Source organism: Ixodes scapularis, unplaced genomic scaffold (assembly GCF_016920785.2).
Source record: "Ixodes scapularis isolate PalLabHiFi unplaced genomic scaffold, ASM1692078v2 PGA_scaffold13__105_contigs__length_92229423, whole genome shotgun sequence".
Taxonomy (NCBI): Eukaryota; Metazoa; Arthropoda; class Arachnida; order Ixodida; family Ixodidae; genus Ixodes; species Ixodes scapularis.
In genome coordinates this window covers 60,088,431-60,662,130 of record NW_024609839.1, presented here as the reverse complement: position 1 = coordinate 60,662,130, position 573,700 = coordinate 60,088,431, and the positions used below count along the sequence as shown (strand labels likewise).

The window sequence follows — 573,700 nt, the reverse complement described above, 5'->3', positions numbered from 1 at the left end:
CAACATAAATAAAGGACCAATCACCTTAAAGATATACATCATAAGTAAATGCAGCCCAAAATTATCTGAAACATGCTCGGAAAATCTTTTCCGGCGTTTTTATCTGACTTTGAATCTGCTTTAAATTACTAGGTCTTTCTGGCACATGTTTCACTTCACCAACATATAGAAGTTCGTTGTTGCATATTTTATGTGATGATCAAAAATGTTATGTGAATATGGCAGTGCTGGCGGTAACCCGTCAGAAGTAACGGCGTTACCGGCAACGCGTTACATTTTTTGGTGACGTGGTAGCGTACTCAGTACTTTTTCAAAATGCATCACGGAGCTGAATGTAAACAATGTTGGTCAGAAACAGAAGCGTTGTGATTGCCGCTCAGTGTTTCTATGAAAGGTAGACTGCAAGGGCTTGTCTGAAAACTTTATTGACAACTGTGAAAATAATATTGCTTTTAGCTAAGTTGGGTCATCATATATTTCGTGACATGTATTTCGTAAAGTAGATTTCACAATATATATGGCGAAGAAGTGCCCATTCCGTGATTTTACGCATCGTAAATATTTCAAAAGTTCAAGATCGCAACTGGGATTCAACTTTTAATACTGCGACGCAAAGTGGTACCAATCACGGGCATTTTAGGCGACCTACCAGACTAATAACCTTTCGATTCAGGTAAAATATATGCGACTGAGGTAAACAAATACAGTTAATGTTGAGTTGTATAAACACGATGTTTTGTACATGTTAATCTAGCTGTTCTTTTTCTGTTTCATTGAAATTAAATAATTCAACTTCTTATTTTTGGTGCTTGAATATAAAAGTGGAGTGTACGAATGATGAAAACCTATAAAGTTTCCGGTATCACGGTTCAAATAGTGCCTCTTGCCAAAGCAACACGAAAAATATATCCTCAGTTTAGGGGTTCAAACCGGTTCAAACCGGTTCGAACCGTTATTTTTGCTCCTCGGAAGTGAACCGGCACTGAACCGTAAGCCGTGAACCCGAACCCGAACCGAAGCGATAAAAATTTCGGTTCGACACCCGTCTTTCCCAGCAGATAAAGTTCCTTCAAAAAGGACTTTCTGTTTACTTGAGCGACTTTATGGGGACAAGGTACCAATGTGAAAAGCCAACTCAGCGCAATATGTGTGCAGCTACGCTGCCCAGATTAGCGTAGCTTTCACAGTGCTGCAGCTCAGCACTGCTGCGAGAGCACGTGGGTTCGTCTTCCGTCTCATTCGCATGCGCATTCTTACGAAGGATACACCAAAGCATAGCCTCCTTTATTCTAGAAAGCCTGTGAATTCCCCGACGGAGCCATTGAGCGCGCAGGCGCTGGAAGGAGGCCAGGAGCAGCGCCGAACGGTTACCCATATGGTTGCGCAGAGCCACTTCGGAGGTAACTTTTTAACGCGCGTGGAGGAACGGGAGAAGGGTGGAGTAGAGGAGGGTCGACGCAAACTGTTCTCCTTTCATGAAAAAATTAAAAAAAAAAAAAAAGAAAACGGAGCGCGTTTGTGTTTCCGCATTTGGCGGCTGGGGCATTTTTCGGCGCTGCGAGGAGGGGTGTCCCTGGCTGTCCATGTTCGCACTCCGAGTGCGGATAGTGGTTGATTCTAATCCGCACTCCGAGTGCGGATTGTGCTGGATTCTTATTTGCACGAACTCCAAGTGTGTGCGGGTGTGTTGTATTTTCCTTATCCGCACTCCGTGTGCGGCGTGATTTGGACGCGGGAAACTCTGAACGACAGTGAGTTACGATAACTGAAAGAAGAGTTAGGGCACAGGCGAGCTGGTGAATATTAAAGGGGCACTGAAGTCAAAGGTCGTTTTTGATCTTATATTGTTTAAAATGTGTTACTTCTCACATTTACAAAGTCCTAAATTACAAAACCGCCTATTCATCTCAGGGCAAGAGAAAAACGTGTGGACTCTTTTTTCTCGCGGACTACAATGTGTGGACCAATGAAAGCCCTAATATACGCGCAGATTCCCGAATGATTATATCATAACTCGTTTCGAAGAGAGTGTGATAGGTACACATTCGGATAAGACTCCTTTTGTTCACCGCGGGTGAAGCCATCGCTCGCAACTCGCCGACAAGCGCCCTTCGTCGACCACTTCATTCCGAAGAAAATCCTTCCCAAAAAGGGCGTGTCGCGATCTTTGAACACGCTTGTAGAGAGGAAATAAGCTACGCACGATTGTGATTACGGGCTTGTTGGGATGCTTAGCGCGTCTATGAAGCTGTCACCACAAAAGGAGGATCTCAGTATCGACTTCAGTGCCCCTTTTAGGAACATATAGACCGACACGCGGAGCGGCTCTGTTTACCAACACGGCCGGAAGGCCGCGCATGCGCGGTGGCTATGTGGGCAAAAGCAGCCCGGCTGTCCGTGTTTTCGCCATTGCGCTCTATGGCGTGCGCTCGTTGTTGACGTTGTAGGGACGCTTGTATCTTTATTTGTGCGTCGTATTTCTTCACAACGTATGTCGTATGGTATGCCCGACTATTTGAGCTCGTTTCTCGAGCCTGAACGGTAGCGGTATCGAAACAAACTGTGCGTGGACGGCGTTGCCTACGAGGATCCGTACGCAGTAAACAAGGCCTGCTGGACTTCCGACGTCAAGTTGCTGCCTCGGAAGTCGACGGCTCAGGCCGTCGTTTATTTAGTTTTTTCGCCAAGCCACTTCACGGCCGACACGGTGCAGGAGTAGAAGTCTCTCGAGGTCTACGATTACATCGAGTCGGTTTCCGCACTGCCGGCGGGATCCGAAGACTGTGGGCCTGCGGAAGTGTCTGTATTCATTAGTTGATTAAATTCACAGAGCGTCTTCAAGTCAAGGTATGATATTTTTCATACCCTCATGACCACAAGGCATTACAACCAGTAAAGGTTTGTCCGTTCTGAGTTTTGACGGTAACAGGTTACAAGTAACGGCGTTACCAGGAACGCGTTACTTTTTTCAGTAACGTAGTAACCTACACGTTACGTTTTCGACACAGTAACGGGTAACGCACTTATGTTACTATTTCAAGTAACGTAGTTACGTTAGTCGTTACTACTTACCAAGTCTTAAAGAAATTACACTTCAATTGTTTCCGTGTTTAAGGCGTCAAGCCATGTTTTTCTTTGCGTTTTTTCTCGTAAGTATTTAGGTGAAACCGTAAAAAGAGATAAATTAATTATGTTCAGTTTCTGCATGAACATAATGTTTCTTGATATATGACCTGTATCATCAAAGCCGTGAAATGGGTTAAAGCATAATTTAAAAAAAGTAACGCAGAAGTAATTCGTGCCTTACTTTTTATCGGTAGCGGTAACGCGTTCCTTTTATTTTTAGATAGCGTAGCTCAGTAACGCGTACCTTTTATTTGCAAGTAACGAGTAACGTATTTCGTTACTTTTTTTTTTTTGGTAACGCCTACAACACTGCCGTTCCGTCGCCGATTCCCTTCTGCTGGGTAGCACGGGCGTAGCGAGCCTCCGACGAGCGCTTGGCCGGGGCGTTGTGCGCAAACACCGTGGGAACAAAATCCGGGTGGTCTCGATCAGACAGCGGTTTCCTTGCACATAAGCAAGCCTCGGGACGGAGATTGAAATGGAAGCCGCACTTGCCTCCAAGAAAGTGTGTGCTGCACAAACGGTCGTTCGCGCGAGGCGACCATTATTTTCGATCCACGGATATTATCCACCTTCTATGCCTTTCAGAGTCTGCCGGGAACTTGTGGAAACTCATTCCGCTGCTTTTCTTGTACATTTCGGTGCAATTAACGGCAACACAGCTTCGCGGCAGGCTGAAATGCTATGACGCCCATGCGAAACGTGTGCGCTTTTGCCCACACCCCCCGGCTCCGGCGCGATCGCAGCGCCGCCGCAGCTCCGTGACGTCAAGCCCGCGTGTCGGTGTATAGGACCGAAGACACGGAACAAGAAGAACACACATAACGCCGTGTGTGTTCTTCTTGTTGTGTGTTTTTGTTCTGTGTGTTTTTCTTGTTCCGTGTCTACGGTTTCATTATGTAACTTACGATGTTTTTCATGTTGCCATCATCGAGTACATAAAGATATGAGTGATTGTGCGGTGTTTAATTGGGCGGGGACTTGTGTTTCGGAATTTATATTTCAAACAAATTCATATTTACCCGTTTTCTATTTTTTTTTTTAAGTGCTTAGCATTGCGTGGCGGATTTCAGTGCAGATTGAACTGTACTCGGGACTTGAAAGAAAAGGCATCAAAGCAGGACGCAAACGACCACGATTTTTCCTTCAGTTTCTGTTTCTTTGTCGTTTTTTGGAAATCTTATTATTTGCAATCAAAAAAGCACGATAGCAGGTTTAAGATTTTCATGTATATGCGCCTGTTCCACAGTCAGCTCATTAACTCTGGGTGTTTAGCTGACGGGGGCAGTAATGTGAGAATAGGGGGGGGGGGGGGGGGGGGGGGGGCTAGTGAACAGTTTTTTTAAAACACAAACAACCTAGGCCCCCGCCCCCCCCCCCCACCCCCCCCCCCCCACACACACAAACGTGTTACAAACTTCCACTAACAAACCCGCAGGCTCACATACTCCCAGTGCTCAGCACCCTCGGCATGCTTGACATCTTCTGTCACACAAGCACACCCAAGCATCTTTTAACAGCCATCACATCTATTCACGTCTACTTACAAACGTGCAGTTTTATATTTAAAAGCCAGGGACGTTTCAGGCATTCCCCCATCTAGTAGTGTTGAAAGTGATCAGGAGACTGAGAGAGGGGGGGGGGGGGCGGTTCTTTTTCTTTAAATTATTGTTTACTGGAACTGACTGATGTTCCTGCCCCCCCCCCCCTTTCCCTTCCACGTTCCTACGTGATTGCCCCATCATCCATAAGCTCACGACAATACAAGTTGAAAATCTTACACCAGCTCCAGTTTCTTTTCTTTTTTCTGCGCTTGAGATATCCCTGACTTGGGGTGAGAAGGGGAGACCAACGCCCCCCTTTTCCACATTCTCACACACACACCAATCGCCTGTGTCTTAGTCTCCAAAATCCCCGAGACGCGAGTACCATTTAATCTCAAGTGAGTCACCCAGTGCTAATTAATTTATTTTAGAAAAAACAACACCATTTGTTTGAAATTATTTTTATTCCGAAACAAGTCCTCCCCTGAATTAACTCGACGGAACAACTAATATTTCCATAGACTCGCCGAGGCTGCCAACACGCCATTGTAAAAGCACAAAGGTGAGAGCTTATGGCATGTGTTCTAGGGTGCCTGCACGTTTCTGCCGCTCCGCTGATGTGGTGTTTCGCTGAGCGGAAACATGCAGGAACCCTAGTACCAACGTTTTCGTACCTCCGGAACAGTGTTACCACGCCTCCGCACGCAAGATTAGCATAGCAAGATTAGCGTAGCAAGATTAGCGTAGCAAGATTGGCGTATCACGCACTTGGAGTGCGAATAGGGACAGCCGCCAGAAAGAGCTCCTTCGCGCGCCCTCCTTGATTCCCCTTCCCTTCTACAGCGGCCACGTCATTCGGCGATTTATTTATTTATTTATTTATTTATTTAAAATACCCTCAAGGCCATTGGCATTACAGAGGGGAATGGGGATTAGTGGCAGTAGTACACTTCGCAGCTCAATCTGAGCAGTATTGATTATTTATGGCAGTCCTAAATACATGGTCAGGAACAATTGTTGCGATAGATTGACACGCTTTCTAAAATAAAGCATGAAACACATGTGAGCAAACATTTCGCTGCATCGCACCGCCGCGCGGAACAACTATAAAGGCCGGTTCACACATACTGCGGAGCGCTAAGTTAGCGCTACGTGAGCGCTCCAAGGAGCGCTCATGTGGCGCTTCCTGGCGCGTGATGTAGCGCTCTGTCAGCGCTTCAGAAGCGCTTTGTTAGCGCTCTGTTAGCGCTACAGAAGCGCTCTGTTGGCGCTCTCACGCCCCTTGTGCCGTGCTTGCTGCTGCGGAATAGCGCGCGCACGGCGATTCCTTGGTTGTTGTTTTTCCTTTGGCATTGAAAGAAGAGGAAGTAAAAGAGCCGCTCTCTAAGCAGAGGGTCGGGCAGGCGACCCAGAGTCAAGGACTCTGAGCGACTAATTGATTGGGTACGACCTCATCGCTTTCTATTCGATATGCGTGACCCTGGTTTCAAGGACACGCAGGTAAAAATAATCGCCTTCGAAAAAGCTCTGTGTATCGGTACCTCAGCCTATAGGAACAAGGTTCACCGGGTACCCGTCGGTATCTCGACGGCGAAAGATTTCGCGCACCCAGAAGGATCTTCTGGGAGTTAACACAGATATGCACTAATCGTGTATGTAAGAGCATTTGTCGCATTTCTATTTCAGCATCCCACATGTCCGCCATGGTGCTGCTGATGCACATCCAACCACAGGAACCGAAACCGCAGTGCACCTGCTAATCCGCAGCACCACGGTACAAGAAGCGCTTTTGACGCGCTAACACGGCGCTACTGAAGCGCTAACAAGGCGCTACTGGAGCGCTAACAAGGCGCTACTAAAACGCTAACAAGGCGCTACTAAAACGCTAACCACGCGCTATATTAGAACAAAGTCACGCGCTGGAAGCGCCACGAGCTCCTTGAAGCGCTCACGTAGCGCTAACTTAGCGCTCCACTGTATGTGTGAACAGGCCTTTAAAGACACATCTGATGCTATGACATGGCCCAGTGCCGCGCCGCTGTGTCACAACGTCAGCTACGGTTGTCAAGGTTACGCCGCTCAGCGCCGAGACACGACGCCATTTTTGCTCTCATTTCTTTTTTTCTTTTTTTAACTTAAACGAGGCTATGATTAAAATAAGCGACGCGCTCGAAGAAGTCGATTTGACAGTGTTTGAGCTCTGTGGAAGCTGCTCCAGCCCTAACTATACTCTGTTTCATACTTAGTGTACAACGCTGTCAAATCTGCTGCTGGCTCCAGCATGGGGTTTAATCTCGTAGACAACTTGCACGCGTTCTCGCGGAAACGAGCCATTAGATAAAGCCACGCGCTCGCGCCAGTAGCTTTGACAGGGTTGTATATTAAGTATGAAACGCAATTGCAAGCATGGCGCCACAAGGGGTGCCCCATGCGTGCAAGTGCGTGCAACGCGCGGGTGAACGTAGCTTTGGCAAGCTCGTAATCGCACGGGCGTGCCTGCTCGAGCAGAGACATGGCGGCGGCTAGTCGCCCAGCTTGCAATCGTCAGGCAAATGACTGCCGTCAGTTCGTCCTCGCTTCGATGGTATTGGTCAGAGCAGCTTCATTGGAGTCTGTGCACGCCAGCCATTTCCGCGCACCGCTTCCTTTGTACAATGAAATGAACAGGACCGAGGTAGCTCCAAGTAGCGCCGATGTGGTCGACGAATGTCGATAACGCAATCTCGTGTTCTTAGTAAAAAGTTCCAAGCTAAAAAGAAAATTATATAGTTTGTTCTTAAATTAAAAGAAAACTACGCCATTTTATATCTGGATATTTGCCATGAGAGGGTTCTGCCGTTTTGAATTCGGGCCTATCTAGAATACTGACCTATACGGTGTGAGATTTTACACGCTATCTTATTCTAACTGGCTGTTGACGTTCAGTAAATTGTCCAGTTCCTCTTTTTACGCAGATACAATGTGGGCAATCATACTGACAAACATAAGAGTGGCCGATATTACCGTATTCGATAGTTGTTGAGTAACCGCGTTACGTGAGGTGCCTGTCGTGCGTGGACTGGGCGGAAGTTTGCGTTTCATCGGTAGCAGACGATCGATAGCAGACACGTTGGAACATAGACGAATCTCGTGAGGGCTGCTTACGGGCCCGACGTCCAGATAACGATTCCACCTTCGGTGTTTGGTCACGCGATTCCATTTCGTTAATTTCCCCGGAAGCCAAGGCCGGCAGGCCGCGAGAGGAAAAAGGTGTTTACGTCCAACACGTCCTCTCTGCGTAGTCAAACAGTGAAGATGCAGGGGGGGGACAAACAGAAGGGCGTAAAGGCCGGTCTACCCTACCCCATGACGTCACCGTAAGTGTCTAAGAACAAATAACGCGGCTGTTATGATTCGTTCGCTCACTCACACATGTCGTCACATATATAACATTGCTGGCGCGGCCAATAGCCCTCGGTGTCACACAATTCGTAATCCCATTCGCTCACCAGCGAATGGGATTGCGGCGTCAGTCGATAAGAGCGCCGAGGAGCCAACAACGAAGCGAGGTCCTAATAGGCAGTGGCGTAGGCGGCGGGAAGGAAGGGGGGGGGGGGGGGGGGGGTTAGGGGGGGGTCGAACTTTTCGACCCCCCCCCCCCCGCCCCCCCCCCCCTGGAGGCCCGCTCGCTCCTCTGCTCACGCCGTCGATATTGCACGGAGCATGGAGCAAAGGGGGAGCGCGGACTATATATGTCCAACTTATATGCTTTCGGGAAAAGTGTTTTGGGGGTAGAAAATGCTCAAATAAAAAAATATGCAAAATCTTTTCGTTCATGTTTATTTGATGGGATGAGGAACTTGATCTCAGATATAGAGAGAACGGACATTTCGAAACATTGCTGGGGTGAAGGATGACAATACCCAGGCAAAGTATTTCGAACAATGACATGGTGAACAGAACAGCGCACAAAAAGACGAGCACAGAGAAAAGGAACATGCGCAACCATAGAGTTATTACAATAAACGTTAGAGGTTCAGGTGGCGCTCGTGTGCTGCTGCATTTTGAAGCAGACAGCGAGCAGTCTACATTTGACTCCCGGTAATGCCTTCCTATGGGAAAACACAAAGGAGTATTTTCTTCGCGCTCGATTATAAGAGCAAATTCTGCTTAGAATTGTGACAGAATAAGAAGTTTGAGGCGTTCTAATCTACAAACTCAGTGAGCGCCAAAGCTAAGGCTGATTCCTGAGCTGCATCTCGCTTCTACACGCGTATGCGGCACGTCGCCTAGGGAAATAGTCAAAACGTGTTATATAACTAATTGGAGAAGTTGTGCACGTAATGATGACTCGCAGCTAGGTAATAAAGATAAGTTACACTTTATAGAGCGAGGCAAAAAATTGCCGAGAAACGCGACAAAAAGCACAACTACAATGCATTCAGCAAGGCGCGCAAGCGTGAGCGGAGTAGGGAGGCTCTAGTTAGTGTGAATATGGACGCCATATAATTGCTTAATAGTTCAATCTGCAGCTAAGTGCGCACGTAATATGCTAATCACTTAAGAATATTTATAAATAAAGAGAACAGGTTAGTCTGCATTTGTTTGAAATCTATTGAATTCCGAAACAGACGTCTCCGCCCAATTACACACCACGCAACCACTAATATTTTATATACTCGATGATGCCAATATTACAAACATCGTAAGTCACACAATAAAACCGGAGTCAAAGAACAAGAAGAACACACACGGTGTTGTGTGTGTTCTTCTTGTTCCGTGTTTCCGTTTTTTTTTTTATGTTGATTAATATTTACTAGCTCGCCAGAGCCCTAGCTTTTCTTTCAGTTATGGTAAGTCACTGTCGTTCAGAGTTTCCCGCGTCCAAATTGCGCCACACCGGGAGTGAAGGAAAATAAGAAAAATACAACACATCCGCACGCACTTAGAGTGCATGCGGTTAAGAATTTAACACCATCCGCACTCGGAGTGCAAACAGGGACAGCCAGGGACACCCCTGAAGCCCCTTCATGTTTCAAAATAAGCGCAAGGTGCGTCGATGCACGAGGCACGTGCAACGTGCAGCCCTTGGGAAGATCATGGCGGCGCAGCGTAGCACTGAGCTAGATTTCGGACGACATGTTCTTCCCAGAAGTGGCGCGCGGCACGTGTCTCGAGCATCTCCACAACAATGAATGCCGTCACTTCTCCCAGGATAGAGGGTCTTTAGACACCCCTTCCTGGCAGCGCCAAAAAATGCCAAATGCGGAAACACAAACGCGCTCCGTTCTATTTTCTTCTACTTTTATTCGTTTTTTTTTTTGTCTGGGGGCCATGCGCTCTCTAACATATTATTATGATACCGCCTATCATCACGAGATTGATTTATACTGCACAACTTTACTAATTGGACATCCACATCTGTTAGTGTTGAGAACATCGTATTTCACCAGAAAACTGAACTGTTTAACATGGTTTGCACGCGACGTCATCGGTCTAGGTGCTGGTGGTCATTACGATTTGTTCTTACTGAGAAAATCAAATCCGGTTGTGCAAAATGCACGCTGCAGACGGTTTTGCGCTCAGTGCAGACACAAATTATTCCTGCTTGGTGCAGCGTTCTGAGGAACGGCGCGAGCGTCTGGCACCACGAAAACGCGCTTTCTGGCAGCAGTGTTTTAGCTAACAAAGAATTTTCCGGGACCACGCTTTCTGGTCTGTGCCGAAGATACGATGCAGAAGAACATTTAGAGCACAGTATGTCTTTATGTCCCCCCCCCCCCCCCTCTTTTTTTTTTTTTTTTTTTTACAGCGGAGCTGTTAAGGGCCAGTCTCCCCCAGAATCATGTCCGCCAGCAATCTAATGTCGACACAACACTCTGGACAGCTACCACCATCTATGAGCGACAGCGGCAACCAGACAACCGGCTTGCCGGGTGCGTGGTTACCGCCGTCCCTCATAGATGGCGGCAGCCTTTCCAGCCTTTCCACTTTGGCTTGCCGATTTGCGGCTGGCCATTACTTCATTCCCACCATAGTACAGCTTTGCTGGTCTTTCGTCTTCACCAGAGTGGAAAGGCGGAAAGTTTTTTTCTATCTTTTATCGATGCTCTCCCAGAGAATACTTATTATTCCTGAAGGACTCCCTACAGCGTTGGGGCGTGTTAATTAGACGATTATATTTCTGTCATTTGTTAACAATAACCCTCAATTTCTTTTTTTGTTAAATATTGCACCAAATATTTTGACGTTTAAAACAATACGGACGTGCTCAATGTTTTTGGAAGAACATGAGAACGAAACTCCTGTGAGATTTAGATCGGCTGCCGAAGTTCGGCTTTCCCTCTAAGGCAACAAAGTTTTTTTTTTTTTTTTTTTTCCAGTATTCCTTACGTACAAACTTCTAGTTCTATCTATCGTCGGATTAATAAGTCACATTTAGTCATTTCAATGCTTCTATTCTCGGTGACAACCTTCCAAGACTGTTCAGCAAAAACGAAAACATGTTTTGGTGCCTCAATGATGCGTAATGTATAAATAGGGTCATGAAACAATTTTAGCACTTTCAGTAAATACCGCTAAGAGCTAATTCCTGCCGTTGATAACTTGCAAAAACACCCTTTAGCTTTCCTCTCCTCTCAATGGCAGACAAAGAAAACACTTAAAGGAAAAAAAAGAGCTTTCCTCTCCTCAACTCTATATTAGAACAAGCGGCCACGTGATCTGACGCTCATTAAAGTATGCCGTCTGGGTTCATCATAGTCATGCACTGGGGTTGGCGAAGAATAAAGCATCGGTTGAGCTTCAGACATGGTTGGAGATCGGCTATTCTCATCTTTGATGAAACACGGGGCATTACCCGAGCGTTTGGCGATGCTGATTATAATAAACCCGAGCACTCGGCTCGGGCTCATGACAATCGAGTACATCACGGCGTCGCGTGACTCGCGGTGAGAAATCGTAATGCCATGTGACGTCACAGTGTCAACAACGCTAATAAATCTAGTGACGTTCTAAGTTTAAGTACACTTGATAAAGCGAGTAAGGTGACCACGTCATGGGACTACGTGACGTGACATAACTTGACAGCATGTCTTCACAGCATGACGTAACGTGACCACGTGACAGAAGATTAGTCATAGTCCCCTTATAAAAGCGTCACGAAATTCCACAATGTCTCATACATTGTAATTAGGTATATACAATTTGATCACTACTTATAAATACAGCTAATAGAAAAAATTGCCGTGAACCGTTTTTAACCGGTTACCATTATATTTTTTCCGGTTCAGTTCCGGTTCAGTTCCAAGATGGCTGCGAAGATTTTGGTTCGGTTCAGTTCCGGTTCGACACTCTAGGAGAGAGATCCGAATTCAGCAACAAGTCGCCCCTGGGAAGTATTCAAAACATATACATCACTTGAAAACGAACAAAACAAACAGTATATAAAACCTTTTGGCTTCTATCGATAAAGTACTCGCGCCATCCATTAAGGATGATTGGGTCACACGGATGAAATGGCGCGCTAATGGAAACATGGCATGCTGTCTCTCAGATCGCTATAAGCGAGATGTGATTACAAACACAGCACAGGGTTTGTAAACAGTATGTTGCGGACGTACCATACAATTCACAGAATCGCGGCAGGTTCACTTCATTGCGAATTTCATCCCGAAACGGAAAGGTCGCCATAACTGTATTGTCAACCTCAGTGTCCAGCCACCGAACGAACTTATTCGAACATCAGCTAGCCTGTTAAGGCTAGCAGGATGTATAAATAAATACACGAGTGTACAACGCATAATAATACATTTAATAAAATAAACAAAACACGGACACTGTGGCAACTACAGTTGAAAAATACGCGTAAAAACATAAGTGAATACACGAAAAATGTCCCTACACACGAAAAAACAAAAAGTGGGAGAGCTGTTCGATGCATTTATAGAAATACACAACGCTCGACACCGAATTGAAAAATCTACAGAAACTCACAAAACTGGGATTCACACTATATCCTTCACCACACAGAGAAAAAAGAAATCCAATGATTTTACGTGAATATGAAACACTAGTGACAGATTAGTTTTTATCGAAAAGGTTCAATAGGCCTTTTTCAAGAAAAATTAGAGTATTTGCTGCTGTTAATTCTAGAGGTAGGTTGTTCCAGTCTCACGTAGTTCTTGGAAAAAGGGAGTATTTATATGGGGAGTATCAATATTTGCCGTATCTAGTTGGTATTGGTTTAAGTGGTTGCCTCTGAGGGGCCTACTTTACCGAGCAACTACGTAAGGGTCAGTATTAAGATTTAAAACACCATTTTTTAGCACATAAAAGAATTTTAGGCGAGCTCTCTCTTATCTGATCGGCCAATCATCACGCGCCATTCCTGGTGCAGCGTGGAGCACGCATGACACTCGTAGTCGAGATCGTGAGCTGATTCACAGGCCACTTAATTTAATGTCATTCGATCGAAACGTCTTACATTTAGCCGTGTGGCCTGGGCGTAACCTGTCTCTCTACCACAACTCATCTGCGGTTTGTTTCGCTTTATGTGTCCGTGCACAAATCACTTTTCTCTCCCCTTTACCTTGGCTCATTTTAAATGCCGTGTTTAGATGTCATCAGGAAGGTGTTCAAAACATTATTTCTTCATCGAAACAAGTGAAGCGAACTCTAAGTAAGCCCATCTTGCCTTTATTGGTAAAGTAACTCACACAATGCATTAATAGTGTTTGTGCCACGCGGAATGAAAGTGTTAATAGAACAGTGCACGGCACGTCTGACATTACGGTAACTAAGGTATCCTGAAGAAACACACTATACGTTTCATAGGCAATGCGGGGGCAACGTGTCACACTGTTCACAGGAGCCTGGTTCGTGTCACTGCGAGTTTCATCTCGGAAGAGAAAGGTCACCAAAACTGACATTTGAGTAAAGCGGACTATCCAGCCACTGAAAGAACTATTGAACCTGAACATCTGTCGATGTTACCGCGTTATGCGTTCTACTTTGATAATTCTATCCGCATTTCTCCTGCTCCAGGCCAAAGTCACCACGACGCCGACCACCACGCTCGAAAGATGTCCGTTCTGGAAAAACATCGTGGATTCTCGTGGCTTTCGGGAGCTTCTTCTCCATACTGCCAGCTCGACGTGCCTGGACATCATCTTACCGCAAGAGTTTGGAGAGGAAGAAATCCGTGTGCTGACCCAGCTCCTAAAGGTGCTACCGACTTCACAAAAAATCCGCAGCAAAATTTCTGGCTACTGCCATTATAACTGTAGCACCATGGAAAGTCGACACGTGGCGCTGCACTTATTTTGTAGAACAGCGAATCCATGGATTCCGCATCCGTATTGGTCGACTCTGAGTACAGTAACTTGCAACCTGAACCAATTTAATCTTAGCATCTTTCCATCTGTTGTTGAAGGGAAGGACGACTTTGAAAAGATGCGCAACGGCGGTGATTTTCACATTGTAGTGCGCGATGAGCAGATACTGATGGCAGGAAGTTACGACGTTAGGTGCCTAAACTGCACGCCAGGTGCCCCACGTGACTTCCCCGTTGGACTAATGAGAGACATGCCTATTCGAGGACGCGAAATCACCATCGCGTGTTTGGAGCCGTTGATTTGCCGAAGTCCATCGTTTAGCATGCTAACCGAAAGTTTGCTTCACGAAAACTGCTCCCTAAATATTTTCCAAGTAAGTACTGTCGAATCCCTGAAGTATTACGTCGGTAAAAACATGGTGGATTCAGGGACGCTCGTTTATTATCCCTTTGTTTTTAGGCAGGATCTCTACTTTCCAACAATATCGACGCTGTTTCGTTTCGACAGAGCGGGATTCGCAACGTTTGTTAAAGCGCTGCAGCCTTTGCCAAAAGAAGCTGTCCTCTTCTTGCCATTCGGTCCCTTTGTATGGGTGACTCTTTTGGCTTGCTTCATTATCTTTTTGTTTATCTGTTTCTTTGCCCAAAAAGTTCTTCAAACTGCGTGCGATTTCCACGCCGTAGCTGCCCTTCTAGCGGCGTCCCTGGTTCAGCAGGCGTACCCCGTGCCTCCGGACGCTTTAAATGCTCACTCGTTGAGGATTTTTTTCGGGGTATGGTACCTGATGGTAACAGTACTGACCACAGGGTACAAGGGAGTCATCACCTCGCTGTTCTGTAACGTACCGCTGAGCGGAGAGCTTCCCCAGTACGCGTCCTTGAATGACCTTAAAAATCTGGGCTTCGCTGCTTGCCTAGTTAACTTTCCAGAAGCAGAGGTGGTGCGGGCTGATTCTACATGGGTCAAGAAACCGAATTTTGATTGCTGGGACGGATCAGGAATGCTGCGTGTAGGAAATGGTACGGAAGTCGTGTTCGTGTTCAGGCCTAGCTCCGACGAGGCTGGCAGCCTCAAAGACGAGCTCTTTCGCGTCGGCTTCGTTCGAATGAACACGCTTCTGTCACCCGTAATAACGGGACCTCAGATAAAATCTAATTCGCCATACTACAGGTCCATGAACAAACTCCTCGGCCGTGCTTTTGTAGCCGGTCTGTTTGAACGAGCGGAAGAAATGGCGGAATTCAAGAGTAGGGTTAGGCGGGAATTCAAGTACGGCCGTCCCTCGGAGACCGGAGACGCAGCGCTGGGACTGAGTGACCTCCAGCCCTGTTTCGTCATCTGGGCGCTCGGAGTCGTTCTCAGTTTGCTGACTTTCGCAGTCAGTCACGTGGTCGCCCACTTCCGCCCTTTGCGCCCTCGCATGACTCGGCACCCTGTTCGCCAGGCGTGGTGATTCCGTTTTAACAGCCTTTTAACAGTTTTTAGTACCGTCCTAGATCCTCTCAAGCTTACGCACGAGGTACCTGTGGACAACGTCATACAGTTTTTAGATATCAGGCTCACACTTTCGGAGCAATATGTCTGTTGGAAATTCCAACCAAGAGCAAATAAGCCCCTGTTGCCGTTCAATTCATCCCATTCGAAACTTATTAGGAGAGGAATTGTAAATTTGTGCTTTGTGAACGCCATCAGAAGGTCGTGTCATCATGCGATGCCTTCAGGTCTGAAGGAGCAGTCAGAACGCTTGGTGGCTGCCGGTTTTCCGGGGACGCTCCTGGTGTCTGTTGCAGAAAAGGTTTTAAAGAAGCTACGAATAGTAGCGAGTCCAGACCAGGATGTGGCCCAAATGAAACAAAGAGTGGCACACAATCTAAAAAAGATAGCAAACCGCGTAAATGCTCGGGTGGTTTTTTCGGCACCGGAAAAACTTGCCAAGTTGTGCAAAATGACGGACCCATACTGCAAACCACCGGTTGGCTGCGTGAAGAAGCATCGCAGCCCGTTTGTAGAATGCGCAGAAGGCGTCATCTATGAGATCCCGCTGACGTGCGGTAAAAAGTACGTGGGACAGACGGGAAGATGTCTAAACGACAGATTGCGCGAACACAACCAAAAAGTGAGCGGACAGCGTGACGGTCATTTGTCGATGGACTGCCATGACTGTGGGTGCAAACCTGAATTTAATTTGTGCACTGTTATTAGAAAACATAGAAATAAGACGGTAAGGGAAATTATAGAGGCAGACCTGACAAAAAAAAACTACGGGGATCGATGTGTCAGCGTGGCGTCGATCGACTTGGGCGACAAAGAAACAGAGTTCTTGCGATCAGTGGCGTGGCATGGGATTGGCTGAATGGCGCGAGGATGCAGAGTATTTAAAACCTTGATTTTCTGACGATTAAACCAGTTGAAGTTAGCGCATTGTGTTGTCTCGTTTCTACTCTTCGTCCCTGTCGTGAAGCGCTATTATGTTCTCCAAGATTCCGTTCCGTTCCAGAAAAGCTCTGAAATGGCGAATCCACAGTCTGCGTATGTATACTTGCAAGAATGCTACAGAGCCGCGGCAGTAGAGCATCCCTATAAAAAAAAGAAGTAGCTGTCTCTTCGGCATTCCGCAGAGACGCACAGCACCGAACAAATTATCCGTGAGCTGCCCTGTAAACAGCCTGTTGGCCTCTGTGCGAGGATGACTGGCTTCTGTTGTTGCTGGGTCTGTTGCTTTCCTTTTGTAGCAAGTCCCTCGCGCTCCTCCCTCTTTACCTTACTGCGCCCACCGCTGTCGCTTGCGGGTTCTGGTGGTACACAAAGCCCGCCTTCGTATTACGAGTAATTCGCTTTTGCAGTCGCCGAGCTCACACTGCGTTACAGTGTTGTGTGTATGTTTTGACAGCGAAACCTTAGTCAGCCCCAATGTTCATGTGGTGTTTTAGCTGCAAATGGGAAATTTTGGCAGTGCAGTACCACCGCTAGCTGGAGGGAGGCACTTAAAGTGCATCATGTAGTATGCCGATACACGACTGCGCGTCGGTACGATGCTCATCCAGATCGAAACAGGTGCTGGGATAGAGATCGAACCCAGGATCCCCTGTGTCTATCTGAGTGATCCTGGGTTATGTGTACTCAGCCATGTGTTATAGTGTTTGGCACATGTTTAGTGTTAATTTTATGAACATGATGTCATAAGAGTCAATAAACAAAGGTACCGTTTGATTTCTGAATCGGGCTATTTGACCTAAAGTGTCGTCAAGTGTCCCCAAAAAGTGTCCGAAAGGTTTATGCAGATATAGTGTTTAGGGTATATTACTGCTGTTTTCTCGCCTTTCTCGTGTTTTAAGAAGTGTTTCAATGTTGACGTCTTTTTTTCTTTACACTACTCGTATCCATGGATCGGTGGCCGAGTAGTCAGTAAGCTGCAGCACGGAGGACAAGTAGCGAAAGCTAGCGCTGCAGAACCCAGGAATTAAAGGAGCCCTAGCTGAAACGATTTTTCTACTTTCGCTGTGATATACAACTTAGAATCACTCCCTAACGTTAATTACTGAATAAACTTGCCTTAGTTTTTCTCTCTAGGCAATGGCAGTCGGGAAAAAAAAAATCGAAGTATGTTAGCATCGTTTATTCCCTCAACCCCAAGCCAGAACAAGGGGCCACGTGACCTGGTGCCTATCCTATATGTTACCAGCGTTGATCACAGCCACGCGTTGGGGTTGGCCAACAAGAAAACGCGTGCTAAGCTCCAGGCATTGTTAGAGCTCGCGACTATTCTCATCACCGGCGTGGTTGGACATGAGCCACTACCCGACTGTCCGACGAGGCATCGATTTTTACGGGCCGAAGTCGAGTGCTCACGCAGTTCTCGTGTCCAATCTATGAGCCGCGCTCGACTGTCGTCAGGCGCGTGGTTTCGATTCCACAGTTATGTCATGAAGCTTTGCGAAGGCAAGACTGAGAGATATAGTTCCCTTTTATCCTCGCAATTTTGCCGCGACAAAGGCACTTCTGAATCAGCGCCTCTGCAAAGTCATGAACATTCCATCGCGACGTCGTTTCATGACCCTTTTCAACCTGCAGCTTCAATCCGTACACCTGCCTCTTTCGATCTAGAGGCGTGCGGTCGTGCATCAGTGCTGCGTGATGCACGCCATAGAGGATAGCAGTGTTAGTGGACGGGCTAAATTTCTCGTCTGCATGGGAGACAAAGAGACGCCCACTGGGGCTGCCTAAACTGCCTAAACATGGACGCGTCACAATTTTATTAATGCTAAGAAGTGTTCCATCCACACACACCAAAATTATTTTCGGCTGTCTCGTCGCGTCAATGATGTTCGTGTCTTGCACACGTCCACACAGGATGCTTCACTGTGTGCATCTTCTTCCTCCTGTGTCCTTGTTCGCGCTGTTTTACCCGTAAACATGCTTCACTCCGCTGACCGGGAATGTTTTTGTTGTTTTTTTTTTCAATTCCTTACGGATATTGTTTTTTCGTTTTTGGTGAGTCTGTGTGAAGCGTTTCCATCAAAAGTTATAATTTCCAGATAACTAATATTATTAGCTTTCAATATTTTTACGTCAAACAAAAATACTAGCAGCTCCCAGTGGTTGTAATTATGTGTATGTTCTTAGTTGTGCCTAAATTTTATACAGCATTTTTTTTATTTGAAGTGTGACTACATTGATAATATTTTTTTTTTCTAAATGTAATACAGGGGCTCGCATCTCTCTCGCTATATTCCTTTTCTAAGTGTTAATGCACCGGCCTGTACTACAGTCATTAAATAAAAGGTTTCGGAGTAACAGCACTGCAATCTTCACGTTGCTTGAAATCGTTGCCAGTTATCTGGCAACGAAATCGTCGCCTCTATTATATCGAAAAGTTCCTAAAAAATTATGATAGTTTAAACGTTCACTCAAATTTTCCTCACCTCAAGTTAAATTACTGGCTTATAAAAAATTAATACGGCCCAGATTGGAATATGCGAATGTCATCTCATCTGGTACCCCTACGCGGCTTTTAATATAGAGATATTGGAAATGATTCAAAGGAAAGCTCTAGGTCTAGGCCATATTTTCGCCAAATTTGAGCGATATGACTCAAATTAATACAACAAAGTGACTTGACATCTTTTACTGACCGCGCAAAAAAATTATAGATTAAAACGCTTTACCAAATCATCGCGGGTGATCTTCGGATCAATACAAACAGCCTCATTATCTTTTTCACTAGAACCGACACTAGGACCTTCTCATAAGAACAATAGATAACTTCCAGATTTTCCTTGACTGCTTCAAATATTTATTTTTCGCTCGAACCATATCAGATTGGAATAACCTCCATACCAGCATCACTCGTGCAGACTCACTTGAGAGTTTCCTGCGCCAGCGCTGAACGTCTCTTTATGAACAGCTTAGTTGTGTTGTCCTACCACATGTATTTCGTTTTCGTTTGTTTTCCTCCTTTCCTACTAGACCCCTCTCGGGGTAGTAGTATCCTGAAATAAAACAAAAATACATAAATTTGAAATTTCACCTGAAATCGCAGGAAACCTTAAAGTATAGTCCTCCAGAAACCTTAAAGTATAGTTCGCGACCGAGCGAAACGATATTAGAGAGTTTTAGGGAACTGTTTTTGCACATCCGATGTGGTACGATGGGCCCTCCCTGTACGAACAGCATGAGCAGTTCGTACAGGGAGGGTCCATTTCGTACCGCATCGGATGGTCAAAAACGGTTCCCTAAAACTCCTTATTGTCCGAGCTTCCTGGTACCGTGTCTAAGCCGCAAGAAGTGGCATTTGCAAAAAAATAAGCAGCGCCACTAGAGTTTTTGTAAAAGTCAATCAAGCAACATTACCGGTCGCCATTTCTTGGCGACCGCCAATGCTTTTGGCTAGGTGGCGTAAGCTACCTCCCGTTACGAAGGGTATAGCCATTAACATCCATCGATCCATCCATCCGTTGGGCCCCAAGCGCGTGATTGGATCCGAGTCCTCACCGAACGCTGGCGTAGCTCTCGTTTTCAATATGAGCTGAGCCGAGTTCACGCCGATCGCTGACGCAGGCCTCGTATTCAATACGTGCTTAGAGTATGGGAGCAAGTAAAATGGTGGGCAAATATGATGGCGAGGACTTTTGAAAAGGGTCTAGCTAGCGTGCCTGCCGTGTAGGGGTGTCGCGAAGTTTTGTCGAACCGGATTTTTCGGTCGAACCGGTTGGACGAGCCTTCGAACTTTTAACCAGATTAGACCGGTTCGACTTTGTGGACCGTGTGGCCAGACCTTGATACGAGCAGGTCTGGGTTTGGAGATTTGTTTAATAAAAATGGTTACTTAATTTTATGAACCACTGAAATTAAGAGAAACTAATTCTAATCACTGAAGTTGTTAATAACTTAATTTTTTTACTGTATTAACTGAAATAACCAATCAGTGCTGCCCTTAATTCATCCCTTAGCCGTCACCATCCCATTCGAAGCCAACTGGCCAGCCTGTCGCGCATGCGCATAGCAGTCGAACCTTTGTCGAACTGTTCACAGGAAGGTCGAAAAAGTCGAACCTGGTCAAACTCGAACCTCGACCGGTTCGCGACACCCCTACTGCCGTGCCTGCCCTGCACTAAACTCCAAAATGGCGGCGCTCACAGGATAATCGGGGAATGAAGTGCGGACACTGGCGACGCGAGCGATCGAAAGCGTCGCTATGGTCGGCCCACCACAATCGGCCGAATGCTCACTATGACGTCAGCAAAGGACGTCTCATCGACGGAAATAAGAGGCATGTAAGAACTTTAATTTTCACGGTGTCGGCCGTGTTGCTTTGAGAGCGCTATGATTCCAGGCTTCCATCATGCCCATTAAAAACACCATCGAACTTGTTGTTCACAAGGTACTGATGTGACGAAAGGTAACCGAACGAGGGCACCACCGAAACATCTCGCCTCAAGTCCGTCCACGTGCCTTTGTCCACCCCGCGGTCAATGACGGCGCACGCTTGGTTGCCCTCGTCACTGCTGTTTTCGCGTTCCGGTGCGCCAAAGACGGACAGGAGTGAAGCAAAGGAGGAGATGAGAACGTGCCGTGACGTAAGAGTGCCGAGCTCTGATTGGCAGGATAGTGGGCAGACAAAAGACAGTTACCGTTCCCGGCTGCCTCCCTCTAATTAAAGCGGAGAACGTCTCGCCCGCTCTTCGCACAGGGACTGTTGTTCGGCGTTCGAACGCAAAACCCTCGAAAAATGGATGTCGCTCCTGTTCGCCCAACCGCAAGTATATAGTTCTTGGATTCAACCTGCTGTCTTATAACCCGCAAGGAGTGGCCCTGTCTCGCGCGTGTTTGCACGAACGCACGTACCGAAACGTACTCTTACGAGTCCAATCGAAGCAATCCGATCAACCCAATAAAACCCTGGAGTCGTAATTACCGGCCCCCTACATCGAAACGGGACCAAAGAGAACTACCGTGGCAACCAGCGCAGCAAGGTCAGGCACTGGGGGATAGGCTCGCTCTTGCAGTTGATGTTGATGATGATGGTGTCCTTTGTGGCACTTTTCGGTCCTTTGCCCAAAGAGGTGATTGGGCAAGTATCCCAATGACTTCCAAGATAGGTGTGTGTTGCCTTTTTTTCCTCTTTCTTTTTACGGGAAACCAGAGTCTGTCGACACGTGCCTTCCACGGGAAACCAGCAGAGCCCGTCGACGGGTTCAGGATTCTCGGATAATCCGTTCCCTTCCAAACACACCATTCCCAATTTCCGCCCAATTGCTTTCTCGTCTGATTTTGCTTTGCTTCTCGAAGCCGACTTGCCCCACCAGGAAAGTACGGGGGACGTGACATAGACGCATTCTATATATTTGCCATCCGCGCATTCAGACAAGACGGCGGCCTTTCATCTTCTGTCTGACGCCTCACTCCCCCTTTCAAACCTTTTTGTCCTTGATTACCCCATTTTGCTTTTCCCTCGCCTAGAAGACTAGGGGAGAAACTATGCTCCGTTCATCCCTAACCTGAAAGCGCGGTGGGAGCAACGTGCTCGCCGGACCAAACAACCGCCTCCCTTCCACCACCTGATCCTGCTCTCTCTCTCTCTTTCTCTCTGCGCGTGGGTTTGGCCAGGAGCCTGATCATGAGGAGAAAGGTGGACGTACGATTGATCCAATAAGCAAGTAGCTTCCACCGTACTGTCAGCTTAGGAATGAACGAAACATTGAGTAACACTATGAGCTCCATGGACAGAGACCATACGTGCATCCTTTGGGGCTCAGTCGCATTTCCGCGGTTAGCACCGACTATTCAGACTGTCTTCTGAAAGAAATCAATGCGGCATGCAGTCAGCTCCGCAAAGGATGGTTTTGTTTGTTTGTTTCTTCTTTTTGTTTCCACTCCGGCGGTCTTCAGCGTAGGGTGTTTCGTAAATCCGTTTCCGGTTCTTTCGTTAAAAAAACAAAACAAAACCCCAAATAAGCTTTAAAATTGTTTTTATTGCAGTGTTCTTTTAAGAAACGGAGGGTGTGGCGAGTACCGAGCATATCGTTATCGCTTCTCAGCAAATGAGATCGCGATATTTGTCGATAAGAACCCGAAAGAATTAATCAGGAGGCAAAAAGAAGCGTGTACATAATAGACCCCGCCCTTCGTTTTTTAGGTTGTCAGAGACTATGCGAAGCGCAGGTTCGTCTGCATCTTGTGCGCTAGTTCCGGTAACGTCAGAACGCCAAGCTCTGATTGAAAGGATGGTGGGCACGCAGACTTCAATGCCAGCTGCCTTCAATTTATTCTAATCCAGCCAGTCAGAGCACGGAGTTCTGACGTCACTGCAACCCCTGCGCAAGAAGCAGATGAACATGCTCCCCGCATAGGCCTGTTTCGGCCAAGGGGGCCGGGCGTGTCCTGAAGATACGACCATGGAGTGCTGACGGTAGCGTCATATGGTGTACTCCGTTCATGCCTAGAGTTGCCCTGAGGAGGTTTCTGAGATCGCATAAATATGTCGATAACTCACTGCCGCGCGACGAATAATGGGAGTACTCAGTACGCCCTTCCCATCGTCTTTCCTCCCGCTACCCCGTAGCATACGCAAGCAGGCGCAGGTTACCATAGCAACAACGTTCGAGCACCCCAGAGCCGGATAGCCAGGTCGGATCGTCGGACGGGCGACGAGCAACGATGGCAGAGGGGAGAGGGTCTGCACCTTTTTTCATCTCTCTCCTTCGTACCGCACCGCCTTTGTCGTCTGCTGCGCCAACGCTTTGTCGAACCTAGTCGAACCCTGCCACGGTCGCGGTCCAAAATAAGTGGAGTCTGTGACACTGCAAGACATGAAGGTGAGTTACTTCCGATAGCGAACTCAAGTCACCTTTCGCGTTTACGCTGCAACTGACACGGTATTCCGCCAACGACGTACGACGTTCCGGCAGATGGGCGGGATGGCGGATGGCTGCGACAGCTGCTGGCGGTAGCTGCCGCGACGCGCGCGCAGCCGCGGAGCCGCAACGAGAAATCGCGTGATCTGTACCGAGGGTTCCCGAAATACCCTCCACTTCCTCGAGGAAGTGTAGGGGCGCCTCATTAGACCATATACACAGAGCCATAGATGGCTCTGCGTGGATGGATGGATGGGTGAATGCGGCTGAGCCCTTTGGATCGGGCGGTAGCTTAATGCCACCTAGCCATTTTGTTTTACCATTTAAGCTTAGAATATTTAAATGTGAAATCTATATTCACTCCGCACTGCAAAGAAAGTGGGGCTATAAAACCCCCTTGCCATCAGTTAATAAGAAAATACCTAGTTTTCCCTCGCTTTCTGCCACCATTCACTCAATCTTTGCTTGGTAATCTCTACAGTCTTGAAATCCACTCTCCCTTCACTGTCTCTAAAACCCCATGACTTTATTAAATCCATGTTGTCTTCGGTAGGCATAGGGTGAAGCCCTTTACAGTCAAGTATCAAGTGCTCAGCCGTCTCGTCCTCCTCTCCACAAGCAGTGCACACTGTATCCATTTCCTGAAAAAAACCAAAACCATACAGTGCACACTGTATCCATTTCCTGAAAAAAAACCAAAACCATTTACTGAAAAAAAAACATTTGGCGCCTATATGAAAATAAACGGGTCCATACCTGTAACAGTTTAACCATACTGGTCACCAGTTTGTCAAAGGGGTCGCCCGTATGGCTCAAAGGGGTCCCCCGTATGAGCCATAACGGTCACCTATTTGGACAAACAGGTCACTCCTTTGTCAAACGGGTCGCTCGTCTGGGCAAATGGCGACTCGTTTGGACAAAGTTGTCGCACGTTTGCTCAAACCGGTGACCATGTTGCAAACTGTACCGGTTTAATCAAACGGCTCTCCGGAGCCCGTTTGATACTGAACGTACAGATCGGCGGTGTGGGCACGCCTAGCGTTTCAGCCGTGGCAGCCAATGTTTCCGGAAGGCTGGAAGCGCCGCTTCATTGATTTCAGATCGTCCGCGTAATGCAAGTAATTATATTTATATTTCAATTGCGCTGATGTTCGCTTATACTGCAACTAAAACTAACACCTTTTCTTGTTGTTGTTTTACGTAAACGCGCGACGTTGGTGAGGCGATATTTTCGACAGAACTTTAAAACTGTGTCCATCTTTGTTACCTCAATTTACTTATTCAGCTCGAATCTCTCTCGCAGAAGACGCGACCGCGTGAAAGAATGTACGTCTAGATTCCGTTTCACTTAAATTCAAGACGCAGCGAAGCCCCAAGTAGCACTAAACGTAGCCACAATGTTACTGGAATGTTGTCAGGTAACGTTGCCGAACGTTGCTAACGACCGCGGATTCTACCGTCCAGTAACGTTACACCACAATGTTACAGTAACGTAACTGCATACGTTACCTGGACATTACCCAAATAATGTTACTGGAACGTTGTTAGATAACGTTGCCAAACGTTGCTAATGGCCACCAGTTCTACCTCCCAGTAACGTCGCATCAAAATGTTGCAGTAACGTAGCTCTCTACGTTACCTGGACGTTAGATCAGTGATGTTACTCGGACGTCGTCAGCTAACGTTGCCAATTGTTGTTAATGGCCACGAATTCTACCATCCAGTAATGTTACACCAAAATGTTGCACTGACATTACGGCTTACTTAAAAGTGAAGGAATAAAAACGCGAAGAACATGCACAAACGAGCACTCTTTCATTTCGCAACAACATTTATTTTTTCAGGAGCAAAGAGTCGCACACAGGTCGAGATCAACTAGATACCGAAGGCGGGAGGGAAGAGGGGGATAGGGAGATAAGGGCCAGAACTGGAAAAATCTGGGAACCTTGACTAAAATACATGGAGTGTCACTGACTAAACCCTTATCTTCCTGAAGTTCCCTCGATCCAGCCTTCCATTTGCAGTTAATCTTGATCTGTGTGCGTGTCTTTGCTTCCAAAAAACAAGCGTCATAACTAAATGAAAGAGCGGTCATCTGTGTTTGTCCTCAGTGCTTTTATTAGTAAACATTTTAACAAAATGCTGGCACTGGCCAGATATTACTGCATGTGTTACTTGGACATTATTGAACAATGTTACCCGAAAATTACTAACATTGACAAGCGTTGCCAGGAAACTGCATATATGGTTGTCATGAAGTCATTTTTTGAGCCGGTGCCTGATATGAGTAAATGGATGAGCATTACAGGCCATTAATGAATTAGCATTTTGAAGTCCTAGAAGCAAGACTCCGGAAGAAAACAAGAGGTTATTGGAATAAATTTATTTCAAAAATGAAACAAACGTTACAAGTACCAGTGTATTCTTCTGTTTCTTACAAGCTATTAGATCTACAAAATTGTAAAGAACACAGTAAATTACAAGGCTGATCTGCATGGAAATAAAAATGCAAAATATTAAAATTCTCAGCAACATAAAGCAAGCAGCTTGAAATAAAATTCTAAATATATCTCAAACTATCTTGGGCTAGGACATATAAATAAATAATGGAGGCAATAAACCAGAAAGGACTAGAAAAAGAACATAGATTTTAAAACTTGTAAAAATACCATACTAATGTGTACATAAATTAAATAAAAGAAACCACTAGCTAGGGCTAAAATGTATACATGAATAGAAATAAAAGGTAACATATGCATATTAAAAATTGCCATAAAAAATTCAAACAACAGGCACTCACTCATGGGATGGTTGTAAAAAAAAGAGAAAGAAATCATTAGACAAAAAAAGCTTTTAAATGATTCAAATAGCATGATTTTTTTTTTCAATTCCATGCATTTAACACGGTTAACCAATTCCATGCTTCCAACAGGGATCAAAGTAACCAACTACAGACATTTAAAACTATAACAGAAAAATCAAGGCAGAAACATGCTGAAAAACAGTGCAAAATGCACGGATAAGAGAACACACAGGACAAGGTGCTGTGTGTTCTTTTCTCTTTGTCTGGTTTTTGCACCGTTTTTCAACATCAATTCTTACCAACTAGCCCAGCCCAACTGTCCATTCTTGTAATCAGAAACATGCTTGCCTTCTCCCCTTGTGGCAGCCCCTCAGTCACTCCTGGGAAGAGACACGCTGCTCCTGCAAGAAAATAAAACAAAAAAGTTGGTTGCGTTCAGATTTCAGTGCAGAGAGTGTCATCAAGATAAAAAAAAAAATGCCTACCTCTGTCCTAACACAGTTTCGCCTCAGTTTCTTTGCATGCACAAGCCATTCTTTTCATCCAGTTTAGACCTTTTCCGCAAAGTGTGACCTACCCACAAGGAGTGATGCGCCTGCTCAAGCATGTTTTGATGGCTGAGCACTGGCAACACGTTCGGCCAACAACCTGATATGGCAGTCCCACAGAAAACCATGCCATGTGTCTGATTCTCACTCTCCTTCTAGGCCTCTTTCAACTTCTTTACACTGAAGCATAAAAAGCTACCTGCTAGCAAAACAAACTCTCTAGCTAAGTGAAGCCTAACGTGGACCTAATGATAACATGCTAGAAAGATTTTTAGGCAGTAATTGGGGGCCCTGTCCAGAAGGGTGTACGCCTCCCCCCTCCCTCCGAGTGGCGTCGCCGTCGGCGTAATTGTGAGGTCACGTGACCCTCCTGAAGGGGGGTAATGTGACCTCGGGAGGTCACGTGACCCCGCGGGGACGTTTCGGCACAATAGGGAGTTTTCGTAGATCGCTTTCACCGTCCCGCAAGGCCCTCCGCAACCCGCAACGATAGCGGGAACTCCACAGTCAAGGCTATCGGCGCGCAGGCGCAGTAGCAACTTCTTCGTTGCGGAAAGCTTAGCGGAGGGGGCAACGCGGTCTACGAAAACTCCCTAATGCCGGAACGTCGCCGCGATTACGGCGAGGGCGACACCGCTCAAGCCGAAAACGGGCGCCTAAGAGCTGCGCTGTAAAAGAAACACCAAAACAGCAGGTGCTCAATAAACAATATGGATACCATTCACTATCACAATTGCGGCTAACCAAGCTGAGGCTAATCACATAAAATAAAAAATCTAAAAGCTAGAAAGCGTTAAGAAATTGTAGCAACAAAAAGCAAACATACACGTGTGCGTTTTTGCTTGGGCACTGGTGCACGTTCTGGAAGTTGAGGGGCTGGCTGAGTGCTAGGTCGTTCCTGCAGAAGAGGCAAGCTTGACGGAAAAGGAGCAGTCTCTTCCTTTTTCTTTTCTCCCGCTCTTCATTATTCGTTGATAGGTCGGACGCCGCTTCCGGATTTTTTTTCTTTGAACTTTGCATCTTCATATGTCACTGAAACAAGAAAGCCGAGCACACCAGTCAAATGTTTAACCACCACAAGCTCGTTTGCGCCCCAACCTTTTGTTCATTAAATCAAATATGCTCGCATTATGCTTAGACAGTTTTTAGGTTAAAGCCTGCCAACTTTTTCGGGCTCATGTATATAATCTGTCAGGATCGGGCCAAGCTCAGACTTATATTAAACAAAACAAATATTTTGTCGGGCTTGGGCCGGGCTCAAGTTTCTGTCTAAAATTCTGCCGGGTCCGGGCCGGGCCCGAGCCGTGTCTCTTCAAGGCCAAGTCTGGCCGGACCTGGAAATGAAATATTCTATCGGGCTCGGGCCGGGCCCGGGCCATGCCTCTACCGGGCCGGGTCGGGCCGTGCCTAGAAATTCTGGCTCGTACAGTGCTCTAGCACACTCTACATTAGGTGAGCAGAGCCCGCGCTCTGCTCTAAACAGAGTGCGGCTCTGCTTAGAGCCTATTTCTCTGCCCCAAGGTTCTCAACTCCTTGCTCAGGGCACTCAATGGCATTTCTGGCTCGTTTTCCTTGACTGGGCTCGCTTTTTGACAATATCTCTGATTTTTCCCGGTAATTAAAATATTCCTGACTATTCGCGACTCCAGCAAAACGGACGCCGCCAAGCGGGAAAACCGGGAACCAGTCGGTCCAGGTCGCTCCGCGCCCCGCCGCGTCTCTGATGGCTTTCGCGGACACGTGCTGTCGGCGCGGGGGCGAGCAATGTAATTTGACGAAGGTACGACAATTTCTTAAGTTTGCCTGAGTGTTCATTAGTGTGGTGAAGCCTCAGTAGATTGTTTCTTTCCATCATGTGTTTGAAAACCCGTTTACTCCACAACACACGGTCGCGTGCTTTCAATTTTTTGGATGAGGAGGAATCACGGAAAAACGTTTTTATTTCTCGTCTGTCTCTAATCACATTCAAAGTGACGACTGCTTGGTAACTGATAAGTGGTTTCTTTATAAGGATGTAGAACAGTGGACTGAGGTCGACAGACGAAGTGTTTCACTGGAGGGAACACCAATGTTGCAGTCAAGTGAATGGGAAGGTTCGATAGCTGCTTTCCTTGAGTTTGGTTGCCCTCGATTAGCTTCAAGTTAATTTGAGCCACTAACGCCGGCCGGTGCGTTGGCTATTCATCTTGGCGGCTTTTCGCCGAACAAGACCACATTGAAGGAGTTGGGCTAATTTCGCAATTACTTGATTCAGAAAACCTGCTCGCTGCATGTGATTAATGAGGGAAATTATCTGCTTTCAAAAAATGGGGGACGCGTCTCGCAAGGTTAGAAGCTGTCACGTCATTAGGATCTATCGCGCCTCCAATATTTATATTATAACCCCTGTCGAAGCCAGCAGCAATATACGTCTACATTGCTCAGGTTGACCGGCCACAAAAAATACTCATTTTATCCGTTCAGGATTCGAAGTCAAGTTCAATGCCAGAGAGGTTCTGCGTGAATCTCCAATGAAGACTCTCTTCAGTTTGTCCGCACTCGTCTCCGTTCTACCGGCTAGAACCATTTGGCTAAGTTGAAGTAGTATCTCTCTGTCTGTCAAATATACTTTTATTCAGCAGTTCACCTAATAGTTAGTTAACTAAGTTCATATTTCAACCCGAAGAATACACTAATATCGCTTTAGTGGGACATAGTACGTAATATAATACATAATCCGCATATTCGTCAAAATGACTTCTCGATTGCTACTAAAACCTAAATTGAAATACGAGTATCAGCTGCTTAGTGAAGCGCCAGCGAGTTGACATGCTCCTTGGCTCAAGAAGCGCTTGCTTAATTTTTGTAATTTTCCTGCAGCCTGTGTTCTTGACCGAGCACACGACTGGAGCTGTTTCTTGAAACGCGGACAGGCACAAGAGCTCAATTTCGCGGACAGATAAGTCGCATGGTCGAGGCATGCGAGTTAGCTAAAAATTACTCTCGGTGAAACAATTTTGTAGCCCTCGCCGCTTTCCTTAGATGATCAAAACTAATTAGAGTCTATTACCGTTTCTCCGGAGCCCATAGTTTCGGTTTTGATCGAAGTCTCCGAAAGGAAAGTTTGACATGAAAAGAACAAAAAACACCGGCAAAACAAAACTATGCTCGGCAAACAAAAAACACCGGCTACACTTAACTGTCTCAGTTCAAATACCCGTAAAATTGGGCATTCAACAAAAGAAAATTTGTTAAATTGAATGCGCCACCCATTCAGGCGGCGCGGCCGAGCCGACGCGACCTGGACTCAGCCGCCATGTTTGTTTGGTGGTGGCGCCCCCTATAGGTCGCTGGAGTCGCGAATTCCCGGTTGCTAGACACCCGCTATACTTACAACATGATGCCATCACCTGAAAGGAGAATGTGGCCCAGTCAGTAAAGGGCTCTTCACGCTCTCAGTTACCATCATCAACCGATTTGATCTGTAGGGTGGCCATGCCGTGCGGCCATTGCACACCCAACAGGTAGGAACAACTGCAACATTATTTTCCGCCAAAAAATAGACCACAGAGTACATTTCCTGAAATCAACAAATAAAGCAACAAATAAATGGACAACAGAGTACATTTCCTGAAATCAACAAATCAAGCCTGTATTACCTCAAAGGCCACTCATAAGCCACGAAAAATACAGTTTTCGAATTAAGCACAACCAATGTGCAACGGTTGCAAACATGGATCCCACTTGCAAGTGAAGTAGAAGAAAAACTGCATAGCCCTGGTTATATTGCAAGCAGACACACTTCCACCTGATGTCCTGCACACTCCACACTGAATACTACTTGGAGAGCCCTGTAGCTCTAAAAAGTCCTAGCTCTGATGATGGCAACTTTGAAGTATAAAGGTTGCTGAGATTCCGGAAAAACTGTCCGCAGATGCTACGGTTCCCATCCGACTCAATGAAGGATGGATGGATGGATGGATGGATGGATGGATGTTAATGGCTATTCCCTTTGTTACGGGCGGTAGCTTGCGCCACCTAGCCTAAGTCTAAAAAGACAAAAACGTGATTCCTCCCGCCCTTTTAAGACCAATTTTTCTCCCCCTAACTATCACCAGGCAGTGTGGGATATCACCAGGATGACCTTCGGGGGATCGGGCAAAAAAACTAAAAAACATCACCCCCCTGCCTCTTCCCCCCGGCGAGGGAGTCGCCAATTTTCCTCTGGTCAAATCTTTTCGGCGTTACCCCAGCACCGGACCCACTGGGAGACAGGGTTGAAACTTTGGGCCGGAGCCACGCGGGAGGGAGTCCCAATTTTCCTCTGTCCCAACTGTTCCCAGCTGTGCTAGTTAGTTGTCCATCGTTTAATTTTCCCTAGATAATTTCCACCAATCTTCTAATCGTCTCTTTGTCACTGTAATCTTTTTCTCTACCATCCTTCCATCGTCGCCAGTGAAACCCAGGGCCCCAGCCAAATCCGTTACCCCTTCAGGGAGGGCAGGACGAAGCCCCGTGCACTTCAAAACCAAGTGCTCCAGTGTCTCGCTATCATTATGCCAGGCGGCACATAATGTGTCGGTCTCCTGAAATTTAGCCCTATACGTCCTCGTCCTCAAAACTCCCGTTCTTGCCTCGAACAGCAAAGCACTTCCCAGTGAATTGTCAAATAGCTTTTCCTTTCTTATCTCCTGCTTTCGTGACCTGTACACTGCTAAAGCTGATTTCTCCTGCATTCTCCCCTCCCACATTTTCCTCTCCGCCTCTTTCACCTTCTTTTTCACTGACGTAGTCTGTTCAGCCCCATCACCAGTGTGTAGATATTAAAATGTAAGCTTTCGGGTTCGGTTCGTCCATTTTGTGTTTAAACTTTTCATGTATAAATACTTGAATACCTTACGTGCCCACCGCGTATCCTCCATTTCAGTCAACCTTTGTTCAAATTTCAACTTACTAATTGCTTCCCTGCTCTCAAAAGACGACCATCCCATGTCCCCCTGTACTCCCTCATTTGGTGTTTTTCCATGTGCTCCCAGCGCCAATCTGCCTACGCTTCTTTGTCGAATTTCTAGCCCTGATTGAACCTCAGATTTCATGCACAGCACTGCATTGCCAAAAAACAGTCCTGGCACCATCACTCCCTTCCATATACCTCTGACCACTTCATATCTGTTATAGTTCCATAGTGCCTTGAGCTTCATAATAGATGAATTTCTTTTCCCTTTTCTAATTGTATTCTCCTCGTGTTCCTCTAGATATTTCCTTCCCTCATTGAGCCAGACCCCTAGATATTTGTACTTTTCTACGTGTTCTATCACTGTGTCCTGTATCTCCAGGGGTTCCCCCTTCTCATCGTTGAAAACTATTATACCCGACTTGTCCCTACTGAATTTTAGTCCTAAACTGTCCCCTTCCCTGCTGCAAATCCTAATCAGTTCCTGTATTGTCTCACGGCTTTCTGATACGAGTACAATGTCATCTGCATACATTAACCCTGGCAATAGTTGATTTACCTTATGTCCTTCCTCCATGTAATTCAGGTCAAAACCTAGGTTGCTCTGTTCTAATCTTTTTTCCATCTCACTGAGGTATATCATAAAGAGCAGGGGAGACAATGGGCAACCCTGTCTAAGTCCTCTTTTTATTGCTGCTGGTTTTGTAGTTTCGGCTTCCCATTTCATAATCACCCTAGTTTCCGTATAAACCCGTTCTAGGAACTTAACCGTGGTTCCCCCTAGGCCATACCCTTTTAGCTGTTCCCAAAGTTTTTCCTGATTCACATTGTCATATGCCCCTTTGATGTCCAAAAATGCTACCCATAATGGCCTTTGGCTTGTCATTGCTATCTCTATGCATCTCTATGAAGTTCCTAACGACAGCAATGTTGCCACCCTTCAGTTGAACACAGTTGTCGGACGGCTTCAGAGAAAAATGCGCTCCGTCTAAAACAAGCTCACAGCACTGGGTTCCCTTGAAGCTTGGCGGCTCAGGTCCGTCTCGGTGTTGCTTGAGCAGAGCACAGTTCGGCTAGGGTCGTCATAGCACAGCTGAGCTTTATGAAGTGTGCATAAAAGCGCTTTTCCAAATGGCTTCTAAGGAGCACTGGCCCCGGGGAACTGACAAGGGGATAAAGGAAAGGGAATTTTGAAGACGGGGGAGGTAACGCGGGGAATTCGCAGCGGGGATTTTGACACAGGTGTTTTGAGATTAGGTTATTTCGTGCACCACCCGTATCGCTCGTCTCAGATTCGCACTCGGAAGCTCGTTGGTACTCAAACTCTCCGGAAAAACTTGCATGTGCTGCCACGGCCTGTTGTCCAGGTGGCAGAGGGAATGCTTCCTCAGTGTCCACCGACTCCTCACTGCTCATATCCCAAATTTCAAGTTCCTTGCGAACACTTTCGACTACCCTACGTCTTTTTTGGCGATCAGATAGCTCTGATAGCGAACGCTTCGCCCGCTCCATTGTTCAGCACAAGTAGCAACAAAAACAAAAATGAAACATACCTTTGTTTACGTATCCTCCACGCCGAGAGAGCGGCAGAGCGGTCCGATGAAACAGAATCGGGCTTTGAGGGTCCGTTGACATGCGGTCACGTGGTCAACCTGGCCGACCTGGCGACCTGGCTTCGACCTTGCTTGGCTTGAGCTACTTGCACATCTTGGCTGCATCTTGGCGTCTTGGCTTATCAACAGTGTGAGTAAACGACTAAACATGAAGTGTCAAATAGGAATAAACTCTGGAAATTTATCTGACAGTTATAAATTAAGTTTTCTTTAAGAATTATAAAACATGAGATTGGTTGGAGAAATTGGAAATTAGTATAAGCCGTACAGCCATAACCGTAAAGCCGTACTTGTGCAATCAGGGTGATCAGGGTGGACGGTGGTGATGTGGTGATCTTGCAACGCCTTGGAGTGAATCAGTGGATGACCTCGACCGTAATATCGGTAATGATAGGGAACTGTTAACGTCGAAACGGTAGTACCGTAGCTATGCGACTGTGCTGTGCCATTGTGATGTGTTCAGATAACAAATGTAGGCAAAGAGTGGTCCACGCAGAGCGAGCTTCGAAGCCTCAAACTCAAATATTGGAGCTTTATGTCCCGAGATGGTTTGGTTTTGTTCTGACCACTTGTGTCGACAGGTCTTTGGCTAGAAGTGAACGAGGACTAACTATGTGTGTGCGATTATACTCGTTTCATTTTAATTGCGAGCGAAGCAGAAGCACACGAGTGACGCACAGCCGCCCGTGCGCTGGAAATATTGTTCATCAACAATAGTATGCGCTATCATCATCACTCACTCGTCCGCGCGCTTCACTTCTCTTCTTTTACGGTAATGGCCGTGCATGGCCCTTTCGGTCATTCATTTTGAGTGGTCGGCGGAGTGCGTCCGTGTATCCGTGGCCCTTGATGCTGGATCTCCTTCCTACCTGCCCCCCCCCCCCCTCCCTCCCTCTCTCCTCAATCACTTTTCTTTCACCTCACCCCATTCCCGTCCCATCTCTCCTATGTTGCCTTTCCTAACCTTTCCCTCCTCATTTCCTCGCATGATTTAATGCCAGCGGCCCCTCGCTCCCCCTCCCCTACCTCCATAGGATTTTATGTTCGTTGCCTTTAAGCTTTGATCTCGACTTCGGACCCTTGACTGCACCTCCTCGCCATCTCCCCTACTATCTCCTCGGTCTCCTCATTCCTCCCTCCCCTCTTCCTCTACTCTCCCGTCCACCTTCCCCTTGCCGCTACCCATCCACCTCACCTTTCCTCCCCTCTTCCCCCTTCTCTCTCGTTTGAGTGATTTTGTGTTCATGGCCTTTGACCTTTTCTTTTTGGTGGCAGGTGCATATGGCTCTTCATTTTGAGTGGTCAGGGATGTGTGATCTTGACGTTCGTGCAACCGTGGCCGTGACGTAAAACATCACAGCAATACCTGTGATGTTTTACGTCTTACCTGGCCCCACCCCACTTCATCTCCTCATTCCCCTCCACTCCTTCTCCCCCATTGTTCTCATCTTCCCTCTGTGTGCTCTTCCTCCCCTCTTTCCTCTCCTCCGTCCGCTCTTGCTCCTCCCTGCCCCACTTCTCTTCATCTTTCTCTTCATGCTCCCTCAGCTTTTCATGCTTAGTCCCCTTTTCCTTCCGTCTCCTATCTTCCTTGTGTGAGCGTGTGTTTTCGGCCTTCGACCTTCATAATTGACCTCTTTCTTCCTGCCTCTATTCTCCTTCCCGTCTCCTCGCTCACCTTCCCCTTCAACCGTCTCCCTTTTCCCCTCCTCCGTCTATGAGACAATGGCTACCGCCAGTCGTCTCACTTGCAGTATGTCGCAATGAGCCGCCACTTTTTGAGTTTTCCGAATAAATATAGTGGTGAGCTGTAAATTGGACTGATATATGAGCTTCCGCTTGTAGCTATTTCAAATTTTCAACCAGGGTGTATTTTATACTGCACGCTCCAAGATTTCTATAAATCTCTATGGCAAGCACTGGCGCAGACAACCACGACAGGGCAAGAGTAAGAACCACCCAATCGCTCGATTTTCGATTTGACCTGAGTCCGTTGTGAAATTAGTCCTCGCTTCTATTTTAAATAGTAGAAATCATTTTGCAGCAAGCTCGGGTCGGATAGAGTAGTCGGTCGACCCCAAGAGCTCTCTGCGACCCGGCCGTAGGGTAATCATGTTCATATTTTTCACAGAAACAGAGCTACGCTTCGAATATAATGCAATAGAGCACACCACTAAAATACACCTTTGGTGATAATTTCAGCTAGCTACGTGTTCCAAATTAATTTACAGGCTACCACTCATGCCATCCTATACATGTTCGGGAGGTCTTTGGGTCGTCATGTCACCAGCGTGAATTTTCCACCTTCGATAACACAATAACACCCCATGACTTCACCCTCTTGTTATCTTTAGCATGCGTTCCAAAAGCTGGGCATCCGAATCACCCTAACCTAAAAGCAACGATGAGGGTGCATGCTAGCTCGTGAATATTGAGCAGACTCGCCAATCCGAGACGGGTGAAGGGCCAGGAAGGAAACCAGCTCAAACAGGCAAGTCTTAACAGACTTCTCGACAAGATCTGTTGGTTTGTGTTTTCGTTCGTAGTATGACGAAAACCACAGTAGGGTGCCTTGGTGTGTTTACGTCTGCTTTAGTGTGGCGACATCAAACCATTTTGTTCACCTTAATTATCGAGTTGAGGCTCACTGGACAATTCTATGGCCCCGAAATATAAGCCATGATCATTATCAGTTTGCCAGCCTTGCACTACCACTTAGGCCATTATGATGTTAAACTTGATTATAAAATTGTGCAGGGAAATGCCACAAACACAAATAAATTCAATTTTATTATAAACCTTTTGGACAGATTTTTTTTTAGTTTTCTGCAATCTTTCTAGAGTACATTTTGAACATTTGTTTCAAACACGCCAGTCACAAGCATTAGAGCGGTCTTTCTGTTTGTATAAAAATAAAAATGTTTGAACAAGAAAATCAACATTGAACTATTCCAAGTTTGGTATCTTCGTGTATCCTTGACCAGTCTCTGTGTGATGTGGTGATGTGTCACATTTCGTCACATTAGGCCAACATCGCTGCAAAACATTGCCCGTATGTCAGGATGGAAATGTTACCAAGAGGTTATTTCTAAACGTTGCTCCAATGTTGCTCCTCTAACATTCCTGGAACGTTTGCCTATGTGATGTAACGTTACATGACGTTCAGTGACAGTCAAACAATGTTACAGGAGAACGTTCCTGTTACGTTAGTTTTAAAACGTTGCTATAACGTACCCAAATGTGCCCCAACGTTACATTACATTTGTGACATTCCAGTAACGTTATGGCAACATATGGTGCTACTAGGGACGCGTACACGCGGCTGCAAGAACATCGAGCATTGCGAGAGCACGCCCGTCGTTGCAGCAGTCAAACTACGAGCTCGCGCTGAGTACTTTCTTCGCTTGGGCGCAAGCCGAGCTTCTGGCCGCCCCGCCGCCATTTCCAAGGTTCGAGCGTGCTAAAATGCGGGCGCGCGTGTTCTTTTTTTTTTTTTTTTTTCGAGGTTACAAAAACACATTTCACTGGAATGCCTGGGAAGAGGGAGAGGGGCCGTCCCTGTGGTCCTCGCCCCCTCCCTCCTCTCTTGTCACCCGTCACGTGACCCACAGCCGCGCGCGAGCTACACGCTGATAAGCATCGAGATCCGGAAGGGTGCGCCTAGCAGCCGCTTTTGCTTTGTCTGCTTGTTGTCAGTTCCAGCTCGAACTTCGCGCGTCCACCTGCTTCGATCAGTGTTGCCAGATTGGGCTATATATAGCCAAATTGGGCTACATCTTTTTCTAGTTGGCGTCAAAATTTCGTGGTTGGCTATGCGGCTATTTTGGGCTATACCTAAGAATGCGGCGAACTTTTGTCGAACCTCAGGTTCGACGCCTAACTTTAGGGTTCGGCTAGTTAACTTTCTAACTTTCAATCAGTTTCGAAACAAAAAATTGTGTGTCTTTTGGCTAGTCGAGAGGAGAGAGAGGATGGGGAAAGGCTTCAAACTTCTACAAACTTCGGGGTTTTTACAATGCGCAGTGAAGCAGTGCTGGCAGGGTTCAAGCGGTCTCCCTACAGCGCAGTGGAGCAATCCAAACAGATTGCACTATAACCACAGGCCTGGTACCGCGTCTTCAACCTGGACGCGTATGGCTTTGCCGAGACGGAGACTGAACTTTCCAAATGCTGCTCTGGTGCCCATTGTGAGAATCCTTAAACACCCAAGTTTAATGAGAAGTCCGCAGTTTCACCGCAAAACAATTGACTACCTTCCAGCCGTTGCCCACCCCAAGAAAGGATAACAGAATCGGAAATAGCGTGAACCAGAATAAGTAACACTTATATTCTTCAAAAAAAAAAAAAAAAAAAGAGACGGGTGGGATATTGGTAAGGACCTGAGATATCAAGATTCTGGTTTGAAACTCCTAGTGTTCTGATTGTTCTGCTTTTGTATTTTGTTATTTTACTGTATGATGTGTGTTTTGTACTTCTGAAAACAAACGAAGGAAGGGTCATTGTTGTACAAATTTTTATCCTCCGAAAGTTTTTTTTTCTGCACCACACAAAATGTGGTGCATCAGAGGGTTGAAACTCAGATTGTAATGTGTGTTGTCTAGGTGTGAGAAATTGTCAATATAAGGCTTAAAAATCGCTGCTTTTAGTGTTGGCTATTTTGGGCTATATACTTTTTACCGCTTTGGCTATATTTGGGCTATACTTTCCAGTCGTTTGGCGGCTTTTTGGTCGGACCATCTGGCAACACTGGCTTCGATCTGTCGCCTAACCCTGCGGTCTTATTAGGATGTCTCTCGACAACGTATTGGATGTGCACCAAAGCTATCAGTGTTCGAAAAGTCCTACGTCTATATCGGCAACAAGCGATTCTTCAAAGTCAGGAATTCTCGGGGTTTGGTTGGGTTCGGCAACTGACAGCTTGTGCGCCACATCGTGTTGAAACTTCCAAGAAGCCGTTCCCTCTCGTTTGTGTTTGTGTGGTTGTCCTGCTTTGACCGTGTCGACAAATATCACGGATTACATCTTTCAAGTCCGCTATTTTTATGGTAAGTGCAGTGCAACCTACTTCTTGGCAATGATTGACCGTTCTTCTACTCGTACTCTTCCAGAGTATCTATATAATTATGCAGCCACTACTCTCGTGGCAGCCGGGCGAATAATTTCCCGAAAGTCTACCTTCATAGTCTAGAATTACCTCGGTTCTTGTTTGCTTTGCTATCTTCTCAGTTGTATAAAAGCTTAGAGTGCCTCTCACCTTTCACAGATCGCTTGCAGGTTTGTACTTGTCTACAGAAGACGTAATAAACTTTGAGAAAAACCGAAAGCAATCTGTTGTGTCCGTTTTCCTGTCCATTTGCAAGCACCTACGTGAGCACATTTGTTCTACGTGTTTCCTCCATGTTATAAATAGGTTTTTGAGTTTCGGAACGTCTTAAATAAGTTTAAGATAACCAACCTACCAGACGATCCCCGTTTAGGGCTAGCGCATAATTTTCCGATTCGAATGGCACCTTCACACGTGTGGTCACGTGCAAGGTCGAACGGGCACCTGTATCAAATGGGTACCGTTTCGAGCGGGTACCGTTTCAAACGGCTACCCGTATCCCATAATCACGTTTGATCCAAACGGGTCGACAAGTTTGCACCCGTTTGATTTACCAGTTTGCCACCCGTTTGAATTTCAAATGTTTTTTTTCAGTAGGGTGTGGCACGTCAGACGAAGTTGGTAAATTGTGTGCTACCAAGGTCGATGACGGCTTGCTCGTGGTAGATCTGTATCTCTCGCCTAAGGCACTCACCAAATATTTCGTGCCAGACAAAGAAAAACTTCATGCCAGTTATGCAGGAAAACATGCCACCACTGGCCCCGAGGGACGTGCGCTCGCTGTTCTGCTGTGCCATCACGGGGGAGCATGCACAGGGCTAATGCTGAGGAAATCAAATACACCGAGCAGTCTTCGACAGAGCCGACAGCAAGTAGGATGATATCGAGAGTATCACGGCCTTCGTCAAAGTGTTGACTCTAACGCTGTCTCGTTCTCCCGCCTTGCTCCTGCTGTCCTGTTTCCTGGACCCGGCGAAACTTAGAGTGGATCTTCCAGATGTGAGCACTATATTGTCTTCCTCCGGACAAGCGGTGAGCGAGACTACCACTACATATATATATATATATATATATATATATATATATATATATATATATATATATATATATATATATACAGACTTGTAGGTAATCCGTTACAAGTAACGAAATTACTTGTAATTCCTTACATTTATCAGTAATTTAGTAACGGAATAATTACATATTTTCTAGAGTAATTTTAAAGTAATTCCCTTACATTTTTTACGTAACGAATTCCTTGTAATCCGTTACATTTTTTTGTCAGAACCAACCCCCCCCCCCCCCCCCCCCCCGCGCCCCTTCTAAATAACGTTTTTTTTTTGTTTTTTTTTCGTTTTGGTACAGTTGAGCGCAGTGACACTGTCACGCGAATAGACTACTTCCATAAAGCCCTGCATGCAACACGGTGCGCGTTGCACTCTGGGAACTAGTTGGCCAGGGAGGAGGGTGGCATGGTTTCGGTTTCGATCGACACGTCAACAAGAGATTGTTGTCTGGTCCCGAGAGCGTCATTTGAGGTCTCTAAACTAACCTAAATTGCCAGACCTCGAAGCTTTAGCACAAGCCTGAGACGTATAGCTTGTCTTAACACATGCTTGTTGTATTTTTGTACTTGAGCCTTCCTGTTAGCGTTCCTATCGAGGTATGTGGACGAGCCAGTGCTGGGAATCTCGACGCTGCGAAGCTCGGGGATCTTGCTTGTGTACGAATCAACAAGCTGTAGCAACCAATTAGTACGCATACACCGAGCTCGCGCCTTTACATTAGTGTTGTTGATCAGGAAGTTTGTTTGCTTTTTGCGTCCATAGACAAAATATTACCTTTTGCAATTACTGTTTTTCTTGATATGCCTGAGTATGCGAGGTAAACCTTGGAGGCGCCACTGAAAAGCTCAATTTTAACACACTTCTTATCTCTTACTGACCCGCAGCACTGCACGAAGTGAAGCCCCCACCCGCTTGCTTTCCACTAATATTCAACATCGCGTATGCGCAGAGTTATCCTGCAATCATATAGGCAAATTCGCACATACAGACCGTTTTAAGAAAGCAAGTCAAGCACTTGTGTGAAGAATGTCGCACCGTTCGCCGGAAGTGCGCCAGTCGGGCATGAACCCCTATGCGCACCGCACAGGGGTTCACGCCCGTCCGGCGCACGGTGCGACATTCTTCACAGAAGTGCTCGAACGAATTGAAAGCGCATTTGACGGTTGCTAATGGCCATAATATGTGTTATGTGTTTGTTTTCTTTCTGCCTGAGTATGCCGATATAATTTCAGACACACCGTTCAGGCACAGATCTTGGGCGTCAGTAAAAACTCGTGCAAAAAGGCTTAGCGAGGAGTAGGGGACGCTTGTTAGGGCCTCCGTCGTAGCTAGCCGATCTCAGCGTTTGCGAAAAGTTAATCTTCTATCAGCATAAAATTTAGTGGGAGATATATGATGACACGAGGAAGACATCATAGTAATTTTGTGCAGTAGTGAGGTCGAATTTATTGCGTCTCCTTAAAAGTTTATGCGTAAACGCTGGGCTCAACTTTTACACCCCGTGAGGATGCGGCTTGCTTTTCGCCCAATGAAGTAACAGGAAACGGACGTTTGGCAAAAAAAAAAAAAAAAAATACGTGTAAGGCTCCATATGAACAAATTTCAGTTCTAGTTCACTAGTACTAGACGGGATTATTGAAATTGAGCTCAAACATGCACTCGTGGGGTGAGGTGACTAAGCCACGACTTACTACGTTCGCATACGCACGCACAATATCCGGTGTTTCGGGAACCAAGGAAAGTGCCCCGGTCTTCGTTTTGTATCGCTCGAGAATGAATGTATTGTACGCTCGTGAAAAATCAGACAACCGAAAACGCAAGCAGCGCGTTCGGTCGCGGCGTGATAGCATGAGATGAAGCTGCTCAGTCGAAACCGAAACTGAGTGGCCAACTAGTTCCCAGAGTGCATTGCGCGGTATTTCGCCGCATTGGGGCGCGTCGGTTTTGGAAGTAGTCCATTGACCAGCGCAAAGGGAGGCTTGGCGCTCTTCAGTTCCGCAAAGCCTTTTTTTTTTTTTTTTGCTACACCAAGTCCCTGAATCTATTTTTTTTAGACCCTAACAACAATGTCAAAAAATCCAAATGAACATTTCTACAAAAAAAGGGGGGGGGGGGGGGGGGTTGCAGGTTATTTCCGCTTTTTTTTTTTGTCCCATTGTTTTTTTTTTTGCGATCGAAGACGGGGAGAGGAGGACACCAAGTTATTGTGTGCCTCTTCGGGAAGCTCGTGGTGGTAAGTGCACTGAAAAGGATTAACAATGTCCTTCCCGGTTATAGTGACTACGACCGTTTTCATAATGTCACCACACGAGACAACGCTCCGTCTACCCTACCCTTTTTGTGAGTCAGCTTTTTGCGAGCATTTAGAAAATGGTAATAGTCTTCCTTTCTTCTTCTTCCGGTTTTGCCCCAGCAGGACGCATCTCATCTCAAGCAGATGTTTTTACAAATAAAACATAATGGTGGCTGACGTAGACTTGATATTCTGGGCTTGAGGAGAGAGTGAAACTCGTGATTGGGACGATAGCGCAGCTTACTTCTCTGCCCTTCGCTGCTCGTGGCATTAGCGGACGTCTATCTGGAGAACACCGGAATAAATTGCAGTTGGTTCGTGCTCTGTGCATTTTTGAACTGCACCAAGAAAGGTGCACACGGGAAACGTGCGTATACATTTCCTTGTTTTAACCGACGTCCTATTAAATAGGGAGTTTTCGTAGACCGCGTTGCCCCCTCCGCTAAGCGTTCCGCAACGAAGAAGTTGCTACTGCGCCTGCGCGCCGATAGCCTTGACTGTGGAGTTCCCGCTATCGTAGCGGGTTGCGGAGGGCCTTGCGGGACGGCGAAAACGATCTACGAAAACTCTCTATTGTTGTTATGAGTGTCCTTCTTTTCCTTCTATTACTTATATTTAGGGTTCCGCGTTTTCGGTTTCTATATTTTCAAAATTCGGTGTACTTTTTTTGGTGTTTACTTTAAAATCATATTTTCGGTTTTTTTCGGCGTATATTTATTTCCACAAAATTTTATCGGCTTTTTTCGGTGAGTATGAAATAACCACCAACGTACACCGGATATGATGATCCTTGTAGCTCTGATATTTGTGATCACTCAAAGAATAGCGGCACAGATGCATTGAAAAAGAAATTGACACTTTATTTGGCAAATGTGTGCAACTGTAAAAGAAAAAAAAAAACAAAGAAGTACAGATAAGTTCTATATGAAGCCTATGCCCAAAAAATATGGAACTTTATACCTTCTGCACATCCGGATTACGTGATCTTATTATAGTACACACACACGTACTTTCGCATGTTCTCGTTGATTCGCACTCTTTATTTACTGTTAATATGACCCTGAGCTTCGAAAATGCTCTCTCAAGGCTAGCACTGGACACGCGCAGGCTGATGAGATGGAGCGCTGCCTGAGCCAAGATCGGCCGATTAATCAACTAATTGTGACCACCAAAAGAGACACGGTGCGACGTTCTGAAGCACGACACCACATGCAGAGCTTGCATCAAGTCAGTCTTCCTTACAACGAGTTTAAAAACATGCTCGTACACAGGGGCGGATTTGGAGGGGGGGTGGGGGGGTCCGGATGTTCTGACCCCCCTCTTGATTTCTGCATATGTAAAAGTAAGGGCGTAAAACGAAGAAGAGGGGGGAAGGGGGGGTTCCTAAACATATGCTAAGCTGACCAACAGCTGACCAACACCTGACACCCCCCCCCCCCTCAGGAAATTCCTGCATCCATGGCGGAGTCATGGGGCATTTCGCACATCACGTTTCGATTGATGATGCGTACTTTAAACCAAAACGTCGTGATGGCATCTATGTATCCCATACATTCGGACTCGTTTCGATAGACACAGGCGTTCCACTCTTTCGCCACGGCTCTGCGGTACGAATGAAGGTCAAAGTGACCTTTTCCGGTTAAAACTGAATTTTAAAAAAATGAAATCGACATACTTTTATCGGTTTTTATTGGTTTAATTTGGAAGTGCCGAACCTAAAAACTGACCTTTTTCGGTTAAAACCGAATTTCCGAAAATTGATTCGGCGTACTTTTATCGGTTTTTATCGGTTTAAACCGAAAACTCCGAACCCTACTTATATTGATATACTGGAAACTTTTTTTATTCACCAACGTCTCAAGTGGGGCTCAAACTGTTCAGAACCAAAGGAAGAAGAATATTGAGCCAAACCTTATTTATTATTTAATTATCACCTCACTGTTACAAACTCTGTTTTGCTATTGATGACTTCCACAGCTTCGCGATTTAAACAATGGTGAATTTTAGTAGCTCGGTCCGATGACTCCGATAACGATATCCGATACTTCGCCGCCGTCTTTGCACATCCATCATATCGTTATCGCGGGTATCGGAGGTATCGGAGGGATCTACTAAACCTCTCGAATATCAGGCAACGGCTGCAACGACGAAGCTTTGTTCTATCTTCGAGGTAAATAGTACTTCCCTTGCTTCACTGAAAAAGCTCAACGCAGAGCATAAAACATTCGTGAGGAACAATTTGGCACTCCCATCCAGTGCCTCAGCTCAAATGGTGTTCAGCGTAGCACGCGACATATTGAGTAAGAAATACCGCAAGATGTTTGACGAGACTTTCGAGAGCCAGCTGTTGCTCAAAACACTCAAGGTCTTAAATTTCCCTACACGCACGAAAAAAAGTGGGACAGGTGTTCGATACACTTATAGAAATACACAGCGCTCGACACTGAATTGAAAAATCTACAGAAAGTCACAAAACTGGGATTCACACTATATCACCACACAGAAAAAAAAAGAAGAAATCCAATGATTTTACTTGAATATGAAACACTAGTGACAGATTAGTTTTTATCAAAAAGGTTCAATAGGCCTTTTTCAAGAAAAATTTGAGTATTTTTTGTTGTTAATTCTTGAGGTAGGTTGTTCCAGTCTCACATAGTTCTTGCAAAAAAAAAGTATTTATATGTATCATTATTTTCCGTATCTAGTTGGTATTGGTTTAAGTGGTTGCCTCTGAGAGGCCTATTTTACCGAGCAACTACGTAAGGGTCAGTATTAAAATTGAAAACACCACTTTTTAGCACATAAAAGAATTTTAGGCGAGCTCTCTATTATCTGATCGGCCAATCATCACGCGCCATTCCTGGTGCAGCGTGGACCACGCATGACACTCGTAGTCGAGATCGTGAGCTGATTCACAGGCCACTTAATTTAAAGTCATTCGATCGAAACGTCTTACATTTCGCCGTGTGGCATGGGCGTAACCTGTCTCTCTACCACAACTCATCTGCGGTTTGTTTCGCTTTAAGTGTCCGTGCACAAATCACTTTTCTCTCCACTTTACTTTGGCTCATTTTAAATGCCGTGTTTAGATGTCATCAGGAAGGTGTTCAAAACATTATTTCTTCATCGAAACAAGTGAAGCGAACTCTAAGTAAGCCCATCTTGCCTTTATTGGTAAAGTAACTCACACAATGCATTAATAGTGTTTGTGCCACGCGGAATGAAAGTGTTAATAGAACAGTGCACGGCACGTCTGACATTACGGTAACTAAGGTATCCTGAAGAAACACACTACGTTTCATAGGCAGTGCGGGGGCAACGCGTCACACTGTTCACAGGAGCCCGGTTCGTGTCACTGCGAGTTTCATCTCGGAAGAGAGAGGTCACCAAAAGTGACCTTTGAGTAAAGCGGATTATCCAGCCACTGAACGCACTATTGAACCTGAACATCTGTCGATCTTACCGCGTTATGCGTTCTACTTTGATAACCCTGTCCACATTTCTCCTGCTCCACGTCAAAGTCACCACGACGCCGACCACCACGCTCGAAGGATGTCCGTTCTGGAAAAACATCGTGGATTCTCGTGGCTTTCGGGAGCTTCTTCTCCATACGGCCAGCTCGTCGTGCCTGGACATCATATTACCGCCAGAGTTTGGAGTAGAAGAAATCCGTGTGCTGACACAGCTCCTAAAGGAGCTACCGACTTCACAAAAAATCCGTAACAAAATTACTGGCTACTGCCATTATAACTGTAGCACCATGGAAAGTCGACACGTGGCGCTGCACTTATTTTGTAGAACAGCGAATCCATCGCTTCCGCATCCGTATTGGTCGACTCTGAGTATAGTAACTTGCAATTTGAACGAATTTAATCTTAACTTTTTTCAATCTGCTGTTGCGGGGAAGGACGACTTTGAAAAGATTCGCAACGGGGGGGATTTTCACATTGTAGTGCGCGATGAGCAGATACTGATGGCAGGAAGTTACGACGTCAGGTGCCTAAACTGCACGCCAGATGCCACACGTGACTTCTCCGTTGGACTAACGAGACACATGCCTATTCGAGGACGTGAAATCACCATCGCGTGTTTGGAGCCGTTGATTTGCCGAAGTCCATCGTTTAGCATGCTAACCGAAAGTTTGCTTCACGAAAACTGCTCCCTCAAAATTTTCCAAGTGAGTACTATCGAAGCCTTGAAGTATTACGTCGGTAAAAACATGGTGGATTCAGGGACGCTCGTTTATTATCCCTTTGTTTTTAAGCAGGATCTCTTCTTTCCAACAATATCGACGCTGTCTCATTTCGACAGAGCGGGATTCGCAACGTTTGTTAAAGCGCTGCAGCCATTACCGAAAGAAGCTGTCCTCTTCTTGCCATTTGATTCCTTTGTATGGGTGACTCTTTTGGCTTGCTTCATTATCTTTTTGTTGATCTGTTTCTTTGCCCAAAAAGTCCTTCAAACTGCGTGCGATTTCCACGCCGTAGCTGCCCTTCTAGCGGCGTCCCTGGTTCAGCAGGCGTACCCCGTGCCTCCGGACGCTTTAAATGCTCACTCGTTGAGGATTTTTTTCGGGGTATGGTACCTGATGGTAACAGTACTGACCACAGGGTACAAGGGAGTCATCACCTCGCTGTTCTGTAACATACCGCTGAGCGGAGAGCTTCCCCAGTACGCGTCCTTGAATGACCTTAAGAATCTGGGCTTCGCTGCTTGCCTAGTTAACTTTCCAGAAGCAGAGCAGGTGAGGGTTAGTCCTCGGTGGGCCAAGAAACCGAATTTTGATTGCTGGGACGGATCGGGAATGCTGCGTGTAGGAAATGGTACGGAAGTCGTGTTCGTGTTCAGGCCTAGCTCCGACCAGGCTGGCAGCCTCAAAGACGAGCTCTTTCGCGTCGGCTTCGTTCGAATGAACACGCTTCTGTCACCCATAATAACGGGACCTCAGATAAAATCAAATTCGGCATACTACAGGTCCATGAACAAACTCCTCGGCCGTGCTTTTGTAGCCGGTCTGTTTGATCGAGCGGAAGAAATGGCGGAATTCAAGAGTAGGGTTAGGCGGGAATTCAAGTACGGCCGTCCCTCGGAGACCGGAGACGCAGCGCTGGGACTGAGTGACCTCCAGCCCTGTTTCGTCATCTGGGCGATCGGAGTCGTTCTCAGTTTGCTGACTTCCGCAGTCAGTCACGTGGTCGCCCACTTCCGCCCTTTGCGCCCTCGCATGACTCGGCACCCTGTTCGCCAGGCGTGGTGATTCCGTTCCGTTCCAGAAAAGCTCCGATATGTCGAATCCGCAGTCTGCGTATGTATACTTGCAAGAATGCTACAGAGCCGCGGCAGTAGAGCATCCCTATAAAAAAAAGAAGTAGCTGTCTCTTCGGCATTCCCCAGAGACGCACAGCACCGAACAAATTATCCGTGAGCTGCCCTGTATAAACAGCCCGTTGGCCTCTGTGCAAGGATGACTGGCTTCTGTTGTTGCTGGGTCTGTTTCTTTCCTTTTGTAGCAAGTCCCTCGCGCTCCTCCCTCTTTACCTTACTGTGCCCACCGCTGTCGCTTGCGGGTTCTGGTGGTACACAAAGCCCGCCTTCGTATTACGAGTAATTCGCTACGCTTTGCAGTCGCCGAGCTCACACTGCGTTACAGTGTTGTGTGTATGTTTTGACAGCGAAACCTTAGTCAGCCCCAATGTTCATGTGGTGTTTTAGCTGCAAATGGGAAATTTTGGCAGTGCAGTACCACCGCTAGCTGGAGGGAGGCACTTAAAGTGCATCATGTAGTATGCCGATACACGACTGCGCGTCGGTACGATGCTCATCCAGATCGAAACAGGTGCTGGGATAGAGATCGAACCCACAGGATCCCCTGTGTCTATCTGAGTGATCCTGGGTTATGTGTACTCAGCCATGTGTTATAGTGTTTGGCACGTATTTAGTGTTAATTTTATGAACATGATGTCATAAGAGTCAATAAACAAAGGTATCGTTTGATTTCTGAATCGGGCTATTTGACCTAAAGTGTCCTCAAGTGTCCCCAAAAAGTGTCCGCAAGGTTTATGCAGATATAGTTTTTAGGGTTTATTACTGCTGTTTTCTCGCCTTTCTCGTGTTTTAAGAAGTGTTTCAATGTTGAAGTTTTTTTCTCTTTACACTACTCGTATCCATGGATCGGTGGCCGAGTAGTCAGTAAGCTGCAGCACGGAGGACGTGTAGCGAAAGCTAGCGCTGCAAAACCCAGGAATTACAGGAGCCCTGAAACGATTTTTCTACTTGCGCTATGATATACAACTTAGAATCACTCCCTAACGTTAATTACTGAATAAACTTGCCTTAGTTTTTCTCTCTAGGCAATGGCAGTCGGAAAAAAAAATCGAAGTATGTTAGCATCGTTTATTCTCTCAACCCGAAGCCAGAACAAGGGGCCACGTGGCCTGGTGCCTATCCTAATAATAATAATAATAATTGGGTTGTGTGTGTGTTTATACAGCCTAGAACTTGGTCTGCCTCACAGGGGCGACGAGTCTCCCAGCTGTAGATGAGAAATTTAGCCAGTGCGGTACAGCCGCTAGCCTGGGGTCTTTAACGTGCATCACGCAGTAGTGATACACGACCGCACGCCGGTACGATGCTCATCCAGATCGAAACGGGCAGGGGTGGGGCTCGAACCCAGGATCCCTGGGTTCTGCAGCGCGAGCTTTCGCTCCACGTGCTCCGAGCTGGTGTGCGCTAAACCACTCGGCCACCGATCCTTTTTTTTTTTTTTTCTTTAATAAATGGAAATTTACTAATAGCTATTCAGCCAAGTCCAACAGTACACACGCAAACAACACAAAAGGTCCAAAAGTCACAGTCCACCTCACACGCCATGGCACGTAGAGTCCCACCCACACACGCTAACCAATGGAGCACAGGCACAGGCCACCAGTCACCAGAATCTCACACACGCGCACGTGAATCACGTGGGGCGACAAACACACATCTTTACTAGTTCTGTACAAAGCAAAAGGTTACATTGGCTAGAATTTACCATTCACCCAACGCTTAAACAGCAATATTTACATATCTACACAATCTAAAAGTGCGGTAGGTTTAAGCACGCGTCAAAGAGGCTAAACCAATCTGGCACCGGTGGGCGGGCCTCGTACACACTCCGCACTTTGGCTACTTCTTCAATGAAAAGCGATCTGGTCGTACGGGGCTGTTCGGCATTTCTGTCGATCATCCGGCACTTCCACAAACTATGCAGCCCAAGAAGCATAAATAAATCGTAAGGGACAACTTCATGTTGTTCAACGGGGAGAAATCGTATACTGTGGTCGGTGAAGTCGATATCCTTTTTCAGTGTTCGTTGGAGAACGTCCCAAAAATACACTGCGTCATTACAGTATATGAAGCAGTGCTTAATGGTTTCCGGTTTGTTGCATAATCGACAGTTAATAGACCATGGAACGAAAAACCCTCTTTCCTGTAGCCACGCTTTAACCGGAAGTGTGGAAGTGTGTAATTGAAAGAAAAATGTTTTTGCAGTAGGCGATACACACATCTTTTTAACTCTTTTCAAAACATCCTGTCCAGGGCTGTCTTTAAACCTTGATCTATAAATCGGTAGTGTGAAAAAATTTTCAACTAAGGCCTGAGACAAACATTTTCTAGAAACACTAAACAAGTATTCCAAAGAAAACCGGACATTTAAAAACAACAGCGTGTCTACAACTTCTTTCCAAAATCCTCTTAGAACACACGAAACGTCATCCGTCGTTGAAACAATCAAAAAGGGCAAATGCGGCGCAAGCTTCGTCTGAACTAGCGAGGCCAGTAGCGGGTGTCTGATATTCCTAAAGAAGAATAATCTAGATACAAGTTGACGGACAAATAAGTGAGCAAGACCCAACCCTCCACACTCAAGGGGGAGGAATAAATTGTCTCGTCTCATCCGTTCCCACGAGGAACTCCAAATGAAAGTCGCGAAAAGTCGATGGAACGCTTGTATACGTGGGCGGGCACAGTGGAGGACTTGTAACACGTACATAAGTTTAGACGTAAGGAAAATATTGCACACGGCAGCCTTAGTAAAGATGGATAGATTTCGCACCCTCCAGGCATCTATTTTCCGTTTAATGTTTGTGGCAACTGATGTCCAATAGGGCCCACTGTTCCTGGCCTGATCTAGGGGTACGCCAAGGTATTTTATTGATGGCTGATTCCAGTGGATCCCTGCAAATTTGGATGGTGTGGTTCCCCACATGCCTAGCCAAAATCCGCTGGACTTATCATTATTGACCGACGCACCGGTGACTGTGCAAAATTTCTGTGTTACGCGTAGAGCTTCTTCTACACTGTCTTTGTCGGCACAAAAAAAGGCAACGTCGTCGGCATAAGCCAACAACTTCACTTCGGAGAAACAATATTGGTACCCACGAATATTGAGGTTTGTCAGCACGCTCAGGCAAAGCGGTTCCAAGTATAAGGCAAATAGAAGTGGAGATAGAGGACATCCTTGTCTTACTGAAGACCTAATAGCAATCGGTTCGGAGAGAGTGTTATTAACTATGATCCTGGTGGAGCAGTCCTTATAACATAATTTAACGCCGGAGAGGATGGTGTCTCCGATATTGAGGTGGGCAAGGACTTGAAACAAAAATGAATGGCTGACTCTATCAAAAGCCTTTGAAAGATCGATTTGTACTAATGCAACTTGGTCATTGCCTTCAGTCACACAGTCGAGTACAGACCTGGCAATGTGCACATTAGTCTGAATCGTTCTCTCCCGTATTCCGCAAGTCTGGTGTTCTCCAATTAAGTTGTGAGCTACCACGTGAATTCTTTCGGTGAGTAATTTTGCAAATATTTTGTAGTCAACGTTACATAATGATATTGGTCTGTAGCCTGCAGCTTTTCTCAACACTGCTTCGTCTTTGCTCTTTGGTATTAAGACAGTGTGACCTTGGTAAAAGGTAGGCGGAAGCATTTTTTCTTTATATCCGACGCGGAATACATCGAGCAGCACTGGAGCTAATAAGTCAATAAATGTTTTATAGAACTCTGCACCCAGACCATCAGGACCAGGTGTCTTGTTCGCGGGTAGTGCGTTTATGGCATTTCGCACTTCTTCTAATGTTAGGTCACCGTCTATCATAGTTCTTTCTTCCTCTGATAAGACTGGTAAAAGTGAAAGCAACTCTTCTACGCCTCTCTCGTCTCCTGCTGATATTATTTTACCGAAGAGGTTGTTGTAATGTTCAAGAAAGACGTCTAAGATGCCGGGGGTGTCAGACACGGTAGTGTCCTTGTGGTCAATCGCTAGGATTTGTTTTGATAGCGCGTACTGTCTTTCGTCATTTAAAAATCGCCGCGAAGGGGGTTCCTTTAGCAGAAATCTCTCCGATCGCGAACGAATGACTGCTCCTCTGTACTTCTCTGCATCATATCGCTGTAGCTGTGCTTTGGTTATATTAATGTCCTCTGTGCAAGTTCCTGGACGCAAAGATTCGAGCTCATATAATGTAGTAAGTGTGTTAAGTAGTCTTCGTCGGTCTTCCTTCCGTTCAAACGCAAGAAGACTAGAATACTCTATAGCCCAGTTCTTTACGTCTTGTTTAAACATATCCCACTTAGCAAAGATGGAAAGCATCGGGAGACATAGCACAGATGAGAGAATATCCGGAATGCGAATAGAGAAACGTTTCTCTGATAAGAGTGTGACATTAAATTTCCAAAGTTTCTATTGGGGGCGAAAAGATGACAGTTTTCTCTCCCCAATACATGTTGACACCAGACAGTGATCAGAAAAGAAAATAGGTTTTACATTATAATCACTAATTTTAGCGAATAATTCTCCGCGAACGTAAATTCTGTCAAGGCGAGCATGTGCTGAATTTTGAAAGTGTGTGTAATGCAAGTCTCCATTTCTGTGGTCACCAATGTCTACAAGATTGTTGTCTGCAACGATTGATCCCAGCACAGTTGCGCTTGAATCATACCTTGACGTCGGCTGCGCCCGATCTCGGATATTGCATACACAGTTGAAATCTCCAAGAAGAATAATATTCCTGTCTGTTACCAAATGATGAGCAACGAAAGAAAAAAACACATTCCTCGCCGATACTGTGTTAGGGGCATACACACACATAAACCGCCAATCCTCGCCGTCATACTTTAAGTCACAGGAAATGAAGCGCCCCTCCTGATCGATGGTCAGGGAAATGGAGGAAAAGTCTCTAGCTTTCTTCAAGAACAGAAAGCATCCTGCTGAGGTGCCGCAAGCATGGCTTACACAAATTTCAAAATCAGCCAGGAAAGGTTCCAAGGCAACATCGGTCTCATGCTCTTCTGAAAGCTTAGTTTCCTGCACAGCAAGGATGTCTATCTGTTGGTGGTGTAGAAGCTGGAGAAGTTGTTGCTGTTTTCTTTTAGACTTTAAACCTTCAACATTTAGGGTGGCCACTCGAAGTGGAAGGGCGCTACTCATGACAGTCTATGGCTGGGGATGATCGGTCAGAGGGATGCTTTTAAACGGTGTGGAACCTGTTCCATGCTTGGTGTAGGGCTTTTGGCGCTTGCCTACCTGCTTTCGATCAAAGAGCTTTGATCGAGCAAATGAGCCGTCACCTGGCGTGTCATCCATGCGTGGTTCCTGGTGAACCAGGCTCTGGGATGGTATTTCCTGCACGTCATGTTCTTCAGGTGCAGTCAAGGTTGGTTTTTCAAGGGTCGTGTCACGGGAGGCGTTGTCAGTCGTGTCATGAGTTGTGCTGTGGGTCTTGGGTAGGGTGCTTTCGTCTAAGGGTACCTGAGGCAGGGGCGGAAAGTCAGGTGACACTTCGCACGTCGTGGAGGAACCCGAGCACACCAACACGCCAGGGGTAGGTGGAACCTTTTGGCCAGACTCTTTTTGTGTTTCTACTTCAGGCTCAGGAGGTGGCTGGTCAGTAGCTGGTTTGCCCTCATAATCAGCGGGAGGAGGGATCTCACGCGTGGGCTCAACCACTTCGCTGACGTCCATGAGGAGCTCCGTCGATGTTTCTTCCCCACGAGTTGTTCCTTGCTTCAATTTATCTGCGTACGTAAGTACGCAGTCTTCTGGGGAATGTCCGAAGCGCCCGCAGTCCGAGCATCGCGGTATCCGATAGAAGCGACGAATATGGCCAACCCTGTTGCACCGGAGACAGAGCGGAGGTCTACCCGGCAGGATTACGAAACATTGACATCCGAAGACCATCAGCAGGTAGGGAATCTTGGAGGAAGACACGCCCTCTGCTAGCGACAGCGTTACGTGTCTATTCATGGTTTCCATAGTTTCCATCCCTGGGACCCTCCATTTTTCTCGCTCGATGGAGATCACCTTTCCGTACGGTTGGAACGCTTCCACAACTCTTCGATCCTCGATGTGGCTCGGCAGCCACATCAACTTAAGCTTGACGTCTTTCGTTTCGGGGTCGATGACGAGACATCTCTTCCCTTTTACGGTAAGCTCCTCGCGTGAGGCCAGTTTGGCCTTTGCTAGAGCATTTGTGCACGTGATCATCCACACGTGTGACATCTGGTATTGTCCAAGACTTATAATGTCTTTTGGGTCAATGATAGAACAGATGGCATCCCTAAAATCCGGGGCACGATATGGTCGGGCAGCCATGTCCGCGTGAAGGAACAGAGAATTGAGAACGACGTTACCTGAAGGCAAACGGGGCATCAGAACACGGTACGCATCCATACTGTTGGCAGATGAAGACTCAGATGTGGACGGAATAACTCGGCCAGAAGCCGATTTGGAACTTTCGGCGGAGAACGTGAAAACACGTCCACTCGGAACGGCGTCTTCTTCTTCCTCCTCTCGGCCACCGATCCCCCGTGTTTATCCTATATGTTACCAGCGTTGATCACAGCCACGCGTTGGGGTTGGCCAACAAGAAAACACGTGCTAAGCTCCAGGCATTGTTAGAGCTCGCGACTATTTTGATCACCGGTGTGGTTGGACATGGGATTCCACAGTTATGTCATGAAGCTTTGCGAAGGCAAGACTGAGAGATATAGTTCCCTTTTATCCTCGCAATTTTGCCGCGACAAAGGCACTTCTGAATCAGCGCCTCTGCAAAGTCATGAACATTCCATCGCGACGTCGTTTCATGACCCTTTTCAACCTGGCTTCAATCCGTACACCTGCCTGTTTCGATCTAGATGAGCATTGTACCGGCGTGCGGTCGTGCATCAGTGCTGCGTGATGCACGCCATAGAGGATAGCAGTGTTAGTGGACGGGCTAAATTTCTCATCTGCATTGGAGACGAGAGACGCCCACTGGGGCTGCCTAAACATGCCTAAACTGCCTAAACATGGACGCGTCACAATTTTATTAATGCTAAGAAGTGTTCCATCCACACACACCAAAATTATTTCCGGCTGTCTCGTCGCGTCAATGATGTTCGTGTCTTGCACACGTCCACACAAGATGCTTCACTGTGTGCATCTTCTTCCTCCTGTGTCCTTGTTAGCGCTGTTTTACCCGTAAACATGCTTCACTCCGCTGACCGGGAATGTTTTTTTTTTTTTTTTTCAATTCCTTACGGATATTGTTTTTTCGTTTTTGGTGAGTCTGTGTGAAGCGTTTCCATCAAAAGTTATAATTTCCAGATAACTGATATTATTAGCTTTCAATATTTTTACGTGAAACAAAAATACTAGCAGCTCCCAGTGATTGTAATTAGGTGTATGTTCTTAGTTGTGCCTAAATTTTATACAGAATTTTTTTTATTTGAAGTGTGACTACATTGATAATATTTTTTTTTCTAAATGTAATACAGGGGCTCGCATCTCTCTCGCTATATTCCTTTTCTAAGTGTTAATGCACCGGCCTGTACTAGAGTCATTAAATAAAAGGTTTCGGAGTAACAGCACTGCAATCTTCACGTTGCTTGAAATCGTTGCCAATTATCTGGCAACGAAATCGTCGCCTCTATTATATCGAAAGCTCCTAAAAAATTATGATAGTTTAAACGTTCACTGAAATTTTCCTCACCTCAAGTTAAATTACTGGCTTATAAAAAATTAATACGGCCCAGATTGGAATATGCGAATGTCATCTCATCTGGTACCCCTACGTGGCTTTTAATATAGAGACATTGGAAATGATTCGAAGGAAAGCTCTAGGTCTAGGCCATATTTTCGACAAATTTGAGCGATATGACTCACCGTCGGTATTAATACAACAAAGTGACTTGACACCTTTTACTGACCGCGCAAAAAAATTATAGATTAAAACGCTTTACCAAATCATCGCGGGTGATCTTCGGATCAATACAAACAGCCTCATTAGCTTTTTCACTAGAACCGACACTAGGACCTTCTCATAAGAACAATAGACAACTTCCAGATTTTCCTTGACTGCTTCAAATATTTATTTTTCGCTCGAACCATATCAGATTGGAATAACCTTCATACCAGCATCACTCGTGCAGACTCACTTGAGAGTTTCCTGCACCAGCGCTGAACGTCTCTTTATGAACAGCTTGTATTGTGTTGTCCTACTACATGTATTTCGTTTTCGTTTGTTTTTTTCTCCTTTCCTACTAGACCCCTCTCGGGGTAGTAGTATCCTGAAATAAAACAAAAATACATAAATTTGAAATTTCACCTGAAATCGCAGGAAACCTTAAAGTATAGTTCGCGACCGAGCGAAACGATATTAGAGAGTTTTAGGGAACTGTTTTTGCACATCCCATGTGGTACGATGGGCCCTCCCTGTACGAACAGCATGAGCAGTTCGTACAGGGAGGGTCCATTTCGTACCGCATCGGATGGTCAAAAACGGTTCCCTAAAACTCCTTATTGTCCGAGCTTCCTGGTACCGTGTCTAAGCCGCAAGAAGTGGCATTTGCAAAAAATAACCAGCGCCACTAGAGTTTTCGTAAAAGTCAATCAAGCAACATTACCGGTCGCCATTTCTTGGCGACCGCCAATGTTTTTGGCTAGATGGCGTAAGCTACCTCCCGTTACGAAGGGTATAGCCATTAACATCCATCGATCCATCCATCCGTTGGGCCCCAAGCGCGTGATTGGATCCGAGTCCTCACCGAACGCTGGCGTAGCTCTCGTTTTCAATATGAGCTGAGCCGAGTTCACGCCGATCGCTGACGCAGGCCTCGTATTCAATACGTGCTTAGAGTATGGGAGCAAGTAAAATGGCGGGCAAATATGATGGCGAGGACTTTTGAAAAGGGTCTAGCTAGCGTGCCTGCCGTGTAGGGGTGTCGCGAAGTTTTGTCGAACCGGATTTTTCGGTCGAACCGGTTGGACGAGCCTTCGAACTTTTAACCAGATTAGACCGGTTCGACTTTGTGGACCGTGTGGCCAGACCTTGATACGAGCAGGGGTGCTATTCTGGTGGCAAACGGGTACCTTTCGAGTTGTGACGTATCGAGAAAGAAGGGGCGGAGCCTAGATCACGAAAGCTTCTTCTTTCCCAACTGTCGAGTTTGCAATCCCGGCCTCGCGCAAGACAAAGAAAGCCTACGTCAGAATGACGCGCCTTCCTATCTAGGGCGCGGATGTCCCCCCGCGCAGCGCAAAAATCCCTACATTTTTCTCTTTTCCGCTGTTGCTTTTCTGGGGCGACAGAGCGAGTGAAAAATAGAGAAAACAAAATCCTTGGCTAACAAAATTATATTAGAAAATTACTCCATAAATTTTAAAAATAATGTACTGTTTTTTTGTTTTTGTTTTTTAAACCTACGTGAAATATAACTTGTCTTGAAGTCTTCTGTTTCTACTTATTTGCTTCGGTGCTTCAAGTTAAATATGGCTGAAACCATGGTTGAAAGAGAATGTGTTGTTAGCGTCGGGTGCATTTTCCTTTGCGTATTCTGGCCATTTTGATGGCATTTTCGGAACATAGAAGAAAGAGTGAGTAAACGTGTGGCACGCCATCAAGCGACGACAACGACGACGGCAACTACCTCATCGACACCATATAACTTCCTGAAACAAGAACGACCGTGCGACGTCAGTGCAACCTGCTCTTCAAGCATCTATGCCTTGGGGTGGTAGCCGTCTGCATCGAGTGGACTAGCTCTTTGGAGACGGCTGCCTTCACCAAAGTGAGCCACTGCTTTGTGCACCATCCGAACGGCGCACGTCGTCACGTCGGCTAGGTGTTGCTGGTTGAGGCTACTGCTTCAGCTGTCACCACCGAGAGTGGAACAGCCTATCTAGACAATAACCGCAAGAATATTTGGTTCAACTTGTATATACCCATTACATCATCACTTTTATTATAGACGCGGCACCGTGGGGCGGCTCTCCTGAGTCAATACATTCCTACTACTATCTCAGTAAAACTGCAGTTGGGAATGTGAAATGATTAAGGAAATAAAGTGCACCTCCATGCATTGAAAGAAAACTTCGACGTACGCGATAGGGTTGGTCAAGCGCTAGGGAGATGTGTGTTTTAGATTGTGGACTTCATTAATGGGGTAGTGCGGTACATGCCTGACCATTGCGAATAACGAAACAAGATTTATATAAGCGATCAGATAGCTTACTCTGTCATTTAGTTGTTTCGGGGATCTCGACCACGACGAGGGAAATATAAATAAATATGTCACTCGAGTAAAGGTAGACCACGAACAACAGCCGACCGTCCTCCGTGCTCGGAGAAGCGATTGATGCAGGTTGAGGATATCGGGTAATTCCATCAAGACTGAATTGTTTTCTCACTATTATAAGACGAACCTATTTTTACAGTAGACAATAAATGTTATTGTAAATATTGAAGTAAATATGTTTGTTTTGTTTACATGCAGCAAGAAGATATCACCAAAAGTGTTTGTTCACCCAGAAAACGTTTCATGACATGCAACAACAAAGTTTTATTGCTCAGCTCGCCTGACACGATAAGCTAAGCTTAAAACATCCTTCTCAGACCCCCCGCGGACCGCCATTTGAGAGCCACGGACGAGAGCATAGGCCAAACGAACGTTTGAAGTTACCGCTGTTATGAAAAAAGGCAAACATACAAACAAACAATTTTCCCTCTAGGTACCATGTGCTCCTATTGGCTACACCATGCGCGCGAATGTAGGACTGTTGCCATGGAAAAATTTAAGTGTTGCCATAGAAACATTCTAGAAACTAGAACACCTCAGTTGCTCGCTAAACAGGCACTATACGGCTTTGGCCCGTGACGACAAAATGACGTATGACCTAGTCCAAACTCGATCATTTGGGGCGCTAAATCACGACAACGTTACCCTTGGCGAGTTTGAAAACACGAACAAACAAGATGGCGGCGTTCTTGTTCTACTAGGCTACAAGGCTGTGAGACATAAGCGATGTTGGCTGGACCCACGAGCATGACCACGTCTGGCATGATAACGTGTTCTTTTGCCACCGGACGGCTCCTTTCGGCGATGGCAGCGGCTGCTCAAGTGCACAGTGAGGTGACGACAAAAATCGATTGTGTTATCCTCGGCAAGATGAGAAACTCGGTTCCTACTTTTAGCTGAGATGGAAGTGATGGTGTTCTTTGTCGCTGGTTGATTTGTAACAGGAAGAACGACGTTGACGACGTTAATCACAGCCGGTCATTGCGCAAGCCGCAAAGGAGGTAGAATACATTCATCGGAGTGTCGTGTGGAGGCTTTACTCCAGCCTCATTGCAATGGTGTAGTTGGCTTCAACGACCACTGACTAGGGCACGGTGCTGATCAACGAGTAGCTATGTTACCGGGGATATAAAACTCGCGTTGTCTTCGAGTATTCAACGGTTGTAAAGCCGGCCGCGAACAAGTACATGATCAAAGGACGGTGTGGCTCCTGTGGTCCGATGACTTTTGTCGCCTCCAAGACCGTCAGCGACCGCTCCCACGAAACACCCAGGCATGACGGTAAGCTCACGGTGGTGTCTGTCGTGGTGAGAGGTTGTGGCTCAAACGGCCGATGGAGGTGATTGCAAGCCTGTTTTACTGCATGTTTTGAGCTTGTAACGGGCTTCCTTGTAACTTCTGTGTAATGCGTCAACGATGTAGAACCTGGATAATAAACCCAGTTTCGACAGATCTGTGTTTTGGTCGTGAGAGAAAAAGAGAAAATTGAAAGTTCACCCTTTGCTGGTGGTACGTAACGCGGCCTATTAAGGCACGAAGATTGCTGTGTGTATGTTTGATGTGCGCGCATAACGTCATGTCTCAAATGGTATTGCAAGTAGTTATTGTGGAGAAAACATATTGCCAAGCGCCTCATTTTTGTTCTCGCCAAGCTGGGATAGACCCTTTAGCAAAGTGTGTCTTTTGCTGAATGCAGGGGCACCTTGCACAATGGAAGACACAAAGGACACCAATGTTGGAACCCTTGAAATGCTACTACGTGTACTTCATCGTACGCATGTAGTACGTCTAACGATGTTTGTTGTTCCACAATTGCACAGCGGGAATTCGGAGCTTCTAAAAATCGGCACGTGGATATTGACAGGTGTCTAATTGATCGTCACGTGCGCAGTGTGCCAGTTATTTTTAACTTGTAGCATAACAAAAGCTACGAGCGCGAGGTCGAATCCTTGGAAGCTACTGACATTGCGCTGTACTTCGTGCCGCGAGAGCAGCGTCATAAAGCCACGTCACGTGCAACACGTCAGCTCGCCACGTCAGACGCAATTTTTCTTCTCTGCGAGACTCGTTCCTAATTTTTGTCCGCGGTACTAGGTACATCAACATCAAAATGAACGGTGCTGACGCAGCCGACCACCCTCGCATCGCCCGGCCAGCAGGACCACGCGTAACTCAAGTTCAATGTGAACTAATGGTGGCGTTCATGGAAGAACACAGCTCTTTAGTGAACGCCGCCACGAACTTGGGGCTCGGTGAGACCTTTGAGACCCGTAGAAGCCTATGGCGCTCTCTGGCGGCTTTACTCAATGGAGCAGGCCGTCCTCAAAGAGACGTCAGGGGTTGGAAGAAGTACTGGTGCGAGCGCAAGAAGCACGCTAAAGATCGTGCAAGAGACGTCGAGCTGGACGCCCAACGGACTGGTGGGGGAAAGACCATCGTGCGTCCTCTCACCGACCTGGAGGCGCGGATCGCTTCACTTCTCGGACTGAACGCCATCCGGGGCAGTGCAGCCCATGCACTGCCCCTTCCAGACGCAGAGGTAAGCATACGTCCAACTACGAAAGAAAGAATAGAGCGGTAAATTAAACAAATTGATACGTCAAGCAAGCAGAGTGCTTCAGTTCTTAATAACCTCACGCGAGCGCCGACTGGCCGGGAAACATATCACGAAGCCAAGTGACAAAATCAAACAGATTATGCACATGCGCATATATCACTAAATCTCTTTCAGCGTCGTCTGGTAGACCGTGGTGGCCTAGATGATGACGCTGGAAGCAGCTGTGTCATGTGTGTGCACGCGCCTATAGTCTTGCGGATTTCACCTGTTCTCTGTGAAAAGGCGCTGGCAAAACAACCGGTCGACGCTCGCGTCATATTCTTAAAAATTGTAGCACTGTAGAAGCTATACTGGGAGAGTAACGTTTCCTGAGCTGCCAGAAAAATTATGGCAAAATTTATTGTCCGCATGTTCCCAAGGTGTTGGACGCCGGGCCTCCCGTAGCCCCCTCCGGTGCTGCTCGGGCAAGTCCCTCCGGAATCAACCTGCCGGGGCCCTCCGGGATTAACCTGCCCGGACCCTCCGGGATTAACCAGCCGGGGCCCTCCGGGATTAACCTGCCGGGGCCCTCCGGCGTCAACCTGCCGGGGCCCTCCGGCGTCAACATGCCGGGGCCCTCCGGCGTCAACATGCCGGGCCCCCTCGATTCAGGCGCGTCGGAGCCGTCGGATGTCGACCTGCCACCCCCGCCATCAAGGAATGGTGAGGCGGAAATGATGATAGTTTACTCTCGATCAGTTGATGGAATATACTTGTGGCTATGGCCATATATTGTGCCCGCAACAGTTCAGTCTTGTGCACGTGCCTATCCACGCGCACACATAGGATATTTAAGAAACCCTACGTTCACGCCATTTCATTTTCCTTGATCTGTGTGTTCATTTATCATGCGCAAGTGGCAGGCACGTAGCCGGGGTTTTCTTTCGGAGGGGGGGGGGGGGGGGCATAGCCCCCCCTTCCCCCTTTGGCTACGTGCTTGGCAAGTGGTATTCTAAGAATACAGTAGGGAACTCGTAAACATTGTTAAAACAAAAAATGGGAATATAAAGGGCGTTTCTTATTAATTACAGAATTAAAAAAAGGAAGGTAATAGCCACGTGGATGCCGTCTTCACTGTATGTTTGTAGGGCGTGGCGTGCAATAAAAGTGAACGATTAATAAAAACGAATCAGATCTAGACACTTCGCAATCAAATGACCACCTTGAGATATTGTGACATGGACAATTAAGCTGCTAATTAAAAGGTGATTTATTGTATTCGGTTAATTAGTCAACAAATTGTGACGTTTATCGTGTCATCTGATGTACGCCAAAACCCACAAGCACAGTAAAGACAGCATTCGCGTAGATGTCACTCTCTTTTATTGTGTAAAGGATAAAATAAAAGCCCCCTGTATGTCGACTTAGATTTTCAGGGAAGTGGAAGAGAAGGAAATTTGTACAAATGCTTGTTTCACGACGTTACTATGGTTACCGCTCCAAAGGTTCATGCTGGCAGCGTTTGCCGCTCGCGTCGCGTCACGTTTCCCTGGTTCTAGCCTGCCTTGGTGTGCCATGCCATTTTTTTTTATCACTTTGCGAAGTCGATTTCTGTTTGTCACGATTCCAGATCGATCGCTATTTTTTAAAGAACAGTACGCAACAAGCACGGTATGTTTTTCTGCCAAGGTATACAACGGAGGAAGTTAAGGCTACAGGTCTTCAACTAGTGATATATACCTCAATGTCATGCAGTTGCTCGTGTGTCCCACGTCTATATGCTTTCAGGTGGCACACCGAGACCTGCCCGCCGCCGGTCTTTTCCCCCGAGGATCGCCCGCGCGGGCCTATCATCAGGCGATGCAGCTGTGGCTGCCGTAGTAGCCTCACAACAGCTACTAGCTGAGACGGCTAGAGCCAGGTTGGAGCTGCAGCGAGAGCAGGGACAGCAACAGCTACAGATCCTACAGCGTCAGGCAGAGCAGCAAGCACAGGTGGGGACGGAGGTCTTACTGCAGCCCCAGTGGCGTCCAGACAGAGGGAAGGGGGAGGGGGGCACAGGGGGTGTGATTGTTAAAGGAGACGTAATTGTCCCTCCCTCCCCCCTTTCCCAACTCTTCCGGCACCTATGCACAGTGATTTTCGAATCCACAATTGTAACATGTGTGCCCTTCCTTATAGAGTTCAGCAGAACTACTGCGCTGCCTTCGCCAAGTGGAAGCTGTAATGCTGCATCTGCTCTCTCGGTTGCAGCAGTAGGTACAACGATTCAACCTCTCAGAATAAATAAAAAGAATGCCCTCATACATTTTTTGTTTGTTTATTCAACTTTTGGATTCCATTTAGAGCTTTATTTTAGTAACAGTGATATACCATGGTTTTAAATAGTTGTCTTCTATTTTATGACATTAAAATAATAAAAAAAAAAGAAACTAACGTCAACCCTACACCTGCGGCAATAACTAGTAAAGATTTGCCTTGTTGGATTGTCACATACCGGGGGACCCCTGGAAAAGCCTGTTGTTTATTTAGAGTAGGACAATAACAAAATATTTGGTTTTCGGCATAACTGACAAGACTTCTCAGACTATACAGATTCCTCGTGGCCCCCACTTGAGACAAAATGATAGATACAATGCGTTTATCGTAAGTGTATCGGAAATCGTGACAGGGGCATCTAAATTGTTGCGTGATGTACAGTGCTTATGCAGTTATAGGGCCCACGCATACCCTCAAACGGCAAGATATGTATACTTAGTGTCCAGTGTTTAGCTGGACCAAGCAAGTTTTATTTTTACAAGATTATTGATGGGGCACATCTTGTATTTTATGAGAGGTTCTTGCAAAAATCTTCTGGATTAGCTCTAAAGCTGCGACAAAACTGGCACTCGGGCTGCTACACAGGATAGATGTAAAAGCCGTTTTAATGAATGCGAGGCTTTTGTACAGGACAAAATAACAAAAACTGACGAGTTAAGCACAGGAAGTTAAGACGCGTCACAATGCCCATCACTGTGAAACACGGCAACGGGAACGTAAAAACCAACGCTATCAGAAATAAATTTTTAAGTCAGGGTAACACTGCATAACAACATGTGCAGACAGAACATATCATATTAGAAAAATAAAACAAAATGGAAAAGTTATTGCATGTAAACATTATTATTTCTGTGTTTTGAGTGTTTAGATAGTATTGGTTATTTGCCACACCAGGCAGAAATACCACGTGGAGCCTCTGTCATCGACACCGTCCAAACTGCTAGCCTCAAAAGGTAACGGAAACCAAGGTTTCTATCAAATTACTTTAATAGGAAACCTTCCCAGTATTGAAACTTGTTTGCTGACCTATACAACACAGGAACGACATAACATTTACGTAAACATTAAATGGATCATTTATTATAATGTAAACTAGCGGTCTTTTCGGCCTAAGCTCTTTTGATACATTCCTTATGCTTCTTCGGACTCGCTCAGTCACGTTATTACTTCAGCATGCAATCGGTCGCGCCTCCTAAAAGTTACAGTCCTGCGACCAAATGACATCAACAACCACTCGGATCATTCTAGATAAAATGTTACCAAATGCTCAAAATGCGAAGCTATCCATTGCTGGCTAATCAAAACAAGGTTTCATAGGCAATGGATATTTACACAAAGAGCAATTAAACTGTTCTTGATATTCAGTCATACTGGTGTAACATTGTGACCTGCGATAGCGATTAGATGACCAGATGCACGTACTGCATTTTCGCTCGTCCATGTCTAGAGGCACAAGTAAGAGTATGAGAATTGGCACAGAAAATAAAAAGTGTTATGGACCTCAGTGTGAGCGTTTGACGGTGCTGTATAGCTTGGGGCGCAGGTCTCTGTCCTGTATACGAGACTCATGGCCTCTCACAACGAGCCACCTGGGAAGCCCTCGCAGCCTGTGCCCTCTCGTAGAGTTGGCCAAACTGTGCTGGAGCTGGGGGGTTAGCGATTGGCTCTGGTCGAGGGGTCTGGTTGCTGTCGTCCTCAGGCTCCGGCTGTGGTTCCGCCTCTCCAACGTACAGGCAGACGTTGTGGAGAATTGCACAGGCCGAAAGTATGGTGCCGGCGATGTCTGGCGAGTAGAACAAGGTCCGATACTTGTGCAAGCAGCGGAACCGTTGCTTAAGTAGGCCAATGCACCGTTCCATCACGGAACGCATTGACGCATGGCGGCTGTTATATCGCCCTATTGCACGGCTCCGTCTGCAGGCCCGAGCATTGGTGACAGGCGTAAGCATCCATGGCTCCAGGGGGTAAGCTCTGTCGCCTGCATGCAGAAATAAAGACGACGTACATAAATGCATGTTCCCTCACGCCGCTCGCGACATTATTTATTTTGTATGGAGATGCAAAACACCTCTCAGCTCTATCTTTAATATACACTGCAGCACCATTCGCAGATGTAGCCACTTGTTGCCAAAAGCGTGCGCCAGCCTAAATCAAATATCGTGCAAGGTGACGTACAGTACATTCTTTTTTTCCTGTGGTATTAGGGTATCAAGTGTATCATGTCTAACAAGACTTGCATACCCACAAGTGTGTATACTGTTGTGATATACCTTTATACATAGCATAAGGTCGAGATATACAGTGTAGGCCCGATAGATTGACTCTTTACAAACAACACAAAGTGGCTCCGCTTGCCAGTCTGCGACTTTCGAAGTTTTCGTGTTGAAGGCACAAGGGCCGGATGCGCGAGCTGCGCCACTGTTTAATCATCGGGGTACTTCATCCAGGCCGTGTCTCCTGCAAGAAGGACGATCGCGTTTCCCGCAATACTCGTGCCAGTAAATTGCGGACCATTGAGATACTTTGCTTTCATACAATCACTCCATGTTCACCAGAGTACCTGTCGCACTTTTTACAAGTGACTGCATGCCGGGGTATTTGTACTAGCGTATTCGCCATTTGTTCTACTGTTCTTGTAATCACTGTATTGACATAACTTTCGTCGTGTTCCTGTCGCGGTTTGTGGCTAAAATGGCAACGTTCAGACTTTATATGAATTTTTTAGTGCTGCGTTAGCTAACGCTGAAGCTATACCGTGTCTCACATTTCACTTTTATCCGTTATGTGATGGTGCTCGCACATAGTATAGCTATAGGTAACATAGTTTAGTAAATTTTTTTTTTTGTGGGAGCCCGTGAATAGCACTGTCCATCACTCACGGAGTACGGGTGCCCACAGATTTGACTACGTTATCTAAGAAAGCTGTCCCCGTATCATAGCGCTCTTCAGATTACCTACCCAAGAGGGCCTCGCCGGGTCCCAGGATTCGACCTTGCATGAGCTGTCTACGGAGCCAGGAACTCTTCCACACAAAAGAGTCATGAGTTGAGCCAGGCATTGTGGGGTCGATGCACTCGATGCGCATATCGGCGTCGCAAATCTGTTAAAAAAAATAAACAGCTCTGATGAAAAACGACCACATTATGAGCTCCTGTGCAGACATACGGCCGAATGTCCAAGAACTAGAGAGATGAAGCCGAATCGGTGTCTCTGCACCGACTCATCTGCAGGTATAGGTGGTGTTCACGTCACTGGACGCCATAGTGATGCGCGCTGTTCATGTCACAATCTCAAAACGAGCCCCTTCCCTCCTCCCCCATCTTAATTTGCCAAGGACGACTATCTTGATGATGTGTATGGGCGTCCGCAAGCACTGCGGAGGCTCGCATTTAGTGTGCAGTTAGTGCGTGCTCAGCAAAGACAACCACCACTTCAGGTGGTATTCAATGGAGGCAATAGTTGTGGTTGTTAGGATGGCTGGGTGTCTGTCCGTGTCCCGGTTAAGTTATCCATTGTTATATCCGGTGGGACCACCGAGTGCCGAAACAAACAATGTTTAGTGCGATCAAATGGTACCAAGCACTGGCCAAAGCTCACGTGCGTTGGGAAACGCCGGACCGCATGAACTGAAAAAAAAAAAAAAGGTCGGTAGCTTAAATGACTAATATGTCATCAGTCTACACCATCGCGTGTGTACAAGCCCCTCTAGTTGTCGTCACTGTTGAGAGCGCGCTGGTCCCACAGGATATAAATATGCGCCTTCGCAGTTCTTCCGAAAGGTGCATTCCACACCATCAAGATAACCGTCGTTGAGAGACTAAAGGGGGGAGGGGTGCCATTCTCATCCTGTGCTGTGTAAATGATTACCCTGAAAATTTGCGCAGTATGCGCACTTATTGTGATTGTGTGCACTTAGAAATGGACTGTATAGGTGGTATTCACTGGACGCCATATTTGAGGTTACTGCTCACAGCACACGCTCGTGATGAGTTCTTATTTATTGTCTCCCAAGGAAAACAATTTTGATGGCGTGCGGTGTGCACGCTGGAAGCGTTGTGGAAGCCTGCCGTCAGCTCGTGCTCAGCGGCAGTGAGCTCAGCTATGGCCGCCAGTGAATACCAGATATACTAGAAACGCAACATGAACTTACCACCATGACGTTAATGGCATAGTGATGCTTGCGGCACCAATACGACGCCGGCACGACGGTGTCGGTTTCCTTTGGTCCAAGTATAGCTACAAAGGTTCCGTCGACGCATCCCACGATGTTGGTTAGCTTGCCGTGGTGGCGACGGAAGCCTTCTTTCGCGGCTGCCTTGGCCGCCTCGCTCCTTGGGAAATCGACCCAGCCGTCCCTTCCCAGCTTGTTCACAATGCCGTTTGCCACCGCCGTCACAGCTCTGCTGACCGTCGATTGAACGACGGCCAGGCTTTCGTCGGTAGCTATGGCACCTTGGTAGCCACCCGTGGCGAAGAACCGAAGCGCGATTAGAACTTGCTGCTCAACGGTCATCGTCGTCTCCGTCTCTCGTTGGCGCCGTATTCCCTCTTCATCGCGAAGTTGATCGCAGAGCCATGTCACTGTGCTCTTAGACAGCCGGTACTGACACCGAAATGTCTCTTCCGACATCGCGAAAGCATTGGCGTGTTTTCTGAATATCCGTTGTTGTGCGCCTTGGTCCAGCGAACGTTGTACAACGAGAAAAGCGGCCATCTTATTTGGTTCAGCTATCAAATGTTAGCGCCGCAGATAATATAGTGGAACGTCAGTCATACGTCATTTTGACGTCATCAGCCAAAGGCGAAAGTGACTGTTTGTGACGGGCTGAAGTGTTCGAGTTTCTAGAATGTTTCCAAGGCGACAGCGCGAGCTCTCCATGCGCGCTGTGGCCAATAGGAGCGAGTGGTTCGTAGGGGGGAGGAGTTTTCGAGAAACACGAACGTGACTGTTTGCGACCAGAATAGCACCCCAGGTCTGGGTTTGGAGATTTGTTTAATGAAAATGGTTACATAATTTTATGAACCACTGAAATTAAGAGAAACTAATTCTAATCACTGAAGAAGTTAATAACTTAATTTTTTTACTGTATTAACTGAAATAACCAATCAGTGCTGCCCTTAATTCATCCCTTAGCCGTCACCATCCAATTCGAAGCCAACTGGCCAGCCTGTCGCGCATGCGCATAGCAGTCGAACCTTTGTCGAACTGTTCACAGGAAGGTCGAAAAAGTCGAACCTGGTCAAACTCGAACCTCGACCGGTTCGCGACACCCCTACTGCCGTGCCTGCCCTGCACTAAACTCCAAAATGGCGGCGCTCACAGGATAATCGGGGAATGAAGTGCGGACACTGGCGACGCGAGCGATCGAAAGCGTCGCTATGGTCGGCCCTCCACAATCGGCCGAATGCTTACTATGACGTCAGCAAAGGACGTCTCATCGACGGAAATAAGAGGAATGTAAGAACTTCAATTTTCACGGTGTCGGCCGTGTTGCTTTGAGAGCGCTATGATTCCAGGCTTCCATCATGCCCATTAAAAACACCATCGAACTTGTTGTTCACAAGGTACTGATGTGACGAAAGGTAACCGAACGAGGGCACCACCGAAACATCTCGCCTCAAGTCCGTCCACGTGGCTTTGTCCACCCCGCGGTCAATGACGGCGCGCGCTTGGTTGCCCTCGTCACTGCTGTTTTCGCGTTCCGGTGCGCCGAAGACGGACAGGAGTGAAGGAAAGGAGGAGATGAGAACGTGCCGTGACGTTAGAGTGCCGAGCTCTGATCGGCAGGATAGTGGGCAGACAAAAGACAGTTACCGTTCCCGGATGCCTCCCTCTAATTAAAGCGGAGAACGCCTCGCCCGCTCTTGGCACAGGGACTGTTGGTCGGCGTTCGAACGCAAAACCCTCAAAAAATGGATGTCGCTCCTGTTCGCCCTACCGCAAGTATATAGTTCTTGGATTCAACCTGCTGTCTTATAACCCGCAAGGAGTGGCCCTGTCTCGCGCGTGTTTGCACGAACGCACGTACCGAAACGTACTCTTACGAGTCCAATCGAAGCAATCCGATCAACCCAATAAAACCTTTAGTCGTAATTACCGGCCCCCTACATTGAAACGGGACCAAAGAGAACTACCGTGGCAACCAGCGCAGCAAGGTCAGGCACTGGGGGATAGGCTCGCTCTTGCAGTTGATGTTGATGATGATGGTGTCCTTTGTGGCACTTTTCGGTCCTTTTCCCAAAGAGGTGATTGGGCAAGTATCCCAATAACTTCCAAGATAGGTGTGTGTTGTTTTTTTTTCCTCTTTCTTTTTACGGGAAACCAGAGTCTGTCGACACGTGCCTTCCACGGGAAACCAGCAGAGCCCGTCGACGGGTTCAGGATTCTCGGATATTCCGTTCCCTTCCAAACACACCATTCCCAATTTTCGCCCAATTGCTTTCTCGTCTGATTTTGCTTTGCTTCTCGAAGCCGACTTGCCCCACCAGGAAAGTACGGGGGACGTGACATAGACGCATTCTATATATTTGCCATCCGCGCATTCAGACAAGACGGCGGCCTTTCATCTTCTGTCTGACGCCTCACTCCCCCTTTCAAACCTTTTTGTCCTTGATTACCCCATTTTGCTTTTCCTTCGCCTAGAAGACTAGGGGAGAAACTATGCTCCGTTCATCCCTAACCTGACAGCGCGGTGGGAGCAACGTGCTCGCCGGACCAAACAACCGCCTCCCTTCCACCACCTGATCCTGCTCTCTCTCTCTCTTTCTCTCTGCGCGTGGCTTTGGCCAGGAGCCTGATCATGAGGAGAAAGGTGGACGTACGATTGATCCAAAAAGCAAGTAGCTTCCACCATACTGTCAGCTTAGGAATGAACGAAACATTGACTAACACTATGAGCTCCATGGACAGAGACCATACGTGCATCCTTTGGGGCTCAGTCGCATTTCCGCGGTTAGCACCGACTATTCAGACTGTCTTCTGAAAGAAATCAATGCGACATGCAGTCACCTCCGCAAAGGATGGTTTTGTTTGTTTGTTTCTTCTTTTTGTTTCCACTCCGGCGGTCTTCTTTCAGCGTAGGGTGTTTCGTAAATCCGTTTCCGGTTCTTTCGTTAAAAAAAAAAAAAAAAAAAAAAAACCAAATAAGCTTTAAAATTGTTTTTATTGCAGTGTTCGTTTAAGAAACGGAGGGCGTGGCGAGTACCGAGCATATCGTTATCGCTTCTCAGCAAATGAGATCGCGATATTTGTCGACAAGAACCCGAAAGAACTAATCAGGAGGCAAAAAGAAGCGTGTACATAATAGGCCCCGCCCTTCGTTTTTTAGGTTGTCAGAGACTATGCGGAGCGCAGGTTCGTCTGCATCTTGTGCGGTAGTTCCGGTAACGTCAGAACGCCAAGCTCTGATTGAAAGGATGGTGGGCATGCAGACTTCAATGCCAGCTGCCTTCAAGTTATCATTCTAATCCAGCCAGTCAGAGCACGGCGTTCTGACGTCACTGCAACCCCTGCGCAAGAAGCAGATGAACATGCGCCCCGCACAGGCCTGTTTCGGCCAAGGGGGGCGGGCGTGTCCTCAAGATACGACCATGGAGTGCTGACGGTAGCGTCATATGGTGTACTCCGTTCATGCTTAGAGCTGCCCTGAGGAGGTTTCTGAGATCGCATAAGTATGTCGATAACTCACTGCCGCGCGACGAATAATGGGAGTACTCAGTACGCCCTTCCCATCGTCTTTCCTCCCGCTACCCCGTAGCATACGCAAGCAGGCGCAGGTTACCATAGCAACAACGTTCGAGCACCCCAGAGCCGGAGAGCCAGGTCGGATCGTCGGACGGGCGACGAGCAACGATGGCAGAGGGGAGAGGGTCTGCACCTTTTTTCATCTCTCTCCTTCGTACCGCACCGCCTTTGTCGTCTGCTGCGCCAACGCTTTGTCGAACTTAGTCGAACCCTGCCACGGTCGCGGTCCAAAATAAGTGGAGTCTGTGGCACTGCAAGACATGAAGGTAAGTTACTTCCGATAGCGAACTCAAGTCACCTTTCGCGTTTACGCTGCAACTGACACGGTATTCCGCCAACGACGTACGACGTTCCGGCAGATGGGCGGGATGGCGGATGGCTGCGACAGCTGCTGGCGGTAGCTGCTGCGACGCGCGCGCAGCCGCGGAGCCGCAACGAGAAATCGCGTGATCTGTACCGAGTGTTCCCGGAATTCCCTCCACTTCCTCGAGGAAGTGTAGGGGCGCCTCATTAGACCATACACAGAGCCATAGATGGTTCTGCATGGATGGATGGATGGGTGAATGCGGCTGAGCCCTTTGGATCGGGCGGTAGCTTATGCCACCTAGCCATTTTGTTTTACCATTTCAGCTTAGAATATTTAAATGTGAAATCTATATTCACTCCGCACTGCAAAGAAAGTGGGGCTATAAAACCCCCTTGCCATCAGTTAATAAGAAAATACCTAGTTTTCCCTCGCTTTCTGCCACCATTCACTTAATCTTTGCTTGGTAATCTCTACAGTCTTGAAATCCACTCTCCCTTCACTGTCTCTAAAACCCAATGACTTTATTAAATCCATGTTGTCTTCGGTAGGCATAGGGTGAAGCCCTTTACAGTAGAGTATCAAGTGCTCAGCCGTCTCGTCCTCCTCTCCACAAGCAGTGCACACTGTATCCATTTCCTGGTACCTCGCTCTGTATGTTCTGGTTCGCAGAACACCCGTCCTTCCCTCAAACAACAATGAGCTTCCCCTAGAATTGTCATGAATGCTTTCTTTGGCAATAGCTGTTTTGTTTAATCTATAGCTTTCCAGAGCCGTCTTTGTCTGCATTCCCTCTAGCCACCGATCTCTTTCTGTGGCCTTAACTTTCTTCTTAACTGAGACTTGCTCTTCCGTATCTTCGCTATAGCCCAAGAACTTTTCTCTTAATTTCCTAGTGCGCTGTCTCCACTTTGTGTCTGCACTCCTCATGTATAAATAGCTGAAAACCTTTCGTGCCCATTGCTCCCCATCCATTTGCCTCAACCTATCCTCAAATTTTATCTTACTCACCGCTTCCCTGCTTTCAAATGACGCCCATCCCATGTCTCCTTGTACTCCATGGTTTGGCGTTTTGCAATGTGCCCCCAAAGCCAGTCTACCTACTCCGCGCTGTTTTATTTCTAGCCTCGCATGCACTTCGGATTTCATGCATAGCACTGCGTTTCCAAAAGTCAAGCCAGGCACCATGACCCCTTTCCAAATCTCTCTCACCACCTCATACCTGTTGTAATTCCAAAGTGCTCTATTTTTCATTACAGCCGCATTTTTGTTGCCCTTACCTACTATATACTTTTCATGCTCACTGAGATATTCTCCACCATCACATATCCATTCTCCTAGATACTTGTATTTACTAGCTCTCTCAAATGTAATATTCTGTATCTTCAGCCTCTCAACTTCATCCTCGTTAAAAATCGTGATTGCTGATTTTTCGCTACTGAATTCTAAACCTAATTCCTCTCCTTCCCTACCACAGATGCTCATTAACTCCTGCAACTCTGTCCTGTTGTTAGCCATTAGTAAGATATCATCCGCATACATCCATCCCGGTAAGGATTGCTGAATTTTTTGGCCTAGCTTACTGTAAGAAAGGTTGAATCCAAGCCCACTCTTTTCTAGTCTATCCTCGAATCCTCTCAGATACCACATAAACAGCAAAGGCGATAACGGGCACCCCTGCATAAGGCCTCGTCTTATCTCTATTTCCCCTGTCGCATTTCCTTCCCATGTTATAATCACCTTGTTATCTTTGTAAATGTGCCTTAATAGTGCTGTTAGTTCTTCATCTAGGTTTAAGCTCTCCATTATAATTTATGTCCCATAGGTTCCTTTGGCTCACATTGTCATAGGCACCCTTGATATCCAGAAATGCCAGCCAGAGCTGTCTGTTTTCTTTTTGCGCTATTTTTATACACTGTGTTAGAAAAAATAAATTGTCCTCCAACCTTCTTTGTTTCCAAAACCCGTTCTGTAACTCGCCCAGTATGCCCTCGCAATCTACCCATTCCTCCAGTCTGTTCTTTATAATCTGCATTACCAACCTGTAAATAACCGGTGTCACGGTTATGGGACGATGATTCCTAATATCAGACTTCTCTCCCTTTTCCTTATATATCATACTCATCCTACTAAGCCTCCATTCATCTGGAATATTTCCTTTTGTTATCATGGTACCCACTACCTCCCTTAGTTTTGCCTTAGATTTAGGACCCAAATTCTTCACCAGCTTGATTGGGATACCATCTGTGCCTGCCGACGTGCCACTAGGGACTCTTCGTTCCGCCTTTTCCCACTCTTTGTCCAAAATCCGCGATGTCACAAACTGGACTGCTACTTCCTTCGGTTCTCCTATTTTCCACATGTACCCATTCCTGAAATTTCTCCTCCATCACTGCTCCTATATATTGTGTCGCATCATCTCCCTCTAATTGATCTCCCTGATGCGAGAGTATAATCCTCTGTCTAGCTTGCGTCGTTTCACCGAGTGAGTTCAAGTGCTCCCAAAACTTTTTGGCAGCGTTTCTATCTTTCTTACTTACATTACTCATCCATTCCTCACCCTTTCTCTGAATTTTCGCATTGATCAAGCTGGATGCCTCTCGGCGACATGTTATAAAATTGTCCCATTTTCTTTTTACTTCCGTTTCGGACTCCCCACCACGCTTGGAATACCTGTGTTCTCTAGAGGCTTCCTGACGTTTTTGTATCGCTTGCTTCACTTCTTTGTCCCACCAGCTTTTTGGTCTATGTCCTCGCTTCCCCTTTCGTTTACTCTGAACTTTGTCTAGTTCCAGAGCAAAAAGCCTAGTTAGGCTCTCATAGGTCCAATCTGTATACCGTTGCCCTGAAACTGCTGCCTCTATTCTTTCAACAACTATTTCCAACTCTTTGTCGCTGCAGAAAGTTTGCTTTGAATTATGTTGTCTAGTTTCAGCATTTACTTCTCTGGCAAAATTCAGCTTAATACGTTTCTGATCACTACCAAGACTTTTGGAACCTTCTTCATCTATTTTCATTACTTGTAACTTACCATATATTTTGTGTGACATGAGTACGTAATCTATAGTTGAATGTAGATTGCCAGTTTCCCTAGGTATGTGCCCGTCACACTTCTGACTGGTACTACATAAAACTAAGTCATGTTTTTCCACCAGTTCTAGTAATATGCTTCCAGTTGAGTCCGTATACCCATCCAGACCCTCAATATGGGCATTCATGTCTCCCATAATAATTATTTCGGAGCCTTCCCCTAGTTCACTAATGTCTCTTGATATGCAATCAATCGTTTTTCTGTTTTCCTCTATAGCACCTGTCCCTGTCCATTAGTAAACAACTCCAAGGACTGTTGATTCCCCAGCGACTTTTCCTTTCAGCCACAAATGTTCGGCGCACTCCTTTCAGACCCTTTGAAAGTTCATATTCTTCTTAATAAATGCTCCAATTCCACCTCCCTTCATCGTTCCCTCCATTCCGTTGCATTCTTCCCACACATAGTCAAGGTTGCAAGGTAGCTGCTCCATGTCTCTGAGATGTGTTTCCACAAACCCATACACCATTAAATCATATATGAAATGTAGAGCGCCATCTATTAGCGAGCCGAGAACTATACGTCCTCCATTTTGGTAGCGGCGAGAAAACGAAACCAGTGACCCGACCGGCAAAGACCCCATGCAAACAAGCGACCGCGCTTCGTGCGAGAGATGCGATGCCAACGCGTTTCTGCGTTCCCGGCTACGCATGCAGCATTAAACCTTCGATTCGTGCGTCACGTGAACGCAAAGGTAAACAGGGTTCACTATTTTTTCTTATTTTTATTTGTTACCCGAGACGCAGCTCTTGACAAGAACAATCGATGACGACGCGAAGAAACATACCACTTACATTTATTGCACTGGGCCACAATCTTTTCACAAAGTTGCACCAAATTTGTTTCTAACTTTTTTTTTTTTCTTTTATGCACGTTGTATTTTCGGCCTGCGTTTTTCTTGATGCGCAACCAGCTCAATGTATGCGGACGACACCAAGGCAGTTAGGCGAGGCAAAAAGATGATAGTTTTAAAATATGGTTAACAATGAACAACAAAACCTGAAAGCACCACAAAGCCCTCATTTTAATGTCATATATTTAAATAAAAAATTACTTTGGAAAGCCAAAAGACAAATATGTAAAACACCTTTAAAACAAAACAGAAGAGTTCGTTGATAAAATATCCTTGAATATTTAAAGCGCGGTAGAAAACACAGCAGACACGGACGACGTGTCCGTTTCGTCAACACTCACAAAAACGAAATTTTTCTGTCTCTTTGTTGTCGATTACACAGAACGTGGCGCTCGGTTTGTTCAATTACATAGAACGTGGCGCTCGATTTAGGCTCATCGCAGTGGCTAAAACTTCGATGTCGGCGGCGGCGAAAACTTACGTTGCGGACATCGAGTGAAGGAACACGGGCTGTGCCAACCTCATTTCACAACCCCCCCCCCTTTTTTTTTCTCTCTCTCTCTCTCTCTCTTTTTGTCGCAGCCGAGGTAAAAAGTTTCTTGAGTACGAAGAACCTTGGGGGTAGTTTTTAGAAAGTCAGAGCAGTTATTCTGCCAGGGTTGCACATATATTTACTAACAGCGCAACATATCCGTCAACTGTGCTTGAGGTCAATGCTATCTGAAACCAATTTAAACTCTTAGCAACACCTGAACAATATTGTCCAACGCAGTTTCATTTAAAAAAAAAATAAAAAATAATAAAAAAAAATCATTTTTTAATAACAGGAAAACAGTTTGTTCCTAACCCTCGAATCGGATTTATGAAAATCGAGGGAAAACCGATAGAACCCTGATTTAAACCTGTCCTTAAATTAAAAAGAAACAAACTAGAAACAAGCTTCACGGGAATAAAATCTTCGTCTACAGCAACAAGGCATAAAGTTGGACTAGTTGGTACATCATGACAACTTGAAAACAGCGCAAAATACACGAAGGACAAGAACGAGAACTGACAAACACAACGCTGACTGGCGACTGAAGTTTATTTCTGCAGGGAACAGAAAGAAAAACATAAAAGCAATATATATAAAAGATAATCAACCCTCTTGAGGCACACCAGCAAACATTTAAAAAAAAATTGACGAAAGTTCTTGAGCAGTAGGCCATGATCTCACCAGTAGCAAGGGAGCACTCGGACCTTGGTAATTTGGAACACCATGATGGTAGTAGGGCACCGATTGGTAACAAGTTCGTAAAAACATTAAGAAAAGAAAAAAAAAGTAGTGTGCTGGGGAAGGAACGTTCCTTAAAGGCGAACTTTTTCCATTTCCTTCGGAATATTTGCTAACGCTTTGAACGTTTCCCAGAATGAATATATTGGGCATTTAGCATTTTTTCTGTCCGGCACTTTTTTGTCTTTCGTCGTGATCTAGTTATGGTTACGAATTCCCACCGACCATTAGACCAACAAACCATCAGATCGTCAAATGTCCGAAAATACGACAGGACATCAGAAAAAACAAAAACAACCTCAGACTGTTTATTTTCAGCATGGTTGCGCTACTCCCGTGGTTCCAGTAGTGTCCATGTAAATACGCAGACGTGGATTTGCCATCATAACCTTATTGGAAGGCATCGGAATCACCAGGCCTGGCGAACAGTACGTCGAGTCATGCGAGCGCGCAGTGGGCGGAAGTGGGCGATCACGTGACTAACCGCGAAAGCCAACACGCTGAGGACAATTCCGACCGCCCAGATGACGAAGCAGGGCTCAAGGTCACTCAGTTTCAGCGCTGCGTTTCCGGTGTCCGAGGGACGTCCGTACTTGAACTCCCGCCTAACCTTACTCTTGAACTCCACCATTGCTTCCGCTCGTTCAAGCAGACCGGCCTCAAAAGCACGGCCGAGGAGTTTGTTCATGGACCTGTAGTATGCCGAATTTGATTTTATCTGAGGTCCCGTGATTATGGGTGACAGAAGCGTGTTCGTCCGAACGAAGCCGACGCGAAAGAGCTCGTCTTTGAGGCTCGCCGCCTCGTCAGAGCTAGGCCTGAACACGAACACGGCGTCCGTGCCACTTCCCACGCGCAGCTTTCCCGATCCATCCCAGCAATCAAAATTCGGTTTCTTGGCCCACCGAGGATTAACCCGCACGTGCTCTGCTTCTGGAAAGTTTACTAGGCAAGCAGCTGAGCCCAAAGCCTTAACGCCCTTCAAGGACGCGTACTGGGGAAGCTCTCCGCTCAGCGGTACGTTACAGAACAGCGAGGTGATGACTCCTTTGTATCCTGTGGCCAGTACTGTCACCATCAGACACCATACACCGGTAAGAATCCTCAACGAGTGAACATTTTCAGCGTCCGGAGGTAAGGGGTACGCCTGCTGAACCAGGGACGCCGCGAGAGGGGCAGCGACAGCATAGAAATCGTGCACAATATGATGAACTCTGTGGGCAAATAAACTGATCAGCAAGAAAAGAATGAAGCAAGCAAAGAGAGCCACCCAGGCAAAGGTGCCGAATGGCAAGAAGAGGACAGCTTCTTTTGGTAAAGGCTCCAGCGCTTTAACAAACGTTGCGAATCCCGCTCTGTCGAAATGAAACAGCGTCGATATTGTTGGAAAGAAGAGATCCTGCCTAAAAACAAAGGGATAATAAACGAGCGTTCCTGAATCAACCATGCTTTTACCGAAGTAATACTTCAGGGCTTCGATAGTACTCACTTGGAAAATTTTGAGGGAGCAGTTTTCGTGAAGCAAACTTTCGGTTAGCATGCTAAACGATGGACTTCGGCAAATCAACGGCTCCAAACACGCGATGGTGATTTCGCGTCCTCGAATAGGCATGTCTCTCATTAGTCCAACGGGGAAGTCACGTGGGGCATCTGGCGTGCAGTTTAGGCACCTAACGTCGTAACTTCCTGCCATCAGTATCTGCTCATCGCGCACTACAATGTGAAAATCCCCCCCGTTGCGAATCTTTTCAAAGTCGTCCTTCCCTGCAACAAGAGATGGAAAGATGCTAAGATTAAATTGGTTCAGGTTGCAAGTTACTGTACTCAGAGTCGACCAATACGGATGCGGAAGCGATGGATTCGCTGTTCTACAAAATAAGTGCAGCGCCACGTGTCGACTTTCCATGGTGCTACAGTTATAATGGCAGTAGCCAGAAATTTTGCTACGGATTTTTTGTGAAGTCGGTAGCTCCTTTAGGAGCTGTGTCAGCACACGGATTTCTTCTACTCCAAACTCTGGCGGTAATATGATGTCCAGGCACGACGAGCTGGCCGTATGGAGAAGAAGCTCCCGAAAGCCACGAGAATCCACGATGTTTTTCCAGAACGGATATCCTTCAAGCACGGTGGTCGGCGTCGTGGTGACTTTGGCCTGGAGCAGGAGAAATGCGGATAGAATTATCCAAGTAGAACGCATAACGCGGTAAGATCGACAGATGTTCAGGTTCAATAGTTCTTTCAGTGGCTGGATAGTCCGCTTTACTCAAATGTCAGTTTTGGTGACCTGTCTCTTCCGAGATGAAACTCGCAGTGACACGAACCGGGCTCCTGTGAACAGTGTGACGCGTTGCCCCCGCACTGCCTATGAAACGTAGTGTGTTTCTTCAGGATACCTTAGTTACCGTAATGTCAGACGTGCCGTGCACTGTTCTATTAACACTTTCATTCCGCGTGGCACAAACACTATTAATGCATTGTGTGAGTTACTTTACCAATAAAGGCAAGATGGGCTTACTTAGAGTTCGCTTCACTTGTTTCGATGAAGAAATAATGTTTTGAACACCTTCCTGATGACATCTAAACGTACGGCATTTAAAATGAGCCAAAGTAAAGTGGAGAGAAAAGTGATTTGTGCACGGACACTTAAAGCGAAACAAACCACAGATGAGTTGTGGTAGAGAGACAGGTTACGCCCATGCCACACGGCGAAATGTAAGACGTTTCGATCGAATGACATTAAATTAAGTGGCCTGTGAATCAGCTCACGATCTAGACTACGAGTGTCATGCGTGCTCCACGCTGCACCAGGAATGGCGCGTGATGATTGGCTGATCAGATAAGAGAGAGCTCGCCTAAAATTCTTTTATGTGCTAAAAAATGGTGTTTTAAATCTTAATACTGACCCTTACGTAGTTGCTCGGTAAAGTAGGCCCCTCAGAGGCAACCGCTTAAACCAATACCAACTAGATACGGCAAATATTGATACTCCCCATATAAATACTCCCTTTTTCCAAGAACTACGTGAGACTGGAACAACCTACCTCTAGAATTAACAGCAGCGAATACTCTAATTTTTCTTGAAAAAGGCCTATTGAACCTTTTCGATAAAAACTAATCTGTCACTAGTGTTTCATATTCACGTAAAATCATTGGATTTCTTTTTTCTCTGTGTGGTGAAGGATATAGTGTGAATCCCAGTTTTGTGACTTTCTGTAGATTTTTCAATTCGGTGTCGAGCGTTGTGTATTTCTATAAATGCATCGAACAGCTCTCCCACTTTTTGTTTTTTCGTGTGTAGGGACATTTTTCGTGTATTCACTTATGTTTTTACGCGTATTTTTCAACTGTAGTTGCCACAGTGTCCGTGTTTTGTTTATTTTATTAAATGTATTATTATGCGTTGTACACTCGTGTATTTATTTATACATCCTGCTAGCCTTAACAGGCTAGCATGATGTATAAATAAAAATGAAAGATGTTCACAACTCCCTGTAATGCCGATTAGAGCGCAGCTCTTGAGGAAGAGGAGGGGGGAGGGTACGGAGGGGAGAGTATGCCCCTCCTCATTTGTGCCCTCTCCTCCTCCTCCTGTCTAGAGGTATTTCGATTTTGCGATATACCGTACATTTCACGTCCTCGAATAGGCATGTGTCTCGTTAGTCCAACGGAGAAGTCACGTGGGGCATCTGGCGTGCAGTTTAGGCACCTGACGTCGTAACTTCCTGCCATCAGTATCTGCTCATCGCGCACAACAATGTGAAAATCTCTTCCGTTGCGAAGCTTTTCAAAGTCGCCATTCCCTTCAACAGCGGACTGCAGCAGGCCAAGATTAAACTCCTTCAGGCTGCTGGTTACTGTACTCAGAGTCGCCCAATACGGATGCGGAGTCAAATCAACGTACCACGGATTCGCTGTTCTACAAAATAAGCGCAGTTCAACGTGTCGACTTTCCGTGGTGCTACAGTTATAAGGGCAGTAGCCAGCAATTTTGCTGTGGATTTTTTGTGAAGTTGGTAGCACTTTTAGGAGCTTGGTCAGCAAACGAATTTCTTCCACTCCAAACTCTGGTGGCAATAAAATGTCCAGGCACGACAAGGTGGCCGCATCGAGAAGGAGGTCCCGAAAGCCACGGCAATCCACGATATATTTCCAGAACCGACATTCTTCATGCACGGTGGTCGGCGCTGTGGCCTGGAGTAGAGCACTATATAGCTCCTACGGAGCAGAGTAGCGCAATCCTTTGAACCCCGTGTTTTGCCGACAACATGGCCGACAGAGCGGCTCGGCGCGAGTCACGTGGTACTCAGGGTTCCAGGAGGCGGCCTGCCCTATGGGAGAATACATGGAGATCGACACAACACGGCTGATTAAAAAATGAACGGCGAGTTCACACTTTTCAAAACTAGTCTGTCGTGAAGTTAGTAAAGCACTAAACAATTTATCAAAGTTTTAATAATATCGGATGCATGTGCAAATTTTGAGAAGGCAATTTCCAAGGCAATGGCGTTTGAAGCAGACGATTTTTGCTCGCAGCGGAGATGGGCCTTTCGGGTTGGCCAGAGCGGGTCACGTGAATGGTGTGACGTCGCCGTGTCGTCTGCTGCATGATGCCGCTCAGGCAATTTTTTAAAAAAAAGTCACGTCCTTGCGGGGCACAAAACTTAGCGCAAATTATTCTAAAATGTTCCATTATTATGTCAAAAACAATTGCCATTCCGTACAACCCCACAATACTGAAGAAACGACGATTTTCTCACGTTCTCCATGCATTTCTGACCACAGTTGGAACCTCCGGGCGTTCGCCGCTAGTCGCCGAGAGGCGGCGTTCTAGATTGCGCTACTCTGCTCCGAAGGAGCTATATAGTGCTCTAGCCTGGAGCACCTGGAGCAGAAGTACTGTGACCAGGGTTGCCAAAGTGGAATGCATAACACGCTAGGGTCAACTGGTGCACGGATGAAAAACAAACGACAGTTCGTTCAACGGCTGGACAGTTTGGTTGACTCAAAAGCCGGTTATGGTGACCCTTCTGCTCTGAGGTGAAACTGAAGCTCGCATTCAAAATGAACCAGGCTCCTGTGAAAAGTATAGCGCGCTGCCACCTATAAAGCTTATAAAGCCCCGTGTTTTTTTTTTTTGTTTTTTTGTGTGTTTTTTGTTTTTTGTTTTTTTTTTTTTAATTTCAGACCATGCCGTGCCTTGCTCCATTAACACTTTTTTTTTTTTGATCCGCGTGGCACAAACACCATTAATGCATTGTGCGAGTTATTTACCGACTGAAGCAAGATGGCCCTGTCTAGTGTTTGATTCGCCCTGGTTGAGGCGGGAATAAAATACTCAACGAGGTAGAGGGGCTTAGAGTGATAAACCGGAAGTTCGGAAGTGGCACCCCCCCGGTTGCCGCCATATTTTACGCAAATGGGCGCGTTAAGTTAACGCGCTCGAGCGCGCTCCAGCGGTCAGAGTGCGCTCGAGCTAAACTAAACGACATCGTCTCACTTCCGGTGCACGGTGGCGGAGCGCGCTCCGCGAGCTCCGTCGTCGGAGATGGTGCGCGAGAGCTCGAACAGGTTGGTTTCCGGTGTAATGACGACGTTTCCGCTCTCGCGGCCAGTCTCGCGGTTACTCGAGGAGGGTTCACGCGGTGGTCTCGCACGAGACGGAAGAAACATCGAAACCCCAAGCGTTTTGGAAATACGCGGCCGGGCCGCCGGGCCACTCTGGACCAGAGGCGTCGGGTGTGCGCAATCCTTGGCCAGTGAGTTCGCTTCCGAGCGCTCCGAGGATGCCATCGCGCTCGCCTCGCCAAACCTCGCGGACCGCGACCGCACCAACTGAACCCCGCGGCCCAAAGGCTCCGGCCTAGCCAGGAACGGCACCGAGGTAGGCCCGGTCGTGGGTAGGAGCTGCTCGTTCTGCGCTGCCATGCAGTGCTCGGAGCTCTCGGCGTCGTTCGTGCTTGCGCCGAAGCCTTTAGGGACTCCCTCGGACGCGCAAGTCGCGCCTGCTTGGATGCGTGGATACTTCGACGGCGATCGCTTGGCAGCTCGTGCAATCGTTCCGTCATCGTGGAAAATAAAAAAAAGCATGGTGCTGGTGTAGAAAGGTATGCCTACATCCTTCAAATGCTTGTCGAAGTTTTTCATGTACCTTACCGCAAGTTCACGATCAGGCGAGCCAATGAATTCGGCCATTCAGCCGTCATTCTTTAAGGCTTTTGGTAATTCAGGGGGCGTTCGGCGTACCTTTAATCGCCGCACTAACAGCGTGCAGCACGAATACAAGCTCTTGCTATTGCCGCCCTCTCTGCGCACTTATTCCATCGACCTCGTCGTCGAAGAAACACTTCTTCGACGTTTCGATATACCGCAGTTTCGAGAGAGAGAAGTGTTGAAAGGAAAGGAAGCCTGGAACTTATTCCGCAGTTTCGACGAGACGGGAGCCGTGTTTACGCGCGCCAGAAAGCCGGAACCGGAAACGTTAAAAAAATAGGCGTCAGATGGCGCCTCGGTACTAAAGTGCGCCGTTAACCTACGCTCCGAACCCGCGCGCTCGAGCGCAGATGTCCGGAGTCCGGAGCTCACTAACTTAACGCGCCCAATGTGACCACTCGTCACGTGACCTCCCAAGAGCCGTGACGTCACAGGTAAGATGGCAGCGCCCAGAGCTGGCGGATGCGAGTTTGTTCGGTGCGCGGTAGCCGTGATGTGCAGCTGCTTTCCGACGACTTCGGGCTTCTTCGTGCTCGCTGACGCAGGTATAATGTGAAAATATGAAGGAATGAGACTTTATACCGTTTTTGCGCAAGATTGCTCTGGATCATCTGGATATTAACGCCTGTGAGACAGCATCAGCTCTGCATCGCCGTACCGGTGCTTGGATTCCGGGATGTGTCCGAGGATCGATAGAACTTTGAGTGCTTTTAACATGAAATTTTCGCATTCTCTTAGCTTTGTTTCAACGTTGAAATATCTGAGAATCTACGCGAAATGTATACGTCGCGTTAGGGCCTAAGGGAAGTTGTTTCAGCCCTCCGTCACCGAACAACCATAGCAACTTTTAGCGAGGAAGCTCCTGCGATTTTAACCTTTTGTGCTAATCCACGATTCTACATTCGATCGCTTTTCCTCCAATTTTTGGGTGTGTGAGTGCGAAGTGCACCCTTATTTTCAGCTACGAGGTTGGCGTTTTATTGAGTATGGGGAAGAATAAATCGTTGCAGGCACCTGCTTCAAAGCTATTTGACTTGCTATAAGAACAACTGTTTTGGTGCATGCATAGATTAACTGCGCATTTTTTCTGTTTTGTAGGATTTATTGCAGCTATACTCTTTTCCATCAAGAGTGCATTGTATTAGTCGGTCAATTATTTAATTGTTCTAATTACCTGGATAAGATGATTCATATTTGTGTTCATCCCTTGCCTGGAGAGCAGTCTTGTTGAAAAATGTTGACTACCATTCCTTTCGGTCTCTTCAATAGACTCTTTTTAAAAGTGTGGGCTGTCTATACTTCGAATCACCGTAACTTGGAAAAGGCCAACCGCCACAGCCCCCTCGAGCCAATCAGAGAGACGGAGCGAAGGTGTGCGACAAATCTGTGCAGACGAGCACTCTGGTGATATGCTGTCATGTGCCTCTCTCCAATGTGTGTATTGACTCACCGAGACCGTAGCCTTTGCCGTCTGCCAAATTCTGATCAAACAAATTACAGTAGCTACTACTGTAATTACCCCAGGCTTTCATACTTTGGGTATTTGCTCGACAAGAATGTTATGTCCGCCATCCCTGTGAATTCGGCTCAGCAACTATTGGACTCGAATGCTGCATTGGCGTTCGACATGAACTGGGGCCCATTCGTGTGCTTTGCGCCGAAAAAAATGGTGACGGTTGTGTTGCTTGAAAAGGTTCTGCAAAGGGTCTATTGTGTCATACATATAGGAAGTGTCATGCTATATAACAATGCATCAACACATACTATTAAACTATATGCTCAGAGGTGTGTTTGTTTTTCCAATTAACAAGTTACAGCAGTGTGCTTTAATGCTATTATCATGTGTGTAGTTTTAAGTATCCTCTCTGCAATGCCTACGAAGGCCCCTGGAAGGAATAAATTAATGAATAACATTTTCACATCACTGCAGTTGGTTTTCGGATGCACCACATGTTCAGGAAAGGTTGAACGAGTGCAGCCCCTTGCAAGAAGTCTGCCAGTCTGGTATGACCGCTTAATTAATATTGAAGAGTCAGAGAAGCGAGTGTCCTCGTAAGGTCCAGAGCGTGCAATGGACACAATTCTCGGTGTGTAGACTCTCAAGGCATGAAGGCAAGCGGAAATATGTTTATCTGGTTAGTGTATCAAATATGTTTATTTCCACTTGATTACATAATTATTGATTCTTAGTAAATGGTTCCATAACGAGTTCTTTCTGCGACAGTCTCGTGTCAGGCGTTCAGTCGTAGTACCTGTGGACCTTGTTGTCGGATGACGCTCCTGGCACGTCAGTGTTCAGTTTGGTCGAGTGGCAACTTTGACCGACTGATGCTGTCTTGTAATCATACGTCATGTGCACTGAAGCTGCAGGGCTGGCTTCTAATCCGAAAATTTTCCTGGTAGTTTTCGGCATCAATGTAGCAAGCTCGGGCATGTATTGCTTACGTGGCTGTGCCTTTCGCTGTACCGTTGACTTGAAAGCTGGCAACAATTTTTGTTTGCTATCCAAGTCTGGTGATGCTTGCAGTTCACTTTTGAGGGCAACCAACCATTGTATTCCTTCAAGTCACTCAGGGGCATTCTCCCTCAAAGTTGGAAATTGTGTGCTTCGTGGAGTGGACACAAAAAATTGGTGTCAGCAAATTTTTAGGTATTGTCCTTGGACGACAACCGACACCAAATCCACTGTCACTGCATCGCCACTCACCTGATTTGTTGTGCTTACCTCTTGTTGAGGTGATAGACATGAGGAGCTTTGGGGTAATCAGGGATTCAGAATCTTCGATTCAGCACCTTCGGCATCAGGGACAAAGATCGCCGAAGGTAATGCTTAATCTCCCGTGGTCGCTCCTCGAGACGTAATCGAGGGTCGTTTGGCACGAACCCTCGCCGACCAATTCATTGGTACGGGCTGCTTTGGTAGACATGGTCGGCTTCATGCAGTGGTAGCAAAGTGGTTTTCGGTCGCACATTCGCATCACCTACGTTTTCCTCGGTGTACTTTGTTGAGCACAGTCCTACACACGATGTCGGGAATGCTTCGGCGTTAGAGTGTCTCATTGAACTGGCACTGAATACTAAGGGGCAGCCGGTGGCGGTCGTGGTGCCATTGTGGCGTAAGTTGCCCTTGGTTTGTCAGGTGCCGCTTCGCTCGCAGAAGTCTCTGTTGAAATACCTGTCAAACTTGTTCTGAAACAATCTCGGCAATCAAAATAAAAGCCGGGCAACTGATGGCAGGAAGTAGCGTCCTGATCTCCTCCCAGACAACGTCGTGGGTGATGTCGTGGATGCCTGGGAGGCTGGCGTCGAAGTAGTAGCTGGACAACTCGAGTGTCGAGACGCCGGGAAGTTGTTCATAGTGGCAGGCTCGGGCATGCAGTGCACATTCCATGTTGAAAGCCTCAGTGATATGAACACTTCGACTGTTGTTGGGGGGTTGCGGACAAGGCTGCCGAAGGTGTTGTCCCTCACGTGAGGCGCATGGGATTCTTAGGTTCTTGGCTTCTGTAGCATCAAGGCCGGCGTGGGCGCTCGATCAAGAGCAGAACATCCTCCACAAGTGTGGTGGCGCTCTCATTGGGGCAGTGTCCTGGACAGAATCAAGAATGCGCTCTCTTTCGTTGATGTTGGCTGACGGATGCGCGCTTCAGCTTGATCTTGCAAACTTCCCATGACGTTAAGGAGGATCCATGGTTCTCAGACCAGCGCCGGCAGTTGCTTCCACGAGAAGTATAGGTTCTGCAGGAGCTGGTTGTCTGTCCACCCAATGTGGCGGGCGACACTGTCATATTGTTCAATCCAGTCCTTGATGTCTTCATACAGCTTGCGTGAAAAAGCGTCGGAGTGTGATTTGCGACGGGCATGCAAACAACGGTGGGAGGGGACACGGTTTGCTGCTACAGGTTTGTCATTGTTGGCTTAGTCAGCTTCGGATTTTCTGACAGGAGACCGAATTCCGGTGGTTTTTCCTGGTAGCAGCAACTGGCTCGGATTTCAGGTGCTTCGTGGTGTATTTCCGAGGTTACTCCTTGTGGTACTCGGTCGTCTTGCGGTTGTTCTGCCAGGCTCGGGTCAGGACTTTGCCTACGGCTCGACAGGGGTATAAGACGCAGAATAGTCCGCCAGCCGTGTCCCATTATTGGGTAACTCGGCTGAAGAGCCGCCGGGTTCACACAGAGTGAAGGGCTACGGGTAAAGTACCCAGCACCTCCACCTGAACATACGATTACAGCTGAGCATGACCTGCAGTGTCCCAGAATAGTGAATATTGATAGAAGGTAGGACTGGAACAAGGATCCGTGACAGTATAACAAAACTAGCAGAAGAGAATCTATCCTGACCACTGAAGAAGCTGCATTGCTTTAGTGGCATTCTGTCCGAATAAATCCTCTCCTTCGGGGTTTGGCGACTGCCGTGGACGAACTGAACTGTAATGGATGTGGGACCACTTTTCTGGTAATGAGCCACTGCAGACTGTTGCCACAAAGCGGCGTGAGCTGGGTACGTAACACGCTCGGTGAAATGTCTGGACAGCTTGCAATTCGCGTAACGAGTGTGGATGAAACGTTTGTGTTGACGAAACGTGCGGCAGACCAGCGGGATCAATACCAACTGCAACACCTGTGCTCCGTGAAAGTGCACGTCTACGCCGGAACAATTTCGGAAGCAGCACAGCATCACCTAAAGCATGGCACAGGAACTACCAGCTTGAAAGCAGCTCTTCGGTGCGCCGCACACCTGTGCTCCGTGAAAGTGCACTTCTACGCCGGAACAATTTGTAAGCAGCACAGCATCATTCAGCACGGCACGGGAACTACCAGCTTCAAGGCAGCCTTCCGGTGCGCCGCACAACCGAAGTGAGCCCTCGGTCATTTGATCGAAGCTGCACCGCGATTACACACCGCCAAGCACTACTCACGCAATTTCCGTCGCTAAACTGTGTATCCAAATATATTGCACACGCTTCACTGCAAACCTCGAAGATTCCGATGGTCAACGAGAGCACAGAAACGTCGCCTTAAATTATATCCTAGTGGTATCCGAATCAATCCGAGGTCCGAGCAACATAGGTCAGATTGTCTCTTCCGTGGCAATATCCCGGTCGGTCACCAGCGAAATGCACACCGTTTCTCCGTATTTTCACGTTATACCTACGTCAAACACCACGCTGAACTCTGAACGCGCTTTCGACCGGCCTCATATGACGGCTTCCGCGTCTGAAATCAACTCGCCGAGACGAACGACAACCAACAAAGCATCCGACAAGCTCCGGCCCAGCTGGGGCCAGCCGCTGCATGGGCGCTGCCATCTTTTCTGTGACGTCACGTATTTGGTTTGGTCATGTGACGTGTGGTCAAATTTGCGTACAATGGCAGCCTCCTTATGGGGGTCACTTTCGAGTGCAGACCGGAACCCCGGTTTATCGCTCTAAGCCCCTCTACCTCGTTGAAAATACTGGACACCGACCTGAAGGCGATTAAACACGACATTTAAAATGGACTAAAATAAGTTGCAGAGAAAATTTGATTTTTGTACATTTAAATGGGTATACTGCAACAAAATTATAGTGCCTAATATTGTACAAATGTAAACCACGCTCCGGCCACACCACAGAGACACCAATTTGTTTGCTCGAAAAACACCAAAGCCTTAATTAAAAGTTTAGAACGAACACACGAAATGTCGTTACGTCATGCTATCCTTAAAACAAGCGCAGCTCTGAGGAAGTAAGGCGGCAAGCTGCGTGCACGCGAGCCCTGTTCTATCGCGTTGACGCCACCATGTGGCAAAGCTCAGAACCAAGCCAGTTTCCCTGTACCGTTGCCACGAAGGAAAACCTGACGTCACGAACGCGCTGGGGGCACCAGATTTCCCGAGACGCATCGCGATCTCCAACAACTGCTCTTCGGAGCGCTCGCTGGAATCGGTCGTTTGGAACGAAACATATAGCCATCCGTTCAAAATAGAAACATGCGACCGCCATAAGATTTGGTTGACCATGTTTAACTAATTTCTGAACGTGAGAGGCATATTTCAATTTTCATGTCAGTATCCCTTTATAAAGTCAAACAAACCGCACATGAATTTACCGTCCGATCCGACGTCCGATCAGGCAATACGACGGTCGGAGGCGAGGGTTTTAAACGCTCTCCGGTGCTACGGAAACCCTCGCCCCCCAAAGTCATTCCAGCAGTCCGCATGTCGGATCGGACGGTTTCGTCGTACATGTGTTTCGCGCTTTAGGCCTGATTCACATGGTGTGAGGACAGAGGGATATATGATTCCCTCAAAGGGAATCATATACTATCCCTCTGTGATTATATCTGTATTATATCATATATCTGTGATATATGATTCCCTCAAAGGGAATCATATATCCCTCTGTCACCTCCGCATCCAATAGCGTCCCATCGTTTCTATGACGTCGTAGTCAACGCGCGAGGAGGGTCTCTTTCTGCCTTTCTGTACATATTTGCTTTATCTTTCGACCTTGACTTAGCATTGTGGAAGCCACGAGTGGGAGATTAGAGTTTTCCCCCTCCGATGGAATTAGGTTCCCCCTCCGATGAACACAAAGGCTGCTTTCAGGGGCTCGGTTCCCCCTGCGATGAAAAGGTCGCTTAAAAAGTGGGATCGGAGACAAGTTGGCATCACTCTGTAGCCAATATCGATCCACTGAAGCGGAACAAGGAGCGTTTCCAGTGAACTCTTCTTTCGACTGCGGAGGGATTTGAAACCGGCGCATCACGCTTGTGGGAGAAGCTTGTCCTACCTTCTTGACTTGTAACCGAAGCCTTCGTCTAGCCTTCGATCTGATAAAACCTACCGAACGGAGCGCGCGCAAGCCTGCAAGGAATCCTCATACAATCAACCCTCCATCTCACACGTGACATGTCACGCGCACCAATTGCCAGAGAGATCTTTGGCCACAACATCGTTCAAACTTTTTATGACTAGGCTTCACCAATATTGCAACGTGCCCCCTCGTAGTACTTCTAACCTCGTTGCCTCCGGGTCGTCCCATCGTATTCCCGGCGGGGGGACACCATGTTCCTGGTCCGCCCGCGTCCCCGTACAGGTCCAGGTGAGATGGCGGACGTCCACTTGGTCCGCCGGAGTGGATCAATGGGGGCAGATGAGAGGGATGCGATTCTCTTCTTGCCATGGAATGAGATGACTGCCGAGATGATTGAGCATCCGGTGAGGATGCGCCAGAGCAGCGCCTCCTGGCGCCGGGACAGACCAAGCGGCGCACTGTGGTGTCAAGCCTCGCGTACTTGCCCAGATCCTGGTCTAGGTGGCCAGTAGCGCTGCCACGGGGTCCATGGGGATGCTGTGACTTTGTTGGTACCCTAACTGGGTCGCCCATTTCGCCGCCTCGTGAGCGGCGAAATGGTGCTGGGAACCAGTGATGGACCGAATCTGTCGAACTTCAAATTCAACAAAGTTCGGCAAACGCCGAACTTTCGAGGGAATGTTCGGCAAAGATTCGGCGAAAATTCGGCAAACGTCTGCGCACGCGCGAGAACGCGAAGGGGCCATGGATTAAAAATCGACGCCGTTCAGTCGTGCGGTTACCATCGTGCAGTGTAGTACAACCAGCGGTTATGGCGAGGGGCGGAGTAGGCGACACGAAAACTGTGCGTTTGCGAGCGAGTGTAGTTCTCTTCAATATTTTCTACCTCACGCAGTCCACAAGGCAAGTGACAAATGATGTGGTACACTCTGGCTAACGTGATTTTCATTTGCCTTTCCAGTGATGCAACGAGGTAGTTGCAACATTGACTGGCAATTACTTTAAAGCACTCCTCGCTATTATAGCAGTCCTGTTTTCGGCTCAGAAGTAGTGTGTTCCAAAACAAAATAATATTGCTTTTTCAATTAGCGTTATTTCGCGAATTTCATGTATCTGCATAAAGCGAAACACAGAACTACAATGCTCGACGTTGCACATCCGACATTTCTAACTCCCACCATCTTCCTGAACGTCCGTGTGTTTCCTCACACCAGAAACCGGCATTTTAAAGGTTAAAAACGAGACGTTGCGAATGTAGGATGCACACTTTCGTGCAAAGCTGACGTCAAGCGACTCAAATCGAAAAAAACATGCATATTTACAATAATATTGTTATCTCTTCTGGTGGAGGCTCAGCAACCGTTGCATTCGTTTTGCGCATGAAATGGTGACTCCCAGAGAAAGCAAGAACGCGGTGTTATGCGGAGGGCAAGTTCGTCTGCTTCTTGCGCAGGGGGTAGCGGTGACGTCAGAACGCCGAGCCCTGATTGGCTGATCGCGCCCCCCTATCTGAGCGTCGTCTGCTCCTTTGCAACGTCGTCTGCTCGCAACATCGTCTGCGTCTGTCTTACGTTTCCTGCGACTTTCGGAAGTGCAGAGGCCAGATTCACGAAACGATCTTACGCCAAAAATGTGCGTAAGACAAAACTTAAGAACAAATTCGTATTCGCGAAACGAAATTTTTGTAAGTTTTGCGCAGGTTACGGCGAAATCCTACGACAGCTCCGAAGCTGTCTTACGCACTTCTTACGATCAACTCAGCATGGCGGACAGCGTCGCAGTCGCGACGACCCACGGACGTTTATTTTTCTACGTGAGCTTCTGACACGTCCTGACTTCAAGCAGCAAGAAAAAAGTAAAAATTACTTGAAACAGAGCATGACGAACAAGAACGCTGGATCCACAAACCCGGGGAAAAGCTCCAACGGCCTCGATTCTACCAAACGCGACCAAACGAGCTGGGCAGTTAGGCCTAGCAGGCACCCCGCGACTCGGCGACCGTCTGCCCACGACCGGCTGACGTGCTGAATGGAATATGCCCGCGCGACCCTTGTGAACCCTTCCCGTGTTATACTTTGATCGCTGACCTCAATTTTAGATTAAGAGGTCAATTTTTTCCTCTTGTTATCTCCTTGTTTCCCGAGGCAACGGTGACTCTCGCCGGTGAAAAAGCGGTGAATCTCCGAGAGACGCAGGAAAGGTAAAGCAGCCATCGCTTTGACTAGCAGACGTAAAGCAGGCGACGTTAACTGCGCCAACCCGCCGGCGCCGTCAAAGAGTGAGGGGTCTCGCCGCACAGGAATAGAGGGAAAAAGTATTTGGGAGGGAACTTACGGACACTAACACGCTCACTCTCGGTTCTAAGCAAACAAACCTAGGCGCCCCGGGACACCTCGCCAGTGAGTCCTTTGACTTCCCTCCTTGATGCGCGTCTGCTAGTTGTTAGACAAAAACAACGTACCGCTCGAGTTATTTCGTCTGCCCTCCTGTAAAGGCGAAGTCGAGTTCGCTCCGAAAGTCGCAGGAAAGGTAAAAGAGACGCAGACGGTGTTGCAAGCAGACGACGTTGCAAAGGAGCAGACGACGCTGAGATAGGGGGTCGCGATCAGCCAATCAGGACTCGGCGTTCTGACGTCACCGCTACTTCCTTTCTCATGCGCAGAATACGAAAACGAGCCCACTTGCGAGGCGTATTGCCTTTATTTTAACGATGTACGCAACACTGGTAAACACACTTGCAGGCTTGCGCTGATGAGGCCTTAAAACCGAAACTCTCGTAGCGTGATTCGTGATTGTACGCCACGTCTGCAAGCAGTCACTAAACTGGCCAGTAAACACACGAAAATTGCACCGATACAATTATCTTGTAGGATATCAGCTCATTTTATAATAACTGTGTCAATATGCATTACATGTTTCATTTAAGTTAAGAAAAAGAAAACATAAAACCGTTTTTCGCCAGAAAAAACTAAATATCAACGTTAAGTCTGGTAACAATGTATCTTTGCCGAATCTTTAGAGAAGTTCGGCTTCGCCGAATCCAAAGATTCGGCGCCGAACTTTTGATTGGGCAAAAGTTCGGCCCATCACAACTTGAAACCGACGGAGTGACGCGTCGTCTGCTCACGTTTCAACCTAATACCTAGGAATACCTAGTTATATCCCTCCCAGTATTTCTTCAGAGTTGACAAAGCATCATTTTGTGATACAAAACTAACGAGACCAAATTTGGGGAATGCACTTTGAAGCCGGGAGTTGTACTTTCCTCGAAAAAAAAACAAACAAAAAACTTTATGCGAAGTACAAGTACACACTCGGAGGGTGTACTTCAAGGTATGCTGAACCGAAATTCGGATTTCACGAAATAAGCTTGCAGAAGTGTTCAACAGGGCGCCATAAACCACGAAACATCGCTCGTATGGCCATATCTCGAGCGGATATGGCCCTATTGCTAGAAAATAAAGGAGCGAAAGAGGGAGAATGTTGACGTCATCTTATCGCGGAAAAGTTGAGGAGGCGATATGGCCTTGCTCCCTTTCCTCTCCGCGCCCTCGCGGAGTCAAAGCGAGAAGAGGAGGAAATGAGAATCGCGAGGTCACGCATCTTATCAGCATTGTGCGAGCGCGCTCTTCGTTTACAAAAAAATACGACGATCCGTTGGAGATACCGCTTTATGGGTGACGTTTTGGGATTTCTAGTGTCCCGCCTATCGATTCTGTGTTGTTTTCTGAAATTTCCTTTTCGGTTCAGCATCCCTTTAAAGTAAATTACAAGTTCTCTAAACCTACTTGAAGCACTTAAAGTACTTCCCAACACTGGCGGCCATCATCTCCGAGGCGGTATCCGTGTAAGCGTGAAACTATGGCCCCGGCTACTTAATTAAACACCTTATAGAAACTGAAACCAAAACGCCCGCTCCGTGACGTCACTGTAGCTAGGCCAGCGAGCAGAAAAGCTGGAGTCGGCCGTTCTCCAAGTACAAATATTTTAATTTAAAACTGACGTCCATGCTTATCACACAACTGGAGAATATGTGAAAATTGTGAAATAGCATTTTCTGCCTAGTGCCTTCCAGGTGGTTCCCTGTGGGATAAAGTAAACATAACAACCCAGCTCTAACCACCAATTAGACGGTAACTTTTGTATTTAGAAAAAAAGAATGTATAAGTTTTTTTTTTTTTGCCAGGTGATTCAACATGGCTTCAAAAGACTATCCAATCAATACTTTCCTAGAGCGTCGCGTATAGTTTTAATAAAGTAAAAACAAAAACAAAACAAAAAACCGCAACCGCTCGAAACCTAAACCGAAACTGGACTGGGGAGGAAGAAGAAATATAGAGGAGGAGAGCGTTGCCGAAAGTCGTAGAACACTTTTTTTTTTTTTTTTTTTGAAGCTCTAAAACAGAGTTCTGGATCCGCCTCTGATATGCTGTGCCAGCTGTGCGCGGAATTCTGTAAATCGTCCAACGACGAAAAAACGATTTACCTTCCCCCCGTCTTCCGTCGCTACTGGAGCTGGATCACGCTCGTTTCTGGAACATGAGTGCCGCAAGTGTCGATTTTTTATTGGTATCCAAGCGTGCGAAGGCACAGAGAGACAGCACTTCGGCGTGCCAACGAAGCTTTGAACACGCCGTGAGACCGACGAAACTTGCTTATGACGCGTTCTGCCTTTTTCCTGCGGCACTGCGCCTTCGTAAAAATTTTAACGTGTTTTCATCGGATATGTATCCCGGCTCACACAGAATCCTTAGAACGTCTTCGGCGAAAGACGACCAGTGAGTAGAAAACGTGTCTTTAGCACGCTGCCGCCAACCTCTGCTGCACTAACAAAGAAAGAAAAAAAAAAGAAAAAAAAAAAAGCTGCATGCAAGATGGCTGTCTAGTGGCCGCACTCGCGCATCAATGAGGTCAGTGGTTGACTATGTCTATGACTCTCTTGGTTTTCAGATGACAGGACTTCTGGTTTCGTTTTCTCACTTTCTCCATAAGGCGGCAGCACCGGCGTGATTGCTGCAGAGAAGCGACTTCTTTAGCTGCTGCTGTGCGGAGCCAGGATTTCGTGAACCTAGGCTGCCTTTAATTGACAGTTCGCGTCCGTGAACCCGAGTGCAATCGTGTGCGTTTAACAGGTATGTACGTTACCCATTTAAGTGACGCGTCTCATCCAAACGCGACACCTTCACGCACTCGCCAGATTGGATTGGAAAATTTGGCACCGATCCTCGATTGACGTGTCGCCATGAGTACAGGATTTTCTATCACGACGTGCGGGATTTTGATTCCTGTACGGGAAAGTTCATAAGATCAGCGCACTGCTCAACCTCGGCGCCTAGGGCGAACCTCGTATTTAGCATTTCTTTTAGGCCAGGTAGATTTGGAAGTGTTTCTACACCGATTCGTGATCACATCTCCGTTACTACGAAGCTTTGTATATTCGACTCGCAGCTTACATTTGTCGCATTTATATACATAGTTGCGCTGTAAAAGTCAGCCGACAATATCTTTCCTATTGCGTTATTCACTGGTTTTTGGTCACGCGATAGGTTTATACTTTACATTAAAGCCCCAAGGCATATAAGAATAAGGACAGTAACAGATGTCATATGTCAGTCACAACAGAATTAAGGTGACAGAACTACAGAACTTGCGCATATGCGTAAAGGACCATCATGGAGGATGTCAGTCATATTTAACTAGATGTCTGCTAGCTTACTTGCAATCAAGTGTGTGTGTTCATTGCAGGGTGACCTTTTTAAGGTTAAATCAGATTGACAAAGCCAACCCATCAGCCAGAAGAAGCGTAATGTTAGTTTTGCACATGGTCGAAAATACTTGGATATGACTGAACAGTACATTTGTAGCTCAAGAGATGCCGTTACTAAAAACCAAACCTCAAGGTTCTTCACCACAAAAAGGTTGCTAGACATTACCTAATTTGAGAACCATCTGTTGAAAATCTTCCTGTCGATATGACATGTTGAAACCAACATTTTTATGTTTCAACACTTACTACCATCTTTGCAATCCTAATGGTTGTAAGGTCATCGACAAGTGGCGCTCAGTCCCTGATAAGTGGTACCAAAGTTTGCTGCTTGCATCGCTCGTTCTAGGGGAGGACGATGTCGGAGTCAGAAGAAGCATTTGAGAGTGCCGATGAAGACATAGAGGACCAGAAAGACAAGAACAAGCGACGATCACGAACAACCTCGGAAAAACTGGGCGAGATCAAAGAAGTGGAACCGGCAAGCGTGGCGCAGACCAAAACAGACGGTGAAGCTGCTTCCAAAAGTGTGCCAAAACCCCGAGAAAATTCGGGCGAGACTGCCAGTCCCGGAAGATCTCCGAAGTCAAGCACAAGTGACGACAACTCCTCGAAAGAGTCCGAAAAGTCGAAGGCAGACGAAACGGGGAAAGAGAAAGAGTTTTCGGTCCTGGAGAGGCTTGCCCACGCTGCTTCGAGAGAGGACAAGGTATGCAGCATCATTTTTTCAAACTAGGCTGGCGGGTATTGTGTTGTGACAAAACGACGGCTGCAATGCGATGCCATTCTTTTTGGTGCCACCAGAGAACTTGGGAATCACATACACCCCCACTCTTTTGACAGAGGTATCAGATGACAGAAGCAGCAGACAGAGACAGCAAACGACAGAGGCACCAGACGACAGAGGTAGCAAGGACAGAGGTAGCACATGACAGTAATACCACATGACAGAAGTAGCGGACGGATGACAGAGGTAGCAGACGATAGAGGCAACAGACGGTGAATATGGCCATTTGTTACCAAATTGGTTAGAAGTACAGTCAGAGAAAATCATCAGTGATTGGTCGGGATGTTCTTCACAAAAAGGCAGTTATCTGCCCTTGGTTATGACGGGATGCCCGCATCCAGCAACATGATATGTGGACAACGGAATCTTGAGAAAGCTGAGTTTATGTTTTAAGCAAGAGACTCTCGTGGTCTACTTAGCCGTTGGGGTTTCGTTAAGAACCAGCTATGTGTGGGTTTTTCACTTGTACTTCGCTGATTCTTGTCTGTGCAAAGTACTTTTGTTGCGGGAAGGGGATTTTGAATGGCGGGTTGCAAAAGGTGACCAGCCAATCCGAACACCTTTATGTTCAGCCCAACCGCTGAAGTGAAGAACGTCATCCTGCCTTTTCACATTCCTCAGTGGTATGCACTGGTTCGCCAGTTCTTGACTGGCACTTGGCACTATCTTGACACATAATGTAACGTTTGATTTTTAATGCAGACCAGCTGGGCCCAAAATAATACTTGAGTATCACTGAAAATTTACTTTAATCTTGTCATTATCCTAGGGCCCAATCAACTGGGGCTTTAGCAAGTGGGGCTCATCAATCCTATCCACTGCGGCTACATCAGTCAGCACATTCACAAACCAAGTCTGTAAGTGTTTCAAATATGTCTATTTTGAATCCACTAAGTGACGTGATCGAGGAAATGCTGCATCAGTAAACGCTGTGGAATTAGAAACTCGTTCCAAGTTCCGACAGGCTCGTGCTACAGTCAGTCGCACAAGTAAAAGTGATTGTCGGGCAACAGTTTTGTGTTTCAGTTTGTACATCTGCGAATATTTATAAGCGGAGTCTCCGAGTGCCACCATTTAGCTGTTGGTGTATGTAGTTCTCTCTAGCTTCCAGCAGTGGAAAAACGGGTGCCTGCAGTTGCCAGGACAGTTTTTAAAATACTACTGCGTGCAAAAATAGATGCAAAAAAAAAAAAATTATGCAGGAGATTGTTTGGGGGATTTAAACTTGTGTACAGTTTTGGTTGATGTTACAAGAAGCACTTGCACGGTCCATGAACTATCTCAGCTTTGAGCTTGACATACACACACCACACCACACATACCAGGGGCTTTTGTTCAGATAAAAATTAAACTTAAAATCTGTATTCCTCGGCGTGTGTTGATTGGACAGAGTTGGGAGTTTGCCCCTAAACGTTGAATCCTCCCTATATGCTGCGAGATAGAAGAAGGAAGAGTCTGCGATTTTCTCGACTCCATGGCATGTCAGTCCCTAGCAGGCATGCATTCAGTGTTGCATTTAGTCCGACATTTTCGGTGCAAAAATGCTGTGAAACCTGACGCATTGTTGGTGATTTCAGCTCAGGGTATCGGCACGGTCATCGAGACGGTCGAGTCGACTCTTGGAGCTCCGAGTCCGGAAGAGCTTGCCCAGCATGACGCGGAAAAGCAGAAGACAGAACCGAATGCAGACGACGCTACAGACGCAAGTCACGGCACTGCTCCTGAACCAGGTCTTTGTGAACGCTTGCTTGTTCTATAAATTATTCCACAAGGAAACGCATACTTTCTTAAAAAGTATTTGTGTGCGTATGTTTAGGACAGCGGGAAGTGAGTCAACCCTGATGGGCGCCTGGTGTCTTCGCTGTAGATGAGAAATTTAGCCAGTGCAGTACCACTGCTGGGCCGGGGTCTTTAACGTGTGTCACAGAGTAGCGATACTCGACCCCCGACCAGTACGATGCTCATTCAGATCGAAACGGGCAAGGGAGGTGTTTGAGCCCAGGGTGCCTGAGTTCTGCAGCGTGAGCTATGCGGAGCTCAAGTTTCGCTGCTTCTTTTGCAGTGATTGTGCTGACATCAAAATGCCGAGCTCTGATCGGCTCTGATGGAAGGATAGTAAATAGACCTCAAGGCAGCTTGCTTTGAGCAGCTTGCAGCAGGCTTTGTTCTTTTCAGATCCCGAAAAACCAGCCCAGTCCGATGACAAGGCAGAAAGTTCTGGGGTTGGCGGCATCCTGAGTGGAGTCAGCGCATTCACAAAGGCTATCGAGGCTACTGTGAGTCATTCTAAAGCCTACTTTAAAGTAGCCCTTTGCAGCTGTCACTTGTCGGCCGACGTACCCATTGAAGCACAAGACTGCCATCTGCAGCTTATTTTTAATAACTTTTTGATTAATGCAGAATGCGTTTTAACAGAAGTGAAATTGGCATTTCTGTCACGTTGCCGTTTCCCTACCGAGACATCGCGCTAAATTTAGCAGGCAACCCATATAATAAGAATATCACCCGCGTTTTCGGGTCGCAGGCTTTGCTCCTGCTTTAGGAGCGGTAACTTTAGTGTACCCTCGCAAGTTTCAAGTCGTTGTAGAATTTACTGATTTAGGGGTTGTTGATGACGCTTAGCAAGTTTTTCATTGGAATCGTGTGTTAATTTTTACTAATTTAAGGGGGAACACTACCCAGAAAAGTCAGCTTCTGTACCGCTTGCTTGATTTAAATTAAATATTCAGTGGAAGTTTATATGAGTGGCAAGACCATCCCTGCCAAATTTTATTGTCCTATGTCAATTCTGAAACTTGTTACGAATGTTACAATATGGAAGTCAGTGTGTTTGCTTAGAAAAACTATTGTTTTAAAATAAAATAAAAATTGTTATTTTTTTTGTGTAATATAGTCATAGGAATACCCATAGCACATATCCAGCTAGTTATTTTGCTATTTGCATTGTTTTTCACAAGTTTAACTCCATAAAAAGATTAATTCTTTTTTTTCATGTCTGCACTTTTTTTCAGTTGTAGTTTTTTTTTAGCATAAAAGAATGTTAAAGTAGAAAATCTAACCAGTCAGGCATGTTTCTCACACAATTCTATCCCAGAAAACCACCTAAGAATAATTCTTTATTGTGTAATAGGAAAATGACAGTTTACCTAAATTGAAATTTATGCCGAAAAGTGGAACGGAGAAGAATGTGTTCAAAGTGTTCCAACCCCTACATTTTCTTTAGCATCGATGGACCGAAAATAATTTATAAAAAATTAACTATGCAGTGTAAACGAATGAAACTTTCTGGGTGTACTCTCTAGATGTTGGTGAATGTAAGAATGGCATTTTTTCAAAATAAACCTTTTTTTGCAGAAATTGTTTTTTCTGGGTAGTGTCCCCTCTTAAAAGCTAATTTTAAATGTTGGGCAATTATTTTGCTAATTAGCATGTCTTGAAGTCCTCCACGTTTGCCGTGACTGGCAGTTTGCTTCAAAACGAGCTTCATTTTTTTTCTCAAACACTCTAGTTTTAGGAATTTCTGAAATTCTTTTAAGAGACACCCGTTACCTCACTAATCCCCACCTACCGCCCCTAATGCAGGTGCGGTAGGTCGAAGGAGTGCTCTAACTTTTTATGGTACTGACCCTCTCTAGATTACCTCTTCACCAAACAAACGAGGATGGGGCTAACGTTGGATTTCTTTTTTCCCTTCTCTGAAGGGTTCCAAGGTGCTGAGCGGTGGTCTCGATACACTCGAAATGATAGGCAAAAAGACGATGGACATCTTGACCGAGAATGATCCTGGCCTCCGCAAGAAGCGGTCAATGTTCGACGGGAAAGCAAGCCTGTCGGAGGTGAGGCCAGTTCTTCCCACCTTTATTTATTGATTTATTTAAACCTTAACATGTATACCTGTTGCACCGTCAAACACCATGCAGGGAGTACATGAGCGAAAACGTAAAGAACACATAGGCAAGCGAGAAACATAGGTCACTGTATATAATTAGGGTGACCATAATCCTCGAATTTAAAAACGGGACATAGATGAAGGGGGTGTGAGGAAGAGAAAAAAAGCTCTGCTTTACATAACCATAAACACACGCATTGTTCCAAAGTCCTTCTGTGAGAACCCAAGTGCTTTTCTTCCCCATTTTTTAACAATGTTTTGCTTTTCACAATATTTTAGCAATGGATTTTTTAACAGTGAAATGTTGCCAACCAAAATACGTCAAATTATGTAATAGAGAAAATTCTCTTGCACACACGTTTTTATGTGAACAAAATATACTAGCAGACACAACTACAGTGTTTCATAGCAAGTTCAATTTTATAACATTACGCCTGTAACAAGTAAACATTCTTTCGGATTTCTTTCATTCCCTTGGTACTGATCAGTGATTTCGCAACTGCTATGCATGTTTGCATGAAAACGGGACATGAGGCTTTGTCAGACCAAAAAGACGGGATGGCAGAAATGAAACTCTAAAATGGGACTTTCCCGGCCAAAACGGCACGTCTGGTCACCCTATGCATAGTTAATCTCTGTAACATATTGTAAGAACAATCAACATTGGCAACATAAGCAGCTTCCTCCGGCAGTATGTTCCAATGACGTATAGTTCCTCCCAACTCTTTCCTTACTGGCTGCAATTCTTCTTTCAAATGGTGTTTGCGTTGTTCTGCCAAAGTGGGCGGACTTTACTCATCGGACATCAATCTCTACGGCCCCCCCCCCCCCCCCCCATATCGATTGAGAGCACTCTACATCGCATCGTAATATCTTTCGCACAAAAGTTTGTGACAAATAAAGGTCTAAAACAGTTCACTAGGCACTTTAGCCGAGCAAGAGGTGACAATATCAAACCTAATTACGGCGTTAATTTAGACTTATTGCAGTGAAAACCTCAGAAACGGCACTGTTGGATGCTGTGGTGCATGTCTTGCTTATAAACGGGATTATTATTATTTTTTTTTTTTAGCTCAAAGTACAACATTTGTTTTTGGTCCCATCTGAAAACACTGTGGCCCACGGACCATATTTGCTCAAACATGCATAAATGGATTAATCAGCTCAACAATAAACAATTTCAGAAATATGCAACCCCCCCCCCCCACGGCCTGCTGTCTTCCCGATACATTACGGCAGTCCGATGCGGTGCGTAAAGGTGCTCTGATGAATATATAAGAAGCGATTCGGCATTGGTTTAGCATTTTCCGATTTTAAATGCGGATACCGCACAATGACAACAAAACTTGGTATGTATCAGCTTCCCTACATGTTTGTTTTGTTTTATTTTTCTGTCCCAAATCCACACTAATGAGAGAGAAGGGATTGCACCGCTTCCAGGATGCACGAGGCGTGCGAGTCGCCACCGTTCGAATTGGGTGGTAGCTTGCGCCACCTGGCCCTCAACCAGGATACCGTTGTCGAGTTAGTCCGGCATCTTCTGTAAGAGGAGTTTCGGTTCCAGATGCTGAGGGAGGCCAAGGAGAAGGCGGAGAAGGAAGCTCAGGGCCAGGAGAGCGAGAAAGCCCGGGACTCTGTCAATTACAGCAGGCTTTTTGATGAGCACCAAGGTAGGGACCCGGCTCGTTTGTCTATGTACCATTCTGGCGGTCATCTTGAACCTGCCGTTTTCGTGGGCTTTAGCAGATTGGCTTTTGTGGTAGAGCCGTTTCATGTGGAAATCCCATGAATGGCACTCATGCAGTTCTATAATAAACCATTGTAATTGAATTACTTCCTCCAGTTTTGGTAATATCTTACTGTATTTTGGATTTGAGAATTTACTCATATTATACTAGTGTGCCAAGCAAAGTTTGCAGAAATAAATTAATTACATGGACTTATTGAAGTACTTTTTTTGTAATAATAATACTAGTAATAGTAATATTAATTCTTTATTTTCTTTGCATCACAGAACAACTTTACAGTTTTGATGTGGTAGCACAATATATAAATTTAAGAGATACAATTCATATACTTTCACTGATGACTGAAAATGAAAGAGGCCGAACTCATCACGGGAAACTTGTAAATAAATCGCACTAAGCTAGTTCACACTAAAAAAATTTCATGCTTCTTAGAAAAGAAAAAAAAGATATTTCATAAAGAAATTTTCCTGAACGTAAATTCACACAAAAAAGAAAATGTCTTATATCATCAAGAGTCTTGAACAAGAAGAAAAAAAAAGGGTCGGCTATTGCAGGGGTGGAGGCACATGTTGGATTCTCTTACTTTAATTCATCTTTAATAATACAAATGGCCCTGGATTTCATTACTGTTCTAGTACTTTTCCAAGGACAACCATATCAAGAGTGTAATAGTTCCTGAGCTGTAGTTTTTAAAAAAAAGCAATTTTTGAAGCTAAATACAATACCAATATTGTCACCGTTTTCAAGGTGCAGCGTTTTGTAAAGGCAAGGATACGATTCTTGGGTTGTGTCATGTTCTACGACAATCTTTTGCAGACAATCGTATAAAGAGTGGAAAAGTTTCCACGTCATGCTACTATTTTTCAAAGCAATTTTTGAGGCTGAATAATTTCGACATCTCAACGGCTCTTGACCAACCAATTGGAAATGCAATTTAAATGCGAAACTAGAGGTTGAGGGCATTTCCGTCCAAACTGCCCAGGTCTGGTACACCTGGAAGCCCTGGAAATGCTGTGCAGCGAACGGCGCACCGCCGTTCAGCAGCAGCTGCAGAACACCGCCGAGGAAGACAAAGCTGAACTGGGCGCTTTGCTGGACAAGCTGAAGAGGACCTGTGAGAGTCTTCCTGCCGCGGACGACACCCCCGGTAATAGAGCTTGCAGAGTCGCAATCCCACTATAGGCAATTCGTTTCGTTGTGCCATCAACCACTCGGGCTGTACCAGTCAATTGCTTTTCCAACTTGCATTGTTGTTTTTCACGAGGCCGAGTTAGGTGGTAGGTGTGCTCCCACAGACAATACAAGCCAAAACACCCGGCTGGCCTTTTTTTTTTTTACGTCTGCGGTCCCCACAAGTTTTACTGTCTCTTAATTTCTCGAAATTTTTTTACTATGGGACTTTTACTTCATACTTCATTTCTAGGTTTGACCAGTTCTTTGAAAACTTATCAGGTAGGCCGAAGAGGCATGCAGAACTATTTTAGCTCATATTGTCTGCGACAGTATGTTTTTAATTCTTTAATTTAATTCATGAAGTTAAAACACGCTGCAATCTTTTTTTTTGCAAAACAGTAGCAGCAGAGGAACTAGAGGAGGATTTGTGCTGGTTTCACGGCGATCTGTCGTTATGTGAACGTTTTCACAAATTTCAGCGCACAAATATTTGAGAGATATAAGAGGCACCAAAACAGCTTCTGAGATCCTTTCATGGCATAAAAAAAATCTATATGCCCCAAGCATCTTAAAAAAAAAAATTACAATCACATATGGCCAATTTCAGGAAAAGGATGTAAGGCAATGTTTCCTCTCACTTTTAATACGGAGCGCAAGTTCGTCTGCTTCTTGCACGGGGGTTGCAGTGACGTCAGAACACCGAGTTCTGATTGGCTCTGATTGGAAGGATAGTGGGTAGACCTCAGTGCAGCTGGCATTGAGGTCTACCCACTATTCTTCTATCAGAGCCAATCAGAGCTCGACACTATGACTTGTCTGCAAACCCTGCACAAGAAGCAGACGAACTTGCGCTCCGCATAGGAAAAAAAAGCCATGATTGTAATTCTGAATTTTCTAGGTCGCATCGACTGAGCCTGCGCCACGAAAATCCTATCACAAGACCCGCTTTGCTAGTGCACTTTTAAGAACTATTGCCCAAATTGTTTTTCCTGCGTCACTCGTTGCATTCTGCAGACGACGAGGTGGACCAGGACTTTGAGAAGCTCGTGACCGGGCACTTGATCGAGATCGGCCTCAACCTGAGAGGGGAGAAGCTGAAGGAGGTAAGAGACAACAAAAAGCCATCGCTTCTTCGCCTACTCTTTCGAGAAAAGAGCTCTTGCCGCGAACAAACAGCCCAGCGGTCTCACTGATTGGATGGCATACTTCTTCCGCTTTTTGTGTTTCCACAAGCTAAGTTACGTAACATATCTTAAATGAGCTGCATAAAATTTTTAAGGGTATTGTGCGATTATACTTGGCATCAACAACTGATGCATCCACATTAACGTAGGTCAGTGTGCAGGAATTTACCGTCGCCTGCTCCCTTCGTTGCAGACGGATGCCGACGTGAGACTCTGGTTGAGAGAGTGCGCTGAAAGCCAGGAGAAAGGAGAGAAAAAGGATCCCAAGGTGCGTCGTTTTGTCAGCAAGGAACGTCGTGCGGCCCGAAATGTCTCAATCTCTTCATTCTTAAAGGCCTTAGGATGAAATTTAAACAAGTAGATTATTCTTCAAATGAAATGCTCATAAACTACTTCATGTATAGACCTTTTCTGCAAGTGCTCCGCCATCTTGAATTGACGTCACTTCCAGTATGGGCGAAAACATTGTTTTGCCTTTGCCAGGCCAATAGAAGGCATTTAGGATATAATCGTAAACGTCACACTTTCTCGTTTTGCCTCCCCTTTATTTTTTTACTATTTGCAGGTTGAAACGTTGGATTATTTTTTCGTCGCCCATACCGGATACGCCTATTAGGTGGCTGGAGACGAGAGTACACAGAAAAGGTCTATACACCCAGTTTCACAATTTTTTGAGCTCCAGTAATTGCAATAATAAATTTACGAATTTTGATCATTTTCATCTGGCGACCATACAACACTGCCCAAGTTGGTTACACCATAGTGCCCATAAACCGCGTGATCACGTACACTCTCCCATTCTAGGCGCCCCCATGATCGCCCAAGCTCGCCTAGCCACGGTACGATCAAAAACTCGCGCAACTCGGCTATTCTCGCTGTTGCCCCCCGCCCTTTGACCTTGCACCCTGCATGCGCCTGTCACGGACGACGGCGAACACGGCTAGTTCGTCCGCAACTCATCCTCGCTGGAACTGGTCACCAGTGCGTCGCAGTCAAAATGGCCAGCTTCCAACATCTTCATAACTACCACTCTCATCATTGCTGCGATCAGTGTCATGAAGTGAGCTATGCCGTGGACGAAATTATCACAAACCGCATGGTCGAAACACGGAAGGCAAACGAGGAAGCTGAAACTTCAGACGCCGAGAGAGTCAAGTTTGCGAGTGCATGCAAGAGGATGCCGCGCGTTGGGCGGATGACGTCACCAACCGAGCAACCGCGGCGGCCTTTTCAAATGGGGCAGATCCAAGGGTCCCGCATACAACTTGGTTTATCCACAAAACTATTTCACCCTTTTCAAAACAAACTGAGCAGAAATATAGGAACATACAATGGGTGCGAGTAGTATAGTTAGGTCATAGTTACCTAACCCCTTTTAGAGGGCAATGCAACAATTTTTGTACTTTTACCGCTTAGAGTTATTTTTTGCTGTTCATAACCTGTGAAACGCACATAAGTTTTTTTTTCTCCACGCAATGGCAGTCGCAAGAAAAGTTTCAGAAATGCAAGTAGCTATTCTCCCCTTCGACCTGCAACCAGAACAAGCGACCGCGTGATATAGAGCCGATGTTACGCCACTAATGCTTATCATAGCCACGTGCTGGGGTCAACAAAGTACAGATTACATGCCGAGTTGCGCACATTCCTAAAATTCGACTACTATTCCCATCGTCGCAGCGATTGGGCCCAAGCTACTTCCCAAATGCGTGTCGAGGCATTGATCCCCTTGAGCCCAAATCGACTGCTCACGCGGTGCTCATGTCCACAGTACGTGCCGCATTTAAATATCGTCACCATGGAGATCGCAAAGCTTGGTGACGAAACTCTAGGGATTGCATTGTCGACGATGCCATCAATGCAATCCCCACAACTTCGTCGTTGAGTTTTGCGAAGTAGACACTGGAAGAAAACGTTTGCTTTCATCCTTGAAATCACCCGACGACAAAGAGGCGCTTGTCGGGCAGTGGCGTTGCGTGTGAGTGTACTTGGGTCCTGCCAGTGCCAGTGAGCTTGTGTGAAGTGAGAAGCACGCCTACTCAACGTTGTTGCACCTTCAACCGCAGGAGATCTACCCGAAGAGCATAGAAACCCTAGCGGAAATGACGGCCAAGACCATCGAGCTGTACCACAAGGTTGCTGAGCTTCTACTGGTGAAGCCCTTGTCGGACAGGACGCCGATGCACTACGCCACCCAGCTCACTGGGTGAGTGGCATTCGCTCGCGCTCAGTGATTCGTCTGCTCCTTGCATCTGCTCCTTGCGTTTGCTCCTTGTGCACCTGTTTACGTGCCAAATGTGCCCACAAGGTTTTGTTTCCCTCCGAAATTTTAACTATTTCATTTCATTTATTTTCTCTCGGGGCCCAAAAGCATTACAGAGAGGAACAGGGCACTGTAACATACTCAAGAAAGCAAAAACAGTAGAAAGGCAAAAGAACATAATTAGTACAAAAAATCATATACCAATTTGTGATTGCAATCCTAAAATCAGTGGTGTTGGCAGTTGCAACTATGATTGCTGGAAGGCAGTTCAAATCGATGGAGGTCTAGGGCAAGAAGGAGGCGTCAAAAGTAGAACTGCAAGAATGCAGGCAAGCTGGTTATGAAAGATCATAATCTAAACCCCCGAGACAAGGAGAAATAAAATAACGGACAAGACGACACAAACTCTCTAACGCAGCCAAGACTATTCATGAGAGAAATGCAGTTTATAGCCGTCCACGCAGACAGGAAAGAGGGAGGGAAAAAAGACATGCCGCCGCAAAGTCGCCGGAACTGAGGCAGGCCATTATGTGAAGAGACTTACTCTTGTGCAAAGGAAGCGATTCTTTCAAGAGAATGATAAAGGAAACCTTGAGTATAGGGGACTACGTGAATTGTGTGAGCCAGCCGTCCACAGTTTTGAATGAACACGTGAGAAAGCTCCTGGTGCAAGCTTTCATTGTTGTTGTTGTTCAGGGGGAAGAGGGGGGGGGGGGGGGGGGGCGGGCGGAATGCAGCCTTTTGCTCGGATCACATAGATTATTGTGTCGATTAGCTTGGCGGCGGATGTCTGCTGGTGGTGTGGTGTGGCGTCTGGGTGGAGGTCCATCTTTTTGTCTTCCCTCTTTCCTGTCTGTGTGGACAGCTATAAATTGCCTTTCCCTCGCAAATAAACTCGGCTGCATTTGAGATTTTATGTCGTCTTGTCCATAGTTTTATTTCTCCTTGTCTCGGAGTTTAGATCGTGATCAAAAGTAGATGAGCTAGAATGGGGGCTTCTAACTCTTAGTTGATGATTGGTGTGTGACAAAATGCAATAGGGTTTTGAAAATAGCATTTGGGGAAGTGTTGGGTTAGAGTGACAGATCTTGTCAAACAAACATAGGCGAGGAATTTTTCTACGTAGGGACAGATCAGGCAAGGATTGGGATGCTTTCATAGAGGTAATGCTAACTGTGCGACGATAGTCGGAAAATATAAAACAAAGGTGTAAATAGTTAGGAAGCATGAAACGGTGCACGATTGCCTGTCTCGTCATAGGGCATTCCCTGCACATTCTCTATGTTGCCCTTTCAATGGCGTGCCCCTCGTTGCATTTCGACATGCCAAAGATGCATTTTGCGACGCTTGCACGCTGTATAGCTGGCTGCCTCCTGAATCACTTCCGCTTTCATTTTTTGAAAGAATACAACCTTTCTAAGCTCTTTAGTGGCCACAGACCGCTCAGGAGTATGCAACCACCGGGCTGTCTGTGTCTGAGAAGCGCACACTATGTTTTTAATAGGACTTTTAAGCAGGCCCGGAGCAGTTTTAATCTGGCTCTTTTAACTCGCTGCAAGATATTTTTTTTTATGCTTTATCACTACTCATTAATACTGATAAAGATTAGAGATAACTTCATGCCGTAGTAGTTACGAGCATCATATAAGAACTGAACTGTGGTGCTTCGCCACCCGAAAGGTCGAATGGGGTTGGTGTGCAAATCATGGGGTGGAGATGCAAACTATGTTTTCCAATTGCAGACTGGATCGCTTAGTTTTAATGTTTTTTGGTCTTTTTCTTCTTCTGCCTCCAGCCTCACAGCAGTGCTCTGCACGGAGGTCGGGATCCTGTCCTCGAGGTTCGGACGATGTCTCAACACTGCGGCGGTGAGTTGTGCCCAAGCTTCGAGCAGTCCGTGGCACGTGTACGTGGATGCAGAGAATATATCGGGTGTTCTGGCGGAAACTTTCAAAAACCGCTAAAAATAGGGTGGTTGAGAGAAAAGCAATTTGTATAGGCTGTATCGGGGATGCAGCCGCAGTGGGTATGTGAAACCTCTTGTGCGTGCCGCAATGGGTGTACAAGCACTAGGGGACACAAATGACGTAACCAAATATACACAACTTGCATTCATTCATGCATTACAAAGCTTGCATGCTTGACTTGTGTTACAGCTAACAGGGGTCTTACGGTCTAATCGTGCAATCGTGCTTGCTCCCTATTCGCTCCCTGGTGGGCAAGGATTGGCATGCCTCTACCTTACTGCCCGAGTCTCTTCACGGCATTTCTGGAACCTGCATGCCGAGCATGAAGGCACCATAGCCGAGCAACTGTCAAATCTCTGCAACAAATTAGGCACTTGTAAACCTCAGTAACTCCTGATGAGCGCTGGTTTGAGTTCAATGAATTATGTCTACTATGGCAGGGTGAGGTCTCTCAAACTCTGATAGGAAATCGAAACGTGGCACATCCAAATTAAGTGTTTTATTGGAACGCCGTGAAAATGCTGCACCCGCCTTACATCTTTCTGAAATGAGTTGATTTAGTGGTTTTTTTATGATGCTCAGCAGGTTTGTAATTGAAACCATCTGTCTAGCTTCACCAATTTAAAAGGTAATTAGCAAATTGTAGTTCATCATTCGCTGATCAGTAGGTTTTTCTTGCAGTCACTGACGTCCCCCGTGGCTGGCAGATTTTTCCCGGAAAGAGTTCCTTTTTTTCTTAACCTATTTTTGGAGATTTGGGGAAGTCTTCTCCGAAACACCTGATATTTCAGGAAACAGTGATTTTATGGCTACTGGAATGCTGAAAACGTGTTGATAGAAGGAAATTTGACAGCGCAAGCCCCGTTTCCAGATTATGGTCTACGAAAGGCCGAGAATTCAGTGGAAGCTCCGACTCCAGCATGCATGCTCGTGACTTTCGTTGCACGTGCAACAAAGTGTTACTAAGGACAAAAAGCTCGAATTGGATGTCTGCTGCGTTCTTAAACTGTCGTCGGCTTTACCATATAATTACCGCAGCATGAACGAAGCGTACACTTTGTTTTCCAGGACGACTCCGAGGATCCGGACTCGGTGACTCCACTGATCACCAACGTTTACCTCGAGGTGAGTTGGACGATTGTGAATCTAGTTTGGGAAGAATTTCTGAGACGAACGTGGGCAGCAATGGACCTTTTTCCAGTCACAAGTTTCTGAGCATTCGTACGCCCTCCCTCCTAGCCTCGCTTCCTGCTGCTGCCGTTTTCGGAAGCCACTGTTCCACACGACCAACATTGTTGGCGCCTATCTTTGCACATAGTTAGTCTTTTGTGACAATTCTTTTAGAAAGTGTCTGTAGTATGGGGCATAGAACTCGATACAAACCTACATGACGGCACAACGCTAATTTGTTCTCAGGGGTGCTTCATTTGTAGTTTGCAGACAAGCCCCCAGATGGCACTCATTAGTTGAAAAAGGTCCATTGTCAGTGTATATACTATTTTGTTTCCTAGATGATTAATGCAAGATAATATTCGCTTCCTTGCTTCGGTTGCGTGCATACGTGTACTTATTGCACCGTGGGAAACATCAAAGACTGCGCCTTTGCAGTCGTACCACTGGATAAATTTGTCGACTACTGTGTGAACCAGTGTCGCCATACCTTTACCACGCCGTCTAAACACTCCCATGGAAGTTGCCTCCACTTTGTAAGCCTTACAGAAACCTTTATACTGCAGAACCGCTGTGGTAGAACAAAGGATAGGCCTTTGTGCCACATCGGCATTTTTACTTTAGCATTGGTACTTTCAATAAGTATGCAAGCATCAAAAGGCTGGTACCAGAACCTTGCTTTATTGTAAGGGGAGGGCTTTGCGAAAGGAGCTTGTCCTGCTTTCCTTAACCATCGGGGTAATTGATCCCTTCTATGTGGTACATTGTTTTTAAGCCTCATTATATTGCTATTCCCTTCACGTATGTGCTCCTGCATGAACTCAAATGACTCTGCAGTATTATTAAATAAACAAAAAAAAATAATATGTCCCATTACGGGAGTTTCCATAACCGTTTTCAAAACTTTGATATGTGGCAGTGGTTCATGTGCTCCGTCGTTTGCAGGCTTCGAACAGCAACACGTACATCCAAGACGGGTTCCAGCTGATGGTTCCCATCCTGCAGTCACTCGCGCTGCAACAAAAGGACGGTTGAAAGGATCGAAGGCGGGCCTCCCGCACGACTCGGCATTTTCCCTCGGCTATGCCCCGTTTCCCGTGTGGCGTCGTCCAAGCGTCGTCAGTGTCTTCATCGCCGTCTCAGTGTGGTTACTGTGATGTAGGAGCGAAGTCCAAATCGCTACGAGAAACAGGCAACAATCGAACGGAGGTGAAAGTGTCAGAAGCTATGCCTCTCTCTTTTTTTTTTTTCTTGTGTTTTTGAGCACGCAGGTGAAATTTAAAAAAAAAAACAAAAAAACTTTCGAGGGCGAGATAGATTTGGGATGGAAGCGTGGGAACGGCGGATCGCACAGTCCCGTCAAATGCAGGTAGCGTTTGCAAATTGGGACAAAACCAACCACTGCTTACAACCTTGCTTTCGCAGCACTTTTGTTTTTGGCAAATAACAGGCAAATATTGTGAATGACTCTGCTCAGAGTGGTGGCTACTACGACGGACGGGCCCATTTACCCCAAAATATTTCGTTTCCCAAAAATTAAGAAAAAATGGCAATCCAGAAATTTTTAAAACAGTAAGCAATGATAAAATGATTCGTATCACCGCCGTCAGGACTCCTCAAGCTTCGTGTTAAAGCTTTTTCCTTCCTGCTTCACCATTTCTTCAAAATGGAAATAATAATTATTATTATTAAGTCATTGCGCTAAGGGTTTCTTCAAGAAGCAACATCTTGTGAGATAAGTTGATCAGGGAGTAGCTTTGGAGAGTGCTCAAGTTGCACGAAGCCCCCTCACGATGCCTTCATGTTGAGACATTCTTTAGCCTCGGTCCCCTGGACTTTGTGTTCGAGGACTTGCCAGTCCGCGTTTCAAGAAGCGATTGCCCGTTGCAATTTTGTGTCCTCATGTAGGTCGACGTTGTAGTTTGTGTAGGAGACGAATCGAGGAAAGGGTGAAGCGATGTTTACCTTGAGAACTGTGCTATTTTAAGAAGCAGACCCTTTGTTGCTGCTGGGCGGTGCGTTCCGGGGGACTAAGAAATGGTAGCTGAGCCTCCTGCTAAATGACGCTGTAAAAACTGAAAAAAGTACAATGCTAGAACTTGCTGTCAAGATGGGCTCTTAAAAAGAGATATTTCTTGCATATTGTGAACAGAACAAAAAAAAATACTATTGCATAAAGCAAAACATTGTACGGTGCTTGTAAGGACGGTTAAAGGCAATAGGTTTCACTGTCATATGTGATGCCAATTGTTATAGCGGTGTAAAGTAGAAGAGATATTTTTTTCTAATACTTGCAAGTTTTACAACTCGTGGCTGTAGGATGTGATTAGGAAGTGGATATTAAGATATGTTGTCAGTGTACACTTTTGTCTCTGCACTCGAGAAACAAATCAACTTCAATAATTTGCAGCTACGATCAGTGATTGGAGGGGCCTACCAATGGAATCAAACTTGCCACTATGCGATGCAACCTTAATTTGGAGGAAGCATTTAGCAACAGCACCCATTCTCAAAGATTTGTTCAAGACTGAAGGCCCCCTTTTAGCAACAGACCCTTCTGTTATGCAAAGTGTGTTAGCTAACCAGTAGTTAGTCGCAAGTGTACCCATATTCTGTATAAATTGGTTATGATGGTAGTGTTGCATAGGTTGGGCTGTTATGAAGAGGTATGCGCTGTATGTTCTTCAATACCTTTAGCCTGAATGTGACGGCGGCACTTTGTTGCACTTTACTCGCACGAGCCCACTACAGTGGCAGTTCTGCTGGCAGCCTTCCTTTAGTCACTTGGGAAAGCTGGCTATTTTGCATTTGGACTGACTGTGCTGCACTCTGTACATTGTTGTCACGATGAAAGCGCCAATTGCAATAGCACCCTTACCTGTCTTCTCTTGTTCGCATCTTCAAATTCTATTTTGCCTGTCACAGAATACAACTATCTCAGTGTTTTTTCAATGTAAGCCATGCATGTAGTCACCTTGCGGTAAGCAGTGTTGGTGGATGTTTACATATGACAACTGCATGCTCAGCCATCGTGGGTCGCCCAAGAAAAACATTTGCGACGATATGTGCCAACTAGGATTAATTAAAGCTCTATCCCACCGCCGAAACTCTAGCGTCAAAGCTGCACCGATTCTTCTACGATGGACAGCTTTGAAGAGGGTTCTTCAAGTGGAACAAGTTTTGCTTCGTTTTTTTTCCGAGATTAAAAATTCAAACTTGGAGGCACGAGACATTTTCACTGACCCTTACTGCCATCTAACTGAACTGCATTTATTAATCGGGTACACGGTAGGGTGGTTGCCACACTCTTAATGTACTAGTGCTAGTTTCATGTAATGTCTTGGAACATACGTTCCCTGACGATTCTCAGTCAGTAATGCGGTCGGTGTATAGCTATTAGTACAGAATATAGTACTGGATCAGTATAAGCTAATTTACAATTAGCTGGGACGGCTGCAACGGTTCTGCGGGACGGAATCTCGTGAAACGTTGCGAAAGGAGACGTGTGCCGCAAACTTTTACGGTGGTCACTTCATTGCGAGCATCTCAGAATGAAGTCAGTTTTGGTCCCAATTGAATGTGCTCTGCATTGTTTTCCCCAACAAAGAAATTGGTAGCTTTCGACCTCAGTGTCCATGTCCGCCGTCGTAAAAGTCTGTAGGAAATGGGCAGTCAAACCAAGCTACAAGGCGTCGTGCCTTCCAGGCACTCAAGGTCGCTCGCGACCAGCCAGGTTCAAATAGGAAGGGCCCAGATTAGCTGGTAACAACGGTGTAACAAAGGCACTCGGGCAGTTGTCTTAAGAGTCCACTTACTACCAAGTTTCTTCTGTGTTAGTCTTGTGCAGCTCATCGTCCCGTTATGGCACGCTACACCTCGTAAAATAGGGCGGGAAGCTTGCCGATCGGTCGGCGTTCTCCGAAATAACGAAATTACACTTGCCAATCGGCCGGCGTGTCTGTAATGCACCCTTGCCGCACCTCACCCCGTTGGCACAGGGGCAGACGCAATTATTTCCTCTGGTCTATGGTCGCCGACAACTTAAGAAACATGGGGTGTGGAGGGTCCCCAGCATCTTATCATAGCTCCTCGGCCAATGAGATTGCGACGTCCGTTGATAAGAGCGTCGAAGAACCAATCACAAAGCAAGAAACGGGGATAAGATAAGCCACGCCCCGCGTTTCCTGAGCCGTCAGCAACTACAGCATCTTGTCGTTACGACGCGAGTTCAGACGTATTCTCTCCCTTGGATTCTTCGCTGTTCACAGATCCCGGTTTGACTAGGCTCACAACTGCCCAAACACAAGTCACTTGTAAGCGTTTCAAGTTGTAATAAAAGAAAAGCCACAGAGATGTAACACCCCCTTCTCCAGTGGTTCCTTCACTTCCTCCTTTTCTTCTGTTTCAGCAGTGCGTCCCTCAGGGCAATCTGTAAGAGAGGAGCGGTCATTGAAAGTGTGAGCGCTTGCCATAGTTTCCGTTGGTGGCACACGTGCCTAATTTGCTCGGTCAAATGAGTGCATATCCGCAATGGAATTCACGTTATAGTATACGGGTCTGTGGCACGCTTCGACCGGCCATAACTTACACAATGCATACGATGACACACCTTGCACAAAAAGCATCATATAGAATGTGAGTTCATCGTGTGCGAACTTAACCACTGGCCATGTGCACACATTCTTAACTTTCTAATTTGTTGTGTATTTTACCTGATCTTCAAACTGAGTAGTACATTACAAAACTTCAGATGGTATGTATATTCCTATTAATTTCGGCATTATAGTACACTTAGAAATTCGCTAAACAGTATGGTTTAGCTAGTTTAGTGCTTTGCCCGTGGCATGCGTAGACTGCTGCAAAGCGCTATCTGCCGGCGCTTAAAAAGACACAAAATGAGAACAACATTTTCTTAAAACTTATTTTAAAAACATGTTATTTTTTTTCACAAAAATTGCGTACTATTGTTTTTAGATGCAATTTAAATGGAGTTAGCCCACTATAGGCCCCGACCCATGAACGTAGCTGGCTACGCTCGATTTCTCGGCTCTCAGTGGTCAGAGATGTGATTGATGTGTGGAATGACTGTAGAACTGTTTCTCCATGCTGCAATAATCTTTCATTCACCTTTTTTTTTTTTTATGTTTGAAAAACAAACTACATATGTACCTACCGTAAAATACCAAGCAAGCGCCACTCAAACTTTGGAGATAATAGCAAAAAATGGGGGATGGGCGCTTGTCCGGTCATTAATTTTACATATAAATGTACTGCGTGTATTTTCTCAGATCTTGCAGATTTGGGAATGGGCACTTAATGTGGAATGGGCGGATGCGCGGTGTTCTACGGCAGTTATTATTTTCAAACATATCACGAGATAGACTTTTCCATTTTGGTCTCAAACGATAACGGACGTGGCTGCCGGCATTTGCTGCCAGCGTTTGACACACTCCGTATAGCTCGTTGAGCTCGCCTGTTTTTAGGAGTGCAAGTCGTTTCGCGTTCACCAAGGTGTTTGGCGGAAGATATTCTCAACCAACGTAGTTGGCAGGAAACAACCGTCGCAAGTACACGCCATCAGAAGTGCTGTGCGCGTGCTTGTTTTCGTAGCGGTTCTGGCTGAAGCCTAGCATCCCACCTTGACTATTTCGCTCGATCTGGCTTGATTTGTTTGTCTGCGCGTTTCGATGCCGAATAAATCTGTCGGTTTCCGTAAGAGTGGCTCCGTTAGTCTGAGAATCGTGCAGCTGTCATGATTGCGACCGTTGTTTCAGTACTGAGGGGTAGCTTACACAGGTAAGAATTTGCGAGCCATTTGGCAGGAAGAAATCGGGTGCACCTCGCGTCAAATTTGTCCAGGTATGTTTCTGTAGTTTGCTTCGGAAGGCACTTCCCTCTCGGATATTGAGCAGTGCACCCAACTCGCTAAAGCGAATATTTTTAAGTAGTGTTTTAGTTTGTTATGACACTCCCCCACCTTGCTCACAGACGCCATGCAAGAAAACGAGAACAAAAAAGCTGAAAAGACCGTATATTTATTTTGTGGATTTTTTTTTTTTAGTTTGGTTCTTTTTTAGCGCAAATTGACGGGCGCTGTATTAGACCGCAACTTGTGCATGATGGTCGCATCTGGCAATCATCGCAGATGGACTTGGGCAGGGGCGGAATAGCAGACTGAAGCAAGCGACGGCAAGTGCGGACGCGCCGCTTTCTAGGCGTCTTACGGGCGCCACGAAATGTGTTACTAGAACACACAGAATGTGTTCTAGTAACAGACTATGCCATACACTGCTGCGCATCTGCTTGCATGACTAGCAGATGGTGTAGATGGCAGACTAGAACGCACTGGACGTCGCGACAGGGAGACGCTAGACTTGGGAACACAATTAGCCGAGCAGCCAATCCAATCCAGTAGTAATGGGTAGGGCCACCATTGTCTGGGTGAGGCGTAGTGTACGTGGTGAACTCCACCTATATTGTGCCTAATGTTGTAAATATTGCGTAAAAAATACTTTTTTCAAGAAATATTAAGGGGAAAAAAATGTGACATTTAAAGGGCAACTCCGCTCAACTCCGAAGATTTCGGGATAATGATTGATTTCGAATTAAAAAGCCCTAGTAAAACACACTACGTCGTTTGCTTCGCGAAAAATGGGATATATATTTCTAAATCTAATTTTAAACACGAGCGGAAATCGAAACCGAAACTTCGGCTCCGCCCGGCAACATTGGCCTCGGGTCGCCAAGTACATGGCCATCACGTGGTACGAGATGTCACGTGATCCTCGGCCCAACGACGGGCGGGGCGGGCGTGTGGCAGGCGCGAGTGTCGTCTGCACCGCACTCTTCGCCACGTTTTGGTGTCTACGGCATTCAACGACGTCTGCACAACTGCGGCATAAGTCTGCGCACGTGGTGTCCACAGTGTGGACGAAACTCCGAGAGACAATAATCACAATCGGTGAGACGACGATGGGGGTTGTGAAGCGGAAGACGGCAGTAACGGCGGGACCACGGCGGGCGGCCGGACGGCTCCCAAGAAACGCGCTGCGCAGGCGCGTTACACCAATCACGTGGACACCGCTGAGCGCCGAGGGGCAACGTTGCTGACGTCATGCGCAATGTTGGCTCCGCCCATGCCGTAGCCTTGACTGCGCTGTTGGTTGCGCCTGAATTCGCCCGCTCAAGTCAGCCGATTTCGGCAACTTGGCGAGTTGCAAAGTTTGCCGGACCGTTTAAGAAACATTCAGACAGAACTGCGTCGTAACATTTCACGGGTGGTCTTCCTAGGCGATACTGAAGAGGACTGCACTGTTTTTTCAAAACCAAGAATGAAGCGGAGTTGCCCTTTAAACCCTTAAATTTTTTTTTTGTTTTTTTTTGTTTCTATGTCGATATTGCTTTACTTGCAGCACAGGGGCACAGACATGCAAGAGCGCTCTCAGCTGGGTCACGTCAGGGTATGCACGTTTAAAGCCAAAAACTGTTTATTTATTCATGCGAAAGCATTAACTGTCCCATGGAGCGAACCTACGTCATCTTTTGAAGCCGCAACAAACGGCACCTTCCTCTGTCTCAATGGAGCGAAGCCTGTCGTCTATGGCAGAAATCTGATGGATAGGCTCCCATTGGCTGGCGCACGTCATAATTTCAAGGGACGAGGCTCCCATTGGCTCTCGCACGGCGCAGTTCCAAGGAACCGCATCAGCAAAGCCCTCTCCATAACGGCGCAGTGCACGCAGCGGCCTGGCCGTCGGTAAGGGGGAGCGTCTGGCCGCAGAGCCCGCACGGGCAAACTCTGGAAAGGCTGCACGGTCGAACTCAGCGCGGCGCGGCCACTTCACGAGAGCACGCGCTCGACCGTCGGCCACTACCTCGACAGTAGCGAAGCGTGGTCATACACGCCAGTACGCTGCAGACGAACTAAGGGAACGGAAAAACGACGTTCATGCTTTTCCATTCACAACTCATAGGAAGTGTTTAGGTGTCTTCAGAATTTTTCTTGTCCATGTTGAATTTCTGTTTTATTTTAAAAAGCAAAAGCTGCACCACAGCTTTTATGAAAGTGTTGCAGTCTCCATTGCCCCGCAAACATAAAAAGTCACAGTTTGTGTTTGTGAAGTCTACATATGCAAAACAAAGATAGTGTAGCGATGCGATTTTTCAATTTAGATTGCGGTGATCTTTATAGTTACATGCCGAATATCAAACTCCTACATATTCTATCAACTTGTAAAGTGGATACCTACAATGTCGTGTTTCATAAAAAAAAAAGGAAAAAAAATGACAGCCATATTAAAGGAGCTGTGCAACGATTTTAACATTGAAAGAATTGGCATCTTCTACTTTTGACATTGTTCACCTTGACACAAAGGACAGAAAACACCTCCTTCCTTCAAAATGTTGCGATTCCGCCGCGTAATCGCAAGGCACAAATTAGAATATTCCCCGACCTGGAGCCGTGACCGGCGGCCATGAGAAACACGCGGCGTGACGTCAATGGGGGTCTTGTAGGAAGATAGCAAGTTGTGCGAATACCTGCTCGATAACAAGTAACTTTTCTATAAATCTTGTCGTTCCAACATAAATGCTTCAAAAACCTGGTATCATCGGCAAAACTTTTATTATACAGTTTTAGTGGCGCCATCTATCCTAGGTCCACAAAACCGTCAGCTCTCCCTGCTACCGCGAAGTCGCCAGAAGCCGGAGGGAGAAGGGGACAGAGCCGGACGGGTATGTCCGGACCCGGATGAGACTTTCCTTTTTTCACCATATTGTTCGCAATGTGCCGCCAGCACGTGGTCACGCGGTCGCGAGCGGATGAGTTCTCGCCGCTCACTGATGGCTCTAGAGAGAGAGCTTCATTGGAACCCCGTGCAACCGCCACTGATGTCGCAGCGCACGTGACTCGGAAGATGGTGAAGGAGTTGAGAGGTGCCGAAAACCTCAATCTTTGTCCATTTTTAAAATAAAAACTAGGGCATGCAGGCCAAAGCGGTTTCTTGTTCTTTACTTCAGAAAGGTCGAGACACCGATTCCCAAATTATTTAAGCAAAGCACTGAAACTGTTGCACAGCTCCTTCAAGGATTTTATCTTTTTCTAATACAATGCAACCCACTTATAACGATAATAAGAAAACCCAAAATTTCAATCGGTATAACCGATTATTGTTTTATCTGGACTAGAAAACTGACCATTTCCAGTCTAGAAACTCTAGATACTGATTGTTATAAGCGGTACATTGTTATATGTGGTATCGATGTAAGTGGGTTGCACTGTATTACAGCTTTCACATTTTGCAGAAATTATTTGATTCAATATTTCAAATTATTCTAATGGCATTTCTTGTCAATTAAGTCCCCAAAAAATCTTTATATACACAACCCTCGATAACACTACCGTACCAAGCGTCACACCGTTGGAATTATGGGTTCAGGCCAGTCTCGCTGCTCACGTAAAAGAAATAGAGACATAAATCAGTGTACTTTATGTACGCAAGTCAGCGTACACTATCGGTGTACCCCACATACCATTGAGCACCTCCTTTGCACGAAAGCACACGCTCAAATGAACCGCCAGATCAAGCCGCATGCTCACGCCACCAGCTTTGACAGCGTGGTACACCAATCATGAGACAGAGCACAGATGCATCGCTCCACTATGGTGCCTGGAATGCGTCTCCGGCGCCCTTGCTCCACTAAGCGTCGTAGCGCTCCAAAGTGCAGCGGAGTGACTTGCCTGTTTGTCCCTGAAGGATCGCTTCACCTTCCTCTTCACCTTGTGCTTGATCATGCCGAACGCCTTGGTCTTGCGCTTTTCCTTGTTGGTGCGGCTAGCAAACTCGCCCTTCTTCTGACGGTAGCCGTACTTCTCGCGCCCTTCCCTTCCCTCCTGCACGGCCACAAGCAACGTTACAAAAGCGGTCACAAACAAGGCACTTCTCCCAAAGCTGCCTCTGGAAACGCGTTACGGTACAAAAGAGGAACCGCTCTGATTCGACGCGGTCCGTCAAGTAAAGCAATCAGAAATCGCCCTTTCCGCCTCCAAAATGTCTAACCAGATTTATTGTACGTACACGGTGTGGTGAAACACCCAAAAATTTGTCGGCGGTTGTGTCACACTGGCGAAACTGCTTCACCGTGGAGGACGTAAAGTGCCATTGACTTCCTACCATAAAAAACATCTATGCAAACAAATTTTGTCTTTTCGGAGCACTTACCAACACGGTGGCAAGGCGAGATTCCTTGGTGCTCCTTGGGTTTTTGGAAAGCTTCTCGATGTCCTTCAACGAAACAAGCTCCTTTCTGCGGACGGAAAGATGCTCTCTTGTGGAATGCTCGCCAAGCGGTGCAATGAATACTAGTTTCACCACCCTTAATAATGAAGGGAGATAACCCCACCTCGCTCCCCCTCAAACATCCGAAATGGGCGAGTGTAGAAACCCCGCCCCAAAACCTCGAAGCAGAATACCACTGCCTTCCTTTTCCTAACCAACACATGCTGTCACGGCAGTCTCCATCCACAGCCACCTTAACATGACCCTCGACCCTCCAAAAACATTTCTCTCTGCCTCGATATGAAACATGTCGCAAACTGCACTTGCCCCTCCCCCTCCTCCCCCCACCAAAAAATTGATGCAACATTTGTTTTGTGAGGGTACATTGTTTGGAGAGAGAGTGTCGAACCCGGATATATTGAATTCAAAGGGGATCGTAAAATAATTTGAGATATGAAAAATTTGGTATATTGAATGTTTAGGAATATTGCGGTATGTGCCCTGTTCTGTAGGTTTCTGCAGCGCATCATTACATCAAGGCCACGAGGGGTTCCTTGGCTGCCGTTTGAGAGGAGGGCGTCCCTCGAGATTGAAAAGTTTGACAAACCCTGGATTAGAGACGCGAAATGGGCGTACCTCTCCCCGATCGCCGTCGTGTCGACCTCCGCGGCTGCCGTGGTGGAACCCTTCTTGGCGAACCTCTGTGGCAGGGCGGCCTTGACTTTCTTTGACAGCTGGGCTGCCCTGACCTTGGCAAACTCTTGCTGACTCAGAATGCGCGTCTCCGACACCAGGGTGGCTTTCTGCGTCCGCTCCTGCAGGCTGAGCACTTTGTCCGGCTTGCCGCCCTGTGCAGGAAGGCAATTTTTTATTTCAGAACACTATGTTCTTTTGGTGGAGACATAAAAAAATTAGATGAAAAATACATTAAAACACATTAAAAAAAACAAAAAGCTTGCACACTGTCTAGCATTGGACAGTGCCTTTAAATACATTGAAAACACAAAAGAGCAGAAAGTAACAGCGTAGAAAAGTAAGCGCCAACACGGCACCAAAACACACGATTAACAAAATCGAATGAATTAGTATATGAATTTGAATATCACGAGCATTTGACCCGAACGTATCGATAGACCCGAGGAAAACCGAAGGACCAACCGCTGGGTGCGACGTCGTAGCCAAAGGTTTCAGCTGCCTCGCACGTGCAACTTGTGAGGGAGGATGTGCAGCACTTCTGACCGCTTGGGTAAGGTTTGCAGAAAGCACGAAAATGTTAACATCTTTGTATAACATGTCACGATTCCCTCCTCGCACCGAACGCGAGGGGAAGGAGGGGTTTTGGCGCTATTCTGAAAGCCCTGTTGTGGCTACTTCGCGCATCAATTGAAATACAATTTTGATATTTGTAATTATGGAGAACAAAGACAATTTTTTTTTTTTTTTTTTCAAATACAGAACAGCTTCAGTTTCCCTTTTAAGAGCATCTGTTTTGAAGCTACATTCAGCGAACTCCTTGGTGTTGCGATGCCTGAATGGGTGTCCAGAAACACAGAGTAATGTAATGTATCTGTAATGATTAGTCCAGGTTTACGTGACCACGACAAAGGTTGGACAGAACTCTACCCTGCATCCAAGTTAAAACATAAGCAAACCCGCCTGCTCATAAAATTCTGAGACTGAACCATGACGACTGTAATTGTTAAAAATAAAACGAAGTGCCGTTAAAAACAAAATGAAGTGATGGGACTCACGTTGGGAGATCACTTTCAATAAAGAGAAAACAACCGAGAGGGAACGGTCGAGCCACCGCCCTACCCTACTTGTCCTCTTTGGAGCCTGTGGCTCTCAGACTTGGGTGGTCGATTGTAAAAGAAATACTAGATGAATAGAATGCTCAGCTGCATTTCACTGGAACAAAAAATTTTCTGAAAGTATAAAATACTATAACATGCAGTCAAAATAAAACAAAATTTTGACCTAAAAAAAAACTTGTATAAATCACATTTTTAAATCAGATTAATACGTGCCCCCAGGGAAAACTAAAAAAAGTGCACTTCCCTGGCCACTTGCTGTGCATGTATCGTGAAATACTACCATAAGGTCGATTATCCAACTTAGCAGTGAACAAACACCGCTCTCTTCAAACACGACACAAGGCCATACACAAATCTCCATGCATTTCGGCTCAAACTTTGTGCCCTCAACTTTTGCCAGTTTGGGCGTGAAAACTCCCCAACGTCAGACTCGCTCCGCTGGGTTTACAGGTGAAGGAAGGGTAGGTACATAACAAGGCACTGCTAGCACAAACAAGCCATCTTCAATTTTTACTGTTCTCTTCTTGGAATTGAACGGCTGACATAAAGATTTCTAGTAGGGTGGAGAGCCCTCATTCGGAGCCTTGATCAATTAATAAATCGTGCGGTTGTCAATGCATTCTTTGAACAAAAACCGAAACAAAGGCATATGTCGTGTTTACGCTTTCACTTTTCGCTTTCATAAACACTTTCGCACACACCGTAGTTGAGCGTTCCACATCCCTGTGCTACACTCAGAGCCAGAGATATATTTTGGGGGGTTTCATTAAAAGGGGGCATAAGCCTACTAAATTTTAAATGTTTTTGAAAATTTTTTTTTTCAAATTGGACATTTTTGATTTTATAAACTAACCGTACACCCTTACACTAAATTATATAACCATATGCCCAATAGTCAAGTTGATATAAAATATTTTCAACACATTGTGAGGCAGTAACAAAGTAAAGGAGTTCAAAGTTTGAATGCATTTTTCTCTGTTAAACTTTTTGCTGCAAATTTCATACGAAGGAATCTTTTGTTGAAAGGTGAAAGTATTCTGATACTACAATCAAAATGTTTCTGAACTGAAATTTACTGGGGAATTTCGCTCTCTACTTTATTATGTTTTAAGTTGAAGTCCTCATTGAGAAAAAACTATGTTTTAAGGCGCACCGTGCATTCACGAGGGTGCCCATCAAACCATTCTGCCAATCTTGGCCGCGAGGCAGCTATAGAGCTGCCTTGCCTCAGACACGATCACATGGTCATGTCGTCGCGGGATCGATCGAGATCTCGAATTCGGCTCCCGACGTGCTGCTTTCTCTCCTAGCCACTGGATGACGCTGCAGACACCCCGTGGCGGGCGAGGAGAAACCTTCTCGCCCATCGATTGATATATACTCGGTGGGCCAGGGGGCGAAAGGCCTCTTAGAACTTCAGACGAGACCGAGACGCGAACAGGTGGGCGGCGACCGTATCTAGTATATCGTGGAACACGAGGCCTGGGGGCCCTCTTTGTGTTTAGCTTTGGGCTTAACGTGTGTTTGTAAATATTTGTGTAATGTCGCGTGTAGTTGTAGTTTAGATTGAGTGTTTTGTAGTGTTGTGTTTTATTGTACCAATAAACGGAGAGCGGAATCCCGCTCCCGTGAAAGAACCAGGCTGGACTCGGTTTGTTGACGGACCACGTGGGAAATGGCGAATCGGCGGCGGTACACGATTTCCTACAGTTTTCAAAAATTGACATGGGACAGATGTGCATTTCATATTTTGAGGTAATAACTCTTCCTGAAATATTCACATTTGAGTAATAAAAACTAGATAGCCTCAAGTCCCACATCCCCCACTTTATATTCAAGCAGTCAAAATGGTGCTTAATCGCTTCATTTGCATATCGTAGATTTCTCAACGAAGAGTGACATTCTTATGCAGGTATATTAAATTGCCCTAGAGACCTGAAAGTATGCACAATGCACATATATCTGGTGTTAAATCTCCCCTGCAAATTTCATTCCGATCACTTTGGTAGTTCAGAAGTTAAATCTTTAGCCAGCGTTTTCCTTAAGTTCAACCACGTCGCTTGTGAAAGTATATCTTTAATTAAAAAAGGCAGGTGCCACAGGTAACCAAAGTGAGGGAAGACAATGTGCCGCAATATTCCGAGAAGCCAACACACCATGGAAAAGTGCTATTCCGTAATATGCGGCAAGAAGATGTGCTCCCGGGTTTTTATCCGAGTGCAAACACCAAAAGGGTTTAGAGTTTTGTTTTTCAGTCTAAAAGTCCATTGCGCGTAACACTTACGTTTTCTCCCGACTTTTCGCTGCTGCCTCCCTCCTTTTCGTCATCTTCGTCGTCGCTGTCACCTTGATCGCCTGGCGCAGACGGTTCGTCGTCCGAATGGTGCACGTCCACCCACCCGTCAGAGTCATCATCATCCTCATCCTCCTCCTCTTCCTCGCCGGCTGTCAAAATTAAGCACGACACCCAGAACAGTTCACGCGGCGCAACTTGTGATCCGCTTCACAGCAGTCGCCTCCTACTGAAACCGTTACTCCGGTTGCTCTGAGGCACAGCGCCGGCCTACAGATCGCCGGGTGGAGGGTTCATAACTCAGTCAAGGTGCCCGCAATCTAACAGATGCTTTTGTGGAGAAGGTTTCACGTCAAAAGATCCCCAGGTGGTCAAAATGAATCCTCGATTCTTTGCTGAGGCGTGCCAGATGCCCTCTGTTGAATTAGCAAGTATAACCCCCCAAGACTGCCTTGCCCTACTAAAACATTTCGCTCAATAGTAGCATCAGCCAATGGGCAGAGCTAAACGCAGTTCACCGCCATGCTGTCCTTAGGCGTTGCATGTGTTACGTTCGACACAGCTTGCATTGGAGTGACATCAGCAACCGTTCTGGTGGCCTGGCTGCCGAGTGCATACCCGCCTGCAGCCTGTGCTTCACACCACTGAATTTGTTTTTCTCAATGAAAAAAGAGTGAGTGTGCAGGCGAGCTGGTGGATATTGATCACAATGTAAAAACCCGAGACTGTGGTAAAAGCGCAGCGGGGAAACTTGGTCGAAGAAGAAAGACGGGAAAAGAACGTTCTTTTCCCCTGTCTTTCTTCTTCGACCAAGTTTCCCTGCTTTGACCACAGTCTCGGGTTTTATACATTACGATTGTTTTTTTCGGCAGGAGCACGGTGCGATGACGTCGTGTGCAAGCCGTGTGTAGTTCCAGTGCTCATTATACATGCATCAGGCTCTGCAACTAAGGCCATCCTCTCCTGGGTTTTATGTTATGCACTACAGTTGAGACCGGTTATAACGAAGTCAACGAGAATCGGAAATCACTTTCGCTATATCCGCCATTTCGTTATAACGGACTTTGGTTAACGAAGTGCAAAAGGGAATGGGAAATCGTGATCGCTTCAGTGTAGCCACTATTTCGATATAACCGTAGAGTGAAGAAAAAAACAGAGTTCCACTTTGCCGGAAAGTTTGCCATTCCCACCACTTTTGTATATACTGTCACGTGCATGACCGACAAAAAACGCTTCTTTGTACTTCTAAAAGATCCGAATTTACTCTTACCCAGAGTGTAAAAGACAAGGACATGAACTTGCCGTGTCAGATGCGTCTCAGCTCGCTTTCGCAGATTCTAGGTCGTATATTTGAGATACTGAGTGCATAGTAGATGAGGAACCGAGTGTGGCCTCGCTGATTCTCTCTCATCGCTCTCGCGCTAGCCAGCTGACATACCGACACCGCGATGTTCGCTTCTGCTGTTTCGATGCTCATTCTTTCTTTTGTTCTTGGCGCAATTTCGCCGCTTAAACCTTTATTTTCAGTTTACGTTCGTCGAGCCAATTCCATTCGCGACAATACGAATAAATCCCCAAGCTTCAAAATAAAATGTTACGGTTTACGAAGTAATATTGGGTTCAGTCTAATCTCGACAGGGAGTGCGTGTCTGCCAAGAAATAAAGAATACGCACAATGCCTCAATATGTGACGTGCGTACAGAAAGACAAATGCCAGTGCCAATGCAGAAAGCTGGTGCCCACGAGTTTGTAAATGGGTCGGTTCTCACCATCCTCTTTGTCGACGTCCAAGATTTCGGCACCGGGCACGAAACCGGGTGCCTTCAGCTCTCCGTACTGCCGCACTTGGAGCTCTTGCGTCTCTTCCGTGGGCTTTCCCTGCGAGAGGAATCACAGGCATGTCGTGAGCATCTTTCGGCATAAAATCGCGCAAGAAAAGTCACGAAAGAGCCGAAAACAGGCCCGTCGGTATCTCTGCCGTCGAACACATCGGCGATCAGACTGCAACGGTAGAGTACTTTTAAGGCTCGTCCACGGACTTGCGACTGTTTATGACTGAACGCGTTACAACCCCCTGTTCTCTCTGTTTCTGTTGGCTTAAAGACTTTTGACAATGTTATAAGCAACCGTTTAAATAGATAGTATGTACATGTGATCTGGCAAATACTGCTAAACCTCCGCTCTAGTGAAATGCAGTTGTATTGCCACCTGTTAGGTGGCGCAAGCGCGTCCTCTCGTCGCAACCTATCACAAGAGGTCATAATGTGCTCGGCTGTAAGCAGTCGCAAGTGTGTGAACCTGTCTTTAGTCACCTGTCGGCACGGGTTGGTCACCCTGTTATGACAGCACCAATCTCATTGCGCACTTGACACATGAAAAGTCTGGTTGCGATGACATAGTCGAATGTTAATTGGAATATACGTTGATAGGTAGACATTGATGTTTACATGATTATGCGCATTCAAGATTATCATGTTGAAGCAGTATAGCCTTATCTGTGTCATGCACATTACAAAGTGGGATCATGAAAGGATACCCTATGAAAGGGTGTACGTTTACATGCCATCGACCAGACTGTGACCTAATCACTGGTGACTTGACCAATCATTCTTTACAAATACGAAATAAGACTGGACAGATCAAACTCACCCTGAACTTCCGAGCCAGGAGGTCAGGGTTGACGGTCCGGAAGAGCTGAATCAGTGACTTAGCAGCCATGGACACATCTGAGAGGACAGAAACAACATTTAGTCAATGTTAAAGAGGCTTACATAGTAATCTTAATAGAGTGTAGAAGTCTTGGTGTGTTTGTATACGAGAACAACAGAGGGTCGATGGTATAACCACCGTTCTATGATGCCGGCTACTTGTACAAAACAAGTACAGTATAGACCACTTACAACGTAACCGCTTATAGTGCAGGACCGGGTATAACGCGGTTTTTTTAAACCACCGGTTCACCTCCCATAGAACTCCATGTAATTACATACCGCTTAAAATGCAGGCGCGCGAAGGGAAATACCGGTTATAGTGCGGTTTTTGGCACAGCCCGCCGACCGCGCCGACGACCGGAGCAGCGAGCTTGCTTCCCTGTGCGACACTAGATAACGGCGCTGACGGCGCGAGCCGCAAGCCGCACTTGCGGGGCAAGGAGGTTGCTCGAAAAAGCGGGGAGAAGCGAAGAGAGAGGCTTCAGTTGCCATCGCGACGGAGGGACGCACGTACGAGTCGTTCACGTGGGTGCGTCCCTCCGCTGCGTTCGAAACAAAGAAACAAACAACCGCAACGACAGACCTATCGCAGGTCGAGGAGAAGTGTTCGCGCGCGTTGCATGCCGGTCGCGGGTTGGCTGCTGCTATTCCGCAAACATGGCGTCGGTTGTGATTGTCGTCGTAGACGGCGTTCATCTCACCGTTCTGCGTAAAAGCGCCATCCTTGACTGAATTTTCGTTGTGTGTCGCTATGATAACCCAGCACGTACTAGAAGGGAAGATCCACCTACTTGTGCGCCGACGTTGTGGTGGCACTCTCAAGACGGCAGAAACATCCGTGTCGTCGCGTTTGTTTACTTCGACTACAGTGGTGCTTTCTAAGCATTTGTGTCCTCGAACATCGCCCGGATTTCTTAATTGGCGCATTTCATGCGTGTGCTCAAGTTCAAGGTATTACTGGCGCATACCGCATGAAGGATGCGAATTTTCACGCGTTTTCATCTCCGGAGAAAAGTGATTAGGGTTAGCAATCCTGAGAGCTCGCAACGTCCGTCCGCAACCCGCGACGCCGTTAAAAGGCTGCGCCAGGCGAAAACCGCTCATTTCTTTCAAAATGTGTGACACGCTTGAGACAGAACTGTACTAGTCTGGTGAAATAAAGAATTTCCTCAAACTAAGTTTTATTTTTCATCTAACATAAAATAAATTCTTTTACAAAGGTAAGTTGTCTCATGGCATGAATTTTGGCCTGAAAAATTGATGTTTTGGTTATAGCGCGGTACCGCTTATAGTGCGGATTTTCGCGACCCCCGAGACATACGTTATATGCGGTCTACACTGTACAAGCACACCAAGAAGATAAGGTGGTGGCATTAAAGTTTTTTGGCTTTTTGCACAATTTTCTTTCATTTCTCACGTTGCATGCCGCATTTAATTTGAAACAGACTTCGATGGGCCCATGGGCTGTGTTCAAGTGCACGGCGAAATTAAAATGTTCACACACCACATGTACCGTAAAATACCAAGCAAGTGCCCACTCAAACTTTGGAGATAAAAAAAAAAAATGGGGAATAAGCGCTTGTCCGGTCATTAATTTTACACATAAATGTACTGTGCATATTTTCTCAGATCTTACAAATTTGGTAATGGGCACTTAATATGGAAGGGGCAGATGCACGGTATTCTACGGTAAGTGGGAAACTTTTTGTGACCACATGACTCAGTTTGACATATTAAAATATTTTCTGCATGCATGTATATACAGAAGTAAGCCAGTCTGCCAGTGAAGTATGACTGTCTACCTGGTGCCTTTGACATGGTACAGTCTCATTCATACCTCACAAGAGCAAAGGCAAAGCCTAGTCTGGGTATATTTTTTATCTTTCTTTGTTCTCTCTTACATGCTTTTGCACTAGTGCAGATTTGTATGCCTTCGTGTCGCGTTACATCTACGATATGTCTTTGGTTTACATAAATTTGCACGGGTGCTAGTACGCATTAGATTTTTTTTCTGTATTAAAATTCACTCCTACACTTCAGTGAAGTATGCTTGCGCATGCACATCAAACAGCAATCAAGAAGCCAAGAAGCATTGTCCCGCGAATATTGGGGCCCTCCGTAACATGACAAGGCAGACAAGCAGTCGCACGACACGAATTGCACAACCACAGGGGTCACGCCGCTTACTCTTGTCCCTGTATGACTTGTACTGTGCAAGGTCATGAAGGAGGTCGGCACTCATCACCAGGGGGCAGCGGGAGCATAGTTCCCTGATGGAGTTGAGCCTGCCAAGGTACATCGGAACGTAAACCACATCTTTCGCAAACGCCAGGTGCACGTTCCTAAAATTTACACGACCCCCATTTCGACCGTCAAGCGTGCAACAAGACGTAAAAACCAACGCGAGCTCACCCAACTGTCATGACCTCGACGGAGTTGCGCTCCGTGACAAAGTTGTTGGCAATGGTCATCAGTACGGGCTCCATGATCTGACGGTACGACAAATAACGGCACGCAGGTATTACTGAAGACAGGAAGTGCTGGCATGGAAACAACAAAGTGAAATGAGCAGTCAAGGCTTACATCAGGAGGAACAAGTTCGTGGGACGCTTGAGCGGCATACTGCAGGATCTTTGTCACCTCTGAAAAAAAAAAAAAAAGAGATTAACTTTTCCGAGTGCCAGGCTTTTTTTCCGCACGCCGAATACAAACTTTGGTTTCAGTAACACTGTAGCGTGCTCTGTGACAAATATTTATTTATGAAAGACACTATTTTATGGGCAGAAAGTTAATTGATCGCCATCATATTTCTCGCATTGTACTTTTCGAGACTATGCAGTGGCGCCTCAATCTCGCCGCTTGAGGTCACTCCTTTGAGTGGCCTCGCTCGGCCTCTTTTCATTCGGAACTGCAACTTTCTCGTTTTCAAAGTCGTTGAATACAGGGTTTGTTAGTAATTTCTAGACCTCAGTCTTTGCTGCAAAGAGCGAGGTTGAACGACATAGATTCGCTGTTCTATAGCAATGAAGCAGCACACCGAAACAGAAGTCGCCTTAACAAAACAAAATTACGTACCACCAGAAAGTGACACTACAAGATTAAACATCATAGCACAATGTGCTCTGCTTAGAGAGCCCCCCATTTAGAAACAAAGCACATAGAGCGCAAAATGACAATACCTCTCTGATGTGGCTGAATGTACCGCTGTATGAACGGGTAGAAGTTGAAGACGAAAAGCTGTAGAAAGAATAAGCCGTGACATTTGTACGAGAACCAATCGGATAAAGGGGCTGGCTAAAGGCAAACATTAATAAGACGCGTTCGACGAACCTCATGAACGCCAATGAGGCGAGAGATGAGGTTGATGACCATCAACTTCACCTCAAACTTCTCGTTCATGTCTTGGAGGAACTTGAGCAGCTTTTCGGCCATGGCTGGGTGGGAAAGAGACGTCAATTAGCCGTCGTTTGTTCAAAAAGGCCCAGAAGCTTAGATTAGAAAAACAGTACCTCTCAATGCATGGCTAGACGTATAAAAATGCTAAACCGGAAAGAGAAACACGAAAAGCAGCTCACACTGAGGATCGTGAATAAGGTGCAATGCCGAGAAGTTGAACACTTGAGCTTTGTGGTCCTTCTTTGCTTTCTGTGTGGACAAACAATCCAGTCAACAAAAGTAGAATCACCAATGATTTCCATTGTTAGCACATATAATACCTGTTAGCACATGCAGTCATTGTTAGTACATGTATCTAGTGCTAACATATGCAACTTATTGTTGGTACCTGCGTCACCTATTGTTAGTAGATGCTGTATGTTATTAGCTATGTGTAGGGTTCCATGCTTTTGAATAAATCCGAAAAAACCTGGAAAAAACTAGGCGGTAAGTTTTTTGTCAGCTCAACTTTAACGTTTGAGGTAACAACGAAAAAAGAAAAGGAAAAAAAAAGACGGTGTTCTAGATAAACTTTACAAGGTCACAGGGTCAGTGGACCTGAGGAGATGCCGCTACAGTTTCCCCTGAAATCTCGAACTTACTGACAAAAAGGGTTTGCCTTTTAGCTCGTCAAGATTCCTTTAGGACAACGGGTCAAGACACCCAAACTTCATTTATTTAGTTTTTTTAATTTCATAAATGGTAAACACAATGAAAAAATCTTTGAATTTCAGGAATGTGAAAATCTATCAAAAAGTAAACTCCGAAAAATACCCTCCGAATTTCGCGAAAAATAAACTCCGAAATCATGGAATCCTAGTTATGTTTCATTGCAAATGTGACTCTTCACCAGAACAAAAATTTTCACCCTATCAGTTCACTCGTTTTCCTCAAGATTGGTTCAACAGATTAATAGACATATCGGAAGTAGTAACCCAAATTACAAATCCCAATAATTGCTTTTTGTTTTCAAAGGTTCTTTAAAATTTTGGTTTGAGAGGTTCTACTGGAGACACCGAAAATGCAACATCAATTGTCACAAGGGGGCCATACAGCTTGTTTCTGACCAGTCACAAGTCGTTTGATAATGTGAAGCTCATGCCAGCAAAACGAAAAATGAAAGCACAAAATATTGTTTTTTTTAGACTGCCTGTTCAACCTGCAAGTTTTACAACACGTGACATGACCCCACCATACTGTGTGGGAAAATTTGAACGTTGGTTTAGGCGTAACCTTCATCTGCTGTTCTCTCAACGGCTATATCAAATTTAGAGATAATAGACAACATGCCAGGAAGAGCAAAGCCTGGTACTCCGAAAATGTGCTTAGTAATTATGTTGCTCGAAAGACCTTTGAGTGCCGTTTGTAGGGTCTGGTTGAAGAAGTCGGCCTACTTCGTTTACATCGCAGCTCCTACAAACCGAGTCGTGTTCGGGTACCGAAGACGGGCGGACCAACCTTCTTGGCCTGCTTGCTCCTGTCAAGCAGCCGCTTGCGCTTGCGGGACTTCTTGTTCACCCGGTGCGCCATAATCATCTCCTTGATGCTGGGGCCCTCCTCCTAAGGAGGAGCGAGAAGTAAAGAGGGAAACAAAGTTTCAGTCAACATGCTCGTCCTATACCTTGTTCGCCGCTAAGCTGACAGTGCGGTAGGAGCTATGCGCTCGCCGATCCAATCACAACCGCCTCCCTTCCATCACCCGACCCCGCTCTCTGCATGTGGGTATGAGGGGGGGTAGGATCATGCGGCGAAGAATGAACATACTGTCGCGGATGAAAAAGGGTCGACAAACATAAAACTGAAAAAAAAAGAGGTTGAATCGGCGAGCTTTTGCCAGAATGAAAGAACAAACGAGCGTCTGAAAAGCAGGAGCGAGCGTAGAGGTGTCGGCGCGACAGCTGGCTGCACGAGTCTGTTTCTTGTCAAAGCCACGTGTGGCTCCTTATCTAACACGCTCAGCATCTCAAACATTCGGCCTAGAATGTTTGAGCTTCAAACACTCGGAGTAACAGTAAACGGGAATCTTCTAGAAGGGAGTAATGTCACCTCTCAGCTCTGCAAGCAGCAATATGACTGATCCAACGAGTACATAGCTTCCACCACTCTCTCAGCTTAGGGGTGAATGGAGTATAGGTGTTCAGCGCGCCCAACTCGGCCTTGGTGATATAAGCTTTGGAATAAACCGTCAACATGACCTCATGAAAAAGGAAGCAGGGAGCGCTTAGGAGAAGGTAAAGCTTAGACTGAAAAAATAACACCCGAAAGCTGCGAATGTCAATCTTTTGTTTCTTTAATGTTCTTACTCTTTGTCTAACTTTAATGCTAAATTATGCTGATTTACTAACATTACACTAAACTTTTGGCAGTGATTAGTCCCTCCCTCACAAAATTTTAGCTTACACAAACAATGCTATCACAGAGCTGACTACACGTTTTCCGGAATTCACAATGACACAAAAAAAAATGTACTTATATCTAGGGTGCTCCAAGACAGGTAACCCGAAACGTCCCAACCCCAGAGCACATTCAAACCGTGCCCATTAGGTCAAGCCTTCAAGACCAAGAACAACTATCACTTTGCTATCGATACTTTGAAGGCAGGCCTAACGTCGTTTCTACATTTTCCTCAAAGCTGTGCAACTTAAAAATTATGATCATGTGACCTGTATTACCAAGAAGAAAATGTTCTGGGGCTCTGTAGTGATATCACGGCGCTAGTTAACCACAAACCTCTGATTCACTGCTAGAGTCCTCTTCTTCCGCTGCGTCGTCACTGCCCAAGAAAAACCTGAGAGCCGTCGCCATGATCTGAAGGAAACCGTCCGTTTTGTCAAGAAAACATTGCGACACCGCTCGCATCAAAGCAGACCTTTGTTGTCTTGTGGAAGCATGCCGTGGTGATGGCATTCACCGTCTTGGCGTCGTTCCAGATGTTCTTCTTGTACAGGGCAATCATAACGTCCTGCCACAAAAACATGCACGAGTTTCAAAGCAAATTCTCAGTTTCGCACTCGGGGACAGATTTAGAAAGAATGGAAAAGGGGGAGGGGGGCGATCGCCGCCAACCCCCCCCCCCCTCCTTTGAGGTCCTTTAAAGGGACACTGACAGGGTATTTATGCTCGCCAAGCTTTTAGTAGTATGCGACGTATGAGAGCCCAACTGCCCAGGACAGAATTTGCGGCTCGAAATTCGGTTTCTTTCTGCCCCAAAACCGCCGATCGAGAACAGGCCGGTTTGAGTCGCGCTCACTTTCTTTCCCGTGGCCATGGGCCGTTTTCTAAGGTTCAGACTCAACCACCAAATTTAATCAAAGTTGTGGGTCATTAAAGGCACATACTCAATATTAAAAATAGAAAAAAATATTAAACACATTTTTTGTGGCTTCTGTGGCTTCGTATCGTTATAAAGCACTTCAGAAGCCTATCGACACTGAAGAATAATGCCCATAGCTATGCATCAATGGATGGCTTGAGACTGGTTCACTCTTGTGACTGCTTACAACCGAGCACCTTCAACCTCTTGCGATCTCTATCGAATAGAAAAATATGCAAGATTTCCCTACATTTCTTTTGTGCATCATTCATTTACTATTGGCTAGAAAAACTTTTTGACAATGTTATAAACAATCATTTCTCATGAATAGTAAGTACCTTTGATCTCACAAACACTGCAAAATCTTCGCTCTAGTGAAATACAGTTCCAGGGCAACCTCATAAATGGCATCAGAGAGCTCTCTCGTCATTAAGTATCACAAGAGGTCGCAAGATAAGATATCACGAGAGGAACCGGAACCCCTTAGGGAGCAGGGACGACCAAGAAAATTTAGGAGCTCAGGAAAACCCCGGGGGTTTTTGGAGGGGGGAAGGGGGGGGGGGGGGGGGGGGTGTTCTTAGGAACCCAGTTTGGGAACCCATAATCTACGGAAACAGAAGCATCAGGGGCCACAGCTGCGAGATCTACTTACGAGCGACGTCTTGGCGGCAACTTTGTTGTTGTCCTTCAGCATGGTAAACATAAAGTTTTGCAAAGTCTGGAGGGCAAAAGAGAAAGGGGAGGAATGTCATGTCATTTGCACTACTAACAGTAGACGACCTACTACATGAATTGTGCAATGCACAAAAGAATGGAAGTAACGAAGTTCTAGTACAGGATTTTCGCAACCAAATATAAATACATAAACAAATATAGAGTGAAGTCGGCTTTCTAAGAAAAAAAAAACTTTCACTATGTCGCTATCTTTACTACTATGCGCCTAGAAACTGAGGGAGAGGAGGAGGCGAGAGCGCGCGAGGACGTCAGAACGCCGAGCTCTGGTTGGGATGATTAGTGGGAATGATTAGTAATGACAAGTGCAGTGTCTCCCCCGCACTTGTCAAACGCAGAACACCAGCGTCCGGCATTTGGCTTTCGCATTTGAATGCATTCTATGAATGCAGTGGAGACAAGGGCACTTAGCATTAGGCCTACCCCCTAATCATTTGAATCAGGGCCTGGTGTTCCAACGTCCCCACGCTCTTGTCTCCTTCTCTCCTCCAGTTTCTCGGTGCATTGGAACCTAAAATGCCGGTACCACTCTAGTGCTGTTCGCACCCATAATGTAATGGTCTTCTGCAAGTACCGCACTATTGATATGGAGCAACCCATGATAAAGAATAGTACAAACTTTTTTATGTTGAAGCAATCAGTATGTACCACATAGAATCTCAATGATAAAAATATCTGAGGGTCGCAATAAATATTTATATCATCCGAAAATTGTATTCATCCAGAACAGGCTCCCGAAAGGTAATTAGATATGCATCCATACTCGGTGAAAACAGACGACTCTGGATGAGAAGCCTGCTTCGATCCCAGAGGCAGTGCAATACCGCCGGTACTGCGCTGCCTCCTGGATCGGTTTTCGAGGGGTTTTTTCCACCCTATCTCTAGACGTGGGTAAGATACCTCAGCTAGGGCTTGAGTAGAACACCCTAGCCCTAGCTCTCTACGCGTGCTACTGTGGCATTCACAGTTTCTCACACAGCAGCGGCTGGCCGTGATTACTGCGGCTGCGCAAAGGGGTCGTTCATGGCTTTATGGAATGCGATCTGAGCTAGTAGAATGAAATATCAAGGTGCCCTTTCTTGAAATACCAATACAGCTACCCGATTGGCGGGAAGCGCTGCAATGTTGTTTACCTCAATGTCCCTTGATATTTTTAAAATCGAGATGGTTGGCGCTTTCGTTCGTATCATCCACCGCAGCCCAAGAGGGCATTAGCACTATCCCAAAATGTAACACCTTAGAGATCAGGCTTTTCCTCTGGGGTTTCAAAAAATCTGTATCATCCCGAAATTTGTATCAGCCGTGATTGTACCATCGAAATTCTACCGTTTGTTTTCTAATCGAAATCTGAAATGCATGCATACCATGGCTACCATTATTAAAAATTGCTTTTGAGAGCCCACTACTCTAAAACAGCACACTGTAACGATTGAAACCCGACATAAAATAGCTTGAGGCAACACACCGTGTTCAGCTTGGCATCCTTCCGCTTTGCATTGGTGTTCTTGATGTCCATGATGATGTGGTTTTTGAGAAATGCCCTCAGCGCTTTGTCCTGGCACCTCAGAAGGCTGAAGAACAACTCGAGGAGGTCTGTCGGCTGCAAGAGCCCCTTATTCCGCAGCAGGATGAGGGCGCGGCAAAATGTCTGCAGGCAGCGAAGGATGCCTCACTTCAGCTCTGGAAGCTCTACCAAAGGGACACTCCTGACCCATAGTTAATGTTACAGGATGAACTCAGCAGCACAACTTTTGCGGAGAAGCAAAACTTTCTCCTCTCTCCCTCCCGAGGCCAGCATCTGTCATTCTAAGTGCAATCTAGAGGCTTTGATGCAAAACTCTATTCCTTGGAGATACTATGGTAAAGAAAGTGCCATCTAGAAGCCATGCTTAAAAACTTGTGTATTCTATAAAGCATGCCGTAGTGAGAGGCCAGCATCTGTCATTCTAAGTGCCATCTAAAAACTTGTGTATTCTATAAAGCATGCCGTAGTGAGAGGTGTCGGGACTGTACGAGACATGGGAGGGTGACGATGGTGGTGGCAAGAGGGCGAGAGCGATTTTCCGCCCTCTCCTCCTATCCTTTACATTAAATTTTTAAAATATCTGGGGGGGGGGAGGCAATGCCACCTTTTCTGCCCTTTGTCGTGCCACTTCAAATAATGGGAGGCTATTCTTTGTGAGAGTGAGGATGTACTGAGGGTGGAAGCGGTGTATGTGGGCAGTTCTGCAACTGAGTCGATCAAGTAATGTTGCTCACAGCTCAAAGGGATATCAACAAAGCCTAGCAGAAAAAGAAAAGCAGCACAGCATAGGCCCCATTCAATTAACTCTCCTTTACCTGCCATTTCAAACAAACTTATTACTATACCAGACTAAAAAAAAAGCAAGTGCATGGATAAGCACAAACACCTTCTGACAATGTCACAGGAGTTTCTCTCCAAACTCCTCTGAGAGTAACTTGCAGGAGCTTGGACAGAAATTCCTGAGGGCTAATTTCCAAGCACCAGACTCCTGTGAATAACAGCATCTTAGAGGTTTACTCTGCTTGAGCAACTCTTCTTGCCTTTTGCTCGTGACCGAGCACCGCTACTGAAGTTGAGAGCCATGTATGAAAGCATTAGCAGAACGATTACGGTTTCTTGCCACAAGGAGTTCAAAGGGCAATGAAACTTTCACAATTCTTATCGCCCAATCCAAAATATCACACTATGTCCGAAAACAGAGCTTCAGGCTCTCCACGAGTCGTAGAGACCTAGTGGTTTCTTACCATCCTCATTTCAGGATCAAGTTGGGTGCTGTAGTTCTTGAGGAGATCCATAATCTCTTGGGGAAACAACTTCATGTCCTCTTCGAAGCACTGGCTGACCTGCCGACAAAGCCGTGTTGAAACAAATTCGTGAAGAACAGCATAGGTTATTCACCACAATTAGGGAGCACGCACAAGTGTTAGTTGGCTCATTGTTCTAGTAGGATACCTGCAATCAAGGTGTATTTGGCACATAACTCAGAGTGCCTGCCATAGTCCCATTCTTTTCCAGGTTTTTGCAAGACTGTTTTTACCCAATTCGATAGCCCACAAAAACGTTTAAAATCATCATTAGTATTTTGTATGATTCTTTGATTCTGTGACATAGTTGAATTTCAGTTTGCAGAACAACTTTCACAACCAGACCTCTATGTAAAAAAAATTAAATAAAACAATACTTTATTTCACAAATTTTATCGACAATCGCTATATTCTGGACAAAATCCTCAAATGTTCCAAGCTGAGAAAAAGTAAGAAAAAAAAGCCTTCAGAGATTTTGCAAAGGAGAGGTGTTACTTCATATTAACTGGGACCAATGTCATAAGAATACAATACTGTCAGTAGACCAACTTCCGTTGACAATGATTGCTCGCAGAAGCCGAACCTCCCCCCCCCCCACTTCCCATGTTCATCACCAATCGATTAAAGTACCACCCTTCTTGCACGCAGCGACTGTTCTTGTCACACTGCGATAAAAAGATGGCACATTCATTGCTTACATTTAATGGGGGCAGAAAATGGCTCTAGGCCTCGGCAGAGGTTTGCCAACTGAGCATGATCCAGTGAGGATCGTTGTGACGGTCATCGTCACCGGGGGGATGAGAAAGACAGGGCGTCGCTTTCCGATGCCCCACCTCCAGCACCCATGCTCGTTGCCATCTATTGTGTTTTAACTGAGCAGGCACACTCGAGGCTCTACGATAAGAGTCACCCAAGGAAGGAAGCCTGCGCTGGACACAGGACAACTAAAGGGCACCCCTAGCATGGTCCCTTATCCATCCATACCTGCGCGAGGAACATGACAAGCTCCTCGAGCGCCTTGTTCTGTTCCGTGGGATGCAGACGAAATGCCTGCAGGAGTGACTGGTAGTACTGGAGTTGAAGGTGGAACTGGAATGTTGAGGAGTAAACCAGGGTCGAGTGTCATGACTCTGCCACAAACAGCTAGGATTGAATGCAGCCGGAAGTCATTCTTAATCCAAACGGCACTGGCGCTCGTGTGACAAACGAGCTGATACGTGTTTTCTTCGCCATTCCTCCACTAATCTTCTCTCTTCTTTGTATATATATATATATATATATATGTATCTATGTATACATACCTATTAGTCATTGAGTAAAGCTATATGCACTATGCCATTCACCTCGACCGGAAAGGGCTATACGCACGATGTGGAGAGCTCACGCCATTTGGGTCACCCTTTTCGGACGGCGCGTGTATCACTGGGGAGCGTGCTAAGCCAGCCCCCGCCTGCATTCATGCCGCTTTGCGGCGGTAGTGTGCAGCTGCTAATTACAAAACTATTAACTCACTTAAGCCCCCCCCCCCCCCCCCCCCCCCCCCCCTCTCATACACGCTGCTTCGCGGTGTCTAGCCAGCAACCCAAGCACCATGACTGCACCTCCGGAAAGGAAGTCCCATACCATTTAGTTCAGCAAAATTTCGTCGACAACATTCTTTTTTTTTTTTTTTTTCAGTGTTAATCGTAAAAAAACAAAGTCGTAAATATTGCCAAATGCCAAAAGACAAAAATGTTCCAGAAAAAAAAAAAAAAAAAAAAAATAAAGTAAGCCCACACAGGGGACTGAACTGGGGTCTGCTGCATATGAAGCATACACCTTACCACTAAGCTACTTCACCGCTTCGGAAACTCATTGTAACCAATAAGAGTTTTGCGTTGTGCGTATAGCCTTTTCCGGTCAAGGTGCACGACATAGTGCGTATAGCTGTACTCTTAGTGATTTGCAAGGCATCACAAACCTACGGGTATGAGCCTGCAGTTTTTTGTGGTGACCTAACTCTGCAGAGTTAAATAAAGAATACAAATACACAGAAAAAAAGAAGACCACAAGACAAATAAACCTAAGCACTTCTTATGAGTTGTGAATGCAAAAGCACGCACGCCGCTCTTCGCTCCCTTCTTTCGTCTGTGGCGTACGGCGCGCTGACCTTGGGCGTGAAACAGCAGAGCTGCTGCCTCGCGGACACGCAGCGCCATCGGGTGAGCGATCGTCGAAACTGACGCGCAGCGGCCAATAAGAGCCTCGTCGACGCGCACCAGCCAATGGGACCGAAGCCGAAAATTCATCAGCTTTACTTCGCTCCTTCGGGGTCGGGGAAATTATAGACCGACACGCTGTTTACAAACAAGCCCGCTTTTGCCCACACAAGGTGTGGGCACTGTGCATGAAGTGAAGCGTCTGCGCATGCGCAGTGCCGTCAACAGCGCCACCGCAGCTGCGTGACAACAGGGCTGCGTGTTGGTCTATTCGCGTCTCCAGCTCGACGCTCGCCCTCCCGCGGTGGAAACAGGAAGCGCTCTAGTGAGGGTCCCCCGATTCTCCTGCTCAGCGGGCACGGCGGAACTGCTCGCGATCATGGCTCGTGAAATGTCATTTCTGAACGCAAACAACATTCTCCACTGTCCCAACGTAGTGCTGCAGCCGGTATGGGATTGTACCTTATTAGAGAGTTTTAGTATTGCGCATAGAAACAAACAAAAGCGGTGTGCGCGTGCCCGACGTTGTGCGTGCGCCTCATCGCCATGCACCATCCAAGACCGCAATTTTGGGCTCCGCGCACGTGCAGTGTGGAGCACGCAAAGCTAACGCAAACATACAGCGCTTGCATTCGCTCCATATACGCAATACTAAAACTCGTCAATTTTTCACCGGCTTCCAACGTCAACGAAACGTGCTGCAGTGAGCAGCAAGCAAGCAGGTAGACGTTCCTTCGAACTGAAATGTTATAAAAAAATTATTAACTTAATTGGCGGTGACTTTGGACGTTTTGACGATTGTCAAAAGTCGCCACTTTGATAGCAAAATATAGGTACTTTACCCACAATTAATGTAATTTTACATGAACTTCTCACATTAGCTAGAATGTTTGCATTGATTTTAAACTATTTTTATTTTATTAGTTGGTAATTGAAAATGCTGCAATTGGCACCAGTGATGATAATGAGCACACTTTTGATTATCATATTTGTTTGCACGTTTGAAATTAGATTATAAGCAACAAATTGTATTAGAGCTTGAAAGATTACATATTAAAATATCTGAATTTTGATATTATTATTATTAATACAAGTGGCGGCAATGTATGCCCTCAATTAACGCCAAGATCACAAAAATACGCCGTATAACCATAATAGTCTTTCCAGAAGCGTATAACCTTGTTTTCTTTCTAGCATATGGAAAACTCTGACATCGTTATCAAGATAGACGAACAGTCAAACACTGGATGTAATATAAAGTCCTATGCGTCACGCGTTGCTATAAAGAACACACACACACTTCAGCTGTCTGACTCGGATTCCGTCTTTGGGTTGTAGTAGTGAGACCAGCGTTTATTAATTTATACGTTTTGTGGACATATTGTAAAAATTTGAATTATTCTCTTATTCTTGTGCTGGGAATAATGTTAAACCAATTAATTATCTCAATACTTAAAAACCCATTAAAAGGCCCATAGTTCATTATTTACCATGACAATTATCTGAGCGAGAAAAGGCAGCGAGAACGCACAAATATCAGCACTGATTTTTTCAACAACTACAAATATCAGCTTCTCAAACTCAAACTCTTTTTTCTTTGATCAAACATGTATGTCACAAAATAAAGTTAGCGCGAACAACTTCTTTAACTAAATACTTATGATGTGACACATCTTGAGTTGTGAAATAATCCTAAATTAAGACTATATTGAAAAATTAAATCCAAAATAGAGGTTAGTTTCGGTTTCACTCCAGAACTAAGTCGTGCCTCCTGGAGTAAGTATTAGGCTAAGCACCGTTTTTGCTTCCAGGATAAAGAGGTGACCTGCGCTCATAACACTCTAGCTTCCTCGTATTACCAGAAATAATTTGTGTCGCTCGGTGAAGCCAGCACACTAGACAGGCTCAACAGCGGCACGCATCTCCGACCCTCACTAAAAGCGCCATTTTGGAAAATAAGTGGCGCCACCTATAGTTACTTGGAGTCTCGAATAGCCGGTGACAGGTCAAGAATGAAGTGCAAGCTCCTCCCACCCCTTTCCACATCAGCGGAGCGGACAGTCTTTAGTAGAGCGTTTGCTCTACTAAAGTGGGAAGAAGTGGGAGGAGCTTCCGCTTCGTTCTTGACCTGCCTAGAGCACTATATAGCTCCTTCGGAGCAGAGTAGCGCAATCTAGAACGCCGCCTCTCGGCGAACGCCCGGAGGTTCCAACTGCGGTCAGAAATGCATGGAAAACGTGAGAAAATCGTTGTTTCTTCAGTATTGTGGGAATGTACAGAATCGCAATCGTCTGACATAATAATGGAACACTTTAGAATAATTTGCGCTAAGATTTGTGCCCCGCAAGGACCTGACTTTTTTAAAAAAATTGCCTGAGCGGCATCATGCAGCAGACGACACGGCGACGTCACACCATTCACGTGACCCGCTCCGGCCAACCCGAAAAGCCCATCTCCGCTGCGAGCAAAAATCGTCTGCTTCAAACGCCATTGCCTTGGAAATTGCCTTCTCAAAATTTGCACACGCATCCGATATTATTAAAACTTTGATAAAGTGTTTAGTGTTTACTAACTTCACGACAGACTAGTTTTGAAAAGTGTGAACTCGCCGTTCATTTTTTAATCATCCGTGTTGTGTCGAACTCCATGTATTCTCCCATAGGGCGAGCCGCCTCCTGGAACCCTGAGTACCACGTGACTCGCGCCGAGCCGCTCTGTCGGCCATGTTGTCGGCAAAACACGGGGTTCAAAGGATTGCGCTACTCTGCTCCGTAGGAGCTATATAGTGCTCTAGACCTGCCGTGTCTAGGCTTTTCGCGTGGTTTCATAGCTGAGAGTAGAGCCACTAAATGAGCTGCGCTTAGAGTATCGGCACTCCGTTCCCCTACATTGTTGTGGGCGTCGCCATTTTGGCTCGTATGCAGAGCAGACGCAACTGCCGATCGTCATGATTCAAAAGTGCGACTTCCTCAGCATTAGACTCGGTGTTAGGAAGGTCATGAAATATTGCTTTGCTCTTTCGCGAACTGTTTAAACATTTGTGGAGGGCGGAAAGACGTTTCCTGAGATTTCAGATAAAGCTTCAGATAACTGGCAACCATGATTTTAAGACACAATATGGCGAAGTGTCGTTACTCTGAAGCGTAGCTTATTTAGTGGCACTAGCTGAGAGCAGGGGTGCTATGTTGCGCTTTTTGCACTCCCAGGAGACTTGGAAGAAGGAAGTGACGTCAACGACTAGAGGAAACACAGATTGGATGTTGACAGAAGAAAACAAAATCAACATCCAATCTGCATTTGCTGCGTTGTTGACGTCACTTCCCTCTCCCTAGCCTCCTGGGAGTTCAAAACGTGCAACATAGCCCCCCTGGCTACACTTGGAGAAAAGATTTAAGGTGCCGTTTTCGCGCTTCAAACTGATGACATCGGCTCGCTCCATGAGACCAGTTAATGCTTTCGCATTGAAAGATTGAAGAAGGCCCACACTTTAAGATAGGTCGCAGATATAAACCGATGACACCAGCTCCGCGTAACGAGATGTTCTTTTGATCCGGCGATATATACATAGAGCACAATGTGGTTCCTACACTGACAGATGTCCCCGAGTGACTACAACAAGCAATGTTAGGCCGGATCCCGCTGCACGATATCTCCAAGATCACTAACAAAAAGCTATCATGAGCCCCAAATTTTCGCAATATGTCTAAGGAAAATAAATGTGCGTGTCAGTAAGCACGATCCCCACGGAAGCACTCACCTCATCTTTGTACGAAAGCGGATCCCTTTTAATAAGGTTCTGCAACTGGGGCAGGTTGTTTGGAAGCTTGTTATTGGTTCTCTGTTTCATGATGAAAAGACGACTGAACAGAGAACTGATGTTCACTCGTACTGAAACAAAATAAATCAGACCGGCGGAACAGCACCCAATGCAGATGCGTACAGAAACAAAATCCACGTGGGCGTCGCCATATTGATTACCAGTGTCGTCGGCCCGTCGGCGTCAAACATAAACCAAACTGCCGCTAACTTAAGTAAAAAGAAATTAAGCGTTTGATATTTTTATTCGCTATTTAAAATAAAATAAAGCTAAGTTCTTTTGAACTATGTTAATTGTTACTTAAATTTATTTAAAATAACTGTTGGTTTTGAATAACTTGTTACTTGGATTCCTGCGAGCCAGAAAGACCGGGAATAAACAATCGGCACAGTCGTCGTAGACATCGCCGACCTGATTTCAAAACATAAACATCACAAATCGCATGAAATGCGATAAGTAAACGAAGTGTCGTGTGTCGAACAGCTCTCCAATGATCGCTGAACAACCACCTGACCCCGTCGACCAGTCATTCGCGAACCCCAAATTTCAGACGAGTTAGCCAACCGCTCTTCACGCGATGCTGTGCCGGACTACCCCGTGCTACTTGTCGTGAAGTCGTTTCACGTTCAGCAAGATGCCAAATTGCGTTGAACGAAGTAAGACCGTCTCCTCTTTGTTTTGTTTTGTTTTGACCTCCCGCGTGGTAGATCCACTGTTGTTTGTAAGCTTTTCTTTAACGAGACTTTCTTTGGGCATCTCGCAGCTGATGGCAGCATTTCGCCGGAGAAAGTGTTCATGCCTTTCGTCCATCCAAACGAAGTGCCCAAGGATAAGGCGCATATAAACGGAGTCGACTCCAAAAGAACCCGGACGAAGTCGACTTTGAGGCTCTTGGGAAGACGATGCAACAGCGCGGAAAGCTTTCCCAGCTCTGTGGCTCTGCAGAAGTCGGGGAGTTTGAGCAGCGTCCAAAGTGCGAAGTCTGACCCAGGCTGTTTCAACTACTTTGCCACTTGCTCTGGTGCAAACGGCGCCCCTGTCATCGGTACGTTTCTTCCCCTGTACAGACCCAGTACTGGCATGTTAGCTCTTTTTATTTCTATCCCTGTACTGACAAGTTTTATCCCCTCTACTTTCCCGCTCCTGTTTTCTCTCCCCCTTCCCTCCTTTCCCTCCTATGAACTACCTGTGTGCTGGTACAGTCTCCTGCAATATGAGAGACCCACTGGGAGCGCGTGACCGTGACGGCGGCGGGCAGGGGCGCTATGCGCGCTTCAGGCGATTCCATTCTCCTCCTAGGGAATAACACTACTCACTCGGGGCTCAACCATGCCTGAACACGTACAAAGGCGGTCTCCAAACCAAAAAACGGAAATAGAGAAGCATAGGTCGGCATTTCAGGACCCACTTACCATCACATCACCAAAATCTGAAGCCCATCAAAGTCGTTCTCAATCACATCACAAAGTACACCGCCATCCGAAAGTCACAGCCCTTCACATCATAAAGTTCGACCGTGCCAAACACTTATAGCCAATCACATCAAGTCCCCTCAAACTCGCCCCATCATGGTTACTCACAGTCACAAGGAGGTTCCACTCACGGTCAGTCACTCACATCATGACCCCTCAGAGTCGCCCCATCACGGCTACTAGAAATATGCACCTTTAGCGAGAACGCTTCCCGTTCTGTTTCTGGGTTTGGACATGACTTTCGGTGAGCAGGACGGAGAGGGTGTGCATGATGTTGAGTCAGTCATCAAAAAGATGTTGCTCATGACAGACCAATGAGAATGTCTGCGGCTCCTTCTCCTTTATTTCCTCTCCACTTCCCTTGTCCCTCTGATTGGTTGCGCCCAGAGGTTTCATCGCACACACACCCTTAAGAGTTTTTGATACCGGGTTGGCGGAAGAGCGCGCTTCACCGGCGTCATGCCCAGAGATATAGCCACGAAAGCTCGAAACGAGCTGGTCATCACTGTTTCTTATCAGTCGTTTCTGCTGTAGTGGAAACAGGCACTGCCAAATAAACAAATGTTAAAGTAATACCCGAGTCCTATATTTAAAAGATAAAATTTGTTGAAGAGCACATTCATTGGTTAGAAGAATGGCACGAATCTCTTGCTTTAACAGAGAGAATAATCACATTGCAAGGAAACTGATAAGCGTGTGTAGCGATTTAGCTGAGCCCTGACTGAGGTTTCCCGTTTTGGGGTAGAATGCGATTGCCGGAGCACCCACAGCCACCATCTGGGCCACGCGCGTCCCCAGTGGTTCTTTCATATTGCAGGAGACTGTATGTGACCTTCTATACTTCCTCAGCAGTGACATTTTTTGCCTATTCGCTGTCTTTGGGCTCCTGCATTCAACCCCTGCATTTTGTGAATACTGGCATTTCTTTGATATTATGGGCTATCTCTCTGCTGTTATGTTCAATCCTCTGTAGTTTCTTAGCACTGGCTTTTATATCCTATGTTCTGCCTTTGCTGGTATGTTCAATAACTTGTGCTTTCATGCCATGGGCATTTTTTTTTTTCCTTTTCTGTACAGTTTTTGTGCTCAAACATTCAACAGGAGCCTGAACTATCTCTGAACATAATTGTTTACTGCAATGCCATATATTAAAGAGTTGCTCCAAGTGCAAGTTTTTAGTTATTTAACATCCATGATGTTAAATAACCTGAAACTAAGAAAAAAAACATTCAAACGTGGGGAAAAACAAAAAAGGTAGAGACGTCTCGAACAAAGCTAATTTTCCTCTGGTCAAACCTAGTTGGCGTTACCCAACACTGGGCCCACTGGGAGACGGGGTTGAGACTTTGGGCCGGAGCCACGCGGGAGGGAGTTCCAATTTTCCTCTGTCCCGCCTGTTCCCAGCTGTGCTAGTTGTATGTCATTCAATTCTCCCCTGATAATGTCTGCCAGTCTTTCAATCTCCTCTTCGTTATTAAAGTGTACTTATCATCCATTCTCGTCTTATTCGGTGCGCTGGGGTTTCTGTAAACCCCAGCACATTGACTAAATCCGTCACCCCCTCTGGGAGGGTGGGAGCAAACCCTGTGCAGCTCAACAGTACATGTTCTATTGCCTCCTCTTCCCCTTGGCATATACGGTACACTGCATATCTATTTCCTCATGCTTTGTCCTTTATGTCCTAGTCCTCAACACTCCTGTTCTAGACTCGAATAACAACAAGCTCCCCCATGAATTATCATGCCAGTGTTTCTTTCTTATTTCCTGTTCTGTCCCCTATACATAGTTAGAGCTGATTTTCCTTGCATTCTTTCCTCCCACATTTTTCTCTCGGCTTCTTTTACTTCCTTTTCCACAGAGGTAAGAGGCCTCAAACCAAATATGGAAAGCACGTGCGCTTCCAGCCGAAAAACGGCAAGCGTGAACGCTTCGTTTCATTTTTCGGTTTGGACCTGATTTTTGTCGAAGCCAGACGGAAACATCGGGGAGGGAGGGTGTGCGTGACGTCGAGTCAGTCGTCAGAAAGATGTCACTCGTGACCGATAGTCTTTGTTCAGATTTCTATGTTTCTAATCAATGTTGCCACCAAACTACAACTTTATTGCCCAAAAAATGTAGTGTTTTTTTGTTTGTTTTTCACTACACAAATGAAATATGCATTACCAAACGCTCATTCTCCGCCCGAATATAACACTAGCAATCTGAACCGGATGGAAAATTTTCACAACTAACCGTTATCTCGATCAAAATTTGTGATTTTCTAAAAAGTTTAATGGGGAAATAGAGCCCGTTTTTGGTAACTGGTGCTGTTCAGCTCTACATATTCAAAAACTCCGTCGGCCACTGTTTTCCCATTGCGGTGAAAGAAACCCTGTAAAATTTTATTTTGAGAAAGACATAGTGGATCAACGTACATTTAGGCAACACTTGTATTCCTTCTGTACTGTATCTGTACTGATATGTTTATCCATCTCTAGTGTGGATTATTGAATTTTCTGTAGGCAGGCTTAATTCTAAAGCCACTATGATCGTTCACAGAATGGAAACTGCGAGGCACTATGCTTTATACGCCCAGCCTTCAGCATGCACTTGTTTCCCTCCACTGTGCTTTGGCTGCGCATACACTCTCGAGGCTCACAAGATATTGAAGCACTGTCGAAGGTGTGAAGCCCATTCTGGAGGCGGGACAACTGAAGGATCTCCGTGCTGTTATCATGGTGTCGGTAACTATAGTGTAAATGGTTGAGCGTGCTGTCCGCTTGTCTTCCATGCCCCTCTTTCGTTATCGTAACTGTAGTGGTTTTATAGTAATTTTTTAAACATGAGAGGGCTGTTAAAAAAAATAACGAGTCCAATCTTTTTTTTTTATTCAGAAATAGGTGACCAACTCTTCAGGCTCTGGATATTTTTTTTCTTTTCAGCGTAGCATCCTTCGCCTTCAATATATTGGATAGAATTTTTGGAAAATGCCTCAAGGAAACATAGAAGAATGCTTTGCAACATCACTTTTAGCGTTGCGGCCTTTATTCAGCTCTATTTCAAGAAACGGTGCAAAAAAAAGCCATAAAAAAACAAACCACAAAGACGAGTAGAAGTTCACTCTATTGTATATAAAGGGAACTTCCTTCTGTTGAGCTTTTTCTTTCTATTTCAGTGTTGGAAACGTTCAGAACTCACACGGCAATAACTTCGGTATATGTGAAGAGCGTTATAGCGCAGTTACCACTCTTTAATGCTAAATGCAGTCGTGCACCTTGGCCGTGCTTTTACAAGTGCATCTTCGTCGTACGCCGTGGTAACACGTATCGGGTGCCTTCGCCTGCTGCGTTAAAACGCCAAGGACTACGACAGTCGGACTGCAGGCTCAGACGTTCAGATGTATTTCCTTCACAAACATCGGCACAACACTGCCCCGCCTTGCAAAGAAAAACGGAAGCAGTCTCTTCACTTGTCAGTTAGCCCTCATAGTAATATTTTTGAAGAGGTGTACCGTACCCGACGTATCTCTCTGGCGTCTCCTTCGACAGACAAGCCGTCCATGGCGACAGCGGTGGTGGCGTTTGGCGACATGTCCAACGAGACGCCGCTCATGTTCTCGAGGAGCAGTTCCCTGGGCTCGCTGAGCAGCCTCGAACAGCAGGTCGCACTGGAGGATCCGGGATCGGCGGTCGGCGATTTCAGGTTTGTGCATTTCTTGATTCACCTTCTCGCTTACTTCGTGTCACTAGTTGCGAACAGCACGGGTGAAGGTGAAGGGTGAAAGGGCAAGCACTAAGGCTGTGGAAGAGGAGAGAAACCTTCTTTCATCTCTAACGTTCCTAGTGTTCTCCCTTTCTCCCCTCACCCTCTATTTTCTCCTCTCCCATCCCACTTTCCTAGTGCTTGCCCTTTCTCTCTTCGCGTGGCATTGCCTTCGCCTGCACTGCTCACAAATAGTGGCACGGAGTATAATTGTACTTTTTTTTTTATGGTGTGATCGGTTATTTTACATTTGTCGCTAATACTTCTCTGTTTTCTGATCTAGAAGTAAAAAGAAAAAAATATAGTGCATGCCGTCAGCTTTAGCAGTTTCTCGATAAACAAAAGCATGAAATTTGATTGGATGGATTGAATCTCGCGTAGTTCTGACTGGCTGCCGTCGATTTCGCTCGCAGCCGCCAGACGAGTGGCGCCATCTCCCCCAGCGACCTACCCGACTCGCCCAGCCAGTCGATGCCGCCGAGCCCCCGCCGGTCTTCCCGCCGCCCCGCCTTCCGCCTGCCTCCCTGCATTAAGCCCCTCCCCCAGCCTGTGGGCGGAGTCTTCCAAGATCTGCCCAAAAGCTTTGCGGAAGAAGGAACGCCCTGCGGAATCTCGCAAGCGACCAGTCTGAGCTCGTTGACAGTCGACGACGATTCGGCTCCCAAGGAGAGCGGCGGCAGCGCGTGCGAGCGACGGAACTCTTTGGGTGGAACGTCGAGGTGCGGTGGTCACAGCGAAGTCACGACGGCAGAAGGATATGAGGTGTTTGCCGACACAAAGAGGCGCTATGCTCAAGAGGGCACGCCGAGAGGCTACTCGAGAGCTGAAAGTCTGAGTTCGCTTACCGTCGACAGCAGCTGCCTGCCCAGTGGCGTCGGTTCTGACTGGGACGACGGATTCGAGGCGCTCCCAAAACCTCCGGCTCCTTTCGCCAACGGCAGCGGCGAGCGTTGCTGGGCGGGCGAGCGGTCGTCGAAGCAGAGCGCACACAAACACGTCTCTTTCAACGACGACTGCCTGATGCGAACGTCGCACGAAGACACGGCCGTGCCCTACTTTGCGGACGACTGCGTCAGGGTGTACTGCACGGAAGGAACGCCGTCCATGCTTTCGCACGCCGCCTCCCTGACGGACTTGAGCGGTGGCGGGAAAGCGTGGGGAGCTCCCCGCGCGCAGAACAGTGACGCGTCGACGGAACGCCCCTCTCCGCCGTTAACGGAACGTGGCAAGGCGCAGCAGCTCCGCGACGGAGTCAAGCCGCCTGACGGACACAAGCACGTGTCTTTCAATGACGACTGCCTTATGTCGTCGCCGCACAACACTGCATCGCCATCATTCGAGGAGGATTACGTGAGGGTGTACTGCACGGAAGACACGCCTTCGGTGCTTTCGCATTCCGCGTCGTTGACGGACCTGAGCATCCCAAACGGTGAGGGCAGCTGGGGCGCCGTCGAAGAGACCGTCGCGGCGCCCACGAAACGCGACGAAACCGAACTCCTTGACGATGGCTCAGACGACGACAAAGACGTGCTTGCGCGGTGCATCCAGCTCGGCTGGCAGGTCTCAAAGATGGAGAGTCCGCATCAGACGCTGGTCGGGTGGAGCGGAAGCGCTGAGCGTGAGTCGACGAAGCCGCTTGTTGCGGCGGAACCCATCAGTGAATCTAGTCACACCGTTATGTTAGATGACGGCGAGGGGTCACCTCCAGACACGAACCGTGCGCAAGTACGTTTCGGAGGTGTCGGCGATGTGCAAAGTTGGAGCAGCGGGGACCTTGTGACAAAAGGCTCGCCGCAGTCTATGCGGCACTGGAAGAGTAGCAGTTTGAGCGACGTCCACGTCACGGCCCAGCAACGGAAGGATGCCGGCAAAAACGGGTCGTCAAAAGAAGTCTGCTCGTTAAGTTCGGACGACTCGAAGCCGGCCCGCCCACCGGATGGGACAGAGGAGCGACGCGACGGGAGCTTCTGCAACGAGAGCAGCGATGAAGAAGAGGATGCCAAGTTGCTCCAGGAAGTGGTCGGACTGGGACGAGCACTGGTCTTCAAGCAAGACCCGCTAATGGCATCGTTCGCTGCGTCAAGCGCCAGAAGCACACCTTCTAAAGCACGCTCCGATGTCGGAACGCCCACCTCTCCGCTGCTCTTGTCCAGCACGCCCGAGCCAACAGCTTTGTCAAAGAAAGCTGAATGCGAGCAATATCTCGCAGCTGGCTCCAACGGTTGGAACGAAAATCAGGCAGTCGCCGAACAAGCAGCATTGTCTAGTCAGATGAGTCCGGCGTCGGAGTGCGGGTTGTGCGCCGAGAGCAGCGACGAGGAAGAAGACCGACGGATATTGCAGGAAGTCGTCAGTTTAGGTAGGGTCATGGCCTGGAAGCAGCATCGTGCCCCGAGTTTACCACCGACGACGACGGAAGCGTCCAACGCTGAATGCGTGTCAGCCGAGCAGTGTAGACCAACACCACCGGCGGTTCAGACTGGCAGCGGGCATGAGAACCCCAGACTCTTGAAAGGGGATCTCGACAAAACGACCACAGCGGTGTCGAGCCCGGACGAATCTCTTACGACGTTGTCGCCGGTCAGCAAACAGTCGAAACTCGAGAGCTCGCTTTCGGACGACGAGGAAGACCTGAAGCTGCTCGAGCAGGTTGTGAGGTTGGGACTTCCTAGCGCGCAGAACTTGTCGTTGAAGCTTCCTGGGACTCAGCTTCAGCTTCGTGTCACTCAGAGGCCGTCCGAAGATGCCGGCGTTCTGCCGTCGTCGTCGTGCGCGAAAGCTCCCATGGGTGAAGTGCCTCAGAGTGCTGCCTTGACTGCTCCCCACAATCTCAGCCTTGCGTCGGTGCCAAAAGAGACTGCCAGTGTTGCTGAAGCCAAGAAGGAGGTGGGTGTTTTCCGATAATTCTTATTCTTCGTTTTTTAAGCTGGCTCGGTGCGAAGTGCCGGCTCACGGATCTCCAGGTGGCGGGTTCGAATCTCGGCAGAGACGCCCGCAATCTGGCGAAGGCTTATTGCGGACAAGGCGTTGTGTAACCGAGATTTCGGTTGCACGTCAAAAGTTCCCCAGGAGGTCGAAACGAATCCTCAGTCCTTCGCTGGGGCGTGTCAGATGCCCTTCGTTGGTTTGGCACGTAGAACCCCCAAGTTTTACTTAATTCTTTCTTGCCTTTTTGCAATTAAACGATTTGGACATTTCTGAAATACAGGTCGGTAGTGCTTTGCAATACATGTAGAGAAGTTGTCACCAAACTTGGTTGCCCGTCGATTTGTGTGGTCTCTTTATTCTCACGCGCCTCTGGATTTTAAGATGCTCAAACTTTTCGATCTCAAGGAATACCTACCGCATAGCTGATACACGAGGAACCCTTCCTGGTCTTAGTATTTATGTGGTGAAGCAGCTCAGAAGCCCACAGATGTTGTAAAGAATAATGCACATTCCAGGGAGTGTTTAGCAGAACAATGTATCATTGAATGACTCAGACCTGCTAGTATAGTGCTTAAACTGGAAGAATACTTAACTCCTAGGCAGGAACGAAGGAGGAAATCTTGGAGTTTGGGGAACCCACTCTGGGTGGAATCCCGTGGTTCGCACGAATCCAGTGTTAGATTCCATTCTCATATCTTCAAGATATCAGGTTCAATATTGACGTCAAGGTAGATAATGATGGTATAGCTAACAATTATGAGAAGGCTCTAATTGACTTGCCCTTGATTGAAAATCACAGCATTTATTGTATGGCCACTGTGAGCTCGAGAAGCTCGGGGTGAGACAAGTACTATTGAGCATCCCCACAGCCAATGGAAGTGCAGCAGTAGCCTGTAGGCACGGTCAAGGACGAATCGTGAAGCAAGAAGAGTGAACACAATAAGCCACGTCCCACATTTCTTAAGCTGTCGGCGCCTGTAGCGTCTTCTTGATTTTGCATGGAACGACAACTGTCAAGCTCTGCTGCTCTAAAACTTTCTAGTCTAAGAGGCAAAGGTTCCTCGTTATGGGCTCGCGAGCCTCGACTTCGGGGTTGTATTTTGTCCGACCTCTGACCAAGCCCAAAGATGGGCGCGACGAAAGTTCCCCTCTCTGTAGGAAAATAAAGGCATTTCCCAAGTCAGAATTTCTACCGCTTGACTACGAGGTGTTCAATGAGACGACGTTTGATGAAATGTCCTGACCCATTTTGAAAACTAGGGTGACTCCAATGAATCTCATACTGTAAACCGACTTGGAAAAGGTGATGCCTGCACATAGAAAGCTCAAATGTTCATTAAATGTGCAATGAGGCGGTCAAGTTTACCTCGTGAAATTTCAAGGCATAGTTCTCCTCCCGTAAAATGAGACCAACAATCTTGCCAGTCAGTGGTGGATGTGTTTGCAGACAACCGAGCTTGCAAGAAATGTGAACTGCTATGCCATCTCTTGACATGTGCAGTGAGCAGACAAGAGAGTGTGCTGTTTGCTCGCTGCGCCTTTCGGGAGATGGCGCCACAGGTTACGTCATCGCCAATTCAGTTGTCTGCAAACACGTCCACCATTAAATTTGGCAAGCTTTTTGCTCATGCTTTTCTTTTTTTTTTACAAGAAGAGAACTAGGCCTTGAAATTTCCCAAGCCAAAAACGACCGCCTCGATACACGTTCGGTAAAAGTTTGAACTTCCTTTGCGCAGGCCCCAATTTTTTATGGCTCGTTTTAAGGCGCAAGATCCGCCGGAGCCATCCTGTAAATCACGGATGGCAAGACGACGACACGAAAACCTTAGGGTTACATTTTTCTAACCTGATTAACGTTTGTGTCTGTCATTGGTCCCCCATAGTTCGAGGTTCCACTGGAGCCGCCAGCGGATTCTTCGGAACGCACGGTTCAGATCCGCCTAAAGCTGCCGGCAGGCCGCACGCTGACTCGTCGTTTTCTCGCCACCTGCGAGCTCGGCGTTCTCTTGGCATTCTTGGACGCACTTGGCTACCCACTGGAGAGGTTCAAGATCCTAAAGAACTGGAGAAGGCAAGAGGTTAGTGCTCGAGCCCCTGGAGACCATGAAACAATTTTTTTTGCTCTTGCTCAAGAAGGCAGCGATGGTCGTGTGCGACTATTTTTGCGCCCGGGCGATATCCGTGACTGTGTTGATAAGCCTTGCGAAGGAGAGCCCGAAAGAAATAGTCGATTTCCATCCTCGAAATCTGATGGCAACAAAGAACTTTTCGATCGGTGGTGCTGCTGCCTGGGATTGTGCGTGTCCCACTTGTGGTTAACAAAGTCTCAGGCATTCAAACCCAGCATTGCTTCATGGTCCCTATAGTGTCAAGAACGAGAATTGGCAAGGATAGAGAACTGGCGGTGTAAATTTTTTGCATTTACTACTAAAAAATGAAAATAGTTTTTTTTTTTTTTTGCATGAGCTTGATTAGTTGTTGCGGACTGAACCTTTTCGCTTGGAACAAGAACAATTCCCATGTCTAAAGGATGCAACATGCAGCTGCACAAAGATTTACACTTCTATAGAATGGTACATTCCTCGTTGGAGTACTTACCCTGGGTCAGCTTTAGAATGTAGAAAAATAGATGCAGCGATATTTCCATGGTCAAACGCAAGCTTTCTAGGATTTGATGTTTTGCGAGACCTATCAAGTATCACTATATAGTATCCCTGCTGGTCAGAAATTAGTGTTTAATCATTAAAAAAAAAAAGCACTATTGGATAGCGAAAGTATGTTACACTTACGGTTGCACAAGCAGCCATTTCTTCTTTGTTTTTGTAGATTTCAGGATCAGCCAGATTGTGGCACAAACCGTGTCGTAGACTCGTGCAAAAGCTTGCATTTGTAAATGTTGTTTTCATGACACAGAACTGATATTCCTTTTTCTTTGTTTCAGCTTTCAACCCTGAATCCCAAACAAACGCTGGAACAACTTAAACTGTATCCAAAGAAGACGCTCACAATAAAGGAACGATAGTAAACTTCACACACATTTTTTTTTATTGAAATAAAACCAACACAAATGTATCAATAAGCTTAACACAGGTGCAAACCAACCGGTTGCATTTACAGTATAAAATTTGTACTTGAACAGAACAAACATTGTCGTTCAATGTTTGAACATACAAACATTGTACTTGAACGGAACAAACAACCGGAACTTTCTCGGCTTTTGAACTCTTCAAACGCTCCCTGAAGACTGGGCAAGCATCATCGATAAAAAGGCTATTAAGTTATTGTCGCCTTTTCTCGAGGTCTATACGTCAAATTTCGGGGAATCCTCGGGCGAAGAACCAAAGAACTCTGGTCGATCTCGTGACAGTAAGATCGGGTAGTCGTCCGATCCCGACCAGCCTTGCGACGGTTCCTGGAAAAAGCAACGACTTCCAGTTAATTTTGAGTTTGATTAAAGCTCTCGGCTTAGGTACTTACATTCACGTCCGGTACACATTTTGCTGCCAAGATGGCTCGGTGTTTTTCGAAATTGCGTCGAAGCTCTTCCACGATTTCGTTGCCATACATGTCTGTCCGATCCGGAGACGTCGGATCTGGAAATGTCACGCTTCTGGTGGCGATGTCCTTCCACGGAGTACAGGGAGGAGTCGTTGCTCTTGAGCCAGATTCACACGTGTCGAAACTTTCTGCGTCATCGTTCGTCGGGGATGGTACTTGGAACCCTGGATCTGTGAACTGCACCGATTTCTTGGGCTTTGCCTTTGGTTGGTCTCCCACTGGCCATGTGAAGAGTTCCTCGGAGTCTGAGGACCTTTGTGAGAAGCTGAGCGACAGCTTTTGCTTCTTTTGCAAACTGCAACTGAAGAAATTCGAAGCCTCATCCGCATCTTCTTTTGGTCGGTCGCCGTCTTCGTCCGACTCAAGCGAAAACGGGACGAAACGAGCGTCGCCGGTCGCAGTCTTTTCGTCCCCTCCTCCGAAGATATGGTTTTCTTTGCCGAGGATGTTTTCGTTGGGACCTTCGTCACTCAAGAAGTCGTCATCGTCAATTTCGTTGGACAGTTCTTCGAGTTCGAGTTCGTCGGGAAAGTAAGTCGAGTCCCGATTTACTTCCTCTTCGAATGAAAGCAAAAAGGAGTCTGCTTCCTTTCGGTTTCGGTCTCTTGCTTTCTTGATTGGTTTCGTTATCTTTTGTTCCTTTTTATTGTGTCCCTCTTTGCCTGACCTGCACTCGTCTTGTTTCTTTTCATTGGGGACTTCTGTGACGACCTGTTTACGGTTTTCCTTTCCTTGATCTGCTTTACTGGCTTCCTTTTCCAGTGGTACCTTCTTTTTGTGCATCCTGTCAGACTTTCCATCACCTTGGTGCTTCTCGTGGTGACTCCTTTCATGGACCGAACTTTCTTCAGATACCGCTTGAAACGGCCTCTTTCTGCCATTTTCCTCTCTATGGTATTTGATTTGCTGTAGGACTCCTCTGGACGGTTTCCTTTCTGCTTGTTGCGTTTTATCTGGCTCTTCGTCGCTGGACCTTCCTTCGCCTTGCTGCTTTTTGCCGTACTTTGATTTGCCAGGTGTTTCACTCACAAGCTTTTTCGCAATGGAAACGCTCTGAAGCGATGCAGTTTTCTTAGAGTGCTTCTCTGTCTGCTTGTCCGCCCGATTCTGTTTGGCGGAAATCCATTGGCTTTTTTCCGTCATCTGCCTCTCGAAGCACCCAGTTTTGTCGACGCCTTTTTCGTCGCTTCGCGCCTCGTCTGGCTTCTTTTTGCAATGCCTGCCTTCGTCGGGCACGTTATCAACATGGTTCTTATTGTATTTTTTCTTTCCGACGTCTTTTGCAATGGGCCGTACTGTTCCTTTTTCGTTGCATACTCTTCCGACGAGGTCCACGTCTGCAATCTTGTCCTCGAGCAGCTGTCTTCTGCCAGGTCGCTCTTCGTCTGGCTTCTTTTTGCACTGCCTGCCTTCGTTGGGCACGTTATCAACATGGTTCTTATCGTGTTTTTTCTTTCCGACGTCTTTTGCAATGGGTCGTACCATTCCTTTTTCGTTGCATACTCCTCCTCCGAGGTCTATATCTGCAATCTTGTCCTTCAGCAGCTGTCTTCTGCCAGGTCGTTCTTCGTCTGGCATCTTTTTGCAATGCCTGCCTTCGTTGGGCACGTTATCAACATGGTTCTTAGCGTGATTTTTCTTTCCGACGTCTTTTGCAATGGGTCGTACCGTTCCTTTTTCGTTGCATACTCCTCCTCCGAGGTCTACGTCTGCAATCTTGTCCTCGAGCAGCTGTCTTCTGCCAGGTTGCTCTTCGTCTGGCTTCTTTTTGCAATGCCTGCCTTCGTCGGGCACGTTATCAACATGGTTCTTATTGTATTTTTTCTTTCCGACGTCTTTTGCAATGGGTCGTACCGTTCCTTTTTCGTTGCATACTCTTCCGACGAGGTCCACGTCTGCAATCTTGTCCTCGAGCAGCTGTCTTCTGCCAGGTCGCTCTTCGTCTGGCTTCTTTTTGCACTGCCTGCCTTCGTCGGGCACGTTATCAACATGGTTCTTATCGTGTTTTTTCTTTCCGACGTCTTTTGCAATGGGTCGTACCATTCCTTTTTCGTTGCATACTCCTCCTCCGAGGTCTATATCTGCAATCTTGTCCTTCAGCAGCTGTCTTCTGCCAGGTCGTTCTTCGTCTGGCATCTTTTTGCAATGCCTGCCTTCGTTGGGCACGTTATCAACATGGTTCTTAGCGTGATTTTTCTTTCCGACGTCTTTTGCAATGGGTCGTACCGTTCCTTTTTCGTTGCATACTCCTCCTCCGAGGTCTACGTCTGCAATCTTGTCCTCGAGCAGCTGTCTTCTGCCAGGTCGTTCTTCGTCTGGCATCTTTTTGCAATGCCTGCCTTCGTAGGGCACGTTATCAACATGGTTCTTATCGTGATTTTTCTTTCCGACGTCTTTTGCAATGGGTCGTACTGTTCCTTTTTCGTTGCATACTCCTCCTCCGAGGTCTACGTCTGCAATCTTGTCCTCGAGCAGCTGCCTTCTGCCAGGTCGCTCTTCGGCTGACTTCTTTTTGCAATGCCTGCCTTCGTCGGGCACATTATCAACATGGTTCTTATCGTGTTTTTTCTTTCCGACGTCTTTTGCAATGGGTCGTACCGCTTCTTTTTCGTTGCATACACCTCCGATGAGGTCTACGTCTGCAATCTTGTCCTCGAGCAGCTGTCTTCTGCCAGGTTGCTCTTCGTCTGGCTTCTTTTTGCAATGCCTGCCTTCGTCGGGTACGTTATCAACATGGTTCTTATCGTGTTTTTTCTTTCCGATGTCTTTTGCAATGGGTCGTACCGTTCCTTTTTCGTTGCATACTCCTCCTCCGAGGTCTACGTCTGCAATCTTGTCCTCAAGCAGCTGCCTTCTGCCAAGTCGCTCTTCGTCTGGCTTCTTTTTGCAATGCCTGCCTTCATCGGGCACGTTATCAACATGGTTCTTATCGTGCTTTTTCTTTCCGACGTCTCTTGCAATGGGTCGTACCATTTCTTTTTCGTTGCATACTCCTCCGACGAGGTCTACGTCTGCAATCTTGTCCTCGAGCAGCTGTCTTCTGCCAGGTCGCTCTTCGTTTGGCGTCTTTTTGTCTTGTCTCTCTTTGTCCGTCGCTTTTTTGCCCCCTTTTCGTTTGTCTATACGCCTTCGTTTGGTTATGAAAGGGAACAGTTTGTCGTCCTGCCCAGAGTCGTCCCACGGACTTTCCCGGTCATCGTGGACGTCTGCCACCCCAGCTCCGGGTGTACATTTCGTCTTCTTTCGCTCGGTGGTGTCCTTCCATTTCATCTTCCACTGCAGTGGAGGGGCTGGGTGTTCGGTGCCTGGAATAGGATCTGCCTGGAAGTATTTGGATGGTAGCTCTTTTCTTTTTGGCATTTTTGTCTTTTTGTGCCCAGCTTGGTCCATGGCAATTGACTTTGCGTACGGATTGTGCGCAAACTCCGGAGATGCTGCGCCATCTCTGCCTTTTGAAAGTGAAGGACCGTCTGTTACCTCAGCCCTGGGAGTTTTGCAGTCCTCCGCGTGTGCGCTTTTCCAAGTCCTTTCTGGCCAACAGCTGCCCTCGCTTTCCGCTTCTGCATGGCAGAAGTTCAACGTTGATGATTCTTTGATGCATGCCGAATCCAGCTTCTCAGATTGTCCCTCAGTCGCTTCTCTGCTCTCTGGACCTGGCAGTATTACTGTCGTTTCACGACCTTCTGTCTTTCTAGAGCTGTGAACTTTTTGTCGAACGGTCTGCTTGACTGCTGATAGTTTTCCCACAACTCTTGACGCATTGCATTGATCTCGGCTTGTGGCCGCATCCGCGGTGTCGTCCGTTTCGGATGGCTCGCTTCCTTGCGAGACTTTGCAGTGCTCAAATTTTCGGGGTCGTGCTGAGCGCACGATATCCGCCAGCCCCGACATTCCGTTTGGAGGGGAGATCTGGTGTTTTCCATCCGAGCGCTTTGCAGCAGCTGGCCGTATTTCCAGCTTGTTATGGACGAATCGCGACTGTTGAATCGTGCCTAAAAGGTGTTGTTCCTTCTCAGACCCGACTGGCTGTTTCTCAGCACGAGTCTCCGCAATCTGCCTGTTCTGTGTTGCCGTCTCACTCGCGGCATCTCCGAATCTTTGCGGTGGTTCGTATAGAATCTGCTTTTCACCCCGCTGAATCTCGTGCACCGGACAAATCTTGAGCTCTTCATCAGCTCTCAATTGCATCTTTTTGCTGATCGGTCTAGCATGCATAGCATCTTCGTTTGTAACACTTGACTGCAAAGGCTCACTCTTCCTTGTCAGCGACAGCTTGCGCTGAAACGATTTCCGTTCTTTTGAGGCCGAAGGATCTACTGGTCTGTCGCAGGCATCCTTTATAGACATAAAGCTCCGTGCACTGTTCTCTCCCAGGACGATGCTATCGCACAAAGACATTGGTTCCGAGAGTAGCATCGAAGTCTTCCCTTTCTCGCGTGCAGCAATGGGACTCGTCAATTGGTTCACCAGTTCTTCGAAGACGTCTTCTGTGGCAGCCGACATTTCCGCGGGTGCACTGTCCCGCACATATATCTCTTCGTGGCTGACACTACTGCACAGGGACATTGGTTCCGAAAATAGCACTGTCTTAATCTCTCTCTCGTGTTTGTTGCGGTTGCTTGGCGTCCCCATCCGGCCCATTTCGATGGCTTCCTCCGCCGTGGCAGCGTCTTCCCGTTCGGCAGCGGCATTTGCCAAAGGGGTTCTTGGTGGGCATCTTGTATTAGGTATAGAAGAGTTTCGGATTCCTATATTTGGATCGTTTCTCGGCAAGGGCAGACTCTTCTCTTCATTTTCGATGGGTTTCTGGAGAACGGTGTTTTGTTCCATGGCAGCCGAATCGCTGAGACATTCGTCGTCGTCTTCGCACGACTTCGCATTTGAGTTTGTTTGAACCAAGACTGCCCCGCCAAGTTCGTTGTCGGCTGCGTGCGCTGGAGACCTTGTACAGGGAAGGAAATGTCTGCTTCTTTCTCGCGGAGCAAGCATTGTCGATGGTGTGGCATGGTTCTCCTTGGGAACTGGCAACGTCCTCTTCAACGTCTTAATCTTCAGCGGCGGATAGCACCTCGCTCTACTTGCCTTGGGACTGGATCGTTTTTCCTGTTTGGTGGACCATCTTTTTCGGCTTGCCTTGGACTTGGGTGCGGGAGATGTGTACAGGTCGACATCGTCAGAAACCCGTGTACGAAGGGCGTTTTTTCCTAGTGTTCTCGGTGCTCTGCAAATGAGGGAGAGACGTTGAATTGTCATCGTCGAAAGACCAAAGGATTTTAGAAATGGGCCATGGCAAGTCGCAACTTGGAGCCTAACACAAGGCAACAGTAAACCGAGAAGGGACGAGGCAAAATTCGATTAGAATTCACGGATGTCAGAAATGTTACGATTCTGAGGGTGTAGCAACTACGAATCCTGGATGAACGAACAGTGATAAGGTCTGAATTTGTTTGAATTTCTTAGAGGTGTGAGGATTGCAGTGCTCACTGTAATAGGGAGTATATTCATTACCTATTTTTTGGCCATGAAAAAAATAAAATAAATATAGGTCTTCTTAATGTGGTTAGTATTTTAATATAAGTGGAACAAAGGCAGGGGCCAGGAGTAAACTGGCCATTTCTACCTCTGAAAAGTGACTGCGAGCAAGAGGACATTTCACATTCAACCTCACTGTGGAGTGGCACTGGTTTATTTCGAGATATCTATTCAACTGAACCCGAGTGTTGGGTCTGCTCGATGCATTTGTTAGCTATTTCACCACTGTTCTTGCGATTTTGAAAGCAATGTCTTAATTGGTCCCAGCTGTTAACGACACAATGCCAGACAGAGACTGGAGTTAAGTTTTAGTATTCGTGTTATGTCAGCGAACAGTGTCTTCTACGCTCGCTGCTGTTTCAGGTTTATGCCTTCAATATCGTATACCTTTGTCTATTTGGCCTACGCGACTTCCTAGGATTCTTGCGTTCCTCTTCGTGGGTCTTCCTGCGAGGAAATGAAATGTTTTACGAATTATATTCGCGCTCTGTTTCATCACGTAAACGCTTACACGCTGGATGCCCGCGTATTAAATCTATTGCTTACCTGATCTCGGGGTGTCTGAGGAGATGCCTTTGCCACAGCTCTTCGAATCTCAGCATGATTATGTTCCGAGGCAGAAAATTGTACAGCCTCAGCATTCTGTGCAAGTTTTGCAAGACAAACTGCTCGTAGACGGTTATCTTAGGCTTGTAGTGGAGCAGGTCACCAAATTCTCTCTCGTAAACGTCCATTTCGAACCTAGAAGTGACAGTAAAACACGGATGACTTGACGCGCTGTGTACTGGCGGCCGCAGTTTAGGTGGTTTAGGTTTGCCCGCTAAAAAGCAGAGTTCGAGCGATGAAAAGCGTGACAGTAATCCAAATGCCAGCGTAAGGGGGTGGCCACAGTGTTTCAAATATGTAGTTTTCAGCAAAGTTGCAACGCCTCATTTTCTAATAAACGCGCAGACCTACCTTTAGCATTGTTTCGAAGGGCAGTTCACTAGCAGACGACAAATAAGACAACAACACGGGACGGTAAAGACCGTTAAACATAAACTTTTTCCTAGAAATTGCAACCTCAAATTAAAGTGTATTTTTAAACTATAAAAACATTTGTAATAATGTAAGTTGCTTCAATATTTTATTAAATCGCATATTCAGAGTTTGCAGTTGAGGATCAACCACAGATCTAATATAATCCAAAAATAGCCAAAGCTTCAGCTGCCTAGCCGCGGGCCGCGGTAAATTTGGTCAATTTGGTGTTAAGCGTCAGTTACCGAGATTGAATCTTCTCGCGCGCAAGGTGGGATACTGTTCGTGATCGAGGCATCGAGGTTCGAGCATCAAAGAGAGACGCCGTGTGCATTCATGGAAGGCGTTGTGAGAAACTTGTATTATTATTTCCACGAACTTTTGAGTCAAGTTCGCCGTGATGCGGCCTGGACGACGCAGTCACTCGAGAAGGCTGTTAATTGGGCCAGGTACTGCGAAAAGGCAAGTGGAACCTGTAATTTTAACGCGATAGCGTCAAGGAGCTTGTGTCGCAGAGAAGCCGGCGTCGGTGACTCGGTGTGCGCAGCGTGCCTCGAAAATACTGATTGGTCGATAACGTCACGAGAGGAATGAAAGTGATTAAAAAACACGACCTGTTGTGCGAAATAAAGGTCGCCGCATGTCTCAAATGATTTCACTTTATAAAGTAATTCATTTGCATAAAAGAAAAATTTGAAGAATTTTTCTTTTAGGCAGGAAAAACACAAAAAAATTGTTATACATACTTTGATTTACTTTAAATCCGACCTCAGCCGACGCAAGACCCGATGAAGCCAATCAAACAGCGCCAGAAGTGCATCGTCATGGAAGCTCGTCGTCTTTGTGCATTGGCTATCGCCTGCTAAACCAGTCAGGCAATGTAATGCGGTGCGATTCTCCCAGACGAAGAGTGCGCCGGTGCACGTTTGGCTCTGCTCGATGGACTCCATGGAATCGAAATGTCAGATGCGTTCGGACTTAAAGTGAACCGGAGTGTAGCTTTGACATCTTGAAGTAGTGCCCCAAATATTGACATGTTTTGAAACCCTTCAGCGTGTTTATATATGCTATTAATTAACTGAAGTTACAGATGTCTCGCTGTGTTTTTTGTTTTAAGTTCGCATAAGGAGCTATTTTGAAATTTCAGGTTTACGACGAAGTGGTAACAAAGGGACGTGTCGAAGACATGGAACGTTTACTACGAGACCTGACACAGCACACTGCCGCACGGGGCGTTGTCATAACGCTCGGAAGCCTCAAAAACGCGTCTTATTTACTGGCAGTGGTAAGTTCACGAATATGGATGGATGGATGGAGAGATCTTGGACGGATATTAATGGCTGCGCCCTTTATAACAGGGCGGTAGCTTCCACCTTCTAGCCTAAAAACTTAAAAACACATGATTCGTCCCCTCTTTAGCCAATGAATTTCTGGAACTATCACGAGGCAGGGAAGGTGACCGCCAGTATGACCTTTGGGGAATCGGGCAAAAATAACGAAAAACATGCACCACCCCTTGCTACCCCCAGGGAGGGAGTCGCCAATTTTCCCCCGATCAACCCTTGTCGGCGTCGCCCCTACACCAGACCCATTGAGAGATGGGATTGAGATTTTGGGCCAAAGCCACGCGGCAGGGAGTCCCGATTTTCTTCCGTCCCGCCTGTCCCCCAGCTGTGCTATTTAGTTGTACTTCGTTAAATTTTTCCTAGATAATTTGTGCTACTGTCGACGCATCCTACCGCCTTGTGAATCCATAAACCAATGTCAATAAATTAAAATGTTTGTGCAGTTCTAGTGTCGATTAAGTTGTGTGTATGTTTAGACAACGGGATGTTAGTTAGCCACCAATGGCTACATCTCTGCCGTAGACGAGAAATTTAGACGATGCAGTTTGACTGCTATCCTGAGGTCTTTAACGTGCATCACGTGGTAGTATTACGCAACAGACGACGAAACGATGCTCATCCAGATGGAAATGGGCAGGGGTAGGGATCGAACCCAGGATCTTTTGGTTCTGCAGCGCAGGCTTTTGCTCCACGCGCTTTGACCTGCTGTGCGTTAACACACCAGGCCACCGACCCCAACTTTGAGCAAACTACCTTTATTTAGCATATTTATGATTTCAGGAGTTTCTCCATTGTTCCCGGTTGAAAGAAGACACACTCGGGCTACTTTTGCAGTCGGATCTGATGGACAAAGCCTGGATGCGTGATGCAAGTTCTTGGGTTTTGTTTTTTGTCTTGGTTTTGGTGGCAAACTGATAGGCAGGAGTGATGTCATTTTATGGGGCGACTACAGCGGATCTTCCTTCATCATAAAACGAGCCAAAAGAACTGACGCCTTTCCATAGAACACTCAAGCTTTCTCCAATTGTGCACTGAGGTGGTGCACTTTAGCTGATGAAATTTTTAGGCATAGCTCTCTTTCTGTGCAAAACGAGACCGACAGACTTGCCAGGGTCAACGGCACATTCCGTTGCCTGCTCGCTGTGCCTGTCGGGAGATGGTGCCACGCGCTACAACCATCGCTAGCTTAGTCGTCTGTGAACACGTCTGTCGTTGACCCTGGCAAGTTGATTAGTCTCATTTTGCATAGAAAAGGAGCTACTCCTTAAAATTTCATTGGCTAAAATGCACCTTTGGTGCATTGAGCTTTCTATATCCAGGCACCAGCTTTTCCAGCTTGTTTTGCAGCGCATGATTCGTTGTAGCCGCTCTATGTAATATACACATTAAATAATGCATGTCGAAAAAAAAAAATCTTTTTTGCCCAATATTTGTTACAGTAAAAACTTTTCAATTTGCAGGCAAAACTGATACTGTACCCCTGTGGGATGATGGTGATGATAGCGTTTGTGCCCAAACTAGTGTGCACTCCGAGCTTGCTGGACCTCAGAGTTGCTTCAGAGTGCACTTTAGTTGGGTACAAATGCTGTCATCATCACTCAAATCGAAATATTTGTATTGTAGTGCATGTATTGGGGGCAGAAACTTTTTTTCCAACAAACATTTATCTTGAGACATGCCTGTCCTCAACCAGGGAGATAAAAACTTTTTTCTAGGTTGTTTCTTTAAGGGTTCGATTTGAAATTCAATACCTGGCACTCGAGTGCTTCAGAGCGTTATGTGAAAACCCTGTTAGAGTTCTAATTATGTACGACATTTATCGTGTGCCCTGTAGATTTGATGTACTATTCAAAATGCACTATGCTGTTCAGAATGTGTGGTCTTCACTTTTGAAGTGCATTTATGATTCAATAAAATATATAATTTGTCTACCTTCTTTTGCAGTTGATGTGTGAAACACTCGCACTAAACTCTGCTCTGCAGCAGACTTTTGAGGACAACAACAGTGCGAAGCAAGATTACTCGACGCGGTGGCATCTCGAGCGACTTTCAAAGATGGACATGTAAGTCTCGAAAGAATGCGGCATACTCTCGGTTCCGTCACTTTTATCGGTATGTCCTCATAGTTGATAGAATCTAGAGGTTGTCTTTCGGTTGCAGAGAAACCCTTGCGAGCCACTTGAGGAAATTCTCATATTCATCTACGGTGAGTTAGAAACGAGACTGCAAGTTCTTTCGTGTTTGACTGGGCCTTATTCTTAAAGGGGGCATGAATTGGCTCGCTTTAGAACCAAATGTAGACTCCATTCCTTTGCTAGCGATGGTATATTACCGTGGTGTTTTTACAACAACTGTGGCAGGTGTTCCTTTTTTTTTCCTTGCCTTATTGCTAGGTTTTGGTGACTGTTTTGTACACCCATTTGTTTGCTTTGGGAGATAAAACATGCGAAGGCAAGTGAGCCAACCGTCGAGTAGTATCCGACAAAATAGCATTGCCAGTGGGCTTTCTGCGTCCATCATCCGGCCAAGGCAATGAAATTGTTTTTGTGGCACAGTACTTCATTTCACATTGAGCAGCAGCCAACGCTGCAATCTGACGGAGCCATTCAAGCAGCACCAAAAGTGCGTCGTCACGGTGCCCGTCATCTTCGAGCGTTTTCTATGGTCGGCTAAATCACTCACGCACAGGGAATGCGGCGTGATCCTGCGCTTTTTTCTGTGCATAGCAGACGGACAAAGATGGTGAGCATCACGACTATACCCTTTTGGCGCCGTTTGATCGGCTCGGTGGAGTCGTAGCGTCAGCTGCGGACAGACTTCATGTGAAACGGAGAGTACAGAACCACAGACGGGCCAGTTCAGCTCGCGAATTCTCGTTTCCACTGCAGTTTGCGGCATTTGCAAAAAAAACTAAGGTCTCTCCATTTTCTTCAACCGTGTCAGGCTCTCTTGTTGAGCGCTGCAGCATGTGACACGGCAGAGTTTCGCAAGACTTCGGACGCCGTCTGCGACTGGCTCGTGGCTCGAGCGTCGGAGACGTCGGCGCAGTACGACGCCATGCTTGCTTCGGCGGTCTGGAGCCAAGAAAGTGGCCTGCTTTCTAGACTGGCGAGCAAGAACCCTGCATTCCTCGCGCTACTGCTGAAGGAGCTGGAACGACAGTCGTGGGGAATGCAGCCTAACCTCGGCCACGGCGCGAGTTCCTCGTGGGTTCCGCAAAGGTTGGTTGGTTCGGATTACGGGAATTCTGCCGGACGTGTCTCTGGCACGGTGCACAATCGACAGAGCCATTTTAACTCTTTGACGATCGAGTTTGTTTTCCCAAAAGATGTTTCCCCAGTGGTTTGGTTTCCTTTTGAAAGGAGTGGTATAAAGAAACAGTCAAGGCATGGGTTTTTTTTTTCCCTCATCTAGTGGGAGCACGTACAGTACTTGCAAGTGATTTGGTTTAGAAGCATATAAATTGAAAATATTGACAGCGAAAATTGTCACCTTTTTTCCCATTCGGGTCCATTTTGGCGCGTCCGTTTTCGCGACATTCCAGCGGCTTCAGGTTCTTAACCGGAGGTACTTAAAAGTGTTGGAAGTCTGAATTGGAAGAGCCAAAGCTCCCATTGGCACTGCTGCCAGAGCGGTCGGTACGCTTAGTGAGCCTCATGTGCAGAGCGTCTAATTTGAAAACTATAAATAGCCCAGCAAAGCCGAACACCGATAGCAACACCTCCCGCGTTATGCGCAGTTTCATGTTTAGGCAGGCACTTCCAAACGTGTAATCACCGCCATACCTGTACAGCGGCGATCGTTAAAGGGTTATGGCCATAAAGCAGAATATTTTCAAGATCTGCATTTTGTTTGCCACGCCTTTGACACTCTTCAAGTTTCTGGAGTTTATCGAGCATGGTGCTGGTTTTATCTAACGTAATTTTATTTATTTATTTTACTTTTCCGGTGCCTATAAACAGCCCGTAGGCCTACATAAGGGTGCACTGTTGACACTTACATGCAGTTTTGCATAAAAAGCATGCACGCAAACGCATGCATAATTTGAAGAAACGAAAACGTGAAATATAAATGTAAATGAGAAAAGTGCATAAAGTTGAAAACAACACTGTTTGCTAAAAAGACTGATACAAGAGAGCGTCACATTATAAAAGCACTAGCAGAGACCGCATACTAAAACTTTCCTGCAAAAAGATATCTACTTCGGGCGTGTTTGCGACATTTGACATGTTAAAATTATACTGGATACGCTCAATGGGTCTTAAGCTTTTTGGCTCGGAGGAACCGAAAACACGATGGGAGCGAAGAGACCTGCCAGGTACAGCAATGAATACGGATGAGGTTAGCTTGGGGTCCACTTTTCCGCTGGGTTGTTAATCATTCCACTTTTTACAACATTAACAACCCAGCGGAAGAAGTCCATTAATGTTCAAAATGGCAGCTGCCAGGAAGCCTGTGGTGGAATGGCGTCTTAGCCCCGAGTGGGGCCGATTGGAGTGCTGCAATCGCTCAATAGTGACGTAGTGACACGTATCACGTGACGAGGCCAGGTATTTTCTCCACTTCGCTCCAGTTTATCGGCTTTAGCACTTTAGCAGCAGAAACTGTTCGCCAAGTGTATTTTGTTTTTGCTATCATGCAAAACGTGCGTAGGACAAAACCCAAAAAGAAATCCGAATACAGCAAACGAAATGATTGAAAGTTGTCTGTAAGTTACGATAGAATCCTACGATAGCTTCACGGTCGCCAACGCCACTTGGATACTCCGCTGTGGAGACCAACGAGCATAAATCGATCTGTTCTTCGCACACAACCCGACTTCAAACAAAACGAAATGCATACTCGAAACTACAATTCTCAGTAAAGGCTGCTCTACTTACGGGTTTCGGAAGCAACGACTTCAGTGGCAACTCAAGTTGGTGGGAAGGCCTAGCAAGGCCTAGCAAGGTGCCCGCCGCTCGCCGCCTACAACCAGCGGCCTTGTTAAATGGACATGTTCGCACGACTTGTTTTTTTCTTATTTTTAAGTAGACTCATTTCGTATAAATGGTTTGAAACTTGACCAAGATTTTCTGGTTAGAAAATGTGTCTTATTTCTTTGTTGTCCCCTCATCATTTTCGGAGTGTTGTGCAGTGGTGGCGGATGCTATCGTCGCAGTGACACGCTCGTCAATTTTATTGGCTGCTTTCTTTGATGCAACTCTCAAATAAACCTGCCATGGATTACCCTCGCATCATGCAATACATACTTTATTTTTTCTGCATCGCTAAAACCGTGCAAACAGTGAAAAAAAAAAACTGCAATCTTCATCACGGTAGGTTTCCATTTTTTCCGACTGCCTGTCTCCAACTGGCTGGAAAAAAAAAAAAACGCTTTGGAATTTATGCTATCCCAGTCAAGTGACCTGTTTGGTCACTTGTCAAGCCTCTGAAGCCATGGCGACGACCGGTTTGGTCGTGGCGAGTATGATAACACAAAACTGGGTCACTGGGTCCTGTTCCGTAGGTCACGACGCCATTGTTGTCACGCTGTTTGAGGTTAATTTTGTTGAGAAGTACGGTAGAATTCAGTTGCACGCCACCCCAAGTTCATTCAAAGTAACGAATCAAACATAAATTGTAAACAATACGCCCAACCCACATGCTACCAACGAAGCGCACAAGCGGTCCCGTGATACTTGATACTACGTCACAACAAGGAGCCGCCAGGTGGTGCCACTTCATCTTCTCAAGGCTAATATTCGGTGTCCTCTAGAATGTTTCTTTTAATGTGAACGCATTAACTGTCCCATGGAGCGAAGCCCGCATTGTCTGTAACTGTCTGTAGCAGAAAAATGGCACCTAAATTCTCAATCCCAATAAAACAAAAGAACAGCAACAAAGATGCTTAGTCACGGAAGCAGGCAGGCACGCTCAAGGTCAAAAGCGAACGCACTTCAGAAAAAAAACGCAAGGAATGCTTCGTCATGGAAGCTGTCGTGAAGCCGGCAGGTTTCACCGTGCCTGCGCAGTGGAGGAGCGTGATGTCACCGCTGCAGTGCCATGTGCAATAGGAAGACGTGGCACACTTCTTGTAGGAATGCAAAAGCATTCCTACAGGTAAGCAGTTTTAAAGGGCAACTCCGCTTCATTTTTGATATTTAGAAAACTATGTAGCCCTCTTTAGTATCATATAGGAAGACCCCACGTCAAATATTACGATCTAATTCCGTTTATTTATTTAATAAACTGGCCGGCAAACCTTCAAGCGAGCCAAGTCGCCGAAATCTGCCAACTCTAGCGTGCGGCGCGAGGCGCAATCATCAGCGCAGTCAATGCCACGGAGTTGGAGCGGCCAACGTTGAGCCACTACGTCAGAGGCATGTACGTCATTCTCACGTTTTGCTTGTTTTTATTTCTCAGAGCGAAATGCAACGATGACGTCATGAGTTTCTCCTCCCGGTGTTGGCTGACCGGGCGTTCACGTGATCACCGTAACACGGATGCGCTACTTTGCGCTGCCCTGCGCGCTTATCGGTCTGTTTCTCCGCTCCACTTCTCTTTCGTCTTTTCCCTTCCCCCTCTCACCCAGGCCATCACCGTCCACGCCACGCGAAGCGACCTTCCCGCGTCCAATAAAAAAAAGAAAAAAAAAACCTGCCCGCGTCGCGTGTCCTGTTTCTCGCTCCCTCCCGAACGTCACAAGACCACGTGCTTCGACGTGACGCGCATGCCTTTGACGACCCGAGACCGATGTTGCCTGACGCAACCGAAGTTTCGGTTTCGGTATCTGCTGACGTTTAAATTAGGATTACACAAATAATATTCCACATTTCGCGAATCCGAAGACGTAGAGTTGTTTAGTAGTGCTTTGTGAGTGTGAATCACATGGAAGCCTAAATTTTTCGGAATTGAGCGGAGTTGCCCTTTAAAGGCCCCTGAAAAGAAAAAAAAAGTTTTTTTTAAACAGTCTGGTTGGGACACGCCTGTCAAAATATTAATTTTATGCAAAAAAAAACTTTTTAGAGCAATTTTGACGGCACAAGATTTGTTTTGAATTCTGCGTGCAAAGTCCATGCCATTACGGAATGGTCATACACTCATTCCACCTCAACGAGAGGGTCATGCATTCTCTCGATCTCAACGTGATGGCCAAGCGGACCCACGAAAACACCAGCGAAAACAAGTGGAAAGGAGGCGACTACCGACTAAATCTCGTCTCGCGCTGTCACTATTGCCCTGTAACATTTTTGTTTTCCGCATAAAATTAATTTTTTTGAAACGCATGTCCCAACCAGGCTGGAATCAAAACCTAGAATAGTTTACCTGTAGCAATCAAGCAATCTGCTAATGGCATAGAAATACTTTTTTTTTTTCCAACACTTATGTGAAGTGCATTGTAATTGCCAGTTTATACAATTTAGAGCAACTACATGCATACCCTTTGAAGGGATCCCTACTAGCGATGTGCTAAGGATCCAGGCATTGACATTATGTTGTTCTTCATGTACCTTTTTCTTAAAAATAACTACCATAAATGAAAAAAAAAAAAAAAAAAAGTTTTGTACATGGCTTACATACTTTGTGAAGTCCTTGGAAGGTTTTATGACTAATAAAAGTGCTTCATCTTGTTTGGAGCATGTTTCAATAAACTAGTAACTAACCAATGTTAAACGCACACACAGGTGTCTTAATTCACATGGAAGGGGGAAATTACTATTGTCTTGAGCATCATATCACTTTACTACTGTCCCCAAGACAAAAACAAGCAAAGTTGGAAACACAAATCTTTGTGCAACAAACTTCTGGAATGAAACTCTCACAAGTATGTCATTCTAACCTCCACAGAAAAAAAAAAGAAAAAGCGTCCATTTGGTTTTTTACGTTAGCAAAGTGGCCTCGTGGCTCTAAATTAAAATTCATCTTTACGACTGTTACAGATGCCGCGAAAATTCCTGGGATTGGGACCGAGCAGTGGACATCTGGAGGGCAATCAACAGCGCTCCGACCGCAGCAGTGAAATCTGCTGTTCCACTCTTTCTCGGAAAAGTGTCCGTCAGACCTGGGTGTTCCTTCTGGGATGATCTTCTGTCGTCCTGCTGATCCAATAAAACAATTGTCATTTCCTAATCTTTGATAACTGTGAATTGAGACACATGCTCTTTCAAAATGGCCACCTTTATTGGAAATAGGGCTCTCAGATTACTCGCACAAACTGACAACAGCTTTCCGTGTGTTAGGTGCAGCCAGAGTCGTCAAAACCAGATGAGCCTCAAAGCAAGTGAAAAAAAAGCAGCTTCTCTGTACAACCTACCGAAAGCATTGGAGAGTATGCCAGATTAGTCACGAGAAAGGCCTGCAATGCTCCTTGGCATCATCTCAAATCAGACGAAAGTATTGCATGTGCATGCACACAAATGCTAAAAAAAAAAAAAAAAAAAAAAAAAAAAAAACTTTTTTAAGAACAAAGCTGCACAGGTGATTGGAGATGACTTCCTCAAAAGCACGAATTCCCAAATGTGCTTTGTGCATTTCTGCATGACACAGTGTCTGTGCGGTCGGCCCATCTGCCCACTGTTGACTCTACCCCATCCGGACCTGGCACCCAAGTGTCCGCACCTGGCCCCGGAGTGTCGGACATGGCACCAAGGCATCTGGACTTACACCAAAGTGCCCAGACCCGGCACCAAGGTGTCCGAACCCGGCATCAAGGCGTCGGACTCGACCCCATATTGAAGGCAACGTTCTAAGCCGCACAAAGCGCGAAATATATGTCCGCACGATACTCTTCACAAAGCAGACATAGTTGCACAAGGCCTCCAACGCTGGGTGGCGACGGAGAGATGGTGGTGCCGTTTGCGGTCGACGACCTGCAGCCGGCAACTCGTCGGAGTGCTGGGCCTGCCCCGTCACTTGAGGAAGTCCTTTCCCTTGAACTCCGCCTTGAGTTGCTGGATGAGGTCGAAGATCTTGAGCGAGGGCCCCACCTTCATCCCGGTCATGGTCATGATGGCCTCTTTGGTCAACGCCAGCATCTGTGCCCCGTCCACCCGCTGCGGTGGTGTTCAACCCCCGACAAAAAGTTGTAAGGCAACGGAACATGCAAGTGTCGGATATGCGGCTCTGCCCCAACAACCAAAAGGTCATTTACCCATGTAGGTATTTCTAGAAACCTGTCAAATAAGTTTGGCTAAACATATTTTTCCGGTTGCAATTGTAAGATGTTTAGGAAATTTACAGATGATCCATAGAAACAGTAGTAAAAGATGGAAAAGTGCCTGCCACAAAAACTAATTTTAGTTGACTACATGGCTCGCTACAATCTAAGACCAAATAGTGCACTGTAATGCTCATAGGTCTTATCAATGTTGCAGGACATTTTGACAGGTGCCAACAGTTAAATAGGCCTCTCAACTCAATGTTCAAGGGGACTTGCAAAATAAAAGTTAGTTGCAGACAACTGAGAGAGCTTGAAGCTCGCGCTCAAAGCTCTGTAGCAGACTCAATAAAAATGTCCTATTACCTGCTGGCAGAACCCCTGGCAGTAGGATCCACAGTCGTTGATCCGTAGGAAGTTGGACACATCCACAACACTCCAGTGTTGCGGGTGCAGGCTGCCCAGCGACATGCTCAGCGCCAGGCCACTGCGGGTCTTCACCCTCTCCTCTTCTTCCTCATCCTCGTCCATCCTGTAGCATTTCAGAGTATATAGAGCGTTTTGAGTCACTTTCCAACATTGTGTAACTAACAGATATCACGACTGCTACAGCTTTTTCCCGGAAACCTTAAAGAAGCACTAAAGTGGATTTTAAGATTCACTCCATATAGTGCAAACTCAACCTACCTGCCCCAAGTATAATAGAAAAGCGAAAACTGCAACTGCGCACGGCCTCTCACGCTCTTAGAAACATGACCAAACACTGCTACGCACCACTTTTTACAAGATATCGAAATTGTATGGCAAATTGCTGGGCAAACTGTCGCATACGTGATGACAATTTCCCCGCCTGTCGGGTAGACCAAATGGGTGTGGAGGTCGCGGGACAATCAATTTTCCCGCTAAATTTAGCTGGCAAACTGACGTTGCGTGCCCCAGTGTCGCGTGACCCACCACACCAATTCAACGTCCCCGCTAAATTCGTTGGAGAAACTGAATTGGTGCGTAGGTCCGTGACGTCCCACAATGGAACACTGCGCACGTTGCATGATGGGACGTCGCAGGCCATGGCTTCACAAAGTTCCGAGCAACAAGCCAAAAAATGTTGCACGCTAATAAAAAAATTTATCTCAAAATCCACTTAAGTGTCCCATTAAGTCAGACTGCTCGTACAAAAGACATGATGTTCTCTGCAGGCACGACAGAATTACATGCGAACATGTTCGAAAGCTTCGTACTGCAGACAGTTTTTGCATGATCAATGTGACAAGGTCCTCCCGTCGAAGAGCCAGTTCAAGAGTTGTTGGAGAGCCAGTTCAAGAGTTACCACGAGAAACAAAGCATTTTCCCTGTTTCCCGTCGCGCAACTCTGGAACGGGGGATCTCACACTTTTCTGTTTTGGGGAAAGCGCATCTTGTCAGGTGTCACCTCATCAATTGTCACGAATGAAAATTGAGGAGGTGACGAATTACCGAAGGAGACTAGACGTTTAATGGGGTGAACTAGGAAACCCCCGAGGGTATTCCGAAGAAGCCAGTTTTACGCTTTAGGACCTACGCTTTAGGACAAGGGCTCTCTAGAAAGCCTCTAAGGGTTCCCTAGGGTACCCCCGAGAACCTATGCTTTAAAACAAGGCTTCTCTAGGAAACCCTTGACAACCTACGCTTTAAAACAAGGGTTCTCTAGATAGCCCCTAAGGGTTCTCCAGGGAGCCCCTGAGAGCCTACGCTTTAGAACAAGGGTTCTCAAGAGGGCCCCTAAGGGTTCTCTAGGGAACCCCCGAGAACCTACGCTCTAGAACAAGGGCTCTCTATGGAACCCATGCTTTAGAAGAAGGGTTCTCAAACTGTTTCCTAAGAACACAGGGGTTCCCCAGAGCACCCTCGGAAATTCCTCCAAAATTGCCTCGACCGTACCTACCCACAAAGGTGATGCGTCCTTTCCAGTTCAAGTACTCTTTTAGCAGACCCGAACCACTCGGTGATGCACAGCTACGTGTCAAACACCCCCTAGTAATGTGCACGACTCTTTCCAAAGTCTGGAGGCTTCTGCACAGCTTTCCCGCGCCATTGCCGAGACCGGCAGAGGTTCCTCGACCATCCACGAAAGGAAACGAGCGTTCCACAAGACGGACAGGTTCAAGAGCCCCCGGCTTACAGCAAGAGCCCAACTGCGACTCCACCGTGCAACTCGACCCTCCCACGTCCGATTTTGCGCTCACCTTGCAGTTCCGAACGACTGGTTGCTGTCCTCCATCTTCGAGTCCGAACGAGCGAGCGCCGGAACGTCGGACGAGGAGGAAACTGCATGAAAACAGGAGGAAACTCTATTTGAAAACGGTGCTGGAGAGAAATAGACTTACTGGGTTTCCATGTTTTCCGTCTGTGCCGATAAACCTTGAAAAACGACCTCTGAACCGGATCTACCGATGTCGACAAAAATAAAAAGATAACCTAAGCTTCGCGAGAACAAACCTTCACCCGCAACGTCCCTTTTTATTTTCGTCCTCGTCTCTTTTGTGCTGTTGCTTGTACAGTAAACCCTCAATAAATCAAAGCCTCGTTAACTCGAAGCCATAAAAAGTAGAAAAAAATTCTAAATGGGTGCAGTTTCGAGAGAAGCGAGGCACCTAATTTTCTTTGCACTGAGCGTGCAATGTGCGAATGGAACCCTTCTAACAGTTGCACCAATTCACTTGACACTCGCACAGGGAGAACAAAATGACCGCAACAAAATTATTAACAAGCGACACTTGTAAGATGAGCCAGCAACACCAAAACTCAAGAAAGCAAAAATAAAAATAAAAAAAAATGACTGCATCTCCACGTGGTGAATGATGTTGATTGGGGCGAAGCTCTGGTGGTGCTTGTCTGCATAGACGCTGAGCCGCAGCATGCCGAGCCTTTCGTTCGTTTTCATCCATGTCAGAAAGAGAATGTGTGGTATGGAACATTGTTTTTATATGCATTTGACTGCAGTGCCCTCTCCTGTATAGACGTTGAGCGGCTACATGCAACGTTTCATCCATGACATCCCCAGCTCTTGAGTTACTACCACATCTCAGAGCCCCTTACTCGTCCCGCAGTCGTGGCCGAGTGGTTAAGGCGATGGACAAGAAATCCATTGGGGTCTCCCAGAACAGGTTCGAATCTTGTCGACTGCGCAAACATTTCTTTTTTCTTTGCCCTACACGAGCACGAGCAAGATCGATGTGAGCACGGACGCCGGATGTACAAGGCTAGACCCTAAGGAGCATCGCCCCTAAAACTGAAAAATCCTTCTTTCGGTTTTAGGGGCGATGCCTTCCTTCCTCCTTCCTCTCTCCCTTTCTTTCTTTCTTTCTTTCTTTCTTTCTTTCTTTCTTTCTTTCTTTCTTTCTCCCTCCCTCCCTCCCTCCCTCCCTCCCTCCCTCCCTCCCCTCCCCTCCCCTCCCCTCCCCTCCCCTCCCCTCCCCTCCCCTCCCCTCCCCCCCCCCCCCCCCCCCCGAAAAAAAAAAAAAGAATAAAAGAAACTGACAGAGTGGAAGACAATTTGGAGTGCGAGGGAGAGCAGCAAGACAAAAGCATGCTGCTCTACACGTTGCCGCACTGATAACACAAAAGGTTTTTTTTTTTTTTTTTGTGTGTGTGTTTTTCTGGATTGCTATTTCTTTGCCAACCAACCTGTTCATTGTTGTCTGTGCCCTGCCTGTTATTTTTTTTTACCTCGTTATAAAAAAGTTGACGGAGCGGTCGTAATTATTTTGTTATAACCATTAGTTTGTCCATTTCTTCCCACTATTAGCAAGCAAGGGGAATTATGATTGCTTTGTTATATCTATTAGTTTGTTATATCCCATTTTGTTATAAACAAGTTTTAATGTATCCGAAGTCGGTCATCAAAACTTTTTGAGATCAGCAACGAGTAAATGCACTGTGCCTATGGGAGTTTGTTCCATGACAAGTAAATCTTTCGGCCGTACCAATATTTAGTCATAGCTGAGTTTGAGTTAAGGAGGGATTACTGTATTGTCACAAAAAGCAATAGGGCACGCAACGTTAAACTGAAAATAGACATTTCATCAGGCGGGCTTGTGCCTACTAACTTTAGTAGATATATACCAGCATCTTGCGTCAGAGACAAAAGGGCCACTGATTCTAACTGGCGCCTTGCCGCCGCTTTTATGCATGTGGTACATTGTCAAACATTCTGACCCAGAAAACACTATGATAGCCTAGCATGGCCTGGAATTTTCGCGAATAGTCAAGATTGCTAAAAGAAATGGACGGCTCAGGCGGGGTTCGAAAACCCCGTTCACCAGTGCGGCAGCCATGTGTGTTGCCAACTCTGCCACGCGTGCTGCAGTATTATTTAGGTATTCAAAGCTCTATTTTGTGCAGACGCGGAGTACAAACACCACTAAACAGACCACGAAGGCTGCTGCTTCCTTCGGTAACCATATCCATTCTCTTATTGGTGCCAGGATGTTTTCCAAGCACTTGGGCCAGACACACGAATACTAGAGGTTGGGGAAGTCCGCACCCCTTTTTCGTCAATGTGAGCCTCGATAAACACAATCTATTTGGTCAAACATGAAAAGCTTGCACTGAAAAACACCAAATCTGCAGGGGAAACAATGTCCAAAAAACATTCCCAAATATGAAAAAAGAAATAAACCTTGAAAATAAGGAATTCTACCTACTCCAGACAGTGAGAACAGCAGTGCCTCCCTTTCAAACACCCAGTCAAAAACTCCTCCTAGCCTTTCTCACCCCGTCGATTACAGGTGCAACCATCCCAGGCGAACACTAAACAAGGAGCAGCCTTTCACACTCTTTAGGCAAGGACATGCAGCATGGCGGATGTTGCAAAGCAATCAACCAGATACGTAAATTCCTTTTGTCACGAGCACAAATAGCCCATACCAACAGTGTCTTCACCAGCCAATCAACACAATTAAAGAGAAAAAAAGTGTTTTGTTGCAATAACACTTACACTGGGGCTAATTAAGTGCACTTCAACGAAGTGCACCTTGCCTTTAGTGTAATCTGTGTAGTGTGACACACAGCTTCTTACTTAGGAACACACTCAGCTTCAAGTGAGTTTGCTGCTGCTTCTTCTTGAATAACACACTCGGCTTCAAACGAGTTTGCATCTTCTTTATCTTGGCTTGTGATGATCGATCACAATGATCCAATTGGCGTAAATATTGTCAATTAGTGCAATGTTGTCTCGTAATGTGTCTTCATTAAAAAGATAAACATTGCTAAGACATTTATGCCTTTACTTTGACATTTCAGGTGTCTAATAGTACTTTACCCATTATTATTCTCATCATTTCCAACTGACACTAATCCCCTGCGGCACTGAAACACCTGAAGTGACATTCGGTGAGCTGAAGTGCACTTGGTTGAAGTGCACTGCTCCAACCTCAACATATGCTGACTCGAACACCGCACTAGGGATCTCTCCACTTCAGTTCATAAAAGCGTTCTTGCCGTCATCGAGGAACAGAACTGGGGTCAATGACAAAAAGGTGTTTAAGCAACACGCTTAATGGAAGTGCCAAGTTCCACATGACGTAGCACCCCCAAAAAAAGACTTTAAAAACAAGCATGGCTCCCATAGGGAGCCATGGGAAACTGGGCCCAAACAGGCTACCAGTAGCCACTTATCAAAGTGTCATCTAGTGGTGCCGTTTGCAACCAAGGCAAGGAGGACTTTATCTGGCAGCTGCAACGTGTAGGGCGTCCGCGCCTCTGTACCGCCAATCGTGGCAGGCATTGGGGATCACAAGAACATATATTACCTAAGACTGACTAATTAACTTTTGAATAACTGAAGATAAACACATTGTTCCAGTTAGAGATTCGATAAGCATCATTGAAAAACACTCAATCAGACTTTTGGAACGACCCGAAGCATGCGGGGAGCAAAACGGCACGAGGCTGATGGGCTGAAAACACGCGGAGGACAAGATCATTGTCCACGTTTTCACGTCGCCAGCCTTCCGCCTGCTGCAGGAGTGCAAACTTTACACATCTCCGTGCCTCCCACAGCTTCAAGCTGTTCTAAAATAATGACTGGTATCATTGAGTTTCTAATTGGTACACGTTTATATCCGCTGCATACCCTACACCCTGCCCACGTCTTACCAACATCGTCCTCCTCGTTCTTCATGTCAACGTCGTCGCTGTAGAGATCGCCGAGCGGCGATCCGCCCTTGGCTGCCCCGCTGTTTTTGCGGCCTCCGTGCACGAAGCGAGTCTTCTTTTCTGAGAAGCAAAGGGCGGGAAGCTTGGTGCCGGGTACCACAAAAGGAGACGCGCGGAGGTCGCGCGGCAAGTGCCACGCGACGGGGGCCTCTGAGCCGACTAGGAAATACACGTTTGGACTAACTTTGTGGGGGGGCTTCCGGAGTTTGAAACTCACTTCTACGATGTCCCTTGTAGGTCTGCACTTTCCTCTTCTTCTTCAGGAAGCCAGTGTCTGCCGGATGCAGCGAGTAGACGGAGGAAACGAGACGTTAGAAGTCGGAAGGCCTTTGTCTCAACTGCGCAATCTTTTCTGGTCCACTGCAGTTGCTGTAATGCGTTTAGCATCAAAGAACGCTGGCACACACCTATTTGAAAGTGATGGCGGTCGGGCATTTTAAAGGGACACCTCGTGCTTCTCGCTCTATCGGCAACTATAGGTGGTGCAAGGTGCCTTTCGATTGCAAGGATTCTGCCGCGTGCGCCCATTCAGTCCGCAACCGACTTGGTTGTTTATTTTGCGGGAAAAGGGGGAAGCTAGGAGATACAGTTGAACCTCGATTTAACGAAGTCATCGAGACCCGCTAATTATTTTGTTAAATCGGGAACTTTGTAAAATCGAGAGACATTTTTTGGGCATAGGCTGCGCGGGGAGTCCGAATTTGTTTGGTTAATCGAGAAATTCGTAAAATCGAGTTTCCACCGTATGTCGGTCTCCATATGCCGTACTTACTCGTATAATGAATGCACTCGCATAATGAATGCCCCCCCCCCCCCCACCCCCCGCAACGGGCATTGATATTTTGGCGTTTCCCCCTCGCGTAATGAACCCATCTCCGATTTTTGGCTCTGTGGGTCTCAAACTGCGTCCAACTCAGCCAGCCGCCAAGCCCACCGAGCCAATTTCCTTTTGCTGCCAAGCGGCCAGGTCGAACCAAACCAAGCATAGCAATACACGCCTGCGTAATGACTGCAAGTGCGTAGTTGTGGAAGTGATGAACAGTGAAGCTGAGCAGCGCGCACACCTAACATAGCTGGGGTAGAGGAGGAATCGCCCGGCCTTAGACATGTTTCGCCCATTGGATGCACCGATGTCGACAAACACGCCGTCGCCTCCTTTTGGACAGTAAAATCGTGAAAGTGGTTTGGCCTAAGAACGGTCGCATCGCTCCCTGTGCTGAGCGAGCTTAGTAGGGAGCTTTTCCTTCGGTAAAAGGAATGCCGAAAGCGCCCTGAAAAAGAATTGCAATTTATAGAACACGGTCATTGTTATGCGCCCACGACCGGTTTGTGGGTGCACCTCCGTCAGCGGAGATGTGCTACAGTACCCTGCCTTGTCATATGGGCAGCTAAAATGACATTTGCGCAAAATGTGTGAACGCAAAAACTTTTACCCCACATAACGAAGAGCCCCTCCAAATAGCAAGTGCAAATTTCTGGAAAAAAAAAAGAGTGTTCATTATGCGAGTAAGTACAATATCTCCTGGCTGATGATGTTGCCCCCCAAGCTTGCAGCTCGACATAGCCACTAGATGCGCAACGGCCAGACCTCCTCCCCAACAGAGGGTGTTAAACACGACCCGATTCCTCACCGGGCTGCCTGGGCGGCTCGAGGGGGTAGTCGACCAGCTGGCACCAGCCCACGGGGAAGAGGTCCGGGCTCTCGCAGTCGCACCACTGGTCATAGCTGTCCTCCCAGCCGTCGAAGTGCACCCGCAGCAGGCGCCCCACCACACGAGTGATGCGCCCCACGCAGATCAGCCGGGGCTCCATCAGGTCCACCGCCTCCGCGTGCATGCCCTCCTGGAAGCCGTGCTTCGGGATGTCCTGGAACGACGCGGCTTTTCAGATGCACGGCCTTTGGAGGGCACCGAAACCCGACGTTACTAGATCCAAGTAGGTTGATGGGCTTCCTAGAATGCCCGACGCCTTTTCGCGGCACGTTCGCCCGGTGGTGCTCCTACTCCGTCAACCCGCCCTAATGGACAGAAGCGACAGAATTGGCGGAACGCCGGACACACGTTGCCTGCAGCAGAAAGCGATTCTATCATGGTTTTGCAGTGACAGCTACCACGGGCTCTTCCCGCCACAGGAAATGTTGTTTGTTGTTTATGTTCTTGTCGGTGATGTCGTTGGGCGTAGAGTGTCCGTTGTCGATTTTGCCAAATCCTTGAAAAAAATTGTCCGCTGCTTGCAGGAATCGAACCTGGGTCCACTGCATGCAAAGTGGGGGCGTAACCACTGACCTACGCCACGACTTTAACAACCCGTCTTATATATAGGGTTTTTGTAGTATGCAATGCCCACTGCATGACCTCTCTAAAAAAAAAAGAATAAAAAAATGAAAGAAGTTGTTAACAAAATGTTGCTGCAGCTCTGCCAAAAGCTTGTGCCGGGAGACATATTTTTGCGCACTCCGAAACAATGGAGAAACAAAAGTGTTTAGAACAAACTGGTTAAATGTCCATTTTGCTCCAAACATTTTTGTTGACGCAACCCACATGCATGAACCATGCCCGAAGACTTCGCCGTTACATGTCGCGGCTATCGCTGCGACTGCGCTCTGAGTTAACGTGGGATCGCTAATCTTTTCTGTGATAAACAAAAAGGCCGTGTTCCAAAATTTACTCAATCTTACTCCAGGGTAAGGGTTTTGTACCTTGGCGTTCCAAAACCTACCCGCGTCCAGCACTTTTCAATCTGTGCTGTCACGTGACACGATCCGCCGGAGTAACTCGGATCCATTTGTGTGAGATTTGGAACACAGCCAAAGTTTGCGAGAAAAGAGCGTCGCTCAAAAACGTCTTCCTGCCGCCGCTGTTGGTGTCGCCGCTGCTGGTACTAGGAATGCAGTCCTCCCGTACAGTCTTAAGGGGAGACGCGGGTCTTAAAATGGTCAAAAAACGCGAAATTTCACGTTTCTCAAAATTCACATATTTGGATTAATTGTAGTCTAAGGTACCTGCCTGCAAAGTTTCAATGTCGAAATCAATGTCTAAACATGAAAAAAATGATATTTACGATGTCCCCGCAGAGCCCTAACACAGCGAGTTCAATGAAAACAAGTGGAACTTCGCGCCTCGCGCGTTTCGCGATCGCTCGTCGGATCGCGGCCATCTTGGTCTTGTTGGAAAGCCGCTTATTTTCCCCACGTCCCCATGCCATTCATTATCGCGACAACATCGGGAAACGTCCGCATTCCGCGGGTTTCGAAAGCCCCAATTGCGATCGCTCATTGGCCTGCTAGCAAGGTGCCCGTACGTCGGAGCACGCGCGGCGCCTAGCGCCCCTGCTATTGGCCTAAACGCGCCCCTCCGCTCTTTTTCTCCTTTCCACCTTTCCGTTCCCGCGCTGGCGAGAGGTGCGTCGTCTGCTCCTGGGCCCGTCTCCGCCCGTCTCCTTAGGCCTGTCTGCTTTGTTTCCTCCGTGGTCGAGCGCACGTTTTAGTTCCCGTTTGCGCGCTTGCGTTGAATATTGTTGGTTCGTTTTCCTACGAAGTTGCGCGTGTTTTGTTTTGTTTCGCTTCGAGTTCTCGAGATGCCGGACGACGCTCGGTTGAAATCGAGCACGCGGCAAGCGTTCGGAAGGAAGAGGAAGTGACCGTGGAACAAGAAGCCGAAGCTGTCTGCTGCAAGTGCGCCACCGCGATCGGCACCGCCGGATGCCTTGGATCTTCCGGAAACATCAGCCGGAGACATCGCAACTCCATGCAGCAGCGGCAGTTTGTCGAGCTTTGCGAGCGCGGTTCGTGTCGACACCGCATACTACTCCACGGCCGAGCAGGCGCAACGAGTCGCACGATCGGACGAATGCAAGCGTGCCCTATCGGAAAAGTCGGCGACCCAGCGCAAATTCGACCTTCTCGGCGTCACCACAGGAGGCCAGACGCGCGACGCTGGGACACAGTTCATTGTAGTGGACATGAAAGCTCTCAAAGCATGGAGAAGGACAATCTGCGTAAGGCCAACACTGCCCACCAGAGCAGCAGCAATGCAAAGCAGAGGTTCTCCAGGCAACACCAAACTGGAACAGCTGGGGACTACAGTCCTGGACAGCTGTGAGGGGCTCCCCTTTCAAGTGCTACACGAACAAAGGCCCTTTTCAGGGCCAAACAAAATCTGCTTTCGGATTGTGCAACCCTTGGTGCCTCCTCCCGTTGTCCCTTATAGAGTCTACTCATTCTTTTATAACGTTATTTTACATTGCAGACATTATTTCTCAGTTTTATATTATTTCTAAAGGTTCTTGTGAACGGATTGCAGAATTTTTCATCTCAATTTGTTCAGATAGAACTATGCTTCATATTGCTGAACATTATTGCATGGGATATCTTACTCAATTTTATGCAATGAGTGTCAAAACTTCAACTGCAATTTTCTCAGCTTCGCATTTTTTGTCTACATGCCTAGCCTTACGGTTGTTTTCATGAGATTATTCTTCGAGGATTTTTATTAACTTTATACCGTTGAATTCAGAAAGAAGTGAACTGCAGGGTGATGCTATTTTTGTATGACGGTATGGGCCAGAAATTTTATTATTAGTGATAATGTGACCTCGTTAAGCTTTGTAAATAGTGTACTTGACCTAATTAGACTAGTTTTATACAATGATCTATCTTTACAAAAATATAAATAGCATCATCTTGCATGACAGGTCTTTAGCTACAAATCCATATCACTTATGCAAAAAAATTCGTATTAGAAAGTTCCTTAATGAGTCGTATGAAATGACCTAATTAGGCTTCATTATTTTCTTCGTAACTCAAAAAGTAATTGAGATATTGCAGAACTAATTGTATATTTGAAAAGAGGAAGCCAAAACACATATACACACTAATTTTCATTACAATCCATTAATAAACAAAAAAGTTGATTTTAGAACCAGTGTCTTGCCTTAAGCTCATTACAACAGACATTTGGATATCACATACCAAATTGTGAAGTTCGGATGGTTTTCCTTTACATACCATTGACTCAACTTCATATCTGCATAAACCAAACTCCTTTTACAACAGACCAAAACCTCGGTCAAAATTGAGGTCTGTTAGAACGAGCGTAAACTGTGCCTGCTCGCGTGCTGGCAACGGAAAACCAAAGATTTCGAACGCTGCCTTTCTGTCAAGTTTGTCACCTTATAGATCTAAGAATGTTGCTAAAAACAGTGCAGAGATAGACAAAGGAAGAGAAGAAGTAAACAAACCGCGCAAGAAGTGCAAAAACTGTTTGTGTACTTCTTGTCCTTTATTCGCCTTCGCATTGTTTTCGGTTTCTCAATGCATAACCAACCATACCAGAATTTCAACACTACCGCATTCGCAGTGCCGGCCCGCACCGCATCTACCAAATGCATAGAAAATGCCATTTCATGCAGCTCTATTTAGTTAGTGTAGCCTGCCTGCCTGCCCCCCCCCCCCCCCCCCCAATACACACAAATGTAAACTTGTGCTACACACTGCTAATCATCAGAAAATTTCCGTTCCTGCTCATCTGAACACTATAATCCCCAACAGGACGACGACAAGGACAGGAAGGTCTTTCAAGGGTCCCACCTCCGGCGCAAGCTTCCCCTTCGATAACAAAGAGCAAACGCAACGCCACCCTCAAGCCAATCGTAGCAACGGTGGCAATGCACGTGACTGCCCTCACCAAAGGCGCAGGGGAGAGTGTCTCCCCCTAGGAGCTTAGCCTGTTGCCCAAAATTCCTACAAAAGCGGCTGACCTCTCTCCCGCCCGTGACTTCGACCGCACCGCCCAAACTTGCGAGATGGAGTGTTACTAAAATCGCGCGTCTTTTGCCGACATGCCGATTGGCTCACTGGGACATAGCCTTCAGTCTTTGCCGAGTTACGGCAAAACAAAGTGTCGCTCGTGCCAAAGGCTGGGCGTCCGAAAGAGATGCCTTGCCTCCCTCGTCCCGTCCGTAGTGCGAGAAATTAATTAATACGGAACCGACTGCAGGGTACCGAGACGAATGCATTCCTGCCACACAAAACCTTCAGTTCGCGAAGGGAGCGGGTTCGTCGAGTCTCGAATCGCCGGGCATCGATCCAAACAAATGACGACCCACCTTCTTGAACAGGGAGACGGGAGCTGCCTGGGACTTGGTCAGTCGGAGGTAGTCAAACCACCGAAACTCTCCCTTGTGACCTGGGCCACGACGGGGGAAAGCGATCAGCAAGGTCAACGCACAATTGTACTCAATAAGTGACCGCCACGTTACAGTTCCGCCCAAAACGCTCCCAGCTTCCGGAATGTACAGGGAGTTTCGGCAATTTCGGCAAAGTCTTTAGAAAATTCCCACCGACAGGGTGGCTAAAAAAAAGGAAACTCTTTTCGGGAAGAGACTGCGAGCCACGGCGGACGACAGGGATTGTGAAAGGCGTAGTAATTAGCTAAATAGGCATACGATTCCAGTTAGGGACTTGCTGAGCATCATCAAAAACCCCTACATGAATCATGTTTCGGAGAAGTTGAAGCCCGCGTGAAGCGCGGGGATGCGCCGAAGTTGCTGCTCGCGTCGCCAGCATTGTACCTGCTGCATGAGCGGTAACTTCATTGCACCCCCAAACTTCGCATGTGCATTAAGTCTTCTTAACAATGACTGATTTAGGAATTTTTGACGCTGCTCATCAAGTTTCTAATTGGAACCGTGTGTTTATTTTCCCTCATTAAAAAGTTCATTAGTAAATTTTGTGGCGTTAGCTACGCTGGCCGAGGTCGAGCAGTTTCGCGTGGACCTCATAATGAGCCGTGCTCATTATGCGGAGCGCGCGGCGGCGGAGCTCCGCATAATGAGCACGGCGCCGCGCGCTCCGCATAATGAGCACGCCATAGCCGTAGCACGTCATAGCCGCGGCAGACGCACTGGCGCCGTTGCGTGCCCAGCTGTGCGCCTCCGTTGCACAGTAGCCAAGTCCGATGCTGCACCGGAGACGCTCGATAGCGCCTCTCATTTTGTGCGCATAAGCTCACGCTACGTATATCCTGGCATAGCCAAGCTAAGCCTCCACAATTTTTTGTTATTTATTTAGCCAATTACCATAGTGTGTATTTCTGCAATCCCCGATGTCCGCCCCGACTGGCAATTTATTCCCGAAAAGATTTCTTTTTTTTTTTTTCTCAGTCACCCAGTTGGTAGGAATTCACTAAAGTCTTTGCCGAAACAGCTGGTAGGCGAATCTACCGTAAAATAACGGGGGAGTGCCTACCCCACTTTCGCTGAAAACTGGGTTAATCCAGACATGGGTGCTTGTCAGGTCAAATCGGGTGCTTTAACGGGTAGTGCGACGATTTTGATGCTGAAAGAATTTGCAGTTTGTATTTTATTGCACAGCGTTAAGGGGCTCGTGTTGCAGAAAAACCGACGTCAGTGGCGAGACGGGAAAGTGCTGATTGGGCGACAAGGTCATGACGTTGGTCACATGACCTTGTGTAGGAATTTCAAACAACCCACAATGGTCACATGAAGCTACGTGTGGAATGAAAGTGATTAAAAAACTTGACATGTAATGAGAATGAAAGGTCGCCGCATGTCTAAAATAATTTCACTTTATAAATTAAAGAAAAATTTGAAGAATTTTAGGCCGCATTCACACCCACATTCCTTCGGCATTTAAAAGTGTTTAGCCAAGCACAAGTGACGAATAACGCGCCGCCTTGCCCCCGAAAAAACTGTCATTACGCTACGTAATCACAAAAGAAAAAGCTAGTTATTTGCCGACTTGTAGCCGCGTTTGGCGGTTACGGTAACTACGTTGACACGTCCATGGGGAACACGTCAGCCCCGTGGCAAACCTTCTTTAGAGTTGATCGCTCACCGCGACCTTTGCCCCAAAAGGTTGACAGTCGCGGAGGCAGCGGCCGGGTGCTCCAAAGACAGAACTTAACGGGAGGCTATGTGGTTTCCCAGAGGAGTCGCTTGATAGAGGGCGCAAGCCGAGGGGCACTTTGACCTTCAATCCGTTTAATTTTTTTTAGAATAAAAACTACAGCACGCAAGAAAACATGGTTTTTTGTTTTTCGTTTTATAGGCGACGCAAATTAATTCTTGCAGGTAATTGGCCAAAATCTGGAAAACGTTGAACCGCAACTTTAACATACAAGTTTCAGAATTTCCAGGTTCAAGAAATGTTAATAGTGGGTGCTCGAACGAAGTGGGTGCTCCCGCTGCATTTTACGGTAGATCTAGAATCGGCACGAATGTTACTTTAACGCCAATACCACAGAAAGAGGTGTGCGCAGTCGAACTTGCGCAGTCAAGTCGTGGCGATGGGAAGCTAGGCATGGCTTCGAGCTTCGTCGGAAAGTTTGAGTCGAATTCGAACGCGACGAACCGAGGACAGAATTCATCCGCCCAGGGTCCTCTCGATGTGCGACCAAAACTTCGGTCGATCGCGCTCAAGATCCGTCTGCACACTTCCGTTTGCTCACAATCGAGGTATTGCAATCTCTTACGACGAGAGAAGACGCCGGCGCCATCTACGAGGCAACCCTGAAACCGCGTCCCACCGGACCGAGGGTTTTGCAGCATTTGTGAAATCAAAAGTACTATGCGCCATCCACGAGAAACAGTCGCTTACCACATTGTCAAAAGTTTTTCGCACCAAAAAAAAAAGAACGATCCACAAAAACAATACGCAATATACACCTCGTAAATTGACAAGCCCACCTCTTGGGGGAGTAAGGTCGATGCCGTTGAGCTCGCAGAAGCCGACGGGGAAGATGCAGGGCGAGGAGGCGTGGTAGCAGAACCAGTCGGACCCGTTGGCAGCCATCATGCCGTCGATGCCGATCATGAGGTAATTGTTGCGTAGCACCTTGGTCACCGTGGCCACACAGATGGTCGACAGGTTCAGTGGGTCGATCGCCTCCAGCTTCATGCCCTCCCGGAACTTGAGCTCGCACGACGGCGTGTGCACCTGCCCGAAAGTGAGCACGAATACATGTTCCACGAGCGATGAAGAATACAAAGAAACCGTATTTTCGTCGTTCAAGAGTCGCCCCCAAAAAAGTTATCCCACGCTGCAGTTTTTTCGCTAAAATTTATAAACGACGCGTTAAAGTAATTGCCAAAAAATGTTTTTGAAAAACTGTGTAAAGCCCCTCTATGCATTTGTCTTGGAAGTGGCGTCAAATGTGTGATGGAGCGCTCGTTCTCAGCACGGGTCCTGTGCGTCTGTGCAACAATGGTTAAACAAATGCCCAAATGTGAATTTTGTCGAGGCCTAAGAACGGTTGAAACGCACTCGGTTACAGATCTGCGAACGTAATGCAATCATCTTCATGGTGCATCTAAACCCAGTACAGTATAGACCACTCACAACGTAACCGCTTATAGTGCAGGACCGGGTATAACACGGTTTTTTTAAACCGCCGGTTCGCCTCCCATAGAACTCCATGTATTTACATACCGCTTAAAATGCAGGCGCGTGAAGGGAATAAACGGTTATAGTGCGGTTTTTCGCACAGCTTGCCGACTGCGCCGACGACCGGAGCAGCGAGCACGCTTCCCTGTGCGACACTAGATAACGGCGCTGACGGCGCGGGGCGAGGAAGTTGCTCGAAGAACTGGAGAGAAGCGAAGAGAGAGGCTTCAGTTGCCATAGCGACGGAGGGACGCACGCACGTGTCGTTCACGTGCATGCGTCCCTCCGCTGCGTTGGAAACAAAGGAACAAACAACCGCACCGACAGACCAATCGCAGATCGAGGAGAAGTGTTCGCGCGCGTAGCATGCCGGTCGCGGGCCGGCTGCTTCTATCCGCAAACATGGCGTCGGTTGTGATCGTCGTCGTAGACGGCGTTCATCTGATCGTTCTGCGTAAAAGCGCTATCCTTGACTGTGAATTTTCGTTGTGTGTCGTTATGATAACCCAGCACGTACTAGATGCGAACATCCACCTACTCGTGAGGCGATGTCGTGGCGGCGCTCTCAAGACAGCAGAAACGCCCGTGTAGTCGTGTTTGTTTACTTCGACTACAGTGGTGATTTAAAAGCATTAGTGTCCTCGCACATCGCCCGGATTTCTTATTTGGCGCATTTTATGCGTGTGCTCAAGTTCAAGGTATTACTGGCGCGTACCGTATGAAGGATGCGAATTTTCACGCGTTTTCATCTCCGGAGAAAAGTGATTAGGGTTAGCAATCCTAAACGCTCGCAACGTCCGTCCGCAAACCGCGACGCTGTTAAAAGGCCGCGCCAGGCAAAAGCCGCTAATTCCTTTAAAAATGTGTGACACACTTGAGACAAAACTGTACTAGTCTGGTGAAATAAAGACTTTCCTCAAACTAAGCTTTATTTTTCATCTAAGATAAAATAAATTATTTTACAAAGGTAAGTTGTCTCATGGCATGTATATTTTGGCCTGAAAAATTGATGTTTTGGTTATAGCGCGGTACCGCTTATAGTGCGGATTTTCGCAACTACCGCGACATACGTTATATGCGGTCTACACTGTACAGGACAACAATTCAAAACTAAAGGAAGAGAAAGAAAATTGTAAAAAAAAAAGAAAGGCTCACAGGGGGAAACATGTCCCAGGATGCCTCATCGGGACTGCACTTCCTCAGCAGCGCCTTCTCAAGGGACATCTTGGCATACTCTGCAAGAGGAAATGCACCGCTGCTCAGCACTGCTCCGACATTACGCAGATTGCAAAAGGGGGACCGAACCGGAATCATTCGACACCCTTGGGGGCAGTGAAACTAGGATTCTCGACACCCAACTTTGTCTCGCATCTCGTTCGCGCACGCTCGTGCAACTAGCTTCGGCAGAGTGGAGCATTGCGGAAGCTAAGCCAACTTCGACAACGTAGCGCGAAATAGTCGGTGCCTAAACATGGTGCCTGGGACTCGTCTAGGCCGGCGTGTTTGGTGCCCTACACCACCTGTGCGTCGAAAGTGGTCCCGAAGTGGCAACTTTGGGACCACCTTACGACCCATGGTATAAGGTGGAGCGATTCCGGGGACCCACCTGGCGAGGCCCTGAGGTCATGCCCGATGACCTGGGCCCACCCAATGGGGTGGATGAGGGGAGACCTCTCGTGGCACCAGAAGCCGTCGTCTTCCAGGCTCTCGTAGACAATGTGGATGCGGCCCCCGACACCCTGCGTCACTTTGGCCACCCGCACCGACGAAATGCGCTTCTTGTCCACCACCTCCAGCTTCAGGCCCACGGGAAACTGGCCACGGATGCTCTCACGGACCTGCAGTCGACACAATGCCAATCAGGTGCCGCGACTGACCGATGAGATGCCGGTATTGGTCGCGACCAGGTGCCTGTCGAATACCAATGCCAACTGTTCAGACTCCAACGTCGTTTGATTTGATGCTGATAACTGACCGATCAAGTCCCGAGATTGAATGATCGGAGGCAGACAATAGCCGATCAGGTATCAACTGCCAATGTTGGCAGATCAGATGCCATTATTGACTCGCTGTGTGTCGACATCGGCCAATATGATGTTGAGATAGACCAATCGGATGCCGGAACTAACTAATCAGATGCCAAGATCAGTCATTCAGGTGTAGAGATTGGGCTATCAGTTTGTAAACGGCCAATCAGGTGCAGACATTGGCCATCAGATGCAGATATTGGCCATCAGATGCCAATGTTGACCAACCAGTTTCGTTGTGCCAGAATGGTTCATTAGCATTTTTCAACATGGGCTTGTACAAACATTTTATCATCCATTTTGAGTATGTAGTGTCTCATTAAGTCTTTACTGTATAGCTCCCAGGTTTCATGCATATTTTCAATGTCTCAGACAGCTCGGAAGGCAAAATTTGGCCTGCATCAGTGGGAATACTAAAAACAGCTTACGCTGTCAGAAGCAAAATTTCAGCCATTGAAACAAACATTAGCCAACTGGTTTTGCAAAGTTACTTCATAAAAATGCATCCGCACCATACATCAGTGTCAAAATTGCATGACAGCACCCGTCATTTTTTAGCTTGATAGATCATTATACAAAATAACTTGTAGTAATACGTACTCCTACTCTAGTATGCTGGCATTTCTCTCAGTATATCTGCAGTTTGGATGTTTTAAAAAAATTAGTTATTATGTACAAGGACAGCTTTCACTGCTATTTAAAAAAAAAAAAGAAGAGTGAAGAGTAGACACGCATAGCTCCAATCAGCACTCAAGGCGCATGAACGCCCGTAGCACTGATGTACGACCTCCAAAAGTTGTCGCAGAGTGTGGCTTCGACATCGCTCCCAACCCAAAGTTTGCACGTCCCGAATAGCATGCCCACAAAATGTGAAATGCGTCTCAACCCCCTACGAAGTTGGAGTCACCTTTGCGTGGAAGTTTGTGGGCAGGGTACGTGCCCCGGTGAGTCTCTTCACCAGGAACTGCTTCCAGTCCCCGTGCTTGTGCTCTATCGCTGAAGCAGAGAAGAGAGGGCATGTCAAGATGGGAAGGACAACACGGAGAGGCATGAGAAACACATCGAACCTCTCTGCAGTAACACCAGCGTCTTTCAAGAGAAATCACAGCTATATCAGCGTCTTTAATACGGCGGTACCGATGGCCGGTACCAATGCTAAAAGTCCATTTCAACTTTACTTCACCGCACTCGTATTTTCTTTAAATCGGTTTTTATTATATAAAGTGGTTCTAGTGCACCACAATTTTGTAACTACCACTGTGCGTGCAGTAACAATTATGACTGGATTTTGTACACACGCAAGCAGTAGTAGTAGTAGACGGCTGGAGTCATTCCCGTCTGAACAATTAGTACGAGGTAATGTACAATTACTTAGGTGTACCTCGAGATCGTTGCGGCTTGCCGTCCCGTTTTGGTGCCTGCACTTAGACCTCGATGGAGTGAGGTCACTCTTGAAAACGAAAGGCTTCTAGTCACGGTTTCTCGGCATTTCAAAAGGTGAATTATTGTTCGAGGTAAAAAAAAACGCTCATCCACAGGGCGCGTAAAAAAGCGAGCACATGCCCCTCGCCCGCAGACAATGTATACTCACTTTTGGGCGGAATGAGCGGCTTTTGCTGGGAGGCACACCAGCCGACAGGGTAGACCTGGTCAACGCAGAGGTTCACCCAGAAGTCTTTGCAGTCGTCCAAGCCGAAGCCTTCGTAGCGCAGCTTGGCCATGTAGCCTGCGAGGGTTTCAGAGGCGGATTTTGCACTCTGCACCACTCTGAACAGTTTTCAAAAGTGCCTCCCCCCCCTTCCAGACAGCGGAGAACAGAAGAGCTCACCCGCAATCTTGACCACGGTTGCGATCCAGTAGAAGCTGGCAAAGATGTGCTTGAACTTCTCGCAATCCCTGTTCTCCACTTCGACCTTCATGCCCACCGTCACGTTGTCCCAACAGTCGGCAAAGGCAACCTGCACGGTCGGAGAGCAGCGTCCTCGACGAGACGATCCAGTCCATCTCGAGAAACTAGGAATTGTGCGGAGTGGGTGACACGCCGTGGCCATTTGCGAAATATGATCCCGTTACACTGAGAGGAAACTAATTGCGCCTCGAAGTCTAGACTTTTGTGGTCGCAGCGTGTCCACAGCAGAAAAAGGGAAAGGGCGCACAGGAGTGATGTGACTGAAAGCCGCTGATGTCGCGTCGTATAGTAGTTGGGGACAAGACGTAGACGTGACTAGTGGTATTCTTAGCCTCTGAGAAAACTTTTTAGATGCAATTTTTAATGTTGTTCTTCTTACTTTTGTGACAATTGAAATGAGCAATAAGCAGCTGCCACCAGCAAACCGCTTTGCCCATTTTTGCTCTAAACGAAAACTGTGCCGCCGACAACGATTAGTTTAGGGAGTGAAGGGAAGGGGCCGAAAGAACATGTTTCACTGACATGGTCCCCTCCAGCTTTCCTGAACTTTATATATGCAGTATAGCAACAGATCTTTAACATGAACATAACCCCAATAAAAGCTATAAACAAGCCGACATCCCAAGTGGAAGCGAAATCGCATCAGCATTTCCAGCGCAAGCAGCCATATTCAACTAGGATCCCAGTCGGGCAATAAATTGAGTATACGAGCAAATTTTTCTGCATCAAAGGCGAGTGTGAACTTTAGCTGCGACTAGAATATGCTGCGTGCTCATGAAATCATGTGCATTGAGAATAACACACGCTAACTGGAAGCTTCAAATAGGGGATTTATGAAATGCAACTTATATATTCGCCGTACAAAGTGAGGACACCCGAAACTTACATGTTTGAAGCAGGAAACAGGAGCCGCCACAAACTCGCTCCTAGCTAGGTAAGGCTTCCAGTTGAAAGAAGTTACAAGCTCTGCAAAAAAAGAACAAGAAAATGGAGCAAGTTACACTCCCCCCTCCCCAGTAATGTCCATACAGGGAAAACGGAGCAAATAGTATTAGCTCGCACTTAACCATCAATATTCTAACACGATATCACTGCAGAGCTGCCGAAGAAGATGCACAACCACACACTCAGTAAAAAAGATTCACTTTCTCTAAACGGAGACACAAGATGGCAAACGTTTCGGTGCGTAAGACAGCGCTGGACCTTACCGTATTTGGGCTTATGGGAAAGGGATGTAGAGTGTTGCCCATGTGCCACGGGACGTTTTGTCAACTTCTGCGTTGACGAGGTCTGAAAGAAGTTAATAAAGAAAACAGCTATAAAGAGAGGGAACCCGCGAGCGTTCAGAAACAGTTCCGTCACTTTGCACATTCGATATATTTCTTTCGATGTGCTCTATTGCGACTAATCAGAGTGCTATATGATGACTTTCATTGGTAATCTTCTAACTGTTGACCTACTTTGTTCTTAGCATAATAAAGGTACTACAATCGGTGACAGGTCAAGAGTTTGTGGGAAGCTCCTCCCATCTCTTTCCACTTTAGCAGAGTAAATGCTGCAGAGGAGGACGCATCCTCTTTAGCATTTGTTCTGCTAAAGTGGAGAGAGGTGGAAGGAGCTTCCCAGCAACTCTTAAACTGCCACCGACTCTAGTAACCATTAGTCATGAGGCTGCCTTAATTGCTCCATTGGCGCTACTAGGGTCAAATACAGCTCGCCACTTTTCGGAAAGTACCTCCACCTCTGGGAACGAAATGGTACTTGACCCAATTCAATTGTTGCTGCTTGAATCTCGTAATGGAGAAATCCATGTGACGCTTTTTGACTGGCAGCGATTGAAATCAATTTCTTTTACACACATGCAAGTAACCTTATCCCTTCCACCGGCTCGCACCAACTCGATAGTAAAGGAACTTTTGTTTCAACACCACACACCACACACACCTACTGTAGTTTAACCAAATTAAACCATCAATTAACTGCTATATTAAATGGATTATTCGCAAAGGGCGTTGGCATCGATGCTGCGATGAAAGTGCAGGCGAGTGCATTTTTGAAGGATATTTTTTTAATATGGAATGTGCTTAGAGGGCTGGGATCCCTAAAGAAAGTGCGGCGAAGCACCGCAGAAACCATCATGAGATGTGCAACACATACTTCAAGGGAGAATGCGTAAAAAGGATGGAAAGCAGAGAAGGAAGAAGTAAATTCTAAATGCGCACCAACGGGAATCAAATCTACGACCCCACGATTGCGAGCTCGGCATTCTACTGCAGCGCTAACCAGAGGGAAGACACAAAACTCGCTGCTTTCTCTCCGTTGACCGTACGAATGCCGGCATGTGCATTCCGACAGTTTATGGGAAAAAACAAAAAACCCAAGATCTGACAATTATCACATAAGAAACGACAATCGTGATGTCCACCGCAAGCCCCGAAAAATGCCGTGGAAACAGACTTCATCCGTAGGACCAGGGCCGTAACCAGGGGGGGGGGATAGGGGGTTCTGACCCCCCCCGAAATTTTTTTCTGGGTACGGCCCTGGTCGGTGCACTGGCAGCCAGCCGATTTTAATCTCCACCTCTGCGCAGGCGCAGTGGCGCCGGTCGGCTACCGGGTACCAAACCGGGACCGGTTCTCCGGTTTGCTGTAACTCTCCATTATATGCCACCGATGCACATGATTCATAGGCGAAAATAAGACAATAGACACTTTCAAAATGGCCGCCGTTGTCCCCGAAAACCCCCCCCGAAATTTTTTTCTGGGTACGGCCCTGCGTAGGACTGCAATATTTTCCTCTTTATAGTCGGGTAAGAAAACGACAGCCTTTACCACACCTCTATTGCTGTGTCACAGATTTCTTTTCTGTACAACACCTTATTCATTGTTGTTCATTCAGAGCGATCTGCCACTGTTTTTCATTGTTAAAATGCTAAGTTTTCCTGTTTTTTTTTTTGTGCATTGGAGTTGTTTGCTGTAGGGGCCATAGACCTCACTCCAGCTGCTGATGCAGTTTTTTGTGCTTGCCTCCCGTTTCGATATACGAAATGGATATTCAATGGTTCATTCACAAAGGGCACGTACGACACCATCTTGCACGATGAAGGCACATGCCTTTTTGTTAAAGTTGTTTTCTTCATCTTTACAGTTAGGCAGAAAAAATTCTTGTCTTTACAGCGCTTCCATCTGCAGCATGCTCGTGGTTTTGGACGGGACAGATGGTGCAACCGGCTCCGAGCTTGGGTGAAAATGTTCCGTCTATTTGCTCGTGCCGTCGGGCTCGTGTCGACAGGCAACTTCGGTTGTCCTTGTCGGCGCCGGATTGACGAACCGCCGTGCCATCGTTACCCACATCACATTCTCAACTAGGTCAAAGAGCCAGCCTCATCCAAATAAATGAATTCACTGTTATTATCGTAACACAAACAAAACTTGACGAATCTGAGAACATTGCACATGCTCGAAAGATTATAGACGTCTGAGCGTGTTGGTCGACTCACTTTTCCACCACCCGCTCCCCGCACCAGGCCCCGAGAGCAGACGACGCTGCAGTACCGCTTGGTCTTCGAGTAGAAGGCATGCTTGACTCCGACGGTCCCGCAACGCTCGCAGACCGCTGCGAGCGGCAAAACACACACCGTCAGTTTCTGCAGCGTGCGGAAACCTCAGGAGATGACACTCGTCGAACGACTTTGCGAAACACTCTCACCCGCGCACGACACGTTTAAAAGTTGACACTTTAACCGGTGCGGACTAGTACTAGGATTTGGTTTTTCTAGATCAGTCGTTATGATGTGATGCAACAGATTTTGTTATCGACGATGCAAGTTTGTTAAGGCAGGCATTTGTGAAGCAATGCTTGGTATGAAAATGTTTTAACCTGCAGACTACCTATTTAAAGTCTATCAAAGGAAAAACTTTTACTTATGCAATGAGATTTGCCCTAGCAGATTATACGCTTGGTACGGACTATATAGTGGTAAAATATGGCACATGTTGCTGGGTGTTCTGCCTACACCCGAACGAGCAACCAAGGAAATGGTGCGGAAACACGACAAGCTGTCTACTTGGCGCCAACTATTCTGCGCTCGTTGTTAAGGCTTGGGTAGCTTCCATTGTGCCGCTGCTCCACACTGCTAAGAAAAGCAAGAGGTGTCGTTTTGCGTCCGATTCATGCACGCTCTTGTGAGAAAGACGCGTAACGTTCAAGCACTGCAGAAGCTATGCTAGCCCCGACAATGTAGCACAAAATAACTGGCTCCGAGTATAGTTACATTGTGCGCATCTTCCGAAGAGCACGACACAAACAGGTGCATATCTTCGTCACATATTGTTACGTTTAGACCACTTCTGTGTCTCACAAAGTGGTATAATGGTTGCTTAGTTACCCAATAGTCACATGGAAATAAATGAGAGTAAAGGGCAGAGTGCGAGTGATGCATAGTTACAGTCCGCCTTTAGATGGCATCTGGATGAAATTTCGCATTAATGAAATCCCAGTGGTGCTTAAAATACCTGTCTGTGGCACTACTTACACAGAAAAGGAAAGATACTACAATCGGTATTATGTCAACAGACTTGCAACTTAGTTGCAGCAGTGCAGATTTGCAGGCCAATTAACCGACTAGGAAAAACGTCCGCAAAAGAGGGATGCTTCGGAGGCAAACAATTTTCAAATTGTTTAGTACCGGTGTTGTTAACATAGTATCATTTTTCAATAGACCCTTCCCAAAAGTCAGCCTCGCCACTTGGATCGCTATCACCGTCCGAGCGTTCGGCATCTGCGCCACAGTAATGGCGGCCATACGACGCTTTTGTGCGAAGGGTACAACGTTTGTAGAGACGAGATGTACAATGCAATGCACGAACGAGACGCTGCGCCAGCGTTTATTTTGGATTTTGGTCCATTCAATCTCTTGGCACGATGTCGGCTCCACGAAGGCCCATATTTATGGGTTGGCACTTTGTACTGGCCAGTTCTTCCGTTCACACCATAGAGAGAGCACAAATTCGTCTGCTCCTTTTGCAGGGATTGTGGTGACGTCAGAACGCCGAGCTCTGACTGGCTCTGATTGAAGAATAGTAGGTAGACCTCAAGACAGCTTGCTTTGAGGTCTACCCATTATCCTTTAATCAGAGTCAATCATAGCTCGGCACTCTGACATCCCCACAACCACTGCAAGAAAAGCAGATGAACTTGCGCCCTGCATTGAGAAAGAACGAGGTTTTTTTCTTGATATGAGCCACCAGTTGGTACCGAGTTGAAAAGGGCCTATTGTCTTATTAATCGGGCAAGTGGCTGGTTGACTGACAGGCGACAAAGGCTTACCCATGCCATCTTTGCGGATCGGAGGCACGCTGTTCTTATTGCCGTTGTGGGCGACGGGAAGTTCGCCGTCACTGTCGGACGACGATGAAGTCCCGTCGCTCGACGTCGTGGTTTCGTCGTCATCGTCCACAGCCACCCGCCCGCTCATCATCTTCCGAGGCTCGGACGTCGGCAAAACGTTGGAGCGCTACGTCAGATTCATCTTGGCCCGAATGCGGGGCGACCCCGGAAGGAATTCACCGCAAGAACCCTGAAAAGCCAACGAGCAGAATAAAGCGGTACGTAGAGTTAGAGTTGTAAGAAATTTCGGACGGTCTATGTGGCAATGTCCACGGGACATTACTAAAACATTGGGAAACTTCGTCGACATCTATAGTTTGCTGTAGGTTTAGAATAGGAGGAAATGCTCCTTCCATAAAGCTCTCCACTCTTTCCAATTTAGCAAAGCAAATGCCAGAGGGGAGGATACAACCAATCATGGCAAGCAGAGCGCTTTGTGGGAGGGGTTTCTTCTGCTATTCATGACCTGCAGCAAGCTAAACAAAGTCACGTATTCTGTGAGGAGCACATTCTTGTGTCCTGGAGGTCATCCACTGAATGTCACACAAGTCAGTCGCTCACAGGACAAAACGTTTCCTGCAAGGGATGTTTTCACATCTGCGCCAAGCACAGCGTCTGCAAACTAGACACAAACGAATACCACAACAAAGCACTGATTAGAAAGAGAAAGCAAATCTAATCTAGAGGTGTTTCTGTCTGTTGGGGATGTGTCAGTGCGTTAGCATACAGTGTAGCACCGCAAAGCTATGTTTTGAGTGCGCAAGCTTCGATTTCCTGATAAGATAGTGTGTCAGGCAAGCCCTGTGATAAGGAGCAAGAAAAGGCAGCAACTCTGAAACACACCATGTCAACAAAAAAAAAAAAGTGCCTACGCATTGTAGTATTCCTGATTTCATACAGCCGTACATTGGGTGTAGCCGAGGGTGCGGCATACCATTGAAGCACGACGCACGAAACAATATAAACAACATAAAAGCAGAAAAGAAATCCGCGTGAAGTGACAGCTGTTGTCAGGCTAGAAAAGAAAGGAAAGCAGAAGGCGCAGGAGGTAGCTACGTACGCGTGTCAAACCAGTTAACGCCGAAAAAGGGAAGCTCGCATGTTACGACCACGGATAAAAGAGGCGAGAAAACGTCCGAGCGCTCAAAAACGACAACTGATGTCAGAAGGAGAACGTTGGTCATCAATTTCCTCTTTCCGTGTTTTCCTCTTCGCTTGATGTTCAACCGATCCACCGCCTCTGAGAACGTGGATCGCGTTTCAGCGCAACCTACGTCCCTACGTTATAGTCACCGGTCCTCCTGGGAAGAACTCGCCCCGACGTGGAATGGACCCACCCGAAGGCACCACGAAAGGCCAAAACACACCCAGCAAACCGGCTATCTAATCAAGAGTAACAAAAAAAAAAAAAAAGAAACAAAAGCTGGAAAGGACGCATGCTCCATTTATGGAAAAGCGGGCGAAGTTTCCGCAGAGACCGATTTTGTGCGAGTTCCTTACAGAGCGAGCCCGCTTCGGGACTTGGGGAGGAACCTAGGAAGGCGTTCTAAACGAGTCGATCGCGACAATGAACATCCAATGCACAATAAAAAAAATTATGTCGCCCCGCTACGTCGTGTCCTCAGCTCAAACGGGATCAAAATATTTACACACAACACAACGCCTGGCGCGGCATCCATGGTGCGACCGTGAAAATTCGTCGGCACTCGAGGCGCGTTTGGCGGAACTGACCAGCCGCCGCTGGAAGGGAACGATATGTACTGCGTACTCACGTTTCAGATCGAGATGTGCACCATCGCCAGACTCGTCGAAACGCTAAAAATACGCGGGATTATGGATCAGAACGCCGAGATAATCCGGCGGCCCAAGCTGCGAAGTGGTGCGAGGAGAGGTTTGGTTCAATAATCCTCGAACCCGGAGCTTCTCTTTGTTTTGCAGACGCCACGGCGGCTTCGTCTGCCACCGAGAAAGCAGGCGAGGATTGGAAAGAATTAGGGTCGAGCTGCGATTTGCAGGCGGATTCTAACGAACTGACAGCGATTAGGTGCGCCAACGCAAGTTTACAAGCAGCCGTAGTCAGAATGTCACATACGGTCACGGAACACAACTGGCAAAGGCGGTGTTTGTTGATATCTCGGAGCGGGGAAAGAAAGGTGGTGCACTCCTGAACCAGACAGATTTGCATACAATTTTAAACAAATAAATTGTAATAAAGCTAACACATATATTAAAACAAAAAGAATATATATGTAACTAACAATATTTCTAGTATAAATCAAATATGTGACGCTGGTTTAGTTTTAGGTTGTCGATGTTAGCATATTCACCGCCAGACTTCAAAACACTCGTCCTGTTTTACCATTCCAATGTACGCTTCCGGTTTTGCCTCCGTAAATGGATCTTGTTTAGCTACTGCAAAAACTCCGGTACTGTTTCTTCGTATTTAGCAAGCGTAAGTTTGATGTCATTCGTTTCAGCGGCTTTAAAGCGTCACGCCAATATTTCCGATCGTTGTCAACGACGTCTCGGGGTTGTTAATAACCTCTTTAGTGCTTTCTAACCGCGCTAATGAACTTCTCGAAACTCAAATTGATAATTTGTGTGATCCATTAGTCTCGATCAAATAAACGTTCATTTCAGGATCCGAAAGAAAATCGAGCAATTATGGAAGACATTTTTCACTGGTGCCGCGAGGGAAACGCGTTTCAAGTGCGCGTATGGCTTGACGACACGGAGCACGACATGAATCAAGGGTGAGTCTACGCTTGGGCGTTGTTTACCTTACCAAAAGTTTAACGGAAATCGCGTTCAATTGACACACGTCATATTTACGTCTGATGTTCCTCTAGCGGTTTGATAAAGACCGTTTGGTAAGAGGATCCTCCTAGTAGGATTTTTTCGCGTGGAATCATTTCTTGAAGGCCACGACCTTTTTAGGATTGTAAGGCGCGACACACCGTAAACGCCCACGCAAAAGTTGGTTTTTGGGCGTATTTGCACACTTTTAATAGTCTAGTTCGTTTTTTTTTTTAATCTGTCGCTTAATGTTTCGTGTTATGGAATAACCCCATTTGACCAGTTAGCTACACCTACAAATTTTGTTAGAGTAATCTGTTTTCATATGGATTACTTCACTAGCGTTCATGTTTTCATGAGCATTCATCCCCATTAGGGGATGAATGCTCATCATCCCCCTTCCAGGCACCAACTTGGCTTTCGTAAAGTGTCCTTCTACGTCTTGCAATAATAACATGTCAGAAACGCTTGACACATTTAGGTTCAACGCAACTTTAAAATCTCTGGGTGTCGAAAAATCTCACACAGTTTTTGGCGACTGTATACGTAAATACTTCTATATAAACCGAGTAACTGCAGTGGTGATGGCAATCTGCGATAGCTGTCAGCACATAAGCATACCCGAATATTTGCTTCAGAGGTCTCCACTACTCCGTCTACTCTATCGGGTTGTGACTGTGCTCCTTGCTCCATTTTCCGCATGCACTGGTATAGGTTTAGCAACAGTAACCTTGGGGTTTATTGACTGAGCTTTGGGGGCGCTTTTACTAGCCCTAAACACATTCTGTCTAAAAAATTGAAGGGAGCCACTAGCAATTTCTATTACCTTGTAGAGAAATCGAATTACATGACAGAAACGGACCCCAGACAGTGACAAAATCATGAAAGTAGTTGATCGACTCTGCCAGATCCGACTGGTCACGTAAGCGAACTGCGCGCATTCACGAGGAAGCAATGGCAGCGGGTTTTGCTTTTGCACAGGGACGACCACGGCTTCAGTCCCCTGCACTGGGCCGCCAAGGAAGGCCACGGCAACATCGTCGACATGCTCATTGCGCGTGGATCGAGGGTCAATGCCACCAACATGGGGGACGACACTGCGCTGCACCTGGCTGCCGCGCACGGACACCGCGACATCGTCCACATGGTAGCACACGATTCACACGGTGTTGCGTTTGCTTACTAGAGTTCTTGCAATCTCTCACAACGAGAGAGTATGCTGGTACCACCTTTGAGGTGACCCCGGTGCCGGGCTTCACTAGAGCGAGGGTTTTGCGGTATGTGCTAGATCAAATTTACGTACCACCCTTGAGGATTGGTCGTCTATAACTCTGACAAAATCTTTTCTGGCCAAAAAAAATAAATAATAAGGGACACAAAAGAATGTACGAAAATGACAGGTGGTGTTGTTGCTGTTTAGTAGAGGAGACGACCCAGAATTTGTCTCGCTGAAAGCCGAGTTTGCCGATTGACCTTAGGCCGTACGATGCCGTCAACAGCCGAGCTCCTTGTTACGCGAGATTTTCTGGGATTTAGATTTCGGAAAGACGGGAGGCTGGAATGGTCTGTCATTTATAAATTAATGTTTACTCGTTTGCCCGCCGTTTTGACTAGGCTTTCCTTTATGGTGGGTTTGTTTCTTGTGACGGGAGCTTGGTGCGTTGTAACACGAGATGCTTTTTTGCCTCTACTTGTGCAGCTGCTGAAGCGGAACATGGACGTCAACGGCATCAACGAGCATGGGAACACTCCTCTGCATTATGCGTGCTTCTGGGGATACCAAGCGATCGCTGAGGTGTGCTTTTTGTTCTTCTCGTTGGATATTGGGTGTAGGTTATTGTAGAACTTGCATCCAAAGCTGTTTTCAAAATTGGGCATTGGGCTATGTCTAGTAGTGGGACACTCCTTGTAAACACCTTACTGTCTATGTGCTGAAAAGTTTGAAAATGGAAAATGTATATATGTAAAATATATAGAATGGGCAAAAAAAAAGTTGCCTATTCTCGCACACGCGTAACTATGTTAGCCACTGAAAGCACCGTTTAGGAACGACAAATTATATGTGTTGTCCAAAGGGGCAAAGCTCTATTGAGTAATGCAAGAATGTTTACTCTCTGGTTTACGAAGTGATTATTTTTCAGTTGCTTCGAAAATTCTACACTAGCTTTTCAACCCTTATTGGAGAGGCAATAGATTTTTGTCCGTTGACTATCATTCAATTCTTCACCGCTTCAAGTACCATTCATCCACCTCTCACAACAGTATCGGAACTGTTACGAGCTGATACTTTTTTTTTTTACCCCTTAGTAGTACTCCTGTCTCATACGTCAGAGTTAGAGAACCCACTTTGTCCAATCATTTTCTTGGTTCGTGGCAACAAAACTGCTTTTGGATGGGTATTTTTATTACGCATAGAGAAAAACGGGGTTCTCTTCATTAAGTAGATTAGGCAAGGTCACAACATCTATCATTCACTTCGCCCCCTCGGTGACAGGATCTGATCAACAGTGGCGCCCTGGTCTCGATCGCCAACAAGTATGGCGAGACGCCGCTCGACAAGTGCAAGGGCCACATGGGTCTGAGACTGCGGGGTGAGGCCTCAATAAACTTGTTCTTTTAACACAGAATATGTTAAAGGGGCACTAAGCCACTCTCTTTGATAGTCTATTTATGATTGTAACTTAATTTATGGGCTCTAAGCATCCTAAAAAAACAAATATTACATTCATGCGTGGCTGATTTCTCTCTTAAAATCTCTGTCAAAGATAGATTACCTTGGAGCTACCGCAGACGCCAGAGGGCACCAGCGATTTTGATACTGATTTTAATCGAGAAATCGGCCGCACATTAATGTTATGTTTGGTTCTTTAGGATGCTTAGAGCATATATGTACATGGAGTTATGACCATAAATAGACAATCGCAGAAAGTGGTTTAGTGCCCCTTTAAGGCTGGTTCAGACACTTGTATTTGCTTACGGCAGAGTTCTCGTCACCTCTTGCGTCAAGGGGAAGTTCTGGCATGCCTGCACTATCTATGAGGTAGCCCTGGAACTGTATTTCACTGGAGTGAAGGTTTTGCAGTATTTGTGAAGTCAAATGTACATGCTATGTATGAGAAATAGTTGTTTATATGACATGGGAAAAAGATTTTAAGCCAAAAGGGAAAAAGTGATAAGCAAAAAGAAGGTAGGAAATATATGAAAATCACAAACGTCTCGTGGCTATATTCTCATCGTAAGGGTCCACAAGAGGTTTTAACACATTTCGTTGTAGGTAGTTGAAGGTGTGTGAGTCAGCTGTCGCAAGGCTGGGTATCACGAGAAAGACGCTTGACCGACACGCAGGTCATGTGACTCTGTGATGTCATGCAACTTTGTGACTTTACATGGAGTTTGGGTGTCATGTGACATGGTGCGAGAAGACATTATATTGCTTGTCATTGTGATGTCACGTGACACCGTTGCTTCTCAGAGTCACGCAATGTTGATCGCACACGGATAGCAAGTGCCCAGCTTATTCGCAGCAGATTTTTTGCGTTTCAAAGCTTTGATCAGATGTGATGATGACATCCTGAAAGTTATTCTTGTTTGATGTGCTACCCTTCAAAAAGCTATCTTACCCATACCCATTTGCAAGCTGCTACACTTCAAAAACTAGCCTGACCAACATGGGTAGAAATTTTGATTTCTGAGAGCTTATTAAGGTTTGTAAGTAGGAAATCGAATGTATGAACTGTATGTAAAAGGACTGAGGACAAAAATTCAGTACTTCATAGGGACTTGTTAACCAGCATCCTTCTGCCAGACACGGCAAATTGCTCATTTCTGCATCTCTCCGCAATTTCGGCGCATTAGAGCCTACAAAACTGGAATCACTGTAAACTTCTCTCTTAAACTTTTGACACCTAGATGACCATAAACAATTTTAAAATTCTCTTGCACTGCTCTCATTTTAAGTAGTTTGTACAACTGCATTCAGCAGTTTAGGACAGAGGGTGGTAACGGTGCATACCCAAGCCAACCGAGATGTTTCAAATGTGGTCAAAGCTCGCAGCTGTACTGCACGGCTTTATCGGAACTTGTTTCTGGTTTCGGTGCTGGGCATTCAGGCTGGTCTCTGACGGTTTGAGGTGGTTTTGGTGTCTTTCTCGGCAGAGCTTGCTGAACAGGGCGGTCAGGACCTGAAGAAGATTTACTACAAGGACCAGAACTGGCTCGGCACAAAGACAAGGACAAGTGAGCACCACGTGTTTCCTTTTGAATGAATTTAGTTTGTTCTTTCCTTTATATAAAATCTTCCCTAGCCATACGCTTGTGAAAACAAAACTTTCTTTTTGCCAAACATCCCATGCTTACCTTTCACAATGTTGTCTAAACATCCCACTGTCTAAGCATGCATACAACACCATTATCTTCTGCGTAGATAAGGTATGTGCTGTCGCCTTGTTGTCTCCAATTCTTTTTTATGCTTTTTTTTGCGTTTGAGCTATTTAATTTTAGGCAACGTCGATTAATGCAGGTCACAAATTGAAGCATGACGCTGATGAAATCGTTTTTACTCGCAGGGGATGCTACTCTTTCCCGGCACTCTGGAATCAACATGGACGAACTCAAGTTCTTTTCGCAGATTGCTCAAACGCAGTCCGGAGAGGTTCGTGCCCTTCTAACTCGCAGAACGTGTTTCACTGCAGTTTCTTGTCTTTTTCTGGGTGGCAACGGGAGAAGCAGGAAAGAGACAACTTTTGCTGTTATTGCGGCCAAGCCACTGATTAGGCCTGGTAATTGCTAAGCAAATAGGGATCCAAAGACTAGCGATCGTAGCAATACATGTTGCGGACAACTTGCTCCCCTTAAATTCGAGATCTAAATATATGTTAGTGGTTTCTTTTTGTGTGTCAGTATACAAAATATTGTGCAGCTTTATTATCCGTATGTACCATGCATGCATACACCCCTTATTGGACTATGTGGCAGTCTATCTGATGACAGAGGGCTACATCTCCCTGGGTTCTTAAGAACTAATTATGAAAAACCTATTTTTCTGGTGCAAACTAAAAAAAGACTATAAAAGGCATGGCATCATAGTCCCGCATAAGGTATAATTTTGCTTTCGCTTTGCTAGAGTACATTTTCGGGTCTAAAGGCTGCATGATATTAAAAACAGCGCAAAAGCAGCGAGGAAGAGAACACAGAGCGCTGACTACCAGCTGATGCATCGTGAAATAAAGAGGAAGACGAGGCATCGGAAATGAAACACATGCACCATAATAAAAGGAAGACTGGCGATACATGAATGAGTTATACTTTAAAAGGGAAGAGAAAAACAAAACAAATAGGAACCGATATAAATTTTTTAAAAAACAAAGAAAATAATTAAATACTAGGCCAGCCAAAATCAACAGCTGTAGGTGTTAGCTAGGTAGGCTAATTCCTTATTACTCTGAAGATTTCTTTTTGTTGCAATTAAAACAAGACCAAAAAAAAAAATGAAATGAAATTAAATCTTTGTAGAAAGTTGAGAAGCCAGTAAAATGGTGGTTGTAACCTTGGAGACCTTCCAGACAAAACCGCCGTGTCACGCTTCTCCTCGTAAAACATAAAAATTTCAGTCTTTACAGTATGGAGCACGGTAGTTGCTCTCCATCTCTTGAACAAAGCTTGACATTGTCGCACTCTGTGTTGTAAATAGAAGCATCCTCGCACCCAGAGCCGCACCTTTCTCAATTTAGTCGTGGACAGACACGTTGACTTGTGTGGAGTGTGTTCTCTTTCGTACATACATACTCCAATGACCCCAAGGCTATTGAGCAAACCAGGAGCGGACATGCATAGAGGTGGGTGCTCTTATCGTGATGGTCACAGACAGAGTGAGGACGAGGGGTGTGTTTTCTCTTTTGCAAGACGTGGAGCGTCCTTGGCATGTTGTCGCCTCTCGGCAGACCGTGGCGGAAAGCTGCAGATTTTCTTCTCGTCGGCTTCTAAGTTGCGGGCTTTGTTCTCTGACTCATATCCGCAGACTTGGAAGGGTTCGTGGCAGGGCAACGACATTGTGGCCAAGATCCTGAACGTGGGGGAGGTGACCCCCCGCATCTCACGGGACTTCAATGACCAGTACCCGCGGCTGCGCATCTTCTCGCACCCCAACGTGCTGCCCGTGGTGGGCTGCGTCAACCGGCCCCCGTATCTGGTTGTGGTGCAGCAGTACCTACCCCATGGCTCCCTGTTCAACATCCTGCACGGCCAGACGGGTGATGCTCCTCCCCCCCCCCTTTTCTCTTTCTAGCTCTTTTCTGACCATGCGGAAAAAGTTTTGGGTGGCTCTTTTCTTGCGTTTTTTGTCCCGACGAAACCATTAGGTTTACAATATGATGCGGCCGTGCATAGAAATTAAGCTAAATAAACGGGCTTCTGATTAATGCCAACTTCAGAGCAAGAACTTGAATTCTAACGCAACGTTTGGTTCGTCAAACGCAAATGTTTTCCAAAAATTGGTCTAAGCCAGGCAATGATGTGGCTATATTTTGAAAGGAAAAAGTGCAAAAACTAAACGCATGAATATACTAAATTTTCTCCAGTTTCCCAACAAAATAACCTCTGCAAAAACTAGAGTTCTGGCTCAAAAAGATTTTGATTTACTGAAAATGGAGCCAACCCTTACGAGTGACGTGTCATTGGGCTTAGCAGCATCTCATTGTGCTGAACCATGGGTAGCAAAATGATTTGATGGCCTAGTTGGTTAAACATTACTGAAATTAAAAAGCGCAAAAGACAAGGACAAGAGGGAGACAACACAGGACAAGCGCTTACTCGCAACTGACGTTTTAATTCGGAAGATGACGAAGATGAAGAACCCTAACGTTAAATGTTAAAAAATATTTATGAGAAAGGGGTGAAAGGTTCTGAAAAGACTGAGAATTGAAAAAGAAAAAGAAAAAATTGATAAAAACAATAGGAAATGGTGGGCATGATTAAAGTAACAGTGAAAGAAATGACAGTGAATATATTAAGAAAAAAGAAAGAGGAAGATAAAGCAAATTAAGAATATCTAAGGAAAATATTTCATGTACTCTAATTCTTTTGATGACAAAGTCACCGAAGGAGCACTGATGCAGGCGTCTCCTTTGGTCGCAATCACTTCAGCCTCAAGGATTTCTCGAGTTCGCTTGTCTGGACACCTCTTCAGGATCCTTGTGCTGGACAATAGCGGGGCGCATCTACAGTCCCTCGCATGTAGAGCGAGATGCCCCGACGGAGATGATTTTAAAGATAGCGCATGTTCTCTGAGCCTTACATTGATGCATCTTCCCGACTGTCCCACATATACCTTCCCACAGGTGAACGGGATCAAATACACTACCCCGCTGCAACAGTTGACGTATTTGTTGCCGTGCCTAACACTGCATTTGTCAGGCTTTGTGCGCGGGGTGTTGACTTTGGGGCAGAGCTTTTTAAGCTTGTCAGGGGCTGAAAACACAACCGGCACTTCGTATTTAGAGGCAATTCTCTTAAAGTTGTGAGAGATGCGGTGTATATAAGGGACGACCGCCGGTCGATTTCTTCTTTCTCCACATCTCTTGCTTGTTCTGTTTGGTTTTATCATGCATTCAACAACGTCAGACAGGATGGAGGTGGGGTGGCTATCCTTTATTATGGATAGCTCGCGCCGAATAAAAAAAATTAGTTTTGCTTGACTTTATGTGGATCTACGCCGGCTGTCGTTGGCTTGGCTTGTTGAATAATTATGTCAGTTGTATGTTTCCAGGCATGGTGGTGGATCAGTCTCAGGCTCTCAAGTTTGCGATCGACATTGCCCGCGGCATGGCTTTCCTGCACACCTTGGAGCCCATGATTCCAAACTTCCACCTGAGCAGCAAGCACGTCATGGTATGCTGCCCTCTCCCATCTCTTCTGGACGCGGTTTGATGGCTTTTCCTGTTTTGGGTTGGTCCGAACTTGCACACTGCTTGTATTGAGCAAGACCGAGATGGTGTGTTCTATTTTAAATGCATAGCATTTATAGATCCTCTTCTGGGGTTTTTTTGTGTCTGTGCTCGCATGTTGCCTCAACGGTGGTGTCGTGGCACTCACGATAGTTGGTGTATAATCGTTACACTTCACCGTTGCAGGTCGACGAGGAGATGACGGCCTACGTGAACATGGCGGACACCAAGTTCACGTTCCAAGACCGCGGAAAGCTGTACAACCCAGCCTGGTTTGCCCCCGAAGGTACGCAAAACCACGTTTCGAGACCGGTACTGAAAACGGACACCGTCGATTGGTTGTGGGCCACTTCAGCAAAGAAAAACATCTGTCACAATTTCATCACGTTTTTTGTTTTGTTTTTTATGCTTCAAGTATTTGTGACTGCTTGTCACAAACTTGTAAATACTATTAGGTATTGAGGGTGAAGTCTAGGTGCATTCACAATCTTAGTAAAAGGTTCAAAAGCGTGAAAGAGACTAGGACTGGGTAGAAGACACGGACAGGCACCGACTTTCAATGTAATTGTGGTTAAGGCACTAGTGTAGTATTCAAAACAATAATCGCTGTGAAGCTTTTTTTTTTTTTTTTTAACTGATTTTTATAATTGCATAGTACGATAGGAACTGCGCGTTATTAGAACAGTCTGGTAGGTTCAAAGACATTTCGTGGTCAGATCCTTGGCGACACTTAAAGAAAAACGATCCAATGCGCCTGAAGAAGAGGTGCACAGGTGGAGAAGAGAAGTCCTTTATGCATTTGCAATTCCTTTGCCACGTGTCATCTTGCATATTATTTTGATGGCGTGTGCTGCTCGTTAAAAGGGAGCTCTGGCGGTTTTTTTGAGCTGCCCGAACGAAACACGTGTTCGGAATACCCAGGCTCTACTCTTTCGGGCATGCTATTCGTTATCTCTGAATTCAAAATGGGAATAGAGAAAACTGCAAATAAGGGTCACGCCAAAACAGGCGTTTAAATTTTCGCACACCCTCGCGTGGCGTGACGTCACACATTGTACAACTTGCAAGTTGAGGAGGCAGTCTAGAAAACACAGTATTTCGCTCTGATTTTCTTCGTTTCACTGGCTCTGGCTTATCCAGCATTCATTGCACGTCAAGCCGTAATGCCCCCGTATTAAGACCTCTGACGTCACATTTTCGGTGTTGCCAAGGAAGCCTTTCGGCTTCTGAAACCAAATTTGGTACTCTGATAGTGCAAAAAAAATATTATTGTGGCTCGCAATTGGTGTTTCTAGTTCGGATGTGTCTATTAATCTGTCGAACCATTTTCGAGGCACTTCATTGACTACCAAAATTTTGCCGGAGCTTCGTTGCAACCTGCGAAACATCTAGATAGTCTGGCGATATATTTTTCATCCTTGTGTGCAGCGCTGCAGAAGAAGCAGGACGAGATGAACTGGAAGGCGGCGGACATGTGGAGCTTTGCGGTGCTGCTGTGGGAGATGGCGACACGCCAGGTGCCCTTCGCCGACCTCTCGCCAATGGAGATCGGCATGAAGGTGGGTCGGCCAGCTTCGCGGATTTCCGCGACCCAGACCGCCGCCGGGTGGGGCTGCGACTACGCTTAGGGAGAATTTGACCAGCGGGGTGTTTTCACGTGATGTCATTCTGCCATATCGACGCAGAATGTCTCGCAGGGCTGAGTTCCGTGAGAAAATCGACGGGTCACGTTCTACCGACGCACGGGTCCAGATCATGTAAACAGTATAGCTCCATGGGGGCATCGTTTACGTTTGTGTCACATGACATCATATCATGTGATGCCATGACGTAACATGACTTCTTGTCTGTGATGTCACGATGTCATGTGATCTGACATCACGTGAGATCGTGACATCAGGGTGATATCGTCACGGTATTGCCTCGATGTCACTTGACACTTTGACGTTACTTAACCTTGTCGTGCTATGTCATCATTTCACAGACGCACGAATGAGCCGGGCACATACTGTGCTCGGCTCATTCCTTTGCAGCGCATTCTGTCTCTTCGAGTTTATCAAATTTGATGGAGACATGCTTAAATTATGTTGCTCGATGTCAGCGTGATGAGACTTGTGACCTTGTTTACACCAGGCATTTGATGGTATCGCATAAATCTTTGGAATGCTTTACTTGGGTATGCGCCACACAGCTTATGACAATGTAATGGTCGGTGAGGTCTCATCAGTCAAACACCCTGTACGAAAAGCAAGGGCTGTGCCACAGCATAATGACACCACTACCAGTGCCCCGTGTTCCGGGTCAAGCTAAATGTAATCCAAATATTAGACAATTAGCGTGTTTGACTAATACAAGGGAGTATGCTTGTTAATCAAAACCCGGACTGAAGTTTGAGACTTGAGCAAACCGTGGTTTTTTGGGGCCTAATTATGAGAACCCATGGGTTAGTGCCTCAATTTCAGTCACCCGCCCAAGGGGTTGTCCCCTCTCCGAGACAGGCAAACACTAGTTTAAGCTTATTTGGAAGTATGAGTAGGCTTCCAGCAGCTGTTGAATGAGTATTTCAAAAGAACCAATATTTCAAATTTGGGGGGGGGGGGGGGGGGGGGGGGGGGTATTTTTGTACTGTATTGCGTGCAAGAATATGCAGCCTGTATATTTTTTTTATTTGTCTTGGCACAAGGAGAGAAAATCTGCTACCTTTCCCCGAAATACTACAATTCCACCGCGTAATCGCAATGAAAAAAAAAAAAAAAGTTGTTTCCCGGCTTCCAATTGCGTTAGAACCTTGGTATCACATCATCGGGAGTACAGAAGTTTTCGTGGCACCATCTGTCAGAAGTCGACAAAACAATTTCTTCTCTGCCGTCTTTTGCCCTGATTGCTCGTCGCAAGCTTCAACAACGCTACTGGGGAGGTGCTCCGTTGTAGCCGAAACAAACCTTGAAAATTCAACAGTCCTAAAAAAAAAGCCTTTAATTTGTTGATTTTTTTTTTTTTTTTTGCATATACCTAAAAACTAGTGCACTAAAAAAAAATTATTTTCTGTCCTTAATTTTATAGGGTGTCATGGACCAATTCCCGCAATTCATTGCACAAGGTCCAAAAATCGTTGCACCTCCCCAGTGGTGTAAAACCTGCTCGAATGACTAACGGCAGAGTGTTGGGCGACTTTGGTCTCCTCGCAGATTGCTCTGGAGGAGCTGAGGGTGACGATTCCGCCCGGGATCTCGCCACACATGTCTCGTCTGATCCGCATCTGCATGAACGAAGACCCGGGCAAGAGACCCACCTTCGAGATGATCCTGCCGATCCTGGAAAAGATGAAGCACTAGATGAGAGGGTGGCCCGGACTGCCATTGCTCGTTGCAACCAAAACACTGGCAACGAGCGCACGTGCCTTTAGGTGTGCTACGGTCACTGCCAGCTTAAGAAATGCGGCGGGCGTGGCAAGTCCCGAGCAACGCGGAGCGCAAATTCGTCTGCTTGTTGCGCAGGGTTTGCGGTGATGTCAGACCGCCGAGCTTTAAGGATTGTGGGTAGACCTCAAAGTAGCTAGCATTGAGATGTACCCACTATCCGATCAGAGCCAATCACAGCTTGGCATTTTGACGTCTCTGCGACCCCTGCGCAAGAAGCTGACGAACTTGCGCTCCGCATTGGTCACCGGTCAGCAGCCAGTGAGGTTGCAGCATCGGCCGATAAGGATGCCGAAGAACGTGATTGGCCACGCCCTGCTTTTTTGAAGCCGTCGGTGACCTTAGTTGCCGTTGGTCTAATTCGCGAAACTGACAACCTGTGTTGAGCAGTCCGTATATTTTGTTTTTGTCGGCATTCTTAGGGACATGGCGGCATGAACCGACAGGCTAAAGACGCTTGTACGAAAGTTTCTAAATGCGATGAAGTGGGGCGGGGAAGACGCCCGTGGGGACAGTGTCTCTGTAGCAAGTGATTTAGAGGCTCTGTTCTTTTTCTTTGTTTCGAGGAGCGTATGGTCGGGGACAAAAGGAACTAGAACATATTAATGCGTTTGCCTTGCTTAAGTTCCCCCGGTGGTGCGTTCCGGTCGTGTGTTCCCATTACTTTTTTTTTGTCCACAGCTGCACTTTGACGGTTCTCACAAGATTTTGACTTTTGGAGGAGTGGCAACTGTGCTGCCAAACTGACGACTACTAGCATACTCTGACCGCACGATGTCTCTAACTTATTTCTTTGTTTCATAAGCATCAGCTGTGGTCCCCTTTGTTTTGTGTCTGTTCTCAGCTGTTGGTGTTTTAGAATTTGGATTTTTGTGTTTGAGGTGTTTCATTAGATTAATATATTATATAGGCATAAGCCTTTTAAGCATATCTAAGGAATGTTCTGAGCTTCTTTCATCTTGGCAGTAACTTTGCTAACATTTGAATACATCATAGTATGCTTCATTTCTATTTGTGCATCAGCTAAAAAACAGCCCGCTGATTCATGATGATATAGTTCTTTACATGCGTAGCATTTGTTATTCGCCTCGCAAGTGGGCTCATTTTCGTCTTCTGCGCATGAGAAAGGAAGTAGTGGTGACGTCAGAACGCCGAGCCCTGATTGGGTGATCGCGACCCCCTATCTAAGCGTCGTCTGCTCCTTTGCAACGTCGTCTGCGTCTGTCTCACCTTTCCTGCAACTTTCGGAAGTGCAGGTCTTTACGAGCGAGCTCGACTTGGCCTTTCAGAGAGGGCAGACGAAATACCTCGAGCGGTACGTTGTTTTTGTCTAACAACTAGCAGACGCGCATCAAGGAGGGAAGTCAAAGGACTCACTGGCGAGGTGACCCGAGGCGCCGAGGTTTGTTTGCTAAAAACCGAAAGTGAGCGTGTTAGTTCCCTCCCAAATACTTTTTCCCTCTTTTCGTGTGCGGCGAGACCCCTCAGTCTTTAACGGCGTCGGCGGGTTGGCGCAGTTAACGTCGTCTGCTTTACGTCTGCTAGTCAAAGCGATGGCTGCTCTACCTTTCCTGCGTCTGTCGGAGATTCACCGCTTTTTCACTGGCAAGAGTCACCGTTGCCTCGGGAAACAAGGAGATAACAAGAGGAAGAAATTGACCCCTTAATCTAAAATTGAGGTCAGCGATCAAATTATAATACGGGAAGGGTTCACAAGGGTCGCGCGGGCATATTCCATTCAGCACGCCAGCCGGTCGTGGGCAAACGGTCGCCAAGTCGCGGTCTGCCTTCTAAACCTAACTGCCGTGCTCGTTTGGTCGCGTTCGGTGGAATCGTGGTCGTTGGAGCTTTTCCCGAGTGTTTGTGGATTTAGCGTTGTTATTCGTCGTGTCTGTTTCAAGTGCTTTTTACTTTTTTATTGCTGCTTGAAGTAGGGACGCGTGAGAAGCGCACATAGAAAAATAAACGTCCGTGGGTCGTCGCGACCGCGACGCTGTCGGCCATGCTGATTGGATCGTAAGAAGTGCGTAAGACAGCTTCGGAGCTGTCATAGGATTTCGTCGTAACCTGCTCAAAACTTGCGAAAATTTCGTTTCGTGAATATGAATTTGTTCTTAAGTTTTGTCTTACACACATTTTTGGCGTAAGATCGTTTCGTGAATCTGGCCTCTGCACTTCCGAAAGTCGCAGGAAAGGTAAGACAGACGCAGACGACGTTGCGAGCAGACGACGCTCAGATAGGGGGTCGCGATCAGCCAATCAGGGCTCGGCGTTCTGACGTCACCGCTACCCCCTGCGCAAGAAGCAGACGAACTTGCCCTCCGCATAGCCCACCTTGGGAGTGTGTTGTAGATTACCTGTTGTTGCATTTAAAGAACTGCACTGCCAAAGACAACATATTTTGTAATATTTTTGGCCATTTGTACAATTGTTGCAATGAATAAAACTGCCTACTGGAAACTGAATCCTGTGATTTTCTCTTTGTCAGGTTTAATTATGTTAGTGTATGAGCGATAGCGATATCAAATAAGTATGCAATGCATCTCCAATGAACTCGGAGAAGAGAATAACGTCGTAGCCAGCGAGACATTTAATCTGACAAAATCACGAGAAAGCGGGGGAATTGTTTACCATATCGGTTTTCCTCTATGTTGTTTTCTCAAGATAGATGCCAGTAACCATCGATGTCAGTAATCCGTTGAAACAAAAACAATGAACATCCTTTTGAGCACAAACGTTTCAGAAACGTGCACTGCAGGATCATGAAAAATGCACATAGAGTAGTCTATTTCTCTAATTTTACGTGAACGGAAGACATCCCTTTTGAACTAAAAATTAATTCAGCCCATTTCTTCACTCTGACGCGTTGTGATAACTCGTGCGGTGTATCAAGGTGCAAGCAGTGCAAGGCCGCTGGGAAGGATTTTTATAGTTTCCCCAAAGATTCAAATTTGGCGCACTTTTTACGCTAAATTTGAAAGCCCATCGACGCTTGTTTACACCACTTTTCGCACTATCAGGTTAGTATCACTATAGCCAGAATCTCTGCCTACGGTTTTACCAGTATTGCGGGACTCTGGTTACGCTTGCACCTTTTCCGTATCGCTTTTTCTGTTTTCCGTATCGCTTTTTCTGGGTCAAATGTCACCTAGCGGCACCTGTTGCCTTGCTCGCGCAACTCCGCGCAAGAATCTCGGTCCAAGCTGTCCAATGACATTTTTTTCCCATCGTGAGAAGGTGTTGGTCTTGTTTTAACATGTGTGCCGCTGTGTCAAGTTCACCGCGATCGATGATGTAATCCTTTGTGATGGGATTAGCGTTGTTAGAGTACTTAATCGAGATCACATCGATACATCATCTATGACAATCGGTAAGTGTTATTGTTATTACCTGTGTTCACTAGTTCGTCTGATCGTTGAAATTAGTGATGGGACGAATCACCCGAGATTCGGATTCGGACAGATTCGGAAATTTCCGAACTTCATGCGACGAATATTCGGCAGATTCGGAGATTCGTCCGAATCGTCGCTGGTTGCGGGCGGCAGCATGAACCTTGTCGTAAACCTCGCGAATGCGGTCAGTTGTGCTTTTCTAGCTACTGTTACTGCATATAACCAGATTTCGTCTTGTTTATTTCAACGTATGGTATGTACTGTACTGTCAATCTAGACCCTGGCACGCGCCCAGGTCCAGCTGAGCTGATCGGTGTGGTTGTCGTAGGCCTAACCAATGCACGGTCTCGTTTTCTGTGCGGTTTCGCGGTTATCGGTAAAATGTAGCGAAACGCTGTGTATTATACGTAATGTGGCGCAACGAAAAATAAATATATATTCAGCGAAGGAAATGATTCGTCTCCTTCTCTAGAGCTGCGTATGTCTGTACCTGTAAGGCGCGAGAGCGAGATACCGGTGGCAAAGAAAAACGTCGCACTGTCGTTTCTTCATTCTCGGCAGCAAGTTTTGTATACGTGAACTTTATTTGATGAAAAAGAAACACAATATGGGTGTGTCCAACGCAACTTCATTGTTCGGAAACAGACACTAACTAAATCGGATAGCATGCATTAACGAAGTTTCAGATTGTTTCCCGTGTTCCGATAGCAATACCTCAGTGGATACTCGATCGTTGGAGATAATCGAATCGAACATACTTACTTGTGTGGTGTGTGCCACACTGACAGTAATTATCGGCACGAAATGTGTCTCCACCGAACAGCACTTACTGCATCGGTCTCTTGCGGCGATGAAAACATGCGCTTGTATTTCCTCGTGCGTGCATCAAGCATGCCTATTTGGGTCGTAATCCAGAACCGAAACCAACTTTCCCGCGATGTCTGGCTACCGTTCTCGATAAACATACAAAATAATATAAACAAAGTGGAACATTTTATTTATTACTGCGGTATTATATCACAATAATCTTTCGTGTACTTTGTAGAATTTAGTGAATTTAATATCACAAAAAGTTGAAACACACATCAACGTGATTTGGCAACCATGGCAACGCTCCGAATCTTTCCGAACTTTTCCGAATCGCTTGAGATTCGGCTACTCTTCCGAATCTTTCCGAATCTGCAGATTCGGCTCCGAATCTCGATTCGGATAAAGATTCGTCCCATCACTAGTTGAAATGCATGTATCAATTGGCATAACTTGGTGGTCACCGTGTAATTTGCTGTGATGCTCCACCGTGATCATGTAACTCAATAGCACAGCACATCTAGTGAGCGGTCGATGAGCTTCTTTTGACTTGTGGCGACCCTGAATTGCATGTTACAACGGATTAGATGAAATACGTTGGTTTGCACATGGCTTCGAATCTCAAAACTTACTTTTTCTTGTTTTGTTTGCGGGGGCTCGTATCAGCTCCCGATGGTGTTATTTTGAAACTCGCTTTATTTGTCCTAATGACTCATACCTTTGAAATGCGTGCTACCTGACCTAATTCTTTGGAAAAAAACAAAAACAAAAAAAACTGCTGTTTTCTTTTTTTTTTTTTTTTTTTTTTTTTAGTGAGTGTTGCTGTTATTTGATTTGGGATCATTAATTGTTTTAACGATATATTGTTATTTTCCATCTTGCAAGTCTAACCCAACTTGATAGGCTGCCGCTCGAAATCTTGCTGGTATTGTGTTCCCGTGTTTGCGAGACTTTAACCACTAACTGACTAGTTTGATTTTTTTTTTTTTTATTATGTGGTTAGGTTTAGTTAGGCCTAGTTAGGCCTGGGAAGCCCATTAGTTGACTGCGTTAGGCATAACCCTTAATTTTTTTGAATGACGGGTCAAAACTTTTTTCTTGTTGAAAACATAGATCCGGACACTGACCTTTGAATGGGAGGGTTGCGGTTCCATATCTGAACAGTTGCACTTACTGATTTTTGATTATTGATTGAGTAATTTTATTTATATTTATGCTTCTTTTTGTATATAAATGCTTGCATCTAACAGCCCAATAGAAGGTAATAAGTCTTCGATTTGGCCAGAAAGTTCAGTACGATTTCGGAGGACTGCGAAATTTGTGCAAGGATGACATAGTTTGAGTGCAGTCGCAGCGAAAACAAATGAGTCTTGTCTGCTTACGCTGTGTGCTACTGCACAAACTCTGAACTGAAGTTCAGAGCCGATGCAAGCTTTTGCGGAACTAGGGCCAGACTGGTGCACCACTGGGATGAATTGAAATGCCAGTTCTGTGCCTGTGCAACTTTCGGTTAGAGATCAGTGTTTTGTGCACAGTTTCCTTTTGTTTTCCACTTTCTGCAATTTTCTTGGGGCAGAAACCAAAAGACCTGCTATACTACAAATTGGAGAGTAACGCAGGAAAAGAATGCAAGTTGTGTAAGGAATCTTGTGTGACAGTTGCCCTTTCATAGCACATTGGCTAGACATTTCTGCCTTGTTTTTTGTTTTTTGGTAGCAGATGTCAGCTGACATGGGCAGATAAGAGCAGATAAATGACGCTTTTGTTTACTCCTTGAATAAAGATAGCCTTGTTACTCCTTATGTGTCACTGTTACATGCTTGGCATGGCCTACTTTCCAGACCACAGCTGAAAACCACACTCTATCTCACAAGCTGCGCGGAGCGTTACCAGTGACACTGCAGTGAGAGTGTCACGCTAGCAGTCGGAGAGGAGGGGAAGGAGGCCATCCCCTCTTCCCCGGACCCTCTTTTGCCCGTCCCAGATGTCACTGTTCTCCCCCAAAAGATTAGCCCGTCACTCACAATTCGTACAAAAGCGGCATTCCTCTCTCCTGTCCGTGGCTTTCACAGCACCACGAGTGGCTAGTGAGCTAGATTATGGTTTTTGTGAAGACGCGATGCAGCGTCTTCTTCACGTAACGATCGGATGGGCTCCCGGTTACTTCTTTGAAAAGATTGCACGTCGATCTAGGCTCTTTTGCAAACGAAAACTTCCCTACTGCTGTCCTCCTGTAGCGGGGTGTCACGGATCAATATTTCTGTGGAAACTATTAATGGAAGAGTTAGTTCCCAACAATCATGCAGCATTTCTCATTAATGGAAAGAAGGGTAAGCTGCTGCTGTTTAAAACGATGGACTCTTTGACGTTCTTGGAACGGCGTCCTTTGGTTCTGCTGCCTTTCGCTCTGGGTCCTACGGCACCCAGCGCTACGACCCGACGGAGCCGATCGAAAAGTGCCAGGTGCATCGTCGCACGCTCAACTTCTCGGTGCATTTGCTAGTTTGCTAACCCCCCGTTACACCGATCGCGTGCAGTGAATGCCCCATGGTCCTGCACTTTTTTCTATGCGCGATTGGTTTAGTTCGTGACAGCCAGTGGCATTGGCAGGGGTGTAATTTCAAGGCTTAAACCCCCCCCCCCCCCCTTTCCGAAATTGCACCTTTGGCGCTGCTTGATTGGCTTTATCGGATCGCCCATTCACACACTTGTGTTTGCATACGGCCGCGTTCTTGTGATCTCTTACAACAAATGCACGCTCTGGCGCCATCTATGAGGCGAGCCTGGAACTGCATTTCCCTAGAGCAAAGCTTTCGCAGTATTTGCATGATCGAATGCTAGGGTGACCATATTCCTCAAGGTAGAAAACGGGACATCCCAGCGGGGAAGGGGAGGGGAGGGGAGGGGCTGAGAGGGGGGAGGACACATATTAAAGATTGAGATTGCGAGAAAAACTTTAACGAAATGACTGCTCTTATTTCAAAACGTTACCATATTGCTCTAAATTTTACTCTCTGAATAAATATTTTAAATTATCTAGGGTTATTTTTGTGATATATACTTGTAACGAGTAGGCATAGTTTCAATTTGCTTCAACTCGCTTGGTGGCAATTTTGAAATTATGCACTCCTGCGAAAACGGGACACGATTCTTTATTGGAACAAAGAGACGGGACGGCAGAAGCGGACCTCAAAAACGGGACTGTCCTGGCGGAAACGGACGTCTGGTCACCCTATCGAATGTGCATACCATCATGAGTAGGGGGACCATAATCTACAGCGTAGAAAACGGGACATCGGGGAGGGGAAGGGGGGGGAAAAACAGGGAAAGGGACCGAAAAAAAAAAATAATAATAATACGCTACTACTATTCAGTTCAGTGTAGGAAGTGCACATTTTTTGAAGTTCCTTGTTTAGTTGACTACACCAGCACATTTCTTTTTCAAACAAAACTAAAGCGTGCCAATATAGTAAGGTGGAAAAGTGTCTTGAACAAGCGTCTGTGCGAGCAGAACGCATTGACAGACGAAACCGTGGAAAGAGCTCTAAATTTACTCTTTGGAAGGCAACAATTTTATGCTGTGTTTAATAGAATGTATTATGTATTCTGTATTCGACGGGATGTCAGAAGTGCACCTCTGAAACGGGACTGTCTCGGCCAAAACGGGATGTCAAGTCGCCCTGTCTATGATAAATGGTTGTTTAAAATATTGTCAAATGTTTTTCGAGCAAAAAAAAAGAAAGAAGAATGTGCAAAAAAAAAAAAAAATATATGCGGAAATGTTAAGCGTCACAAGAGATCTCAAGAGGTTTTAAGGCGCTCGCTCAGCTCTAAGCAGTCGCAAGTGTGGCTTGCTATGCTGCTGCAAAAGAAAACTGAAAAAAAAAAAAAGATTAAGATGGCATAGTGTACACAAACATATAAAAAGGAAAAAAGATAGAGGTAGAGTAGATCACAAATTAAAGAAATAAAGGTCACCGTTTGTTCTCTGGACCTCCCATGGAGAGTTCCTTTTCGCCTCGGAAAAATAAGACAGGATTGGTCGATTATTGACTCCCGGGTTTCTTTCTTTTTTTGTCTTTTGTCTTTTCATCTGAACAGACATAGAGCTGCTCACGCTGCTCTCTAGTCAAAACATGCCCCAGGACACGGCAGAGTCTGTCTGCCTCAAGCAACTTGGAACGGACATTGTCGAGGACCTGGAACCGAAGTTTGTCGTGTCCGACCTCGAAAAGCATCGCGTCCTGACGACGGCAGAGGTGAAAGACATTTTGGGACAGGTACGTCGGACAATCAAAAGGGACGCCTCCCCCTTAAGACGTTACGAATTATGACGAGGCAAGGTTGTGGGATCGGGAAGCTTTCTAAAATCAGGAAGGGGGATGTGGTATTTGTTGCCAATCTGAATAACAGTATTCCTCTTCCCCTTTTTTAAAAACTTTTTGCAGGGTTCTGTTGAGAATCAGTCGAGGCGACTGCTGGACATCCTGTGCCTGAAGGGCGAGCGTGGCTACCAGGTGTTTGTTGAAACCCTGGACGAAGACAACAAGTACCCATGGCTCGCCACCAGGCTGCGGAGAGCCAGGGAGGGCATTCGGGAAGAATACGTCTACACTCGCAACGTGAGTGAGGTCGAAATGACCGTACTTGCGAGGTTCTGTCGAGCACCCTTTTTTGAGAGAACTGTAGACGCCTGCAAGTACAGCTTCTGGGCGCTGCCATCTTGCTGCTTGTGTGTGTAGATCGTGCGATGGTCGAGCCTTGCTAAGGTTTGCCCATGGTTGCCGGACTAGGTCCCCAACAAAGCAGTTTCTATCCACAATGGCCAGGTTAGCTTTTTAAACGTGGCTACATGCAAACGTCTACACCTGAACATAGCCTACGCATTGGAATCGGGTACGAAACCAAAACCCGGGGCACGTTTGAATTCTGTTATTTCCCGAACCATAGTCGGCACCCAGTGCGTAGTCCGCACCCGGTGTCAAGTCTGCACGTAAAACTTCTATACTACAAACTTTGACAAATGCCTGCTTAATTTACTTTACAAAGAAGCTTGTATCATACACAAATCACTCTTGACATACCCTGCCCTTTGCGACATTCATCACGTCTCGTCTTAATAAACAATATAGAAAACCAAACCTTTATATATGCGCGATTTATGGACGATAAAAGCTTCTTTGTGAGTTAATGAAGCGGGCATTTGTCGAGTTTTGCCTTGCATGAAAAATCTTACATCCGGACTTTTGCACCAGGTGCAGTTGCGCACCAGGTGTGTATGAGCAAAAACTTTTTTCGGCGTTCGGCGGGGACTTGCGTTCTCGCCGATTGATTGCGAGCCTTGCCTAAATGCTGGCATAGAACTCATGTCCAATCTACAATTCATGTTGGCCTTCACTAGGTGATAAAGAAAATCCGACGCTGCAGCCTTGTTATGGTGATAGTCGGGTTCGCTCTTGAAACTGTCACTTCGTTCAGAGTAGAAACTAGGGGAAATCTGTAATTATGCAGTTATCTAGGAGGTAGTTTAACACGTGGCCACCTTCGTGGCTGGATGATGGCATTCGAGTTTGTTCGTGAAACTAACATCTTGTTCACAGCAGAAATTCGGGGAACATAATTATGCAGTTATCAATAAGGTAGTTTAGCATGTAGCCACCTTTTGGTGTGGGCGGTGGCAGCCGAGTTTTTCCATGAAACTGACACCCTGTTCACAGTACAAACTCGAGGAAATCTGTAATTTTGCGGTTTTCTGGGAGGTTGTTTAGCACGTTGCCACCTTCCTGGGTGGGTGGTGGCAGTTGGGTTGGTTCATGGAACTAACACTTTGTTTGCAATAGGAACTAGGGGAAATCTAATTGTGCAGTTATCTAGGAGGTAGATTAACGTGCGGCCACCTTCTTGGGTGGATGGTGGCAGTCGAGTTTGTTTGTGAAACTAACACTTTGTTCTCACTAGAAACTTGGGGAAATCTGTAATTATGAATATATCACAGATAATGGGCTCTCAGACTGAGTTCCTTGGAACACAGGGGTTCCCAAGCTCCCACATTTTTACAGCGGAGCTGTTAAGGGCTAGTTCCCCGAGGATCGTGTCCCCCGCAAAGAAATGTTGACACAAAACTCCAGACAGCTACCGCCATCTATATTTTCAGAATTCATTTTTTCCTCACAACACAAAGTTTTGCTCATGGTATTTTTGGATCTAGAAGTTGGACCTGAATACTTTTTTCAGGGTTTAACACCTTATGAATCAGATAGTTCAACTAGACTGCTGTTCCTCGAAAATGTTAACTATAATATTTTTAAGTTGGCAAAGACTTTAATGACTCATTTCTAATTATCGGCAAAAAAAATTTTCAACTTACAATGACTTTTTTTAAAATGATGCGAAAATTATAACAATGGCTCTGTTGCGCTTGCTACTGTTTGCAGAACATGCTAACATGCTTGGTACCATATTTTCTAAGGGGGACTTGAAAAAGACCAGGCTCTGCTAGAAACGTCGAATAAAGCCTCTGCTGCCGCTCACAATTTGTTCTGTGTGAGGTATAGTAAGAAAGTTGGGCAGAAACATTTGAGATACAGGTGAGGTTTTCTTGAAAACTTAAACACAGCATATAAACTAACATCTCCAAGGCAGTTCAGACGGCCCGCAAAAATCGGTTTTTAAACGTCTCACGCTGCAATTTACTACAGAGGTGCAAGCAGGTTGCGCAAGTTTACAGTGCAAAAAAATCAAGGAATGAACTTACCCTCTTACAAAAGAAAAAAAAATAAAGAAACCTGTCTTTGGCAGTTCACACCTCCACTTCGCAGACAGTTTTTCTTGGCTTTACATGAGGCTTGTTTTAAGTGTCTTCTGATTTTGGTGTTACTATTCTAAGCGTGTATTGCATTTCCTGTTTTTCTTGTGATGTTGTAACCCCCCTGCAATAATGTCCCCTGGGCAATGTAGCTATATGCATAAATAAATAAATAAATAAATAAATAAATGCACAGACAGAGACAAGTGCTGCTGGCAGATGGCATACGCCAAGTCAAGGGAGCACCGGCTGATTCGGTTTGGTAGCAAACAACCTTGCAAAAGAACCCGAATCGGCCCGTTCTCCCTCCACGCAGCATACGCCATCCGTTAGCAACACTTCTCTCTGCGCATGCATCGTCTGCGAAGTAGCAGCAGAGACTGCCCTGGACAAGTTTTTTATTTTTTTTTTATTTCTTTTTTTTAACAAGGCAAGCTCATTCCTTGATTTTTTTCACTGTAAACTTCCACCACCTTCTTGCACCTTTGTAGCAAATTACAGAGTGGTTTGTTGAGAAACCGTTTTTTGCGGGCCGTCTAAAGTGCCTCTAAAGCGGTAGTTCACATGCTGTAGATGGGACAAATTAAGCTTTTGTTTGTGCTTAGCAAAATAATTTTTGGTAAATGTGAAAATTTAACATAAATTATTCCCGAAATTACAGAAAAACGTATCAGACCTGGGTTTCTCCTGACGAGTTCATACATTTGCATTTCATTGCGACCGAGTGTGTTGTGATCTCTGGTAACTGCTTGACACACCGTCACAATCTATCAGGCAGCCCTGGGACGGTTCCAATCTGCCTATTCGCGTCTCCAGCTCGTAGCTCGCCCTCCCGTGGCGGAAACGGGAAGCGCTGTAGTGAGGGTCCCCCAATTCTTCTGCTCAGCAGGCACGACAAAACTGTGTGCGACTGTGGCTCGTGAAATGTCATTTCTGAATGCAAACAACATACTTCACTGTCCCAACGTAATGCTGCAGCCGGTATGGAATTGTAGCCTACTAGAGAGTTCTAGTATTGCGTATAGAAGCAAACGAAAGCGCTGTGCGTTTGCATTAGAGTTGCTGCCCCACGTTGTGCGTGCGTCTCATTGCCATGCGCCAATCGAAGGCCGCGATTTCGGGCTTCGCGCATGTTCTAATGCGAACACACAGCGCTTGCGTTCGCTCGTACACGCAATACTAAAACTCGCAACTGTTTCACTGGCTTCCAGCGCTAATGCAACCTGCTGCAGCGAGCAGACGTGCAAGCAGGTAGGCGTTCTTTCGAACTGGAAAGGCTGAGATTGGCAAAATGACGGCACATAAAAATGAAAGTAACTAGATGTTATAAAAAATTATTAATTACAAAAAACTGTTTTTTTATTATTTTGGGGCATTTGGTCTGGAAGGATTTTGACGGTGACTTTGTAACTCTTGCCGATCGTCAAAAGTCGCGAGAATGTCTTGATTGATTTTAGACTATTTTTATTTTATAACTTGGCAATTAAAAAATACTGCAATTGGCACCAGTGATGATAATTAGCACACTTTTGGTTGTCATACTTGTTCGCATGTTAGAAATTAGATCATGAGCAACAAATTATATTAGAGCTTGAAAAATTGCGTATTAAAATATCTGAATTTTGATATTATTATTATTAATACAAATCACAGCAATGTCTTCCCCTAATTAACACCACAATCACAAAAATATGCTGTTTAACCATAGTAGTCTTTGCTGAAAGGTATAATTTTTTGTTTTTCTTTTTAGCATATGAAAAACTCTGACATCGTTATCAAGATAGACAAACAGTCAAACACTGGATGTAATATAAAGTCCTATGCATCATGCACTGCTATAAAGAACACACACACACTTCAGCTGTCTGACTCGGATTCTGTTTTAGGGTTCTTGTAATGAGACCAGCGTTTATTAATTTATACGTTTTGTGGGCATATTGTGAAAATTGGACTTATTCTTTTATTCTTGTGCTGGGAACAATGTTAACGCAGTTAATTAACTAAATACCCGAAACCCATTAAAAGGCCTACAGTTCATTATTTCACATGACAATTATTTGAGCGAGAAAAGGCAGCAAGAATGCATAAATATCAGCACTGATTTTTTCAACAACTACAATATTCTATGTTACCTCTAAGGTGTACGAAAGACCCTGTCTTTAAAAGGACATTGAAATCTCACAAAATCTTTTGAAGTGCCTGTTATGTCACAAAATAAAGTTTCCGCAAACAACTAAATAATTACGATGTGAGACATATCTTGACTTATGAAAGGATTAAAAATTAAGACCTTTATAGAGAAATTAAATCCAAAATAGAGGTTAGTTTCGGTTTCGCTCCAGAATTAAAACGTGCTTCCTGGAGTAAATATTATGCTAAACACCGTTTTTGTTTTTAGGATAAAGAGGTGACCTGCACTCGTAACACTCTAGCTTCCTCGTATTACCAGAAATAATTTGTGTCGCCCAGTGAAGCCAGCAAAGCAAACAGGCTCAGCAGCGGCACGCATCTCCAACCCTCACTATACCCACAATTTTGGAAAACGAGTGGCGCCACCTATAGTTAGTTGGAGTTGCGAATAACTAAACTCAAGGTTTTTCGCAGTATTTGGAGATTAAATCTGCTCGATATTTATGAGAAACAGTCTCTCGTAACATTGTTAGAATTATTTCTTGCCTGCAGGAAACGAGTGATGCTTAGAAAGCTATAAAAACATTTACGCGGGGTCGGAAATGTTCCAAGGCTACTGATAGAGGGTGCCAGCGTGTTAAGTCGGTACAAGAGGTCATGGTGCACTGGGTCGCTGTCAAAGGCAAATGTGTGGCCCTGCCTTCAGTCTCACGTTTTGTCGGATGGCAGGTCCTGCAGAACGGAGGCGTCCCGTACAAGCCCATGCACATGGTCTGTCGCCCGGACCTGGTCACGGTCATCCGAGACGCCCTGAGGAAGGCGTCCCGGAACGAGCGGGACCGTCCCATCGCAGTGGTCCTCCACGGCATGGTGGGCTGCGGCAAGTCCGTCCTGGCGGCGGAGGCGCTTCGCGACCCGTCCCTGCTCCGCGAGTGCTTTCCTGATGGAGTCTACTGGCTTGGCATTGGGAACCTGAGGGAGCCCAATGACGTGCTTCTCAAGATGCACCTCCAGCTGGATCGGATCAAGCTCGGTTGCCACAACGACGCCCAGTCGGTGGACCTGGCCAAGAGCAGACTCCAGCGCTGGGCGCTCAAGAACAAAGTGGGTGGAATAGCCATAGTGCCAGGATTTTCTATGTCGCCTGCCAAAGCAGATTGGGCATGAGTGAATGTTGTAATCTCGGTGAACGCGCTCCAGTGCTGCGAAGCTCAGTGGTGTTTACGGTGGCAGTCCAAGTATGAGCCTGCAGCAAAGACGGGGAAACCGAAACGGGTCCAAAGGGATCGGCTGCATGCTCAGGACGGAGTAAAGGGACGTCCAACTCAATCAATGACGAAGGCAAATGACTGCCAATGACATAGTTCACATCCTTTTCTTTTTCTGGGGAGATGCTTCAGATTACTACGGTGGTGCATCGGCGTCTGGCTCATACTTAAGCCCTCACTGATTGGACGCAAGTTCCAACTAACACATCACTTGTGTCCAGTCTGCACCCCACGATTGCTTCTGTTAGGTGACATAAAAACATTTGTCCTTGTCGTCTCGGTGGTGTTGGCTTGGATCTGATTCTCGGGGTGCGTCTGCCCTCCAACCAGTGGTGCAGAGCGTGGTGGAGACACGCTGCTCGAAAGAGAAGGATTAGGTGAAAAGGGGAGCTTCTAGCCAGTAGGCAGTCTTGCGGCACTGTGATCTGGATTGTACAAAATTGTAGCAGTTGGCTGTGGAAGTGCTGGCGAAAAAGACGAGCGGATGCTGGCATCACTGTCGTTGCAGCATCCCAACCCTTGACCGCAAGAGCTTCTGTCAACGCGAGATTTCAATGATCCGCAACAGTTGTGACATCAACGGCCAGGTAAACGAGGGGACAAAACAAAGACTATGCAAGCAGTTCATTCGGAGGCTCCTTTTGGGCGTCGCACTGCCACGGAGCGGCGAGGGATGCAGAGAGTCGTTTGTTTCCTCCGCCGCAGGCACTACTGGTCTTGGATGACGTGTGGTCCCGTCGCGTTGTGGACGCGTTCACGGTGGGGTGCCCACTCCTAGTCACCACCAAGGACATCTCGGTGGTGGACCAACTCAAGGTGGAACGCACGCTGGTGGAGGTTGTGGAGGGTCTCACCCTCCCGGAGACGAGGAGGCTCTTTGCGGAGGTCTTTGGCGTCTCGGAGCAAGAGCTGCCCCACCAAGTGGACGACATACACAACATCCACCGCGGTGAGTTGCCTGCGTGCCTGAAAACCCCCAGGCGCCTGCAACACGAAAATCTCCCTAAATTCCAGGGAAAGATTAGGACTCCAGTGTCTAGTTTTCCCTAGACGTAGGCCCTTGCACCATTCTCTTTAAAATCAACTTTCCCTCGATTCGCTGGTGTGTGAACGGGCCTTTACGTTTGCTTACGACCGAGTTGTTGTGATCTCTTGTGACAAGAGAACAAACCGGCATGCTGGTGCCTTCTGTGAGGTGACCGAACTGCGTTTCACTGGAGCAAAGGTTTTGCGGTATTTGCGAGGTCAAGAGTATGTACAGTCAAACCTGTTTATAACGAGCTGTATAAAATGATTCTGGTGCACTGCAAGTTTGAAAAACATCAAGGTTCTGGGTAAAAACAGAGAGAAACTTGCGCGTGAAATCCTCGAGGCATTGGCCATCAATAAAAAAGATGAATGTGTCACTGCCTCTTCCCTGGCGCTGCACAAGGGATAAAAACCTTCTGCGGAAGTCCTGAAGGACATGAAGCAGCTTTGCGTTTGTAAATGGGTATAGAAGTAGAGGAAGAAGGCTTTAATCCAGTTTGTAAATAAGGAAAAGGAGGGGTTCAATCCAGGTTGTAAATACTGATAGTAGTGAAGGAAGAAGGCTTCAGTATTGTCGATAGTACAGCGGTTGCATATTTCTGTGTTTAATTAGTGTCCGGCTGGCACCACCCAAGAGTGTAAAATGCCCGGTTTCGTTCGATATACCCAATAATTTGTTATAGCGAAACCCGCTTATAACAAATTTTTACACTTCGTCTGTTATATGCAGCAGGTGCTTAACATACTCCTAGATACGTTGAAGGCAGCGGCAACATCATTTTTTTTTTTCACCACGTTCGACATGGCGAATGTTATTGTCCGACAAAGAATTTCACTAGTACATGGGGAACAAATGATTCTGGTTTCCTAGGGGGTGTGTTTAGATTTTATCTTACAGTGTTGGTTTTTATTTTTACTGTATTTTTGGTGCATAAGTCACGTTTTTTTTTTTACATTTTTCTTGGTGCGGGTTATACAACAGTGCAACTTATATGCACTTTTTTTTCCAAAAAAAATTTGCGGTGCGACGCTGCCTTTTATTTTTCACGCGCCACCTTTCGTAGAGCACCGTAACTATGCAGTCATAGGTGGTGTTGTCCCTTCCAGAAGGCACTGCTATCGCCGCACTCATCTACGCTCTTCATAACCGGTTCAGAAAGCAAAAAATTTGACAGTGTGCCCAAAGTGGCTCAGTGTGTTTAGGCAAGGCAGTGAAGCATGTGATCGGCATTGCCTGATTGAGCCATGGTTCCATGCTCTTTTTCTGCAGTCCAGTAACACCGAAACGTAACTGGGCTGGTATACACGCATTGCAGGACATTTTCTCGTGTCTTTCTTAGCGTTTGATGAGCAGTTTTTTTCTGCCATGCTCCAATCGTGGTGCTACATGTAATAGGAAGGATTGCGGCTAGCTGATCTTTCAGCAATCCCGAAAGAGGTCTGTCAAAATTTCTTTATCTGTCTGTGTGTTGATACTCGCGTCGTCTCCATGGCTTGGCCTAGGCCAAGGGTTCTCAATCTTTTTGGTCCCACAGAACCCCAGGAAGCCTAAAAAATTGCTGTGGAATCCCCTCTCCATATTTGCTGACAAGAAGCGACATAAGTACAATCGCAGGCAATTTGCTTGTGTTGCTTCTCATATATCCCCACCATATCAACTGCAATGTCAGTACAAAGCGAGATGAAGGCGCTTTGCAGGGCCCTGCTGCGCAGCCCACAGCGTGTGTGGGGTGGAGTGGGAGGCGCAATTTGGGTGTTCGCGGAACCCATAAACCAGCTCGCAGAACCCCTGTGTTCCGCGGAATCCACTTTGAGAACCCCTGAGTCCTAGGCTAAGCCTAGTGGTCTAAAGCTTGGTTCACGAGTTTCTGGCACATAAAACTTTTGTTCTCTCGGGACGTGTACACTTGAATAAAGTGTACACTTGGATAAAGTCTACTACGTTCCCATTTTGCACCTTTTTTGTCCTTTCACTGCGAAACACTCCATTGCCCCTGCGAGACAATGCCATGCTATGGGCATTTCTCGTGAGTTGAAACGTCAAAGTTTTTTGTGCGTCAAACAGTATGTGCGGACTAGCCGATTGTGTGAAGCTCCAATTTCACAATACTGAAGTGCGTAAAAAAAAAAGATCATTGCATGAAATATGCGAAGCATAATTCACGCAATGATTTACATATGCTTAATATATGTAATTTACATATACTTAGTATATGTAAATTCTGCGACTTATACACCAACTTCTCTGCAAAAACCGCTCAATGTACAGAAGTGCGACTTATACAAGGGTGCAACTTATAGTCCAAAAAATGTGGCATCTATACATTTTCCTAAATAAACCATTCCGTGGAAATTATGCCGCGTCCTGTCTAGACATTTCTTTTTTTTTGTCAGTGTTTTGGCGTGTTATCCTGTAATGATGTCCACTCTCTCCGAGAGCCGAAGTGCGTTCCGCTGCTTCGTCGTCATCTTGAACCATGAACCTCACCTCACCAGATTGCAGAATGAAATGGAAAGTTGCAGGAGGCATAGGGAAGCGAAGTTTACGACGCGGAGGCTTGGCTTGCAATGCGTTGACTGCTTGCTCGCCCCAATTCTGTCTGTTCCAAAACCACCGTTAACAACAGAGTTGATTGGCCGAAAAGCACTGGCGGTTGTTACGAAATCTGAAACCCGACGAGGCGCTACGGCACTGCTGCTAAGCGTAACTAAGTGGAGGCTTCGTACCGGGCAAGGAGGAACCTCCTTCTGAATTGCAGGGAAGCCATACGCCGGAAGTGCCGGGGCTCGCGTGTTTGCTGGCGGTCATAGGCACAGGGAATTCGACATATCCGTTGTGTACTTTGTCATGCGAGACATGTTTTGCACGCATACCGAGAAAACATTTTCCCGTGTTCGATGTAGGTTTTAAATTCCTGTGCCCGAGTTCATTGTAATCTGGTTTGACCACAGTATCTATGAGAAATTGTTGTTTAGAACACTCAAAAACTTTTGAGCAAAAAAAAAAAGAAATGTATGATGCGCAAAAAAAAAAAATACAAAAACTGCACGTGTTCCACGGCTACCCAATAAATGGCATCAGTACTGCGACAATCGTGGCTGACCTTGTGTGCTGCATCGCTTCCCAACAGGCCTGCCCCTGCTGATGTCCAGCATTGCGGCCGTCCTGAAGCCGAACTTCAAGCGCCCAGAGTTCTGGAAGCCGTACGTCGAGAGGGCCCTCCAGAACACGCGGAGACGGCGGAGCTCCGGAAGCGACATGCACGACACCCTGGACCTCATTCTCAGAAACCTGGACGGCGACACAGAGGGCTATTTTCGGGACTTCGCTCTGTTCATGGACGATGTCGACATTCCTAGTGTGGTACGTCTGTCGATTTAGGGACCTACCTACAGTTTGGTTGGAACGTCGTCAGTAGCAGTCGTGGATGTTTTAATGCAGAACGTTTTTTTAGGGCCAGCTCTTAATTTTCTGGTCTTTGATGGAGTGAGAACAGCGGGGCGTGTCCCCCTTAGCTCTTAGCATGCGCCCGGTACCTTCCGCCGCACATTGACTGCGCTCTCATGTTTGAAATGCACGAGACACCACTGCGTCGTAGAAAGTAGGATGCTTGCGCCTGAGCCGAGACAGCTGAAGCTTGTCCTTAGGCCAGCTTGAGATGGGGCAACTTCCTCAGCAAATTCGTTGTTGCTGATGCGATCCTGGCGCCACGACACAAATTTCTCGGATTGTGTTCGGTTGAAACGGACGAGCAACTCGGACAACTCTGAGACGTTTAAAGTGGCAGCAGTCGATCAGGGACGCAACTTTTTTGTGTGACACTTCTGTGGCAGTGATCATGACAACTAAAGACTTGGTCCTGTTAAAATAGATTGTTTTTGGGAATAAACCTTTTCAGAAATACGATTTAGTATCTTCAGCGCCATCTAAAGATAGAAAGAAGAAAAAAATGTGTTTACAGCACTTAACTGTGCATCTAAATAGTGTGAGAAAATAAAAGTTTAACAATGACGGTGGCAAACCGTAGCAATTCGGTTGCTGCGTGTGAACGCAGGCGGCCCGTGTTGCTGGTGTTGCGACGTCAAGCTGCTGGGAGAAATTGCCCCGTCCGAAGCGGGCCTTGTCGTTCTCACCTCGTCAGTGATTCTAATAAAATTATTCCTAGTAACATGTTCAGGACAGTTGTGGACGTTGGTGTGTTCTCGACGTCCGTCTGCAGCCGTACTGTCTCCCTGCGGATTGTGGCGATTGCTGCCTTTATGCACGCAGGTCTTCGAGGTTCTCTGGAACATGTCCAAGGAAGAAGTGGACGAGGTGATGTGCCACCTGCAGAGCCAGTGTCTGGTGCGAGTCGAGGAGGACCCCGTGGAGGGGTCGCGCACCTATGGCATCCATGACCTCTACCTGTCCTTCCTGAGGAAGAAGTGTCCCTCCCTCAAGGTAGGCTTCTCTCCCTCCTTCGACCTTTGACCTTGTTTGTGGAGCAAGTTTGATGTCAAAGTCAGTTTTTTTTTTTTTTTTGTGATTAGTGGGAAATTTTGGCGAGTATGCAAGGATAAGGAAATGGACCACGGTCAATGAAGAGACTGCATCCTGGTGGCACAAATGGGAGTGCGACTGCTGACGCGCCGACGGCAGCGGTGAAAGTGGCGACAGCAGACGACCAACTTTGGTTGCCTTCTGCTTTCCCCTGCTTCGTTTTGGTTTCAACGTTTCCAGTAAAAGTTAGTTTGCCCTAGAATCTAGAGAAAACTAGGAACTGGATTTAGAAACATGGGGAATAGTTTTACCCAAATTGTAGACAGGATTCCTGTGTTTAAGAATCTAGGGAAGCATTTCTGAGGGAAACGAACAGGCTTTTGCGTAGCGAGAGCTGTCGTCGTTTCTGACGCAGGATCTCCACCGCCGCTTCGTGGAGGCGCTGCTGCGCAAGTGGCATCCCACCGAGATCCCCTGCGAGCGTGGCTACCTGTACTGGTACCTGGGATACCACTTGGACGAGGCGGACATGGGGGAGGAGTTCCGGCGGATCTTCCTTGACCTGCACTTTGTCGAGAGGAAGGTCAAGTGCAACTGCCCTAGCGATCTCACCGCCGACCTCCAGCGCTACGAGAGGCACTTCCAGGAATCCGAGGTAGGTCGCTTCGTGTGTCGCGCTCCACCTTAGCCACTGGCAGGACAAGAAGAGTAGGACGTTTCTTTTGGAGGCCCAGCCTTCGGCACACGCCTGTTGCCCTTTCATATTAAAAAAAAAGGTGTGTCACAAATGTTTTTTTTTGTGTAGTTTGGTTTATTTGTAGCATTTTGGCTGTCCCCGTCAACTTCTAATAACCAAGAGTGTTCTGTACCTGTGCTTCAGCTTTAACAACAATATGGAAAAAAACAAAAAAACATGGCTGCTTGAGAGGCGCGTTTAATTTTGAGTTGATGCGGTGCACTTGCTAGCGTATGCGTCTAAAACCAACCAGTCAGGCTCCTTTATAACAAACTCTTTTGCTGTGAAAATATCCGTCCAAGTAAACAAACGTTCCTGCGGGTTCAGGAGCGACGGCTTCTCCGCTATAGACATTTCCAAGTATGACCCCTGGGCGCCATCTTTCTGCCAGCGTGTGTAGATTGGCTGATGTAGTCAAGCCTTGCTATCGTATGCCCATGGTTGCCAGAGGCACCACATGGAACCATCTTCTATCCACGGTGGCCAGACCAGCTTTTGAAGCGTGGCTGCTTGCAAACTTCCGCAATTAATCCCCGTTCAACAAACTCCATGGTTTTGCAAAGTACAGACGACTGTTGCTAGGAATGTTCAGGGTGGAAAGTAGCCGATTTCATATAGATTATAGGGCTTGCATGCAGTACAGTAAGACGGCATGAGAACGACAGGGAGGTCCTTCAGGTTTCCCGACTCTAACGCAAGCTTGCTACCTGTACACGCACATGTATGGTGGAAGGCATGGAGCATGTTCCAGAGGTGTCGAGTGTGCACTTATTGTGATGCACCCTCGACAACATTCGCCTCGGCCAGTTTCGTGATTTACGTTGTGGTAATTGCGTGATGTCTGTTTTGCCAGGCCGCCCGGGAGCGCGGGGATCTCCTCCACTTCCTCCAGCCCAACACCCACATCCTGTCAGATCCGTCGACCGACGTGGTTCAGTTGGCGCTGTGCCAGCCGCGCACGTCCACCATCTACCCCAAGGCCAGGGCCCTGGCTCGCCGGCGCGTCAGCACCAAGCCCTACTTCGACTGGACGTGAGTAGGGTTTTATTGAAGCGTGGAATCTGTTTTAAAGTGGAGCTCCTGCGTTTGTTCGAGCGACCCAAACTCGACTCCTTTTTGGAATACCGAGGCCTTACTCTTTTTGGCATGATATTTGTTATCTCTAAATTCGAAATAACTATCGTAAGAGGAGAAATTGGTATTCACGAACGCGTTCTTAAGTGACAGGACGAAAGCGACGTTCTTGTGCAAAAAAACTAGAACTTCCGGTGTAACGCAAGCTCCCGATCGCCGCGAGAGTGGGCTGTCGCTGTGGCGACGGCGCCTTCGGCAAGCCGAACAACATATCCGAGAGCTCGGCACGGTTCGGAGCACGTGAATTTTTAATGAACACAGGCAGCCTTTCCGCCACCGCTTGTCTGGCGTTCATGTCCGTGCAGTGGTATGTCGACGCTAACACAATTTAAATGCGCCCTAATGCCGAGGCCGGCATGACCGCCTTCGTTGACTGCTACGAACTCAATCTCTACGAAGTCAAAAGAACTGTCATCGTTGGTTAAAGGTGGCCCATGCCAGTCGTTTGTAAAGCGTCGTAGATAGGAACAAATTGGGGCAGCATTTTTCGCGGCTTTGGAGATGCAGGAGCGAGCCGACGTTAAAAAAGATATGTTTGAACTATGAGAGTGTCAGCAAGAGCCACATGCCTGTTCACACTTGGAGTGGACGCTGACCCGTTTGATCAAAGTGCTGGATTCGCACTGTTGGACCGCATCTTGGTAAGCGCTTGAGGATTGATGTTTTACAATTGTAACTCGATGCTAACGTGACACTCGGCAGAGGAAGGTTGGACTGGCATCGCGTAGCTTCCAGGAACTGTTATAGCTCAACAGTGACGTACCGTCGTGTCAGAATAAAAATGGCATACTGATAACAAAGTGTGCATACCATGTTGCGAAGGTAATCCATACGGCGTTTATTCGAGCTTTATATCGCACAAAACAAAGAGATAGAATTGATAAGAGTCCCTTTTCGACGACAGCGTTCATCACAGCTGCCTCGAAAAACAAGGAGATGAAAAGGGGAAGAGATTGATCTCTTAATCTAAAATTGAGTTCAGCGATCAAACTATTAATACGAAAAGGGTTCACAAGGGTCGCGCGGGCATATTCCATTCAGCGAGGCAGCCAGTCGTGGGTTGATGGTCTTGGCCAAGGGCCGTCTGAGCAGCGCTGCGTCGGAGCAGGTCGGAGTGTCTGCTATGACTATATTCTGCTGAGCTCGCTTGGTCGGTAGGATCGTTGCCGTTGTAGCTTTTCCCGGGTGTTTGTGGATCCAGCGTTCATGTTCGTTGTGGTTGGTTTCAAGTAGTTTTCTCTTTTTCTTGCTGCTTGAAGTCAAGACGCGTGAGAAGAGCACATAGAAAATGTAGAGCCCTTAGTCTTCACGTGAAGATGGAGCACCAGCAAAGCTGCTATCTTTACGACGTCTAGGACGATGCCTAGAGGACGACGTCTAGGACGACTTCTTGGACGACCTCAAGGACGACGTCTAGGACGACCTCAAGGACGACGTCTAGGACGACCTCAAGGATGACGCCTAGGATGACCTCAGGGACGACGTCTAGGACGACCTTAAAGACGACCTCGAGGCTGCTTTCTAGGACAACCTCGAGGACGACGTCTAGGACGACCTCGAGGACGAATTGTAGGATGACGCCTAGAGAAATTCAGTTTTTCCACTCTGGTAAAAAACCAGAGTGAAAAGGCTGGAAAGGTTGCCGCCGTCGCTTATAGATGGCAGAAGCTGTCCAGAGTTTTGTGTTGACATTTGTTTGCCCGTGGACACGATACTGGGGAAACTAGCCCTTAAAGGACAACTCCGGTCGAAAACGAAATTAAAATAAATGGCTGGAATCGCTGTAGGGGGTCAAAATACGGTCATACCCAAAATATCATGCAAACCGACGCCGCATTTCCGATTAAAACCAATATTAAAAAGCTTTCAACCTTTCCACTCTCGTGAAGAAGGAAGATGAGCGGAGCTGTACTCGGCACACTGCCGCAACGCGCACGCGCCCGTTTCCCGCTTCTCGTCAGACAAGGCCAGTCAGCAAACCGACTCTAAAGGAGTACCGCTAAGCACTGCTGGCGTACGTCGGCAAACTCGCTCAAAAACTCACTCACTCGCACTCACTCCAACTCATTTCTTGATTGTGAGTGAATTTGAGAGAATCGGTGAAATGACTTTGAGTTTGTGAGATGATATTGAATGACCCCATGAGCTGACTTTGAGTTTGTGAGGTGATGTCGAATGACTTCTTGAGGCGAGTCTTGAGTTTGTGAGTTGATATTGAATGACTCTGTGAGTTGTCTTTGAGTTTGTAAGTTGATGTTGAATGACTCTTTGAGATGAGTGTGAGTTTGTGAGGTGATATCGAATGGCTCCGTGAGATGATTTTGAGTTCATGAGATGATACCGAACGACTCATCTCAATGAGTCAGTTTGTGAGGTGATGTCGAATGACTTGTGATATTACTGTGGGACGTTCGTGAAATGAGTTCGATTGACTTTGTGATGTTTGCTCGTGATACAATGTTGTGTGGGACTCAGCAGTGCATCTGTCGGCTCAACTGCTCCAAGGTCCATGCTGATTGTACTGGGAATTCAAAACATGGCTTTCCGTTTCTTGCTCGAACGAATCTGTTTCGCCTTGACTGTAGTTACTGCAGTATGCGCACGACTGGAAGGAATGGTGGGGAGGTGCAGGCTGGGAAGGGGGGTGGCTGCCGAAGTTGGGGTGACAGGTTGCTAGGGTGGGTCTTCGGCCTTTTCTTGAGGCTGTGCTAGGGGGGGTCACTTGCTTGCAGCTCGCGGTGGCGGGGGCCACGAACTGGGCGGATGGTTGCGCTGCGTTTGTGCCTCAGACAACATGCGGCCGTTTGAGGGGTGGGTGTCCGTCGTGCGCTAGGTGGTTGTGCGCCTAAGTTTATCAGCATCGCGTTCGCGTAATATGCTGTTGACCATGGGAGGACTGTGCCTTTCTCAGTCAACTTTTAATTGGTGTGTTCTTTCTTTTTTTTCTGTTAGAAGGGGGGGGGGGGAGGGGCGCTAATGTGCTGTGCATGAAGAGGTGCACTGCACACGTTTGTGCATTTCGGCAACGCGTACGCGATTGGATTGTAAAACGTTTAGCGCTTGAAAATATTCCTTCTGAATATGCATTTTTTTATGACTGTTCTGTTTTTGACTCTATTCCCGCGTCATTCATAGAAGTTATGAACGTAGACGCTGTTTGGCCGGGGGCAGATTGATGATACAAGATTGCATCCTCTTAGTATGTGAATTATTTTTTTTCTGATAAACGAATCGATTTTCATTAGTGGCGGGGGTTGTTTTCGTTTCCCTTGGAAACTGCAAAATTTTGGAAGGGGTCATTGCTTCATACGGGTGTCTGGGAGAGGATCGAAAACTTCTTTTGAAATACTTTGCTTTATAACTAGATGCACGGATACGGCACCATAAGGGCATATAATGTTCGGAACACCAGTACAATTTTTACAATCTTGCAGCTTATTGTGTAATTTGTACAATCCAACACTTAGCAGCCCACTTCTTTTTTTTTTTTTTTTCAAAAGTGAGCAGATTTTTTGTTATGCAATCAGTAGGGCTGGCAATATTACCGGTGAGCTACCCCATTTTTTTTTTGCACGTTTTCACGTGCACAGAAATAGCACAGGCAAAATACTGCAATATTTTGCTAACACAAGCATTCATGCGAGGAAAGCACATTGGAAGGTGTAGAACTTGTGTGTGACATAACATGAGTTTAAAGCCGGGGTCACACTTTAAAACTTTTCAATTTCTGGAAGGCTTTTCTTTTTTTCTTTTTTTCTGCACCATAATCAGTGAAATTTGTGGCCAGGCTTGAGCTTGGTATTAACTGAAACCATCGTCCTTTGCCCTCTCAGCAACATGCCAGACACGTGGTCCCAGGCGAAACTGCGGATGCGGCCGCCGGAGCTAGGGGTGCTCCACGCAGAGTTCAGCCCCGATGACCTGACCATCGCAACAGCCGGCGAAGACGGTCGCATCAGGGTGAGTGGAATCCTCTCATCTCACCTCGACGTCCTGCAGCAGCTCACAGGACGAGCACGACAGGGCGTCTCTTTCGAATGCCTGGCCTCCGGCATTTGCGCTTTGTGTGTTATGCGCAAAGCTACTCCTTGAATGAGTTACAGTGCTTCACACAAAGCATGGATGTCCTGGTGACCCATAGTTGTTACTCTATGCAAGCCTACTCACGTTGAGTAACATAACTCTGGATAGCAGACAGTGCCGTGTGAATGAGCCTTAACTATGACTATGACATTATTCTGTTGTACACATTTTTGCTCTTTTTTGTTTTAAGGGAGGATGCGGGTTGAAAAACAGCAATACCTTGCAAAAAAATGTGATTTTAAGTTTTATGGTGTTTTATTATTTTTTAATCTTTATATTTGATGTATAAAAATATTTAGTGCCGGTTATGATTGCAAACTTAGTTAAATACGCGTTTGAAGACCTCCAAGCAACCCAGAACGGCAAGCACTTGAGCTAGTTTTCTCTGCATGGTTCTTCAGGTTGCGACATCGCCCGCCAACACATTTACGTTGACAAGTAGGCCTAGCCATCTCCCCTCCGTTGCAGTCTTCTGTTGCTTCAATTTCTTACGGAAATTTATTAACAAAATATTATTTTCTCTGCTGTGAAAGAGTATAGCTGCACATCTATGGTAACATTCAAATGCATTTTTCTTTTCATGTAATTTTGGGGCATCTTCGCAATTTGTGCACAAGAATACTTGTTCTTAAATATTGTCCTATCGCTACCAAATTTAGCATGCATATATTGTCTAGGTTTGATTACACTATATATTTCTTTATATTCCTTGAATAATTTTAAGTAACGTTTTTAGCCCCTTGAATTGGCATTTATGCTATTATTAATTATTTTAAAGTGAAAGAGGTGTTGCACACATTATTTTTGTGCTTCATTGCACTCACTGGTTTAAAAGGAGCGAATTAGTTTACTTTACTAGGCTTTTTTAAGTGTGCTGCCATGCCTCCCGTGTGCTCAAAAACACTTTTTTTTTTCCTGCTTGTACATTGCATCAAGAACCTAAAAAACAAGTTATATCAAATCTAACACCAGATTTATAAAGAGAAGACTGAGCACCATAAAATGTAAAAATTCTATTTCAATATAGTAAATAATAACAAAAAAATTTTCCTTTGGTACCCTTAATGCAGTTGTGGCAGAGTCAATCCGGAATCCAGCAGGACGTGCTGGAGGGACACTCTGGTCCCGTCAACTGCTGCACATTCAGTCGCGACGGCCTCCTCTTGGCTTCGGCTTCATCCGACTGCACTGTCCGTCTGTGGAAGCTGGGTGGGCGCCTCCATGCAACTTCAGGTGACAGTAGCGACCTTCCCTACGCTCATTACGGCTGCTCATTTTAATGACCGCGGCGCCGTCATTCTTTTCGCAACAATAAAGGGCTGCTTTTTTGTTTCCTTCGTGGTACTTTAGGGTCCTCCGTGGTATGGCACTTTGGCAATTATGTGGCCAGCCAGAGAAAAGCCACAGAAAAGTGTTATGGCACTATGTAACGTCTTGGAGCAATACCGTATTAGGCCCAGGTCATGTCCCCAGGATTGCCAAGTTGGGCACTTTTCTGGCATACTACCTGTGCTGTGACGCACTTGGTTGCAACTCTGGGACCACCTTTGATTCATGGGCAGGACTAGAGCCACTGCATAAGGCAGTGTAGCTGCCAGAGTACTGACCGGATGCAAAAAGACCTACTATACATGCACAGTGTCCGAAGTGTCCTGGTGGTCTACATTTCGGGCTTGGAGGCTACCATGGTAGCCGAGCTGCCAGCTGCATTTTTATTAGTATGCCTCCCTCTATCTCTCCATCTGTTATTTGAAATGCAGTAAAAGTGAGTAAGAGCCACATGAAAGCGTGGTTGGCATACCGGCACAGGTATTTCTTAAGTTTTGAGCGCCTCATTCACCATACTTATAATGCTCGCTGAGACCAATCACGATGAGAGGCGGCATGAGGAAAAGTGTAGCGCTACTCTGGCAGCTAAAGTTGCCACATAAAGTGGCTAGGACGGTAAACAGACCAGTTGGAGACACATTCTAGTCACTGTAGTGTGACTTAGCGAAGGGCTGCAACTGCAGTGTTGATGGCGGTGTCGTCTTGCAGCTGCCTCCACAGGAGCGCGGCCCCGGGCCGCAAGCCGCACGGATGCGCGGAAGAATTCTCGAAGCTGCGAGGCCAAGGAAGTGGTCCACGGGAGCGCCGTCAACTGCTGCTGCTTCTCCCCCGATGGAACGCTCCTCGTGTCGGGAGACGAAGACGGCTTTGTCATGGTGAGCTGCCGTATTTCTGCATGTGTTGCGAAAGCTGCTGGAGTATCCGACGGGCAAGGGGTGCGAGTTATGGCTGCATCTATGTGCGGTAGCAAGGATGGAAGGGCTGTGCCATTTGAGCCAAACGACTCGAATTCAATTCTTTTAAATAACGGGGACGGAAGTTCTGGCTTGGCCGAAATCCAAGGAAGCTCTCCTGGCCTTGACGCAGGTGCAATAAAGCGGCCTTGTGAGCGATAATGCACATACACTAGGAAAGTCTGGCTTATAGTTATGCATCAATGGATAGCCTTAAATCTCGTAAAATAAATATGAAACTGGAAAGAAAATGAGTGGAGTTCGCATACCACCGCTCGAGACTAAAGTACTTTGTTCCTCGGTCAAAGCACCGTAATGTCCGAAAAAACTGCTTCTTTGCCGTACTGGTGTGGTAGAGGCAGTGGTAACGCAGAATGTGATGTGTGAGTGTGGAGAAACTGCATACACACGGGGAGACTGGATGGTGTGGAGCGGCCCTGTGTCATGCACGGTAAGCGCACGAGCACTCAGTGGGTGTCTTACTTGTGGGTGTCAGTTGCAGTGTAAGTGTGACCTTTTCAAGGCCTGTTGGAGTGTATGGCACACTAGACGGAGTGTGCGCAAAACAGAACAGTTGGAAGTTGGAACAGAGCTCTGGCACCAGCTCGCAGCAAGGGGGAACCAAACGTGCGGAACTACCGAGCTGCCCCCAACCCGTTGCAGCAAAGTAGTCTGCTTTTTTCTTTTTAGTCTTCTTTTTTTGTCACTCTTTCTTGCATTCTTGCTTTAGGGAAGCTCGGAGCATGCTCGTTTCACGGAGCAGAGCGCCGCCGTATGTCTGAACACGTAATGTTTTAACCCCCCCCCCCGGGAGTAACACAAAGGCACTTGAGGAAGAGGTTCGGCTGGCACCGGCGTCCAATCGGTGAGGTGACAAATGCTGTGTGAGGCACTGTATGAGTTCACGGGTTTTCCAGTCGCTAGCTTTTGGGTATACGCACTAACTCTTGCTACATATGCTGCATAACTACCACGTATACAGAATTAAAACAAAATCGGCTTGCCTCCTATCTTTAGACGGCTAGCGCAACAGAGGTAGGTGCCGCTCAGCCTGCATACTTGTTGAACAAGGACGATCCTGACGTCACATTCACAAAGCGGCTGATTTCCAGTGTTGCCGGGGCTTCGAGCGGCTAGTTTCGGTTTTTTTGACCGCACCCCAGACAAAACTTTGAGGCGTCGATATCTTTAAAAACTATGCATAATAACGAGAAAAATATACACCTAGCAAATTAAGGAATGCTGACTGCACTAAAAGCAGTCATAATCCCAAAATCTAGAGTATGGACCGGAGTTGCCCTTTAAGTTGGAGTGGCAGCATTGGCACCATAATCCCAACTAACAATTTCATTCTAATTCCCGAAGCTAATTTCAGCAAAGTCCTCTTTTCTATTCCAAAGGTCCACACGATTGTGGGGGGCGACCTGGGCGAACCGCTCCTTGCTGCAGTTCCCCGCCAGGAGGCCTCGATCCTGACCTGCTCGCTGACGTGCGACTCGCTCTACCTGGCACTGGCGCTCTCCGACAGTCGCGTCCAGGTGTACGAAGTGCGCCGCGACCTGAGCGAGACGCGACACACGGCACCACTGCAGCACTGGACCCTGGACCACCCGAACGGCGTAGTGCGCGCCTGCTGTGCCTCACCGCGCGAGCCCGACTGCGTCCTGTCTGTCGCGGGACAGTACGTCTGCAAGTGGCAACGCGGTGCCGTCAAGGACGGCTGGGCGAAGCGGTGCTACAACAGCTTCACGACTCAGTACCACCTGACGTGCTGCGCGGTGTCGCCGGACGGGCTGCTGGTCGCGGCGGGGACCACGCTGCGTGCCGTGCTGCTGTGGAGCATAAAAACCGGGGCAGTCGTCGGGAGCTTTAAGGGTGAGCCCCGCGCTCGGAGCTTCATCTGGCGGCGTCGCTGGAGTCATTTTGTTTGTGTGCGTCGCGTAACGTTTGTGCTTGCGCCAGCAGCTCGCTGATATTGGGGTTTTGTAGTGTAGTGTGGGCTTGTAGTTGTAGTTGTTCTATAGTTATTGTTGTGGTAGTCGTGGTTGTTTCGTAGTCCTAGTTTGGTAGTAGCTTAGCAGTTTGTAGTGCAGTTTTGTAGCAGTAGTTTTCTAGTTGTTTAGTGTAGTAGTGTTTTTAGTTTTATTGTAGTGTAGTTTAAAGTATTTCATATAGCAGTTTCGTAGTTGTGTAGCTTAGTATACCATAATATCCCAAAAGATTACCCTCTGAAAGGTAACCGACCCTTATTTTTGACGTGATTTGCTTTTTTTTTTTTATTAAACAACTGAAAGATAGCGCACTTGTAGTAATTGCAGTGCCCTGGCCAACAGCAAGAAATAAGCAACCATTGCTGACTGGGGAGGACGGTTGTCTATGCTACATTGCACCTTAATGTGAAAACAAGTTTGGCAGGTCACAGAGTACCAAAATACTATTTTACAAGTTTTTCTTTATTGCACATCGAAACTTAGCCCATTCCTCATTTTCATATGTTTCGCTCTCGCTTTTAGGTGGGCTACTTCTCGGGATAGATATTACGATAGTGCAGTTTTGTAGTTGTTTTGTAGTTTAGTATGTTGTGTAGTACAGTTTTTAGGACAGTTTTGTACTTGTGTAGAATTAGTACATTTTGTGGTGCAGTTCTGTAGTCGCAAGTGCTGCTAAATGGACACTGAACTCCCAAGAAACTTTTTTGTTGAAAGAAAGCTGGAAAGGTTCTGGGAAAAAAAAATGAGAAAAGGTGAATTCCAGTTTATTTTTGCCCTAGGGATATGAATGTTACAAACACTTGACCCAAAGGTATGAATAGATGCGAGAAAAAATTAAAAACCAACCATTGCTTGTGACGTCATAACCAGAGGTTTCAACTGTGCGAGGGACTGCCACTTGTGAGGGAATGTATGCAACATTGGTGCTCGGGTAATGCTTGTGGAAGGTGCTGAAATGTTGAAATCTTTGTACTTATAACAGTTCCGTCCCCCTGCCAAACGGGACGGGAAGGAGGGGTTTCGGCTTTTTTACGTGCGTAATCCTGGAGGCTAAACGAAGACGATTTAAGTGTTTTTGTAAAACACAAAACCACTTCAGTTTCCCTTTAAGTGCACGGGTAGGGGACGCACACGTTATGAAACAAATATTCCCTAAAAAGAAAAAAATTTTTAGTGCAATATTTTTGTCACAAAACACGTCTTGAGTAGAGGCGATTCTGATATTTTGGCACGTCGGCCTTAAACTCACCGTTCCGTCTTCGCCCGCGCGCAGGGCACGCCCCAGACATCCGTTCGGTGCACTTTTCACACGATGGTTGTTCGCTGGTGTCCTCTTCATCGGACGGCACGGTGGTGCTGTGGAACGTCACGAGCCACCGCAACTGCTCCCGAGTTGCCCTGGTGCCGGTCCTCGACGTGGTGTTCGCGGACGGCTCCTCAGAACGCCCCCTCCTCGCCACGTTCGACGAGACCGGCTTCTTCCAGGTAAAGGTTGGCTTACGCTTTCGCGACCGTCTTCGCTTTAGTAAAATGCAGTTCCAGGGTAACCTCATCCTAAAGCAGAAAGATGTTAAAGCAAAACTTGGCTTTTTTTTTAACCCAGAGCTAGATAATGTTTCTGTGTGGCCCTTATGGAACGATGGAAACGAATTCAAACTCTCTGAACGTTCGTACAAGGAAGTTCTGTGCTCGGCAGGTCTGCTCGGGCCTGGAGGCCAGGCAGGAGTCCAAGATGCAGCTGGGAGACCACGACAACAACAACAGCTACCAGGAAGTCTCGTGCTGCTGCTTCTCGCACGACCACGGGTCCGTCCTCTTCGGCACCAAGTCCGGAAGCGTCAACGTACGTCTCGGCCATCTGCTTCTTTCGGTTGACGGTTGCTGGAGCGTAAATGCATGATGGGCGTCATGTCTATAGACCATTCTACAGTGGAATCTGGTTAATTTGAACCCAAGGGGGGCCATAACTTTGTTCGAATAATGCAAGGTGTTTCCTTCCTAGAAACACATAGGACGGGATTTGCATGTTAGTTTGAATTATCCGCGAGTTTGAATTAACGAGATTTCACGACTATGGTGAGAGGAGAGTGGGAAATGAGCCTTCATGTTTGGGAAGTTCCGGCGGCAAAGCCCATCAAAACTGCCCAAACAATGAGAAGGGTGTATGCTCATTCCTTCTTTTACCCCGACGAGTTCGCTGAAATGCCCGGAGGCGCTGCAGTCGAACGAAATGGCGCCGCACACAGAGGTCTTTCAGATGTCACGATTCCAGCACAAACGTCCTGCTTTAATAACGCTTCAGGCAGGGCGACGAAACAGATGCGCTCCAGTTACTCTGTCACTGGCCATAGAGCTGTCGCCATTCTCTTCTTTGTGCGATAGTCGTTGCAGTGGCAATGCTCTGTCTTTGAAACATGAGGGTTGTTTCCTGCACTCTTTGTTCCTGTGTCGACTTGAGTGTTCTTGGAAGTTGAGTTTCCATGCGAGCTTGTAAAATTTCGTCCTTCGTTATGGGCAATTTTGTCACGTGCGTCCTGCATGGATTTTTTTATTTTAGGTAGACTTTTGACACGTCTCGGCACTAGTCGAGACTTTGGTGTCCAAAAATCGTAAACTGTGAGGTTCGTTTTAAGGGGGAATGTTTTAAAAGAAAAAAAAAATCGCGAAAAAAAAAATGTTTTTTAGAGAATTACATATTTGGATTTATTCCATAAACCAGGGGTCGGCAACCCAAAACCCGCGGGCCGTATGCGGGAGGCAGTTTTATGTAGCCCCTGGCACAACATCAAAAAGCACCCCCTCCCCTCTGCCGCTTCCTCACACAGACTCGAGAACCACACGGCAGTTTTGACCAGTGTTGTAGGTGTTACCAAAAAAAAGTAATGAAGTATGTTACTTGTTACTTACATATAAAAGGAATGCGTGACCGTTCCCGTTACCGATAAAAAGAAGCGCACGTTACTATTGCGTTACCTTTTTTAATTATGAATGAACGTGTTTAACTGTTTTGATGGTACAGGTTGACAGAAGCGCCATATTTCAAGAAAGATTATGTTCAGGCAGAAACCGAACATAAATAATTTATCTTTTTTTACGGATTTACCTAAAAACTCACAAAAAAACGTAAAGAAAAGCGCAAAAAATCGAAAAATTAGCATGGATTGGCGTCTAAAAAGACGAAACAACTGGAGTTAAATTTTTTTTTATGAAGACGTAACTATGTTATTTGTTACTTGAAATAAGTGACGTAGGTATGTTCATCTTCACTTCCTTCTTGCCTCTTCTTTGACCGCCCCCTTCCTCCCTCTCTCTCTCTCTCTCTCTCTCTCTATATATATATATATTATACACACACACACACACACAGGGTGTTTTCTTTTTAAGCTTAACAGATTTGTTTAAACAAAGCCGTGAAAGTTACACTTATGCCGCTTGTGGAGGTGAGTTATATGGCCTGGGGGACATATTATAGGGGGCAAATAGTAACGATCAGTCGGTTAATTAATTAAAATTTGTTAATTAACTTTTTAAATAATGAAAATGGACATACGGTTCCAATTAGAAACTTGCTCGGCGTCATCGAAAATCACTAAATCAGTAATTTTCAGAAAGACTTTGAGCGCGTGAGAATCATAGTAGTGCACTAAAATTACTACCCGTGGAGCAGGTACAAATCTAGCGGTTGCGATAAGGCGCCCTCGCGATTTTTCCGTCTCTTATCTAGCCCCAGCCTTGTACCTGCTCCACGAGTGGTAACTTTAGTACAATACTACGCTTCTCACGCGCCGAAAGTCTTTCGGAAAATGACTGACTCATTAATATGGAGCCCATTAATATGGATACCCCCCTATATAAGCACCGCTTTTAGGGACAAACTGGAAAAATACATGCATTTTTGTCTCGTTTTTATTAAAAAGTTACATTATGGACGATTTCTTACGGAACCAGAGGTGTCCATATTAACGAGACATCACTGTACTCTTGTGTTGGTGTTATGAACATACCCTGAAAATTTCATTGGGATATCTCCAAAATTCAAAAATATTGTTTTTGTGTCTTACGTCCTCCCATAAATGTCGTAAAGCTAAAAACAAATGCTTCCAAATTGCGTTCACTCCCATAAAATGTCCACAAAAAAGGTGAAGGCCTCTTCAGCATCGTGTTCAATCGTTGGGTGGTGAAGTGAGCTGAGACGCACTAAAAGTAAATCACCGGTGAACACTGACTCAAGCTGTGCTACCAAATCAGAAAAAAAGGAATGCATTGAGACCTTTGTTGCCATGCTTTCGACAGTGATACTGACATAGCAATGTTTATTTCGGTTCAGGAGAGCCGCGGTGCCGCACAGGGGCAAGTCACCCATATTGTGAATGCCCATGGCGCTTCCCCGCCATGCTAAAGCTTGAAGGCTTTAGCACGGTGGGAAGGACCAGACTTGTAGATGAGCAAGAGGACCACGGGCATGCATGTCTGCTTCTTTCATTTGCAGGTCTTCCGGCTGGAGGAAAAGAGGTGTGAGACCCTTGGAAGACACGACAGTTCAGTGACCACCATTATCTCGTCACCCAACTGTCTCGCCATTTCGGGATCTTCGGAGGGAACACTAAAGGTCTGAACCCGTCTTCTTGTCGCCTGGGCACCGACTTACCGAGCCCGTTGCGGTCGGCGCAGTTCGTTCTAAAGCTTGTTTGGCGGATCCTCGGGTTTCTTAAGCAGTCATAATACAGTGAAACCCGTTTAGAATGAACCCACAGGTACAGCGAATTACTGTCAATATCGAACTCACGGAAAATTTAAATAAAAATGCATTTAAAAGGCACTTTTTCTAACAAACAGCATATTGGCTATATCGAGCTTTTTCCCCCGGGAAGGCTTCCAAAAATGTGTAAACAATCGTCTTCTAGCCAGTCCCTTCCCCCCAACAGTATCTATGAAAGAAAGAAAATTCCAAAAGCTCAAGCCGCAAACAAAATTAACAAAAAGAAGCAATTCAGAAAGGGAGAAAACTAAAAAACAAAACACTGCACACACGCACAGAAAAAAAACTTCATCGCAAAGCGGTTGCCTATGAAGAGAAGTGATTCAAAACGGCAGGTAAGCTAAAAAAAAAACTAGCACGCACACGAAAAAAAAAAAAAGAAAGATTTCTAGTGTTTTGCAAGGTGGAAGCGAAGAGATGACAGAGAAAGAGAAGCTCTAGCCTTACAACGAACGTATCGTGGAAGTTCGTTGTAAATGGTTTTTGCTATATCGAACTGATCGTAGTGTTTCCTGCTGTTCGTTATAAACGGGTTTGACTGTAGCTCGGTTTATAGCACGGGCGTGTGGAGACAGGGAAAATTTGGGTGGTACAGAACACGATGGGGTCAAACCGCCCATTGTGGGCAACGACCATCAACTGGTCCAATTCACCACCTTACTATAGTAAAGGACGATGCAGCATATGCCGGGCTTCGCAATGTTTCGGCGGCACCACTTCCAAATTAATGGCGCTGTCGTACACTTCGTTGTCAACACTTCACTGCACGCCCTTCCGCACGAAATAGCAGTCGTAGTGTAACGTGTACATATGCTGCGAACTGATTTTATTGTTGTTGCCGTATTGAAGTGATTGTAGAGGGTGTAATGTGGTTAAACGTCCGGAACGTGGAATCTCCAGTCCTAGGCGCCTGCATCCAAATTTTCTAAGCTTTTTTGGCATTTGAAAATTTGCCTCGACTCCCCTTAGACGTGTGCGAGAGGGACCTTCAAGAGGCACCACGTCGTGCTCGGGTTAGAGGCTGGTTCCCGCACTCACGACTGCTTACGAACGAGCGCCTTTAAGTCTCTCGAGATCTGTTTTTCTTGACGCATTTTTCAGGGGCGAAGCTCCTTAGGGTCTAGCCTTGTCCATCCATCCATCCGGCCGGCCGTCCGGCCGGCCAGCCGGCCAGCGTCCGTGCTCACATAAAAAGAAAAAAATGTTTGCGCAGTCGACAGGATGGAACCTGTGCGGGGAGACCCCAATGGATTTCTAGTCCATCGCCTTAACCACTCGCCCACGACTGCAGGATGGGTGGGGGGCTCTGAGATGCGGTAGTAATTCAAGAGCTAGGGATGTCATGGATGAAACGTTGCATGTAGCCGCTCAATGTCTATACAGGAGAGGGCGCTGCGGTCAAATGCGTATATAATCGCGTTAAAACTTTGCATGCATTGGCTTAACGTTAATAGACGAGAGGGCGCTGCGGTGAAATGCTCAACTGCGTGTATAACCACAATCCATACCACACATTCTCTTTCTGACATGGACCGTTGACTTAAAGACCGACCAGCGAAACCATTTTCCGCAAGGTAGGAAAATGCCCCTCGCGCCCTCCTCTTTTCACTCTCTCCCCAAAATCACGTGACGGCCGGAGCTTCTTTTGTGTCGGCTTTTTCTGTAGGGATAATCCCCAAAAAGCGCGAAATGAGCGGCTAGCTGCGAGCGCCACAACGACCTTGAGACGTCCAGGTGCCTTTCCTCCTTGACGCGGGGCGCGGGCACGCTCAATCCGCGAGATTGAGGACGCCAGCGCGACCGAACGGTTTTTTCCCATGAGCTGCAGGTCCGAGGCCGCTCGGTCGGTGGAGATCGAGGGGACGTGGCATGGCTGGGTTCGTTCCAGCAGCCGCTTTCTGGCATCGCGCGGCTGCTGGAACCATTCCCGTGTCTTCAGAAGGATTGCCTTGCGGAATAAACGGTTCAGGTCGTTGAAAATACATTTATTTCCGAAACTTATAAATCAAGTTGCTTTCCCTAATCTCTTTATTACTGTTTGAAACACATCTCCTCTCATAGGTTGTTCATCCCATTTTGAACTCTTGCGCATTTATTCGTCCTTACCTCTGCTTGATGTCTGTTTTCCTACTTGATAAAGACCTTTAAATATTGGCGCGGGCTTGCGCGATCAACGCTGTCCCGGATTTATCCAAGATTGGAAAGATTGGCGTCAGGAGGGGTTGAAGAAGCAAATCGAAATTATTGCTTCTAATGAAGACGACACAATTGTAAGATAGGTCTTTGCTTCACTCGCCTCCACAACGCCCCATCGTTTGCACTATCGCAACTGCTCAGTGACATAGCTGTATACCACATTTTACTTATGGTTACTATAAATGTGGCCCCACAGGCTTTCCCGTTATCAGCGAGTCGACGTTTTAACGACCGGCGACTCTCCTGAATGAGAATAAATATTATCACCTTCCCACAACATCCACCCCTTTCTCCCCCCGCCCCTTTCCCAAGTTGGAAAAATATCAGGCCACTTCAGGAAGCAGCCTTCAGACTGCGCTTTTCGGGTGCTCATCCTCAACACATTCGAACGTGGATGTAAACACATCGCATGAACAACGCCCTGTTTCTTTGCAACCTAAATGATGTGGCTCTACTTTTGGGGCCCAATCAATTTCATCATCAATCATTATTTGTTACGACTTCATGGTGAAAGTGTGTTCGTCGTGATGCCACAAAAAGTGGTCGATTCAAAGGGAGAAATAGGTCCTCGTATTTATTTTGCGGAAATACTCGCTTCTGTGACGCTGTAGTGCGTAAGGTCAACGCACCCGAGGTAGTGCGTAATACTTTACAACTGTCGTTGTGGATGAAATATTTGTGGGAAGTGCGTAAAATTGTTTACACCACAAAAGCATACCTAAACAAACCAAAAGATCGCAATTGCAAAAAAAAAAAATCTGCCTGCGAAAACTATTGCTCTCCCCCCTCTCTCTCTTTTTTCGCGCCACTACAAAAAATAGTGGCCGGGCAACGAAATTTCATCAAAACCTCGCTTCTTGCAGAAATGACAGCAGGCCATATGGTAGTGAATCTGCCAGAGAGTTTGTATAAATAACGGCGACCATTGAATCTAGCCTTCTGCACGAATCATGCCCGGGATATTTCCATTTTCCTTCCACGCGATTAAAAGGCAATACGTTGGGGGAATTTATGTGCACTAACATGCTGCTTCTAAAAGAAAGTACCAGAATTCTGGTGCATGTCAATCTACATGTAAATAGTTTAATCAGTGTGCACAAACATGCGCGGCCTGGAGGATGACATGCTTGATGGCTGGAAATAGAAGTCTCTATTCGATTGCACTGGTGTGAAAAATTATTACGTGTTTTTGTTTTACTTCTGTGCGAAAATAAAAACAGCGTTTAGAAACCGAACACTGTGCGTTTTGAGGAGCGCCGGAAGGACATAAAAAAACCGGGACAACCTGAACAATACGAGACGCCTTGCGTCACTCAGTTTTTCCTGGTTTCTTGTTTTTCCGGAGCCTTTCAAAAGGGGATGAAAAATTATGAACCGATTGGCCCAATTTGCCACATTAGAGCGGTTGATTTTCATTACGACAGGCTCTCTTAGAGCGTTTTGCATAGTTCAGCTTGTAGTGGTCCGTTTTTATTTTCGGTTCCTTTCAAAAAGTGACCTCTAAGCCACTGGACCAACCTACAACATTCAAAATTTACGGAAGTGGAGAAGTGGTTGGGAGGGCCAAGCGGGCAAGGGTTGCATGCCTCTCGAACCACCGTCCGTTACCTTTGTTTAGTGCATGACTGGGCTTTGCGAGCAGAATGCGAGCTTGCTCGAGTAACTTGGATCCGTTCTGAACATAAACCGCTCTAAACGACAATCTCCGCCGCCCGGAAAGAACGTAAGCGGGCGAACGAGACGTCTCTGGGTTTTGCGTCACGCCTGTATTTAAAGGGTCAGAGTTACTAGTTCCCGACTGACGGCTCCGCCCGCATTTTTGATTGTATATTGTTACGGAAAAGGAGGAGAAGAGCGCGACGGCCCGCGGCCGTAGTGCGTTCTGGATCGCGCTCTGGCGAGCAATCAGATTAAAAACCTACCGCTGAAAACTACCCCGTGTACATAGTCGAAAACATGATAAGCATTGAATGGGAGTGAACGTAGATGTATAATGATCCAATACAAAAGTTTCGCTTGATTCCTAAACGAATAATGCCCATAGCCAAGTACACCTTCACATCAATTGTTAGACAGAATTGAAAAGAAGATTGTGTGTTTCTTGAAAGAGATTTCGGCCCCCTTCTATCTAGTGCGCTTTTCTATAGGTCTCAAATAACGTGGGCGAACTATTCAACATGATTGTAAACCTGAGACAGGGGCAGGAAGAGAACACAACAGAGCTGAGTTTGAGACGTTGCCTCCTCCTTTACTACCTTCTGTTGTGTTCTCTTTCTGCCCCAGTCTCAGGTTTAGAATCATGTTCAACTTACACCAGCTCGCCTGCACTCTGACTATTTTTCTCGAATTATTCATTTTGTTGAATTTCCACTTCTCCGCTTTCGCAGATTATGATGTGGTAGTTTGGTCCAGTGGCTTAGAGCTCACGTTTTGAAAGGAACCGAAAATAAAAACGGACCAATACAAGCTGAACTATGCAAGACGCTCTAAGAGAGCCTGTCGTAATGAAAATTAACTGCTCTAATGTGGCAAGTCGGGTCAATCGGTTCATAATTTTTCATCCCCTTTTGAAAAACTCCAGAAAAACAAGCAACCAGGAAAAGCTGAGGGACGCAAGGCGCCTCGTATTGTTCAGGTTGTCACGGTTTTTTCATGTCCTTTCGGTGCTCCTCATACGCACAGGGTTCGGTTTCTAAACGCTGTTTTTATTTTGGCACGGAAAAAGACAATAATACGTAATAGTTCTTCACACCAGTGCAATGCAATAGACACTTCTATTTTCAGCAAGCTGCTTTCCGCCATGTTCCCATGTCATCGTCCAGGCCGCGAATGTTCGTGCACAGTGATTAAACTATTTACATCTGAATTGACATGCACTATAAATCTGGTACTTTCTTTTAGAAGCAGCATGTTAATGCACATGAATTCTCCCAGCGTCTTTCCTTCTAATCGCGTGGAAACTCCCTGGCAAATTCACTACCATATAACCTGCTGTCCTTTCTCCAAGAAGCGTGGTTTTGGTAGAATTTCGTTGCTCGGCCGCTATTTTTTGTAGTGGCGCGAAAAGAGAGAGAGAGAAATATAAAAGCAACAACTTCGCAAGCTGATTTTTTTTTTTTTTTTTGCCATTGCAATATTTTGTTGTGTTTAGGTACGCTTTTGTGGAGTAAACAATTTTACGCACCTCCCACAAATATTTTATTGCCTACGACAGTTGTAAAGTATTACGCACCGCCTCGGGTGCTTTGACCTTACGCACTAGAGCGTCACAGGAGCGAGTATTTCAGCAAAATTTGAATCAACCACTTTTGTGGCATCACGACGAACACACTTTTACCATGAAGTCGTAACAAATAATGATTGATGATGAAATTGATTGGGACCCAACAGTAGAGCCAGATTATTTAGGTTGCAAATAAACTGGGCGTCGCTCATGCGATATGTTTACTTCCACGTTCGAAGGTGTTGACGATAGTAGCCAAAAAGCGCAGTCTGCAGGCTCCTTCCTGGAGTGACCTGATACTTCCCCAACTCGGGAAAGGGGGGGGGAGGTGGAGAGAGAGAAAGGGGTGGATGTTGATGGAAGGTGACAATATTTATTCTCACTCAGGAGAGTCGCCGGTCGTTAAAACGTCGACTCGCTCATAACGGAAAAGCCTGTGGGGTCACATTTGTAGTAACCATGAGTAAAATGTGGTATACAGCTATGTTACTGAGAAGTTGCGATAGTGCAAACGATAGGGCGTTGTGGAGGCAAGAGAAGCAAGAATCTATCGTCTCGATCGACAACAACGACGCGGTGGTGGCGTTCTTATAGCCGTAGATAAAAAGATACCTAGCAGAGTTGTTTCTAATCATTCACAGCTTGAAATAGTTTGGGTCTGCTTACAATGCAGTTTTAGGTCTGTCTTGGTTTGTGTTTGTTACCGTCCTCCTGACGCGTCACACTCGTTCTCAAGCCTTCTTCACGATGAATTGTCATTACTTTCAAAAGAATATCCAACCTATCCCATACTTTTATTTGGCGATTTTAACTTTCCGTGCATTAATTGGAACGACCCAACTCCTGTCTGCTCTAAAAACTCCAGTGTTTGTCAACAATTTATTGACGTTGTTTTAGATTTCAATCTTTCTCAGATAGTTTCCCTTCCTACGCGAGTCTCTCATTCCTGTTCAAACATTTTAGATCTTGTTCTTACTTCTCACCCTGAATTATTTCCAACGCCTTTGGTATTCTTGGACGGCATCAGTGACCACAAATCAATTCATTCTTACATAAAAGTTGAAACTGCAAAAATTGTTCGTTCAGGAAAGAAAATATTGCTATACGACAAAGGGAATTACGAAGAAATAAACCGAGCGTTGTGTGACTATTTCTCTTTTTTCTTAAATAATTTTGATTCTCGAGATGTTAACGAGAATTGGAACTTATTTAAAAACAAGTTAGATGAACTTGTTAACATTCATATCCCATTCAAATACCTCAGGCCTTCCTCGGCGAAACCATGGTTCAATCGACAGCTTAGGTCTCTCTGTAACAAAAAGAAAAGGCTTTTCCGTGCTGCTAAGCGTGATGATACTCCTGAGTCATGGTCCAAATATAAAAATTGTGAACATAACTACAAAATGAAACTGCAAGAGTGCAAAAGCGTGTACTCTCAGCAGACGCTCCCTTCAATATTACTTAACAACCCTCGTCGTTTCTGGAGTATTGTTAACTCAAAAGACCACACTTTACCAAAGATTTTTAACGGCTCGGGTGAAGTTGTGCCAGATGATCAGTGTGCAGCTATGTTTAATGATGTTTTTTGCAATGTGTTTACACCTATTTCTACTGACTTTTTACCTGGCCACGTTCCTGCTGATTATTTTCCAATGGACCCTGTTTTTGTAGAATTTAATGGTGTATCTCAAATTATTAACTCATTAAAGGTCTCGTCGTCCTCTGGGGTTGGCAATATAAACACTAAAATATTACGTAACACTAGCCTGTCTTGTAGTTTATTTCTAACCAAGATATTTCAGCAGTCTTTGGAGTCGGGGGTGGTGCCTGGGGACTGGAAAATCGGCAAGGTCATTCCGGTCCACAAAAGCGGCAGTAAGTCTTCTCCCCTCAACTACAGGCCTATATCTCTTACTTGCATCCCATCTAAGATCATGGAGCATATCATTTTCACGCATCTGTTTGATTTCCTCCTTTTTTAGCAACGCGCAGCACGGTTTCCGCCGCAACTTTTCTTGTGAAACGCAGCTCCTATTTCTTACTAATGACCTTCACCTAAACCTTGACTCCGGCTACCCCACTAGTGCTGTATTTCTGGATTTCGCCAAAGCCTTTGACAAAGTGCCACATAACCTCCTTCTGCTGAAACTTTCTATGCTAAAAATTGACCCTAACATACTAAAATGGATCGAATCATTCCTTCTTCAACGTCGTCAGTTTGTTTATGCTAACCACACCAAATCCTCCCTGTGCTCTGTTTCTTCTGGTGTTCCCCAGGGGACAGTACTCGGCCCATTACTCTTCCTAATATATATTAATGATCTTCCTCTCAACATCTCTTCCACTGTGCGGCTTTTTGCCGATGATTGTGTAATCTATCGTAAGATAACCTCTACAGATGATACTGTAACGCTTCAAGGCGACATTTATAAAATTTCTGAATGGTGTAACACATGGCGCATGTCCTTAAATCCTAACAAATGTCAATGCATGTGCTTTTCTCGTTCATTGTCAATCACCTATCCTGTACTTCTTTTGAACTCTGTCCCCATTGATTATACTAACCAATACAAATACTTAGGCTTGAATCTCACACCTAATCTATCATGGCATACTCATATTAAAACAATTATATCCTCAGCAAACCGCTCTCTAGGCTACATTCGCCGAAACTTTAGATCCTCACCTGAAAACCTAAAACGTATTTTGTACACCACTATTGTTAGGCCTAAATTAGAATATGCGTCCTCCATCTGGCATCCTCATCAGAAAAATTTAACAGACTCCATTGAATCCGTTCAGAACCGTGCTGCTCGCTTTATTTTTAATGACTATTCTCGTACCTCAAGTGTGTCATCAATGAAGTCTCGTCTTAACCTTCCTCTACTTTCCTCCCGCCGTCGAATTTCCCGCCTTTCTCTTCTTCATAAAGTCTTCTGCACACCTTTCTTGAAAATGTCTCTTCTGAACCCGCCCACCTACATATCATCAAGATTAGACCATTCATGCAAGATCGCCCGTCCCAAGTCATCAAGTGAAGCACACCAGCATTCCCTCATCCCTGAAGCAGTTGTGGACTGGAATGACTTCCCGGACGCCATAGTCACCATACCCGACTCCAAGCAATTCCGACTAGCCGTTCAAAACCACTTGTACTGACCCACTCCCCTCTATAACGCCCCCGAGGCATTGAGGGTATGTATAAATAAATAAATAAATAAAAGACCTATCTAACGATCAGGTCACTCATGGTCTTCATTAGAAGCAAGGATTTCGGTTTGCTTCTTCAACCGCTCTTGACGCCATTCTTTCCAATCTTGGATAAATCCGGGACAGCGTTAATGGCGCAAGCCCGCGCCAATATTTAAAGGTCTTTATCAAGTAATAAAACAAACATCCAGCAGAGGTAAGGACGAATAAATACGCAAGACTCCAAAATGAGATAAGCAACCTATGAGAGGAGATGTGTTTCAAACAGTAAAGAAGAGATTAGGAAAAGCCACTTTATTTATAAGTTTCGAAAATAAATGTATTATCAACGACCTGAACCCTTTATTGCGCAAGCCAATCCTTGTGCAGACACGGGAATGGTTCCAGCAGCCGCGCGATGCCAGAAAGCGGCTACGGGAACGAACCTTGCACACCACGACCCCTCGATCTCCACCGACCAAGCGGCCTCGAACCTGCAGCTCATGGGGAAAAGCGTTCGGCCGCGCTGGCTTCCTCAATCTCGCGGATTGAGCGTACTCGCGTCAACGAGGGAAGACACCTGGACGTCTCAAGGTAGTTGTGGCGCTCGCAGCTAGCGGCTCATTTTGCGGTTTTTAAAAGATTATCCCTACAGAAAAAGCCGACACAAAAGAAGCCCCTGCCGTCACGTGATTTTTGGGAGAGGGTGAAAAGAAGAGGGTGCGAGGGGCATTTTCCTACCTTGCGGAAAATGGTTTCGTTGGTCGGTCTTTAAGCGGTGGAGATGCGTTCCCACGGCTTGTAGCGGATCCAAGCTGATCCACTAGAAGAACCACTGGCTCTGCATTTCACCGACCATAAAGCAGTAATAATGAAGTCGAAACACAGCCCAGAACTCAGCACTACCTATGAGCAATAAAAACAAATCAGCACTACCTATGAACAATAAAATCAGTATCATCAGCACTACCAGAGCTTCGCCCCAATCAACATCATTCACCACGTGGAGATGCGGTCATTTTTTTTTTTTTCTTTTTACATGGGATTGAAATGAGTCGCCGAGTTGCTCGAACTGTGGTCATCTGAAACGGCGGCTTGGGGAGGGGTGGTGGGATAAAGAGGGCAAAGAGAAAGACATAGAGAGGAAAGTTAAATGTACAGGAGAAGACTCGCTGCTCGCACGAAGGCATTCGGCGAGTTGAAGATTTGTTTCCTGTGTTCGGGTGTTTGGTAGTGTATATGCACGTCCAGTACGTGCGAGTCTTGCTTGGGATCTCTTACGATAAGCCGGCATACCGACGCCATCTATGGGGTAGTCGGGGAAAGCTAGCGATTTTCGTATATTTCCTCTTGTTTTTGTGCATCATTCTTGTGCTATTGGCTCAAAACTCTTTTGGCGCTGCTTTAAAAAACTGTTTCTGGTTGATGATACATATATTTGATCTCGCAAAAACTGCTAAACCTTCGCTCTAGTGAAATGCAGTTCCAGGACCGCCTCATAGATGATGCCAGCTTGTTCTCTCCTTGAAGATATCACAAGATGTTGTAAGCAATCACAAGTGCGTGAACAAACCTAAAAACAAAACAAAAAATTCTTCAGAAAAAAAAGTTGATTTTGAAAAATGCCACAAGGCAGAGGTTCGAGCCCCTTGGAACGTGTTTTTCTCCGTTCCGCTTTTTAGCATAAATTTCGCTTAATAAACCTATCGAAGGACTTCATTTTTGCAGCTTATTACATCGAAGTTCTATGAAGCCGGTTGCTATGAACTTAATTTTTGCTTTTTCATGTTTCTTTATTATAAAAAAATTGTAATTTGCAAAACTTAGTAAATGTAAGAGCATTTTTTTTTTTTGCTAAAAAATGCATATTGTGTAGCAAACGTTTTTATAGTAACCGGCAACACGTATTCCAGTATGCATTGCACCAGAAAACTATCTGATTATCAACACCATTCCTTAACGATAGGTTCATTGAGCAGATCCCATGCCAAGAGATGCTTTACTTCGTTCTGGGGGTATAGTAATACCTCATAAAAATGATTCACAGGACTGAAACTTTGCATGCCGTCCTACTATATGGCTACAAACACCACCTGCGAATTTCAACTTGATTGGGTAATCGATTTAAAGTTGACATTCCCAGGAAGAGGTAATGTGGTGTGCACGTCGATTTTTCTTTATAGACAAAGATTGCATTCGAGTTGTTTCAGCGTAGGGGTTTTGCAAGCACATTCATGCTTCACGTCTCCCCGCGACTCCAACCAGGTGTGGGAAGCGGACGGAAGTTCGACAGCCCTCGGGGATCCTCTTGGTGCGGTCGTCTCTTGCCGCCTCTTCGACGACGCCCGCAAGTTGCTTTCCTGGACGGAGAGCGGCGAAATTTGCGTGAGCACATGAGTTTCATTTTTGGACTGACCTCGTGTCAGTTCGTCAGTCCATCGCTTCCAAGGACTTCGATAATGAAGAGAGGGGAACGATGAGGTGTCAGCGACGTCAGAGGTTTTGTGTAGTACCGTACGCAATTTGCCTCAAAGGGATGCTAAACTTCAAAGAGGTTTTTGTAGAATAATTGAGGGGCTACCCAGAGAGAAAAAAATTTCTGCAAAAAGCATTGATTTTGAAAAATTACATATTTACATCCATCTACATCCAGGGAGTATTCCCAGAAATTTTCTCTAGTTTACACTGCATGGTTAATTTTTTTATAAATTATTTTCTGTCCACCAAAGCTAAAGAAAAGGTAGGGTTTGGAGCACTTTGAACACATTTTTCTCTGTTCCACTTTTTGGTATAAATTCCATTTTAGTCAATCTATCGTTTGATAATGGCAATAAAGGGAAGGGTCGTTCTTCACTTTTCCTGACTGAAATTTAATAAGGAATGCGCCTATGGAGTTTGTCACTCTACAGATGTCTTTTATAAAAAGTGTTGACATTTTGTCGGGGAGACACAGATGACCAAAACGTTGACTTATTTTGCAGAAGAGAAAATTGATAGAAATCAATGACTTTTTACAAAAAACTTTCCATAGGTGCACCTCCTAGGCATTCTGCTACATATCTAGCGAATAAAAATCTTGAATATTTTGATAGTTTTCCGACGATAGATTAACTAAACAATGTAGGGGTGTTGCTGATAGAAGCTGCCCTAATTTCTTTCCACTTAACCGACAGACCTGAAATTTTGTTATGCACCCTCTAGCATAACCACCAGCCCACTCTGTAAATTTCATTAATTTAAAGCCAAGGGTTCAAAAGCTGACCCTCCCAGGGGGTGTATCCCCTTAAATAAAATGAAGCATCATAAAAATAAATTAAAAAAAATAGTGCAATATTTATGTTGCAAGGCAGCTTTTGAGTTGGAACGATTCTGATATTTCAGTCGATCAACCTGAAATGTAAATGTGTTTTGAAATCGCTCCTAAAAAGAAAAAAAAAAAAAATGAACTCCCCAAAAAAAATTTTTTTAAGTACAGTCAAAATTTGATCTAACGGGGGAGCCGTGAATTACTTCGTTAAATTCGAAACTTCAAAAAATCGAGAAATCATTTTTTGGACGTTTCGTTCAGTAAATACAAAGTCTTAACGCAGCGGCATCGTAAGTACTGCAAAGGTATAAATTTTATGTGTCCTCGCACTAAAATTTTCAACAGTGCACAGGAAAGTCCGCATAGGGGTCACACTAGTTGTGCATGCTAAAAGGAAAACAAGAAAACCTCGGAGCTCCGGGAAGATCTATTTTTTAGCGAAGAAGCTTGTTAGCTTTGCCTGCGTGCACTTTGTTAGGAGTGGGGGTATGGAATTCTCGTAGCTCGCGAGCAAATTCAACGCGTCCTCTGTTCCTTTGTGAGCCTCAGCAGGTCGATAGCATCCATTACCTGAATTGGAGCGAGCACGGGCGCTTCGGCAGTTTCCGGATTGTCAGCGACTTCCGACTCTTTTCGTGCACCTGAGACCAGCTGCACGATCTCATCATCATCTAACACCTCTGTCGTGTCAATGTCCGCGTCGGCGTCAGCACGCACATAGTCGGTGAAGCTCACACCTTCCGCCACCTTGTCTAGTCAGCGAAGCTCTTACGAGGAACTGGGCGTGGCCTCTTCCTGATCGTCTTGAGGGATTGCAGAGCCCGACACAGCCTCAGCAGCGGACGTCACAAAACCAGCATGCTTGTAGCAGTTTATGATGATCAAGGTCCCGGTTACTTTCCACGCTGCTGCCACCATCTTAATCAGTAGCTTGTCAATCACACGCCTCCTGTATGCGCACTTGACGCTATTGATAATTCTCTGGCCCAGGGGTTAAAGGACGGGGGGGGGAAGTAGCGCAGCTGCACATTCTTCAACTGAAGCTCGGGGATGTGATGCGCAGTGCAGTTATCTAACAAAAAGGCACACCTTCTTTTTCTGCTGGCGCGTGTCGTCATCAAACTCCGTGAGCCACTTGGAGAAAATTTCACGACTCATCCAGGCTTTAGTGTTCCAGACATACTGTGCAGAAAGTTTCTTGGCCCCCTTAAAGGGGCCCTGCAATGACTTTTTGACTGGTTTTTAATTTGCACTGAACCTGAGCGTACTGAACGTAGTAACCTAATCCAACTTCTCTTTTCTCAAATTTCGCTTTATTTTAAAAGTTATAGGCAAATTAGAATTACAAAAACAAGCAAAAAATAACCTCCTTCATGACGTCTTAGGTCCTGCCTTGAGTGGCCGTGAACTAAAGAAGGAGTAGTGAGCTCATCGAGCGCACTCAGCTGCCGCACTCCGTGTCGACGGCTCGAGAGAGTGCCACTAAAGCACGTGTTGGATAGGCTGTATGAAGCGGGCGGCCAAGGCAGCTCATATTTCATTTGCAGCGCGACTAAACACTAATTCGGCATAACATTTCATTGGCCACAAACGACAGCAAACACGGGGTAAAGATCAGTTCAGAACGGGAGCCACTTCGCGCTGACGCACCGCTAAATGGCCAAATCGCCAGCAGGGCCCGCGCCGAAGGCCTTCGGAACGCTCGGAACCGGTCGGATTCTTGAGCCGGTATACGACCACAGCGCCGCCGCGTACATCCAAGACCTTTCTGCGCTCCTCGTTTGTCGTAGCCTCATCCCACTAGCCTTTTCTAGTATGCGCCGTTTTTTTCCGCCGCTTGGTGGCAGGTATGTCGACGGGTCATTTCTCGTTTCTGTACTTTCTAAACTGCATTTGTTTCTTTTCCAATCTAAAATAGTGAACAAAAACTACTTTCATACATAATTGAAACGGTTCCCGACACTTATATTTTGTATCTCGACTAAAAAAAAGCTCTTAGCGGCTCTGACCAGTAGTAAGCCCAGGACCAAAGACGTCACATTTTGCGCGCTTTCGGTACCGCGGGTCGCCCTCGTCGGTGGAGGAGGTTTCCGCGTCGTCCGGTTAAAATATGACGCACTGATATTTAGTTACTCTCTCCGTGCCCGCTGGCTTGCCCCAACCCTAATAGACGTGGAAACCGCAAAAAAGGTAAACGTTTAAATATGATTGCAGGGCCCCTTTAAAGCACTGTGGCTTCTCGCTTTTCCCAATGATAAGCGGGACGTGCTTGTCGCTCCCATCCATGTTAACACAGCAGGATAATAAGCCTCTGCTCACTCTGTTTCCCGCCGTGGCAAGGCTCCCCTTTTTATGAGCGCCTTTTTTGGTAGCATCTTGTAGAACAGCGCGCTTCCGTTGGCATTGTACACATCCTTGGGGGCTTAACTTACAAGAATGTCCGGCATGTTCTCTGACAACCAGTCATCAGCTCCGACTTTGTTAACACTGGCTAACTCTCCGCTCAACACTTTCCCTACAATGCCGTAGCGTTCTTGAAACCGCGACAGCCAGCCGCGGCTTGCCTGGCACTTGTCATATCCAAGCAAACACGCGAAGCCGTGCGCTTTCTGCTGCACCACGTCACGGGTGGGTAGAATGTTTTTGGTTCGCATATCCATGAATCAGGTGAAGAGCGCTTCTTCCAATTTTTCATGTGGGGTGGCCTTCAGGATTTCCTTCTTGGACGGTTCCCCGGACAAAGTGGCACTCAACGTTGTGGCGGTTGTGGCACTAACGATGGCGTCCTTCGATTTCAAGATTCTCGAAAGCGTGCTGGCTGGGATGCCGTGCTTCGCGGCAACTTCACATTTCTTCCATCCACTCGCACGAATGATATTCGCTTTCTCTTCAGGATCAGCACTTTTCTTTTCTTCTTGGGGGGCTCCATTTCTCAGCAATGCAGGACATAGTGGAACAGATATCGTGCGCAGAGAGAACCGGTCACGGGGAGAGACAAGCAGCGAAAGAAAACAAAAATCCTAACAAACTAACGAAGAGTGGCGAGACGGAGGCTATCGGTGCCATCTGTCGCACACGACACGAAGCAACCACCGCCACTAGCACCATCTAGTGTAGGTGAATTGATTCAAGGCCATGCGGAGAATCTGTGTTTTGTGCAGTTTCGTTTTGTAGGGTACCTCCGGTGCCTTGATTCTACCACTGGCACGCGAACGGCAAGCTTTGATTCATTCTGGGCGAAATAAATGTAAAATAACCTTCTTTTCGCAAATGCTTTTCGGGAATATTTTGTTCAACGTAGTTATGAGGGTCAATTTTCTTCATTATTTCGAGTTCATATAAGCATTAAGCCCTATGGGAAACTTTTCCCACAGGGCATTAAGCCCTATGGGAAACGAGTTACAAGAAGTGTGACGGTGTTTCACACCGTCACACTTCTTGTAACTCGTCGGGAGCAGGCTGTAATGCCCCCATACCGCCCCATATTACAACTTCCAGCATCACATTTTCAGCGATGCCAGCAGAGCCTGTAATTTGGGTCACTAGTTCAGATGCGTCCATTAATACGTTGAACCAATTTTGAGGCAAATCGATGACCATCAAAATTTTGCGTAAACTCATGTTTACGGTTTTTTTGGGTTGCCAGGTTTGGAACCTGGTCGGGATAAAGGCACTGCTGTTCTGCATCGTGGCACATGGAGGACACCGCATCTCGTCCTGCGACGTGTCCCCGGATGGACGGCATCTCCTCTCCGGATCGAGCGACAAGAATCTCTGCGTGAGTCCCTTAGCCTCCGTCGTCAGAAACAAACCCGCATTACGCCCGACGTGCACTGCAAAATTATTAGCACCGAGACGTTTCGGTGGCGCCCTCTTATGGTTTCCATCCGTGACGTCATGACCGGGATTCGCCTCGCCGTGACGTCGTCAGTTGTTATCCTGGCTACTTACCATCAGGTGCTACAACGAGTTTGGTGGTGTGTTTAAAAGGCACAGTGGAAGCTAGGAGCCATCGCAATCCGAAACTAACACCGTCAAAGTTGAGAATCTGACAATGCTCATATGCCCATGGTTTGGCCAATCGTGGAAAGCTGACCGCAGCGACGCTTTTGGTCGCGCACCATCGCTAATTGCTCAAAAGACTAGGACAGGTTGTTACGTGTTACGTTAGCATAACATGTAAGCGTAACAAGTAAGTGTAACGTGTTAGGACACGTGTTACGCTTACTTTTTTTCATGTGTCGACTCAGCGGACTATCTAAGGTAAACCTCTTTTTTCAGCCGAAATTTTACCCTGCAAATTATATGACCTGTAGCACTGTAAAAATGATCCACGCTCCTGCCACCGTCTCATTATTTATATGATACACCTCGTATACTGCAACTCTTATTTTTTTTAAGCAATTTATGCTTAAATTTTATTGTCTCTGTGATATTGACAATCTAGTGGAGGTCCCTCGAAGTTGCTGACGATCGGGGTACGACCAAAGTTTACAACAAACTCTTTCCCAGCTCTGGGACAGCGAGACCGGAGAACTGCAGCGTACGAAAGAACTGGAGGCCTGCGTTCGTTGCTGCTGCTTCAGTCCGGATGCGCACCATCCTCTGGCCGCAGCCGGAACGGATGATGGGACGGTTTACGTGAGTTTCGTCCCTGCTTTGAGAGTGAATCCTTGCCTTGGCCAAATGTTGTTATCAGCCGTGTTACACTCAAACTTAAAGAAACAACCCTCCACCCCAATATTTTTTTCATTTTTTTGCTAGGCACTTTGTTGTGGTGTTGTAAGACCACCCAATCAACATTTTGCTACAGCATCACATATGTCTTTAATAAAGCCAAAACCGATACCGAAATTGAAGTGGGGAAAAAGAAGAAATGTAGAGGAGGAGAGAGTTGGCTGGAAGTCACGTAGCTATACCCGAACACACTTTTCTTTTTACCTTTGTTTTTTCGGTTGTGCGGAGCAGATGGAAAACGCGCACATTGCACAAACGTAAAAGTCAAGATCTTGCATGTTTTAGAGCACAACTGTTAGGGGCCCGTTTCCGGCTTGAGCGGCGTCGCCGTCGGCGTAACCGCGCGGTGCATTATGAGAAATGTCCCATAATGCACCGTGCGAGCCCCCCCCCCCCCTCTCCCGAGGTCACGTGACCCCCTCCCCCCCCCCCCCCCCCCCCCGTCGACGTCATTGCCACTGATGACGTCACTGATGACGTCACCGGCATCTGCATTGTCATCATCACTGATGACGTCATCAGTGATGTCACTGATGACCTCACCGGAATCCGCATCGTCATCGTCATCATCACTGACGACGTCATCAGTGACGTCATCGGTATCCGCATTGTCATCGTCACTGATGACGACATCGGCATCGTCACGTGACACCCCCCCCCGACGTCACGTGACCCCCCTGCCATCCGAGGTCACTTGACCCCCCCCCCCCCCCCCCCCCAGTACCCTTCCTTGTTCCTCCTCTAGAGCTGCGCTCTAATTCGGCGTAACAGGGAGTTACAAACGGCTTTTACTTTTTTTCAAGCTCTTACCAATTCGTGTCCGTAAGGCGAGCGATGCCTTCAGCCAGGAGAAGGGGCGATGATTCGGGCGGACCAGCTTGGTGGTCGGCCGTTCGTACGAATAAATCCTAATTGTTTTGATGGGCGTGAGACCTCTACCTTGACCGAGAGTTCTGAAGTAGACATCCCACGCCCATCATTGGTAGAGGCAGAACCCTTTCCTGCCTTTACTGATGGCCGGAAAGCCCCTCCCAAACTCGACATTAATTCAGTGGAGTAGTACAGAAACCCACAATCCTTGTGAACAATAATGCACATTCTAAAAAAGTGTCTGTCACACAATTATGCACTGATGAATGACTTAAATCTTCTAAAATGGTGCTTAAACTAGAAGCACACCGTCGGGGACGGCCGAGGAAATTGGGGAGCTCGGAGAACCCCGGAGGGTACTTTGGAGGACCCACGGTCCAACAAATTTCGCCGTGATTGACATATTTCTATGGTGCCCCTCTTTCTCAAAGGTCTACCATCCCAATGACGGCAGCGTTGCAAGGCTAGGCTGCCACTCGTCGTTCGTTCGCGACCTCGCGTTTTCGCCCGACGGCCGGCAGCTGGCATCCCTCTCGGAGTCCGTGTGCTGGTGGCGCCTCGACGCGGACGGGCGAACCACCGAATCCGACAGGCCACTCCAGAAGTTCTGGCTGCGCAGCGCGGGGGCTGAGTCTCTGTTTGTCTCGCCGGACTTCGGCACCTTTGTGACCGTGGACGACGCCGGCACCCTGTACGTTTTGCGTAGAGTCGGGGGTGAGGAGTGAATCCGACCAATGCCGCCTAGGAGACAGGGCTTGTGCATGACGTCTTCGTTTGTTGACTTCCAACCCGCCCCAAGCGGCAGACGACGCTGTAAAGCCGCAGACGCGTCGGTCTCAGCATCGCCGAGCACTGGTGTCTCGTTCGTGGCTAGACCGGCATTGCAGTGATCCACTAGCGACGACGTCTGCGGGGGAAAGGACGCAAGCTTTGTCTTCTGCCAAGCATTGATCTAACGTGCACCTGTCGCGGCGGACTGAGTCTTTGTAGGCGTGAGACGGACGGACTACACAGAGCAGATCGCCGACAGACGAGGGGAAACTATAATGCCATTCAGCTGGACTAAATACACAAAGTGCAAAAGACGGCAGAGGACGTGAAGAAGGCAGGGCAGCGCTACTCACAACTGTCCAGTCTTCTTCGTGCCTTTGTCTGTCTTTTGCGATTTATGTATTTACTATGTTGAGCCCAGTTCAGACGGTTGCGCTGGTTGCGTCGAGAGCGACCGAAACGACGGTGGCGACGAAGTTGCCGGGATGTTTTTTTGTTTTTTTTTAGCATTTAGGAAAATAAGGCTTTGTCAAGCGATCGTGAGTCAGAGTTGTCCCGGTTGTTGCTGTCGTTTTGGTCGCCGTGAACATGACCGACACGAATGCCCCCGGACCTGAAAGTCGGCGATCGTGCGAGGAACGTCTGAAAGAAACAGCGGTACTTTATGCATGAAGGTGATGCAAGCATTTTAGTGTCCCATCGTCTGGTAACGTCTCATCTAATTCGCTTACACTAGGGCAATTTCCCGTCGCGACAGGTGGCGAATCGTGCATTTCTGTCGTCATAGGCACAGGAGTGGTTGAAAACGGGTTTTTGGTGTCGGGATCTGGCAAAATGGTGGCGTACCATTTGTTCGTCAGGCTTGATGTTCGCTCTATTCCATTTCGCAGTGAAACAGAGCACCTGCATTTGGATGTTGGTGACCACCTTCACACCCCATTTACCGGTCCGCTGGTACGGAAATGGGAAATTGCGGTTGAGATTCCACAGTGTCGTTGGATGCTACGACATACTATGATGCAAGAGGGAGACGCTGTTGTGCCATAGTTCTTGGCTGGATGCATTCAAAGTGTTTTCAATGCCTACATGCTGGCATCCCGGACTCTGTACGAATTGGAAATTTCCTGCATCTGATGCTTGAATGTGAACCGTTTCACCGGTGCCACTTTTAGGTCTGGTCCCAGGCCTTGAACTTCAGCCCCCCATTGGTTTGCGAGCATCCATAGATTTTAGCTTTTTATAAAACTTGACATTCAAAATTTTTTAAGGGATTTCGCTACCCCGAATGCAAAAGGGTAGATGTGAAGAGTATAATAGGTAATCTGTAAGGTCAACTGGAGAGATCTTAAAACGAAAACATTTTAGTAGTTTTGAGCTCCGCAGTGAGTGGTTGACAGTGCTTGTTCATTTTGCTTTTTTTTTTTTGCAGATGACGTGCTCACTAGACGTGCAATTTATCATTTTTCTTGTGCATATGTAAATGTAATTTTATTGGCTGTGTTTCTTCTTGTGAGGCACTCTTCAGCCACTTGGAGATCTCGACACGTCATTTGCAATTGGATATGTTCTTCCAGGACCTTTGGGCATACCACATTGAGGCTTGTTGGAAGTAGCTAGGTGAACCAATGAACAGAAGTGCCTTCACATGTTTCGCCTTGAAAGCTCTTCACCAAAGGTAGTGACTTTTGCGATGGCAGTCACCCAGTCACAAATGTAGCGGACAAACCACATTTCGTGAAGCAAACGCAGCTGAACTTGCTTCATGTTTGGAAAACCCTACATGTGACACAGCGGTCTTCTTGAATCATAGTTGGTTTCATAAACATTATGGCAGTGGTCGGCTCTTTGTAAAAGGCGTAGAAAGGGCAAATGCCGTGCGACAGCTACTAGCTCAAAAAGTGCCAGGGTGTCTCCCTGATTTACACTGCCAAGTCTGTATAATTTATGCTAGGAAAGCTCAAGTTAGTCACCACCGAAAATGGTTTTGCACAACATTTTGAGAGCGAGATATTTGAAGAGATTTCTTTAGATGTTTGGAGAATATATGCTGCACAACCTTGGGCAAACTGTGCACAAATGCTCAATGAGCCATTGCTCTATAGTTTTGTGCCTATCCGTGGGCCCTGCAGGAGAAATTAGTTGGTTTGATAGAGGATTTACAATTTTATGAGGCATGTTTTGGAGTTCCTGTTGATGGTTTACTGTAGTATTAGCAACCCCTAGGTCTACTTTTCAACCTTGTACAGTTGAAGATATCTCCATTTTCGTCTAAAAAATTAAGAAAAAAAATTATTTTTTTTTGTTTCGGCGTGCATTACTTAAGTAAAATGCAGCATATTGTCTTTTTTTTCTGCAATGCTCATCAATGTGCAATGTGTACATGCTTATAGATATGCTGTGTTGTCTAATCTGTTGATCTCGGGCCAGAAAAAATGGCATCTGGGGAAACGTTTTTGTACCTAATCGGTGATCTCGAACCTACAATGCGAATGTGGACAGTTAAAAATAAATAAGAAGGCCATAACTATTAAAAGTTTGACATACACATGGTATTACGTAATAAGTCCTTTTATTTGACAAGTGTAAAGCTTTGGTTTTCTAACGTTAGAATGACTGTTACTGTCTGTTTGCAACTGGTACCAGATATGGTTGTGCAATTATGAGACCTCTGCGACGACGGTTTCATCGAAACCACTTGATTGTCGTGGGTAGCAGAGCCTTACTAGCTGACAAATTGAGGGACATAATGAGGTACAGTCGAGCCCGGTTATATCACACTCTGGTATTCCGAATTATTGTTCATATCAAACAGTCCAAACATCCCCTTGAAAATCACATGTAACACTACAGGAGCATTGTCTTTTTGCATCGAACTCTCATGGCGGGGACACTTGATATTGGGGAGGAGGACAGACCGTGACGCCCCAAGCGGTTAACTTTAGAACTGCACGAATAATGGGGACAACAAATACAATGACTCAGCGCTCAGCCAACATAACCGAACGCGGCCTCTGCGTTCGGCTGGAGTTCGTATTCTGCGGTGAGGGGAAGGAGGGGCTCTATTGTTGCCACTCCGGCCTGCATGAACAAGCAGCATGCACGGTGCCCAGCTCAGCACAAAAGCCCAAGTGGGTCAAGCTCGCATTCTCTGACGACTGCTTTCGGGGGAGATCCGGCACTTAACGTCACTTCGTCGATTGTTAGTATTTTTTACATTACACTGCGCCCCGTGCTCTATTGTAGAAGATGACATGGACAAGCCCATAAGGCCTTTGGGCATGTGCACAGGCCTTCTGTTGAGTAGACACCGAGGTGTGGGGGAACAAACGGGTCAGAGCGCCCCCTATAGTTCGATCTCCTGCCCAATAGCGAACGAAGCCCGGCCGCCCACAATCCTATTGCACCGGTGGTGAACACATCGCTTGCGTTGCGGGGCTGGTAGACCTCCAAGCCAGCATACACGCGGTAAGATGCAACGAAAGAGCAGTTGTGGAAAAAGCGCAGTTGTGGAAAAAGGTGGCCTGCGCCCTTTCCCCGAACACTGTTGATACTGCACGACTCCTTAGCCCCAAAATAAAATGAGCAAAAAAAAAAAAAAAAAAGTCTTCATCAAGTCGTTTGTTGACAGGAACGGTTGTGCAGTCGCACTTTAAACGCCTTATCTTTGTTGACCTTTTTCTTTTGCCGTTATTGCTTTGCCCGTTTTTTTTTTTTTTTTTTTTTTTTTTTTTTTTTTTGCTACCTGAATTTAGTGAGCTTTCTTTTTTGTTGCTTGCTTAAAGGGGTCATGAAACGCTTTTCCAACTTTTTCCTGTTTCGCTTTCCTCCTCAACTCATAAATCGCGCATTCCAACAAACAGTTAAAGAAGACGAAAAGGGGGAGTCCCCTCTTGCTCGCACTCTCGTTTGTGTAATCCCGGACACATCCATTCTCCCCCTAGAAGATTAGCCCGTCGCTCAAAATTCAGACAAAAGTTGCTTTCCCCACCCCGTTCATTCCGAAGCTGGCAGTGCTGTTGAAGCTACGTGCTCGTTGGGCCAGCCACACTTGCCACGTGAGCGTGGCAAATGTGGCTGCAGAGAATGAAGTCAGGTGATGAAAGGGAGGCGGCTGATTGGTTCGGCAAGCGCGTAGCTTCCACCACAATGTCAGCTTAGGGGTGAAGGGAATAAGCGAGGTCCGGTTGCGTGTGACGTCAGTTTGGACCCGATAACGCGCTTTTGGGACCATGGATGTATCACAGTGAAAAGGCAGAGAGGTTGCGAAAGGGAGGAGGTACGAAATAGTCCGCTCTGTTTTCAAATTTTCGCACTGAAAGTCAGGCTTTTGACTTTCTACCTTTTTTCTTTTGGTCCACTGAACGATGTGCTATTAGTAAAATCCCAATCTAAAATGATTTATCCCAACCCAAAAATCGTTTCATGGGCCCTTTAAGGGGGGACACTACCCAAAAGAAAACAAAATTCTGCAAAAAAAGTTGATTTTGAAAAATGACATATTTATATCCATCAACGTCTAGAGAGTATTCCCAGAAAGTTTAATTAGTTTACACTGCATAGTTAATTTTTTATCAATTATTTTCTGTCCACCGAAGCTAAAGAAAAGGTAGAAGTTGGAGCACTTTGAACACATTTTTCTCCGTTTCACTTTTTGATATAAAATCCATTTTAGTTAATCTATCGTTTGATAATGGCAATACAGGGACGGCTCGTTCTTCACTTTTCCTGACTGAAATTTCATAAGGAATGCGGCTATGAAATCTTTTTGTCACTTTTGCCTTTTATAAAAAATGTTGACATTTTGTCGAAGACGCCAAAAACCAGAAGTTGACCAATTTAGCATAAGAGAAAATTTATAGAAATAAATGACTTTTTACAAAATAAAACTTTTCATAGCTGCACCCACTGGCATTCTCTACATATTTAGTAAATAAAAATCTTGAATATTGTGAGAGTTTTCTGACGATAGATTGACTAAACAATGTAGGTGTGTTGCTGATAGAAGCTGCTCCAATTTCCTCCCCATTTAACCAACAGACCTGAAATGTTATTATGCACCCTCTAGCATGACCACTAGCCTACCCTGTTAATTTCATTAATTTTAAGCCAAGGGTTTAAAAGTTGACCCTCCCAGGAAGTGTGTCCCCTTCCTTTTTTTTTTTTTTTTTTTTTGTGCGTCTCGTTTTTCCGTTTTTTTTTTTCTTTTTAATTTTTTTAAAAATTATTTTTGTGTTTTGTCGCTTATGCTGTGTGAAGGTCCCAGCGAGGCGCACGTGTAAGCACGGCAGTGTTTGCGGTCTGTGCCAACTATGTTCTATTGTGATTAGCGGCTCTTGAATGCTCCATTTGGGAAGCTCCCGTTTGTCGCGACCTTTAGTGTTAGCAGACACGCCAGGAGGTTTCAACTCGAGCTTATTTTAACATATTTTGTATATCAAAATATTGATATATCAAACTATTTTACGATCCCCTTTGAATTCAATATATCCGGGTTCGACTGTACAGGCTTTGGTGATGCTATTTGACAGCTTGCAAGAGACAAACACCTCTCACTCTGTTACTCTTTTAGTGCTCTAGAATGAGTCCCACTTGTCTGCATTCCACTCAGTCAAAAATGAGTTTTAGCTGGTGGCTCTAGAACAAGGGTTCTTCGAACCAGGTTGCCAGAACTTGGTTTATTCAATCTGGAGTTTCTGCTTGAAAAATTCATTAATTCATTAGCTGTCTTGTCACAAGAGAGCTGACTAGGGGGTTGTGGCTGGAGATCAAAAAGATTGGGAAGTATTTTTCTCGAGGTTTGCTAAATGTACATGGATATAGCAAAACACACTCTCAAGCTCACATATTTGAAGATGCGCGTGGACGTTACATCCGTTAATGGATGTGGCTCGTTTATTGTGATGCAATACGAATTTAATTTCTGCTCGTCGGCAACTGTGGCTCTGTTCTAAACTAATCAAATGTGGCCTGCCACCTCTGTAACTGGCAGACCATTGTAACGTCGCTTTCTGGATTAGTTGCTGCTTCTGTTGTGGGTGGTGCAAACTGTCAGTGCCTTGATTGAGCGGTCTTATTTATGCTGACAACAGTCTCAACTTTTGTGCCAAGAGAGTGATCTCTCACTTGAAAGCTACAGTCACATTCCATTCCATTATACTGTAGTCGACTGTGCCTTTTTTCTTGCGATGTTGTGCCTTAACACATGGTGGCCTTTCCAACAATGTCTGCTTTTTTGTGACGGGATGCTACACTGTGCATGTTTTTGGCCTTTTGTGCGAACTGTAACAGACAGTATTCGGACAGATAGAACATGTGCCATGTGCGAGCGCTTGGGGCACGCTGCAGGGGCTTGCAGTGGATGGTGAGGCTTAAGAAAACGTCAAGGTTAAAAAACAAAATTATAAGGAAACAATTTTTGCTTACTTTATAACTAAGGTTCCGTGTTTTTGGTGTTCTTTTCTTTTCAAAAAAGTCGGGGGGTGGAGTTTCGGGATTTATTCTCTGCCATGAATTATGTGTTTTTTTGCTGTCAATTTTAGCTGTTGGACAAAAGATTGACTTTTGTCAGTACTTGTGTTGGTGAGTACGAGAAATGGGCACAGAATTCCCCAATTTCTGGAGAACATGCGCTTGTCCCGGATACTTGAGGAAACATCCTGGTACCAGTAAGAGAAGGGAACGAGAGAGGGGGTGTGGTTCTCAAGTACCAGCTTCAAAATCGGTTGCAGTGTTCTGGGCCATCACGAAATAGAGCTGTAGATAAAGATCTCTTCCTGTAAAGTTTAGATTTCTCTCGTTCAAGGTCAGTTTCAATTCGGGGTTGTTTGGTTTCCCCGATTTCAATAAAACCGACTCTGGGGCCTGTTTTTGGTGTTTATTGGCACATACCAAAAAACATCGAGCCCTATTTATAACTTCCTAGGGATCTGCCAGACATTGTTCTTTGTTTTCCTTCTACGGCGCCAAAATTCCATCGTGAGCTTTCATCAGTCCTTTTTCGACATCTTGGATTTCTGCTACGACAGCTTATTTTGTGTGTGGGCACAGTCACCGAGAATTACGTAGGGGCCATATTTAAAGGGGAGCTCCGGCAAAATTTCGGCATTCGCCGATTAGGCTCCAAATTGGTTCAACAGATTAACAGACACACGTGACCTAGTAAATTGCACGTCGCAATAATTTTGATTTTGCGAAGTCATTTGAAAGTTCGAGGGTGAGGGGACATACTGGCAACGCCGAAAACGTGACGTCGAACATTGTAATTCGAGCCGAATTAGGGGCGATGCAACTTGCTCCCATCTGATCGCAAGAAGATGGCGTGCCGGGAAGGCCAAAGCCCGGGCATTCTGAGAGTGTGTTTAGAAGTTTGGGTAGCTACAACACCTGCCAGAGCTCCCCTTTACTACCCTAACCCCGTCGGCGACCGATGGCAACAGGGTTGGCATGGACGGTCGCAGTATGATGCAAGTTAACGGTGGCCCCATTCTAGTCGTGTTCCCCTGCTCATTGCTTCTTTGTTTTTATATATTTATCTGCCCGGCCTTTTGGTTGGCTTACGCAGCCTGACCCTGTTTGTGTAATTTATATATTTTTCGTGCTGCTGAGATCTTTTCTTGTTTTTGATGGCGACACTGCCGTTCAGGTAATGTCCTGTTGTGTAGAAAAGGAGATCAGCCATAATATTTGTTCACCGTGCATGTCGTCGTCGGTCCGAATAAATTGTCGTATACTATAGCATAACCTGTTCAGTTTTGGTCTGGAAAAAGAAACAGTCTTTGTGTTTTCTTTTTGAATGAGGGGCATTCCATAAGATGCTGTTCTAAAGCACCGGTTCTCTGTGTTCGATCGCAAGGAATGTTCCTCGTCTTGGCACCGAGGAAATAAAGCTCTTGTGAAGCTCACACTTTGTGAAACAATATTGCACATACTACTAGGGAGTGCTTGATTCATAGTCATGCATTGATAGATAACTCAGATCTGCTAAGACGGCATTTAAACTAGAAAGAGGCTTCACTAAAGGCCCGTCATACGCTTTCGCAGGTTAGGACTAAACTCTTGCAATTTTTTGCGACGAGAGAACAGACTGGCAAGCTGGCGCCATATATGAGGTGACCCTGGAACTGAATTTCACTAGAACGAGAGTTTTGCAGAATTGTGAGAAGGGCGCATACTACCTATGAGAAGTGATTGCCTATAACATTGTCAAAGGTTTTCCGAGCCAAGAAAGAATCATGCCCGTAAAGAAGAAAAAATATACTGAAACAAATTGTTTCACAGCTACCCAATAGATGGCGTTAGTGTGATCTCTCGTCACACTAACAGTGTATGTCAAACCTCAAGCTTATTACTCAGTCTAAGAGACCAGTGCCTAGCAATCCTGGACGAAGACAGGGCTGCCCACAGAGAGACTTGGGCAATGCCTTACAGACCATCTCATTGAAATTTTCTTGCCTCCAGGAGAGAGACAACTACAAAATCTCTGCTCCAAACAAGACTCAGATTGTGCACTGGATTACAATAATGTAACCATTGGTAGGGTGTCAGTTATACGTGCAGAAGTGCATATTAAGAACAACACTGCCTAGGGATTAGATAACATTCCGGCAAGTGTGCTCAAAGCACTGGGCAAAGATTCCAGGGATCAACTCGCAGGAATTTTCAATGATATTGCATCTGTGACAGAAGAGATTCCTTGAAACTGGAATGTAGCAGGGTCGTCCCGATTCCTAAAAAAGGATGTGACCGTCAGTACTTTCGACAGTACAGACCCCCGACTGTGACAAGCACAATGTATAGGACATTCGCCCACATCAAGGAAAAGTGCATGACCTCATGGGCAGAAGAAGAGGGTATGCTGACAGAAATGCAAGGAGGCTTCCGACAAGGACGCCGATTAGAAAACCATCTTTTTACCCCAACACAAGCATTGAGGTTGCATGGAAAGAGGAGAGGAGCCTAATATGTTGTTCCCTTGACATTGCAAAGGCCTACGATAGTGTTTCCCATGCTCAACTTATTGTTAGCCTACGACAGCTTAACATGCCACTGGAGTGGACAACACTCATCTCGCGCCAATACCATGGCAACACGGTTATGACCCACCTCAATGATGCTCACTCTGAGGAGGTGCCGGTGACGAGGGGCTTACGCCAAGATTGCATGCTTTCTCCCCTATTGTATATGCTATATGTATCCACTCTAGAGAAGCAACTTATACAATCAGGACTGGGCTTTTCGCTAGCACATCTGGAGCATGGGGATAGAGTTGACTGGGTACTACCGGGAGTGACATAAGCGGACGATGTGGTACTGACAGCAGGATCAGTGTTTGAACTGTAAAAACTTCTTGAAATATGCTCCAAGGAGGCTATGGGACCTGGTTTAAAATTTAACACCAGCAAGTCTGCGGCGGTGGTGTTTTCAGGCTCCCTCGAGACAACTCTCGATAGCCTTCGCCTTGGGGGGTGCGATGTACCAATTCTTAATTCCTACAAGTACTTGGGCATCACGATGTCAAACGACACAGACTACCTGCAAGGCCATCACACCCATCTCTGCCAAGCAGCCATACGAGGAGCCAACATCTCCCTTCAGCGGAGCCTCTGGAGTTGCTACAGGTTCATTGTTTCGCGGGAATTGTGGAAAGCGGTAATGGTGTCCGGACTGACATTTGCAAATGCAGTGGTGCGTGTCCCAGGGGTTGGGCAAAGAGATTGTTTATATACATCAACTTGACCGGTCTGCGGACCCGCTGGCAGAAGTGCCTCTATCAACTTCAACAGAAGTACGGCTTTTTTTTCGGAGCCTACTGATGCATCGACGGAGACGGAGTGGACGTCGGAAGTTAGAAAGAGGATCTGAGACTATGAGAACCAACAATGGCTCCAGGACGCCCAAACGAAGTCTACTTTGGGGGTGTAGGACGCCCAAACGACCATCGCCTCGGAAGCCTGGGTTGCCGCTTGTTTCGAGGCACGTGCCAGGGCCCTCCGAACGCCGTCTTATAGGCATCGTTTCGACACCATTGTTACGTCAACAATGTGTCGGGTGTGCGGGGTAAACAAGGAAGCGGTGGAGCACATTGTACTAGACTGCGCGAGGCTCAAGCTGTGCCGGTCACAGGGCAATGGCCCACGACTTTCGAAACCCTTAGCACTAGCTAAAGCGTTGGGCTTCACTCACAGCGGAATCGGACAATTCACAGAAGTCTTCCCAACTACGGGGCTGAAGGTAGCCTTTAACGACACAAACAGGTTTGTTGCAGACACGAAAAGAAGACTTGAGGACTGGTGGCAGAAGATCCATCTCAAGGAGCATTAAGATACCTACGCGCCCAGGCTTGGGCACAAACTCTGTTAGAGTCCTCCTGATTCAAAGAAAAATAGCCACAGCAACATCGTCATCACCATCGTCCCAACAGATCTTCAGAGGTTTTAAGGCACACGGTCGTAAGCAGTTCCAAGTGTTTGAACCAGCCGTTCGGGACGGTTCAGGGAAGTTTGGAGCTCGGGGAGCCCATAAGGGTACTTTGGTGAATCCAGTGTGAGGATCCACATTCCAGAGAAAATCAATGTCGGTATTATAAACGTGATGATAAACCCCGAGACTGGGAGGAGAAAGAAAACAATAATAAAACGGAAAAAAGAAAAGGTTCTGACGGCTTATGATTATCATGCAAGTAAATGTAAAGGTGCGAGCGAGCTGGACAAGAATGACGAATACAATCCCCGATCTGAGGATGCGGGTAGGAGCTCGAGGGAACTAGGAAATAGAAATAACCGTCAGCACCACAGCAACGGCAACACCTGGAAGCCATGCATATAGGGAGAATTCACTTATGACCATAGCTGTGTGCACTGCTGCCGAGCGCGTGCCAACGGTGAGCTTCCGCAGTTCTCTTGCAACATGCATTCCGCACCATCAAGATTGCCGGTCTTAGCAGGCTATTAATGTGCGCTCAATCTGAGCATACACCCTAAACATCGCCCTTAACAGGTTAGTTAACAAAATAAAAAAAAGCCGTGAAAATAAGGCGTCCAGTGAATACTCTTTATAAGGTATTCACTGGGTGCCATATTTGAGCATGGTATTCACAGCACATCTGAAAAGTGTGGGGGGGGGAGTGGTATGGTTGGTCTGGCAGAGGTCCCCGCATCCCCAGATCAAGCTCCTACCTGTCGCCTGCTGAGAATGGCGATCTTGATGGTGTCAAATACACGTTGCGGAAGCACTATGGAAGCTTCCCCGATTCCATTCAAGCCAGAATTGTTTATACATTTGCGCTGTACTTCCGAGTGGTGCTGGGGCGGGAGGCATTCAACATAGTGATGCCAAGCTATCGAACTATCGATAGTACAATCACGTTTTTCGATAGTCGACTATCAATAGTTTTTTTACTATCGATAGTCAGATTTCTGGTGACTATCGATGGTACTATCGATAGTTTTGCACCACTAGAGCGAACACAGTTGCCGCACCGCCGCTCGCCTTCCTTCCTCCTCTCCACCCAAACTCCCGTCTTCGTCGTCACTGAAAGCTGAACCAAAATTGGGACGGTAAGTGCTAGGGCTAGTTGGTGTCCCATTTGAAAAAATAAAGCGGGAGAAAGAAGAGGGAGCGACACAAACTACTAATGTCGCAAAACTATCGATAATACACCGTAGACAGTACTATCGATAGGTTTCCGATAGTCGATTAACTATAATTTTCCGATAGTCGACTATCGATAGTCAACTATCCATAACTTTTCGATAGTCAACTATAGATGGTACTATTGATAGTTTTTTTTTTTTACTATCGATAGTTTTGCGTTACTAATTCAACGTCATAACTACATCAGCCTCTGAACTACCAGGTGGTGTTGAGAAATCATAATCGTATTAAAATTAGTTTGTGTGTTTACGAGCAGAAGACTGGTGTTTTTAAGGGGCTGACACATAGTTTCTAGCTAATCAAAGAAATAACAGCTTAAATTTAGTTTCCATGCCCTTTTAAAGCAATAGCTTTACGGGCAACACTGCAGAGATTTCAACCTTGTCCGTTGTCGCCGCTACAAAAAAAAAACCTTCTCTTCGCTCTAGGCGCGAGGCCAGGGGATTCGGATTTTCCCATCGGTTGCACAGCGCAGGGATGGGGAGCCCCGGCATCCCGCCAGTATAATGACACAACGAAAGGAGTGTCTTCCGTGTCGTCTGCTTGAATGACTTGTTTTCAGACATTCTTCGCGTTAAGCGAAATCCCTCTTTGGCAGTTCTCTGCAACTTCCCTGCACTGTGTCGACGGAAATAAATTATTCTCCAGTCTTCTTTGCTTCTGGAGGACGTTTGCATGTAACCACGTCTCTTGCAAAGATCAGCTGTAAATCAGTTACCATGCGTCTCTCGTCAAAGTGGCGAGTCATAGTAAGGCACTCACGACCGAAGTCCCCACATAGCTTTGCTGAAGCGATTTGAAAACTGCTTCGGCTCAATTCCAACATTCGCCCCGAAGGTTGCAAACATATTCACGAAAAGGAAGACACTGCTGGCTCAACTACGCGCGACTTCATCATGCGAATGCTCGCTCAGATTTTGTAGCCTTTAACATATAGTCAGTTTTCTCTGGAGGTAAAGATCAGTCGCATGAATACACTATAAATGAGGCGGCCGGAAACCGCAAGAGTCCACAAAATGAAGGCTTTTATTTTATATCTCTGTAGCACATCCCGTCGGAGCAAGAGTACTATTATTACTCAACATGCTAACATTCAAACTGTGTAAAGAACTTAATGTTGTTTTTAAAATCAGGTGCCACCATAGCGGTTTTTCTCCTCTCCTACCCAGTCCCTTCCAAAGGTCGGAACACACTACGTAACGCGGACAGGATCAGACTTCAGGAATACTTTCAACTCATTCCAAAAAAAGGATCAGAAAGAAAAAATACGTTGCCACGATACCAATAATGCCACACCTAAAACGTAGTAACACGAACAAATGGGAAGACTCTGAAGAAAGTTTGTCGCGTCGAAGGAGACACGAAAACTCACCGATTCGTGCCATTTGACGCACGCGAAGAAAAAAAAAACGCTATTCCGAACTACGTTCTGTGCAACTCTTATTGCCTGCGCGGCGGTGGAGAGACGCCCATGCGAGATTCCTTACCGGTATCACAGATTTGCATTTTTTTTTCTTTCTTTCAAGCGACGCATTTGCGCGGGCCTACGCCGCCGCGCCGAATCGATTTGCTCTTCCGTTCTAGTTCGCAAGCATTGTTCTCAAGCAGGTTGGCATAGGGTAAGTCCTTCGCAAAACTGGGCACAAGACGTAAAAAACATGTAAAGGTAACAAAAAAAAAAAAAAAGATGCTGGTACCAGACAACACGTGACGAAACTTGCACGGAGACGGACAACGCTTTTTCGACAAGCCAAAATGCAACGAAATGCTACTAGTCGGCGGGCCTGTTTATTACCGGTTGCCCCCCCCCTCCCCCCTCCTCCCAGCGAAGCTAAACAAAGTATACGGCTTTATCTGCAGGAAAGACGATCCAACTGTTTTGTAAATTGCGGGACTCCCACTAGCCGGGAAGCTACAAACACGAGAAGTGCTTCGCAAAAATAACCCACACAAAAAGAAAAGAAAAATGTACAGACATTGAAGCATTGTTGCCAACAAAGATCGGTTAGGAGGATCTCGCACAGTGCTCAAAGTATAACTTACAAAAATATCGCTCTCTCTCCTTGATCGTGCACCTCTGCCCGTCGTTCCCGGCCCAATAAAGCAATTGTACAAAATGCGTAAAAGGAAGCCTAGAGGAAAAAAAAAAAAAAGAACCTTCCAAGCTTCCATCGAGCGCTCCCGACATCTAGTGTCCATCACTGCAGACCTGTATACGGTGTCAAAAAAAAAAAAAAAAAACACAAAAGAAACTTGGGTGTGGAGACGTGGAAAGGTAATCCAGGGGCACGCATACAAACAGAAAAAAACAACAAAGTTCTGCCAACAACCCCGGCACGTTTCGAAAACAAAACCGGGGGAACGAAGGTCTCCGAGGAACCGGGTACTGTCGCCGTGGCCGTCACCGAGAGAGTTCTCGCAGTCTGACGCAAGGAACACTTGGTGCCCTTGTCGCAACGCTCGGAGACGGATAGAGAGAGAGAGAGAGAGAGATGGTAGTAAAGGGAAAGAGAGAAGGGGAAAACGAAAAGGAGTCACATGGCCTTCGACTTCTTTTTCTTGAGAGGCTGGAAGATGGAAGCCTTCTTCTTCTTCTCGCGGAGGCTGTCGTCGTCTGCCGTGGAGTTAGAGTCCGTCGAGTTCTCTTCGTCGAGCCCGCCGCCGGCGCTTCCCGAAAAGCCGCCCTTCAGTGCGGCCACGAGGATGTTTCCGGCCTTTTTGCGGCGCTCCATCGAAGCGGACGACGTGAGCGGGGGCCGCGGAAGCACGATCGCCTCCGCCGTCAAGAGAGTCGGCGCGTGATCCGTCGCAGGGCTGGCGGCGTTGCTGGAATGCGCCGACAACTCGGAAGGAACGGCGGGTTCGGAGCACGTCGAGATTTTGCGGTCGACCAACCCGTCCTGGCTCTGCGCCTTGTTCAGCCACTGCGCGCTCCTCGGCCTCGTCAGCGATGTCAGCGGAGCCAGCTCGGGTGGGCTGCAGAATCGGCGAGGGAGAAACGAGTCGGCGACAAGAGCCGATGCGGCGGCCAGAACTAATACGGCAGCCAGAACAGACTCTGCGGCAAACACCCATTCAGCGGCAAGCACAGATTTAGGGAGGGAACTGATTCAGCGGAGAGAACCGATTCAGCAGCCAGAGCCTGTTCAGCAGCCAAAACATTCACCGGCCAAAACCAATTAAGCAACCAGAACCGATTCAGCAGAGAGAGGAGATTCAGCAGTCAATCAATTCAGCAGCCAGAACCAATTGGAACACTTGCTCATCGTACTGGCAGAGACAAAACAAGCACAATTAGGATCTTAAGCTTAAAACCTAAATTTCAACCGCTATTAACAAAAAATCAGTTTTGTGCGGGGCTTGAAAACAGCAATGGCATATATGAAGGCCCTATATAATCTCTTGAGGATACTATACTTCGTTTCACCTTTAAGTCATAAGGCAGCCAATGCCATGAGCCGACAGGGCCAATCAAACGGCATCAAAAGTGCAGTCATTGGGCCTTCCCTGTACGTGATTGGTTCGGCTATGATAGAACATGTACAGAAACATGAACACCGTGCGTGACTGGTACCGCCGGTTCAAAGTGTCGGCTTCGTTCATACTTAAGATGAATTGAAGTATAGCAAAGGGCTTAAATTGGGTCCAAATTGACGTTGCATTGCTACCGTTTCAAGCACCATACCTCCACAACTCTCGTTGCAAGCGCTCAAGTAAGAGGAAACCCACCTTCCGTCGCCGACCGAGAACGCCACGATTCCCGGCGTGGTGGCCGCGCTGTGCGACGCCTGGGTGGCGCAGGTGTCGGCGAACTCCGAGTCTTCGTCGTCCTCCGTCTCGTCCAGGAGGGACAGCTTCTGGGACGAGCTTCCGTTGGACTTGGCCGCGGCACCCACCGGAAGCGTGCTGGGACGCTCCGGACAGCGGAAGCTCAGCAGGGAGGCCATGCTGGTCACGGACCCTGACGCGTAGACGACGCAATCGTCACATCAACCGTCCATCAACTAAAATTGCGTCGCTCGTCTGTTTAGACGGTGGGAAAAGACTGCCCTAGAGGGTGCCCGACATCTCTGCTGCAGTAGCACTGCCGGCATGGGGTCTTTAATGTGCACCACGCAGGAGAAATGGGAGCCCACACGCTGGCACGAAATGGCAATATCTCTCTCTAGCACCTCCCTGCCCCAGAATCAAAATGACCCGTGGTAAGGGTGCTGGCTCTGGTGATCCCATGCTTCCTTGATCCTACACTTGGTAACCCCATGCCTCCTTGATCTTACGCTCGGTAACTCCATGCTCATACTCTTTAAAGGGATTGTCCGGTCCAATTTTGTATTCGAGAAAACAATTGAACATCATTATTATTGCCTCGAGACACATCGTATGTGCAATATCTGAAATTTATATGCCCCTCTGCATGAGCAATTGAGTTTATACTGCTCCAATCACATCCTAGCACAAATGCAGCTTTCGTTGGCAACACAAAGCAAACATTTCCGTGTCGTCGTCTGCCTCCGAGTGGATGCCGCAGTGTGCTTTGTTTTTGTTGTTGCGCTTGCCTTATTTCGTGGACGAGTAAAATTTTCGTTGCGCAGTTGGGTGCTGCAACCACCGGGCAGCACATGCGAGCCAAGACGTCACGTTCCACACTTTTCCGTGGGACGTGCAGTGACGTGCAAAATAGATTGCTGTCGTGTGTAGGGGGTGCGTTCTTGTTAAGATCGAGAGCCTGCATATGTAGCAATCATCTCACAGAAGAGAGCTAAGAGCTGAGCTCTAAGCAGACAGAAGGCTCGTAAGCTGAGATGTGATGCTATGCCAACGATATTCAGCTACGTCCACAGACTCCTTGCCTGAATCGGGATCATCGGTTTGATTATGGAGCGAAACCGAAACCAACAGCTAGGCCATCTGGAATTGAGGCCAAAAGTTGTATTTAGCACGCATGCTGCCCGATTCTGCTTGACTCGAGTGTGAAAATGATGCGTGGCTACAATTTGCCAAGCTCGTCCAAGTCAATTGACGACATGCATTTGAACTATTCACCCGCGGACATTGCCTCCGAGAGAATGACCGGCAGCCTCATCACCGACCCAGTGGATCCGCCGATATGTGTTCCCAGATGCCGCTTCAGAGGCATAATCTGCATCCTTTGCTTTGCAAGCGCTTCTAGTTCGCTCAGTGACCGTCGCAGTTGTGTTTGCGCGAAACAACATACATTTGCTCGAAGCTTATGGCTGTTTTTGAGTAATATTTTGCTTAAAAGCATCACCTTTTTGCACACATGGGAACTGCATTAAAAGAAACATATTTCAGTAGGGTACAGCCTAGGAGACTATATAGTAATTCGAAACAAAATACAAGACGTCCATCGACCAATGCTTGTTATCCCGACCATCTGACGATCCTTTGGCTTTGTGACGTCACGCAACACCTACGGATGTCAGCCATTGACGCTGTCGAAATTCGGGGTGCAGTTTCGTACATACGGTCATGAAAGGTTTAATTAATAAAGGGAGATCATATATCAAGATAAAAAAAAAACAGCCTTTCCACTCTCGTGCCAGCGTGTATCGAGGCAGTGTATCGAGTACCAGCGGAGCTGTACTCGATACATTGCCGCAACACGCACGCGCTTGATTCCCGCTTCTCCTCGTCCAACACGCCGCCGATCGTGGATACGTCTCCGGTGAGTGAGGGCCGGTCGCACACGGCGCACGTGACGCCAAACGGGTTCTCTACGAACTCCCTCCGGAACCTCGCCATCGCACCCAGGAACTGTTCAGCCGGTGTGGAGTGCAGCCGTCACCGGGCCTCGCGCTTACACTTAGCCTCCGTGGCCCGCCGGTGCCCTTTACATCGCTGGTTCTGTTCTCAGCGGCGGCTTTCCAGGCGAGCGATGTGCTCTTTAGCAAGGGAATCCGAAGCGCTGGACGCAGTGGAAGTTGAGAAGACAGCGGCTTTGCGGCGGTTGCGAACCCATTCGCGCTGCTGCGTACGTCGCCGCTCCTTCCGCAGCCTGTCTTTTTTCCCCGAAAGGGCACGCGGCCGACCCATTGTGAGTCCAAACTGAAACTGATAAGAGCGTAGGAAACAGCACGCAAAACAGACGAGGAAGAAGAAACAAACGTGATGAGAGCTGCACTCGTTACGTGTGTTTTGTCGTCGTCGTCGTCCGTTTTTTGCGCTGTTTCCTACAATGAATTCCCACCAACACGCCCAACTATCAATTCTTCCATGATAGCTGGAAAGGTTGGCGCCATCTACGAGCGACGGCGCAAACCATACTGGTTGTGTGCTTGCCGCCGTAGCTTATAGATGGCGATAGCTGTCCAGGTAGGTTTGTGTCGACATACTGGACACGATTCTGGGGAACCTAGCCCTTGAACAGCTCCGCTGTAAAATGTTGTTTGCCCATATGAAGGCTTTCTCGATGTAACAAGCGTAAAAACCTAAGTACTTTCGGTTTCGACCGGACGATCCCTTTAAAGGGATGCTGAACCGAAATTCAGATTTCACAAAATAAGGTACCAGGGGTGTTCAATGTGACGGCACTAACCCTAAAAAACCACTCATAAGGCGATATCTTGAACGGATGGCCGTATTTTTGTAGGATAATGATGCGATTGAGTGAGAATCGCGACGTCGCATTTCCTGCAGAATTGTTGAGGCGGAGAAGTACTAACAACCTTGCTTCCTTCCCTCTTCGTGTCCTTGCGGAGTCAAAGCGAAAGGAGGAGGAAACGAGAATCGTGACGTCACGGGCTTTTTTGACCTCGTTCAAGCGCATTCTTCTTTCACAAAATTACGACCATTTGTTGCAGATATCGCTTTATGAGTGATGCTTTCAAGTTCGCTGCGTCCCGCCTGGCGGTTCGGCATTGTTTTCTGAAATCAAAAATTTCAGTTCAGCATCCCTTTAAGGGACGGCACTACCCAGAAAAAAGAAATTTCTGCAAAAAAAAGTTGATTTTGAAAAATGCCACATTTACATTCACCAATATCTAGAGAGTATTCCCAGAAAGTTTCATTTGTTTGCACTGCATAGTTATTTTTTTATAAATTATTTTCAGTCCAGCGATACCAAAGAAAAGGTAGAGGTTAAAGCACTTCTGACGCGTTTTTTTCCGTTTCACTTTTTTAGCATAAATTTCCTTTAATAAAACTATCATTTCAGTATGAAACCATCGAGAGACTTAATATTTGCGGCTTATATGCCTAAATTTTATAGAGCTGGTTACTATGAACTTAGATTTTGCATTTTCATGCTCCTTTATTATGAAAAATTGTAACTTCCAAAACTTTATAAAAAAAAATTATATAAATTTTTAATTAATAATTTTTAAAAGAATTTTTTATAGCAAACGGTATTCTAGTATGCATTCTGCCAGAAAAATAGGTGGTTATCAACACCGTTTTTCAACAATAAATTCATAGAGCAGATTCCATGCAAAGCTATGCTTTACTTCGTTCTGGGGATACAGTACCCCATAAAATTGGTTCATAGGGCTGAAACTTTCCATGCCCTCCCTCTATATGGCTACAAACACCACCTGCAAATATCACGTTGATTGATTGAGCGGTTCAGAAGTTGACATTCCCAGGTGGTGTACCCCTCGAAAAGCCTCGTACACTTCAAAAGGCAAGTCTGCTGAAAGATCAAACTAGAAATGACTCTCCCGCGCGGTTACATGCTATTCTGTTACAGATCTTATGTCGGGAAACGTAAAGTACCGTTTGGCTCTTGCATTGAGCCTAGCCCGACCCTGCCTTTTAACGACAATGGCTTGGCCCAGGACCAATGGCAGCTCGCCCTCATGCTGGCTCCAAAGCCGGCCCCAACACTGGCTTTAGGGCGAAATCAATGTCGGCATATACAGCGTACGGTGGCTTTAGCTGCCAGAGTAACACGACCTATGGCAGTACTAGCACCAGTAGTGGCCTTCATTTTCGTTCAGATATGAAAGCCACTATACTATGGGGCGTAGAGGCCACAGTTTGGTAGAAATACCTTTGATCCTTACCGGGCCAAGCCAACGTCGCCAAAATGTGAAGTGCCCATGAAAATCCAAATAAACTTTGATTCAATACCACCGTGATATTCGTGTGCCCCAGCAACCACTTTAAAAGTTTGGAGGGGAAGCAGAGAAGCCAGAGAGAGGAAAAGTTAGTCGGCATCTGTCTCACCGTTGCAACAGCCGCCAAGGCTGGCGGTGCTGTGGCTACCGTTAACGGGCACAATCCGGAAAGGCGGAAAGCCTGCAGCGGCGGCGGCGGCGGCAGCAGCAGAGGAAGAGGTCAGTGCGCACTCGCCATAGTCGCAAGCAGGAGGCACCGAGGCCAGAAACAGAGCGGCTGAGTTGTGCACAAGATGCTGCACTATTAGGGAACGGGGGAGGAGCAGAGGGGGGAGAGGGAGTGGGGAAAGAAGGGGGGGAACGCGAGGTTAATTAAGAGGACTGCGGCAGTAAAGACGGTTTGGACAACGAGACAGTTGTGGTGTACCCCATTTCACAATGTGTGCAGTCTCAATGTTGCAGGCACCCTCCTGCCGGTGCGCATACTTAGTCTCGCAATCGTGGAAAGTTGCAAAAATGCACGTCCTCGCAAATTTTGTGGTGCACTGTGTACTTGGCCCCAGAATTCAAGGGAGTTGTGAAAATACCTAGTCTCACAAAGCCAGGGAGTTACAAAAAAAAAAAACTTCTCACGAGTGGTGTAGGGTGTTGTGAAAATACCTAATCTCAAGAGTTGCGTAGGGTGTTGCAAAAATACCTAGTCTCACAATTTATCTCGGGAGGTATGAAAATGCATAATTTCGCGAAAGTCGAGGGAGTTGGGAAAATACCCAGCCTCATAAAGCCACGGAGTTACGAAAAAAAAACAAAAAAAACCCTCATGAGTGGTGTAGGTCGTCGTGAAAATACCTAATCTTTTGAGTTGTGTAGGGTGTTGCAAAAATACCTGTCTCACAAATTATCTCGGGAGTTATGAAAATGCATATCCTCACAATTTGTTTAGGGCACTGTGAAAATACCTGGCCTCACAAATTGTCTAGAGTGCTATGAACATACATGGTCTCAGAAGTCGTAAATGGTGTTGTGAAAATGCCTAGTCTCAAGTCTAGAGAGTCATGAAAATATCTAGTAGTATCACTGGGTGTTACAAGGTGCTGTGAAAATATTTAGCTCCACAAATTGTCGGAACAAGGATCGGCAACCCACGACCTGCAAGGCAGTTTCATGCAGTTCTTGGCTTGACACCAGAAAAGACACCCCAGCCCTGCCACTTCCTCAAACAGACTCAAGGACCATCCTTACTTTTGACCTCGATTGTGGAGGGTGTTGTTAAAATACCTAGTCTTACAAGTTAGATACAGTTGTAAAATACCACACTAGCTTCAAGTGTTGTGAATGTACTGTCTCAGACTTGTGTACACAGATCATTATAAAAGTTCCTAGTCCCAATTGCTACATAGTTAGCTGTATTATAAGTTGTTAATAAACGGGTTGTGGAAGTGTTCTTACAAACCACAGTGTTGTGAAAGCATTTCCTCTGAAAATCTGTGTAAAGTGTTGTAGGAACGCTTGCTCTCAGAAGTGTAGTGTTATGAAAGCATATAGTCTCACAAGTTATGTAAGGTGTAGGTGCATCTAGTAGGCATCTAGTAGGAACTTTAATTTATAAACATTAAGGATTTATCTCACGAAAGAAAAATTAACAGGAGGACACTTATGACTGCTTACATGTAGGAAGGCGAAAGCATTATAGTCCGCGGATGAAATGTTTTAATGTAATGTTTCTACTCGTAGTAAAGTTTAGGACAACGTCCTAGAGATCGACGCCAAGTACAGTGTCTGGGACAACCTTTAGGATGACCTTAAGGACGATGTCGAGAATGACGCCTAGAGGACGACTTCAAAAACGACGTCTGGTCGAGAACGACGCCTAGAGGACGCCGTCTAGGACGACCTCAAGGACAACGCCAAGGATGGTGTCGTCCTTGAGCATACGAATGAGCAGCACATGCTTGATAACGTGAGGGGGGGACACATACCCGCGTCCCCCCCTTACGTCAAACAGCTGCGCGTACCGGTTGACGTTAGACATGAAAGCATAACAATAGGCCTAACATTAGGCCCAACGTCAGGCCAGCGCATACCCGCGTCCCCCCCTCCCGCTGCTCTGCCAGCAGTTCGGCTGGCTCCTTAGCGACGATGACGCCGTTGCTATGGAGCCACATGACGTGCTGCAGCCAATGGCAATTTCTCTCTCGTTTCGCTGCTACAGACAAAGCTGATTTTGCTCCATGGAACAGTTAAATGCTTTTGCATTAAAAAATTAATTTTGGCATGCCGGTAGCCCTCTAGAGCAGTAGGGAACAAAGTTTGACCTTTTTTTTAAATTGGGGGTGCTCCATGCTTGTTTAACATAGCCAAAAGAACATTCAACCCCTGTTGGAAGCGCCATTTACTCTAGATTTAGCCTGTAGCGGCTTTGCAAGTTTAAAAGGATCAATAACCAGGATCACTCCATAAATCTAAACAGAAAAAATAGCGGAAAACATGGTATGAGAAATCTTACTGGTTGAGACCCGAAATGGGGCATGCGATTGTGTTATCTTCAGCAGTGCCCTTTTGATAGTATCTTCCACAAGCCAGATAGCTGCTTCGACGCTCTTCTTTGGTATTGTTTGCCGCTTAGTTCTCGGCAGTTTATCTGCCGAGGAATGTCTGCTACCAAAGTTAGTTTGCTCACAGATGATGCAAGCTGGCAGTTAATGCCAGGGGGACAATTAAGCCTTAAAGAGGAAGGTGCTACATACCTATCCTCCAGGTGAATTTCGTGTTTCATAGAAAATAAGGAAACTTAAAGTTGAAACTTCAAATTCATTTGTCTCAGTTTTCCTTTTTGGCAGGAAATGTTACATATTGTCACGCGCGTCGCCGAGCGACAGCATGCGTGGCCAAATGGTTATCGCATTTGACTCTCGTGCGAAAGATCTGGGTTTGATTCCAAGTAGCGGAATGTTCTTTCATTTATTCTTTCTACTTGTCATTCTCGCAAGTTCGAGAACTTTCTCGTCTCACCGAGTTACAAATGTTCTACGCGCCAAATGTTTCAGGCCGAATGTTTCAGAAACCCACGCCGGTACAAAGGGTGCTCAGCGTGGTGAGCCGGAGTCAGTCTCGCCCCAGCGCTCGATCCTGCTGTTTCGCCGACATCGACGCCTGCGATGCTAACTTACTTCTATTTTGTTTTGGGCACAAGTTCGCCCCATTAAACGTTCAGTTTCTTCAGTTATTCTTCGCCTCATCATTTGTCATTCATGAAAATATAAAAAATGTACTCTTTGACATTGTAAAAGCGTAGAATTCATTTGGGGTGTCCTGAACTGAAATTTCCTGAGCAACAAATTAAGGTACTCATAATCTAAAAGAAAAAAAGAAAAACTCGCTCCATGATGAAGTTAAAAATCTAAAACACAAAATTTTGTTAATATTGCCACGCGTGTCGGTGAGCGAGCATGTGCTTGGCCAAGCGGTTACCGTGCTTGACTCTCGTGCGGAAACCCAGGGTTTAATTCCTGGGAGCGACACCATCTCTTATTTATTCTTTCAATTTAGATTTCTGGTAAATTGGAGAACCCTGTTGTTTGTTCGAGGTCCGAATGTTTTACACGCCGAACCTTCTACGCCCGTTGTTCCAGAAGCCAACGTGTGTACATAAGGGGCTCCGCGTGGCGAGCCGCAGTCAGTCTCGCCATAGAACTCGATCCTGCTGTTTCGCCGACATCGACGCCTGCGGTGCTAACTTACTTCTATTTTGTTTTGGGCACAAGTTCGCCCCATTAAACGTTTAGTTATTTCAGTTATTCATCGCCTCATCATTTTTTATTTGTGACAACATCTTTCTTTTTTTTTGTGTTATGGTTTTCTTAATTGCATTTTCTAGAATTAACATTTACCTTAACTTGCACTATGGGCACTCTACTTCACATTAGAATACAAATTTTGTGAATTGCAAGTATAATTTTTCTTTAATACAATTCCTAATAAAGTCACTTTTTTATGGAGCTTAAGCAGAGTAGGATGCTGTAGAATTGGCTTATAAGGATCAAACTTTGGATTTTATCATCCCTAAAAGCTTTTATTCACCCTGAAAATTCGTGCCCATATGAGTGAAGGGTTAAAAGTTGACACTCCCAGGCCATATTACCCCTTAAATTTCGAATTTGAGAAAATAAATAAAGACAATCATAAATGATAAATACAGGTTGTTAGGACACTTCTGTCTAACACACACTTTTGCATAATAGCCAAAGTTTAATTTTGAATGTTTCACTGTATAGTATATTTAAAGTTTCAATTTTTTTTTTTTTTTTTTTAATACACTAAGTGCATGCACGCACCATCCCTCTTTGAAAGTGCTTTCCTCCTGAGCATGGAGCAGCAATAAGTGTTGATCGTAGCAGGTGTTCCTCAAGAGCACTTCTTACGGAGCATCAGCACACTGCAGAAAAGCAACATGTGCAGAGGCAAGCTCTGTGGGTAAGAACCATGATCAACAGGGCTAACCCACTGCAATCAACACTTTGAAAAAAAAAAAAAAAAAATGAATATTGCAGTTCACCCCTAAGAATATTGAATAGCACATTATTTGGAACTACTATTCAAAAATTAAAATATTTGCATAATGCAAGCACTCGGTATTTCGCAAATTATGTAGGGTGTTGCAAAACTACTTGGTCTGACAAGTTGTGCAGGATACTGTAAAAGGCACAGGTTAAGCGTAAGGCCTTGGAGAGAAAGTGTTTCTGTTGTGCAAGTGTTCAGCCCCTCAAGGTATTCAAGAGAGCTACAGACCTGTGCCCGAGCCTTTTGCGAGACTGCACGCAAATTTACTACCTATTAAATAATGAGGTTCATAGCACCGGTAGCATTGCGTGGAATCTGTGAAATGGAGTACACAGAAGTCAGCAAGCGGACAGAAATCCCAAGTTAGCATAGAGGCACTCGCTGGGTTAGCATGTTAGAATGGAAGCAGGGTTAGTAGTGGCACATAAATAGTGTCAAAGCAGCAGCAGAGAGATCTGACTGTGACTGAAAAAGACAACACAGGGATTGAGAAATAGAAAGATGCTTTGCATAGTCCTTGAAGCATAGCGGCGCCGGTGTTGAAACCTGTAGAACTTTTAAAGACACAACATTCGGTAACATCACTCATACCCTGCGAGACACTGGTTTACGCACTACACAACACGGGAAATTTTTACAGCACCAGAAAGAAAATCACTACGCAGTAGACTGCACTTTGACCAGCGCATCCCTATTCCCTTACGGTCGGCAGATCGATAAAAGGCGAAGCCCCGAAGTTGAGGGCCCTCATTCGCGACTGCTTATGCCCGAGCGCGTTGCAACCTCTTGAGATCTCTTACGATAAGAGAGCACAATGGCGCCACCTATTAGGAAAACGGGAAATGTGCGGAGGTCATGACCTCCGCGTGTTTCCCGTTTTCTTTGCACGTTATTCTCTTAGTACCAGCTCGAGTAACTTTTGACAATGTTATAAACAACAATTTCTCACAGATCTCTCTTTGACCTTGTTAATACTTCAAAACCTTTGCTCTAGCGAGATGCAGTTCCGGGGCCACCTCACAGACAACGCCGGCATGTCCTCTTCTCGCGAGATATCGCAAGAGGACGTAAGCAGCCTTCGGACGTACGATTTACCCGAATTAAATGTGGAATATAAAAAAACGCAAGGAGAGCTTGCAAACGTGTCGGCTGGAAAGGGAAGGACCCGGACCCAAACGAAGGGGCCCCGTTCGGCCTGACGGACTCACCAGCACCAACGCTGGCCGCGTACTGCCCGTGGGGATCCTCCTCGGCGAGGGTGCCTTCGCTTCCAGAGCGGCTCATTTTCTTGCCTGAAAACGAGCGAGAACCGATTCAGCAGCCACAACCGATTCAACGGTCAGAACCAATTTGAGACGGTCTCGCCCGTGCTTCCCGACACTGCGTCGAAAGACCGAAAACTCGCATTTTCGATCGCAACGATCGCCGAGTGCGCCCACTCTGCGCCGAGCACTGAAATGGCGGCGCCCACGAGGCAGTCAGGGATCGGAGTGCCCGTTACTCTACGAGCGCAGCTCGTTTGGCAGCTTCAGGTGTGGCCAGGGTGCCTCGCATCCTTCTGTTTGGGGCGAAGACGTACTCCGTTGCTCCTGACGCCAACGGCGTGCGCCCGCTGGGAAAATACGAAGGCAAGGCTGGCGGCGAAATGCCAGCGTAGCGCCGTCAGTGCCCAGAGCTCGTGCTGAATGACACCCTATCGTGCGTTCCAGAAGAAGATAAGATACGAAGGAGTCGCAAACAAAACCGGTCCGACGTCATTGCCCGGAAACGTGTCCTCTGGACGCCGCTTTTACCGCGTCCCGGAAAGTAGTCCCTCGGTTTTCGCCCCGATTACGTCGTAAAAGCGTCGCCTTTCGCCCATTTCGCTGCGGGTCGTTTTCCGGTGCGACACTCCACGGGAGATTTGGAGGCGAGGACTCGAGATGCCGCGACAATGGAGGCACTCGCATTCTCTTGTGCTTTTTATCCGGAACTTCCACGCCCAACTGCCAAAATCGTAACCTCCGAGAGCACAACACTTCGGCTCTCGCGACATGATTTGTTACCACTTCGGGACTGCTTTCGATGCACGCGAAGCACGCCAATCAGAGACGCGAGGCACGCACGAAGGCACCCCAGGTGCGGCCGATGCAAGCAGGCGAGGTTCGAGCAAGGCTCCTGCACTGAGCCGCTGCTTCAGAGCCGAGCCGTCTGGGGAACCCACCGACGGAGTGGGAGTGCTGCAGCGTGGCCGTGCTGCCGTTGAGGAAGGAGCCCCGCAGCACGGTCTCCAGGTGGCCCAGGCCCTGGTTGTTCACAATGGAGAAGGCGCAGAGGCGCTCGATCTGCTTCCACCGCTGCAGGCGCTCCTGAAGGTCCTTGGTCACCTCCGACAGGGCAGCCCTGAAACCACGAGCCACTCGTTGTGAAGACATGGCCGCGCCACTACAGGTAAGCCTGCTTTCGCAGACGAGGTGGAGGATAAAAATCAAGATGATTGAAGTCGCGCTTTAAATCGAACCTTTCCCTCGCAAATAATTCCCAAAAATTTCATTGGATACTTTATACGCACGCTTGTTTTGTATCTGAATCAGATAATCGTAGAGCCAGAAAGTTTGTTCTAGCGGGCTGAACAAGAGCAAAAAGCAGTGCTCTTCTATGCAAATCGAAACGTCGAGCTTTCTTTCTACTTTCCACTGTGTCGGTTTTGTGGTATACAGTCGCCGACTGATAATTCGGACTTGTTCAATATTTCATCGCCCGCTGGTGGCGATCAGCGGGAAACACCACTGAGAAGCAGCCATTTTGAATTTTATGTTGGCTGCATATGGATTGGCTTGGTTTGGCAGTGCTACTTAAGTACTGCTACTGCAAGGAGACGCTGTACGGCTTTTCTTTTTTTTTCTTTAGCTGTGCATAATTATCATCATCATTGTTGTTTCCATTTTGCTTTGTTCATTCGCCATTGCAGTCATGGACTTGCACTACTCATCTAGATCTGGTCTCAGTGAATCACATTTTTGGACTACGCTGGCTTGGACGTCATAGCCCCACCTATTCTTCCGCCTCCGCGAAATGTTGCTAAGAAGCGCAGAAAGTACTCGACCATAACGCTAGAAAAGAAGGCAATGATTCTCAAGCAAACAGTTGCCGAACACAAACAGAGGCGTAACCTAAAACAAAACGCACAGGCCTAACCTGAGGCAAAGCACTATTTATGGATTTTTAAAGCCCGCTTAGACGTAATAAAAGCAAGTTTTTTTATCTGCTAATTTTTCGGACTGCTCTATTACTCAGACGTTTTTTCGGCCCCTGCGAAGTTCGAAAAATCGGTTGGCGACCAATTGCAATCAAATCATAACACGAGAAAAAATTAAAACGACAAAAGTAATGTTAAAGCAAATCAGAACGTAAAAAATTGTGTAAAAGCTTTTTTACTAGCTAAAAAATTATTCTGCTTTAGGCAGGCAGGATTTACATTAATAAAAAGTTGTAAATTAAAGCATTACTTTAAATGTACAGTAATTTTTTCGTCCGCATTGTTTTCAATAACCTGATGGATTAGTCAATGTATCTTCCACGTTTAAAAATACATCTAGCGATAAATAATTATCTTTTTCTAGCAACAGTGATTTAAATTGAATTAAAATTAATCATATTTAAATCAAATAAATCCGAAATATTTCACTTCTCTTTAACCACTATTTCTTTTTATTTTGTCCAGAGCATGCATTGCAGATCTATGTGTCTTATGACAATTAGCACTTAACAACTCTTTTTTTTTGCATGACTTTTTTTTTTAGACAGAAAAATTTTAAAAAATTTTTTTGCATGATTTTTTTTTTTTTTTTGACAGAAAAATTTTGAAAAATGTTATAAAGAACTGTTTTTTATAGATAGTATGTGCATTCGATCTCAGAAATACTGCAAAACCTTTGCCCTAGTGAAACTTTCCGAAAAGTTAGAAAGGACCTTTTATAAATACTGTAAACGACCTATTTTTGCGGGCTCAATATTTCACGATTTAGGTCGAAGCTGGAATTTTGGAATAATTTGCGGGTTCTCATTTTAGCAATGCAGTGGGATCTCAATATAGATTCCAATGTGTTTACAGTTTACCGGAATTGTTCGTGGGACCTATTTTTCGCAAATTGTAGGCAATTCGCGAAAATTAAGCCGTTTACAGTAGTATGTAGTAAGTTCAACCTCGCAAATAGTGCAAAACCTTTGCTCTAGTGAAATGCAGTTCCGGGGCCACCCCTAGAACTGCATCACAAGAACTCGGTCATAAGCAAATGCGAGTACGAAACTGGGGTTAACAAACAAAACACCCACTTGGCTTGAAGAATACGGTTGTCGATGTCGTCGATGGAGCTCCCGTGCGCAATGCGGAATGACCCCATAAAGCTGGATCGCTTCTTGCGCAGCTTCTCACACTGAAACGAGCGAGAAACTTGCAGGGGGCCAGTGGAACACCGAAACATTTCCCCAGCAACCTCGCAGAAAATTTTTCTACGTTCCTCCGTCTCTTATATAACAGGTGTTTCACCACAGAGTTGAAAAAGTTCTGCCAAAAGGGTGGTTGAGAAAAAAAGAAACCTTTTCGGGAACAAACGGTTAATCACGGCAAACGTCAGGGATTGCAGGAAACATACTAATTAGATAAATGGTTACCTAAAATTTACCATACAACTCTTTCATTAGTGAAAATAAACATATGGTTCAAATTAAAAACTGGCTGAATGTCATCGTAAATCACGTCTGCAGTGTGGGGGTGCGCTAAAGTTTCCAAACATGCAGCAGGCAAAAGGCTGGCAACGCGATAACGCAGACGATAAGAAGGTAATCCGCATGTCCTCGTTGGCATGCCTTGTTGTGCCAGCTGCACGAGTGGTTACTCATGGAACAAGTCGTACACAAAGCATGATCTACAATTCACGTGAAATACACAAACGACGATCTACATAGGTATACAAGGTATGATCTACATGAAGTACACAGGGTATGATCTACAATCTACATGAAACACACAAACTGCAATCTACATGAGGTACAAAAGGTATGATCTACACGAAGTACACAAGGTATGGTCTACGATCTACCTACATGAAATACACAATCTATGATCTACACAACGTACACAAGGTATGATATACATGAACTACACAAAATATGATCTACAATCTACATGAAATACACAAACTACAATCTACATGAGGTACACAAGGTATGATCTACAATCTACATGAAATACGCAAACTATGATCTCATGAAGTCCACAAAGTATGATCTACGGAAATACAATGTGGCACCCACCCCTTCCTTGGCGGCAAAGAGCTGCTTCTCGGCGGCGGCCTTCTTGGAGTTGTAGTGTCGCAGCTCCAGCTCGTAGGTGAGCTGGAGCCAGTGCTGCAGGGCCGGCGGGGGCGCCCAGCCGTGGCCTCCGGCGCCCCGCACGGCCGAGGAGAGGGCCGCCTGGGCTGCCGCCAGCTGCTCCCGCAGCTTCTGCACCTCGTCCTGCAGACGCTCCACCAGCGTGCTCGTCTGCTCCGGGTCGGAGGACCAGAGCTCCCTCTCTTGCTGCAACGGACGCCAGAGAAAGACGCTTTTTCCTTTTCCTCGGAACGAATCCTCGATGCTCCCAACTACGGTTTTTAGCAGGTCGAGAAAAGCGGGACAAGTCCCTCCCACAAGGCTCCTTGCTCACCGTGATTGGGGCTTTCCTCCTCTCTAGCGTTTGCTCTGCTAAAGGGGAAAGAGTGGAAAGCTTTCTGGGGGGAGCTTGCCCTGCTTTTTGAGTGCCTTAAGGGGGGACACTACGCAGAAAAAACACGTTTTGCAAAAAAAAAGTTGATTTTGAAAAATGTCATATTTACATCCATTAACATCTAGAGAGTATTCCCAGAAAGTTTCAATAGTTTACACTGCATAGTTAATTTTTTATAAATTATTTTCGGTCCACCGATGTTAAAGAAAAAGTCGAATTTGGAGCACTTTTTCTCCACTACACCTTTTGGCATAAATTTGACTTTAGAAAAACTATTGTTTTGTTGTTACACAACTAAAATTCATTTTCATGAGTTTTTCTGAGATGAAATTTTAAGGGGAAGATAGCTATGAGCTTGTAATTTTTATTTTTGTCGTTTCTCATGCTCAAGAACTGACGTTTGGACAAAGGATGGAAATTTAAAAAACAGTATTTGTGTTTGTGGCTTTTTCATCATGAAAGATGGTATAAAATAAAAAATATAGCTCCATAGCTATCTGCTCTGAGCTTTTCTAAAGCAACATAACACACAAAAACAACAAATTCATAAGTAATTTCAAAACTATGCTTTTCCTACGCAGACACGCCCACTTTCATCTTTGAACATTTGCAATTTTTTTTTGTACTTCACCGAGGTTAACAAAGTTTGGCAGAAATGTTCTCAACGCAAACAGAAACCAGCCCTGTAAGTGTCATTTAAATCAGACAAGTGGTTCAGACATTCATGTTTTTGGGTAGTAACCATTTGCCAAAGGCACCCACAGTCGGTCGGGTCACCGAAAGGTTGTCAACTGCGACGGGCAAGTCGATCGATTACCAACTTAAACCTGCAAAAGGCTATGGGGTTCCGTGTTTACGGAAACCCATTTTCCCTCTTATTTCTAAAATCTACGAAAAATGAACCCTCGAGTAGGTTTTATAGAAGTTGGGGAAAACCGAAAATCACCATATTGGGACTGTCCTTGGATAAGGGGAGCCCAATATTTGGGGGAGAAATTTTTGTTTACAATTTTATCTTGTTTCGGCACCGAGCTATCCGGAAGACTGTTTTTCTTTTTGGGACCCACACCCTTTGTTTTCTCTTATTGGTACTAGTGTTTACCAAATATTCCGGTCACAAACCTGTTCCCTGGAGGAATCCCATGGCCGTGTCCAGTTTTCTTCGTCATAGGCCCCGACAAACGCCAATTATTGTGCAATGCCAAAATACATATAAAAAAATGAAGAGCCAAAAAAAAAAATTTAGAAAAAAGAATTAAAAAACATATTAAAAGATAAACAAACCCCTAAAACACGGAACCCTCTTTGTGGCCCACAAAACGCATACTAGTATCAGTATTCCATTCCAAGTGGCAGTAGTCGCGGAATAATCGGAGAAAAACGAGCGACGTTCACTTCCTTAACTCGAGGGCTAGAACGAGCTGTCACATGATCCGGTGGCGATTGCACGCCGCAAACGTTCGTCGTAGCCACGCACTAGGTTTGGAGGTGCACAGTACTCGGTTCCATATGTTGTTAAAACTTGACGATTCCATTCACTGCAGCGGCTTGACAACGAGCCATGCCCCGCATGTTGTGTCAAGACATTGATCGTAACCGAGCCTGAGCCAGGCACTCACGCAGCGCTCGCGTAAAATCAACAAGCCGCGTTCAAACCATTGACAACCTGGGGGTGACTCCCACAACTAGAGTCGGTGACAGGTTAAGGGTAAAGAGGAAGCTCCTCCCACCTCTTTCCACTTTAGTAGAGCAAACGCTGGAGAGAAGGTCGCCTGAAAGAGGTGGGAGGAGCTTCCATTTCTTTTCTAACCTGTCACCGACCATAGCCGGCTACAGAAAGATGCAAACCAATAGGTAGTCGACACAACCGCCGACACGAGACAACCGACTGAATTGTGGCTATAATGCGCTTGGGACTTCTCGCTTACCTTTGCAGCAAGGATTTCATCTTCGAGCCTCTGCTTGAGGATCACCGCAGTCTCCTGTTCCATCTTGGCTTTGTCCAACCTGAAAAATCGGTGGTACCAGTGTGACCGTGCCCTGAAGACCTAACTACTACTGTACTACATAGCCAGATAATTAGCTCACTTTGGCTTGCCTAGGCCGAGCCCAGCCAAGCCATGCCAAGCCTAGGCCGATTGGTATTTAAACGGAGCTAGTCTAAGTAAAGTGTTTCTCCAGATTAAGCACTATCAAAGCAGCCCAGGACCATCCACCGAAGCGTAACTATGGGAACCCCTAGTAGGTGCATCATTATTTACGAGGTTTGTTGCACTGCTTCATTTCATCAATGCTGAGACCAGGAGAAGTTCATCGGCCTTCAGTCAAGCCAGACAGAGGTTCCTCGAGATCAGAGAGTTTGAGAACCCTTGTGCTAAGCCTTCTTTGTCAGCAATCTAATACACACCAGAAAAGTTTATGACAAAAAAATCAAGCTGCCCACATTTGTATGGTTGAAAAAAAAAAAAGAAAGAAACAAGACTGACTCGAAGCAAAACTACTTCCGCCACGAAAGACAGTGATAAACCGGAAACCCGAAATTGGCTGGACATAGGACACGACTCAGTCCGTCCTCGAGCAAAAATGGCTGCCGCACGAGCTGCCCTCACTCTCTCTGCAAGTCGGTGAGAGCCTCCTCCGCCTTCTGCAGGCTGTCCATGTCCTTCATCATCTTCTTCAGGTGGGACTGCGAGTAGTTGTGCTGGATGTAGGCAAACCAGCAGCCTCCAATGGCAATCACCAGGGACATCACCAGCAGCACATCCTTCACATAGTTGTGGTCTGCAATGGGGGAGGCCATCATTGAATGCAATAATGGACACTCCATAATCATCATCACCAATCATTCCTGATGTCTTGGAGGCTCGTATGGGTGCTTCCCTTTAAATTAAAAGACTGACGATGAAACACCCGAGACCGGGGCAGACGAAACGAGTCCCAAACAAGGCTATGTCTCGAGTTTTGTGTTTCTTCATCTGTATCGTTTCTCATCCTCTATCTCAGGCGTTCCGTCCGGTATTCCATTTGCCTTATTGCTTGATCGAAAAGCAAATCCCGCGAGCCTAGCACTACACATTGCAAAACTGGGTCCCTGCGAAGTATTCCTAGAAAGGCTATGAAATTCCAAGAAAATGTACGCTAGGTCAACAAATACGAAGCCATTTAGAGTAAGTTAATAAGCACACAGCAAGAAAGGCCATGTAGTGTTCTATTAGTTCGCCCTTTCGACGTCTCATCACGCCAGGGGGTTCCAAAACTCGGGTAAGGCTAGTAAACACCTTTCCAGCATTTATTGCCCGGGCACAAAATGGCCAGTCTTTTGGCTGCAGATGCATATGTGAGGTTTGATGTTCCACAGGAGAGCTACTGCACATCCACGGGACAGGTTCAACAGCCCAGTAAACAAAAATGGCAGTGCACAGAACACATTCATTGCAATGGTCTTCAGTCACTGACAGAAATGCTGAAAACTGCTTATTATCATTGTGCTCCTTGCCACACACTTCGGCGTTCTGATCGCCGAAGGCAACCAGCTTTTGGTTGCGGAGCAGAAGTAGGATGCCTGGGAGTCGCCACGCCCCGTGTTTCACAGGCTGTTACAGCTACAGCTTGCACTTACGTTTCGGAGGCCCGAATAGCACCACGTCCATGGCCTTGAGGGTGAGCTTCTGCTTGTGGATGACATCCTTGATGCCAAGGACGCTGCTCAGGAAGTTGTTGTTGGCTATTGCCATCCTGCATTAATGATGCCAACAATGTCATGATGCCAAGCACCAACAACATTATGATGCAAAGTACCAAAAATGTCATGATGCCAAGCACCAACAATGTCAAGATGCCAAGTACCAACAATTTCATGTTGGCAAACACCAACAATGTCGTGGCACAAAGCATCAATGATGTCATAATGCAAAGCACCAACAATGTTATAATACCAGACACTAACAATGTCATGATGCCAAGCACTAACAATGTCACAATTCCAAGCATCAACAGTGTAACTATTCCAAGCACTAAAATGTCATGATGCCAAGTACCAGAAATGTCATGATGCTAAGCATGCACGGAGTTCTGCCCGCCGTATGTGCATTTCCGTAGTCCCCGAAAATTTTACCAAAAATTCCTCGTCTGATCTGCATTAATAAAAATTGCCTCAAAGCCCAATGACAACTGTGTTTATCCCAATGGATTGCGAATAGCAACTACCACTTGCAAATAAAAAAACTTGGCTCGCATACAGTAGAGTACCCAGTGACGTCTTTTTGATTCCCTATGTAATTTATGGCAGCCATTGAACATCTTTAAGAGTGGAGGAGGCAAGTGGAAAAAAAGACTGCAATGAGGTATCCTTTTTGTCCTGAATTCTCCGATAATCCTATATTATCCTTGTGGATACATAGAGACATCCGGTGGATATATCAAAACTGATGGCATGATACTGTAACGGCGACATGAAATATGGCACGAGTTCTCAAACTGGTTTAGAAGAGCTCAGGAGTTCTCCCAGAGTGCCCTAAAGTTCCCGCAGGGTTCCATGGGGACACGAATAATCCTTGAGAGGAGTGCTTCTTGAACTTGGGTGAAATTTAAGCGTGACAAAGTGATATAAAACGTCCACTTTTGTCGCTGCACTCTGTATTAAAGAAAAATATTGCAGAAATCGCTGCACAGATTGTCGTTGAAGTGCGACGCCATCTTGAATTGCATAAACGTTTCATTATGAAACTACATAAGAGCGGCCGTGGAAATTCTAAAAATATTTTTCGTAAACATCTGCAAAGATTTTTGTTCTATATAAAACCAATTCGCACAATATTCTTATTTAATTGTCTACTTCCCACGAATAAGCCTCCTGTGACCAACCAATGACTTTTGTTGTAGCAGTACTGCAATTGAAATGTTTCTATCTTACTAGGTATATGTATATGAACATAATAAGACCCCTATGCAGTGGAGGCAAAGGCTGCTACCTTTATGTCTACCCACTAATCATTCTAACCAGAGCTCAGCGTTCTGACGTTCCCTCATCTTCTCCTCTACCTCACTTTCTCGGTGCATATATCGTACCACATTCGTTTGGCGCATTACCCCTATATGCATAACTGGAGCAGGTATATAACAGATACCTTGTTGGTTACAAACCACACCATGAACACACAAATGCATACGGTTCGCCCATAAATGCTACCGCACTTAAAAAAATGAAAGCCGTTTGCAACTCTATGTAACGACGAATTAGAGTGCAGCTCTTGAGGAGGAGGAGGGAAGGGTACTGAGGGGAGGGTATACCCCTCCTCCCTCCTCCTCACCCTGTCTGCTATTCCTCTGTCCGAGCGGCATCGCCGTCGCCTCATGTGGGTCACATGACCTCACGGGGGTTATGTGACGTCACGGGGGTCATGTGACCCTTGTGGGGTCACGTGACAATGACGTCATCACTGGCGATGACGATGCAGATGACGTCATCAGTGACGTCACTGATGACGTCATCAGTGGCGATGACGATGACGATGCGGATGCCAATGACGTCATCAGTGACGTCACGCGTCCCATAATGCACCGTGCCGTTACGCCGACGGCAACGTCAACGCCGCTCAAGCCGGAAACGGGCGCCTAAGAGCTGCGCTCTAAAACATTTCAAAACTTATCACATTTAGCAATAAAGTGACAGAAAAGTAGAAGCCACCGATTTCCAGAGAGCACCTGCATCTTAGCAATCCCTTTTTTGCTACGTTGAAAGAGTTTTAAGCTTCCAAAGGTAAAGGGTGCCACACTGACTTACCGCGGGAGGGTTGATCCATCCACGCCATTCTCTTCAAATGCCTTCACGTACTGTGGCAGCTCTACGCAGCTCACAAGCCACTCTATGGTCTCCTCCATTGTCCAGTTGTGCACTGTGATGAGAAGGACACCCATTGTTAACGCTACAGCGGCTTGTAAAAAGTCAAGCTATGTGAAGAAAAAACGCCAGAGGGAATTGCATGACTGCTAGCCACTATGACGGACAGCTCTATAAATCTCAAAAGTAACTGCCATCATTTTGATGCGCAAACTCACAACACTATGTCTTTAGCACCAAAGCTCACTTTTCTTAAAGGTCGTATGACACAAGTTATTTTGGACTGAAACTAAATCTAGACATTTAAAGGAAACAAAAAGTAAACAGGCACAACCTTGTATTATAGCTTCCCAAAACTGCAACATTTTCCATGAGCATGTATGCACACGTATAACACTGCTTTGTGAATACAGTGTGCTGTAGACAGACTTTTGGAAGTCGTGCTTGAGACTGCAACCAGGGTGTCGAACCGGAACCGAACCGAACCGAAAACCGGAACTGAACCGTTATTTTTAGCCGAACCGGAACTGAACAGAACCGAAATCTTCGCCGCCATCTTGGAACTGAACCGGAACTGAACCGGAAAAAAATATAACGGTAACCGGTTCAAAACGGTTCACGGTATTTTTTTTTGTTAGTATTACAAATTTAATATTTGGGAATAAAAAATTGGCACGTGTATTCCTCTACGTATTGATCAAATCGTCATATACAGAATTGCAATGCATAATAAATCCTGGTTTTTTGCGGCGCTTTCTTATTGGCACTATGATTAGCCATGTGTCACATCGTCACGTGACGTCATGATGTCAAGACATGCTGTCAAGTAATGTCACATCACGTGACCCCATGACGTCACGTGACTCACCGCGTTAAGTCGATTCAAATTGAGGACGTCGCTAGATCTATTAACGTTGCTGACACCGTGACGTAACATGACATCACAACTTCGCACTGAGGGACATGTGACACCATGATGTACCCGATTGTCATGATCCCGAGTCGAATGCTCTGGTTCATGACAACCAGCATCGCCAAACATTCGGGTAACGTCTCGTGTTCAACGCAATGATTATAATAGGCCCGAGTCCCACTAGAGCTATAGAAACAGAAACAAACGACAGCGACAAGCCTCAGACACATGCAGCATGCTCGCGATGGTACCTTTCTACGGCTTTGAGGTGTTCGGTGCTCGTGAAGTTAGCACGAGTGTTTACAGGTCTGCAAGTGGTACCTTCGTGTGCATGACGCTCGTGTTTAAGCATAGCCTTCTTTATTCTACAAAGCCTGTCAAATCGCGAAATATTCTGGTTTAAGGCTTGCCGCTGTCGTTTGTTTCTGTTTGTCGTTTTAGTGGGGCTCGGGCATTATAGCCCAACTAAAACAATATCTGAATATCAGCCCATGCTCTATGCTTTGCCAACCCTGCGTATGACTATGATAAACACTGACGGTGTAAATATTAGGATCGGATCACGTGGCTGATAGTTCTAATTGCGAGTTGAGGAGGGGAAGGCTGTTTCATTTCTTTCTTTCGACTGCGTCTGCCATTTCGCGGAGGGGCAAACTAATGCATGTTTTTGCAGCTAATCAACGTCAGGGATTACATCTTAGCGGTATTTATTCAACTTAAGGTAAAAAAAATGCTGTACGACCCATTTTACATGTATACACACCATTGAGGCTCCCAAACATGTTTTCGTTGTTGCTGAACTGCCTCAGAAACTTGTCCCGAGAATAGAAGTGTTAAAGGGTCTAAATGTGACGTATTAGTCCGACGTTACATAAAACTATTAGTGTGTACGGGAGGGATACCTGAAAAGAAAGATCCTAGTGGCCTCAGGGGGATAGCCGACCGTTGGCAGCCGCTCTAAGTGTCACACGAGTGTCGTACTCAAGTTCTCCAAGTTTCGACCGCCCTGTATTTTGTTTAAACTTCACAGTTTGGTGCAAAGTAAAAGCAGGGAAGAATTACTGTTAACAAGTGACACAAATATAATTGTCGAATGAACGCCACTCAATACGGAGCAGGCAATCCCTGAGGAATAAAAAATATCTTGAGGAGCAACTAAAAAAGAAAAGAGAGTGGGGAGGGGGGGGGGTAGGTTTAAAGCATACTGTGTTGTAAAGGTTCCTCTGCCCCGTATTTTCAGCGCAGACCAGAAAGTGTGGCCTGGAAACGATAGTGACAGATGGGTAGTTGGTGTAACTTTTATTTGTAAAAACATGCATCTCTTGCTAGAAAGCACGTTTTCGTCGTGCCAGATACTCACGCCGTGCCTAACGACGATGCACCAACAAGAAATATGTGTGCCTCTCAAATACATAGCTTGCACTGAGCGCGAACCTTTTGCAGCGTGCTTTTTGCCCCACCGGATTTGATTTTCTCAGCAAGAACAACTCGCAATGAAATCCAGCATAAAGAGCGATGATGTCACGTGCAAACCATGTTAAATACTTCAGCTTTCTGGTGAAGTGCGACGTTCGCAACACTGGCAGTAGACGTCCAAGGTTGTAAAGTTGTGTAGTATTTATAGCAGTCTCGCGATGGTATACGGCAGCCTAATGAAAGGTTAGAGCGCATGACTGATAAAGAACACAGTGGTGAAGTAAGGTCCCAAAACAAGTGCACCTAAAACCTAATATAACATTAGCCTCCCGAGGCAGTATCTCGCGACGTTTTGAACTGAGGCAAGCTGATGCCCAAAAAAGATTTATAATAGGATCCTAAGACTCTTTGTTTGCCCTGCGTGCAATTTATGTTTAATTGGGAATATCATTTTATGCATATCTATGCATCTCTTTTTGCAGTAAAGCGTTGTGTAAGGGATTATTTAGAAAAATTACCTGTCATCTCCTTATTTATGCACATTTCGTGTATTTGCCTTCCGATATATCATGTGACCACAGTCTTTTTTTGGCATACCCTGCAACCCAGTGTTTTACACTGCAAAACAGCTAACAAAAGCACGTTTCCGAAGACTCAACAGCTGGCGTATTTTCAAGTATCGTCGTTCCGTGTCGGTCTCAGGCGGTTATATGAACTTCATAAAGTCAAATTTATCGATGATAATAAAAATATACTTAGTTCCTGTCTCAAGATTTGGCAGCATAAATAAAAGATCCTCACCTAAAAGATATATAAGTAAATGCACCTTCAAATTATCTGAAAGATGGTCGGCTTTTGGCGCTTTTATCCTCTATAGACACGTTATAGGTGATTTGGCAATGCTTTAAATATTTTTTTTTATTTTGAAGCTAATTTAAATAACTATGTGTTCCTCACGCCTATATAACTTCTCAATTATATAAAAGTTTAATATCGCGTTTTTTTATGTGGTAAACAGAGCTTTTACGTGTCTGTGGGTCGAACCAAAGCACAATACACTGGGACGAATGGTGGAACTATGACGATTACACACGCAAACTGTCAGAAAGTGTCCAATTAAGTAGCTTCCAAACTGAGCTAGTAGAGCATGAAATAACACTTTGTTCTATTTAAAAAAAAAGTCAATTAGCGAGGGTGATGCTTATTTGCAAATTAAATCGACCGGCACCTTGTCAAGAACAAACCTCAACATCCAGGCTATGCTAGTTTATCCAATAGAAGAAAATGTTCACATGGGTAAGCACTGTTTTAGGCCAGATTCGATCTCAGTACGAAGGTGCTCATAGATTAGAGTGAACAATTTCAGCCACTCCTTTTCGCATGATTCGTCGACCGCATCATGGTGCTGAGAGCAAACAATGCTGGTTCGAAAAACAAGCATTGCGATTGTCGCTTAGTGTTTCTATAAAATATAGACTGGAAAGGGCTTGTCCTAAAACTTTTGTGACATTTTGAAAATTATATTGCCTTAAAGGACCGGTGCAACAATATTCAATTAAAATGTTTTTCACTTGACACGAGCTTACTGGCACTAGGGGCACTCAAGGATACTCACACGCAACGCCACTGGCCAAGAAACTTCTTTGTTGCAGTGTAATTTCAAGGACAAAAGCGATCATTTTCATTCAATCTCTCCTTTGCAAAATTTGATGACGTAACGTGGGGATCGCAGTACACCCAAGTGACGATATTTGAATGCGGTTCATAGATTGGACCCACTCATTGCGTGGGCACTCGACTTGGGCTCGTGATAATTGCTAGCTCGAGAAGCATTCGGGTAGTGACCCGTGTCCAATCGCTGCAACGACGACAACAGCCGAGCCATAACAATGTCTGGAACTCAGCGCGTGTCCTGCGCTTTGCCAACCCCAGCGCGTGGCTATGATCAACACTGACGGCATACAATCGGCTCCAGATCACGTGGCGGCTTGTTCTGGCTGCGAGTTGAGGGGGTGAACGCTGCTCGTTTTTCTTTAATTTTTTTCTGGGACTTCTATTGCGTGGGGTGAAAAACGAACGCGTGTTTCATAGGTCATTAACATTAGGGATCCGTTTTAAGCGGTATTCGCGCGAAGTACAAAAATTGTTGCATCGCTCCTTTAAGCTGAGTCGTCTCGTCATCATATATATATTGTGAAACGTATTCCGTAAAACACATTTTATGATATATATGGCGACGAGGGGCCCATTTCATGATTTTATTCATTGTAATTAATTCCTTAGTTCAAGGGCAAAACCACGATTCAACTTCTAATACTGCGATGCGAAGTTGTACCAATCACGGGTATTTTAGGCAACCTACTTTACTTCGCGAAAACATTGCGATTCAGGTACAATGTATGTGACTCTGGTAAACGAAGGGATGTTGAGTCGTCTAAACACGACGTATTGTATGTTAATGTAGATTTTCTTTTCTTTTTGTGTAGAAATAAATAACAGAATTTTATAATTTTGGTATCTGAAAATAAAACTGGATTGAACAAACGATAAAAAAACTATATACTGTAAACGACTTATTTTTCGTGGGCTCAATATTTCCCGGTTTAGGTCAAAGCTGAAGTTGTGGAATAACTCGCGGGTTGTAATTTTCTCGACGCGGTGGAATCCCAATATAAATTCCAATGTGTTTACATTTTACCGAAATTGTTCGCGGGACCCATTTTTCGCGAATTGTAGGCGATTCGCGAAATTCTCAAAAATTAGGTCCTCGCAAAAATCAGGTCGTTTACCGTAGTTAGTTTCACGGCCTAAATAGTGCCTATTGACAGAACAACGCGGAAAATATATTTTCAATTTAGCGGTTCGAACCGGTTCGAACCGGTTTGAACCGGTTCGAACCGGTTTGAACCGTTATTTTTTGTGCCCCGGAACTGAACCGGAACTGAACCGAAAGCCGTGAACCCGAACCCGAACCGAACCGATAAAAATATCGGTTCGACACTCTGACTGCAACACCACATTTATTCCCATGGCTAACACAATCAATATGGTACTATAAAAATCACAAAATCCTCATTTGAGAAATGCTATCCAATCTATTAAAAAAAAAAGCATTGCTCTTTGTCTGGAGGTTTACAAGAAAAAATCATTGCAGATAGTAAACACCGATAAGTGAAAAGCACTCAAAGTTTGAGTTGTTTCGGAAGCATCAGGTATAAATTTGGTTGCAACATCTCAGTTGCATGATTTGGAAACAAACACTGAAGCTCAGAACTGGAAGTCAACAGCGTCATGCCAAGAGATTTTAGTAAACCAGCTACCGAGCAAAATGTCACTGTGAATTTGTCATGTTGGTTTCATTGACGAGCAGGTTTGCCACCATTATAACTAGATTTTCTGCAACCTCTGAGCCTTTACAAACTTGAAAGCAAGAGAATGACATCTATTTGATCTTTGCTACAGGTTCAAACCTCACGAAACTTGCGGTATTATGTGCACATGCAGACACAAGCCCGGTAAACGCAGTGAAGGTGGTGTATGGTGCTAGTGCAATGTTTCTTCATCAGTTGTCTCAGAGTTTGTTGCCACCTTGGCGGCTCTAAGGCAAAGTGCTGGCATACGAATTCCCCGGTGGCAGGTGAAAATCCCGGCGAAGGAGCCCGCAATCCGACGGAGGCTTACTGTGGAGAAGTGTCGTGTAACAGAACTTTCGGTTGCACATCAAAAGATCCCCAGGTGGTCGAAATCAATCCTCAGTCCTCCCCTGGGGCGTGCCCTCGTTGGCTTGGCACGTAAAATCCCCAAATTTGATTTTGATTTGATAAAAGTTTGCTAACTGTTGAATCAGGGAGTAGCCAGTTTAAGTGGCTACCCCGCTCGCACTTAGAAGGAGGGCAAAACTCACAAAAGGGCATATGTGCAAAAGATTCGCCAGCTTACCTTCAGACACTTGCCAGGACTGCCAAAGCTCCTCGAGTGAAATGTACTTGTCATTGCCATGGAACTTTTTTTGACGCTCGTAGCCATTCTCGTACTGCAGTTCGTCCCTCAGGAACTAATGGCAAAAAGAAAGAAGGAACCAACTGATCAGTACTCTCTGGCTGCTTGAAACAGTCAGTTCACGATCCACTGCAACATGCACAAGTGCACGGCCAAGAGACAGCGGGTTTCATTTTAAACATACAGGTGCAGCTTTTCTGCGAGAAAGACAACCCTCTTGACGGTAACAAAAGGCAGATTAGGAGAGAAGGGCAAGATGAAGGAGGAAAAGGAGGGTGAAAGGGGAAGGAGGAAGCAAGCAAAAGGGGAAAGGGTGAAGCATACATCCACCTTGACTGAGGCGAAGTTGCTGATCATAAAATAACAGGGACATGGTCTTACTGTAACACACACATCATGCAAGCAGTCCTCCTTGATTCCCGTTCAAGAAAACAAAGTCCCTTTCCCCTATTCAAAAAGCGAAGTCAAACATTTTATACCTACCCCCTTCTTCCAACCTTGAAGTGAAACAATATAAAAGCTGTAAATAAAAACTTCCCCACCTACCCTAAAATACCGGTCAAGCACCCACCGAAAAGTTGAAGATAATCACCAAAAACGAGAGAATGGGCGCTTGTTGCCTACGGCGGAAAAGCAGAAGGGGCACACGGTAAGCCTTGAGCGGCCCTTGTTCAATCCGACAGAACAAGGATCAGGCAGAACTCCACGTTTGGAAAAGCAGCCGCAGCACTCTCGCCAAGCCTGCTTTGCGCCAAGCTTCATCACTGTTTCACACCAATGCGGGCGCATAAAGCTTCACTGCTTTGCACCGGCTTCTCAGACAAACAGCTGACAGAGAGGAGCATCTTGGTTAGCTCGGTCGGCTAAAAGGTTTGTCGGGTCAGGTGCTCGGTATGACCTTTGTCGATATTTCAGATGTTTCAAAAGCGGGGGGTGGGCACTTATTGTAACATAGGCGTTATGCTCGGTATATTATGGTATATGGCACGTTTCACGCAAGCACGGGACATGGCGGTACGACAATCTTATCAGGTAACACTCGGCAGTGTGGGGGCTCAGGTCTTGGGGTCGAGCACTTTGGCAAACAGACTTGCAACCTCAGACACTCCAAGAGAGTGCCTCGACCAACAGATAAGACGGTGCCGGTGTTTGCATGTACTCGAAGCCACCAAAAGGTGCCTCAAGGTAAATCTAACCTTTACCAAAAGTGAATCGAGCTTAAGAAAAAAAAAAAAAGAAAGTCAAACAGCAGGGATGGGCAGTATTTGAAATACGTATTTCAAATACAAGTATTTGAAATATGTATTTCAAATACTTTGTGTATTTTGCATTTGTATTTAATTACAAATTAGGTAATGCATTTGACGTGTGTATTTAAATGCTAAAACGTGGTATTTCAAATACAATTGTAATTAAATACAATTTTGTGGGTGAAAGTACATCCCTCAAATTTATTGTCACGACTCATTTCGCTCATCCTAAGATGTGTCCAAAGCTGCTCTTTCTTCATCTCCAACACCAACGGCAAAAACAAACCAAGAAACTCTCAATCCTGCGGCCGTTTGCATCTCGTTCACCGCAGGCACCCGGGCACGCCGGGCGCCCGCGGCACCTTTCTCTATTACGCTAAATAAATGTTATTGCCAAAGTTACAATTCTTGTAACTTTGGCAACTTTGTTTTTCTGCATGTGGTTGTAAGATATAGTCTCCATCCTTTATTCGGCCATGGGTTTTTCTCTTTTTCTCCTCCGACTTTATTTTAAAGGCACTGTCCAGAGCAGGAAGAAAACTATGTTCTGCACCGAATGCCGTGTCTCTCAATCAAGCACAAGCGTTTAGTGACTTCGGGATTACGGTGCTAGTCCAGGGCAAGAATAGTGACGAAATCGACGTTCACAGGCAGACTGGCTAAATAATTTCCTGTGACAACTTGTGATGCTTTCCAGCCTGATTTCCATCCATATTTTTGCCTGGAACATTCTAAATGCGCGGGTCGTCCAGATTTTCGTAACTGGTGCGAGTTGCAACAATAGACTAGCTAGTGCTGCGTGTCTTGGTCGTCTCGGTTCTTTGTTGGCCTATACCAAAATGTAATCGACAAAAAAAAAGCTGCTTGAAGCTCTGTGCTTCTTTCACTATTACGTCCAAGCTGATTACATGTTTTTTGTGATTATATTTCTTTTACGTTACTAGAGCCTCGAACATTAACTCCCGAGTGTGCGAAGCAAAATTAAAATGAGATACCCAGAAACCCCCGTTGCAGGTGCCCTGAAGTCGCTGACGCAAATTTTGAGGAAAGTATTTGGAAAAGTATTTGGAAAACTATTTGGAGGACACCAAATACATTTGGTTGTATTTGTATCTTGTGATTAAACGCTTTTATGGAAATGTAATTAGATTTGTAATTAAATACATTTTTGATGAAGTATTTTGTATCTGTATTTCAATACATATTTGCATGCATTTTGCCCATCCCTGTCATACAGAAACTAAAGGATTAGCATGGGACACTGCGTTCTATGTACGGGAGTCGCTGCAAGTTACTCTCTGTGACTATGCGCTTAAAGTTTCTATTTATGAACATACTTCTGTGGTTCCCTCGTGGTCACGAAAAGTTCTTTCGCGGATTCTATTATGTTTATTGATGAATATATGTGCCCTAGACAGACTATAACTTGAAAATATTTCGGGCAGTTGGTCGGGAGCTCACATGACCCAGGAAGTAAGTGTCAAAGCAGAGTTGACTACTTAGTCCTCAACGGTGGCTTCAGACCAGCAAAGCTTCATTCGTGAGGACGCAACGACTATCAAGAGCAAATATTTGCTTCTCTAAACCTGCTTTTCACACAAAAGTCAAATTTAACCGAAGGCAGCGGTGGCATATAATTTGCTTTTGACAAAACTATGGGAATGAATAAAACAAATGCAAGGGCAATTGCTGCTCCAAGTATCTTGTGGTCTCCTCAAATTCCCTAAATGCTGTTTTTCGTCTCGGAATAAGGTTTAGCGAGACGTGTGGCAGACAAAGGAGAAATTTTTTGTAAATAATTCCTAACAAAGATATTTCAGCAGGTTGAGAATTAAGTATCATAGCATGTTTATCATTAATTTCTATCTTCACAAAAACTTAGAGCACATAGGACCAGAGAAGCTGACTCATGCCCTGCAACTGTACATAGGTGGCACAATAAAAATTTACTATCCTGTAATCAAGAATTATTGCAAACCATCGACGAGTCCCCAATGCAAAAGAGTTTTAGAAGCTCTTGTTTTCCAAAGCATTTAACAAATAGAACCCCTCTACCAGTAATTTTAATAGTGCAGCATATTAAAATATGTGTTGCCCTCTCCATCTCTGCATATGATTTCACTCAGTCCCGAGTTCAGAGTCCTCTCTGCCAGCAGAGTTTCTCTTTAAAGAGACACTGAAACAATTTCAGCTTTTGTTTGAAAACAGAAAACAACAGCCAAGGCCTAAGGAAGGCGGGAACATCCGAGAAATGCCGCTGCTGCATGGTTCGATGGGTTGCGCAGACAGTATTTTATTCTCTAAACAAGCCAGAACACTTCACGCATAAAGCTCAGGTGAAAAAACAAATATAAAGAAAAACAAACAATGACAGAACTCGGCAGAAAAGGTCAACCTAAACAACAAACATTTGCACAAAAAAAGAAAAAAGAAATGCTGGGATTTGGAAAGACACAGCTGTACGAATAATTTTCCGAGAAGAGCACCAAGCTGCTATTACTGTGTTTCTTTATTTTTTTTTATTGACTCGCTTGTATGTACACAGGGCAGCACTGTTGGTGCAGATGCGAGGGCCAATGTTTACTTGCATTTTTCTAGAGTACCGTCATACAGGGTTAACTTCGTTATTTCCAAATGGGCTTTTCCCCAATTCTAGGTCATTTTCTGAGTCATGCTCCCATGAAGTGCATTGCAGTCATGGCAGCATGAAGAGTCATGCTCCCGTGACATATGCAACGAGTCACGAGGCGTTATACTGCGACTTCGCTGAATAAAGACACGTCCTTGAGATGAGGGCACATCACTCTTGTGGTAAGGAGATATAAACTCTATTGAGTCATGTGAGCCAAAAAAGGGTTTTGTTCATGACTCAGTGAGTTGGGAGCCAAAACCTACTAAGAGATTTTCACATAGTGAGAGCCAAGCTTTATATTAAAAGGCGCCTTATGCCTCTGTGTAAACGGGCGGTTGGGTCGGAGCAGCGTGTCTGCCAGTCAAAGCGTTGTCGAAGTGCATCACACTGCGGTGCTCAGATGACGCATTCCGGTACAATGACTGTCCCTATCCAAGCTATCGGAGGTGTACAGAATTGCCTTCTTTCAAATCCCCACTCACTATAACTAGAGGGCACCGTGCTTCAGACGCCGTTTCTAATGTGTAGAGCGTGATCTAATCTGAGCTCAGTGCCATTGGTGCCCACCAGCTCGGCGATTGGAAGAAAATCTGTGTTGGACGCTAACACTTCATTTGTGCCTACAAGGAGTGTTCACTGGCATCCATAGCTGTTTGCGCGACTGCTGGGCGTGTGCTGATGGCATGCTTCCACAGTTCCTTTGCAAGGGGCATTCCACACCATCAAAATTGCCGGTCTAGACAGCCTACTAAATGTGAGTTCGCTCTGAGCATGTGCTCTAAAAAGCGCCCTCAAATTAGGCGGCTCCCTATAGTCAGACACAGGGTGAGGATGTCCAGGGAGGTCTTTGATCTATATCCCTCTTCCAGCCAGAGCTCTTTACCTTTGTTGACACTTTTGGCACCTCACGAACCTCGAGCACACACACGCAACAAATGCACGACTGACGGCATTGAGCGCGTGATGGAGCTCAGGCATTCAAAACAGATGTCCTGTGAATGACTATAACACGTGCCGAGAGTGTGGCGCTGAAATAGAGTGGCTTCGGGTAAACGGCGCAGCTGTTACTGCTACAAGGTGGTGCATGCTGCTACCCAATTCCACGAGTTCGGTCGTATTTTGCTCGCCTATCCGTCAGTCCGCAGAACCCAATGTTAAGGAATGCACTCACCTCGTCCGTTTCGGCGACGTCCACGCTTCCGTTGTCGTCATCGTCCAGCTGCTGATGTAGAGCTTGGATCGCCTCGTAGCCAAGCAGGTCGTCACAGGCGTTGACCTTTTCGCATGTAGCGCTGCCCCCTGAAAAAATCAGAAATATACATCTGGCAGTCGTGCAACACGAAAGAGACCTGCATTCTATGTCCACCAGACGGACGCCTCGAGGCAGAGTCGTAAGATACCGTAGTTTCTGGACCTTCTACAGGTTCGGACCATACGAAGGTTAATTTTTTTTCTAGGTCGCTCGTTATAAGGAGATGATTTATGTATGACATGAGCGTCTTTGTATCTTAGACTATCTAATGAAAAACTTTTCCTTTAACCAATATTTGCTCCTGCAGACTACCCTCCGGATAATATGCTATCGGTACTTTGCCACGGTCTACTGAAATATTTCCCGACCGCGCCCATAGGCCATCGATTATTGGTAATCAATGGTTTTTAAGCGCCATCAAAAAATTTAATTTAGTGTAGAGAATTATGTTCCACAATCTCGTGGGTAGCCGAAGAACTTTTGTTCCAATTCAACGTAGGTTTGAACTTTATCACAAGCTGGTGGGCTGTCAAAAATAGTCCTGGGAACGGTGGTTGCACCTGTCTAACTCGGCTGACCGCTTGCATCAGTCTTCAAAACAAAGAAGGGGCATTATTTACATAACTCAACTGTATTGTGGCATATGTTTTAGACCTAAAGAGCTGTCGGGAAACTTTAAATGATGTTATACTGTCGAGACCGGTTATAACGAAGTCAACAGGAATCGGAAATCACTTCACTAAATCTGCCATTTCGTCATAACCGACTGCGGTTAACGAAGTGCAAAAGGGAATGGAAAATCGTGATCGCTTTGTTGTAGCCGCTATTTCGTTATAACCGGTCTCGACAGTAGGCATCGCTTAAAGGGATGGTGAACCGAAATTTGGATTTAAAAAAAACAATGCTGGAGATGTAGGCGGGACGCTACAATCCCTACAACACTACTAGTAAAGCGATATCTCAAATAGACAGCCGTATTTTTGGAAAAAGAAGTCGAGATTGAACCAGGCCGACGAGGCGCGTGACGTCAGGATATCTAGTTTCCTCCTCTTTTCGCTTCGCTCCCTCAAGGCCGCGAGGCGGAGAAGATGCGAGGCCGTTCCCTCTCCTTCTCAGAGAAACATGACGTCAACGTTCCTGCCAAATGCGCCTCTTTTTTTTTTTTAAAATACGGCTATCCGTTTTAGATATCGCTGTATGAGTGATGTTTTGGTGTTTGTAGCATCCCGTTGCTTGCTTTTGCCGCGTGTTTTGGGGAATCCAGATTTCGGTTCAGCATCCCTTTAACAGATGGTTGTCGGTAAGCGTCACTATAACTTCCAATTCTGTCCCGAGCCGGTGTGCCTGTTTTATGTATCCAACAACGTGAGCAAAATGATAAATATGAAGGAGCTGCAATCAAGGCTATGACCAAAGCAAAGTGGAACACAACGAAAGCATTCTGCTGGGGGTGTGAGGTGTACTATCTGTGTTTCACCGATATAAACATTCCTTCGCTGAAAAGCAGGCATGTTATGGAGGCTCACTCTCCGACGAACCAAAAATAGACAACTACAGTTAGATTACACTAACTTTCAGAAGTAATAGCCGTGAGTGCAGGGCACATTTTGTATGTTCTTAATTTTTTTTTTTTTGTCGTTTACTTTGACATAATTGTTGAAGTTTTGCCAATTATATGCCAAATGCACATACATTGTATTTTTAAGAAATTAAATATTCAAATCTTTTTTTCAGATTATACAAACATCTGTTTCTTTTGAAAGAACGACTAATTGGCCATATTTTGATGTGTCAGATACGCAAATTAGTTGGGAAAATAAAAGCAGTTGCACGAATCCCTCGAAAATTGCTACTCTTCCTGTGGTCAGGAAAAAGTTAAAAACTCCTAAAAATTTAGCCACAAAAGAAAAAATTAATGTCACCTGCCAACTTCTCAAATGGCAAGAAATGGGGAAAAAGAAAAGCTATAATGCTGCCTTTTGCACTGTACACCCTTAGACAGATAGAATACAATCGGCTGAAGGTTTTAAACACCTGGGCCGCACTAGATAATACAAAACTTTCAACCGAAAGAAGTGCAGACAATTGTCACATTTTCCCCACTTTTCAGAGATAAATGCTTTCCCAATTTATTCTTGGAAGTCACCGTAAATATGGCAAGGAAGTAAGTGTCGTGTCTAGCCTTACGGAGATACCCCTTTTGTTTCCACTTTGGAAACGGTTAAGGAAACACTTCGGTTTCCTCAACTGTTTTGGGAAACGAAAGAACTTTATTAAAAAATTACTCGGTCAACCGATTCAAAATAATGATGTGTCAAAACAGTCCCCACCCCACCAGACCTGTCAGTCATGTTGCAGAGCATGTAGTTCATGGAGTGCAACAAGCAGGACTCGTTTGTTTACAAAGCATTGATTATGTATTAACAAAAATAGACCGGGCTTTTCACACATGCTAGTCGAAGAAGACTGAAAGTAAAAAGAGCCCATTGGAACTCAATAAGCTGCACTATTTTTCGGGATCCGGACAATATGGTCTCTGACATTATGGTCCCGGACAAAATGGTCCCAAGTGCCAGACCGGACAAAAAGGTCCCAAGTCATTTTCACGGCTTTTTTCTTTCTTTTGCTTTTCACAGGTTTGTATATTACGTGTATTTATTTTTGCTAAACACTTATGACGAGCCATTGGTCATTTTGAAGTTACCTTTTTATTGCTTGGTCTTCATAAGTTTGTTATTAAATGTGATTCGCAAAATACTTATGTTGTGAGCTGTTTGTCAATCTAGACTTTATATTTTTTGTGCATAATTTTCACCATTCATTCTTCTTTTCATGCGTTCAACTTGAGTTTGAACCAGTTTATCAAGAAAAGCAACAGCGACTTCTAACAATTGTCACACAGTACGTACAAGGGAGCCGTACCACAAATGACCCTCTAAAGGACGTGCGCCATATTAACACGTTCCCACACAAAGTGCCACTTCAAGATCGTACATTTTGTTGGAACATGACAAAACGTGTCATGTGTTCAAAAACATTTTTATTTCCATTGTTATTTCCTAACACTGCATCAAAACATGCGGTATCTGCATGATAAATCGCCTTGATTCCCCCTATGACGAATCAACATGTGACGAATGGACCGTATTCCATTTCTATCACTCACCTTAAAAGTAATCGCTGCAGATATCAGCGACATTTTAGACAGCGCCCAAAGTGGCGAAAAAATTAACTGGGATCATTTTGTCCAGGTTTGCACTCGGGACCAAATTGTCTGAACCCAAATTGTCCTACACCCCCATTTTTTTGGCCGAATTTCTTGGCGTGCTTGGCCCTCTAATTTCCTATGGTTTTCATTACGGCTGGGGTATCTCGGGGAACCTAAGCTGGCGCTTGGGACAACATTCTCTGTGACCTTCTCGAGAAGACCCGACATTTTTTTCAACAGGCAGTAAAAACATTACAAGGAAAATGTGCATGCAATTAATGAAATGATGCCACTGCATGATAAGTAAGCCAGTAGGAAGTCAATGGGCTGGAATTTGCTGTATGTTGACTTTCTAAGGATCTAAACGAACAAAAAACAAAATGTCCCCTCTTTCGTCCAAATCAAACACCACCCCCTTAGCATGCTCATTTCAAATTTCAGATTCCTTATCTTGACTGAGTTCATGTAGGCTTAGGTCCATGAATTGAATAATCTTGGAAGAAATAGTCAATCTTAAAAAGATATGAAATTATTTTTGACTAGGATAAATAATTTTAGATTGGAATCTGACCAATCTCATATTGTTTAGTGGGCCAAAATAAAGAGGACAAACTCAAAACCCTGCTTTTCAGTGGGAAAATTGGAAAATATAACGGACTATTCTACCTTTTCACTGCGATACATCAGCGGTACACAAAGCATGTCAGCCGACCCCAGCTCACACATTGGAGACGATCACTGCGTCACTCAGATGTATACACTCGTCAACAATCAATCCGTCAACGAATATTTGGATTCGCGTTCGTGGCCAATGAGCGCCGTAACGGCACTTATCATTGCTTGTGAATGACAAGTTCTATGGTGTGCTTGAAAAGCACGGGGGAAACTTGGAGTCATTGCACTGGTGCCCAAGCACATCACGATGCGGTTTTGAGTTGGGTAGCAAAGCTGGGGAGGAACAAGGTGGATAATCATTCCATGGCCCCTGCAATGAGATGGAACTTGGCAAGACGCACCGTCCTGTGCATGGCCACTTGATAATCACGGGGAATCAGATAATCCTCTACCAAGCAACAGTTTTGCCGAGAATCACTGTGCACGAACACGAGAGAAAATATTCAGGAAGCTCTGAAAGCCTGAGAAAAGTCCTACGAAATGCTAGATTAAAGTGGTGCTCTAAGTGCAACAGTAACACAAATTATTAAAAGAAACATCTCGGGATAACAACAGGTCGACGAGAAATTTCGACAACAAAACACTTGTTTTGTTGTCTGTCTCTGCCTGGCTCTGTTAACTAGCTCTCCGCCCAACGCCGACTTACGCAGCATGCTACCCGGCCACGTACCTAATGCACGTCATAGCTTTTTTTATCACATTTGTAAGACTGGTGACAATTGGGTAACTCTGACTTCAGCGTTTAATGCGGTGTCTACCAAAACAATGTTGTCGAATTGCTGCCTCCGTCTAGGTTTTTATCCTGGCAATTTTATCCAAATTCTCTGACCGATCTCGAAGGGGACAGGATGCATCTGAAGTGCACTTTTTCAAGTGAAGACGCTGGAAAACCTCACACCCCATGGGACGGAGGCAAGGCACCAGATTCCATTAGCTTGTTGATCTATTTTTTTTTTTATATTTGTTGCTGAATAAATGTTTGGTTTTAAAATAAACTACCGGGCAAACATATTGTTGCAAATGCCAAGGAAAGAAGATTCTCTCGCAATTGCGCCTTTCAAGAGGACGCGATTCTGGTCAAATCTTAGGGTTTTGCCAAAGCCATAGTTTTTGAGCGGCCGAGAGATTTTGAGTGGACGGCGAATTCCCGGCCGAGGGCCAAGAGCCTGCCGTCCGAGCAAAAACAGAGTTTGAGCGGTACATTCGTTCCTTACATCTTTCTGCGTGATTATAATCAAAACATTGCGTGCACCCTATTTTCAACCAGGAAGGATTACTACATTTAACTCTTACGCGTTTATTAAAACCATATACCTATGAATAAAACTGTTTCTCGCTACCGCTGCTAGGGGATTCTTTTTAGCCTCTGGTTGGCCAAGAGAGCATGTCAAGCCCTCTTTCTGCGTCTGATGGATGCCTTGGCTCTGCCCGCGCCTCCCATTGACCAGACCCTTTCTATAGATGGCTCTGACTAGCTTGAGACTCGTTTTGAGTATCTGTTCAAACCCCTGCACAACATTCAGCGAGTTCAGCAAGAAAGGCCGCCGCTGGGCATTCGCCTGCACATAGTTTGCTGACTCGAACGAGGCCAAACAATCAGAACGCACGCCACTTTCAAAGCAAAGGGCAACCACACCAACGAGAGCAATTCCCAAGCGAGAGAAACTTCACGATGGTTGCTTTGGCTCGTCGCTGCCTCCTTTAACGCTCTAAAGGGTCTCTCCATTGTCCTTATTAAATGCACCTCCCCTCCCCACTTTCCCCTCCCCCAAAAATGCTGAATGAAAGAGAGGGAGGGTGTGAAGGGAAGAGAAACAGCCTTAGAACAACTCTGAGGCAGTCGGATTTTAAGTTTTCGAGACTGTTGACCGCCGTTCATAAACGTTTTGTTGCCCCATCTTTTTTAAGGTCAAGGTCACTTTAGTTTGCTCGTAGCATTCCAAGAGAACAAAACAACTAGTCAATGCTACGTGTAAAAAAAAAAAAAAAGAAAAAAAAAAGGGGGGGGGGGAGGGGGAGTTACGTTTTTGAAACAGTTGGCAAGTTTGCGAAGCCGTGCGTTTCGATGCAACTATACGTCACGGTATCGCCAACGGACGAACGCGCACAACCGGACGACTCATTATTATTTCTTTTTTTTTTTTTTTTTATACACAAGAACTCATTTCCGTCTTGCGACAAACGTTTCTAAACAGACACGCGTGAGTGGAACTTTTTAGACGCGCGGTGGCACCTCGACTAGCCGACAAGATTCCTAACCTGTTGTATTGTCGTTTCCCGCAGTATTTTCACGCACCCCCCCCCCCCCCCCCCCCCTTTTGTCTAAAAAAAGTTTTTTTTTCTTCCTTCCCTTTTACAGATCTGAATGAAAAGAGCTCACTTCAACAGGCGTCACACACTAGAGAACGGAGCAGCTTGAATGAGGCACACAAACTTCGAACGCCTGAAGCGATATTTGGTTTCTTAACAAGTCATACGCCATTCAGGGGTGCAAGGTATTTCGGAAGTTAATTTCATTTCGTTGTTTTTTTTTGTGTGTCTGTGTGTGTGACAGCATAGGCTACCATACCACAATCACGCGTTATGTGATAGTAACAATAAAACCGCAACTATACGGCGATGAGCAACGAACGTGCGTGCAATGCACCGAAAAAACCCTAAACGCTTAACGTACAAAAAAAAAAAAAAAAAAAAAGGAAGCCGCGAGGAAAGACAAAACTGGAGAGGGTACGTCGTTACGCAAGCGATCATGGGCAACAGACACGAACTCCAATATACTAATTAAGAGCGCAGAGTACGAGGAGCGCGCCAGCCAGGCAACTAACTCAATGCATGGTTGACTTCTTAGCGGCACCTTCGCCTCGGTGGCGACGAACAAGCGCAGGACGAACTTTTTAAAGGGAAGAGGAGGTCGAGGGGGGGAGCTGGGTTCGAGGGGTTAAATGATTTTTTTACCTTTCTCCCCCGCCGACTGTGCGCCTTGACCGGAGTCCGAAGAGGCATCTCTGTCACTTTTGTACAAACTGGCCGAGGACTGTTGGCGCTCTAGCGCGCGGTCGGCAGTACAGATGCAGTCGGCGAGTAGTAGGCACAGTGCTAGGACGTATCCGTGCTGTCGGGGCCAATTCATGTTTTCAGGTGCGCGTAAGTCCGGCGGTTCGGGCACGCACCTGCGTCATGGGTTTGCGTTAACTTTGACGCGGTGCGGCGCGGACACATGGGTCATTTTGATGGCCTACGGCGCGGGGAAGACGCGAATTCGGAGGCATTCCTCTGAGCCAACACACACAGACACACACTGGGGAAACACGTCTTGGAGCGTATACGGCCCCCGTAACAGGTCCGCACAAACTGATTCGGTTTTTTATTTCTAACAAACTTTTAGACATCCAGTAATAACCAAAAAAAAATTACTTTAATATAAACATTTACAATTAAATTATAGTTATAAATAATACAAAAGGCGAACAAAAATGAATGCGCCAACTTCCGTTTGCTTTGTTGTGCGGTCCTGTTCCGACTAACTTTCAAAATGGCGGCATTCATGTGGCTGAGGTGCAGGTGCGAGAGGTAAATTCCTTGTTTGCGGGGCGGTTGTGTCCTGGGAAACCTAATGACAGCAAACATGGATGCTGGAGAAAGGACTGTGTTCAACGGCAAAGCTGTCTCACCAGGAGAAACTCAATGTAAGAGCGGTTAACAACTCGCTTCAAGTAAACGATTGATGCTCTCGCACCGATCGCACTTATGGGTAAAATTTAGTAATAATAATAGTAATAATAATAATAATAATAACCTTTTGTTGTCTGGATTGGGTCTCGCTCGTGTGTGTCTGTTTCCGTAATTAGCTTAGCGGACGGCAACTCTCGTTATACTTCTGCAAGCATCCTCAGCGGAGTGTTATCGTTGCAAAACGGAACATACCAGCTTTGTATTATCTATCACCTTGGTTTCGCATTCTTTAAAGACCGACGACCACTTCGCGCTTTCCACTTTTCCCTCGCTTCCTCCTCTCCCCCATCTACCCTGTCCACCGTTGCCTGTTTCCTCCTCCCCCATGGTGAGGAGGATCTTCTGCCTTGCAGAATCTGGAGTCTGGTCGTCGGCCTTTAAGCGAACACACTATCTATGTGGAGTAAATTGAGAGCGAAACGCTGAGATCTTCTAGTGGCGTATGTTTGGAGTGAGTCAACGAATTTTAGCTAAATCTCCACAGGTCACGCTCGTATCGCACACTTCTGGGGCTTGTCAGAACGCCGCAGTACTAACCTACTAACGTTCAATGAAAGGGATCAGTGCACTAATAGACCCATCAGAGAAAAAAGCGCCACCTGTCGTACGCAACAGCAACTAGTGGCAGCCGCCATGCTGCAGGATAGTGCACGCCGCTGCATACGCTGCGTTGGCCGTAGACGCTAGTCAATTCCTGCCCACGATGCCAACGTACTGCTGCGTACCCCTCTGTAAGCAGAGTGGGTATCTGGACAAGTCTGAAAGTACTCGTTATCGGTTGACGGCGGCGTAGCCGCGCAAACGTTTCCCTGCTGAAGTGCAAAAACGGAACATGAACCGTTCTTACGCTACGCTCCTTGGGTGTTTGAGTCAGGTGTTTTTAATCTCACTTTGTTGCGTTTGGAGGTAGAGTTTTCAAGTTTCAGCTAGTTTGAAGAAATCGAAGCGTCAAATACAAATATAATGTTGCTCGTGGTATCGCTTGTGGACGTGACAGCTTCGCGAGCGCCTAGCTTCAGGTATGCACTAGCTCGCGGTGCTTCGAACTTGCGCGTGTAAATTATATGTTAGGTACGCATGAAGCCATACGACCTGACGCTTTAACCTGCCTGTAGCGCAGACATCTGTGCAGCGTATGCTTTATGCAAAGCAACATGCACGCGCTTGCAACTTCTGCTTCACTGCAAAATTTGCTGCTCTACATTTCAGCTCTAAAATCTTTCTCAAGAAAAAGGGACTCGACGTATCAAGTAGGAACTTGCGTCGAATACGTCCTTTACTGGTTAATTTGCGCATTGAAATTTTAAGTCTTAATTCCAAGTAAAAAACGCGATTTGACGAGCGACGAGTCGAGCGACGGCACAAGCGACAAAAGTCGGCTACGAGTGACGAAAATGTTCTACTGTCGCTTGTCGCGTCGCTTGGCTTGGGATTTCTAGAAAACGACGCTCATGGCCTTGGTCGCTCGCTCGTCGCTTTTATGTGGTGGACTTCATCGCGCGACTGTCCGAGCGACAGCGAAGCGGGACCCCTGCGCCTGTTTCGTCGCACATCCGGAGAGTACTGGCGACTTCTAACTACAGCCCGTAAATTATAATTGGCTCCTATCGTTTTCTGATGTATACTAACACATGTTTGATGTCGTAACTACAAATATCTTAGTAATTACCTTTTTCTTGCGTAGTTGGCCTTTATAGATGCGGCGACAACGAACCCCTCAACGAGGAAGTTGTAACTTCTGTCGAATTGTCGTTCCGAGTCCGATCGGCTCTTGAAGAAGCGATATACCTTATCATCTTTAACGGCTGAGAGCTGGGAAAGGTCGTTTACCCAACCCGTGATCGGGAAAACGCTACCTGCAGTTATACAGAGGCGAAGGGATCGACGAAACAAGAACGCTACAGTCAAAACAACTATGCCGGCCGCAACGGAGTCCTTCCCAATGGCGCCGGCCGCCCAATGTTGTTGGACTCGTTCAGCGGATTTTCGCTGTTGCCAGATTTTTTGAAAGGGGCCTATACGGCGAAATGACGTTGGCTGTGGTCATGCGCTGAGTGAACTACAGCTCACTCAGCTGCTGTAAATTTTCACAATATATTTTTTCTCTCTCTATATATATATAGAGAGAGAGAGAAAAAAAAGAAACAAAAAGGTGCAATCGTTTGGCGATGTAAGGGAAAATACCCTTTTTGTCTGACTGCAGCAGTGTTAAATATCTCCACCGTTTCATTTGCTTCGTGATGCAAGGTTACGATTGTACTGTATCTTGTTTTTCTGGGTTGTTTATTTACTATATATTATCATACCTTTGCACACTGCATTTATCGTGACACATTTGTGTGGTGGAACTAACGCCTAATATCGAGCACATAACCACACCTCTCTCTTGGTGATACCTCACCATACGTCATCATTACATCATCAATGTCTAGACGTGCACTTGTACGGGCTGCACGCCTTCCTGCGGCACCTGTGCTTCCGAGCACAAATAAATACCTATCTACGAGGGTAGATTGAAGTTTCCGGAATGAAAAATGAAAACAACGTAAATCTGATTCAAGTTATACTTTATTTTTCGACATCATCCCCCCAAAGTTCGCCACACTCGGTCCAGCGTTTCTCCAGCGTTTCGATTCCCTCCTGGAAATGACTTTCTTTGAGATCTCCAATATAACTGTTCACAGCCTCTATCACCCCTTCATTTGACATAAGTCTCTTCACAGCCAGGAAGGTTTTGAGCTTTGGGAATGGATGGAAGGGAGCCAAATCAGGTGAATACGGTAGATGCAAAGGGATTTTTAACTTCAGTTCTGTCAGTTTTTGCTTAGTGACTGCACTTGAATGGGTGGGTGCATTGTCATGACGAATCGACACCTGTTTCTTGACCATTCCCGGGAGTTTTTTTTTTTTTTAATTTTATTACTTGTTTCAGCTTGTCCAGAAGTGTTATTAGTATTGGCCAGTAACAGGTTTTCCTTTTTTAAGATAATCAATGAGCAAAATTCCTTTGGTGTCCCAAAAAACTGATGCCATCACCTTGCCAGACGACTGAATGGTTTTTGCCTCCTTCTGAGCCGATTCATTGGGCCTAGTCCATTGTTTCGATTGACCTTCTGTCTCCGACATGTAAGGGTGAATCCAGGTCTAGTCCATAATTACAAATCGTCACTTGAAATCCGTTAGATTTGCTTGAAACACTTGCAAACTGTCGGCAGACGTTCGGGCTCAAATGCGTTTTTGCTCCGTATTGAGCAAGTGCAGCACCCATCTTACAGATATTTAATCTCAATTCATTGTGTAAAATGTGAAGAACTCGTTGAGAAGAGATGCCCACTGCTTCCTCAATTTCACACACTTTTATGCAGCGATCTTCTCAAGCCAAGCCACGGATTTTATCCACAATTTCTGGTGTGGTGACTGTTTTTGGATTTCTTGACCGCAGTTCATCACTTGTGTCCGTACAACCACGCTCGAATTCGGAAACCCGAAAACTCGCAGTATAAAAAAGAAGGTGATGAGTCCCCAAGAACAGCATTCAACGTAGATATAATTTCCGTCGCAGTTTTTCCCTCCGAATAAAAATAGATTTGATGACCGCTCGTATATCATTGTTTTCATCCATCATTGAAAATATTCATGGTTGCTGGACTAGAGTGCTTGTTAAAATCAGACTTAAAATGTTTTGGAAAAAAAAAAAAAAAAACACCCCAGCGGCGATTTTGGATACTTTTCAATCTAACCTTGTATGAGTTGAAGTACATAACATGTAGTATGTCGAGTGTTCACATACTTACCAGAAAACGCCTATAAATGTTTGCCAATTACCATATTTTCTGGATTGCAAACATAAATTTCAGCAGAGAAAGAAAAAAAAAATCCTTAGACAGCAAGTAAAGAAAGAATATCGTACAAGGCACAGACTGAAAAGTGGCCGCTTTATTAGTACACAAAGAAGCTTGTATCCCGCAGAAATTATCACTTCCATGATCTTTCATTCGCAAAAGCCATCACGTCTCGTCCTAATGAATGACTTCGAACAAACAAATTCTTGCATAGTCTCCTCACCTGTAGATAGTCCACGCTGCATAAAATTTCAACTTTTATACATAAATAGCCCATGGACCGTAGTCCTAAAAATATGCTGGTAGTTCAACGAATAAAGGCTAGTTTACACTTGCATTTGCTTGTAAGCGAGTACATTGTGCATCCTCGTGATCCCTTATAACGAGAGAGCAGATTGGTGCTATCTGTTGGGAACCTGGAACCCTCGCGATTTCTGTATATTTTCCATTTCCTTACGTATCATGCTCTCACTATGGGCTTGAAGTAATTCCGGCAATGTTATAAGCGAACATTCCTTGTAGCATAATGCATGGATTTCATTTAGCAAATACTGCAAAGCCTTCAGTCTAGTGAACTGCAGTTCCAGAGCCCCCATAGATGGTGCCAGCATGCCGGTACGTTCCCTCAAAAAAGACCACACAAAAGTAAAGGCTGCAGAGTGCAGCCAGTTGCAGTCAAATACTCTGTTGATTTTTTGTTTACTACTGTTTACTGAGAATTTGCAACGACCAAAACCAGGATTTCGCTCGGAGTCAGTGGGGTTGTTTGTAGAATTTTAGCGTCTTTGAAGCTGTACGAGAATGATAATATTGTGAGAGATTTCTGCAGGGTGGATGGCATGCACAGCATCAAAATCGCTGATTGACGCAGAATTTTAAAAGTGATATGACCGGTATCTGCAATGTATATGACGCTTATTCAGGGTAACTCCAAACTACACTCAAAAGTGTGTAAGCATCAAATTGGTCGAAATTACCGATCACTAGGGAACTGAAGGAACACCGTTCCCATGATTTCTCGAGTGTGGGCCGGTGCGCTGAAGAGATTTGGCGAGTAGTCTACTGGACACTAAACACACCAGTCGCAGACGCGTTTCATGTACCATAGATCTCAACAATGCTTGTTGGTGTGTCCGCTCAATTTCGAGGCAAATTGGGGACCATTAGGAAAACGCCAGAGTACCCCTGTTAAAGGCCGACGTACACTTCGCGCTTCCCACTCTTGCCGGCCTCCTCCTTTCCTATATCCTCTCCACTTCTTACCTTGTCCCAACTTGGCTCCCCTCGCAACTTAGGAGAGGGGAGCGTTAAGAGGATTATCTTCCCTGCAGAAAACCGAGGTTGTACGTCGGCCTTTAAGCAGATAAGAGAAGCATTACAAGTCCTCGTTCTTCTTTTCCTGTCGCCTTGCACCAAAAGGCTCCAAGCTGGAGCGGTTGGCCGAGAAAGAGTGGAGCGACGACAGGGACCGTCTGCTGTCCTTCTACGAGGAGAACCAGCGGCGGCTAGACGCCATACCTTTCGGTGAGGTGGCCGCTCACATGAGCCGCATTGTGGCCGACTGTTTCCTGGGCTCTACGTGGAAGCTGCTTGCCTCCAGCTTAGGCATCCCCGACACGCAGCTGGAGGTATGTCTGCTTCATCTTCCTTGGCTCTTGGCATTGTCGCTTGTCTTTTAAGACGGCACAGGCCATCGCCCGGAGTGCTTCACAAGCACCGTCTCTGCTTCAAGGTTTTTTGTATGCATAGCATTTCTTGTGCGTGGAAGCTGTGCTGTGACATCATCCCAAAGGCACACTAAATCTCTATCTAAATGCATGGTATTTACAGGTTTTCTGTGACGTCAGGTGCAGTGGCGTAGCCAGGAATTTTTTTGGTGGGGTTGTGAGGGCTAGGGTGGTTGGGATGTCCATGTCTTGGTCCATGACTTGACAAAATGTATATTTTATAAGCCGGTTGCATTTCGGGGGGGAAAAGGGGGACACTAACTTCAGGTGATACCATGACGTGATGTCATGTCATGCGACTCGGAGACAGTTATATATGTTCACAAAACCCTCAATACGTGTTCTTAAGTGGCCTCTTTCTGTGCCCACAAAAGGAGGAGTGTGAAGAGCCCAGTGATGTGATTGCTGTGCCAAACTGCACCAAGGGGCTAACCCTGCTATATTTTGCCAAAATATCGGTAATCTGCACCAAGCATGTGCCAAAACAATTCCGGTCGCCTTTCAAAACCAGAACTAAACTGAGTACCGTGACTGAGCATGCGTGTGTTACGTGGCGCAAGCGGCCGCTTGCATGGTTTTGCCGTCATCTCGCGTTTCGCGCTCTCATGGGTCTCGTCGCGTATCTTTTTTTAAAATATTTTCAACGATAGACGCGGGTGTGTGCGGACGCTCCGACGTTAGCGTGCCGGGTACCAGCCATGCCGTCATGCTCTGAAACGAAACCACGTTTTTGCGCGGCGGGTGTTACTTTCTGAGCTGATCAAGCACTCGCTCCTGAAAGCAATGTTTGGGTCCTGCCTTCCAGTCACCGTGGTCGCGCGACGTCGGGTGTTGCCGTCCCCACGTCGCTGCAGATATGGCGCTTTCTAAAATGCAACTAGATACCGCCGCATGTTCATCAACAGTCCTGTTCTTCTTTAAATCATACGCTACTACACAAATCCCTCTATAAAGACTGCTGTGTCGAGGTATTGATTACCTATAGTTTCTCTCGGTGGGCTTTCTTTTGAGAGGGACCCCTGTATGTAAAAAATCTGCTGCGAAAGAAAGTTGGTGAAGGGTAGGGAGCTATAACAAAGTAGGCAATGTATGCAAGCTGAACCCGCACAGCGCGCTTGTTTGTCTCAAGTTCCGTCGTTGCACGAAGCGCTCCAAGAACGTTTTGACCCTGGCTCGTGATGTCTTGCATCAATGCGCTCCGGTTCTTTTTTCTTGTGTGTGTGTTTAGATTGTATCTTGTTTGCCAGCCTAAAAAACACGCGCTGTGGGACTTTTTTTTTTGTATGCTCGACAGTTTTTATTTTGAAATAATTTTGGGAATCAGTTGGCGACAGAGCTGAGTGACATAATTTCGATCGAACAGCGGTTGTCTCCGCTCGCACGACGAAGCATGCGCAACTGCAAGCCTGCCGAAGTTGCCCTCACGTGCATGCGGACATGATTGCACGACAAAGGCACCAGCCGGGAAGCTTTGCAATTCATTGTTTTACGTTTGCTTACTTTTGACGAAATTCTGGCACGTTGGGAATCAGTAAAACGGTGGCCAGCGATTTTTCGGAATTGCTCGGCAATGCCTACACTACTCTATACTTATAGATGTCTCAGCAGTAAAAACACAAGCAGCAAGCTCTGTCACAACACTTCACATCAGAACACAACACAATACAAAATGTCCTTCATTTGTACAGCACTTAAAACTAATATTTTTATTTTTATAAGACTATCTGCTCCAAAAGCTACTTTTGCTGCTCCGAACACTGTCTTGGCTACTCCAGAAGTCACTTTTGCTGCTCCGAAACACTGTTTTGGTTGCTCAAAAAGCCACATTTGCTGCTCCAAAACACTGCTTGCCTGCTCCGAAATGTGCTCCAAAATTGCTTAGGCCAATCACATTACTGAGAGCCCCTATAAATGCTACATATTTTTTTCACCTTTGGAAAATGCCAAAGGGACTGCCAGTTTTTTGTTAATTTATTCATGCATAGTACCAGCTCTAGTAGTGGCCATTGCTTAAAATGGCGGCTGGTGCTTCAAACCCTTAAAATCTTTTCATTCAATGCACAGGGTGTCCCCCAGGAAACATTTACAGTGTTTTTTTAATCGCAAAGATAAGCTATGCATCGTCGAACGCTCATTTTCCACCCAAGTGTAGCATTAGAGGTACGAACCTGGAGCCAAGGTTTCAGAAATTGTTGTCTTATTCCAGAGTTAGAAGCGATTTTCGGAAACTTTCATTTGACATTGGACAAAGGATGTGTAGAGCAGAGAACACATAGACATCCATGCTACTTAAATAAAAACATATTTACTCATTATTTCAAATTCGGAGCTAGCTCGGTGACCGAGCGCCGAGATCAGTTGAAATGGGAATGACGGTTGGTCAGAGCGCCAGCCTCGGGACGTGCGTGTTCACGCCCCAGTGGTCTTTCTCTCGTGCAAAGGCGCACTGATGCTTTTCGGCGATGTTTCTGCTTTTTGTTGGGTCTTTAGACCGCCACAGATGCAGGGTGCTGACACTGCAAACTAATGAGAATGTGCCCCATGGTTCCCATCGAAATTTGCGGAGAAGGCAGCATGTAGCCGAGATATCAACTCCATGTCAGAAGGTTCCCGGATGGTTGAAATTAATCCTCAGTCCTTTGCTGGAGTGCTAGAAGCCCTCCATTAACTTTGCACTTAAAAACCCCCAAAGTTTGACTTTTGATTCAATATGAAAACGCTGTCGAAGGTCCCCTGCCCCAACCCACGTGGCTAAGAAGAAACTGTGCTGGATGCAGGGCATTGAGGAGCGTGCCCGGCGGGTCAGCCTGCGTCCGCTTCAGGTGGCACTGCAGGAGCTCTATCCGCGGCTGGACGCTTGCTGCCAGAGCAACAGCGTGGGACACCTGGTGGCAGTGCTCAGAGAGTCGGAGCGCTTGGACGTACTCTACAAGCTGCTTCCGCCAATCAGAGGTGGGCGCTCATGCATTGCGATAAGGCCGCAGATTTCGCAGCATCCGTGTTAACAGTTGTATTTTCTTGTAATGCGGAATGGATTTTAACAGAGGCAAAGTTGGGATTTCTGTAGCCATCCGGGTCTGTCATTGTTTCGACAGGCGCTCTGATCCCGTGTTGAGACGAGAGGGCTAATCAGAGTTCGGCGAAGAGTCTGATCCAATCGCACGCAAGAAATGGCAACTGCCTATGTTGCCAATGTTGCTTGATGGGGTTTCGACAAGGGACTGTTTAGTGGTGTGCTGTTATGGGTCACGTGCATCATGCCACCACGGATACCGTGACCACATGACGTGCATCAGGCCATGCCAGGTCACGTCACTGGGGGTGCGAAGTTGTGATGTCACTCAATGCCACGGTGTCAACAGGGCTTTAGATGTAGATACGTTGGATGTCAAGTCTTGGTGTAATGTGATGTCGCTGTGCCGTCACATGACACCGCAACTTGACACAACAATGTCATTTGGTAGCATGACATCACATTGCCACGCTGCTCAGATTTTAGTACATGTAACTTCCGTAAAATAATGGGGGAGCGCCTTCACCATTGTCACTGAAAACTGGGTTAATCTAGACGTGGGCACTTGTCCAGCCAAATAGGTCGCTTAATGTATAATTTGCAGAATTCGCTAGTTTTAAAAATGTTAATGGTGGGTGCTTGGACGAGATGGCTGCTTCTGCAGTATTTTAATTTAATGCATTCTGCATGAAGGCATCTGAGTGGTGGATTAAAGAAGTGCCTTAACTTTTTTAATGAAGTTATTTGTAAAGAATGTACACCTAGTATGTTTGGGGTGCACATCTTCCACTGGGAGATCCTGATTAACATGGCCATTTACTGCCCTACGATTTGAAGCAGTGTCGACCCTGTGTAGTGCTCCCAGTTGTGCCTTAACCGCTTTGCCAAAATCAGTGTATCGTGAAAAGTTGGCAGCAATGCACTGTGTTCTTGGGTAGTAGAATTTTTGGGGCCAAAATTTGCTTTTGGTCTGGTAATTTAGAGACCTGAAAGCCCAGAAAACCCAAGGTATAATCTAACTCTGGATTTACCAGCAGAATTCACCGTCAAGCGTCATATCCCGTGCCGAATTTTGGGGGTAATCCTTTTCACCTTACAATGGACCGCAGTGAGTGCTACAAGCCGTTGAAGCCAATTGAATGAGTGTCACGTAACCTTCGGGAGGGGTGCACAGTTACATGACACATTCTGAGCTCCGGATTAGCTTCTAAGGCTCATAGCTTCGGCCGCAGTTTGTCGTAAGGGGAGACGGAGTACAATAGGGTCTGATCTCCGTAACCACCGCAATAGGTTACACTTTGCCAATCGCTGCACCGCATGCAGACAAGCTGAAGGCCAAGAACCCGGAAAGGGACGGCTTGTTTGCGAACGGTGGGTCCTGGACACCCCAGAAGGGGCTCCGAGCAGACTCGTACCCAAGCCTGGACTCCGGAGTGGGACTGAGTCTTGGGGAAGAGACTGTCCCCGCGTGGGGCGCTGCACTGCCCATCGCGCCCGTCGGGGAGAGAAGAGAGCTGCATCTGCTTCCTTCTCTCGGCGAGGACCAAGTCCACAGGCCTCCGTCAGGTGAGCACTTACAAGGATACGGCGACGTTCGGTGTTTCGGAGCATGTGCTTTTACACAGGATTTTTCATAGGGCTGGGTTTCCCGAGAAAGGCGTCAGAATTACGCTCGGCCGTCGCACAAGTCAAAGTGTCACATTACCTTATGACGTCACACACATACAGCATGTGCCCAGCTGATTCACAGTACATGCTTGAAATATTAAGCGTGCTTCCACGAGGACGTGCTTCAGCGTTTTTTTTTTATTTAGTAACCTAGACTAACTACTGAAATAAGAGTTGGGGCACAAGCTAGCTGGTAAATGTTCATACCTAAAAAAAAAAAGCGAGAGGAGGGAAAAAGAAAAGAAAAGACAAACACAACAAAGTCTCGAACGGACTTCATTGTGTTTGTCCCTTCCTTTTCCCCTGTCTTGGAGTTTGTTTTAAGTATATACTAGACTAAATACATCTTCTGAGTACTACCCAGTCTTTACTCCTTGCAACAAGCTATATAGTATCCATGATAACTACTGAGAAAATGACGAATGAAGGCGGTGCCAAAATTAATGCTCAAATTTCCTGGCAATTTCTAGTATTGTGATGTAACTCACAAGTAGGGGGGGGGGGGGGGACAGTGGCAGTGGCAGTGGCAGTTTAGAAAACGAAGTACATGTCACACATTCTTTTTTTTTTTTGTACTGCTTAGCGAGTGTCGAAGTGAGCTTCCACAGTATTCATTTCAGACTATCAAGCTTTTGTAATCAGTTGGGAACAAGAAAACAAATAATGAATTAAATAAATCTATCTCTATTCAAAGGGGTTCTGATACAAGGTTGCGGCGGAAAGCCAGACAACCCTTGCGTTTTTCACGAGAGGAGTGTTTGCTATACTCAGAGTCGTTCCATATTTCACATCTCGTCCGGCCGCAGCCAGCACTGTGTTCTGACGGAGCCGATTGAGTAGCGCCAGAAGTGCATTGTTGCGGCGCTCATCGTCTTTGTGCGTTTGTCGTCGCCGGCCAGACCAACCACGTCCGGCCAATGCGCCGTGACCTTGCTTATATTTCTGCGCGCGACCGGTTTACCCGGAGACGGCAAACGCACGAAGACGACGAGCGCCAAGGCGACGGACTTCTTGCACCGCACGATTGGCTCCATTAAATTGTAGTTTTGGCTGCGGTTGAACCCGACGCGAAATAGAGCGAGGCAAGCTCTCCTATTGCTTTGCCACCGGTGGTGAGGCACGCTGTGATGTTTGTTCAGATATCCCAGACGGCAGCCTTGCGGGACTCCCAGAGGATGATGCGGATAAGGACGAGGATGAACCGTGCGTGTCTCTCCTGGACACGCTCCTACCAAAGGTGAGCTTCTGCATGCCTTGCCGTCCGTGCACGAAGTGTCACGTCTTGAGTTTAGCTCTCCACATAGGCGACGAAATGGAGTAACAGAAGCAAGGTGTGATGGGTTGAGGCCGTATGCCGAGGCATTGTAAAGATTGATTGATTTATTGATTGGTCAATCAATCAATCAGTCTTACCAACAGCCACGAGCCTACAATGGTAGTGCACGAAAAATATTAAAAACACTACACTGCAAGAACACACTAGAACAAAAGTGGAATGTTCCTCTCGAACGACAAGAGGTCATTATTGAAGATGTCAACAAACAATGTGTCAAGATGGTTAAAGAGGTTCTGAATGTGATTTAGTGTTGACAAGCAATACGCTGGGTTAATGGCAAGTGGGCAATTGCTGCGAAAATGTCTCGCAGGAACAATAATCTGGATGCTAGACGTGATAATGCGGAGCGCAAGTTTGTCTGCATCTTTTGCAGGGGTTGTGGTGACGTTAGAACGCTGAGCTTTGAGTGGCTCTCATTGAAGGATAGTGGGTAGACCTTAAAGGGACACTGACACCCCCCCAATTTTTTTTTTTCCTTTTTTGTCAGGCGATTTATTATGCTGTCGGAATACTACCCAAATAATATTTTGCTACAGAGTCACATATTTTTTTAATAAAGCCAAAAAACGCAACTGCTCGAAATTGAAACCGAAACTCCCGCACCGCACGAAGAAGTGGAGAGGAGAGAGTGAGTGGCGGAAGTCACGTGGCTAAACCCGACCGTGCGGGTTTTTTTTTTCTTTTTTGTCTCCGCACGTAGCAGATGAAATGCGTTGCCGGATTTGTTCGCCATGCGATTCCTTTGCAGTTATGTTTGTTCCACTCGCTGTTCTGTACTTCAAGATGAGTTGTTTTGTACATTTAAGTGTTGGCAATGAGTAGTGAGTGCCCATGGTGGTTATTCTTTAATCAGAGCCAATCAGAACTTGGCGTTCTGACCCACGCAAAAAAATACCAGAACGGGAAAAAAAAAAAATATTTTACCATGTGCACTTTTTTTTTATTTTTGATGTTTTTCTCTCCCACTCCTCACCTCCTTCTTTTTATTTGGGACATAATCTATTATAAAATTTAGAAGCTTTGTAAGCAACATTTCTGTCATATTTAATAACGGCATTCGTAAAACATATTTTTTAACGCTACTGCGAATGCACTACGGCCTCCCTTTATGAAATACCGAATATCGGAGTCTGGAGTGATGTCGCCTCCTGGCTTTTTATCCTCCTTCAGAAAACATGGCGGCACTTGACGCATGTAGCACTGAGGATGATCGGTGAACCGGGAAATTGGACAAAGTTATATTTTTTAGGTGCCCGATGCTCTCTCAGACTTTGAAAAGGAAATTGTCAAACCAACTGGGTTTGGTGTATGTGTACCGTAGTTTCGGTTGTGAATCCGCCGGGGCAGCCTTTCACGCAGAACCGGCGCGGCATGGCCCCTCAGGTCACTCGCAAAAGTCCTCTGCGCATTCTCTTTAACCTCACACCGTTTCAAAGTATTTGAGATCGCTGAAAGGACCCTAAAAGAAATTCAAACCCGAAAGTGAAGTGCTGTCCGCTCACAAGCGATAGGCGGCATGCAAATTTTTGCATGCCGCCTATCGAATATTGAGGGTTATGTCCAGGCATCGTTTTCAATCCTTTCGGATAATAAAAAGGTGATTTTGGCCCGTCAGCCCCAGTCAGTAAAGGGGCACTAAAGTGGACTTTGAGAACCTCTTTTTACGGCGCAAGCTCAACCTACCTCCCTTTAGCATCATAGAAGATCCAAAATTGCAATCACGCGGTAGCTTTTTTTTTCCTGTCAAAAGCATGATCAAACGCCGTGACACGCCTTTTTTCTGGGATATATTTCAGGAGAAAGGTGTGCCGTCACGTTTGGTCGCATTTTTAAGGGCAGAGAAAGACACGCGTGATTGTGCTCTCAGGTTTTCTAGGATACTTAGGGTGCGTAGATCGAGTTTGCACCATAAAAAAATAACCTGAATATCCACTTCGATGCCCCCTTTAATGCTCTCTGGGAGACCTCTTGCACAAGTGGCTGGGGAAAACGTTGCCAGGGTTCTGCCGACGGCGACGACGATTGCCTGACGGTGCTTGTGAACCACCTGGAAGAAGACTGCGGGATGGCGCGCGAGCTGGCCAGGAGGCTCGAGGAAGACCACGGCTGCCAGGTGCTCACCCAGGAACAGCTGCAGCCAGCACGGCACATGGACCCCCTCCTCATCGAGGAGTTGGTCGCCAAGGTGCGTTGGAGTGTACGGCCAGTTTCCCGTCCCATAGGGCAGTTTCGCACGACATACTTCACGCTCCAAATCTTACGGGACGTTGATGAACGTTTGCCATATGCAAAGCGCAAGTTCGTCCGTTTCTGTTGCAGGGGTTGCGGCAACGTCAGAACGCCGGCGAGCTCCCATTGCCATTGATTGAAAGGATAGTGGGTAGACCTCAATACTAGATGCCTCGAGGTCTACCCACTATTCAGCCGATAAGAGCTCAGCGTTCTGACATCATCGCAACCCCTTTGCAAGAAGCAGGCGAACTTGCACTCCGCACACCTTTCCATGTGTGAAGGCAGCGTTTTCCAGCTTGTTCAAGCTCTCTGAGCTTGCAATCGGCCGTGCCAGCCAGGGTAGTTGAGGACGTGAAAGGGTGTCGGCTGGTACTTGATCCGTCTTTGTCTGAACTCGAGATGAGCTGGCGATCGAGAAGTCGACCCGTTGGCGGCCGAAAGGACCCCTGTAGATGCCGCCGGTGTGAACCCCCGAAAGGAAAGCAATTTGGAGGGGAAACGGCGGGGCGTGTTTTTCAAATTGCCAGCCTGCAGCACATTCCCCACGCCTTTCGCCGTGCTATGGCTACGCATGTCACGCATTCGAGGCTCACGGGACGTGGAAGCGTTATTAAAGGTAGGAAGCTGACGCTGGTGGACTGAAGCCTCACCCTGTCGTTTTCAATGCATCAGTTACTATACTGGTGGAAACGGAGGGGGAGGAGGAGACTAGAGCGCACAGGAAAGTCAGATTGCCGAGCTCTAATTGGTACAATTAGTGGGTAGGCCTAGAGCTAGCCGCCTCTGCCTCTACGTACTGTTACAACATGCCAAACGCCAGCCTATGGCGTTCGGAATAGAGATAGAGGCAGCTAGCTTTACGTCTACCCACTAATCATTCCAACTGGAGCTCGGCGTTTCGACGTCCCCGCGCAATTTCTCTCATATAGTCTTAACCATACATGCTGCAAGGGTGATTATTTTCTTCTAACCATTAAATGCCAAATAGTTACCCTCGCTATGTAAAAGATCCGGCATAATCTGCCCTAGACACGGTACAGCCAGTTTTTCGGAGCAGAAGTGGCAGACGACGCGTGCCGTCACTTTCCAGGTGGACGCCATTGTCCCCCTCGTCTCGTCCGCCTACCTGCGCCACCACCGCCAGATCCGGCGCACGGGTCGGGTGCAGTCGGACGACAGCAGTGCCACGCACGAGCTCTACTGCCTGCTCCAGCATCGCCTGGTGTCGAGCTCGTGCCTCTGCCACATGATCTTCCCCGCCAGGGCACCAGGCGTGAGCTACGGCCAGGTGCGGGGACACTTCATCTTCTCCAAGTCCCTCCCGCTCTGGGGGGATGTTCCACGGCTCGCTTTGCTCATGCGGGACTGCAGACGCCTACGGAACATCAGGCAGGAGCCAATCTGAACTGTTCAAGACCCCCCCCCCCAGCAGTCATTGCTGGGAGTTCGAAGATAGGCACCGAAAAAACAAGGACGAGAAGAGACGTCAACACTGGCGCCAATGTTCACGTCTCTTCTCATCCTTGTTTTTTCGGCGCCTATCTTCGATCATGAACCAACTGGCCCAAATTGCCATCTTAATGGCTGGGAGGCCCTCCATTCTTGGGAGACTTTGGATTTTGCCGCTGCATTACGTTGCCCGGAATGTCTTCGATCATGAACCAACTGGCCCCAATTGCCATCTTAATGGCTGGGAGGCCCTCCATTCTTGGGAGACTTCGGATTTTGCCGCTGCGTCACGTTGCCCGGAATGCATCTACAACTGGCATGTTTAGCGTCCTATTCCGCCCACGCATCGAAACTAGTCTCGGTGTGGCGTCCAATGACGTCACCTAGCGAATGCTGGAGAGCAGGTCGCCCCCTCTCCAGTGTTCGCTCTGCTGAAGTGGAAAGAGATGGGAGGAGCTTCCCCTCAATTCTTAGCCTGTCTACCCGAGTGCTGTATTTTCCGTGGGACCGCGTGCAGACAAGAACTGATGTGTTTGAGTGGTTCTCATTTGTTTTGTTTCATCGACTGGCTTGGTGCCGCAGCTGCAGACCACGTTTGCTTTGTTATCTTTGTCTTTTAGGAACTCAAATTGTGTTTTAGGGCTAGGTTCGAAGCCTGGAGCATAGCAGAATGTAACAAAAATACGATAATACAGCCAGTTGTCTTTAGAAAAGATTGTGTCCCTCGGTGGAAATCGAACCACGACTTCCTCTCTCTCGATAATCTGACCCCTCACTAGGGGAGCGATTTGGTTAGCATGGTTATAGTCGGCACATAGGTTACTGTGTTGCTGCAAAAATTTTGTACCTCGAATGGTGAGAGGAGCTAAAAACATGCTGCACATCCTGCGTCTGCCAACTTTATCCTTAAAATGAAGATTTATTTTTATTTTTTTACTTTGTCCGACGATGCAATTTATGAAGCAATATTGCAATAAAGCTGATCTGCCATGTTCTCCCTTTCATGTGGCAGCGTGGGTTGTGGGAAAGCAAACCTGTCGTTTGTTCTATTTGCCACATGACATGAACGAATTGTGCGGAAGCTGACTCATTCTCTTTTCCACACGGTGGGGATGGACTGCGGAAAAGCACATTTGCCGGGCTTTCATTTTTCTGCTACATGGCAGGGGTAGATTGTGGCAAAGCGGACCTGTCATCTGCAAGCGCGCACCACTTGCGAGGCATTCAGAGCGCGTCAGACCTTTTTCTCCGATGTTCTCTCACAAACGAGAGTTCTGTTATGGTCGTTACCAGTGTGGTGGGGTGTGTGGTCTGGGATGCCAACTTGGACGATAGATTTCGGTGTCTGTCACTGCCATGTCCAAAAAAAGCATCGGTGTTGTGTTTTTACTAACTGCCTTGCACAGTGAACTTCTTCATGTCTGGCAAGTGCCCATTCTTTTTATTGGGGCATTTCAAATGCCTATGAATTTTGTTGCAAATGATGAGCAACCTAAGAGAAATTTGCTGTAAAAGAAGGCATTTAGTATGGAGGACTTGCGCATACAAAGAACAACCTAACGCGCATCAGGTGTCGACGACGACATGCAGGTCAGACGACATTCAGGTTAGCTGCCTTGCACAATTGTTTGTGGCCTTTTGTAACCTTTCGGCAGTCAAAAAGTACTTGGTCTTTTGCGGATGGAACATGTTGTTCTAGCATGAAGTGCCTGTTGAAATGTTGTATGTTTGTGCAGTTGCAAGTTGTCTGGTCAGTTTAAATAAAATAGTAGTGCAAATCACGAGTTACTCAGTCAGTGGAGGCCGTCAGAATAAGAGTATTGTCAGAGTTGTTCTCATGAGCTTCTGCTTTGTTGGGTGATGCTCTGCTGAACATTTGATTTATTTTTTACCATGGAGAATCTATATGAAGGTACTAAAGTGATAATTTTTAGCAAACCTGGAAGATCTGTGAAGATAATAAAGTGAATATTTTCGGAGCTCTGGTGTGATTTAGTGTTACTTCAAAAGCCCACAAGCTCTCTACTATTTTATTACATACAGGGTGTTTCATAAATCAAGGGGCTCGGATGTTTCTCCATCAAAACTATGCATCGTGCAGAAAAAGGAATGATACCATATTGAAGAGGCAAAGTGTTTGGAGTCATTATGTATAATCCCAAATGCTTCGCCCTTTCAATATTTGTCCATTACTTATATGTATTTTAATAACTATCTTTTTATTTAGGGAAACTAAAGGTGATTTCAATGGTAAACCTCCTAAGCCACTTAATAAGTCGGAAAGATGCAGTTAGGAAGAAACTATCTGAAACTTAATGTGGTATGTTCAGGCCGTTTTTTTTAGACATGAGCAACATCTCTTAAAATTGCAGCTAAGTTGTAGATGCTCAATTTCGCAAGCACATCACAAAAGAGGCGCCGATTGGTTAGGATGATTTGACAGTTAACAATATTCTTAATTGTCACGCTATCTGAACATTGCACCGGAAGTGATGGGTCTGATTAGGTTTTTGAATTTGTTAACCAACATCCTGAAACAGCTGGAGACAGCTGGAATTTTTGTTGCTGCAAGTAGCAATGTTGGCAGTTCAGCATTTACAAAAGAACTGCTGTCGCCCGTCAGGAGAACGGGGTTTGAGGATTCCTTTATGGGCAAAAACGAGTGCCATTAGGAAAAGGAGGAATGAGGCTTCTTTAAACAACCTTGTTTTAACCTCTCACTTTTTTCTTGTTTGTTATAAAACTCGTTTTCTAGTCTCTATTTTTGATAGTCAGTTTTTCTAGCACCCAGAAAAAATCTACACTCTCTCTCTGGCTGCTGCTAAGGGAGGTGTAGTGCGATGGCATTTGGAACCTTGTGTCGGCCGAGTTTATTACTTTTTGTATCAAGCAACTTAATGCATACATCATTGTGTTTATAGTTTGTTTATTCAAGTTTAGTCGAAGTCACGGGGCCATTTTGTGCTGTCTTCCGTCTGTGCTAATTAGAGCTCATGGGGGCCCTCCACATTATTCGTGGGAGTGGTCTTTGCTCTCCTCTTCCCTTAGGCTTCCACAAGTCATGGTGTCCCTTCATGTGACATCACTGTTCCACGTGCTGTCGTGTGACACGATGCAGTGCCACATGATGTCGCAGTGTCGCACAATGTCACGTCATGCAACGCACAGCGACTTCGCGTACATCACACGACATGACGCGATGCCGAAGGATAGAAAGCGTGCCATTTGCGATGAAAACAAGAAAGGGACCTCGGACCACCATCTTGAACCAAATTACCTTTTCCACGTGACACCAGGACGTCAAAGTTGCTCAAAGTCATAATGACCTGTGTCGTGATTACGATAAACACTGTCTGCGTTCAAAGATCAAAAGTAGACACTTCCGTCCGTGCAATTTTGTATGCAAGTTTATTTTATAAAATAGCAATGCCAACTCTCAAAAGTAACAGCATGAATGTACTGCACCAAGAGAAACGAAACAAACGTATAAAAAGGTTGAAACGATTCGAGCATGAGCATTCACTGGGTTTCGGACTAGATATATACCAAGGGCCATTCTGGCGGTCAAAACAAAAATTTGTGCTAGGCACGCACGAGCTTGTGCGACTTGCACCGACCGCAATTTTAACAACAAACTAACCACGCGACCGCATAGTGGTGCCACGACCCACTCATGGTCTCGCAAATGACCGAGAAAATTGCACTCGACACTTTGTGATCGCGGAAAACCACTACACGTTACACTAAAGTCTTTTTGCTTTATGACTGGCTTGAGTGGACTATATAAAACTTTCCATGCGGGGATATACACATTGAAATGGTGCAAACACACTACACATTGTGAAAACAAAGAATGTGGCATGTAAAGAACAACAAAAACGTTAAGTAGGATAGAGAAAGTCCAGTGGAAAAAGTGACACACTTTTTTCGACGAACGTGCCAAACTCCCGAAATTTCTGTACGGGCTCGGATAAACCGGAAACAGACCACCCAAAAATTGGAACCTATATGTTTGATAAACCGTTCAACTGCTTAGTCATCTAATCCAGAACAAAACCGTGGAATATTTCGAAGGATCGCACGTCGCAGACGACTTGACCACGCTAGATCATACACACAAACAAGTTTGTCGTGTGCGTTGTAGTGTCGCACCGACGAACAAGGTTAGGTAGACGCGAATCTAAATGCTGCTTATGCATACTGGAGAAGCACAACTCGGTGTACAAATTCCCCCCGCTCCCCATAGTATTTACAGAGCAATAGCCAAAGGGCCAGTACCAAGCTCCACAATTGAAAAGTACCGCCGTCTCAATCATTTATCACAACGTCGTCGCACCTTCTTCGAGTCTCTGCCTCTCTGCCGCTGTTGAATTTGTAAAAGAAAGCAGCGTTCCAAAGCACTGCGGCGTCGCATGCAATTGGCCGCACCGTAAAACATGCGGAGACCCTCTGTGCTTATGTCGCCTCACATAATGACTAGAACTTAATTCGTTTGCACAGAGATAAAGGCAGTCTACCGCCGCGAGTTCATGAACTAACCGAACGAGAAAAATAAATCGGCCGACAAGGTAAGTAAATCATCGAAGCAAGACTTCGGAAAATAACCCTGAGTGTAAAGTATATAGAAATATATATAAGAAAAGAAAGACTAGCAAAAATTTAACCGAGTACACTACGCTTCACTAAGCAAAGAATGACACTTCGCCTGTGCAGAGTGCAAGTTTGTCTGCTTCCTGCACAGAAATTGCGGCGACGTCGGAAAGCTGATTTCTGATTGGAAGGATAGCGGGTAAACGTCAAGGTGGCTGGCATTCAGGTCTACCCACTATCTTTTCAATCGGAGCCTATCGGAACTAGGCGTTCTGGCGTCCCCGCAACTCCTGCGCAAGAAACAGACGAACTTGCACCCGCATTGGCCGATTGAAAAAAAAAAAAATGGTGGGTAGACCTCAAGGCATCTAGCATTGAGTTACCACTATCCTTTGAATCAAAGGCAATCGGAGCTCGGCGTCATTCTGACGTCGCTTCAACTCCTGCGCAAGAAGCAGACGACTTGCTCTCCGCATACACTAGATTTCGCTCGCAATAAGCCAGCTTCTAAATAAACGGCGTATGAAACTGCCGTTGTAAAGGCTCCTGCAGCAATAAATAGACAATGAGTTAATGGTAACAAAATAAATACTAGTTAGTAAATGAAGAATCTTCGTAGTCTCTACACAGGCCAGTACGGCGTCGTGATGAGTATTTAAGTTGTCCGTCCTGTTTTGTAGGTCATGGTTACTGATGGGATAAAAACGGCATGAAGGTCCTTCGGATGTTCTGACTCCAGTGCGATCTTCCTACCTTTATAACACTTGGGCGTCTTGTCAGCCTTGAGCAAGCACGCACAGCCAAAGCATGAAGAAAGGCAACGAGCGCATGCTGGAAGCCCTGCCATTGTCCGTCCTGTCAGTAACTATTAGTAACCATTAATAATAAATGAGCCGACATCAATCAAAAGCATTGCCTTGCAGTAAACCAATACGCAACGAACAAAGGGTGTCAACAGTCCTAAAAGGATGCTGAAAATCGCCGTCGGAAAAACGCTTTTCGAAAGCTAGTGGTTCCGAAGGAACGCCGCACGTTGAATGTCGCATATTACAGTTACATTATAGTAAGGGCAGTTCTTCTCGTACAAAATCTCCCGTTTGTTTGTCCGTGCATTCATCTTCACCGACGTCTGTGACTCGTACCCCGCGACAAGTGACAATCTTGGCCTCGTAATGTGCAAGAGCTCATTAGATGATATGCACACTAAATCTAGTAATCTATTCAACCAGTCGTTCGCAGCCCCAAAAGGTTCGGCGCTCAAGGGAATTAAAAGTACAAATCGTTACTTACACTTCGAAACATATATTAGATTACACATGCGCACAGATATACCATCATCCAAAGCTCGACAAAATTCGACATGAAGTTGTCATGTTTTGTTGTTAGCATAAAAATAAAAAAAAGGAGGGGTTCATAATAGATTTAGTAGGCCAGTGAACTTTCCAAAAGCATTTTGGAAAGTATGTGCAAGAGTGTTTTGCACATACAAAGAGTGCCTACACTTGATAGCAAAATGCTGGTAAGCAATGACTGCAAGTCAACTGATTCAATGGACCCGAGATTTTTGCATTTCATTAGTACACAGATACTACATTTGACATTTATGAGAGCATGTACTGAACTCCAGAACTTTGTAATTGTCAGGAGCCCCCCAGATTGGTTGTTGTACGTATAAATCGGCATCAACAGAGGGCCCCTTGACACAATAATTTTTTCGTTCGTAAGAAATCGGAAAGAAAACAAGTATCCAAAGTATGTGTGACAGTACTGTAATCTGTTCACTGCCTAAGCAGAGATGCCCAACCAATCGGCTGCCTCCTTTTCATCACCCAACCCCTCTCTCAAAACATGGGCATGGGCGGGAGCGCGAACACGTGGAAAAAAAAATAGATGTACGACTGGTTTCTACGAGTCACCGTGCTGTCAGCTTAGGGGTGAACGAAGTTCAGTATCATACTGTCATGTCCCTTCTTGAGAGTATGAAAACTAGCAACCAATCATACCATCATAAAACAAAAAACAAAGCAGACACATTCAAAACTTCCAAGCTTGCAATGTAAAACAAACGAAAAAACATACAGGACAGACATTAACACACACACACTGCGGAATGTGCAAGTCCAGAAATTCAATTTACCGGAAAGTCAAGACGAGACCAGTCTCGTGAGGAAAGGGGTGGGGCATGGTCACAGCAAAAGGGGGCGGGGTCAAAGACGAGATGGGCGTGGCCACAGTGAAGAGGGCGAGGGGTGTCAGAGACAAGGTGGGTGTGGTCACTGCACAAATGGGCGGGGTCAGAGATTCGTTGGCGTGGCCAAAAAGGGGGCAAGGTCGGGGGAAGGGGAGGTCACAGGGGCCTCGGCGTGTGCAGTCCGAACACCTTGCGGTCGATCGGTGGCACGTGATTGGTCGCGGACGGCCCCCAGTCGTGGAGGCCGCCTGTGAAGGACACCCGGTGCGTGAGACGGTGGGCGATGGAGAATCCACCGCTGCCTTCGAGCTGAGTGAGCACTATGATCACCTGCCTGTGGGAGAGAAGAGCCGGAAAGCGGGGGATGAGAACGGGAAAGGGCTCCACATCTTTACGGAGTTTCGAGGGAACCAGGTTTGCTAAGTTCGGTAAGATAATTAGGGATGCTGCGAACCTCGTGAAGTTAGAGTTCGAAAGGTTCGAACCTCGCTGAGGTTCAAATGTGAGGAATTTGCAACTTTGGAACCCAGCTGAGCTTTGAATTCGAATAATTAAAAAATGTTAAGGTTTCTGAAAGTCAGTCAGAGTTCGAAGATATCAATTTCTTGATAGATAGTTCGGAAAATTCGAACATTTCATATTTATTCAAGATTTAAGTTAGAAAAATCAAATATTTTGAATTTTTTCGAGGTACAAGTTTGAAAGTTTTGATTATAAGTTGCAAGTCTGAATTTCATGGATGGAAATCTAATTCCGCAGTTTCAAACTAAGTTTTCATGAATTCATCTAAAAAAAATCGAGAAATGTGCTACAAATCTGACTGAACACGTTGCCCGTTTCTCTTTCGCCATGAATAAACTCCTTCCTTCTCAGTGCTGTGGTAGTCACAGTACAACCTATATTTCTTATTAGTTGTTGTAACTTTTGAAATGAGCGCTGAACTGGTTGAATGGGTCATTGAAAAGGCCTGAGGCGGTCAGGCTTATTTGCAAACTAGTGGCAATCCAATGAAACGTCACCTAAGTGCAGTGCTGTCATTAGACAATTAAATATACAGGACAACGCATTTACATGAAGCATCCAGGCTTCCCGAAAATTTTTAGTTGCTCTGGGCATTTATTTTTGGCGGGATAACCCATGAGATGGAGAAAACACTAAACACAGGCACAGCACCCAGCACAAGTCGAGGTTGAGGAAAATGCAACCAGACTAAATTAGGGGACCACCAGGCATAATACAGCTGATCATGTCACGACCGGTTCTTATCGGACTAACCATATTGCCACTGCCTGGAACTTTTTTGCTTCGATGAGTGGCCGCTCTAAAATGCAGCCGGTTACTAAAGATAATAAAGTAAGCGCAGATTCAGAGTTCGCTGCAGTGAATCGGCGTGTCTATCTCTGCGTGCATCTTTCGTTGATGTGGCGAAGAAATTGAGGGACTTGAGTTCATAAACAACTACGTCGAAGCTCGTTAATTCGACTCTGACGGTTCCTCGAAAATAGATCGAATTATCGAAGAGTCGAATTATCGAATATCGATCAAAAACTAGTAACGACGTACGTCACGAGAAGCGGCGAAAAGACAACCGTGACGACGGAGTTTTATTTGGAAAAAAACGCCGATATTTTCTGCTGCCGCATTCCCGTCAGACGCTTCGCAAAAACAAATTTCCGCACATCCTCAATGTGCGGCCACATCGTCCCGTCGGTGTCTTCAAACGTTGCGAAGTTCGCAAGTACATCGAGCGCAGCGGATGCTTCGGCAGGAGATGGGCGTGGCGGCAGCTCTTCGGCGTCACTCTCGCAGCTGTCGTCCTCCTGACCCTCGGGACGCTGAACCGATGCGATGATTTCGTCGTCAGTCAATTGACCGCACACAAGCACTCCATCATCTATCGCAACGTAATCATCGAAACTAACGTTTTCGGGTAGAGCGGACATTAGAGCACTGCACTCTTCGTCAAAGCTTTCATCTTCAATTGTGGTTGCCGATGTAGTAGCCGATGCAGTTGCCGATGTAGACGTAGTAGCCGATGCAGTCGTCGAACTCGCGGTATTTCCATCACACGAGAAACCACAGTGACGAAAGCAGTTCGCGATGACCTGGCTTGGCATGTCCGTCCAAGCTTTAACAAGCATATGAATCGCCGCCAACAGAGTGACTTCATAGCGCTTACCCTGGTCCAGACAAAGCAATATTCTTGCCATGAGATGCTTACGGTACAAGCCTTTCAGGTGTTTGATTATTCCTTGATCCATTGGTTGCAAGAGTGAGGTGGTTGCGGGTGGAAGGAAAATGAGGCGGATCATAGACAGCTCCGGCATTTTTGTGGGCGCACTGCAGTTGTCCGCTACTAATACGACCTTACGCCCCTTGGACGCGAACTGGCGGTTCAATTTTTGAAGCCAATCTTGAAAGATCTCACGTGTCATCCACGCTTTTTTGTTGAAACGGTAGTCCGTTGGAAGCCGCGGGATGTTCCGAAAGCATCGTGGCGTCTTGGATTCCCCGAACACCAAAAGAGGCAGGCGTTCCGTGCCTGTCGTATTGGCTGCCACGAGCACGGTCACCCGCTCTTTACTGCGTTTTCCCCAGAGCAAGGATCCCCTTTGAACGTTATCGTTTTGTCGGGGAGAGCTTTGAAAAACAACGCCGTTTCGTCGCAATTGAATATGTCCTCGGACGCATACTCCGCAAGAATACGTGCGAGCTCCGACGTCTTCCAGTTTTCACACAAATCTTCATCCACATCGGCTCTTTCACCACACACGTGCTTAAAAATAAGAGAGTGCCTCTCCCTGAATCTTGCGAGCCATCCCTCGGAAGCACGGAATCCCTCGATGCCCAAACGTTCGCTGAACTGTTGAGCCTTTGCGCGAATCATGTCTCCAGTCATCGGAAGGTTGTGCGTTCTTACTTCTATCACCCATTTGTAAACGGCTTCTTCGAATTCTGGATGGGCTGCACTGCGAAGGCGGTTTCTTGAATTCACAAATTGCTCTTCTTCAAAAGCTTTCACGATTGCTGCTTCATTCCTAATGTAGGTAGCAAGCGTGCTTTTCTTGACGTCATACTTTTCGGCAATTTCTTTTCTGGACAATTTTCCCTCCCTAACTTCGTTGAGTATGTGAACTTTTGTTTTTAAATCATTCGAAGAGTACTTTCCTCGCTTTTCTTTCGACATTTTCCGGTATGAGCGTTAAACGCCGCGCACTCCAAAGAACAGAAACCAGAAACCGCGTGACAGCACGGTCCCTCTTCATCGCTCGCTCATTTTTCTCGTCTCCTTCTCCATCCTCCCGACGTTCTTTCTCACTTCATCGCTCACTCATTTTTCTCTCGTTGCTCCCGTCTCCTTCTTCCGCGCGCCTCCCCACGTGATCGGGCCGGTGCGCTCTGACTGGGTCTTATCTCGACTAATCAAATCGGCCCTTTCTCGGGCGCGAGGCGCCGGCGAAAGAGCGCCTCTCTGCGCGGGCGCTCTTTCGCGGAGCGCGCCCCGACTCGAGGCGCCGGGGGCGCCGACGGGCATCGCGCGTCTGGGGAGGTGTCGCAATCAGGCGCGGGCTCGCTGCAACGGCTGTTTGCCAATATGGATAGGGACGCGTGTTGTGTACTGAGGCGCCGTTTTAACCTTTAAACTTATAGTGTTAGCTTAAAAAAAATATTTCCCGGTTACGAAGATGCTGGCTCCCGGGACGAATTATCGGGTTGGGGATATTTATCAGATCGAAATACCGGGGTTTTCTGCTTATTGAAGCCTGTACATTTCTGACGGTGCTAAACGGAAGGATCGAATTAACGCGATGATCGAAATAACGGAAGTCGAATTAACGAGCTTCGACTTAATGCTACGAAGGACGCTCCCAGCGAAGTGCCTCGGTTGAACTTCAAGCCTGCAGATCAGGGATCTGTTGGCCCACAGGTTACCTCGGGGTAACTACGGAGGTGTGCGCGGGGGAGGCTCTGTGCAGAAGTAGAAAGAAAAAGGTGTGAGGTGCGAGGCCGAGGCCACCCCAAAGCAATCATTCAGCGCTTTACAAGCGCGTCGTTTGTGGCACGATCGGCTAACGGTAAGACTCTGAGCGCAATTTCAACTTTACTTCACACCATGACATCTTGTGTTATTTATATTTGTTGCCTGGAACCTATGGGGGTGAACTTGGTTGAAACTTTGTCAAACTTTTGTTCAGAAGTTCGAGGTTCATCGAACTATTGGACTCGGCAGATTCGAAAGTTGGAAAATCCTCGAATTCGCTGCGTAATAAGTTCGAAAATGTTGAATTTCATAGCAAGAAAAATCTCAAGTTCAAAAACAATCAAATTTCTCGGTGCAAAAAATTTGAAAGTTCGAAAATCATCAATTTTTTATGCAATAGGTTCGACGTTTCGAACATTGCGAACCTATCAAACCCCTTGGTTCGATCTTCGAACCTCAGGTTCGCAAAATGTTTGCGGCATCTCTAAAGATAATGCAACACTAGATAGAGTAGGGTAGGTCGTGTTGTTTTGAAATTTCAAGGCAGCTGCCAAATGGTGGTGCAACGAAAGGTCGCACCACCAGTTGCCGAAGAAATCTTTGATCACCACCGAACAGGTCATGGGATGGGTCGGCAAAAAAAAAAGTGTGAAAAGCGGAGGAGAAGACGCTAACACTTCTCTCTTGCAATGCGTACGCAAAAGCCGAGAACGGAAACTTCGAAGGAACCCAAAACGAGGGAAGCGCAACTCCACCTGTGCAACGGCGGTATACTGTCGACGGTGCGCAGCGTGGCCCGCGTGGACACGACGTTGATGCTCTCCGAGCAGTCGCAGATGACTTGCACGAAGCGGTCGGGCAGCCGGTTCTCCACCACCACCACCAGTCCCGCCCAGCCTTTGGTCAGGTAGTAGGCTGTCATGCCCTCTCGCCCCTGCACAGCAACGACACCGTCTTTGACCGCCGATCGTGCACCACGACGGGACATTTCTCTGTTTGCGTGCATTTCAAGAAAAATTTTTTTTTTTCTTTCTTTTATGGCTGGTACCTAAGGATCCTAAACTCAGGACCCAAGAATCCTGAACTTAGGAACCAAGGATCCTGGGTTCAAACTGCGTCCCTGCCCGTTTCGATCCGGATGAGCGTCGTACCGGCATGCAGTCGTGTATCGCTACAACGCGATCACGTCTAGACCCCAGGCTAGGGGTGCTACCACACCGGCTAAATTTCTCATCTACAGCGGAGATGCCGAATGCCCACTGGGGCTAACCAACTTCGCGCCATCTAAACAAAACATGCAACGAAATTCAACCCCCTCCATAATATTTGAAAGAAAAAGAACAGATTATGTATGTGTCAATCTCGAGAAACCGCAAGACGACGAAGAAAGAAAGAAATGGACAGACACGAAGTTAGACCTTGCATTGGGTTGCTTCATTTTATTGGCTTTGCAACTCGAAACCCCCAAAAAACTTACGAGTATTTCTCCAGCTTATGGGCTAGCGTATCTAAGCTGTGCATTGTTGCTCAACTCTACGCCAAACACATTTTATACAGTCGCCGATGGAGTGAAAATGGCAGGCCGTCTCTTTTCGACACTCGGCCTTGGGCGTGCGCTCGTCGCCTTCCGCTCTGCATTGGTCGGGTGTGCCCGCTCCAAGATTACGAGACGGCAAGGTGTCATAGAAAGTAGAAAGCCCGTACTACTGGCGGGACCACAAATAAATGAAGTAAACACAGATAGGCATCCATGCGCAGTCAGACGTGCAAAAGAGTTTGTGGCACGCGCCGTGGGCGTCGTTTACAAAATCCAATTTGTTCTGCGGCTGGGCTTTTATGTTGTCCAAACGGGTCGACATGTTGACAAGAAAGAATGCACGAGCATGACCCGTCTTTGCAGTCGACGATGCCGAAGGTGGCCTGGAACACTCCGTTTGAGGAACCTCACCTCCTCAACCATCGTCTTGTCGTCACACAGAAACAAAGATGCTAGGCTTGGTGGCCGTTGCATGGCTAGAGTGAAGACATCCCTGTTCTGATCTCTCATGATTTTCGTTTAATAAATACTCCTTCAAACTCAGACTCTAAGGACACTTGCGCAGCCATTGTCGGGACTACCTCTGTCACCCCGACTTCTATGATGCTCACGTCACTGGTAGGGACTGCGATAAAGCGGCAAGAGAGGTGCCAGAAGCGTGTGCAACAGAAAAAAAGTGCACGGGGAACTGCAAGGGCCAGCTCTCGACCTTCTTGCACAAAAAAAAAAGAATTTGACAGTTCACTTTGCTTTTTTTTTGCTTGAGCAATTTTTTTCAATAATAGTTGTTAGTTCAGCGCTCGTCCCGCAATATTCTCTCCGTCTTCGTCCTTGCGTGCGCTGTATTTACCAGAGCTAGTCGTGAACCAACTCTCATTCTATCGCCACTTCAGTTCAACTGAAAGACCTACCCGCCATTTTCATTCTGTCGGCGACTAAAGTGTATGCACTATTGCTAGAAAAATCTCTAAGTTTTTTTTCGTTTTTTTTTTAACTTAGATTTTGCAATTTTATTTCACAACTGTTCTTCAAGACAAGGATTCTCGCTATAGGGACGCCTCACCTCGTGGCGCCTCCCCTTGGCAACCGTCAGGTTGATGATGGCGTCTGCAAGGACGTTGGCGTGGGGGATCACAGTCTCCACCAGGAGGCGCTTGGAACTGTGCACCGCCAGCAGGAACTTGGGGTACTGGTCAATCTTGGTCAAGCCTGTCAAACACAGACGCCTCCACGCTATCAACCATTTTCCGAATTCCCAACTCTCATGTTTTTGATACACAAAGGTCCGTGGCAGGAGCGAGCGCAAACATTCCTTCGAGCAACGAAGCTAGATCCTATTGGTTCCACTGAGCCACCGTAGTGGCCTAGATCGAGCTCCTAAGGCATCACTTTTGTGACCATAAGTTCATCTTTTGTGCCCCCAAGTTTGTACAAAAAAGCCTCTCCCTTCCTCTATTTTCTGAAACTTCTGCCAAAATAAGAAAAGAAAACCTTTTTTTCTCCGGTAGCAACTTGGGCAGTTTGGTACTATAGCCCCGTGTCCCGGGTAAAAAGAAAACAGCCGTCGGACGTCCGAAAAAGGCATGTTTTGCTGAGAGGCTCGTTCATCAAAGTACTTATAGGCACTGGAGAAAATCAGCCATCTTGCATTAAGCCCTTATTGCAAACCCTTTTTGTTCATGTTTTGCCCATTGAGAAGTATGGTGAGAGGGCCCAAGTCCACGCCTGATCTCGCCACACTGCCGCCTCCTTCCGCACGATAAAGATTGTCCGCCACGGTCGCCGCACGTCAATGGACGCGCAGGACCATTGGCGACGATACGTTTCGGTGGCTCCCCCTTATTGTTCCCGTCTGTGACAACAGGAATGATCAATCGCCAACAACTATTTCGAAGGCGTGCATAAAAAAAATGACGCAAGCTCGAGGTTGTGGCATCCTCAAACCAACATTGTCAAAGTTGAAAGTACGACATTCCTCTCATCTTCATTAATAGACACTGAATTCATCACACTCAAGACATTACAGTGAGTGTTTAGCCAACCGTAGAAGGTCGGTCACCAAAAAATATGGTGCACGGACGAGCGGCAAAGTGGCGCCTCCCAGAGGTTGTTTGCCCGCCACACGAGCACGAGGTGGCGAGAAGACCGTCGACTCACTGGTGTGCCAGTGGTTGAAGGCGAGGCAGACCACCATGTAGGAGCCGGGGTCCAGCACCGCGTTGCAGCCAACGAAGCTCCGGACCTGGCGCTTGGAGTGCTTGACCAGCGGACCCACCAGGCCGGCCGCGGCGTCCTGCGCCCGGAACACCACCACGCAGAGGTCCAGCTGGCAGCGCCGAGAACGCTCTGCACTCCTGGAAAAAACCGCCGCACGCCGTCACCGACGCAGCGAGGAGGACGAGATGCATCGCCTCGATCGTACGCGTGAGGTCCTAATCGAGTCTCTCCCCGATTAGGAAACATCCTATCTTGAGCACTGTGAGGGAAAGAAACTCAGAAGTTGTGGCGTTACGTGGGCCGACCTGTCGAGTTACTTCTGTTTTGTTTTAGGTGGCGGAGTCTAGCACAGTTTACATCTCATTGGGAGAGTGTGGCACATAGCGACACATTGGATATTTTTTCTTGACTGCGAAAATCTAGGCACATGTAACTGCCTCGTTGGACGTCCTCTAAAAAACATATGCAACGAAAAAAAAAAAAAATATTTTGAACAGCCTGGACGGAGAAAGGATGCCATAGAACAAATTTGCAACGAAAAATGTTTTTAGAGCCATATTTACGGCGTGAAGTTATCTTTCGTCAAGCGAGGTGTAATGGTCCTCCTTTCCACTTTTCTCTGTCGCGCCTGTATGCTTTGCGTGGGGGAGAGGTAAGCAGCTTGAACTGGCTTGGTTGCTCGGCAGCAACACGTATGTGAGGCTCGTTGGAGTCTCGCGACTTGCACTCAACTTCAGTGCGCACTGTGTTCTTGGGTTTCTGTGCTGGTGGTAGTCTGCGTCTTTTGCGATGTATCTGGAGTTAAAGCGTAGACTTCTCGACCGTATCAAGGACTTTGCCCCTATGAGGACATGCCTCGAAGACCAGTACCAGTGAACCACCCTGCGGAAAGCTCCGAGGCCAGCAACGCACCTGCGGACAGCGATGCCGGTGGATCGCAGCTCTTGCTCGAGTCATACGGGTCAAAACGGAAGGACGATTTTCTTATACTTGTTGTTTCTCGAACATCAAAATATTTGTTAAAAAGAGAAGTGCAACAAAAAAACTTTCAGTCTTTCCACTTTGGTGAAGAAGGAAGAGCAGCCGAGCTGTAGCTTCTGTTCTCAGCGGTGACGTTCCAGGAGAGCGATTTGCTCTTCTTTTGCAGGAGAATCTGAAGCGCTTGACGCACGCGGCGGATGCGGACTCAAGCTTGGTTCAGACAGTTGCGTTTGACTGCGTTTGACTGCGTTGCGGCAGCAAGAAACTAGGACATCCCTGCTGCTTATATCGCGTGCCAAAATGATTCCTTGAATTGGACTCCACGCTTCATACGAAGCACAGATGCGCCGGTGACTCGCTTTCGGTACTCGACGCAACGCAGTCAAACGCACTCAAACGCAAGTGTCTGAACCGGCCTTCATTCGCGCTGCTGCATACGTCGCCACAGCGCGCGAGACAGACGAGGATGGAAAAGGAACGTACGTGACGAGCGCTGCCCTCGTCACGTGCGTTTTTTCTTTGCCCTTGTCTGTTTTTCGCGCTGTTTCCTACAATGAATTCCCACCAACTTGCTGAACTATTCATTCTTCTATTATAGCTGGAAAGGTTGCCGCCATCTATGAGCGACGGTGGCACCCAGACTGGTTGCCTGGTTGCCGTTGTAGCTTATAGATGGCAGTAGCTGTCTAGAGGTTCGTGTAGGTTTTTGTCAACATTTCTTTGGTACCGGATACGATACTGGGGAACCTAGCCCTTAACAGCTCCGCTCTAAAAAAACGAAGATTAATAAGTTATTTTGCAAGCCCACATAGGAAGCTCCTGGTATATGCACCACGTTACTATAGAGGCATGTCACGTGATTGCCAGTTGCCACTTTTCCGCGGGCTCCCGCGAGTGCCAACTACAAATTTGTTTCGCGCTGTAAATATGGCTCTACAATTTTTTTTCTTTCATTGTAAATTCATTTTATGACAATCTTTTTCCATCCAAGCTGTTAAAAAAAAAAATTTGTTTTTTGTCCTTTGCATATTTTTTTAAAATATAGACGAGTTTGCTGCGAGCAAGGTGGGACGACCCACCTCTGTCCCTCTTGGAAGAGGCCGAACTCGACCTCGGTGCCCTCGAGTACCGTGAGCAGGGTTACCGCCTGACTGTCCTTGTCCGTCTGGGGCGGGAGCACCCCCTGCAGCCGCACCTCGTTCCAGTCGGGGCGCACCTTGCAGATGTCGATGCAGTCAAAGAACCTGGTGCAAAAGAAAGAGATTGAACAAAGGTAAGGCAGCGAATGACCCTCCATAATGAGTCGCGCGACATAGTCAACGGTGTAGCGTTTGGCGGAAAACCATTTCTTGCCATTTCGGATAACTGGCAACAAGGATTTTGAGCACCAGGACAGCTGGGCACATGCGGGACAGAGGAAAATTGGGACTCCCTCCCACGTGGCTCCGGCCCAAAGTCTCAACCCTGTCTCCCAGTGGGACCGGTGCTGGGGTGACGCCGAGTAGGTTTGGCTGGAGTATAATTGGGAACTCGCATCTAGCACTGCACAATCGGCTCTGTCGGCTTGGCCACACGGCTGCCAGCAACTCGCAAACGGCGAGGGCTAACCGTTTGCACGGCGAAACAGCACAGCAATTGGCCATCTTACTTGAGCACGTCGCTGAAGGACATCCAGAAGACGCCGTCGTCCGCGCCGTGGGGCATGAGTGCCTCCCGCATCTCGGGAGTCCAGAGCGGCGATCCGTCGGACCAGTCCCCTTTCCACGAGTAGTGGCCCCACGGGTTCCGCAGCCTCACCAACCTGACGAGACGGGTCGTTAAGCCCGGGATTCTTTGGGGCAGGATTCTGAATGGACTCCGAGGCGTTCGCGAGGGGGTAGGCATCTAGATGCACCGCAAAAGCCTCGAATGAACTGCCCGACCTCTCGAACAAACCGTATGACCCTGAACAATTGTGTGACTTGTGTTGGACTATCGGGTCTTGGGCCTAACTAGATGAATCATTAAGTTTGGGATTCTACGCGACGAGATTCTCCTGAGACCTTCGCGAGAGTGTAGGCATTTAGGAACGCCACAAAAGGCTCGAATAAACTGTACAACCTTTCTAATGAGTTGTACGACCACTGTGAGGTCTGAAATTTATAAAGCCCTATAAAGGTCTGCCATTTATAAAGCATGGTTACTGTGGCGCACCCACGACCAGCCGTGGGTGCACTTCCATCAGCAAAGACGTGCCACAGTACCTTGCCGTGTGATATTGGCACCTAATATGACATTCGAACTAAGTTTGTAAATGCAAAAATTTTACCCCACATAATGAACACACCCCCTAAATATGTGTCAATTTTTCGGAGAAGAAAGTGTGTTCATTATGCGAGTAAATACAGTAGGTCATGTGACGTCAATTTTTCCACTAAATTTAGCGGGGAAACTGAATTTGTGCATAGGTCACGTGACGTAACTTTTTCCGCTAAATTTAGCGGGGAACTTGAATTTGTCTGTAGGTCCTGCGACGTCAGGTCACGTGACATTAATCTTCCTGCCAAATTTAGCGGGGAAACTTTCCGTTTTCGCTCACGCCGTCACGAAACCGGGGGACAGGCCACTAACAGCTACTGCTTTAAGAAAAAAAAACCTATATTCTATTGCAGTTTTAGAATAGCAGGACAAGCCCCTCCCACAAAGCTCTCTGCTTGTCACGATTGGTGGTTTCCTCCTCTCCAGCATTCACACTGCTAAAGTGGAAAGAGTGAGGGGGCCTTCTGGAAGGAGCTTGTACTGCTTTTGTTACCCTGCAACAGACTATAGTCAGACTTGAATAGATAGGTTTCTCAAAGCGAGTTCCCAGGAACCTAAAGGTTCACCAGGGAAAACCCACAGGGATTTTCCCCCCCGAGACCCTAAATTTCCTCGGCTGTCCCTCCATCCAAGTAAAAAGATACTTCTAGCTTAAGCACAGTTTCAAAAATGTCCCGAGCTATTCACTGACGCATTACAAGGAGCCAAACATTCCGTTGCATGTGCACTACTGTTTACAAGGTCTGTAGACTTCTCCACTGTTATGTTGCCGCAACGCCAAGAACGGGAGCGGTGCCGAGGCTGTCGATCGAGACAGATGAGCATTCTTCGAGATCACCAAAAAGTTTGAGAACTCCTGAGATACGCAATGTGCGGGCAAATCGTGACTGTTTGGCACCTCACCCCCCAATAACAAAGGATAGACTCGGGCAAGGAAAGCGAAGCCTCGGAGCTCACCTCACACCTTCCACGTCTTGGACGTCGAGGACGGAGTAGGCGTGCCGCGGACGCAGCCCCACGGCGTGGTAGTCCTGGTCGTTCACTTGCATGTTTCCCGACCCGCAGGAAGCTCCCATCAGGAATCTGAGACGGCGAGCGAGTGAAACAAGCGAGAATGCGTGAATCTCTGCGAGAAAACTTCATCTTCGGCAAAAGTTTGAACTTGCATAAAAAATTATGGTATTTGGCGACACAGTGAGATATCCCATCCTAAGTTTTTCCTTGGGATCCCAACTAAGTAAGGCACTTTTATGGCTTGGCCAGAACTTTAAAGCGGAGGCATACCAAGCCTGACCGACATTCCCAGACTTTTCTTTCTGATAGCTCACAATTTGTTAACGGTTTGAATCCAAAACTGTCGAAAAATGGGGGAAGGCATTACTCGAAAAATTAAAAAGCTCCACAGATCCCTCAGTTCTGCTGTCGAGCCTAACCCCAAAGTCAACTGCTCTCAAATATTAAGAAGTGAAAGAAAAAGAATAGTAGCTGCCCTGGGTCACTATTTTTTTTTACCCAGTCAAACGTTTGAATGAGGGGTCGAAAGGCAGTTAAAGTTCGGTCGATTAGTCGACTACAAATGGCAAACGCAGCAAGGCCGCTCATACCCGGCTGCTCTGGAGCTCAGTAGTTGTGCCCAGATCAGATCCTCGTCGATGCCCTCTTCGTTGGGAGAAGAAGAGGCTGGAAGGGGAAAGTTTCATGTGTTTCAGGTTCCACAAGTGCCTATAAGCAATGCCGCAAACCTTAACTCAAGAGACTAAAGCATGACACATATCTTTCGGTCACCAGCACTCCAGCATCAACTCGCCGACTTCAGTGGTGCTCTGGCGTCGCACGCCAAAGCGCCGCTGAAGCATGCATAACCGAAAGCATTGTGGAAGGGCGTCGAGCCGTAAGCAATGCGCACTGCCCAAACGAGACACTTCATTGTTTCTGGCAGTAGAGATTGCGGACACGCAATACTCCCTACCGTTTCTCTAGAAACACATCCAGTCGCCGCAGAAGTGCAACCGCCGCCGTGGTACAGACGCAAGACCGCAGGTGCCGACGTGCGATTGTGCAAAAGAGAGCCCCAAACGAAACATACACTGCAGCGGTATGCTCTCGCAGGGTGCCCCTGTGAAGGTGGACAGCCCCTCGATGCACCGTCCGGAAACCAGGGCCTCGTAGCACCCGTGCAACTTGGCCACCGCCTTCTCAATCAGCGGCACCCACAGCTGTTTCCGCTTGGCCTGGAACGAGAGCGGTGCTTCAGTTGCACAATTGACACCACGCGGGCTATGACAAAATGGCAACGGCGGAGAGCAGCTTAAGTTCCCACCTCCAGTGCAAGCTTTCTACCTTGGTCAACGCTTCAACATTTCGTGCACCCCGAGCGCGTGTGCGCAGCCAAACCGCAGCGGAAAGCGTGGCACCCGTGCCGGAGATTGGGCATTCGAAAGACAAGCTCCGCCATTCTCATTCCTTCAAAGACTACCAAGATGTGCAAAAAGACTTCTTTTTTTTTTTTTATGTGTGTCGAATTTCTGTGCCAATGTTCCGTTTACAAAGCGGTCGGCGTTTGCCTCACACCGGACTTGGGCAGTGTGTGTGTGCAGGAACTAGATTCGCTCGAGGTGAAGCATCCGAATGCTACTCGCTTTGCCGAAAGCAGACGGCGCCCCCGCAGCGTTGCGACATCGAAATTGAGTGTTGTTTTATAGGGCCTGCTCTACGGGCTTTTACATCCGCACTAAAATGTAACCTCGATGACATCGCAGTGGACACTGTGAATGTCACGTCATGACGTTGCGGCACGTTACACGGTGCTGCCTTCATATACCCGCAAGACCCTTCCAATCTGCTCCTCAGTGGCCTCCTTATTGTGCCCACAATGAGAAGAGTGCAAAAGAGGCCCTATGAATGCCACGCGTTCGAAATGTCTTTGCAAAATGCTAAGGAGAGCGCCAACTTGTTTCGACTCTCGTCTGATGCAATTCTATGTTTGCTGCTGGTAGCTCGCACGTGTGGGGCTAGAGAGCGCTACAGCCAAGAGCCTGCTGACGACATTCGTGGCCTTCCGTGGAACAGGTCGGTTGGACCTACGACCTTTACAAGGAATCATGTTCACAACCCACAGCACTGATAACCTAAGACTTGGAGCACCGAGGCCACATCGGACACAAGTGCTATGTCAGCGTTCGTCTGAAACTCGCGTTCAATCAGTCAAAACACAAGTCGCACCAAAGGCCGACAGTGCTCGTGACCAATATGTGACCCGCGCTAGCCCTCAGCGGGTGACTAAAAAAATTCAGCAATACAGCTTTCTATCTAGGTGGTGTTGACCTAGGCCACGCACGGTTATGCGAGAGACAAGGGAAGAGAGGGTGCCACCTGCGAGTACACGAGGCATCCCTTAGCGTCGCAGGGCAGCAGGTCGTCCAGAAGCACGGTGGTCCACTGGCCGTCCTTGCAGAGCCGCACCTGGTACACCCCCAGGTGGCAGACGGAGCGCGTCACCATGACCCGCTCCATCAGCTCCGGCTGCTCCGCCAGAACGGCCAAGGCACTCAGCAGCCAGCAGTTGCCCAGAATGCCTGGAACGGCGGGAACGGCGGGAGCGGGACAACATATAGGTCGGACCGTCGCCTCTTGGGGCGTTCTGTGTGTGCCAGGGTGGAGACGTCCCTTGCAGTACTGGGTGCAGTCGGCATGCAGAGTTGAGGGTAAACAAGCGAGCCGCCGGCAGGGAATACGGCAGCAAATCACCCGAGGCTGTGCTGCAAGGTCCTGCGGGCTTTGCAAAGACCCATGTGTCTCATGATCTTGCAGCGCTTGAGATCATGCTGCCAGACCGTGTGAGTACATGAGATCACGAGGGTTTCGCAAGAACCCACATGCCACATGATCTTGCGGCGCCCGAGGTTGCGTCGAAGAAAGCTCACATAGATGCCGCGAGATCAATCGGGTTTTTGCAATAACCCACATGCTATGTGACCTTCCGGTGTGATTTGAAGGGGGTTTTACAAGAACCCGCAAGCCGCACAATCTTGCGGAAGCCGAGGTCGTATCGAAAGATCATGTGGGCGCCGCGTGACCATGTGGGTTTTGCGAGGAATACACATGCAAAAGCTACATGCATTTTGCAATAATGTGGCAAGCAATCTTGATATCAGGTTGCTAGACATCACTACTCGGGAACAAAGAGAAAAAGAAAAGCAGTACAAATGGTATTGAAACATATTTCAGAAAATATTCTGAAAATTAGTGTAGCATCCTTAAGTTCTAATAGGAAACTTCAAGATTAAGGACAGATACAGCACTTGCTCAAGCTGATGCTTTCCAATTATTGGGTAAATGTAGTAAGTAGCAGGTTCTATAGCAAGTCAATGAGCCCTAAAAAAAGGGTGGCTAGTGTTTATAGAAAAAGCTGCAGGTGTGGTATATATTTACTGGCGAATGAACAAAAACATCACACACTTTAATGAAGACGGATGAAAAAAAAAAGAGAACAGCCCGCCAAACAATGAGAGTACTTTAGTAAAAGAAAGCAGCTGAAGTCAAAAAGCTATGCCAGGCAGAGGGGAAGGATCTTTTAAAAAGCGAGTGCTCTATAGCACTCCATTTCACACGTATTGTACAGAATTGGGAAAGCCGCCAGCATGAGCAAGACGCTTTATCTAGCGTCTTCTTGGCCAGCAGCTTGCAGTGTATCATATAAAATGTGTGAAATAGAAACAAAGTAAAAGGGTAAGTCAAGCATAAAAAGAAAAAGTATTGTTCCAGGCAAACAAATGCAACTCGAAAAAACATTTTCTGTGGCAAACAAACCAGTTGCGACAGAAGCAACAGTAGTTACCTGCGGGCAAAGGGAACACTCCAGAGTGACGGAACAGTTCGGACCGAGAGAGCACAACCAAAGAAACGATAAAGAAGGCCACACCCAATACAAAGCTGCAAAAACGTCGGTGAAACGAGGAAGGCAGGCCCAACAAACAGAACATTACCATGCGAAGGAAGTGCCACAGACAAAGCAGGCATCCCGGCAGGGCAAGGGCAGTGTTCCACGGGCACCTTGAGAGATGTCCGAAGGCATGGGGGTCCTGAAGACCGTCCACGCAATCTTCGCCTCCTTGGCGTCGCACGTGATCTCGCAGGGACGAAGCCACTTGACTGCGATCTCCTCCCGCGGCTCGTCCGGGTTGTAGTAGAGCGACTTGAGCAAGGGCGGAAAGGAGTCGTCCACAAATGGCTCGCCGTTCTGCACGACGAAATGTCAGCCACAAACCGGGTTGTTGTAGCAGCCGACGGAATGACAGAGGCAGAAAGGAGCTTAGTTGTCCGGTACGCGTTCCTCTTGCTTACCGTCAATATTGAGAGAGATGAAGAGGTAAGGCTCGTGCTAAAGAGGTCTGCACACCTCGTGTTTGGCAAACCTCTAGTTAGAACTGTCTCGAAGACACCATCATAGTTGAGCCTCCCTCACTGTGATGAATCCATCAATCACCCGCAGTTGCAGAGAGCACTGTCTCTGACTCGATGTTAACGCCTCCAAATGCGGTACGACTGAAACCACGTTTTGCAAAAATACTATTCGTGCTCGAGCAAGGAGGTTTTAGAATGAACTCTATTTAACAACTGCTGCAATATAATTCCCTCCTGGGGTGTGAAACCGTTTGGTTGCGATGTACATCATCAGAGATTAATATATGATTATTATTATTACTATACCGTAAAATACCGCGGAAGCGCCCACCTCATTTAGGCGCCAACAATTAACATTTCCCAAACCTGAGAATTCTGCAAATTATATGTTAAGCACCCGATCTGAGCAAACGAGTACCCATGTATAGATTAACCCAGTTTTTAGTGAAGGTTAGGTGGGTGCTCCCCCGGTATCTTATGGTAGTCGGTGACGGGTTAAGAATTCAGGGGAGGCTCCTCCCATCTCTTTCCACTTTAGCAGAGCGAACGCCAGAGAGGAGGTCGGCTCCTCTTCAGCATTTCAGATCAATGATGACCTGGGCATAGATGCGTCTGGTTGTAACTATGGCGGGATATAAGCAAACAGTGCTAACTGGGAAGTACAGTCATTTTTGCTTCATTGCCCCTTGATGCGATGATAAGTTTGACAGACACGTAATCTAAAAATAACATATTTTTTTCAACTTTTCTTGATTGCACACTTCTTATATTCACCCAATTTTCTCTTGATCTTAGGTGGGCTATTTCTCGGGATTTTACGGTATTGCATTTTTTTAAACCGTATCTGCAAGCACTTTTAAAGTTGCAAAACTCGTGATGGCTCAGAGCTGCGACGACTCACCGCCTTGCAGAAGGAGACAATGTGGTCCCAGCGTTCCCTCGCCTCACTCTCCTCGACACGGCGGAGCTCCTCCATCAGCTCGCTCTCACCGCGTCCTGGCGCGCCCCTGGGCCTCGCCGCCTCGGGCCTCAGCGACACCAGGCTCCGCGAGGTGCAGCACATCTCGCAGGCCGCGTGCGGCCCAGAGTTGAGGAACGTGCACGAGGCACACTCCCAGGCGTCCTCCGCGGGCTCCCCCAGCAGCTTCGTCATCCTCCGGTTCCGCGTGCCAGGGCGCACCGTCCCGCCGTTGACCGGCGACGGCCTCGGCGTGCTGCACGCACAGCACTCGGCGAGGTGGTTGGGGTTCCGCAGCGTGCAGTGCGAGCAGACCCAGCTCTCGTGGGGTCGCAGCGTCTGGTAGCGCTTTGCCGCGACGCTGTTCAATTTGGAGCCCCCACATGCGCTGCAAAACCGGTCCTGCCCCGGGTTGATGAGGGTGCACTTGACGCAGACCCAGCGCGAGATGGTCCCACGCCCGTCTGATGTGCCGCAGACCTCGCACTTGCCTGCCCGCGGCGGGTTGTGCGCGAAAGAGCAGCCCGAGCACGTCCATGCGTCGTCGTCGTCCCGCTCCGACGTCTCTGGTGCGCCGTTGCTCATCGCAGCGCTCGACGCTTTCACCTCGGACAGTGACCTGCTCCGCCGCGCCGCGAAGTGACGTCGCGGGGATCCCAGCACCTCCGCGAGAAAGCCAAGGCTGAACGCGTTCCGCGGGAGGAGCAGCGGGAAGGTGGCGGCCGCAGGCCTCCGCGGAAGGCCGCAGGAGGGGCACTTCGCCACGGAGGCCTCGTTGTTCCGCTCGCAGCGCCTGCAGATCCAGGGGGCGTCCAAAAGTGTGACGTCGTCCGCGGAGTGGGCGTTGGCGATGGCGGACATCAGGGCTCCACCCTCCGCGCTCAGACGGAAGAGGCGGTTAAGGGCGCGTCGAATCAGCGGTTGCTGGCGACGCCGTGGCGCTTCTTCCAGGCTCGGCACCAAAGCAGAGGGACTCTCCGGTGGCGTCGCGTAGTCTGCAGAGCTCGTTGTCGTGTCCCTTCCCAACGTCTTGCCGTTCAGCGTGCCCGTCGCAACTATGTCGTCGCAGAACGGTTCTCCGCATGCCGCGCAGACTTTGTTGACCAGGGAGTTCCAGCTTTGGCAGCTGAAGCAGTACCACTTCTCGCTCAGCCTCTGGGGCGTCCCACGCTGTTCTGCCGCGTCGTCTTTCTTGGGCTTCTTCTTTTTGATACACTTGACGAAGGTGCGGTCCAGGTAGCTTGCGGGCGCCGCGTCGTTGATGACCACCTCTCCCGGGACGACGCCGTTGCTCGTGCCGCCAGACTCCTCCGAGAGGCATTGAGAGAGCTCGACGTAGAGAGGCTCGTCGTCTTTTGCCGACGCATCGGAGTCTGTGTCTTCGGCATCTTCGGGTGGTGGCGGGAGGGGAAGGTCGTCGGGGAGGTCGTCTGGGAGGTCGTCCGAGAGGTCGGCCGGGAGGTCCGGGAGATTGTCGTCGTCCGGAAGTCCGTGCCAGCTCACGCAACGCTGCTTCTTGTCACGGCACCGGGGTTCGCCCGTGTCTTCGTCGTCGCACGGGAGGTCGTAGATGTGTTGTTCGTAGCCCTGGTCGAGTCCCCTGGAGGAGAGAAATTCCGGAAAGAAGCTGTCACATCAACCAATGTACCCAAAACTCTTCCAACCAAGTGAAACTTGTCAAAATCTCCAATGTGAACCGTACTTGGTTGGTCTAGAATTTTTACAAAAGAGAAAGTTGCATGGGTTTTTTAATGGCTGCCACGAGGAAAGAGATGAAATGGGGTAATGAGTCACCTAATGGACCCTTTACAAAAGTCCGTGCCAATGCCTCTCTGCCATTGCTTGCTCACATACTCTAAGCACGTATTGGACACAAGGGCTGCGTTAGCGTTCGGCGTGAACCCAGCTCAGCCAACGCGCTCAGCTCGTATTGAAAACAAGCGCTGTGTCAGCATTTGACAAGGACTCAAATCCAATCACGTGTTTCGTGAGCAAAAAATGGTGAACTCCAATGTTGCTTGCTGGACTTTTGAAAAGTGTCTTAAACTAAAAACGAAAATTTAGAAAGTTATGACAATCAGTCTAGTTAATTAGCTGACTATAATTAACCCATTTCACCTCTTCTCTAGTGACTTCCAAGGCCATTAACTTGGCCCCAGGGCTAAAAAAAACATTAATACAAGTTTTCTTTCTTCAAGGTTCTGGACTGACTAAAAAGAAAAAGGCTTTTATTGTAAAAAAGCCTTAGTTTCGCACTGAGAATGTGGCTTGTACACATGGTGAATGTCAACTAAACAAGAAAAGAAGTGCAAAACGTGAAATCTACAAACTGCGCGTTACTTCATGCATAGGTCTTTACATTACGTTTAGTTTCCTGGCTCAACGTTAATGAGAGCCGCATATCACCGAAGCTGCGAAATTTAGGGACTGTAGGAATTATCGTCGCAAGTAGGTCTAAAAGCTTGTTGGCTAGAGTTGGGAAACCTAAGAGGCTGTGTCGCTTTTCCAACAATGATAAAGAGTTTCAAGTGTCCAAAGATTAGGAACTCTTTGCACCCCACAACAAAGCCACCCCTAGCCAAAACGAAGGAGCATTGCAGATAAACAAAATGTTCCTGTAGAGAAACATGTGTATTCCTTACGGTTGATCCACAAGCAGGATTTAATGAATTTGCTAGTTTGCCCACTTCAAGGCTGACCTTCAAGCTTTACAACAATTTTATACTAGATATAAGATCAACTTTACTAATCTGCTGAGAGATCAATATACTTGTATGTGTTAAGTAAAGACCATAATTATAATCATAGTATATTCATTCTGCAGGGTGAAACAAGAAGACGTCAGGCTCTTTAAATCGACCGGAAAATTCGCTTTCTTAACCTATCGCGCTACGACTTTGTGCAGCGTTGCCCACAGATGGTGAATTTTTTTTTTTTGTAAAATTTGCGAAGAGCGAACTTACCTGAGGAAAAAGTAAAGAAAGAAAAAGGCTTAGCTCCTATGGAAACGCAGCGACGCCACCGGTCTGCAAACAACACGGCGTCGTTTCACACGGGAGACAAGAGATGGCGCAAGCGGTCGCGACGCCAACTGCTGCCAACGAACAAGCAGACGACGCCAAGAGCCGGCCCTTTTGCAGACAAGGAACTGCAGTTCCTTGCTGTTACCGCGCCTGTCTTTTTTGTTTCTGCGACTGTCGCTGCCTGCGGAACGCGCGCCGCTTTTGAGTCGAAAAGATTTTCAGCTAAAAAAGCCAACTCTCGGCGCCGTATGCTCATTCGTTGGCGGCGTTTGTTGCGCCATCTCTTGTCTCCCGTGCAAAACGGCGCCGTGTTGTTTGCAGACCGGTGGCGTCGCTGCGTTTCCATAGGAGCTAAGCCTTTTTCTTTCTTTAATTTTTCCTCAGGTAAGTTCGCTCTTCCCAAATTTTACAAAAAAAAAATGCACCATCTGTGGGCAACGCTGCACAAAGTCGTAGCGCGATAAGTTAAGAAACCGAATTTTCCGGTCGATTTAAAGAGCCTGGCGTCTCCTTGTTTCACCCTGTAGGTTTGAGTTTGATGGCAATGCTAGAAATTGAAGTCTGATGACAACGGCAGTCGACTTATCCTAACTGCTTGCATATATTTTGCAACTCGGGCCCAAATTTTTTTGTGATATATTTGTGCTGAAAATGGCTTCTGGCAGCTGTTTTTCCTTTTCCATTACTTCTGATGCATGTATTCACCCATGCAGCATCTTTTCTGTTCATACAGATTTCATTACTTATTGCAAATAGATAATCGTCATTTCAGTAAGAAGGTTTTTATACACCTGTTCACTAATTTGAGAAATAGAAAGCTGATCCTTGACATTACCGTAAAATCCCGAGAGATTACCATAAAACACCCGAAAGGTAACCCGCCCCTATTGTTGGCGTGATTTACTATTTTCTTTTCAACACCGAAAGAAAGCCCAGTCCGAATAATCACAGTGTTGGGATCGATGATGACCTCGGCGTAAATGCGTCTAGTTAGCAATGGCAAGATATAAGCGAACATTGCTGACTGGTAAGTACAGTCATCTATGCTTTATTGCCCTGCCACGATAACAAGTTTGGCAGGGACACGTGATCTTAAAATAACATATCTTAATTCCACACCAAAAGTTAGCCCACTCCTTATTCTCACCCAATTTTCTCTCGATTTTAGGAGCGCTATCTCTCAAGATATTACGGTAGTTAAGCATCAAAATCTCCTTTACGGCAGAAAACACACAAAATAAAATCTGTATCAACACTCAACAACTCTGTTTCGTTTTGATAAGCCACATTCGTCACAGTGAAATAAACATAAAAAACCTTTTTAAATGCACGAGTCTTTCAGGATAAACATTTCATAGGAGAGACATCCCTTGCTAAGAGTGAGAACACCTGAAGTCGCAAGTTGCAAGATATTTTCTTTATGCTCTCTTAGAAAGGTTGTACATATAAAGCCTTTTCTGCTGTACCCATTTCACAGAAAATTCTCGAATCAAACTGAAGAAAAATAAACAAATCAACAAACCACATAGAAGCAGTGTGGCACGCCAAGTAGCCGAGCTGTAAATACACCCCCCAATAAACCCAGGAGTTGAAATCCGGTGAGGAAATGTTATGTCGAAAGAGCTATTAGCGCACTATCTGATAAATAGCTGCTATGACTGATAGGTTCGATGATAGTAGTCAATCTATCAATTATTATCTAGGTGACTTTTATGGGAGGAGAATATATAACCCTTTTGGCAATCAGGTCAGCTGAACACGGAAAAAACAAGAACACGATCAGGAAAGGAATGGACATTCACACCACTGCCTTTTCTATCAGTAGTTGGTACATACTGATTGCCAACAGTATGTACCAACTAGCTCAACTAAAACCCGTAACTGAACATAACCTCTTCTGTTTAGCGATATATTCAAGGATATCGCTACACGAACCAGGGAAAATGTATCATTAACGACCTATATCGGTTCCGGCAGCTGTAACACTTTCATTTTCGTTCACCTTCCCTGTTTCGAGAGCGGGGTTTTTTGTTGTTTATTTTTATACTTTCACGCGGCGCATCCACAGCGCGATTTCAACCGCGCGAGCAACGTACGCCGCTGGAAGTGTGTCCTTCGCGTCGGCGCGGTGCCGATAGCGTGCTGACGACAGTCATACAAAACCCAAATCGGGCGTGGGAACGGCTTTTTACGGTGCGCGACCGAGGCTGCGTTGTTCCTCGTCTAAATGCGTGGCGCCAGTTTAACGCTTGAATCGTACCTCAACCGACCTATCGGGAAGCCAAAAGGTAAGTCTGTTTCCCTCAAAATCGGACGGAACCGACTTCTACTAGCGATGTTGTCGTCTGCCAGCGTTTTATGCCGCGGCGACTTCGCTTGTTGCTCGTGGCAGCTCGCGCTGAGTCATAGAATGTCTCATTCATGACGGGGTTTGAGCGGAGCTTTTGATGTTCCGCCGCTCATAGACACCTGCGTTCGATTGAGCTCTTTAAACAGGTTGGGCTCGAACACAGTGATGGAGAATGTTTCGTACCGGCTGATTTAATGTGTTTACTAAATGTTCCATTTATTTATCTTTTTTGTTAAAGTTTGTTGCAAAGCCCTGTAGTCCATTATCCGATGCTGTTCCATGTGAATCGAACCCCTAAAAATCGCTATCTCAGCAGCGTTCGCCGCGGAAAAAAATCGAACGGACGGCGCTTTATTTTTATTCTTTCTTTAGGTTAGATCGAATTTGCGATTGTTTGCGAAGTCACTCTGGGACATCGTTGTCCACAGAGCCAGCTATATATTTTGTATATGAGATACAGGCTCTCGCTTTCGCGCACAGCTGTTTCGATCCAAAACTGCCCACTGAAACATTAGCACAACTTGCTTTTTTTTATCTGTAGACTTTGTGTTCGATCGCTCGTCTGTGTTGTGTTCGATCGCCCGTATGTCATCGCCTCGCTGTATTGTTTTGTATTTGTTTTTTTAGATGATAGTCTACTTACACACGAAAAAGAACCGTTACTGCTTGCGAACAAACCCGTATAACACACACGAGGTATGAATCCCAAAGGTTCAAGCAGAAACTCAGCTCAGAGCTTTTGTGTGTGTTTCTTTGCTCCGACACACAGCTGTTTCGTAGCGAATCCATATACGAGCGTTGTGACAGCGGAAACGTCAAGAGACGAAGAGTACACACCGCGCTGTCTCTACCAACGTGAAAATAACATAAATTAAGCAAACTAACCCTGTTCTGTCCCGTAAGAACAAGTATGCGGAGAGAGAGCGATGTTTGGTGACGGCAGCATGATTACCTTTCAGGTGCGGGTAGCACTCTGCTTTCGACCCGTCGTGAGGTCAGCGTGAACTTGGATGCCCCGTCCTTGGAATTTTGAGGCAATGGCTCCCTGGACAACTCGTCGTCTTCGGCGACTGTCCGTCCGACTCCGCAGCGGATGCACTTCCCGCTGTCCGTCGGGTTTATGGAGGTACAACTCTTGCAGTGCCATTGGAGCACCGAAGCGTTCGATCCCATCGCGTCCTAGAACTGTTTTCTCCGCGGTCGTCGCTCCGCTGGCGAGCGGCACCTGTATCGTAGCGATCGCGTGGCGCAAATCATGATTCGGATGCCCTTTTCACAGTCGAAAAAGCAGCGCCGTGCTTAGGGTTACTGTGGTCCGCACACCACGGAAGACCCATGTTGATTTGGGAGTTCGTTTTGTTTGTTGGTTTTGTTTTGGTAGCAAACGTTTCTGTAGTTTGGTTTGCGACCGACAGGCGGCTACGAACCAGATACGCGGCAGACCGATTTAATTAGTTCATTGTGCATTTCCAGACCTGTGCTGCCGTATTTCACATCATTTATTTTTACAAATTAATGCTGTTTTGTGCAACTTTCGTCCCAGATAATAATAATAAAAAAAAAACAGCAGATATTACATGCGTTTATCGGGTTTATCCTCTGCGGTTGCCGTCCCCAGCGTCCAAAGAACCGAGGAGATGGTTAAATCAGTTAAACAACAATCACTGTGACAACAATATTCTTCAAGTCAAGTGATTTATCCCATTCCTCCAACGAACTACATGACGCGCTACCCAATGCGCTACGGCGCTACCTCGTTGACGACGCGCGAAAAATCGGACAGTAGACAGCTAAACAGACCGGAAGTGCACGTTTTGCTTCTGAAAATGACCGATTTTCAAGCCAGTCAAGCTGGACCACGCGCGGGGCGCGCGGCGGCTTTAGGACGAGCCAAACAAGTAGCCACATACCACAACTAAACGAGCCAGCAAAACTCCCGTCTCAAAAAGGCGCTTGAAGGGTCAACTTATTCGAACAGGTTTTTAAAGGGCCAATCGGAAACGGATTTTTCGTGCCGACTTCCGTCATGGTGCATCCAGGGGGGCGAGGCTTGCTGGGCGGCTAGCCTTGCGTACGCTGCATGCATCATCGTCGCCAAGGTCGCATTTTTCGCGGCGATGTCGCAATTCGCGCGGTCGTACCTAAAGGGGAAAAGGACCGCGACTGTGACAGGCACGAAGTGATGACCCCCAGCGCTGCATTGTTCCCGATGTTTACGAGGGGATTTCGTCACACGTAGGAAGTGGACGAATCGCCGACGGACTCTGTACGACGTTGGCGCAGCCGTTGCTAGCATGGAAGTGGTCTACGAGGGCTGGCTGGTCAAGTCACCGCCGGAGAAGAGAATTCGAAGAGCCGTGAGTAATCAAGAGTTGTGTTTTGGTTCTATGTCGTTGTTTTCGAGTCTTCACTCGTTTCTCGTGTGCTCGCTGTTTGACGGGCAAAGCGAGAGGTTATCCTTGTCAAGCTTGTCAACTTCATCAATACCGATCGTTTCGAGGTGAATACTCCCTCTCTGGGACAGGTTTCTTTCGAGCTTGTTTTGTTTTGCTTTTCTCAAGCGCTTTTCTCTCTTCTTTTATTTTATTTTTTTCCCCTTCACCTGTTTTGGTCGGCGAGTCGGTTAACGGGTACACCTGTACCGAGGCAGCGTGATTCACGTCGAGTCTTGGTCGGCGGAGGGGGAATATGAGTTACGTCATCTCTGTCTCCAATTTTCGTGCATACGCAACGCGTTACTCAGGTCGATTGTTAACGTTGTGTTTATACTTTGGCTGCATTAGTCTGCTTAATGCAGCACAATAAATTGTTGAGGCACCGCATTTGTAGTGTTCGCACGAGCAGTCGTTCAATCGAATATGTCGTTACATGAACGAGTTGTTTGGTCCCACACATCGTGGTTTCTCTCACTGGCTGTATAATCCGGTTGCTCCCTAACTTGTTTTCTTCGCGGTGTTTGTAATTTGTTTTTGCTGTCAACAAACATGCTCGACGATGAAACCGCTGGCAGCGTTTCATCGGCTGAAATAATATTTACTTTTACTTAAAGAGAAAGACCCTGGGTGACGTGCTAGGCTGAGCAGATAGGTGGAAACCCGTACGCGATGCGCCTGCTAGCCAGTCACCGCCGATAACGAAATCATTGCCTATCACACGTCGTTCGACTTAATGCCGCCTTCGACGAAAGGTTTGCCGATCAAAACATCATTCGGCCAAATGTCATCGTCGACGAAGTGGTTGCCGGTGAAATACCATTCGACTAAATGATCGTCGATCAAGCGTAGTGCGACCAAATAAAATTCGCGTTGACATGGTTGTGTTTGGCAGATTCTTGCATGCACTGAGGATGTCTTTCTCTTTTTGTAAACAAGACGTGGTATTCCAAGGTAAACTTAAACAAGTGATGGTGGAACTTCTTGTGGCCGAGATAACTTTTGGTTGACCAGCTTCTTTTGTATGTTTAAATCAACAAGGATGAGCAGCGTGTACTTTAAGTTTTTTTTGGCAGAAAATCAGAGAAGGTATGTCGAAAACCAAACGTAAGATAGATCGGTGGGCGTTTGTGGACCATACAGTGGCAAGAAAAAGTACCACATCTGGTTCTATTTGGCCTCCATGGCGAAAGTTACGTGGCCCTACGTGATGGCCCAGTGAAAACTTGTGTACACGTGAGACATTCAGCGAAGTTAGACGCCCGCAAATGAACCGAGTCGTGGGATTGTTTCGTGTTTTTCGTACACGGGAGGGCATCTGTGAGAACGACATCGCTTCATGAACTGCGCAATGTCACCATGAGTGTTTGAGCTGGCCAGAGTGAAACAATGTACGCTACGCCTGTCGGACGTATTTGAAGGAGGGTGCAAAGGATTGTGCCACTCTTGCTCGATCGTGCCCGAGAAAAAGCGAGCCGGTCCCTATCGTTTTGTCGAAACTCGTTTTGTGGACAGCTTTTCATGAACACACGTTTCATGGACGCACGTTTCGTCGACATGAACGTTTCGTCAACACAAACGTTTCAGTGACACTCATTACGCGAATTGCACACTGTAGGGACATTTCGTCATGCGAGTATCACTGGGGTGTGCTTTAACCCACTCCCCCACCTGTGCTCACGCCGCTTTGCGGCGACAGTCTGCAGCGGCTCGTTACAAACGTGAACCCCCCTGACCGACCCACACACGACAGTCTCATGCAGCTACAGAAGAAAGCTAATCTGAGCTGTCAGTGAAACGATTTGTCGATGAAACAATCTGTCGACGAAACATTGCGTGTCGATGAAACAATTTGTCGATAAGATGTCGTTCGATGAACTGATTGCCACTGCTGCCGTGGGGATTTCGTGAATGATATTAACATGAATACAGGTGCATACGCGTACTTCAAAAGGCTATTTTGGATTCTAGAACCCAGGCGATAAGGTAAGAAAACTAGTTTCGCGTCCGACTTGGTACAATCACGTGACATTCACAAGGGGACATATCGCATTTGTCCGAGCTGTTCCATTTGGGCACACACAAGCACTGTTGTGTTTGACGACGTGGGCGAGTAATAAAATCGAAAGGATTGTGCCAGTGGTTTCTGTTTCACGTCTTGATCGTGTCACGAACAGACACTTGATTGCATGCCGAAAAGAAAACATTCTGGCTCTCGAACTTCAAAATTGACGTGTCTGAAATCGACGTGGAACTAAAACCCAGGTTCGGTTCCATGCGAAAAGATCTCTCCCATCCTGACGTCCTCCGCTGACAAACCCTCGAAATGTACTCCTTTTTTTCCTTTTTTTTTCTGGTTTGCGGGTTTTTGTCAGAATTTGTTCAGGGCTCACATAAACCGTCTGTTCACAATCTCACATGCACACAAAAATTAATGTCGGCAGGTAATTCTGCTCTAAGATTAAAAAAAATGAAAATAATAAAAACTTATTTTATTTATTAAATATTTTATGCAGTACCAAGTTGGGTCTGTGTTTTGAAAACCTGCGTCCAGGTTAAAATTAAAAAGTTAACATTTGGGCGAATATTAATTAATCTTTCTATCAATCTTGATTTGCATAAGAACTGAAGTGTAATTCGTTCGATCAACTATCTTCGCTGTCCGGAAGAGTCAAATGCGTGCACCTTCGATGACGCGCGCGTGACAGAGACTGTTCACGCTCAACGGCCGCGGCTCACTGCATCTTTTATTTCTCGGAGATCTGCTACAGCAAAGTTGCCCAGTCAATCGCAAAGCATTACAGCACTTCAAGAAGCCAGTCGACGCGGGAAACATAACAAAAGACCGATCTAATTGCGGAACACACCAGACATAGCGGTGATGTTGCCCTTTAAAAGCACGCAAACAAAACCCGAACTGGAAGTGTTCCCGGCTCCCTGTCATGCGGCCGGAAATGGCCCGGAGACCATGTATAGAACAAAGCAGTTCACCACTAATGACCAGAGCCGTATATAGAGAGTTTTGGCAATAGAAGGAGGTGGGGTGGAGAGGTGAAAGTGGCGCCACCGTTAGCGCCACATATTCCCCCTCTATGATGATTCTGCGAAGCAAAAAGATCCCGAGATCACCTTGAAGGACATGCGTACCGCAGTGTAGGTATTTCCTGTTTCTGGATGAAGCTGAAAGTACATGAATAATTAATTGTAAAAGATTGATGGAAATAGAGAGTTTCAAAGTGCTGACTGCGTTTACTGAGCCAGAAAAGCTAATATTGACAAGAAATGGTTCCTTAAACATGAGGCGAAACTGGGAACATGGGGTGCACGTTCGAAGTTCGGGTCACAATTCCCATGCACCCAAGTCCACAATCTTCACCGTCCACTCGGTCGTGTTTGTGGCTGCGACCGCAATCAAAAGAAAGATTGAATGCATCCTGAATGTCGCCGTGACGACAACTTAACGTACGTTACCCTTTTGATTACAAAGAATCGCAAACTTTGACTCTAGCCTGTTGAAATGAAATACTTGAATATACCCTTACTTACAAATTGTGATTGGAGGGTACAAGTTAAGCCCATTGCCTCTGCTATGGGGAATATTCGTGGCTATCGGTTGGTCACAAGAGCTGTCAATCAAAGCGCCCAAAGTCATTGAAACAATTTCGGCCAATGACGTGCCCTTCTTTTCTCACTATTCTTACCAATTAACGGCCAAACTCTCTACATATACGGCTCTGCTAATGATTTGACTCGCTTCAGGGTTGCTGCCAGATGCGTAGCGGAACTTTAGGAGGCTGAAAGGGCTTTGCGGCAACAGGAAACAATGTGTCTGCTGATAAGACAAGCATGGACAAGGCGGAACTGGAGAAAACAAGGGGGATCGCAATAGGCTCTTTGTATGTTTACGGATTAAATAAACTTACTTCTTTGTGGGTGCAGTCTGAACTAGACCAGTAGACAGATGAACTTTTCCCATATTTTCACTAATTTCGACGTGTGCCAAAATATTCTTCCACTTAATTTGCTGCGGTTGTTTTGGTTCTGACTCCGGTATGTTCCGTATTTAATTTATTTTGTTATGGGGGAAAAAGGAAATAATGCTGCCACTGTTTCTGTCTTAATTTATTCGTTTTAACATGCCGATCTTATGTGGCGAGTGTGTTCAGTTGTTCCAAGTTTATGCTGTAGCATAACAATTCTTCAATTGTTTTGCCTAATTTGCTTTTGAGGCATGTTTTAATCCAATAAAAGGGGCAAAAGTCTACTGAATAACTCATTCTAAGAATACTAAAAACGAGGCAGGGTAAAGGAAATGCTTCCAAGTATTTTTGTCTGTGGAATCTCGGTAATGCAAGCTCTCTTAATTCAAACTCGCGGATAATTCAAACTAACATGCAGGTCCCGGTAAGCTCCTGGTAATTAAAACTTTGCATTATTCAAACAAAGTTTTAATCCCCCTCAGGTTAAAATTAACGAGATTCCACTACTTTTTGTGAAATGATTGAGCAGGTGCCTCATATTTCTCACCATGAAAGTTTCTGGATGATGAAATTAGTTTGCCTTGATTGAATAGTGATGCTGAATTATTCGTTGCTTTGTATATCACATGTTTTCAATTTCTAAAATATTAAAATTTTTACGAATACTTGAAAGGATAAAACATCTGGGACGGGGACGGAAACAGGACTTCTTTCAATCTTCGTTCTCGATTTTACTTCACTGTAAAGGCACAGTTACTGGGTGAGGAAACGCAACGACGGGACTTTTGTGGTGTGGTGGAGCTTGTGATTTGGTTCTAGCTCTTCAATCTGACTTTGCGATGGGTATGCAGTGAATGGAGTACCTTTCTTAGTTGTCCCGAACTGTGCGCCTCTTTGTACAACGTGCAGATATGCAATAGTAATAGATACTTGCTGCGATTACAATCGTATGCCGAGGCAGACCCAGCCAAATGGGCCATGCCCATAATGCTGTAATGCGAACTGGCGCAGGAATTCCTATAATCTTCCTTACCAACAAAGGCAATAAGCTCAAAGCTCTCTTAGGTTTTCGATTACGACGGCACGAAGTAGACTGGAAGCGGCCACGCCGTCGGCTTTCTGAAAGGCTTCTATGGCAGAACATAGAAGCCTGCAGACGAGTTCATTTGCTTGCTTTTCCGAACGAAGACTCTTTTGTGTCGCAGAAATGGCGGCGACGCTGGTTTGTGCTGCGGCCATCCGGGCAGGTGCCCCAGCAGTACATCCTGGAGTACTACACCGACCAGACATACAGGAAGCTAAAGGGGGCCATTGACCTCGACCAGTGCGAACAGGTGAGCTCTTCGACGCTTTTGAAGGAATAGTTTGGTGCGGGTACCTTGCATGGACCGTGCTTGAATCGTCTTGCTGTCGGTCTCACCGTAGCGAGGCCATGAACGAGAGTGACAGCAGCGGAGCATAGCCGTTAGTTTGACGTCATGGTGCGCACGACCAGTGGTGTTGCGCTGCATGGAGTTGAAGGAGGAAGCGGGGGGGGATAGATTTCATGGTCAAATCGTACGTGTGGCGACATTTCGGTCATGTCTTGATTATAGCGCTATCGTATATTCATCGGCTCGGCCGTGTGCTTTGAAGATGCTTGATCCTGTGCACCACCTTGGGTTGCGTCTAGCAAGCGGTGCTTTTCGGACATCTCCTGTCCTAAGCTTGTGTGTTGACTCGAATGAAATGTCACTAAAGAAAAAATGTGGCTCCTAAGTCTAGTCTATGTTTACAAGGTTTTATCGGTTTCTAGTCAATCCAGCCCACAGTTATATATGAGAGTCTAGATCTTGCTGTACTTCACCATAAGCCAACTGTTGTTCGGCTCTTGAGTCTTCGTTTTGAGAACCTTCGTCTCTCCCCTTGGCCTGCCTCATGAAGATGTTCACCTCCGTGCATGTCGTACCGCCCCATGGGATATCAAACCCATAGCTTGCGATTGGTATTTCACAGAATTTAATAGACATAATGTTCCCTTACTCATTTTATAACAGGAATTTTTTGCACCGCAAGAAAAGCACAAGAATTAACAACAATTTTACACTGATGGGGTCAAGTCCTCAATGTATTTCAGCTCTGCTGTTCATCCAAATTCTTTTACACTTGCGACATGGCTAAATGGTGTTGCCAGCATTTTTACTGCTGAGCTGTCAGAACTTGAATAGTATATTATTTGGAGCAAAGTGGTGAAAGCTGTTTTTTTTTTTTGTAGACTCTAAGAGCATTATTACTGCAGCAAGTTCACTTATCCAACCAAGAACAAACTGACCCAACAAGTACGTGCTAAAGTTCAACAGGGCCTCGTGGATGGGAAGGATATGAAGTTTTGTTGGATCCCGAGCTATGTGGGCAATGCAGGCAACGAGGCTGGAGATAGACTGGCCACCTCCTCGCATAACCTTTTACCATCACACGCCCGCATACCGTACCAAGACCTTACAATGCCCATACTTTTCTGGAAAATATAGGGATTTTACACCAACTGTAGTGGAATTTCTTCTTTAGTGCGCCTTTTTTTATTGGATTTTAGTTTACCAAACTTAGTTTGGCACAGTATGGCCATCGGAGCTCTTGCACCATAAAACTCGCACACAACAACAACGAGCAGTGGATTGCTTTGCATCCGACGGTACGCGCAAGCCGACTTCTACGGCGAGGGACATGTGGCCCTTGCCAATTGTGGAAGACAAAGCCGCCTAGCAAAAGTCAAGTGTGTGCTCTTTGCTTGACGTCACAGGACGGTGCAAGTGCTGGTGCACGTGAAGCAGAGAGTTCTCTGTCTGGCATAACGCCAACGCCATGAACGCAGCTGGGAAGTCCCCATTTACGACTCCAGCAAAACTGATGGCACCTAGCGGAAAAACACTGAACTGGCCGGAACCAGTCCTTTCACAATTTCTGCTCGTTTCTTGTGGCTTCCGTGATTACATGTTGTCGGTGGTTTGCGCAATAAAACAGTTGTCCCGGTGACACTGCTGTAACTGTGGTATCAGCTTGTTCCAGGTTGCTCTGCTCGCAACCGCATGAACCAGACATTCCGCACTTATCCTTGTTGATCAGCACCGTGGAAGGACGGTAGGCAGTCCTTTCATTGCTTCCTCGAAGAAAGTCAAGCCTCTAGAAGCTCGCTTACGCCAGCGTATCACCGCAGGTTCGAAACAGTGAGGGTAAAAAGCGGGGCAAACCATTTTGAATTCAATGCTTGCTCGCTGATGCCCCAGCATTGTGCATTGAGCTGTGGCACATGGCACGGCAGAACCTGTATTAGACCGCCATAGTTGCCTGATTTTGGCATCCCCGCTGTGGTCGCAAATAGACCCTTTCTACGCGGGCGCCGCCGTCTGAAATCATGGGACTTCCAGCGCGCGGGAAAACGTCATTTGGCTCATGCCACACCACTGGGAGAAGCTTGCATTTTAATTGCAACCGTCTACCATTCTTGTTTTGCCTTTCTCTACCATTCTTGTTTTGCCTTTCTCTACCATTCTTGTTTTGCCTTTTCTCTTTTCTTTTACTTGTTCCAAGGGCCTTGCTTTTTTTTTTTTTTTTGCTTTTTTTTTTATCGCTTATTGGATTTGTCAGCTACGTGGCTGGGGACAAGGGCAAACAAAAAAAGGTCTAAAACAGCTATCGCTGTTAAAACCCTATTGAGTACTGTTGCACCTTCATTGCAGAATTCCCAGGCCAAATTACCGTCTTAATGCCAACTGCTTTTCTTTTTTTCTTTTTTCTTTGCTCAGGTTGACGCTGGGCTTGAGGTGGACACCAAGTCCAAGTTTGTCTTCGACATCAAGACGACCAAGCGCACCTACTACCTGGTGGCCGAGACGGAGGACATCATGAACAAGTGGGTGGACTGCATCTGCAAGGTTTGCGGGCTCAGGCAGCAGCCAGAGGAAGGTGAGCGCCCCCTGCCAGTAGAACTGGCCGAGACGACTGTGCCGATGCGTCGTTTGCCAGCTTCGTGTGCCAGCTTCGTGTATCTGGTAAAGTTGTATGACTCGTCAAGAGGTTGGATACCTTCGATTCATTGGCACACGGATATCCGGTTTTGAGGAAATTACTGTAGACGACCCTGCATCATACGTGTTTCGCGGCAATAGCCATTATTGACGAGGTTTCGCAGCAAACCTCGTGTGTGTATCGGGTGTATCGTGGCCCTCTAAGGTTGGCAAGAAAATTTCTCTGCTAAATTTAACGGGAAGTGATAGTGTTGTGACTAGTGTCATGTGACACCCCATCTTGTGATGTCGTAGTTTTCCCCGAAATTTAGAGGGAAATCTTTTCCGCTAAATTCGGCGGGGGAATTTTTCTATTAAACTTAGTGTCTTGTGACCGCATGGTGTCACGCAATGTCACGGGATCATGGGACGTCAGTGTTGCACAATCTCCGTCCACTTAATTTAGCGGGACATAAGTTTGCTAAATTTAAACACTGCAGTGTAACTGTATGCGCGCAGTACTGTGCAGCATCTTGGCTGTTGCCAGTTTATTTGCAGGACAGAACAAGCAACCAGATTTTTTTGTTTTTTGGTTTCCTTGGTCTTAGTGCAATCTTAATTTCGGAGGGGGCCAGAATATGATAACTCTGGGAGAAAATATGCAAGCCTCACAATGGTATATTGAACACGAGGTGAGCAATGAAAAGTACTACATCATTTTGACCTTACTTTAGAACACTTATCATCGAGAGTCTTTGTGCATGCCAGATAGTTGAGGTAGTGTACCCTAGTAGCTCTAAAAAGTGTGCACATTTTAGTTTTTATGCTATGTCAGAAATAACACTTGTATTTTACTTGTTGGAAATGCAGTTTTTGCTCACCAGAAGGAATGTGTGTAACAAACTGTCACTCCACCAGAGGTTTTTGGCCGTTTGTTGCCAAACTGTGCCAAGAAAAGAGATACCCTTTCTGAGCAAAACTTGTAGTGTCATCGCATCCCCACAAAAAAGACCGTTGCCGAGTTTTTCTTACTTGTGTTCGAGACATCCTTTGATAACAAGAGCAGTCTAACCATGAGCAAATGGAAAAGCAGCATTCACAATCGACGGCACTCCTGACTCTACACTTCGCTTCGTCATGTGTCAAAGTGCAGCCGAAGGGCCGAACGTATACAACCACAAACACTCAAACGAAAAGCACAAATCATTGGACCTGCCTGTACACGGGTGGTTTAGCAAAGGTAGAACACATACAGAAACATGACGAACACCATAAAGTTGCACTTTTGATGCTGTTTGATTGGTCCCATTGCCTCATAGAGTCAGTGCGCCAGGACTCGGAGTAAAACGAAATATAGTGCCACATTTCCCTTAGTGGCAGTCATGTAAAAAAAAAAAACATACCATTCAAGGGCAAAGCAACATGCTTTTCACCCCTCCCTTGTCCAAATAGAAATCCAAAATGGTCATCCAAAAAGCGATCCGTGTGGTACGACCCTAACCTAATTAAGGCTGACGTACAACACTGATTTGGTGTTGCAGATTGTGATTATATGCGAATTTATCTTGTTTGCTTTTTTTTTTGTTCCTACAGCTGTGACGGCCTTGGAAGTTGCAGATCCTCCCGTCCCTGAACCGAATGTCTCCGCGGAGATGCCAGACCAACCACGGCCAGCATCCAAAGTGGTGACTGAAACTCCACAGCCACCCGAACCGCATCCACTGTTGGAGCCCCTCCTAGACCGAAGTAGTCCAAAAGACGACTCAAATCCCTACATCCCGATCAGCGAGTGCATCACGGGAAAGCCAGTTTCGAACGGAGCGCCTCCGACTCCAAACAGCCGCGCGTCTGCGACCAGGAGTTCCAGACTTGCCGACTTCTACGACGTTCCACGCTGCGGCACCGGTCGGACCTCTCCGGACCCGATCATGGACGCCATGTGCCGCGTTCCGCGACCACCGGACCGACCAACACGCGATGCAACCGGAGGATCGGTCCGACTAGATGCTGTTCCACCGCCGACGGTCAATTGGAGCACGTACCCGAAGGACTCGTCTGCTCCCGGAGCCAACGGACAAGCGCAAGACTATGATCCGGTGCCCCCGCTGCGGCCAACGAGCAGCGGAAGCCACACAGATCCGACGGCGGCCGCGCCGAGTGTCTACAACGGAGACACCCTCGGACGCGCCGGACTCACGATCCGCAAGGCGGGACTAGCAGGGATCGCTCCACCACGACCTCCGAAGGCCTGGAACGGCGCGGAAGAAGGTTACGACCGCGTTCCGCCAGCGAGACCGACTTCCGTGGATGCAGATGTCACGGAGACGGACGGTATCCCGCCGAGGCCGCCCAAGCCGGCCAACATCCGCGTGCGGCCGTCAACGGGCGGCTACGATGCCTACGACGTTCCTCCGTCGCTCCAGCGGTCGTCGCAGGACGCGTACGACGTGCCACCCCCGCCGCAGGTGCGGCCAGCCTCACACGATGGGTACAGCGTTCCGCCGTGCCCCCAGCCAGTGCTGCGGAATGACGGGTACGACGTGCCAAATCCCGCGTCAGCGGCACGCACGTCATACGACGCATACGACGTGCCAAGGCCCTCTGCAGAGGCGCCTTCGCCTTCGGCTAGGGTCGCGCCGGCGCTCCCACATCCGCCGCGGAACTCTCTCGACGAGGCGTACGACTTCCCCAAGTCGGCAGCAAGTCCAGACGTGCTCGTGCCGCTGTCCGCGACAGGGCAGCGCCCGCGGATGCATCAGTACTGCAATGCACCGGTCGGGATGTTCAGCAGCCGAGACAACATCTTCAACTACGAGTATCGGCCGTCGTTGATGGATGCAGTGCAGCGAGACGACGTGGACGCGCTGATGCAGCAGCCATTGTCGGCGCCGTACGCCAACATCTCCACAAGTCCGAGCACGCCCAACTTGACGGCAGTGCCGCCGGCAATCAACCGGGGCCTGAAGCCACGCAAGGCGTCTTCGGATAACTCGACTTGTGAGTTTTGTTTACATTTTATTTATTTATTAATTGGAGCAGGGGTTCTCAAGCTTTTTCGTCCCAGGGAACCCCAGCAAGCATCAAGAAGTACCAAGGATTCCCCCTCCCTCCCTCCCTGTTGTTAACCGATAAATACTGGTCAATAAAGGAATTTAGATAGTGAACAAGAGTTTATCGCACTGGCAGAATATTGCCAAATGGAGGACTACAGACAGAATGAGAAGGCAGAGGGATTAACCTGGGGCACAATGTAAAATATACATACAGATTAGTGCCAAGGGTGAGGTTGCTTTGCCCGCAACACCAACTTGGTCCGTGGCTCTGTCTGTGGAAGGTTAAACTGGGGGGGTGGGGGGGACTGCACTTTGGCTGCTCGCAGAACCCATGAGACCAGCTTGCAGATCCCCTGTGTTGCGGAACCCAGTTTGAGAACCCCTGTATTAGAGAATACCACTGGCTTTCAACCACTGTAGAAGTGGTTGAAAAAACTTTTCAGAAAGAAAATCCAGTGGTGTATTAACAGAAAAAATCTAGCTTCAATAGATGTCTCACTGTATTACTTGAGCACCAGGGAGCATGCTGCAAATGTCTGTTCACATGTGCTGCACTTGCTGGTGGGTGCAGCGGTAAATTTTCGAAAGCCACAATGTAAAAAACGAAACCTTGCACGCGCATTCGTCATTGTTTCAATTTTTGGTAAATTGCATAGGACTTTTTATGCGGCCAAGTCGAGAATGTAAAGAGCGCATGCATACATTCCCGGCATTTTCGTCTGTGCTAAGGGGTAATTTGGCAGGTGGTTTATTGCTGTGTTCTACTTTTTTTCTGTGCTACCCGTCTGCACCCCCTTTGAGCAGAAATGGGAAAGGATACATATTTTTCCATCACCATCACAGTTTACTAGGAAAGCAGTACATAGACCAGCTTAATGCCCTAAAGAGACTTGTTAAAGAAGCCTCTTAGGCATGCCCTTAGAGATAGACGAAGTCTAGAACTGGCTTGTAGTCTACTCATGGTTTGCCGCCACTCTGTGCAGCGCTGCCAGTCTTTCCCTTGGCTCCACCTCCAGTCACAAGGAACTGCAATCAAACCCACACCTCTTTCACACGTCCAAGGTAATAACAGCTTACTCCAGTTTTCTCCCTTTTTCACTGCGTGTCGTAGGCTCACGCGCCGATTGTGTGAGAGTGCAGATTTTATGCAAAATCGCTTAATGTTAATGGGGTTTTCTTTTTCTAAGAGCAATTGTTAATTAGGGGAATGTGTGGCGTTCTCGCAGTTACTGAGCTCTTTATTTTTCTTTACTTTCTCTTTTTTAAAGTTTTTACCTGAATAGAGTTAATCCCCAAAACTTTCCCCTAGAAAGAATGCACCACATTAACGAGTGGAGCAACTAATTCATACACTTGGATCATAAGAGTTCTGCAGTCCGATATTAGACATACTGGTGACGATGCTATGACTGGTAAATGAAACGGCTAAGCTTGAAGAAAAAAGGTTAAAGCTATGTAATCATAAAAAAAAAATGAAAGCCGTTTACAATTCCCTGTAACGGCGGTGGAGCGCAGCTCTTGAGGAGGAGGATGGAAGCGTACTGAGGGACAGGTGACTCCTTAAGGTCACGTGACCTCATGGGAGGTCGGGTGACGTCAAGGGGGTCACGTGACCCCGGGGGAGGGGGTCACGTGACCTCAGACGGTCACATGACTTCAGGAGAATCACGTGACCTCAGCGGGGGCACGTGACCTTAGGGGGTCATGTGACCTCAGGGTTCACGTGACCTCGGGGGGTCGCGTGACCTCGGGGGGTCGCGTGACCTCGGGGGGTCACGTGACCTTGACGATGACGATTTGATGACGTCATCAGTGATGTCACTGATGACGTCATCAGTGATGATGACGATGCGGATGCCAATGACGTCACCGGTGACGTCACTGATGACGTCATCAGTGATGATGCGGATGACGACGTCATCAGGTTGCATGCAACAGGTTGCATACAAGTTGTATGCCAGTTGCATGCAACAGGTTGCATGCATCCTGTTGCATGCAACTCCCGAAGGAACCCGAGGTCCTGTCGAAGAAACCCGAGGTCCTGCCGAAGGGACCTGAGGTCCTCCCGAAGGACCTCGGGTTCCTTCGGGACGACCTCGGGTTCCTTCGGGAGTCCTCGGGTCCCTTCGGAAAAATTTACCCATAATGCACCGTGCGGTTACGCCGACGGCGATGCCGACGCCGCTCAAGCCGGAAACGGGCGCCTAAGAGCTGTGCTCTAAAAGAAGTTAACAGCAGTTGACGGACGTTGGTGCAAGTTTGATGCTTGCAGTCTCGATTCAGTTAGACATAAAAACGGGTTAATTCGAGCAGCTTGTATCATACATTACTTGTAGCTTCGACTAGCTTGGTGGGGGATCGATGGCCGAGTGGGTTAACGCACCACAGGTAGGAGTGCGTGGAGCAAAAGCTCGCTCTGCAGAACCCAACCCAGGCGAAAATCAGTCCACTTCCAGCTGGGTTATGGAACTGGAAATGAGGCAGTCCAGCTGGATTCCAGCTGGACCCAGCTGGAATCCAGTTAGACTGCCTCATTTCCAGTTCCATAATCCAGTTGGAAGTGGACTGATTTTTGCCTGGGAAGGATCCTGGGTTGAATCCCCACCCCTGCGCATTTCGGCTGTCTAAACATACGGACAGCACAATTGCTATTTGGTCAAACTGCTGCCCGACTTGGTTGGTAGCGCCATGCGTCGTTCTGGACAATCTGTGTTTCAGGTTTGTTTTAGTATTGGTTTATTGAATAATTGGTTTGCTGTATTTCAGACACAGGAGCAAGGGGGACCTGTTGGCTCCTGAAGAAGACAGTTGGTCGAATGCCAGCAGCAGCCGACGGAATTCCACCAACGAGGACCCGGTGAGAGCCTTGTTTTCGCTTGCAGCGTTGCCGTAAGATCGCGGGAGACTCCCCATCTTCGAGAGATAACCTGCCCCCATTAGAGCGCAGCTCTTAGGCGCCCGTTCCCGGCTTGAGCGGCGTCGCCGTCGGCGTAACCGCGAGTAATCCTCGTAACCCTCGTGAGGGTTACGAGGGTTAATTTCACGAGGGTTACCCTCATAAGGATCATGAGAGCTACGAGGGTTAGTTACCCTCAAAAGGGTTACCTTCATGAGGATCACGAGGGTTACTCTCACGAGGGTTATGAGAGTTACCCTCACAAGGGTCACGAGAGTTGCCCTCACAAGGGTCACGATGGTTACCCAGGTCACGTGACCCCCCCTGTGTCACGTGACCTGGGGTCTTCTGTGACACATGCCCCATCGTTCTCGAACAGCAACGTTTTTCTAACGCCGGAGTAATGGAGTCCGTGGCTCTTTCTGCACAGGTCACAAGGCAGACAGGAGGCGTGCCAAAGAAGAAAGGAGAGATACAGTACCTGGACTTGGACTTGGACTCCGAGCCTGGTGGTCCGGCGCAGAGCCCACGGTCGCCTGAGCAGAAGGCGACAGGTTCCAACACGGTCTACAGGACCGTCGACTTCCTCAAGACCAAGGCGTTCAACCGGACGCGGCAAAACGTGGAAGAGTCTTATCGCAGCCACAAGGACGGCGAACCGTGCAAGTGAGGAGGCCGAGAGGAACAAGCGAAGGGCTACAAACAGTTGTTGCCAGCACTGCTGCCAGCACAACACATGTGCAGAATGCTAATTCGTTCTCTGCGTGATCGCAAGGCCTGCATCTGGTGTGGGCAAGTGCCAACTTGCCTGTAACACCGCGTCTGTCCGTAGTCGCGGACAGGGCGAGAATGATCGGGAGAAGTTCCCGGAGGCCGGGTATCCGAAAGAGACGCCCTGCGGTCCTCATCCTGTTAATGCCTGTCGCGACACTTCGTTGCTGCGCCCCGTGGCAACTTCGCGTCGTTGGGGTAATCGTCGGTCAGCTGGTAAATCTTTGCGTTTTCCCAAAGAGCATGTGAACAAGGAAAGGCGTTGTGGCTGCGGATTTGTAGATCGCGATCGTTCGCGTCGATCTGGTGTGGATTTGGGCAGACGTTTGGTCGGTGCGCTTTTGTGCGGTTAGTACTTTTTGAAGAACGTCGGTCGGCAGTTGCACGCGCTTCGGCGTGCCCATCCTTGTCGAAGCTTTGAAATTGGCGGAAGCAGGATTTGGAGCTTGTGATGTCCAATTCGGCAATGCCGGCTTCCACGCCGAGCGCCGCGCTACATTCACGCCTTTGGGAGAGTCGCATAAATTTCTACGACGGGTTTCGCTTTTTGACATGAACCAAAAAGGCGCGGGCGTGCACGAACGGTGCGGTCACTTTCCGTCTGCCCCTTTCGCATCGGTGCGCCGCAGCGCTCGCAGAACGTGAGAACGCTAGCAGTGCGAGTCCAAAACAATTTCTCGTTATGTTTGGGTGGAAATCAAACAAATGTTGAAGTGGGACAAGTTATTCGAGGCTGGTTGGTCACTGAAATGAACTGGCTACTGCACAATGTAATTACCAACTCCTGGCACGGGAGAAAGTTGACGTCAGTTTTGTCGAATGATTTTTGTGCGATCAACGAATTGGCTTGCGATCCGCAACGCACCACATCGGGAGTGGTGCATGCTGTTTGTCCGATTACTCAAATGACAGGGGCACGAGTGTCCTTCATGCAATACGAGGTCTGTGGGAATCCAAAGCTAGTGCTAAAAACACCAATCAGAACAAGAAAGACTCATTTTTGTCTTCGAAAGGAAAGTGCTAATAAGGCCTTTTCTTTTGGTATTTGAGCAACGAACAACAAGCTTTCAGAGGTGTTGTCGTTTTAGCGTCGAGCGTTGCGTATGGAGGCAAGCTGCCGCGGATGTAGCTTAACAGTTGCGCAACTTGCATAAAAATGTGTGCAACTCGTTTTACTTTGTGTTTAGTGCTCGATCAAAGATTAGCTGTAATCATGTGCAAACTGACTTTTCCCAAGTTTTGCCATTGATAGTGAGAATGTACTAGAGCTTACAAGTCGGCATAGAGCTCTGGGAATGGCTGACATCTTGTCGGTCATCTTCCAAAACTAGCCGCGTCTAGGGCAATATGTATTGGCTGTCGGTAAAGGTGCGTCAAGCATCATCGAAGCGTAACTTGGAGCAGCGATTTAATCGAACAAACGAAGAGCTCGTCGGCTCACCCCCTAGTTCAGGCCTCTACTTTCGAAAACTGTACATACCATGTTGACGTTTTATATCCTATCGCTTCATACATATATTTACAAAGTGTTCACGTCTACCAGTTTCCGATTTCCGAAGTCTGAAGGCTGCAAGTTTTCTCTGAAGCTTCGAAGAAAAGTGTACATACCTTGTCATATTTTACAAAAGTGTTTAGTGTATATAACGTACGTGGGTGTCGTAACAATGCCCGTTGAGACACCGAGTCACGGCACTTCGTTTAAAGCATATCGTGTTATGAATTGACGTTCGATGTATGTTGATGTATGAGCCCCATTGCGGAAGTGTGTTTTAGATGGTGGAGTAGCGCAGTTTGTAAGATTTGTTGTTAAGAGTGTTGACGGACATCGCCCAGGTACAAACATTTATTGTATAAAGAAAAAGGAAAGCGCCTTCGACTGCCAATATATTAGATGTTTGGCACGATGCGAAAGAATGGCAACAACAACATAATGGTGCATATTTGTGTTTCGAGTGCTCATTGACTTGGTGCCCTTTGATCGCTTCTTCATTCAAGCCGTCTTAGATTTTGATTTCGGCGGCCATTTGCGACGCCTGGTTTGTGCTGCCGACTTCAGCGAGAGGTGCCTTAAAACGTAGCGGCTGTGCCGTGCCATTCTGTGAGAAACTTTTAGAGTGCAAATTGTCTTGTTTTGTTTTTCTGACTGTGTATGTAATAAATACAAGTTTACATCATCGCACCTTAGTATTTTCTTTAAAGGTAAAAGAAAACAAAAAAACAAGGTGGTCCAAGTGCTCGGACAGTGCGAGGTGGTCGGCATTTGGGAACTGGCAATACAGGTTAACAGCCCAGGTAAAAAATCTGGTCGTCGGTGAAGTACTACGATTGCTAGCTAGTATGTTCAACGTGCATCATGCAGTACCGATTACAGGAAGTCTTGTACGACACTCATCCAGATTAGAATGGGCGGGGATGGGGATTGAATCTAGGAACGATTTCCGGGTTCCGTAGCACAAGCTTTTCCTCCATATTTTCCGAGCTGCATTGAACTAATGAATTCTACCACCGGCTTGTCCCACTGAGCGAAAAAGCAATGTATATGGCCATAAAAATATGATTGAGCGGCACGGGCCGCTCAATCGTATGCCCAAGGACGACATCCGGCACGTAGCCAGGATTTTGTTTCGGGGGGGGGGGGGGCCTGCCCATGACAAAATGCTGTATGAGGGAGAGGGGAGAAGAGGCCCAAGTAAAAAATTTCGAGGGGGGGCCTGGGCCCCCCCCCCTGGCTACGTGCCTGCCGTCGTCCTTGAGGTCATTTTAGACCTGTAGGACGACCTTGTCCCATTACGCAAAAGTGGCGGCGGCGTGCCCGAAAGATGGCCATAAAAACGTCGTCAAGCACACGCCACTCTTGCTGAAGTGCAGGAGCGTGATGTCGCCGCCGGAGCACCGTGTGCGAAAGGTGCACTTCGGACTTCATCTGTGCTCGTTGTGTGCTTCGTGCATTGGACTGAGGCGACTGCATCTACATCTACGGCCTCGACCTCGGCAGCAGTGTCTACATCTATGGCGGCTTCCGCAGGCAAACGTGGCTGCCCATGCAAATATGCCAGTCTCCGCGTCCTCTCCAAGGTCGCCCAAGAGGTCCTCTAGGACGTCCTCCTTGATGTCCTTGAGGTCGTCCATACTTGATGTCGATCTCTAGGACATCGTCCTAAACTTTAATGTGTAGAAACATTACTCGAAAACATTTCTCCCGTGGAACTATAATGCTTTTGCCTTCCTACACGTTAGCAATCTTGAGTGTCCTCCTGTAATTTTTACCGATGGCAAGCGAGCAAATGCCCAATCCACTTGTAGAAACATCCTTCGATGCAGGAGAGTTCTTATGGATTTAGGTATAATGACTTTCTGTTGACCTTTAAAAAAAAACAAAAAAAACAACAAAAACAGCAACATTCAATTTGGAGTGAACTCCAATAAACTAAATTTTCAGCAAGAAGTTTACTCCGAGAAGCACCCTCCAAATTTCATGAGAAATACACTCCGAAAGCACGGAACCCCAACGATAATAGAAGTTTGTTGTAAATTTGAAAATATTAATGGTATGCTTGTTCGGCAGGCTCCCCACTTCCATATCCGTGCTAACTGATAAAAGTAGTAGCATAAACACATGTAATCGGTAACTTTAGGTGTGGACCACGAAAAGTGATCTAGTGTTTTTCTCTGGAACAAAACATTTTGTTCAAGTACTAATTGTTGAAATACATCTTAAATTCAAATAAAAAGAGCTTTTGTAATCTAATTGTGTATGAACCTAAAATGAAACACAATATTGGCTACTCTTTGAAATGGAAATTAAACCTTTCACATAGGCTAGATACAGTCGAGAGCATTTTGGTGGAAATTTCCCCTAATCCTCGAATTTGGAGAAACGAAAAATGGTGACCAACGACACTTCCAACTTGGCAGGCCACCATAGCCGGTCCTACAAGCAGAAGGAGCGCCCTTTTCCTTTGCACGCTGCTGCGCTGCGGCAGAGCGAGATATGCAGGGGAGGCATCTGGCTGTCAGTCCAGTTCCAGTGGCACGATTCATTCAACAGGCGGTGCAATGATATTCAATTGGAATGTTTTTCACTTTATACAATCCTACTGGCACTGATGGGATTGAAAAATAATCGCACGCGACGCCACTGGTTGAGGAACTCGTTCATTGCGGTAATTTCAAGGACAAAAGCAAGCAATTTCATTCAGTCTCTCGTTCACAAAACCTGATGACGTAGCAGGGCGGTCGCGGTACCGCCCAGTGACGAGGTTTGAATACAGCTCATAGATTGGACCTGAGCATTGTGTGAGCACTCGATTTGGGCTCATGATAATCTATAGCTCGAGAAGCATTTGAGTAGTAGCCCGTGTCCAATCGCTGCAGTGACGACAATAGCTGAACCATAACATTGTCTTAAACTCGGTGCATGTCCTGTGCCTTGCCAACCGCAGCACATGGCTATGATCAACATTGGCAGTATGTGATCGGCTCCAGATCATGTGCCTGCTTGTTCTGGCTGCGACTTGAGGGGGTGAACGCTGCTCGCTTTTCTTAATTTTTCCCCGAGACTTCGACTGCGTGGGGTGGAAAACGAACGGGTGTTTCACAGGTCATTAACGTCGGGGATCCGTTCTAAGCGGTATTTGCGCGAAGTACAAAAATCGTTGCATCGCCCTTTTAAAATGTTGCAGAGTAGGCACACCATGCCTTGTGGAAGTAGCACAGACCGTGCAATTTGCAGTGTCCATTTTGTGGCAGTCGCTTCTTTGCAGTGCACCGATGTAGTGAGAAGCGCACTTGACGGAGCTAGCCAACCCCCACCAAAAACAGACCTCGAGCAATGAGAAATATTGTGCAACTTTCTCCAGTAGTGCCAGTTTGATATGATTAGTGAATAGAGTAGCGAATGATTCTAATCCAACGTTGGAATTTTAAAAACATACTGTTAATTTGTCAGTGTCATTCAGATAGCATATTAGCTGAATAGTATGTTATTCACAAATGCCTACTGTTGTCTGCCATGACCACCCGACTGTGTGGTGTAGCAGATGGATATATGAAAAATCCCCTTTTGATGAAATGGAGCATGATGCACATTCCGGCACAAATGTAGCTTTTCAATGCTCTACCACGAGGGTATTTAAAAACAGCTGTGTCGCTGCACAACTGTAATAATCTGGATAAACCAAGACATCTATATCTATGCTAGGAATCTTAAAAGTTAGCACCAGAAAGGTGCAGCCAAGTAACAAATCTGCACTGTGGAAATACAAAAAGAAAAATGCCTCGCACAAAACGAACTGTTCTCATGGATTGCCAGAACCCTTTTGATGCAGATACAATTTGAACTGGAAGTTTAATATCACACACAAAAAAAAGGCAAGGTATTACACAATTTTGCAATACTCTGCTTAGAAGGCCCTTTTAGGGGTACTGCATTATGAAATAAAAAATAATACAGACTTCATTCCATTGTTTCTGTCAATGAAACACCAATACTGATTTGTTTGATGTGGCCAGTCACGAGGCAACTGGTACAAAACATTCTCACCTCTGCTGCGGTAGTGCTTTTGTTTCAGCACTGCATGAATTGACACAAGTCGACAGAAAAAGAGTAGACCAGAGTTTCCATATTTAATTATACTTTATTAGTATGCCTATTTCTTAACTCATAAAATATAAATTCTGTGAAAAGCGAGTGAGGATCAGTTAACAAAAAGAAAAAAAAAACAAGCAATTTTATTTCTAAATTGAAAGGAAAAAAAAAAGAAAAAACTTCCACAATTTGAAAACCTAAACATACCCCAGAAATAAAAAAAGGGGGTCTGGCACACAAACTTCTGGGGAAAAAAATGCCCGTAAAAACCAAATAAAAACACATGTGCAAGAATAAAAAAAAAGAAAAAAAAAAAGACAGACACTTTTTCTCCGAACTGGCTAAAAAAAAGGCTTTGGAGATAACGCTCTATTTACAACTGACTTCGGCTACACTGCTGCAATCTGCTGTAAAAAAAACATGTGCATATATACATGTATGTATACTGTATTATTTACCAAGTCTCCATGTACTGAAAAAAAAAAAAAAAAAAGAAATTAAATCATACAGGTTGGTTGCCACCAAGATTATGCTATTATCTACAAAAGAAAAACCTGCACGCACAGGATGCTGGTTTCGTTACACTTTTAATGGGGGGGCAGCAGCGGTCCCGTGTCGGCTATACTCTGAGCAGTTTGTAGCGTTTCAAACACAAACAGAAAATTAAGTCAAGATTGAGGTTCAGTTTCCCATTTTTACGATCCCTGGGGAGGTGAGCTATCGTACCCTTACACCCCATTCATTCCCCAGCTGGCGGTGAGCTGGGAGTTACGCACTCACGAGACCGACCAACCACCTCCCTTTTGTCGCCTGACCCTGCTCCGCACATGGCTAGGTTCGGGTATGCGGGCACGTGACGAAAGTTGAACATATGGCTGGTTTAACGAATGAGTTGCTTCTACCTCCCCGTCAGCTTGGGGGTGAATGGAGTATAGCTTAATCCTGCACAAAAGTCGCAAGTAAAAAACGACTGCAATCGTTTCCCAGCTTTTGTAAATAAACGGGTTGCAGCCGATGCTTTTTATAGCGGCGCAGCAACGATCTTAAATGGCCATTGCAGAAAACAGGGCTTCAAAGTGAATTTGAGAAGCAAAAATGATCCCTATCGGCGACCTTTAAAGCAAAAAGGACGAAAATGGCTGCTTTATACTGCAGTCTTAAACCACTAGACAAGCAAATAGAAACCACATTCTTCTGTGCAACCTGGCAAATAGAGAAGCCACTGGTGCAAACAAATTTCTAAATTGCCAGTTTTCTAGTAAGATGACGACACCACATACCAATAGGACAAACCAGCTAGATCAGTTCCTGTATTCCAACTAAACTCTGCAAAAAAAAAAAAAAAAATTAATATTTAATGTTACTACTACGGCACTGTGACATTAAACAACAACTCCGTCCCAGTGTTGGGGTCCCTTTTACTTTGACAAACCCGCCTTCCGCCACAACAAGAATGTGTTACATGTGCACTCGAGGTATCACCTGAAATTTAATTCACTGTTTTTCGTGCTCGTGTACAATAAACCGCACAAACTGTAACATGCATGTTTCTGTTAAAGCAACAGTTGTGCAGTTGACGATTCTGGCATGGGACGTCACGCCTCAAAAGCGCGCGACAAACCCATTAGCATTCTCTAATGAAGTCGTAAATCTACACATTGGTAAGGGTGCAACATGCAGCTAGAGAGCACGGGATGCCCCAACTTGGCAGACGACGGCAGTACCGACGATGCTCTGAGAAGGTTGTTTACAAGCTGACCCGTTCAGTCTGATGTTGCTGTCAAGCTTCTCAAGAAAGAAGAGACCAATCTCACTTTTAGCATCCATCAAAGAGAAAAACAAGTACACATAAAAAAAGTGCAGTAGCAGACGACACGATCGAGGCAACTCTCCCCACAAAGCAGACAAACGAATGTATCTGCCAATCCCCTTCCCTCCCCTAGGCAGAATGCAAAATGCCATTTTTCTCCCCTCACATTTCCCAAATCAACACTGCAAAACACCGATAAGAGGTATCACCAGACCCGTTTACATCGTCCTTCCACTCTCTCAACAGTAGGAAACCAGACGATAGTGCTGTCTGCCCAGGCAGTGTGGCTCATGCTCAGGTGCAATGTCTTCTGCTTGAACAGTTTTGTCTACTCAAGCTGTTCTGTCTGAGAAGGCGTCTGCTCAGGCAGTAACGTCTGCTCAGAGTCATCTGCTCAGGCAGCCTTGTCTGCTCAGGCAGCATTGTCTGCTTAGGCAGCAGACAGGGTCAGCTACTCAGACAGAGTCGCCTGCTTAAACAGTAATCTGCTCAGGCAGCGTTGTCTGCTCAAGCAACGTTGTCTGCTCAGACGGTTATCTGCTCATGCAATGTCTGGTCACATAGCGCCTTGCTTGAGCAGCACTGTCTGCTCAGAAAGTCCAGTCTCGTCAAACAGAACAACTCGTATGGGCAGACGACGCTTAAACAAGCACTCCACCTGCCTTTCCAGCACCATCCATCACAGCAAGCACTTGTCCTCGCCAAACACCCCTTTGACGCCTCCGCTCCCCTCAGGAAAAAAACGGCGACGACATAAGGAATCATCACGCCACTGCCATTTCCCCACCGCTCTCCCTGAGGGAAGCCGGCGGCGGCGTCGTGTCGGGCAGCGTCGTCGTCTGCTTGGGGCCTTCGTCGTCCGCCGCCACGTCCCCCTGCCTGTGGGCGTCTGCCTGGGTGTTGGGGGGCCCTTCGTCCCCCTTGCGCGTGGTTTCTTGGTCCCCAAAGGGCGACTGGAGTCGCACGGGGCTCGTGGGTGGCGACGGGGAGCAGGGGATCACGTTGAAGGGACGGGCACACCGGCGCGCCAGTTCGGCATAGGGGGCGCCGTTCAGCAGGCAGACGAGCACCACCGTCATGTTGTCGCAGCCGAGGCCGCCCATCTGGCAGTCTGGAGCCAGGCACCTCGTCATCAGCTCTTCGCAGATCTGCGAACAGCAATGGTAATGTAGAGGTGGCTTCCTACAATACGGCACCTAGAACCCGTCTCTGACTGGTGTTTATCACCCTCAAAAGTGGTCCCTCAACCTGACGACATCATAGAAGAGTCACATTGTCACCTGCCATGATCCTGGCAGTGTCGCGGCAGCCGTGGTGGATTTGGCAGGTACCTGCTCTGCTGCGGGTCGCTCTCAAGCTCGACAGTCACGTTTGCTCCTACTTTTTGCCACGACCTTTAGCACTATCTATCAGGATCACGACATCCAACACGACGCGCCAGTTTCCGAGACTCAATTTTTTGCCACTTCGGGACCACTCTTAATGCACGGGTGGGATGGGACGCCGAAGCGTCGGTCGAAGACGCATTCTGGGCACTTTCGTCGCGGCAAACAACATTAACCGGGCACAAACCTGTTCGGGCTCCATCTGGTCGGCTATCCTGATGCGGACGAATTCCACCACCTCTTCGTTGGAGAGGACGTCCCAGATTCCGTCACACGCGAGCAGCACAAACTCGTGGTCCGGTGTCAGGTTCTTCACCACCACGTCCGGGTATGCTGTTCGCGCGTCGGAGAGGATTGCGACGCAAGAAAGAACTTGAACAGACGGAGCGAGGAACCTGAATGAGCTAGCAACTAAAGGCCTGTTCGCACGTGCACAGCAGTGCAATCTCAGCCCTATTAATCGGTGCTGGAACGATCTTGCTGATGCAGTGCCTTCTTTGTGCTGAACTAGTGATACAGCATTAACACCGTACCGATATGGTACTAGTCATGTTCAAGTCAGCAATGCATCCGCACTGTTCTTATTGTTGGTTTAGTGCTGCGCTGCACAAGTGAACTGACCTTAAAGGGGCTGTGCAACAATGTTTGCACTTTGGTCAAATAATTTTCATAGTTGTTCCCTGTCATGTCAGGATTAAAGAACTGAAAACCAATTTTGCCTGCGCACAATATTTTTTTATTTTTTTTAAATTGTCAATCAATTGACGTTTTGGGCACCTCCAAACCCCTACTGAGCTCTTACACTGTCTTCCGAGTCACATGCGCAGTGATGCGTTTCCGGGTGCACTGGGGACACAAAGAATTTGCTTGGGCTCTCTTTCATAACCTCCAGCACATGCAGCCTCTGCTTACGATTCACATGGTGACCTTGAAGGTTGGTCCAAGCGATTAGGAGGGGGGGGGGGCAAAGCGCTTCCTTTGCTGTAAGGCAGTAGCAGTAGTAGTAGCAACGGGGTGAGGCTCAAGAGAGGAATTGTTCCTTCCACCTCAAGCAGATGGCACCACTAAAACTGATTATAATACAACTTTGTCGGTGATATGAGGTTTTTGACATATTTACTCGTGTAGAAACGACGATCCTTGCTTCGCTACTAGGCAACAGAGTTGCGACATTTCAAAAGAATGGGGCAGCTTCTGCATCCCTGTAGCTAAGATATAGTAAAAATTTAAAAACTGCAAATTCTTTCGAAGTTAAAACGTTGCATCAAGTCGGAGGTCTTCGGGCAGTTTACAAAAGACCTTTCCGAGCACTGAAAAGCTATTGAATCATTTAATTCGAAAAAGAGAGCCTTTGGGGAAAAGGTCATGCGAGGAACGACGACGAAATGGTGTTTTGGGAAACAATTCGGGAACGAGAGGACAATACGAAGAAATAGTTTAAATATTTTTGGCCGGTCACAGACAGACAGAGCTAAGAAATGACGATCCAAACGCGCTCCAACGAAGGTGTTTAGCTTACGAAGCCTCCCATTTGGCCATTCTCATAAAAATTTGAGGGTTTCAAGGGCACTAAATGCGGCACTCGCATGTTTCAGAGTTTACAAGGATTCTGGGAATGCCACTGCAATCATGTTGCTCCACATCGATATCGTCGACTTGCAATGAATCACACTGCAAGTCAATTTCTAAAGATGCTTAAAAGTTTGGGTAGCAAACTCTTCTATCTCGCCTTGTTTGTTTAGAGATTGCAACTTTAAGCATCTTTGAGGTTTCGTTTCATTTCCGAGCCGTTAGACGCCGAACAGTTCGGGGTGGCATCTAGAATTTCGGTGCAAACGCCTTAGAATTCGTCAGAAAAGGACAACTCGTTTGTCGTGAGGCCGACCACATACCGGTCACGATCTGCTCCTCGGGAGATTTCTTCTCGTTCTTCTTGAAGACAAAGTCGCCAAGAGCACGCGAAAGTGCCAGGTTGCCTGCAAAACCGAGGGCAAGCACGATAAACTCAACCGAGCTGGTTCAGTGCGCAATTAAAATCACATATTAAAAAAAAAAAAAACAAAAAAAAAAGCAGGCTTGGCAGGGAGGGTGACAAGCCTGAAAGCCTGGAGCTTGCTTGTTTAGTATGTTTCATACTCCGTTTCACAATAACTTGGCAAAGTGTGGAGGCTATGGCTCCCGCAGCTCAATAAGAGTGTTGGAGCAAGGCACGTGACACCACGTCAAGGGAGCGTTTGTGTCACTGCGCCACATGCAAGGCCCGGAAGAACCGGCTGTCATCTGCTGGACAAGAGTCATCTGCCGCGAAACCAACCAAATTCGGATGAACGTCCACTGCCGTAACATCTGCCGCCTGCTAGAGTAGCGAGCTCTTCGGGAACGGTTCATGAGACAACCATACGCACAATTTATCCGCGAATTTGTGGCAGGTGCTAATGCCACAAAGTGGAAGCGGTAGATTTGAGGGCTGGAATCGTTCAAACATTGTTCAAAAGCCACGTTGTTCTCGGAAAAAGGGTTACTTTGAATTAAGTATCATTGGAAAGTAATATTACTTCGTGCTCTTTCCATGTTGTATCGATAGAGATGCTTTCCCGCGAGTTCAATTGCTGTAAAAAGAAAAAGAAGCCTGGAACTACTTTTTGTAGCAGATGGCGATGTTGCTGTGGCGGTAACGAGGCCTCCAAGCCCTCCATTAGGGAGTGTCATCATGTGTCTTGCTCCGATACCCTTATTCGATCGCAAGGGCAGCCGCCTCCACAGTTCGTCAAGTTATCGTCCAACAGAGTATAGGAGAAGAGCGCTGCTGTATGTTTGATCACGTGATGTGGTCCGCAGGAGTGACTCGCATCTGAGCTCAATCCAGATTTAAGAGATGGAAGCAAGCTTCAGCCTTTTGTAGCAGGTCTGGGAGCAGCAAAGATGCCCCTTTGGAGCAGCTTTGGAGCAGTAAAAGCTCCGATTGGGAGCAACAAGAGTCGAGTTTCGTAGCGGCATAAGTGAACCTTGGAGCTCGTCACCCAGGTCAAACTTGGGGTTATAAATGCGGAGGTGTTTTTCTATATAGAAAACTATCGGAACGAAAAAGCACCTCAATGTAATGCTCCTGAACCGTTTCCAAACATACCCTTTCCCTAAATATAAACCAGCCCATAGCATAAAGAAGCACACAGCGTAATTGCAATTTATCTGAATGGCGGTTCCTCTTATGGATTTCCAATAGAAGGCAGTCAACAAAAGAAGCACAACTTAAGCCTCATGAAAACAAAACACTGTTCCTATTTAACAACCCTAATCACAAGTTCCATAAGTTGAAAACAAAACCATTTCAAGATGCAATGGTATGGTATGTAATAAATCCAAATACTTTCTGATTACATTTTTTCATTATTAGAAAATATAAATGTTCCAAGTTCTTGTTTAGCAAACACAAAAGTATTCTAACACTCAAGTTAACAGAACACAAATCTACTCAATCTGATAAAAGTACAAATGCAAAATATTGAAAACTTCATATCATCCCTGCACATACATATGCACTTAAGCCCTTACTAGAACAAGCATGACTGAATAAAATAGAAAAAAAAGATCGTCTAGGAGTTTGTTAAGAAATGTGACCGACAAAACATACGTGTTTACAGATGAGGCAACCAATTACCGCTTTTATTGTTACGTTTAGGACAGGAATAAGGAGCGCGGAAGTGGTCTCAGCAAAAGCAAACACTCTAAAGATGCAAACAACAAAATAAAATTATGCCAAATGTTTGTTTAATTTTGTAGAGTAGCTATCGCTTTCCCCAGAGATTAGACGATAGGTGAACACAAGCCAGCAAGCTTCTAGGTATGTTTTATCTACCATAAAGTCCTTAAAAAAAAACACAAAAAAAAAAAAAAAAACGCCAGCTCGAAGTGAGAAGATAAATGGCAAAAAATATAGGGCAATATTCGGGGAGGCAATTTAAAATTTTATTAAATAATTGCTAACAAGCACATGGAAATTCGCTATGCACTCCCGTCACGGGCACGGCAGCAGAATGCCGACGCAGCGCATTTGCACTTCACAGTGCACGCAAGAACTTGCTACGAACTCGGATGTCACGGGAACCGACACTGTGCGCGGAAATCCAGGAAAAAAAAAGAAAACGCGGGAACGAGTTAAGAATTTGCATGTCACTGGAACAGACACCGCAAATTGCGGACGCTGCAGATTCGCGCGTCGCGGTGCGACAAGCACGAGGGAACCTGCGGCGAACGCGCTTGTCGCACGTACCGATACTGCAGATTGCCAAGTGATGTTTAGAAATTTTTTTGTTATGAATATTCAGCCCAAAAAACGGGATGGGTGATTTCTTGGGGACGAGCGTTCATACGAAACTTTACGGTGTACGCAATTTAATGCATACGGTATTTCGAATACACGCAGCCATGCTCGGCGCCCCCGTGCAAAGAAAATAATTAAGTAAAAGACGAACTGATGCTTTAGTACTTCTGACAAAGCCACCTACGTCTGTCCCATTTTCAGAGATCAGACACTCGCGCGCCGTTGTTGGCTGAGCACTAACGGCACAAAGCAACGTACCCAAACGAGTGCTTCGAAGGAACTGGTACGGAGAACGGAAATAAACACACGGCTTTTGTCGTGTGTTGTTAATATTTGTCCAAATACAGTATATTTCTGAACAATAAAATTGTTTACTTTTCCTCGCGTTTGAAACGGACGACTTAAAACACCCAACTCGTGCGGTTCTCCCTCGTGCTGCTGGCACTCGATAGCTCATCAATATGAGACCATGAAACGAAACGGAATACTGTTTATTTACCTGGTCCGGAATAAATCATTATCATTCTCGTTAGATGAAAATAAGCACTTGGCACCTGTTTTCATCAAACAAAAATTAACTGCTTTAATACACTTAAAAAAAAAAAAATAACACCTCTTTTTAGGTTAGTTTTGGCGCTATTGGCACAGCGAAAGTGGATTGGCGCTATTGGCGCAGCGCTTCTGCCCGAGACTTCGAGCGTGGCCGACATGACGTAGGCAAAACGGCGATGTGTGAAAGAAGCTTCAAAAGCTGTAGTGGTGACTTTTCTGTAAGGCCAGGCACGCGCAAAACCGACTCACCGTTGACCCTGTTGAACTCCACCCAGCCTCCGGCTGCAACTATGCGCCGCGTCTCGGACTCGTTGCTCGGCTTGTGGTCAAACGAGAGCTGTTGCACCTGGCCATTGACCGATGCGATGGCGCGCGAGTCGCCCACGTTGCCGCAGTACAGCTTCCCGTCCTTGATGAGCACCACGACGGCAGTGGTGCCCGCCAGCTCGTCCTTCATGCTCTCGTCTGCACGGAAAAGAGCGCGGTTAGGCGCAGCGCCGGCCAGCCGAAGCAGACAAGGCGCCTAGGACCCGTTTCCCAATCAATGCGGGTACAGTAAAACTCCAGGAAGCTCTAAATTTTGTTTGAATTATGAGAGGTTTGAATTATCATAAATTCATCTAAATACAATGCAAGATGAAATTACGATTTGCCATGTGAATGGCTACACATACAAAGCAGATATCTCATGATTTCCTCTATATAGGCCTACTGATCATAAGCAGTTACGCCATGCAAGGAACAGTTCTGAAATGTATGCATTGAGTTCATTTATCTTTCAAAAAAGTTGTTTATCGTGAACTGTTTAGACAGCGCATGACAACTCAAAACAAAATTAAGTTTGTTCCTCAAGCCAAGAAGTTGTCTAATGTGAAATATTAAGCAGGGGGGGGGGGGGGGGGGACACATGAGCAATGAAAACGGGCACCGCGCGACAGTTTTCATAGCAACTTGCACGGACGTTGTGACGTGGGGTATGCCATGCCACCACGTCACAGCACCCGCACAAGTTGCAATAGAAATTTCCGTGTGGTGCCCGTTTCCATAGCTCATGGTGCCCTGCTTGAGCCCCATTGAGCACACTTCTCACCGAGCACCAATGCGCTGCAGAGAAGCAACACCCGCAGAAACAAGCTCCACAAGTGTTGCCTTTCTGCAGTGCAGCGGTGCTCGAAAAGAAGCGCACTCAACGGGACTGCGAGAACCAAAAGTATGAACTGCACGAAAACGTCATTTCGATTAAGTGGCTTATGAATACATTAAAAACATAGGGGGACAACCAAATTTTTTTCCATTTGTTTGAAATAACCAGAAGTATGAAATATCTGAGTTTGAATTATCGCGAGCCTACTGTATCTCTCTCCCCGATTTACTCCCCCTTACGAGGAATTCTGAGGTCGCGTGACCGGCCACACAAGGGGGACAAGGAACTAAGGGTACCTAGCATTCCAGGGAAAACAGCCGCCGCGATTCCATCCTCGCTTCAATTAATGGAGTCTGATTTCGAGTAGAGAAAAAGCCTTAAAATGTAAGTGAGACAAGCCTCGTTCACTTACATTACAAGCGACGTGTAGTTATTTGTGGGGAAGGTCTTGTCGAGCGGAATGGAAAGGAAGTGACAGGCAAGGTTTACATCTGTCGAGGGGAATAGGCTGAAACGCTGGGAACTTCCTCCCTACGGTGTCAATCACATGACCTCGAAGTCCCTCCTGCAACTGTTAAATACCCGCCGGGCGAGACAACCGCAGCGATCAGCAAACCGGCCCGGCTAGGGTGTTCCTCTTTTAATAAGGGATGCTAGTCTGCCCATTTCCAAGTTTGCGAGGCGGGACTTACCCTTCAGCATGTCTGAGTCGACCTCCAGAAATCCCTTCTTGATGGCTTCTACCACGTCACCTTTCTCTGGAAGGAACAGAGGGCCACACAATTGGTCGCACATTTCCGTATTTACTGCACATGTGGCACGTGTTCGGCTTTTCAAGGTCGCGTACCTTCCCCGACTGTCCCCGCAAAGTCGACGCTCCTAAAAGTACCACTTGCCTAGTGGCTGCTACAGAAGTTTCGTAATTTATGCTCTTGCAGTGGTGATACAACAATAAGATTGCGTAGAGTGTGCCATTATTAACTGTTGGGAATTGAAAATGGCCTCCACTGGCCATCCGTTAGGCCCACTTCAGACAGCGCAACTTTTCGAGCGATTTCTGGGTTGCTGGCAGGTTGTTCCCTAGCTTTCCCTAGATCGACATGAATTGCCGAAATCGGGCCCGGCTCGAAACGGACAAGCAACTCTAACAACTCGGAGACGCTTGAAGCGGCAACAGCCAATCAGGGACGCAATATTTTCACGTGACACCCCTGTGGTGGTGATGATGACAGCTAAAGACTTAGCTCTGGTTTGAAATTGATGGTTTTTGGAGATAAACCTTTGCAGATAGATGATTTAGTATTCTCAACGCCATTCAAAAATATAAAACACGGTTTTAGCGCGTAGCTGTGCGTCTAAAGAGTGCAAGAAAAATCAAATTTCATGATGATGATGGAAAGTTGTAGCAATTTGGTTGCTGCGTGTGAACGCGGGCGGTGCGTGTTGCTGTTGTTGTGACGTCAAGTTGCTGGGCAAAATTGCCCCGTCTGAAGCGGGCCTAAAAACCAATTCTCTGCGGCCCGCTCTTGTGGACATCCAGTTTCCCTGGCATGAAGAAACTGTGTGATACCCCACCAAAACTTTAATTCCAACTCTCTAAACAAAAAAAACAAAAAAACAAAAAAATTGGGAGAAGTAACAAAGGGAAATTAATCTTCAGTCCTTTGCTGGGACAAGCCCCAGCAAAGGTCTGAAGATTAATTTCAACCTCCTGGGGACCTTTAAACATGCACCCAAAATGTGGGTTGTACGTCAATAAGCCTTCGTCAAATTGCAGGCACCTTGTCTTTGATTCAAACTCGCCACCTGAAAATCCGTAGGCTTAAAATCTGCCTCAGAGCCAAACAGTACACAGACATGTCCTAGTGTACTGCAGGCAAATGCCATGTGAAAGAGACTAAAGCTTTTTCAAGGTTAGGCAGAGGAAAAAAATGCCGACTCCCTCGCCTGAAGAGAGAGTCAGTCTCTTTCCTCAATTATTTATAATTGAGCAAAGAGACTTTCCTCGGTTATGACATAAAACAGAGAAAAGAAACAACACTCAAAAGGGTGGAAATATGGCAGTTTTAACGTTTGTAGGCCAGGTGGCACAAGTTGCCACCCTTTACAAAGGGTGCACACACCATCCATCCATTCAGGGACAAAGAGATGAACCCCCCGTTTTTGTGCACGTACAACACCATGTGAGCTTTCTTGCAGTGCCCCAAAAAAAGGTAGCCCATACTCAACAGTGTCGCATAAGCAATTCAAAAAGCGATGAGCCATTCTCTTAGTCCAGCGGACCACATATTAAGCGGCAGAGCCCCAATCAGTGATTGGACACTGCTATCCTACCCAATCATGCCCACCAGACAACACATGACCAGCAGCAGTAAGTAAACTGGCTTTATTGCACAAAGGAAACTGTGCAACACCAAATGTTTAGTGCCTGCCAAAACATAGCACTATCAGTTTGAGCCAGATGCCGAAGTTTCAAAGGTTTCGTTCATCTAAACCCGTTTTCACCTCAAGGAAAAAGCAAGCTTTGTGCATTGCTCACACGTGGCGCGAAGTAGTCCTTACGTGATTTGGTTGTCGGAGGTGAAAGCGAGGCTTTTGGCGTTCGAAACGTGCCCGTCTTAATAAGATAACATATATCTCATCTAAAATTTACCTGCATATATCTTTGTTCTCTACATAAAGGGGAAAATCAGTAAGGCTCCACGAGAAGCTGGACTTTTTTTACTACGATTCTCGAAGTGAAAACTGCTATCGTTCAAAGGTTGTAAGCGATTTCCTAAAACTTTAAATGAGATAATAGTGCTTAATCCTGGTAGCCGACACCATTAATTTTCGAGTGTTTGCGGGCTTTGTCGGCCGCCATTTCCGCATCCAATTTCAAAAGAATCGCTTACAACTTTTTAATCGGATAATGGCAAATTCCAAAACTTTGACATCTCGTCTGAATCAGCAGCGTTACATTTGTGTGGAGACTGAGTCACTAAGTGTTTGGCAATGCATAATTAATTTTTGCAGTGAAAAAAAAAAAAAAAGGTCAAGATTATTGTAAATTGTTTTTGGGGACATCTTGTATCCAGAATAGTTCCAGTCCTACCACAAACTTTTGCATTCTCTACTGAGCCGGCTCTCGGATGACCTGAAGTGCCTGGTCTGACAATTCTCAAAGGGGAGATAAGAACAGAATGCTTGGAAACATCTCCCTATCACACTACTCCAGTGCCAACCTAAACTTGAACAAAGATATATAAGAGTGGGCTGACCCGTGGAATGCAAGCAGACAATTTATTTTAAGGGGAGACACTGCTCTTCCGAGACAAAAGATAAAAAAAAAAAAAAAAAGCAGACATTTATTAGGCATTTATTAGGCAGTTATATACCCTAGTTACACAGGCGCTCTTAACTGTCATTAAGCGAACGAGTTGACTCAATCACAATCGGCCGAAGTTACACGGCGGCACCAACTGTCATCGAGCCACTAACGATCACCGAGTTCAACTGAGCTGGCCTACCTCAGTTAACTGATGGGGATTTGCTCCAATAGAGCTAAAGATGGCGGCGTCCACTGCATTGCCGCCGATAGCCAGCGCCAGCGAAGCACCTACTATTGCAGGAAATGAAGAGGTATCTAGGAAGTATCATAGCGGCAAATATTGTCGGAAAAGGTATGCAGTGATGTGATTGGCCTAAGCCATTTTGGAGCACCTTTTGGAGCAGCCAAAACAGTGTTCTGGAGCAGAAAAAGTGGCTTTTGGAGCAAATATTCTTAGAAAAATTAAAATATTTATTTTGAGGGCTGGACAAACGAAAGGCACTTTGTGCTTGCTGTGTTATGACGGAACTCACCATTTGTGTTTTTAGTGCCGAGACATCCCACAAGTGTACAGTGTAGGCGTTGCCGAGCAATTCCGAAAAGAACGCTTGCCACCGTTTTCCCGGTTCCCGACGTGCCAGATTTTCGTTGAAGTAAGCGAACGTAAAACAATGGATTGAAAGCGTCCCGGCTGGTTCTCTGTCCTGCAGTCATGTTCACATGCACGTGAGGGCGACTTCAGCAAGCTTGCAGTAGCACGTGCTTCGTCACGCGAGCAGGGACAACGGCTGTTCAATCGAAACCGAAACAATGCCACTCCGCTTCGTCGCCAACTGGATCCCAAAATAGTGTGCAAAATGCAACTGTCCAGCATTCGACAAAAAAACAGTCCAGCGGCGCGTACTTGCCAGGCCAGCAGACGAGGTACAAGCTAAATACAAAGAAAAACAGAACCTGAGCGCATTGATGCATGACATCGCGAGCCAGGGTCAAAAATGTTTTGGAGCGCCCTGAGCAACGACTGAACTCGAGACAAACAAGTGCGCCGTGTGGGTTCAGCGTGCAGACATTGCCTCCTTTGCTTTAGCTCACTTCTCCGTCACCAACCTCCTTGTGCGGCAGATTTTTCACGTAATGGGGTCCCTCTCGAAAGAAAGCTCGCAGAGAGAAATCTAGGTAATAAATATTTCAACAAGCAGTCTTTGAGTTAAAGAGGGATTTTTGTAGTATAGTACGATTTGAACAAGAAAAGGAATGTCGATGAACAAGTTTAGAAAACACCATATCTGCAGCGACGTGGGGACGGCAACACCCGACGTCGCAAGACCACGGTGACAGTGGTCACGCGAGCGTTTCGGCTCGCAAAGTAACTCTCGTTGCGCAAAAACGTGGTTTCCTTCCACAGCAGGACGGCATGGCTGGCACCCGGCACACTAGAGACGGAGCGTCCGCACACGCCCGCGTCTATAGCTGAGAAAGTTTTAAAAAGACGACGCGAGACAAGATTCCCGTGACGACGAGGGCAATGAGGGCGCGAAACGCGAGACGGCGGCAAAAACCATACAAGACTGAATGGACAATTGATGCTGGGTATGTCGGGCGGCTGCTTGCGCCACCTATGGCTCATGCATGCTCAATTACGGTTCCCAGTTTAGTTTCGGTTTTGAAAAGCGACCGAAATTGGACTTTTGGCACAGGCTTGGCGCAGATTAGCCATATTTTGGCAAAATGTAGCAGGATGTAGCAGGGTTAGCCCCTTGGCGCAGTTTGGCGCAGCAATCACATCACTGGATATGATTCGGGGCCAGAGCTGCCGCTAGAAGGATCATGACATGTTGTGGAAGCCAAAGCTCGGCGAGGGCTGCCAATGCGATGTTGGTGCCGACAAGACTTTCGTTGTGTCTCTCTTATTTGAATTTGTGTGAAACGTTCTGATTAGAGTTTCTTTACTCTAAATACAAAAAAGAAGTTCATGTTATTTTGTTTTAAACATTTATAATGAATGCAAAGTATGCATATAATTCACTTGCATCACTTAAAAAAGAAGGTAATGACATCAGATCTGGTTTTGTTTCGGTTTCAACTACGTCCCTTGACGCGAATCTCAACTGGGATTGTTAGGCCTATGTACCGTGTAAGACCAGACGACTTAGTCGAGCTCAACTTTATTAAGCCAACAGACGACTGTTGGCTTAATGACAATTGAGAGCGCTAGTGTAACTAGGGTATTAGAATAGCACACGCTAAAGCTTTGCTTACGCAAAGAACAGCGTCATTGCCACTGCGCATGTGCCAAACGCTAACTGCAATTTGCACTTTCCGTGCTCCATTTTTCAAAAACTGTGCGCGTACGCAGAGTCTTCGTGCTCCCCCAAGAAAAATTTGTGATGAGAAGTTGGCTAAGCCAAGAGGCCATGACGAGCACAGTTAAAAAATGGCGGCTCCCAGGACCGCGGCTGCAGCAGCTCTGGCGGCGTCGTGAGCATGACATCAGCAATGTGAGTGACATGCTCGCGACTACGATTTTCAACACAGGACGACATTGCAGCATTTCGCGTGTGAAATAAAAAAGTTACAGCATCTTGGTGGCGTTGCAAGAGCGAGATGCTTGGGCTTTTGCATCGCGGTGGAGAAATGCTATTCTAGAACTTTCTTGTGGAGCATGCGCTATCGCAGACACTAAATTTAGCACTAGTGTGCACTAAAATTGCTTCATTATTCCAAAACTCCCTATTATCTTGCCATGAAGTATTTTCGTAAAATGAATCTTTATCCTAAAATACCAACTTGAAAACAGAGTTTGAAAACAGAGTCAAATCAATGTGCAATTATTTCAGAATAAACTATTTTTTACACAATTTGCTAGTATTTTATGGAAGCCCTATCTCCACTAGCACACGTCCTATCTTAAAGGGGCGGTGCAACAATTTGCAGGCTTTGGCTAATTAATTGCGGGAATTGATCCCGGCCACATATAAAACGAAGGGCCGAAAACTATTCTTTCCTGCTTGCCCTAGTTTTCATTTAAAAAATTGAAAGAAATTGATATTTCTGGCACCCCTCAACTCAACATTGAAGCGGCACCAGCTTCGCCTGTGACGTCATTCGGAGTGGCGTTGGTTTCCGGTTCGGTTCTTCTGGCTTCCGTTTCCCCAGCGCTCGCCGGCTCGCCGGGCTCGCCGCTCTCCCGCAGATTCCCGACCAACATGGCGGCATGGGCGGACGGCCTGAGCGACGTCGAGCGCAAGATGCTTGCGTATAGCAAGTCTTGGACTTGTGCGGCGGGCAGTTGACGCGGCGGGCAGTGGAAGTCGAAGTCGAGGTCGAGACACCACGATACTACGGACCACGACCAACGCACTCCGTCGAGCGAGGGAAAGACAAAACGTCCGGGTTGCTCGTGTAGCCGCCGCAGGCGCCTCGGGCGTCGACGGATGACGGCGACGGCAGGTTTTGTTGACTTGCGGTAGATGGCGCCACAAATAATTCATACCCTTTTAGCGGCAATATTAGGCTTCTGAAGCATTTCTGCATGCCTAAACAAGATTTTTTAAACTTAACCTTAAATCAAGCTTACAATTGCCTAACACTATCATTTACAAAAACCACTCCGAATGACGTCACACCACAGGTTCCATTTGCGGCCACCATGTGGCCGCAGGTTGGGAAAAAAAGCGTTCTTTATTTTGCGATTACCCAGCGAAATAGAGGTATTTTGGGATATGGTGGCACTTTTTCTCCTACTTATGCGGAAGTAAACAATATAAAAAATACAAGCTGCACATTCGTTCAGCGTTAAAATCATTGCACCGCCCCTTTAAAGGGCAACTCTGGCCAAAACTTAAAAGGAAATAAATTACAGGTATCGCTTTAGTGACACAAGATACGACCCCAGCCAAAATATTACGTCAAGAAGACGCCGCATTCCCAACTAATGCCAAAAATAAAAATGAGACCCGCTGCGAGCCGCTGCTCCTTAGCGGGATACCAATCGCTAAAGCAACATTGGGCCGTGACGTCATGATCGTTCTCCTTTTTCCCCCAGTGCAGACGGGTGTTCCCGCTGCGCGGTCGAGCAGTGCAAAGTGCGCTTCTTTGAGCCGCTACCGCCGCTACTTTGGCTGGTGCTTGGCGTGTTTAGCTGTTGCTTTTATCTGTAGCCCGTGTAGCTTCGACACATCCTTTTGTTTATTTGCCTGTGAGGACTCCAAGGCTCGTTTTAGCGAGCAACTCGGTGCGCACTCGCGTGCATCGTGGTGTCAGAAGGACCAGCCCAGCTGCAGTCGTGGGCACGTTAATGCTAAAATGTAACAGTGTCACACTCCGGCAGAAAAGTAACCCTAGTATAGTTGCAGTTTCAAAATTGAAAGAGTAACTTGCAACAGTTACAGTTATTTCGCTAAAAGAATGCCAATACTTCGTCACTATTTTACAAAGAAACATGAGAAAACATTCCAAAGGAATGTTCCTTTTGTATGCCTTTAAATTAGCATAGATTTCTCAAAAGACATTGTGTTGTTCACGGTAGTGAATCTGAGAATTTTGACAAACTAAGATTTTCTTATAATTAATATAAACACGTTTAGTTCCTCCCATTTCAATTTTTACCATGAATAGCTCCTTGAACAAGATCATAAGATGAGGCAGTATCCGAGTAAATCCACTATATGATAAAAATTTAGAGTTTCTTCTTCAGCTAATTACAGGAGATTTTTATTTTTTTTCAAATTTTCAACATAGCAGATAGCTGGTCGATGAAGAACTTTAAAATAAGTGCGACCACCATAAGGTATGCACAAACACAACAGCAAGCACCCCGATCTCGTATATATCCAATCATGGTGCCAGTCTACAATCCGCCAATTCTAATTTCTAATTTCTTTGATGAGGCAAAATTGGACGGAAGCAATAAAAATTGTGCAAATGTGAACTCCACAATAATATAAGCCATACCTCGCAATCAGCTTTGTAGATGTTTTCTTATGCCACTCCAATCCACTCATCGTTTTCTACTGTGCGCGCACAATCTTTCATGAAACACTTGGAGAGCAATGTTGCGGCAGCATTCCTCCGACAAAATAAGCCTCGATAGAGGTACAAACAACCACTGCGTGTAGAATTCAAAATGGCAGTTGTGATCTTTTCTCCGCCCCTTCCTAACCAGATCGAACAAGCTTGTGCTCCTCCATCTCACAGTCCGAAATAGAAGAAACCACCCGGAAAGCCCACGACATTAGTATCCATAAATCAACTGATGCCAAGTGCCCCTGGTCCCGGCCAAGGGTGGTCTTTCAATTTCAAGGAAACAAACACACAAGCAGAACGACGCAGACGTTTCAAGCGAATACTCTTTCTCAGGTAACGGTACCCGAGGAGGGACAAGTGTGCGACGGGCAGCAAGACCGGTAATTGGGTTGTAAAAAAAGGAAGGGGGAGAAAATGGACCTGAAGTCGACACCCCGCAAGAGTGCATCTGGAATTTGGACTATTCAAATGAGAGGGGAAGGAAACATACGCTTGGAAGGAAGAAGACGAGGTTCGGAAAATAGGTTGAATCGTAAGCCTGCGGGCATTTGGGGCGACAATGGCCAAAAGCTGTCCTCTGCAAAAAGAACTCGCTCCCTCCGCCGGACAAAAGAAAAGAAAAATGCTTTATTGATGCCGCGCTTCTGTGTACGCTGTGGGCAATGTACCATATACGGCTGGTGCGGACACAAACATTCCCATCCTCCCAGTTGGCGGTACCAGCTTGGCCAAGCAGGGTCACCCAAAATTTTGTTTCTTTATATTTTTATTTTTTTTTCTCCTGCCCCAGACAATTTCTGCAGCAGTTCTTGCTGTGCCCTTCCCGTACCAGGACTTGGGACTCTCACGAGTTGCGAGACGGTTTGATGGTCGTGTTTGCAATATTTTTGCACATAAATCTGAGAAGTAACTGTAATGACGTTACTTTTTAGTTACTTCCAAAAATAGTATCTCGGTTACAGTTAGAAGTTCTTTTCACTAAGCGGTAACGAGTTACAGTTACAAGTTACTGAAAAAAGCAACTAGTTACCGATAACGCGTTCCTGGTAACTACTGCCCAAGAACGATTACTGTAAAGTTCCGAAAAAACGCCCACCCAAAATGAAGAGATAAATGGTGAAAAACATGGGTTGGGCTATCTTTGGGGACGCCACAGCAAAACCTTATCAAAAGTTAATAACAAACACCCTGGTAAAGGCTACAAACCACGTGACGCGGGAACTGATGCTGCAGATCGCGGACATCGCAAATTCGAGTTTCACAATACGATAAACACGTGGGAATTCGCTACAAACTCCTGTGTCACAAGAAAGGATACCGCAGGTTGCGGACGCAGCAGATTCGCAATTCACGGAGCGAAGGACCCGCGCAAACCCGCCGAGAACTCGCATCTCACAGGAACGAATATCGCAAATCGCTGACGCAGCAGATGCAAGTTTTACGGAGCAATAAACACGCGGGAACCCGCTGCAAACTTGCCTGTCACGAGAACCGATATCGCACGCGCAGATCGCAGACAAAAACGCACGAATCCGCTAGGGATGCCACAAACTTTTTTCGAATCGAAGTTTCGATGATCGAATCAAGCGGTTCGAAAGGTTCGAAAGATTTCGATTTGTCTATATCGTAAAATTCGACGGAGGTCGAATTTTCGAACTTGTTAAGCTAAGAAGTTCGACGCTTTTCGAACCGTCAAACTTATTACGCTAAAAAATTCGATCTGTTTCGAACTTTCGAACTTATTGCGCTGCAAGGTTCGATGCTTGACGAACTTTCGAACTTGACTGACCAAAAAATTCGATGAATTTCGAACTTTCGAACTTATTTATCAAGAGAATTCGAAAAGTTTCGAACCTTCGAATTTTGAAAAGTCAGAAGTTCGACGAACTTCGAACTTTTAGGGTAAAAGTTCGACGTTCGTCGAACTTCGAAAGACCGGCGGACGGTTTCATTTGATTTCAAGTAGTGGGGTACATTCGTAATTTTTTTTTTCTCGAACTTTTACACCCGCTGCTGCATTCCTTACGAAAGACGATGTCGTTTATTTCAATGTTCTGGCATGCTTAGGTTTAAAGAAATAAATCCCCGAAGGGGCGAGGAAGGACGACGGGTTTTTGACGATTATCGTTTGTGCCAGATTTGAAGCACGCTGCAGCCGGAGCTATTTATGGTAGATATGTTATACTTTTTTTAAGAATGATCTATGTATAGCCTAGGTAAGTGCCGTCTTAAGATGTGATTATTGTTATTCAACGTGAGTTTCGAAGAAATGTCCAAACATGTATCTGCATGCAATTATGTCCTAAACTTGATATTTATTTTCGTCTAAGTTGTTTGAGGTATCGCATTTAAATTAACACCACAGACAGTACATATCGTTGCCATCGGCAGAATACAAAATAATATATTTATTGTTTTTTCACGTTAAGGAATAAATTAACTCATGGGAGAAGATTTCTAATAGTGTTCAAGTTCAGCCCGTCATTAAAAGAAAACTTTTTTTTTTTTTCGCTTCACGTTCCTTCGACGTGTTTCTTTTAGCCTGTACACATTTTGGTAAAAGAAACTTGTTTCGAAGTTCTGAACCTCTGAATATGCAAGAATAGAACACTTCCGACGAATTCTTGATAGTTTTTTTTTCTCCTGCTTTTTATTCCCGCATTTATTCTTTTTTTTTTTTTTTTTTGTTACTATCGGCACAGGTGTTTAGGTCGAAAAGACAGCTTTGAACTTCCGAACCACTAAGCATGTGACGAGCAGTGCCTTCTGACAACGAGTTTCTAACAATGACCATCTACGCAACATTTTATGCAGTGAAGAGCGACAGTAGCTATACACGTTTGCAAGTCCGGTCTTAGGGCGCCGCCATCTTCCTCAGTGGGGTGCGCTCTTGGGCGCGGCCATAATCCGATTACGACGCCTTAGCAAGGCTTCGTAATCGGATAATGACTCGTCCAAGCGCACCCTAGTGCCACTAAATAAATGGCTCTAGCGCACCCCAGCCAAGCAAGATGGCAGCGCCCTGAAGCCGGACTTGCAAACGTGTATACATATGCATAAATAATTTCAGATTAAAATAAGCTCGACCACGCCCTCTTTCCCCGTATTGTTTTCTTTAACAGTCCGAAATACCTGCAAGAGAAAAAAGAAGGCTGAAGCCCCCCCCCCCCCCCCCCCCCGCTACCCTCTTCCGACGCCACTTGTATGGTAGAACGCTCCTCGACCTCGAGTTGTGTCGGCTTTTGTGCTTTTTGCGAGGCGATTCCTCCGTCCCAGAAAATAAACCTCCAGGACAATTACAAACTTCACTGGATCGGATTACTACCAGCGTGCAAGGGGTGGCGAGCTAGTTTGCCAGGTCGCTTCAAGGTTTTCCTTCTCGCCCCTGGCCGTTTCGAACTGGATGAGTCTCGTAAAACAGTGTGTTCGTGCAATCACTACTGCGTGATGCACGTTAAAGACCTCCCCCGGGGCTGGCGGTCACAATTCTGCACTGGCAAATATTCTAGCACGTCCGGGACACTCGTCGTGTCATTTAATTGCCTGACCAACTTCGCAGAATCTAGATATCACACCCTAACTTTTCTAAACTTGATTTTGTGAAAACAAGTGAGTCGTGAAAACGTTATTTGAAACTGAAACTGTGGAAAAACTTGAAAATCGGACTTCGAACTCTGAAAACTTGGATTAGAAAGAAATTCAAAATCTTCGAGGTTTTTTTTTTCTTTCTTTTTTTTTCTTTCTTTTTTTTTAATTTAGCGTTAAAAGAGAATCGAAACCTTCGAACTTTTCGAACTTTATGCAAAAAGAAATTCGAAATCTTCGAATTTTTCGAACTTCATGTCTATAAAAATTCGAAGCGTTCGAAGTTTTCGAATCTTTTTTACAAAGAATTTCGAAATCTTCGAATTTATCGAACCTGAAGTAAAAATATATTCGAAATATTCAAATTCGAAATTTTAGAAACCGTGAAAGCTTCGAAATTTTCGAATTCGAAACTCCGCTGTGGTCAAAAGTTGCGAATTTTTCGAAATCGAACCTCGGTCAGTACGAAAATATCGAAATTTTTCGAAATCGAACCTCAGTTCGCTTTGCAAATATCGAAACCTTTCGAAATCGAACCTGGGGTGGTTCGCGACATCCCTAGAATCCGCTACAAATTCTTATGTTTTGGGTAAAAATACTGCAGGTCGCGAACGCAGCTGAATCGTATTTCACGGTGCAATATACACGCAGGACCAACTCGTGTGGAATTGAGATCGTGCGCGCAGATTGCAGACAAAAACGCGGGAATCCGCTACAAACTTTATGTCACGGGAACGGATACCACGAATCGCAGACGCAGCAGATTCGCATTTCACGGTGAAACATACATGCGGGAACAACTCGCGTGTTACGAGAGCCGATATCGCGCGCGCATATTGCGGACAACAGCGCGGACCCACTATGAACTCGCTTGTCAGGCGCGAGTTCATTTGCATGGTTGATGCGATTCCCGTCGGACCTTGCTTGACGTCCAAAGGGTATCGGGGGTAAGCGATGTTTCGGAATTTTTATGTTAGATATTTAGCCAAAAAAAAGGATGGGCGATCACTCAAAGGCGGGCGTTCTTTCGGAACTTTACAGTAGGGCAACTGAGGTAGGTGACGCTTGGACTGTGTACTCGTTGCACGGGAACAAGGCAGTGGATGATTTTCAGTGTTGCCGTCGCCTCGAGCGGCAAGTTTCGGTTTTGTTGACTGCGCCCCAAACAAAACTTTGAGGCGTCGATATCTTTAAAACTACGTACAATACCAAGAAAAAAATTACACGTTGTGATTCAGGGACGCTGACTTCGCTAAAAAAGCAGTTGTAATCCCAAAATCTAAACTATGGACCGGAGTGGCCCTTGAATCATTTTTTTTTCTTTCTGTGGAAGGTGCTTATGCGAGATAATTAATAAGGGGCATAAATATGTTCAGTGTTGTTTTTGTATGCGTTTTATACTTTTTTTATGTATGATCTGATCTATTGTTATTATGGCAACTATAGAAATTTAGTTTTTCGTAATTAAACTCTATGTTAACGTTTTCCTAAGCAGTATGTGTATCAATGCTTTTTTTACCTTGTGTTGTTCTTGCTGCACTGTAACAGTAATCAATGTTTGTGTCTGATTGAAGATTGTATACTTCATCATATGTTGGTATTTTGTCTGGTTTTGTTATCACCACTCCTGTAATGACATGATTCCGGGTCAACAGTATTTGCGAATAAATAAAAATAAATAAATAAAATAATCATTAACCTTGAAACTGAAAAACCTAAGTGTCATAAAAAGCTTATAAATCATCCTAAAGCTTTCATTTATACCTTACTGGATTTCGCAGACCTTTCAGCTTACCGAGATATGTTCATTTTCTGATTTCAGTATTTCAATTTATCTTAATCCTTTCCATACCTTTGCCAAAGAGAACTTTCAATATTAACCAAACTGATTAGGCTATATCAAAACCAAGTACATATTTTTAGTCAGACTGCAAAGGCAGATAAGACACGTAAATTTCATTCCAATTGGATCACAAGTTATATATAAAAAAAAAAAAGCTTTAGAGGCGGTGTTGCTCCTTCATGGGCAATGTCTTTAGCAGGCGATTTATTCAGCACGTCGTCCGACGGACCGCGTTTACTACTTGTTTGTTTTGTTGTTTAGTAGTGAACTCTTCACGCAGTAACGGTTAGCTTTGGCATAGTATGTCGCTTGCCAATTCCCTTTTCACGATTTGCAACTGCGAACGCCGATTTTGGTATGAGCGAAAGCAACGAATCACACAGCCAATTTTAAGGAAAAAAACAACCACACCAAAATAAACAACGAAATCCATAGAGGCGAGAGTTGAGACAAAAAGTGGCACCAACGGTTGCACGGTTTCCCAAATACACTACCGTCAAGATACAACACCCAAGAGATGACAAACTTTGGTTTCCAATGACAAATGGATGGATGTTAATGGCTATGCCCTTTGCAGCGGGCAGTAGCTTGCGCCACCCAGCCCAAGTCTATAAAGACTTTGGTCCGGCCACTGTTGCCGATCGGCCAACAAATCTAAAATCCGCCACAGTCCCGGACAAGGTGCGAACTACAGGAAATCTCTCGAACACCCCGCTTCTTGCACGTGCTCGCTGCTTCTCACTCTGCCTTGGCTGCGCATGCACGCTCGAGGCTCACGAGAGACACCGAAGCGTTGTCCAAGGTAGGAAGCCGGAGACGGGGCAACTGAACCTCCTCCCTGTCATTCTCATCCTGCCGGTGACTGTGTTTGGTGACGCTTGGACTGTGTACTCGTTGCACGGGAACAAGGCAGTGGATGATTTTCAGTGTTGCCGTCGCCTCGAGCGGCAAGTTTCGGTTTTGTTGACTGCGCCCCAAACAAAACTTTGAGGCGTCGATATCTTTAAAACTACGTACAATACCAAGAAAAAAATTACACGTTGTGATTCAGGGACGCTGACTTCGCTAAAAAAGCAGTTGTAATCCCAAAATCTAAACTATGGACCGGAGTGGCCCTTGAATCATTTTTTTTTCTTTCTGTGGAAGGTGCTTATGCGAGATAATTAATAAGGGGCATAAATATGTTCAGTGTTGTTTTTGTATGCGTTTTATACTTTTTTTATGTATGATCTGATCTATTGTTATTATGGCAACTATAGAAATTTAGTTTTTCGTAATTAAACTCTATGTTAACGTTTTCCTAAGCAGTATGTGTATCAATGCTTTTTTTACCTTGTGTTGTTCTTGCTGCACTGTAACAGTAATCAATGTTTGTGTCTGATTGAAGATTGTATACTTCATCATATGTTGGTATTTTGTCTGGTTTTGTTATCACCACTCCTGTAATGACATGATTCCGGGTCAACAGTATTTGCGAATAAATAAAAATAAATAAATAAAATAATCATTAACCTTGAAACTGAAAAACCTAAGTGTCATAAAAAGCTTATAAATCATCCTAAAGCTTTCATTTATACCTTACTGGATTTCGCAGACCTTTCAGCTTACCGAGATATGTTCATTTTCTGATTTCAGTATTTCAATTTATCTTAATCCTTTCCATACCTTTGCCAAAGAGAACTTTCAATATTAACCAAACTGATTAGGCTATATCAAAACCAAGTACATATTTTTAGTCAGACTGCAAAGGCAGATAAGACACGTAAATTTCATTCCAATTGGATCACAAGTTATATATAAAAAAAAAAAAGCTTTAGAGGCGGTGTTGCTCCTTCATGAGCAATGTCTTTAGCAGGCGATTTATTCAGCACGTCGTCCGACGGACCGCGTTTACTACTTGTTTGTTTTGTTGTTTAGTAGTGAACTCTTCACGCAGTAACGGTTAGCTTTGGCATAGTATGTCGCTTGCCAATTCCCTTTTCACGATTTGCAACTGCGAACGCCGATTTTGGTATGAGCGAAAGCAACGAATCACACAGCCAATTTTAAGGAAAAAAACAACCACACCAAAATAAACAACGAAATCCATAGAGGCGAGAGTTGAGACAAAAAGTGGCACCAACGGTTGCACGGTTTCCCAAATACACTACCGTCAAGATACAACACCCAAGAGATGACAAACTTTGGTTTCCAATGACAAATGGATGGATGTTAATGGCTATGCCCTTTGCAGCGGGCAGTAGCTTGCGCCACCCAGCCCAAGTCTATAAAGACTTTGGTCCGGCCACTGTTGCCGATCGGCCAACAAATCTAAAATCCGCCACAGTCCCGGACAAGGTGCGAACTACAGGAAATCTCTCGAACACCCCGCTTCTTGCACGTGCTCGCTGCTTCTCACTCTGCCTTGGCTGCGCATGCACGCTCGAGGCTCACGAGAGACACCGAAGCGTTGTCCAAGGTAGGAAGCCGGAGACGGGGCAACTGAACCTCCTCCCTGTCATTCTCATCCTGCCGGTGACTGTGTTTGTCCGCACGGTTCGGAAGCGGTAGCCATACCGGTTTCTAGAGGTAGTCTTGCGAAAGGGCCACTCACGGTACGACGGCTGCATGACGATCTTGCGGTGCACATGGCTCCCGGCGTACTGCGCCACCTTGGCGCCGCCGTGGCCGTCGTAGACCGCAAAGAAGGCGGCGTCTTTGTCCTCCGTCAAGCTCAGCAGATGGGTGTGGGCATCCTCCATGTCTGAGGCGAGCCGTGTCAAGGCGGACGTCATCGGAGGAGAGACCACTTTAAACGGAACACAGACTGGGAAGAGCGGTGGTTTTTTGGGACTGGAGTAAAACCGTGTACCCTGGTTGACCGGGCACCCTTAACCGCAGTTAAATGTGACCGAGGTCAGACTGGACTGCCGTTAAGGGCGTCCGACGGGCACCCTAAACTGCAGTTACGCTTGAGTATGGTTAGCAGTTACTGCCAACTGTACCCTAATTACCCGGGCACCCTTAACCGCAGTTCAGTCTGAATTCGGTTACGCTTTCCTGCAGTTAAGGGTGCTCGTGTAACTAGAGTACGAGACAGCATTCTACCCGTCTCGCAGTTTGAACCGAAAAAGGTCAGTATTTTAGAGTGGCATGGCACAGCTGATGGGCATTGGGGTGGGGGTCGTCGTCGTGACACTTTGCGATGCATATTGTCATCGAGTTGTCAGCTATATTTGGGATAGCCCCATGTTACAGGGCAAACCCAAAGATAGTGTTTTGAGAGTTAAACTTTTGTTTTCCTTTGTGATTGGACTTTCTGTGCCACGCTGGCAAAAAGACATGCAAAAAAAAAGACTTTACACAATCTCGGACTGACTGAAGCGCGACAAAAGGAAAGGTAAATTTTGATGTGCAAGAACAGTCACAAAAAAAAAATAAAAAAATTCTTGAAATAAAAACCAAAAGTGATTGCTTAAGTTTAATAAAGTAAAAACCAAAACTGCCAAGTCCTAGCAATCTGCAAAGCGACAGCTTAAAAATACAGCTCTAGGAGAGGGAACAGAAGGTGCCATGGTCAACTGCTACCAGACTACATTCACCTCTAATAATAAAACATTGCACAAAAACACGAAGACAAGCAAAAGGAGTACACAAGACGAGCGTTGTCCTGAATACTCCTTTCACACGTGTTCCGTGTTTATAAGCATTGTTTTATCATTACCACTCGTTTGTTATTATTCCTGTTTTGTTATCATTATTTCACCCAGATTGCCGATTTAATTCCATTCACCTCTAAGCTGAGGCCGGCGAAAGCAGCATATTAGTTGCCCAAACGATTACTTGTTTGCCATATTATTTCATCTTCACTGCACCCTACCCTATGCATTCAAGTAAGCACAGTGAGCGTGACCGCATGATGCAAGGCCAACAGCTAATTGGTTCAACAAGCATGTACTGTCCACTACCCTTTTAGTTTTGCGGTGACCGAAAGACAGTCAGTATGGCTGTTGACCAAGAAAGAAAACCTTGAGCAGCACCTGCTACCAAACGATTAGACACGGGCGCTGTCACAGTTTGACAAGGCGCCCGGACGCTCGTGCGCTATACAAGGTTTGACGAACGTGGCCGCGGTATGTCTCAAAGTCGCGAGAATTCAGCATTAAAAATGGCATCCATCCAACCAAACTACCATTACATCTGAATCAATAAAAAAAAATCCATATGCAGAGAATGAGGCACCAAACGGGACAAGTGCTGTTACAATACTTTGTTTCATCTTCAGATGGACCAAAATAGATGCTAGAAGCCACTGGAGCCAATTCAATGCCACGCGAGTGTCATGTGACCTTCAGGATAGGAGCAGCAACACGCAGGGCGTGTAGCCCCGCAATATATTCGCAATGCTCGATTGGCTGGGACAGCTTGCAGCATCTGCTGCAGTCACTCATAAGGCGCAGTGAAATTTAAACGTCCTCTAGGCCGACCCTTGTACTGGTCGTACGGGGGAGGACATTGATCCAACATTCCTCCGTGCACGAACCGCCAGCTTTAACCTGGTCGTTCAGAGACGTAACCAGTGACTAGAGGTGGCACGTAACAGCTCAAACCGTGTATTGGCTGCACAGGAAAGGATACTGATACGCCATCCCTGCATGCACGACGCGCCAACTTTGACCTGGTCGTTCATGCAACTCGACGTTTCCTTCGCCGTCACCGGCTCGGAAAGTGTCTGACCCATAGTGCCTGAAATAAACAATGCAGACGTCAAACAGTGTCAAAAGGCAAGGATCCCATCAAAAGTACTGATGCACAGCTGCGCAATGTCGGATAACAGTGAATTCCATTTGCAGGTGTTGGTAGGTTGTACGTACAGGATTAACGGTGTAAGCGGCAAGCAAAGCTTTAGGACGCAGTACAGTGCAAAGACTATGCAACGTGGTTCAACCGCTGCTTAAGATTTACAGCGAAAAATCGGTTCGTTAAACGCCAACAAGTGATGAAGATAGGGCATGAAAACAATGAACTCTTGACAATGTTTCTTTAGCAACCTTTGTTGAGGTCACTGTGTTCTCGTCGAAAGCCTAAGACTCCTGTCAGGCCGTCATTTCAATTTGGATGCAATGTCAGCCAGCTGGCCAATTATTGATTGACTTGGCTTTCGTGGCATGAAAAGATATCAGATGGCACTCTAAGCAGCTCAGAATATCAAACTGCCAAGTAAACCACAGACTGATTTTTACTTAATCATAATTGATGTGTCGGTATGCAATGGTTCAAACTTCTGCTGCGATTGTTACTACACGCGGCAAACAGAAGTCACCCATTAAATGTCACAGGTTCAAAACACATTGAGTCATAGTGCTGCGACCAAAAGATGTAAGCAATATGTTTTGACGCCCCCCCCCCCCCCCCCCCACCAAAACAAAAAACAAAAAAAACTGCGTCGATTGTTTTTTGCCGTTTTTGGTGCGTGGCGGAGAACGCGTTTCCTCCCAGCAATCGCTTCCCAGAAAAAGAGAAAACGCACCGCGTACCGCTACCGCAAGCGACAGGTCACAGAATCTCGTCTTTGCGCCGCGAACAACCCATCCGACGTCGAAACCAAGTGCCACGATTCCTCGATTCGCGTTCGCCCGTAAAGTTGCCGCTGCGCGGAGTTCCCCTTATCGGTGAGCACCCCTCCTACCACAAGAGCGCTACGATTGAAACCGAAATCGACACAGCCACCCCGCCGATTGCACGGAAGACTGCAACGGACGGTAGATGGTTGCGAAAGACGCACTGTACACACCTCACTCGGCGTTTAACCGGTTCCCCCCAACCGATCACCGCTGCAGTGAGCCCGTGTTTACGTATCGACGACGAAAAGGGCCGTCGATATCCGCTCCGCTGTGCGACCGTTGAAATCCGCTTAAGCCTACTGCCGTTCCAAGGCGGAAAACGAGAATATCGGCAGCTCGCTGCTGCCAAACGATTAGAACAAAACATTCCGGTAGGACTCGGGGGCCAAGCTTGTACGATGAATCAGGGTTGAGGCGAGCTACGATGTGCAAGGGGCAGGGGACATGCAAATTTGTACGTTCGTTTTCGTTCGCCTCCGCTCTCGGTTGGGCAATGTCGTAGTACCCACCTAAAGTGTCGCTCAGAAACACGAACGGGTAGGGTTTCTAAAATAAAAAAAGGGGTGATATTTACATTGCGAGAAAGGGAAGAGCAAGCGTCTAGCGGCTCTGAATAAACGATAGAGGCGATACACGCAATATGCCACCGGCCAGGGATACATCACCAAACACACTACTCACCGACTTTGGGTAGCGCGGATTCCCAACCGACCGTTTCCTTCGAGCCGAGCGACAGCGGCTCGCGTTGCTTTTTCCAATTTAGCACGGAATCATTTCTCGTCCGTCGTCTTTCGGGCGGTGCGCGTGGTTTCACGTCGCGAATTTTACGGGCTAAAAACTCAAGGGGTGGGGGGGGCTAAATATTTTTTTGTTTTGTTTTTTTCATTTAACTCTTCGAAGGGAGCGAAGGAAGCGAGCGATTCATTCGCGCAAATTTTCTGTCCCTTTCCGTTCACGCGATAGTTAACGCGAATTCCTGTAGGGGCGCCTCCTTCCGCTCTGTCGCAAGAACAAAACAAGTCGTCATTAAGACAATTAATATAAGTATTAAAAAATGCTATTAACAGAAAATTTTCTGAGCTACCCTTGTCAGCTACAATTTGCAGGGGCTACATCGGCTACATTTTCAAAGTTAGGCTGGTTAGGCTTGCTAGACGGAAACGAATCCATTACAATCCAATCGAGATACAACCTTCGTGCTGCGTGCGAATGCTGCGAGTTTGACGCTTTCTTCGTGATCTAAGTTAATTATATTCCAATGAAGCCGCCGCCGAGTGGTCCAAAACTAAGCATAATATTGGGTGGATTTGTTGCCATTCTAGGAGCTGCGTTGTACCCCATCGCGATACATCCATACCTGCACTCCGACGAGTACAGTAAGTCGACCTCAGCAGCTTGGCAAACGGCGAAGGCTACTGACCCAGTGAGCCAATCGACGCATCAGAGGGAGACCTTTAGCACAACGAGTGCTGGAGAGGAGCGACCCCTTCTCCAGCGGTCGCTCTGCTAAGTGGAAAGAGATGTGAAGAGTTTCCCCCGAACTCTTCCCCGAGGAGATTTCCGAGATCGCCTAAATATAGCAATAACTCACTCTGCTTTGCTCTAAGCATCCTAGAAATTCCTAAATCAGGACGATATGCAACCAATTTCCCTATTAAAATATTTTTCGCCCACAATGTGCTAAGGAACGAAAGCGATGGCTGTAGCAAGGTCGCACAATGCTGGTGGAATGGTGCCATCACGTACGTGCTTGGCAACTTGGTTAATTCTGATAGCCGTCGTGGATGCCACTGACGACTGCCACCAGTGATCCGAGAAGTAAGTGGGTAAGTGCAATGAAAGTTTCTAAAACCACCCAACATTACGCATAGCAACTGGATACTGCCAAAGTGGGATTTTGCATAACACGAGTAATGTTTGAAAATAAGGCTTTCAAGCGGACCATGCAATGGATCTCCCTTCGTCGTGCAATTCTTGACGGGGCGTCAGGGCTGCCCTCATTGTTCTCTTTGCGCAGCACAGCCGACGGGAAGTCCCGACTTCTCTCTCATTGCACCAGGAGAGGGGAAAAGGATTTTTCCATAGCACCGACGACAGCCCACAAGCTTGAAATCTCTGCAAAGTGTTGTGATAAAACTGTCGCTTTAAAAACTAATCAAAGATTGCACGCAGTACACCGAGGTCGTCTCGGGCAACGGGACGAGCGTGTTTCGAAATCAGGACCACTGTCAGCCAATAGCAAGCACAGGATCCACGCGTCTCCAACCGGTGGACCTGCAGAGTGACATCTCGATTGCGTGCGGCTCATCACCTGAACACCCGGACTTCGGCGAGTTTTTTTAGTGTGTTGTACTCGCGGATGATGACGGATCGCATAGCATGCTTGGAAGTCACCCACATCACAGACAGAATCTGCGCAATGAAAACCGACGACTCGACGCAGCAAGCGCGCACTCGAGCAGATCACCGAACACATCACTCTCGCGGAAGACAAAAAAACACGAAACATAATACATTGTTTTTTAAACAAATATTGCCGTAATATGCTGCCTCTCTGCAAAAAAATTAACATCTGTCTCGTACTCTTATTATCTACAAAAGCATACACATTTTGTAATAACACAGTGTTTGCAATTCCACGAAATGTCATGTTTTCATTGATCCTTGATTGCCTTTTTCGTAGGAATTGAGGAATTTCTACGATGCTCACATCCCGCAGAGTGAGTTATTGCCGTATTTATGCGATCCCGGAAACCTCCTCGGGGCTCCTTTAACTTGTCACCAACCATAGTTGCGCGTAGTGCTGGCAAAGCCACGAGCAGAAGAAAGCCGCTTCTGTACGAACCTTGAGCGGCGGGTTAATCTTCGAGGCGGACAAAAGCGACGTTTGGGGGACACAAGAGGGAAAGGGTGAGAGGGAAGTTCCTCCTCTCCCTCTTCTCCAACTGCTTGGGCTTTGCTTTTTCTCCTTTACCCTAGGTAAGGGCTGCCATGTACCTTGCCTCTGTCGCTCCGATTGGCTCGAGGGAGGCTGTATCGTTCGCTCTTTGCCAAGTTACGGTGAAACAAAGCGTAGCTGTTACATTGAAGTAAAACTTGACTCTTTATTTTTAGAGCAAATACAGAAAAAAACGAGAAAAGACATCGACCAGGAATCTGTGCAGCCAGGAGGTAACAGAGTTGTGACACAGTCATTTGTCTGTACTAGAAGGACTGTTTGCAAGTCCTTCCCAACGTTCAAGGGTTCTTACACCAAACTTTCTTTCAGGTATGAAAGTGTGGTCGGACCCCTTCAGCAGGAAATGAAAGGATGCAAGACTGTCGTCTAGTAGCTTTAGGGGAGCCATGAATATGTATATACAAAATACAAAAATGTATTAAAACCTCCGTAGGAACGACATACGTATGCTTTGTGAAGTGTTGTATATGTGTGTGAATCTCTCGAAGTTGTTCAAAACATGCCGTTCACTGAAAATGGAACATCCACCACAGAATAGGATAAATGCTCTTTTAGCATTGTCAATGGTTGTGCAGAGCTGACTAGATTATATTATCAAGGCAGGCATTACGGCCACAAATCCGTATCAATGTTTTCAAATAGTCGAACTTCAAAACCGACATCACATTTGCCAAAGCTGTCATTGAAACATGATATAAAAAAGAAAGTAAAAACAATGCTAATTTTCGTTACAAGTGAGGCAATCTTTACGTTTGTACTTATACAAACTTGCATCATAGAAACCAATAAGATCTAAGTGCAAAACAAAACAAAAAGATTTAACTGACATCGCTTGGCACCAGTCACTGCAGATAAGCGACGGTTGTCATGCGCTCACAACTACACATAAAATAAAGTCAGGACAAAAGGATTCCATAAAAAACTCAAGTCTAGTGGTCTCTCGAATATTTTAATTCGACCGTCGGAAATAGCAACTGACCAAGTATGCCGTGACAAAACGGACACACTATAATCTGTTGCAGGTTACAAAAACAGGACAAATTAAATCGCCCAGTGTGGCCAGGGGCTGATTCAGAGGGGGGGTCCGGATGTCCTGACCCCCCTTTTGAATTCTGCATATGTACAGATTTAGGGCGTGGAAACCGGAAAGGGGGGGGGGGGGGGGGGTCTTAAAGATATGATACGCTGACCAACACCTGACCCCTCCCCCCTCAAGAAATACCTGCGTCCGCCCCTGATTGTGGCAAACAGAGAGCCTTCTAGGAGGCACTTGTCTTACTTTTCTCAACTTGCAACCGACTATATGCGGATAGAAAGTTGTCTGCTTCTTGCACAGGAGTTGCGGTGACGTCAGAATGACGCTGAGCTTAAATCGGCTTTGATTGGAAGGATAGTGGGTAGACCTCTATGCTAGATGCCTTGAGGTCTACCCACTTTTTTTTTCAATCAGTCAATGACAGCTCGGCACTCTGATATCACCACAATTCCTGTGCAAGAAGCAGACGAACTTGCACTACGCATAGAGTCGTTATTTTAATTCAACAATAAATCTACTCAATAAGACGGCATGAAATAGAATAACCATAGAACCTAGAACTACATCCCTGAGGCAAGTAAAACAAACTATACACGCCCGGCACAAGTCTCAGTCGGTATCCAAGTCCATGGGCGGACTACTTTCGGGTGACGCGGCCTTGTCGTCGCGGTTCGCGATGACGGGTTTGCGGTACGGCTTTCTCGTTTCCTTCGAAGGCGGACTTGCCAAGGTCGGAACGGGCGCCAGCGCCGTGTACCGCTCCAACAGCGCGATTCGCGCGCGGATCTGCTTCGACCTTAGGTCTGCCGCTGAGCCCGGCTCGACACTCTTCCTTCCCGAGAGGTCTAGTCCGTCGTTTGCGACCGCCGGAGTCCGCGGTTGCTGCTGGAAGACCGGTTGTTTCAGAGGTGCCGGAGCTGTCTTCGCTGTAGCCTGCTGCCATGGCAGTCTGTTGGGCGTCGTCTCGTAGGTGTAAAACGTCTTCAGCACGGCGTTGGGGGTCGTGGGAGGGGTCGGCGTCGGAGTTTGGAAGCGTTTGAGTGCCGCTGTCAAGAAGTTGCTCGGGTCCTTTTAGAAAAGACAGGAAAGAGAAGGTGTGTTGAAAAACATTTTATAAAAGTAAGAAAGACAAAACAGTCTAAGAAGCAAAAATTACACGCACGTTAATTTAACCAAACGCGATGAAATTAAGTAGCTTTACAGGAATGTTGTTAGTAGTGATGGGCCAAACTTTTGCCGAATCAAGAATTTGGCGCCGAATCTTAGGATTCGGCAAAGCCGAATTTTTGCCAAACTTTTCTAAATATTTGGAAACATACATTGTTGCCAGACCTAAAAGTCGATGCAGCAGGGTTGAAGGTTAGGCTAGTTGGTAGCAGTTCATGATAAAATAGAAAGCACGCAAAAAACAAGGATGAAAAAGAGAGTACACATACAACAGACAGGTGCTTGAAAGTTGATATTTCATTTGTTTCAGGCGAAAAAAGATTTGAGGTTTTTTTTAAATGCATTATGAGTTTTTTTTTTTTTATGACAGAGTTATTTCTAAATAAGGTGATATTCTACAAGATAATTGTATCGGTGTCATTTGAGTGTGTTTACTGGCAATTTTACAGTGACTTTTTGCAAAAGTGGCACGACAATGAAGTGCTTTGGTAGCGGACGCGTCACGATACACGAGTTTCGGTTCTGAGGCCTCATCGCGCAAGCCTGCAAGTGTGTACATTGTTGACATAAAGGCGGTAACAATGTTCTTACATTCTCTGCAAGTCATTGTTTCGTGTGCGAAAATTAATGCAACGGCTGCTGATCCTCCACCAGAAGAGATGCATGTTTGTTTGTATATAAGTCACTTCAGCTTTGCATGAAAGTGTGCGTCCCATATTCGCAATGTCTCATTTTTAACTTTTAAAATGCCGGTTTCAGAAGTTAGGACAAGCGCAAACATAAGGAAGATGGGAAGAGTAAGGAATGTTGGATATGCAACGTCCTGTGTTTAGTTTTATCTGGATAGATGAAAACCACGAAATAACGCGAATTAAAAAGCAACAATTATTTGTTCTGGCACAAACTACTCGTGAGCCAAAAACAGGATTGCTATAATGGCGAGGAGTTCTTTGGAGTACTTGTCGGTCAATGTTGCAACAACCTTATTGCGTCACTGGAAAGATCAAATGAAAATCGCGTTATCCAGAATGTACCGCATCATTTGTCACTTGCGCTGTGGACTATGTCTTTTCCTGGTCAATCTTCTGTTCTTCAGGCAGAACATATTGACGACAACCACACTCACAAAGGTTGACAAACACACAGTTACCATGTCACCTACCCCGCACGTCGCCGTAACCTCTGGTAGTACTACATTGTACAGTGTAACCGCATGATTGCACAGTGTCCATTTGCAATCCATGGCCCCGTTTTGATCTCGTGCGTGTGCAGACGTTTGCCGAATCTTTGCTGAACTTTTCTTCAAAACTTTGGCATGTGCTGAACTTTGCCGAGTCTGACGTTTGGCAGATTCAGTCCATCACTAGTTAGTGAAAACTATTAGGAAAGAAAATGGTATGTTGAGAAAATGGTTCTAATATGCCGTGCACACAACGAAGACGACTTCAAGGATGGCGTCTAGGACGACCTTTACGACGACGTCGAGGACGACCTCAAAAACGATGTCTAAGACGACCTCTAGAACGGCGTCCTAGATGACGTCAAAGATAACCTCAAGGACGACCTCTAGGGCGACGTCAAGGATATTGGGTTATCTCAGCTTCAGCTACCGGCACTTACAAGCTTATGCAACCGGCATTTACGTGACCTTGATTATGCAACCTTGCACTTCAGCCATGGGCATTTCGTAAGCTTGATTACGCGACCTTGATTGGGTTATCTCAGCTTCAGCTACCGGCACTTACAAGCTTATGCAACCGGCATTTACGTGACCTTGATTATGCAACCTTGCACTTCAGCCATGGGCATTTCGTAAGCTTGATTACGCGACCTTGAGGACATGACCTTGAGCGTGGTTGGACCTACAAAACCATCGCTTTAAACACTTTAAACGAGAATTGTGCGACACCATGATGCCACATGACACCATGACTCCCGTGGCACCATGGCTTTACATGACACTGCTTCTCGTGGCAAGGGCTATGACGTCCAACCGCCAGCCAGACTCCTTTGCTGACACTTCCTGCCACGGCCTTGCTATGGTGTCACCAGCACCAACACGAGCAAGCAAGGTCCAAGAAGGGTTCCTGTATCAAAAGGACCGTGGAACAACAGTCTAGCGAAGGGATGCATGCGAAGCTTGCAGCAAGTTAAAGTGGACTGCTTTCCTTACCGGAATGAACTCCTTGATCGTGACAAGGGCGCTGCAGAGATGGCTCTTGTGGGGAGAGCATGTCACCTCCGAGAAGTCGGTCGTGGCCACCACTGCAACCTTGCCGAGCTCTCGGTTTCTAGGTCGGAGGACGACGTCTGTCGCCGCCACGAAATGGCCCGGACCGACGGAGTCGTCTGCTAGCACAGCCTGCATGGATCCCAGGGTTCGGACCACTAATTTCACCTTCTGAACAAACAGTTCGGCGGGAGCTGAAATTAAACTATCGTGCCACCACATTACCATTTCCAGATTGTTTCTGGTGTCGGTGCCCTGCAATGCATACTTCGTCAGGTCGACTGGGGAGTTGCAACTTTACAGAACGTGATGCGAGTGCTATCGGCACACAATTAAACACAAACTTCAGAACGCGTGGCCTTCGACACACGCTGCGCTACCTTGAAGGGTGTGCACATTAGAGTGAGCGCACACTCTAACGGTCCCCCCCCTTTTCCGCTCCGCAGTTTTACCAGCCTCCAGGTAGCGCAGCATTTATCAAAGGTCACGCATTCCTAAGTTTGTGTCTCATTACGTGCTGCCAAAACTTTGGTACTGGTTAGACGGACGCATTGTGGCTTCATCTCGGTAACAGGGCCCGTAGTGTTATCCAGGAGATTAACTAAGGTCGGCGGTTAAGGCAAAGCCTCACTAAGTTTTATAATTTGTGCAAGACGAATTCACGCCTTATTTGCTGTTACACAATCTGCGATGAGAAGACGAAGGCACCGAAAGGGACCAGCAGAAGTTTTTACGTCGGCCCATGCTCAGAAAGGAATGCGGTGGTTCAGAACAGAATGCACACATACACTGAATTATATGACTGCAAGTAGGTAAGTGCTCAACTTTTTTTTAAATATATATTCTATGTGCCTCAACAAAGGCCAAGTTAGCTTTTGCCAGACTGTCAGTTTTCTGGATGGGCTAGTGAAATTTCCACCATTTTTTTTAGGCTGCATGCACAGCTGAGACACCTTCCAAAGCATGTAGCTGTCATTTGGCCATCAGTGCGATTCTTGTTAAAGGCCAACTCTGGTCAAAAACAAAACCAAAATATGACTGGCGGTGAACATATTTCGTGCCTTAGTGGCACGAAATATGATTGCAGCCAAAATATTACGTCAAGGTGAAGCCGTGTACTCGACTAAAACCAATTTTAAAGATGCAATCAGCTGATCTTTAGTGGTTGGCAAGAGGGTTATCTTTTAGTCAAGAAACACAGGGCGATGCGTACCGCACCACTCCCGTGACGTCATATTGCGGAGGAGCTGCGGTTGATTCTATGCGTTGTACCGTGTACCGCAGCACCACAATCACGTCACATAGCATAAGTACAGCTGATGATCAGTTTTGGCATCCCTCTAGCAGATCGATCACGTCACGTCGTGTACGTACAGCTGATGATCAGTTTTGCCATCCCTCTAGCACAGGGGTTCTCAAACTGGGTTCCGCGGAACACAGGGGTTCCACGAGCTGGTCTCATGGGTTTCGCCAACACCCAAATTGCAACCCCCCCCCTCCCCCCCCCCCAATGCCGTAGGCTGCGCGGCAGGACCATGCAAAGCACCTTCATTTCACTTTGTACTGACATTGTGATTGATATGGTGGGGATATATGGGAAGCAACACAAGCGAAATTGCCTTCAATTGTGCACCTGTCGCTTCTCGGTTGGCAAATATGGATGGGGGGGGGGGATTCCGCGGCAGTTTGTGAGGCTTCCTGGGGTTCCATGAGGCCAAAAAGTTTGAGAACCCCTGCTCTAGCAGATAGTTTCGGTTTTGCCATAGACGCCCGAAACCCAACTTTGAGCCAGCGATATTTATAAAACTACACACAATATCTAAACAAAAGTTATACCTTGTAATTCGGAACACTGACTGAGCTGAAAAAGGTTCGAAATTCCAAATTTGAAAATATTGGCAACGGGAAAAGTAGCAATTTTTTAAGGATCCGTGAAATCGCTCTTATTTTCCTGGCTGATTTGCATAAGAAGTAATATGACATATCAAAATGTGGCTAATTATAGTTGTTCTTTCAAAAGAAACCGAGGTTGATATAATGTGGGAAAAAGATTTTAAAATTTTATTGTTTGAAAAGACAATGTACTACGTGCAGAAGGCGTATGTACGCTGACACCTCTACAGAAATTCAAATTTAACGTCAAATAAAAGAAAATTCAGAGTATACAAAATGTGCCCACACCCACGGTTATGCGGAGTGCAAGTTCGTCTGCTTCTTGCACAGGGGGTTGTGGTGACGTCGGAACGACACCGAGCTCTGGTTGGCTCCGATTGAAGGATAGTGGGTATACTCCAAAGCCACCTGCTTCGAGGTCTACCCACTATCCTTCAATTGGAGTTAGTCAGAGCTTGGTGCTCTGATGCCGCCACAACTCCCTGTGCAAGAAGCGGATGAACTTGCGCTCCGCATTACTTCTGAAAGTTAGTGTAATCTAAATGTAGTTGTCTATTTTTGGTTCGTCAGAGAGTTAGCCTCTGTAACATGTGGGCTTTTCAAAGAAGGAATGCTTATATTGGTGAAACACAGATAGTACACCTCACATCCCCAGCAGAATGCTTTCTCTGTGTTCTACCTTGCTTTTGGTCATGGCCTTGATTGCAGTTCCCTCATATTTAACATTTTTGTCAGACTCGTTGGGAACATAAAACGTGTACGCCGGCTCAGGACATCATTGGAAATTATAGTGATGCTTACCGACAACCATCTGTTAAGCAACGCCTATAACATCATTTAAAGTGTCCCCGGAGCTCTTGAGATCGAAAACATATGCCACAATACAACTGAATTATGTAAATAACGCCAACTGTGTTATAAAGATTGATGCAAGCAGTTAGCCATGTTATACAAGTGCAAGCACCGTTCCCCAGACTGCTTTTGACAGCCCACCAGCTTGGGATAAAGCTCAAACCTACAAAGAAATTGAAGCTATGTGGAACATAATTTTCCGCACTAAATTTAATTTCTTGACGGTGCCTGGAAATTATCTATCACCAGTGATCGATGGCCTGTAGGTGCGGTCAGGAAAGAGTTAAGGAAGATGTGTAACATAATCTTAGAAAGTTTCTAAAAAATTTTATTTTTTCTTTAGGAGCCTTTATAACTGTACACTTTTGTCGAAAGTTTCAAGACACGAGTTCTTATTTTTTTTGTTTTCTAGAAAAGAGATAAGTACATAGAAACCAGCGGCAATCGCCAAAAACTATAGCCAAGCTTTTGTCGAGAATGGAAGCCTGGCTATAGCTCAAGGGGCATGCATAGAACTAAACTTTGAAAGCTGCTTCTGTGTCTCTTTAAAGTAAAGCGGACAAGAGCGCCTTTTGGGAACATACTAGTACCTGGCTCTGCTTTGCGACGACGAGCTGGACAAAGTTGAGCTTGGAGTCCGCCAGGTAGAAGATGTCCCTCTCGCTCTGACGGCTCACCAGGAACACGAGACCCACAATGTCCACAGCCCGCCCGGGCGAACCGTTCTCGCTCAGCAACACCGGAAAACTGGTCACCTGTGACGGAAAACCCTCGGTTCAAAACCAACTCGCTCTTGCCTGGCGTGAGAAATGCAAGATTGAAGGGTTGCTTCGAGCGTTCAAAGCTCAAGTCGGTATTTCGTTAAATTTTCTCGACCGAAGCAAAGACAGTGGGACTGACCCGCCGATAACTGGACCTGCTTAGAATGAAATACCGTATTTACATTATTCTAACGCGCCGACCCCCGATTGTAACGCGCATTCTGTTTTCTTATCCAAGAACAATGATTCTAACATGTCCCCGATTTCGGTTTCAGATCGGATTCTGTAATGCATAGGCCGTTTTTAGGTATAGACCAGCACACTGTGTACAAACAAGTATGCACTACAGATGTGCAAAAACAAAATTCGCCCGAAGAGAAGCGTCCATGCATGAGCGGCGCCGATAGCAGCACCACCCTGGCGGCGTGACGTCAGAGCTGCGAGTTGGTGCGTATTTTTCTTGAGAAAAGCTGTCGTCAGAATCGGGAGAGTATGGTACACTAGATTCAAGTTATCGTTCATTATTACCCCCAGATACAGAGTCAAACTTCCCCCGGTCATCACACGCTTTTGTTCCAATTGCTTGACACGACTCGCATTCCGCGATTATCCAACTTTCAAGCAAACGTTCGCAATGAAACCAAACGGCAAAAAATTAACGCCGCAAAAGGGCCAGTCACGATAACGATGAACATGTGTGATCGATGAACATGTGTGATCGATGAACAAGTGTGATCGATGAACACGTGTGATCGATGAAAACGTGTGATCAATGAACTTGTGTGTTCGATGAACGTTTAGACCCGGTCGTGACACCGAGCTTTTGACTGGACTTCCGAAAATTCGTAGAATTCTATAACACAAAAATGAAAGAAAACGACAGTACACGTGAAAATTGCACACAAACACTTTGGGCAGGGGAGTTCCATTAATAATGCAGAGAAGTGAGTCCTCGGAACCTCGTGCAACATTGGCATGAGCACCACCTGGAAGGAACGGAACTCGCCTGACGGCTGTAGTAGATCCGGATGTGCTCTGGACAGTCAACCGTCTCATAGCGGGTTCCTTTCGACGTTGTCAGTTCCACAGCGCAGTTCTGGACGTCGGGCAGGACGTTCCTGTGTGCAGTCGCATTGTGTCGTGAAGGAAACGAGAAACTGCAAAGCTATAGTTGACCCACTCCCGTGCATCTCTGAAAACTACAAACTACCACCAAGGGTAATTCCTGGTTTCTTGTCGCGTCCTCCAAATAAACTGCAGTAACGACTGAGGCACTGCAAACTCTGTTGAGCACAGACTATACTCAGTTTCACGATAACTTGGCGAACTCTGGAGGTTACGGCCCTCACGATCCGATAAGAGCGTCGAAGTAAGGCACTTGACCTTACGTCGCATGACTTCAGGATGTCACATGGCTTCAGGATGGCATGTGACGTCGCAGTGTCACGTGACTTCACAGTGCTGCGTGCTATCGCTTTAAAACCAGCAAAGGTGCCTAGAGCAATGTGACGCCGAGCAAATGGTTGCTCACCGACCGTTCCCAAGATGCGCCACAGGTGGGATTTCGAAGTCACAAGATGTGCACTCACCTGACGGGGCTCACGTGGACGTTGTAGACTGACACCGCCCTGCCTTCGACCAGCGTTTGCCGAAGCTCGTCAGTGGGCCTCCACACGCTCAGGACGCAGCCTGAAGACGGAAGGGAGGGACTAGGTCGCCAAAAAGCTGTGCTCGGAGCCAGCACGTAGCCGGGGGAGGGGAAGGGGGGCCTGGCCCCCCCCCCCCCCCTTTCCGAAATCTTTCATTTTGCTGGGACCTCCTGTCCCCCCCCTGCCCCTCATAAAACATTTTGTCATGGGCAGGCCCCCCCCCCCCCCTCCAACCCGAAACAAAATCCTGGCTACGTGCCTGGCTCGGAGTATTCACACTTTTTTCCCCCCAATGCCCGACGCCACCAGCCTGAAGGCAGAAGGAGAGTCTGATCATTCGTCTGTTCGCATCACGTGACATTTGTTTGCATGGTAGCAGCTCGTGGGCACTTCCAACTCTGTGCTTAGAGCTACACAGGCACCCTTTGCAAAGTTCGGTGTGCTGAAATGCGACCTTTTGAGCAGGAGATACGGTATTAGTATAGCCACTCACAGGGTGAGAACGGGCAGTGCACATCTTTTGAATTCCCGGCCTCCAGCAGGCTCTCACAACGTGTTTTGGTTGCGAGCGCACGTGATCGAGATGCACGAGACAAAGCGTTATCAAAGACGGGAAGCATGCACTGGAGGCAGGCCAACTGAAGCTCCTCCCTGCCGTCCTCACCTTGTTGGTGACTATAAGAGATCATTGCGGTATCATTGTGCACTGTTGTGAACCGTTTTCGTGAGCGAGATGGTAGAAAACGGTTTTTGCGTCGTCCGTCAGGCATGTACGTGGAAGCTCGTGACAAGTGGCAACATTGATTCCATGCACCAATATGGCTGGAGCGTCGTTATAGAAGTGTCGTCTAGGTATTCAAGAGCACGTCGCAAACAAACAAAGGTATAAAGGCGAGGAACACTCACAGACATTCTTGCGCAGATCCGATTCGTGAATCCCTCCCACGAGGACCTTGAACACCGGGATTACATTCCGCTCTTTTGGACACTGCAACAGAAAGTCCTGCTCAGCCTCAAAACCGGTCTGCTCTGTAAACTGTCGCCCTTCTGTTTCACTGGTGCAGTTTCAGCAAACTATATACTACTACAGTAGGCTCGCGATAATTCAGACTCTGACATTGCTGAAATAATTTTCAAAATATTAGGTCAATATTTTTTTTTTCACAATGTCATTGAATTTACAATTTTGGTCCTCATCATGTTTTTCAAACTGAAAGTCTATACTGGCATCAACGAAAAAGTGATGCCAGTGGAAGGCATGGGTTCGCTTTTTGGACTGTAGAATTTGTTCCCAACTGATTCCAAGCAGTTTCATGGTGTCAAATGAATGCTTTGAAAGCTCGCTCCAGTACCCGTGCTACAGCATGGAACAAATGCTTGGCATAGTCTATTATATTTCAACTGCTTGCTCGACTGGAAAGAAGCCTGTCTGCCACTGACGTCATGGCACTGAAAAGTGTGGGTATGTTTGAATGTTTTTTTTTGGCATCATTTTCATTTGCCCGTTTCGCAATAAATATTATGAATTTCACGATGCTAAATAGTGTACCGGAAAGGGTGAAGGCCGGGGATTCAGAAAATATAGTTTAGTCGGGGTAGCTAAAAAATTGTAAAGCCCTTCCACTTCACGTGAAGATGGAGGACCAGCAAAGCTGTTATTTTTACGACGTCTAGGACAATGCCTAGAGGATGACATCCAGGACGACCTTGCAGACGACTTCTAGGATGACCTCGAGGAAGACGCCTAGAGGACAATGTCTAGGACAACCTCAAGGACGACTTCTAGGACGACGCCTAGGACGGCCTCGCAGACGACCTCAAGGACGACTTCTAGGACGACCTCGAGGACGATGCGTAGAGATAGCAAGGGATCAGGACCTCACTACCTAATAATCCCAAGGAAGTTTGACCCACGCTGGTTGCCCCCTCTTTATTTTTATTTATTCATATTTGCCGTGACCAATGTTGAGTTTTCTATCAACATTCGCGGACACATTTTTTCCCAGATCCTAGCGTATAACAGCTTCGCTGTAAAAAAATCGCTGGAGTACCCCTTTAATTTAAACGGCGTTTTCGTGTAATTCATACTTTTTGTTCTCGCGGCCCCGTTGAGTGCTCTTCTTTCCAGGCACTGGTGCACTGCAGAGAGGCAACATGCGCAAAGCATGCTTCTGCAGGCATTGCTTCTCCGCAGTAAACCGGTGCTCGGTGAAAAGTGCCCTCAACAGGGCTCCAGCAGGGTACCATGATCTATGAAAACGGGTACCACGCGGAAATTTCTGCAGCGACTTGCATGGATGCTGTGACGTGGCGGCATGGTACAGGTCCACGTCACAGCATCCGTGCAAGTTGCTATGAAAGCTGCCGAGCGGTGCCCGTTCTCATCACTCAGGTGTTCCCTGCTCAATATTTCACATTAGACAACTTCTCGGCCCAATGAACAAACGTGATTTTGTTTGAGTGGTCATGTGCTGTCTATACAGTCCACAATAAACAACATTTCTGCAGTCTTGGGCAGTAACTAGTCACTAGTAATGCGTTACCGGCAACTACCGTAAAGTTCCGAGAGATTGCCCATACCGTTTTTCTGGCTAAATACCTGTAACATAAATATTCCGAAACATCGCCCACCCCCTATTCCCGTTGGACGTCACACAACGTCCTACGGGAATCGCATCAACGGCGTAATTTGCTGTACCGGCACGTCTGAAAAGAGAGCTCATAGCGGGTTTGCGCGTTTTTGTCCGCAATCTGCGCGCGCGCGATATCGGCTCCTGTAACACGCGAGTTGTTCCCGTTTGTTTGTAGCAGATTTCAAAGTTTGTAGCAGATTCCTGCGTTTTTGTCCGCAATCTGCACACGCGATATCGGCTCCCGTGACAGACAAGTTTGTAGCGGGTTTTGCGTGTTTATTGCACCATAAAACTTGAATCTGCTGTGTCCGCGATTTTCAGTGTTCGTTCCAGTGTGATGTGAGTTTTCGGCGGGTTTCCGCGGGTCCTTGGCACCGTGAAACGCGAATCTGCTGCGTCCGCAGTCTGCGTTATCCTTTTCACTGACACACGAGTTCGTAGCGAATTCCCGCGTGTTTATCGCATTGTGAAACACAAATTTACGGTGTCCGTGATCTGCAGTATCAGTTCCCGCGTCACATGGTTTGTAGCCGGTGCCAGGGTGTCTATTATTAATTTTTTATGAAGTTTTGCTGTGGCGTCGCCAAAGATCGCCCACCCCATGTTTTTCACCATTTATCTGCTCATTTTGGGTGGTCATTCTTTTAAAACTTTGCGGTAGTTATTTTTTTTTAGTAACTTGTAACTGTAACTCATTACTGCTTAGTGGAAATAACTTGTAACTATAGCAGGGTTGCTATTTTTTGGAAGTAACTGTAAAGAGTAACGTTGTTACAGTCACTTCTCAGATTTATATGCAAAAATATTGCGAAACACGAACACCAAATCGTCAAGAAACTCGTGAGAGAGTCTGAAGTCCTGGTACGGGAAGGGCACAGCAAAAACTGCTGCAAAAACAATCTGAAGCTCAAAAGAAAAAAAATAAAAAATTTGGATGACCCTGCTTTGACAAGCTTTCCCGTCAAGTGGGATGATGGGGACGTTTGTGTTTGCACCCGCCGTGTAGAATGCATCGCCACAGCGCACGTAGATGTAACAAAGCGCGGCATCTCTAAAACGTTTCTCTTTTATTCGTTCGACAGAGGGAGCAAATGCTTTTTACGGAGGACAGTATTTGGTGATTGTCGCCCCAAACGCCCACGGGCTTACGGGACAACCGATTTTCCTCACCTCGTCTTTCTGCCGCCAAGCATACGGTTCCTTCTCCTCCAAATCTGAATCGTCCAACTCCCAGAAGTACTCTTGTGAAGTCTCGACTTTAGGCCCATTTGCTCTCCCTTCGCTTTTTTTGCAACCTAATTACCGACCTTGCCCCCCGTCGTACACTTCCTCTACCCAATTGCTCCGCTTCTTGGGTCCTGTCACTTGAGAAAGAGTATTCGCTCAAACCGCCTGTGTCATTCTGCTTGTTTGTGTGGTTTCTTAAAATGGAAAGACCGCCCTTAATCGGGACCAGAGGCACTTGTCATGACTTGATTTATGGATATTCACGTCGTGGGATTTCCGGGTGGTCTCTTCTAGTTGGGGAGGTGAGATGGAGAAGCGCAAACGTGTCCGATCTGGTTAGGGTGCGTTGCGTTCTACACGTCCACGTCCACTGCGTTCTACACGCAGTGGACGTTTGTACCTTGATCAGCGATTCTTTTGCACCGCTGCCGTGTTCAGCGGGTTTGACGGAGGAATGTTGCAGCGACATTACTCTTCAAGTTTTCAAGAGATGCTTCATGTTTCATGAAAGATTGTGAGCATGCAGTAGAAAACAATTTGATTGATGAGTGGATTGGAGTGGCATAAGGAAACATCTACGAAGCTGACTGCAAGGTATGACTTATATTATTATTGACTTGACATTTGCACGATTTTTATTGCTTCCGTCCCATTTCGCCTCACCAATTAGAAATTAGAATTGACCGATTGTAAACTTGCACCATGATTGGATGTGCCCGAGATCTAGACGCATGCTGTTGTATTCGTGTATACCTTACGGTGATCACACTTATTTTAAAGTTCTTTATGAATCATTAGCAGGCATCTCCTAGCTTAACATTTTGAAAAACTGAAGTCACCTATTACTTTTGCCGAAGACCTATAAATGCTTTATCATATAGTGTCTCTACCAATACTGTTTTAAATTATGATCTTGTTCAAAATCCTATTCATGGTAAAAATTGAAATAGGAAGAATCAAACATGTTAATATTGGTTAATAGGAAAATCTTAGTTTCTCAAAAAATCAATTCACTACAGTGAAAAACACAATATCTTATGAAAAATTTATGCTAATTGAAATGCATATTAAGGAGGTTCCTTTTGAATGCTTTATATTTTTTCATAATGTAATGACGAAATAACGGCGTTACTTTAGAGAAGTAACTAACAAATTACTCTTTAAACTTTGGAACTGTAACTGTAGCAGGGTTACTTTTTTTCCCTGAGTAACTGTAACACTTACATGTTAGCAGTTACATGCCCATGACTGCATCTCTAAAGGATAAATAAACTTACTTAATACATTTCACAAGTGTTTCTCATGTGGCATAACTGCTTATGATTAGTAGGCCTACCGTAAAATACCGGACAAGCGCCCACTAAAAATTTAGAAATAATCGCGAGAATATAAATGTACTGCGCGTATTTGCTCAGATCTTAAAAATTTGGGAATGGGAGCTTAATGTGGACTGGGCGGATGCGCAGTATTCTACGGTATGTAGAGGAAATAATCAAATATCTGCGTTGTCTCGACAGCCATTTATATGTCAAATTATAATTTTATCTTGCATCATATTTAGATAAATTTCTGATAATTCAAGCTTCTGATAATTCAAACAAAATTTGCGGCTTCCTGGAGTTTGAATTAATGAGAATCTACTGTATGCACTACAAAAAACTTAGATTTTGCGCCGACTAAATTGTTCTCGAATTGAAAACAATTATGAAGAAAAGTTCCATTCAAAAATATAAGATCGCCATACATTTACCACGAAATTTTCCAAAAGGCAGCTCAGCTAGCACAGGGGATAGGGTGCTGGATTAGTGAATGAGAGGTCAGTGGATTGATTCCCGCCGGGGTAGTCTTTTGTAGAAAAAACCTGGCCGTGTTTTATATTTTCGTAACACCATTTCACGGTGCTCTAGGCTCGAAACCCAGCCCAAAAACGCATCTGCGTTAAAAAGGCTGCAGAGGAGAAAAATCTTGAAGGAAAAAGTGGAGCAGAGAGGTCACGTAGATGCACCGCGGGAGAAGGTGCGGCGCGTTTAACTTGCCTTGCCTTCTTCTTCGGCCTGCTGAAAGGCCTGCTCCAACTTCTGCTGAAGAGCCAGCTGCTTCTGGTTCAGCTGCTGGTCCTGGTACTCGTTCAGAAGCCTCAGTTGGTTGGGTGTCAGGATACGCTGAAATGCAGCGTGGCAACCTCAACCTGTCAACTTCTATGCTGTTTCAATGTCACTCGATTTAACACCATTTTGTGCGGCATTACTTACCAGAGAGAAGGCACAGCCTTTGCAAGATAGGTATCTTGTGTTAATCAGGTGTTGAGTGTGACATGGCTTAGAGCTTACGCTTGTGCATGAAGCGCAGCTAAGTTTGATGTGCCTAGGGAAATATGGTTGAGCCATAGAACACACCAGAATCCTCAGCGGTGCACAAGCAGCATTTTATTTATCTCAGGATAGGCACTTCATTGGCTAAAAATAAGATTTGCACAACCAAAAATAGACGTTCTGCTCTAAAGATGGTTCCACTTAAACGTTTGAAATAGAACAGGTCAGGAGACCGTAATTATTCGGCTTGCGCATACAACTCAAGTTTATTCCAGTGTCTACCTCTATCTACAGTAGAATCTTGTTGATGCGACCTCGCATAACGAGTTTTTTGGTAAAATATGGTTTTCCTTTCATTCCCGGCCAAGTCCCCTATAGAAGCAGTGTATTTTGATAAAACATTACGATCACATTTTCGCTTGAAATTGGATAATATGAGTACAGAAGCGTGTTTTGATCAAAAACATATATCTTTACATTCCAGTCTACTAGCACAAATCATATTGCAACAAGCAACAAACGTCCTGTTACACGGCCGCAGTCATGGCGAACAGTGGCAGAAATACGAGCAAAAAAACTTTCAGCCTTTTTACTCTGGTGAAGAAGGAAGACCAGCGGAGCTGTACTATGGTCAGACGACCTCAAGGACGACTTCTTGGACAACCTCAAGAACGACGCCAAGGACGACGCCTAAGGATGACGTCTAAGGATGACGTCTAGGACGACCTCAAGGACAATGTCTAGGACAATCTCAAAGACGACTTCTAAGATGACCTCAAGGATGAAGCCTAGAAGACAATCTCAGGGACGACATCTAGACGACCTCAAGGACGACGCCTGGGACGACCTCAGGGACGACGTCTAGGACGACCTCAAGGACGATTTCGAAGACAACGTCTAGGACGACCTCAAGGATGACTTCTGGGGCGACCTCGAGGACGACGTATAAGTTGACCACAAGAATGACTTCTAGGACGACCTCGAGGACAACCTCTCCGACGACAGCAAGGACAACCTCAAGGACGACGTCTAGGACGACCTCAAGGACAACTTCTAGGACGACCTCGAGGACAACCTCTCGGACAATCTCAAGGACGACGTTCAGGACAACCTCAAGGACAACTTCTAGGACGCCATCTAGGACGACGCCTAGAGAAATTCAGCCTCTCCACTCTGGTGAAAACAAGAGTGGAAAAGCTGGAAAGGTTGTCGCCATCTATGAGCAAGGCCGGCAAGCGGATTGTCTGGTTGCCGCCGTCGCTCATAGATGGCAGTAGCTGTCCAGAGTTTTGTGCCTACATTTCTTTGCGGGGGACACGATCCTGGGGAAACTAGCCCTTAACAGCTCCGCTGTAAAAGCAGCCTCAAGTTATTGTTCAAATATTCTAAATATATCTGGGCCGATCCCAAAGGCTGTGCAATACCGACAGTACTGGCTGCTTCCAGGATCGAAACAAGTTTTTCACCACACAAGCATATTTTTTGTCCTTTTGGAGCCCGTTTCGGATAATACGATATTAGGATAATACGTTTTATTTTTCTGTTTCCAGTTGAGAAAAGTATCACCGAGATTCCACCATTTTACGCAGGGCAGCAAAGGTTTCAAGAAATATGCCTTTGTAGCACGAACGTTTGTTAACCGAAAGCATTTTACAAAGCCGCAATCTCATGCAAGTAGACTTAGCTGCCCTGTAAGGCTGAAGGCAAATGGAGTTTCACCCTTATTTATTACCTAAGCTTGCAGGTTTTTGGTGAACGGACACGCCCGAGCAAATACCCAAGTATGACAAAAACAAAGCAACAAAATACAAGGTGGCCACTGTGGATCCTAGCGTCGTAAAATGAACCGAAATAACTCAACAACTGCATGTGGAGAGCCTGAACTTTCACCGAATGTGCATTTAGGCAGTGGATTCTACCTTGTGAAATTTTGAAGAGTAGCTCTCTTCCTGCGAGAAATGGGACTGACAAACTTGCCAGGGTCAATGGCAGATGTGCTCGCAGGCGATAGAGTTAGCAGTGGTTGTAACTTGCGGCCCTGTATCCCGCAGCAAGCAGACGAAGCACTCTGTGGTCTGCTCGCCGCTCCTAACGAGAAATGGTGCAGCCATCTCCCAATAGGTGTATCGCTGATCCGCCGTCGACCCTGGCAAGTTTGTTGGTCTCACTGTTCACGCGAAGGGACGATAGGCATGAACAGCGGGAGTGCCAAGCATGCTATGCCCCCCCCCAACGGCTTGAGACGGGTGCAAATTCAGTCAGGTTCTCTTTCTGTTGTGTAACACAACAAAAATAAAACCTTACTGGATTTGCGCCCCTCCAGAGCGTTTGGGGGGGCATGGCATGGTTGACCTTTCCAGCTGTGCACGCCTAGGGAAGAGAGCGACACCTTGAAATTTCACAAAGCAAATTGTTTTCTGTTTCGTTGGAAAACTCTAGGATCTGTTGTGGCCACCCTATACTAGTATAGGGTAGCCTTATATTCACCCCGCGGAGGACACATAAACGTGGAAGACCGCATTGCGGACGAAGGATACAATGGGAGCAAACGGCGAGCCAATGTAGCATTCAGAGTTTACTGTCGTCGGCTTCATACCTCGATCTCCACGGAGTCTGCAGAGCAGCAAAGGGCCTTCCAGATGTCCTGTCCCGAGGTAAGGCCCTGGATCTGCTTGACGGAGTAGGACACCTGGACTCCGCTGAGCGTCTCCAACGACAGACCCTCCGCTGGGCGACGGATTAATATGGAAGATTAAGAGAAGATCAAATCCGGAAAAACGACACCAGAGGACACCTGTATGGTACCCTGTTCTCCCACTTGTCAAAGCAAGAGCTGTGAGTAACCCTGCACCATCGGGGGGGGGGGGGGGGGGGGGGGGTACTACTCTGCATCCCATACAATGGTAGACCCGGTACCATTGTATGTCCTCTGTGCCCAAACTCCCTTGTCAGTAGAAGTATTGTATACCTTGCGCCGCTGTACACCCTGTGTTCAACCTCCACAGCGAGTAGTACACTAGTACACCCCATACCATTGTATGGGATTCATAGTAGTCTATGGTACACAGTAGTATGGTGTATACAAATGTATATACAAATGTATATACCATACTACATTGCACCTAAAAATGGCCTCATGGTAGTCTTGGTTTCATTTGATGCAGCTAATGGCCTATGTCATCGGCTTCACGATGAAATAAAGCTTGGAAGTGCTCGCAACGAAAAAAGGGCTACTGCATACACTTGCGGAGAAGGAGAGTTTCATGTCATCACTGCGAGTCGTGTTCAATCAGAGCAGCACTTGCTATCGGAACAATATGCCATGTGGTATCTAGCAAAGGAATTGCGAATGCATAAAGGACTTTTAATGCGAAAGCATTAACTATAGTACCATGCAGTAGTAACCGCAAAAAAAAGCGAAAGAAATGCCCGTTCTCTCATTGGTTGAGCAAAATGGCTCTTAGATAGCCATTGGTGGCCACTTCGCAAGAGTGTGCACTTGGCCGCCGCTCTCGTGTCAGGCGTTGCCCGAGAGGTGGTGGGCGGGGGGGGGGGAGGGGCTGCGGCTGCTGTAAGAGAGTGAGCACTTGGCAACCTGGCAGTAGCGAAATGTGGCCATCCATGCCAGTACACCACAGACAAACTAAGGGAGTGGAAGAACAACAGGCAAGCTTTTACATTCACAACTCATAAGAAGTGCTTAAGTGTCTTCGGAATTTCGCAGAGAACATAGCACGTGGTCGGGCGGGGAGACAGCGCGCGTGCTCTCAAAGCGTTTTTTTTTTTTTTTTTTGTAGCATCGTGTGCGGTTCATTTTGCGCACCCCAGAAAACGCAAATTCTCTTTTAACTTCTTTTTTTTGACGGTTTGGTTGCTTGGCGCCAAAGTCTGCTCGTAAAGTTTTCTCAGCGCGTGCTCTCAAAGCGCTTTTCTGTAGCATTGTGTGCAGTCCATCTTGGACGCCAGAAAGCATGGTTCTCTTTTCCTTTTTTGTTGTTATTTTTCTCTGTCGCCGACGGTCTGGCTGCTCGGCGCCAAAGTCGGCTCGTAAAGCTTTCTTTTTACGTCGTCTTTTCTTTCTCTCTTTTTTTTTTTTTTTTTTTTTTTTGTTGTGCGCAATTTTTTGGGGACGTGACTTTTATTTAGGTTGCTCTCCGGAGCATGCTTTTGGACAAGCGTTGCAACAGCACACCATCCGTGAGTACTTTGGACAATAAAAGAAAGTTTAATTTTAACCGTTTTTCTGTCCTCTTTGTAATTCAATCATTCGGATAATTCGACCAAATTTCAAGGTCCCGTCAAGGTTGAATTAACGAAAGTTTACTGTACACAGCCATTGCTTTGAAACGAAAAGGAGGCAGGCACCAAACATACTGTCGTCTTTCTCGACTTGCGACAGCACTTCGGCGGTCAGCTTCTCGGTAAAGGCGCTGCGCAGCTTGTCGTGTTTGGCTGCGACCACGAGTTCGGCGCGCTCGCTGCGCATCACGGCCGTCTTGTTAGACAGCATCTCCAGGTACTGAGGAAAAGGAGGGACGAAAGATAGTTGACCGCGACCACTGTATCGCCCAACAACGGCAAACACGGATACCATTACATATACGAAGAGGCCACAAAAAGAGTGGAACAATCTGCTACATCAGACGATGTTCAAATGTTGATCGAGACGACAAAAACATCCTGTCAATTGCTTTAGCGATAGGCCAGGGCCTCTCACTAAATTGACCAATGCTTGGACGGTTCCAGCCAATGGCCATAAGGCAGATACACTCTATGCTGCATCTGCCGCTTCTGCGTTACATATAGCTTCGACATTGGGAGCAGCCAGTGTATGTGGTAACAAGTGTGGCACTTATGCCACACTTGTTACTAAGGCGTACCGTATTTGCTCGAGTAATGGCCGCACTATTTATAAAGAAGACCCTTGCGTCTACTTTCCCACAGGACACATAGACAGTCAATCATTGCGTTGCGCGTAAATAACATAGCCAGTGATGTGATTGGCCTAAGTCGTTTTGGAGCACCTTTCGGAGCAGCCAAAACAGTGTTTTGGAGCAGCAAAAGTGGCCTTTGGAGCAGCTAAAACAGTGTTTCGGAGCACAGAAAGTGGCCTTTGGAGCAGATATTCTTGGAAAATTCCAATAATATGTGTTTTAGGTGCTGGACAAACGAAGGACACTTTGCTCACCGGAATAAACGAATTATGGTCAAGTTCGACCACCTAGGAGTCTTTTGCATTTTTTGCAAAAGACCCCTAGGTGGGTTTTGCACACATTTTGCAATGTTTCAGTTAAGAAGGAACACTGGTCTTGGAGCTTTTTTTTTCTTATTTCATGACCAAACTCATTGAAATTGTACATGCTTGTTCAGCTTATTGTGCTGATTTCATATATTTCCTCAGTCAGTAGAATTTTCCTGAGGGTAATTAAAACTTGCCTGCCTTTGTTTGGAGGAATGATATGGAAAAGCTGCTCAACAAAATATCCTTTTTAACACATGGCCAGATACCACGAAGTGTAAAGAATACAATGTTGGAAGTACTTTTAAGATAAATTAATTATTAGTGATTTCACAACATATTGAAGTTAAGTGCTCAGTGCATGGCGAACAAGTAATAAAGCAAAATATCATATAAAAAAATTTCTAGGCCTAAATTAAAAAATCTGCTTTCGACATTGTATGCTTCACACATTTAGAAACACATTTCAAGAAAGATTATATTTCTGACTGCTTTAGATGCTGAGATATCCTTTCTGCAAATTTTCAGTGAGTCCAAAATTTATGTAATGTGAAAACAATGTTTTAGAGTCAACTTAAATGCAGATTCAGCCCGCATAGACATTATAAATTGATTTATATCTCAAATACTCATCCACGAAACTAGAAGCCTGGTAGATTCAGAAGAACAACAGCCATTGCCGTTTTCAAGAGAATGCAGTTTCAGGAAGTTTTTGGCTCCGAAGACCCATGTCCCCCTTAAATGATACATATATATGTACCCACTATAGATAGATAAGAAGCAAACTTCACATATTAAAATTTATTTGAAAACCAAACTTTACATATTAAAATTTATTTGAAAATCACCAGTAGTAAATATCACAGCTATAGGTTGACTAGTGATATAATATAATAAATGGAAGCAGTCTCCGACTGATGGAACATATATATATATATATATATATAGCTACTGCAGTGCAATGCCAAATTGCACACAAGAAAAAGGTGCACTACAACTAGCGGGTACTTTTTGCTTTTCGAAACTTTCTGGAAAGCTGCTGCAAGCTTCGCTTTGGCTTAGGCTAGAAAATAATGTCCACTTTCAATGTCCCGAAAAATACATTGAGACACCTTACAAGTTTACAGTGCTGTACGCGTTGCCGAGCAATTCTGAAAAACCGCTTGCCACTGTTTTACTGATTCCCGACGTGCCAGATTTTCGTCACAAGTAAACGTAAAACAGTGGATTGCAAGCGTCCCGGCTGGTGCCTCTGTCGTGCAATCATGTTTGCATGTACGTCAGGGCAACTTCGGCAGGCTTGCAGCTGCACGTGCTTCGTCGCCCGAGCGGAGACGGCTGTTCGATCGAAACCAAAACCATGCCTCTCCGCTCTGTCGCCAACTGGTTTCCAAAAATGTATGCAAAATCTAACTGCCCAGTATGCGGCAATAAACAGTTCAGCGGCGCGTGCTTGCAAGGCCGGCAGGCGAGGTACAAGCTAAACATACAGAAAAAAAGAACCTGAGAGTATCGATGCAGGACATCGCGAGTCAGGGTCAAAACGTTCTTGGAGTGCTTTGTGCAAAGACTGAACTCGAGACAAACAAGCGCGATGTGCGGGTTCAGCGTGCAGATATTGCCTTCTTTGCTTTAGCTCACGTCTCTTCACCAACTTTCTTTCACAACAGATTTTTCATGTACTGGGTCACTCTCGAAAGAAAGCCAACCAAGAGAAACCTCGGTAATCAATACTTCCACACAGCAGTCTTCAAATCAAAAAGGGATTTTCGTAGTAGGGTATGTAATAAACAAGAATAGGAATGTTGAACATGCGGCGGTCCTTATGTTTCAGTTTAGGAAGGTCCATTACTGTAGCCACGTGCAGACTGGCCGGCAGGGGACCAAATAGTTTTCCCACGGCCGTTGCTTTCAGAAGCGAGTGTTTCAGCTCAAAAAGTAACTCCTGCCGCGCAAAAATGTAATTTCGTTTAAAAAAAAACGAAAAAAAAACAAAAAACGCGAGACTAGATTTACGAGACGACGAGAGCGCGAAAGAAGAGACGGCGGGAAAAACCATGCAAGACCAGATGGACGATTAATGTAACTAAAGCAAGGGTGCAGGCGAGCTGGTTCAATACTGACATTGGAGTTTTGTGCCTGTCCTACGTCCCTTCTTTTCCCCGGCTCCAGGGTTACAATGCCACAATTGATGCAGGGTACTTTGTGTGGGCGGCCGCCTGCGCCAGTTAACTCACGCATGCTCAATTACGGTACTCAGTTTAGTTTCGGTTTTGAAAAGCGACCAAAACTGGTCCTTTGGCGCAGGCTTGGCGCAGATTACCCATATTTTGGCAAAATGTAGCAGAATGTAGCAGGGTTAGCCCCTTGGCGCCGTTTGGCGCAATTGGCGCAGCAATCACATCACTGCATAGCGAAACAGCAGATCGAGAACACAATTCTCGATACAAATGCAATCTTCACATGTGGTTTCTTCGCACGAAGACATTATCTCTGTTCTGTAAATAGCTGGAATCATGCTGTCGATCGCGGTGATAGGCAATCTGCATACCCTACGGAAAAGCGAACCCTCAGGTTTTCTTCATAAACAGTGCGGCTATCACTCGAGTAAATACGGTAAACCAGCCTGCATGCAACTCTTGTGTTCCCGCTAATTAGGCATTACTCTGTTGGATCAATACCTGAACTACGTGCAAGCTGCAGTTGCAAGCAACTTCTTGGAAGCTTTGGGTTTCTACTAACGAAGCACTGTATTTACCGAGCAATGTTCTAACAAATGAATGAGCTGGCTATTGTTAAACAAAATCCACCCACCATGACGGGGTAGGCTCGGATCACGATACAATCCACCCTTCCCACGGCCCCTCCCTTTGGGTGCAGGGATCCGAGGGACACGCGGAAGGGCTGGCGTGCTCGAAGGTAGCCCAGCTTGGCGTCCCACCTTGCTCGACGCGTCGAGTTGAAGTTCAGCCTCAGCGCGAGTTCGTCAGGCACCTGCAAGCATCCCAGAGAGGTGCATAAGAGTATCATGCGGAATTCAAAGGGGGGTGGCAACAGACAAAAAAATATATGTGACTTTTTTCTTGTCGCGGCACGACTGAAAAGTCACACACAAGCTCACCTGAGCTGTGGCTCAGCACGGTGGAATTTGAAGAAAAGTATAATATCTAACCAGCGAGCACATTTCACTATATTAAAAGCATCAATCATAGAACACGAGCTCACGTGCAGCTAAGAATAATCAGGCACATTGCTTTCACTCAATTTTAGATCGGCTTTGGACTCGGATTTAGGGCTCGCCCCTTTGTATCAGGGGATTTCAACTAGGGGCTGGATCTAGCCACTCGTATTATTTTCCTTGATTTTCTCCCCTTGCTTCACTTTTTACAAGCACTCCAGTCTTCGTTTTGTTGCCTAAACTGGTGGGATTGTGCCGAGATTTGAGTGTGTTGCCAGCTGCTCGATCGGGGTCGTGTGTGCAATACGAGGGGCAAGAAGACAGAAGCGTTGACCGTCTTCAAGCGTTTTTGCCTTGCTCTGCCTCTCTGTTTGTTATCGTCCTTACCACGCACGCCATTTGCGAGGGAGGCATCTGCCATTAAATTGCGAAAGTTTTACATGGTTTGAGTTGCTCCCTCTCTTAAATCTAGGCGCTTTAGTTTTGATAACGTGAAGAAATAAAAAAGATCTTTCTAGCCGCAAGCACGTCGCGCCTACACACAAGCTCCACCCTGCCAGTCTCACGTGCAGGTAGGTTCAACCGACGCTGCCTGTCCCGGCACCAGGGGTGGGACAGACCAAACTGGTTTTGGAGCAACTTTTGGAGAAGAAATATCTGCATTTCGGAGCAGCTTAGGTGAAAAAAAGTCTGCGCTTTGGAGCACTAAGACTGACATTTTTTCTTCTTGGAGCAGCTTAGAGTAAACTGTGACATGCATCTCAGCCAGTTGTACCATGAGTCACAATTCAAGCAAACTAGGTTTGTACTACAAGTGTTGGAAAGTACTGAACAGAAATTTAGTGTGTAATAGCTGAAACTGCAAACAGAGAGACATTTTATTTTAGGAACAAATTTCGATTAAAAATGAGGAGGCACGACTCATGTTCATTAATGTTACATGCTACGTTGCATCATCCATTGCAGCATGAGCAATGTGACGGTACAATGGTTAGGACGTATGAATGTGCACATCGAATCCATCGTATGAATGGAGAAATGGACAATATCCGTAAACCAAGGACCCGGGCAGCGGCTTGCGCCACCTGACAATGAAATAGCTGAAGTTGACGACCGAGCTTTCACTTTCTGGTTAATCCAGCGTCACCGTGATCATTGGCGCAGCGTGGCGCAAGTTTGGTAAATTTGACGCTTTTGGCGCTGCTAGAAGCAGGAAATTGTGAATGTATCAGAATCGTGCCATTGGAGCAGTTATCCCAGCCTTGTTGCACGGAACCAGGCAACGCGAAGACATGCACTGAGCCATATTTAACTAGCAAGAACGTCTCAGCGGCACGAGCTCTAATCACGGAACAAGTGCTCATGCACAGTTGAGCTCCCTTGACATCGGCTCACGGATGAGCAAGGCGAGGATGCGCCAAGAAGTTCTTAACCAGCAACTGCTTGTACCTACGGTCCGTTACAGGACAGCAGGACAAGCTCATTTCACAAAGCCCTCCACTCTTTCCACTTTAGCGGAGTGAAAGCTGAAGTGGAGAGAAGAAAATCACCCATCATGACAAGTGGTTAGGTCTGCGACAGGGGCGCGTGCAGCTTTCCTTAACCTGCAACAAACCGTAGGTCTGTTGCAGGTTAAAAACGCTGTAGCGTTAACGCCGGGGCGTAGCTCAGGGTTAACACGTCCGCTTCACAAGCAGCAGACCCGGGTTCGAGTCCCACGGGCGGCGAGCAATCTTTTTTAAAGATTTTGCAACATCGACGACGGACGCCCTGCATCGCCAACTACTACAACTACAACACCAACAACGGACATCATTTCCAGTGGTGAGGAGAGCCCGTAAGAGCCATCGCTGCGAAACAAATCGACCGAAAGACAGCCAACCTACAGGTCGCGAGTGTTGCAATTCTCAAGCAGGAAATATCTAACCTCGAGCGGAGCGCAGGCGTCCGTAGATCCGACAATGTCCGCTCCCGAAGTGATCAGCTTCTGCCCCACAAAGATTCGGTTCTCGAACACCAGTTTGGACAGCGGCTCGTCAAACTCGGCCCGGAGTCCGTACCATCCGTCTGTGACCTCCACCCTCAGAGCCTGGACAAATTCAGACGAATCAACACAGGATTCAATCACAGCCAGAGCCCTTTGTAACTAAGTCGAATGACAATTGTTACAACGTTCAGAGCATCCTTCTGAGGGCCATAAGGACTGTAAATAATTTTTTTATTTATTTATGAATACTGTTCAACCCAAGTATGGGGCTTTAACAGGTGTGGGGTATAAAAAGAATGCTCAAACATACAACATCAGAACTACAATACAGTAGGCATTCAGCGACATCTACTTATAATAAAGGGGCTGAAATACAGTCTAAGCTCATTAAAATAGACCTTAATTTTTACCAAGATTTCGGTCTCTTGTAAAAGGAGTATGTCGTATGCAGATATGAAGTGGAGTCAGTGGTACATAGAGGAAAAACAACCAAACTTCATAAATCAATATGTTATATCCAAATGTCTGTTGTCACCAGGACTGTTGTAATGAGCTTAGACTGTAGCGCAAATATTCAATATATTATCTAACACTGAACAAAATAAATTCTCAGCATTCAACATCCATTACTTAGGAAAAAATATTAGAACTACAATTTGTCGGGCTATCTTACACATATTCAGATGTTCTTCTGAAGGTAACAAAGATAGCAAATCTAACTATTTACAGTAGACTCAGACTTTGATAGGTGGAACTCCACGACATGTTTGTTTAATTCCCCAAGTCTTTGGGTGGTCATTTTGTCTCGCGATACCGACGGAAACTTCCGACATGTGGATCTTAACAATTGAAATTTTTGCTAAATGGTATATAGGTTTTTGTCCATTCACTTTGGATTCTCGCTGGGAAAGGTTTAGTTTTAGGTGGTGCAGATAGCAATTGAACTTAAAGTGAGATCTGTGCTGTGACTTTCAGCATGTGAAGCACAACGCTTACCATTCCACTTCTAGGCCACCTCAAAATTTTCTGGGTTCACTCCAGTTGGAAGTGAGATGAGAGCTTAACCATCACAAGACAATTTGCGAACAAGAACACCGACAACTGTGTTCAGACATTAAACAAGAGTAGGCAAAATGAAGACACTAATTAGCCTTTTTAAAATTTTAATTTCCAACCAGTTCATGTCTGCGAAAAGCATTGTTACCTGTACAGCAGTTTGCACAAAACAAGTGATACCAAAAGAGTAGAGGTGTGCGAATATCAAAATCTTTCGAAGCAAATCTAATCGAATAGTAAAAGTTGTGAATCAGATCGAATCGAATAATTTCAGATGCGAATAGTTTCGAATACGAATATTTTTTATTAGTACAAATATTTTCTATTTGATGTGAATTAAATGAGGACACTCAATCAAAACACGACTGGGACTTTTTTTTTTTTTTTTCTTAGCAAACATAATTATGAAAAGGTTAACTTTATTGCAAAAAGAAAAATGTCACACATGTGACTAATAAAAAAACGGATCATATAAAAAGATCAGCCAAGAAAACACCATTCAAGGAGTGAAATTACAGAACATAAACGAAGGTACACAAGCGGAGGCGGTTCGCCAGTCGGAGATCCCGTCGTAGACCCGTCGCATACAAACGCAACCACCTGAACGTAAAGCGCGGTCCAAACCAACGTGCCAAACAGGAGGAAACGGGTTTTGGAGAAATCCGGTGCAAGAAGAATGGTGTCAGTGGTCACGTGAACTTGACGTTTTGCGGCTCCCGCTTTGTGAGTCAACAGTTGAAAATATTCATCTTTTTCCAGACCCGGAGTAGCACAACAGGCCCTCGGCAGGGTGCGCTTCATGGGCTGCGGCACCCCACACCTCCGCCAGAAGTGTTACAGATGACAAGAGCAGAAGAGGAGAAAATCCTGCTTCAAACTGAAAGTTTAATGGGCAAACTTGTGCCAAACAAAATAAAGTATGAGCGTGAAGACAGCAGAAAAGAGGGCGGTGATTTGGCAGCGTAACAGCATGCGAGAGTGAGACTGACTCGACAAGATCCAGCACAGCTCCTTATGTAGTGTGCGTGAGCACCTTGAAAATTCGGCCCAGAAGGTTCGAGCGTCGAACGTTCAGGGTGAGAATGAACAGGCACTTTCGAGAGCAAGAAAGTAGAACGAAATAATAAAAGTTACATCCGAGCAAGAATAAACACAACTTTTCTAGAAGTCCGTAAATGAGCGTTGCTTGCTTGGCCCTCTGCAAGGAATTATATAAAAACCGTGACTGAGAGTTGCTTGCTTGGGCCTGCACGCAGCAATATCACCGATAGCTGAGTCGATCGTAAATCCATATGCGAATTCACAGCACCTTTTCTACTGTAGTGACGGTTAGTGACTAATCCGTGGCATTTGCGCTCACGACGATACACGTGCCATTGCAAATCGTAGTCCTTCATCAAATCTATCGCAGCAATGGCCCCGGTCATGTTTGCACCACGACCACTTCGCCAACACCACAATAAAGACATCACGGCAAGCGAAGGGCAGATCGCGCTGGCGCATGCAAATAACTTTCCACTGCTCTATACAAAAGAAAAAGGCACTTAGGTTGGCCTTTTGGGTTCGCCAAGATCGAAAGCATACTGCACAGTCCAAAAACAAACTAGGAACGAGACCACGAGTTGAGACAAATCAGCAAGTTCTGCATTATTCATAGTTTTCGAATATTCAAAAACTCGAATACTTAAAACAGCAAAAGTGTGAAGCAAATTGAATAGCAAGCACTATTCACAAAGTATTCAAAGTTTTGCATATTCGCACACCTCTAAAAAAGAGCATTCATATGAACACTCCCCTAGGCTACGCCAGCTTTTGCAACCCATGATCAACGTTTTGCTGAATAACAGTTATCGTAAAGCCTGAAGCAGGAAGAACCTTGATCTGTCCTTTCATTTAAATAAAAACAAATCAAAAATGTTTTGGCAAAAAAAGAAAGAAACAATAAATATAAAACATGACGCAATTTCAGCGGCTTACGTTTTCTTCTCGACTGATCCCAGACACGCACAGGATCAGGGTGCCGCTTGCAATGTCGTCCCTCTCAAGGATCTTTCGAAGGGCTGACCTGAAAATTGCAACGAGGGAGGTCACCACTCCAAAAAGGCCCCCGAAGGCAGTTGAGTACTACTAAGTACAGGTGTCATAAGGCAACCTAGCTTAGTACTAACAACTGCAGCAATGCTACATGGCAATATTCTATTAAAATCCTAGTCGTAACTAGGGTTCGGTGTTCTTGGCACATTCCCAAAAATTACCTGCCAAGACTTTTATAATAATCAGGAAAACCGCAAAACCTTGAATCGGAGCTCATCTCGAATAAGAAAACACCAGCTTAGCTGGCAAAAATCTTCAACTACAGCTCTCTTTTTGCGTCGACTCATAACACAGCCAGCACCAAACTGTTTGCAAGGCTGCTTCTATCTTCAAGAAACAGATTTTTATCTCGTTTCCCTACCTTATCGCTGCCGGGACAATTTCCAGGCATCCGGACTGCCTGTATGCTTCCTAGGGATTGGAGTATTCTACACACATGTCCTGTTTTCTTCAACAGAAGCTCCAATGAACCCAGATTTTTTAAATGCAGGATTTCCAAGCAGCATGAACCCCAAAAGAAAAACAAACAAACAAAAATACCCCCGAATCCAAAGAAAAATTAACCCCGAAAACAAGGAATCATAGCTAAAACACAGAATAGTTAGTGGAAAAAAAAAAAAAAAGTGCACACTCAAGGTTTTGAAAATCATTGTTTCCTTGAAGAGTGCAGCACAATAACAAAGAAGTTTGTACCTGGTGCTGTGGTCGATCTCGACGTCGTACCTGTACTTCATTTGGAGCATGACGTTGTCGGGCGTCAAGGACCTAACGACAAAATGGAGGGGTGACGGACATCTGTGAAAACGAGACCAACATACCGTAATATCCCTAGTCATCACCAACCCCCCTGCCACCTGAGATTCATAAAAAAAAGTGGGGTGGGCCATGTTTTGGTGGGTAAATACAAAAGCTAAAAAAAACACCAATTTTTTTTTTTACATTTTTGGTGCAGCTGCACAAGAGATACATTAAACTCAAAATTCGAATTAGTTTTATTGTCTTATGCAAGAAATGCTCACGAAAGAACGTCTGGCTATAGCAAAGTCCGTTGCTTTTATACGTGCCATGAACATCGCTGATCAGCATACAGCGTGAACGTTTGTTCCATGAAAGCACGTTTCTAACTATGCTATGTTCTATCCCCATGTTCTCTTCATTAGAAATTTAAAAAGAATGAAGCAAGAAAAAAGCAAGAGCGAGCGGCCGAAAGAAGCGAGGAAGAGTGATGCTGGAGGAAGCGGGCAAGGCGGCGATCGCGTTGGAAAATACTTTGGCGTCGGGCCAAGTTGGGCGCCTTGTCAATCCAAGGAGCAACCAGGCTCTTGTGCAACTTGTTTCGTGCATACATGCGTGCGTCTGTATGTGTGCGACATGCTATCAATACGGGTTGAGGCGCTGTTGCTGCGTGGCGTGGACAGCACCACGAACGTGGAGTTCGAAACGGGACGCTTTACAAACGTCTGTGCGGCATTCCACCAAATCTTTATTTACCCGTTGGCTTTGTCTCAAACATTGCACAACCTCGCCAACTGCAGTCACTATGTTGTGGGAGAAGGACTAGGTTCGCGGTGATTTCGGAGGAGACATACTTCGACCTTACACTCCGCAGTTCTATTCCAGTGTATGCGGCGTTCGCTGACCTTGCAATCTCTGAATGGGCTAATGCTTCAGTTATTTTCCCAATTTTGTTTTTGTCCGAACCAGATTTTTTATAAGCAAAACGAAGTTTCATTTTGTTATCTCCATTGTTTTTCTTTCGTTCACAAGTACACTAACTTCGGGGTCGCGGGAATCGGGGAGGAAATGCGTGAACAAAGTAAAGTGTCCTTCCCTCCTTCGTTTTACTTTGTCACGGACGTCCTCAAACCGTAAGGTCCGCGGCTGCGTCATACAGGTAGGATGATTGTTCGCGGATCGCGGAGTCTGCATTGGGGTATTTGTAGGGGTGGGCAATCACTCGGTGTTATTTTGGAAATCAATATTCGCACTAAAAGTGGGGTGCGCGATGACTCGGAATATTACAGAAGAAGCATGGCGGCCACTGCTTGAGCAAAACACTAAGCTTCAAAGCACGATAGTATTTTTTTGCCGGTTCAAGCTTGAAAAATCTACAATTTCGTCTAATTTGGACACACCCTATATACCGGTTGGTTTCAATTCGTAACAGCAAACTTTTTATTACTGCTCCGTTAGCCAACGAGATTGTGGCATTAGAAGGTAACAATGCAGAAGAATGAATCATGAAGCAAATATAAACATGAACGTGCCACAACATGCGTTCCTTAGGCCATCAGTGACTAGAATAAAATAAACATTGATATTGAAGTTCAGCATGCTACAGTCTAACTCATTTATAACAAACTCAAATATAGCGAATGTTTGTTTATACTGAACACCCAAACTTTTCAAATAAAAATGCATGTAAGAACTACTTTTTATAAAAAAACAGATGAATGGCTATATCAAACTTTGTCACCATGAGAAGCCTTTCAAAAATTGCACAAATGCCCGTCTCCCAACATGTCCCTTCTAAAAAAAACAAAAAACAATGTTGGAACGAAAGAAAAACTTCCAAACCACAAGCCGCAAACGAAGGTAGCATAGCCAGACATACAGAAGGGGAGATAAGAGAGATAGGCTGAAAGGGCTGACTCGAAGCACCCTTGGGAGGGTGGGGATTCCCCAACATCCTGTTCTCCTTTCTTAAACGATCCGAACCGCTGCAGGACCTAAAATCACACCCCCCTCCCCAAGCACCAAGCGAACTGCATGGCAAGATTCAACAGCCGCGACCTGTCTGCTGGCGTAAACCGGCATTTCCAAACTCGTGAGACGCGCAATTGTTTTTCTCTTTGCCATCCATCTTGAAGCTTGCCGTAAAATACCGCGGAAGCACCCACTTCGTTCAAGGCCCCACTGTTAACCTGTTAAAAATTCAGGAATTCTGCAAATTATATGTTAAGCATCCGATTTGACCGGACAAGTGCCTATGTCTAGATAAATCCAACTTTCAGTGAAAGCGGGGTAGGCGCTTCTCTGGTATTTTACGGTAGTCGACTAGCACCTGTTTCCATGCACGCTTGGTTGGCAGCTTACTTTTTTGTTTGAACGCAGTGTGCGTAAATACATGTGCACGGCGTTCTAAAACCCGCCTACCTCTTTTGCAGCAATGCAGACTCCGCAACACAATAAGTTAATTTGCCTCTGCGCCCCTTTAAACAAGCGGAAGCTTGCACCCTTCAGCGTCATCAGGGACAAGCTAAGGGGAACAGACTTGTCAATGATGTCTCTTATCTTCATTTTTCGTTGAAAAGCTGAGTGTAATTTTTGATAGCTGCACGGCCGCATTAGGCACGTTGTGGACTTTTTAGGGTCCACTTGCTTACGGTGGTGTGCCGAAAGGTAAAGCACATGCGGCGCGTGCTGTGCTTCGTTTTCTTTACCGGTGATCTCGGTTTGCAGCACTTCTGTAAGCACCGCTCTTTTTCGTTTCGAGCTTCTGCCCGCACTAGGAGTAACACATTTGTGCACAATCCAACAGTTTTTCTTCTGATTTCGGCATCTTGAAAGAAAAATTATGTCTCTTTATTGTTATGCAACTCTAAGCCCAGACAGAAAGACATAGGTATATCCAAACATTTCAGGCTCGGTCCAGACCGGCACGCATTTCATTGTTTCCCAAGCAGCAAGAGAATGAATGATTTCCACTCCGCCCCCCCCCTCGCGCAAGTTTGGGTACTCCGATTAGGAGGACGTTCTTGCGGAATTAACTGTTGTACAAAAGTTGCCTATTATCCTATCTATAAGCCCGCCAATAACGTTAGTTAGTTTTTTTGTTTTTTTTTTTTCAGATTGTAGACTTTTTGTGGGACACCAAAAGGACATGTAACAAGTAGTGTATATCGTACATTCTGCGCTACATTGTGTATTTCTAACTCCCATTCTTGAAATTCGCTTTATACGAGTTTTGATACAACGAACTGCCCGCTATATGGAACTAATTATTCTGTCCGACGGAGGCTGTTATAAACAGGTTTGACTATACACCTAGCTACCAGACTTTGCTTCGAATTCTGCATTTTTACGACATCTAGACAATGCCTTTTTGGGCCTACGGTATTTGTCAGAAGCCTGCAGGTGCCCTGAGGCATTTTCACGATTAATAATATAAACTGCGAGAACCGTAAAAACAAAGACAAAGAGGGAAAGAAAAAAAAAACCTTTCAGCCTTTCTACTCTGGTGAAGAAGGAAGAGCAGCGGAGCCGTACTATGTACAGCCATCTATAAGCGACAGCGGCAACCAGACAACCAGCAAGCCAGTTGTCTGGTTGCCGCCATCGCTCATAGATGGTGATAGCTGTCCAGAGGGTTGTATCGAGATTGTCCACGGACACGAAACTGGGGAAACTTGCCCCCACCGTAAAAAAAGGTGCCTCTCACCTCCCCGCAAAGACGTGTGGACCGTGTTGTTCCAAGGAGGCCAGTTTCCAGACGATCCACCGGTAATGGTTGTCGAACCACTCCCGAGATATCAGGCTCGAATCCACGCCCGGAACACCCAAGAACGCGCTAAAGTAAAAAGTTTAAAAAAGAATCACAATCGCTATCATAAAAAGCTATCGTCGCAATAGCAGCGACAGCCGCTATTGCGGTTAAGAACACTGACGTTTATACAGATCCACTCTTTATTTACTCAATCACACAGAACACAGGCCAGTGGTCACTGAAGCCTGTAGGAAAGCAAACACACTACACACATGAATCAATATCACTGCCTAAGCCTATAGCTCGAGACAGGTAGCGTTACAAGTGGTAAGTTGCTTTACATTCAATGTTAAACATAAATCAAGCTTTATGGAGAGGTAGGTGTAGCACCATTCCCCGCAAACCGTAGAAGACACCGCCGCCTGGCAAGAGCCAAGAGCGCCCGCTTCGCATGGCGCCACGGGCAGTGCACGCTTCAGCGCACGTGAAACAGTGTTCTGCCTGGCACAATGACGCCGCCAAGAATGCAGCTGGGAATCCCCTGTAACAGCTATAGTTGTAAAAAAAATTGTAGAGCCCTTCCACTTCACATGAAAATGGAGGACCAGCGAAGCTGTTATCTTCACGACGTCTAGGACGATGCCTAGAGGACAGCCTCTAGGAGGACCTCAAGGACAACTTCTAGGACGCCGCCTAGAGGACGACCTCTCGGACAACGTCAAGGACGACTTCTAGGACGATTTCGAGGACGACTTCTAGGACGATCTCGAGGATGACGCCTAGGACGACCCCTCGGACGACTTCTAGGACAATCTCTAGGACGATGCCTAGAGATGATAACAAGGGATCAGGACCTCACTATCTAATGATGCCAAGGAAGGCTGACTCACGCTGGTTGCCCCCCCTTTTCGTTTGTATTTATTCATACTTGACTACTCTTTTTCTTTTTATTTATTCATACTTGCCACAACCAATGGGGAGTTTTCTGTCGATATGTGAGGATGCATTTTTTCCCCGACCCTAGCATATAACAGCTTCGCTGTAAAAAAAAAAAAAGGATGACGAAGGCAAGGAGATGAGAAACTTCAGACTTCTAACGTACTTAGCAAACCAGTATCTCCACTACTGTACTCAATCTTACAAACATCTGCAGTGCTGACAAAGGCATGGGAACAAGCAAGTGACTTTGAAAAAGTGCTTTCCATGCACAAGTTCTCTCACAACCTGAAGCACTCTGCCGAGCTAGGCTCAGGTGCGTGTGCTTTTGTTTTTACTGCAGACATTTGTAAAATAAAACATATTATGCAAGTGCTTAAAAAAAAAAAAAGATGGCATAGTGTGATGTTCTGAAACAGCTGCTGTAAACCGTGTGTGGTGGATCGCCAGAAATCTGTGTCCCAGTGACTTATGTCACTGAAAGGTGCAAGTAAATCCGGCTTTGAATAACTGTAAATGACTTAATTTTTGAGAGAACCTAATTTTTGCAAATTTCATGATTCGCCTTCAATTTGCGAAAAATAGGTCCCCCGTACAATTCCGGTAAAATGTAAATACATTGGAATCTATATTGAGATCCCGCCGCGTCGCCAAAATTAGAACCCGCGTATTTAAAAACTTAAGCTTTGACCTAAATTGCAAAAGACTGAGCCCACGAAAAATAAGTCATTTACAATATTTCTTTTTCCAGACTGCTACTCAGTCGGTCGCTCGCTCCGTTTAAGATCTTGTTGCCCACCTGTAAAGTTCGCTCTTGCCCAGCCTAGATTGACCTGGCGAGGGCTGCACCGTCGCGCCGTCTCCCAAAATGATGAGCGCATCGGGAGGGGGAGCGGAGAACTCAAAATTCACCGCAGAGATGGAGTTGACGGAAGCAGTGACGCCCGATACACCAAAGGCCGCAAGCTGGAAGACAAAGCGGTCTCTTTCAGATACAAGCAACTCGACCGGTAATATACTGCTCGTGGAAGATTTTTGTTGACCAAAGAATGGTCAAAGCGACGGCTGTTGGCACAGCAGCTTATGTATCAGATGTGCCACATCAGCGCTCAGCTTCGAGTCAAGTTTGAACTTTGAGCCAAACGTTAACGTAATCGTTGTGTCCCTTCTCGCCCAGCATTGGCCTTCTCTGATGACGCCATGTTATTCAGCACTACTGCTTTGTTATCTAGGAGGTGTAGTGTCGCGACATGGCAGAATGTGGGCGCAGTGGCGTCACCAGCATCAGCAGCACCCGAGGTGGCAGCCTGCCACGACCCATCCCCTCCCCTTTCACTGCCCAGGTGCACCATGAGCTCTACACCCGGGGCGGTCCGCCCCCCCCACCCTGCCCTTATGCGTGCGTGCAGTTGCTGCTCTGCCATTGCCGGTTGTGCTTCACTCGGAGTTTCCGTAGTAGCGGTACATGGGCTGTGATGTGTGCGTGCAGTTAAAATGATAGACGCTGTTCCCTCCACGAGTAATATGGACGCGGTTCCTTCCACGAGCGGTATGGATGTGGTTCTTTCCACGAGTGGTATGGACAACCGTATCCAAGGGCGTCGACGTACACTGACAGGCAGAGTACAAAAAAGGGGTGAAAAAATTGCAGGAAGGTCCATCGGTGAATTGTTATCAAATTCGTTAGCATGACCCATGGGAAACGCTACATGCGTCCTCCTGTAGGAAACACTAACACTCACAGTTACACTCTCCAGGCATTCTGCTGCATATCTAGTGAAGAAAAATGTTGGGCACTACATTAGTTTTCAAAGTATGGTTTTTCTAATACAATGTCAGCATGTTCCTGATGAAACTGACTATACCGTATTTACTCGCAGAATGAACACACTTTTTTTCCCGAAAAATCAATGCAAAGTTGGGGGGGAGGGGGGGGGGGGGGCGTTCATTACGCCAAGTAAAATTTTTGGGTCCGTATTTATTTACTCGTATTTACTCGCATAATGGACCTTTTATCCTGAAAAATCAAAGTAACTTCTAATCTCTTTGCGCGCGGCGCCCGACCCAGTAACCAAACTAAACTGTGCAAAAAAAAAAAAAAAAACTCGTTTTTTTTTCCTATTTCCTTGGGTTTTTTTTTTTTTTTTTTGCCCCCTTTCGCAAGTTGTTTTGTTTGCTTAGGCGTTGCTTAGGCGAGGGCTCTCCGCTTATCTTTCTTATCTCCTTGCGCGCGACGCACGACCCCCGGTAACCAAACTGCGCTGTGCAAAAAGAAAAAAAAGCTCCTTTTTTTCTTTTGTTTTTTTCTCAATTCCGTTTTTTTTTTTTTTTTTTTTTCTTTTTGCCGCCTTTCGCAAGCTGTTTCGTTTGCTTAGAGGGCTTCTCAGCTCCTCTTTCTTACCTCCTTGCGCTCGGCGCGCGACCCCCGTAACCAAACTGCGCTGTGCAAAAAAAAAAAAAAGAGGAAAAAAAGCTTTTTGTTTGTTTTCTTAGTTCCGTGTTTTTTTTTTTTTTTTTCTTTTTGCCGCCTGTCGCAAGCTGTTTCGTTCGCTTAGAGCGCTTCTACCTTCTCCGCTTCTACCTCCATTGTGCAAAAATAAAAAAAAGCTCCTCTTCATGTTTTTTTTTTTCTTGCTTCCGTTGGATCTTTGCACATTTTTTTAACGCCTTTTGCAAGGCATTTTGTTCGCCCACGCTGCCCATGCATTCGCGACCTCGCTGCACCAGGATAGAAAAGTGCGTTCATTTCGCGCGCGTGGGGGGAGGGGGTCAAAATTTTGACGTCCGAGTTGGGGGTGCGTTTATTACACGAGTGAAAAAAAGTCGAAATTTTGAGAGCCGACTTGGGGGGTGCGTTCATTACGCGAGTGCGTTCATTACGCGAGTGCGTTCATTGTGCGAGTAAATACGGTACTTCATTTCACAATTCATGTAAACAAATGAAACTTTGCACTGCATCCTGTCTTGCATATGCCAGTGTATACTGCGAATTTCAATCATAATAAGCCAAAGGTTCCAATGTTGACCCTTTTTTCCACTCTTAACTTATCAATCAATCAATTAATCAATCAATCTTTATTTGCACAAGAAATTAGAACACGGGAAGCGTGTGCCACTGGCAGAAAGGTCATGAAACCCGTACGCTGTAGAAACCTTTTGCCTATAATGTACCATATTTGGCGACCTGCAAGAGCTAAGGGTTGTCAGAATGCTGTCTCCACAACAATAAATTCAACCAAGTTATGGTGACAACTGATAGACCATGATCGCAACCTAATATTTGTGAACTGTCAAAGCACAGCGGGCCGAGGCAACGAAATTAGTGCTAACAAACCGGCATCAAAACACTTACAGCTCGTTACTGCAGCACTTCCGTCGCTTATAGATGGCGGTGGCTGTCCCGGCAGGTTTGTGTCGACATACCGGACACGATCCTGGGGAACCTAGCCCCTAACAGCTCCGCTGTAAAGACTCACCTCTTCACAACTGTAAAACCTTGGGGCATTGCCTTCAAACGCCTCTTTCAGCGAAATCCTGTCCTTTTTCAGTACTCGCCGCATGATCCACAGTTTCCCCGGCTGGATCTGACTCTTGCGGAACAAGCTCCGCGGTGGCGCAACAGTCGTCTTGGCTGCCACCGTCGGGGTCTGGGGCTTCCCGACGGCTTTGAAGGGCGTCACGAAACTCGGAGCTCGGGCGACGCCCTTCAGCCTTGACTTAAACATGGCCGACGCGGATTGTGGAGTCCGCTGGGCTTCTGAAGCGATGCCGGGCGACGAGTTGGCAACCAGACCGTTTGCAAGTCTTTGAGGTGTACCTTGTGCGACGCTCAAACAAGACACCGACGCCAACGGTGGCGCCGAAAGCCGCCCGCGAATGTCTTGCTGGCGAAGGGCGTCTGGCATCTCTTCTAGGTCGTCAAGACTCGCGTTCTTGGTGCTGGCGCCCAGCACCCTAGATGCAGCATCAAGTGAATCGGAATGCACCGACGCCGGCTTTCCGGTGCATGTCGTGAAACCGGTGACGACGTCGCTGCGTGCGGCAACATCAGACTTTCCATTTGGCAGGCCGTCAAAAGAGGCGACTTCTTTCGTGACGTCGTGAAGAAGACCTTGCGCGGTGGTGAGGGAATCGCGTGCCACCGTCACCACACGACCTGAACAGGTCTTAAAACCGGTCGCAACATGATTCGTTGCCTCGGCAACCCCTACTTTTGCAGGTTTGGAACGGCTCTCGCAAACCTTGGTTGAAGCAACGTTGCCAAAGTGGGTCTTTTCAGCTTCACCAGAGAGAGAAGCAACTTTCTGTAAGGAATCGGACGACACAGATACAGCGGTCCCCGATCCGGCGGTGAAAGAGGTAGAGATGGTGCGAGCTGCGTCTCCGCAGCACGCTTCGAGACGTTTGTCTCGAAACAATTTGCAAGCGCGGCTTAGCGACTCCTCTGGAATGCAGACCTGCCTCCCACCAGCAGTTTTGAATCCGGATACGGAAGAACTGACCTTAAGGTCATCAGTCAAAGTCGTGTTTCCAACGTCGGCTTTCTGCGTTTCGTTGAAGAGAAGCGCAACCTTCCGCAACGAATCAAATGACGCAGAGGCGGTGTCCCCCGATTCAGTTGTGGAAGACGTGAAGGCGTTTCGCTCTGCATCTTTGCAGCGTGTTTGCGGGCATTCGTCTTCAAATAGTCTGGAAGCATGGTTTAGCGGCGTTTTTTTAATGCAGACTGGCATGTCACCAGCAGTTTGGAATTCAGATACAAAAGAAGCTTGCTCGGGCCCGCTGTTGGCAAGGACACCACGCTCAGCTGCCGTCAATCCCTCCAATGCACTGACTTCTGATAATGCGCCGTCTTCCCCATTCATCTTTTGGTCGCCGGGAAACTTGCAGGCGCTGTGAAGCATACGCTGCCCCACAGTTACCGTACGTCCATTGCCTGTTGTGAATCCTGTCGTGACTAATATATTTTCGCACAATTCCACCCCCTGATCTTTTGATGCCAACTCCGAGAGGACGTTCTTTGCAGCAGATAGAGACTTCTTGAGGACACTGACAGCAGCACCCCTGCCCGTTGTGAATCCGGTAGGAATCCTCTCGGCACTTTCTGAAGACAGCGTTGCTGGGGGAAGTTGGATTGGGTCAGACTTCTTCACGACCCGATTTGTGATGTCTCGGAACAGTGCCTTTGATTCAAACTGCCCATTGGCTGGGACTGATGCTGAGGGCACGTCCCAAAGATGGCTAGATTCTGAGACATTAACACTGTCAACACCATGAAGTAGCCGTTCTCCAAAAGCCAGAGCAGATGCTGCCACAGTCACAGATTGACCCCCGGCTGTTGTAAAACCAGTCGTCACGTAGCCCTTGTCCTGTGGTGCATCGTTCTGGACTACAAGATTGTTCTTGAAAGGTGTGGCACCTGGTCTGAGGGAATCTAGAGGTACAGAAGCCCTCTTCCCACCAGCACTTACGGCCGAACGCTTCTCCTCCTCGATTGGATGACCCCCAACATCCAACAGTAAACACTGCGCAGCGTTGAGCGACTTGGACAACACTGTGACCACCTTCCCAGATCCCGTCGTGAAGCCCGTCGGAATCTTCGGCGCGACATCCTCTGCAATGACCTCGATGACTTCATCAGAACAGACGCTGTGGGACGCTTGAGCTTTGGCGGTTGACGGCAGATAGATTGCCTTCGGAACTGGGACCGCTGTCAAGCTTTGGAGTGCAACCTGCGACGGCGGTACGTCTGCCGCAACTTTCTTGGCCCGCTTTGTGCTGTCCATGCCCAGGAGGCATCCCAAGATGCCCTCTGACGAAACTGCAGCTTCTGAAGGCTCGGACTGCGTAAATCCGACGTCTGGAGCTTCAAGACAGGCCATCGTGCTTTCTGCCACCTCCACCATCTGCGTGAAAGAGTATCCGACCTTGAGGAAGTCGTTCTGCGACTTGGCGAAGGCGAGGTCCATCCTGCTCTCTTCCGAAGTGGAGCCGTCTCTGAGGCTCTCACCGGCGGACCCTGCGCAGACGCTTTCCGCCACCAGCTCGAGTTTTCCCGGTCTGCCGAGATTCGCAGCCGAGTGAAGCGGAACAGGGCCTCTCGGGTCACCCATGAGCTTCCTCCTTGCGGTAGCGCTGCGGCGTCTCGCGGGTGGAGAGCCGGAGGCTTGCGACGATGTAGCTACGTCCACGGTCAATATGTTACTTGAATCTCGTGCGTCAATATCCACGATTAAAGGAATGTCAACGACACTTTGGTCAACAAACATGTCTGCTTTCGTATGCGCATCGATGTCTTCTGTTTTGTTGTCGTTGTCGACGAAGATCTGTGAGCTAGATGGCGTGACACAAGGGCTCGGTAACTGCGGCAAAGCTTGCTCGGATCGGTCTTCAGCCATACTTAGGCTTTCAAGCAGTTCCTGTTCATCCCAGTTGCCCTGTTGGATGCAGCGGGCAAGAGCTTCGACGGGAAGACGTTTAGGTTCCGTGCGCGAGGCTTGAGGAGTCACGCCGTCACCGAAGCATGAGCTTGGCGGCTTTTGACGCGGCACCTCGTCATCTTCGTCGCCGTAAGGAATATCTTTGGGCTTGCCTTCCGGCACGTCTTCCATTTCGGACGAGTAACTACGAAAGCTTGCCGTGGACGAACGGAACAGGCTCCGTGGTGCGAGGTGCTGCGTGAGAACGGTAAGATGAGACAGCATTAAAGAATGGACAAGCAAATACATAGTACGTTCTTGCAACAGCATACAGTGTGCAAGTCAACCAAAACGTCCAAGAGAGGAGGCATGGTAAGGAGTGATCTCGTGTTCAAGGGAGCAGATGACATTTTGGCTGCGCTTTCGTCATTTAAAGATGCGCATCTGGTAGTTGTTAGTCAGCAAATATAACACACTTTTTGAGGTACCATTTCTTCTGTCCTTTCTCAAAGGCTAAGTCTTCACTCATAAAAAACCGGCAGATTTCCAAAAGTAGTAAGACGGCCGTTGCTAGGGCCAGCAGATGACGGTTTTGCTCGTCATGATTGGAAGGACAAAGTGGGCAGAGTCAAAGGCAGCTAAATGCCAAATGAAAGATGTCCTGTTCCCGTCCTCGTCCTCTGTTTTATTCTTTCAAGATTTGTATCTATTAACCAACACGCTCATTTTCAAATGTAGCAGCTAACCTATGTGCCTACCCACTATGTCCTCCAATCAGATTTCAGTGCTATGACATCACTGTGCTCACTGCACAAGAAGTAGAAAAACTTGCTCGCCGTATACATAGGTGCGAAACATAAATTTTGACTATGGTAGAGCTTAAAAGTAACAAAACTTCAAGGATTCAGGGTCGTTCAAATACGATCTTGAACAAAGATAGTTGGGAGGCAGCTGTGCTAGACGCATTGAAGGCACCTAAGCAGTACTAATACAATCTGGATTACAGTTAGGAGAAAGGTAAGCGCAAAGCTGTCTAGGAGCTACCTAATCCCCAGAGGTCTTTGAGTTAAGGCCTTTGAACTTCCACTTCACCTGGTTATTATAAAGAGCTTTGATATAATAGCAGAAATTTTTTGTGTTGTGTCACTTAGTACTTGCCGGCTAAAGCTTTAGCTTTAAAAAGACCTCGATCGTCGCTCCAAAAGAGCAAACAAAAAGTTGCTTAGTCCCAGAATGTGGAAAAATATGAAATATAAATGGATCAATATAAAAACATTTCCCTGTTCTTTCCGTAAGAGAATGCTCGGAGGCTTTCTGTTTGAGCACCTTGACTTCGGCCAGCTTCACCAAAGTGAGATATCAGCTTCACAGTGTAATGTCCAACTAAGACATGCCTGGTGAATAGATGCAACACAATCAAATCACTTACCAAGTTGTCATCCTTTCTGATATCCATGTCCTTCTTTTCACCTACAAGTATAAAGAGAGAACATATAAACCAACTGCACTCCCTGATGTCTCGCCACTGCGGTGGCGCTGCTGTCAGCAATGCGCATTAGACAGTCTAGGTTGTAGAGAGGGTTCATTTCAAACAAAGAGGGGCATCTGCAATTTAATGGCAGATGCATCCTGCAGAGATTGGTCGTAAGTGCACATGCACTGAGTTGCCGCGTGGTGAGAAGGAAAGCGAGCGGAAAGGCCGAGACGCTTACAGGCGACCATAGCGTTTGTCACCTCCTCGCAGTTTGTGCTGCCAACAAACCATGGGACAACAATCGAGCAGTTAGAAATCCTCTGTAACACAGACTCTGAAATGCGCATGTGCAGAAGCTTCACCTAACGCCAATCTGGTTGTGCCTGCGCAGTGACCACACCAGGTATGGGCAAGTGCAGGTTTGCTTGTAAAAGGTATGTCAGCATACAAAGTGCTGGAGCTCATGACAAGGCACGTTTTTTTCTGTTGCCAAGTGTCACAAAGTTCCCCAACTCCTTCTGCTACTTCCCCAGATTCCCTAGAAATTTCACGGCAGGGCGCCTAGGTTTTCTAGTAGGTAGGCCCACTGGCACTCACTGGAATGTCCATTCGGCGGGGTTTGAAGCGACGGCGACCATTGCGGACTGGGTCCGGCTGCTCCAACACCGAGGCTGTGAAGGAGTGACCGCGGGTTTGGAACTGCGGGCGTCTTGAACATGTCCGACCTGCTGGGGGACCCAAAGTGGGCTTTGTCACCGTGCAACAGCGCCTCCTAGAGATTGCCACAACACTTGGGTTTCAGAGTTAAACTACAAATTACTCCCCTTTCGGCATAAATATTAAATTTACTCTTCCTTTGGCAATGTATTACTAAGTTACTCCCCTTTCAGCATAAATAAAAGGTTTACCCTCCATAAGATAATAAATTACTAAATTCATCTCCTTTTGGCATTGCATTCAAAATGATTCTTTTGGCATCAATCACAGGATTACTTTCCTTTCATTTTAGCTTAGGAATTTGCAGAAAAGCAGAAGTGGGATACTGGTTGTTAAAAAATGCTTGCATGAATCATGTTTCGTGCGCACTCAAAACGTTTTGTTTGTCGCTTTCTAAGGTTCTCTTTCACCTTAAACTTCGACAGGTTTAACTAATTAGTGCGAAGCACAATAATGTGACTACCTTTGAGGCCCTAGCTATGGTGCCACATTACTATTTTTGGCCTCAAAGCCAACGATGCTCCATACGAAAAGCTGCCCTTGGCAGCTTTTCGATGGGGCACCGTTGGTTTCAAGGCCCAAAAATGAAGAATGAATAATTGACTGATTGATTGCCTATAGTTACTGACAAGACGAGAACAGCGGGAAGGAGCATCAGTTGTCCCGTTTCCAGTGCGAGTTTCCAACCTTCGACAATACTTCAGCATCTCATGCACCTTGAGTTCACGCACACACCCAAAGCACAGTGGAAGGCATGGAGTGCATGCCGGAAGGCCAGGCATTCAGGACACGCCGTGCTGTTTTCGCTTCATCAGCGACTAGAGACCACGCAACTTGCAGCACACCCTCTTTTTTTACAGCAATGCTGTCGCCGCCGTCTCCGAAGCATTTCAAAGTTGAACCAACGTGGTCTTACTTGGACGGAGGTGATGGAGTCCACTCCAGGGCACTTGCACATGGCGAAAAGAGTTCGGCGGGCCTCGACGATCTGGGAGTCGCTCCGCTCACGCAAGTGGAACTCGACTGTTGCGAAGACGGAGAGTTTAGAGCGGTGCCCACATCACTGCCGCTGCATGCGGACACTTGGGAGGAACGCTCGTTGTAGAACCAGTTCTTGTCGATGGGTCCCAAGTCTGAAACAAGCAAAAAGAGAAAAATGAAGAGGAAGAACGACAGTTAACTGCCATAACATTTATCACTGCTTTCACGACATAGAGAGATATTTCATCGCGAATCCAGCCAATTTGTCGAGAGCCCATTGGTCGACGGACAATTCGAAGGACGATTCGTCGAATAGGGCAATTCACCCTAGGCCAATTCGCAAAACGGAAAATTGGGCGGAAGTGCCAGTTCGTCAAACTAGGCTGAACAGTCGAAAAGAGTTGCACAGGATGTCTGGAGTTACCCGGGGACGTTGGGGGTCAACAATGGGACCCTGTTTGTCAGAAATAAAGGATTACAAATTAAGATCTCAGAATTTACAAGGGTCCAGTAGTGAATCGTGAAAATTCAGGTCGTTCAAAATTATAAAAGCCGGACTCTGCGAGAAGACGTTCACTCGACTCTATCATCATGAAATTTGGGAAGACCAAGCGAAGGGCTAATCTTTTGATCCTGGATGGTCATATGTACACCTGTAATACGCGTACAGCCAACACCACCTTGCTGTTGGTACAGCAACCACGGCATGCTGCATTTGTCAGCAAAGAATAGTCTGCAATGCCACGTTGGTCTAACAACCTCAAAAGGCATGACTATCACAAGACAATAAAACCTGTTTTTGCAATTATTCTTTCTACAACTTCGTAAAGACAAAATTAGTATGGAACTAGAAAAAGCTCACATGCAATTATTCTTTTTGACCTACATAATTTCTTAGCGACATCATTTAGTCGCGAATTTACAAAAAGGCTACACCGAGAAAACAGTTTATGTTTGTAAATCGTCACTCTTTTTCTCAATGCCGATAATCATATTTGCACTTGCAGGTCGGCGAATCGTGGTGAGATTTTTGTTCTAGGCACAAAAGCACATCACTCCAACTTTATTGTAGTTCTTTGGTCAAACGGGAAGTTTCCCGTTCGACAAATTGAACTAGTGCGAATTGCCCCATTCAACGAATTGTCCGTCGACGAATGGGCTTTCGACGAATGGTCCTACACTTATTTCATCGGTACTTGTTTCATAAGATATATCGACAATTTGATTCTTAATGAAAGCCTACTAACACCTTTTTACTTTCCAGCATGCATCGATCGTTGCCGCACAGTCGGCGTCTTTTCCTCTCACACAAATCATTTTTGTGAGTTTCTCATTCCCAACTGTGGTCCGAGACATCACCGGAATTCCTGATGACAAACATTCTCAAACTGACGTTAGTGACCTTTTTTCTTAAAAAGAACACTGAAAAGAAAAAAAACTTTTATAAGGCTGGTTGGAACACGCGTGTCAAAAAATAAACTTCACGCGAAAAAGAAAAAAAATTGTTTAGAGCAATATTGACGGTAAGAGATTTTATTTGAAATTCTGCGAGCGAAGTCCATGACGTCACGGGTCATTTCCACACGCCCGAAATGCCGAGAAACAAGTGGAAAGGAGATGGCTGCCAATTAAATTGTGTCTCGCGCCGTCAATTTTGCTCTAAAAAAACTCTTTCCCGTCAAATTTATTTCTTGACATGCGTGTCCCAACCAGACTGCTTAAAAAAACTTTTGTTTGTTCTTTTCAGGGGTCTTTTAAAGAGCCGTAAATACCCTATGATATTTAATTCCTGCTATATGTTTTGCTGAGTTTACTTATTACTGCATTTTACTCATGTAACCCGCTTCTCTCTGTAATGCCTCTGGTCCTGAGGGTAATGAAATAAATAACTAAATATAAACGTTTTGTAGAGAATAGAATAGCATGGGTCATCCGCTTGGACCGAAAATAGAGTGAGATCAGGGGCGGACGCAAGTATTTCTTGAAGGGGGGGGGGGGGGGGGGTCAGGTGTATGTCAGCGTATCATATGTTTAAACCCCCCCCTTTCCCGTTTCCACTACCTAAATTTTTACACATGCAGAATTCAAGAGGGGCGTCAGGACATCCGGACCCCCCCCCCCCCCCCCCCCCCCCTCTGAATCCGCCCCTGAGTGAGATATACACCATTCCAATATTTGCATTCTTTGTGGTACATCTACTGGGCTAGGGACATGTTCTCAATATGTGCTGTTACTCTTTTTTGTTTGTGGAAACAAGCCACCCGACATGCGTCCTCAACCTAGTGACTCAGCCATTTTTCGCCTGGATGGTAAGCGCAGGAAAAGTGTATTGCCTGGCGATAATAATCCCTGGAGAATGGGAACAAGGAGGACAAAGGACAAACACAAATCTCCAAACACAGCTAGGTGACTTGTACGCGACAAAAAAAATCTGCCTGGTCCTAGTATCGAACCAGGGACCTCTCCAATTCTAATGGAGCACTCTACCAACTGAGATAACCAGGAGTTAGACGTCAGTGGAGCAAACAGGTTTTATCAGCTGTTACCAGTCTAACACCAACAATGGTGAACGGCCTGCATTTTAAGGTTATGATTATAATGCAATTATGCAAAGGTGCAAGCGAGCTGGACAAGAAGGATGATAACAAGCCCTGGAAAAGAGAAACAAGGAGGACAAAGGAGAAACAGAAATTTCCAAACACAGCTGGTGACTGGTACGTGACCGAAATAATCCGCCTGGTCCTGGTATCGAACCAGGGACCTCTCCATTTCCAGTGGAGCGCTCTACCAAATGAGCGAACCAGGAGTTAGACATCAGTAAAGCTGGATGTCGGTAGAGCTCTACTGACATCTTACTCCTGGTTAGCTCAGTTAATAGAGCGCTCCGCTGGAAATGGAGAGGTCCCCGGTTTGATACCAGGACCAGGCGGATAATTTCGGTCACGTACTAGTTACCTAGCTGTGTTTGTCCTCGGTGTTCCCCTTCTTAAGGGATTATTATCGCTAGTCTTGTCCAGCTCACTTGCACCTTTGCATTAATTGCACTATCATAGTGTATAGCCTGTTGCAGGTTTAGAATATCAGGAGAAGAACCCACCCAGAAAGCCCTCTGCTTGCCAAGATTGGGCGTTTCCTTCTCTCTACCCGCTTTTTCTCCAACATTCACTCTGATAAAGCGGAAAGATTGATGGGCTTTGTGCGTTAAACTTTATGGCCCAAAAAGTCACTGTTTTTAAAGTGAAGAATAAAAGGAAAACTTTATTACGGTTAGACAAGATTGAAACAATGACAAAGTATACATTGAAAGGGAAAGATTTACAATACGAATGTCTCCCGTCGGTGCCTGGAAGCTCAGTGTCCTCTTTCACCGACCCGGGCGCCACCGAGGGCGCAGGGAAGTCGAGGCCCCGCGGCAGCAGACACTTAGCAAAGCCAACGATCGTCCTACTGAACACCCCTCCTTGCCAGTGCGTGTATTTTAGGTATAAACACCCTAGCTGGTCCCCCCGTCGGAGTGGTCTGGATTGCCGTCCCCTCCGTGCCCACGGGGTTGGAACACATTCACTAAGAAAAATTATACGCACTGCTCTATGTGATTTTAATATTTGTGAGGGTTGCTTGTCCAGCTGTTCTTAATCTGCAACAGGCTGCTTGCATACCACCACTCACAAAAGTATTACGGCATTGATTCGGGTAGCCACTAAGCTGGATTGGCCAATTAAAGTGCACAAGGAACAACACCAAGCGGAGTGCAAGTTCGTCTGCTTCTTCTGCAGGGGTTGTGGTTACGTCAGAATGATGAGCTTTGATAGATTCTGATTGAAGGACAGTGGATAGACCTCAGAGCAAGCTGCTTTGAGGTCTACCCATTGCACTTCAATCGGAGCCAATCAAGACTCGTCATTCTAATGTCACCGCAACCTCTGCAAAAGAAGCAGACATACTCGAGCTCGGCACAGTCCTAAATTAAATGCGACTATCTTTCGCGGCTTTGACACATGATTTTCTTTTAGCAGTTTGTAAACATGTTTTAGGTATGCTGACAGCCTGCGGCGGAGATTGAACCCAGGGACCCTGAGTTCGGTTCCCCGCCCCTGCCCGTCTCAATCTGGATGAGTATCGTACTGGCGTGCGGTCGTGTATCACTACTCTGTGATGCATAAGATCCCAGGGCTGAAAAGTTGCGCACGTTGTGACAGCCGTTTTACGAACATAATATGTATGTTATAAAAGTAAAATCTGGGGGTTTTACGTGCCCAAACGAATGAAAGCCATCTGGTACGCCTCAGAGAAAGACTGAGGATTCATTTCGAATTCTTGGGGATCGTTTGACGTTCCACCGAAGTCTCGTTTACACAACGCATTCCCCGCAATAAGAAGCCTCCGTCAGACTGCGGGCACCTGGCCGAGATTCGAACTGTAGGTTATAAAAGAAGACCAAAATAAAAATAAAAAATGCACACACAGCGATAGACTTACCCTTGTTCGCTTGTGACACAAAAGCTTCGAAGAGGGACCGATGGTTGTCGTCGTCGACAAACATTCGAAATCGAGCTTCATCGCGAAGTTCGTCTTGATCATTCATGCTGGCGAATCTGGCAAAACTGCAACAGGCTGCGGGCCACCGATGCCGCTGCGGTCTCACAGACCCATTGCGTATCTCCGACGAACTTCTAGCCTACCCATGATCGGCACGTAATAACGGGACGAAAGGTTTGTGCGTGAAAAGAAAACGAACGAAAACTGACAGGTCAACGAACGCCGAAAAGCACCGACCACTGCACCCAACTGCACCGAAGCAACCGAAGTGACCGAAGCACCAGCGAAAAAAAAAAAAGAACACTCAAGAACGCGCGCTTGGCGCGCTTCTGTGCAAACCGAAAAAGTATCGCAGTCGAAGGCATCGAATAATATTGTGTCATTATATTTTTTCAATAATTGGAACTGAGAAAATGTTATATCGTTTCTAGATTATTTAGATGGTATTTTATGGCAGTAATGATGATCATACAAAACGATTTATTTTCTGTTTTTGAGCAAACCGAAAATGAAAAAAAAAAAAAAAAAACTGGTTGTGCGCCAAAGAGGATGTTGTGTGCGGGCGCGCGACGTTCAGTTTGTGATAAAAAGGTGTTAATTTGGTCTCTCTGTGCCCAAGCGTTCTTTGCACTGTCCTTAGTTAATTTTGAAGTAAGTTTAAAGGTTGTCCAAAATAACAGAGCCGCCTGTTGTGCAAGACTGGCTAACCTGGACTAACGCCTCTGATTCGAACGTTTCGAAGCTTCAATTAGCGAAGGTTAAAAAGTCATAGAATTGTGATGTGTGTATGTTTATACAGCCTAGAACTTAGTCTGCACCAACGGGCGACTTGTCTCCCAGCTGTAGATGAGAAATTTTGCCAGTACAATACAACCACTATACTTCGTTTCAGCTTCGGTCCAGACGCAGCCAAAGCTACAAGCGCGAGCTCCGGTCTTTCAGCATCCCTGCCAAGCACGCGCGCTCGTGCAGTGCAAGCACTGTTCTGGGCCACATGCTCGCGCTTGTAGCATCGGCTGCGTCTGGACCGAAGCTGAAACGAAGTATAGCCTGGGGTCTTTACCGTTCACCACGCAGTGATACACGACCGCGCGCCGGTACGATATGCCCATCCAGAGCGGAACGGGCAGGGGTGGGAATCAGTGGCATAGGCAAAAAAATCGAACCCCCCCCCCCCCCCCCCCCTCCCCCGGCTCGCTACCCGTCTTGCAAGGGGCACGGAGCAAAAGGGGAGCGCGGACTATCTCCAACTTATATGCTTTCGGGAGGAATGTTTGTGCCCTTGCGTTTGCCCACTGATACAAAACGACTGTTGGGGCACTTTTCCTAAGGTTCCCAACATGGAGTTTGTGTGTAAGCGATAAACGTAGGCCGACGATTGCTTATTCGTCCCGTCACTGTTTTATACTTTTGAGTTCTTCGTATCTAAAGTAAAGCCCACCATACCCTCAGAAAAAGTTAACTGTCGCAATCTGTTTTTTTTTTTTGTTTTGTTTGTTTGCAGTTCAGGGTGAGGGAATTTTAGCTTGATCATCACGGGAGACGCGTTCTGTAAAAAGCTCTTTGGTGCTGTCAAAATAAATGTACCGATCAAAAAATAAGATACCGGAGAAAAGGGAAAAGAGCGGCATGTCTAACTTCCGAGCGTCTCAGGATGGAAAGCGAAGATGAAAACTGAGATAATATAGTAAGGGTGCAGGCGAGCTGGTGAATGTTGACCATGCTGAATAACCTGAGACTGGGGCAGAAGTGAACAAATAAGTGGAAGGAACAGAAAAGGACAGGACGACGTCTCAAACTTAGTTACCTAATTTATTTAGTCCGCCTCCTTCCCACAATCAGCCACCACCAACACAAAGGGGCAACCTCTAAACAGTTCACAAAGATTCAGAAAGATAACTCTACAATCTCCCCCAAAATTTAACAAAAGAATCAATATACCTATTCCATTCTAAAACAAAAAGCAATTTTTTCATCACACACAAAAAGAAAAGAAAAAGAAAAAAAAAAAACTTTACGCCAGTGATCAAGGGATGACACACACTGGACCTAAAACGGGGCAAAGGTACACTGTACACACATAAAAAAAGTCATATTTTTAAAAAGCTTTTGGAATTTTTACAGAACTGTAACGAAGCCTGACTTATGCAATTACCTAGAGATTTTATCCGCCGAGTCTCCCTTACTAGTCTTTTTGCATCATTCCTCTCCTTGTGAATGATTCCTGTCTCCGACCAAATCGCAGTGCAGTCGTTACATCCGTGGACATGTTTTGCGATTTCTGAGTTCGTTGCAATGTTCTTCACGTTTCTTTTGTGTTCACTTAATCTGTCGTTGATGCATCGTGATGTCTGTCCTACATACTTAAACCCACATTCCAGTGGTATCTCATGCATAACACAGTACTCGCTATTCACCGATTTTTCCGATGGTTCTTTTTGCAGTTATTCGCACCTGTTTGAGATGGCGTCAATCTACTGAGTTTAAGATCCGAGCTAAAGACCTTGTCTATTCCAAACTTTTTCGCGCATGCCTTCAAGTTGTACGAAATTTCATGAAAATATGGGATCACAACAAGGTGGAAGGAAAGGGATTTGTTGCGATCCCACATGAAAGGAACAAGGTGAAAGGAATAGATTTGTTGAGCTTCTGCCGCCGAGAGGTGCCCCAGTGCAAGGAGCTCGCGCTTGTAGCCTTTCCTGCGGTACATCATAAGGCGAAATAGAATATAAGTTTTTGCGCTAATCCCGTAGAGAGGGCTAAAATATGGTCAGATGTGATATTGATTTAACTAAAAGACGTCCCAATATTTGTGAAATCAATTATGAACACAATGCAAAACTTCACCCCAAATATCGCAAGTAGGCATGGCTGGTCGTGTTGTAACGTCACATCAGGCATGGTTACGTCACAGTCGCGGGCGCTGACTTATTCCAGGATTTGATCAACATGGTAAATGGTGCGTACAGAGATCATCGTTGAAGAATTGAGAGCGTCCCTCAATACCGTAAATCTTGTCTTTCTCAGAACGAAGTTGTTTTACTGAGACAGCAGTCAAGAGCTGTCGTTGCTCTCTTTGCATGATGTTGCGTGGGAGCTTCCGCGGTTGCCAACGAAAACGTTCTGTGTTTTGCGGATGCAATCTGAGCAGTTGGTCTCTGTTTAAAATTGAAACTACTTGCGCAGCGGAGGATTAAAGATTCGGATATTGTGCAGATGATATTTCCAAAAGCAAGGACAGTATAATGTAATTGTTTTCTGAAAGACAAATTTTTACCGGACCATCAAGCAGAGTGCAGCTTGCCACCGCACACGGAGCATGCTGCGCGATTCTGACACCTCCCCTTCTAGCCACTGTAGTACGCTGTCTGGAAGGCGTCTCCGTACGGTGCTTACCGCATCTTCAAAAGTGGTCCCTCGATTTCCGTTTGATGACATCATACGAGTGTGATCCTATTGACTGCCACGATCCTGGCGGCAGCACAGCACAGATGAATGCGACAGGCTCCTGTTTTGCTGCAGGTCGCCCTGCAGTCGACAGCTGACGGAAACCAAAGCAGACCCGAGGTGGGACACTGCGACGACAGCGACCTTTGCGTCCGCTCGTCTGGACTTCGTTCCAGGCATCGTACCGTAGCCGAAATATGATGAAGCCCAGCTACGCCCTTCACTAATAATCTAATAATAATAATGATATTAATAATAAATAATAATAAAACGTTTGCAAAGATTAGGTGGAATCACGAATCGCGTTTTTATTAATTGAACGGTTCTATACGATGGTAGTGATATTTGGGCGGGCGATGGGGACGGGCAAGTCTTAGAACTCTCTCGCTGCCGGAATGTGATCACAGGCGTTTCTTTTACGCGGAGTGCGATTGAATATCCGTATATTTTGAGCAGATGTCCCTATAGTGCACACTTTGGAGACCGTGTCAGTGTTGACCCGACATGCCCCGAGGGTCTGCCCCTTCTTCCAAAGGTGGCACGACGACCGCGACGTAGGCCGAGATGGGCAGCGGGACATCCTTGAGAGTGAGCCAGTCGAATTTGTCTGCGGGCACGGCAGTCTTAATGACCGAGGTCACTGGATGGTCCGGCGTCTCGGCGTCTTGCCCGCCGATGATGAACGCCTGGTTTTCTGCACGCCGAAAGTGCGCATCGCAGGCGGTGTTGCTGAGTACGGGTGGTATGTCTTACTAAATTACATGTGCGAAATACGGGAGAGCTCCGGGGAAAGTTTGATAGTAGCCGATCGTAAAATTAAACGATCGCTCCCTGAATACCGCATACTTTTCGGGAGTTTTCATTGGAAGCTATATCCGTGGGTGCTGTTTAGAGCGCATGCTCAGAACGAGCTCACATCATTAGGTTGCTAAGATCGGCGATCTTGAAGATGTGGAATGGACGTTGCAAAAGAACTGTGGAAGCTCGCCATCAGCACGCGCTCAGCAGTCGTGCACACAGCTATGGCCGCCAGTGAATTCTTCCTATGCGGATAGCAAGTCGTCTGCTTCTTACGCAGGAGTTACGGTGACTTCAGAACGACACCGAGCTGTGATTGGCTTTGATTGGAAGGATAGTCGGTAGACCTCAATACTAGATGCCTTGAGATCTACCCACTATTTTTTTTTTTTTTTTCAATCATGCAATCAGAGCTCGGCGCTCTGACATCATCGCAATTATTGTACAAGAAGCAGACGAACTTGCGCTCCGAGCTGTGGAGATGAGGGTCGCTGGAAATACATGGCTTGCACGTGACGTCCATGTACTATGCTGGTGGGCACTTGTTCTTGTCGACAAACGAATTCGGTGGTATGAAATGTACGCTGCAGAGTGCACGCGCATTCTGCAGAGGCCACTACAAAGGCCGTCGAAGCGACGTCAGTGCCAGTCACGTATTGTTGTGTGTGTCCAACCGAACCGCAGGGCATGGTTCTTTATGTTCCCCACAATCTTGCATTGTGTTTGGTTCTTGGGGGGTCTTATCGGCTGATGGCGTAATTTGATTGTCTGCAAAGTGATAATGAGATGCTCGGGCTGTAAGAGACCATTAGGGACCTGCGACCAAAAGCGTCGCTGTGGTCGCAATTCGCGACTGGCCAAACGCTGGACTGTGACGTCTTTATCCGTATCAAATTTACAGCGTTAGCCTGTAAGTGACTCGACAAAAAAAAATGCTCATGCACGAAATTAAAACACCACTCTACAGCTCTCCTTCATCCCGTCGTTCCTCACATACTGCAAGGCTCTCTCTCGCTCCTCGCTCCCTTCCTCCGTAGGCCGCCGCTGTTCTTGCTCCGGCGACGCTCCCCTCGGAAAGCCGCCGTTGCGAAATACCCACGTGATCGCGCTGTGCTGAGTGCTGACACGCTCCCTCGCCTCCCCACTGACGCCGCCCAGGTTCCGTTCTCGTGTAATCTCCGCGCGTCTACGGAGCACCTCGCGTACGTACTTTCGCTTCGTTCTCCCCCGTTCTTAAAAAGAGTTTTAATAAAAAATATTAAAACAAAAATACGCACTTTTGTTTTTTGAGCACATGCAACATTTCGCACAATTGCTCCTCCAAAGCACGCATCTCCTCACACACGCCTCCTAGACCAATTCCGCTGAAAGCGAGGAACCCATTGCAAACATTGTACAGCACATTGCGCTGCACTGGCTGAATTGCTCATCTAGCTGAGAGACAAGTCTCCATTTGAGGCAGAATAACTTCAGGCGGTATAAACATACACACAAACATAATACAGCGAACTGGCTGAAGGCAAATCTCCTTCAACATGCCTTTCCACAATTCAGCAGCCACCGCTGTCAATCGCAGCGCACTGTGTGGTCGTTTGCATTTTTCTTTCATCGACAGAAATCAGCGCAATGTCAGAGTGTGAACTGTGACGATGTTGGTGTAAGAATGCGACGACTCCGAGCTTCCCTTTGTTATTTTTACACATGCTGTCGAGACCGGTTATAACAAAGTCGGTTATAACGAAATAGCGGCTACAGCGAAGCGATCACGATATCCCATTCCCTTTTGCACTTCGTTATAACCGAAGTCGGTTATAACAAAACAGCGGATATAGAGAAGTGATTTCCGATTCCCGTCGACTTCGTAATAACCGGTCTCGACAGTACCATCGAACTTGTAGCTCGCCACTGATGATAAGTAGTCACGACGTCACGGCGAGAAAAAAATCTGGTCGTGACGTCACGAACGGAAACCGTAAGAGGGCGCCAGCGAAAGACAGTCGGTGCTCTCTCGACTCACTGTATTGGACGACGTGCGCGTTGTGCCTGGGCGCCGGCAGGCTGGCCACCTGCTTCCAGGCCTTGTTCTTCTCCGAGTAAACGAGGATGTCGTCGACGGTGAGCAGCTTGCGCACGGGACCCACGCAGTTGTAGAAGATGCCGCCGAAGCAGTACAGTTCCTTGTCGTCCACGTTCAGCAGGGAGACGCAGGTCCGCGGAGACGGCAGGTAACTGGCGGCGTAGGTCCATCTGCAACCGAGAGCACGGACGATCTTGTTAGTCCATCATGAAGGAGCGAGCTCACCTATACACTAGTGGCGGGCGTCGCGCATGCGTAGACACCCGTTTTGCAAAGAGCGAAGTATGTGCGCATGCGCCGTAGTTTGCCTTGACTTGAGAGTTTCTAAATGCTCGATCAGGGTCAAGTGGTTTATGGGCCGCCTTTTTGCAATACAACGCGAGGGGACGAGGCACACCTTATCTAAGGAGGAAGAAGAAAACGTGTTCTTACAGCGAGCGCATTGGTCGCTCAAGCGGCGCCAGGGGGCCTAGAATAGACGATGTTAGTCAATAATTGCTCCTTCAGTTCATGACTCGTGTATTTCACCCCCTGGCACCACCTGAGCCACCAATGCGCCTGCTGTGAGGGATTTTACCTCCTTTTCCTTTTCGTATATTACATTAGTTGCGAGTCCGTGTTTGTGTGTGTCTTATGGTTAAATCCAGGCACCTGCCCGTTTCAATCTGGATGAGCACCCGGGGTGCGGTCGTGTATTATTACTACATGATGCACGTTAAATACCCCAGGCTAGCAGTGGTACTGAACTGGCTAAATTTCTCATCTACAGTGGGTAGAACGTCGCCATGCCCTGCCAGACTACTCTTGCTGTCTAAACAACTAATGACTAAGTCGTTATTTGTCTTTTTTTATACCTCCTTGTGCGCTGTTCTCTCGTTAGGTCTACCAACTCGCACAGCTTTCTATCCTTCCACCGCTTTACGGCCTCTTTGAGTAGTCGGTGACGTGGGTCGCTTACTGATCGGTGGCCGGGTTGTAGATCTCCACGTAGGCTGTCGAGCAAGTCTGCAGTCCAGCGATCTGGACGATTCCCCCGACGACCCACAGCGTGTTCTGGAAGGCCGCCACGCCCATGCCCATGCGGCCGCAGTACAGCCCTTTCTCCAGAACCACCCACCTGTCTTCGTCTTGGCTGTACCGCTCTACGCTCGAGAGCAGCCTGGGGATTACAAGAGCACGGATCAACAAAGATCCTGACAAGTCCAGAATTCGGCATGTCATTTATGAACGGAAATAACAGTTATTTACTTTGCATTGTTGGACGGTCGGTCCTGAGCTGTGCAATCCTTAATAAAGTAGTCCTGGACAACGCAGTTCTGAACTTTTCAGTCCTGGAATAGCAGTCCTGGACAAAGCAGCGCCCTATACATGGGTTGCATTGACGTCGCATCAGTCACCATTGCTCCGCACCCTGCTCCTGTGCCCGTACCTTCTGCAGCCTGCATTTCACACCACCAAATTTGTTCTTCTCAGAAAGTCTTGCCGAAAAGAACAAATTCGATGGTGCGAAATGTATGCTCCATAAGATACGGGTACAGGTGCATGGTGTGGGACAATGGCGGCTGGTACGGTGCCATATGACGACACGTGCAAAGCATGTATACAAAACATTTCTGAACATATCTGTCCTGGAAAAGTAATCCGGAACCGAAAAAAAGAAAAAAGACAATCGACTCCGATTGTGGCACCCCATGTCTGGGTGCCACAATCGTCAAGCTGTTTTCACAGCTTTTTTTCCCCGGCCTACCCTTCATCATGTGATGAAAAAAATAAAGACATTATTATTATTATATTATTATTATTATTAAGTAAAATGGATTTACTCTTATCTGGAAATGAGCAAACAATTTGTCGACGTAGACGGTCATCATTCAGATACCCTTTCTGTAAATTCTGGTGTCCCGCAAGGAAGTGTCCTTGGTCCGCTTCCTTTCTCAATTTATATTAATGATTTAACCTTGTGCCTTGACGAGAGCGTGCGTATTCGTTTGTTTGTAGACGACTACTTACTGTTCAAGGCGATTAACTCCATTGGCGACCAGGTTGTGCTGAATGAGAGTCTAAATGCAATTTCTAACTGGTGCGATTTCTGGGAAATGAAACTTAAGACAAATGTGTGTTTATGCGTATCACCAACAAAAAGTGCCCCCATGTGTTTTATTAGTTTATTGGCAACGCAATCATTTCTCAAACGGACAGCTTTAAAGGGATACTGAACCAAGGAATTTAGTGCCCACAATAAGTGGCGCACGTTCTTTCCACGAGCCAGCAGCCGCCAGTGTGCGCAAGCACACGCAACAAAAATGACGTCAAAGACCTCCATTCGCGGTTTCACTGAATGGGCCCGAAGCCATTTCACTGTATGGGCCCGAAGCCCATACAGTGAAATGTATGGGCTTCGGGCCAAAGGAGAATAAAGACAAGTTTTCCATCTACAAAGTGGTGTCTGGTGTAAAAGGTAAGCGATTAATTGGTCTAACAAGCACGTAGCTTTCACTTGCAGAGATGAAAAACCTGTCTTTATTCCCGTTTGGCCCGACGCCCGTGCATTTGGCCCGACGCCCGTCAAAGACCTCCATTGCACACAATGGAGGTCTTTGACGTCGTTTTCGTTGCGTGTACTCGCGCACACCGGCGGCTGCTAGCTCGTGGAAAGGACGTGTGCCACTTATTATGGGCACTAAATTCTTTGGTTCAGTATCCCTTTAAGTACCTTGACGTTACGATTACTAACAACCTCTCTTGGTCCTCACACATTGCACGAATCTGTGTATCTGCACGTCGTGAACTGTCAAACTTCTGGCCTATAACACGCTAATAAGATCTCGGTTGGAGTACGCTCGCACTGTATGGAATCCTTTTACGAAGAAAGACATTAACAAGCTTGAGCAGGTCCAGAGACTAGCGGTTCGTTTTATATATAATCGTTATCGCCGGCATGATTCTCCTACCGAATAAATGAGAACTAACAATATAATTCCTCTAAAATCCCGCAGAAAGCTACCTAGATTAAAATTCATTTTTCAGCTTTGGTGTCACGAACTTCGCCTTGAGTCTTCAGCCTACTGTAAGCCATCATCTACTAGACAGACTAGACATGATCACACAGAAAAAATAACTCCCATATTCGCTCGCACAAATTCCTTTAAACACACCTCTTTTCTCAGAAGTGTATCATATTGGAACTCTTCGCCTCCCCATATTTTTACTTCGGACAATGTTTCACGGTCAGTTGAACACCTTTTTGAAATGTAATTTGTGTTTTATGTGGTTTATGTGTTTTCAATCGCCCCTCCTTTTTTTTTTTTTTTTTTTCGATGTATAAATTTTGGGTATTATGTGAAGAAAAACTTCATCCACTCCTGCTTGGGCCGGATCTCTGGCCTGCAGTATCTTGTAAATAAATAAATAAATAAAATAAATAAATAGGTCGTCCAGTGGGCACATTGCCCTTCTTCGTGTTTGTTTTCTACCATTGACTGATATACACTGAAGCTACCAAGTATACCACCGCAAACGTAAAATTTTATATTACGATAAAATGCGATACACGAAAAGCTGTACAGAGTTAAAGATGATTTAACGTGTCACGACGATTAATATAAAGATTACTTTTTAACCCAAAAGAACACTAGACGAAGCCCCAGTTAAATGGAAAGATGCTAGTTCAGGGGTGGCCAGGCGAACGTATGCACAGAGGCATAAGATATAGGCACTCGGCTAAACTAACGTCGCAGGAGTCCCGAGCAGCTCAGCCAGGTGTATGTTCGTGAGGCTTGTGGTTTTACCGCCTTCATTTGTGATTAGGGAATCCTCACACCAGCACGTGGGATGGCGCAGCAGCCAAAACGCCAGCTGTCTTTTATTCCATAATTTTTTTTTTATTGTGATCTCGCAGGGGGCAAAAGGGGGGAGGGGGGGGGGGGGAGGATACGCTAACAAGGGGGCCCCGGGCCACAATTGAACCCACATAAGAGCTTCACGCGGCTCGCGAGCAGCAGTTTGGCCATCCCAGGGCTAGTTGGTCGCAAGGGGAAAGCGCCCTCTTCAGTGTTCTTTGCCCAAAGTTAGTTTCTTACTAGTTTTTGTTTTCTGGCACTTTTGTTTTTCTTGTGATGTCACGCTGAACAGTCGCTGTGAAAAAGCAGCTGGTGCAGTGGTCCATATACCCCAACTCCCGTTTGTGGCGTCACGCGAAAGGCGGTGGCATGGGCTGTCAAATGGACCACACGCAGATGCATCATTCTTTAAAAAATGGGTCCCTGCGCATGCCCAGTGCCCACGGTGCCTCTGGTCAAGCGCTCCTGTTCGTAAACAGTGAGTTGGTGTATTGTCAGACTCCTCGCTTTTGGGCCACTCTGTACACCAAAACGCAGTTTATAAGCAAGTCCGCGTTTGCCCACACCAGGGGCATTTTCTTAATCAATGCGGGCATCTCTCCCGGTGGTTAACCCAAGAGGGACTTTGAGGTCACATTACCGGCTTCGTGGGGACCATAAGCTACATGTGTACCTAGCCTTCGAGCCAAATGGTTGCCGTAAGCCCGTCCTCGATTTGATTATTAAAGTTCAAATTTGCGCGCAGAAAAAGGGTGACGAGGCTCTAAATGAAAATGACATGAAACGCACTCTCGTGTGCTTTAGGAGCGGCAGGTAAAGCTATTCTTAGGGAAGGTCGCGTTAATCGGGAATAAAGGAAAACAACAGGTAAGGCTTACGTTTGCTGAGCGGAATTGGCTTGAACGCTAGGTACTTTCGGTCACGTGACCTCAAAATCTCTCTTGCGGGTGAGTTAAATGTGTACTACGGCCGTTTTCCGAGCTACCCAAACAAATGACATTTTCTGAATACCCGGAACCAGTCTTTACGGTTTGCTAAGCCAGATTCGGGTGAAGTAAACACCACCGCAGCGTCATGACTTGCAGATTCGCGCGTCGGTGTATAGCCCTACTCAATGCGGAGCACAAGTTCGTCTGCTGCTTGCGCGGGTTCTTGAAGTGACGTCAGAACGCCGAGCTCTGATTGGCTCGAATCGGAAGGATAGTGGGTAGACCTCAATGCTAGCCGCCTTGAGGTATACCCACTATCCTTCCAAACGGAGCCAATCAGAGCCCTGCGTTCTGACGTCACCACAACTTCGACGCAAGAAGCAGACGAACTCGCGCTGCTCCGCATTGGGGTGACTCACAGGTCGTTCGCGTCAACGCCGCCCACGGCATAAATGTTGTTGTTGAGCACGGCGATGCCATGGTAGCCTCGAGCGTGATGCATCGGTGACGTCACGCTCCACTCTCCCGTCTGAGTGCTGAACCGGAAGCAGAAGCTCGTGGACATGCGCAGTCCATACGTGGCGTCCCTGTTGTCGAAGCCGCCTGCAAATGATTAGCGTTTTACGAAGGTGTCAGTGTGCGTTCTTCTGTTTCCTAGCTTAGCCGCTAGTCCGTGTTTAGAGAGACCGTCAAAAGGTAGCTGGCGATGCGGGTGCTCAATGAGCCATCTTATATTATTAGGACACCAGAGGGACTTTAGTGGGACGCGAAAGAAACTAGATCGTCTAGAAAGCACACTAAAAGGTGATAGTAGCTGCTGCGTTGTTTATATATATATATATTACTACTTGACGTCTGCAGCATCACTGTGTTGTGCTTTGACAAAGCCAAACTAACGGGACAACCCGTCGTCAACAAATAATTCTTTTGCGCATTTTAAACGAAGTATGTCTCTGTCTGTTCGGGTAAAAAAAATGGAAAGGTCAGGAGGAAAAGAAATGTGACCCACCTTTTGCAAAACATTAAATGTTCAACAGACAACTGATAACGGTGCAATGCTTTCTGAACCCTAAGTGTTCCATGTGAGGGCACTATGTGAGGGCACCAAGGGGTAATTGTGTGCCTGGCTCACATGTTATAGAAACTAAAGTAAAATATCCTTGTTCTGAAGCACTGGTGCTGTTATGAACGAAGTCAGTGGGTAACAGATCTATGTTAATACTGAAAGGACAGCGCGAAACAAAAACGTGGGTTCTAACCAATGATGAAGATCTCCCCGTTCACGTAAACGCTTCTGTGTCCGTAGCGGGGCAGTGGCATCATGTCGCACCTTCGCCACTCGTTCTCTTCCAAGTTATAACGGAGCATAAGACACCCTGAAAAAAAAAATCACTATTAGACACGTTTTTTTTTTGTTCTAACTTAAAGTCGCTCGTTTCTGTTATGTACTTTTAAGTAACCCCGTCCTGGTGTACAAAGACGTGCTTGCACAGCTGACCGTCAAACTAGAACGGCAAGCACTGACTGGCCGACAAGAGGAAATAAGGTTGTTGGAGACCAAAAAAAATTTTCGGCGGTAGCGCATGTTAAAGGGGCGATGCAACGATTTTCGTACTTCGCGTGAATTCCGTTGAGAGCGGATCCTTGACGTTAATAACCTGTGAAACAGCCGTTCGTTTTTCACCTTACGCAGTTGAAGTCGCAGAAAAAATTAAAGAAAAGCCATGAGCCATTCCACTCTGCAGTGAAAATGGATGACCAGCGAAGCTGTTTAGCACACGACACAGATCCGCCCCGAGGAGCCGGCGGAAACTAGACACGCGCGACGGGGCCGCCTCCCCGGGGGAGCGGAAGGAAAGGAAACTAGGCACGCAAGCACTTGGAGCGATGACAAAGAGAGGCTGGTGCTAGCGTAGACATGGCCGACGCGAGTCGCACAGAGGCAAATCTTTGAGATACCCTTATTAGCTACATGAGAATCTACTGATCTTCAAAATGGCGCCTATTGATAACTAATCTACTGAATAGACCAACTGATAAATTATCGAAGCATCAAGGAGAATGCTGGGAATTGTGTTTCACGCGCCGCACGTGCCGGAGTCTGCAGCAGTAACTGTTCTAAAGCAAAAGCCTAAAACAAAAGGCATCTTTTACGCGCGTTCGTCAACACTTTATTTTGGTTATTTACTTCGAATCTTTTATACGGGGAAGGCGCGCACGTGCGGCGGTGCGAGCGTAGAGGTTTTGGTTACGCGCAGAAAAAATCTACGGAACCTTAGCCATAAACAGCTTCACTGTAAAACGAGCAGCGTTCACCGCCTCAATCTGCAACCAGAACAAGTGGCCACGTGATCTCGAACCGACTATATGCCGCCAATGTTGATCATGGCCACACGCTGGAGTTGGCAAGGCACAAGACACGCGCTGAGTTCCAGACATTGTCATGGTTTGGCTATTGTCGTCATTGCAGCAATTGGACACGGGCCACAACCCGAATGCTTCTCGAGCTATTATCACGAGCCAAAATCAAATTCCCACGCAATGCTCGGGTTCAATCTATGAGCGGCATTCAAATATCGTCACTGGGCGACTGCAACCGCCCAGCTACGTCACCAAGTTTTTCGAAGGAGAGATTGACTTAAAACGCTCGCTTTTGTCCTTGAAATCACACCGCAACACATCAGTTTTTCGGCCAGTGGCGTTCGTGCGAGTCTCCTTGAGTCCCACTATAGTTCCACTAGACTCATGTAAAGTGAAAAAAAAAACAAAAAAAAAACATTCGAATTGAATATTGTTGCACCGTTTCTTTAGCAAACAAAGCCTGTGTTGATCAGCTGGAACCACTTAAAAGAAAGAAAAAAAAGCTGCCAGAAGGGCATGATCTTACTGCTGACATAACGGGCCGTGTGCGGGTACTCTTATGTACTGCTAAAGAAAAAAACGGAGTATAACTTCGTGATACTCCCTGATATACCTTAGCCCTGACTGCCGCAAAGTTTACAAGCGCTAGCGGGTAGCTTTATTTATTTATTTATTTATTACATTACATGTACTCTCAGGGCCTTTGGCATTGAAGAGGAGAGTGGTTACAAAAACGACTGGTAAAGAGCTTGGGCTCATAACATTTCTACAATTTATTTTGAGATAAACAGAATGTAGAAATTGTGTTTACCCTAGAGCGTCAGCAGCTGGTCACAGGTGATAACTATTTTGCCCAGGACTGCTTCGTCTAGAACTGTGCCCCCCCCCCCCCCCCCCCCCCCCCCCAATCCAGGACTGCTTTGTTTAGGACAGTACACTCCGGTAGGTTTGTTTTGTTTTGTAGGCGGATATACCGACCGGTGTTTATAGCTCTGGCGAGACGAAGCCTCGACAAGATGTACTTGACGTAACTACACCCTCTATCCACCGTAACGTAAATGCTAGCAGTCTTAGCCGCGTTGGACGAGTATGACAGCTCAAAACAGACGTTGGCTGTCCTTCAGCGTGTGAAGATTCTGCTTGGATTCCCATCCCTTGATTGTTATGCACGTGAGAGGAAGTTACTGATCTCGCGTGCTCAAGCGAATCTTCGAAAGTGTATACGCGCGTTCCACACTCCATGCACTTCAAAAGCAAGACTTAAAAAAAAAAGAAGTTATTTTTAACTTATAAAGCTATGCGCGGCTAACGTATTGTTGTTCTTTGCTAGTTGAAAGATGTTCTTTGTGCTCCGTCCTATGTGTTTATTGTTTCACGCGAAAATAAACTTATAACGTGTTAAAAAACAACAACGACAACATCAACAACATTGTGCGAGTATTCGCGCAGGCAAGGCAATTTTCGCCTCTCATTTCGCGCAGTTGCCTTTTCTAGGTGTGAAATAGAGCAACAAAATAAGCTACGCTTAGATTGTCGACACCCTATTTTTCGATTTTCTTGCGGGCGTCGAAATTTTGGTGCCTAGTGCAAAGTGGGACAAGCTGCTTCAGAGTAGTGACACTTCAGCAATTTTCGGTGCTTAAATCATTGCTGGAAGTTGTCTAAAGCCTCGCATGAAATGGCGGGAAACGCCTTTCCGCCCTCCACAGTTCACGACAGAGCAATGCGATATCGACAGAGCTTCCTGATACAGTTTCCAAAGCCGAGGATGTCGCATTTTCAAAATCGTAACAAACACCGATTGCACTTCCTCCGCACTCGGCAACAAAAAATGGCGGTGCCCGCGCACTCATCTGGGGTATAAAGTACCAAAACTCTAGGCGTGTATAGGTTATCAATTGGGTCTAGCCACGACGATGGCCGACGTACCCGTGAGGACTTCCTCAAGCGCGGACAGGTTGATGCCTCCCAGAAGGAGCAAGGTCGGCGTGCGGACGTCCTGGACGCAGGGCGAGGGCCACTTCTCCAGGCGCTTGGCCGGATTGATCTTCCAGTTCATCGGAACGGATTCCTCCCACTCTTCGCTGCAGGGCGTCAGCTTGCGGATCATCTCGGCTATGGAAGGCTGACAGGTGAGCCAGAAGGAGAACGAGCGTTTCTTAGTCAATGTAAACTAGTCTCGTACAGGTTACTCGAAAAGAAAACAAACAAACAAACGAACGAACGAACAAACAAACAAACAAACAAGTAGTCTAGTACAATCACAATTACATTAAGTTTACAGAGTATTCAATTAGATTATTAATATATTTGAGAGAAAAACTAATTAACCTTTACTTTAAAAAAAGTGGCCGCTCCTTTTGCGACTACTTGAGATTTTCAAAACAGATTTTTTTGCCGGTTTGAAAGCCGTTCTTTTACACTGTCCATTGTTAGTTTATGACCACCAAACTGTAAGCTACTTATCCTCTTAATAAAGCAGTGTTGGTAAACCATCTACTCGTCGTAGGCTTGGTTCGAGGATTTCTAAATAGGAAGCTCTTACGAAGGGGCGCCATAGATAGAAAGGGGAGGGAAAAATAGTGGCGGCTACAAGGTTTTTTAGTACTTATGATATTACTCTTGCGGTTACTTCCTGATAAACGTAATCAAACGATCACAAAATTACTCCAAACGATAATTGATTACAAGTAATTTGATTGCTTGTGATGCGTACCGTGCAAGTCTGACGGAAATCATTCTACGCCGCGGTGGAGGAAAAAAAGAGGTGTGTGAACGGCGCCGCCTCGCCACGAAGTAAGTGTGTCGAAGGTTCGCACGCATTTCCGGCAAACACCGTGAGGTGCGCAACATGACTAGGGCCTCGCGCACGTTTTCAAGGCCACGCCGCGCGCGACCGCGCCTGCGCTGTACTGTTGAGACCGGTTATAACGAAGTCGGTTATAACGAAATACCGGATAAAGCGAAGCGATTCTCGATTCCCGTTGACTTCGTTATAAACGATCTCGACAGTGGACGATTGCAAGACAGGCGACTGGCCGCCGCCTTGTCTGCTCGTGCGGACAAGCCCGCGCCATTGCAAGCTTGCCAAAGCTATGTTCACACGCAAGTTGCACGCGCTTGCACGCATGGGGTACCAGCCGGGCCCCATGCTTGCAGTAGACCGATCTCCCAGCCAGTTTCATTACGCCGCCGCTGCCCCCCCTGCATCCTGGGAACTGTAGGCTTTCCGCACGAGCGGCAACACCGCTGAGGGCTTGCTCGAGCAGAGCACGAAACGGCACGAGCTGTCTCGTGAACTAGCGCCTACCTCCTATGAACTACAGTTATGGCGGCGTCGCTCATGCGTAGAACGATTAGTGAGATCGGTCTATTGTCTAACCTCCGTTCACCCTTCTTTTGAGACTACAACCAAAACTACCAGTGCGAGCTATAACCCGCGCTCCCATGGCTTTGAGACGTGCCTTTCTAGGGGGAGCGCTCGTTCTGCGGAACAACGTTTCAAAGCCTCGACTTCGTGCTCTCGAGCTTGTAGCACTGGCTGCTGTCTCAGCTTAGTATAAACGAATCTAGGAGCTTTAGCCTGCACTGGAGCACTTACCGCTCATTCACACTGGAAGCGGATCCGCGTTCGCAAAGCGGTTGCGAACGCGGTTGTATAAAGATCCAGTGCAATTGCACGCGCACTCGATGACATCAAGTTCGCGTGCAATTGTACTGGATCTTTTTCCCCGCATATCTTCCTACGGTAGCTATGCGGGGACTGTGAAGCGACCGTACCGGTGGCTCTCCTGCACGGCGTTGGACTTCTTGCTCCTCACGTGATCGATCTCGGCGAATAGCGGCACGGCGGCACGTGGAAGACAGACGCACAACCTTGGCTCCCCTGGGAAGCCTATACGGGAACTCTAAAGCCTAGTTCACATGCAGCGGTTTTGGCCCTAGAGCGGCGCGATTTCTGCCGTCGCGGCGCTCTGGCCAGCACCAGCAATTAAGCGGCACGAGCGCCGTGACGGCAGAAATCGCGCCGCTTTAGAGCCAAAATCGCTGCATGTGAAACACGCTTAAGAGCAATAGACCGACAGTGCCCCTGCCGGGAAATTCGCGAAGCGCGAGCGAAAGTTCGGGCCCCCTTTCTGGTCTTCCTCGGGCACATCTATATTTTCCCACTGTGCGTGCTCCCCGTCTAAAGCGTGATTCATATGGTGAGATTTTACTTGCGGTTTCGCATTCCTATGTCGCTCGTGCAAAAAAAAAAAAAAAAAAAAAAAAAAATCAGAAAAGCACGGGGGAAACTGGGGTGCCCGACGTCGCAGTTAGGAATTCGCAAGCAAAATCGCACCATGTGAATCGGGCTTGACCGATGTGAACGGAGAATTCATCTCCGTTGAGTTTCGATATTAATTGAGGCACTGTTGTCACTGGCAGCTTAAAAATCAAGGGGCGTGGCTTAAGACGTTAACGCTTCCTGCTTTCTGATTCGCTCTTCGGCGCTCTTATCGTCGGACAATGCCACAACCTGATTGGCCGTAAAGCGGCGCTAATAGGACTGTGACCTTGTCACGCCCGGCGTTCCTGAAGTTTTCAGTGACTACACTGTTAGCGTCAATAGCACAGGCTTTCCTGTCCGTCTGCTTTTCCGCAGGACACAAAAAGCCATATCATTGCTATATATATATATATATATTGTGACGTGATTACTTCACGATGTCCCCTTCATCGTCCTTCAGCAGGTTGGCCGAGGAAGACGAGGCCCGCGTGCGCTTGAACTGGATGCGCGGGCAGAGGCGCGATGAATGCTTAAACAGTGCGGACATAAAAACGGTCGTCGACTCTTGCTCTTCGTCACATATATATATATGACAACTTATACATGTTGAATTAAACCTTCCAAGTTTGTTTGACCCTCGGTGGCTTTTACTTATATATATATATATATATATATATATATATATATATATATATATATATATATATATATATATATATATATATATATATATATATATACATATTTGTCATTGGCTGAAGGAGAGCAGCGAATAACGATGCGGCGATTCCGTTCGGACACGAAAATAGGATTTGCGTCGTGATTCAATCGTAATCGCTGACTCGTCATTGGCTTGCCTCTTCCCGTAAATGGCAGTGGTTGACATATGGGAAAGTGGGTGTGCGGTGAATTTTGGGAATGAAAACTCGTAGCATCTGTCGTACACAATCGCTGTCTAGGTGGCGCAATGTCGCCGCCCTTTTCAAAGGACCCATCCACGGACGGCTTTCAGTGCTGCGGCCTCGCGCTCAATGGGGCGCTGGCCCAACAGGCCTGTTATTGCTATAGATGGGGGTTAGCAAAGTCGACTTCACTAAGGTAGCGATTTGAGCCTTTCTGGTAAGTTAACAAATCACAATACAAATTTATAACTCGTTCATTTGATCCAAGAAAACACTGGGAGGTTCACAAAAGTTAGAAGTGTTAATTTATAGTGCAACGTCGTTAGGTGATGAATTCCAATCATAAATAGCAAGAGCTAACGATGAATTTGCGGAAAACAAGGATGAAGTGGGGATGAATTCGATTTTACACACATTGTCGACCCTAGAGGAAATTCGATCTGGGGCGCTGAGAAGGGTCATTTTTTTTCTGCAGATTGTGATAATTTATTTTATGAAGAAGGCAAGTCGGGAAAGCCTTCGACGAACATAAAGTGTTTGAAGATCAACCCGATTACGAAGTGAAGTCATACTGGTATATGAAGAAAATAAACGGCTCAGTAAACACAGACAAAGAAAAGACAGTACCACGTCCGGACATCTAACAGGGCACAGCATGATCCTGCCATAGTTATGTGTCTGCTTTTGTCTGCCTTTATTGAGTAGAAGGTTTTGAGGGAATCTTACCTTGTCGTTCAGTGTGACACGGTGCAGGTACAGCGGCAAGTAGTCGTCCGGCGCCCTCCGTCCTTCTTCGGCCTCCTCAGAGAGGAAGGCGTAGGTGGAGGCCTCTCGCACGTCTTTCGTCCTGAACAAGTCCGTCGACATTTCAGTCTGAGTGTCCGCAGTCCTCGTGGCGGGCCTCGCCGGGAGGGATTCTTGGGAGGGTCCGATGTCCCAGTCAAACATGGGCTCCTGCCTTTTGGCTTCGTCTCTCGAAAGCGGTAGGCTCTTCATTTCTTCGACTTTCTGCGGAATTAGTTCGGCGTCTTCAAACCTCTTCGGCAATCTAGACCTTGAGTCCTCCACGAGTTCGGGCGAGATGGAGCCTTCAACGATGGAGGCCACTTCTTCACGCTTGTCTTCCAAAAATCCGCGTTCTTCGTGTACTTGTAGGGCGTACACTTCGGGTTCCGTCGTCTTCTTGACTTCCCCCTCGCCAAACTTTTGAAGTTCTGGGGATTTTCTTCTCGCGTCCTCAAGTAGAAAGTCCGCTATTTGTTCAACCAAATCGGGATCCTCCTCTACCAGCGGTCCAGGTTGTTTATCTTTTTCTACCTTGTCTTCTGCTGGCAGTTCCGGTTCCTCAGCAAGGGGTTCTGGTTTAGCCACAACTACATCTTCGCCAGGCGTCGGCTTGGCGCCAAGGAATGTTCGTTTACTAGGCGTCTTGTCCGCGAGAAGCTCTGTTCCTTCAGCTTTTTTGAGCTCTTCTTCGCTATGAGTCGGCTTGGTGAATAGAAATGTCCGTTCTTTAGACGATTCTGCAGCCTTGTCAAAAACTCTTCCATGTTTATCGTCTTCCTCCTCAGTTGTTGGCATAATATATGGCACAAACTCACCTTCTCTTTCTGGTTGAGCTCCCGGCTTCGGTTCCTCCTCTTCTGGCAGCTCCAGTGGCTTGGCTGCTTTCTCTTCACCTAACGGCGCATGAACTTCAAGGCCCATCTCGTGTTCCACCTGTTGTTCCTTTTCTGCAGATGGTTCTGGCACCTGTTCCAGCTGTTGTTCAGGTGGTCGATCTCTGAGAAATTGGCGTTTTTCAGGAGCTTCAGAGGCGACTTCGGGTTCTGTTTTCTTGCTTACAACCTCCTCTTCTTCGGCTTCTTTAGCCGTAGGCGTTTCCTTAGTTGCCGGCATTTCGTTTTCTTCAAGACTGTTTGGCTCATTGGGTTGCGGTTTTTTGTCACGTTCTGCTAAGCCCGGCTCGAGCTCGATCGGACCTTCTTTCTCCCCAATAGGTGGTTCTTGCAGTGACACAGTTTGGCCTTCGGCAGGCTTAGTCTCAGGTTCTACCTCCTTTGCGTTTTCTTCCAGTTTCGCTTCCGCTTTCTCAGTAGGGGGAACTTCAAAGAGCGGAAGGATAGTTCGTGGTTCCACATCCAGTTTGTCAATTGGCTCCTTTTTGCCATCTGGAACAGGTGATTCCTTAGACAGTTTCTTTTTTTCTTTTTCTTCTAGGTCCATCTTGGCTGGTGCTCCTTCCTTTGATTCCGAAGATACATTAGAGGAAAGGGGCTCGGGAATGTCCGTGTCCAGCGTTCCCTCGGGGAGCTCGGATGCCCCCGCATCATCTCCCAAGCTGCGTCTTCCTCTACTGCTTTTTTCCGTTTCTTTTTCAAAATTAGGTGACTGTTCTTTTTGATCGAGCGTTTCAGGTTTCACGGGACGTTCTGATGCAACTTCGCCGGCCGTAGCAGCTCTGATGTCTTTGACTGGCTTTTCTGGTTGCGCAGCTTCCAGAGTTTCTTGCATTGATATGGGCTCGACAGGAGCGTGCAATTCAGCTCGTTTTTCGTCGAACAAATTTTTCATTACGGGCTTGGATTCTTGCCGTTCGGTAACCACTGCCGAAACCTCCGGACCTTGGGCTTCTGGGAAGCTTACGTGATGAAACAGGAGCTCTGGCGCCACCTCGGGACCGGGCTCGGGAGACTCAGCGGAACGAATAAACGTTCGCGGCGAAGCGGCAGATGATTCCTTCGTTTCCTCTTGCTCGGGTGCTCTACGCTTCACCTCTCGTTCATTCTTGATCTTGATCTCGTAGTCTGGCGTTATTAAGCCAAGCACGTCTCTCTCGTAGACAATGATTAGAGCATCGACCTGAGAGGCTGCCGACTCGTAGGACGTCGATGGCGCCGCACTTCCTGGCCATTCTGTGGGCGGCGGTGGCTCTTTGTCGCCTTCTTTCCACGTCGTTATGATAAACTGTCTAGCTCCTTCGGGTTTTCGTCCTTCGCCACCCGATATAACTTCACGTCCCGGAACTTCACCAATGGGTTCTTCCTTACTCCCGTACGGTGTTTCGTGGAGTCTGGACTCCCTGAGCTCCTGGAGCTCGGTCTCCCAGTCCGACATGGGGCCCTTGTTGAATTCAGCGGGGTCTAAGATTGGCTTTCCTTGTTCGCTGTCCGGTTGAACCGAAGCAGCTGACGGCAGCTGCGGCGCCTTAGCCGTGAATAAGGGGAAACCGGCTGATTCTGGCGTGCTGGCTCCTTCAGAGAAGGACAGTTTTTCTCCGGGAGGAACAAGCTCTGGCGCTTCTGCGTGATCCGGTAACGGCGAGCTGACGTGCAATAGCTCTTCCGATCTTGGAACGGTGCCTGTACCCCTTGCTCTTGACAAGGACGTCTCGTACTCTAAAATCTCTCGTACCCTCTTCTCTTCTTCCAGAACTACCTCGGGAACTTTGAGAGAGGACACCTTGGGCTCTCTTTCTCCTTTAATGTCGGTGGCTTCTGGACTAGACGTGCCTATTTCAACAGAGATATCTAACTGTGCTAGATCGTCCGCTGCACCTTTCATGAGAGCGTCGTTTCTTACCTTATGTTCTATACCGACCTCTTCGCTCGTAGGTGCTGCTGCTGCTTCGGTAGCGCTAGGCTCGGTGGATGCCCGCCCGTCTTGTTCAGGGATGAGCTCGTACTCGGCACGTGGCTCAAACTCTTGAGAGAAAACTGGCTTCTCAACAGCAAGCTCTGACCCTCCAGACGGAGCCGGTCTCACAGTCGCGCTGGCTGCTTTGGTCTCAACTTGCGGTGTTATCTCGGCTTCATTAACAAACGCCTCCAGCTCTTTAACTTCTGGCTTTTCTTTTACGACGTGTGCACCTTCCTTTAAATGTTTTCCCACTCCCCCAGGGGAAACTTTCTCGGTCTGAAGGTCAGTCGGCTTTTGAGTAGCCTCAAGTTCAATTTGTTTTCCACCAACTTCGACTGTTCCTGGTTCTTCCACTCCCGCCCCTTGCATCGACAGTGGCGCTTCAAGTTTGGCCGAGGGTGGTGACGCCGTATCCCCGTCACGAAGTTTGATTCCAACCTCCGGAACAATTTGATCTGTAACAGGTGCTGTCTCTGGTTCGTTTATCAGTTTATTTTCTTCGTCGACCTGCGGCTTTTCATCCCATATCTTCTTCATCTCGTCGACACTTCCGACAAGCTCCGCTTTGGTGGGCTCTTCTTCAATCTTACGTGGGGCGGGCTTGTCAGCACTTAGGACAACTCCCAGTTCTTGAGCTGCGACGTCTTCGGCAACTTCAGTCAGAAGGGACGGCTTCTGCCCTTCTCGAAGCATGACGTCGTTTTTACTTCTTGGTTTTGCGAGGGCTCCAGCATTGTATTCAACAATTGCTTTTGGAATAGAGGAAGTCATAGAAGCCTCAGTCATTCCCGCTTTTTCGGCCTCAAATACAGATGCGGCTCTCTCAGGTTCGTGTCTTGTATCCGTCTCAGGATGTCCCAGTGGCCTTAGGGCCGGTACGTTGAAGGTCATTGGACCAGGCGCATAAGGTACCTTTGCCTTTTCGAATGACGTGGCGCCTTTAGCTTTTTTTGGAGCAACTTCTGCTTCTAGTTCCACGGGAGATTTTTCAACTTCTGGCTTAGCCGATTCAAAACCCTTGAATTCGGCGAGACTGTGGGCAGCTTTAGGCAATGCAGGAACCTCGAATCCCCTTTCAACGAGCACATTGTCCCGCGGCTGTGCTGCTTGAACCATGCTTTCTTCCCTGACTTCAGTAAGAACATCTCTGGGAGGTTGTGCTTTGTATCCAGGCATGGCTTCAGTCTCTGGAGCCTCAGATGGACTCGCGACTTCTAGAGCTTTTGTCAGCGTAGGTGCCATTGTCGACTTTGGTATTCCTTCCATAACTTCCGGCTGTTGTAGCGTATTTGTGGGCGTAATATCTGCAGGTTCAGCTCCTGCTACTGGTTCTAGAAGTATGGCTTCGAGAGAATATCTTTGATCGACAACTTCCGGTTTTCCTTCCAAAGGTTCCGGTTGTTGCAGCGGCTCTGGTGTCGTTTCTGTAGGTTCAGCTTCTGCTATGGGAGTTATAAGGATATCCTCCAGCGAATGTCTTTGATCGGTAACAGCCAGCCTATCTTCTTCAAGTGGACCCTCGAGCTCAAGCGTGATCCCAGGTACTGGCTGTTCTAACGTCGCTGAAGGAGCCGCAGCCTCGAACGGTTTGCCCTTTTCAGGTACTTTTTCGGCTACCAGTTGTTCGCCAGGTTCAAAGCCAGATTGTTCTACAGGTTTGTCGCTCGTAGATTCCTTCGTAGCCTCTTGTACCGGCGCAAGGCTGGTGTCGACGGCGGTCATGAATTCTGGCTCCCTACGCTCTAGAGCTTTTGTCAGTGTAGATGCCATTGTCGATTTTGGTATTCCTTCCATACCTTCTGGCTGTTGTAGCGGATTTGTGAGCGTCGTTTCTGCAGGTTCAGCTTCTGCTACTGGTTCTAGAAGTATGGCTTCGAGCGAATATCTTTGATCGACAACTTCCGGTTTTCCTTCCAAAAGTTTCGGTTGTTGCAGCGGCTCTGTTGTCGTTTCTGCAGGTTCAACTTCTGCTATGGGAGCTATAAGGATAGCCTCCAGCGAATGTCTTTGATCGGCAACAGACAGCCTATCTTCTTCATGTGGACCCTCAAGCTCAAGCGTGATCCCAGTTACTGGTTGTTCTAATATCGCTGAGGGAGCCGCAGCCTCGAACGGTTTGCCCTTTTCAGGTACTTTTTCGGCTACCAGTTGTTCGCCAGGTTCAAAGCCATATTGTTCTACAGGTTTGTCGCTCGTAGATTTCTTCGTAGCCTCTTGTACCGGCGCAAGGCTGGTGTCGACGGCGGTCATGAATTCTGGCTCTCTACGCTCGGACAACTGATGTTCTAATTCTGCAATAGCTGGTTTCTCCCCAATCGTTGGCGACACTGTAGACTTTTTGTAAGTAGTTGCTGAGGGGTATTTTGTGAAATCTAAAAAACCGCCCGCTGCAGCTTCGTCTCGGTGGATTGGCGGACGAAGAGTCTCAGTCTCATAGTCCCTTGTCGACACAGTACGCACAGGAGAAAAAACTACTACCTCGGGTACTACAGCGGGTATTTGTTGAGACAGCTTGACGGTAGGTGGAGACACTTCCTTTGCTATTGCTTCGACAGGAGCTGCAGGTTTGAGGTCTGTTGCTGCTTTAATCTCCGCCATTTCTATTGTCGACTCTGGTTTGAACTTGTTCTGTTCAGAGATCTCCACCGTTAAGTCTAACTTTGGTTTAGGTGCAGCTTCAGTTAAAATCTCCGGCTTCACTTTCGATTCTTTCGCCACCGGTGATAACGGTTCTGGCAATGTCTCTTCCTTCAGAGCCTCTTCTTGCGCAGGTTCTTGTTCTTCTCTGAGTGCTTTAATCGAGGGTGGTTCTTTTACCGTTCCGGACGCTGATCCTAGAACTCCCCTTGGCACAGTGAGTTCTTCAGAACTTTGTGCCTCTGATGACTTAGCACCCATGCGCGACTCACACGTTGCGTAACCCTCTTCGTCCGTTGCTGCGTCTGGGGACAGCGATCGGTCTGATAATACGGACTCGAGACGCTTAACTAACTCTTGCCTTGGCACTTCTCCGTCTGGCTTTCCCAGCGCCTGTTCGGGAGCTTTTTTAGACGAAATTTCTGTGGGACTTCCAAATTGAGTTCTTACATTTTCGCTCCCACTATCACTAGCAGGAGCTTCGGTTGGTACTAAGGTCTTCGGAGGTTCTTCGATGTAATCTAAGGAGGTTGAAAGGGTTCCATCTGGGCCAGGAGAATCCCGAGCTTCGGCTTCTTTACTCGCCTTTCGCAACTGCGCTTCTAAAGAGGCAGCTAAAATGGCAGCCTCAGCCAATAGCTCAGCCCTTGTCAGGACATCGCACGGTACACACGAACCTGCTGTCGAAGGGAAGAGAGGCTCTTCGCCGCCAATCGTACGCTCCGACTGCAGTTCTAGCGTCGAGGTTGGCATTCCTTTCTCGTCGGTGCCTTCCTTGGACCCCGACGTCAATGTTCCAGGCTCCGAGTGCCTCCTCTTGTTAAGGTCGTCGCCAGGCTGTCCCTTTGCGTGCTCCGAGTGACGTCTCTTGGCGGCCTGACTTACAGCATTAGGTGGCTCCCGCGGCTCGTATCGCATACTGTCCTCGCCCTCCCAGTGACCAAAGTCTACAGATTTCCTCTTCAACAAGTCCATGGACGTCGCCGGCGTAGGCGGTGGTACGCGGACATCGATGCTCGTCCTCTTGGGGGTGTGTGTAGTTGATGGCGCTCCTTTTCGAACCAGGCTGGTATGGGAGTCATCCGAACATACGCCCCCACCTTCCTCGGCTACGGCGTCGAACGAGAAGGTAACTCGACCCTTACCGAAGAGTTCGATCCTTGTCTCCATTACAAGGCTTGGCTTTTGGCGTGCTGTGACAACGGTACCAACTGGTTGTAATGTTCCAGAGGGGGGCATGGCAGAACCTCGACGAAGCTGGAGTTCTTTAACGAGCTTTATGTAGCGCTCGAGTTCCTCCTTGGTGACTTTTTCACTGCCTTCCGCTTCTTGGTTTGGAGGTAAGGCACTGGAGCTTCCGTCATGACCTCCTGGCTGCCCCTGATATGGCTGGGGTTCGTCGTCGTTGAGCTGTCCGGTGGACATTGTCAACGGTGTCTGTCCTCGCTGACTCTGCTGTATGGGAAGAGGGTCAACGTGATCTGGTATCGATTTCTCTGGCTTAGACTGTAGCTGAGTGAACTCTGGAAGGGATTTCGAGGTCTCCAATAAGCTGCCCAAGCCTTTTGGAGTGTGTGTTGTGTCTGGAATGTTTCTGGATGTTTGAGCTGACTTCAACTGCATGGGCCCTGTATCGTTTTTTTGGTTGATATCCGTCTGATTTTTGACGAACTTGGAGAGACTCTCTTCTTCTTTAGGCACCAAAACTTGTGATTGCTTTGAAGGTAACTCAGGTTGTTGACCTTTCGAAGAAGGCGAGGTTGTTCCTCGGAGAGGTTCCACTTCTTTCATCGAGTCGGAAATATGAGTGAATGATGCCGGTTTCTCAGCTTGTTCGGCAAGCTTCTTTGCTTCCGGCGTTCTTGTCATTGTAGTGTCGCTTTTAGAATTGGACACATTCTTTAAAGGGCTTTCCAGATTTACCGCATCAAGCTCTCGTGAGTCCCTTTGTGGCTCTGGTGGCAGCTTATTTACCGTTTGTGGCGACACATCACGTTGGGTAGTCTCTTCGATTTGAATAAGGCCGAGAGGTCCTGGGGATAGTTTGTATTGCAATGATGATTTGCTGACCAAGTTTGTATTGAAATCGATTGCTTGTCTTTCGAGCGCGTGCGATGGACCTTCGGAAGGCTTTTCATGTGGTTGTACCGATCGCGGATGGCTCGAGACGCTTCCAACAGCCGAGTGAACGATCACGGAGTCTTCTCCGCCTGAGCTTGCTCTGTTACTCCGCCTTAGCTGACGGTCTTTTGCCTTAAGAAGTGTCTTGATAGACCTGATGGAGCTTCCTAAGTTCTCCTCTTCGTCTGATTCTGTAACACCACCAGCAGAGGTCTCAGTAAAGTCGAACGATCGCAACTGTAACGCATCCCCTTTCTTCGCTGGTAATGTCATTGGCTTTTCTTCCAGAACCGGCTGCTCACCAAGCACTTTTTGCAGGGATGTGTCTGGTAGGCTTTTAGTGTCCGACTGCTTTTCTGGAGCCGGTGGCGGCACTGGTGGGGGCGCTTTCCATGTTTCGAGTTCTAGGGACTCTGCTTTGTACGCCTGCTCATCGAACGGTTTTGTCTCCTCCGTTCCGTTGTCCCTCTTCTTCCTGGTTTTGTTCTCAGACGGTTTCGTACTCCAGGGAATGGCCTCCTTCTTGTTAGTTTGCAGCTTCCCATAGTACTCGTCCTCGGACCATCGTTTTTGTGGGAAATTCGGCGAAGGCTTCGAAGCATCCTTTTCGGTGGTCACTTTGGGCTCTTTGGTAAACGTCTGTTCTTCAAATAGTGGCGCCAACGGTTTGTGCTCCGGACTGCGCGTAGAATCAGAAAAACGACGAGAATCGCGTGCGCTCTGGTTTTTTTTAGCTTCCTCCGACGCAAGGAGTCCGATCAGCTTCCATTTTTCATCGGTTCTTGGCGTTGGCGTTGAACTTTCCCGCTTACATTCTTCTTTCAGGTCTTTATTATCAGGAAATTCTGTGATGGCGTCTGTTTCTAATTGGGTCTTAGTAGGTGGTACGGGCGCAAAGCGGAAGGCCGGAATGTTTTCGTAGGTCGGCTCAGGGGGTGGTATCGGTATTGTGGACGTCCTAAGATTAGATGTTGTAATGATCCCTGGCCCTGGCACGGCGGCACGTGCTGTCTCATTTTCAACTGCGTCTTTTGGGGAGAATTCAGTATTAAAGGTTTCAGGAAAATCTTGTTTTGATACAAAACTAGGTGTACTTTTAGACGAAGGTGCCGATTCGACATCAGGAACCGTTTCAAGTGCAGGGTAAATTTGAATATCGGGAGAAGCTTCCGATTCTTTCTTCTTGCGAAGAAACATCTCGAGTGCCTTCGTGTCAGGCTTGGGAGCGGTCGTTGTGAACTCTGCACCTTTTCCCGGTCGTTGAACGCCTTGCTGTTTTTCCATTTGTTGGGTAGACAGGTCTCTTTTTGTCAGCTCTGTGGCAAAATTTTTGGACGGTAGACTTAGGATTGGCGGTTGCTGCTGAGCATTCATTTGTTGGATGAGGGCTCTAACATTCACAGCACCTACGGGTATTACTGAGTGCTGTGTCTTCTCATTTTTCACAGATTCCGATTTTTTCTCAGGTTGCCAAGCTCCATCAATCTGTCGGTGTTCTAGTGAACTCGATAAAGTTTCGAGTTTTTTTGCGACCGTGCCTACTAGGTTATTTGTGTCCTCATTGTCGGCATCCTTTTCACTGCGGTATAACGACTCGAGTGTCTGTCGCCGAGAAGAAAGAGGCACAAAACCGCTGATGTCTTCAATTACTTGTCCTTTTGCACCGGGTAGAGACTCGTTAGAGGGAGTTTCGGACACGGAACTATCCCGCCTGCTCTTTGCACCGTCCGGTTCAGCGTCATCAGTTACCACAGGGAGGACCTTACATGGAATGGATGTGCCATCCAAAACTGTCTCGCACGGCTCAAGAGATACCGATCGGCGCGAAGGCCTATTCGTAAGAAATGAAGACTCAGCCTCAAGATTCCTGTCGTCAACAGACGGGCGTTTCACAAAAACCAGGCCGTCCGATAAAACCACTAATGATCCTTCCGAGGTGATGAAACTTATGTCATGTGGTTTCGTTTTCTCACTTGTCGTTAACTGGCCGTCAGTTTGACGATCAAACAAACCGGACTGCTTTTCTTTGCCTTGAGTAACGGGTGTCTCCAAGTTTGTTTCAGGAAGAATACCCATTGTCTTTGGTTTTAGGCTCTGCGTTGGCGAGCCTTGAGCTTGAGGTGGCAGCTCTTGAGTTTCGATTTGTTTCGATGAATCATCGACGCCCGCGTTGGCTGGCAGCAAGATATCGCACACCCTAGGCTGCCTAGCCGCCAGTCTGACAGGTTGAAATGCATCCGCAGCGGGAAACGTACTTTCTCCCTCTGGAGGTTGCTTAGATTTAGCTTTTAGAGTTGATACTAAGGTTGCATGTTCCCTCGTTTTCTCTGATGGTGTCTCAGTTTGATTTGTAATTTGTGTAAGTAGTTTTGTGCCTGCGCCCAATGACTGCTCAGTCCGGCTTGAAATGGAATGCGAAACGTAGCCCTGATTCCTTTCCAGAACAGCCTGCAAATCCGGCGACGGTATGGTCGGTCGGCCAAACTGTCGGATGTACATTCCTACCTCCGTACTGTCAGGGACATGCTCGGACTGTTCTCCAGAGAACGGGTCAACTGTTCTCAATCCGGGAAAGCCGAACGGTGTTCCGTCCTTTATCGGAAGACTGGTTTGGTCAGAAGACGGGGGCGACATTTCAGACCGTCTTTTCCACCAAGAGACTGAAGCTTCTTCTTCCAGTGTGCCTGGAGGAATCGTTTCTAACTGTTTGTGCACTGTGGTACTCATATTCTGAACCATGATTGGTTGTTGGGAGCTCTCTTTCACAAACCCTGGAAACACGCTTGGTACTTGGTATCCGGATTTTTCCAACCCCTCAAATGATTGGTTTCCTCTTGTTTGAGGTGTTACCTGCTCTACCCGAGGTAATTCTTTTCCTGACTTCTCTTGTTTCTGGTCAATGTTAGATGCACTGGAAATTGAAACTATTTCTACATCTGGTATTCTTAATGGGGTACGACTTTCTGGAGTTGTAGGGAAAGACCTTATATCCTCTCCCGCCGCTGTGAGCGAAATTTGTGTGTCTGTCGGTAAAGCATTACAAGGAACGGTCACATCCGGTAACTCGTGGGTTGTATCTAAGTGTTGATTGACTGCGAGTTCATCAGAAGCGTCCAGCACCGGGAATAGCGGGTTTGACCTTACATCGTCACGAAGCGCTTCCACAGGAACAGGTCCTTGCTGCTTTAGGGAAACATGAGGACTCATACCCATGTTTCCTATATCATCGCAGTATACTGGACTCAGCGTGATCCCGATATCCAATTTCATGCCGTTGAAGCGTTCTTGCTCGGGTACGAATAAAGGAACAATAGGTCCCTCGCTAGAGGAAAGTTCATCATCTGCTCTAGCTGAAGCCGTACCAGATGTCGTATTAACCGGTGCTTCCACTACTGTCATTTCACCTTCACTAGGCGAAACCACTTGTGTGTTTTCTGATCTCTGTACAAGTTGCCATTCATTCGTGGCTAAATCTGTATTTGTGTCAGTTACATTTCCGAACTTTCGGCCTTCCGACCTTGATTCCAGGGGACCAATCTGCCGCTCTACCACCATCGATGGCTCATCTTGATATTTTGAAGGCAATTTGCTCGCCTGGGCAAGGTCGGGTAGGACATCAAGTGGTGCAGATGTTGATAAAAGTTCTGTTGGTTGACCTGTTGAGATCATCGTGTGCGTATTCACGGGCGCAGTGGACGTTACATATATTTCCTCTATAGGCACCACGTCTGGAAGTTGAGCTTCCAGTCTTGATTTCAATGATCCTGAGGACTCTCCTTCTAATTCAAATATTGACATTTCTTTCTCAATCGAACTCTTTTGTTTGATGGGATCACTCTCTAGAGACGTAATTACCGCCAACTCAGGAGAGCGTGTTGAGGACTGGGATTCATCTTCATGTTCCAAGTAGTCAGAAGTTTCCTCGAGTGTCATGAACTGCTTCTCTCTTGGGGGAGTCTCACTTTCAGTTATTTTCCCAGACGCTTCCTCTGATACGGGCGATGTCGGCCAAACAATGACATCTGGGAGATGAGTTTTCAGGCAAGCTTCTAAGAGAACAGGGGGCTCTGCTGCAGAAGCAGATGACGCGATTTCTTTCGTGGAGTTCGCCAATTGCAATGATTCGTCAATTTCGTTTGCTGAGAGTGAGGGCTCTTCGGCGCTCAACGGGATTTCAGGTGCTCTGTAAGTGTCTACGAATGATGCCTCAGGCTCTGCGCTCTTATGCGAAAGTAAATTGAAGCTCAGGTCTTCAGTTGGCGTCATGATTTGCTGTTCTCTGAACGATTTCGTTTTCTGAACATATAGAGGTCTACCGGGAGCACCCAGCGTGGTTATAGTTGGTTCAACCGGTCCTTCAGGTAATTTTGTATTCAGCCGACGTGCGACTTCTCCTTCTTCTACTGAAGTGCGCACCGTGTCGGGTGCTAGTCCTGAACTAGCTACCTCATGTTCCTCGGGTAATTCCAATGCCACTGAATCCAATTCTTTTATAGATCCCGGCAGTGCCTCCCCAACCGTTGTCGTAGGCAATTCTTTGATGTCTCTTGTCTCTACGGAGTTAGGTTTCGATCTTTCCGCAGATGCATATGCACCCTCTGTGAAATCGTATGACAGTGTCGTTGGCTCTAGTTCGTCGAGTGTGCTCAGACTGGGCCGTTCAGACTCTGTAACATCGGCACGTCTGAGCCATGGAGGTGTAACACGCGGTCCAGATAGGATTCGGCCGAGAGAGTCTACGTGCCCCGCAGCGAACTCCTGTTGTTCAGCTTCTGCAGACCTTTTCGTTGTGCTTCCTGTAATCAGATTGACCTCAGGTGCGAAGAGCATAACGTCGCGTTCAGAACTGACCTGAAAAGTTGACTCTCCTCGGGCATTTTTTTCATTTTTAGTCTTAGGAATATCCCCTCCAGGAGGAGGCTCGAATTCCGCCTTCAAGCTAGCGGTGGTCGATATTGTCATTGGTGTCCCGCAGATTGACAGGAATTCCCTCGAAGTCAGAGACGTGTCCTGGGCAGTGCTGTCTCCCGTGATAATATCTGGGATCGGTAGCTTGCCCAAAGTTGCTGTTGCCATGGGAGGAGCTTCTGCTATCAGCTTGTCAGGGGTCAACTTTAAACTGACAGGTTGGATTTTTTTCATATCCCCTTCGTTCGTCTCAGATTGGCCCAATGTTCCGGTCGCAATGGCGGATATTTCAGGTTCTTTTTTTCCAGGGAATTCCGTTTCTGATGATCTTGCCTCTGGTATTGTCTCAAGAAAATAAGTCGCGGCTCCTTGTTCGGTAATTACGGCTTCAGGCTGCCATGTGTACTGACCTAGTGTTTTCATGCTCGCGGCTGGGACTCCCGTCGACGAAGGACGCTCAGAAAGATAGTCACCTCGTTTTGTTTGTACCACATTTGTCGCGCCTTCTCCTTCAAATAGTTCCGTTGTCTTCGGTACCGTGTCGACCTGCGACATATCGTGAAATGGCGTTGCTTTCGTGTCGGAATCGTATAGGACCTCGACGGATGCCAGCTCGCCAACGTTTCTGGGTACCGTCATCTCACCAAACGTCTCGTGAGCAGCTTTTTCACGAGCTGCGCCGCTGGACGCCGGACCATTCTCCGCTGTTGGAAGTGTTACCGCAGTTATCGCGACAAGGGCGTGAGTTTCAGGAGCCTGAGGTTCTGGAAGGAACATTTCGAATGATCGTCCGCTCCCCACATCTCCCGGTTCTGGCCTTTCAATCCATCCTATGCGCGTATGCGAATCAGTCGTTAACTGTTCACTTGCCTTGTCTAGCTGCGATTCCGACGCAGCATCTTCTAGTGGATGGGACTCCAATTCTCTGGGCGCAAGCCCGATTGAGCCGCATTCGGCCTCCGCCCTCAGAGCACCTCTCACGACCTGAGGCGGTCCTAGGTGATCGAGTCGGAATAAAGTACCGTCGTCAGGCTGAGAGAGAGCTGTCATTTTTGCCTCTTCCGAAGCCACTTTGCTTCTTTCCTGGGAAGGTACTTCGGCAGAAACTGTGACGAGTGGCCATTCTGCAGAATTGTCTGTTTCTCGGGTTTTGTCCAAGTGACTCACTGACGGTTGTTCCAACGTTACGGGAACATCGTCTGTGGGTCCCGGAAAAAATTCATCATCTTTTGTTCCGCTAACACTGACTGACCGTAAGGGCGACAGTTCTGAGGGAGGGCGATCTGAGGGTCCCTTGCAGGTCTCAAAGTCGCTCGAAGCAGTCTCGGACCCATTTATCTCCCCGAACGCGTCCGGCCCTGCGTTGGTGCCGCCACTTTTGGTGGACCATTTCGCAGCGCGTTTAGCTGGCTCTCGCGGCTCGGACGGAACGAAGTCCACGGAGGTCTCGACAGAGTGTTTCTGATTAACCGGTTCGACCTTTTCGGCAAAGCCGAACTGCTCCCGAAATAGCGTAGGAACGGACGTCTGTTTCGTCGCGTTTTCGGACTGAGAGCGAAAAATGACCGGGGCCCCTCTGAATTCCTCCGTTTCTTTTGGTTCGGTAGACAAGCTAGCTTCTTTGCTGAAAGACTTCGGTTGCTCCTTGGCCATTCTGTTCATCGACAAATCTGAGAAACTCTGCGCCAAAGCACCGTGTGATTGAAGAGCCTTGAGTGATTCGTCATCTTCCGGAATATCAGGCATCTTGAACGAAGAATTGCTCAGGTTCGGCTCTATCACAATTTCGGTGTAGGAACGAGTTTCCGTCAACACCTTTGTCTCTGAGATGTGCTTCTTGGTCACCTTCTCCCTCGGGTAATAGTAGACTTCCTCAGTCTCCGACGTTACGATAGAGTTCTCTATGTTCTTTATTTCCTTCACCGACCTGTTGACAGAGGACTCGGAGACTATGTTTCGCTCTTTGACTGTGGAGTTCTTCCGAGCGTCGTGGATTATCGGAAATTCGGTTGACTCGCTCGTCGTGACGGGTTGGGAAGGGCCGGCTTGATCCTGATCGCTTTTGATGACACCGTCGACTCTGACAACACTGTTGTCTGTGGCAACATCGTCCTGCGTGGCGTTACCGGAGCCGTCCTGTGTGGTCTCTGTGGTTTGCGAAGGCGGCAGCACAGCTTGTGCCATATCTTGGGCCACATTCAAATCCAAACCTTCTTCATCGCCACCATCTGTTGCGATTGAGGTCTCTGCTATGATAGGTATCACGGTCGGAGCCTGGAAGACCGGATGGTGTGTCGCGCCTGCCTTGTCGTCTCCGGCCGTATTACTGGCTAAAAAACTGTCCTGTTCTTTACCTTCGTCTTCGTCCTCCACGTCTTCGTCACTCAAGTCCTCGTGCTCCTTGAGCATGCGCAGTTTTGTCACCGCGATCGAGTCTTTCCGGTTGAGCTTGAAGCGAAGAGGTGGGGGCGATGCTTCCCCTTCTTCCTCCTCCACTCCCGTGTTGGGCATCTGCGGCGTCGAAACTTCGAAAATCTTCACCTCATCCGAATCCTGGAACTCAATCCTTCGCCTCTCGTCGGGCTCCGCTGGAAGCGACGACATGGCGTTCGGATCGTCGAGAGGCTTGAGGCTGGACTGCTGCTCGTCGCCCTGCTGGTCGTCAAGAGAGAAGGAAGGGCTCTCACGTTCTTCCTCTACCATCGTGTCGTCATAGACTCGAATGGCCACGGGCTGCTTGATCCTTTTAGGCTTGTCCGAAGCGACTGAAATCGACGGCGAGGTGGCAACGGAGCCGTCCTTCATGACCAGAGCGGAACGCGGTATGCTCTCGGTGCTTTTGGCCGTGGTCTCCGGGGTAGGTTCCTGCTCGTTGAAGGCAGCCGACCTCTGGAGCACGCTGATGTTGGAATCGTAGGATTCAATCGACTCCTCTTCTCGCTTACTCTGAACCTCTTCCTTTGTAGTGGACTCCAGGTGAGTGTCCTTGTGCTCCAGACCCGTCGAAGTATCGGTGACAACCTTGGAGCTTTCTTTCTTTTCGATAACTGTCTTTGTGACGGTTTCTAACACCAGCGTTTTTTTAATTATTTTGATAGGTAGTTGTGACGAAAACTTTTTTTCTGAACCCGGCGCCTGGAAAGGTGGGGCCGGAACGTTTTGAGGGCCGCTTGCCAGGCTGGGACCGGCCGGCGCTGTTCGAGCGGTTTCCATATGCTGCCCCTGGTCATCGGTTATCACCGAAGTCGGTGTTGTGTCTGCAATTGTGTTGTTTGTCGAAGACCTGCCCATCGATTGCGCCGTCAGAAACACCATTCTGAAGGCCTCTGTGTCCGTCACGGAGGATTGGTCTTTGAGTGGCACAGCCGTTGTGCTCATCACTTCGCGTTGTTGGGCGATGTACATATGCTCCGGGAAGCTGCTCGACTCTATCTCGATATTCGTATTAACATGTTTCGAGCTAAGTAGGCTGGGTTCGGACACCGTCTTTCGATCAGAGTTTTCTTTTCCTGTTTTAAACGAGCCATCGGAGTCAGCACATTTTTCATCACCGAACGTTTGTACTTCGGAAGGCTCTGAGCTGAGGGTTGGCCGGGCCATCTGGATCTTCATTCGGGTTTTATCAGGCCCGGTAATAACAAATGTCGTGCGAGTAGCGTTGGTGTCAGGCAGCATGTGCCCGTTGACCGTAACACCTGTCTTAGTGTGAACCATGTCATGCGACGACTTGGGAGTGTCCTCGTAAGTTATTCCCGGCTTCGGCGTGTTTATTGTTGTAGGAAGCGGGTTTACTTTAGCCATGAACACTTCCTTTGAAAACTGGGGCAGTATATGTTCTGATTCCCTGTGCGAGTTGTCCCGGTTAATTGAGCTGAAAATCTCCTCGGACTTGCTTCCAAACGTTGGAACGGAGGAATTAGTGTATGCCAGTGTGCTCAAGTTTCTCTGTAAGGACACTTCCGCCCTGTTTAGTGCGAGAACCCGCTTCATGATTTGTTCAGCCCTCTTCTGGTTCGACTCATTCTGCGAGGCGTTTTGTAGAATCGCTCGCTTAAAGTTGAGTTCTGATAGCTTTTTGCTGATATTTTCCATCTTTCGCGTCGCCTCTGCTTTTGGAGTGGCGTTGATGGCGTTCTCGTTTTCCTCGCTCACGGTGCTGAGGTCCAGAACGTCCTTGATGTCAGCCATCTTCTGCACGAGGCTCGGTGCGTGGCTTCTGCTCTTGCTTCTTTTCGTAGAAGCACAGAAGCACGCAGCGTTTGTGAGACTTTCAAGGCCCTTCACCACCGACTTCTCACTGATAAGTTCGACGGAGTGGCACACTCCTTCCGCGTAGATTCGGGTGCGCTGAAGCACGGGAGGCTTCGAGGCCGCCCTCCTCTGGGAGCGAGTGCGCTTTCGCTTTGAAGCGTGCTCTCTAACTGGCGGGGTATCTGAGTCGGAAGATTCCTTCATGCTGCTTTCATCCTCCTCTTCGTCACCCATCTGAGACGGTGTTTTCTTTGAAGGTACCGATTTCTTATTTTCCTGGGGTGCACCGTCTGGTTTCGGTTTCGCAGAACTTTCCTCTGTCACTTCTGAGAGTATCGAGAAAGGGGTAACGTTGTCATCAACCAGTTCTACAGAATATGTCGGGGTGGAGGCGAAGATGCGTGTCTTATGCAACACGTACTGTTGGCTGCGTTCACCTAAACCTTTCTCGCTCGTTGACTTGAGAGGTTTGGTTTTTTCGCCCAACATTACAGAAGAAAGGATGTCTACGTCGGAAACAAACGAAGCAGCTGGAACAGTGCTTTTCGACTTACCGGTTTCCGAAGCCGCGCTGGGACATTCTTTGCTTTCAATTTTATTGACAGACCTTGGTCTCTCGAACTCATTCGAAGTCGTGGGTTCCACTGTGTCTTTCAACACACTGCCGTCACTGCGCGCCTCCATAAGAAGCGTCAAAAGGGGTCTTTCAGAACATTTGTCTGATTTTTCATCGAGCAGGCCCGATACCTGTCCGGAAACATTGTCAGTCGCAGAGCTAGTTGATAAGGCAAACTGGGCGCTGTGCTCCTCATGGGTCGCGGGTTGCAGGCTGCTTGTCGCGGACAGGGTGCTTGTGGTAGTGAAAGGCACCTGGGACCAGTCTGTTACACAGTCACTACCAACGCCCTCGGAAACGGCCGGCATGTATCCGGTTGTCATGCTTTCTCCTGAGACTGAGCGTAGCTCGCCGGCTGGAGGAGTCAAACCGTTGGTACCGATGGTCGGTATTGTTGACGATGCCGATGGAACCTCTGCATCGGAGCTGAACACGGAACTGCTTTTTCCGCCGGCAAGCTGATGCGTGGTCCACTCCGGGTTAGCTTGAGGCATAATAAAATCAGTCTCTTTCGGTACGATGGCTTTCTTTGGATCACTAGACTCTTGTTCTATCTCCTCATACCCTTTCCCGTCGGTTGTTTTTGGCTCGACACTTTTTGTCAATTCTTGATCTTCACCGAGCTCAACTTGCGTGTTCTCGATTACGGGTTTCTTGATGTCCGTTGGAGATACTTTTTCATGAAGTTTCTTGCTGACTTTCTCCTCGGCAGCCCCAGCCTCGATGGGGCTCAATTCGCCAGGCGTGGATTTCTCGTTTGCAACTGACCCCTCCTCACTTCCGCTTTGTTCTTCCAGCTCGTCTTCTTGCGGCTTGTCAGGTGACTCCTCCGTCATCTTCGGAGCTTCTGTTTCCGTAGGAGTCTCCGAGGACAGAATTTGCCTCTTTTCTTCCGGTCTCTCACCGAAGTTCAAAATGGCTTCAGATAGGGACTCGCCAGGCTCCAGCGGAGAACCCTTAAGGTTTTCTCGAAGCAGCTCTATCTCAGCGTTGGAAACATCAACGTCAGGCTCCGCTGTCGCAGTCTCAAGACCCGTCTGCAGTTTTTCTGGTTTGGCGAGCGAGACATCAATGCTGGCGGGCCTCTCGTTTGATTCACTGAAGAACCTGTTCGTTTCAAGGAGGGATACGCTTTTGCTCGCCTGTATGTTGCTAAATTCGCTGAAGGTTTCGCTTTTTCCCGCCGAATCTGGCGCGGTTTCGGCTCTGGAATCGCAAACAAAAGGGTCGTCGCTCAGGAATTCGGTATTGAGGGTCATCGCTGTTTCATCCTTTGACGACTGAACTTCCTGTGCTGTTTCCACCGGTGTCGACGTTTGCTGGAATTGGACCCCCGCCTCTTCAAAAATTCCAGCGAAGTCAGAATCCGGTTTCTTTTGTCTGAGCTCCTGTAGAAGCGCGGCCGAAATCTGTGTGGGCGCCTTTGCGGTCATCTCACTCGCTTCGCCGAACGCGTCGACGATGTCTTGAAGCGGACTGTCACGGTCCCCTTTCAGTTCGCCGGAATTACTTAATTCCTGGCTTCCCTCGAACGACGACGCAAGGAACACTGATGAGTCCGACACCTTGTTCTCAACTGCCGTGTTCTCCTCGGGAGCACTAAGCATATCCGCTCCTGCTTTTGCTTCAGAAGCTCTGGAATCGCAAACAAAAGGGTCGTCGCTCAGGAATTCGGTATTGAGGGTCATTGCTGTTTCATCCTTCGGCGACCGAACTTCCTGTACTGTTTCCACCGGTGTCGACGTCTGCTGGAATTGGACGACCGCCTCTTCAAACATTCCAGCGAAGTCAAAATCCGGTTTCTTTTGTGTGAGCTCCTGTAGAAGCGCCGCCGAAATCTGTGTGGGCGCCTTTGCCGTCATCTCAATCGATTCACCGAACGCGTCGACGTTGTCTTCAAGCGGACTGTCACGGTCCCCTTTCGGTTCGCCGGAATCACTTAATTCCTCGCTTCTTTCAAACGACGATGCCAGGAACACTGATGAGTCTGACACTTTGTTCTCAACTGCCGTGTTCTCCTCGGGAGCACTAAGGATATCCGCTTCTGCTTTTGCTTCAGAAACTACACGGTACGGCTTCTCATCAAGTTTGGTACCTGTACCTAGGGCCGCCGTCTTTTTGACAACGTCTTCAGAAAAAGCAGTGAGAAAAGGTTCTTCAGCCGGTCTCTTGTCGGGTTCATGTTGCTCTGTGACCTGTCTATTTTCCTCGTCGGGGTCCGTCGAGTGAGGGGACACAACCTCGAGTTCGTTTGATGGAGTTCCACTGTCACTTCTACTAAAGGATCCCGACACCGTTTCTGCACCTTCCGCGAGCTTCTCAAACTGTGGAGTCGTGCCTGGTGTCGGAGACAAGGGTGTCTCCACCGTTTTCGCAACTGATTCACTAGTTGGCACTGTATCCCTGGCGCCTGAGTCAGATTCTGGTGGAAATGCTGTGACAGCGCCATCGGTGGTCACTAGGGGTAATGGGAACCATTCTACGCGCACTGATGTTTTTGTGTCTGTACCGGTTGGAGTGCTAGGTGTGACCATACCCGGTGACAAGTTCGGAGACGGCTTGTCGGGTGTAAGTACCAATGAAGAATCCCACTGCTGCCCATCCTGCTTTACTTTGTCTGTAGAGCTTTGGTTGCTAGGTGAGTCTACATACGCTGGCGTTCCTGGGAATGAATTGTCGGGTGTAAATGTTATTGGCGGCTTCCAGTCTCGAGACTTTAGTTTTACCGTGTGTACTGTATATGCGGCACTTTGCGTACTAGATGGGGTTATACCCGGTGATATTCCCGGGAGCGCGTTGTCGGGTGCAAGTTCCGTTGCAGACGGTGCTCCCATCTTGCTTTGTTCAAACATATCCGCTTCTTTCGTCAGGTTCGGAATGTCTCTTTCTACTACTCTTCCTGAGATTACATTTAAGGCAGAACCCGTCGCTGGTTGGTCATCCGCGTCTGTAGTACTTTCCGGAACACTACGTTCTTTCATTTCTTCGTCACTCATGGTTTCGGCGTGTTCAAACTCCATAGAGTTGCTTCTGGGCATGGAACCTTCCCTCATGAAGGGTACCGTTACTGGAGCGTCTCCTTCTAGTGACTGTGATTTATCTTTTGTGGACTTCTCCTCGCTAAGAGACTTCGCTATCGAGCCCGTCTGGTATTCGGACATCTCGGCGCTGTCCCATGAAAAAGCTGGAAAAGATTTCTCGGAAGCTGAAGGGATGGCCGTATTCCCAAAACCAGAGTTGCCATTTTTCAGAGGAGCTTGGCATCTGTCTGCTCCAAAATGCCTCCAGGGAGCCTGGCCGGTAAGGTCTTGCTCCTCAGCAGCAAGGCTGTACATGGAAGAAGTACGGCTAATGTCTTTCGCCTGATACGATTCAGCAACCGAGTCTGATCTCTCTGAGAAAGCACCCATTTCCCCGACAGATACCGTTGACGGTCGGGTCGAAACCGGCGACGGCGCAGAAACTACATCAGCCGAATCGGGTGACGCGTCTTGCACTGCACGCATCTGGTCTGCCGAGGCCACCTCACCAAACGAGTACTGCGAAGATGCATAGCTTGTGCTGAGAGCTCGTTCACTTTTGGTCTCGCGAGTCGAGTGCTCCTCGACGGACTTCCGACTTCCGACAGTCTTTTGCTGTTGCGCGGTGTTTTCTTGTTGCTTCGCGCTGGACTGGGGAACCACAAACCTTTGGTCTTCCGCTGTCTTACCCGCGGCAGGAACCACGTTTGTGCCTCCCGACTTGATCGCTGAACTCGCCGTGTTTCCGGTGTCCGTCTTGGACCACGGGGACAGTTCATTTAACGCGCGATGTCGAGACGACCTGGACTTGCGAATAATATGAACGGTGCGAACCTCCTCGGTTCTGGTTTGGGAAACTTTATGTTCTTGGGTCTTTTCCTCTACGAAGGAACCCGAGCTGTCGCCGGTCATGGGGGTCGATATGAAGGAGGACGCGTTGTGACTGGGTCTACCGAGAGGAGCCGTGTTCGTCGGCAAAGGTCTGAAGAAAGTGGCGCTGTTCGCGCGAAAGAAGTTGGCACTTCGTTCGTCCCCTTGACTAGCGCCCAGGGTGTCCGCGCTGGCCGTCGTCTTCGCCTGGTCCTTGAGGACCAGAGTGGCACCCGTTTGAAAGAGCGGGTTGTCTGTCAGGGACCGGTCGGAGGTTGCGTACGTGGCGCTCGCAGGATCGGCCGATACTGACACTCCGCTGGCGGATACGGAGCAAAGCTCGTCATCTTCAGCGGCCACTGAAACCTGTTAGGAAGGAATCAAGCAGACTGCAGGCGCATACCCAGTGTCCTTGGTTAAGGGGAAAAACGGTGACCCACTCTAATTGTTGTTATTGAAGCCCACACGTTCAGCAGATTGAAGGCACTCGTGGCCATGAACCAAATTGGTTAAGATTAACTAAATTGCTGTAGTAGCGTTTTTTTAATAAGTGAGTTTCTTTTACATGGTTAACACTACCATTGCGGTGTCAACTAATGTTTTTGCCTCTTGTACCGCACAAGAGTCACTGACCGCTTGAGAAACGCGTGGCCTTTCACGATCAGGTTTCCTGATTCAAGATTTGTTCTTTGGTGCTCTTATTGGCCGAAACCACATTAGCTGCGGAGCAATGACATGTCTGGTGGAACTCGAGACGCCTGGCTTTTCCCAACCTTTTAGGGCTATAGAGGTTATGTTTTGACTTCGAGAGCAGTGACTATTAATGTCAACTGAGGAAATTATTGTGTGTCCGTTCGCAGAGTTAAGACCGCGCTTGAGAGAAGCAGGCATGCGAATTTTTTTTTTTCTTTTTCAGTCAACCAGGTTACCGCGATGTTTGTTTGGTGCCTGGAGCGCGTCTCCGACCGGCGGGTTCAGAGTCCTCCTGTCTCGCCCATCCATCGAAAGTGGTCCAGAAGTGCCACCAAATGACGTCACACAAGCCGGAGTGTCCTACCGTTGGATGTCGCGACCCTGGCCCCGGGTCGTAAAAATGCTGGCGTGAATCACGTGCGAACGCAAGTGTCACTACCGTCGTGGCCTACTAACTTCTGGCTGCCGAAGATTCTGTGAAGTGTCGCAGTGGAGAGAGACCTGCAGCGGAACAGGCGTCTGCCATGTCCACCAACGCTGCTGGGTTACCACCAGGATCGCAACCGTCGACAGCATGACAATTCTATAACGTCATCAAGCGGAAATTGAAGGACCACTTCTTTTTTTTTTTGGATGCGGTAAAAACACCAACCGGAGACGCGGCCCAGGCACCATATTGTTAGTGTCGACACCGGGCATCACTGTTGCTCGCGCTTGCCACTGATAGTCGCTTATTCTGTGGCTTGCTGCCATCTTATTGTTTTAAAGGGATCTCTAAAAGGAACGACTAAACGTGGCCTAAATTTTGCCTATAGACCCACTAAGTAGAAAAAAGATTCTTGAGCGTTCCTATGAATCCGAGTTAAGTATGCGAGCGCGCAGCGTCTTCAACAGCGCAATCGTCGCGGCATGACGCCAGAAGCACTTGTTAGTCTACTAGAAAGTACTAGACGAAGGGAGTATTTGTAGGTGCCTGGATGCGTCTTTGACTAATGCGTTTGGCGCGTCCTGATTGGCGTTCCTTCAATTTCTGACTGGTGACGTAAAAGCTAGGTTAATGCTGCGTGTTCGTTGCGATACTTGCTGTGGTGCAGCGTAGTAGGTGGAGAGGACAAACGTGTGTTCTGCTTTAGCTCCCTCTAGAGGCTGTCAGTGAACCAAAACTTCAGTGTCCATGCGACGGGACGCCGCGTCGACAGCGGCGTTGGCGCCCGCACACCTTCGTCGCTGGCCATGATTGCGACATTGCGTGGCAGAAACCAGTTGTTATGGCGCATATCGCTACCTTTAATGCCTTTTTGCGAGCGGAAGCGGAAGGGGGTATACGCTGTTGAACGCTTCCAGAGTAGGGACGTAAAATTTCCCGAAATTTTGATGGGCGTAAAAAAAACGTCTTTTTTTTTTTTTCAAATTTTTGTTTTTAAAAAAATACGAAAAATTGAAAAAAAAGAAGATTGCACACATAGCTATGAAAAACCCGATACATTTATTTTGTTTACATTGAAAATAATTTAATTGTTAGGTTACTGCACCACGAAATTCCCAGGCTTCAACAGAGCTTCTGGTTTTTAAATCTAGGTATGATTTCACGTTAAGGCATTGATTTCACATCAAAGCGTCAAGACTGACATTTCTTTCAGTCCGTGTCCAATAATTCCGATTCATTTCCGCTTGACGCGTCAATGCTTCGCTGTGCAGCGGACAAAGCCTTAAGGACATTAAGGTTGGAGTGCACGTAGACAAGTTTTAGCGCGCGGTTTCCCGCGAGCCTGTTGCATAGCTTTGTGTGCACATTTTCAAACTCGGACCAGTGTCTTTCACATGCCGTAGATGAAGGGGGAATGTGCAGTACGCGATAATTGAGGAGACTGAAGGGTTGGTTGAAGCAAAGTCCTCGCCACCACGTGGATGGATCCAGGTGCTTTGCAGACTCCCAAACTCCCTTCTTTTGACCAAATTCCCTCGGAGGATCTGCATTCTGCGACGTTAGACAAAAGTTTCCCGACGTATTCTGCGACGTTAGACAAAAGTTTCCCGACGTCCAGCGAGAGGTGAACGTCGACGCCACCGGAGCGCGGCAGCGTTTCAAGTTTTTGAACTCTGTTTTTTTGTTTTTTAAATTTTACTTTGGTTAAAAAAAAGTTTTTTTTTTCCCCGAAATTTTTAATGTTTTTTTTTTCAACCGCTTTCATCTATATTCCAGAGCCGTTTGTACCGAGAGAGTTTAGCTGATGGACGGAGATGCTGACTTGCTAGGCGGCCCTCCCCCTTTATCGTCTAGAAATGCTGTACGGGCGGCCTTAACGTGCATAGAGTACGGCTTCGTTGCCTGGAACGGAGCTTCGACTGGTGTGTTAACCGTCCTATCCTGCACACATGCATCGAAAGTAGTCCAGAAGTGGCAACAAAGGAGGTCACGGGAGCCGGTGAGTCATATGATGCAGAGCCGCTTATACTGAGAGAGTTTGGCCAATGGGCGGAGCTTGTTGCCAGCTGGAACCAGCGGATTTTGCAATAACACAAAATGGCGCTACTTCCTTGTTTTTATTCCTGCGAAATCGCAAAGAGTTCCTATGAGTCGAAGCCCCAATATGGCGGACGGAAGTAGTCATTCCCCGGTTACCAGACTACGCTGTTGTGGTTGCCATACCATCAAAATCTCCTTAAACGGCCAAACTCTCTCAGTATAAACGGTTCTGACATGCTGCAGGATTCCGTAATTCTGGCGGTTGGTGGTGGAAACGGCGGTGAAAAAGACGATCGGACGCAAGGGTACTTGTCGTCTCGGTGTCCCAACTCGAGTCTGCTTTGGTTTTCGCCGACTGTCTGAGAGCAGAGCGATCTGCAGCAGAACAGGCGTCTGCTGCATGCACGTCCGCTGATGTTCCACCACCAGGATCGCGGTAGGCAACAAGATGACACTTTTGTGACGTCATCAGGCGGAAATCAAGGGTTCACATTTGTGGACGGGATAAACGCACGAGTCAGAGACGCGCACCAGGCACCATGTAGTACGGCTAAAACTGAAGCCTGCTTGCCGGAACGCAGGTAACGATACGCCAGCCGCGTTTCCTTCGGAATGGAAGGCTGTAATGGACTCCGGAGAGAGCGGACTTACGTTCGATTTTCGTTCGAGCGGTGTGTACTGACGAGTCATTTTCTTGTCCGAGTGGGCCTTGTTTCCAATTTCGTTGGAAATCCAGGAACTGGAAGTGTGTTTTGGTGTTAGTGCCTAATCGCGCGAGATGTTTTTACACAGACACATTGAGCGAGAGGGGTAAGAGAGGTCCCATTTGGACAAAACCGAAGGCAAGACAAACCAATTTTTTTTACGCGACAAAAAAAAAAAGAAAAAAAAAGAACGAACAAGCAAACAAGTTAGCTTCTAAGCAATCAGACTAATCGTCACCGGCACAGCCTCTTTAAACCTTTCAACAAACACAACACTGCGCACTCCATGGAAACGCCAAATCGATCATGTTTAGCAGACATGTACACGTTACCCCAAGAGAGTAACTACATACCGTTACTCGTTACTCGCTGAAAATAACTAACACGTTACTCGTTACAGATTTTCAAAAGGAACGCGTGAGTTACCTCAAAAGTAACAAGTTACTTTGACGACCGAATACACAACTGTTTTTGTTTCATGGTTTATTGTTTTCTTTCTAGTAGCCGTTGCACTTAAGCAGTAGCTGCCTCTCAAAGTTTTCATCACTTATGTTTCCGCACTTCCTTGAGGTTACTCCTCAAAAGTAACGAGATACCGTTACTCGTTACTCGGCCTTAAAAGTAACTAAATACGTTACTCGTTCCTTTCCTAAAAAAAGTAACTAAATATGTCACTCGTTACCGAAAAAAGTAACTAGGTAGAAGTAACTCGTTACCTGTAACGCGTTACGTACATGTCTGGTGTTTTGTGTCTGCCATTGAGCAGTATAGCTTACCAAAAGCGGCCCACTGGCAACACCAGCCTTCTTCTGTGCGCGAGAAGCTTTGCTTTCGATTAGCATAGGCGGACGAGTCTAGGTAGACTATAGTCACTGACAAGAAGAGCAGGGCATGGTTTGTTATACTCACGCTTCTCGCTTCATGATTGGGTCTTCGGCATCCTTGTTGGCTAATGTCGCAATCTCACTGGCTCTGGAGCGATAATGAGAGGCTGAAGACTCGCCACACCCTGCGCTTCTTGAAAGCTGTGAGTGACTCTATAGGGCGAACTGGCCGCCACAGCTGTGTACACCGCTGTTGAGCGCGTGCTAATTGCGAGCCTCCGCCAAATTTCTTTCACACCGTCGAAGCTGTTCTTTTCAGCAAATACCAAGTTAATAAGGCATTAAGAAAAAAGAATGCGCGTGTACAATTGTAAGTCTGTTTCAAAAAGAATTGGGTTGTGTGTATGTTTATACAGCCTTGAACTTGGTCTGCCTCAACGGGCGACGAATCTCCCAGCTGTAGATGAGAAACTTAGCCAGTGCAGTACAACCGCAAGCCTGGGGTCTTTAACGTATATCACGCAGTAGCGAGACACGACCGCACGCCGGTACGATGCTCATCCAGATCGAAACGGACAGGGGTGGGGATCTGGTTCACACATCTCCGTTTTCTTACGTTTTCATAGCGTGCGCGACCAAAGTGTCGCTGTGATCAGCCATCCATGATTGGTCAAACGCTCCCTCTTACGTCTTGAGTAGGATCGTTTCTGTTCTCATCGGCGGGTATAAGACCAATGTCGGACTCTCAACTCCGACGGTGTTAATTTAAGAACGTGACGACTATAGGCTTTCAGCGCGCCTTCTACGTACCGTCAAACTTGTCGCTGGCTACTAATCACCCCGGTCGTGACGTCAGAGATAAGAACCATAAGAGGGAGACCGAAACATCTCGTCGAACTCCGACCGTGCCGTCCCCCACCCCCCCCTTTGTATACGGCTACATCTACTAGGTGCGACATCTCGTTGTTAGTAAACGTGTGGGTAGTGGTCCGACACCCTGTGTCCTGTCAGCCGAAAACCGCATTTCACAAACGAACGGCAATCGAGCAAGTGCTGTCGTGCCGTTCAAATAAATGAAAAACTAAAAAAAAATAAAATCAATAAGGGGACGCGGCGACGCACCCCTATTGATGTCACCCTGTTAATGCCGGTACTGCCTATGCGCCGTGAAACAAGAGAGAGAGAGAGGGAGGAGAGGAGACGAGAGCGCGCCGGGATCTGTAAACGCCGAGCTCTGATTGGTTGGATTAGATTAGGTTAGGTTAGTTTAGGTTAGGTTAGTGCAGTTAAGGGCTCCCGTGCCCTTGACTGCACTGACATAGAAAGAAGAACTGTCACGGTCTGTCGAAGTTGCAGTGTGACAAAGTGCGCGATCAAAAGCGTCGTTGCGGTCAGTTATCCACGATTGGCCAAACCACAAGCAAGAGAGCTTTGTCAGACTGTCAACTTCGACGATGTTAGTTTCGGAATGCGATGGGATCCCCAGCTCCCAATGTGCATTTTAAACACAGCATCGAACTTGTCGTCGCAACTGGTGGCGAGCAGCCAGGGTAACAACTCGTGGCGTCACGGCGAGGCAAATCTCGGTCCTGACGTTGCGGATGGAGACCATAAGAGTGGCACCACCGAAACATCTCGGCGCTAATAAGCAAAACGCTCACTAAGACGTCTCTATTTTGATTAATTTTGATTTCATCGACCGAGATAAGAACAATGCCAAACTAAGCTTTGACAGTGTTGGTTTAAGAATGCGATGATTCCACGCTTCCATCGTGTTTTTTTTTACACACTCATCATCAACTTCGTAGTTCGAAACTTATGATAAGTAGTCGTGATTACAACTTGTGATGCCGCGGCGAGGCGAATCCTGGTCGTTACGTCATGAACGGAAACCATAAAAGAACGGCACAAAAACCTGTCGTCACTAATAGGTGGTAATCACTAATGTAATTTCGTCAATCACTTCGGGCCCGCTGCACGTTTCAAGATACCTGACAACCCCCTAGCGGCGTTTTCTTTCTACAAGGAATCTCTGGAGTATACGCTTTCAACATACCGCCGGCGTCAGATTTTCCTAACAGGAGTGCTGCTCAGAATGCTTTCCACTACCCGACAAAGATGACAGCAACATAAAAGGCATTATTGGTATGGTCTACTTTTCCTCAAAGAAAGCAGACTCACGTGATGGCGTCAATGACGATCTTTTTTACGGTGACCATCTCCGGAAGTCCAGGGTAGTCCAGGCACTGGTTCAGCTCGCTCAGGTTCATCTGGTCGAAACGCACGGCCGACATGACCTTCTCAGAGTTGGCAAGGCGCTGTTCGGGTGCGTAATTCAGCCAGCTCATGCCGGCTTCGAAGACTTCGGCCTCACTGCGGAGATGGCGCGAAAGGGTCACGAAAACCGACGTCTACCTGTTGATGGAACGCAGCTGAGAGGAGCACCAATAAGTTCAAATTAGCATGCCCAATTAACCCACAGAAAATATTTCAAATAAACATTTCCTCTACTTTACTCTCAATTTTTGCTTGCAGAATGACTTAAATTTAATTTCCAATAACATAAATTTTATGGGTTCAGGGGGTGATAATATTAAGACCCATTCTACGAACCAACGATGTATTGAATTGTAATGTCTGTCAATGAAGTCTTCTGGCCGTCAACATAATACCGAAAACGAACGCATCGCCTAATTGGGATCAGCACACGACTCCCACTGGGCATTATCTTGATTTGTTTTCGTGTTCTTGGATTGATCTCCATCTCACGAACCTTAGATTACCCCCTTCACGTTGAAGCAGCGTAACTCTAGGACCGTCTACGTTCTAAGTGACACGCTCAGTTCAGAACATCACCGATGTTCCTTCGGTGTCCTTTCGCAGTATGACACCTGCCTTGTGGACCTTGCGTGTTTGTGAGAAGTGTCTGTTGTATTTTGTTTAGTTCCTTTAGAGAGACAAAGCCGTACGAGACGCAGAGCGCGAATGGTGGTGCCTTAGACCATACCAATGGCACCCGATGGTGTCGGCGCTCATCAGAAGGACAATGTCGTCTACGTCCATCTCCAGAAACTCCTTGGTGGCGACCACGGACATGAAGTGGGCCGTAAGGAAGTTGTACGCCCGGCGCTCTTCCTCGGTCAGGTTCAGACGCCGTGCCGCAGAGTACATCAGAATTTGCTGACCAATGGGAGTCGTCTCGGTCTCCACCTGGACAGCCAAGTGACCCCGTAAGAGAACCATTTTCAATCACTTTTTTGCTAGTGCTGGAGAGAAACAAACAGGCCAGAGGTATAACAAGACATACAAAGGTCATCACCTTCAACGTTACCTTTTTATCAACTGTTCTTGTTATATGGTCTTCACCACCCACCTTCGCTTTCTATAAAGGATATAAGTTCGTCGCATCATCATTGCATGAGGCGCCACGAACGTTCATGGTATGGTGTGTTATCCTTTCTACGGTGCCACGGCTCTTCCCAGTATTCTTCATAATCATTATTGTTATCGTCACCATTATAATGATTGCCATCATTATTGTTACAGTTTTTATTATTATCATCGTCAGCATATAGTCATAACTATTTCTGCACGATGACGTGTCCCGACTCAGTCTTTAGTAATAACCCTTGTTCAAAAGCATTTTTCTGTGGTCAGATGGTAGCGATCAGGATGAAGAAATGCTTCTTACAGCGTGTCGTAACAAGTCCTATAAAAGTGTTCGTTAGCTGTTCGTCTAGCGCAGGGGTTTCCAAACGTTCTGGCTATCTGGGGACAACTTTTCTTGGCAATGAAGCGAAAGCTTGGGTACCCGTGCTCGCGCGCACGTTGAGCGTCGATCACAGCTGTGCTAACGCGGTTTTCAGTTCTTTGGAAATGCCGGAGAAAGCTGTCCCTGAGATTATGAGTCCCGACTGGGGACTTGTTGAAGTATATTTATTTATTTATTTATTTATTTATTTTACCCTCAGGGCACAAAGGCATTAGAGAGGGGAGTGGGGAACACAAGGAACAATGAACAAAATCTCAAACAACTCAAACAATAGGGAACATGAGGTTGGTAATAGAATTACAAAAAAGAGCGTGGTCAGTCATTGATGTGAGAGATGCAGGTAAGCGGTTCCAATCGTTAGAAGTTCTTGGAATAAAAGAAGCGTAATAAACGTTAGAGTGACAAAATGGTACACCAACTTTTTGACGATGATCAAGGCGTGCTGAAATAAAGTATGGGGGGATTATCATTTGGGCTTTTAGGTAAGGAACATGGTGATAGATTTTATGAAAAAGGGAGATTCGGAAAACCATGCGACGATGTGCGAGGGTCGGAAGTAATAATGTGCTTTTTATTGACGTTACGCTTGCTGTGCGGTTATAGTTGGCCAGTATAAAACGTGTAGCTCTGTTCTGAACTCCTTCAAGTGAGTTGATGAGGTAGATGGTTGAGGGATCTCAGATGGAAGCTGCATATTCGAGCTTAGGCCTAACTAGTGTTTTATAAAGAGTCAGTTTTAATGACGATGGACCTAAAGGAAAGTTAGAGGGTCGGAAATTAGATAAGACAATTTAAACGCGGAAATACTAAACATTAGGGTCATAGTCGACATTTAAATACAAAAATTAAAACCAAAGCAAAAAAAAAAAAGTAAAGTGGATAAATAAATATTTTTTTAAATTTTAAGTGCAATTTTTACTATTTATGGCAGTACAAAATAATTGTGACCCCGAGAATTCACCACACATCAATCGAAGCCCATAGGAACTTTGGCATGTTCACGCAGGGCAGAATACTAATGAAAATGGTAGATTAGGTCAGATCACTACGCACATTATTCACGAAAACGCAATTATTTTTGCATCGTTACACAGACATGAAGGCGGGAACTATGTATTGTAATTCTGGTAATGTAAATATAATTCCGAGATAACCTCCGTTTTGATGCAGTTTTCTATGCATGTGCGAATAGTGGATTTTGAGTTTCGTAGCGAATTCGAAGCGAATAATAGTTCTGACCGAATATTTTTGAATCAAATATCGAATAGTTTCTTCAATATTTCAGTCTTTTCACTACAGCAGATGCCTAAACGAAAACCCATCTGAACACGTAAAGGTTGTTCTGAAGCATCCAATTGTCCATATAAAAGCTAGATTTTATCTAATTACATGGGAATGGGAATGGAAAGTAAACGATGTATTTGACATAACGTTATGCGACAGCGCATTTGGCATATTTAATTCATATAATTGAGTCCATTGCATACATGAGAATGGCAAGTAAACAATGAATCTTATATAAATTAAAACCTATAGACATGCCCAGCTATACCTAATTTATGGGATTTATAAATCTTCTTGCTATATGCAAATAGTCTTTATTAGCTCTAGAATTTGAGAAAACAGAAGACAATCATGAATGATGAACGTAGATTGTTGGACAAATCTGCCAGACACATCTTTCATAATAGCCACAGTTTAATTTTGAAAATTTTAGTGTAGTGTAGATTTCAACATTCAAAAAGTTCCCCTTTCTTTTTACACACGACACGCGCGCATGCATCATCCCATTTTAAAAGGGGTCTTTCCTCTTAAGAACTCGGTTGAAATATTTGTACTTTTCGAAGTGCAGATCGCGGCGGGTTAGCCCCATTGAGTGCGCTTCTTGCCGAGCACTTGTGCACTGCGGATAAGCAACACCCGCGGAAGCGAGCTCCGTGGGTGTTGCTTCTCCGCAGTGCAGGGTGCTTGACAAAAAGCGCGCTCAGCGGGGCTAACCCGCCGCGGCCAACCATTAAAAAAATATGAATATCAGAGTTCATCCCGAAGCAAATATCGAATAGCGTGTTATTTGACACTACTATTCGAAAATTCGAATATTCGCACAACACTACAGTTTTCTCTAATTCTTTCTGATATCTTCGGTTGTGCTTTTGTGCAATATTTTTTATGTTTTTTTTTTTGCGTTGGTATAGCGGACCCCAGGCCGGTCATCACTGGAAAGACTGCTGCCACCCGCGAGCCGAGTTTTGGAGGCCCCTTGTCTGGCGATATGAGGTACTTAGAAACTAGTAATGTAGCGTTGAGAGAAACCTTCATCAAAACTACACCCGATGCTGTCAATGGAGATGGCGCAACACACCAACCTGAATGCATTTTTTGACGACGTCGGACATGTGCAGCCTGAACGCAGCGTTGAACACGTCCGCTACGATCTCGGGGCTCATGTCCAGCTTGCCGGTCGTCATGTAATTGTAGAGCACGGCAAACGTTGCGGCTGACACGCCCGACAATTTGAGCTGCGAGAACCAGGAACGACCACCATAGAGATAACGACGCTGTTGCAAACTTGGTTTCCGAAGCTACTAAGAAAAAATCGCTTGGCTTGGACATTTTGTTAACTGCAACGAAGGTGCGAGAGCACTAAAACGCAGTTCCTACCCAGCCGCGCAGCTCACGTTTTCACGCCAAGGAAAAGGAGGGGAGGGGTGCAGTGCTAGCACACCACAAACCCCTTTCCTCCAGCTCTCTCTCTCCTACGCTCTCTCTCCCTCTCTCACACACACATTCACACTAACACGCACACACACACACAAACACACTTTCGCGGAAATTTCGCGCGGCGCACGCCATTGGTCGCGCGGCGTGACGTCAAATATAGAGCTGCGTTTCTTTAGTGACTGTCCCATGACATTGATATGGTGAGATCAACACCAACACGAAGAAGCAAGGTCCTTGGAGTGTTCCCGTATAAAGTGACGGCTTCAAAAAAAAAAAAAAAAGAAAAATAAATAACAGCGAAGCGTAGTCCTGCGTCCCGATGTGATCTCCACTTTGGCCAAATGGAATATATACAAAACTAACCCCAAAGAAAGTGAGGCTGGGGAAGCACTTGACAGAAACATCGCGGTAGCCTCAAAACGGCAGCCGCTGTATCTCCAAGAGACTTAAGCCTGGTTCAGACAGTTGCGTTTAACTGCGTTGCGACTGCGAGAAACCAGGACATCCCTGCTGCTTATATTGCGTGCCAAGATGATTCCTTGAATTGGATTCCACGCTTCATACGAAGCACAGATGTGCCGGTGACCCGCTTTCGGTTCTCGACGCAACGCAGTCAAATGCACTCAAACGCAAGTGTCTGAACCGGCCGTCAGTCATTGCAGGTCAGCTGGTAGAAATAACTTAAAAGGAACCTTCCGGAAGCCGAAGAGTGGAAGCTGACGGATCGACAAAGGACCTACCCAAGCAGCACGGATTTTGGTCAAGCAATGGCCAATGTCTGGCGATGGTCTTTCGGCCAGTGGCCGAGAGGGGCCATTCATTGGCCAATGCTTGGTCGATGGCTGATGGCCAGTGGCCATTGGCCAATGGCCAGACAAAGGCCAGTCACCGGCCAGTCTCTGGCCACTGTCTGGCCACTTGGCCAAGGACCATTGCCAGCCGTTAGCCAATGATTGGCCAACTCTGTGCTGATTGGGTACCTACAATCACCCACAACCCGAGAAACAAAGAGCGTGAAGTCTTTAGTAAGTTATTGCCCCTCAGCCAATGTACTGCGGTGTTGGCCGATGACAACGCCTTAAAAATAAATCATGAAGCAAATTTCTTGCTCTGTTAAGAAGTTTTCTTAAGTTGTCAACGATCATAGTTTTTTTTTTTTCCACAAAGCTAAGTTTTTTGGTGAGGTGTCAGCTTGCATTCTGTGACTTCGAGGAGCCTTCTTTCCAAGTTGAATAGACTCACTCATGTTTGTGACGTCACGGCTAAGTGTTGGTGCTGCTTCCATCCTCAAGAAACGCGTTTTCGAGCTTGTGCGGTGCCCCATTGCTTCTGTAGGTAAAATCTTTTTTTCTTTTTGTGGTACAAAAACTATACATTAACACGCGGCTCTCACATGAGGCCAGCTTCGGTGGCGCTACTATTGGCAGGACGTATGCGCGAAAGCTTCACTTCACAGGAATCTGGTCGTACGCCCCAGGACCACACCTGGCGTGGGCTCGCTTGTTAACATCGCGTCGGCCTATGTGGAGAGCAAGTCGTCTGCTTTTTGCGCAGGAGTTGCGGTGACGTCAGAAAGACGCCGAGCTGTGATTGGCAATGATTAAAGGATAGAGGGTAGACCTCAAAGCAATCTGCTTTGAGGTCTATTTACTATTCTTCATTCCCAACCAATCAGAGCTGGGCATCTTTATAACGTCACCAAAACTCCTGCAAAATAATAATAAAAAAAGATGAATTTGCGTTTTGCATTGTGGTCAGGAACATGAGAACGGCAGGGCGACATTTTCGGATGCCCCGCCTGCAGCACGCGCTCACTGCCCTCTTGCCGATGGTTGGGTGCGCGTGCACGCCCGAAGCCCACCAGACGCCGAACTGCTATCGAATCGGTACGAAGCTCGCACAGGAGGCAGGTCAACTGAAACGCCTCCCTCCAGTTCTTATCCCGCCAGAGACCATAGATGCTCCGTGGAGACCAATCTAGACGCAGGCCTTCGTAATATGCACAAACGATTGTCCTTTTTTCTTTTTTTTTTCCGTTGTTGGTGCACTTTGAAGATTGGTCCAATTTGGAGGTTGGAAAATGTCACCTTGTTCTTGTGGCAGTTCTCCGGCTTTTCGAGCGTCTTCCTGAAGAACGGGCTGCACTCGATGAGCAGCTGTCGCTCGATGTGGAACGCGTGTCCGTCCACGACCACGTCCACGTGCGAGCGGGGCGCAATGCGGTGCATAGCCCCGCGCTCGTGCTGCAGCACGGAGGAGGCCATCCTGCCCGCCCCCCGGGGCCTCGCCCGTCGCTGCACGGAGGCAAGAAATGCGCAACAACACTGAATAACGCGTACCCGGTTATCCTTCGGAAATTCCACCCAAAAGACAAGGTCCGCGCATTTTTTACGTCACGAGTGCACTCCCGGCGCGCTTCAAGCGGCGAACAACGCGCTGAAACTCAACGAGACTAAACGGCAAGTAAGTGCGTCTGCTAGTCGGTAGACACGAAGGCTATACCTCGTCATGGCGGTCGTCGCCTTTGTGCCTTTGTCATCACCGATTAAACGAATCACGCATACAGAATACCCCATGATACTGCGCTTTTTTATGCACGATAGCAAACGCATAAAGAGAACGAGTGCTGTGACGATGCACTTTTGGTGCTGCATGATTGGCTCGTTCGGATTGAAAGTTTTGGCTTCACTAGGGCTCATAGAGTAACTCAACTCACTGACGTCACGACACTGCGGTGGCACTGCTGTCGGGACTGCGCCTGCGCAGATACTTCACTCCTTCCGAATTTGGTTTCTGCGCACGCACAGTGCCTACAGCTGGTGTGGGCAAAACGGATTTGTCTGTAAACACTGTGCTGGCGTATAGCAACCTATGTCTTTCTCTACCCACTGTACACCTCCAGCTAGAGCGAGCAAGATTGACTTTAGAGGTGTCAGGGCCGGGGTGTTCGGGCGTCGAATGCTTCCGTCATCTTCTGTTAGTCCTAGCAATGGCTAACTTTTCCTACGGCTTTTGGAAATCCACCGGTTATTTACGAAGAAGGATTTAGCCTTTAAGAAAGAAGGAAGGAAATACCTCGAAAGGCGCGCCGTTTTTTGGTGACTACCAACTACCAGACACGTAACAGCAAAACGAGGGACCAATGACCGCTGTCAACGCTCATTCACCAGGAAAGGTCTCGGCTATGACCGCCTTGGGAATCCCGTATTTAATTCCACAGAAAGGCTAGATTTGTTTTTGCTCTTTTGAAGCAGAGAATTGTAGCGGTACATAAGTGACGGCGGGTGACTGGGGTCAAAATAAATAATAATACCCATTAGCTCGCTTAAGCGTATACGTGAATGTATCATAGTGAAAAGTCGGAGAGCTTTTGAAGGAAAGGAGGTATGAAATAGTCCGCTATATTACAAAATTCTGGTAGCGAAAAGTGGGCGTTTGACTTTCTACCCTTTGTTTTGGCCCTCTGAACGATATGCGATGAGTAAAATGGGCATTGTAATAGCTTGCTCATACGATGACAGTCGGAAGCCTTCAAAGCGCGAGAAGCACGAGACTCAAGGCTGGTTCACACACGTGCGTTTGACTACGAACGACTGCGCCACAACCGGTTTTCGAGCCTCTCCGGTCGCAAGCAGTTGCAAGTGCGTGTGTACCAGCCCTAAGGCCCGTTCACACACTTGCAACCGAGTAGGACGGACGCAGACTAGACCGGTTTTTAAGCATCTTGCCGCGTCTTAGGACCAGCTCCGCAGCAGCGCATCCGGTCCTAAGACATCGCAAGAGGCGTGAAAACCGGTTTTGTCTCTTTCAGTTGTACTCGTTTGTAATTGTGTGAACGGCGCTTTAGAGGCGCCATGAAATGATTTTGCAACTTCTTCACTCTCCTCAAGTCAAAAGCGAAATGAGAATTCACGCCGTCGTGGCGTGCTTGCACCAGGGAGAACTTTGCTAGATTACCACGGTTATGGAATTCTCGCTAAAAAGGGTACCCCCCCCCCCCCCCCCCTTTCCCTTCGGCTCGCTTCTCTTCGTTTGAAGCGTCATCCAGATTTTCGTTTGAAAACTGCGTGTTCCATAGAGTACGGTGAAGCGCCATATATAGACGCTTTACACACGCGCCAAATTACAGCCGCCATTGCTGACCTTCTCTTGTCTTACCGAGATGCCGAGCAACTGAAACGGTAGTTGACGATCCTCTACAAAGGCCGATGCTTTAGAAAAGGACACAGTTGAATCTAATATGTCAATAACCTGGCCTGCTATGGTAATGATGAAGTGAAACAAACGGAATAAGAAGGAACAAAAACTGAAGGTCAGTTATGGCGGCGTCCATGCACAGCTGCTGCAAAGTGTCTATAGACGGCTGCGCTTCCAAACATACGTGTTCCATATAATAAATAAAATACACTGCAGTTACCATACTAACCTTTAGTAGTCGTCCGGCGCGTCGGACGACGGGAGGCGAGCCGTGTGTGTGTGTGTGTGGGGGGGGGGGGGGGGGGGGGAGGCAGGGTAAGGTCTACTGCTCGTGCAAGCAGCGTCTATGAGCAGTTCCGTAACTGAGCTAATCTATTATCGTTGACCGAGGCGATGACTTAAGACCGGTTCAGACACTTGCATTTGACTGCGTTTGACAGCGTTGCGTCGAGAACCGAAAGCGAGTCACCGGCACATCTGTGCTTCGCATGAAGCGTGGAATCCAATTCAAGGAATCATCTTGGCACGCGATATAAGCAGCAGAGATGTCCTGGTTTTTCGCTGCCGCAACGTAGTCAGGCGCAGCCAAACGCAACTGTCCGAACCAGGCTTTAAGGTTGGTTCACAATCTGCGTTGGCTGCGTTCGCATGCAACCGAAACGACTGTACCGACAAAGTCAGCGGGACAAGTGTTCGTCGTACACAGCATGGCAAGCGATGCAAGAGGTAGCTTCGCGAAGCCATCCATGAGTCGCGGTTTTTACGGTGTTTTGGTCGTTGCGGTCGTTTCGGTTGCCTGCGAACGCAACCGTTGCAAATGTGTGAACCAGCCTTAAGCTTCCACCGTGCTTTCTAAGCGCACCATGGAACTTGTCATTCGCAAGTTATGTTAAGTGCCGTCACGACATTCATTAGCCACGAACGCGAATCCAAATATTAACGTAATAGCGTTAAAGAGAAAAGCCGGCGTCGGTGGCTTGACGAGAAAATCGCGGACGTGAAAATCCTGATTGGTCGATCGGGTCATGACGTCATGCAGTCACATGACATAGCGCAAGATTTTCAACCAGCACACAACGCCCAGGTGATATGTGACGTCAAGCGCGAAATGAAAGTGATGAAAAGACATGGCATATCATGCGAATTTAAAAGTCGCCGCATGTCTCAAATGTTTTCACTTTAATTGTATGCGGGATTTCCAACCACGACCCTTCCGTTGCGAGCCAGACACGCTACTGTGGTCACGCTGGGCTGGGGTCACGGTGGCTGGGGTGGAGGCTGACCCTTTTCATCTGCCACTAACGTGGGAATGTGACGGTGTCCGAAGAAATACAGTCTACCATCCGGGTCTTTTCCCTGTTTTCTCCAACGCAGCAAGAAGGAAAGTGCGTGGCAGCCTTTTCCAACTTCTCTCTCATTCCAATATTTCCAAGTCCTCAGCCCAGCCTGCGATCTTCTCAGTCCAGCACGCGCATGTTAGTCACTTCTGAAAACGAGTAAATCCCGCGCGATACTCACAAACACTGAAAAAGGGAACCGACCAGGAACCCCCTTTTTTTTTTTTTCGGGAAAAGCCTATTGGCGACGTGAGCGATCGTCAGCAAAGAATATCTCATCGACGCAAATAAGAGGAATGTAAGAACTTCAATTTTGACGGTGTTGGCAGTGTTGTTTTGAGAGCGCTATGATTTCAGGCTTTCACCATGCCCATTAGAAACACCATCGAACTTGTTGTTCCCAAGGTAATGACGTCACGAAAGGTAACCGAACGAGAGCGCCACCGAAACATCTCGCCGCTAATAAAACAACCTCTTGCAAAAACAATTTTTTTTTTATAGTGTTTCTGTTTAACAAGTTTGAGCATCAAACACCGCAAGACATGCACTTCTACAACTACATACAGGTTGGAAATTAACATAGCGGTATTGGCGACATGCGCAACCGAAAGCGTCGCTGTGGTCGGCCTTCCACGATTGGCCCAAAAGCTGACTATGACGTCGGAAAGGGTATAGCCTCGACGGAAATAAGAGGAATGAAAGAACTTTAATTTCGACGCTGTTGGCAGTGTTGCTTTGAGAGCGCAATGATTTCAGGCTTCCACCATGCTATTTACAAACACCATCGAACTTGTTGTTCGCAAGGTAATGACGCCACAAGGGGGAACCATAGGAGGGCGCCACCAAAACATCTCGCCGCTAATATAAGTTAAAAAGTTCCCAGCTCGGGTTAATTTTTTTTTTAATGTCGCGCAGCTTCACTTTTACTTATAGCGCTCCCAGTCAGCGGCACACCTGTAAGGGTTGAGGGGTTCTTCCCCCGCTCCTCTGGCGTCGACGGCCACCGACACATTTTGCCTAATCCCTCGGTAACGACGGCCCCACCATGATGACCCTAGAAAATTGCTCGGTACTACCGACGCTACCGTTCCTCTCAAAGCAGCCGACTTTCACGATTCCCGCCACTCGTCCTGCCGCTCAATGGCGATGGGACACGGTTTCAGCAACGGAGAAGCAGGGGTGTGCCGCTGCATCGTTCCACCGCAGACTTGGCGAACGGCGAACTGCGGTGGCGATCGGCAGTGCTCCCTCGTTCCTTAGGTAGTGTCGGTCGTGATAAAAGTGATGCCTCTTCTGGTTAAAATGTCTCTCGAGCGCCTTTCTACAGTGCAGGAAGGAATATTTCGAAGACGCAAGAAACTCCTTTATGTCAAAGTGTTTATATATATTTAAAAAAACTCCTATGCCTTCGCAGCTGAAGTAATACTCTGAGTGTTTGAGTGTTTTTTTAATCTTACTGAGCTGGAGAATGTTTATCCAGAGCTGAAAATTTACATTCCGGTGTTTATCACACAAAAACGCATAAAAAATGTACTCTTAATTTTTTGGCGATATTGTGGCAGGATATCAAAGGGAATGATTAATCAAATAATTAATATATTAAAGGGTGGCGATTAATCGAGTTAAAACATTAAATAGACGCCCTTGTCGTCACGCTTCTTGTTTCGATCCTCGGCGTTGTTGTCTTAATAAGCTGCATTCTCAATGGTTGTAGAGGGAAAATAACGTGGTTAGTACTAGCTACGGTTTGTTAAGTTTTCAATAACTTCAAGATCAGGTTATAACTATGACCGTCGCGACCATTAAGCGACTTTATTTGCAGGATACTTGGAGCCTAGGTTTGAGGTATGCATTCACGGGAATGGGAGGAGTAAAGGATCAATTCCCGAATATAAATACCTAACAAACGCGCTATATATCGTTAACCTACAACCGGTCCCGTAAAAGAGCATGGATCGGCTAAGAGAACCCAAACGGGATAATAATCGTAGAACTTCGAGCGTTGGGGGCAAGAAAGAGTCGCACGACGAGAGCTATAGACGTGTATCTGGGTCTTACCTGCGGTGACTAGGACCTTTGGCACAAGGATTGGCCCCGTACGGGCCGAACCATCTTGACCGAAAGCTTCCAAAACGCCGCGCGCTGCGGTGCCGTCCGGTGCAGTGTTGAAGCGCGAGAGTGGTCACAACACAAGGGCCGATGTCCATCGGAATGACGGTTATTTTTGGGGGCCATTGTTTTTCGTTGGCCTTGGGCTTGCCGCTATTTTCGGTGAGAAGCTCGCCAGGGGCGCTTTACCTCACTATGGGCAGTGCACGTGCTACCCACGTGGTTATATTTTAATTTTTTATAGTGCATAGAAGCTAGGCACTTCGCGTGCTTGCACCAGCGGAGGAGGTTGAAGTATCCTCACCCTGGGTTGTGACAAAATTCCGCCAGGCGGCGATACCTTCTAGCACACCCTACTTAAAGAGATACTAACTGCAACGAAATTTCGGTGCTTATTGTTTGGTCTACACGTGTTCAAGGGAGCAGTATCACATCGGGCACACTAATCTCTAGTGAAAAAAATGAAAGCCGCTTACAACTCCCTGTAACGCCGAATTAGAGCGCAGCTCTTGAGGAGGAGGAGGGAAGGGCACTGGGGGGGGGTTAAACTAACCAGGGGGGGTCACGTTACCTTGGGGGTCACGTGACCCCCAATGCCGATGATGTCATCACTGACGTCACTGATGACGTCATCAGTGACGATGACGATGCGGGTACCGATGACGTCATTAGTGACGTCACTGATGACTTCACCAGTGATGATGACGATGACGATGCGAATGTCGGTGACGTCATCAGTGACGTCGCTGATGACGTCATCAGTGATGATGACGATGCGGATGCCGGTGACGACATCAGTGACGTCACTGATGACGTCATCAGTGATGATGACGATGACAATGCGGATGTCGGTGACGTCATCAGTGATGATGACGATGACGATGTGGATGCCGGTGACGTCATCAGTGATGATGACGATGACGATGTGGATGCCGGTGACATCAGTGATGATGACGATGACGATGTGGATGCCGGTGACGTCATCAGTGATGATGACGATGACGATGCGGATGCCGGTGACGTCATCAGTGATGATGACGATGACGATGTGGATGCCGGTGACGTCATCAGTGATGATGACGATGACGATGTGGATGCCGGTGACGTCATCAGTGATGATGACGATGACGATGCGGATGCCGGTGACGTCATCAGTGATGACGATGACGATGTGGATGCCGGTGACGTCATCAGTGATGACGATGACGATGTGGATGCCGGTGACGTCATCAGTGATGACGATGACGATGTGGATGCCGGTGACGTCATCAGTGACGATGACGTCATCGGGGGGTCACGCGACATCGGCGGGGGTCACGTGACCTCGAGGAGGGGGCCACGTGACCTCGAGGAGGGGGCCACGTGACCTCAGGGGAGTCACGTGACTTCGGGGGGTCACGTGACCCCCCACGAGGTCACGTGACCTTGGTGGGGGGCTCGCGCGGTGCATTATGGGACATTTCCCATGATGCACCGCGCGGTTACGCCGACGGCGACGGCGACGGCGACGGCGACGGCGACGCCGACGCCGACGGCGACGCCGCTCAAGCCGGAAACGGGCCCCTAAGAGCTGCGCTCTAAAATGGCACGAATATGAATTTTAAAACAAATTAAATGATTAGCAAAGAGCACCTGGTGGATGTCGCTAAAGACTGGTTTGTAACCCCCATGACAAGGGCCGTGACAAAACCTGCCCGTCTAGGAACCTTGACACGTAGTGACGATAACTGTCTCGCCTAGGACTATACATGTTTTCAACCTGACGTCATCCCGACAGCTCTATGGCCAGCACAAGAGAAGAGGGAAGGTAGGAACTCCCCACCAAAGGGACTCGTTTTTGTGCGTCCCAGACGTCGCTATTCTCCCTCTTCAAGATTATGGATGATTAACCCGTCACTCCAAATTCACACAAAAGCAGCTTTGCAGTTAGTTGCGGTGGCCTAATCGCTGGCGTGCTTTGACCGCTTTGGTGGCTGGAACGGCTAGGGCATCCTGACGACGTCAGCCTCGCTGCAGCTTTGCTTATCCCGAGACAAACTACGTCACGATCGCGCCGGATGTGACATATGCTCTCCAGAGTGGGCCGTTTATAACAAAAAATACAGCCATCAGGCTCAAAGCACAAACGTGCGATTGTTATTTACGGATATTGTGGATCATATTCAGCCTATTTCTGAACAGGACGATACCATTCAACATCTGGCAGCAACACTACAGCGGCAAAGACCAGTTTATTTGTTTTGAAAATTGACTGATAATTGAATCGTTCAAAATAAAAAAAAAAAAAAAACATTGAAAAATAAGTTTTTTTTTTTATTCTAGTCATAAGGTGCAAGGTGGCGATGCTTCCCGCATACATATAAAGTCCCTCAATAAAATTCCCGCTTACAAGTACCGCCAACCATTGTTGTGGAAACCCGCAAAACACGTGCCACGAGCGGGTGCTGTGCCGCCCACTGATCTCTACTATAGGGGGCTGGATGGCGCTTAGCTGCTCTCCGAGCCTGGCGCAAGTGAAGCCACCGGAAGTTCGATGCTTGTCCCGGAAGTCGGGCGTGCGTTGGGCTTCCTTGTGCATTCAGTCGATATTTTGGACCATGCTTTTTTGTGTCTTTGATTGGGTTTTAATACTCCCGTTCTGGATTAAATCCCGAGAATGAGGCATTTGAAATTGGGACATATTCACAACTTGATCAAATAGAATCTCAAAATGTTTACATTGAATGGCTTCCCATGATACTTCTCGGGTCTGTGTGCGCTCTTACTGCGCAACAAGCAGGCTCTCTTGAGGTAACAAGGGAAAATACAGCGCCCTCGACGCTTTTCGAACCAGCACTCGGAAGGGTTAAAACGCCTGCCAAGCGCTCACTTCCGGGACCAGCCGCTCACTTCCGGTGGCCTCATACCTGTTTGCTCAATGCGCCATCCAGCCCCCTCTAGTGGAGATCAGTGGTGCCGCCATTCGCTTCCAAGGGCCGCTCATTTCGATGCTGCGCCGCCATTTGCTTCCAGAGTTGCTCGAGACACGGACCATACACTGGCGCATTAGAAGCTACTTGCCAAGACAAACGCAAATACATCGAGGGGCTTTAGATACATAATCGTGGGATCGCTCTTGCTTGCGCGATCGTCACACCTCCCCGTCTAGGCGGAAATTAGCGGCGAGATGTTTTGGTGGCGCCATCCTATGGTTCCCCCTTGTGACGTCATTACCTTGCGAACAACAAGTTCGATGGTGTTTGTAAATAGTATGGTGGAAGCCTGAAATCATTGCGCTCTCAAAGCAACACTGCCAACACCGTCGAAATTAAAGTTCTTTCATTCCTCTTATTTCCGTCGATGCTATACCCTTTCCGACGTCATAGTCAGCTTTTTGGCCAATCGTGGAAGGCCGACCACAGCGACGCTTTCGGTCGCGCACGTCGCCAATATACCTACTGCTAAATTACGCAAGCATCAAGGAGAATGCAGGGAATGGTGCAGGGTGGTCTCAGAATCTATTCGCCGGTCCCTCCTTCCACTAGGTATACGAATAACTTTTATGCCCCATATAAAATTACGTGACCTTATTTCGAAGCCAAAAGAACCAACCCCTCCTGAACCTCAAAGTGGTATTGTATACAAAGTAAACTGTTAGGACTGTGACAAGTGTTACATCGGAGAAACTGGCCGCAAACGGAGTACCCGTCTCAAAGAGCACAAAAGAGACGTGGAGAAGGCAACACATGCCACAAGATCAAAAACTGAACTGGTGGACCATTGTTGGACGACTGGTCACACTTTCGACCTTGCGAACGCTGTGACCCTGGCACGCGAACAACGCTAGAGCCCCAGAAAATTTCTGGAATCATGGTGTATTCGCAGTGACCCATCCGCCTGTAATTCTAACCGCGGTCCCCTCCCCGACGTGTACACCGACATCCTAAAATGAGTTTTCATTTAACTTCATATCTACGACGGACGTAAAAGAAGTTGAAACGAGAGCCGACGATGATGATGTCTCCCGAAGTCGGCAGAACCAGCGCTACGGATGAAGAAGAGGAAGAAGCAAGCGTTGGATTGCTGGGTGTTCCTAGGCCGCACTGATGATGTCTCCCGCATAGCAGACAAAACGTCTTATCAATTGCTGGTATTGTTACGCAAGTCGGAGGTATTTGTTTTAAATGTGGCCACTGCTTTTCTGGGTTGGTCCGCGGAGTGATTCGAGACCGTGACTGGTACGTGGTGGTGCCTATTTTGTGCATTCTTAACTTGTACCCGACTATACTGAGTAATGAAAGTCTTTGAAAAACTTCGTTTATATAGTATATTCCCAAGGGTTACTTTTCTGGTTATGCTCACCGCGTAAAGTTTAACAAATGACCAAGTGGGTATCCGCGGAGGGTACTTTATTTTTGTAAAATCCATACCATTTATAAATGTACAGAGAATAACATGAACAGTTACAAAAGTCATAGCGTCCATGTGGCACATTCTCACACGTGTAATATACAGGTATAATTTATAATATACGTGTTCGTGTATAATATAGAAGATAACGCGGTTACATACTGAACATATGTGTGTCGTTTTTTTTAAACACTTTTTCAAAGAACTACGCCGACCAAGCAAAGAGAAATGCAAAGTATGGTACACAGAACCTTTCGCGTGAAGGAATATACCCGACACAACTCGGCTTAGATGTTCTACACGCCATGAAAAACGAAGAATTCGTCGATTCTATACACTGTTTTTTTGAGCAGCGACAAAGCATTTGTAACTATAGAGAACTGGAATAATGATGCATCAGCGCAGCGAGGGTACTACATCGAGGTCTTCCATACTGAAAGGGCTCGGCGCACTCCTGTTTTAGCAACAGCAACCATGTTTTCTTGTTTTTATTTTTGACGTGTTCCGCCATTTATATGCCATCCCGAAACAAAATTAGCTCATTCAGAATGCAGTTGTTGGGTAGCGCAGACACGACGACAGTATGATCGCTATTGTGGGAGTAGATTCATCCGTCGTGCCTCTTGCGGCTGAGTTGAGAACTAAACCCACGGGGACAACAACCTGAATTTTGTTCTTTTGTGTTTCTGGCGCAGCGTTCGGGTGACGTAACAAAACACCTGGTCAGCGTTCGGCTAACACTCGCGTTTACTCGGTGAAGCACCGAGTGAGCCCGAGTCCCTACCAAACGCCTGCACGCCACTCGTGTCCAGTCACACTCCTGCGCTCGCCCGAGAAAGATGGCGTAAAGAATCCAGTCCGCAGGACTTCTGTTGGGTCGACACCGATCTCTGCGGAAAAGGGGTCGGACAAAGCGCCCCCACATGGTTCGCTCTCGTCGCCGTACACTTTCAGTGTTGAAGACTCTATGGTAGTTGGCGACGGGTGAGGAACGGGCATAACGAAAGTACAGTAGAAACACACGTGACATTGAAAACGTCTTTGGGATACACTGTGGGTTTTGTTCGTTTGTTGTAGCGTCGTCGGGCAGGCTGGCTGTGTCAGACAGTCCGGGATGTATGCACACGGGAAGGTTACGCGTGGAGTGATGAACTTGCGTTTCGTTAATCCGGTGCGCTACTCAAAGTTTTCTAATAGGCAATATTAATTGATTATTGCCTTCTTTCTCATGGTTGAAAGGCAGAAGGAAAGAGTGTCTGGGTTACTTCGAGGCAAGTTTACGTGGCTGAGAGGCTACCAAACATGATTAGAGTCGCTGACAGTTTAAGAAACGAAAGCCGTGGCACTGCATCTCACTATCTATCCACAGCCAATCAGACTGCAGCATCAGCCAATAAGAACGCCGAAGAACGAAGCGTGATCATATTAGGCCCCACCCCACGTTTCTTAAGATGCCAGTGACTATAGAAAGGTTAGTTACCTGCTTAGACACCGTTTTAACAAGTATGTTGGGCGTTTCACGAACCGGAAGTTCACACTGCGCAAGCGCTAACTTGTGTTTCTGTTGTTTCGATGAACAGGGCTTACAGCATGACGGGCAGAAGCTTGACTTCTACACGCGCAGTCAGGCACACGCAAACACACAGTGATACTTTGCGGACACGGGTAAGAGGTAAGCATAAACATGAAAGATTCATGCTTTGAAGTATTTGTTTGCACTCGCACTTGACCCATACGGTGTCCCATAAAGTTCCCTAGTACCTCGAGGGTCTTTTGTTTGTTCACAAAGCATGGAAATTGCAAATGTTGGTTAGACAAGTTCCTAAAAAAACACACACAAATGAAAGTTTCAGAATGACGACCGACGTTTTGCCGAGAAACTAAGGTACTCCAGGACCACAAATAAGTTAAGTCTTTTCGAGAAACAGCCGTTGCCAGCCCAAGCCTATACATAAACTTTTTTTTTTATCATTCTAAGACAGAAAAGGCAGTGAACATACTCAAAGAGGACCAGTGCGTTCTCGTCACACAAGCGTCACTGTTCAATAGGGCAGCTTTTTGCTTTCTGTTTTGCTCAGGTCGTGTTTCCTGTCGACAGTTTTAGACTTCTTTCCAAAGAATACTCATGCTCCTGCTAACGGTCCCAAGATAACCTGTGAATGTTCGGAGATGTGTCCTCTACGGAAACTTGAAGTCGTACGTACACGGAGGGAAGGAAGGCAACGTCAAGGGAGGGAGGCGAAAGTCACAATCAGAGAACGTTACGTAAAGCAAAACGAGCGGAAACAAGTGTGCTATGATATCGGACGCAATCTACGCCTAAACACACAGTATTCATGTAGTCTTGCATAAAACCACGAGATAAAGCCGAAACCTATGGAACACATCTACAAAATTTCGGGATACAATAGAGTGGCCGGTCATGGTAATAATGGCTTACCAGACAATATTTAAAAACGGGAAGTCTCGGGCTTTCAAGAAGGATAACCTAGAAGTACCGTTTTTTTCTGAAATAACACGATAGTAGCTGCAGAAAAAAAGATAATATTGTAGTGTGACATGTGATTCGCATGACGATGTAATGAAGGGTACAGTAATATCCTCATGATTAGTACACATCCTCATGTCTTGCCCTAAAGGAGCAGCAACACAAACAGAACTATGTCGAAGTTCCCTTGCATTCCGCTAAGAAGGACATCATCCTCTTACACAACCTACGCACACACAGCCAGATGAAACCTACGCCGCATAGAAAAGAAAAGCAAGGGGAATCACGCGTCCCAACGCTTGAGCAAAGAGCCTGTATCCAAAGGTCCTAAACGCAAGCTTATAAACACGCACTATGTCAGATTAGCTGCACTGTTGAAGGTTCCAAGAGCGTTTGGAGTGAGCTTCTGAGATGTCTAGCCATGAAATAAAACTCTTTCTCCGAGTAGGCTCATGAGGTCGATGAATGTACGGTACGTTTGTGTCTTTGGCGACTGTCTCTGAATAAATTGCTATTGTTGGTGGAACTAGATCGTCGACAGCAATCCATTTTCGGGTAGGAATTACCATGGGCTTTTGTGTTTCTATGTGGGTCTGTTACCAAACTTGGTAAAAGTGCTTAGTCTCTTGCAGTTCAAAAGTAGACAAGCTTCGTCAAGACATATGAATACTGTTTTTGTTAAACTGGAGAGATATAGTAAAAGACTTATGGAACGTTCCCATGAATGCTTCAGCAAGAGGAAATAATGTAAAAAAAGCTTAATTGATAGAGATTTCTTTTCATATAAGGTAATTCTGCTACTTTTTGGACGAGACACAAGTGAATTAATCATCTTAAACAGAATAAGAAGTAACCGCGAAGCTAAAGGTTTACATGAAATTTGACTCACAGATAGTGCAAGGAAAAAAATAACAGTGCGTTGTCTTTATCTTTGTTTGTTGTTCTTAATTGTAACAGGGGCCTGTAATACCATGGACCATAGCCGGCCTACTTTAGCTGTGAGGTTGACTACGAAAGGCGGTCAGATTATGGCATATTCTTTCATGGGTGATTCACATGACACATATGCGTGTGTCTTAGTACGTGGGCGAACACCTCAATCGTGCGCAACGTGCTTGCTTGTATTTTTTTAAACCTAGGAAATGAAAAGTACGGCTCAACGAGATATGGACACGTGGTTTCACAGGATGTACAAATGGCAGTGTGCGTTGCTTCACAATGACTGTCGCCACTTTCTGTCTTTGCTCTGGCGTCTGGGGCAGTCCTCGGGTTTTTTCTTCTTACTTTTGCAAGTTATGTCAAACACTAGGGTTTTCCAGTAGCTAAAAAGTAATGACTCTTGGTGAGAGGTTCTTTTTTTTTTACTGCAGTATTTGAAGCAGGGTCATGCTACCACGTAAGAGTAAATTCAACCCTCCTGGGTAGTTCCGGTGCTATAGAGTCCATTGCATCCATTAGCGCTTCTTTTGTTTTAGCATGCACGAGAAAATGTTTTCTGAACCCAATCGGCAAACCTCCAAAGTAAGAGGTGTGACGTTCAGTGCCCATAAACAAATCTATGTTATTACTTATAACCTGTATAAAAATGGGACTCTCGAGGTACAAAAGAGAAGCTGGTAAATGTGATGTTACACTTCATTGTACTAACACATTGTCCCGTTGCGAGTGGTTTTCCTTGATGAGAGTTAATTTTGCGCGTTGGGCAGGTTGATAATAATACAATTAAACACAAGTTTGTTCACAACGGCTTTGAATATTATTGGAGGCTCTACATCGATTTCAAACTTTCTATTGCGGTGTTAGATGTGGGCGCGTATTTGATTCTTAAGTTGGAAACAGCTAAGCGAATCGGGAGCCCTCTATACTGATTCTAACGTGTTTTAAAAACAGCATTCTTCCACACACGTAAATAAGTTTTAAGTTGGTCGCTTCATATCTTTTAGACATCATAGCCACTTCATAGTCTGTGAAAGAACAAAGACTGTGCCAAATTATTTTGGACCTTTTTGAGATCTTGTGTACTGGGATCGGTTGTTATTTTACCCTCTGAAGCTCTTCCTCTCAGCTCTGATTGGACTGGAGTAGATGAAAGAATTGCCCTTTCACCGCTGCTCTTATCGAGACCATCAAGTAAGCACTCCAATGCATGGCTTTCACTGATGTAACCTCAGCGGTCATTATGATGGCCTCGTGCTGAGCGCGTACCTTCAAGAGGATGCATTTCACACCACCAAATTAGCTTTTCTCGACAAAGAGAAGCTGAAATGACAACCAGCATAATCCGATGACGTCTGGTGCAAGCCAAGCACCGACAGTCAACTCCGCGGGACAACTTCGGACCACCCGATCACCCCAGGACAAGCACGACAGCCAACCGAGTACCTCCAGTCTTCTACTCGGGAACCACATCTCAAAACACAAAGTGGAGAGTGTCCACAGAAGCCATAACCGTCTACGACACGAGTTGCAAAAGAAAAAGTGCCGGAGGAACGGCCTTTGGCAGCTGTCATCGAGCTTAGACTTCCGAACTCTCGTAACCACCTTTGGGGGATTCCATGGGACTATGGTCGATGGACTTGATCTCAGGGTGGTTCTCTAGGGGGTTCACGGCTAGCGGCACGATGCGGTCCGCCGTGACGTCGCGCGTTATGCCCTTGGTGTCGTCCACGCTGTCGGTCAGGTTCTCGACGTCCGCTATGGGCACCTTGACCACGTCGTCCTCGTCCTCCTCGCCGACCTCTTCGATGGTCTCGTCGGCGCCGCCTGGGTAGCCGCCGTCGCCGCCTCCGTGCTCGTACATGCCTCTGCCAGGGTTGCCTGGCTGCAAGAGCTGCGTTTCCACCCCTTCTTCCTGCAAAACGATTGGGGGTACTCATATGTCGTCATCAGCACGAGTTGTGGGTAAAGCAACTTATGATTTGCCATCAACAACAGTTTTTGTCGGTATGAAAGGAATTTTTGGATCGCTCGCTGCCAGCACCTGGTCAGCCGCAAAGCACACAGCTATGGCCACCAGTGATTACATGACTTGCACTGAGGTCACATCAGCAGCCATTGGGGCGGCCTTGCTGCTGAGTGCGTCCATTCTGCGGCATACATCTCGGACCCCCGCATTTAGTTTTCTAGGGGGAAACAAAGTGGAGTTGAACCAGAACGGCCACCAGCATTTTTGAAAGTAGTACGTATTATCATTCTGGCACCACGGGCAAGCAGGTCAAAAGTAGACGTACTATTGCGGACAGTATGAGCTGAGACAGTCCTGCATCCTTTTCTGGTGTACCTGGCAGTTTCTGATTTAGCTGTGGCCCGAACTGGAAATCGAATTCGAAGTTGAGATTTCCCACTTCGGAATATTTAACGAATTGGGATATTCTAGAGCTTGTGAAAACCGCACACAGAGAAAAAAAAAAACGGATCGGGTGTTTTATTTTATATTGTCCGCAGCGGTACAGATCCGTTTAGAGCGCAGCTCTTAGGCCAACGTTCCCGGGTTGAGCGGCGTTGGCGTCGACGTCGGTGGAACCGCGCGCGTGTCAGGATTGGTAGTTTTTTTCGCTAAACTTAACGGGGAAAGTTTTACACTAAGTTTCGCGGGAAATTTTACCGCTAAAGCTAGCGGGTTTAGCGGGAATTGTGTGGTTTGCGGCTGTCCAGGTGCTGGCAGCAAGCGATCCAAAAATTCCTTTCATTTTAGCGGGAAAAGTGTCCCGCTGAATATAGCCAAAATTCCCCGCTAAATTTAGTCGGGAATCTTCTCGATAAAGTTCGAAGGAAAATTTTCTGCCGAAGTTTACGCTTTAAGTTTCCCCTCTAAATTTAGTGGGGAAATTGACGTCACGTGAACTCCACCAATTCAACTTCCCCGCTAAATTTAGCGGGTAAAATGACGTCGCGACTTCGTGTCACGTCACCCACGAACAAATTCAGCGGCAGGAGGAGAGGAGGAGGAAAGGAGGAGGAGAAAAAAGGAGGAGGAGGGAAGGAGGAGGGGGAAGAGAGGGAGAGGAGGAGGGGCATACCCTTCCCTCGTACCCTCCCTCCTCCTCCTCAAGAGCTGCGCTCTAGTTTCGCATTAGAGAGTTGTAAGCGTTTTTAATGTTTTTTCCACTTTTGATTGCTGCCTTGTATTTTATATATTCACTTCTCCTTTCTCTATTTATTCCTTCTTTCCCCACCTTTAGGTTCACCCCAACTACACCTATACGCTATCCTTTTCTTTAACACTCCTTCTTTTTGTCTTTCGCTACCTCCGGATATTATGAGAGGAGGACTCTAAGAACTCTAAGAGGATTACCCCCCCCCCCCCCCCCCCCTCCACGGCTTGCGTTGAACCGCGGCTCTATGGCGGTCTTACATTCCTTTTTCTCCGCTGTGCCGGTTTCTTTCCGTGGAGAGTTCTTTATTTTAGTCAGTGTTCCGACTTTTGTTTTCAGTCTCTTGAGAGTTCTAAGAGGCGAAAACTCCTCCACAAAAGCAAAATGTTACAAACCGACGTTCGCTTTGCCCTTTTCACTTCCGCTTGATGCCTATTTTTTATATTCTCCATCCCTTAATCTTTCTTATCCCGAGATATTTGGTTTCTCCTTCCAACCTTTCTCTTCTGAGCGCAGATAGCGCAGGCACGCTGAGCATTGTTCTCCTCCATTCCGCTCGTCTTTCCTTTATTCAAAGATTGGGAGAGGGGGACGCAAAGAAAATTGTCTTCCTTGAAGAAAAATGGGGTTCTGGATGCGCATCCAAGAAGTGAGCACAATTCGCGCATCCGCAATACTATTCATTTCTGAGTCGCAGATGCAGTTGTCTTCCCTCATTCATTAGTCATCTACTGATGCTATTTTGTGACCGTGATAACTTTTGTGAGTTACGTTCGGCATTGATCTTTTCTGAGTGACTAGAACGGCCCGCCGGCTCCGAAGTCCAATGTGCGATAAGGCTTTTGAACGAACGGCTAAGGCTCACGCACATCTGAAATTGCTCGCTATGTACCAAACACTGGTTAGGTGCGCCCTACCTTGATTTGTTCGCCGTCCTTTTCTTTCTTCTCTTTCTTCTTCTTTTCCTTCTTGGGCTTGGGTTCCTTGGGCTCCTTGGGTTTCTTGGGCTTCTTGGCCTTCTTGGGCTTCTTGCACCAGACTTCGGCGATGGCGACCGCTATGGCGATCAGTAATCCCGCTCCCAGGAGCACAAACCAACCGCCGACCTTGATCACCTCCAGTGCCTTGACTTGGGTCAACTGCGATTAGCAAGAAATGACGATGATGCATGCACTGACAGTAGGATTGTAGAGTCATGTCACACGTTAGTTTCGAACAGATTTTTATTCAGTGTCTTTTTTAAAACGGCGGATTTTAAGGGGCTCTTTCCCCTTAAAGATATACAATAGAATGTACTTAGGCGAAGGCAAAAAATCCGAGTTCATAACTTTGATCAAAGCGCCTGCATTGGGTGTTCCGCCACTCATGTCGGCAATGCGGCGTGAAAGGTACATGGGTACGATAATTCTAAACTTGAAGGCACGGAAGGTCTTCCCGGTATATGAGTGTATGGAACCTATAAATGGTAACACGAAAAAAACAAAAAAAAAAACAACTCCTTGTTGATTTTCCCACAGTAGGCGAGAAGGACCAGGTGTTTCTGCTCATAACGTGCATCCAGTAAATTGCAAAAGGCGCTTTGACAGGGAAGTTCAAATTGAACAGTGGAAATGAGCAAGCAGAACGTCCCGCTCATTTCCTAGAGCACTTATATGGTAAAATGTTTCTGCACCTTCTTTATGCTAGACCTATTCCAAGATTCATAAATAAGATTGATTAGTCTGACGCGTATTTTATGCAACAGCAGACACACGCGAATTTTTAAATGACGCCACGAGTGACAGAAAAGACAAGGCCAGCACAACATAGCAACTGGTATCTGAAAAGCGGTAACATCCACCATTCTTTTTGTGCATGAGTCTCTGTACTCTATGTGACGTTAGTCTACGGTGAGCAAAATAAACGTAGACAGTACTCACAGGTCGAGGCTGTGGACATTCTTCTTTCTTGAACCATTTGTTGTACAGCATGGTTAGGTATTCGTCTTCCTGAAGTCTGCCAACTGTGACGTCAATTGTTTTTCTGAAAGGACACAGCAAAGCCGGGTTTGTTAACGCGTGATACCTGACGATGGTTCGTAAATTTACGCCTGGAACTTCCGAGGTTATGCTTCCCCCCAACAATACCACTATTCTGCCAAAAGGTGGAGTTAGCGTGGCAGCGTTGTTGTAACGTGTTTCTCACAATTTGTGAACTGCTCTTATGCTTGTGACGCAGATCAACAAAAACAAATCCTAAACAACAAAGGTGTGCAGCCTCCACAAACGAACGAGCCCGCAATTTGCGTGTAGTGGCTTCAGACACGTCGAACAAAAATCTGGAGTCAAGAAGTTTTCGCAGCTCGCCTATCGACTTTGGCGACGAAAGCGCGGCGTCATCGTCGCCAGAATATAATCAAAGCGCTCCGTTAGCTTAGATCCGAGCTTTCGGGTCGACGAGTCTAGGGACCCAGTTATAAAAATGCGGACGATCCAGAGGCGTAAACGGGATTCACGAGCTAGGAAGCATCAGAAAAGGTTACGTTCTGGTTATGGTCCCTTTTCGTGATGTCATCACCAGGATAGTCAATTGCGAACAACTAGCTTGACAATGCGAGTAAAAAACACGGTTGAAGCTTGAAGTCAACGCTTTCTTAAACGAACACCACCAAAGTTTAAAGTCTGATATTACTCTTATTCCCACAGATGAAAACAGTAATAACTTCATCTAATCATCATCACCCATCACTTCCCCCCTCCGTCATTACTCTGCCTACCCTGAGGCCCCCAGCCAGAAGGCAGGTGTCGACTAAGCCTATTATGATGATGAGAATTAGTCCTACTCATGACATCGTGGTAAGCGTTTGAGCAATCGTGAAATACAAAATTTAGCGACGTTTTTCGTCGGGCACGTCACCAATTCCATTTTTTGACTGACGCCTTCAAAATAAAGCACGATCTCCAATCGAAGTAGATTTTATTTTTTAGTTTTCTTCGTTTAGGGTCCCTTTACGAATTCCCTGTACGGGGAATCTGGCCACCGCCATGCCGCTGCTCGTGCGCGCAAGCACATGCAATTTCAAGGCTGCCAAAAAGTAGCTTCATAGGCATGCTGCACATGCCTGCTCGCATGGTGCACTAGCGGCGATGCCATGCTTATAAGGAACCTTTTTGCACATAACGACGACACCAAGCGAGGAAAGCGCGAACTACGGTTACCGTCCAGAAGGGGAGGAGTTGCGCTACCTCTTCTTCCTCCTTTTCCTTCGCGGGGGGAGGCGCGGAAGAAACCGGAGAGCTAGCACAACTCCGCTTCGGGACGCCAAAAGTAGTACTTCGACCTTTTGCCGCTGCGTAAGGAGCGCCCGCGCATGCGTAGCGCTCTTTAAAAAAAGTCTACCGTATCTCAGAATACGTCGCAAACGCGGGGTAGTGTCTTACTTGAGCGGGAACTTGTGCGACATGACAATGCCGTAGCCTCCCTTCTGGAACGTGTCTCCGAGCTGAGCGAGGTCGCAGGGCGCCTTGGCGCTGGAGTACTCCAGCTTGCGAGAGTCCAACACGAAGGCATAGTTGCCCCCGGACTCGCGGACTCTGAGCACCCCGTCCTCGTGCGTGTTGGCCATGGCGTTGTTGAAAGAAGCCATGGACTCCCACATCCGGGAGTAGATTGGGTCTCTGGTGCGCTGTTGGTTGTGGACAAGAAGCGCGACAAGGGAAAAAAAAAACAACAACTTCGTATTGTAATTTCTTTTATTTTTGCTATAGACAGGTGGGAAAATTCAGTAGTAGCTCTACCTCCTGCTCGAATAATCGTGTCGTGCGTTTTTTTTTTTTTTTTTTTTTTATTCAGCGGGAAGTTATTCAGCCCCAATGGGCGTCTGGTGCAGGGCAGTACCCCTGCTTGTCTGGAGTCTTTAAAGTGGATTATGTATTAGTGACACCGGAGTGCTGGCCGAAACGACGCTCATCCTCACCAAAACGGACAGGGGTGGAGACTTCTAAACGGGTTTTGTATCGGAAGGCCTCCCACTTGAAGTTTCTGCCTTTAATGACACTTGGACGCACGCGCAGTCATAGCACGGTGGAAGGCAACGAGCGCGTGCTGGAAGCCGAGCTTCTACTGAATTCTTCTGAATTCTTAGCATGTCACTAACTATCCATCGTGAGAGGGGGGGGGGGGGGAGAACAAAGTAAGACAGATAAGAACTGATGATGACACACACACGCGGGCGAGTAGTCAATATAAGCACCGTAGCGAGTTCTGGAGGTCCTGTTGCGTGCGCTGTCTTGTATGTGTGTCGTACGCAGACACTTTGCGCTTTGTGCGTCTCATGCATGTCGCACTGCTCATGCATTATACAAAAGACGGTCTGCAAACACCAGTCACCGCAATATCCTTGGTTTGAATGCCACGTGCCAAGTTTATCCTCGAACTCATTGCTCTACGGCATTCGAAACACGGACCTCGCAGTGACTCGCGTTGGGATCTCTATACAGACTGCCTTTGGCATGATGTATAAGCGATGTGACCCTTGCTTTAGAGTAAAGGCGCTTCCGCCATCTTGATGCATAAAATTCTTGACTTATTATATTCATGCTCTCGGTTCTTCGGGGTTGTGATTCGCTAATCCGGAACCTCACTGGCCGCGGGGTAACTTTGAGATAGCCGGCATCGCTACGCCCTACGTTTCTTAACATGTTAGTGGCAATAGATTGTGTTCTCTCACGTGCAGAAGAAAGAGTAAACGCAATGTCGATACATTGAGTTCATAATAAAAAGAGCCCGATAAATCACCTAAAGAAAATACGAATAATATGCCTTTTATACTTTCTCAGCCCTTCGTATTATTCGATTTCACGATATTGCCGCGCGCAGGGTCACGGACTTGTAGAAAGTTCTCGTTTACTCTTGCTGCGGACATAACTATCGTTCATCCCTGTTTTTGTTGTTCTAGAAAGTGCTTGTTCATTCTCGCCCCGAGCGCGCTACGCTCGAATCTTCTCCGCCGAATCTTCGAGATACTGACTCACTCTAGATAAGAGGCCGCCCGCGACCTTGTCGAGTCAGTCTCGCCCCAGCGCTCGATTCTGCTGACACGCCGACTTCGACGCCCGCGACGCTCTGCTTTCTTCTGTTTCCTTCTTTATTTTTGGCACAAGTTCGCCACATTAAACGTTTATTTATTTCTGTTTATTTCTTGTTTATTGGTCACGACTCACCACCCGTGACATTCTGGTGGAGGTGCGGGGTACCGCATGCCCGTGCAGCGTTCCCCTCCCAGGACCCGCAGTGCAAGCCCGACTCCAAGCTCGCTGAGAAGACCACTCAGCGCGGAACCTGAAACTCGGACCAGCCGCCGCACCAAGGGAGAGGATCCGGAGTACGGTTTGCTGCTGGATAAACCCAAGCCGAGGAAGACGACGATGGACAACCAGTCGCAGGCCCCCGCCGCTCCTGCCGTCGTCTACCTACCCGTCGCTCCTCGGACACCGGCTCCGTTCCACGGCGAACTCCACGAAAACGTTGAAGATTGGATCGACCAATTCGAACGCGTCGCCCGCCACAATAGCTGGACCAACGAGCAACGGCTGCAAAACGTGTATTTCTCGCTCGAGGGGACTGCCAGAAGCTGGTACGAAAATCACGAGTCTTCATTGACATCCTGGGACATTTTCAAGAGCCAGCTGAAGGCGACATTTGTCAACCAGCACCGCCGAGAGAGAGCCGAAGACTTACTGCGTACCAGGACTCAAGGCCCCAACGAGAGCATCACCGGCTTCGTGGAGGATGTTCTCCGCCTAAGCGCCCGCGCCGATCCTCAGGCTACCGAGGAGAAGAAGCTGCACCACCTGATGAGGGGTGTGAAAAGCGAGATTTTCGGCGGTCTCATCCGGAATCCCCCAACAACAGTCGACGAGTTCATCACCGAGGCGACAAATATGGAACGGGCCTTGCTAGCCCGCGCCAGACACTACCAACGACACCCTGGCGTAACTACTCTAGCGACATCTGGATCCGACCTGGGCACCACCCTCCCCGACATCCGTGACCTTATCCGTGAAGCCGTCCGGGAGGAGTTGAAGAAGTTGCTACCTGCTGCCACAAGCCTAGATAAGCCCTCAGTCGCCGAGATTGTCCGGGAAGAACTTCAGCAGGCGCTACAGCCAGAAGTTCTCGCCAGCGCCGCTCCTGAACCACCGAAGCTGAGCTACGCCGCAGCTACCCGACGACCACCGCACCCTGCTCACCCGTATACGGCGCCACCTCGACGTGAATCTCTAGCGCCGCAGTATTCACGACGCCATGAAGATCGGGCGTACGTCCGCCCAGAACAATCTGCTCCACGAAAGACCGACGTGTGGAGGACGGCCGATCGACGCCCGTTGTGCTACCACTGCGGGGAGGCCGACCATATCTACCGTCGTTGTCCCTACCGGCAAATGGGCCTGAGTGGGTTCCACCCGAACGACCCACGCCCGAGGTACGACCCACGCCCGAGGTACGGCGAACGCCCTCACGACATCGAGGAGTACCTCCGACGTTCCCCCTCCCCAGTGTCGTCACTCCGCCGTGAAGCCCGCTCCCCATCGCCACGACGTTCAGCCTCCCCAGCGCCACGATCCCGCCGAGAGAGCCTGTCTCCCCTGCGTCGTCGGGAAAACTGAGTGCGGCAACGCCTGGAGGTGACGTTGCCGAAACCGACGGAAGCAAACAGCCTACAAAAACGCCGGAGCGCTCCCACTCTCTCGACGCCCCGCATTGCACCGACGCGCCTGCAACGGTGTCCAACAACCTAAACGTTGTTATCGATGGCCAAAACGCATCGGCACTCGTTGACACCGGGGCAGACTACTCAGTATTGAGTGGGAGGCTCTCTCGCCACCTTCGAAAAGTCACGACGCCGTGGGATGGACCGCAGATACGAACCGCCGGAGGACACCTCATCACGCCTGTCGGAAGGTGCACCGCTCGCGTCGAAATTCACGGCGAGACGTGTCCTTTGAAATTCGTCATTCTACAAGACTGCTCCAGAGACGTCATTCTCGGCATGGACTTTTTGTGTGAATACGGCGCCGTCATCGACCTTGGAGAAAACAGATTGACGCTGCGGACACCTGTTCCGCCTTCAGAGAAACTCCAAACTGCGTCAGCCGCCGTCCGAGTCGCTGCCGACCACGTGAATCTGCCGCCGCGATCAAGTGTTGTCGTACCTGTCGTGACCGATGCAGCTACCCGTAGCGAAGTTCTTCTGGAAGGTAACCTCCAGTTGCTCCTGGGAAGAGGAATAGGCGTCGCACGAGGAGTAGCTGAACTTCAGGATGGCCGCACTGTGGTCCTCGTGACGAACTTCCGGAATGAAACGCAACACCTCACGAAAGGTGCAGCCGTTGGCCACGTCGAGGATCTCCGAAACTCCGTCGAAATCGCCGCCATTACTGATGAATCCTCGCCACCTCAGCAAGACGGTACGTCGCCAGCGAAACTCGACATCGACCCTAAGCTTCCGGACCCAAAACGACGGCAGCTGATGAACCTCCTCGCCGAATACCGTGACTGCTTTGCGACGTCGTCGAAGGTACGCCAAACAGCCGTTGCGAAGCACCGCATCATTACCGAGGACGACGCGCGCCCTGTGCATCGATCACCGTACAGAGTCTCCGTTAAAGAAAGGGAGGTGATCCAGGAGCAAGTTCAAGAGATGCTGAACGACGACATAATCCAGCCATCAAGCAGTCCGTGGGCCTCTCCAGTCGTACTGGTTAAGAAGAAGGACGGAACGCTTCGGTTCTGCGTGGACTACCGGCAGCTGAACGCGGTGACGAAGAAAGACGTCTACCCACTCCCCCGAATCGACGACACGTTAGACCGGCTGCGCCACTCTCGATACTTCTCATCGATGGACCTGAAGAGCGGCTACTGGCAGATCGAAGTCGACGAACGGGACCGAGAGAAGACAGCTTTCGTCACGCCGGATGGGCTGTACGAGTTCAAGGTAATGCCCTTCGGACTATGTACGGCGCCAGCAACTTTCCAGCGTGTTATGGACACCGTACTGGCAGGACTGAAGTGGCAGAGCTGTCTGGTCTACCTCGATGACGTCGTGGTGTTTTCCAGCGACTTCGACGAGCACTTGCGACGACTCCGAGCTGTTCTTCAAGCCATACGGACCGCTGGACTCACCCTCAAGCCGTCAAAGTGTCGGTTCGCCTATGACGAACTGAAGTTTCTAGGTCACGTGGTTAGCAACAAAGGCGTGCGCCCAGACCCTGAGAAGACTCGCGCCGTCGCGTCATTTCCAGTGCCGACAGACAAAAAGGCAGTGCGAAGATTCCTCGAACTTTGCGCCTACTATCGTCGCTTCGTTCGGGATTTCGCACGGATTTCCGCACCGCTCACAAACCTCACGAAGGACGCCGAGAGGTTCGAATGGGCCGAGGAACAGCAGCAGGCATTCGACGAGCTGAAGCGACGACTCCAGACGCCTCCGGTTCTTGGACATTTCGATCAGGATGCGGACACCGAGATTCACACTGACGCAAGTAACGCAGGACTTGGCGCGGTACTAGTTCAAGTACAAGAAGGCACCGAACGAGTCATCGCCTACGCAAGTCGGACTCTGTCCAAGGCAGAGAGAAATTACTCGACGACTGAGAAAGAATGCCTTGCGGTCGTCTGGGCAATCACGAAGTTTCGTCCGTACTTGTACGGAAGCCCGTTCCGCGTAGTCACGGACCACCACTCGCTCTGCTGGCTTGCGAACCTCAAGGACCCGTCAGGACGCCTCGCTCGATGGAGCCTTCGGCTACAAGAGTTCAACATGACTGTGGTTTACAAGTCAGGACACAAGCACAGCGACGCTGACTGCCTGTCCAGGGCCCCTGTCGAAACACCTTCCGGCAGCAGCGACGACGATGATGACGAGTGCTTTCTAGGGGCAGTGAACACCGATGACATGGCACGACGTCTACGAGACGATCCGGAGCTGCGAGCCTTAATCGAGCACCTGGAAGGGCGCGGCGGTACCGTACCCCGTGTTTTCTCACGAGCCGTGCCGACCTTCACCATTCGGCAAGGTGTACTCTACAAAGAGAACTTCGGGAACAACAACTCGCCGTGGCTGCTGGTAATACCGACCGACCTTCGAGGGGAGATCTTTCAAGCATGTCACGACGACCCGACGTCCGGACACCTTGGATACAGCCGGACACTGGCCCGTATTCGTGAAAAGTATTACTGGCCCAAGCTCCCCAAGACCGTCCACCTGTACACACGATCATGCTACGAGTGCCAGCGACGCAAGAAACCTCCGACGAGGCCGGCCGGACTCCTGCAGCCTATTTCTCCTCCAACTGCACCCTTCCAGCAGATCGGAATGGATCTACTTGGTCCTTTTCCGCCTTCGACGTCGGGGAACCGCTGGATCATCGTCGCCACAGATTATCTCACGCGGTACGCCGAAACGAAAGCTCTTCCTTCGGGGACTGCTGTGGAAGTTGCCAAGTTTTTCATTGAGTCCATCGTCCTCCGGCACGGCGCTCCAGAAGTTCTGATTACAGATCGCGGATCATCGTTCATGGCACAACTGACCCAAGAAATCCTCCGACTCAGTCACACCAGCCATCGTCGTACAACTGCGTACCACCCGCAGACCAACGGGCTGACGGAGCGACTCAACAAGACAATCGCCGATATGATCTCTATGTACGTCGACGTAGAGCATAAGACGTGGGACGAGGTGCTGCCCTACGTCACGTTCGCCTACAATACGGCGGTTCAAGAGACCACTGGATTCACCCCTTTCCAGCTGGTACATGGTCGGAAGGTAACGACCATGCTGGACGCGATGCTGCCCCATGAGCCATCTGACAACGAGAGCGACGACGCCCAGGCGGTTGCTCAACGCGCCGAAGAAGTTCGCCAGCTCGCCCGACTCCTGATTCAAGACCAGCAACGCGTCGACGCCGGCCGCTACAACCTTCGTCGCAGGGACGTCCACTTCCAGCCCGGAGATAGGGTGTGGGTATGGACGCCCATCCGTCGCCGCGGCCTCAGTGAGAAATTGCTGAAACGATACTTTGGACCCTACAAAGTGCTTCGTCGCCTCGGTAATCTTAACTACGAAATCCTCCCCGACGGAACGCGCCCATCTGCAAGACGTCAGCCGCGACCCGAGGTGGTGCACGTCGTCCGGCTGAAGCCGTATTACGAACGATAGAACTTTCCACTCTCGTCGACGGGTGAACTGTGAACTGCGGCTCGCGATTCTGCTGCCTTTTCGTTTTGGATTTGTTTTTGTTTGTTGTTTTTCGTTTTGTGCTGCATCGGGACGATGCACTTTTTAAAGGGGGGATAATGCCGCGCGCAGGGTCACGGACTTGTAGAAAGTTCTCGTTTACTCTTGCTGCGGACATAACTATCGTTCATCCCTGTTTTTGTTGTTCTAGAAAGTGCTTGTTCATTCTCGCCCCGAGCGCGCTACGCTCGAATCTTCTCCGCCGAATCTTCGAGATACTGACTCACTCTAGATAAGAGGCCGCCCGCGACCTTGTCGAGTCAGTCTCGCCCCAGCGCTCGATTCTGCTGACACGCCGACTTCGACGCCCGCGACGCTCTGCTTTCTTCTGTTTCCTTCTTTATTTTTGGCACAAGTTCGCCACATTAAACGTTTATTTATTTCTGTTTATTTCTTGTTTATTGGTCACGACTCACCACCCGTGACAATATAAGGATGATTGATACCGAGTAGTTAAACCTGCTGAAGTGCGTGCTTAGCGATTCTCTACGCCCAACTGTACGCATAGCGGCTAACGATTTCCGAAACATTTCTCGACAATAAAAGTGCATCGTCACGCTCGCTCGTACCTTGAAGAAATCCTCGATGGCCGAGTCCTTCACGATTCCGTATTCGATCTTCTCCTGCGTGGCGAGGTCCTTGATGTCCTTGAGGGGCCCAGACGGGGCACTGAACGGCTGGTTGACCCACAGCTGGGCCGTGTACATCGAGAGCATCACCAGAACGAAGAACCACCAACCGCAGCTGATGATACGGCTGCCAACGGACCTGCAGTCAAATCACAGGCATGTATAGGCGAGCTTCCTCCCCCCTCCCCTTTCAACTCTTTCTCCCCAAAAATCAAATGCACCACAACTACAGTGCTATATGTTCTCAGGTTGTTTATGTTAAACATTTTTGAGGTACTTCAAAAGGGCAGTCACCGGCTGGTAGCCGAGCAGAAAATAGAGCGCGCCTCGGTGTGCAAGTCAGTTATTCAGACACAAGCACTCTACGGAATTTGGTGTGTCTACTTTCCCCGCAAATCATTTGGGAGAGCCAATTGCTGTTATCTACGGAGTGCACCCGGCTCACGATGTTCACGCTTCCTGCTTCGTGGTCCGTTCTTCGGCGATCTTATTGGCTAATGGCACACTCTCGCTGGAAAGTTGAAACGGAGTGATAATGAAATCGTTGAGGGGGATTTCGTCAGTGACTGAACCGCCTTGAGGCCTCGAGGAGGTTTCTTTTAAGCCCTCATTAGTTGTTTCCTCATCATAGCGGTCGCGCGGTGCTAATACATGATACAAAAGACACTGTCTGAGGCATATTTTTTCTTGTACGACGGTCCCGTCACATTCCTTATACAAAAATAAATGTATCGCAAATTTTCGTGTTGTTACGTGAAACGTTCTTGGTTCAGGGCTAGTAACCTCCAGGCATTTTTTTCTCGGGCTCTGCCTCCAGGATTCTCCGCTCCTCTCCAGCCCACCGACTCCAATCCATGAACTCCACCGAGCCCTCTCCATCTCACTGACACCTCTCCACCCGATTGACTCATTGATCCATTTACTCCTCTCCACCCCGTCGACTCCATCCACTCCTCTCCACCAGGTGGACCAATCAGCGGTTAGATTTAGTTGAGCACTAGTGACCTCCGGGCAGTTCTTCTCGAGCTGTGCGTCGAGGACTCTCCACTCCTCTTTACCCCGCTGACTCCACCCACTCGTCTCCACTCCATTGCCCGTTAAATTTAAGAGGGGGGAATGAAGTGACACTGCTTGATGTACATGACCTACAAACAAATTCACTTTTCTCGCTAAATTTTCACGATACGTTTAGCGGGAAAATTCGCGGTTACGCTTTTTTAGGCTTCACTTAATCTGAAAACCTAGCCTAAAAACGCTCCACCTAAAAAAAGACATCTTTCATCGTGTCTGTAGCGTCCACCGTGTCTCTTGTATGATGGCCTTAGACTATGGACATCTGGTTGAACCACGTACTTGGGTCTACAGTTGTTGCACTCCTCAGCCATGAAGGCTCCGAGGGAGTACCACAGCGAGTTGTACAGGTGGCTGCAGGCTCCGGGCGGCTGACGCGGAGGTGTGGCCACGGCCAGGTTGATCCGGTTGACCACAAACAGCACGATGGAGACGGCCACGTACGCGGCCAGCAGGCAGAGCCAGATCTCCCACGAGAGGGGCCTCAGGAAGCTGAAGACCGTGAAGACGCTGATGGTCTCCCGCGGAGGGGCCTTGGCCAGGACACCGTAGCCCGTGGTCATGAACGGCTCGGTGAAGTAGACGGCCTTGCTTCGTTCGGCGGTGATGGTGATCGGTGCGACGGCGATGTCTGCGTCCTGTTACCAGGACCGCATGAAGAGCGCGAGAGAGATGCCGAGAAAATAAATACGAAGCTTCACGCCACTATTGGCACGTCTGTTGCAGTGTTTTCTGAATCGGTCTACTACTCCTTGCAGGTGTACTGCTGAAAGCCTGGCATGTTGTTTCCATACTTTATTTCTTGTTCTTTAACTTTTAAGTGTGACTTTGAAGTGAACTTCTAACTTTAAACCTTTAAAGTACGAAAAAAAAAAAAAAAACTCCGCGCTGGGCTTTTTGTGCTGTTCCTTTTCAAGTTATTCCTACCATCTTCGATTGCCCATGGGTTTTGTATCACCTTTGAGTGCAGAACGGGATTGTATGATTGCTCGAATTCTCGGCAAGAAAAGGAACCCATATTAAGTTTAGGGGCATGTTTAACGAGGGGCGCATACTTATAGCTGGTTCACACATACATCGCAGCGCTAAATCAACACCAGGGACAGCGGTGATGCAGCGCTGACTTGAACGTAACTTAGCACCGATGCACTGCCGTAACGACATTGGATCACTAATATAGCGCGAAATCAGCGCTGCATTAGCAAAGTCAACATTCTTTCCAGCGTTGACTAATAGCGCTGATGTAGCGCTGAAGTGTATGTAGTAACAGGTCTTTTCATTGGCATTGTCCTCCAAATATCTAGATATATATATGTAATCCTGTAGACTGGGCAAGGCACCGAAAAGAAAACACAAAGCGAATCTTGAAGATGCTTGTTGTGTCGCCATTTCTTCTGTGGTTAAGTGCCTATTGTAAACAAGCTCGCATGCATTCTTGCTTTAATAATAATAATAATCAAGAATCAAGAATAGTTTTTATTTGTGCCCAGGAACAACCTTGCGGTTTTGGTGCTGGCGCACGTAAAAAACTAATAATACTAACTAATAATAATAATAATAATAATAATAATAATAATAATAATAATAATAATAATAATAATAATAATAATTGTTTATTGCTACCAGCAAAGAAAAGTTTGGTATTGCGGATGCATCAAAGCCAACAGGTGGCTTGTGCGACGCCATCCCCCAATAAAAAAAAAACACGATATGTAGCATGGGTAGTTACGGAAAATACAATAATATAAAACAGACAAAAAAGAGAAATGTAAACATAATTCCATGAAGTTAGTCACTCTAGTTATAACTTGAAGATTTTACGCGAAAAGATATTATGCACAGACTAAAACGGAAATCAATAGCAATGTCAAAGCAAAATGAAGTACCACAAAACTGGAAAATATGCGAAAAAAAAGTCACGGAAGGTCTTCTGTTAAAATGTCCTACAAACAGCAGAATATTAATTAATGTTCCAGAAAGGCAGGTGCTTAAAAGTGGCGCACATTAGTAAGCAAAATGAGTCTACAATAGTTCGCTACTAAAACGAAACCAATAGTTCGCTTTTAAAACGAGATACCTCTAAGCACCTTTTTAATTTTGCTTAAGGATGTTTGGTTTAGAAGTTCAGGTGGTAAGTGAGAAAAAATATATGGCACATAAAGCGCACGCGTACTTTCGCCATAACGAGTGTGGGAAAGAGGTATGTGAAAGGGTGCGTATGTCGAAGATCATGTGAGGGTGGACTTAAGATTTTGAAATCAGAATTCCAAAAGTACCGCAATACCACTGAATGAACATAAAGGGTTTGAAAGTTGGGCAGTTGCAAATATTCGAAAAGATTAGCGTTGTCAGGTTTAAGTTTATAAGATATACTTTTCAGGATAGCTTTCAGGATACAGTCCAGTTTGGTTTTCCAATAGTCAGAAGAATGGCCGAAAACGGTGATGGAGTAGCGAAGGACGCTATATGCAAGCGAATGGGCAATCATTCTTCGAACAGATACAGGAAAAAAATATTTTGTATTATATAATAGGCAACTAATGCTTCTCAGTTTTTTACAGATGTATGTAAAATGAACATTCCATTTCAGACCACTATCAAAATATATGCCTAGATACTTCACGCTATCTGTATACTCAACCGGACTGCAGTTACATTGATGGCGAAAGAAGAGTGCAGAACTAATGGAATGTTGAGAGTGACTGTTTTGAGTGGATTATAGAAGCATACTAGTTTTTTCTTTTTAACATTAATATAAAGAAGTTTTTTTTTTTGAACCAGTCCATAATTGCTATTGCTTGAGATTGCAACTGGCTGATGGAATTGGCATAGTTGATGTGTTGGGTCATAATTACAGCGTCGTCCGCGTTTAATAATAATAATAATAATAATAATAATAATAAGTCTTTATGATTCAGCACCATTGAACCATAAAACTAGTAACATTTAGTTTTGGAAAAGATTTGTAGTTCGGAGATTAATCAAAGTGAGTGTACCTTACGAAGGATCTCCCCGATCATGCCGTTCCAACCGGACTGTGACGAGATGTCCCGGGATCCGTACTTGTTGTCCTTGACGAGCCGAATGGAGTACTCGTGGCCTATCGACCTCATCATCTTGTCGATGAGGTCCTTGCAGTATCCTTGAAGATTGTCCTCGTTGTCGCTCGTGTCGTTTGGGTTTTTGTACATCATGAAGGGTGGTTCCTAAAGAACACCCGAGGCAGAAATGCCACATGCCCGGCATAAATAAGCAAAATGAGTTTTTTTTTTTTTACTTCTTATTTGAATGTTGGAAGTGTGATTATTGATCGTCATAACGCTAGTTCATATTGAGACTCACAATTATTTAATATTGCTTCCCGAAAACTTCAATATTAACGGAAGCTGTAAGTAATATTTAGAGTGCTTTAAAATGCCCATTGATACTAGATCACTAGGTCTCCGTCTTCAGATTGTAATTTTTCCATTTCGGGTTGAAATATTATTCAGTATTGCATATAAAATACTGATCAATTATCTTTTAAAGTTAAGCACACAATTTTCTCAGATGCCTTGCATTAAGAAAGGTAATTTTTCGAGTTGTTAACTTCGGTTAACCAGTGATCGGGATTAAGTGCCCTCCTAAAATCAGGAAACTTGGCGTAACAGCCCTAAAACAGTTTTTGTAAATTCCACTAAAAATTGTCCTTTTTGAAGTAAAGATGGTAAATGGGTTTACCAAGATGGTCGTCACGATAATTTTTCTCGGAATGACGTCTACTCGGGTAGGATGGAAGCTTCTTGTATCCTCTTGTTTTATAAACCCACTGGACTGAGTCCAATAACCCATCTAAAAAAAGAAAAAAAAAACATTATTTATTTTAGTTAATTATCGGCACTGCACACTCAACAGCTCCTGAGTGATTACATCAGTAAACGAATGAACTTTTAATAATGTAATATTATATTTATCCTGTTATATCGATCTTAGAAGAGCAGGAAAAGGTGTTAGTTTTGATAACGAATTTGAGGGGGGGGGGGGTAAACTAAATTTGATAATATTTAGAGGAACCAACAAAAAAACGACTTAAAGTTGCAAAGGGCACCAGCGTCACAAAGGAGAAAGTTTCGAGCGTGTCTGAACATTGCCAAATTTGCAAACTTGATGAACCAAATAACTTTAGGAGAGTGAAGATGCTAGGGCTCAAGTATAAACTGAACAACGTTATTCAAAACATCGGAGCTATCATTACAGTAAAAATTAAAATGATCTTGAAATTTTTATCTTTGGAATGTCGATTTACTCCTTGGATCTCTCGATGAACTGTGAAAAGAAAAGCTTTACGTTCATCCTAGTTATAGTATACAAAATACAAGGACATCTCGTTTCACATGGGTTTCTAAGGAAAGAAGCTTACATTTATTGTCTATACACACACATTTCTTGCTATCCATAAAAAATAAAGCCATGATATATAGTACTCTTATTTAGTTAAGAGGATCACCCACGTCTTCCGCCTCCACCGAATTCTCTACTTCTGGTCATGGTAAATTAAAGTTCCTTAAGGGTGGTAGTTTTGAAAATACTGAAATTCTCTTTGAACGCTTTCCTTTCAGTTACTTCCCTGGCTGGTTTGCAAATATACTCAGAATATTCTAATGACCATAATTTTTGAAGATCTTTTTCATCGCAATTGATATCAGGCGGGGGCATGACCTACTAATGTCTACGGTGTTAGTTGCGATAGCCCTTTTTAGAGAAAGTGTGGCCACGAGCGGATGTTGCTACCACAACGAGAAAGCAACTAAACCAGTGGGATCATAAGTGAAACGCACTTACTTTCTGCATGTCGTGATGGGACGTGAGCTCTAGGATGTCGACCGAATATCCAACCCTTTGCCCATGTTCGTCGAACATAATCCGTCCTGTTGTGCCGTTGACCGACGTCTGAAAAGTCCAAGGTTTAGCTTCTTGAGCTTCTACAAATTACATATAAACGATGCTGACGTTTTGTGCGATAAGGGCTCCTCTAGTACGTGGCTCATTATAAGAAAATCTACCAGTGTTCAGAAGCTGGCATCAAACGTGCTACGGCCTTTCTGAAAACAACTGATTCCTTTAAGTTCTTAGCCCCGGACGCGTACTTTTGCTCATCATCTGCTGTCCCTATTCCAAGGAGAGGAAGTTTCTTGGAGCCACGGAGAGCAAGTGAGGACAAGACAATAGAGAAACATGATACACTACTAAAAAGGTGTAGGATTGAGAATTTGTAGCCTTGAAACCGGCTGCGATGGAAAAGTTGCCGCTCTGAACCAGCTTCTTCCATGACCTTGACCTTGCTCTCATGCCCTTAGCCGTGCTTCAAGCGCATGTTGGATGCCATTGCTCTTCAGCGCAGCGCACTTGAGTCGGTACATTTACATTCGGGGTGGTCAAGATTTTGTTTCACCCCGTACGCGTACACGTCAGCCTCTCTTAGTTAGAAGGGAAGTTTCTTTTTCCCAATATTCGTAGGACAAACAGAATATAAGGCTTTCAATGTGCCTTTCAGGATATCGCTTTAGTGCCATGTATATCGTTCCCGTAAGGTTGTGTTCCTCTTCCCCCCTCAAATAAGAAAACCAAGTCCTGAGACAAATGAAAGGACGTCCAGCACTACTGACAATTGTCTTCCATGAAACCGCCACTGCCTATCTTAATATTCCAACCTCACAATTTTATATCGGCTATTTTTGGTTTCAGATTTGGCTACCAGTTCGCATGAACTTTTTTTGTACGTTAGGACAGGCGCAGACTCATCAGTTCTTCCCTTTACGCATTTTCAACCAGGTGGTGATGTTTCCCCTTAAGTTTTAAATAGTAAGTCACTTGTTTAACATGGTGTCAACAAAGTTTGATGGGCATGACGCAAGCCAATATGATATTTTGAACTTACCTTCTTGAGTATCTCGGCTATGGGTTGACCATGTTTGTAAGGATTCAGTGGTGTGCTGTAGCACTGGGACGACTGTCCCGACGATCCTTCTTGAAGGAGCTCCATGCTGAGTTCTGGTCTTTCTCTCGTCAGTCGCGCCATGGCGTCGGTTATCACCGATGCCGCGTCGTACGCGAGAGCCTCTTCTTCCTGCACATTCAAACGCACAAAAGTCTGACGCACAACAGTTTGATCTAGATTGAACATTTAATATGTGAAACATGATAAACACGTGGAGAAATTTGCAACGCCGACGCTGGTTGTACACCATCAGACAATATACGTTCAACACTATTAAGGACGTGCGTTATAGATATTCAAAGCGTTGTTTTTGTGTGAGCTCACTTGCAGGAATTGAGCCTTCTAAAGTATTCCGATTGTGATGTTCTTTCATTAGCGCTGAGCAGAAATGTCGAGGCAGTGGTTAGTCGCTGACCACATGCACGTTTAGAAAGACACGGCGCGCTAAGAAAAGAATACCCACCGGTATAGGAGACATATGTCACAAAATACAGATTTTCTAAGGAAAAAAATAATTACCGCAGTATTTACTCAGAAACACGCATTTCAAGTTCAAAGCGATTTCATCTGCTCGTGCGCGCCAGCTCAAAATAATGTCTATGAGGAGACTAGTGTGCCAGGGATGTCAAAATATGCCACTTTTTAGTCTCCCATTCGCTGGAGGAGCGCGGAGGGCACCCAAAGCGTGCAGTAAGTAAGCGTCCTAAAAGAGGCCTCATGGAGAGCTCCAGAAAATCTGCCGTTTTGGTTTTTGTCTAGGATGGTTTCTTTTCGAGCAAATCAATTTGTAGTACACGTTTCGTGAGAAGAGACTTACGGTTAAGCTTTCCGAGCTGCTGTAGAAGGAGTCTTGGCTGGCCGCTTTGACAGCACTGTGATGACTGTCAGCGTCCTCCTGGAGTATCCTGAGGGCTAGCACTTTGGTGGCGTCGTACGTTTGGATGTCTTTCCAGTACTCCGGCAGTGTCTGGAAGCATTGAAATAGAGGATCAAAAGAGGCAAGAAAAGACAAATAAATGAGAGCAGAAGCGTAACTTCGTCTGCTTCTTGCACAGGGGTTGCGATGATGTCAGAGCGCCGAGCTCTTATTGGCTGATTGAAGTAAAAAATAGTGGGTAGGCCTCGAGCCATCAAGCATCGAGGTCTACCCACTATCCTTTCAATCAACGCCAATCATAGCTCGGCATCGTACTAACTTCACCGCAACTCCTGTGCAAGAAGCCGACGACTTGCTCTCCGCGTAGCAAAACGCCGGTCCCCGGCGTTCCGCGTTAGGGCTCTGTTATACTTCGACGGTCGAGCGTAGCAAACATAGCGTATTGCTGCCCACACAGATGGTGATTGGTCGCAGATATCGAGTTCCTCCTCTCCCTCAGGTTCTAGCTGCATAAGTTTCCGCACAGGTAACCCCCTTTGCGTCGGCTATAGTCACTGACAAAACGAGAAGGTCTTTCAGCTGTACCGTCTCCAGCGTGAGCTTCCTACATTCCATAACGTTTCGGCGTCTTGTGAGCTTCGAGCGTGCTATCGCAGCTAAAGCACGGCGGAAAGCAACGAGCGCGTGCCAGAGGTCGGGCATCTAAAGGGGACGGCCCTGTCGTTCTCATCATATCAGTGACTATAGGGTGTTTTCACCAACGTCATTTCGTCCACCATTTTGTTGTTATGAGCAGTCTGGCGCGTGCAGAAGGCGACACTCTGAAAATTCACATCACACCCTTAAATGGCTATTGCTCAAAAGCTTATAGGTTTCGTCACGATGACATCTAACAACAAAATGTCGGCTTGACGTCATGCGAAAGCACCCCTAGATGTCGTTATTTATGAGGGATGCATCATTTATTGACTCTTTATTATACTTGCTTGTTTGAGGCCGTAAACAGAGTCGACGTATTTACTCACCCTCTACTACCTGTCTTTTTTTAGAAAAAAGTTAATTTCAAGTTTTCAAGAAATATAGATAGGTTTTTAGAATGCTTGTGCATATATATGTTTGTTACAACCGTATTAGAGTGCCTATAAAAATAATGTATGTTCTCCTGTCTTTAAGGACCCTAGTGCTGGAGCAAGACGACAGGTTCTAAAATGCGGCTTCGACTGGCCTGTTTATTGCGTTTTCGTTCTTGGTTACATGATTTTTGACGCTTGATGTCACAACGGTCCCATTTTGTCACTCATTGCAATCCTTTTGGTGGCCCAGGAGAGGAGGTGGATGGGAGCTACGGGGAACACTACCAAAAATATTGAAAGCCTGCGAACTGCATTGTATACCTCAACGTGACCCCGTCGCATTAGGACGGCGCCAGCTCGGCAATAGACCCTTTGCAAAAGTCAGTCTGGCCACCGTGTGCAGAGCCAAACTCGACGCATTAATGACGGCACTCCGTAGCTCCTCCACAATAGAAAAAACGAACGTCTCTTAAAGAAAAGAACAGAGAGGGAAAACGATGTTGGTCGTTCTACGTCACCTTCGATTCACGAAATTGAGGTTGCTTGATTTTGCAGAGCATGATCTCCTATCACCGCCATTATAGAGCGGTAATATTGGAGCTTTTGGGACTCTCACAAGGTGACTCTGACCTTTGAAACAGGTCTATTGAGCCAACAAAAAGTTAGGACGCAGACAACCTGGTGAATGTTTATTGAGCCCGAGCCCGCCGTCGAGAGTCCTTTGACTCATTGATTCAAGACGACGCCCAGTCAAAACGGTGACGTAACACTAATGTTCAAGCTGTGTCTGCGTTCATCTCACTGTGATGACGTCAAAATGCTAGTGCACGGGCTTTGAATATCCTAGGTGGCGTTGTTACGGGTCACACCGCAGCGACGACAGCGCTTCTTGCGTCTAAAACCGACCGCCAGGATCATGTCGACCGGAAAGATGAGCCACCGGCTTCCGCGACGCATTCTGTTACCACTTCTGAACAACTTCAGATGCCACGGGCCGAAACTCACTAGTGGGGAATACGTGCTACGTGCCGTCCGTAGTGAAGGGTAAAGTGACAGGCGTCGATGGACTTCTCACTTACGTATCTGGCGTAGAGGAAGGTGTAGTAAGCCCTCCGCTTGCCGTGCGCGTATTGCACGACACGGCGTGCCGTTTCCAGACTGCAGTCCAGGAGGATGTACTTCTCGGTGTCCCACTCTTGGTTCTCGCGTTGCTGCAGGAAGTCGACGGCAGCCCTCTCGCCGCGGATCCTTTTGACGAACTCGACCTGGAGACCGTAGTCCGCGGGAAGAGCCGCCAGCACCTCCTGGAGTCGGTCCAGTCCTGGTAGAAGAAACGTAAAGAACCCAAACGTCAAAGAATAAAAAAAAAAAAAAAAAAGAAACACATGATGACATTTTTGTTTTCACACCTGATTCGGTATTCGGTTGCCTACAGACACTGGCAGACTGCAAATGACAGCACGCTTTCTTAGTTGTCCCGCCTTTAGCACGAGCTTCCCACCTTCGACAAGGCTTCGGCGTCTCGTGGTGCACAGGCAGCCGAAGAACGGCGGATTGCAACGAGGGCGTACTGGAGGGCTTGTTACTTAAAGAAAATTTCTTGTCCCTCTCATCTTTTCAGTGATTATAGTAACAGCTTCTCATCTAAGACTTTTTGAAAGAAAGAAGCCTGGGGCGCCCTAAAGTAAAAAAACAGCGAACAAAAAAAAAACGGGACCCAAAGTAGAAGATGGACACAGGACGTACGCGTATGTCCTGTGTCCGTCTTCTACTTTGTGTCCTGTCTTTTGTTGCGCTGTTTTTCACTATGTCGTTCAACCAGCCAACCCATCAAGCTATCCTGTTATGGTATGGTAGGTTTGACAGTGCTTTCTTGCACGCATCTTAACTGAGAATCTTTGTCTACAAGCCGTCTTCGATTTGTAAGAGCCAGCTCACAACCCGAGGACATACACACCTTTCCAGCGTTTATGCCCAAGGGCCATAAATGCCGCGTTACAGGGCTGGGGAAGCATGCGCGGCATGTAATATTTTGCAGAAGAGAGCCGCTGCGCATAATCAGAAAGTATTCCGTAGCCCCCCAGTAGCTAAAGATGGCTGTGCGCACAAGGCGATCATTTGAATGACATATACAAATAAGCTGCGATCGACGATCGCAGCTGATTTGTAAAACTTCGTTGACCCACACTGTCCTACATTCTATATCTTCGACCTGGGAACCTGCGGCGGAATACTTCTGAGCAGGTACTGCGAGTTATGTCTCTACCCTGAGAAGGCCGTGCTCGACGCACGGCACACTTATGCCAAAGTTGTACCAGGGCGACAAGCAAAAACAATCGACGAGGACAAGCGTCAAACACGTGCAGCCTGCGCGCGATGGTACCTTGAGCAGGCTGTCAGTCTCTCGGTGCCGGTGATTCCAAGCCTGCCAAAAATGCCTCTGCGTGTTTGAGATTTGTCGGTTGCCGGCTGTTTCTGTTGGTCACTCTAGTGGGACGTGGGCCCTAGAGGGACGGTCCCCAACAGCATCCCTCCAAAGAAACCCTCTTGAAGACCCGTAACTAAGGCCTTTGGACATCTCTTGTTGTTATTGTTGTTGTCATTGTCCTTGAGTTGTTGGCGCACACCCAAGAAGGTTATTGACCAAGGATCAGTGGGAAGTATATATTAAAAAAATAATAACGGGAGTCGCTTATATATTAGATTTCGTAAACATTTTGCCTTGAGATTGAAAGGTCCTACAAGTGTAATCATATAAATGCTACAATGTAATCGTAAATGGTTGAGCATAGAGCTTTATATGTACAGCCAAAGAAAGTCGCTCGGAGCAAAACAATGTTCTCCATAGTGAGACTGGTTACACAAAACAATAGCGGCGCTGGAGCATAAATCGTCGGAAAGGTAAAAAAAGATCGCTTAATAGTTTTATAAATTTTGTAGTACCAGCAAAAAAAAAAAAAAAACTACAATGTGTCACCGATAAAAGTATAACAGGTCTTTTTTAACCGCTAAAGTGCGCTATGCATCGCCGAATGCTCATTCTGCGCACAAATGTAGCGCTAGAGGTCGGAACCAGACGTCAAAGTCCCAGCACTGACCGTTGCCTTATTCAAAGTTTATAAGTGATTCTCTGAAGCTGTCAATGGGAAAATGGTGGCCGACAGAGCTCTTGAATACATGGAGCTGTATGGGCGAAAGTTACCAAAAACCCGCAAGACTGGGAATTATGATCCCATTGAAAATTTCAGAAAATCACCTATAATTTCTGAATGAGGGAGCGGTTAGTGCTGAAACTTTGGCATCTGGTTCAAACCTCTATTGCAATATTTGAGCGGAGAATGAGCGTTCAACGTTGCATAGCTTGTTTTTCCGATAAAAAAGAACAATGCACATTTTTATGGGGACACGCTGTCGTCAAAAAGCCCATTCTGCGTGTCTAGGAGGGTCTGGGATCCTATATCGCATGCATGTCAGTGCTACATCACACTGTCGGGAATCACAGTAGTCAGTATCCAAGAATTTCGTAGATCCACGTAATTAGGCATAGTGTATGAAAGTTTATTTTGGCCGTCTGTGAGAAAAAATACACCGGCACTGTTGCGCAGTTACCAGCAATAACACCTCTCCGTCTTCCTTCTCTGCATGAAGCAAAGCTGCTGCTGTGAAGCCATAAACCTCCGGACCACTGACAGCGGCTGTTGGACGTCAACTTCATCGATGCCAGCAGACAGCACCAATCACACAAGGATCCGCCGGTGACGCAAATATCATCACGTTACCGGTGCTCTGAATCATTAAAACATCACAATTCTTATATCTGTCAGTTCTGTATCCAGCCTGTCTGTCCCCCAACTCTCAACAGGCGTCAAGAGATTCCTCCAGACTCTGTATTCTGGGCGCCCTAAAAACTTCCATAGAGGCTGAAATATTCCCCTTTGACTTCAAAGGACGCCAATAAACCGTTTCTGTTGATTTTCTTATGCCCGCGTATAAGAAACTTCGTCCCAATACACACGACGCGTTCCAATGCACTTACCATTACCGCTCTACTCAACCAACCATTAGACTCAGTCAACCATCTCTGCCTTACTTCAAGCCCCATCCCCGATCTGATACAGCCAAAACCGACTCTTCGAAATACAGCCTTACCCAACTTGAATTCATCCGATCCGTCTCGGCTTGATTAGGAAACATCTAAAGCCACTCCAGGCATTTAGGATATAAGCAATCTAAACATCTCGCTACATGGAACAAGAGTAACACTGCTGCCGAGAATCAGACGGCGGAAAAACGCTCGAAGTGCGGTCTTGTCAAGTTTCACGGTGCTTACAACCATTACATTGATAGCGCGATCAAAAAGAGATTTCCTATTTGCTCGCAGGCGGCGGCTGGTAGAGTGGAGGGCGAGCATCTGGGGTCATCGATCGCCCACAAACTGTGAATAAAAAACGGCAAGCCTCAGGGGAAAGGCCGCAAGCGAAAAGAACGAAGAAGAAGGCACGCAGTCAAGAATCCTTGCGGGTTAGTGAACTCCATCGATCCAGTCTGCCAGGAATACGTCATGATTTAGATATTGTAAATAAATGGCTAGGACCGAACCTTTCGTCACAATGCCGTAGAACTCCGGACAACACTGAATTCCACCTGATGACACCTTCGTACACCGTGTGGTAAAAATAAATTATGTTGTGCTCTTGTTCGGTCAACGTGAAGTTAGGGAGCCCCAACGGGAGTCTGGCGAGTCTGCTGTAGATGAGCAATTTAGCCAGTGGAGTACCACGGGTAGCGGGGGGTCTAACTCGCATCACACAGTAGTGATACACGACCTCACTGTGGTACGACACTCATCCAGATTGAAGCGGACAAAAAGAAAGGGGGGGATTAAGTATGGGGTTACTAGGTTCTGCAGCGCAAGCTTTCGGTCCACGTGCTCTGACCTGCGGTGCGTTAGCACGCACAGCCGCCGTTACATGTACGTAACGTATAAGTTACCGAAACGTTCATGTCCCGCATTTCGCCCGTGCCAGGCTATCTCATTGAACCGTTAGCCACGCTTAAAATTAAAAGTGTCCCGATGACTTGTACCTAAGCTTTCGTAACGTAACTTTACAGAACGTAACGTAGCGTAATGTAAAGTAACGTAACGTAACGTAACGTAACGTAGGAAACAGGGCTGTGTGAACCAGCCTTAACATTGGACGACTGCGGTATCACCGGATGATAGCAAACAACAAGCTGGATAACACTAAAGAGCATTGGATTGTCGAGAATGACACCGGGTTACACCGGATGAAACCGGATAACGCAGTTTCGGGTTTCGGAAGGCACAGATGAAACGGACCTTCATACATTCCAGTTTCACCTCACTGATTTTCGAACAATTTATTTGAGTGAACGTAGAAAAATTTTTGGGTTAGTTACCTGATTAGATAATATTAGCGAGACTCGGTAAAACTGGCATTTTAATTAACCATGTGCGCATCCGATTCAGACACCGAGGTGTTCATTGAGTATGATGCCTTCTGGCTTTAATATCATTCTCCTGAACAACGATACTACGCATTGTACCACCATCTAATAACGTTTAAAAATCTGCATCGGAGGGAAGGACTTTGCGATTATTATTTTTCTAAGCTTCCCGGTGGAATTGGTTGTAAAATGTTTTAGATTTTAACCGAAACCGTGTTCGAGGCTTTAAAAATGCGTCAATTCTAGTTCTAGACATAGACATAATGTCATAGTTTAGTTTCCATGTAAAGAGCATGGGTAAACATTTTTTAAACATTATTTTCGTTTAGTCAAAGCTGATAAGCTTTAGGCAACTGGAGTATACGACCTTAAAGAACACTGCGCGTGCTCTGGAGATTGGGGACTTTTAGTAGACCGCACGCTAGAGCTTCGGTTTGCTTGCAAGAACTCGTGCTGACACTTGGAAGCATAAATTGAGCACCCGCCCTATACATAGTCCGAGTCATTTCACCGTACGCACTCGACACCACAATACCTTCATATATTTGTTCCTAACAAATTATATAGTTGGGAGATTAATATGGAAAATTACTCGTTGTCTCCCACTTTAGGTGTGACATGAAAACATTTTAAGGTGTTTCACTCAATTTTTTTTCTAGTCTCAACATAGGATAAAACTCAAAAATCACAATGCCAAAGTGACGTGTTTACTTGGCGTTATTTAGCGTTTGCGTCATATCTCGAAGTGAGGGTGAATGGTAAGGCACACTTGGTAAGGACTCTTCGAAATGATTAAACAGTGTGAAATGTTTCTATTATGGGCTCAACGTTACCACTCTGATAACCAATAACTTTAAAGCTTGAAATTAAACAAAAAAAAATATGCGCGGACGATCACGCCACGTGATGGGAATAATCAGCTGGTGCGACATTTCGGTGATATTGAGCTGTGATTGAGCGGAAATTTCGGTGATGTTGCGCCGCGTGGTGTTTCACGTAAACCACAGCCGATCACGCACGGAAGAACAGCTAGCACCAAACACGTCCTCGTGGACGCGCTGCACAAATCGCTTGGTCGCACCAGCGTGTCCGTTCTTCGCTCGGTAACGTTCTCTTCTACGGGCCGCTCCACGCTCTCGCACAGCATGATCTTGACGTCGAATGCCTTCCATCCTAACACCCAGGGTCAGACCATCGGTGCCTACACATCGACGACGTTTACTCTCACGAGCGCGTTTACGCCGTCGAGCAGCCGCTGCTTGTCCCGGCATTTGCCTCGGCCGCCCAATTCTTGCGCACAAAGGCTTCGAGCGCCGAGAGAACGGTGGACCGAATGCGAGAAGGAGCAGGTGGCGAGCACCGCGATCACATGACCCCCAGCGATATCAAGAGAGTGCCGAACGCGCTCCGCCTTAACCGCGACTGTTATCAATAAAATGGCGAGGGTTTCACTGCTATCCTCGCTTTTCCGGTGCCAAAGTCACCTGCGATAAACGCGTGCAAGCTCCGTTCGTTTTCGGCAACACAACACTCGCCCATTACAACAAGCCCAGTACAGCTTGTGCTGTATTATGCTCGCGCAGAAGCGGAGGGTGCACTACCTAAGAGCGAGAGAGCCAGTCGCAATATGCCGCGCAGAACCACGTACCCATACCAGTTTGTGCTCGAAGTAGTCACCGTTGCGCTATACACCTTACCAACTCTTATCACTGAAACAAACAAACAAAAAAGGGCCGAGTAACTGCGCATGTGGAAGCATGCGCGGCATCTGGGATGCAGCGGAGGAGAGTCAGCGCGCATGCTCAGAACGGGGATCCACAGCCCAGTAGACGAAGATGGCGGAAGATGGTCCGTACCTTCTGCAGAATCGTAGATGTAGTACACCCTCGGCCAGCGTAGGTGTTGGATGACGGCGGCGATGGCACCGTGAGCCTGCGGTCGGAGCGTGAGCCCAAACCTCGTGCTCTGGAAGGCGGTCGATCGCGCCACGGACGTGCTGAGCAACGGCATGTGCAGCTTGGCCGAGATGGCCGCCAGCGCCTCGTGCACCGTCCCGCCGTCGGGGGAGACCAGGACAGCGGCCCCGGAGGACATCTGGTTGCAGGCTGTCGTAGCAAGAAGACGGTTGAAGAACGATTCCGAGCTGTGTACATTAGTGCGTGAATGAACCCGCTTGAAAATACGCGTCCTCTAGTAGCGGGTGCGGCAATGATCCGTTTCCGCCATTACTTGGTCACGTACTCTGAGCGTGTATTGCAAACGAGGGCCGAGTCAGCGTTCGGCGAGGGTTCGGATTCAACCACGCGCCTCGCGCGCAAGAAAATGGCGACCGCCAGTGTTGCTCGATGGGACCTTGAAGAGGGTCTTTTAAGGGCTGAACAAGTATGGTTCACGTGAATATACTCTAGATACGAAACTTCCGGAGGACTTGAACGATACCTTCTATAAAAATCCGAAAGTGGCACCGAAGGTTTGCTAAGACACGCAATATTTCTTAGTTCTTTTTGCAGAAGATGCCAGGTTTCTTAACGTAACGTCAACTGAGAGCTTAGACGAACGCAGGGTTTGGCTCGTCATGTTTACGCTTCTTGCCTCGCGATTCGTTCTTTGGCGATCTTATCTACAAATGCTGCAATCTCATTGACTGTGCAACGACAATAAGATGCTCAGGTATCTTAATACATTGAGTTTCTTAAATTGACACTGATTATACCAATTCGGGGTTCTTTGGAGGTCTCTTTTTAAGGACTCTGAGCCTGCTTCACTTCCTCTGTGTTACGTTTGAATCTACTGGAGAGATGGACGTTTGACTCGGTGCTTCTTCCTCTAGCCTTCAACATAGTCTGAAGACGTTGTGACCCTAAACAAGCTGTCTTTTAGTCAACGTTTGAAAGCTAATGAATGCCCGGCCATGGTATATTTTTTTTTATATCACTTATCGGTGTCTATTCATTCACCGGTTTGGTCATTGATTGATGCATGCACTACTCGCTTCGGGTTTTTATTCAAGCACGTATTACATTTCTATGGTCGGTGACAGGTTAAGAATGTAGCAGGGACTCCTTTGATGATACTTGGACGCGTGCGTGGTCATACCCCGCGGAATACAACAAGCGCGTGCTGAAGGCGGAACATTTGCGGCCTTTTTTTTCCCAGTCACCAATCATAGTTTCTTGATGCGTGAGGCGCATCTTTAAAGGCCTAGTAATTCGGCCACAGTATTGCTCCTCACCGTCGTTGGTGACGTTGAAGGTGTCGTTGTCGAGTACCCTCGTCGTCATCGGCGTGATCTTGTAACGGTCGCTAGGTGCGTGTTGATTGGTGTATTGAATGACGTCACGGAAGGCTGTGACCACGCGGTGTGGTTGATTGACTCCCATCACCACTCCTGGAAACAGAGACAGAGATAGTCTATCAGCACAGCCCAATAACAGCCTTCCATAGATACGCTTATTTGAGCGACAAAAGTGTTTGTAGCTTTCCACTTGCCCGTGTTTGCGAAAAAATGTTTAAAAGCAAATTTTTAAGGGCTACAAGAAAAAAAAAGTTAATTCAAAAACAACCATGCAGATTTTTTTAACTTGAATTCAAGGGATTTTTAGTGGCCATTTTAGTGATAAGCACGTTCACATTATTATTTTAAAGAAAGTCCGACGAATTTATAATTATACTCACTATTAATACAAACAAACCGCAGATATTTTAAACTTAGCTTAACGAGACGCGTTAAAAACTTAATAAGAACTAAAAAAAAAAGAAGGTCGGACGTACCGAAATTAAGTCGGCCTTTCTTGATTATGTCGCTGAAAACCCGTGCGGTACTAACGGTCGCAAGCAAGCCGAGACGCAATTATCGGATATTGTGAACATACCTTTAATGAAACATATAAATACAAATACGGTTATGTGCAAAATATGTGGAATACAATCTCGAAAAATATTTGCGGATATAATTCGTACACGTAGCAGTTAGCAGAAATATAATGAATATTACTAATAGAGATAAGGCGGATATAAATTGAAGAGAGCCTAAAAAATGTAATTCGTTGTTACGCTTGAGCGAATGGATCTTCACCGCTAAAAAGAAGGAAGAAAAGTATATTTGGGCACGTATTTGGTGAAGGTTTGTGTTTCAAGAAGCAGTCGTTTCGACAAGAGCACGTTTTCTTCTCGTTTCATTTCTGCTTTATTTCGTAATGTGAAAGAAAAATAAAAATAAAACGCCACTTAATAAAATGATTTTCTTAGTCGATTTCGAAAGGATTGAGGCTGGCGCCAATCGATATTTCTTAAAGAAGGTTTTTCTAACATTCTCCGCTTCGTGCGCTTTTTTTTAAAATATTTATGTGTAGTTTTCTTGTTTTTTTTTAGGTACCTCTTTATGGATTTCTCGGTAACTCGCTTACTCTCCGCTGAAAATATGGCGCTAGCGGTCCGGACGAGATGGCAATGTTTGAGAAAGGACAGTTATCTTAATCTAAGAGTTGTAAGCGATTTTCTTCCATTCCCTTACTATGTGTCTGTGGAGTTTGGCGGCCGCCATGTTCCCGTTGAAAGTTTGAGAAAATTGCGTATAACTTTGAATCACATAACAGCAAGCTTTGAAACTTTTGCATCTAATCCAGATAGTTAACACTACACTTGGGGTTGTCTCTGAGCGTTCGGCAAAGCGTGGTTTATTTTTGCGATCAATAAAACACAGTGCGTTTCTTGTTTTTACTTTTCTAAGACAGCTTGTATATAAATAAACGTTTAGCGTAGGTTGCTTTATTGTATATTGTTATATTCAAATTTAGCACGCCTCATTTACAACTTTCTTATCTTTCCAACTTACAGCATTTTACGCTGCATCGGTCGCTAGGCAGCCGTTTATTTAAGCCGTGGCCGGGCTTTTCCGTAATATCATTTCCTTCTTCATTTAGAGAGTGAGTAATCATAATGATCCGTGTGCCCACCGATGCCGCGCTTTACTCCAATTCCTCCAATTTAATGACAGTCATCGAGCAAGCTAATATGTAATAACTGTCATGTATTTGGGGAGTAATAAAGGAATACATGAATAGGTCAATAAACGTCATAATTTTTTACAGTCGGAGGCCCGACTTAACAAGTTCCAAGTGTTACCGCTGAAAACGATAAATATTCCATTGGAAGGAAATAATTTTCTCAAAGAAATTTTACCATTCCCTCATATAAAATGGTACCTGTTAAGCAAGAGTGGTCTTCCAAATATCAAATTTCCTAAGCAATAATAAAATTACTTATGTAATTTTGATATTTTCCAATCAAGTGTAATATTTCTCAATCAAGTCTCATATTTTTTCACAGAAAATGATAATCATTAATTAAGGCATAAATTTTTTGAAGCACGCGAAAGTAGGGTGCTTTCCAAACGAGAATGGAATTTCCTAAGCAGGGGTAAAATTTATTACGTATGGTATTGCTAAAGCGAGCATAATATCATTTCTGATCAAAAATGGTACTCATTAAGTAAGTTTGATGTTCCTTAAGCATGGTCTGATATTTCCCAAGTAAGGATAAAAATTCTTAAGCAATGATGAAATGATTTGGTAAGTATGATATTGCTCAAGCAAGTATTTATAGGACTAATTCATAACCGAGAAACGAACTCATTAAGCAAGGATGCTATTTCTTAGGCACTGGATGCTCCTTATGCAAGTGTGATATTTCCCAAGCAAGGGTAAAATTTCCTAAGCAATACGGATATAAATAAAGTATAATATTGCTCAAACATGTAATAATTAGCCTAGCCTAGAATGGTACTCAGCAAGGATGTATCCCCTTAACAGGTGTGGTATTCCATAAGAAAGTATGATGTTGCTCAACCAAGCTTGATATTCCAAAATGATGGACGGTACTCAATAAACAAGTATGTAATATTCCCTTACCATCTGTGATATTTTCTAAGATATTTCCTAAGCAAGTATAATATTTTCTAAGATTACTATTTTTTAAGCAAGGTATGTTATTTCGTAAAAATCTTAGGTAAAAGATTCCCTCAAGAAGGAATATTTTAGGGATTGCCGGCGGTGCTGAGAAACCTCATTTATTTGATATACGGTTATAGGGTAGAGAAATTTGCAGTGGTAGGACAATTTGCTTTACCGAAATTTAGTATTGTTTACGTAAAACTTGGTAAGAAAAGCAAATAAAAATTAATTATTTGAGTTAGTGCGCAATAGTAAGCCTCAAACGTGCAAGGGCTTAAATTATTACAAATAGGAAGGCAGAACAAAATGACGTTAAAATATCGAGGAAGCAAAGGGTTAAAAAGAATTGATGGCAAACCGTAAGGGTGCCCTAAGGAGTTCTCTGAGATCGCCTAAATATGGCGATAACTCACTCTGCTGGCTCTAAGCATCCTACAAATCCATAAATCGTGGCGATACGTGGACTATTTCCTTATAAAAAAAACATCAAAGCTCGCAACACGCCGAGGTCCTTTTTGGTGATAAGAGGAGCATGTTCAGAAGCCGGAACCACTAACAGCCAATAGCAAGCGAAAGGTCCTCGTGCCCTGACAAAGTAAAAAAAAAAACCTTATCAGGGCACGTTTAAGATCATAATCTTTTTGCGCTTGTAGTGGTTTATAGTATGTATGAATCGTGAATTCTTACACTGTATAGCTGCTATATTTAAATCGCGATCAACATCAATCGTTGACTAAACTTTGTCAGCAAACAACGTTTGTGCTGCAAGTACATGTCTTTGTCGCATTTCGTTATTTGTCTTAATCTTTTTTTCTAAGCAGTTTTAACGTTCTCACGCCGAGCTAAGCTGGACTTTTTTGTACATTTTTTTGTATTATCGTAAATGATTATCCTTATGATAATGGTCAGATCTCTGAGCACTTTTTCTTTTTCTTGTGCTGATTTTGAACAATTTAAACTACACGAAATATTATTTTTATATGAAATACTGCAAACCACACGTAGTTCTAGCAGGGAGAAAAAAAACTATACAAATGTCCTTGCAAATCTTATACAAAAAAAAATCACATGTGAGGAAAAAATAATTAGTCGCAGTTTTCGAGCACTTATAAAAACGCACATTGCTGCAGAAGGGTCTAAATGAGGAACGGTAAAAAGCAAGGAGATAAAGAAACACCCTAGGATAGTTCACAGTTTCAGGTGAAAATAGAAAGAACAGAGTTGACACGAAAACACGAGTACTAATTTAGACAGGCACAAACTAATCTTCGGAAAATAAATGTTCTAAAGCTTTACTAAAGGGGGGACCGTTGTCGTTGGAGGCAAAAAATGCCTAAAACTTCATTTTTTTCAAAATGGTTTCTAATTTCGTGAATGAATATTTGAGCTATAACTGAACTTATTATGTCTATGCAGGCTGAATGTTTATTGAAGTCGGTTTTAAAAGACTGTTTTCACACAACAAAATTGTTGAACTTGTTGAAAATTTGCAGAATGGATACTGAGCATCTAGGGCCAGATGGAAATATAACTTTTCCTGAAATATGTCGGTAAATCTATGAAGCACACAATGTTGAGAGCGGATGTTTTAATATAGGTCTAAGAATTTTTTCCATTGATTTTTTGTTCTAATACTTCTTCGCCACACATTGAGCACTGAACTTCAATGTGTGATAAACTCACTAATAATGGGTTAATCTTAAAAGTGTTTCCAACATTGTATTTTCTACACTTCGGAGTATCTAGCCATCTGTTAAAGAGGATATTTTGTTAAGTAGTTTTTGGCCCATTGTTCCTCCAAACAAAGGCAGGTGAGTTTTAATTTTCTTGAGGACAATTCCGCTACTGAGAAAATGATCAAATATTTGAAATCAGCACAAGACGTTTATGAAGCTTGTACAGTTTCATTGGGTTTGGTCAAAAAATAAGAAAAAAAGCTCCTTAAGCATGTAAAGAAATAACATCAAAAACAAGAAAATTCCGATCACCAATTGTACGAGAAAAGAAGGAATGCTTAAAAGGTTAGTACTTGCGTAAAATGGCGTTAAGGAATGCTGGAGATAGTAACGAGTACGGCGTGTTAAAACTAATTTCATGTATGCCTGTGAATTATTAAAAGGTATGCACTCTAAGAAAAGCCAGTGGGTCTACTTTCTTACACAACACTCGGAGAGCCAATCACCGCAACTTACGGAGGCAGCTCAGCGAATGACGATCCCGGAACATATGTTTAGACCAAAAAACGCTCTCTGAGTTGTGACATTATCAGAGCAAAACGTCACAACTCAGACTGCGTTTTTTGGTCTAAACCTATGTTTCGGCATCGTCATTTGCTGAGCTGCTTCCCTAAGTTGCGGTGATTGACTCTCCGAGTGTCGCGCGGAAAGGTAACCGCACGGGATCTTTAGAATCTCCTAATTATAGAAAAAATGTAAAACTTCAAGGCGGGATTTTTTGGGGACTGAGCTCCAGAGTTTCAATGTTATGGGTCTTTTTCTATCGGGGCCGAATTACGCTTGGTAAAAGGGTCCGAGGCAATGCTACCATATTCGATTTTTGGCCTAACCAGAGAGTTGTACGCCGCCATTTTATTAGGTAAAGGTGGACCTTTTAATTTATGCCTTATTAAACCCACTCGTCTGAAAACTGCCGAAAAAATACTGTTTATGTGTGTAGACCAATTCAATTTTTTTTAACTTAAAGCTAAACAGAGGTAGTTGTATTTTTTAACCGGAGTAACGGAAAGTAGTTTAAATTGTATTGACATTGGAATGGATTTTTTTTTTTGTTCGTGATCGGAAGGCCTTTTTTTTTCAAAATTTAACTTTATACCCCAAGTGTCGCACCAACACTGCCCATTGCTCATGCTTGCAGCAAATACACGAACATTTGCAGAGTAATTGATGACAGACACGATATCATTAATATAAATTTAAAAAAAGAGCAAATGTTCAAGAACACTTCTTTGAGGTATCCCAGACGTCACATTCTTTATCTCCGAATAGCTCTCATTAATCTCCACAAATCGTTTTCGGTTGTGGAAGTAACATCGTACCCATTTTACAATTGAGGGATCGATATCGGCGTCTTCTAATTTAGTGATTCGTTTGCCGTGGGGCGCAACGTCAGAAGCCTTAGTAAAATGAAGAAAATTTGCATCAGCGTTCTCTCTTCTGTCAATTATGAATGCCAATTCGTGAATCGTGGAAACAAGCTGAATAATTGAATAGAATCATTTTCTAAATTCGTGATGGTAGGGCGTGAGACCTACATTAGGTGTTCGGAAACTCGGTAATTTGGTTAGCAACTATGTGTCTCAATGGTTTACAAGATGTGCATGTTAAGGAAATGGGCCGGCAGTTACTTGGTGACCGTTAAGGCTCGCTCACACACTTGCGACTTCTTAAGACCGAGTCCCTTGGAACCTCTTATATCTCTTACGACGAGAAGACACACTGGCGCCATCTGTTGGGTATCAGTGGAAACTTGGCGGTTCCGCATATTTTCTATTTCTCTCGCGCGTTTTCTGATTTAGTGATTCGTTTGTCCTATCTTTCTTGGCTCGAAAAACTTTTGTCAACGGCATAAATGGCCACTTCTCATGGATATTCCGCACATTTGACCTTGGAAATTCCCCTAAAAACCTTTGTTCTAGTGAAATGCAGTTCCAGGGTCGCCGCATAGATGGCGCCAGCGTACCAGTGGGTTCTCTCGCTCTAAGAAATTTTAAGGCGTTTCAAGGTACTCGGTTCTAAGAGTCGCAAGTGTGTGAACGGGCTTTTAGTTATTGAACATAGTTACTATTTCTAGTCACTTATTGAACATAGTAGCTACCTATTGAGCACAGTGGTCAAAAAGTTTTGAAAATAACACGGTACGAAAAAATGTCGAGGGTGTAATTAATAAAATGGTTGAGGATCACATTTATTGCAACGTTTTACTAACAGAATTTGCTAGGAAGTTGTTGCTCTTCTTAAATCGCCTCACAAAGACTTTCATTCTTTTTTTTAGAATATACTGTCAGTGATAGGTTCAAGCAGACGGGTTAGCTTATTTTAATTTTATTAATGACCGCACTACAACAAATCTCTGAAACAGCAGACACCTTTGCACTCTCTACGCCATTCGCCGTTTTGAAGTTTCATTCATCGACGCATTTAAGGAAAAAAAGTTCATAACAAAGTTTGTTAGATCGATTAGGAGTAATATACTTGGTGCGTTTTGTGCAATATAGAGGTTTCCAGGTGCATCCTTTTGGCTAATATTAATGAAAATAACTTGGCAGCATGAATAAAACATTTTAAATGTGATTCGTTGACATTCAAGTACAAATAGAAAGAAAGTTTTCCGCCGGACTTAAGTTGAGAGACATAGTTTGTCGATCTACGCCGATTTAAAATAAATCATGAGCGTAAGTACGTAATTTATGATCGGACAAGAATTCATCAAGTATGTTTACGATACAAAACCAAAATACAGATAAAAACAAAAAGAAATAGTATGAAAAATGAGTGCAGGTATTTTCGAGAATCACTCAGCGTACCGTGCGAAGTTAATGACCCTTCCGTTGCACTACAGGGAAAAAAAAAAAGAAGTAATCAACCCTTCTCCCACGCTATCCCGCGACTGCTAACGCACCATAAAAAAGAAAACAAGCCCCACGATCATCAATTTCACCGTGAAAGAAGCCCGCTTATTTCTGCCCACCATTCCACCGCATGCGAGCAAACAAGACTCCTTTCTTTTCGCAGACGCCAAATACACCAGTCCCCCCAACCCCTCATCCCTTCACGTCGAAACTGCAAAATAACCTCGGCAAGCTACGACGTAGCCTCAGCAAGGTAGGCTTATCTCTCCCAAAACTACTAAAAAAAAACAGCTAATATAAAACACTAAAGAAAATGTTAATGAGAAGAGCTGCCTAAGTTCGGAGTTGTGTGGCGCTTTGCATTTGACATTAAAAAATAGACGTCCTACGAAGAAAGAAAAAAAAGAAAATATAACTCACCAATCTTGAGCGCAGTTCCGCTCTCCAGATGAGACGCCGCGACGAATAGAACAAGGGCGGCGAGCTTGTAGCACCGCGCACGAACCCACGAGCAACCCATCATTGTCGCTGAAAGCTTCTACACACCAAAAACGCCGAAGAGAAGAGTCTGAAAGCTCGCGAGAGACCTCGGCTAACCGCCTTCGCTCGTGCGACTCCGCAACAAAAATAACACGGCGCTTGACCACCGCGCGCTCTTCCTTACAAAACGCGAGGCGCGTCGCGGGAAAGCCGTCCACACACTTCACTCTCGACGTCGACGCAGCAGCTGTAGATCAAATCGGAGCCGCACTTTGCGCAACTGGCGCGGGTCAATCTCCGCCGCGAGGCGGGCTCAGGCATTGCGTTGCTGCGTTTTGCGATCACAAAACTTCCACTCCAAAAATGGGGAGACTGAAAAAAAAAAAATTGAGGAGATCCTTGCAGTTTTTGAACCCCCACCACAACGACGACGACGAGTCCTAGCGCGAACGTCCGAGGCTGCGTTTCTCCCCAACACCACCGAATACCGAACTTCCCTCGACGATGGCTTCCTTAGGGAATTCACTCCGGCGAAGCGTCGTCGTCGGGATCGCGAAATAGGGAGGGAGCACGAGTGGACCGGGAAGTCCGGTGAGCGCAGGCAGTTGAAGTTCGTGAAGCTAGCGCAGTCGTTCCCCAACCGCGGTTGAGGTATCCGCCATTGCTCCGGGATTCGGGAGCGTTTCGTGGGTGTGGTTAGGCTGCGCCGGCGCGCTCTCCCCGACGTCCCGACTCGCGTGGGGAAGGGAGTGGAAAAGCGGGAAGAGGACAAGGGGGAGGGGAAAAATATGGGTGGGAGGCGGTGGATGCTAGGGCGAGGAGAAAGAGAGGTGTCATGGCCGACAGACGAGCGTTGCGGGGAAGTTCCTTTTTTTTTATTTTTAGGAAGCTCGCGATAGGAAAGGGGAGTAGTCCGGTGTTCTTTAGCCGTCCAAGAGGGTTGTTTGTTTGATTATATTTTTGTGTGATCAGTAGCAATTGTTTGTCGTTTAGAATGTTTTAATGTCGCGGCATTGATACGGGTTTATGATTTTCTTTTTTTTATGAGTTGGACGAAATGTTTTTTTCTCAAGTGGTTTCGATGGTTTGCAGGTCTCATTGAAGCTCCTCTGCGAATAGGAATTTGTAGAAGCATGCTCTAAAGGCGCTTTAGATAGCTCTGCGATCTATTGCAGCACACAAACATACAAAAGTTACAAATTC

The 573,700-nt window shown here is 46.6% G+C and overlaps 20 protein-coding genes and 2 long non-coding RNA genes across 29 annotated transcripts; 10 read left to right on the top strand and 12 right to left on the bottom strand.

Moving 5' to 3' along the window:
- The first annotated feature begins 14,768 nt into the window (after positions 1-14,768).
- On the top strand, positions 14,769-15,437 carry LOC115316606. The gene has a single exon (XM_029976035.2). It carries the CDS (start codon positions 14,769-14,771, stop codon positions 15,435-15,437), a length of 669 nt encoding a protein of 222 aa, XP_029831895.2.
- Positions 15,438-25,925: 10,488 nt separating this feature from the next.
- LOC115316363 lies at positions 25,926-33,281 on the bottom strand. Its single transcript, XR_005715657.3, has 3 exons — positions 33,175-33,281; positions 27,515-27,720; positions 25,926-26,541 (listed from the first exon to the last, which is right to left on the bottom strand). It is a non-coding gene; the product is annotated as an uncharacterized LOC115316363 (long non-coding RNA).
- Positions 33,282-46,286: 13,005 nt separating this feature from the next.
- On the top strand, positions 46,287-46,955 carry LOC115316602. The gene has a single exon (XM_029976032.2). The coding sequence runs from the start codon at positions 46,287-46,289 to the stop codon at positions 46,953-46,955; it is 669 nt and encodes a 222-aa protein (XP_029831892.2).
- Positions 46,956-48,773: 1,818 nt separating this feature from the next.
- Positions 48,774-49,961, bottom strand: LOC121835547. The gene has a single exon (XM_042289922.1). The coding sequence runs from the start codon at positions 49,944-49,946 to the stop codon at positions 48,774-48,776; it is 1,173 nt and encodes a 390-aa protein (XP_042145856.1). The 5' UTR covers positions 49,947-49,961.
- Positions 49,962-75,807: 25,846 nt separating this feature from the next.
- On the bottom strand, positions 75,808-76,821 carry LOC8027215. Its single transcript, XM_002407576.3, has one exon. It carries the CDS (start codon positions 76,488-76,490, stop codon positions 75,822-75,824), a length of 669 nt encoding a protein of 222 aa, XP_002407620.3. The 5' UTR covers positions 76,491-76,821; the 3' UTR covers positions 75,808-75,821.
- A 16,547-nt stretch (positions 76,822-93,368) lies between these two features.
- On the top strand, positions 93,369-112,727 carry LOC8027216 (protein FAM114A2). The gene is made up of 14 exons (XM_002407577.4): positions 93,369-93,550; positions 94,532-94,891; positions 95,739-95,826; positions 96,547-96,699; positions 97,145-97,245; positions 98,671-98,805; positions 100,423-100,528; positions 101,589-101,753; positions 102,794-102,882; positions 103,157-103,231; positions 105,027-105,166; positions 107,019-107,091; positions 108,259-108,315; positions 109,306-112,727. Exons 2-14 carry the CDS (start codon positions 94,541-94,543, stop codon positions 109,393-109,395), a joined length of 1,623 nt encoding a protein of 540 aa, XP_002407621.3. The 5' UTR covers positions 93,369-93,550; positions 94,532-94,540; the 3' UTR covers positions 109,396-112,727.
- LOC115316601 (protein SDA1 homolog) lies at positions 112,675-141,947 on the bottom strand. The gene is made up of 21 exons (XM_040211686.1): positions 141,720-141,947; positions 136,749-136,853; positions 135,705-135,803; positions 134,401-134,583; positions 132,856-132,921; positions 131,760-131,852; positions 131,621-131,698; positions 130,349-130,450; positions 129,031-129,100; positions 128,786-128,889; positions 128,635-128,692; positions 128,039-128,097; positions 127,868-127,944; positions 127,643-127,740; positions 125,394-125,470; positions 124,514-124,622; positions 122,736-122,896; positions 119,274-119,485; positions 118,581-118,665; positions 118,100-118,252; positions 112,675-112,789 (listed from the first exon to the last, which is right to left on the bottom strand). The coding sequence occupies exons 1-21, from the start codon at positions 141,807-141,809 to the stop codon at positions 112,742-112,744; spliced, it is 2,127 nt and encodes a 708-aa protein (XP_040067620.1). The 5' UTR covers positions 141,810-141,947; the 3' UTR covers positions 112,675-112,741.
- Positions 141,948-142,159: 212 nt separating this feature from the next.
- Positions 142,160-152,951, top strand: LOC8027218. Its single transcript, XM_002407579.4, has 6 exons — positions 142,160-142,435; positions 142,543-142,824; positions 146,779-146,932; positions 147,406-149,878; positions 151,804-151,998; positions 152,862-152,951. The coding sequence occupies exons 1-6, from the start codon at positions 142,414-142,416 to the stop codon at positions 152,940-152,942; spliced, it is 3,207 nt and encodes a 1,068-aa protein (XP_002407623.3). The 5' UTR covers positions 142,160-142,413; the 3' UTR covers positions 152,943-152,951.
- LOC8027219 lies at positions 152,948-160,040 on the bottom strand. Of its 2 annotated transcripts, XM_040501426.2 has the most exons (5): positions 159,968-160,040; positions 159,557-159,751; positions 159,398-159,457; positions 153,398-158,699; positions 152,948-153,332 (listed from the first exon to the last, which is right to left on the bottom strand). In XM_040501426.2, exons 2-5 carry the CDS (start codon positions 159,742-159,744, stop codon positions 153,222-153,224), a joined length of 5,661 nt encoding a protein of 1,886 aa, XP_040357360.1. In that variant the 5' UTR covers positions 159,745-159,751; positions 159,968-160,040; the 3' UTR covers positions 152,948-153,221. The 2 variants fall into 2 exon arrangements, with proteins under 2 accessions (XP_040357360.1, XP_002407624.3); XM_002407580.5 differs by having other exon boundaries at positions 159,557-159,977.
- A 166-nt stretch (positions 160,041-160,206) lies between these two features.
- LOC8027220 lies at positions 160,207-169,482 on the top strand. Of its 2 annotated transcripts, none has more exons than XM_002407581.4 (7): positions 160,207-160,489; positions 161,175-161,312; positions 162,154-162,240; positions 163,318-163,436; positions 163,534-163,579; positions 164,317-164,594; positions 169,293-169,482. In XM_002407581.4, exons 1-7 carry the CDS (start codon positions 160,364-160,366, stop codon positions 169,453-169,455), a joined length of 957 nt encoding a protein of 318 aa, XP_002407625.3. In that variant the 5' UTR covers positions 160,207-160,363; the 3' UTR covers positions 169,456-169,482. The 2 variants fall into 2 exon arrangements, with proteins under 2 accessions (XP_002407625.3, XP_029839306.2); XM_029983446.3 differs by having other exon boundaries at positions 160,222-160,489; positions 162,154-162,252.
- A 30-nt stretch (positions 169,483-169,512) lies between these two features.
- On the bottom strand, positions 169,513-197,714 carry LOC8027239 (MBT domain-containing protein 1). 2 transcript variants are annotated; one of them, XM_029983445.3, is made up of 18 exons: positions 197,204-197,714; positions 195,372-195,621; positions 193,543-193,658; positions 191,252-191,333; positions 190,930-191,009; positions 189,963-190,092; positions 189,726-189,860; positions 189,042-189,130; positions 187,714-187,945; positions 187,263-187,342; positions 185,411-185,660; positions 182,810-182,889; positions 178,336-178,570; positions 176,922-176,978; positions 176,645-176,764; positions 172,732-172,813; positions 170,876-171,041; positions 169,513-170,405 (listed from the first exon to the last, which is right to left on the bottom strand). In XM_029983445.3, the coding sequence occupies exons 2-18, from the start codon at positions 195,520-195,522 to the stop codon at positions 170,262-170,264; spliced, it is 2,229 nt and encodes a 742-aa protein (XP_029839305.2). In that variant the 5' UTR covers positions 195,523-195,621; positions 197,204-197,714; the 3' UTR covers positions 169,513-170,261. The 2 variants fall into 2 exon arrangements, with proteins under 2 accessions (XP_029839305.2, XP_029839303.2); XM_029983443.3 differs by having other exon boundaries at positions 176,889-176,978; positions 197,204-197,616.
- An 83-nt stretch (positions 197,715-197,797) lies between these two features.
- On the top strand, positions 197,798-210,480 carry LOC115326565 (integrin-linked protein kinase). The gene is made up of 12 exons (XM_029987508.4): positions 197,798-197,883; positions 198,072-198,184; positions 199,209-199,374; positions 199,927-200,022; positions 200,722-200,818; positions 202,383-202,463; positions 202,793-202,878; positions 204,244-204,475; positions 205,990-206,111; positions 206,354-206,453; positions 207,596-207,726; positions 209,356-210,480. Exons 2-12 carry the CDS (start codon positions 198,096-198,098, stop codon positions 209,500-209,502), a joined length of 1,347 nt encoding a protein of 448 aa, XP_029843368.1. The 5' UTR covers positions 197,798-197,883; positions 198,072-198,095; the 3' UTR covers positions 209,503-210,480.
- Positions 210,481-212,746: 2,266 nt separating this feature from the next.
- Positions 212,747-265,700, top strand: LOC115323057 (apoptotic protease-activating factor 1). Of its 2 annotated transcripts, XM_029983441.3 has the most exons (20): positions 212,747-212,956; positions 217,887-218,065; positions 218,234-218,407; positions 223,450-223,824; positions 224,694-224,937; positions 228,149-228,381; positions 229,288-229,458; positions 229,913-230,152; positions 231,087-231,265; positions 235,201-235,327; positions 236,521-236,683; positions 237,488-237,654; positions 239,133-239,607; positions 240,997-241,208; positions 241,420-241,566; positions 244,213-244,332; positions 255,356-255,475; positions 260,044-260,175; positions 260,910-261,038; positions 262,436-265,700. In XM_029983441.3, exons 1-20 carry the CDS (start codon positions 212,947-212,949, stop codon positions 262,727-262,729), a joined length of 3,891 nt encoding a protein of 1,296 aa, XP_029839301.2. In that variant the 5' UTR covers positions 212,747-212,946; the 3' UTR covers positions 262,730-265,700. The 2 variants fall into 2 exon arrangements, with proteins under 2 accessions (XP_029839301.2, XP_029839302.2); XM_029983442.3 differs by lacking the exons at positions 212,747-212,956; positions 217,887-218,065; positions 218,234-218,407; positions 223,450-223,824 and adding an exon at positions 224,542-224,575.
- A 9,735-nt stretch (positions 265,701-275,435) lies between these two features.
- On the bottom strand, positions 275,436-317,332 carry LOC8027242 (stromal interaction molecule homolog). Its single transcript, XM_029983439.3, has 13 exons — positions 316,948-317,332; positions 310,029-310,156; positions 304,916-305,030; positions 298,591-298,702; positions 296,428-296,543; positions 295,418-295,589; positions 294,737-294,815; positions 292,358-292,621; positions 291,377-291,477; positions 289,266-289,444; positions 288,271-288,354; positions 278,157-278,388; positions 275,436-277,403 (listed from the first exon to the last, which is right to left on the bottom strand). Exons 1-13 carry the CDS (start codon positions 317,120-317,122, stop codon positions 276,962-276,964), a joined length of 2,199 nt encoding a protein of 732 aa, XP_029839299.2. The 5' UTR covers positions 317,123-317,332; the 3' UTR covers positions 275,436-276,961.
- Positions 317,333-317,492: 160 nt separating this feature from the next.
- Positions 317,493-334,970, top strand: LOC8027227. Its single transcript, XM_029987511.3, has 7 exons — positions 317,493-317,678; positions 322,986-323,194; positions 326,071-326,245; positions 327,630-327,872; positions 329,114-329,211; positions 331,310-331,495; positions 332,633-334,970. Exons 1-7 carry the CDS (start codon positions 317,606-317,608, stop codon positions 332,945-332,947), a joined length of 1,299 nt encoding a protein of 432 aa, XP_029843371.2. The 5' UTR covers positions 317,493-317,605; the 3' UTR covers positions 332,948-334,970.
- A 1,414-nt stretch (positions 334,971-336,384) lies between these two features.
- Positions 336,385-364,202, bottom strand: LOC8027228 (calpain-D). Its single transcript, XM_029987513.4, has 13 exons — positions 363,474-364,202; positions 357,092-358,748; positions 355,840-356,026; positions 354,160-354,362; positions 352,874-353,018; positions 352,392-352,467; positions 351,745-351,870; positions 350,138-350,290; positions 349,569-349,733; positions 347,449-347,645; positions 346,355-346,500; positions 344,510-344,688; positions 336,385-340,106 (listed from the first exon to the last, which is right to left on the bottom strand). Exons 1-13 carry the CDS (start codon positions 363,692-363,694, stop codon positions 339,929-339,931), a joined length of 3,633 nt encoding a protein of 1,210 aa, XP_029843373.2. The 5' UTR covers positions 363,695-364,202; the 3' UTR covers positions 336,385-339,928.
- A 262-nt stretch (positions 364,203-364,464) lies between these two features.
- On the top strand, positions 364,465-381,815 carry LOC115331639 (GRB2-associated-binding protein 1). The gene is made up of 7 exons (XM_040211685.3): positions 364,465-364,878; positions 370,139-370,267; positions 372,716-372,875; positions 374,510-375,913; positions 376,953-377,031; positions 378,736-378,826; positions 379,296-381,815. Exons 1-7 carry the CDS (start codon positions 364,816-364,818, stop codon positions 379,533-379,535), a joined length of 2,166 nt encoding a protein of 721 aa, XP_040067619.1. The 5' UTR covers positions 364,465-364,815; the 3' UTR covers positions 379,536-381,815.
- A 3,437-nt stretch (positions 381,816-385,252) lies between these two features.
- LOC8027230 (probable protein phosphatase 2C T23F11.1) lies at positions 385,253-414,730 on the bottom strand. Of its 3 annotated transcripts, none has more exons than XM_029993753.4 (8): positions 414,376-414,730; positions 412,816-412,923; positions 410,792-410,941; positions 395,128-395,193; positions 393,541-393,756; positions 390,311-390,394; positions 388,606-388,751; positions 385,253-388,181 (listed from the first exon to the last, which is right to left on the bottom strand). In XM_029993753.4, the coding sequence occupies exons 1-8, from the start codon at positions 414,461-414,463 to the stop codon at positions 387,798-387,800; spliced, it is 1,242 nt and encodes a 413-aa protein (XP_029849613.2). In that variant the 5' UTR covers positions 414,464-414,730; the 3' UTR covers positions 385,253-387,797. The 3 variants fall into 3 exon arrangements, with proteins under 3 accessions (XP_029849613.2, XP_002407635.3, XP_029849614.2); XM_002407591.5 differs by having other exon boundaries at positions 414,483-414,727; XM_029993754.4 differs by lacking the exon at positions 414,376-414,730 and adding an exon at positions 413,708-413,837.
- Positions 414,731-414,826: 96 nt separating this feature from the next.
- On the top strand, positions 414,827-417,203 carry LOC121046790. Its single transcript, XR_005798307.2, has 2 exons — positions 414,827-415,177; positions 417,070-417,203. It is a non-coding gene; the product is annotated as an uncharacterized LOC121046790 (long non-coding RNA).
- LOC8027232 lies at positions 416,881-465,983 on the bottom strand. Of its 2 annotated transcripts, none has more exons than XM_029993751.3 (20): positions 465,567-465,983; positions 461,023-461,239; positions 459,987-460,117; positions 459,345-459,385; positions 454,973-458,170; positions 452,296-452,462; positions 450,516-450,644; positions 446,768-446,839; positions 445,958-446,045; positions 442,865-443,026; positions 440,574-440,753; positions 436,895-437,039; positions 435,117-435,247; positions 432,245-432,370; positions 427,255-427,336; positions 426,289-426,388; positions 425,706-425,817; positions 424,529-424,693; positions 421,137-421,325; positions 416,881-418,864 (listed from the first exon to the last, which is right to left on the bottom strand). In XM_029993751.3, the coding sequence occupies exons 1-20, from the start codon at positions 465,670-465,672 to the stop codon at positions 418,406-418,408; spliced, it is 6,000 nt and encodes a 1,999-aa protein (XP_029849611.2). In that variant the 5' UTR covers positions 465,673-465,983; the 3' UTR covers positions 416,881-418,405. The 2 variants fall into 2 exon arrangements, with proteins under 2 accessions (XP_029849611.2, XP_029849612.2); XM_029993752.3 differs by having other exon boundaries at positions 459,987-460,114; positions 465,567-465,959.
- A 29,518-nt stretch (positions 465,984-495,501) lies between these two features.
- LOC115331637 (mucin-17-like) lies at positions 495,502-519,756 on the bottom strand. The gene is made up of 7 exons (XM_029993758.2): positions 519,580-519,756; positions 517,138-517,290; positions 514,007-514,209; positions 513,181-513,372; positions 510,123-510,210; positions 495,688-506,677; positions 495,502-495,557 (listed from the first exon to the last, which is right to left on the bottom strand). The coding sequence occupies exons 1-7, from the start codon at positions 519,754-519,756 to the stop codon at positions 495,502-495,504; spliced, it is 11,859 nt and encodes a 3,952-aa protein (XP_029849618.2).
- A 14,771-nt stretch (positions 519,757-534,527) lies between these two features.
- Positions 534,528-572,540, bottom strand: LOC115331636 (glutamate receptor 3). The gene is made up of 15 exons (XM_040501431.2): positions 572,438-572,540; positions 564,711-564,866; positions 563,335-563,583; positions 557,089-557,330; positions 554,877-555,026; positions 554,000-554,188; positions 552,904-553,011; positions 551,803-551,913; positions 551,079-551,288; positions 548,365-548,720; positions 546,952-547,150; positions 539,526-539,770; positions 538,017-538,128; positions 537,024-537,230; positions 534,528-534,863 (listed from the first exon to the last, which is right to left on the bottom strand). The coding sequence occupies exons 1-15, from the start codon at positions 572,538-572,540 to the stop codon at positions 534,528-534,530; spliced, it is 2,973 nt and encodes a 990-aa protein (XP_040357365.1).
- Positions 572,541-573,700: the final 1,160 nt, after the last annotated feature.

Coding starts and splice junctions, on each gene's coding strand:
- LOC115316606 (XM_029976035.2), top strand. CDS start 14,769: ATGGTAACAGTACTGACCACAGGGTACAAGGGAGTCATCACCTCGCTG.
- LOC115316602 (XM_029976032.2), top strand. CDS start 46,287: ATGGTAACAGTACTGACCACAGGGTACAAGGGAGTCATCACCTCGCTG.
- LOC121835547 (XM_042289922.1), bottom strand. CDS start 49,946: ATGTGGGGAACCACACCATCCAAATTTGCAGGGATCCACTGGAATCAG.
- LOC8027215 (XM_002407576.3), bottom strand. CDS start 76,490: ATGGTGACAGTACTGGCCACAGGATACAAAGGAGTCATCACCTCGCTG.
- LOC8027216 (XM_002407577.4), top strand. CDS start 94,541: ATGTCGGAGTCAGAAGAAGCATTTGAGAGTGCCGATGAAGACATAGAG. Junction 96,700..97,144: donor CGGCACTGCTCCTGAACCAG/GTCTTTGTGAAC, acceptor TGTTCTTTTCAG/ATCCCGAAAAACCAGCCCAG. Junction 98,806..100,422: donor GGAAAGCAAGCCTGTCGGAG/GTGAGGCCAGTT, acceptor TTTCGGTTCCAG/ATGCTGAGGGAGGCCAAGGA.
- LOC115316601 (XM_040211686.1), bottom strand. CDS start 141,809: ATGAAACAGAGAACCAATAACAAGCTTCCAAACAACCTGCCCCAGTTG. Junction 131,853..132,855: donor TTGCCGCCAAGACGTCGCTC/GTAAGTAGATCT, acceptor TTTTTGTGGCAG/GACGTTATGATTGCCCTGTA. Junction 128,098..128,634: donor CATTCAGCCACATCAGAGAG/GTATTGTCATTT, acceptor TTTTTTTTTCAG/AGGTGACAAAGATCCTGCAG.
- LOC8027218 (XM_002407579.4), top strand. CDS start 142,414: ATGCCAAATTGCGTTGAACGAA. Junction 146,933..147,405: donor TCGGCGGTCGGCGATTTCAG/GTTTGTGCATTT, acceptor TTTCGCTCGCAG/CCGCCAGACGAGTGGCGCCA. Junction 149,879..151,803: donor TTGCTGAAGCCAAGAAGGAG/GTGGGTGTTTTC, acceptor GGTCCCCCATAG/TTCGAGGTTCCACTGGAGCC.
- LOC8027219 (XM_040501426.2), bottom strand. CDS start 159,744: ATGGACGTTTACGAGAGAGAATTTGGTGACCTGCTCCACTACAAGCCT. Junction 159,458..159,556: donor CTCAGACACCCCGAGATCAG/GTAAGCAATAGA, acceptor ATTTCCTCGCAG/GAAGACCCACGAAGAGGAAC. Junction 153,333..153,397: donor AATGTGTACCGGACGTGAAT/GTAAGTACCTAA, acceptor TGCTTTTTCCAG/GAACCGTCGCAAGGCTGGTC.
- LOC8027220 (XM_029983446.3), top strand. CDS start 160,364: ATGGAAGGCGTTGTGAGAAACTTGTATTATTATTTCCACGAACTTTTG. Junction 161,313..162,153: donor CGTCTTATTTACTGGCAGTG/GTAAGTTCACGA, acceptor TTATGATTTCAG/GAGTTTCTCCATTGTTCCCG. Junction 163,437..163,533: donor CGACTTTCAAAGATGGACAT/GTAAGTCTCGAA, acceptor TTTCGGTTGCAG/AGAAACCCTTGCGAGCCACT.
- LOC8027239 (XM_029983443.3), bottom strand. CDS start 195,522: ATGATGAGCGGGCGGGTGGCTGTGGACGATGACGACGAAACCACGACG. Junction 193,659..195,371: donor GATCCGCAAAGATGGCATGG/GTAAGCCTTTGT, acceptor TGCCGCTCGCAG/CGGTCTGCGAGCGTTGCGGG. Junction 178,571..182,809: donor CCGTCTCCCTGTTCAAGAAG/GTGGGTCGTCAT, acceptor GCGTCGTTCCAG/GACATCCCGAAGCACGGCTT.
- LOC115326565 (XM_029987508.4), top strand. CDS start 198,096: ATGGAAGACATTTTTCACTGGTGCCGCGAGGGAAACGCGTTTCAAGTG. Junction 202,464..202,792: donor CGGCACAAAGACAAGGACAA/GTGAGCACCACG, acceptor TTTTACTCGCAG/GGGATGCTACTCTTTCCCGG. Junction 207,727..209,355: donor CAATGGAGATCGGCATGAAG/GTGGGTCGGCCA, acceptor GTCTCCTCGCAG/ATTGCTCTGGAGGAGCTGAG.
- LOC115323057 (XM_029983441.3), top strand. Junction 244,333..255,355: donor CTTCGGAGGGAACACTAAAG/GTCTGAACCCGT, acceptor GACTCCAACCAG/GTGTGGGAAGCGGACGGAAG. Junction 255,476..260,043: donor CGGAGAGCGGCGAAATTTGC/GTGAGCACATGA, acceptor TTGGGTTGCCAG/GTTTGGAACCTGGTCGGGAT.
- LOC8027242 (XM_029983439.3), bottom strand. CDS start 317,122: ATGAATTGGCCCCGACAGCACGGATACGTCCTAGCACTGTGCCTACTA. Junction 291,478..292,357: donor TCTTTGCCGCCAAGGAAGGG/GTGGGTGCCACA, acceptor CGCTCGTTTCAG/TGTGAGAAGCTGCGCAAGAA. Junction 278,389..288,270: donor CGCGGCCAGCGTTGGTGCTG/GTGAGTCCGTCA, acceptor TCTACGCGTCAG/GGTCCGTGACCAGCATGGCC.
- LOC8027227 (XM_029987511.3), top strand. CDS start 317,606: ATGACAGCAAACATGGATGCTGGAGAAAGGACTGTGTTCAACGGCAAA. Junction 323,195..326,070: donor TCCCCGACACGCAGCTGGAG/GTATGTCTGCTT, acceptor TGCTGGATGCAG/GGCATTGAGGAGCGTGCCCG. Junction 331,496..332,632: donor TCGAGGAGTTGGTCGCCAAG/GTGCGTTGGAGT, acceptor GTCACTTTCCAG/GTGGACGCCATTGTCCCCCT.
- LOC8027228 (XM_029987513.4), bottom strand. CDS start 363,694: ATGGGATCGAACGCTTCGGTGCTCCAATGGCACTGCAAGAGTTGTACC. Junction 344,689..346,354: donor CCAAGGGGAGGCGCCACGAG/GTGAGGCGTCCC, acceptor GTTGCTGTGCAG/GGGCGAGAGGGCATGACAGC. Junction 340,107..344,509: donor AGTATACCGCCGTTGCACAG/GTGGAGTTGCGC, acceptor TCTCTCCCACAG/GCAGGTGATCATAGTGCTCA.
- LOC115331639 (XM_040211685.3), top strand. CDS start 364,816: ATGGAAGTGGTCTACGAGGGCTGGCTGGTCAAGTCACCGCCGGAGAAG. Junction 364,879..370,138: donor AGAAGAGAATTCGAAGAGCC/GTGAGTAATCAA, acceptor TTTGTGTCGCAG/AAATGGCGGCGACGCTGGTT. Junction 375,914..376,952: donor GTCTTCGGATAACTCGACTT/GTGAGTTTTGTT, acceptor CACTCTGTGCAG/CGCTGCCAGTCTTTCCCTTG.
- LOC8027230 (XM_029993753.4), bottom strand. CDS start 414,463: ATGTATCCCTGGCCGGTGGCATATTGCGTGTATCGCCTCTATCGTTTA. Junction 395,194..410,791: donor CGTCATGCAGCCGTCGTACC/GTGAGTGGCCCT, acceptor TGTTCCTTCCAG/AGAAAGGTGACGTGGTAGAA. Junction 393,757..395,127: donor CGACTCAGACATGCTGAAGG/GTAAGTCCCGCC, acceptor TTTTCCGTGCAG/ACGAGAGCATGAAGGACGAG.
- LOC8027232 (XM_029993751.3), bottom strand. CDS start 465,672: ATGAATGATCAAGACGAACTTCGCGATGAAGCTCGATTTCGAATGTTT. Junction 446,840..450,515: donor CCACACGTCTTTGCGGGGAG/GTGAGAGGCACC, acceptor TTTTGTCGTTAG/GTCCTTGACGCCCGACAACG. Junction 440,754..442,864: donor ACGCCTGCGCTCCGCTCGAG/GTTAGATATTTC, acceptor GGATGCTTGCAG/GTGCCTGACGAACTCGCGCT.
- LOC115331637 (XM_029993758.2), bottom strand. CDS start 519,756: ATGGCCTCCTCCGTGCTGCAGCACGAGCGCGGGGCTATGCACCGCATT. Junction 517,291..519,579: donor AGAACTGCCACAAGAACAAG/GTGACATTTTCC, acceptor TGGTTCTCGCAG/CTCAAATTGTCGGGCGTGTC. Junction 510,211..513,180: donor ATCGTCATTGACGCCATCAC/GTGAGTCTGCTT, acceptor ACACACTTCCAG/TTCCTGGATTTCCAACGAAA.
- LOC115331636 (XM_040501431.2), bottom strand. CDS start 572,540: ATGATGGGTTGCTCGTGGGTTCGTGCGCGGTGCTACAAGCTCGCCGCC. Junction 551,914..552,903: donor CCCATCACGACATGCAGAAA/GTAAGTGCGTTT, acceptor TTCTTTTTTTAG/ATGGGTTATTGGACTCAGTC. Junction 538,129..539,525: donor TCGCACAAGTTCCCGCTCAA/GTAAGACACTAC, acceptor GTGTCCTTTCAG/AAAAACAATTGACGTCACAG.